This window comes from Lycorma delicatula, chromosome 1 (genome assembly GCF_047948215.1).
Source record: "Lycorma delicatula isolate Av1 chromosome 1, ASM4794821v1, whole genome shotgun sequence".
Classification (NCBI taxonomy): Eukaryota; Metazoa; Arthropoda; class Insecta; order Hemiptera; family Fulgoridae; genus Lycorma; species Lycorma delicatula.
This window is the reverse complement of record NC_134455.1, coordinates 62,919,602-63,496,317: the sequence shown is the minus strand read 5'-3', so window position 1 is coordinate 63,496,317 and position 576,716 is coordinate 62,919,602. Positions and strand designations below refer to the sequence as shown.

Genomic DNA, 576,716 nt, shown 5'->3' with positions numbered 1-576,716 from the left:
TCTCTTTTAACTACTAATTCCTTATACAGTTTTCATACTTAAGTAATAATTCTTTTCCTTCAAAAATATTTTATGCATTTCTTGCCAGTAGTGTTGTTTTATTTTAGTTACCTTTCATTAATATTGATATGAGTTATTTTACATCAAGTCAATTTTCATTTTTAACTTTGTGTATATTTATGACTTGTAAATTGATTGTTTATTATATTAAATGATCAAATATGTTATTTCTGTGAAATGATTATATTACTCTCAAAACTATTATCTTCAGTTATTCTATATTCTCAGCTTTTGAGTTAATTTAATGCATTATTTGGATGTTAATTAAACTGTGTAGTAAGGCATGATCTCTAAACAATTATTAAAGCATTTTATTAACTTGTAACAAATAACAAATATTAACAGTCTACAAATAATCGTAATAATGAAATGTGATTATTTAATTACAAAATTGAGTTGTTAAATATGTTTTATCTCAAAAAGTTTATAAAATTTTACAATTAATTTATCATTTCCTTAATATAAAATCTTCATTCTAATCTCTACATGTGACTACATATATACTTTCATTATTTAAACTGCTGCTTCATATTGTTGGCAATTAAGAGTTTTCATTTTCATCTCTACAAATTCAAAGCGATAGGTTCACTCCAACACATTTTTCACTTTTAGATACAGTTAGAAGTCACATGAAGTCTGGTGAATAAGGAGTCGCTCAAGGAAGGTTTTTTAAATTCTTTTACAAAGAAGGCACTATTAGCCGAGGCATTGCCTTGTTATAGAATCCCTTTTTTTCCAAAACAGAAGCCTTTATTTCTATTTTTTGCTTGTTCTCAGATTTTGCTTATCACCTCAATGCAATAATGTTAAAGGACAATGTAGCCCATACATAAATATATATTTGTTAATGATATTGTACTTATGTTGAAAAATATCTTTCAGCAACACCTTCAGTTTGAATTTGCCCGTTCTTGCTGTTTTCAATTTTCTTTCAATGCATAGATGTCCCTTAGCTTCAGGATTATACTAAAAAATCCATTTCATCTTATATGAATGAGATTTCTAGGAAATAAACATTTTGGATTCTAGACACTGTAAGATCCTAGTCCCTGTATCCTGAGGCTTTTTGAGTGTTTTAAAAAAATTCTATTTGAATTTTGTTTTTGTGATAGATAGGTGAATGATATTACATGTTTAGAAAGAGAAAATGTCGTTTATTTTAATATATTACATGAAATACATATTTTATCTCTTAAAAAATTATGATGTTCTAAAAATTATATAATTACATACATAATATAAAATTATGACACTACCGTTTTAAACATAATAGCTTTAGTGTGGTAGTAAATTTTTAAATAGTCAGGTGCACACAAAAAACTGATCTCTAGGCATCACTGATGCTGGGTATGAGTACTTATAAATTCATTAGTTAACCAATAATCCCTCTGTTCTGGTTTCTTGATTATAAACATATGCAAAACGATTGAAAAAATCCATAAACTTCATCCAATCTGATAGTTGCCCAATTACCCCACAAGCTGTTTTTTTTTAATTTATTGTCTTTCTTCAGTTTATCAGTGTAAACTTTTGAATATTTGTATGTTTCTGATTTAAATAATATCATAATGGATTCAGGGAAAAAAAATTGAAAAAACATCAAATGGTGTAGGCAGTTAATTTACTGGACCAGTAATTGCAGTCTTTTGTTTGAAAATTGGAAATGTAGGTTGAATTTTTGTGAATGACCAGCCCAAATCTATGTTAGATTGTGTACTTGGTCTTTCTTTTATTGTTATTGTTAGAAGTGGACAGCCTAGAATCAACAATGTTACTATCATCCCTTCTGAACAAATCAAGAATCAGATCATGTAAATGTTCACTGGAAATTTCTACATTTCAATTATTTTTTTGTTCACAAACAAAATTATTACTTTATTTAGAGTCTGAATCTTCACAGAAATCGCATTCAGTTAACATTTCACAAATTAGATCCAATGTTTCAGGATCATGAATATCCATATTTGGACAGAAAACTATTTTGCTAAAATATACACCAATAATATTATTTTTATGTATGAATAAAAATAAAAAAACAATTACAAAAAAAGCATAAATGACCCAAACAACGAAAACAAAAAAATTAGTTTTTTTTTATAGTTTAACTCGATATTTTCAAAAGTATCTGGCAGAGTGCAGAATGAAGCAAACAAATTGTTCCAAATGAATTAAAAAACAATCCGATGAACCATAACAACAAATGTGATTTTTTTTTTGTCTTCAGTCATTTGAGAATGTGATATGTATGAAATTTATAACAGGTTAAATACAAACGCCCAGATTTCTTGGGCTCCAGTCACTACACAAATGTTAATACCCTCTGAATTTCACAGGCTGAGGATTCAAAGTGTTAAGATGTTACTTTTCATGCTGTTCAAAGGCACCATAAATATTGGAGATAATTTGTATCTGCTTGTCTTTTTGCTCCCAAATGAAATTGTTTGAAATCATTTTTGCACTGCATTTTTCATATTAAATTAATCATGTAAAATATATTTGTTTCTTTATCAACATTAATCAATATGCCATCATTCAATTATGGATATATATGTATATTATATAGGTCTTTTCAAAAATTTTATTGATTCTCATTTGTTTTTAATATGCACAAGCAGTGTGGAATTTCTGTTGCTTCTCAAATGTCATTAAACCTTTTTAAAAACCTTTTATAAATTCACTCGCATAATATGGCAGCATTCCTATATACCTTAACTAACAAACACAATTATTTCATTCAGCAATTTCTTCAGGTTTATAAAAACATTTTAATTAATGCATTTCTTAGTTTTTTAAGTTGGCATTTTGTGACTAAACTACTGATGTTCACTTCAAATATTGCCTGAACATAAAAAAAAATGGCTGAGGGGGTTAAAATTAGTTTCATTCAATGCAAGAAGTTTTTCAAAGTTAAAAATTACCCTACCAATCATTCCACATTATTCACATTGCCTGTCCCATTTTTAGATTGTCACAGCTCATCATAAGTGATAAGAGGAAAAGTCCTAATTATCCAACCTAAAGAAGACTATAGACATTTGTTACTAAAAATATCATAGTAAAAAAAATAATACTGGATGGAAAACCCCTAGAATTAAATTAAGATTAAATAGTTTTTAATAAATAATTTAAAATTTATATATATGTTTTTGAAGTTTATTTTCCTTTTTATGGCAACTTAATGCCAGCATCATAATATTGATAATGTAACATCCAATGAATATAAGCAAATGGCTTCATCAGAATTTTTATGTTGTTGATTCCCTTTTCTAAATTTGCTTTTCCTATCCAAACCTTACTTTACTTTCATCCCGGCACCTCGTTTTATTTGCCCTATTATGTCTGGACTGTCAGTTTGTGTTCATTTAGTAAAATAGAAGAATAAAATGCATAAAAAATAAATAAATAGTTATATATGAACCATGATCATATTTTGTCAAATAGAAAAAGAGAATAAATATGTCACTGACCACTCACAATAATGTAGATAATACCTACTAGTCAAATAATCAGGACTCTGTACTGTGAAATATTACTTATGATTTACGAGATTATTTGTGTGATTTAACATTATTTTTATTGTATACATTTTTATAACCAGAGTAAATTATATAAAAGAAAAATTAATGTGTAAATCTTAATAGTAGTAATTATGAATAAAATTGTCTCAGTTAATTTTTCATAACTGAATTAAAGATTTGTTCATTAATGTTACAGAGCTTCTCTTACAATTTTTTTCCTTTTATTTTGACAGATATGTTTTTAAAATTGTAATTTAAATGTTAATGTCATTAATTATCTTACTTTAATATTGATTTGATTTTTGAAAATATTCATAATTAGCTGCTGCTGTCTTAGAATAGAGAAACTTTTTTAAGTTTAGTAACAGTTATACAGTAACTGTTATAACTGTTAAGTTATAACAGTTATACAGACACTTATAGAAATATTATTTCTATAAGTGATAAAACTTAAAAAAAAATAGGTAGTATGAAATAACTTCTGGAAAGGGACTGTAAGGAATTGTTTTTATTTTTTATTTTACAAAAGTTCAAAAAAAAAGAAATATATATATAATAAAATATATAAAGTATTCATTTGTTAAGATAATCTGCAGATACATAAAGATAATTTTAGATTAGTCTCTTGCAAATTTTTTGTTAAATGAGATTAAAATGTTAATTAAATACAAGTCAAAATTATTATATGGTCATAATACTTCAAATTATAGAAAACATTTTTGTTGAAAAACATGAACTTGTATAAGCTTTTGCTGTATCATATATGTAATTTTTATAATTTTCACAATCATCTTCAAAGAGCAACTGAAAGCATTATGATGCAAGTATAAAAAACATTAGTAGAAAGTAAATTTAATTCAGTTTATCTTTAAAGATGTATACTCAAGTATATGTGCTAAGTTTGTTTTGTTAGTTTCGTTATATATCAGTAAAATGTTTATTTGGTGCAGTCTTTTTTTTTATAATGGTAAATTATTTTTTAATTTATTTTTATTTGTAATTAATAATGGAAATAATAATGCGATGATAGTAATGTAACCGTCTGATGTAAATGAAATAAAATAGTCTTTCAGGCTATATATTTATACCCAAGTAAGGTTTATATTGTATAAATATTGTAGTCCGTATTATGAAATCAAGTTGTATTCTATTAAAGGTTTTCTATATTTTCCTTATCAATATAAGTCTTATTCCATATTTTACATGACATTATCTTGTAGTTACATTTTTACATGATCGCACAGGTTTTAGTGCCTTAGAAAATTACTAACAAGTGACTTATATAAATTCTCAGGCATGGTTAGTGCACTTATATATTTTGTAAGGATTTTTACTTTTATTGTTGGTTCTTACAGTAATTAATATATATTAATTTAAGATGATAATTATTAAGAACATTCCACATTTTGAAAACATTGTAATGTAGTTTTTATGTTTATATATTTTGTAAAAGTCATATTTATAAATAAATAATTATATTGAAGATTTTATATGTTATGGTCGAATGCTCTCTGGTATTAGTGCAAAATATTATTATTTAGGTGCGAATGTTAACGTTGAGTTCCTTAAAACTAGCTTGATGACACTGCTTTCCAAGTGTAAAAATAAAGACAAAATTTAAAATGTTAATTAGAGTCATCTTTAGTAAAAAGTCAGTTGATGATTCTTAGCAAAAAAATTTCTGTCGTAGTTTAAAGATATTAGTATATTCAGTCTTCATTCCAAAAGACTTAAATTTTTTGTAGTAATTGGCAACATGCTTTTCCTTGTTTCATTTGTCAAATTATTAAGCTATTTCCCTTTATTGAGTTGAGAACTTAATTTGTTACCTGTAATTTATAATTATTGTAAGGCATTTATTATCTGAAATAATTGGGCATTGAATACTTTTTAAAAAACTTTTTATATTAATCAATTATCTTTAGTAAAAGAAACAATAAAAAAAATACATTGAATCGTCTACATTTTCATTTAATACTAACATATTTTCACATAACTCCCAAATGAGTCCATCCAGCAATCAATGATGAAAATTTTCGAAATAGTTATTTATTTACTTGGATTTAGAAAATGTTTAGTTCTATTGTATTATGTTGTAGTTAATTATTTTATATAATAACTGACCACAGACATTAATTAACCCCTTTAAAGTGAAGTGAATATATTGCCTAGAAGACAAAAAAATTATCAAACAACAAATCTACAAAGATAAATAATTTTGTTGTAAAATTTTATCATTTTACAAACATGAAAACATATACATAAATATGAGATTAAACATTATATAATTGTTTAATTTGTTTAAAGAATTCGATTGTGATTCATATAATTGTGAATTTATTTGTAATTTAGGTAGTCAGGAATATTTTTGTTTTATAAATGAATTTTTGATGGTTCATAAAAATGAGTTTTATGTCTTCCTAATAATAACTTTCATTCTGTTAGTGCTTTTAATTTTGTTAAACATTTTATAATAAACGTTAAATTGTGTCATTTAGCAATATTCAAATTAGTGAAACCACATTAGCAGTAAAATACAAGAAAAATTTCTTATCTTGCATTGTAGGATGACTCAATAATGTTTTCACTGGATTCATTGATTTTAATATTTCAGATAAAATTTATTTATTAAAAACAATTACAAACTATATTTATAAAAAAAAATAAAATTTAAACATAAAGCATTAAACATAGTTGCATTAAAATACTACACAAAATAACAACATGTATTACTGCTACAGATTTTCTGTTCTTTCATGACTTTTTATTTAAAGATAAATTTTTCAGATAATCACTGCTCTAATAATATGCTTAATAATATGTGGGTAAATCAAATATAAACAGGATTTTTATTTTTTTTTAAATATATTTATTGAAAAATAAAAGGCAAATATAATTTATATTTCTACATAGTTTCCTGCTTTAGAAATACATTTTTCCCAGCTAAAAGGAAGGTTTTTTATCGTAGTATCATAGAATGAAGCTGGTTGCGTCAGGAGCCAATTGCACAAGAATCCCTCCACACCTTCATAATCTTCAAATTGTTGTTCACCTAGAGCTTTAAGCAGCCCAAGCAATTGAAAATCGCAGGGCGATAGGTCCGGGCTGTAGGGAGGATGATCAAGTTGAGTCCAGTACATTTCTTCTAGTTTTGAGACCATTAGAGCTGCAGCATGGAGTCTGACGTTGTCTTGGAGGAGGATGGCCTCTCAAATCAGTTGATCTAATCTTTTGCGGTGATATGCAGCACTCACCTTGTTTAACAGCTCACAGTAGTAAGCAGTGTTGATTGTGCATGGCTTATGCAAAAAATCAATGGACAGAATGCCTCGCCAGTCGAAAAAAACAATTGAATGAACCTTGCCAGCTAACAGTCAAGTCATGATTTTTGCTGGGGCTGCCTCCCCTTTCCGTCACCACTCAATACTGGCTTGTTTCAACTGGAGATTGTAGTGGTGGAGACCTACGTTTCGTCGCAGGTGACAATCCGGCTCAAAAATGCATCAACTTCTGATAGAACTGTAGTTTGTGATAATTGCTTGACAGCTACCATAACTTATTCTGACCTGTTCTGCAATAATGGATACTCTTACTGATTAATTGTCTTCAAGAATGTCTCAAATCGCACAAATGTTCGCTGTAATGCTGGTCCTAGGATGGCGATCATTTTCCTGATTTTCCACTTGTTCTCGTCCTTCCTTGAACTCTATGCCAGGCAAATACATGAATCCTTCACAGTATTTTTGGTCCCTGAACTGTGCAGTCAATCTCCAGAAATTTCTGTCGCTTGAACTCCACAAGCAAGAAATTTTATAATTATGCTTTGCACAGTAGATGGGTACACCTGTTGCTCTGACATTGTGAGCGTTACCTGATAAATTAGTTGGGAGTGTAGAATGGCTGGCCTCCCCACTCCTAATGATCCCACCAAGCATACCAACTGTAGATGCTCAGGAACAAAAATCCTGTTTGTATTTGATTTACCCTCGTATTTCTGTTACTTTCTAAGTGTTATTTAAATGTTAATAAGATACTTATCAGTTTAACAGTAACTTAGGTTTATTAAACTTGCGATAATTGCAGTGTCAGAATATGCTAGAATTTTACTTGTAGTATGTGTTTGTGCTCCAAAAAAAGGAGCATTTTAATGTTTGTAAACATCAATCTAATCCTGTGATGCCAAATAATCAGACAACATATTAAGATATGTTCCATATTGATGATGATCAATTACATTTTATGTATAATTATTGTTACATGTTTGTAGATAAACAATGTGTTTTCTTTTATTAGTTTTATATTTATTTTATATTTTTAAATTTAAATAAACATTTAAGAAGTACATTTGCTTTAATTACTTGTTGCTTCCCTTCTATAAATTTGAGTTCACATGCTCTTTTTTTCATGATCCCTTCTAAATATAACCCCTTATTTAATAGACATATTCCCTAAAATAGCAAAGGGTGATATGTCATATTATATATTCAAAATTTGCTGTTTTTAATAGTAATAACAATAACTGGAATAGTTTATTAAGTGACCTCCTCCAACATCAATACAACATTGCACACAATTTAATTTTTTTTTCAAATACTTTAAGCAGTTGATGTACTGGAATGTCTTGTACATATGCCGTTATTGCGGTTTTCAGTTCATCAATCGTCAATCATGCGTGATCTATTGTGAAACACAGCTTGTTTTGCTGCCCACCATAGAAAAGTAATCTGACGGAATCAGATCAAGGCGATCTGATTGAAAAAACATCATTGACTAGCTAACTGTGATGTTATCTTACTGGAGCCAATTGCGATTGATTTCTACTTCTGTTAACTAACTAATGAAGTTTGTTAAAACAGCACAATATTGATCACTATTAACTTATTATCAAAAAATATTGAACCCACAATGCGCATTCTACTCACACCAATCCAGACTCCAATTTTCGCATTGTGTAAAGATTGTACATGTGGTTCATGAGGGTTAGTTGTCGACCACAGTCATGTATATTGTAATTAATATCCTGTCTTAGATGAAACCATGCTTCATATGTAAAAAAACATAATGTTGAGGATACTTACAGAATTTTGGTCAATAAAATGTTTGAACCATTGGCAATAATTTATTCTTTTGGCATGATCTGGTAGGTTTCTCTTCTTGAATTATTCTTTATTGAGGAAAGTTTGTTTTTTTCTTATAACTTTACGTGGGGTAGCAAGTCCGATATCTTGCTGTTATACTAACTTACGCATTTGACTTTTGGCCATAGCATCTAAAATATCAAGCAGCTTCTGTTCGTTTAGTATAAGTGGTTTTCCACTTCAATCAGTGTCTTCAACAAAGCCTGTTGCTTGAAATTTTTTTATAAAGGGTTCGAACTGCACAGCAGTGAGGAACTGGAGTATTTGGAAACTTTTCAGAAAACTTGTACTTCACTAAATCAGTATATTTGTCACCTTCATGAAAGACATGTTCAATGAGAAGAATGTGTTCCTCTACTGAAAGAACCATTACATTTCTCGCAACTACCGATTCTAATAAACAAAGCCAAGCACAATCAATCACAACTCAACAACCAACATCTTGGTTTATTACTGAGCAACATACAACAAACCCACAGGGTAACCAACTTAACACCAAGAGAACAGAATTCACTGCATAATTCTAAAGCATACTCCATTGTGAATTTTCAAACACACTACATGCACGTCCTGTAAGAACTTGGATGTGCCAGAACCTGTATAATAAATATTAGTACTCTCCACTATACACTTAATGATTGTCAATCATTTAATGCAATTGTGGGTGTTTCTTATGTGTGCTGAGGGTAATGCTAAGTTTGAAAGTTTAGCAACATATATCAATTTCAAATTTTTAAACTTCAAACAAAAGAATGTTTTCAAATGCCTACTAAAGCTTTCAGGGAAGACTGCATGTCTCATACAATGTTTTAGTGGTAAAAGTTCAGTGAAGGACAGTGTAACATAGACAAACACCTTAGATAAACTTCTACTTTAAAAACTGAAGAAATTATGGAAAACATTAGCAATTAGAAGACAGTCGACTATGATCAAATAACAGTTGCAGGTATTAACCCATGGATTTAGTGTAGTTACAAACTCAGGCTAGTTTTTCACTACTCTGTAAATAAATGGAATCAGCCACTCTGCCTTAAAAGAGGGGAGTATAAGGTGGTTTGATATATCACAGGACATAATGATGGTATGATATTTAGTCTAGTTGCCTTTGTGAAGATGAACTTTGGTTCTGTTATTATACACTGTGCACGCAACTGCATCTGCACATAACATGGTAGAAGACTTCAGCTGAAATGACCATGTTCATTCACATCCTATGTAAGCTTTTTCATTTTATAATACTAAAAAATACAAGATATGTCACTTCTTTCAGCACAAACAAACTAAATCAAACATAAAGCACAATGTATGTTTTTTTGTAAGAAAATATTTATTTTTACTTATATTTTTTAATTTCTTATAATATTTATAAATTTTATTAATGATTACAAATACTCATTTTAGCACTACTGGAATGCACAATCTTTAATGAACTGTGTAGCAAAATAACTCTTAAGAATATCTTAATTCATATTTTTTTTTTTTTTTTATATCACCTTACAAGTGCTAATGTAGTAAATTGGTAACAAGGGCATTACAATCCAGAAGAAATAACAGTTCCTTTTACTTTACACTAAATAATCTTCAAGCATTACAACAATCATAAAACATTCATCACAAATGATGCTTATCAGTTGCCCAACTTATCATAATTATAATACTACATAAAGAGAAATTGTGAAATTCAAATTTAATAATATCTTGTAAACCGAATAGCAGTTACAAGCAGTAAAAATAAAAGATGTCTGCTATTTTTTTTAGATGTTTTATGTAAACTATCACTAAACAGCAAGAAAATCTCATTAACCATGAAAGAGTAAAAACAAAAACAATTAAAAAATAGTACATCTGAGTGCATAAAAAATATCCAAAAGCATTATTTCAATTATACTTTATAAACTAAAATTTTAGCGGTCAAATAAAATCCATGAAACCATATTCCACAGATACACACTTTAAATTAGTAATTGAAATATGTTTTGTTTTTTAAATCACAGCTTTGACAGCACATAGAGTCTCTCTTTAATATTATCATACAAAATTAATTACAAATTATTCATAATATTAATGAATACTTAAAATCAGAAGAAGAAATAAAAATCATGAACATAATGCATCTGCAACATACTCGTATATTACTATCAGCATCACATAAATAATATGTTAGAAATAAATTAAACAAATAATTTCATTTTATACAGTAACATTCTTTTCTTTCAAATTTCTTCATACATTAATAATGAATGACAAATCTATTTTGTGCCAATTTGAAGATTCTGCTAGAAAATAACATTACTGGAAATACTCACAGATTTGATAATATTTAATCGTTTAAAGCTTCCACAGATTCTCAAAATACAAAATATTGCATTGTTCATAAATTAATGTTCCAATTGTTTTATAAATAAATTTGTACTAAATACTGAATTTATATCATTAGGATAAGATTAAAAATATTTAAAGGAAAAAAGAATAAAACTACACTTGACAAAGATTCTGCTAATATCAATGTAAATTGTATGTATGTACAGTCAAATTTAAACAATTAACACAAGAAAAAAAAGTGTAAATCAAAAAAATTAATAAGGTGTTAAATAAACTGTAAATTTAGACAAGCAACGAGAGATTCTTGACGATCTATTAAAAGTAATAATAATATAATAATTTCCATCAATTATAAAATTCATAATTCAATATTTTTCATTCATAAATCAATTTAAAAATCATGAATTGCACAAAATAAAACACAACTATATACTGATGAAGCGACTGTTTCAAAAGATCGTGTAAACAGTTAATAATCTGCCATCATATCTTCATACTAAAAACCATTCCAACAAATTGTTCATATTGAATGGTTATAATGCCATCTTGATCTTGATCATGTTGACGGAATGCATCAGTAAGTTTCTAAAAATAATTAAAAAAATAAGAAATTAGTTACTTTAACATACATCCTGAAACTTCTTATAACACACACACACACATGCATGCGCATGCAGAAGAGAAAGAGAGAGAGATGAAAACTGGCATAGATCTTCATTTATATATACTCTTTCAGCCATCAACAAATCCGTAACAAAATCGATAAACCTGCTTTTAAGGGAAGAAAGGATTTAATTTTTTTTTTCTTCAAATATCTTAATTTTTTTATAAAACTATTAGTTAATTTAAATAGTTAATTTGGTTTGGTTAGGTCACTGTACAAAAAAAAATGAAATACAGCACTTCTAAAATCCCCCTATTCAAAAACCTAATTTTAATAATGTTTTTATTAATAAATTCAACAACTTTTTAACTTTGTTTTAATTTGATTCTCATATCATTACAGTACAACAAACAAGAATTAAGTTTAGCCAGAAAAATGTTAAAAGTATCCCTTTTAATTGCATAAATTTCACCGATTCATTTGCAAAAGAAAATCAAAATCAAATTGCGAGTAAATAAATTAGATTATTTTCTTTTTATATAAAAAAATTTTAAATGTATAATTTTTACAAAAGTGTTATAAAACATTTTACATTGTTTATATATATATACGAGGGTAAATCAAGTATAAATGGGATTTTACTTTTAAAAAAATGTATTTATTGAAAAATAAAAGGCAAATATAATTAATTTTTTTACACAGTTTTCTACTTTAAAAATATATTTTTCCCAGCGAAAAGGAAGGTTTTTTTATCGTAGTATTATAGAATGAAGCTGGTTGCGTCAGGAGCCAGTTGCACAAGAATCCTTTCACGCCCTCATCATCTTCAAATTATTGCCCTCCTAGAGCTTGTTTAAGGGGCCCAAACAATTGAAAATCGCAGGGCGATAGGTCTGGGCTGTAGGAAGGATGATGAATTGAATCCAGTACATTTCTTCTAGTTTTGAGACCATTAAAGCTGCAGCATGGAGCCTGGCATTGTCGTGGAGGAGGATTGCCTCTCAAATCAGTTGGTCTCATCTTTTGTGGTGATATGCAGCCCTCAGATACAGCCCACAGTATTAAGCAGCATTGATTGTGCGTTGCTCATGCAAAAAATCAATGAGCAAAATGCCTCGCCGGTCAAACAAAACAGTTGAAAGAACCTTGCCAGCTGACAGTTGAGTCATGGCTTTCACTGGGGCTGCCTCCCCTTTCCACCGCCACTCAATACTGGCTTGTTTCAACTGGGGAGTGTAGTGGTGGACTCAAGTTTCATCACTAGTGATGATCCAACTCAAAAATGCATCACCTTCTTTCACAAACCTTGCTGTAAGCCTCTGACAGACCTCCAAATGTCTCAATTACTGATCTGCAGTTAAAGGTCAAGGGACTCATCTGGCACACACTTTACGGAACTGTAAGTCATTTGTGATGATCACAGCTCCCATCCAACCTTTTCTGCAATTTCGGATACTCTCACCTGTCAACTGTCTTCAAGAATGTCTTGAACCACGTCAATGTTTTCGTCTATAATGCTGGTCCGAGGACAGCAAACGTGTTCCTGATTTTCCATTTGTTTTCATCTTTCCTTCAACCCTTTAAGCCAGGAAAACACACAAGCCCTTGATAATGTTTGGGCCCCGAACTGTGCAGTCAATCTCCAGAAAATTTCCGCCACTTAAACTCCTTCATGAGCAAGAAATTTGATAACTATATGTTGTGCAGTGCAGTGGTGCATCTGTTGCTTCGACATCGTGAGCGTTACTGACGAAATGGTTGGGAGTGTCGAATGGCCAGCTCTCCCCACTCCTAATGATCTCATCCAAGCATACTAGAAGCGCGGGCTCAGTCCCCAACTGTAGAAACTCAGAAACAAAGATCCCAATTATATTTGATTTACCCTTGTATATAAACATTTCAATACCCCACACTGAATATCAAAAAAACATAAATTTGATAGAAATTACAAATATTACAACTAAAATTAAGGGTTTTATTTTCCTAGACATAAACAATTAATGAAGAGAAGAGAATGTAAATTTATGTTTATTTCGTAATGACTTAAGTCTGATGAGATGATGTCTTTCAAACCAAATATCTAAGCTCTCACTTAAAACTAAAACAGGGGTTTATTTTAATGATTTTTTTTAAAGAGAATAGTTAGCCTGTTAAGTTGCACCTTTTAATAAACTTTATGAAATTAAAGATGGTATCATTTTAAACTCATTAGCACGTTAAGCTTTTTTTGCATTGAAATCAAATAATTTTTAAGTATAAAAGGTCTGAAATTTAATGGGAAATCTTTAAATTTAATGGGAAACACATTTTTTTAACAAATTTCTACTCTAGTCTATAAAAAAAAATAGTAAATTAAAGAAAAATGTGTCTTACTTTACTACATACTAATAAAAACTAACAAAAAAAATAATTTCTAGACAAAAGTGAAACAAAAGCAAATTTTAAAATACACACACCTAATACATTTAATTTTAGTATGCTCTTAATGAATGAAATTTAGAGCATAATAGTATAAATTACTAGCAGTGCTTTTTATATTAATATTTAAAATATTCGTTTTACAGTAATCATAAAACAGCAGTTATTTTTGTAAATTGTAATGCCATTTAAACAGGAATTCCAAGCATTGAAATCGTGAGAAAATCTTGAAATGTGATATTTTAAAGCAAATTCATAAATTATTGTGAAAATACTATTCTAATTTTACAAGTTTCATTTATTTAAAATAAAAATGTCTAAAATTATTATTAAACAATCTTTTTTTATTGTGAATTTTTCATGAAAAATTAGCTTTACTTGTAATAAATTGTAATAAACTCTTCATTAAAATAGTTTGTTATTGACAAATATTTTTCCTTTTTTGCTGGAATGCATGCTAAATAAGTTGTTTCACTTTTTTTTATGAAGTTTTTTTGAGAATTTTGGCTATAAAATAATGTATGGTATTACAGAGTAATGGTATGAGAACAAAATTAAAATTACTGTAAAAAGCTTAATTTTATTGTGTCATTTTACATAGGCGACTTTTTAAAACAAATTATAAATATAGAACATTAAAATTATATTTAAAAAAAAAGAAAATTCCTCTCTCCTAAACAGCTGTATGAATTGTATTGTTTAATAGAATTCATGAATATGTTAACAGAAACATCAATACCAAATTTTATCACTCCACTAATTAAGTTTTCTTTTTATTAAAAAATAAATCTACTTCTAGAAAACTGAAGAATGCTAAACATAGCTTCAAATAATACTTTTCAACACTAATTTTAAATTATTACTGTGTATCATAATACATGTGAAATCCATTATTTACACTACTTTATGTACACTTTTTAATGAAATTCTTATCAAACAACTATCTTAATGTTGAAAATTAATCAATAAAGTAAACAAAAAGTTTTTACATTCACCTAGTTAATTGCTGATAGAAATCAAAATTAGATTAACTAAGGTTAAGTTAAGTAAGTTAACCTTAGTTAAGGTGAATTAGTTAGGTTAACTAACTTGGAAATACAGTAGCATGCAAATTAATCCAAACATACAGAATTATTTTTTATTTCTATGATGTGGCTACACTGTTTGACCACAGCATACTTTAACTTACCTGCGTAATGTGAAGTTATTTTCTTGACAGTTATTTAGCAATTTTCATACTATAAATAGTGTTTTGTGAAAGTTTACTTTATTTTTCATTACAAAATCATATTTTTGTATTTTTTGTTGTGCGTCTTGAATATATTGTTGTTTCAAAATGAATATCGGGCTTTAAAGTTACGTAATATTTATTAAATTTTACTTACATTGATAAATTATACATGAAACAAAAGAGCAACTCAAACAGTCCCTGTAAGTGTTCAATGCAAGCACCATTCATCACATGGCACACATCCAGCCGATAGGGGAGTTCATCCCATACATCAATCAGCAAGTCTACAGTAATAGATGGAACAGATGCTTTAATCCTGTGTCTCAAGTTGGGTAGGTCAGCTAATAACGGTGGTACATACACTTGATCCTTTATAAATCTCCAGAGAAAAATAATCGCACAGGGTCAGATCAGGCAAACATGGAGGCCTTTTCAAGCAAGCCCTGTCATCTGGTCCCTGATGACCAATCCAGAGGTCAGGGAGAATTTCATTCAACCAATCATGTAAAGCGTTTTGCCAGTGAGGAGGCGCACCATCTTGTTGCCAAATAAAGTTCTGTGGTTTGTTGAGGAAAGACTCTTCCCTCAACTACAATACAAAATCCTGAAGCGTATTAGCATTATGCCAGTGTGGAGGCGCACCATCTTGTTGCAAAATAAAGTTCTGTGGTTTGTTGAGGAAAGACTCTTCCCTCAACTACAATACAAAAAACTGATTTTCTAAACTGCTTGCCTTCCTCATTGCCTATTCCAAAAACTCGGAGGAGTAATCAGGAGGAATATAAGAATGCCTGCCTATGACAGGACATACTACCATGGTTCTTTCAACATTATGAGGATACCAAAGAAAAGTCATTTGGACATGGCCAGTGTCTTCTATTATTGTTATTCCCTTCACGACCACAGAAGTAAACTTATTACATGCTGAACAAATCTTTTAATTTATTCCCACTTCTACTTCAATAAAATATTTGAAGCTATCAATACTTATGGCATTTTGGTGAAAAAGACACCAGTAAATGATGCAACATATATTTGAGCTCACTTTAATAATATTAAGCTAAGTAATAAAAAAATCTGCTAAAAAGTAGTGTTACAAAAATTAACTGTAAAATCACTCTCCCCTTATTCTGAAAATTATTAAAAAATAATAACACTAAATTTCAAGAGGAAAACAAAATTAAGAGAATTTTGCTTCTTTAACATTTGAAGACAGATGATTATGTTGTACGGTAAATAGAGGATTGTATCCTTGTATGTATCCAAATGAATGAATGGGTTTGAATCTATAATCTAATAAAACGAGGGGTTTTTGCATCTGTACTATTATTTATTTTTCAATTCCAATAAGCTTTTAATGGTTTTAAGCTATATTCTGAAAAAAAAATATAGAGAAGCATACAAACAACAAGAAAACATTACAATCTGTAATCAATATATTAGTCTCAAGTAGACCCCTCAATTAATAATAATAAAAATCTTTCTTTTTTTTAATTATTATTATTATAGGTATGCTAAAGAATTTTTAAAAATTTACCATGTAAAGAATGAGTTAAACACTTAATTTAACAATATATATCAATTTAAACGTAAACTACATTGATTGAAATTAATGTTTTTTCTTAATTTAAAGAATATTATTTTAATTAAATTTTTAAAAAAATGATTTTTAATAAATTTACTAATAATAAAATTTGAAGGCAATGATACTTTAAATGAAATTTACAGTAACACTCCACACAAAAGATCAGTGTTTGGAGTATCATTCAAAAACACATACCTAAAAATTACTAAAAACTGATCACTGGGTTTATTTATCATCTTCAGTAAAACCTTAAACTTAGAACATACCTCAACAGCATTATTGGAACACTCATATTTGGAACTCACAGAACCTAAAAAGGTACATCACTACACTTCCTTAGGACTGATTTAGAATTCATCAATCATCTCCAGGAGAATGCACCCAGCCCAGTCATAGGATCTGACATCTACTGAAATTTTCTACAGAAGAGCACTGATAAGGAGGATGTACACACATAATAAGTATATAATTAAGGAGCTACTAGCCACATCAATATCTACATCCAACAAGTCACACCACACAAATCCTAAGGAAAGTACTCACAAACATCCAGTAAAATGTACAAAGATGTCTGGATCTTGTGCAAGTGTACCCCAATCCTCAAGAGTAAATCCAGTGATAAATGTAAAAGTACTTTTATAGCTTTTTGGACACTCCCTTATTTAAAAAAGCTACTTTTTAATTTCAATAAATACATTTTGCATTCAAATTATTACTGCATTATTGAAATAAACATTCAGAGTTTACAACTATTCAGGCAATCTATAAAAATATTGATGAGTATATGAATTCATTAATATATATATATATATATAATTTTTACATAAATAATTTACTGAAATCATTACTTAAATTGATTATGATTTAAATAGATCTTTACTTACGTGTAATAAAATACAAGCTTGAATGAAGTCATCAAACAGAATAACATTTTTACCCAATCTGTCAAATTTTTTCACAATTACTTCAATTGTAGGATCGGACAATCTATAACCAAATGTGTTCAATGCATTTTGAAATTCTTCTTTATTAATATTTCCTGAATTATCACGATCAAATGATCTAAAACAAGCTTGCCAGTCGGTGATATATTTCCACAAAGCACCAAAATCATCAAATGATATTTCACCACGATTCTGTTTATCAAACATTTCTGCAACAAATATCAGACTTAAATTAGAATACTTCTGAAATGAAATCTGTAAAGATTTATTTTAAGATGAAAATAAATTCACAAGCTGGAAAATTAGATTCAATGTCACTTTAGAAAGATTTTGACATAAATCTGGGCATCTTATAAAAGTGTTGAGGTTTTACTTAATGTCATTTTAAAGAAAATCAGAAATCTGCTAGCAAAAACATATTTCAGAATCAGTTATCTACCTTATTCTAACTAAACATTACATATAAAAATATTTTTATTCATTGAACTCCTTCCTCACCTACTTAATACTGCCTCTTCCCACTCTTACCATGATAAGAATCATATGATATTTTTTCTTATGTTCATCTAATTCCAGTCTTTTCAACCTCTATAACAAGGTCATCTAGCTGCTTTTGTGCTTCATCATCCTACTCTTTTCTGCAGTCATAATAACAGTTATAAATGAATACATTTTCCTCTGTTTATATATTATTCAATGTTTCTTTAACCCTCTACTGAATATTTTCCATGAGTATTATAAACCAGAAGACATGATAGTACAATCCTTTCTTTCATTCTTGTTCTTTTATCAAACCATTCACACCCCATTTAATTTTTTTAATTTATTAAATTACCAAATACTAATTAATCATTTATAAATGAACCTAATCTAGTTGCCTTCTTTTATTATTTTTTTTTAACTCATGGCAATCAGTATTCTTTTTATTTTATTTTTATTTTTCCACGTTAGAGAATAAATTTATTTATTTATAATTTTTTCACTATTTAATTTGAAAAAATCCTTTAATAAGATCAAGAATTCAACAAATAAAAATATAAAAACTAATAGATAAAATAAGTAATTAAAAAATTTTTAAATTTAAAACTGTAGAATAATGGAAAAATGACAAATTTCAAAAAAAGGAATATGAACATATGTCACTTGTTTATGTTAAGCATCTTTAAGCAACTTAAGAGAAAAAAAAACACAGTATAGAGGCGGAACAACAAAATCATTTAAGTAATTTTAATCTTTAACCTGAAACCAAAAATCATTTTCACTAAACTACATAACTCTGATCTGCTAGTGGTTAGAAAAATAATCGACCTTCAACAATTAAGCAAGTTAAATTTGTGGAAAACAAATAATTAAAATGTAACTACAGCACTATTTGAATCGTGGAATAGTTACTGATACTCCATTTATGGATGCCTTAAAATTTTCAAGCTCCACTGATTTTCTGGGTCTCATGATTGATGATGCCCTTACTTAGAAGACCAGATTCAGCCTGTTATCTAAATTAAACTGGGCTTTTATTGTTTTACTTATACTGTCATGCATTATGAAAACTCTGTTGATTGTATATTATGCATATATATATATTCCCTTTTAAATTACAGAGTTATTTTTTACACTAACTCTGTTTATAATAAAAAAAAAGCATCTATTATTCAAAAAAGGATCATTTATATGATTTATCAACTGAAACCTGGTGATTCATGCAAAATTTCTTTTGGATATTTTAGAATCCTCACTCTTCCACCATTTACATTTTCCATACTATACTATTTATTGAAGGTACAACTATCATAATTGAAACGTAACTCTGACTTTCATACTTGTGATATCCTGCATAAAATTTTCCTGTCCAATCCAAAGCACAGTATAGCCACCTATGAATGTGTACCAATTCAGTTGGTTTACATTTTTATAAACTATATAAATTCTCTATTAATTTTCTCTTTTTTAATTTACATTTTTATATTTTTATAAATATGCCCCGACATATTAAAATTGAAGGCAAACAGAAGGGATTTAGGGGGGTTTTGGGAGACAATTGCTATTATTCGGTAAAATATTTGTCTGATGAGTGGTAGTTCATCTTCATCATTTTCCAGATACTCAAGCAAGGATAATAAATGTAAAATGTGTTATCTTATGAACTAACAACATTCAGTAGTGATAATTTAATTTTAACAGGCGCACACGCACAGAGAAATAGAGATGGAAGGGGAGAAGAAAATTACATATAAGGAATAGATATAAATGTGTGTCAATGCAATGTAGGTGAATATTTATATAAATAAGAACAGACTCTTGTTATAGTTCTTATTAATTATTTTTAAGATGTATTATTTATAGTTTACTATATTATTTCATTATAATTATTTATTTTTCTTACTTTACTAGTCTTTATTAAGCCTTAAAGCAATTTAAAATTTTCCAAAACTTTTCATTAAATCAGCACATTATTATACCATTGATTTTTTTACATTTTATGAATTCATTTCCACATTATTTATAAATTTATTTTTACATGTGTCAGGGCCAAACAAAGAAACCGCAGAAAATTTACAGAAACCAAGTACAATTAAATAAAGTCTGAACAAGTGTTAATAAAGTCATGATTAAAAAAAAGTAGTTTCAAATCAGTTAAAATTTTTAGGACAAATTTATTTATTCTAAATATCTACATTGGGTTACAGAAAGTTTTAAAACAGCCTCATTTACCAAACAACTTACAAGTTATTAAAAATTAAAAAAAAAAGAATATTAAGATTAAAATCAGTCTGCGTGATTAAACATTTATATCATCTAAGTACATTACAACAATCATTTAACTATTTCAAACAGATCAAGTTCATTTAATTCATTAAATATGGCAACATATATGTATAAAAGGAATTATTAAACTGTACCGTTCTTGATCAGGGAACATAAAATAACAAATTAGAATGAAACCCATTACAAGGAATTTGAAATTTTATTAGACTAATTATGCAGGAATATCGATCCAATTTTATAAATTTTATAAGTTATCATCAAGTAGAAAGCAACTTCTGCCCAATCAGCAATGAAGTGAAAAAAAAAAAATTTTTTTTTTTTTTTTTGGAAGTTTTTTTTTAAGTTGGAACATATTGCTCAAGCATTCTGCTGAATAGCTCAAAGAAGCAGTGTGGATGAGATCGTAAAGTGTTCTTATTTGTTTACTATTTACACTCTGTTTACATTCTGTGTTAAAACGTGTGGGACCAGCTGGGCCACAACAATAAGGGCATAATAAGAACTCATTTATTTAGAGTCCACAAAAAATTTGTATTAAAAAACAGTGCAAAAATTGTTTCATGTGAAGCAACATCAACCATAATTGGTCCGACCGACCCTGATAGTGAATCACAATTAAATTTGTGTTTATGTTAATTAATGTGTTAGTAATTTAATTATTTGAATCATATGCAACACTTATTTCATCATCAGTGACGTCGGCGACTGTGTACAGCCTACTCTGACATCATTAACCAATGCCCCACGACCAGAACAATTCATATGAGTCATAGTTTAATTATTTGTGAATTATCATCTCTTCACCATTATTAATTCAAACATGGAGGATTCACAACAGTTAAGACTGTTAATTAAAAAACGAGGTGTTGTTAAGGAACAAATGATGAAATTCAATAGTTACTTAGGAAAATCAGATGATGTTACTCAACTTAAACTTAGGTTAGTTAAATTTTTTTTACTAAGGCTGACAACATCAGTATATAAACCATGAAACAACTGACAAAAATAAGGAGTCAAGTTGAACTTATCCCCGCTTTTCTTTACCAGCTATCAAGCTGCCCACATTTTCGGGATATTATGATGAATGGTCATCATTCCATAACAGTTTTAAATCATTAATTCATGACAATCCAAATCTGTCTAATTGTCAGAAATTTCACTATCTCAAATTGTCTTTAAAGGACAGTGCCGCCAGTGTCTTACATTCTCTAGAAGGGTCATCCAAAAATTATAAAATTGCTTGGGATGGATCTCTTGGTGGAGAAGTTTCAAAACAAAAGGTATTTAATCAACAAACACATCTCAACCATTTTCAATCTAAATATATTAGACAAAAAGTGTAGTTCTAATTTCAGAAAATTAATTGACCAAGTACAAAAACATATGCGTGCTCTTCATACATTAGGTCAAGCCATTGAACACTGGGACACTAATAATTCACTTGATTATCAGAAAGTTGGATAAAACTACTCACCGTCAGTGGGAATCAGAAACAGATTCTAACAACATGCCCATTTTATCTGATTTGATAAAATTTCTACAGAAAAGAGCTAGAATCATAGAAGTTGGAATCTAAACCAGCACCCTCATTAAAACAATCTCAAACCGGAAATTTCCAATCAAAACTAAAACAAAATTTAAAAAATAATATATTTATGTTTAATTACTTATCATCTATAAAGAAATGTTCATTATGTGACAATGCCGGAATAATTGCCTGTCTTCTGGTAATCATAAAATAAAAAATTGTGCTGCAGGCTCATGCAAACTTTATGGTAAACATCACAATACATTATTCAGAAAGGACAAATAAATCTTTGCATCCTGAATCAAATACATCAATTTGCAAAGCTGAATCCAGTAGACAAAATCAGTCAATTGTGTCCACATCACGTATATTGTGTCAAGGTGTTCCTTCTTCAGTGTTGTACATCATCGTGGGGCTCCCCATCTTTGTCAAGCACTATTAGATTCAGGGTCACAGTCAAATTTTGTGACTGAAAGGGGAGTAAGAAAACTAGGCCTGCCATTTGCAAATGTGTCTGTAGAAGTGAAAGGAATTGGAACATCCACTACCAAAACTTCTAAGGTTGTCTAATGTGTCATTAACTCAAGATTTAATACATTTTCCTTCACTATTGATTATGTAGTCCTGACATCTATTACCAAACATTTACCCACTGTGCCAGTTGAGAAATCAGACATGAAAATTCCACTTAATGTTCAATTAGCAGATCCTCATTTCAATCAGCCGAGTGACATGACATGCTCATTGGAGCAGAGTTATTTTTCGACTTGCTACATGACAGAAGACTAAAACTTCAAGATTCATCTCCAACCCTTCAAAATACAGTGCTTGGTTGGATCATTTCCGGCAAAGTAATGACCAATACTATGTCGCACATAACTAGTTTGCCATTATCTATGCCGGATGACATAAACAAAACCATACAGAAGTCTTGGGACATAGAAGACGGTTGCTCCGAAAGGCAGTACACCGGAAACGACAAATTGTGTGAAGACCTGTATATGAATACAACCTTCAGTGATGATCTTGGAAGGTACAGTGTGCAAATCCCCTTGAAAGGCGATATTTGTGAACTCTGTGAATCAAAGGATTCTGGATTCAGAAAATTTTTATCATTAGAGAGGCGTTTATCCGTTAACCCAGAGATGCATTCACAATGCATTCAATTCATGAAAGAATATGAAGAGCTAGGACATATGAAGGAAATTACAATGGCTGAAGCTAATTCATCAAAAGCTTATTACATTCTGCATCACAGAGTGTTAAGGGAAGATTCCACAACCACCAAATTACAGGTAGTTTTCGATGTATCCTCAAAAACAAGCTCCGGTGTTTCATTGAATGATATATCAATTGTTGGTCCAACAGTACAATCAAATCTTGTCAGTATCAAGATGCAGAACACATCCATATGTTGTAACAGAAGATATTGAAAAAGATTTATTATCAGATTAATGTCCAATCAGTTCAATAAATTCTACAACTAATCTTTTGGAGAGACCAGCCAGAAGATCCTATTAAAACATTTAAATTGCTGACAATCACTTATGGCACTGCTAGTGCTCCTTACCTAGCAACGAGAACTCTAAAGCAGTTAGCACTGGATGAAAATTTCCCCTTTCCAGTCGCATCCAAGGCAGTCGTAGAGGATTTTTATGTGAAAAATGTTATGACTGGAGCCAAGTCAATAAAAGAAGCAAAACAACTATGGCATGATTTACATTATCTGCTTCATCGAGGCAGTTTTCATCTAGAAAGTGGAGCACTAACAATCCAGACATTCTATTTGACGTTCCATTAGAAGATATGGCTTAGGGTTGCATTGAGATTGATCAAGACACTATGATTAAGACTCTGGGTCTTGTGTGAAATCCAAGACAAGATGTATTTCAATTTTCTTTTCAGGATAAAAACACAGCTGTAAAAACAACTAAACACACTATTTTGTAGGCAATCGGAAGGATTTTTGATCCCCTTGGAATCATAGATCCAGTAATTTTAACCATGAAATCAATCATGCAAAAATTGTGGTCCTATTCACTAGGATGGGATGAAAGGGTACCTGATGAATTACTTAAAGAGTGGACTCAGTTTCAAGAGTCATTGTATATGCTATCAAACAGTTAAGTCCAAAGGGCCATAGTCCCTTAACAAAAAGTGTTCTAAAGATAGAGATACATGGATTCGCAGATTCTTCAGAATCTGCTTATGGTGCCTGTATATATCTCAACCCAGAAACATCCGTGGTGTCTTGTGCAATAATAATAAAGTTTTAAACCGGATGTTTCTGTTTTTGCATAGTGCTGGGTAAATACAAAAAATGTAATATTGTCGGGTATATTTTTTGTGCTGGAAGAGTTTTTAATAAGTTTGTTTTTTATTTTTAATTTTTGTGGTTCTGTGTTTCGATTTTGTTATCCGAGTAGGGAGCCTTTTACACTCCCTATTAGAATTTGTTAAATTTTATACAGTTTTTTATTATTTTTGCTTTTATGATTTAAAAACTTTGTCTCTGATATTAGTTGTAAGACTGTAGTGATATTAGTTGTAAGTCTTTAAATATATTAGTTTTAAGTTTTTTTATTTCACTTTTTTAATTTTTGTTTTTAACTTAGTTTTAATTTTTTATTATATAGTTTGTTTTTTAGTTTTAAGTTTTATTTAATTTTGTTATTTTAGTTTTTAACCTAGTTTTAAGTTTTATGTTTTTTAGCTTTTTTTTTAGTCTTTTTGTTATCCGAGAATGGGCCCTTTACACCCACCTCGGACTTTGTTAAATTGTATTTACTTTGATTTTATTTTAGATTTTATCTGAAATATTAGTTTTAAGTTTTATTATTTATTTTTTAGATTAGTTTTAATTTCTTTTATCCTTTTTTTTCATTAAAAAAAAATCTGGGCAATGATAACGCAAAGACGTTTTTCACCCTCAAAAAACAAAAAAATGTATATATCTTAAGTCTATTGACCTTTATGGAATCATCGCTGTTAATTTAGACACATCAAAATCTCATGTCGCACCATTAAAGAAAATTTTGTTACCCAGACTAGAGTTGTGCGGCGCTTTGTTGTAATCTGAACTATCCAACTCAACTGATAATGCATTACATCTTCAGACTGATTCAATTTCATATTACACTGATTCAACTATAACATTAACCTAGATTCAGGCTCTGTCTTCTCAACGGACAACACTTGTTGCTAACAGGAATGCAAACCAACACCAACATCAGTTGATGGAAGCTTTTGAAGAGTGAAAACAATCCTGCTGACTATCTGTCAAGAGACTTAATACCAGATAAGATTACAAAGGCGAACTTGTATTGGAAGGGGGCTTCATTTTTGTATAGGTCACAGGAATCTCCAGAAGAGAGAGTTACTCTACCAACTGGCGATCAAATTCCAGAGCATCGTCACACAGTGTTATGTGTTACAGCTGAAAACCAAATGATCAATTTAAATAATTTTTCTAGTTTTACAAGGGCTCAACATGTAATGAGTTACTGTTTACATTTAATTAATAATTCTCAACCACAAAATTCGCGCCTTCGAAGTCCATTATCAGCTTCTCAACTTCGATTAGCACAGCATGTTTTGGTGAAGATTGTGCAAAGGGAATTATTTCCAAGTGAGCTTAACGATTTGTAGCTAGGAAAACCAATAACCAAAACCTGCAAACTCATTTCTCTAAATTCATTCTGAGACAAAAACAATGTAATAAGAGTTGGTGGAAGATTACAGCACTCAGATTTAACTCGAGATCAAATTCACCCGATCGTCTTACCAGAGTCATACATTTACTGACTTGATTGCCAGACATTTTCACATCAAAACGCTTCATGCAGGGCCACAGTTATTGTTAAACACTATTCGTCAAAAATCTTGGCCGATCAATGGCAGGAGTTTAGCTAATAAAATCTTCCATCAATGCATCACATGCTTCAAGGTAAATCCAAAACTTCAGACACAAGTTATGGGTGATTTACCAAGATTAAGAGTTCAAACCCCACCTCGTCCTTTCTATACCACAGGTGTAGACTATTGTAGTCCATTTCATGTTGAATTAACTAAACAAAGAGGAGCTACACCAGAAAAATGTTATAATACACTTTTCATTTGCTTTAGTACAAAGGCTTTAAATTTAGAACTAGTAGAAGATCTTACTACAGAGTCTTTCTTGGCAGCACCTCAAAGATTTATCTCAAAACGGGGGAAAAGATATTTACTTGGATAACAGTACTAATTTTGTTGGTACTCAGCAAGAACTGCTAGAACTAGCTGAGTTACAGAAGAAAGAGGAATTCAAGAGTTCTCTCTATCCCAAGAAGGGATAATGTGACATTTCATACCACCCAAGGCTCCAAATTTTGCAGGTTTATGGGAGTCGTCAGTCAAACTTGTCAAAACACACCTAAAATGTATCATGAAGACATCAGTTTTAACTTACGTTCAGTTTTAACATTATTAACAGAGGTAGAGGCATACATAATAAATTCACACCCATTAGTTCCTTTGTCTTAACCCAACCGATCCTTCTCCTTTTGGCTTCTTAATTGGTGATGTACTCACAACTAATCCTGAACCTTTCATATATGATCTTCCAGCAAATAAGCTATCTCACTGGCAACAAATCCAACAGCTGTTGCAACACTTCTGGTCATGGTGGTCACGAGAATATTTGAATGGACTACAGCAGAGAAAGAAGTGGACCACTTCTTCACCTAATTTAGGCATTGGTGACATGGTCATCATCAAGTAAGATTCTCTTCCCCCTTTACAATGGGGAATGGCCCATATTGTAGAACTTCATCCAGCAGAAGATAACAACATTTGAGTTGTCACTGCTAAAACTTCTAATGGTGTGTTGAAGAGACCAATCAACAAATTACATCTATTGCCAGTTTCCCTCTAAGAAAACATTAGACATTAACTAGTTAATGTGTCATTATTATTTACATGTATTTATTATTATTTGTGTACATTTGTGTGGTGTTTTGAAGCAGCCTCTTCAAGTTGGAAGGCATGGATGAGATCGTGAAGTGCTCTTATTTGTTTACAATTTACATTCTGTTTGTTTACATTCTATGTGTTAAAACATGTGTGGGACGAGCTGCGCCACAACAATAAGGACATAATAAGAACTCATTTATTTACAGTCCACTAAAAATTTGTGTTAAAAAAACAGTGCAAAAATTGTTTCATGTGAAGCAACATCAACCAAGTGTGTACTAAATTTTTATACAGTACAGATAACTTAAAAATTTATTTTGAATACCTCAATTTTATGACTATATTTCTGAGGATAAGGCATCCATATGACTATCCTATACTCTAGAACACTCCTGACCACTGCACAATTTTATTATGACATCATTACAGGAGAGCATTTTTTGTATTTCTCATCACATAAAAAAGATATCTATTATCTTTAAACTAAGATTTTCATGATGGCTATTACCCATAGAACACTACACATAATTTTATTATGACAACATCATGGAAGAGCATTTTTTTATTATCATCAAAAAGCCGAGATTTCTATTATATTTAAACTAATATTTTCAAGATGGCTACCAGCCATAGCTGTCACTTCAAAATTGATTCATAAATAAAACAGACACAGATCAAGCAGTATTCTAAATTTTTTTAACTTATGCACTATTTTCAGTTGTTAATTCTTTATTATATACCTGTAATTATTACATTGTGGTTTATGAGTGAAAACTAATACTTTATTTTATTAATTAAACTCCTTCCAGATATATCAATTTAATATCATACCTAAAAATACCTTAAATTATGTTACATTAACACTCTTCCAATTATTTTAGAGAGATATCTAGTTAATTAAAGATTTACACAAAATTAATTAAAGAAGAATTTTGAATCCCAAAAGTTAAATTATACCCAGTTATAAATCAATACAAAGAAGACAAAGCATATTATTTTTTTATAAAGTCTTTATTTCATCTAATCCAGAAGTTACAGCATTACAATAAAAAAAAAACTCATTTAAAATTAATTCCATTATTACATAACACAGAACACCCAGTTACTCATCATTTCACTAACAAAGCCAAAGTAAACGAAGACGTATTTATGTGGACAGAGTCTGTGAAATTATATTATTTCACTGCTGCTGGATGCAGAAATGCATGAGTTACAATGTTACAAAAACTGAACCCAACAGACAAGTAAATCTGAAGTTGGTTGGTGTCTGACAGCTGACCCTATAGTAACTTGCAGTTGTGACTAATCAGCAGGAATGTGATTATTATTCACTTCTTAATAAATGATGTACACATCATATATCATTATAATTTTGTTAGTTCTGATAAAAGATTTAAATAACAAAGCAACAATTTTTTCATAATTAAAAAAAAAATCATAACATACAACTCTATGACAACACTCTGGCTGAAAATATTTCAAAACTGTAACATAGTAGACACATAAACAGAAGTTTTATTACATTCATGATCAATTTTTACTAACCTATCATAAGCCTAACTGTTTCTGCATTAAACGGTGCCCAAGTTCCATTTGACAAAGCGAGCTGTAATTCATTTGCAGAAATGAATCCGCTATGGTCTTTGTCAACCCTGTAAATAAAAACAATCCATCAATAATATATGTTAGCAAGTAGATTACTAAAACATAATTATTAAAAAATCTGATGTGAACCACATGATTTCCTTGTACGCCTATTAAATTACATAAACACACTTTTTTAAATGAAAAGTTTATAAAATTTTATTTCATTAATAACTTTTTTTTATTGTTATTGAATTATTATTTACCATATTTGTTTTTTTTACAATCAGAGGTTAATAATTTATTAATAAATCAATATAGTTAAGTTAAAATAAAAAAGTTAAAAAAATGGTGATGTCTGATTTGAACCAGTGTGCCTTTCCCTTGTATTAATTAAAATTTTATTTGGCTACAACTCTGGAAACAATAAAAATAAGTACCAATTATGATATATCGTTGAAAAAATCTCAATGAAGGCTTATTACTGCAGTTAAGAGAAAGTCCAAAACCAATTTTTTTTTTTTATGTTAGGCTTTTTTGGGTAATTTTGGTCCAGTTGATTGCAACCAAAAGGGGAGGTGCACAACTAGATGTTACAACAGTCCTAAATCCAAAACTTCAATGTTCTACAGCTAATTGTTTTTGAGTTATGCGAGATACATATGTATGTACATACATACATGCAGATATCAAAATGGATATTTCCATTGAAATCTGAAAACCAAACTTTTTCGTGATTACAATACTTCTACTATACTAAAAAAGAATGAATAAAATATTCATTGTACTAACTTTTTTTTCCCCTTAATCACATGAATGAAAGTGAAATTCATTGCCTCTTAGTATATTTTAAATTGCTGAAATTTCATCTTAATCTTTAAATTGAATTGCTAATCCATAAAAATGTTTTATTTATTAATTCATATACTTATTCTAGAAATTTATTTATTTTTTTTGGAATACTTTAAACTTATACATACATGAAAACTGATTTCAAGTTTTATTATGGAAGAGCACAATATATTTTTATATTAATTTTTTTTTTTTTCTTAATAATCACATGATGAAATAACATTAACAGCATAGTTAATTAAAAAGAGTACATACATACATGCAGATATCAAAATGGATATTTCCATTGAAATCTGAAAACCAAACTTCTTATCTTAAAACTAAGGTTAGACCACTTAGTATTTGCATATAATTTTATTCATATGTACATATTAAACATTACATATATCATATTATACATAAAATACTGTCACATACAAATGTATACATACATCCTTGTCGGACTCCATTTCTTATTACGGCTTCTTTCTTATGTTAATGTTAGCAATCGTTCTTCTATCTCTGCATTTGAACCCAATTCATTTAAAATGCTGAACATTTTATTCCAGTCTACATTATCAAATGCCTTTTCTAGGTTTATAAATGCCAAGTATGTTGGTTTGTTTTTCTCTAATCTTCCTTCTACTATTAATCTGAGGGCTAAAATTGTTTCCCTTGTCCCTATACTTTTTCTGAAACCAAATTGGTCTTCTCCTAACACTTCTTCCACTCTCCTCTCAATTCTTCTCTACAGAATTCCAGTTAAGATTTTTGATGCATGGCTAGTTAAGCTAATTGTTCTGTATTCTTCACATTTATCTGCTCCTGCTTTCTTTGGTATTAAGACTATAACACTCTTTTGAAGTCTGACAGAACTTCTCCTTTTTCATAAATATTACACACCAGTTTGTATACTCTATCAATCGCTTCCTCACCTGCACTGCGCAGTAATTCTACAGGTATTCCGTCTATTCCAGGAGCCTTTCTGCCATTCAAATCTTTTAATGCTCTCTTAAATCCAGATCCTGAGATCTGAATTTAATTCTGAACAATTCTGAAATTGTTTCTCCCTTTCATCCTCTTCGACTTCCTCTTCTTCCTCAATAACACCATTTTCTAATTCATTTCCTCCAGATAACTCTTCAATATACTCCACCCACCTATCGACTTCGCCTTTCATATTATAAATCGGTGTGCCATCGTTGTTTAACACATTATTAGATTTTAATTTATGTACCCCAAAATTTTCCTTAGCTTTCCTGCATGCTCCGTCTATTTTACCAATGTTCATTTCTCTTTCCACTTCTGAACACTTTTCTTTAATCCACTCTTCTTTCGCCATTTCGCACTTCATGTTTATAGATTTCTTAACTGCCGATAGTTCCTTTTACTTTCTTCAACACTAGCATTCTTATATTTTCTACGTTCATCCATCAGCTGCAATATATCGTCTGAAACCCATGGTTTTTTACCAGTTCTCTTTATTCCGCCTAAGTTTGCTTCTACAGATTTAAGAATTTCCTTTTAACATTCTCCCATTCTTCTTCTACATTTTCTACTTTATCTTTTTTACTCAGACTCTTGCAATGTCCTCCTCAAAAATCTTCTTTACCTCCTCTTCATCATACTTTTCTAAATTCCACAGATTCATCTGACACCTTTTCTTCAGGTTTTTAAACCCCAATCTACATTTCATTATCACTAAATTATGGTCGCTAACAATATCTGCCCCAGGGTAAGTTTTACAGTCGACAAGTTGATTTCTAAATCTTTGCTTAACCATGATATAATCTATCTGATATCTTGAAGTATCGTCTGGCTTTTCTATTTGTATATTCTTCTATTACAATTTTTAAACTGGATATTGACAATTACTAAATTATACTTTGTGCAAGACTCTATAAGTCGGTCCCCTCTTTCATTCCTTTTGCCCAGCCCATATTCACTCACTATATTTCCTTCCTTGCCTTTTCCAATGTTTGCATTCCAATCTCCAACTATTATTAAATTTTCATCTCCTTTTATGTGTTTAATTGGTTCGTCAATTTCTTCATATACAAACTCTACCTCATCATCATCATCATGGGCACTTGGCATATAGACGCATTCTATCACTATGAATTTTAAAATACTATACTCTCTACCCTATCTTCTTGTTTATTACGAAACCTACTCCTGCCTGACCGTTATTTGAAGCCGAGTTAATTATTCTAATATCACCTGACCAAAAGTAATTTTCCTCTTCCGAATGAATTCCTAATACATCTACATTTATCCTATCCATTTCCCTCTTTAAATTTTCTAACCTACCAACCATTTTTAGACTTCTAACATTCCACGCTCCGACTCATAGAATGTTATTTTTTTAATTTTCTGGTGACCCCTTTCCTAGTAGTCCCCACCAGGGGAGATCCAAACAGGGGACTAGTTTACCTCCGGAATATTTTACCAAGGAAGGCACCTCCATCATTGCTATATGAATATGCAGAGAGCTACATTTTCTTGGAAAAAAGCAGCTGTAGTTTTCCATTGCTTTCAGCTACACAGTACTCAGAGGAGTGAGTGATGTTGATGCCCTTAACAACTACTGAAAGAGTAGTTGTAGAATGATTCCTCTTTCTGGAATCATTCCTTAATCTGGCTCTCAACAGATACCTCTCCGATATGGTTACACCTTCGGTCAAGCTACTCTGTATCACTGACGACTCAAGCTCCCTCACCAACGGCAAGATCTCATAATTCATAGAGGGAGATGTTTTCATTAGAAGCTTATTAAATTTGTGAATCTGCTTCTTGATTCTTGGCTAAATCAAAAGGAATTTTGATTAAACTGAATTGTAGGACAAAATTATTGTTGTGATCAACACTTGCTTTGTTGGTATGAGAGTAGTATTTTTCGTTTTTAAAGACTCAATCAAGCAATGATCTGAGTGCATATTTTAAATGAAGTTGGATCTGGGAAGAGGTTTTGGGTGAAACCCTCAGTGTTAAGAGGAAGGAGCAGGGACTGCACTTCTGCAAATCAATAATTTTATAGTTGAGGGTTGTAAATTATGGTAGGTGGTTGGAGGAAGCCAAACAAAGGCAATAGTAAGTTGTGTAAATATACTGATGGAAACGTCTGTCGAGCCATTTGCATCAGTGGCATCCTGAATGAGGACAAACTGATGACTGTCATGTGTTATAAGTTTTAGAGGGTCTAAAAGACAACCTACGGTAAAACTCTCAGGGATAGAAAAGGAGGAGTGGTGTGGCGGGCAGGATCATCATAAGGTGTGTGTCTTCTTCCCCTATGGGGGTCAAGTCAATTACTATTGTAAATGAAAATTATGCCAGATTAAAATTTTTCATTCTTAACTGAAGTATATTGTAAAACGAGACCGTTACACAACACTATAGGTCTTTGCAACAATAGTAAGTTTTCTTATTCTGATTAGACATAACCTAACCAATAAAATATTATGTCCGACCTAAAATTTCGTTCGTTAAGAAAATATTATTAAAACAAAGAAAACTTTAAATCCGAATTACATTACGTAAACTTCAAAAGAATACCTTGTACAGTTGTACAGAAAAAAATACATGACTAATTAAATACATTTACACCATCAGTGATAACCTACAATTAGATTCATTAAACCATTAATCAGACACTTACTTCTGAAAAACATCCCACAAAAATTCTTTCGGTGGTAACTGAGTTGCAAATTGAGACATTTCAACGACTATGGAAATTTCCGGTAGACGCAACACTTCAAAAAACAATAACAGCAAGACTCGCCAAATTCCAACAAGTGTACTTCGTACGTGAGTTGGGAATACTGAACGATTCTATGTCATTACGCAAAACAAGATGAGCTTAAATTAGATCGTTCAAAAAACAGAAAAAATTGAAATACTGGTTTTATTATCCTCTCATACGTTTTACGTTTCTAGTTTAGGTCTAAAAAAAAAGAAACTACCTTAACCACACAAATACATAAATCAGTCGCTGGTAGCGAAACAGTACATAGATAATGAAACGATATAATTGCTGGTTTATAGCAAAATGTAGTTGAAAATAGATTAAAAATACTAGCGGGAGGGGAAAGTTCCACCAGCTCCACCTTAAACCACAGATTTCTGAAGATAATTATTTTACAAATGAAGAAAAATTAAAATGAAGAGCCTGAATAGATTAGATTTAAAAATAAAACTAGAAATTTGAATTGAACTGAAGTATCCCAGCAAAAGGTGGTCTCTGAACAAACACAACAGAAAAGAACTATCATGCCTGCTGATCATAGCGAACGGCATGTACTGGCTGATAAATTACTGGATAATAACTTTAAATAAATTTAATGGATGGAGAAACAAAGAAAAAAATTAAGGTAATAGCTGAAAAGAATTAATAATTAATTGTATTTGTCACTCATAAGAAAATAAGCAAATGAAGCCAATTACAAACATATTAAATATATTGCAACCATTTGTGTAAAAATATTACTAGACGACAACCTAAAACCCACCTGGTTAATCAAGTGGTGAACGCGTCTTCGTAAATCAGCTGATTTTGAAGTCGAGAGTTCCAACGTTCAAATCCTAGTAAAGTCAGTTACTTTTATTCAGATTTGAATACTAGATCGTGGATACAAATGTTCTTTGGTGATTGAGTTTCAATTAACCACACATCTCAGAAATGGTCGACCTGAGACTGTACAAGACTACACTTACACATATCATCCACATTCATTCTCTGAAGTAATACCTAATGGTGATTCCCTGAGGTTAAACAGGGAAAAACAGACAACAACCTCTCAAAAAAGACTTAACTACAGATAAAATTATCAAGAAAATATATGAAATTTCTAATATTCTGAAATGTCAGAAAAAAAAAATTATAGAATTAAAATTGATACAATGGAAGTTGCAAATATTATGGGCATATGCTGAGAAATTGTGAAAAAGAGCCGTAGAAAAGCAGAAACATGATGTGTGCAAAGTACTCTATTCACTATATCAAGGATTGAAAATTAACTGCTTCCCGAGATGCAACCACTAGCATGAGCAACATCCAACTAATTATCAAGACTGTATGTAGTATAACCATTCAATTGTAAAAAATCAAGAATAAAGTAAACATGAAGACTGAATATATCTCATTGCCTTACTACTAAGAGATTGGGACAGGTGAAAAACACAACCACTAGAGAGAGAAAGTAATATGATGAGTGGGAAACCTCTTGAAGGAAACTCCCGACCTACACACAAGCTGCAGCAAATCCTGATCATGAAAAAGAAGGAATTAAGAATCAAAGTGATAAGGAGATTATCCAAATACTGCAGTTTATATTAACTAAACTAGCTAAGCAAGAAATATTTATTGTTGCATTTGACGATGGATCAAAAAGTTAAAAAAACAGCAGCAAGGGATCTGCATCCAATTTAAAAAGGCTAATGTTTGTTCCAATAACAAAATCTATAAGTAATCTTGGATGTAGAATTTCATTTCTTTATTTTAATATTTTTATTTCATATTTATTTATTTCAGATTTTTATATTAATAGTAAAAACATAGTATAAAGCATCTATGTTAATACAAAAACTTACAATATGACATGTTGTTAGGATCATTTACCGTCTGAAGTAATGAAGTGAGACACTTACAGAGAGAGTGATGCAAAAGGTGAATCAAAAAGTTACACCCTTGCCATGTTCTTGAACTGAAAAGATATATTAATGTCTTGTGATGGCAGCACTGGTTGTGTTGTCTTCATGCTCCTCCAGCAGCAATTCTGTATGACATTCAATACGTATGTAGTGTCATTGTGATAAGGCATGTCCTCTAGATTTTCGTCCAGCATAGAAGTGCATTAAGTAGTTTGTGGACAAAAAATTACAATTGTAGTGAAATTGATTGCCAAATTGTTGAGGTATACGGTGAAAATGTAATATCATGCCCCATTATCACAAGTGGTGCCAAATGGAACAATAAATATGAGTCACGAACTGCGTGCTGCGCAACCTTCAACTGCAAACATGACGGGTAATGCGGACGTGTGAATGAAATGATCTTGAGTAACTGGCGCACTAAAATGAAAGAGATTGCAAGTGACCTTAGCATCAGTTATGGTAGTGTATTTGCGATAATTCACGATCAGCTTGATTACCGTAAGATGGGTGCCACATCTGTTGACCGACAATTACAAACATCAACATTTTGCATCTGCTTTTTCTTTTCTTCAATGTTATTCCAGGACTGATCCACAGTTTTTGAAACAAGTCATGACAGGGGATGAGAGCCTGGGTGCTTCCATTACACTCCTGAGACTAAACGAGCATCACATGAATGGAGACACAAATATTCGCCGCAACCAAAAATGGTGAAAATATCTCCACATGTTTGAAAGGTTATGCTAATAGTCTTTTTCGATTCTGAGGGAGATGCCCGAGGAACAACAATCAATGCCAAATCTTACTGTGAGACTTTAAAAAAATGACGTAAACCCATTAAATTTATGATTGAGCGATGTGGTCGTTCTTCTTCACGACAACTCTACTCCTAATTCAACTCGTGTGACAAAGGAGTTACTACAAAAATTCACCTTACTGCCCTGACCAACCACCTCTTCGGTCCTCTCAAACGAGACCTGGGAGGAGAGCGTTTCACTAATGATGATGAACTGAAGGAAACTGTCCTTAAATGGTTGAAGAAAGTTGGAAGAAATTTTTATGAGCGGAATTGAAAAACTTGTCACAAGGTATGAAAAGTATTTAGAAAAACTTTGTGATTATGTCGAAAAATAGATAAAAATTGTAGTTTTTTTGTTTAATAAAAAAAAAATGTCTTATAAGTAATGTGTGTTTGTTTCATAGAGGGGATGTAACTTACTTCCTGATCGTCTATCGTAATATAATAATTAAAATATAATATATTTTAAATTTAAATAAATTGTTTTACAAAAAGTATACATATTATATAATTTTTGTAAAATATTATTGCGTTATTGAATACTAAAGTTGTTTAATATCTTTCATATGCATCACAATTTACAGGAGATGCTTGTGAATCGGCCGCCGGAGCACTCGTACGCGTAGTTTGTTTACTTCAACTCTAAGCTACTCTGTGGTGGTTGGGCCTCTCTCTTTTTCTGTTTAGCTTCCGGAACCACAGTAAGATATTACTTCAGAGGATGATATGTATGAAAGTAAATTAAGTGTAATCTTGTACAGTTTCAGGTTGATTAATTCTAAGATGTGTAGTTAATTGAAACCCAACCACCAAAGAACACCGGTATCCACGACAAAGTATTTTTTTTTTAACTTCCGGACCACCGTTAGGTATTGCTTCAGAGGATGAGATGAATGATTTGTAGCGTGTGTGAAAATGTCATGCCTGGCCGGGATCTATCTAGTATTAAAATCTGTGTAAAAGTTTACTAGGATTTGAACATTAGAACTCTACTTCGAAATCAGCTGATTTGCGGTGACAAGTTCACCTCTAGACCAACCTGGTGAGTTAGGAAGGGTCGATCTGAGAATGTACAGGACTACATTTACATTCATTCATACATATCATCATCTTTTGTAATACCTTGCGGTGGTGGTTAAGGAGGTTAAACAGAAAAAAGAAAGAAACTTTATAATAAGCTAACTGAATTGAATATAATTCAAATAAACCGTAGTTACTGAGTACAGTCACTGAAAAGTGACTGAGTACAGTTTCAGTTACAAAGGATACTGAAACTTTTAGCAGCTATTTTTTTTAAAATGGTATTGTAAAATTTGGTTTAGTCTGTATTTGCAAAACTTTACAGAATTAAAATTACAAAAAAACTACGAAATTTATATTGCATAATTTTTCTATCTGAGTAAATATACTTTTGTTAATGTATTCGCAATAAATATTGTAGAATTTGTTTAGATGTGCAAATGATTACAAAGAACCTCTTAAAAATTTTCTGCTGTCAACCGAGAATAAGAATGTTCGTTACGTCACGAAACTTTTAGCTATCGTATGATCGTGAAACCCCGCTTTCAACGTTGTCGATTTCGTAAATAGAAGTGATAGATGCATCAGTCCCCTTTGGTTCATTTGTAGTTCGTGCTTGTTGCTGATCATTTAATTGCTTAATATTTGATATTTTTTAAGTAAATATGTCTCATTTTGCTTCTCCTATGCCCAGCAGAGAGTTTTTGTGGGATGTTTTTCAGCGGTATGTATAATAATATTGTAATAAATGTTTTAGGTTAACTCGGTAAAGCACATTCTTATCATATCTACTACGTTAAATAGCATCTGAAACTGTTTAAAAATAATGTTTCACTTTACATAATTCTGGCAAAAAATGTTTTATTAATTTTTTACAATCTTCCTTTTCGATTAAAGTTAATTTTTAAGCAGTTAACCGCTTTCATTAAGGCAATAATATTGTTTATGATTTCGCATTGCAATCTAATATCGTAAATTCTGTGAAAACTGTAATCGATTAGAACATGGATTTACAAAAGGATTGTTTTGATTATATGTGCATGTTTCCAAAGATAAAAATTGGAAGAGAAATTCTCTTTGTATAAACTCATAAAATCTAATGTAGAATTCATCCAGGCTTTTTCCATCGTTAAAAACATTTCTGGAAGTCTTTGTTTCAGCGTGGATTCAACTGAGCCTTGTTTTTCGTTAAGTGCCCTCTCGGCTACAAACTGTGACATTAAACATTTTAAGATTGGAAACCAGTAATGTGTGTTTGTAGCTATTTATAATATTTTTAATTAAAAAGTTGTAGTCTGAATGTAAGAAATTAATGAAGCACTGTCTAATTTCAACATAGCTGTTCTTTTCAAGCAATATGTAGATGTTAATAGAGATTGTGTTGGTAATTTTTATTAGTTGTTTGACTTTCTTGAGTATAAACTTTTTTATCAAAATCTAACTTTCAACTTGTTTATGATTTTCAAGAACAATCATTCAGTTTTTCTAGAAGTTGGTCATTTTTAAAATAGTTTTATATTTCTTTTATTAGTGTAAGTGTAGCATTATCATGTGCTTGCTTAATTTTAAACATCATTTCTTTTTGGAAATCATTAAACTCTTGGCAAACTTAATGGTATGTTTGCCATAAAACTGGCTGCTGATTGATTTTTCCGACCAAGCCAGAGGCATGTACACTGAAGATAACTACTGAAATGCACTCACTGTCACTGAAAAAAAATAAATTTGGTGTACTTTATTGTTGTCATAATAAAATCTTGGAAAATTCTGATTTTCACTTTTAGTGTGGATAAGGATCACAGTGGCTACATTTCAGCTGATGAACTGCAGATGGCACTTTCTAATGGGACATGGACACCTTTTAACCCAGAGACTGTTAGACTCATGATTGGTAAGCTACATTTCCCCTATTTTATTTTTTTTTATTTATGTAATATCTTATGACTTATGGGCTTTCATATTATTATTTATTATTAAATTATGTCAAGTTACATTTTTTAAAGTTACTGATTACAAGATGTTTATTTTTTTATAAATAGTGAAAATACTTCTAAATAGCTTATTTTTCTCTTTGTATAATAGTATACTTAAGTTAGTTAGTCTGTTAATATTGAGCCTTTGTGTCAGTTATGGCTTTGATTAAAACTGAAGGTAGGACTGAATTTGTTAGATTAAATGATGTAAACTTATCTTATAGGCAAGCACACTAATTTTCTTTTGTCTACTAAGAATTGATTGTCTTTTTTCTTCGGTAAGATGCCTTTCATATGCTTTACATTTCAAAACACTGTAGTGGCCATTACCTTTACAGCAAAGGTTACTGTTCTTCCATTCTTTGGCATCAGTTTTCTCATGCTCGCTTTAGTACTGTTCTCTCATGTGTGTATAAAAAAAACTCAGACCACATTGACAGTTATGAATCAGTACAAGTATTAATATGGGTTTCACTCAAATTGCCATAAGTTCTGGGATTGGATATCCTTCAAAGAATTTTGGTCATTAGTAATGATATGCAGCACCTATCATGTGCATAACATTTTTATATCTAAATGTTTATGTAGGATGTTGTACACACATCCATTTGAGATTATCATCATTTCAGCTATTTCCCTGACTTTCAATATACAGTGTGTCAAAATGTTTTTCTTCGTTAAACCCTACGACAGTGACATCACCAGCGGTTGCATGTACAGTGACTGTTGTACGAGACTGCAAGTTTTATTGTGCCATCTTTTGTAATAAAAATATAAATATTTTCTTGTAATATTATGCTGTTTTCCTTTCTCCTCTTTATTATTATTTTTCATATTGTATATAAATGATATAAGATTTTTATTTGAAGTTTTTACTAACATCTTTTTACAATTAAACACTTTTTTTTTATATTTCACATTTTTCTGTTATAATTAATTGTAATAAACTTAGTAGTAATTTAACCTAATGTACTTTTACAATTGGCAAAATAATCTTCACTTAATACAGTTGCATGTTGCAGAAAGAGATTTGATTTGCATTTATTGCAAAAGTATTTGGTTTTTCTATTCTTTTTTGAGTCTCAGCGTACTCATCTTCCTGGTATCCCATTGATTGTGACTCTTTTTATCTTCTGTTTTCTTTAATATTGAGTATTTATTTTATCTGAAGTCGCATTGTCTGTGGAAAATTTTGTAAATATGCCCTTCTTTTCTCATGATGTGGTATCAATGAATAAGATAGATACTTTATAAAATTGTGTCACAGTATCTTTTGTTCCGGACAGTTGGCCAAAAATATTACAAGTGAATTAATGCCAGCTATATTTTGAATACGATAAAATATTACCATAAGATAGCAGCAACAAGTATTTTAGGGACAATTGTAGTTCACACATAGGCGATCTACAACATCCAAACTGCCCTTTGTGTCATTGTATGAAAGTATCATATCAGGACTCCCAGATTCTCATCAACTTTGTCATCAGCATGTATTTATGAAATCACTAATGTGTTTTTACTGTTTTTGGGTATGTAGGAGACCAATGTCACAAGTTCACCAAATCCAAACCTGCTAGATCCTACAGGACGATCTTTACCTTGGACGAACTGTGGAGGATTTCCTTTTTGTTGCCTCTTATAGCACCCACTGTTATAAGGTTGTACTTTATTGCAAGTACTTAGTTTGCAACACGTATCCACCAGATGAATTATAACTACAGACTGACTTTCAGTAGTGAGAGATAGAAAGATATCATAGATGGCATGAGGGGTAAACTTACCTTCCCACTACTGCAAGGAAAAACAGATTTGTTTGGTTTGTGACACTGTATTTCACTGTTGTAGGGTTAAACTCAGTAACCCATGTATGAATGGTTTTAATGACCGCAGACTTGCCAAGAATTGGATCTAGCTTACTTTTTATTTGGCTGAACTGATATGTACAATTTTATCATTTCAATAGTGGAAGAAAGCAACTGACAAAGAATGAAATGGTACTATCATCTATAAATTATTTATCTACTTGTCAAACCACAGTTAGAGTTCTTTCTTCTCTACTTTATTGTAGTTCATCAGACCTCTAATATTTCATTTTTATATGTTATTTTTCTAATTTCTATGTGCCACATCTGTATGCTTACAGTTAGTGTCATGTATTGGTACTATAGTGTATGTAGTATCTGAAGGCAGGTTCATCAGCCAAAGTAGTATATCTCAAAAATCACTTTAATTAATTTGTGATGACTTGCATTGCATCTAATTATAACATTACTATTATAGTAACGAAATATGTTCTGGTAATTTATTACAAACAACATTATTTTTATGTAATATTTTGTTCAAGATGTATATGAAGTAATTTATTTATCTATTTCTTGAAAGTATGAGAGGTTATCTCTAAAATAAACACCACTTGATTATAAAAAATTTATTCTGAAGACTTTAATATTCTGAAATACTTTTTATTTCACTTAAACTAGATACCTTGTAATATTTCTCTATATAATCGCCGCATGAATTAAGACATTTATCATAGCAGTACACCAGCTTCAATATACCCTTGTCATATTCTTCTGCTGCCAGTCCATTTAGCCACTGATTAACAGTATTTTTAAGTTTATCGTCACCCATGAATTGCTTACCATTCAAAACTTCTTTCAATTTCCCATCCAAATGTTCTCAGTAAATCACATGTCAGACCTGCAACATGTTGAATCACATTATCATGCAGTAGGACAACGCCGTCAGTCAGCCGCCCACATCGCCAATTTTGAATGGCGTGCTGTAACTTACGTAGTAGAGTTTCTCTGTAGGCTTCTTCATTTATAGTTGTTTTACATGGCATGAAATCAATCAGCAGTATGCCAAACCAAAAAACATCCCAAAAGACTGGCAACAATTTGCATTTAAATGGCTGTGGCTTGACCTTTGTCGGTCTGGTTGGTGATTAAGAATGACGCCATTCACGTAACTGCTGTTTACTCTCTAGTGTGTAATACGAAATTCATGTTTCAACACCAGTAACAATTGAATTAAGAAACTCATTGCCTTTTGCTGTGTACCGCATCAAAAATTCCAAAGCAGATCCTGTTCGGATTTTTTTGTGATGTTCCATTAAGACGTGCAGCACACAACATGCAAAAATCTTTCTGAAGCCTAAATGGTCATGAACTTGTGACTAATAACAGCTCTTAAACATCAGGAAAAAGAAAGGCCAGATTGGAAATTGTTTAGCGACGATCTTTTCTGATTTCATCATCAACACGTTTCAACAAGTCCTCAGTGATTATTGAGGACCTCCCCAAACATTCATCATGCACATGAATTCTGTTATTTCTAAACCTTTCGCACCATTTTCAGACATTTCTTTCATTTATTACATTTTCACCATACACTGTTACCAACTGCCTGTGAATTTCAGTCGGCTTAATGTTTTGATGGTATAAAAAACATATAACCATGTATTTCACAGTCAGTGGCAACATAGATTTTCATATTCATTTTATAATATAATAACTCACACTTAATCAAAGATACTACAACGCAACAACTTACTGACAACAATGCAGTATGTATATTACTAGCACGGCCATGAACGACACTGGTTCGCCAACCTTAAGGAGAGAAAGTTCTCAGTGGTCTTTACTTTAGAGATATCCCTCGTATGTTATTTTTTCAAGTATGTTAAAACTATTGTTTTGCTATAAATAAACACTAACAATGGTATAATACAAAAGTATTTGAAATGAGTTGTTTATTTATTATAGGCTATAATGTTATGATTTTCTTTGCCGTGGTGTAGTCATTTACGAATTTCAAAATGGTAGCAATAACTAATATTCTTTTGAGCTTTGTAGGCATACAAAACTACAAAGTAATAATTATTAAATCTATTATAAAAAAAGTTATGAATACCACAGATATATTTAATCCCAATGAACTTATATAATATATGCAAAATTTAATTAATTAAATGTTAATTCTTACTGTATTTTATACACGTAAAACAAAATAATTTACATAGTAACTTAAATAAATAAATAACAGATGAAATAAATAATTACACGACAAATAAAATAATTGAATATGGTAGAATAAACAACTATAAAAAAAAATAAAAATAATAAATACAAGTCTGTATCATTTTGGAGGACTTACTTTTTTGGCAACCACTAGCATGTGTTCTATATGCCGAGTTTTGAAATCGGGTAGAGAAGGAAGTAGAGGCAGCTTGTAGAGAGAACTCCCTACAAGCTGCCTCTACTTGCATTTAGATTTACATACACTATAATTATAATTTTTGTAATTAGTTTCTTATCTGTTATATTCTATTTTCTTTTCAATAATTTCTTGCATAAGTAACTTGCAAAATATTTATTATAAAATAAAAAAATCATATAATATGTAATCTCTGGAAGCAAATCTCTATATACTAGTAATGGCTATATAGAAGCTTTGCACATGCTAAATATTTTAAGAGTTTTGCAACTTTTTTATCAAATTTAGATAAATCCAGTATCATTTAAGGATTGAAAGGAACTTTTATAATTTATTCTTAAGTAAAATCAAATCTGTATCTTCTAAATCAAATTAATTTTTTTTTTTTTTTGTATCGGTTGTTTTTTACATATTAACTATTTTTGTAAAAATATTTGTAATTCAGTTAAAAATATATTTTAAATTATGTCTTCATATTTATTTTAACCTTATCAATTTAATAAGTTAAGTTAATGTATGTGGTACAATGTTTCATAAGAGAGAGAGATTTATTAATTTGTTATACTATCTGTCTGTCACATGGCTGTATGAAGCTTCTTGAGGCACAAGTGACAACAATCAATTACTTTTTTTGAGAGTAAAGATATGTCCACTTTACAGCTATTCTCTGTGAAAAACAGTGTGTGATTTATTACATTGGATAAATTGAGTGCATTTTGGAGGACTTAGCATGCTGAGATGCAAAATATATTCAGCTCATTGTAGAAGGTAATGGAAAATCAATTTTAGGCAGTGGCTTGCGAATTTTATGGATCATTGCAATTGTTATAATTAGAACACTTAAACAAATAATCTTTAAATTTATTTTAGTTAATTATTGTTTTTTTTTTTAAGGTATGTTTGACAAACAGGGACGTGGTAGTGTTTCATTTGAAGATTTTGGAGCTCTTTGGAAGTATGTTACAGATTGGCAATCATGTTTCCGTTCATTTGATAGAGATGGATCAGGCAACATAAATAAAGATGAATTACGAACTGCTTTACATTCATTTGGATACAGGCTTTCAGAACATATAATTGAAACAATGGTTCGTAAGTTTGATAGGCATGGTCGTGGAACTATACTTTTTGATGATTTTATTCAATGCTGTATTGTCCTACATGTAAGTGTTAACAGATTTGTTTTACTCTTTTTTTCTGTTAATATTGTATTATTAAATTTTATTTTGCAGAACAAGAAGTTTTTCAAGGTGATGTCTCACAACTGACTATAAATATAATTATCGTTATGTAGTTTATCTTGTAACTATCATTCCTGGCATTGCTATTAATTGAATCCCATTAATTGAAATGCACAATAATATCAAGTTTCAAATTACACATAACTAGTTAAAGTGTGTATATGTGCATTTAATTAGGAGTAGCTTCTGGGTATTTTACCTAGAATTTCTGAGAAGTACCTAGAAACAGTATTTGAGTAATGATTTATACTTCATCTTGTTTTTCTTGACACGAAAAGATTCAGCTCTGTTTAATCTGCCAGCCTCTGTGGCATGAATGGTAGCATCTTGGCCTTTCATCCGGAAGTACCGAGTTTGAATCCCAGTTAGGCATGGTATTTTAACATGCTAGATCGTCATAAGCAATGCCTGACAGTGGTCCTGGCGGTTAAAAAAAAAGCTCTGTTTAATAATAGTTTATTTTGTGTTCAAGTTTTTCAAGTTACTTTTATACACTAAATATGTAAAGGTATTTAGTGCGTAAAAGGATTGTGGGTGAAAGGATTTCAAAAATAATTTGTTGCAATTTAGTGTGCTCTTATTTTAAATTGATTAAATTTTTACAATTTTGAAAAAATCTTAAAACTTTTTTAGTTATATAATTGGATGTCCCTTAGCTATCTACAATTATCCAAACCTTGCTTTGTTCATAAAGTAACTAAAGAAAAATAATTTAATTTCTTGTGTTGTTCACTCTCGCTGTTTATGTATTCCCAACCCAAGAAGAATCAAATTTGACAATCAAATATAATTGTTTTTGTAAACAGAGTACATTGTTGGAGAAATAAATGAAAAATCTTGGTTGGAGAGCACACACATCTCATTTAACAGACTTCCAACTCCAAAATCATTTTACAATATGGGTTTACATATCTGGAAATGGCATAAGAAGGGTGATTAATATTGTTAATAGCATTTAATATCAGATTGTAAGGCTCACATGTATTATATATATATAATACACACACATACACATACAGTGTGTTTCTAAATCTGAGAGCTGACTATACTTTTTCGGTTTCTACTTGTAAAATTAAACAAAAAGTATCCTAGGGAAAAATGGCAATTTCTCCTTGGTTCTCCTCCTGTCCATCATTTTGTTGTTTTCATGTAAAAATTTATATCAAGTTCGGATAGACTAATCACGTTAATATTTGGTAACCATCTTGGTAATAAGGTTTTAAAATTAGCAAAAAATCAAGAATTAAATACCTTTGCAAATTACAAAATGGCGGCCAAGTTTATTTTTCAATCCGTTATACCTCTGTAAATATTATTTTTATCAAAATTTATATTATTTACAAAAATATTAAGCCTTTTATTTTGTACAAAGTGACATTTTATTTTCTAAAATCGATTAACAAATTGTCGAGTTATGGAAGAAAATTGATGTAATTTTGTGTCAGTTTTCATCTCCTCCATTTTATGTTCAATTTGGTTAAATATTAATTGTTTTTATTTATTGTTAATTATAGTATTGCAAATTAGTATTAAATTAAGTAATAATTTTCTCACAATAATAGAACTAATAATTAAAAATATAAAACAACTACCTGTGATAATCTTACGTTAATTGTTGTGGAACTTTAGATGTATGTTTTTTTAAATAAACAGTTAATAATTGTTAAAAGTTATAAGAGATGTTCAAAATTTCCACCATTGTAAATTACACAAGTCTCCAGTCTTTTTCATAGAGATTATCTTACTGTTGAAAAATTCCGGGAGTATTCTTAATTTTTTAAAATCCATTGTAGATCCTTTGTTGAAAATCCTCAAAGTTGAATAAACAATGTTTCAAAAAAAGATTGTATTAAGCCCAATGACCCCACAGGTTACCTGTTCTACACAGGTTTTACCTGTGGGGCCATTTGGGTTTAAGTCAGGTAATCAGGCAGGCCAGAGTGCTGGCCCTGGATAATTTCATCTATCAGATAAAACCAAAAGATAATGCTTCTTATACCAAATGCTTTATTTTGTCAATTATTTCTTCATTGTTCGATCCCTTGGGTCTACTTGCTCCTGCAATCGTTCCATTTAAAGTGTTCATACAAGAGTTATGGTGCGCTAACCTTCAGTGGGATGAAGTTCTTCGCACTCCGCTAGCTGAAAAATGGAATTTTCTGTATTCTCAATTCAAATAATCAAGTAATTTTGAGATTCCTAGATTAGTTAAAATTAGTTTAAGTAAGAGTTATCAGTTGCACGGATTTTGTGATGCAAGTAGCAGCACATATGGTGCTTGTCTTTTTATCAGATCTGTTGATAGCAGTGAACGTGTTTGAATCCACTTATTGTGTTGAAAGTCTAGAGTTGCACCAGTCAAGCAAATCTCTATTCCAAGGTTGGAGCTGAACGCGGCTCTTCTTTTATCTTGTTTGTTCAATAAAATTAAGTGTATTTTAGGTATAAGATTTCATTCAATCCATTTTTGGTCTGACTCTCAAGTAGTACTTCATTGGTTGTTATCGCTTCCTAATAGATGGGAGATATTTGTCGCAAATAGAGTTTGCAAAATTCAAGAGTTAACTAAGGAATGCTTATGGAAGCACGTTCCTTCAAGGGATAGCCCTGCAGACATCGTGTCACGTGGTTGTATGCCGGATTCATTAACTTCATTACAACTTTGGTGAATTGGTTGTCTTTTCTGAAAGAAGAGGAGAACATCTGGCCATCCAATCAATCTACCATTTCTATGATTCTGCCAGATTCGCTGAAAGAAGAGAAGTCTAGCAAAACTAATTATTTTTCAGCTGCTCTTCAAACTACAGAAGCTATAGAACTTTCAAAGCCATTTTCTTTGTTCGGACGAACATTAAACATACTTTCATATTGTCGTTGCTTTATTTATAATTTAAGAGATAAAAATGATCGTATATAATCAGATCTTTCTCAGGAAGAAATCAATCCACATTAGAAGTTCTTGTTCGTCAAACACAAAAATTATATTTTACTAAAGAATTAAGCGATTTAGGGAAAAATTCTGCTGCATCAAAGAAAAGTAAATTAGTTTCTCTTATCCCATTTTTAGATCAAAATGGTATTATTTGCGTTGGAGGTCGTTTAAATTTTTCAAAGTTTTCTTTAATTGCTAAACATCTTATGATTTTAAGTCCTCATAGCCATCTCACTCGATTGATATTTCTCATGAACATTTAAGATTATTCCATGGATGATTACAGTTAATTCTTTCTTCACTTAGGCAGAGATATTGGATTGTCAATTCCAAAATCATAATTTGCCCTGTCATACATAAATGTTTAACTTGTTTTCGTTTTAAAGCTCAGCCTCAGAGTTAGTTACTTGGTCAACTGCCTAAAGAGAGAGTCACAATTTCCAGACCATTCCAGTCAACTGTTGTTGATTATGCTGGTCCAATACTTATCCGTCATGGTGGGCAGTGTACTTGATCTACCAATCCTTTGACTATTAAGGCTTACATTGCATTGTTCGTATGTTTGAGCACCAGAGCAGTACACCTTGAACTTGTGATTGATATATCTCTAGAAAGTTTTACAGCTGCCCTTAAGATTTGTAGGACGTCGAGGATTGCCCTCTCATATTTTTCCTGATAATGGATCTTCAAGAAATGTATGATTTTCTTAAAACCGATACCACTAGTTCCAAATTTAAATCTCTCTGCACCTCAAATAACATAAAATGGTCTTTAGTTCCCTCGTACCCTCCTAGTTGGAGGGTACAACATCAAATTTCATCTGTGAAGAGTCATGGGAAAATCTGTTCTAAATTACGAAGAGTTATCCACCTTGTTAATCCAGATAGAGCATGTTTAAATTACAGACCATTATATTTACCTTCATCTTAAGCTCGCTAGATGGCAGGTTATATAAAAATTACTGAAGGATTTTTGGAAAGTATGGTCTAATGATTACTTACATTCTCTGCAACAGAGAAATAAATGTAAAATTTCAAATACTAACATTTGTGTTGGTAATGTAGTTATAATTAAGGAAAACAATCTTCCTCCACTGATGTGGAAATTAGGAGTAATTGTTCGAGTACATTCAGGTAAGGATGGACTTGTTAGATTAGCCAATGTAAAATCCAATAATACCGTAATAAAAAGAACCATTAACAAATTGATTGTCCTTCCAAATTTAAATGATTGTAATGACATGAGTCATTCTCAATGCAATCAATAATACTTATTTAACGTCATCTTAATGTAATTGTTCATTAGTTAATTTATTTTGCTTTCAATTTTTGCTCCTGTCAACATTGTTTTCTTGAATTAACTTTAATTTAAAAGTTATATGTAACTAATTTTATTTATCATGCTTTATTTGTATGTTAAGTTAATTTATAATGTTATAAAATTATAATTAAGAAAATTATAATTGGTGGGCGGTGTGTTACGTTCCACTTTTGCCATTGGGTGCTGCTACCTAGTGAGGGCTAGAGCTCTCCGGCAAGCTATGGTCATACGATGTTCTACGTCATAATACGCAAGGAGTGGTCATTATGAAGTAGCGACACTTCTATTCATTCGGTGCCAGAATCTGACCCAGAGTGGTCATGTTGTACATTCGGTCTGGATGGACGCTTATTTTATTTGTATACTTATATGTTATTAAGTTCAATTATATGTTAGATGTTCAATTACATGTTATCGAAAGGTTAAGACAACAAGAAATTAAATAATTTAATAAGCAACAAGGCGTTGTTTCAATTCATCACCTATGCATCTACAGTTCATACTCGCTTTAAACCTACCACAAAGGTTTTATGGTCCTCCACATCGCAAAGGATCTAACACTCATAATCTTTCTATCACCCACCATTTTTGAAAAATTTTTAAATTTTAATTAAAGGATTTGTTTTCATTTTTCAACATATAGTTGGCATTTTAAGTTCCTATATTGTATTTTGATAGCTCATTTTTTATTTTTTAACTTTGTTAACATAATTTGTAAGCTATAAATAAATAATACTAGACAAAGAATTACATCATATCATAGTCACATATTATGACATCATATCTAATACTGAAGAGTGAGCCTTCATAGACAAGATTACATGTCTGTGCAGGTCAAAACATATAGCTGAAAACGCAGCTGTGTTTGTATTAAGCACTGGAGATTTAGGAATGAATAATTTTGTTTAGTCTTATTGCTGTCTTAAGTTTGTTAACAGTGCAATGTCGTAATGCCTCGAAATTGTGTAAATGGTGTGGATGTCTTTTGTTGTGTATGTGGTGAGTTTACTGTAAAATCAAATAGATAAAACATTACAACTTTAATTAAAAAAGCATATTATTTGTACTTTCAGTGTAAAACTGGTGATCAGGATAAGACGTGGGCTCCTCATATAGTACGCACCAATTGTTCTGTATATTTAAGAGGATGGCTGAAAGGTTCACGGAAGGCTTTGCCATTTGGTGAACCTATGGTTTGGCTTGAACTAAAGTATCATGTAACCGATTGTTTCTTTTGTTGTAACAAGTGTGTCTGGGATTTCTAAAAAATCTAAACATACTGTAAAATATCTTTCATTACAATCTGCAATCAGGCCTGTACCTCACAGTGAAATTATTCTAGTTCCTGAGCAACCTGTGAATGTATATTTTGAAGCCAGTGATGAAGAAACGTACTGAAGAAGGCAACAATGATTTTGATTTTGATTATCTTCCAATAAGCCACATCTTATATCACAAGGTGAATTAAATAACTTAGTTAGGGATTTCAATTTATCAAAAAATCAAGCTGAACTGTTGATCAAGACTGCAAGGTTGGAATTTACTTGAAAAAATAAAAAAAATTTTGGGCTTTCGAAGCTGACAGAAAGAACTTTCTCAGAACTTTATTGATGAAAATAATTTGGTTTATTGCACAAATGTTGATGAGCTTAAGTTGCACTTAAGACAAATTCATAAACCTGAGGACTGGCGCCTTTTCATAGATTCATCCAACTATAGTTTAAAAGTGGTTGTACTGCACAACAGCAACAATTATCCTTCGATACCAATCGCTTATGGTATTAATTTGAAAGAGACATATGATGTGATGAAAGACATTCTTGAAAAAATAAATTATAAAAAACATAGTTGGAACATATATGGTGATTTGAAAGTTATAGCTATTTTGTTAGGCATGCAGTTAGGCTAAGTACATGTGTTTTCTTTGCGTATGGGACAGCTGAGCTAGGGAAAAACATTATGTTACCCAACAGTGGAAGAAACAAGACAACTTAACTCCAAATGGGAAAAATATTATTCATGAGCCCTTAGTTGAACACAAAAAATATTTCTTCTCCTCTCCATATAAAGCTATCATTCTAACATAGGTATGGCCATGAAAAATTATAAATTTTACAGATTTAACTATATTTTCCCTTAATTTTTTTGAAGCATAATTTATTTAAAACTAAGGGTGATAGAAAAATTGTATTTAGAGATCTGTAATGTACACAAAAAATCAATTCAAGAAATGGTATAGAGAAACATTAAACAATTTTTTTTGTCTGTCAGTGTTTTTAATTACACACAAATCCAAAATATTTTGTCCAATATCAATGTTTCAAAAATCTTAATTATATTTGCTTCAAATCTCATTTGCAGACACTATATTTTATCTCTTGTAGAATTCAATTGGGTCAGACTGAATTTTTAATATTAGAGAAAGTGAATACTAATGACATTTATCTTCATCTAAAAGCTGTTTACAGTGATGAAACTGATAATCATACTATTGTGAGTAGGTGCATAATAAAATTTTATGCATTAAAACTGGTAAAGCAAATATGGAGAATGAATATTGAGTGGTCAACCAGTTTCTGTGATCAATTAGAAGCCCCAAAAAGAAGTTAGTGAATTAATTCAAAATGAACACAACAATGCATTGCCTGCTAGATAGGTATATTGAAAGAATGAGTAGAACACATTACTGAACTGGGCTGCTGAAAAACTTGTTTGTAGTGGTACCACACAAATTCAAAGTAAAGAACAAACAATGAAAGAAATATTGTGAACTGATTGTATTACATTTTTTTTATGCAATTAAAGAGGGATATTAAGGATATTCATTTCACCACTGATTTAACTGAAAAATGCAATGAATTTGTGGATCAAGGAAAGATTGCCAACATTCTTTAATGGTTGATAAACAATTTTACCGTTAGAAGAAATTTTTGCTGTAAATAATGACTACATCGAAAAAGATATACTTTTATGCCATATTTGTTGCAGTTGGGAGCTATGAATTTTTGTGCATTATATTTCAGCCATCGTTTATAGATCCTGCAGCATCAGAAAATTTCCATAATAGTTTATCATCGTGTACTCAGTGTGTCTCTATACTTGCAAAATTAACAGCATGCACGATTTTTTATCTAGATTACAAATTGAAAATATAAAACAAATTCCTAACATATCCATTCTCCATCAGTTAATACTATATCTTTTATTGGCTTACAAGATCAAGAATAGCATTACTATCCTTATAAACACGATAATTAAATTATATCATAAAACTGAATGGAATATAGCTTCTTTTTTTTTTAATAAAATTATTCATTTTACTTAGTATAATTTATTCAATTTGTATGTAAAACTGCTTGAATTTAAACTTTGTACATCAAACCAGTTAGGTATCAAAACTGAAATATTGATGATGGTAATTATGAACTTATTTAATTTTTAATTTATTTGTTTCATGATTTCTTTTCTAGACACTTACTGCAGCTTTCAGGCAACATGATACCGATCAAGATGGAGTAATCACTATTCATTATGAGCAGTTCCTTAACATGGTACTAAGTCTGAAAATATAGTTTGAGAAGACTGGATTAATTTGCATGATATATCTTCTTAATTTTATTATGTTATTATAAAAAAGAAGAAATGTTCATTTATTATATTCATTGTATGTGATGTTCTTGACTTCCGCTTATATATATATTTTTTTTAAATTATCATGGATATCACATTTTTGTGAGAGAATAGAATCTCTAGTTCTGCATCATGTTTGTTCATTACATTATTTGTGCAATGGTTTTTTTTGCAGATTTGCTTATCTAATTTAATACTTTAGGGTGTAATAAAAAGTTTGATTATACATCTGAGCGATTGAAAAGGTTAAAGGATGCCTTTAAATTTTAACTAAAGAAACTTCTCATAATTTATCATCATTGTCAATAATTGTTGGTCTTAACATAAGCATATCTCTCATTACATTAGCGATATCTGTTTCTTTGAATTTTCAAGTCGCTTTGTATCCTTAGTCATTTATCTCTGCATTGCTGTTTTATGTAATACATTATTATTTTGTCTTATGTTTTGTACTAATCTTTATAATCCTGAACTCATCGCATTGCTAATTTATTTCATTATGTCGTGTCTGCATACTGTTAAAAACAATTTTTCTTAATTGTTAGAACAATGAATTTTATTTACTTGTACTTAATTTTGTTTTATTTACAAAAAAAATGTACGAAATGGAACTTAAAATATTTATTTTGTTGAAATATAGCAAGAACAGTCTACAAGCCTTGTTATATTAGCAATTTGTTTGGCACTTTTTTTGTAATGTTTTGAGAGATAGGTAATTAAAAACCTAAATATTATTAAGGAGTCAGTTAGGTTAGGTGATTATCATAGCAACTCTGACTGGCCAAATAGAAGCTTCTGAATTGTCATATGAATAACTTTTATATAGATGTGCAATAAGTTAACAATAGATTTCAGAATTCAAAAGATATAAGAACTTTAAATTTGCTATATGAAAATAGTTCAATATTTCTCTGTACATATGATGATTGGATAATTTTCCTCTCCACAACTTTACAAGATGAAAATTTTATATGAGAAGATCGTGCATGCCTGTGTGTATATGTATTAATCTCTCCTTTTTACCCTTTTCAGTTAGGTAGTATTTTATGAGAATGGTATCAAAGACTGCGTTTAAACATATGCATTATAATGTTTTTGTATATGAAATCAGATAAGAAAAGATATATTATTAAATATTGCTTATTATGATTGCCCTATTCCTAAATGATAAAGCAAGTTTATCATTGATAAAAATATTTTAATCTATTCAATTTTGCTGAAGTATTTTTACAAAATTGCGTACCCAACTGTGAGGAACAATTTAGTACATTAATAAAACAGTATGTTTTAAATATTAGAGCTTGCCATATTTTCATTGAAAATATATGGGTAGAGTTAAATTAATTTTTTTTGGGAGGAATAGTACATAATTGGCATGAATGATTAAATATATAGTTTATTACAAAGGACTTGGATATGTAAATATTTAATGTTAGTAGATTTAATTTCTGGAAAATTAATATTAAAATATTCATGATTCCAAAAGCAGTGAATTTAATTTATTGTGATTTTATTAAAATTATATAAGGGAGTACTGAGATGTGGTAGATTACTACCACTGAAATGTAAAAAAATAAACAGAATTATGTATTTATATAAGTTTATATTATATTTAATGTGAAATATATACATTTTTTGTGTATATAATTAAGGTAGTAGTTCAAGGTTATTAAAAAACTATTTGTGTATATATTTATAAAATATGGATTATATTTTCCCAGTAGGGAAATTTTTCAATAATTTTGTACTAGCAGTGATTTGCTTTTGCAGTTTTAACATATGGTGCTTTCTTAAGACTTAACAGTTATGGCTCATATCACTCTTATTTATAATAAATGTAGCATAACAGTCAATTAGTTTCATTCATATTGTTTTTAAAACATTAATTATATTTTTATTGGTATCAAGTGAAAAAGATGATTGTTAAACCATAAATTAAAAACAAATTCATATGAAACATTTGTTTCTTTATATTGGTTATCTTGTATGTACATTGTTCTTTTTATATCTTAATGTAAAATTTATATTCTATCTCAACCTAAAGTAAATTTTTTTTAGTGAGAAATTATTCGTGTTCTTTTAAGATAAGATTCCAGAGTGATTAGATTCCTCATTGAAGCTTATTAATTTAGAATGTGTGTGGAGTTGAAGGGCCAACGGTTGAAAAATCATTCCAGTATATTCTGTATTTATTAATACATTATGTATTTTATTAGTTTTTTATTGTTTTTATAAATAAATATATATGAATATATACTAGACTATAATTTTCATCCATATTATTTTTATAAATAAACAAACAAAGATTTGATAACGCACAGTATTACAGTAATTATATTCAGTATTTTATGATTATATTCATTGATATTGCATTATTACATCACTTATTTATAATTAACTTATGATGCTATACATGATTCTTAACAGTATAAAATGTTTTGTTGGTTCTAAACTTCATTGGGTTTTTTGAATTTTTTTTCTGTACTATGCATTTGTTTGGTGTAGCTAAACAATTACCTAGAACAGTGATCTTTTTTGTGAAATATTGGATAATACTAAAACTAGAACGGCTTTAAGAAAAATATCATGTTACTGAGAATTAGGTGAGTTGTTAAAGCTTGAAATAATGATAATTGTCGAAAATATAAACTAAGAATTATAATAAAGCTATTTATTTCTTCTGCAAATAATTAGTTCATTGTTATAGTGTTGTGTCGTAATTGACTTCATGTAATTACTAATTGATTGAAGTGACATGTCGTGCTTAAATTGTTATAAATTTAATTTACACATAGCAAAGCTTGAGTACTGATTTAAATTAAATTAAAAGTTGCATTATTGGACCAACTTAAACTAAGTTATTTTCATGTATAGCTTTTATATGTAATGTTTAAGAAGTGCCTTTTCTTATTTATATTTTTGTAGTAGTCACACCTATATGTAATTAAACTACATAAAAAGTGTACATTATTATTCTGATAGTTATTTATACAAACCATTTTTATCCTCATTATAAAATTAAGATTAATAATTTATTATCCAAATTAATTTTAAAAGTTTCTTAACGCTTACTTATAGCAGATTTTTCTGCTGTGCCAAAAAAAGTATTACATTAATAATTCAATTATATATTGTTATCATTAGTTTATGATTATTTCACTGTATGTTTGTAAGTAAAATATAATAAATAATTCATAATTATTTACTGTTAATCTAAACTATCAAATTTGTTTATTACTTTGGAACATGTATGTTTTATATATATATATATATATATATATATATATATCATTATACTTTAATAAAAATATATTAGCTAAATAATTTTGTTTTATTGTAATTTAGCTGTTAAGGCTTTCAGGTAAAAAAGCAAGAAGAAAAATGGGCACAAAATGTATAATTTATATTCTTTATAAAAAAAAGGAGCCGTTCATGGATCGATATTTAATCCTAACTTGTCCAAAGACAATTTTTATACTTCATGTTTATAATATACATACATTTTTTATATTATTTTTTTAAAGCTAATAAAATTAAGTTTTTGCTACATACAATTTTATCAAAAAGTTATACTTTACTCCTTAGATGTAATTAATTTAAAAAACTTATCAGAAATCTGTCTTGCTTCATTTGACAAAATTATTGTAGTACTAGTTTTAGGTTTATATTCATCTTCATCCTCATATTAAGAAGGATCTTAAACAATATATTCGTAAAATAATTGTAGTGTTTCAAATATCCATAATTATGGAACAAAGTATGACAGAGACATGAAGTATACATCAAATGAAAAGAAATTAGCCAAGATTTCAATATATAACTAAGTCCTAGTGCCATGTATGCAGCTTCATAAAGCTTTAGTCATCATGAGTATGATGCAGAGAAAGCTTAATGTTTTGTGATACCAACCCTGTAGGGGAAGACACCTACCTACCTTGTGACGTTACTGGTCGCCACACCACCTCCTCCATTCCAAGCCCTCAGGGGCTTTACCAGAGGTCATCTTTAGACCCTCTGACTGATTACATCTTACAGTCATCAGCCAGGCCTTGGTCGGGATGCCACCGATGTAAATGCCTCAGCAGACATTTGCATTATTAAAATACATATCAAATTTCGCTTTCACATAGAGTTCACATGTTTTGTGATCCACAAGTATAAGATTGTGTGAATACTGTCATGCAATGAAGAACCACCACACAAAAATAAAATTTGCCGATAACACAAACAACTCTGAAAACCAGGCAGCTTACTGAAGCATTCACATCCAGGATGAACATTGGTATCTTAACACAATGATGTGAACATGAACAATGGAAGCTATGTGAACAGCTTATTTTTGTACCCTGAGAAAATCAGTGCAGAAGCGTTCTGTAGAGTTAGGTGTTCTAAAAGTAGTTATACACAGTGTTTTAAAAAGACTGCTTTACCAGTTGTAAGATCAAAATTAACCCCTTACCAGCCTTTGACAGAGTATTCAAACATACCCGATGTGCGTGATTAGTGTCTTTGTCAGAATATTTCGACGTCAACTTTTTGTCCCATTTTAATTCATTATCTGTTATAATATTACATTGTTTTATGTAGATTTTTTTTTTATCAGTAGTCTACAATGATAGATATAGCATTAGTTTTTAGTACAGTGTGCAGCGAAGGATTTTCATGTGTGTTTGGTCGTAATTAGCTGACCTGGCCCTAATGGTGAGTTGTTTGATTTTGGTATGCTGTGTAATTGGACTGTAAGAGCTATATTTCTTATTGTATCACAAAATTCTGCAAATATACGAGTAAATGTAAGTATTTAGTGTATAGGTAAAATTTTAGAGCTAATTGCCTAAATATTTTGTAATGCATGTAACTGAAATTCTGTGAAAATTACATATGTTTGTGTGTGCTTTGTATGCATTTTGCATGTAAAAAAATTGTTTTTAAATTACATATTAGATTATTATTAGTTAAAATACATCATTAAAGCAAAATAGAAAAAGGTAATATTCATTTCTGTAAAAAAAAAGAAATTAGTAAAGGAATAAACAATTTTTTTATTACAATCATTCTGGATAGGTTAAATCATGATGCAGAGTTTTTAAACAAGTTTATTTTCAGTTATGAAGCTATTTCATATTTTAGGACAGGTACATCACCATAATGTTCAAATATGGTTGAAAATGCATGAGCAGCATCTCATGCATCTTTAATATAAAGTTCATTCTGTACAGAACTGTAACCATTCCTTTGCTAGTTCTATAAATAAGAGAGTGGCCAATGCTTATTTTTCCTGCCACAGCTCATATAAAGTTATTTAAGACAGTATGATATCATGTTCAAATGTAGTATAGCACCTTCACATGACATTGTACAGCTGAACAAGAAAAAGTTATTGGTTCCTTCCTTTTTCCTAAAAAAATATAATAGGAAACAACCCCCTGGATATTTTAGTAGTTTTAAGGGGCTGTAGTACTCTTTAAGTACCACAGAATTACATTTTCCAGTTACACAGAACTCTACCACATTTTTCTATATTTATACAGGATTAGCCTAGAATATTAGTACTAATTCAGATTTTTTAATAACTAGGGATACATAAAAGTTTTAGGCATTCTAAATGTAATATGAGGAGTAAAACATGGGTGAAAAAACAAAATAAAACATATTTGACATATATTTAAAAAAGTATATAAACATACTTTTTTCAGATTAAATTTAAGTATTACATTTATAATAAAACAAAAGTAATAAACCTCACAGGGAGTCATTCTTTAAGACTTTGGGGGGTTTGTATCCCCACAGCCCTAGCCTTTGCAGCTTTTCTTCCCACTAAACCCAGAGCTACAGAACACTACACAATACACATACACTACAAGAAGAACACTTCACAAGTTATAACATATACTCTTACACAACATCCTACACTGTTTTTTATTACATTTACACTGTGGTTTTGTGACATCTTATGAAACACAACCATAACTCAATGTGGGAACTATCATGCCAATGGGTGAACAGCTCTACATTCTGAGGCTCGAAATGATATCCTCTGGACACCAGCGCAAACCCATTGTATTTAGATCTAGCTTCAGTACACATGCGCTCTGCTGGAGTGGTCTGTTATATCGCCAGTACTTGGAACAAAATTTCAAGTCCTCAATGACGGTTGGTCCATCCAAAAAAAACCACATCTCTTCTTGTGAAAAGGCCTCAGTCAGCTTTGTCTAATTAGGATAATAATCCTGCAGAAGAGACTAATTCTAATACATCTCTTATATAAAAGAGAATGTCCTGACTGACTCATAATAAATGTACAACCAAAACTATTATGGGTAGAGACTTGAAATTTTCAGGGTATCTTTGTATCGTAGACGTGCACTAAGAAAGGATTTTGCGAAGTTTTGATTTTAAGGGGATCAAATCGAAAAAATTTCGTGTTAACAGCGCTATCTGTCGGATGTAAAAGCAACATACGCTATACTAAATATTTTACGATTCCATAGCAACATTTCCGATATGTGTGTCTGCTATAAACTAAAAAACTACTGAACCGATTTTTGCGCGGGGAAGAAGGGAGTAGGGGAAAAGAGGAAGGGGATTAAATAAATTTAATTAAATTAAAATGGAATTAAAAAATTAGAATATGTAAAGCAAATAATTGAAAATGTCAGATGAAAAAAATTTGATTGAGATTAAAAGTTGGTAAACCATGGAAATGAAGTAATTCATTACATCTGTCAAATAAGTAATATTAATACATCGTGTGCGCGCGCGAGCGACAGAATGAGTGTGTGAGTGCTCCAGAAGAATGTCCTTACGTTTTACAGCTGTATTCCTCTGTTTAAAATAATGAAAAAAGTTCATAATAAGCATGTGTCCTGAAAAGGCTTTGTTTTTAAATTAGGAATAACAAAGAATTTCACCATGATTTCTGCTTAGCGGCAAAATGGACCTATACGAAATTCATCGAAAACCGGGGAAGAAGGGAGAAAGGGAAATAGAGAAAAATGTAAAAGGGAAGACGGAAAAAATAAAACTGGGAAAAGGAAAGGGAAAGAGAAACCGGAGAAGGGAAGGGAGAGCGAAACGAGCCATGACCCTTTGATCGTGACGGGAAACGCAAGTAACCATAGAGCACGGGCAAAGCTGCGACGGGGATGCTAGATTTGGGATTGTAATATTTTTTTTGTTTATCTTTATTGGACTTTTATATTGAACTATTTTAATTCATTCATTCATAAAATGGATTGGTCTAACAAATATGGTTCAGTTTTCTTATCTTCCTTTATTTAAGTTTTGGACAAAAATTCGTTGGTTATCGTTTATTCCGTCAGCACTTTTAATAAAAAATTTTATTTACCGTTTTATCAGGATTTAATGAAAATCTAAATATAATATTGTTGATTAAATATTGTTTATTTATAAAAAAATAAGTTTGCTATTAAAAAAGCATTGCGAGTGAAGCTATATCTATATTGTGGGCAAAGTCGCGACGGGGTAGGCTAGTAAAATATAAAAATACTCGTTTTGTTGTGCTTCGGAATAATCAGGCAGGTGGCTCCCTTTTCTTATTAACAAAGTTGTAACCAGTTCATGTGGTTCTCCTAAGAACATAAAAAAAAAACGAGACGGAACGATTTTAATAGAAACGTTTAATGATGAGCAGAGTTGCTGTCTGTTACGTCTCGGTCATATGAGTGGCATACACATAAATGCGGTATGCCACAGACGTTAAATACAAGCTGGGGAGTAATTTTTTGCTGTGACCTTCCGGACATGGATATAACTGAAATAGCTGATAAACTTCGTAACCAAGAAGTTGTGGAGGTGAAACGACAGAACGAATGGAAGAACCTACACCTTCCCTTATATTAACTTTAAATCTTCCGGTACCACCAGAGAAGATTAAAGTGGGTTACTTTTACTTGTCGGTTCGGGTGTGAGCGATCATCCCCAACCCACGATGATGTTTCCAATGCTAAGGGTATGGCCATACCACAATATTTTGTACAAAAACTATAATCTACGCTCTATTTGCTAAAGAAGGTTATAACGATACTAACTGCCTGAAAGAAAAAAAATGTGCTAACTGTGGAGGTACACATTCAGCTTGATTTCATGATTGCTCAGTTTTTAAAGAAGAGAAGCAATCCTAAAAATCTGTTCCAAACAAAAGCTTTCTTTCCCAGCCACCTGAAAATATAAAAAGACAATTAACTTTCAAAACCTCATTAAATCAGATGTCCCTATTGCTACTGCGACATCAATTAAAGCTTCTATAAATGCAGGCAACCAACAGTGCAGATCCTGCAGTGAACTAAAAAAGCTTGTTCAGTTGTTATCTGATCAGGTTGCTTCACTTAACTGCAATTATCTCTGAGTTAACGAATATTAATAAGAAGAAGTCGATAGTGAATCTAACACTAGTGGGATCCCCAGAAAGTTCCTGTCCGTAAAGTTCTACCTTTGTGGACAGGAGTAAATACAGCTGGTGGTAAGCCACCCAATAAGCTCCCTGTTAAGGGAGCCCACACAGAGGAGGTTCCCTTAACAGGGAACCTCCTCTGGGTTTTCTGTAACATCCCATTTTTCTAAATCCGCTTCAAAACTACGTCTACTGGAGGATATGGTAGAGAAACCGCCCGACCCCAGGGCATCGGAGTTTTTTAAAACAAAAAATTTTAAAAAGAAAAACTGAATCGCCTACAACTAAATTTTTTTTATATATTTATCTGTATTTTTGTATCTAACTATTTTTATGAGCATTATTCAGTGGAACTTTAAGAGATCTACGGTTCTCTTTGAAAATGTTAGTGTTGATGCGCGCACATGAACCATTAATAATGTGCTTCCGAGAAACACATCTATTACAGCAAGATACGGTAACACACAAGCTATACATGTAAGAGATACGACTGTCTTGCAGACAGTACAGAGAGGTGGTGTTAGCTATAAGGATACCACTACTGCCTACCCTCATTACTGCTATTGCTGTAAAGATCTCAGTCCCCTTTAACAATTTGTATCCCTCACCGAAATATTGAGTTCAATGCTCTAGAAATATCAAATCTCTTCATGCAAATTCCATTGCCATTGTTAATAGTAGTAGACTTCAATGCCCACCATATTTCCTGGGTCTCATCTTTATGCTCTGCTCGAGGAAATATGATAATGGAGTCAGACAAGACTTGGTTACATGTTTATGTCTTCATCTTCTGGTACACTGTCAAACATCGACTTCCTCTTATGCTCATCAGAGTTACTTTCTCGTTTTAATTGATCTGCTGTGACGACCTTCACGGCAGTCACCACAGGCCAATTACTATAGCTTTTGGTGTTGATGGCAATGTGAATAAAAGACCATGTAGATGGATTGTTGAAAAAGCAGATTGGAACAGTTACCATAAAGCCTTCCCATTACAGTATGACGATGGTGAAGACGACCTTGACAAACTTACATCTCTGATACTTAACAATGATAATAGATATATCCCACAAACATCGGGAAACCCAAGACGTCTTTCCGTTCCTTGGTGGAATGCTGACTGCCAAAACGCTATTAGCAATCGACGACAAGCACTGCGCAAATTTAACCGCAGGCCTGCAAAAGAACACCTAGATTTGTACCGTAAGGCTAGAGCGGTATTTCGTCGGGTATTCTTAGACGCTAAGAGAAAGTCATGGAGTTATTACGTGGACACCATCTCGCGTAATACTACCACGTCTACTGTGTGGAAAAAGTTCCGTGCAATCTGCGGATCACCAAAACAATCATTTTCGGACTCATTTATGAAGAACTGCAGATCACCTTCTGCAGTGGTAAGTATTTTGGCAGATTGTTTCCATTCGGTTCTTTTACCTTATCATACAGTGCTGAATTTCAGAGATACAAATTACAGAGATGGAAGTACTATCGTTAATCGTTTGCCTTTTGACAGCCGTTTTGGGTCAATCACATCAAACAATTAAAAGTAATTATGTTGCAAACTGTTAGATATGCTGCGAGTTCTTAGCAACACCAATAGGGGAGCCGATAGGTCATGAATGTTGCGATTTTATTATTCCTTAGTTCGTTCCCGCTTAGATTGTGGTAGTATCGCATACTCTTCAGCGCGTAATTCGCACCGAAGATGTTAGATGCTATACATCATGTTTTTCTCCCTTCTTGCTACAGGTGCTTTTAGATCAAGCCCTGCCATTAGCATACTTCAGTGTGGTGAACCATCACTTTGGGATAGACGTGACCAACTTCTAGCATCTTTGCCCATCTTAAAGGGCAAGCTGTATCAACCGCCGTACCCGGCGGTTGATACAGCTTTTTAACGTAGACATACCTCCTTTTTTCCAACGTATTCCTGTCCTATCCTCCTTGGCGAATGAATTTTATAAATTTTATTTTTGATCTTGCCACAAGAAACAATCAACAGCACCTATCGTCTTTCAGCAAAATTTTCACCATATTCTCTCCAAAACAAACCCAGACGCAATAGTATACACAGATGGATCAAAAGAGAATGATACCGTTGGATGCGCATTTATTCTTAATAGCAGAATCTATATGTTTGGTGTACCTAATATTAGAAGTGCATTTACAGCAGAACTGTACACTGTCGATAAGGCTTTGAAATCGTTAACCCAAAATACCGTTATAACCTTATTTGTAGCGACTCGTGTAGCCCACTCAACACACAAGCGAGTTTCTGCTGGATCCCTAGCCACGTGGGAATTGCGGGCAATGAACGTGTAGATTCCGCTGCTAAAGACGCATGTAATCAGCCTCTTTCACCAATCGTGTTACTACATACGATTTTATAAATTATGTAAAACACGCTCTTCGAGCAACGGCAGGGTTATTGGATAGCCACAGTTAATAATGAACTCCGATATATTAAAGACACTATGTTTGCCATGGGACTCAAGTTTCAGAAATCTCTGTCGAGAGGAAGTAGTACTTTGTCGATTGCGGTTAGGCCATACCGGAGCCACTCGCGGACATTAATGTCAAACATAAATGTACCAATATGCGTACGATGCAACTGCCGCTTGACTGTGTGCCATACATATCCTTGTAGACTGCGTACGGTATGCGTCGTAAACTTAAGTTGCCCAGGAACATTCGTCAAATCCTGGGTAACGGTAAGGACGTTTTGAAACTGCTGTTTTTATTTCTCGGACGTATAAATACTTTACATATCTTTTAATAGTGTTAAAATTATGATTTCCTAGTTACATTTTTATTTTTACTGTTATCCGAGAAGGAGCCATTTACACTTCTCTCGGAGTTTCTTTAAAGTTATTTTATATATATATGTATTTTTTTTTTTTTTTATTTAGATTTCATTTTTATATTTTTGTTTCCTGGGCACATGATAATATTAAAAACATTTTTCTCCCCAAAAAAGTAATAAAATAAAAAGAATGTTAACGTATATTTAAAAAAAAAACAATAAAAACATATGAAAATTAAAAAACCTAAGTTAAATGACACAAATTATACATGAACTTTTAAGTATATAAAATAAACTATAAATAAACATTGAATTTTTCAGTAAAACACATCAGAACAATTTTTTATCTGGTGTTGTTCATCACATATTGCTTATCCATAAGAGCAGTAGGTGCTGGTCATTCTTTTCTTTGGTAGTCACAAAAACTGCACTATTCTTGGACCTTCTGACTAACTGCTTCAACTGTACTTTCAGGCTCTCCTAGGGCTCTGTGTATAACTTTTCTAAGCTTCATAGATAAGTTTGTATTTCAGTCTTCTTTTCTACAAGCTACTCATGCATCTTCAACAAAATGTTCATCCTGTACAGAACTGTAGCTGTTCCTTTGCTAGTTTTATAAATATTGTATACATAAATTAAGTAAGCATTGACTATTAACCACAATGTTTACCATGTTATAAATAAATTGAAATGGTCAACGCTTAGTTTTCCTGCCATTTGATATTCTGGCACATTTTGTCAAAGGTGTTTTCATGCCCTTTTGCAGTTATAAGACACTATGATTTCATGTCAATTGATTTATAGCTGCACCAGGGTGCATGGTAGTTATGTGTTGATAATTTATTTGCTTTAAATTTATGAGATACTGCTGTAACATTATTATGGAAGAGGAACACATTACTTCCCCCACGTTTTGATTATTATATTTTGCATCTTTGAATTCTGTAGGAAGTTCTCTTTTGTTTTCTTTATAGTTCTGACTACTGTCAGTTTATGCTCTTCGAAAAGATGTTCTGCTAATGGAACACTGACAAAACAAGTTACAGAAATTTATATTTTGATTATTTCCTGATATTGTATCCACAATTATTAAATTTTCTTCAAAATAATCAGCAGCTGCCTTTTCCCAAAAATGGCATGGCATTTCACGCTGTTATCACACATCATAAATCTTTATACCATACTTGTTTGGCTTGCTTGGTATGTACATTCTGAAGAAGAATTTGCCTCTAAAACTAGTTATTCATCTAGTTATTAATGAACTTTTTAACCTGATTTACAAGTTTAAATAAAAATATCCCATTATTAATGGCTGCTAATTTAGTTTCTTTCTTCTTTTCCTTTGTGGATTTGCCATTAAACCTCAAGCAATCTACAATGAAGCAAAACCACCTTTCTGAGGTAGCACGATCTATCACCACATTAAGTACTGACAGACATGAGTTTGGTGGCAAATGATTACATTTCCATGCTACAGTTAATATCAATAATCATCCTAAAAGGCACCTACTTTATCATTGTCAATATTCTTGAATGAACATTGCCGGGAATTTTGTACACCGCTCTCTTATGTCTAATTTCCTGATTTGTATGGGTATCATCTTCTGTGTCATATCAGGAGTAATAAACATTTGAAGCATCCAAATGGGTAAGCAAAGTGTTGAAGGCTAGTCCCAGCGTCATATGTACAATGTTCTTGGCAGGAATTTTCCCAGTCAGTGGATTGTGCTTTGTCTTCCAAGAAAATTCTTCTTTACCCTATAATGTCTCAGTATTTGGTGAAACAAGTAAATCACTTTTAGCTTGTGCTAATTTTACATTGCTATTTGAAGTGTTAACATCTGCAAGACGTTTTTGTGATTCTGTCTGATAAATTTTTATTGTGGTGCTATAGGAGAATGTTAAAAATCAGATGGGTGGATAAAGTGACAAATGAAGAGGTATTGCAGCAAATAGATGAAGAAAGAAGCATTTGGAAAAAGTATAGTTAAAAGAAGAGACAGACTTATAGGCCACATACTAAGGCATCCTGGAATAGTCGCTTTAATATTGGAAGGACAGGTAAAAAGAAAAAATTGTGTAGGCAGGCCACGTTTGGAGTATGTAAAACAAATTGTTAGGGATGTAGGATGTAGAGGGTATACAGAAATGAAACGACTAGCACTAGATAGGGAATCTTGGAAAGCTGCATCAAACCAGTCAAATGACTGAAGACAAAAAAAAAATTTTTATTTGATTTTTTGGAACATCAATAGTTTCCTTTTTACTATGTTGCATTTCTGTTTCATTACATTTCACGGTCTTGATAGAGCCATTACTTCATCAGAAATTTTACCACCATCAGGATCATGGACACTGTCAAATTCATTGAATTTCAATTTATCTCATCCATTGCATAAATTTCTTCATCTTCTGCAGTACGACTCTCATCATTCATACTGAACTGTTGGAAAAACATTTTTGATGAGGTTCTGAATAAAAAAAATTTACAACTAGTACTATGTAAAAGTGATGTATAAAAACATGTGGGATTACTAGATATGTGCAGACCAGTGATTCCCTAACTTTTCCCAGTCGTAGTGCCCTTTTTCAGTTAACATTTTTCCATGGCACCCTACCCTAATTAAAAGTATAACTATTCATAAGTAAGAGTTAGAAATAAATAAAACTCATGTATCTTCATTATTTCTTTACTTTATTAAATTAATGAATATAAATGTATTGGTTCAATTAATTATGAAGCTTTTACAATATTTTATGGTGCCTCTGTCAAGAGGCTGCAGCTCCCCAAGGCACCGCAGTCCACAGTTTGGGAATCACTGGTTTAGACAATATTGATATGAATACAGCACCAGAACAGACATGCAAAATTTACGTTAACTACCGGCAATATGTAAAGTGTGTACTAATGCACAACAGAGAACCAGACATACAATGAAATATGCACATAACACTAATTCACTTGCAACTGCCTCAGGAAAGCACTAAGTGGGGGAGGGGAGTAGAGCATGGTACATTATGGAATGGGTGATAATCTTTACAGTATACGTAAATATTATGTATGTTAGTACTCTAGGGTTAACTAAACAAAATATTTCCTCAACAATAGATCAAATGAGAAGGCTGTTTGTTTTGGCCGCCACGGTTTCAAGGTTCTACTCCTATGAATTTTTATTTATGGGATTAATGTTCTCTGTTCAAATAACAAATTGAGTTTTTTGATCAGTGAAATTTGCAACATATGAAAAATAGGATTGACAGGAACTGAAGTGATGCCTGCTAACAAAATAAGATATGGAAGAGATGTTTTAAATAATTACAGATCTATCTCATTGTTACATTCATTTTTTTTTTTAAGTTTTGAATTAATTAGCTACAGAAGTTTAAGAAAAAATCCAACTTCTTTAGTGGTCAGTATGTTTTAGTAAGAAATATACCAAGCTATTATAGTTTGTAAAGTTTGACTTTGTCAGTTATCTATCTTCTGCATAAGATGAGGTAATTTGTGTTTTTGTGAACAAGGCTTTAGACAAAGTTGTTTCCCAAACTGTTTTCATGATTTATGTAAAAATATACTGCATTGCATAGCCTTTAATATAATGATGTAAGCAAAAAGCATCTGATTATATAATCAATCTCAGAAAACTTTAATTTATATCAATGATTTACCCAAAGAAGTAAAATCAGTTATTTTCAAGGTAACTTGCAGACTACATTAATTTTTTAAGTAAAAAATTGTACATCAATATTTTACATCTATCATGTAAATAAATGAGACCAATCTGCATAATGAATTTCAATTAAGAAATTTTTATTTTAAATGTTTTTAATATTTTTTAATAAAAATATTTTACAGAGGCCTTTTTTTCTACACCATTCAAATTATTTTTCTTATAAGATTGCTTGTAATACAATGGTAATATTTCTTTTTCAAATTCTCAATTTTTATTTATTTTTTCATTAGGAGAATAGTATCAGTCAAATGAAAGATAAATGTTATGTTATTGTCCATGATGATAAGGTTTAATATTGCTTTACAAAACACACAAGTCATACGTAACATGAATAAATTTGTTACAAATTGTTTTTATAAATCCCTCACCTCATTTCTTGTAATTGTTAGCATATAAAAGTGGTGTTTATTTTTTGTTCTGAAGGTTACTCCTATCTGATTGAACCGAGATGAACAATGGCACTGTTCAACCTGTACTAATTTTAATTACACGCCAATTGAATTTTGTTTTGATGATAAATGAATCTCAAAAAGTTTCTGTAAATAAATAATCTATATTTAAATTTTTTTCCCGTAAACATTGTGTTATTTAAGTCACTACTGTGTTTGATATCTAAATTTATATAACAAAATTGCACAAAAAGGTTTTATATTTTCAATTTTATTTTGGCTAAGTTTGTTTTATTCTTAGTATATTCATAGTATAATAATAATTTTATATTTTCTAAAATTTACTCTGCATTTGGTAGAACTATTTTTAGGGCTGCAGGTTAAAATACTTGTTAACAACTCGCATACAAAACAATTACTTCTGTGTTGGTTGTAAATGCTTTAAAAGGGTTTTATAGAATCACAGTTTATTATTTTATGATAAACCCGTATAAAAAAGTAGTTTTTGGTTTTTGTTAATTGGGAATCAATCTTATGAATAAGGGTAATATGTGTTTGTCTATGACAATCAGCTGTCAAAATTGTTTAAATCATAAGCATAATTAATCAGCAGTTTTAAACTGAAAACTGTTCTCGGCTATTGAAAATGAATATAAAAGTTTATCATTTTATATAAGAGATTAATGCTTATTTCTTGATTCTAATGCATCATTTCTTGCATGTCATAATTCTTATCCGAATACTGACATTTTCCAATAAAATCGAAATAAAATAAATGTTTGTCTATTATTAAATCATGTATGATAGATTTTGCATTCCTTCTGTTCTTTCACTCCCACTTCATTAAGTATTCTATATCAGCAGATTGGTTTTTTTTTTAACTAATCAGAAATTTTATTACATTGGCCACACTTACTTTCTGATCTCTAACAACCTTCCCATATAGATGTGCTTCTGTATAACACAAAAAAAATTACAATGTCCATTCATTGTACATGAGTATAAATACGATGCAATATACAAAAGGTGGGAAGAAACAACATTTTCTTTTAATCTGGTTAAATATTATTTTAAAGCTTTTGTTATTTGTAATAAGCTAATACGAGGCTTGGCTGATAAAGTTTGCACATATATGCATAGCATGGGGATGAAAAGAGATAATGAAGGGAATAAAATAAAAATGAATAAAAGTACAATACCTTACCTACAAAATGCAGTACTTATTTTTCAATATAATCCCCACTTACACTGATACACGTTTCCCAATGTGTGACATGTTTTTGCATGCTGTCGCTGAAAAATTCTGGTGGTCTTTCTCGGACGCAAGTGGCCGCTGCTGCTTTCACCTCATCATCGGTGGTGAAATGATTATCTTTGAGATCCCTCTTGAGATAAGGGAAGAAGTGGAAGTTGCACGGAATCAAATCTGATGAGTATGACAGATACGGAGTAGGCTCAAACTTCAGCTTGTGGAGAGCCATCAGAGAGTTTGCGCGGTACCCATTGTGCATAGATTTTATGGTAATTGCTTGATAATATGGTGAGGTATGTCCTCAATTATCACTTTAGGCTTCACATTTGCAAAGTTTCAAAGCCCACCTACTCACAGTACTCCTGTCAACAGCTTCACTACCGTAAACCGCTTTTAAACAATGAAAAATTTATAGGATTCACATTTTCTGCTGTTAAAAATTTGATCACTACATGCTGATTTAACCGTGTTGACATATTGGTTTTACTTGACTCCATTTTAACTACTACTGAAAACAAACCGATAAACAGATTTCAACGCATTATTATTGCAGGTTGGTAGAAGGGGATTTTAGCTATCATATGCTGCCATGCCCAACTCGGTAGTACCTTTTGTCTCCATGTAGCACGCTAGTGTGCAAAATTTATCAGCTGAGTCTCTTATTTTAAATAACTTCAATGTAATTTCAATATAAAAGGTTTCAAATTTGCCACTTTGTTTATATATAGGTTAGATAAAAGGAATCCCAGTAGATGAACCGATGACATTTTGTAAAATTATTTTTTATTAAGATTGGAACTCAGAATTTCTATGAAAAAGAAACATAGAAATGGAAAGCATTTATACAAACCTCTTTATTCTACTTTACTGAACAATCATTTGCTAAGTTTAATTACATATTTTTGTAACATCAATATGTATATATAAGGAGTATCCCGAAAGTAAGCAGTATTTTCTTTTATCACCATGGCTCTGCAATTATACCTCTGGGCATGCATGCCACATTCTTTCATTTGTTGCTTTTGATAGATGCCATTATAACTACAGCAATGTTTGTTTACAGTTAATTAAACATTTTTTATAACATTCAAATCAGTTGAGAATCCTACCAATCAAGAAACTGGAGCAGTTATTTGATTTTAAGATGTAAGAAATATCAAACCAGCTGATATTTATAAACAAATAAGTAAGTTTATGGTGAAAAAACTATGAGTGAAGAAATGGTTGGAAAGTGGAAAAAGCAATTCAATGAGGGACATAGTAATGTACATGAAAAACAAAGGAGTGCTCTTCTGTTGTGAATTAACAATTAAAATGTTGACAGAGGTTAAAAAACCAAGCAATTAGATTCTGGTCAGTTTTTTCTTAACCGATTTAAAAATGAAATACCAACTGACTATCATTTGTGTCTCCATCCTAAATGATTGCTTACTGTTCAGTGCTATGACAACGATGCAGACATGAAAAATACTATACAGCAGTGGTTATCTTCAGTGGTTAATGGCAGTGCCATTCTTTGAGGAAGGAATGAAAAAACTGATTGCAAGTAAGAAAGTGCCTTAGGTGAAAATTACATTGACAAGTAGTTTATGATATGTGCCATCCTCTGTGGCACAAGTGGTAGCATCTCAACCTTTTATCCAGAGGTCCCAAGGTTTGAATCCCACTCAGGCATGGCATTTTCACACTCGCTACAAATCATTCATCTCATCCTCTGAAACAATATCTAATGGTGGTCCCAGAGGTTTCATGTAATTATAAAATTATTCTTTTGAAAGTTATGCATATTTTTTAATAACAAAACGGTTATTACTTTCTGGATTTGTCTTGCATTTATTTATTTTGGCAATTATAGGCTTAAATTAAATTACAATCATTCTATTTTTGTAAGAGAGAAAAAGCCAGTTAAAAAAAGATATTGTTTTTGATCAGAAACATATTTTTGGCATAGTTATAATTAGAAAGATACCACAAGAGAATGTTTTAAAATAGTCTTGAAATAGTGTTTCTAATGGAGTAAGGAGTGTCAGGTGAGGCAGTTATACAACTGTCTGTCTCATCGTGGATAGGTAAATGTTTGTTACACCAGTTTCCACTGGAGCTCTGAATGCACAAGTACATATCTAATAATAAACTATTCTTCATCTACCAAGTTAGCTACCCTTTAATACAACTTGTTTTTATGAACATATACAAAGTTAAACAGTAAAAGAAACAACTTTAAAAAATATATATTACACAAATCAAAGTTTTATTAATTACACAATACCTGCTAACTATTGCGCTAAAATGCAACAATTTAAGTTCTCAGGATATAAAAATATATTTACATATACGTCATAATACTGAAAATACAAAAGTTAAAACTTACTCTTAAAATAATTAAAATTGTATACATTTAAAACACTAAACTGGCCAACTACTTTGTAATTACCAAGAACTGAAATATATATAATATATAGTTTTTTAAACAACATACAAATATTGTATATAATTACATATTTAGTTTACATAGATTTTTTTCCTCAAATATCTCTACTATCTTTTAACTATATGAGATGGGATAATAACATTTCTAGAGTAATAATGCTGCACTACTGGTACACACTTAAAAAAAAAATAATAATTTTCTTGTCTATTCAGTCATTCAAGTAATTCTATAAACTTTAAAATACAAATAATATTTTACATTGGTTTAATCTCTGTTTCTTTACTTTCTTTCTGATCCACTTCAGTTTTTCACATTTAAGTCACCAAGAACAGCTTTTGATTGTAAGCAATCTTACACAGAAGTTTATTTGTATAAATTTTGCCAGTTTACTATTTTTTAGATGACCCTTCTCCTCCAAAATTTATTTACCATAATAATGCTCCTATATAATTGCAATGTGAAGAGTGTATTAATCTATAATAGATCCATAACATTCATATAATCTCTAGAATTACCTTAAGACGGTTTGGAAAAGGAACAGTTTTTTGAGATCACAAGTATTCAACAAAATGATACCACTTCTTAAGATAAGGTGAGAAAACATTTGGCCTAAATTCAAAAAATAACCAACTGCACCAAAACACTTTCAGTAATTGAAACAAAGATGATGGTGTAAAATAAAACATTATAATTTCAAAATTTAAAATTAACCATTTTTTGTAGTTTTGTGTTTAAACAATTAAATAAAATTTTATATATGTTTTCAAGGAACTTAACTGTAAACACCTCAAATACTGATATTTTCTATATTACTAACCAACTAATTACAATTACTTAATATAATATTTTATTTAATAGATGTCTAATGTACAAGATTTGATAATTTGGTGGCTATCATAAAAACTTATAGATGGATAAATAAATGTGATATATACATATTAAAAAGATTTAACCAAAAACTGCATATGTATAAATAACAAAATACTATTAAAAAATAAATTAAGATTTCTTATGGCAAGTTATCACATGTAAAAATTAAAATTATTACATCAAACCAAACATTTCAGTAAATCACATGGTGTTACTTTAAGTGATAAAATTACAAAAAAAGAAAAAAAAATTGGCCAAATATACACAAGCACGTAGATAGATTAATTATTGACAAATAAGTCAAAATGGTCTACCAAAATTATGATGATAGGAAAAAAATTACTATTTGGTAATAATAATAATAATAATAATACCAATTGGTATTTTTCTTGTATTGAAAGGTTTTTTCTAATATGGAAGACAAATATATATGATTTCTGATACAGCAACACAACAATATACACTGCAGGTTAATTTTAAATAATTGATAGTTGTTTGCAGCCTCATAAATTAGACTCACCTGCAACAAAAATACACACCTTTATCAATACTAACTGAAAACAAGAATACTAGCATTCTTTTTCAGATCTAACTGTCTTAAATTCTGAAATAATAACAAAAGTTTCAGAAAAACAAAACCTAGATAAATTACTTTTTTTTTCATTTTCCTTAAATGTAATGGTACACAATTTCTGGTTGTGATAAACCAGGTTCAATGATCTGACTGGGATTTGAACCCAGGGCCTTTCACCCGGAGGTCCTGAGTTTGATCCCAGTCAACCATGGCATTTTTCACACATGCTGAAAAAACACTCACCTCATCCTCTGCAGAAAGAATTGCTTGACTGCTGACCCGGAGGTTAAACAAACAAAAAAAAGTTCAATGATCTAACTGAAAAAAATGTAATTGGTCTAGCATAAATTTTTATTTATATTAAATAAATTAATATACAATTTCTATTTCTATTAAATAAATGAATTATGTTCTTATAATCTAACCTAAGATAAGTGTTTTTTTTTTTTTTTTTTATTGATAAAATGTTCTGAATGATTTTTAATAGTTAAAAACAATTAGACTCTTCAGAATTATTTTTATTTAATTTTGAGCCATAATATTTATTTAAGCTTTAATATAAGGTATACAGATGCTACATTAAAATTTCATAAATTTAATGTAATCTCAACATATTTTTATTTCATAGTTAAACCATTATTGAAGTGATCAAGACATAATAACAATTTGTTAATTCTGTATGCGTTGGCTTTTTGATTGAGTTCATCTTTTTTCCATCTGATGGCAACACAATCTATAATTTATATAAAATTTTTTGAATATTAAACATGTAGTTCAAATTTGAAAGCATGACATACTTCATTATGGGTGATGATTTGTTTTACTTGAAAATGACAGGACAAAGGATTTGCGTTAAAAATAGAATATAGTGCAGTGTAATGATGATGTTGGAGAAAGCTTTTGGTGAGGATGTTACATTGATTATGAGTGGTACAAACGGTTTCAAGGTCATGAAGACATTGAAGATGAAAAAAGCATAGACGTCCTAACACACCAACAACCAATGCAAATATCAACAAAATAAATGGCTGTAATAAAAAAAATCATTGAATCACTATCAGAGAAGCTGCTGAGGAGGTGAATCTCTTACAGCTCATGTGAAACAATTTTGGCTGTGAAAAGAGTAGCAGCAAAATTTGTTACAAAATTGACGAATTTTCAACAAAAGTAACATTGCAAAACAAATGTTAACTGACATTGCTTGATTCTGAATTACTGAAATGAGTGATGACAGGTGATGAAACATGGGTGTATAGTTTTGATATTGAAACGAAGGTCAAATCATCTCAATGGAAGCTTCCTGATGAAACAAGATTGAAAAAAGCATGCAAAGTTTGATCCTATGAATTGGTTTTTTGATTACAATGGCATTGTCCATTATAAATTCTTATCATAAGATTATACAATCAACAAACAGAATTACTTAGCAGTTTTACACTGTTTATGCAAGGCAATCCAAATAAAACAATCACAAGTATGGGCTAAACAATTATTTGATTTTGCACTACAAAAATGTTCCAGCTCTCACCTCACTAATCCAACAATAACACCATACTGATTCTGCAGCCTCTGCATTCTCCAGACATGTCACCATGCAAATATTCATTACTTATACTGATTAAGAGAACATTGATTTTAGACAGTGATTTGCAAGAATAATGCAATAAAAAAAAAGCTAAGGCTAAATAAAAAAAAAAAAGTTTTAAAGATTGAAAGAAATGTTGGCATAACTGAGTCATATATCTGTGGAGCTACTTTGGAGGACAATATCAATCTAGAAGAATATGTAAGTTTTTTTTTATAAAAACTAAAATTCTAATTTTTTTACACATCTAATATGAAAAATGATGATCAAATTTGATGCACTTTTTCAGATGTACAAGGGTGAGCCAAAAAGAAATGAGATTGATTTTTGCAGAGAAATTTAAAGCACACAAAGTGATAGTCCTACATTCACACAAATATTCAGATATGTTGTCTACTTCCTGCGTCAATTTCAAGTTGATTGTTGCAGTCGCTAATTGTCTGTGATCGTTTACATAAAGAGTGTTGTGTAATCGCCTACCATGGAAAAAATATCTACCAATGTTAAACAATTCATTAAAAAACTCAGCCTCTGAAATATACAAAATGTTGAAAGAACCATACAATGAAGAGTGTGTGTAACATATGAATCATGTTTTCATTGGCATGCTGCATTTATGGCTAGTCAAAACAGCGTGAAAAATGATTAAGAACATTATGATGAACACAGCAAGCGTCATCATTCAAGATCATCATATTGGTAAGCAGTAGTTGGGTGAACTGGTACATGTCTCAAAAAACATTGTACTCAATATTCTGAGTGAGCAGATACATACGAAACATGTAGCATTCCGTGGCAGTTAACAGCTGACTAATCACCTGCAGAACCAAGTATTCATCTGCAAAGAATTATTAGCTTGCTACAAGGAAGGAACATCCTTTTTGTGTGCAGTAACCATTGACAAATTTTGAATGTTCCGTTATCACCCTGAGGTAAAACAACAGAGCTCCCAATAGAGGTCAACTTCTTTACCACCTCTGAAAAAAGGAAAAGCTGCACACAAGATGGGCACTGTCATGATGATCATCTTTTTTGATCAAATGATTCATTTACCTATACATCAATAAATATAATATCAAATACCTATACAGAAGACTCTGTAAATGCTCTCTGGCACATCAATGTGTTGAAGATAATGCTGACTCACTTTAGAAAAAAAGACTCTGAGAAAACTAAAGAACCTTAAATGCATCACAATAATGGTGCGCCCCCATATTGCTTAAACAGACTGCAACCTTTTGGAACAGAATTAAAATGGCTCTTCACCCACCATACAGCCCAGATCTGTGTGACTTCTGACTGTTCCCAGAGGTGGAGAAGGATCTGAAGGACAAAAATTTTAGACAAATCAAAATGTAGTATAAATTGTGGATGTGAAAGAAATGCTAAGTATTTTCAAAAGATAATCTGGAATTTTGTGTCTGAAAAGTGGATCAAGCATTGGAAGTAGTATATTTCACTTAAGGGAGACTATTTTGAAAAGGAAGATGTAAATGTAGATTCAGAATAAAGATTTTTTGAACTATAGCTGTTGTCTCATTACTTTTTAAACTACCCTCATACAATCAGTATAAAAAAGAAAGCTAGGGTAAATGTAAAGGATTCATTTTCAATACCATAGCTACATTGCACTACTGCTTCTGCAAAATGATAATATTTTATAGTATATTCATTTGAGCTGATAGTTAAATTTTGGTTATCGTAGCAGGATTTTGCTTGGTATACAAAGGGTATAGTGCTAAATAAAGTTTATAAGTGATATTACAGTGTCAGATGATATTTTATTAAAAAAAACACAAGCAGTTAGATTCAATATACTGGTAACTGCTGATTAAGGAATATTGGAAACATAGCAGAAAAGGTGAGACACTGTTGTTGGACTTCAATTTCATGGCTTATCTAAAATATCATTAACGCAGTAATTAACAAACCATTAAACCATTGGATAGGGAAGTAATTATTGTTTTAACGTTATACAGGTTGAGGGAAGAAAAATACTGACAGTTATTTTAATTATGGTTACCTCATTGGATGGAAAGTCAAAGTGTGTTGTTTGCTTTCAAGTTCGATGAAAATATTAAAATTAATTTGACATTTGTAAACCAAGCACCCAGATCATAAAAGCAAACCCTTAGTATTTTTCAAAAGAAAATTACATACTCTCAACAAGCTTCTATTTGTAAATTAAGCCATACTGATAAAAGTACACTTGAAGCATCTTATTTCATAACTTTAAGAATATCTAACAAGTCCAAACCCAATAAAATCACAGAAAATCTCACATTGTCTGCTGCAATTGATATGGCCAATGTTTTAATAAGTGTGGAAGAAGTAAAAATTTGAAAAAATCGTTCAACAATAGAGTATTAAGGTGAATTGATGACATGGCTGCCAAAATGTTTGCAATCAGATAATTCAGCAAGTGAGTACAAGCTGAATTTTTTAGTTTTCAATTTGATGAACAACAAATATTGCAAAATTTCTCAGGCTTTATGTTTTATAGGATATAAATGCAATAGAGACAGATCAGCCAAAGAAAGTATGTTGTTTTGCAAATCAATACCAGATCATGCAACAGGACAATGTCTTTTTGTTGTTTTTTATGAAGCTACTAAAAACTACAACATAGATTGGACAAAATGTGTTGTAGTATGTAGTGATGGTGCAAATGCAATAACAGAAAAGAACAGTGGATTTCTAAAAAGATTGAAAGATCATCTCATACCAAGGGTGAAATGGACAGATTGCTTCCTTCGCAGACATTCTCTTGCCACAAAAAGTATGCTGGTAAACCTCAAACAACTTATTTGTAAAGCTGTAAAAATGGTTAATTTTATTGTAAGTCAACAATACAGAATAGTCTATGTGATGAAATGAGCAAAAAGAAAAACTTTCTTCTTTTCTGTATAAAAGTCAGATGGTTATTGCGAGGGAAAGTGTTATTCTGGTTATTGGAATTCTGAGATGAATTAATAATATTTTTCTAGGATAAACAAACGCATTATCAATGTTTTAGAGAATAATGAGTATGTTACTGTTGGCTTAGCTGATTATTTTCGCATTTAAACGACTTGTATGTGAATTTACAAGAACGTGATAAAAACATTTTATTAATGACAAAGTTCATGCTTTCATGAAGAAGTTTAATATCTGGATTATTCGCCTTCAAAGCAAAAATGTTGATACGTTTCCACTTACTTTTAATTATACAGAGAAAAATTTGGATGAAGAAGACACTATTATTCACCACAGTTTGAATAGCATGAAGATTCATTTGTGTGACCTAAAAATTCAGTTGAAGAAGTATTTCCTGGAAGATAAAAAAGTACTCATCAGTACCAATCTTTTCTCAAAAAGATGGGTACTGAATCCATTCAGTGAAAACGCTGCAGCTCTGCTAAGTTATCAGTTGAGATTCACAACCAACTCATTGAAATGTCTGCCAATAAAACGTTCTAACTACAATTCACATCTGAAGGCTTGCTGAAACACATCTGAAACATTTTGAGTTGCTTGTCAAAGTGGATATGGAAACTGTCACAGAAGCATTGAAAATATTAATATTAATCCCTTTTGTGCCATATCTTACCTCTGTGAAAAGGGTTTTTCATCTGTGATTGCACTAAAAATTAAATATAGGACTAGTCTTTTAACACTTTAAAATAATTTGTTTTTGTGTGTTTCTAACGCAGATACATATATAGAGAAACTTTTAAAGGAAAATAAACACAACCATCTCATTCATTAATTTTCTTTACATGTGTACTTAAAATGTTTACAGTAAATGATTTTTTTCTCATAAAATGATTTTATTATTGTTTACAGGTAAAGTTTTAGGCTAATTTCACAACCCCCCCCCCCCCCACTTTCATATCATTACAATCTCTGTGGGGTTCGCAAGGTTGAGAAATACTACCCCTACATCACTCTGGGTTACCAGAAATAGCCTGTCAAAAAAAACCGTGAATAACATCAATAAATTCTTCAACATTTCAATTAAGAAACTTAAAGTAAATTTAAATTAATAAAAAAAAAACACATACAGTTTCATGTTAATAAGATTCTAAAAATTCACTAGTAATGTTACAAAAATATCCAGATCCTATTCTACATAATGTGAATCTAGCTTTAAGAAGCCATTACCATTGATCACACCAATGTTACTCCCTCTTTATTTTTTTTCAGGAAACACTTATTTCAACATCAGCTTCAAACTGTCAATCCACATTTATCTCTGTCTGCAGGTCTTCTATCTCCTGAATCATTTCATGCATCTTCTTAGCTTCTCTAACATTTTTCATATTACCTATTCTTATACAACTATATTTTTTTATCCATCCTGGTTTTGCCTACTTCACTTCTTAAGCTCATCTCCTCCACTTAATCATTATCTTTCTAATCTAAGTATCAGAAGCGGAGATATTTATTTATAAGTAATATAATTGTGTATTAACCTTTCAATCTTGTAATATTTTTTTATATGTACCTCCTGGTGGTCATTATTTTTGCTAAAAGCCAGTTTTATGCATTGATGTGTTTTCTCTCAAATGTTTATATCAGCCAGCTTACTAGCTGATGCTGTTAACTTACTTAAGTTAACATTTAATACAAACATTACTTAAGTTACAGCACCAATATTCTCACAGGTAATAAAAACAAAGAAAGTAAAAATCCTTAGCCATCCAACCCGCCGGATTAGTCTAGTGGTGAACTCATCACTGCAAATCAGCTGATTTTGAAGTTGAGATTTCTAAGGTTCAAATCCTAGTAAAGGCAGTTATTTTTATACAGATTTGAATACTAGACAGTGGATACCAATACACTTTGGTGGTTGGGTTTCAATTAACCACCCATTTCAGGTATGTGTCATCCTGAGACTGTACACTTCATTTACATAAATGAAGTGTAAGACTACACTACATTTACGTTCATACATATGATCCTTATTCATCCTCTGACATAATATCTTACAGTGGTTCCAGAGGCTAAATAGAAAAAAGAGAGAGGACCAACCAAGACAACAAACAATCAATATGATATGGAATATGAAACAAAAAGGGTAGTTCATTCAATAGTATTGAAAATTGAAATTATTTGTGTTCATAAACTAATTTTCAATGAAAATATCTGTCATTGTACATTTGATGATAATGCTTATAGTTTTGTGAAATAGGAGATGTAAACCAACAGAACTCTACAGGCCGACTTAAAGCATCCAAAGACTATGCTGAGTCCATTAGATTATCTTATATATTAATATTAAAAAAAAAAAATTCATTACTTGTAGGAGTTTGAAGTTATCAATCACAAAAAAAATGCAATTCAAAATATCCTCACCATAAGCATTTGCATGCATGTAATATGCATGCATAAATTCAACTTAGATGGGGGATAAAAATAGATGATTAACCTAAACATGTTGAATATTCAAGGTTTATTTTTAATGAAATCAATAATGATGTGAATTTTTTACGCTAGGTTTTGTTTATAGATGAAGCTGGTTTTAATATCAATGAGCTGCTAAACAAATTTCAGGATTTGGAAACCTTTACAATCAATAATCTAATTCATGATATACACATACGCAAATATGTATGAATGGTGCAAGTTACTGGTGACAAAGTTTAGGAGATCTTTTTTGTACTGAACTTTTTATTGTGAGAACTTTTATTTTATTAAAATTATTAAGGTCTTTGACATGCTTCTTCTACACATACTTAACATAAGATGGGTAAATGAAAAAAATACCAGACCACTACTGGGAAATAAACCAGAGACCAAATTAATCTAGGAGGTAGTGTACAATACCAACTGACACTACCTGGTGATGTTGAAAGAAAAAAAAAAATCTGCATTACTTTCATGCACAAGAGTAAGCCCATTTCAGTCTTCCTGCATACATGTCTCAAATGCCAGTTTACCAAACTACTGGATTGGTAGATGAATTTATGATTATCTAGTAGTCCTTTATGCTCAATCACTTCATGTACACAATTTGAAATTGATTTAACGAATGTATTTACTACACACTATTTTGATTTCTTTTTGAAATCATACAATTATTATTGCTTTAATGAGGTCAACTTTTGTGGTACAATTCATTTTTGAGAGTCACTTTTTGACTATTGTACAAAGATTTTTAATTGGGTTTAAATCTGGAGAGGTATCTGACCACTGGAGAATTTTAATGTTTTGTTCTTCGAAACACTTTTCCACTTTTTTGCAGAATGGCATGGCACTAAATCTTGTTGGAACACTCCATTGCCTTGTGGGATTTGTTTTGAAGTTGTATCACAACCCTTTTCTTTAGAATCTTGATGTATCCATCACTTTTAAACATACTATCTACTGGCACTAATGAAAAAAAGCCTTCCAATGTGAAAAAACCCCAAAACATTTTTTCTGTGGATTGCTTTATATTTTTAAGTGGATTTTTATTTTTAAGCGATTGCTGGATATGAGCTGGTGATATATTTTTATCTGAGCTTTTCTAATGTATGGAACTCTTTGCCTCTGAACATAAAATTGTGACTCGTCAGAAACCATAAACATTTTTCCAATCTTCTTTGGTCCAGTTAGTATGTACTTTGACTCACAGGACCCTTTTTTGCACATTGCCAATGTTAAAAGCTGCTTTTTAGCTGGCTAACAAACTTTCCATCTAGCTGCAAGACGTCGGCATTTAACACCTGTCAAGTGTAAATCTGATCCACTGGCAGCTAAATTCTTGGTTTAAGTCCAACACCACACTCAGAAACTATTTGATGTTGTGTCAATACTATCCTCAGAAAGAAAAACAATTTTCAAATGCTTTCTTGGAATTATGCCTATTATTATATATTCAAGAAACACAGAACAAAAAATATAAAAATATGATTTTGTAATAAAAAATGAAATAAACTTATGTAAAACACTATTTATAACACAAAAATTGCTAAATAACCAGTCAACAATAACCTCACATTACAGAAAACATAAAGAATGGATGTGGTTGAGCAATGTAGCTACAACATAGAAAAAAAACTCTGTGTTTGGATTTATTTTGCATACTATTGTACAAATCCAAGAACAGCAAATGAAAGATAGAAAGCTAATTAGATAAAAAATATCTGAAGTTGTGTTTGAAACTGTGAGGAAGAAAAATAATCACACCAAAGTGAAATAGTTGGAAGAAAGACCAAACACACAGAAAGAATGAAATATATTGGAAGAAAAGAAAAGAAACCAGAAGAAATAATATTGGTGTGGTCCATTGTTGGCCTAACCATAAAAAATTATTAAAGATTATAACATTATAGACTTTTAGTTATTCTAAGCTTATAAAACTATACATTAAGAAGAAAATAAAGATCAAGTTTACCTAATAAAGGAGTATTAAAATGAAGACAGATCATCAGTTTAATTTTCAACACCTTTATACAGAGTAAAATAAATTTCTCTTTATCATCTGGATCCTTGTCTTTCAGGTACAATCAACTCACCATTCATTGACTGAAACATATTCATTCATAAATTATAGCAGAAATAATTGTTTACTTATTGATATAACAAAATATTATTTATTTGAATTATATAATGACATAAAAATAAGTTTCTAACAAGTAAAAATGTGTTTTTACCTAATTATTATTTCTTTATATAAATTTCATCCTTTCCCAGTAAATTTAATTGAGAATTTACTATCTTGCCATTCATCCTTGAAAAATGTCTAAGGATATACCTGCAACTGCAATGGACATTAACTTTCTATTTCAAATCAAATCATTTTTATTCTTTCAACTACTAAAATGTACAGTACATAACATTTTTATACAAACAGTAAACTTTATTAGATACTTAATATATAAAAAAATAAAAACAGTAAAAATGCAAAAATTAAAATTAAATATGTACATTAAAAAACTTTAAATGGTTTAAAAGAACTAGGTACCTTATTTAGGCATTGCCTGTGTCAAGGTTACCATGACACTTAATAATTAGTAATTGAGTTAATGAAGAATTGAAACTAAATTTATTACATTAAAACTAGAGTTAAAAAAATTAAAACTAGTAATTAATCATTTATAGCAGGGCAGACAAATAAAAAATATTTAAAAAAAATAATAATAATGGAGTTACCAGCATGAATTGTATAATTTGAGAAAACCTATTGTGCAACAACTAGCAATAATAAAGATAAAAGCTACTCTAGAAAAAATACAAAATTAAATACATAACATTAGAATACAGATATTACTGATAAACACTCTTTACACTGTGTTGATAACCATTTTTTCATATTTCTTTTAAATAATTTAATGTTTACACAGTTTTTTATAAATACAGATAATTTATTACAGATTCTTGGGGGAAAATATGTGTAAAATTTATTAAATGTAGTAAAATTTGATTTTATTATGTGAAGGTCAAGCCTAGATCTCAACTCTTGTTGGTATATATTAATTTCTTTTGGTTTGCTACCACTTCTTTTGTAAAACAAATTTAAAACTTTATATACATACAGGTGTTGAAGTGGGAAGATATTTAAATTTAAAAAAAATTGTCTCTCAAACATTCAGTTTGAGCTTTTTTTTGCAATTATGCGAATAATTTTCTTTTATATGTTAGCAAGTTTGTGTCAAAAGCCGTAACAACTTAATCCATAATCTAATCTACTTTGTACCAAAGAAAAATAGAACTTTCTACTGATCTCTTGAGGGCAGAGAATAGTTAGGAAGTAAAAAATTCTCGTGATTTTAACTTTTTTGTTAAGCTGTCTATGTGGAGTTTCCAGGAGAGTTGTTCATCTATGAGAATATCCAAATATTTTGTAGAAAACTCTCTAAGTATGGGGTAACATGTTTGGCATGTACTGCATGAAACGAGACACTGCAGACACCCATAACTAACTGAGTTAAAAGAGTCTTGAGATTTTCTTAGAGAGAAATTAACGTAATTTGTTTTTTGAGTGCTTAGAATCATTTCATGTTTAGAGAACCATAACCTTAATTTGACCAAATCTTCTTCCATAGCATCTTTATTTTCTAACCAACATGTACCGTGATAAAATAATGCAGTATCATCTGCAAAACATATTATATTACCATTAAATCTTCCATCACATAAGCTGTTAATATATATGAGAAACAAAATTGGGCCTAACATGGTTCTGAGGTACCCCAGTTTTAACAAAACCCAAGTCACTAATCTGTTCTACTTTAACACATTTTTTCGTATCTGATAAGTAACTTTCGAACCACCTATGTGTCACTCCTCTAATGTTACAATTCCACATTATTTGTAATAATTTACTGTGATCCACCATATCAAATGCTTTTGTTATATCGAGAAAAAGGCTACTGACTTTTCATCTTTTGTTTAGTCCTTTCACATCTTAAGAAACAAAACAAAGAAGTGCATCCTCCATATTAGGCTGTTCTAAAAATCCAAATTGATTTTTACTAAAAAAGTTAATTTTATTTAAAAAATTTAGGAGTTGAAATTTGATTATTTTTTTTTTAAATTTGGAAAAGTTGTTATTTTGGAGAAATAAATTTCTTTCCCAAAGGGACCAATCAGCTATAATTTTTATTACTACTGAATAATAATGTGGTTAAATGTTTTAATGTAGGTGCTTTATTCTATTCTATCTATATACTTTTCTACTTTCATTTAAAAGTTTGAGTTCTTGAAAGTTTTCTACAATCTAGTTTTAAAATGTCTGTCACTTAGTTTACCTGGCTGCTCTTCTCTGTACAATTCTTTTCTAACAAATAAAGTTTTAAATTTGATTAAAGCATGTAATCATTTATTGGTAATGGTCTTTAGACACATAAAATATCTCTATGATATTTACGAATAATTTTCTCACAGTAATAAACAGTTCCATTGAAGAAATTAAAACAATCTAGTCAAGAGGTTTAATTGAATGAAGTAATAAAGAAAAGAGATTCATCTTTGAACATTTAGTAAACTGTTCACTGGATTGTAACAGAATGGCTTAATGGCTTATTACATATTAGGTACACTCATTGCCTAATAATAAAAGATATAAAACTTATCTGGGAGAATTTTATAACGGCTATTTTGAGCTACTACAAATTTATTTTAAGTTATTTATAATTAATTATCACTATTCAGGATTTTTAATAATATATTTTTTAAAAGCTTGATTTATCAAATGATTTATTTAAAATTATTTTGTATACAAGTTTAATGAAATTTTAAGTCAATATGACACCTTGCGTTAATATATTTCTGTTATTATTTATATTTCAAGTAATTAATTCTGCTTTAGGAACTGAGAATGTATAATAACCTAGTATGAGTGTTTTTAAAATGAAAAATAGTCACAGAAAACATTAACACAAACTGAATAACAAACCTAATAATTACTTTTTTAAAAGCTTTTATTTAACTCGCTTTAGAAATAATCAAATCTTGCAACTGCTATATCTTTTGATCTATTGTATGAAAATCAATGAAATTTGGTACTCGTACGCAACTTCAATGACAATACAGCACTATACACAATGACAATACAGCACAGAATTTGATATGATCAACCCCTACGCTAAATTCATGCATTTAGTTGAAAATTTTCATTTCTCATGAACTATCATATGAAAATGATTGAAATTTGGTACACGTATGTAACTTTGATGTGTAAAAATAAATATTTTTACTTTTTTTGTCTTAAAATAAAATACAAAAAAACACAAAAATATATTTGATTACATATAAAAAATTATTTTTTAAAAAAGCTTTTATTTAACTAATATTAATAAAAAAAGGGAAAAAATTAGAAAACCCCTCTAAAAAGTAAAAAATAAGAATTAAATCAAATTGAGAATTTTAAACAAAATAATATAATATATTAACAAATATAAAAATGCACTGAAAAGTAAAAAATAAATTATATAAATATCTAATAAATAACCAATAAATAAAAATAAATAAATGTATTAATTATTAAATTTTAAAATTAAAAGTAATGAAAATATTTAGTTAAATAAAAGCGTGGCACAGTTTTTATAACAATGTTTTCGAATAAGTATTTATAGACATTTGCTGTATTTTAAAATATATTTTTTGTTTAATGAGGTTGTTTAATATATGTATATACTTTATTTATCTGTAATAAAATAACTCAAGTTGTAATTCTTTGATGGTTCAAATTTGCACCGAGATGACCTTTAAGGGTTAATAAGATTGAAAATAAAAATTAAATTTGGAAATTTTGCACAGTTATTACATTTTGACGGTAATCTGAAAAATTATTAATTATTATCATTATTATAACTGTAATCGTAATTATGAATTCATTAAATAAAAATTCATAATTAATTAAAATGAAACTTTTAGCGGAAAGGGTGCGTTCAATTTGGCTTAGATTTCAAGCAGAATTCAAAGATGAACTTCAACTATGTGAGAACACGTACAAAGAAAGCGAGTGGGTGCAATTTCCCAGATTGTTACTTGTAGCTAGTCAGTCACAACTGGAGAGGTTCCAGCAGACCTTTCCGCCTCCTCGCATCATTATTGAAAATGAAAATCAAGATTAATTGTTGTAAAAATAAATGTTGTGTTGTTTTAAATAAATGATAAAAACTGCGCCACGCTTTTATTTAACTAAATATTTTCATTACTTTTAATTTTAAAATTTAATAATTATTACACTTATTTATTAAATATTTATATAATTTATTTTTTACTTTTCAGTGCATTTTTTATTTGTTAATATATTATATTTTTTTGTTTAAAATTCTCAATTTGATTTAATTCTTATTTTTTACTTTTTGGAGGGTTTTTCTAATTTGTTTCATTTTTTTATTAAAGTTTATTAATATTAGTTAAATAAAAGCTTTTTTGAGAAATATTTTTTTAAATGTAATCAAATATATTTTTGTAATTTTTTTTGTTTTCTTGTATTTTTTTTTGAATTCATTTATTTACTTCTATTTAATAAATGTCAACTAAACCAAATTCTATATTATAATGAAATCATTAATACTGATTGTTTTTTATCACTCTTGTTTAAACATTCAATAAGAAAAATTCTGTAAAATAACTGCATCACTTAAATACCATACTTGAAATTAAGCAAGTATAAGCACTGCCAAATGCCCATAGGTAATCATGGTACTCATGGCAAAGTGGATACTCTTATATGCTTTGTATATAAGAGTAATATAAAGAAGAATAAGAATAAATATAAGTGATCAATTTATTTTATTTTAACAAGTCAACGTTTTCTGTAAATAAAATTATATAGCAATTTTCAATTTACTGCTAGAAATTTATTTCACACAAATATTTATTTTACTGAGATATTATATCCATAAATATGGAACTTTATTTTTCTGCTAAAAACAGAATCTATATTATTCAAAACAACCACTGATTTTGAGGCTAATTTTTTTTTTATATTAATACACTATCATGATATATACTTGATTGTTTAAAATAAACAAACCTCAGAAAAATAATACTATTATCATCTTTTCAGTGTACTTAATAAGTATGATTTAATTTTATGGATAAATATATTTTGTTTAGTTTTTATTCTAAAACTGTTAACTACAAAAACGTAAGTGTGAGAATACGGCTGGGACGAAAATGCAAATTATACATATTTTTTTCTAAAGTACTACTGTTCCTGAAATAAGTTAGTATTGTAGTAGTAGTTAGTATATTAGTACAACTGAAATGTTTTTCAATAGTAAAGCTTAAAGTATGTGTTTAAATATATTAAAATTAAGTATTTATTACAGGTTTTTTATCAATGCTATGAAACTTTGAATTGCAAATACCTACATAAAAATTTAAAAAATTGTTTTTCTAAAAAATATATATTACATATGAAATAATCAATCAGCAATTGCGACTCCCTCCGGAGAAGGAGGCGCATTGCTCTCTCCATACAGTTAGTGCCCCGTTGTGGCGTATTCCTGCTAGCCTATGAAGCGTTAGCACTGAAGGGACTTCAGTGGACGGTCTGAAGGGGAATTACGTCGGGAGGACAGGTTTCAAAAGCCTAGCCTTCCGCGGTCGGCCCATAAAATGGGTTCGATAACGCTGGTTTACAACGGATTGGAATGCAATTAAATCCGTCCTTAAAATTAAAAATATAAAATAACACAAAAATTGAAAAATTAGACCCTTCATTAAAAAATAAACCTTTAAAAACACGCCCGATAGAATCATCCAGCAGCAAGGGACACTGTCCAAGTTCTGCGATCTGTAGGGAGAATTTGTAAAACTCCCACCAACTTTGCATTCCATTCCATTCCATATGAAATAAGTTTTAACAATTTCTGGATCACAATTTTTATTACAACAGTAATTACATCATCAGCATAACAATTCCACAATATGCCTTTCAAACAATGTTACTGAAGTTTTGAAGCAAAATATAAAAACCTTGGCATTTTTAACTTATTTAGTAATGGAAATTTTGCTCTGTAATATCATAAGTATGTTACTTTTGAAAACAAGAACACATCAACACCTGATGTTGGCAGTGATGTCATGAACACTGACAACTTATAAAATAATAATTTCCCAGTCATGATTACTAGTTCAAACAGGAGGTGTTGATCCAGGAATCTGGTGAAGTGACCTTGAAAGTGTTTGTTATTATTTCAAATAAGTCTTAAAAGAATGTGCTTCAATTTAGTATATATCATTTTTATAAGGTAGTTTATTGTATAATTAAAAAGGTCAATTTCAAATGTTCTCTTTTCCTATCAAATGTATAATGTTATAATAAAGTTAAAGCAGAACTAAATGGTTAATGCAAACTGTATTACAAACCAAATTTTCTTAAAAACAGTTTTTATTAATTGACAATTTTTTTTTATTTCCAATTTGGAAATGATTCTTCGACCTTTATATTCTCTAGTTCTAATTTTCACACATTTATTAAAATGAGCAATTCATTCAGCAAATCTTAGTTCAGCCCTTTGATAATTTAAAATACAATTGATAATTACAACATGACTGAGAGCAAAGTATTAAAATCGTGTATCTTTTAAATTTTGAAGTGAATTTTTATTATAAGAAAAAATTTAATAAATAACCAAAAGATTAGTTACAACTAAGTATATTATTCAAATGAAAAAAGTAGTGTAAAAAATTAAGTTTTTTATATCTTAATATGGATTATTTTCATATGCCACACCTGAATTTCACATACTATATGTTAACATAATTATAGTTCAGCTGTTGGGCCTAAAGATATATTAGAACATAGTTGGACTTCAGTATGTGTGACTTTTGTATGCTTTCTAAATGTAATAACAAAATGAAAAACAGATATTCCTTAAATTTAAGTTTCTTATATAATTTACTGATTTAACCATCAGAAATTTGTGCTTTATACAACAGAAAATTAAAAACTAACCTCAGTTTCAGAATCTTCTAAAGTCAATGGATCAGAAATAATAATTTCACCATGGGCCAATCCTGCTACAGGTAAGTCATTATCAGCAGCTGTATGTGAACGCCCAAGAGCTATATCATCTTTTATACCTAGTGATACCTAAATAAAAACAATGTGTCATATTTATTAATAGTAGTAATAGTAAAAATGTATTATAGAGCATCTATGTTAACACAAAAACTTACAATACAACGTCTATCATGAGCATTACTTATCTATTGTTAGGATCATTTACTGTCTGAAGTAATGAAGTGAGACATACAGAGAGAGTGATATGAGAGGTGAATCAAAAAGTAAGTTACACCCTTACCATGTTCTTGAACTGAAAGGATATATTAATGTCTTGTGGTAGCAGCACTGGGTGCGTTGTCTTCATGCTCCTCCAGCAGCAATTCTGTACGACATTCAGTACATGTATAGTATAGTTGTCAATATGGCGTGTCCTCTAGAGGTTTTGTCCAGCGTAGAAGTGCATTCAGTAGTATATAGTGAGAATGCAATGTCATGCCTGATGATCAAAAAACGGTACCAAACATTCAGAAACAGAAGAACAAATGTGAGTGATGAACTGCGTGCTGCGCGTCCTTCAACTACAAACACGACGGGTAACATTGAATGCCTGAATGAAATGATCTTGAGTAACCGGCACATTGAAATTAGAGAGATTGCAAGTGAACTTAACATCAGTTATGGTAGTGTGTTTGCGATTATTCATGATCAGCTTGATTACCGTAAGATGTGTGCACGATGGGGTGCCACATCTGTTGACCAACCACAAACATCAACATTCTGCGTCTGCTCTTTCTTTTCTTCAACATTATTCCAGGACTGGTCCAGTTTTTGAAAAAATCATCACAGGGGATAAGAGCTGGGTGCTTCATTACACTCCTGAGAGTAAATGAGCATCACATGGAGGTATAAAAATTTGCCACATCCAAAAAAAGTGAAAACATCCCCACATGTTCGAAAGGTTATGCCAACAGTCTTTTTCGAATCTGACGTAGTTATTTACAGTAAATTTATGCCCTGAGGAGCAACAATCAATGCCAAATCTTAATGTGAGACTTTAAAAAACTTATGTAATGCCATTACAGAACAAAGACCTGGAAGATTGAGGGATAGGGTCGTTTCTTTTCATGAAAACACTACTCCTCATTCAGTCTCATGTGACAAAGGAGTTATTACAAGAATTCAAGTGGTAAGTGTGGTCTCATCCGCCTTACAGTCGTGACCTAGCACCCTGCAACTACCACCTGTTCAGTCCTCTTAAGGGAGACCTTGGAGGGGAGTGTTTCGCTAATGATGATGAACTTAAGACCTTGAAGACCTTGATGATGACCTTAAATGGTTGAAGGAAATTGGATGAAATTTTTATGAGAGTGAAATTTAGAAACTTGTTACAAGGTATGAAAAGTGTTTAGAAAAACTTGGTGATTATGTTACAAATAGATAAAAATATGTAGGTTATTCAACAAAAAAAAATCTTGTAAATATGTGTAACTTACTTTCTGATCATCCCTCGTATGTATAAACAAACTGAGTGCTAGTTACATTAAAGATAAAACAATTAACAGGCCTTATAGATGACAGCATAATGACAGATTGGTTATCACACAAATTATGAAGAAACTAATTCATAAAAAGTTTATTCAGTAACTGATACAGACAACTCATTCCATGAATTAATCATTAAATCAATTTAACAAATCCAAGTACATGGTGTGTGCCGATAGATATGTTGCTATAGTATATTTTGCTAAAATATGATTAATATACGTTTAAGGGCCTGTGTAATATACTACTGCATGTACTGTATAATACAAATCTCCTGGAATGTCAATGTTTATTTTTAATAAAAATATATTATAAAATACAGGTATAAATAATTTTATATATAACATTCATTCATCCTCAACAAAGATCTTAATAAATTTTTACTTCCTTGTATAAAGTAAAGGAAGTACTGTGATCATGAAAAGTTTTGGTTTTCGGATTTCAACAGAAATACCCATTTTGATCATCTCCGAATCCATTTTGACTAGTTTCTGTGTGGCGTCTGTACGTACATATGCATCTTGCATAACTCAAAAATGATTAGCTGTAGATGTTGGAATTTTGGATTTAAGACCGTTGTAACATCTAGTTGCGCACCTCCCCTTTTGATTGCAATCGACTGAACCAAAAGTGTCCAAAAAATTCCAAAATCAAACAAAACTGGATTTTGGACTTTTTCTTAACTGCAGTAATAAGCCTTCATTGAGAGCTTTTCAATGATATATCATAAGTGGTACTTATTTTCATTGGTTCCAGAGTTATAGCCAAGTAAAGTTTTAATTAATGAAATATTTGGATCTTACAAGGGGAAGGCACACTGGGTCAAATCACACATCTCCTTTTTTAAATTTTTTTTTTTTTAGTTTAAATATATTGATTTATTAACAATTATTAATGTCAGATTGTAAAAGAATTTCACAATAAATAATAATTCAATAACAATAAAAAAAATTTTTAAAATCAAGTTATTAAAGAAATGAAATTTTATGTACTTTTCATTAAAAAAAAAAAATGTGTATATGTATAATTTAATAGGTGCACAAGGAAGTCATGTGGTGTCCACATCAGTTTTTTTTTTTTTTAGTTTTTTAAATATGTTGGGTAAATTATTACATAATGGTAAAACAACTAATATACACATAATTCTCATTTTCCCATCCTAATAGAACGTAAAACATTTGTTTATAACTTAAATATTTTATTTTCATTAAGTTGCTAAAAATGATATCATTCAATTTAATATCCATTTCCCATAAACATAAATAATAGTTAATTTTATTATCATTCTTCTGATGACAATATAATTGATAGCAATCCACTATTTATTTTATAAAAAACAGTTTTTTTTTTTTTTTACTTTTTTTTGTTGAATATTTAGACTTTTTTTACTTACTTATTTAAAGCACTTTGATTTATTTATTATTATATATAATTATTATCATTATTTATTTAAGGTTCTACATAATTTACTATTCATACACTCACTATTCCATAATGTGTTCCATGCCAAAAGCTTGATTAACTTAGCTTCATAACTTATTTAAGAATGAAATATACCTCTTATAATGAAATGAATAATTACTAAAGTAGTACAGTACAAATCACACTGTTGTCAGATTAAATCAGAAAAAATAAATTAAGTCAGTCAATAACAGAAAAATAAATGAAAATTCTGATGTGAACTTACTAAATTCGGTCGTTGATGTAAAGATACTGGTGTACTATCGTTTACCATAACATCCAGTTGAGTAGTTGGTAGAATGGAAGATGACACTTGTTTCACCAGATTCTGAAAAAAATCACAAGTTTTTAAATAGCTAATAAACTTTCATAAAAAAAAAAAAATATTCATAAAAAGGAAATAATATCAAAGGTTTTGATTTTTTACATGGCTAAAGAAAAATTTGAAAAAATACCAAAAAAGAGTGAAAAAGAGAAATATTTTTTAGGTTCTGAATACAGTCAAATGCCCATAGATAATCATGGTACTCATGGCAAAGTGCATACTCTATATGCTTTGTATATAAGAGTAATATAAAGAAGAATAAGAATAAATATAAGTGATCAATTTATTTGATCACTTCACCATTTGGGTTACACCATTTGGTGGTGTAACCTATACACCACCAAATAAAGACGATCATTTTATAATCACATTACTTCTTTTTCTTCCCCTTTATTAGTATCATATATCAAGCAATAGACCATTTACGATGATCTTGTTCTATCATTTACCACTCCTTTTTACCTTTCCACCTTTTACATCCTTATTTATAATGTTCTCTTCAAATTGATCAAGCTACCTTTTCTTTGTTGTTCTGTTTGGTCTCTTTCCATTAGCATGTTCCAATTCAACACTTTCAATGTTGTTCTTTCTTCCTTCACTCTGTCAGTAAATCCAAACAATGTCCCATTCTCCCTAGCCTATCTAAAACACTTTATGCATTTGTGGAAGCCCTTACTTCTAACAAATCATTCCACAAATGATTGTGGTTCACCCCACTTTTTCTTGTTGATCATCCTTCTAAGAAATTTCATTTACATTCCTTGGATTTTAATTTTCTCTTGTCCTTTTGTAACCTTAACTTCTACACCATTTGTAAAAATTGACACGAAATAGATTCTTAACACTTGTAACCGACATGAAACCTTTTAACACTCCTTTATGTTACTTTAGCTCTTTCTTATTCTTTATAAGTCTTTTTACATTCAAATAAAAGCCTCCTGCATTGTATACTCTTATTCTTACCTGTCCAACAATTTTCCCATTCTCTGCTAGCTAACTACCAAAATACTTAAAACATTTTACCACTTCAAGTGCTTCATCATATTGTTTTAACTTTCTCTTCTTCTCTTTTTCTTCTGTTATCACCCAGAAAAAATAAAAGAATACAAAAAAGTTCTAGCTCTATATTATACCGTTTTTCAATAACAGATGAATCATGGAAAACTTATATGGGTGTCTAGGCAAATCAGTAGTTCCAGACTCTTTCAAGTCATTATCACACATCTTGCCATATTGGATTCAGGATATAATGGATCACTAGAAACTAAATCAACACATGTATGCAGTAGAATGCTACATTAAAAATTTGTCAGTACTAAGTATACAATGTTATCTTTGTGGTGATTATTCTGTATACAGTATTATTATGATACTGTTCCATCTTTAAATACAATAATTAACTGGGTTAAATAATGGTGGAACAGAAAATCAGTGAGTGATATCAAAGGTCCTGGAACATATAAGTGCCAGAATTGCCAATGTGAGAAAAATTAATCGGTGGTCAGTACATTGGTCAGATGTTATGTTAAACTGTCACAGATTTTTTACTCAAAACTTTCTAGGATCATGATGATGATCTATGAGTTTCATAAATAAGAAATTTAAGTTTCATCTTTACAAATATCTAAGTACAACAGCTACATGAGTGGGACTTACTTTTTACTCATATATTTGGTGATAATAAAACTAATGAAAAAACTTTCCTGTAATCTCTTATATAGATGAAGGTAACTATTCAAGTTATGTAAAAAAACAAAATTTTAAATACTGATTACCTGAAAATCTTAATTTGTTTCATTAAAGATCTTTACATAATGCAAAGGTTATTTTCGAGTGTGCTGTATCTTTTCAAGAAGTAAAAAAGTATTATTTTTTTTTAATTTGAAGGAGGTATATTAGTAATTTTGCTAATTCAGCAAAATTGTCAAAATGTTGACAACACTTCTTGTAATCCAACTGCAACAACTGAAATTAAGAAACATATTTTCGCCAAGCAACAATCTACCAAATAGCTAGGAGCACAAGGTGCAAAATGTTTGGTTTCACAATTTGGACATCATCAATGGTTTCTAAGGTCGGCACTGATTTCTTCCTTTACAGGTATTTAAATATAAGTATCTTCCAATCAAATTTACTCAACTGAATTAAGATATAATTTTAAAAAATAAATAATAATCAAAACACTGGAAAGCAGTAACTTGTATCAGAATCTGCTACCATGTCTAAATATTTTTTATAGACTATAAACAAGCTCTGATGGTATTTAGGAAATTTATTTTGAAAAAATATTTTTACTGTACTTCCAAATTATTGTAATTTCAAAATAAATTGATAAATTTCATTTAATTTCTTTTTTGAATTCCTATTTTATATTTAAAAATGTCAGCTTGTGATAAAATCCTTTCATTCCAAATATCAATTATTTTCTGAACTTAATTTTAACATTTACTCTAAAGTGGCAATATAGTCAGTAAACCTTAATTTATTTATATTCCTTCCAAACCTACCATACTATTAAGAAACCAACTTTTATATAAAATTCTCCAACTTGTTAACAAATTTATCACTGAGAATTTGATATATTATTAAATAGGATAAATAATGTTATTTCAACAAAAAAATAAACACCAGGAGGCACTAAAGTCTACTCATTACAAATAGAGGAATCATCATTACTCATTGAAATTTGATAATTGGAGTTCTACTTTAAAACTGTATCACTGTAGTTTTGATAGTCAGTATTTCCACTTCATGAATTCACAACTAAAATGTGTTGCATGCCAACACAGATCAGCACAGTCCAGCTGTAATTTGGATTTTGATTTATTCTGTTTTTATTTGTGTTTGAAAAACACAGAACAAAAACACACAACATTTCTATTAATTTTAAAATATTAACAAAAGTAGAATGGATTTTTACTTTAGAAACATAGTACTCAAATAATTTTAATGCAATAAATAAAGTAGCATGATCACTTTTTTCAGTTCCATCAGCTTATAATTAAGTCTACAACTTCAAGAAATGTTTTGGAAAGCATGATTCTATTGAAGAAAATCATAGGAAGGAAAATAACTAGTTTTATGGGTAGTCATTTAAAGCCTAACAAGGTTTGTTATTGAACATATAATATCAAAATGTTTAATTCCAATAATTGCACACAAGTAGATATTTAAATGTCATATAACTTGATTAATATATAGTTTTGAAGCAGATCAGACTATTGACTGCAGTTTTCAGAATTAGGTTAACTGTACTAAACAAAGATATCCTAACTTATTTTTTAGATTTTTTTGGGGCGATAAAGCAAACTTTAAGTTTTGGGTCAAGAAAAGAGATACAATTATACTTCTGGTATTCAGGAAACATTTGTCTTAAAACTTAATTGAATCAGCCTGGTGTAATAGTCTCGAATGGAATATCCTGCCAAAGAGTTGCAGAATCATGATTTTTTTTAAGGTACAGTGACAGAAAATAATTATTTGGAAATGAGAGTTATCAATTCTGTTCAACGACCACACATAAATTTTGACAATTTATACTTCCAACATAATGGAACTACAATACTACACTATTACCATCTGTGAGTTACTACATTAACAAAATCTTTGACAACAAAGCAAATTGGATGATGTGAGTTTCATAGAAGTCACCAGACCTGATGATGTCTATGAACTACTAATTTCTGGTTTTTTGAAAGATAAAGCATACATCATAAGACCACTCACACTCGAGGAACTGAAAATAGTAATTATACTTCCTTTTTGAAGAGGTAAATTCATAGATTATATAAAATCATTTGTTCCAGTATGCATTTAAGGTAGATTCATTTAATGGGTAGTGACTTTAGTGTCAACCAGTTTAAAAATATTAGATATTGTCAGCAAACAACTTACAGTTATATTAATACTGTTGCTATTACAAAGTTTCCTCTGTTGACCCAGTTTATCATCATTTAAGCTACCATTGAGAGTATGCTCGGCAGTGTGCGCAAGGAAATTGTCTTTCTTGACTGTACGAAATGGACAAGCAGGACAGCTGAACATCAGACCTTCATCTAATCCTACCAGGGCAAAATAATACATTGTGTAAATTTTTGTTAATAATACTATTCATTAAGAATTTAAATTATGTTTTAATATCTCTAATTACCTCAACCAAACATTTTTAGTAAATACTTTCCTTCTTTGAGGAAAATACTTGGAAATACATAAAACTGCACGCTTGCATCCTTACATACATACATACATACATACATACATACATACACACACACACACACACACACACACACACATATATATATATATATATATATATATATAAATTTAAATATTTTAAATACTTTGAAAAACGCTCTTCATTAACTTCAAATAAAGTTCACTTAAGCATGCTTGCAACTTTAAACAACAAAACCAATAACACAGTACATGAAATCAAGTAAATTAATGTCTCACAAGTATCATTAATGAAATGTGATTCTTAATCAAGTATTTTATTGGCATAATTGATTAAAACAGTTACAATATTCAGCTGCTTCTCTCCTACAAGATATAAATACAGTACATTGCACTATAATGTCCTAATTGCTTCCAGAAAAATGGTACAAATCGGTGGTTGAAATCAAGCCTTTAGCATCACAGAGCCATATTGTTATTGCACGAGAGCTGGCAAAAATTTAATTCATACAGGAATGTAACAGAATAAAATATTGCACAAAGTGACAGAGTGCCACGTTGGAGTTTCATTCCCCTATTACAACATTCAAAAACTCATTGGCCCATGCCCACTCATTTTATGTCAGTTGCCATTGTTATGAAGTTAAACCTGCTATGTCAAACCTGCTAAGTTGACCTGCTATGTCAACATATATAAAATATTATCGTAATGAGAAAGATGACTTACTCTTCAATATTGAAATGGGAGAAGAAGCTCAGGATAGGTAATGGGAGTCCCATTATAAAATTCAAAATAACCGTTTGGGAAAAAAATTATCTTTACAATGTTCTGGATTCCAAACACATAAAAATCTGATGTAGAAAATACATGACTTCCTTGAACGCCTATTAAATTACATTTTCACATTTTTTTAAAATGAAAAGTACATAAAATTTTATTTCATTAAAAACGTCTGATATATTTTCTTTTTTTTTCTTTTGCTATTGTTGAATATTATTATTCATAGTAAAAAATTGTTTACAATGAGAGGGTAATAATTATTAATAAATCAATATATTTAAATGAGAAAAAAAGGGAAATGAAGTCTGATTCGAACCAATTGCCGCCAATGCCGCCTTCCCCTAAGATCCAAATATTTCATTAATTAAAATTTTATTTGGCTATAACTCTGGAACTAATGAAAATAAGTACCACTTAAGATACATCATTGAAAAGCTCTCAATGAGGGCTTATTACTGCAGTTAAGAAAAAGTCCAAAATCCAACTTTTTTGGATTTTGGGGTTTTTTGGACTCTTTTGGTATAGTCGATTGCAATCTCAAAAGGGGAAGTGCACAACTAGATGTTACAACAGTCCTAAATCCAAAATTTCAACATCCTGCGGCTAACCGTTTTTGAGTTATGCGAGATACATATGTACACACGTATATACAGATGTCATGCCGAAACTAGTCAAAATGAATTCAGGGATGGTCAAAATGGATATTTCCATTGAAATCTGGAAAGTAAAATTTTTTACGATAACAATACTTCCTTTACTTTGTACAATGAAGTAAAAATGATTGACTATCTGGAAGCTGGCCTGAATTACAGTCAGGCTAGCTTCCAGATAGTCAGTCATGTTTCTATGGCGATACACAGGAACATTGAGACATATTAGGAGACGTGTATGTTGTGTTCAATATCCATGGAGCCGATAATTCCTACAACATAATACTTGGCCACAAACAGCCACATGCAACCACTGAGGCTCCTCTGAAGTTGAAAATGCCAATTCCACACTCCATACTCACTAGATTTGGTACTCTGTGAGTACCACTACTCTGTGAGTATCACTAATACAAAATACTTTCAAAATTGTTTTGCAGATGGCTCTTTTCAATTTTACTTTGTCCTTGCTTTAATTTTTAAAATATTGACAATGTATTTGCAAAATGGCTGCTCGGTGTAGAAGCATATGAACTGATTGCATTTAGTAAATTCCTTTGATTAATTTGTACATTCAAGTATCAGTGGTTTACTGAATGAGATTCAGTAAGCAGGTCTGGGTAAGTTTTCATTCAACAGTATTAAAACCTCACACCAGAGGGTTTGTAATAAAGCAATATGTTTAAATACTATGTAAGGACAAATAAACAGATAGCAATATATGTCCTTTTTCTTTGTATGAACTGTAATCACTTACTTTTAATATATTAAGGGAATTATTACGTCAAGCAATCATCAATCAGAGGTCTACTGTACCACAAACTATCAAAAATGTATATCAAATTAATGGTAATCCCCTTCTTCATAAAAAAATTTTTTTTCGATTGAAAAAAAAGATTCCTTTGTGAACTACGAATATTTTGGAAGATATAGTGAAAAGTGTTTGCTGGTTATTTTATTATAAATATTATGAAAATTAACTATCTTTACACGACAATGAAAAACTATTCTTTCTAAAATCAACTCTTTTTTACGTTCACTAATTTACTTTATAAAAGAGCACTCACTATTTACACTGATCTTAAATGATTAATAAAAAAAATTTTAAGTTTTAAAACAACTGTTTGACTTACTCCATTCTTCCCTTACATATTCTTATTCATATTTTATTGAACACAAAATTTATTATGTCCATAAGTGTCGACTGACTATTACCTAAAAGAATTACAACCAGTTTTGTAGAGCTTATTTAGAATTTATCTTGGGGAAAGAATATGGTGAGATCTTATCTTATTGAATAATTATTTTTGGCTGCAATAACATTCTTACAAATTAGAAAAAATAAATATAGTTTACTAAATCTTAAAGTGTGACATAATTTTCAGTTTAATAAAATAACAGTTTATACTAATCCAATATATGAAATCTGTATTAACAGACAACACTGTTGTATACAGCCTGCTACACCCCCTACCCATCTTATTGATAGTCACTGATTTTACAGTATATAATGAAATTTCAGTAACTTAAGGAAGTCAAAAAAAATTATTTTTTGACTAGTTAAAAACATATCTTTTAATATTTTTTATTTTATAAGAAAACTCTTTTTATTTATTATTTTTTATATATTTACCACTGACTAAATCTGAAATACTGTTTCAAATATTTAAAAAAGTATTTTTATAACTGTCATGTGTAAAATAATAAGAATACAATAAAATTTGTTTTTAACCTTTTCAGATCATGTAGCCTTGGAACTGGCTATGTACGGCGTCAGTTTTAAAACGCTGTTACAAAATCATTTTATATGGCATCTAAGTTGGTTATTTTGTTTTATATTCACAAAGGAATCAGTTTTATTACACAATTTGAATGGTGTTTATACGATGTAAAATGTTTTATTTAGACAAGAAAGAATATGATAATTTTTTTCTCAGAAATGTGCTTTGTGTGTGTGTGTGTGTGTGACTTGTGTATTATAATTGCTATGAGGGTTACGGATTTATTTATTATTTACAAAAATAGCTTATCTTACTAGCAACATATCGATGTATTGAAACACATAATAAATTATGATATACGGCACACAAAAAAAAGAAGGAATTTGTGGTCATAAATATGTCACTTTTATTTGAGGTCAATAAACATCTTTTCTGACAAATGATATCGGTAAACATGTAACACATATCGATTCGTAATAAATAAGAGTATACAGTAAAGATGATTTTTTGTCAATCTGAATAGCCTTTTGAGTGGTGGGAATTTTTATAAAACGTGGTTTTCTGAATCTACTTTCAGTTATACTAACATATGTTACTAATCTGTGATTCATGACACAGGTTTTTCATCATATTTTGCCCAATTTTCAACCGAATTGCTTGAAAGTATTATTTTTAAAATCAGCAAACTATGTTTCATAAACACAAAGCAAAAAAAAAAATGTTGCTAATAAAAAACGCGGTAGAAATGCGCAAAAAAATTCTGTAATTAAATTATGTTAATTTTTGTACTGTTTCAATTTTTTGTTGTTACAGGCAAAAAAAATATCCAATCGTAACGGTTTTTTTTGTCAAAATCTGTTAAATTTAATATACTGTAATTTTTTGACATTTTTTTCACAAGAGGGTGGCATAAGACTATGAAGGGAGGCAATCAGATACCAACATATTTTCGCGGAGCGCTAATCAACCGCGGATCATTGTGATGGTTAAACTAATGCAGCAACTGTGTTAAATTATGAATGTGAGCTAATATTTAAAAAGCAATGTTAACTCTAAATTCATTATAAAATTTTCACAAGCAACACATTAAAATTACCAAACACTATAGTGTATAATTCTTCTTTTTTTTTAATAATTAATCCTGATTCAACTATTCTGGCTAGTTTATCATCAACTGCTGACCAAAAGATAAATTACCCAAACTTACAAACAAAGTTATGTACAACTAATTTAAAAAATAAAAGTTAGATATATACTCTCAGCTTTCCAAAAAATAAAAAATCTACATTCCAAGGAAGTACTGGCCTAATTAAGAGACTGATTAAGAACAACAAAATAAATATAAACTTTCACGTAGATAAATGCCTGATCTTGCTTCATTTTCTCTCTGTCCACCATTTTTTGTTTTTTTCAAATTCATATCTTGAGAATCGTTAAAGATATTGTAATAAAATAAATAAGTGGACAATTTAAAAAAAAAAAAAAAATTTATTATTAATAATTTATTTATTTAATAAATAAATTAATAGCTCTGCAAATATTAGTTTTACTGACTGATGCTTTATAAGATAAAATGTTTTTTATCATACCAATATACTAAAAGTTTGTTGTTAGTTAACCCTCAAAAACTACTGCACCAATTTTGTTGAATCTTTTCTTATTTTATTTCTTTTTTTTATAGAGAAACATATAGGCTACAAAAATCCTCAATATCGTATATTAATTTTTCAAAAAATTAAGGAACTATGCAATTTTGTGAAAATTTATAAGCTTATGAATATTTAAGCTTAAGCTTATAGAAACTATTATTAAGTTTCTTCATCCAGAAGAGTATTACTGCACCAATTTCAATGAATCTTTTTTTTATTTGCTTTGTTTTTTTTTATAGAGAAACAAACAGGCTAAAAAAATACTAAATATTTAAATTATTTTTTTTAAAAAGTGAGATATGCAATTTTTTTTTTAATTTATCAGTTTGTCAAACACTTAAATTTCTTTATTCTGCAAGTACTACTGCACCAATTTCATTAATTTTTTTTTTCGTTTTATTATTCTTTTTATAGAGATTAATCTTATTATTCTTTTTATTGAAGTTCAGCTTTTGGGTCTTCAACCCAAAAGCTGAACTTCAAGCAGGATCCACAGCTGCTTAGACCGAAGATCAAACAAATGAACATTGAAGGGCTCAAGCTACATGTCAAGTACGTGTGCAAAGTACATGGGTAGCCACTAGCTGTGAATAAAAAACATTTCATTTGTTTAAATCAATTGATAAATAGCTAAGATTTAGGGGAAATTGTAAAAGTGGATTGAAAGAAATATGAGAAAAAATTCACAAACTAGTCAGACTCCATAATTTAAGCCATATCTCAACTGTTTATCAATTGATTTGAACAAATGATGTGTCATTTGGTTCATAATAAAATGCTTAATGTTTTATCTAGTAAAATATAATTCAATAGAACTAATATTTAAAGAGCTATTAATTAGATTAGATTTAAATGGCCACCATTTTGGAATTTTCAGAGATTACATTTTTAAACTTATTTGTTTTTAGAAAATGTTGTTGGATATTTGTTCATGAAATTTCATTAAAATATCTCAATCTGTTCTTAAAGTATAAATTTTTACTGAAAAAATCTAATGTGTACATATACACATTTTTAAAAAAATTAAAAGTATATAAAATTTTAATATGATTCTAAATTATAATTTTCAATTAATATTAAATAATCAGATGTTTCGCAAAATATGATGTGGACACCATATGACTTCCTTGTATGCCTATTAAATTACATATAAACATTTTGGAAAGTACATCAAATTTTATTTCACTAATAACTTCTGATTTTTTTTTTCATACTTTTTATTGTTATTATTGAATTATTATTCATTGTATATTATTTTTACTACCAGAGGATAATAACTATTAATAAATCAATATATCTAAGTTAAAAAAAAGGAAATGAAATTGCATTTGAACCAATGCCTTCTCCTTGTAAGATCCAAATATTTCATTAATTAAAATTTTATTTGGCTATAACTCTGGAACCAATGAAAATAAGTACCACTTATGACATACTATTGAAAAGCTCTCAATAAGGGTTGATTACTGCAGTTAAGAAAAACTCCAAAATCAAATTTTTTTTTGGATTTTGGGTTTTTTTGGACACTGGTCCAGTTGATTGTAATCGAAAGTGAAGGTGTACAACTAGATGTTACCAAAGTCCTAAATCTAAAATTTCAACATTCTATGGCTAATCGTTTTTGAGTTATACGAGATACATACATACGTACAGATGTCACGCCGAAATTAGTCATAATGGATATTTCCATTGATATGTGAATACTGAAATTTTTCACAATCACAATACTTCCTTTACTTCATGCATGGAAGTAAAAAGACAAAATGGCTGACAAAAGGAAAATAAAAATTATAAGGCATTTTTCAAAACAAACTTGTCCTGAATTGCTCCTTTAACACTGGAGATACTATGTACAATACTTTGTCATTAAAACAGTTATCTTACATCTAATAAAAAAAATAAAGATTACCTAATAATTTACTAGTTATTAGCACTTTCTAACATACAATACTGATCAGCAATAATGCGATTTTAATAAAATACAATAATAGAAGAATATATTTTACATGTAACAGTATAACAGAATTTATTTTTTTAAAAGCAACTTTTAGATTTCTTTTTTTATCTGATGTTCATCAAAACAATACCAAGCATCACTAACCTGGATGTTTATTTTTAAGATGGGCTTTATATGTTGTTGATTGTATACAAGCATAGGAACAGTGAGGACACTGATATGGTTTATTTCCAGAATGCCGCATTTTATGACGACGTAGTGAATTATGATCTGCCGTAGTATAACCACATTCTTCACAACTAAATGGTTTCTCTCCTGTAAGTAGCAAAAAAAGATAAATTTTAAATTTAAAAAATCACTACTTTAATAATTATTATCTCATAACAATGTAAATTACATAAGTTCATTAAATACTTTTTCAGTACACAGTATCAGCTGAGAGATAAAACAGACTTATTTCTTATTTTAAAGAACATCAACAAAAGAATAATACAAGTACAATTATCTTTAAAAGTTTAATTATTTTACATTTATAATTTTATAATTTACAAAATATGTGTATCATATATTAAAATACAATATTTATTTTAACTCCTAGAGGATAGTTGTAATGAAACAAATTGTAATGCAAACAAAGAGGGTACAAACTCAGAAGAAAATACCTGCAGGTAGATTAAGTATAAAACATCTTATTTAGGTAAAAAAAAAAAAAAAAAATTGCAGCAAATGTTACCAATAAATAAATTTAATGTATACAAAGTGTTTTACAAAGAAACAGAGAGAATTTTGTGATATGTTCTACAAGTGAAAATAAAAAACAGAGTTTATATAATAAATGATGGATCCAGAAACATTAATCAGAAATTCAGGTCTTTCACCTGAATTTTCAGGTGAAAGACCACATAAAGCCATCAAATTGATCCCTTAAGTTAAATTCAAAGAATTTCAGTATAGCTTCATGTTACTACTCTTGAAGAAATCAAGACAAAAGTTTTCCCAAACTATAGTCTGAAAATGAAGCGTTTCCAGACCAATGTGTATATAGACTTTCTTCTTTATTTTCCCTTGTAGAACATGTCTTGAAATTCTATCAGTATATTTATGAGATACCTGTATTTATACAGGTATATCATGAAATTCTTCTGGGATTTCATAATCTACTCTACTCATGAAAATAATGGAAAAAGTTCACATAAATATATGTTCTAAAATACTTCATTTGCAAGTTATGGCTAAGGAAAAAATTTCGCTTGAATTTCAGCCACCCCGGTGAAATGAGGCTGTAATCAAATTTTTAGAGTGTTAATTAAGGAGCAGAATTAGGGATTTCTGATTAGGTTTTTGACCTGAAACACTGAATAAAATATATCCCAGAACCATATCATCTGAAGTAGTTTTTGAGAAATCTTGGGTGAAAACCAATAGATTGGGGTAAAAAACACTGTTTTTTATGTTTGAAATTAACTTTGTTAAATGGGTAATAAACACGTAAAACTTTAAGAAAGTTTAATTCTGAACAAAATGGTGTAAAGTAAGTTGAATAAAACAAAGAAAAGTTAGAAAAATTTGAATTTTATTTAGAAATATTTCATTTCTATTTGTCAGAAAAGTACTTCTTTAATGTAAAAAAAAAACAAGATTCTGCTTGAATTTTTTTTATATATATAAAAGGAAAAAATACTCGTGGTATATATAAACTCACCAGTATGCTGACGACTATGCATACGTAAAGAACTGCGTGATGCTGCTGTGTACCCACAAAAAGAACAATGATATGGCCTACGTTTATTATGTACATTTTCAGTATGATGACGCAAGTTTCTTGCATCTGACACTTGTCTGCCACAAATGTTACATGAAAGAAGACGAACAGGTTCCCCACAAGCCTCTTGTCCTCTTGACTTATGAATTGCCTAAAATAAGACATAACTATCATATACTTAAAACATTAAAAAAATACTTAATTAATTATAACTTATGAATACATACAACACAAATATACATAACATTGTGTAAAAAGTGACAATTTAGAAAAGAATTATACATAAAATACAAATTGTGAAGCAATGTAAATACAAAACTTCATAAGGAAGCATTATGAAAATTATAAACAAAATTATATCATAAAAATTAGTAACTGAATTGACTTCACCCATGTTATATCAAACCTCCTTTAGAAGAGATGAAATCATTCTCAGAAATGTTACACACAAATAACTAAAAAATAAAATTGAATCATTTTTATAATGTGGAAGAGGGAACTGCTAAATGAAAATTAAAATAAAAAATGTTTCATATAAGTTATTCAAATTTTATGACCTTACACTTTTTTACTTGAAATTTCTTTCATTAAACCTATGTTTTTTCACTCTCCTTAGTGGGAAAACCATAAAAAATTCCTAAATAATTTTGTAAAAAAGTTTAACATTTTCAAAAAGTATATTTCCTTAGAGATACTGATAATGTTATACATTTTAATTTTTTTCATTTAACTACATACAAAAGTTCAAAACTGTGCATAGTTTTTAATAAATATTTGACATATCTCAATATTATGTCAGTCATGAAATTCTTCATATTCTTATTCATTGAAGGAGACTTGAGAATGGGGCAACGAGAGCCTGGACTGCTTCAAATCCACTGATACTATCACCTGTTCCCCAAAACAAACATGTTTTGAAAGAGAATCATCTAAATAATATAATATTTTAATTTTTATTAATTAAGGTTGGGCTTGGGGGGGGGGGGATTGTGGCCATGCCCAATTTCAATGAAACCATAGAACTATTAACTTTTCTTTAAAGGAAAAACATGTTTTGTTTAATGATGGTTTAAATGTCATAATATTTCAATTTTTGTTGATTGAAAGGATTAAATGTTTAGGGTGTCTGTGGAGGGTAAACGTGATATCTGACAGAATATTTTTTTGACAGTACTATGCATTTTGAAAAAGGTATATGGTTCAAATATTTAAATATCTGTGAACTGAAGGACAATCTACAAAGACATTTTGGGTACCCATGCTTTATGACAGAACATGGAATTTATTGGTCCTTTATAATATAAATTAAAAAAAAAAAAAAATTGGAATACTGAACTTTTTTTGTATTGAGGAGTGCTAGTAGGCCTAAAAAGCAAAATTCTCTTTGATATCATGAAGTTTTTTATCTGCCCATAAGGATAGAAGATTGCTTGGAAAAAATGGTTAAAATAATGCAAAATTTCAGTTTTATCCAAGTTAACTAAGATAGTGTAAGAGTTTTTATTTACTTAAATAGCACAAACAAGATCAAAGTAATCTTCTTTAAATAAAACAATATGGAAGGTAAGTAGTACTTACAAAAAAGAAATAGCAGACCAGAAGCATTAGACATTGAATTCAAAATTGCACTGGTGTGAACTCTATCGCATGGTCGGTTCACTGTTTCTCGGACAATTTCACATTAAACAATTTGAAATATACATCAAATCAGTGTTTAAACATTCTCCTTAACCACCCCTCCAAATTTCAGCCCTTAATTAATTACTTTTGGAGATATGAATTTTGCAATAAAAAACACATTATTGCAAGTATCTCTGGCACTATTAAACTAATTAAAAATCCTTTAAAACTTAAATTGAAGGTAAAAAAGATGCTTTCAAATGCATCTGGTTTCATTTGGATATTTGCAGCATTTTCCACCAATATACTGTACTTTTGAATATTGCAAAATTTAAAAAACTTTAATAAAAAATAGAAAAATGAGCTGAAAAATAATGTTATGTTTTTGATAACAAGTCACATTTTGTCTTGTCTTTCAATCAAGCCCAAGTAAATACTGAAATCCTTGTATGCTCCAAAAGTTACAGACACTTCAAGATTTTTTGCAAAATGCTTCTTTTGTAATAATAAATTAACTTACGGCATCCAGCTAAGGGGTACTTTTTGGAAACCATTAGAACTATTTTTCCAAAAATTTGAAGTATTTTGATAAAAAAATAAAAAAACTACTGATCTCAACATTAGGTTCATTTTTCTGCACTTTTTTTGCGTTTTGCATGTAATTATGGAATAATTATCTACAATGACTCAATTTTTAGATTAAGGAGGAAAACTCTTTCCTCTGACATTTTTCTAAAGTAATTTCTGGCCAAACTATATGTGATTTTTTGCTGATCACTTGGGTCATTTTTTTTTTTTAATTTTCCCTCCTTTCAAATCCTAATTCATATTACTTCTTGTTAAAAACTTTAGTTTTCATCGGTTACATCATCATGCCAAGTTACAGAGTACTATAAAATTTTCCGAAAAATCACCTGTTTTAATATGTCTAACGCTCTGTATAATAGGAAAAAGTAATTATAACAATAATTACAAAAAACAAAGAAAATTTATTAAATAAACTTCAAAGACAACAATACAATGGAAATTTAAAAAATATTTAAAAGATACGCCTATGTTACAAAAATGGATAAAATCAGTGGTAAAAATAATAAATTAACTTACCATAAACAATCAATATGTTTCTTTCGTTAGATCCCAAAATTTTAATGGTTATAGACTATTTGAAATGAATCATACATCAATCATAAATGATAAAACCATATTAAAAAATAACAGGACCCTAGGCCTGGCCTATTAAGAAAAATGGGGAGAGAAGTTTCCATTGCCTTTTTCACAATAAACCAACCAAAATTAGGTTATATTCAATCCAATTAATGACACCATCTTGTTCACAGTACAGACTGAATGAACAGTGTACAATAATCTGTGAGACATCAACACTGACTAATATCTATTTTGATGCTTTACACACTATGCATGTAGTGAGCAGGGGGCTAAGGGAGCTTCAGCCCCGCAGAAATTGTTGGGCGATGGGGGCTGCAGGCTCTATTGTCCGATTATTAGATTTTATCATTCAGGGGTTAAATCTAGTAAGCTGGGTCCAAAAAATCCATTTTTAGCATTTCACATTTTTGTAATGTATAACATCTCAAAAGTATTTTCACAAAATTTGAGATAAATCGTTATATAATCATCTCCCTAGTCATTAATCCCCTCCTATATACCTTAATCCACCATTACTCAATTCTGCAAGAGTAACGCCATTACTCGATGTGTGAGTGCTGTGCTCACTCTGACACAATACTAGTAAAAATAACTGATTATTGAGGAATTCCCGCAAGCCACAAATATAACACTTGCTTATGGCATTCCAAACACATGCGTAGGCAGCTACGCGGCGTCCCAAGAATCTTCAAAAAGTTTTAAGTTCTTTTGCCAGGTTTAGCTACTCCTGGAAAAGTGAATGAACTAAAAATCTTCGCGATGTATTATGATAATAAATGTTCTGAATCTGTCCTCCAAGTATAGTATCTTATTTGGTGCAAGTGATAGTCATTAAATTTAAAATGTGATCTAGAAGTGACTGATGTATTAAATCACTACAATAAAGAATATTTGCCGAATATCCATTACCTCTTGCAAGTTTTAGCGACTCTTCCAGTAATAACATGTACTAATGAACACTTGTTCTCCACAATGAAGAGAGTCAAAACAATTGGGACAAAACAAGTTGGGGGATGGAAAATTAATTTCATTAGTTTCTTTGTCAGTGCACAGAAATATTACTGTTAATCCTGATGGAAGTTTTATATATTATGGTAAGAAAGAAAAATCGACGAATAGCTGTGTAATAATTTATAACTTTTATTGGAGCGTAAATGTATAAAAGTGAAGTATAAATATAGATTATGAAAAAAATTATATACAAACATTATGATTCTTATCTGCATAGTAAATTATGTATTAAATCTAAGAATATGTTTTGTATTTTTCAAAAGCAATAGTATAAAAAAAAACCATTTCAATATAAAATGATTTTCATTATTATTAATGTCAATTTTATCAACATCATCAACCCCTTCTCACCTCGAAAAAAAAATCCTAGTTATGTGCCTGCACACATAACAGCCACAACAATTTAACAAACCCCATTCGTAGTGAATTGACACATTACACAATCTATAATGCTTTAATTCTTTGTGAGAAATGATCTATATAAACATTTATAATTATAAAAATTTATATTTTTGTAAAAAAAAGAAAATAATAATAAAATTAACTTACAACCAAAATTACAATTTATAAAAAATAATCACCAAAATGTTTGATTTATTTGCGCTTTTTCTTTTTTGTGGCTTGAAATACATTAACTCTTATTTTGTGATCTTATTTCAGTGACTGAGATAATAATTACACATATATTTGCATGATTTAAATATTTTAACTATGCTTTTTAATCAAATTATAAAAAGAATCCATTAAAAAAAAAGAGCTCTATATAAAAAATACTGAATGGAAATAGTAAGTACAAAAATTTGTAATTTAATATTCACAAAATATATTTGTAATTAATCTATTTTACAACTGGGATTGCAATTTGTTAAAATCATTTATTAATAAAATTATAAGCTAAAAAAAACTGCTTGTTGAAACAAAACTGAAATAATCTTTAGATGTCTAAATATTTCAGGCAGTAAAACATGTTTTTGCTATTTTAGTTGAGAAAGAGAATAATGGAACAAATCAAATATATATGATAAAAAACTGTTATGATAAAAAATGAAAGGTTCAATAGTCTGCATCTTAACCAAAGATGTGATGATCTTTCCAAGTCCAGAGAATCAGATTCCAAAAATTAAATGATCTATAATTAAGTTTTCTCAATACATTGGAATTTTATTCTATTTTATTAATATATTATCACAAAGTGTCAAAGGGGGTTAAATAAAAACGGGAAAATATGGAATAACTTTACTGCTGTACAGTATATCATTTTAAAAAAAGTTAAGGTTTTAGACAGTGAAACAATTTTTCAAACTGGTTCTGAAATTTCAAAGATTACTGAGAAGTATATGAGAAATATTACTTTACTTACTATATAATATGTAATAGTACAGCTATATAAACTAATTTCCTACAACCAGATTTATTTCAGCCACAAACCAGATTACTGCTTTTAAATAGCATGAGACTGTAAATGGGACATTTACCTATGAGTTCATAGATCCAGTCAAACAGATTCAATGTGATAGCATAATTATGATAATCCAATGTACTGATAATAGTGCCTTAACTCAAATCACATATCATGGCAGTTATCAATCGTACATCAGAAGAAATACGAAATTATACAGTTTTTTGAACAAGTTTTGAGCTCTTTCAACTAAAGTAAACTAATCACTATAAATACTGAATATAACTAAAAATTGTTTCTACAAAAATGTAGTTCAAATGTAGTTCATTATTCATCTGCTTTATATAAAGCAGATGAATGAATCTAAGAATAAAAGGACTGTTTGGGTAGAAGTTTAGAAAAATAATTTATATTAGTTCTTGGGATGAAGAAAGAAAGAACACTAAAAGAAAATGAGCAGAAAAAGAAAAACTAGTGATTCAGAGAAAATTAAGGAAATATAGAAAAAAAGCAAAACTATGATATTGGCATTGTCCCTTGTAGGCCATTTAAAAAAAATGAATAATTTATTTAAAATAATTATTTTAAAATAAATATAAAGGCCAGTAGGTTTGCAATACAACTTTTATTTTAAAAAAATTTTTCAAAATAATTTCCACCACACATTATACATTCTCCATCCTTTGAAACCAGTCTTCAAAGAAATCTTGCCATGTTTCACTGGAGATCTGGGCACAATCTTCATCCCAAGCTCTTAGGAGGTCATCATCACTTGTACAATGCCTCCCTTTCCATTTGTTTTTCATCTGGGGGAAAAGTGCGAAGTCACATGAAAAGAAGTGAGGACTGTAGGGAAGGTGCTCTTAAGAGTTTCATTCCAGTGCTAGCCAAATACTCCGGAAATTTTGGAACAATAGCTGGAGTGTTATCACGGTGAAGAAACTATGTGTCCGTCCTTGACTTTGGGTGCAGTTTCTTGAGAGCTTTGACAACTTTAGGCAGGCATTCCTAAGTATTTCAATTCCTTGTAACTGTCTTCTGAATTTACATGTGTTCTAAAACTTCTCTCACACTAAAAAATACAGCCACCAATCTCTTCTTCAATAATCTGGATTTTCGAACAACTATAGGGTCTCCTCATCTTCAAACACCAATATTTTGTTTTGAGCCTTGGTGGGGAAATTGTTAATAGCACAGCCAATTTTTATCAGCTGTCACAATACTGTTCACAAAAAGAGATTTCCTATTTCAAACTTTTTCAGCATTTCATGATGTTATGGAACACATGTTACTCATTGTCGATCAAGTTATGCAGCTTCCAAAGAGTACAAAGCTTTCAAACTTGAAGGTGATTTTGCAGACTAGCATGAATTCCTGGTTCATTAATGCCCACATATACCTCTATTTGGTGATAGGCCACATGTCTGTTTGTCTCGAGCATTTTTGGTACTGCAGTAATGTTTCCCTCAATCACAAATAAAAATGTAAGATGGTAGACCTGACCTTGGAGTGTCCTTAAGGCCTAAATTTTCTCTTTCAAAGACTTGGAACCACGTAAATATTGCTGAACAATGAGGACAATCCTCTCCAAGCACAGGAGTCATTTCCCCTAATCACTATTAGTCATTGCAACATTTGTCACTGATCAATACTTAACCCAGGTACAAAATTGCTTTGGTATTCAGTTTAAACCATGCCATCACAACAATATGGCAGTGAGACAGTAACTAGAGCGGCTAAAGTGCAGATTGAGACCTGTCTAAACGTACACTACCTTGTATCTGTCTGTGATGGTCTGTTTAATCATGTTACAAAACCTTTTTAGTGCCATTTGTATAACAATGAATAACAACTGTCTTCAAAAGAAAAAAATAATAAATACATCAACAATTGAAAAAACTAGTCTTAACACTGTTAATGTTATATTATTCATAATTAAAGATATTAGAATATAATTAATTAACATTAAAATCAAACTTCTAGCAATGATGAAGAAAAAATTAAACCAACAAACGTATAAAACATAACGTAATAGTAATATTTGAACATTTATATTTTATACCTTATGATTACGAAGCTGTTTTGGTGTTTTAAAGCCTTTACCACAAAGATCACAAAGGAAAGGTCGTTCATCTCGATGGATTCTGCTGTGAAGATTTACTAACTTACTGTGACTAAAATAGAATCAAATTGTAAGAACACAAAAAATATCAAAATCACAAACAAGAATTGTTTTATATCTAAATTTTATATATAGTAGTAAAAGAAGTAGTATTATAAAACTAAGCGATTACATATGAACAATATGAATCAACTTTAACAGTAATAATCATATTCTATTTTCAAATAATCATAAAAGTAATATAATATACAAGCTTATAGATGTTACATTTAATTATCAAAATCTCCTTAAGTAATACAATACAATAACTGCAATTGTAAAAAACAAAAAGGTTGCATGAGCACTATAAGCTGATCTCAGTAGTAGTGTCTCTGCCTTTCATTCAGAGGTTCTGGGTTAAAGTCCTGGTCAGGCATAACATTTTTACACCACAAAATTCATTATCATTATCATATGACTATTATGGGCATCAATATTTCTTGCTATTATATAAATGAATAAATAAACAAACATCTGAAATTATTTTTAAAGCACTTAAAATATAGCAAACATAGTCTCCAGGACAGAGGATCATGATTCATTGATTGAATATAATCCAATGTGTTACTAAGGCAGAACTGGACTGACAATTATCAATTGTAAATTGAAACAAAAAGTAAAAAATAGATTACTAAAAAGTAGCAAATAGATTACTATAAAAAAAAAAGAAGGTTATTAAAGTTGCAACACTGAATTTAATTAAGGAAGCCTGCAAAAACTCTTTAACTAAAACAAATCAATCATTGAAAGAAGCAGATGTAAATGGAGTCAAAGCTATTTAAGTATAGTCACAAAAATTTTACCAACTAGCCAAAGCACATAATATTTTACAGATACAGTAGTCAAGGGCTTAAACCCCATTGATGATATTCTGAAACTCATAAAATCACTTAAATTCTGAGGATCATAGATGGTTTTGTAATTAGTTTTGAAATTGGAATAAAGAGAATATCATTAATCTTACCAGTTGACAATTTTTTCATGGTGGCGATTTGGCAACCAAATTACCAAAACAATATGGATTGGGCACTCTTTCTGAACAATTATTCTAGATGATAAATATCATCAAACAATATCTAAAATACTGGATAATGATCAAAATATTCATTTACATACAACCCATTAATCACAATCTGTATTTTACACAAAATATCCAATAATTATGTACTTGGACCAGGAAATTAGTCAAAAAAAAGCCAGAAACCCTGCAAGTATATACTGAAATTAAACACTTTAATGTGTACAGAAATCTAACAAGAATACCAAAGCAAAATTATGATGCGACTACAAAACTACTGTTACTGTATCATACTATCATTGATCATAAAACATTTCAGGTAAATGAGGTTTTATTAAATTATAATTTAAGATTGTACATTTTATTTTTTAAAATGAGGTTCTTACCAAGTCACATTTACTTTTCTATATGAAACTATAAATCACAGCCATGTTAGAAACTACAAGGGGATGAAGGAAAAGGCTTGGGATAGAAATTTATGGAGACAGTGGTGATGTAAAAGACCTGTCTCGACAAGAGAACACCAGGTAATGATGATGTTTTGAGTTAGTATGTGTAGACAATAATTAAGACTGGACTTCATTTAACCTATGCTTACCAGTCAGTTTAGTCTGTTTTCAGGTAAGAGCTATCAACATTTTTTTTAATTTTTATTAATTCCTGATTTTGCAATCAGAATTTCTATTTATGTTTTAAGTGTTTCTTAACTTAATCACAATATACATTTAAAATTTTTGTTTCTACATGAAAGAAGTATTTTCTTAGGAATTCTATTATCAATCATCCTTAAAATGCGGCTAACGAAAATCAATCTCCTCTTATTACTTCTGTTATTTCTTTAAATATCTGAAATAGCATTTTGAGGGGGGGGTGAGTTTATATATTTATTAAGCATGTTGCCTTTTATAGGACAAAATAATTTCCTTAAAAATCTCTTTCTTTCTTCTTTTAAAAGATCCATGTTGTTCATTGTCAAACATTCTCCAGTATTCAAAACTTCTGAATAAATAACCGTATTCAATTTTGCATTAACAGAGGTAGATATTTGTTCTACATGTTTTGTGTTAAGACACTAGACTGATTCCATCTTGTTTACCTGATTACTTAAGGTTTTATTTTCTTGGCTATAGCATTCTATAGCTTCTCTCAATATATTTAAAATATTTTGCTCTTCACATTTGTTTCTCCTCTTGAATAACTTTTTCTAAGGGACAATTAAAAGCACTGGTGAGAATCAATCACCTGTCTTACTTTTTATGTAAAAGAATTAGAAATTTCACCTAAAACTTTAAACTTATAAATCATTCAAAAGAATGATATAGTTAATTATGCATCTTTTTTCTTTGATTATATTTTTTGGTATCATTCATGGTATAATTATATTTTTTTTTATTATTTAATGAGGGAGGGATAATTTCTGTTGATTTAAAAAAGAAAATTTTCATCAAAACTTTTGTATATTGTTTGTTTTGTATTGTTGTTTGCATTATTGTTTCACATTCAGATACAGTAGCATGCTACTCAAATTGTCTACTTATAACGTAGCATGCCTTACTTTACAAGTTAGTAATTAATGAAAACAAGATCCACAACAGATGATTCTGCGCTTAGAAGAACAGAGGAAATTTATGATATTCTACGATCAACATTACAGAATTTCGTTACATCCAAATGTAGAATTTTATTTTAGGTATACAATCAGAGTTTTTTTTAACAATAAACACAGATTGCATTAAAATATGTTTAGCCAAGAATTTTTTTATTATATTAAAAAATAAAAAATAAACTGGTTTACTTAAATACAATTTTTTTTAAAATCTGAAACGATTAACAAAATTATCCTCATTAATTAAATACTCAGGCAGCTCCTGTTTTATCTACCTACCTAGTATGGGTAGCTTACAACCTATTATTTACATAATTTATATAATATAATATTATATATACCCATCAAAATAAAATTATTTATTATATTGTAATGTTATATAATTTTTTATTATTTATCTTTAATTTACAAGCTTTAACACAGCTGTTGCATCAAACAGCTATGGTAACAATTAGGAAGAGTGCACTTTAGTAAATATAACAAATAAATTAAAAAAGTATCACTTTCAGTTAAAAGCTTAAATTTCAGGTTCATATAAAACATAAACAGTATTTCTATACCACCTCCCTATTATCATTAAAAAATGTTTGTACAAAGTTTCTATATATAACAATGTTAATACTGACTCAAGTAAATGTTATTTACAAAATATACGTTTAATTTGGAAATTAACCATTTAAAATTCTGATTTTTAACAATCCACATATAGTCTGATCAACTATAGGCAACACTGCATATTGACTAACAGGAACATTTATGTAATTATAATCCTCTGATTGATGTCCCCAACTTAACCTTAAAACATGTCATTAATTATCACATTTGAAAAGACTTTAAATATAGTTCCAAATTAACGCCAATATGGTTGATATTAAATTTTATTTTAAAGCATATTCAATGACATCATATTTTTTAAACCTTAAGAAAGTAGCTGGAAAAAAGTTTGATTTCACCCTCACATTATACCTGCTCATTTTGAATAATTTTAATTTATCATTCTGCTCCAATATTGAAACCTTTCATTGCATATTTAAATTTTGATTCTTTTTGATAGTCTGTTGGCACTGCCTTTTAACCATCAAAAATAAAAAAAAGTAAAATGAATACTAAAGCAACAGTTTTGTCCACTAGATTAAAAAATATGAAGGCTATAAACTAAATAAAATAATACAGTTAGAAGTAAAGTCTAATCAAAATAAGACTTCATGTTATGGTAAACACTATTGAAGAACTTATGGAATTTTAACAAACACTAACTGATACTGTACCTACACAGAAACATTAAACTACACAATACAGTCAAAACAAAACCAAATAAAATTGATTAATATCAGGCATACTTATACGAGGTCTGATAAAAAAAAAAGCGGAATTTTTAAATTTTCTATATTGAATAAGTCCAACTGTCATAGTTTTTTACTTGTGTTACTACACTTGCCCTAATGTATATTTACACTGGTAGCCATACTGGATGCTTAGTTTATTGTTTATTGACTTCAAAAAGACTACATGTATTTTCATATGGTCTGCAATTTTTAACTTGTGGAAAAACAGTATTGGAACATAGAATTTGCATTAAATTTTGCCTTAAGAATGGAATAAAGTGCAGCACAACATTGGAAAGGTTAAACTTTGCTTTTGGCTATTCTTCTATCAATAAAACAAGCTTTTATAAGTGGTACAAAGATTTCCAAGACAGCCATGATGACATTAAGATGATGAGCACCCTGGACGTCTCAGCACAGGAACAGAACGGAACGCAAGAATGGCAGGAGTTTCAATATTTCTCCCTACAGATCGCAGAGCCTGGACAATGTCCCTTGCTGCTGTATCTTTCTATTATCGGGCAGATTTCATCGGTTATTTAGTGGCGGTTATAAATTTTAAGTTTTATTTATGGACGGATTTGGTAATTTGCGTTCCTGTATGTATGGACCATCATGAAATTTATTTACTGGTTCTGACCGTGAGAGACTAAGCTTTTGAGCCTAGTAATCCCGGTGTGATTCTCCTTCAGTCCATCCGCTGAAGTCCTTTTGGTATCAGCAGCTATGGGCTAGCAGGAGTGCGCCTACCGGAGCCCTAAATGGCTACCTAGCCATTTATTTGGAGGGATAAATGCGCCCTGTTCCCCGGAGGGAGTCGCATATGCTGACTAAATGAAATTGTGGTCTCTTCGTGGGATGGTGTGGGGTGTTGTCTAGCTTTGTATAGTTTTAACAAAATTTAATTGCGAAAACGGTCACTTTTGCGGTTGGAATTTTCACGCTGTTTCCATTTATAGGTTACACGATGTAGAGGCTCCTAAGCCTGATTTGTCATTTTTTGACTCTCGTACTGCCTCTTCATGGTGGTTTGTTTAATATAGCATGAGGCCATTTTCTTATACCCTGTGGAGTACGGTCCTCTCAGCAGATATCCCGGAGATGGCCATGTTTGGACACGGCCACTCTCCCAAACAGTCTGCGTGCCTGCACCAATCCCCACCTCAGATACAGTGTGTAGTCCCGCATTGTAGCGAAGAGTGACGTTTCTGATGAACCACAGTGCTCCAAATATTGTCCGCAACACTATATATTGGATGGCTTCTAATTTCTTTTGAAGCATGAAGTTCAACAAAGCTCCCCATGCCGGGTAAGCATATGTTAGAATCGGCAGGATGTATAACCGAAAAATGAGCAATTTGGTCGCCAGTGGATATGGGCTGGTACTGTTCAGTACTGGGTATAGTGAGGCCCTGACAGCCTTTGTCCTTTTGGTCACATATTTAACATGTTCTCCTAAGGTAAGCCGTTTATCCAGGACTACTCCCAGGTACTTGACTGTTTTCCCAAAGGGGATTTTCTCTCCTGAGATTTCCAGCTGCCTGGCTGGAGCACATGTCTTGTATGTAAACATCACTGCCACTGATTTTTCACCGTTGACCTTGATTCTCCACATATCGGGCCACAGATCTACTAGATCCAGTTGCTGTTGGAGTCTCTCGATCGCGTAATCGACACTTCCGGATTCATAATAATATGCCATGTAGTCTGCGTATAGAGCTGTTTTGATTCCTTCCAAAAGCGGCATATCGTTGACGTACACCGTGTACAAGAACGTCGAAAGCACTGCTCCTTGGGGGACTCCAGCGGCTACGTCTCTGGTGGAGGAGAATGTTCCCCCTACTTGTACAACAAATTGTCGGCGGTCTAGTAAATAAGACCGTATCAATCTGACATAGCGACAGGGAATCGTTGTATGTGCAAGTTTATACAGCAAGCTGCTATGCCAAACTTTTTCAAAGGCTTTAGCCACATCTAGAAAAACGGTTGCAGTTACCGCTTTTCTATTTAGGCCTCCGACAAGACTGTCAATTATTTTAACCAGTTAAGAGGGTCATCAAGTGGCCCTTCCTGAACCCAAATTGCTCAGACCATACTCCTTTTTCCAAATGTCGCCTAAGTCTCTCCAGGAAAATCCTTTCGAATAACTTTGACAACACTGGTAATAAGGAAATCAGCCTGTAATTCTGGGGAAAGAGCAGACTTTTCCCAGGTTTGGTAGGCATACCACCTTTGCAGTTCTCCAGCAATTCGGAAAATATCCAACGTACAAAATTGACGTGAATATTGTGGTTATGGTCGTTATAAGAGCAGGATCTCAGTACATCAACAACTGATTACAACATTGAAAAAGTGAAGAAAATGATTATGGACAATCGCCGAATCACTAAGGATTACCACCTGGAAGTTTTACGCTGTTTGCGTGAAGCAATCTAAAGAAAATGCCTGGATTTGCAATGAAACAATTCATGGCAATAGCACGATAACGCACCTGCTCACATTTCACTGCTTGTTCATGGATTTTTGGCCAAAAGCAATACCACTGTGATGCCTCAGCCTCCTTGTTTATCAGACATGGCCCCCTGTAACTTCTTCATATTCCACAAACTGAAAATAACCATAAAGGAAATAGTTCACCAGCATTGAAGAGATAAATACAAAATTGCTGAAAGTGCTAAATGCCATACCAAAAATTGTATTCCAGAGGTACTTGGAACATTGAAAAAAGTGCTGGCACAAATATATTATTTCTGAAAGAAAGTGCTTTGAAGGTGAAAAAATCAATATTGATGAATAAATAAAAGATTTTTTGAGAAAAACTAAAATTCCGTCCATTTTTTCATCAAACTTTGTACCATCCTTCAATTTCTGCTACCCTCCATTCAATTCATATTAATAATGTAAAACAAATCATCTGCTCTTCCTTTTTCATGTTAGTATCATGATACTTAGGTGTAAGTAACACAGCCTACATCTTAGAATTAAATAAATATAACTTTGTTGCAGAAAGACAAATACTGACTAAAACAAGAGATAAATATTAAAAATTAAAAAAACAGGACTGCCAAAAAAAACCATTACTGACAGATACTGCTCTTTAATGTAAAGTAATTAGAAAGTGTGCGGGTGACAATTTTGTTTATAGTATATATTTTTTTTAATTTGTTAAATTTATTTAAACATATATATATTTATATAGAGCCTATGATAATCCCGGTACCGTAAGAATTCCAATGCGGGGTCATACATCTAAACCGGTTCAGCCGTTGAGCTGCTATGATGGAACAAAGATACAACCTAAATACATTACACTCCTTTTTGGGCAATCATGCAAAAATCACAGACCCGATTATTACTGTAAATGAAGAATATTATATTCCTTCTGTAATGTAAAACTGTTGACAAAAGTGGCCACACAACACTATGTTATCTAGTGGTTAATGTATTTACATATCAAAATGTACAAGATGTACTTCAACAACTTTATCCATATTTTAACAGGCACTGTTCACATCAAGTAAACAATAATTTGCATTAACAATTAAAGAGTATTAAGAGTTACTATTATAAATTAATTGCAGTAAATAAGCTAAAATTCTGCACATGTTGTTCTAACATGTAAAACAAAACAAAATTCATCAAATATAACTTTATGATTAATAACTATTAATTTCATAATTCAAAATTCCTTTTGCTGTATGTAATATACACACAAAGAACAGCAGAAATGTATATGACAAAAGAAGAGGAAGAAAGAGAATGATTTTTTTTAACACAAAATTTTTTAATTTAAAAAAAAGAAATTACTTCATAAAATTAGTTAACTGTTTATGTACATAAACAGTGTAAAATAAATAAATTATATTTTAACAACTATGTTGTAGCTAAGTAGAAATTACTTTTACAAAATCAGAAAACTAAAAAAAATCCCAAAAATGATAATACCTATTTGTTTTATATCCACACTGATTACATGAATACAATTCCATATCGATATTATGCATCTTCCATAAATGTGATGTCAGGCTGCTCCAGCGTGTAGCAATATGAGAACACTCAGGGCATTTGAGAGTTACAGAATACTTTTCAGTATGGCACTGTTTGTGATAAATCATGTTTGTTTCTCTTTGAAGTCGAACAGCACAGCCATCTGTTCCACATCTATCAACAGCATATCAGAAACAATAAGTGTTTATAGTTAAATCCTACATTTAAGAAAAATAGTTCACTGATTTTAATATACAAAGTTCTCTGATACATGATTTAATTTTTCCTTTTAACAGAAAAAAATTAAGTTATAACACATTTGTACATTTTGCTTTATTTATATGAATACATAATAACAAAAAACTAAATTTAAATTTAACATTAGGGGAAATTTTTTTATTACCAAAAACTACCGAAAACCTGAAACTCATTGCATATTTTTTAACAAAATCCTGAAAATACTCATTTTCAAATATTTAAATCCAGTTATCAATAGTAAATTGTACAAAAAACCACATTTCATGAAATATTAGCTGATTTTATTCAATGGTATGCAGATTTTTATAATTTTTCAAACATAAGTTGGAAAATATAGGAGATAAAAAGGTTTCACAGGTCTCAAATAGAAGACAATTAAATAATCCTTCATTTCAAATAGCTGTTTTGTGAAGAATTTTTGAGTTTTAAATAAATTGTGAAAATAGAAGATAAAAATGTTGGCTTTTACAAAAGGGGTGAAAAACATATTTTCCCTAAAAAAATTCTATATTGTTTTATTTTTACCAAATTGAAAATAACAACTCAAATCAATGGAAGTTTAGTAAAATTTTAATTTACGTCATGCATTCAGATGGTTTTAAAGGTCATGTTACTTGTCTGTTAACAGGAGGCCTGTCTTTTTCCATTTACATATTATCATATTAGACAGCAATATTGTATTAGTTTAATATGATGAACTTACTTATTATTATGTTATGTAATAGTCACAGGTGCTGTGCTGCTAGAGGTAAGATGTCTGTAAATGTACTCTGTACATGTACATATCTGTTGTAAATGTACATATCTTCATCAGGTAATTATTGCTACATTACTCAGATAAATACAGTCCTAGATGGTGGCAAGCGCTATTTCACTTTTTTTTTTACTTTTCCATTTTGTACTACATCACAATCATTCAATGCTTGGGTGTTTTCCAGATTCAGGGTTCATAAAATGATATTTATGTTTCAAAAAGCAAATAGCTTGCTTCCTCTAATGCTGATGTAATGTAAGCTTTCCAAGAATTTGAATATATAGTTGTTTCCTTAGCATTATCAACAACTGGTTTGAATATAGTGTTCTGATTTCTGTTTAATGAAAGGACAAAAACACATTGCTTCATTTTTCAGCATATATCCCTATAATCCATCGCCAAGATATTACTCGCCCGATGTTGCTCTTTCTATGTATGAGTAAGCTTTCATTGAATTCAACGATAGTATTTTTGCCACCTACTTTGACACCTAGCCACTCTGTTAACGCATCCATGCACACTTCTTATTTATAACTATTCCAATTAATTACACCAGCTTCATTAATTTCAATTGCATTTCACAATGCAATTAACATGAATTGCATATGGAACTGACATAAATTGTTCACTCCAATAGTAATGAATCTTACAGCAATAACAAATGGAATTTGCTAATATAAAAAATAATATTAAAATATAATAAAATATATTTATAAACGTCCCCAAATCTCCCAATGTAACCTCTTTAATTAATTTTAAATTTGTCCCCTGTAATATTATATCCAAAATAATAGATAAAAGTCTTAGGAATAAAATGAATTTACCTAACACAGTTAATATAAAAAATGATCATGAATTAGTAAATAAATTAAATAGTTTAAATGTATATAAAGACATTAGAATGGTTAGTTATGACATAAATAACATGTATCCAAGCATACTATAAACCATACCATAAAAATAATAAAAATTAAATTGAAAAGTTGCCATGATCGAAAATCTGTCATGAAAAAGTTATTACCACTATTATACGAAATATATGCCAACAAAATTATTTTGAATTTAAAAACAAATATTATACATAAAAAAAAAATACCTTACCTATGGGGTTTTCACTATCAGCAATAATATAAGAAATATATTTACAGGATTTTGAGAGAAAATTAATATACAGAAACACTTACACACATAGTTTTAATATGAACTAATATTATTAGTTATGAAAATATTCTCATTAAATTGTAACAAGACCGGAATAACGGACCTGAGTAACGGATTTCTACCAATTAAGAAGAAAGTAGTAGAAAATATAATAATGAGAGGAATCCACAAAGGGGCTAAAAGACACCCTTTTAGTAAAGGTAACAGGTCCATTTAACAATCGCCTTTTGTAATACTGCCCACCGACACACCTAAACAGATGTTCCATGAGAAGAGTTACAGGACCAGGGTAGGAATTTCATGGGAATGTGTAAGGGCAAACGATCATTCTCATGCTTCGAGTTGGGTCCGGTCCAGCAGGTAAAGAGGATAGGAGTATAAATACTCCGGGGAAGACCAGTTGAAATCAGTCTAAGCGAGATGTTATGATGTCAGTCTATGAGGAAATTCTGTAAGAAAGTATTCTACAAGGAGGTCAGTGAAGGAGTGAATTTCTAGTAAATTAGGTTTGACGCAATTAAGGTGATGTCAGAAGTAATTCCAGTACATGAAAAAAAGAAATGGTTCGTTGAGTTACTGTTAGACTATAAGTGAAAGAGATAATGTACCAAATCTCATTCATAAACTGTTAGGGTAGTTTTATTTGTGAACAGTAAAAATATTTGCAGTGAAAGAACTTCATACTCTTCTTTTTCCTGTTTAGCCTCCGGTAATTACCATTCAGACATTACTTCAGAGGATGAATGAAGATGATATGTATGAGTGCAAATGAAGTGTAGTCTTGTACAGTCTCAGTTTGACCATTCCTGAGATGTGTGGTTAACTGAAACCCAACCCATCAAAGAACACCGTTATCCATGATCTAGTATTCAAATCCATGTAAAAATAACTGACTTAACTAGGACTTGAATGCTGGAACTCTTGACTTCTAAATCAGCTGATTTGGGAAGACACGTTCACCACTAGACCAACCCGGTGGGTTATACTTGTCTGATCTATTGTACTATTGCTGTTAATACAAGACTAGTTGTTAAGGGTTCAAATTAGCAGTCATGCTAATATCTTTTATCAATGGGGCTGAATTCTGATTTTCAATATTTAACTACCTGTAAATAAATCTGACAATTACTTTAAATTACGTTTTGTATGTAATCACTGTTTTATTATTATTATTATTATTATTATTATTATTATGGTAGTGATTACTATTTCTATTATTTGTTTCACTATTGTCGATTACTATTATTATTGATTTGTCCTGTTTTACTTATGTTTTTAAACCAATAAATTGTAATTATACAAACATTTTAAACTGTTAATCTCTCAATATCCTGATCCAAGCCACGAACATGCGGCAATATATAACCTGGTAATAAACAATGAACATCTAATAACAAAAAACAAATTAAATTCCTATAATGAAAATTTTAAATCCACAATTTGAAATAGATAATAATAAAATGTTAAAATTATTTAGGTATCAATATTGAAATAAGCAAGGACAACCAAACTGAATCATCAGTATACAGAAAACCTATATCTAATAATATAACAGTTCATAAAAATATAAACTGCCCTTGGTCTCATAAAACTAACACAAATACGATTTATAGAGCAATCAAATACACATGTAACAAATATAAGTTAAATAATGAAATAAACATCATAAAACATATAATGGTTTAAAATTTATATGATACTACTTTAATTGATAATTTATAAAAAACTACTAATAAAACACAATAACAAAATAACTACCTTACAACTAATATATAATAAGACACAACGGAGTGAAAAAAGTATATATAAATATTCATACATTAATAATAAAATTGAAATTACTACTAAAACTTACAATAAAGAAATAATTAAACTAGCATACAAACCTAATAATCATGTAATAAAATATTTTTTTAAAAAATTAATAAATAAAATAAACAATCTGTGTAGAATTTATAAAATTAAATGTAATGTGTGTGATATTATTTATATAGGCAAAATTTTAGATCCTTTACAACTAAATTTCTTGAACATTAATGAAATTACAAAAATAATAGATTAGGTTTATCCAGTATTGCAGACTATTTAATAAGCATTTTATTTTTGATATTAACACTAATTTAGAAACATTAGAAATTAATAAGGATGACATAAAATTAAATATATTAGAAAAATATTAAATATATAAATATAAATAAAATTAAAATTTGATAAACCATCAGTATTTGAGGGAAACAGTCTTACAAAAAAACTGCAACAGACAGCACCACTTGTACAAATTAATACACAATTTTCATTATAGTTTAATATTTTTATTTAAAAAATTTTATTACCCAATAACGAAATTATTTCAATCATGATTGAGAATGCAGAATCCCATGAAAGTACTTTCATGAAAAATTAAGGTAAGATACATCTTATTTCAATATTCTGTACTAGGTGGACTATTTAATATAATTTAACAGTACAGAGGAATAATATGATTCTTAAAAAGATTAATTTCATTTGTTTCTGTGTTTCTCTGTGTGTGTGTGTGTGTTTCTGTATGTGTGTGAGTGTTTCTCTCTCTCTATCCCTCTCTCTGTGTTTATGTGTATATATATATATATATATATGTGTGTGTGTGTGTGTGTGTGTTTCTCTCTCTCTCTCTCTCTGTGTGTGTGTGTGTGTGTGTGTATAATCTTTTAAAAATTTAAATAATTCATTAACATTTTAACCGCTGTGTTAATAAAATTTAATATGATATGAAATATAAACCAAAAAAACACGGTAACATTTTAAGTTACATTTTAACTTACAATGTTAATTTCCAATACTCAATTTTTGCGGTACCCTGCATTTTCAGTTGCTATTGAACTCTTTTTTCTTTTTTTTTGTCTTAAGTCATTTGACTGGTTTGATACAACTCTCTAAGATTCCCTATCCAGTGCCAGTCGTTTCATTTCAGTATACCCCCCACATCTTACATCCCTAACAATTTATTTTACATTTTCCAAACATTGCCTGCCTACACAATTTTTTCCTTCTACCTGTTCCTCTAATATTAAAGCGACTATTCCAGGATGCCTTAATATGTGGCCTATAAGTCTTGTCTCTTCTTTTAACTATATTTTTCCAAATGCTTCTTTCTTCATCTATTTGCCGTAACACCTCTTCATTTGTCACTTTATCCACCCATCTGATTTTTAACATTCTCCTATAGCACCACATTTCAAAAGCTTCTAATCTTTTCTTCTGATACTCCGATTGTCCAAATTTCACTTCCATATAAAGCGACACTCCAAACATATACTTTCAAAAATCTTTTCCTGACATTTAAATTAATTTTTGATGTAAACAAATTATATTTCTGACTGAAGGCTCGTTTCGCTTGTGCTATTCGGCATTTTATATCGCTCCTGCTTCGTCCATCTTTAGTAATTTTACTTCCCAAATAACAAAATTCTTCTACCTCCATAATCTTTTCTCCTCCTATTTTCACATTCAGTGGTCCATCTTTGTTATTTCTACTACATTTCATTACTTTTGTTTTGCTCTTGTTTATTTTCATGCGATAGTTGTTGCACAGGACTTCATCCATCCCGTTCATTGTTTCTTCTAAATCCTTTTTACTCAAAGCTAGAATTACTATATCATCAGCAAATCGTAGCATCTTTATCTTTTCACCTTGTACTGTTACTTCAGATCTAAATTGTTCTTTAACATCATTAACTGCTAGTTCTATGTAAAGATTAAAAAGTACCGAAGATAGGGAACATCCTTGTCAGAGTCTCTTTCTTATTACGGCTTCTTTCTTATGTTCTTCAATTATTACTGTTGCTGTGTGGTTCCTGTAAATGTTAGCAATTGTTCTTCTATCTCTGTATTTGAACCCTATTTTTTTAAAATGCTGAACAACTTATTCAAGTATACGTTATCGAATGTCTTTTCTAGGTCAATAAATGCCAAGTAAGTTGGTTTGTTTTTCTTTAATCTTCCTTCTACTATTAATCTGAGTGCTAAAATTGCTTCCCTTGTCCCTATTCTTTTCCTGAAACCAAATTGGTCTTCTCCTAACACTTCTTCCACTCTCCTCTCAATTCTTCTGTACAGAATTCTAGTTAAGATTTTGAATGCATGGCTAGTTAAGCTAATTGTTCTGTATTCTTCACATTTATCTGCTCCTGCTTTCTTTGGTATCATGACTACAACACTCTTTTTGAAGTTTGACGGAACTTCCCCTTTTTTATAAATATTACACACCAGTTTATATAATCTATCAATCAAATTGAACTCAATAACATAAAATTTTTAATTCTTTTAATACTTTGTAATTTTGTATTAAATTATTTTCTGTTTTGAAATTCTGAATTGTTTATGAACATATAATATAAATTTTGCTGTCCAAAACGGGAATAATTTAATTTTTAAAACGCATTATTTTCTTTTTCAAAAGGAAAATAATATGGAAAAAGAAAAGTATTATTGGAAATTAATATGGTAAAACTTACCTAATAAATATGTGTTTTGGCGGTTTATGTTTCATATAATATATCAATGAAATTAATCTTTTTAAGAATCATATTATTCCTCTGTACTATTAAATTATATTTACATTTTATTACACTTTATAATATATATATATATATATATAAATCTTATTTTCATGTAATAAATTACTAAAAATGAAAAGTAATTACATTTACACAATTAAGAAACCATCTTACCTAAAACCAAGATCCTTTTCGATTTTGATTACATCTGATGATTTAAATTTTGATCTAACTAGTCTTAAAGTTTGAGATCCACGTGGTCGTCCTCTCTTCTTACTTTGATTATCACAACTATTCACTGTTATAGAATTTACTGCATCTGATGTTTCTTCCAAAGGCACTTCTTCTAATTCCCTCTCATCTTTTAGCATGTTCTGATCTTGAAGGGCTTCTGTCTTACTTTCCATTAAAGAGTTTTTATCTATCCTCTGATCTGTTAATTCAAAAGAAAAAAAATCACTCAAATATTATAAAAATGATTTTGTATACACACAAAGTAATCACAAAGATTTTCAAATAGTAAATATCATGTTCACCATATAATTAGATGGCTGATTTCATCAAATACGTTTAAAAAGACTATAAGATACGTGGAAAATCAGAAATGAAAGGTTAACCAAATTTACATTTTTTTAACACCATCAAACTCACTAAATGAAAATTTCAGTTCATTTTTGATTAAATTTATTTTATTTATTTAATACCAGGTTACATAATAACACAGTACATAGTACAGTGACACTGTACCAACAATACTCTGCAGAGATGCCAAGGCATCTGTACACAGTACGGTGTAAAAGAGAAAAGCTTAAAATTAGAACTTAAAAATATAAAATAATAATGATAACATCTGAATACAGTCTCTTAAGCACTCATCTACAGGGTCTCCCATATAAAACGCAACCATGAAATTTCATCACTCATCCATGAAATTTCAAAAGTCAGGCTTTTATTATGTATAGTTTTTAATTGTTTTACTTTATTTTTATTAGCTGTCCCCCATGCAATTATATCATAGATAAAATACTGTAATAAATTCCATAAATATATATAGAGAGAGAGAGAGAGAGAGAGATAGAGAGAGAGAGATAGAGAGAGAGAGATATTCCAAATTGCACAGCAATCTCTCAGGAGATAGTTTTATAGCCAAAAAGAAGGAAGAAGTTCATATAAACATGGGTCAGAAAATAATTTGTTAATGAATCTGGGTAAACGAAACACTTAGCCCTGCTTTCTTCTCCATCTGTGAAATTAAACCACACTAAAATTCTTAGGGTACAATCAAGGGATAAATTTGGCATTTCCTTATGGTTTTGATTAAAAGAAATTGAATAAAAAAAGTCCCAGACCTCTACCTCAGTTAGGTTTTAAGAACAACGCAGTAAAATACAAATACGTTTAGTTGAAAAATATACTTTTTTAGGTTTAGAATAACTTTGTTAATTTACCAATAAACAAATAAAAATTTCTAGTTAACTTTGTAGAGAATTTAATTCTGAGAAAATTAATGTAAATAATGTTTTTTAAGATTAGACACAAATTTGAAAAGTTCAACTTAGAATAAATTATAAATGTAAATTAGAAACAAAATACACAAACTGGATCATAAAAGTGATATGATTTTAATCAGAACAATTTTCATCAATTTTTGAACATAATTTAAATGAAAATAAATACAAAACTTATAAATACAGAAAAAAATGAATAAAAAATAGATTTAAAAAAAAGCACATAATTTTTGTTTTTTTCTAAAAATTATTAAATATCAAAATGGTTACTTGATAAAGCTGCAAGCATTTCTTCAAAGCAGTAGCTCAATATGGAATTCTGTTCAATGCATAGTTCAGCTCGGTGAATCCAAGCTAGCCAGGCACTTCTAATAGCATCAATATTATTCCTAATAGTAGCTCCAACTTCTATCATACAATGGCTCAATTCTTCTTGTGTGCCAACATGAGCAGAATAGACTAACAACTTCATCCAACCCCAAAGGAAAAAGTCCACTGGCGTGAGATCAAGGTGGCCATTTTGTTGATTTTTTTTGACCAGTACATTGATTACTAAATGTGTTATTTAAATTATTTATCATATCACAACAATAGTGAGCAGGTGTGCCATCAATGAAAAACCACATCTGCAAGTGGAATATCTGCCAAGAGTTTCATAAGTTTGGTTTGTAAAAAATGAAAGTACTGCTCTTTATTGAGACTTGGAAGTAAAAAAAAAAGGTCCTATGAGATTATCATCAGGAAGACCACACCACACATTAAATGAAAAAGAGCACTGGAAATGACTCATAGAGATTTTCTTCTGCCCAACGTGTTTCAATAATTTACAATGCCATTTCTTATAAAAGAGGATTGATTCATCAGTAATTAGAATATTACTTACGAAATCCGGATGATGTTCACATTTTCTAATTAACCATCAACAGAATTTCATCCTATTATCAAAATCAAGTGGTAGTAACATTTGCACACATGTAGATGCACACAGGATGGGTATTATTGTTGCTCCTGTAACTTTTGACACACGTGTCTACATTTCTCACAAAATGTTTACAACCAGCATTGAATTGTTCTGGTTTAAGCATACCTGTTTCTTGAATGTCCAGTCTCAATGTTTTGCAATCTGTTACTCTTTGAGTTAATGTTCATTTTCCTGGTATTCACACATAGCAACCAATCTATTTTTATTTACTTTACCATAAATTAATAATATGTCCATCAACTCTCCAAATGAAACAAAATTTATCACCCATTGTGAATGACTGACCAAACAATAGCAATACCACTCAAATGAATATTCAAATGTTAGACACTAAACTTAATTGTTGATCAGTTGTTACAGCCAACCTATGAAAAAATAAAAATTTTTAATATGCAAATTCTTCTGTTTAATATCATATTACTTTTCCAATCCAATTTTTGTGTTTAGTTTCTAATTAAAGTTGAACTTCTCAAATTTGTGTTTAATTTTAACAGATATTATTTACTTAATTTTCTCAGAATTAAATTCCTTACAAAGTTAACTAGAAATTTTTATTTGTTTATTGGTAGATTAACACAGTTATTTTACTCCAAACCTAAAAGAGTATATTTTTTTGACAAAATGTTTTCATGTTTTACCCTGTTTTTTTCTTTCTTCTTAAAACGTGAGATAGAGATCTGGGATTACTTTTACTCAATTTCTTAGATCAATAACCATAAGAAAGCACCAAATTTACCCCTTAATTTGTACCCTAAGGATTTTAATACAATTTAATTTCACAGAGAGAGCAGAAAGTAGGGCTAAATGTTGTGCGAGCTGAAATTCACTAATAAACACTTTTCTGACCCATGTCTATATGGACTTTTTTTTTTTTTTTAACAGCGCCAGAGAGACTGTCATGCAATATGCAAATGAATTTTGAAATGTAAGAGTCTGCTTAGTCTAGATAATGCAAACAGTATATTTTATTTTATTTGAAATTTCACAATCCTATCTGAACTATTGATCAATGATAATATCTGAATAGTTTGTATAACATTGTTTTTGAACAGAAATGAATCTGTTCGAAGAAACTTTGATGATGAAGAAGGCTATGGTGATTTAGAAAGTACAGAAGAGAGATCTAGATTTCCAAGGTGAGAATAGCGAATGTTACAAAATTGCTCAAGTAGAACCTAATAAATCATGATCTTAGTAATATTAATTAATAAAAACCATTTACCAACAACTTTTTTTGTATATTTTCAAGTACTTTCAGATACCAAATCCATCTTCAGGAACTCAAAAAACTTTTATATTATTCTTAAAATCACAATATAGCCACAAAATTATTACTAGTAATAATACTAGTAAATAATTTACTAGTACTAGTTAATAATTTTTGTAGTTATATTTTTGGATATGTTGCCAATTGCAAGATTGAAATCAGAAGGTATATAGTTATAATGATTACCAAAAATTAAGTTCAAATATATCATTAATATAAATAAAATGTAACAATAGCCCAAGAATGGTTCCTTGTGGAACATCACTATTCAAAACTTGTAGTTTGCTCTTTATTCCATTAGTTTTAAAATATTGTAACTGAAAAGATAAACCTCTGATATCAACTTTTTCAAGCTTTTCAGTTAAAATTTGATGTTCTACAGTATCGACGGCTTTAGTCAGATCCAAAAATATAGCTACAATGGGTTTACTTTTGTCTAGATTTTGGTAAATGATTTCAGAAGTCAAATAAATACATTTTTTAATTACAAAGTGTACAAAAGAGAATATTGGGATTTTAATCTGTTATACCTTTTGGTGGTGTTCACTGTTGATTTAAGACTTGACTCAAAGAGTAAAAAGGGCAGTTTTAGTTGCGAACATAGTGGTCAACTGATTCCCTATCTTTCCATTTGATAGTGCCATTAGCAAAGATGGCAACTCCTAAAAAGAAAGCTTTCCGTGATTTTTGCAGTTTACTAAATGTGAATCTATAGTTACAGATGAACATGCCTTCCTTAGAAAGTTTAATTGTGATTCTCCAAGTGAGAATAACATTCGCCTATGGCATAGTAATTAGAAACGACCAAATGTCTAGTAAAGAGAAGAGTATGAGAGGCTCAAGGGTGAATGAAGAAAAAAATGTTGAATGTGTCAAAGAGCCTTTCCTGCATAGTTGTTGAAAATTTGGGAAAACCAGCCATAAACTATGTTGGAGATGACAGTGTGGAATGTTTTAAGAAAGTGCTTTCATATATATCCATACCATTTACAGTTGTTACAGGCTTTGAAGCCCACTAACTGCACCGTGTGTACCAACTTTACAATTAAAATGTTGCAGCATGTAGATGATGACTTTCTTCAACGAATTCTGTTTAGGATAAGTCAATATTTCATCTTAGTGGAAAAAGTTAACAAACATATTGTCCATATCTCAGAGTGAAAAAATCCCCATACTCTCACACTGCAAAAGGGACTCCCCAAAATTAAATGATTCAGTGCAATTTTGCAAGGACAAGTTTACAGGCTGTTTTTTTTCACTGAAGCAAGCATAACAGGAATTGTTTATTTGGATATGCTGAGTATTTGGCTCTTTCCTGAACTGCAAGATGAATCAGAGAATGTTATTTGGCAACAAGATGGTATTGCCAATTCCTCACTGGCATTACTCTGTACAGAATCTGTTGAATAATGTTTTTCCTATCACTGGATCAATCGCCATAGATCCGATGGCAGAGCTTGTTGTCAGTGGTGTCCAAGATCATCTGATCTGACTCCATGTGAATTTTTCCTTAGGAGTTTTACATAGGATCTTGTATATGTGTCTCTACCATCTATTGATCTACCCGATTTGAGGCACAGGACTGAACCAGCTGTTACTTCCATTATGCCAGACATTCTGGTTAAAGTATGAGATGAGCTCTCCTATTGACTAGATGTGTGCTGTGTGATGAAAGATATTCATATCAAACAATTATGGGGGAAAACTCTATAAATTAATCTTTCATTTTATTCATGATTCATTACTGTAATCAAAGTTAAGAGATATTAAATAGGTTTAAAACCCTGACATTCTTTTTTGAATATCCTGCATTTTTGAAGTAACGTAAACCAACTTTAACTTTTCTATCCCTCTTTTATTGCACCATTTGCTGTGTTTCCATTTTCTTTTACACTAATTTTATCTATCTCATTCACAGAAATAAATGCTATGAACTTATTTCTATTGTTTGAAGTAGCCTAATTGTCTGACAGTCAACAGTCATAGAGATTTATATTTTTCCACTTCCAAATACATCTTAATTTATCAGTATGAGTTCATTCAACCATGTACACATATCTTGGTTATTTTATGTAGATTTCTCATTATAATCTACAATGCATAATATTATTTGAGCAGTATTTTATTTTAATAATTTTTGTATAATGCCTATAATTATTCTATATTGTTCATTCATGTATTTGCCTAGATCAGGATTATTTACCAACTACTGAGAAAAAATAATCCAACAACACAGACCATCTGCATTTATGTTCTCAAGATGCTAATGTTAAAAGAAGTTTGCTGAAAATCATGGTAATATTGTCTGGACTGTAACACTGCACTTCACATGGATCCATGCTTCCAGGTTTTTTTTTTGACTTATAGACTGTTATAAACACTTACATAATAATAATAATATATTAAAGTTGTAAACAGTGTATCTAAAAAAATGTGTATACAAAACCCAATTAAAAAGTAAAGTATGCTTCAATTACGTTGAGATAAAATTATTTGTTTATCAAAAGATACGATTCTTCAATCCCTCAATATGGTGAGAAGAAAACATTATTTTATAATTAAGCATAATAAGTGTACAACATCAACTGGTAATAAAACTAATTTTACTTTTACAATGATTTTGATTTTAAATCACAGAAAATGTTTCTTAATAATACAACTATGCATGAAATGAAGGAGGAGAAACAAGAAATGTAAAATATATAATTTCTTTTTACTATAATAAAATAAAAACTCATTACCATTAAATTGTGTGACTGCTACAATTTTTACTTTACCCTCTGGAATTGCAATGGTTAATACATCCTTTTTTAACTTAATTCCTGATTGGGTTATTTAAACAACAATAATATTTATTTTCTGATTTGTCCATGACAGCCAGTGATGAAAATTATTAAAAAATTAAAATTTTTTAAGACAAAACAAATCAAAATTAATTAATTTCTTTTTAATCTTACATATCAATGCTGTTTTTTTTTGTTTTTTTTTTACAATTTTCAGTGATTGGGTTGCCATTTTGTTTTTCATTATGGCCTCCTTAATTGTGGTCAAAAGCTTTATTAAATGTGATGTATGTCTGCTTATTTAATTAATTTAGTATTGTCTGCTATTTGTATGCAACAGTCCAATTGTGCATTATAACAGTATTCAGCTGTTTTAATTTTTGTGTCTGTTATTGCTGTTGTTAATGATTTGCTTCTGTATAGTGGTTTGCAAGTATGTTTCCATGTTTCTAGCACTTTTAAGTATTCACCATATCTCTGCTTGAAATGGTATCCTATTTGTTCAACACAGAACAACATCAATCAGAATAAATTAGCTTAAATATTCATGGGATCCCTTTTTTACTGTGAGGTAATTCATTTAATTTTTTTTTTTTGTAGATTATATTGCAGTCAGTTATTTAAAATATTATTGCTATTTTTTTTAAGTTTACGCTTATATATTGTATAAACAAACATGTAAACATGCTCCACATAATTGTTATGCAAGTTTTATTTTGTTACCTTTACATGTTTATGAAATATTATATTCATTTCCGTAAGATATTTTATTGACATCGTTTTATCTATTCTTTAGATGATATGGGTGTAAATTTCTTCTGAACTCTTAAACTTTAGTGAGACTGGATCTTTTATATAAGCAGCTAAAATTATATTTCTAAGATCTGTGGAGAAGGGTTGACCAAAGAGGCCACAATCATATGAAAAATTATTTATGAGTAACATCCCATGTAACATTCCATTCCCATATCCCCCGCGTGCAAGGTTCAAGCTTATGTGGCGATATCAAGCAAAAAAATCAAAAATCATCTGTTCCTTGTTAAATTACATAATTATGAGGTAGAAAAATGAACTGAGTATTATTTACATAATCTGCAACAGCTTTTTCATAACATACTGCCATTACAAAAGTGGTATTATAAAGCATCCATAAGACAGGACATCAGTAGACTGAGAACCTAGGCATATTATTACTTCATTTCACAGATTAATTAATGCAGTACACAAACGCTGTATTTTGAATATTTAAATGCAAGTTAAAAAATTCAAGCTTTAATTTAATCAATTTTATTAATTTTTTATGTTTAATTAAATTAAAACAGATAAGTTTAAAGGAAAAATATATAGTTTATCGAGGATTTAAAAAAAATTTCTTTAACGTATTAATTAATGTAGTACACAAATCCCGTATTTTTAATATTTAAGAACAGGTTGTTATAACCTAATCCAAGAATTAAAGAAGAAGATAAGTTTTGTCAAAACGTTTTGATAAAAGTTTCAATAAGTTTTTTTTTTCTGTTTAAATATTGAAAAACTTTATTGAAAACAGTTTTTCAAAGCTGACAAGTAGCTATTACTGGTAACTATTACTGGAGTACTGAAAGATTGCAGCTCAGGAAAGGATAATTACTATACTGCTAAAAGCAATCTGATAAATATTGTATTTATCTCAATAAACTGTTAATGCAACACAGCAGAATTATAACTGAACAATCATTCTTTAAAAATCTTAGACCCAATAATAAATTACCTCCACAATTATATGAAACATTAAGTGACTTAATCCTAAATCAGGCAAAGTAATTAAAAATAAGCTATTATTAAAGTCACTGTGAATACTGTGAATATCATAAACAATACCAGATTATTACAGAAAAAACCAAATTACCTGTAAAAGTTGGATCAGCCTCGGTAACAAAACCTTCAAACTGTGGGGTTTGAATACTTGGCTGTGGAGCTGGAGATGCAGCTGGTGGAGGCGGAAGGGGAAGAGGAAGAGAAGTAGGCACAGGAATAGATAAAGGAGAAGGAGGAGGTGGTGCAAGTGTAGGCCTTTTTCCTGTAGCTGAAACAGCAAGACTTGGAGTTGAGACTGTGTGGCTGGTAGAACTCATAATCAACTGTACAGCTGGAAAAGTAGTAACCGGTTGTACAACAGCTGTAGTAATAACTGAATTAAGAGGAACAGATGCAGCGGTATCAGAACACTTATGAGAAGAACTGTATAGTAGTGTCTCCTTGTCAGAACAAACATCATCCACAATGGTGGTTAGTCTATTTCTTTCTGGTAACACTGACTTGTTATGATCATCTGAAGAAAGAAAATGACACTAAAAATACCACATTTATTTTATACATCAGATTATTATATTAGACAATATACAGCTGTATTTAAATAATAAAAAGTAAATGTTACAATTAACTGGCTAAACTCTAATAATGTAAAGAAATAAGTGAAAAAGTTTTAAATTTAATGAAAATAAGAAAACATTTTTCCATATAATTGAAAAAAGAAAATAATTATATATATATATATATATATATATATATATATATATATATATATATATATATATATATATAATTATAGAGATTCTACCCAATAATAGCTGAATTAGAAATACATTCCAATCAAAAAGAGTGTAGTTCAAACCCAAGCTGCTTAGAACCACATCCAGAATCACTAAGGAACCAGTTCCATAATTACCACTGCCTTAAAGAAACCCAAATCTGTTTACACTGTACACTCATGCGAGTTATTTTTGTAGTGTTTAATGACTGCCAACATGACAGATTTGAAGAAGTATCCTCTTCATCTCATCCTCTTCAGAGGACATATGTATATCTAAACTGGAACTCTCAAGGAGAGTTCCAGTATGGATTTCTTGTCACAAGTGACAATTAAGGATGTCCTACCAGAAATTCTGGCAATATTGCCCCGCCTGCTCAAAGCAAAATCTCTGAAGGACTATATTCAGTCCATCATAGAGTGCATCATGAACCTGCTACCTAGGTATGGTTAGGCAAACTCTCAGACTGCTAGAGTGGAACTCCATTCAATAGTAGGAGAGACGGCAGAACTTTGCTGTCTGGCCGAGGATCTACTAACTGACATGATACTGTTGTTGACACATGTCTGAACATGAACAAACAACAGACCATTCAGAATTACTTTATGTATAGGACGGATAGGCCAGTACGACCCAGACACGCTGCCAGTGGCGGAACCGCAATTTTAGTCCACAGACACCATATACACACACAGGTCGACCTCCACACTAACGTAATGGAGCAGACTTGTGTACATGTGGAGCATCTCATGGTGTATCAGCTTTTGGTTTCGGCTTATAATAAACCAAATTCAGCAGTACCTGGTGTAGATCTAGGTGGCGTGCTAGAAAATTGGGATGGGCCCATGATACTCATGGGTGAACTCAATGCTAATCACAGGTCTTGGAATAGCAATGTGATAAGTGCAAATGGCAGGTTGCTATACAAAAGGGCATGATCATACCGGTTAGTTCATAGGCACCAAAGTGCCCACCTCTGTTTATAGAACAGGAAGATCAAGACATGATGTACTCCACATTGCAATCATGAAAGCGTTAACAACTCCAGTCACGATTGAAACGACAGAAGACCTTAGCTCGGACCACTCTCCTATCTTATTGGAGTTGGACCAAACAGGGGACAGCCGAGACCTCCCAACTATACCCCAAAGGTCAATGAATTGGAAAAGGTTCTATGAAACTCTCCAATGGATTACAGGCCAGCGCATCCTTAACTCCTGACCATACCGGAAGAAATCGATGACATGGTTGAACGCGTAACATCATCAATGACCGAGGCTCTGTCAAACAGCTCTACAGAAAAGACCATGAGGCCTATCCATAATAATCTCCCACCTCACATCTCTGACGTTATAGCAGAGAAGCACCGACTGAGGAGGAAATATCACCCTGTCTTCCGATGATAAAAGGGCTTTTTATATTCAAACAGACAGAGTGAAACAGCTGCTGGCAAAACATCGAAAGGATTCGTGGAACAAATACCTTGTCTTGGTTTCAGACAACCACTCCTCGGTATTCAGGCTAAACAAAAAACTACGAGAAGGAAAAAAGCCCCGCCACCCGGTTGTGGGGCAATGAGGCCTTCTGTCATATTTGGAGGTGGACAGGGCGGAGGTTTTTGTCAACACCCTGGAGAACCAATTTACTCCGAACCCCCACTCCCTCCGGTGGAGGACACCCCAATAGAAACAGACCAAGTCACTGAGGCAAAGGTTTCCACAGCAATGAAAGCTATAAGCCCCGACAAGGCTCCGGGTGTTGACAGGATTGGTGCCTGCTTAGGTTAGATTCCAGAATGTTCCACCCGCTCTTATAGCGACCATAACCACAACATTCACATCAATTTTGTACGTTGAATATTTTCCAAATTGTTGAAAAACTGCAAAGATGGTATGCCTACCCAAACCTGGGAAAAGTCTGCTCTTTCCCCAGAATTACAGGTCATCTCCTTATTATCAGTGTTGTCAAAGCTATTCGAAAGGATTTTCCTGGAGAGACTTAAGTGATATTTGGGAAAAGAAGTACGGTCTAAGCAATTTGGGTTCAGGGAGGACTGCAACTGGTTAAAATAATCTTCAGTCTTGTCAGAAATTAGAAATTGTTGTAAATAGAAAAGCGGTAACTGCAATCGTTTTTCTAGATGTGGCTAAACCCTTTGCCAAAGTTTGGCATAGCGGCTTACTATATAAACTCATGCATACAACGATTCCCTGTCGCTTGTCAAATTCATACGGTCTTATTTACTACACCGAAAATTTGTTGTACACTTAGGGGGAACAATCTCCTCCACCAGAGGCACAGCTGCTGGAGTCCCCCAAGGAGCAGTGCTTTCACCATTCTTGAACACGACCTACATCAACGATGTGCCGCTGTTGGAAGGAGTCAAAACAGCTCTTTATACAGACAACACGGCATATTATTATGAGTCCAGAAGTGTAGATTTTACAATCGATAGCCTCCAAAGACAATTGGATCTAGTAGATCTGTGCAGGAGAATCAAGGTCAATGGTGAAAAATCAGTGGCAGTGATGCTCACATACAAGACACGTGCTCCAACCAGGCAGTTGGAAATCTCAGGACAGAAAATCCTCTTTGGGAAAACAATCAAGTACCCTGGGAGTAGTCCTGGAACCCACCACTAGGGTTGGTCTAGTGGTGAAGGCGTCTGAAGTCGAGAGTTCCAGCGTTCAAGTCCTAGTAAAGCCAGTTATTTTTACATGGATTTGAATACTAGATCGTAGATACCGGTGTTCTTTGGTGGATGGGTTTCAATTAACCACACATCTCAGGAATGGTCGAACTGAGAATGTACAAGACTACACTTCATTTACACTCATACATATCATCCTCATTCATCCTCTGAAGTATTATCTGAATGGTAGTTACCAGAGGCTAAACAGGAAAACCAAAAACAAAGGGAGTAGTCCTGGATAAACACCTTACCTTAGGAGAACATGTTAAATATGTAACCTAATGGGCACAGGCCATCAGGGCCTCACTACACCCAGTACTGAACAGTGCCAGCCCATATCCACTGGCAACAAAACTGATCATTTTTTGGCTATACGTCCTGCCGATTCTAACATATGCTTACCCAGCATGGGGAGCTTTGTTGAACTCCACGCTTCAAAAGAAATTAGAAACCGTCCAAAACATAATGTTGTGAACAATATTTGGAGCACCATGGTTCATCAGAAACGCCACTCTTAGCCATAATGAGGGACTATAAATCGTATCCATGGTAGGGGTGGCGCAAGCACGCAGACTGTTCTGGAAAGCAATCGTGTTCGAACGGCCATCTCCGGGACATCTGCCGAGAAGACCCTACTCCACAGGGTATAATAAAACGGCCTCATGCCATATTAGACAAACCACCATGAAGAGGCGGTACAGGAGTCAAAAAATGACATACCAGGCTTAGGAGCCTCTACATCGCATAACCTATAAATGGAAACCATGCGAAAGTGACTGTTTTCACAATTAAATTTTTATCAAAACCTGGCCAACACCCCACACCGTTCCACGAAAAGACCAAAATTTAATTCAGTCAGCACATGCGACTCCCTCCAGAGAAGGGGGCGCATTGCTCCCTCCAAATAACTAGGGCCCCAGTAGGTGTATTCCTGCTAGCCCATAAGTGCTAGTACTGAAAGGACTTCAGCAAACGGATTGAAAGGGAGTCATGCCAGGAGTACTAGGCTCAAAAGCTTAGTCTCCCACGGTCAGATCCAGTAAATAAATTTCATGCTGGTCCATATGGATAGGAAGGCAAATTATCAAATCTGTCCATAAATAAAACTTAAAATTTATAACCGCCATTAAATAACCCTGAAACCCACTTGATAATAGAAAGATACAGCAGCAAGGGACTTTGTCCAGGCTCTGTGATCTATACAGAGAAATATTGAAACTCCTGCCATTCTTGCGTTTCGTTCAGTTCTGTTCCACTGTGTATGCTATGGCACTATCTTACTGGAACTAAATGTGACTAATTTTCACTTCTGTTACCTGACTCCATATATATATGTATTTATATATATATATGAAGGTGAGTGAAATATAAACCCAAGATTTGGTTTTTAACATATATTAATATAGTATAACAGAAAATACACTTATTGCTTTTCTCCACAGTCTGATTGATGTTCTACACATTTTTTCCAATGTGAGGGGAGCTTATCAATCCCATCTTCATAAAACGTTTGAAGACATAACACTAAACAATAGCACATGAACCTCCACTAGACATTGTCACTGTTCTTCCAGTGCCTCTTTCAATGGTTCACACAAAAATAAATTTCAGGAATAAATCTGGAAGGAATGTACTAAGGTTTCCCAGTAAATTTCATCCAGTTTGTCCTGAGTACTAATGACTACATAAGCCCTGGCGTTGTCGTGAAGAACTAAATCTCTGATTGAGTGTTGGCGCTTTTTGTTGCTGTAAAAGGTAGCTTTCACTCTGTACAAGAGCTGGCAGTAGTATGCAGCATTCACAGAGTGACATAGCTAGACAAAATTGAAAGAGTAATATGCCTTTCCAGTCTCAAAAGACAGTTGTAAAGAGTTTTCCTGCTGACAGATATGTTTTCACTTTTACAGGACAAAAGTTTCAATTCCTACAACACTCCATACTCACTAATTTTGATTTGAGACAGTAGTTAAATGATTACTTGGTGCGAAAATTTATTTTCCTCTCATCAAAATCAATGCAGGTGCCTTTGGCAAATTTTCTGTCAGGCCTATTTCTGATTTTGGGTCCAAAGTCTTAGAACCTCAACTTGCAGTCTATGCAAAACTAAGGTGCTTTGTGACAATGGAATGGGCACTTTCATGACTGATACCCACTTCCAAAGCAATTTCATTGACCATAAGATGCCAGTAGTCTTCAATGAGTTCACAGGTCAATCAAATGTTATCAACAATCATATTTGTCCTTGAATGCCAATTATAATCAATTTTCTATACCTTCATGCCCTCCTTTAAATTTTCTAGTCCAGTTACACTCGGGTATATGACATCATATTCCCAAATTGTTTCAAACAGTTTAGTGAAACTTCTGGAAGGTTTGATACTCTCATACATAAGAAACTTCATGATAATTCACTGCAAAATCAATGATGAAACCTCTTGCTCTGACATGATGCTACTGGCCAGAAAGATGGGAATGACGAGAGGACCGGAACACCCATTCCCTTCCTAAATCTCCAATATCAATATCCCTCCTCGCCAGCCCACTCAAGTTCATACACGAGTCATTAAGACAAAAGGTATTGAATGGTCCCTGAGTATATATAACTATGACATTTTATAAATAAATAAATGCAGAAGTGACCTGTTCATAGTAACATGGTAAAAGATCTTTGGCTGTAATATAAGAGCTGTTAAAAATTTTTATCACTTCCAAGGTTGGCAATTTCATCAGTTTGTGAAATCATACTTTCTATTTATATATATATTTATTTTAGCAACTTTTAGAAGTCAACTTTATGCCTGTTATCCACAAAACACACTGTTGGATTAACAGCAAAGTATCACAAAGCAATTAAAGTGAATTTTGATGTATTATTGCACAACTAAAAAAAATGCAAATGGAGGGTGACTATCTACAAAAAATTATTTTTAAGAAGTTATTGATATTAAACAGATTCAAAAATGGTATAAATTTTAGTTTAATTCGATCATATAGTTGTGATAATTACATAAATTAACTTTTTAACTCAATTTAATAGAAATTAGTTAATAGTTAACAGAAGTAGTTAATAGAAAGTAGTTTTAACAAACAAAAAAATAGTGATTTTTTAATAAAATCACTACATATTAAACCTTTTCAGTAAAATGTTTAGTACAAAATAGAATAAAAAGTTATAACAAACTGTCTTAACAATAATTTAGACATTTAACAATGAAGAACAAAAAAATTAATTATGCTAACCAATGTCTTGCTTTTCAGCACGATCTGAGATAGCAGCCACCATCAAAGCAACCTCTGACACACAGACTTCATGATCTTGTATTAAATGAACCTATTTTATAAACAAACAAATAAATTACCTTTTAATAACAGAATTATATAAAGATATTTATACATACTATATTAATTTAAGACATACCATGAAAGAAATTAAGATTACTTTTTATGATTATGTTATAAAAAAATTGTTTTTAAGTCACATAGTTTATCTGACTAATTGGTAATTTCAATCTGCTGAAACTATTTTTCTATTTCATGTCACTATGCAGGCAGCACGCGCACACGTGTGTGTGGGCACAGGCGCACCATCAAAAATTATAACAGTCTACTGTTGGGTAAGCACCTCATTTTAGTCACTGATTCTTAAAAACATTCATTGTCATAATTTTTAATAATGTTTTTTAGGGAACAGCCATCAGCATAGACAGCTAATTTTTTCAATATTTCTCAGTTTTTTGCAAGCTCATTATTTCATGATATCTTATCCCTTCAGCAATGGTGTTCCATTTTTACCGCAATTGCAAATAAATTTATTTTAGTTATAAATGTATCTTATTTATTACCTTATTCATTCTTCTATCTATATATCGACAATTGATTTCAATTTTATCCATATGCTACCATCACACAATAAACAATTTTTCCAAGGAATTGTCCACTTCACAATTTACTTTCATAGGAAAAAAAAGGTGAGAGCCAATTTTTTTCACCTATTTTCTTTTAACTTGCATATTAACCTCTATATCAAATTAAGACTTCTAATTTCATAGAAAATGGGATGCAGAGAGTATTATCATTAAACAGAACAGTACTTTTTAACAAGAGACCACATTTCTTTGTTTTGTATTGCACAATAAAGGAAAAGAATCCTTTAAAATGGAATTTAGCTTTTTTTGTACATCCAGAGTTAAGCCTTTTGAAACAAAGTAATTTATAACTCTGGAACTTCAATTTTATCCAGTTTTCAGAAAACGTCAAAACTTGTTTGCTTTACTCAATCACCACAAACAAGCAACTAAACATATGATCTGAAACTTGGTAGTATGCCATCTAAAGGATCATACTAACAAACATCAAAGCTATTTAGTCATATTTATGCCATCTCTGTGTCAGGCCAAGAACTTTCCAAATGACCCTGGTACATAGATATTCCTTCAGCTACAGGCTAGCATATAAAATAAGTTACTCTTCTTTACAATGATGATGAACAGTAAATTTTGTAGCTTGTGTAAAATACCAAGCCTGAACAGGATTTAAAACTAAAACCTTCAAAGAAAGACAAATGTAATTAATTTATCACAAATGAAAATCATGAATGATCTTCCTTCATTGAAGAAAATGGAATAATTTTATTGCACTTGTTTTATTCATAATCTCATCACTACAAACACACTTCAATAATTTTACTTTAAATTTATACTGAATATACTTTTCTTGTATTTAAACAAAAATCACACTTCAAATTTTAGATTTAGTGGAATTCTATTTTTTTCACACTTAGTAAAAACTCAGAAAAACAATAATAACCATATTTAGTCATAAAAGTTTATTGAGCCTGCATAGATGAGCACTATAACAAGCTTTTCTTTATTTTCTGGGTTTACGAATTTTTTCCTTTTTTTAACCTCTGGGACCTCGTTAGGTATTGCTTCTGAGGATGAGGTGAATGACAAGTAGCAAGTGAAAATGTCATGTCTTAACAGGATTCAAACCCAAGACCTCTGGATGAAAGGCCGAGACGCTACCACTTGTGCCATGGAGGTCGCTGGGTTTATGACCTTATTCCATAAAATTATAGCATTATTAAAAAAAATTAATTAAGATACAAGTACATAGTTTGTAAGTTCAATACACCCACCTTCCACAGTTTAATAGTTAACCAAAATGCTGCCGACCAAAAATGTATATTAGACAGCAAGTTAAACCTAAAAAAAATTAAGAGCAAACAACTACTCTTCATAAATATCTATCATTGGAACAAGACAGATATTTAAAGAAACCATTACAAAATAATAAAATAATAGAGATCATGAAAGACAAATGAGGACGCAACTTTACTAATGTTTAAAACTTAAAATTACAATTTGTACTGAAGTTATGGGCAATTTACAACAAAGATGGAGGAGTGGATGCAAAAATGAAGAAGAAAATGATTCAACAGAAGTAAATAAATAAAATGCAGGCACAATAACCATAGACTAATGAAAAATTATTACCTGAAATAAATAAAACAAACTCATGTTGAATGCAACACTAAAAATAAAAAGAAAATTACATAAATTAAATAGTAAATATATCTGGTAGTGTTGAACACAACAGATCAAATGAGAGGGAACATTTAACCATAAAATTTTCCATTTTATTCCAGTCTAGGAATAAAAGGAAATAAGTAATTTACCGCATTCATCATGAAGAAGCATAGCAAGTAGGATGATGTAGGAAATAAATGGAGTGCAATAACAAATATAAAAAATTAATTTAAAACTTTACTTGATGTTACAGATCAAGCAGAACAAGGAGATTCATCTAAAAAAATATAAGGTCAAAGAAAACAACTGAAAGGAAGCTAAAATAGTTGGAATACATGAAACTGATGTAAAAAAATTTCTAGCTTGATGAGAGAATTTCATTATTTAAGGACAACAATACTGACAACTCAAATATAACACAGAAAAATTAATGTGAAAAAAATAAATAAAATGGATCATAAACGAAGGAATGAAACCTTGATAAACCATAATAATCTATCTGATTTGATGTTCTGAAATAAATAAATAATATGTTCTACTACTTACACATAAAATACACATGCAAAACTAAACAAGTTTAAGTAATTGATTTAATGATTAACCTAATACGTTTAATAAGAGTGAGCAAACTGTTAGCAACCTATATGAAAATAAAACATTCATGAAAAAATTTTATTAAATTTTAAGAATGAAATAAACATTAAATAATTATATGACTTACAGTAATTTTGTTACAATAAATGTTTAAAATATCCCCCACTTTCAGCTAAAAGGGCATAAATATTGCTTCATATTAGCAGCTACTTTTTTTAATGGTCCAGCACTAATATGGGATATTTACACTTAAATGTTCTGGTTGAGTAGATAAACTGTGCTACGATTATTTCTGAACAATTTTTCTTTTAAATAACCCCCCTTATGAAAAAATCAAGGGAGATAAATCTGGTGATCTAGGTGGCACAGACCACTTTCTTCCTGAAAAATTCATAAAGCACTAAACACAGTATTATTTGCTGTGTAGTTTGTTGCACCATCTAACTGCAACCAGCAATTGCATTCATTCTCTTTTATAGCACTATGAAGTCAGTTATAATTTGCTGGTAATGTTCAAATGGTACAGTTTCAATGAAAAATATTGGACTCGCTATTCTCTTTCAAGAAAACATGCACCAAGCTACAATCTTTTATGAAAGTAATGTAGTCTTGAAGAAAATGTGAGGGTTCTCTGCACTCCAGTATCCCTCGTGTTGGCTGTTTACATAGATAATTAGATGAAATTAGCCTCATCACAAAAAAAAGGTTGTCAAAGATCAGAATGCTCCTGTGAAAAAACACATAAACCATTTGCAGTAATTGGGTCGTTTTCTGTAATCAGGTATTGCAATTGCTGCATGACATGAATATAGTATGGATATAATTTAATTTCTTTGTAGCTTTGTAGACACGCCCATATGATAATCCAGGCTGCTGAGATAGTCTTCTTACTGACTTTCAAAGTGATCTTTCAAAGGATGTACAGACACATTAAAGACTTATCATTTAAAACTGGCCAGATCAATTTTGTTCATCTACACTGCCAGTTTCTCAAAACTGTGCAGAATTGTTGATTGACTGGGTATACTTGAGAAGCTACAGCAAAGTTTTCCTGGCACTTTAAAAACTATTGCAATTTAAAATAGTTTTCAAGAAGAAATACACTTTGAAACTGTGTTAAACACATGATAAATGTTTTTATTTATAGCATACCTGCTATAAATAAATATCTGTCTGTGGTATATCATACCACAGACAGACAAAATAGAGAGTAATTGATTGATGTGTAAACATTATTGCTAAAAAGTCAAGCATTACCAAACCCACCCATAATCCCAACCTACAAGCACATTTCCACTTCACGGGATTAATGAAATCACGGTTTGTAAATTTTTACTCACCTATATAACTGAAAGAATATAAATATAGATAAACCAGAAGTATTTTTATGTTGCAACATAAAAACCCAGTACTGAAATACATGTAAATAACAAACATATATAGGAACAAGTACAATTGCTAAAAAAATTAATTAACTGGATATAAATACTATAAATCACGACATGCAATACTGGTTTGGATCAGATTGAATCAGATTACACAAATAAAAATGTTTAATGCAAACAGCATTGATTCCAATAAGAATATGATCTAAATTAATATTTTAATTTATACAAAAATACCTTATGTTGCATTTTAATAGAATTGATAATTTTCATAAAGTCTCGCATAACAAATACATTTTATAAAAAAAACCTATGGAAAATAGCTTAACAAAATTTTAAATTATAAATAGAACAAGTAATAAGACATCTTTCACAATATTCTACCTATATTAAACTTATCTATAATGTTCCAAACAACAATCAATAAAAATACCTAACTTAAAATAAATTTACCAGTTTAAGTGAGTCTATATTATGCTTGCTATTTTGCTGTGTTTATAAATATTTTTAATCAATAACTATACACACAATTAATAATAATAATAAAAAATATGAAATTAAATGTAGCCAAAAAAAATATGTTTAGAATAAGTGAAAGTGTTTTCAGGATTTTTTTGGAAATTTTTATTCAGCTTCTTTGTTGGTGGTTTACTGTGGTGTTACTGTTATCATTGTCAAAAATATATCTGAAATACCTGAGAAAAGAACCCTCATATGGTGCTAGTATATGGTAAACTATTGTGTATGACCACATGTTAGATTTTTTTATACAAAAAAAACTAAACAACATAAATGGAATATGTTGTGTAATTTTGTAATATATGAAAAAACACCAAGCCTGATCATGATTCAAATCCAAAATATGCTTGATGAAAGGCTAAGACACTATCACTCTAATACAATAATTTAAAATTGTTTTGTATAAATTTAATTTTTTTAAAATCTCACGTTACTAAATTATGATGAGTTAATTCTTTTAAAAAGGCAAATATAAACTCTGAAAAAATCTGGAAGCATTGTTTCATATATTTCTAAAGTAAGCAATTTAATTTGCAATTGTAAGACAATGAGCTACTGAGATAGAAGAAAATAGAGAAAGAGAAGATTGTTGCCAACCATCTATAAATTGAAAAAAAGAAACTTTACTTAAATTATAGCCATACCTAACCAATGATTCTGTTAATTTTAGAATTTATTTTATATGCATATAAGCATTGTGGATTTTTTTTTTAATTTTGTAGTTATTTCACTGAAAAGTTTTTTTTCATGTTTAATTCCATTAAACCGAACATATACCAAACATTTTTATATGAATTTCTTTGTTCTAGATGATGAATGTCGCCATTGCATCAACTGCTGCTTTGTCTGAAGATTCAAATAAGAAATCCAAGTTTTATCCCCAGTAACAATGTGATCAAACAATTCATTATCTTCATTGACAACACAAAAATTCATATGCTGTAGCGAGACTTTTTCCTTGTGTTTGTTGGATAACATCTTCAGTAGCCATCCGGTAGACAATTTTTTATAGCCCAGTTTTTCAGTCAAAACTTCATAAACCAAAGATTGTGAAACAACAAAGGCAATTGTGATACAGTGAAATACTGCTTTTCTCTAATCTTTTTATCAATTTTTTCAGTCAAATCATCCATTACCACTGACTTGCAGATGGGTCATTCCACGTCAAGTGGTTCAGTTCTGAAAATCGTCCCCACTTGACCATCTACAAATATCACCAAATTTTTGGTGGAGATTCCCTATGGAATGAAATGCCATTTTATCAAATTGCAGCTCTTTATCTGCTATGGTCGATTTTTTGTGGCCTCTTCAAAAAGGGATACTTAGTTATAGTTTGTGGACACATGTAAAAATTGTTATCTTCGACTAACAATTTTGATGACAATAATAAAGATATAGATTCGAAAATTGGTACTGTTGGTTAACTTCTTAAGCTATATCCTAATATGCTAGTCACAACCTTCTTTTCAAACCTGCTTTTGAAATATAACAGCTGAAATTCAGCCAAAAATTTGTTACAACATTTTGGAAGTCAAAGTCTGAGCTTATATATTTCCCAATCTAATTCTTTAATCAGAATGAGACTTCGAATTTGAAAAAAGGAATAATTTTGTATAAGATCCTGGGAGTTTCAAAGCAACTGAAATCTTATGTCAAAGAAATTCACCACCAAATTTGGTCAAAAATTGTTTATCATGATCTTTGGTCAATATTAGAAGGCTTATATATCAGATATACCTTCTCAAATTTTGTTAGTTTTATAATGGGTGGAAAGGGCAGCTTTTAAAAACATAATCCATTAATCTTGTTTTCTAACCTGTGTATTATAGTAAGTAAGAAAGCTTTACAAAGACAACACTGACAGACAAAAGAGATTTTTTTAATGTTACTCTAAGTGTGATACCATTTCTTGAATTGCTTTTCTATGTTTATTACAGATCTGCAAAAACAATTTTTCTATCACCCTTTGTTTTAAAAAACTCCACTTCAAAAAAAATTACAGAAAAATATAGTTAAAATCTGTCAAATTTACAATTTTGCATGGCCATACCTGTGTTAGAATGATTTTGCTGATGCTTTTCTATTATAGCCGAAGGCACATCCTGAATTAATGTCCAACAATAATCAGCTAGCATGTTAGTATCCCATTTCTCTTTATAGTGGCTTTCCATCACCGAAATGTCTTGGTGGAAATGTTCACAGTGTTCATCACTTATGTCTCTGAGGTTGTTCAGGAAAAAACGCAGATGTGAGTGGAGGAAATGTATCTTCAAAGACATATTACATCCCATGGCTCTGTATGAAGTAAGAAGTTGAATAACAACATAGTGGTAATTTTCGGATTTTTGTTTGCCGAGAAAAGTTTTGCAAATGTCTTTAAACGAAGCCCAAGCTGCGCTTTCTACATTATTTAAAACCGAGTTAAATCTTTGACCAACTCTCTTATTTGAGGACCAACAAATATTCCTTCTTTAATTTTACCTTCACTTACATACAGAAACTTCTGTTTGATATACAAAAATCCAAGACTATCCTTCATTACTTTTTCAAAACTTTTATAAAATTTTTCATTAGTCCTAGCTTGATATGGAGAGGGGGTTTAAATATGATTTGGGTCCAACTCAGGCCTCATGAATAATATTTTTCCCATTTGGAGTTAAGTTTTCTCGTTTCTTCCATTCTTTGATAGCATAATGTTTATCCCTAGCTCATTCACAAAGAAAATACATGTACTTTGTATAGCCTAACTGCATGCCTAACAAAATAGCTATAACTTTAAAATTACCACACATGTTCCAACTATGTTTTTTATAATTTATTTTTTCAAGAACGTCTTTCATCACATCGTATGTCTCTTTCAAATTAATACCATAAATGATTGGTATCGAAGGATATTACCATTCGTGTAGTAGAACCACTTTTAAACTATACTTGAACGAATCTATGAAAAGGCTCCAGTCCTCAGGTTTATGAATTTGTCTTAAGTGCAACTTAAGCTCATCAACATTTGTGCAATAAACCAAATTATTTTCATCAATAAAGTACTGAGAAAGTTCTTTTTGTCAGCTTCAAAAGCCCAAATTTTTTTTTATTTTTTCAATTAAATTCCAACCTTGCAGTCTTGATCAACAGTTCAGCTTGATTTTTTGATAAATTTAAATCCCTAACCAAGTCATTTAGTTCACTTAGTGATAAAAGATGTGGCTTATTGGAAGATAATTCAAAATCAATATCATTGTCTTCTTCAGTACTGCCTGATTCTTCATCGCTGCTTTTGAAACATACATTCACAGGTGGCTCAGGAACTGGAATAATTTCACTGAGGTACAGGCCTGACTGCAGACTGCAATAAAGGATATTTTACAGTATGTTTAGATTTTTTAGAAATTATAGACACTACTTAAACAAACGTAACAATCGGTTACATGATCCTTTGGTTCAAGCCAAACCATAGGTACACCAAATGGCAAAGCCTTCCATGTACCGTTAACCATCCTCTTAAATATACAGAACAATTGGTGCTTACTATATGAGGAGCCCACGTCTAATCCTGATCACCAATTTTGCACTGAAAGTACGAATGATATGCTTTTTTAATTAAAGATGTAATGTTTTTTCTATTTGATTTTAAGGTAAACTCACCACATACATAAAAAAAGGCATCCATATCATTTACACAATTTCGAGGCATTATGACACTGTTAACAAACTTAAAACAGCAATAAGACTGAACAAAATTAATTCATTCCTAAATCCAGTACTTAATATAAACAACACAGCTGTGTTTTCAGCCACATATTTTAACCTGCACAGACATGATTAATCTTGTCCATGAAGACTCTTCAGCATTAGATATGATGTGGTGATATGATTTAATTCTCTGTCTAGTATTGTTTATTTATAGCTTACAAATTATGTTAACAAAGTTAAACAATAAAAAATGAGCTAACAAAATACAATATAGTTGCTTAAAATGCTAAATATATGTCGAAAAATGAAAAAAATCCTTTAATTTAAATTTAATAGTGGGTGATAGAAAGATTCTGAGTTCATATTCGTTTTCAGAATCAAAAAAGATTAAAATCATGTATCGCATGTTAGAAAACAAAAATATGTTTATCAGTGTAATCAATCATTTGCATGTGTCACGATTTTTAATCTGTGAACCTTTCTAATTAAAACAGCTAAAGGTGGAAAAACATTCAATGCTTCAGAACATTATTAGATTTTTTAAATGTTCTAAAATTTACAATATCTTGAAAAAAATTGGCAATGTTCCAGAAAATTTTGGACTACTGTATAACTTTCTAGGCTGATTTTTAAAAATCCATTTTCTAAAATGTTCTAGAAATTTCTAGAATGTTCTGGAAAACTCCATTCAACAGAACATTAGAGAAAATCCTGTAGTAGTCTGGAAAACTTCATTCCTCAAAACATTCTAGATTTTTCTGCAATATTCTGGAAAATTCCATTTCTTCTACAACATATTAGAATGTTCTTTATTTTGAAGAAAGGGTATATAAGCACCAACTTTTTGTGAATTAGCATAGTTCGTGAATAACTTCTATAATCAGTTGTGACATTTATTGTTATCTCCAACTGTGATTTGAATTGTTTTAAAATGAGTGAAGTTCTTGGGTCCTTGGCAAGCCACAAGTTTTTAATGTTTTACAGTGGCAATCTGGAATTAGCTTTAATGAAGAACACGATGATTTGAACATATGCTCAAATTATAAAGCTGTTTTGCTGATGAAGTTTAAATTCGTATAGAAGGTCTGCTGTAATCCATTTGGAAAAGTTACTCAAAGCCAGAAAACGATTGTGACTTATTGATATTGATTCTGAAAACCAATTAAAAGCTTTAACAAATTAAGACTTCAAGCCAGGTCAAAAGTTACGTTCACGATGTAGGCAAGAATTGGCTCAAAGGGAGATTCAGCCAAAGGATTTTAAACCAGTGAAGCAGAAGGTAAGAAGAGCATAAGATTTTATTGCTACTGCAGCAGCAGCTGTTGCTAGTTTGAGTGTTACTAATGTAATGTAAACATTAAAGAGTAAGCAGTGTCAAGGATGTAACGATCTGGATATCCTGATTGAAAAGCTCAACGCCAAGCTTTTGATCTCAGCTTGCCCACAAGTTGAGATACAGTTGATGAATTCCAGGCTTCAAAGCAAATGGTGAAGCAGGCCAGGAAGCTCAGACCTTTAGTTGACATTTTGGTGACACCAGAAAAACAGGAGGAAAAAACTGAAGGATAATATTAGACAACGATCTTCAAATTTTTTGAAGATGATGAATTTTCCCGAATCTGTCCAGAAAAGAAAGATTTTGTTTCAGTTAGGATCAATGGTGAAGAAGTCCACATGCAGACATGTTTACTTCTGTACAATTTAAAACAAATGTTCATAGCTTATTGCACACATTATGGCTGTGAAATTGGCTGCTCAAACTTTTGTGAACATATGCCAAAGTGGTGCATTACAGTTGATCCTGCTGGCACACATTCAGTCTGTGTTTGCGCCATTCATCAAAATGTTAAGCTCATAATAGCAATATCTATCAAGGATGACTACAAGGTATTGGTAGAGAAAACTGTCTGCAGCTTTGTATCTAAGGATTGCATGCTACAACATTGTGAACAGTGTCCTGCAAAAACTGGATTGGAGTCCAATTTATTAGATTAGCTTAAAGATTATGACTTGGAGGAACTAATAGAATATAAGCAGTGAATTCATACAAACAGACACATTGGAGATGCAACAGGTGACTACGGAAAATTTTATTTAGGAGCTTTCCTTAAAGGTTTTTTAAGTCTGAATAGCTACCATTTTATTTCAAAACATGAAAGTTCATATTTAAAACAACTGAAGGAAAATTTAAATGATAATCATACCATTAGACTGATGTAATTTACTGAGAACTATTCATTTGTTGTGTAAGATGCGATACACAGATTCCATTGAGAAAACAGCCAAGTTACACTGCATCCATTCATGGTTTATTACAATAAAAATGAGCATCAGAATCTTAGAATTTGCATGGTCAGTGATTGTCTGTGCCATGATATCACTTCTTCTAATATATTTTTGATTGAATTGATCACTGATTACTTGAAAACAGTGACTGAAATAAAAGCATATACAAGGGTTGTCTGAAAAGTTTTGAGCCTCAACATGAAGATCTGAGCACTCGTCATCAAAAGTTAGGGGATATATTCATGGATGCATTGAAAGGTATTCATTAAAATTTCACCCATTTTGGATGCTCAGTTGTTGTTTAATAATTGAGTAAGTCATTGTGAATTTTTTTGTGAAAATCGAAAAAATCGAATAACGTGCCGTAATTAAATACTTGCATTTGAAAGGCAATACACCTATGCAAATTAAAACAGAGTTGTATGCTGTTTATAGGGACTCTTGTCCTATCATTTGCCACTGAAAAGATGGGCAGCTGAATTTAAACATGGTTGTACCAGTTTGGTTGATGATGAGTGTTCGGAATGGCCAAAAATTGCAACCACCACCGATATCATTGAAAAAGTTCACCAAATGGTACTGGATGACATGAATAAAGGTTAGAGAGATAGCAGAGGCTATGGGCATATTGAAAGAACATTATTGTCATATATCAACTGAAGAATTGCATATGCATAAGCTATCCACGCACTGGGAGCCACATTTGTTCACTCTGGACCAAAAACGCATTCGAATGAATATTTCCAAGGGCCCGCTGGAGCAATTTAGGCAAAACAAGTCTGATTTTTTGCGTCAATTCATAACTGTAAATGAAATTTGGATCAATCACTACACTCCTGAAATGAAAGAACTCAAAACGGTGGACTTCAAAGGGTGAACCTGCTCTGAAGAAGGTGAAGCATTTTCATTGGCCGGGAAGGTGATGGCAACTGTTTTTGGGCTAGTAATGGAATTTTATTTATTGATTATCTTCACAAAGGTAAAACATAAATGAGGCAGTATTATGCATCATTACTTGACAAGCTGAAGGCAGAAATTGCAAAAAAAAAAAACAACTACATTTGAAGAAGAAAGTGCTTTTCTATCAGGACAATGCGGCTGCTCACACTTCGATGGTCGCCATGGCTAAAATTCATGAACTGCACGTTGAATTGGTTGATCACTCACCACATTCACCAGATCTGGCCCCAAGCGAATTTTTCTTGTTTCCTAACCTTAAAGTTTCGCTTGGAGGAAAGAGACTTTCATCGGACGAAGAGGTTATCGCATACATAAATGCCTATTTTGCAGAGAAAGATGCCAGCTACTATTTGGAAGGGTTAAAGCGGTTAGAACATTGCTGGAAAAAGTGTACAGATTTGAAAGGAGACTATGACTGAGAGACAATTTAAGCTGAAGTGAATTAAAAGTATTATGCTAAAATGTTTCTGTTTAGATATTTTTATTTTATTTTGAAGCTACTTTGTTCTATAATAATGTAATACTTTATTGCACTCTTTTATTATTACTATGACTATATTTCATTTTGTTTAAGATTTTAGTATTTTTGTGCATGTGTAATAAATATTTTAAAAATTTGTGCTTGACGTAACAAATACAATTAGTTGAAACTGTCTGCATCTCTGAAAGATGCACTATCTTTCAACTGTTTTTTCTGCCACTTATAAACTATGGGTCAAAAAACAAACTGCATGGATTTTATAGTTTAAAAGTTGTTCTTTCTAACTATTATAAAACTAACAAAATCTAAGAAGGTATACCTGAGATATAAACTTTAAAGGATGTCAAAAATCGAGCTAAAAAGCTTTTGACCAAATTTGATGATGAATATCAGGTTACAAAGTCTTGTTTCGATTAAAGTACTGTATAAAAAATTATATAAGCTCAAACTTTGACTTATATCGCAACAACTTTTTAGCTGAATTTCAGCTGCTATATCTCAAAACCAGGTGCTAAAAGAAACTTGTGAATTCTCCATAAAATGTTAACTGTAAGTATTTAAACTCAAACCTATAGCTTTATTATTGCCTTCAAAATTATAAGTCAAAGTTAGAATTTATTGCATGTATGTGTGAACTACCAAGAAGTAGTACCCTTTTTTCAAAAGATCACAGAAAATCAGCAATAGCAGATATAGAGCTACAATTTAGTAAAATGACATTTAACACCACAGCAAATGTACACACAAAATTTAATGAAGTTCGGAGGTTGTCGACTGGGGACCCTGGTCCACTTGACATGGAATGACCCAGCTGCTATGTTCTTCATCATGGATATTCATTAATTCATCCTCACAAAATAAATGGCACCAGTGTCTTATGCCGTTCACTTAAAATATTTTCCTTGACAATGTCAAAATTTGCCATTTGCCAATGAATTTCAGCCACAGAATTGTTTTTTGCCATCAAGAATCAGATTACTCCTCATACTTCGTACCTTATGGGATCACAAACTGTAGCTCTCATAAGTGGATGAATACAAAAACAACAAACAAAAAAAAAATGACTAACTACTGCTGCTAACAGCTGACTATAATTGAAATAACACAGCTATGCAATTCATCCATATATAGGCAGCAAATTCAAAATCGTTACCAAGGGGGATCTTATGGTGTTTTCCTAGACAGGTGGCAGTCTAGATGGGATGAATCCGACAAGGAAAGATGGAAATACAGGCTAATTAAACATTTCATGCAGTGGGTTAGTAGGGGATTTGGAAAGGTAGATATTTTCTTACTCAGATCCTGTCGTGTCATGGCTGCTTCAGGTTGTATCTGTACATCAAGGAGCACAGCAAAGATGATTTATGCTCATATTGTGATGATTAGTACATGTGATTTTCATGTGTGATAGGTGGACACATCCAAGGGCATGGTGTGCAGTGGTAATGAGCTTGCTAGGCATGAAAAACATAATTGGTGTCATGCTTGCTAGCACTGAGAAGCAGAATACAGCCTCTGAAATAGTGAAGAGTATCGTGCAGGAAAGGGGGCTGAGGAATAGGATGGGAGCCAGCCTGTGGGTATGCGGGGTGCTCCATTTGTATCAATTAGATTACATTAGGTTAGACCACGCTAAGTTAAGCCCAGACGTGTTAGCAGGTGTACGTGTTCCAATGATGGCCATGGGCCTCCGCTGAGTTCCTTGCCACCCCCTTTCTGACAAGTGATCCTGCGATTCTCACCAGAGAGTGTGTTGTACTTATGGTGAATTCCATCTTTGTGTGTCATACACGGAGAGGCATTTCAGTTGGTGAGATACCCAACACTACTATCTGTGTAGGCAGATAGTGTCTGTTAAAAGGTTTCCCCTCCGCAAAAAAAATTCAAAATTAGCCTTACTTTATTAAAAGCATGCCTCATATTTATTTTATTTAACAGTACATTAAGTTTAGTTATTTGTCACTTTAAATAAAAGCAAGAATTCTCCTTACATATTGTATATCAACAGATTTCAACTATAAAGGAATTATTATGATTTAATTGTTAAAAAAACATTACATACTGCACATTTGAGTTATAAAATTCCACTTATTGAAAAAAAAAAGTAAATATATATATATATATAAAGCAGAAGGGACTGACTACATCCTTGCTCATAAATTTTTATAAAACTTGCTCTGGTAATTTTTTACTCTTTATCTAGCAACCTGACTTGTAGAAATTACTATTATCTCTATCCAATTATTCATGTATTTATTCACTTAAAAAAAATCCCTCCTTGAATTTATTCTCTTACAATTTTAATTAATCTACATTATCAAATGTTTTTCAAGATCTACACATGTACAGCTTGTTTTTTACCTTAATATCTTCTTAACTCAATCTGAATGATAAATTTGCTTCTCATGTTTCCATGCTTTTTCTGACACTAAATTAATTTTCAGCTACCACAGCCTGTTTTTCTGTGTAAATTTTCTGTGGTATATATAAACTCATTCATCCATTCTTTATAATATTACACCCATTCTTATTACCATTCTTTATAATTCACACCCATTCTTTATAATTTTACTAGCTAAATAAAAACAATTGCAACTTATGATAAACTGTTTTTCATAACCTTAATATTTAATTCATCATTGTCTTAATTTCTCTCGCACCTACCTCCCTTACCTTTGCAATATTTTAAATTCAAATTCAATTTTATCCTTATCAATAATAATCCATGCTATTCATCACTGCTAACTTAGTTTTAGTTTCAGCCAAACTAATAATATCAACAGTGAATTTTAACAATTTTTTTCCTCCAACTTGTAACTCAACCCACAAATTTTTTTTAGTTCCGTTAATGTTGTTTTTCCATAAGCATAATAAAAAAAAACAATGAGTTAGATTACATCCTTATCTCACTCCTTTCTGTAATGTAGCTTGCCTTTCCTTGTTTTCTACTCTTATTATAATGATATGATTGTACTAAAGCCAAGAAAATCTTAAAATTCACACTTAAACTGAAAAGAACAAAATTATCTACTTTTAGTTAATTAATTTTAAAAAATCTCTGAAGATGGCTTAATTATTAATAGGGCATAAACTTTATCCGGTTATTTAATTATTTAAAAATAATATCTAGAGTACTTAAACTGGAGAGATTAATATTATCATCCAATATAACATTTTTTCAGATTCCTATTTCAGAAACATAAAGTAATGACAGTAACTTCTGAACTTGTTTTTGAAAGTCAAATAAATTAAATAACGTTTAATACAAAGAGGATAAGTTACAGCATAAACACAAAACCAGGAATATATTCAGTTACTTTGGTACAGACTAAAATTTTTCGAAAGGAGCCCACATCAAGAATTAAATTATATAATAAGCTTGTCACACCAGTTGAAGGACCTTTCAAAACTACTATTCAGACTTGCACTGAAAAGAGGTGTATAAAAACAGTACAAGGATATTCACAAAATACAGACATCATTTAAAATTACACAATAATTATTAAAAATAATAATTATCTGAAATTGTAATTAAACTCCCAACACAATCACCAGTATGCTTACATATTTTAACATAACAAGCTCATTAATTCACTACAACAGAATTAAATGCTAAGATAGTTTTAAGTATCAAACATCGGTTTTTACAGTTATTTAGTTATTTTTTAATAAAATTGTATATATAAATAAATTTTTTCAAGTTATAAATGTACTGTTACAGGATTATGAAAAAACTTCATACTAGACTAATCTGACAGTATAAACTAATTAAACAAAATACTACACAAATAATGTTTTATAACAAAAGTGTATAATGTTTTTTATGTATTACAATGTTATAATGTTTTATTTTCACATTTCAAGAATAAAAAAAAGGAAAAATTAAAAACAAATTACAATCTACATTTTTAAAAAAGAAAACAGTAAGAATAGATTATAAAGAACATTTATTTATAAAAATAAATAAAAAAAATATGAAATTAAAGTTCCTAAAATTAAAACAACAAAAATTTTAATTTTGAAAACAGAAACACTGATTAAACATTTAAATGCAATAGTTTTTATAAATTCAATGAATAACTTGGATTTATGAAAATGTATTCTTAAAATATATCTATGTTATAACTCTAAACCAGATTAGAAAAGTCTGTTGTGATGCACCCTGATCCAAACCAAACCAAAACTAACCTTATGATTACCTGGAGAGCATTTTTTGAATAGAAGATATTATTACATCCAATGCACTTCAACTGCCTTTTTTTGTTATTTATTAAATGATGTAATTGTAAGAGATGCGCTCTTTGACAATGGTTTCCCATTACATTCTCTTTTAAACTAAGATATCCACAATCCAAACATTTGAATACTGTATGTTTACTACCCTGATTTGTACTCAGCACCACAGCCTTACACCTGTAAAGATTAATATGTAAACTAAACAGTATAATAAATAAATTACCATTTCTGATTTACAATTAGCGTAAAAAAAATCTCTGTAACACATTATACTAAAAAAACTTCTACTAACTCTGAATTATTAACAGTAGGTAGCATTATTTTTCATGAAAACCTAAAATGTAACTTTAAAATATCTGTCCTAGGTTTTCTTCTATTTGTGATTCAAGTAATACAACAAACAGATTCAGTCACAAAGTTCCTCTCTTGGAGAATAATGATTTTCATTATAGATCCACTCCTTGTCATGAACGAAGTAAATCCTGTAAATGACAACTTTTAGGATTAGATAAATACAGCATTTCAACACTTGACTCTGTGAAAAATGTTTAGCAAATCACTTCATTACTAACTTTCCTTAGTAAGCAAGGAGATTTTCTTCCAAGAGATGCATTTTCAAGTGGTGACTATATCATGTCAGATAGCTTATAACCACAGGTGGATTACCTCTTAATACACAATGAATATTTAGCTTGCCCAACCTTCTAATACCTTTTCTTTTTCCTGTTTAGCCTCCGGTAATTACCGTTCAGATAATACTTCAGAGGATGAATGAGGATGAGATGCATGAGTGTAAATGAAGTGTAGTCTCAGTTTGACCATTCCTGAGATGGTGGTGTTAATTGAAACCTAACCACCAAAGAACACCAGTATTCACAACCTAGTATTCAAATCCGTGTAAAATAACTAACTTTACTAGGACTTGAACGCTGGAACTCTCGACTTCCAAATCAGCTGATTTGGGAAGACACTTTCACCAATAGACCAACCCAGTGGGTTAACCTTCTAATACCTAGTATTGTTGAGTGCTACGCCAGTAGTAAAATGTAAATATCCTGTTTTGATTTCTAAAGTAACTAATTAAAAGAAGATTTTTTTATAATCCATATATAGTCTAGTAGATAATGTTGTATTTTTATTCTTGTAAGACATATTTTTGACTCCTGCAGATGAAATTTTCTGCAAGATACCATTTTGAGAATAATATGTTGATAAACAACATGCATTTTCAGATTATTATGGAGAATGCTATGACAAATTTCCATTGATAATTCAATCACTGATGCCATTTCCTCAACAAACTTCCTTATGCCAACTTGAACATATTCAATTTTTTCATAGTTTGTCACAGTAAATAAGCAACCATTACAAAAATCAATAGGTTCCTACAGAAACACATTTGTCATTCACAAATTAATGTTGTTTTTTTTTTGTTACAATTTCAATCTATGTTAATGTGCTGATGGAAATTTTTAGAGCAAAATTCAAAATGTAATTTTTTTAATTGTTCATTGATGGGAATTCTGTATTACAACAATACCTCACACAAACAGTTATTATTATTGTTTGGAAACAAATCAAGAATATATGGTTGTCATTTTGTGGAACGATAATTTCCTTGAAGTAACTACTTACTATTTCAAACTCAAGGCACTGATACCTCAAATTTATGTACTAATGTAATGAATGCACACATATTCATCTGAAATGGATTGTATTATTTTACTTAATTTTCATCTTTTTCAATTGTAAAACAAAGCTGTGGAAATTTATAGATCTTATGTGATTTCTACATACTGATTAGCAACATTAATAATTAAATCATACTTTAACTAACTTTTCTACATTTTCAATAAATAATAAAAGATCAACGAATAATTTAAGATTAAATAATCAATATAAATAGTCCAGTGGTATTACTGTTAATTCAAAGATAGGAAAGCTTAACATAAAAAAAACTAACAATTCTATTCAGTCATTTTTATTTCACTGTTTAAGTATGTAGTAAAATTAGTTTGCTATTTGGTTCAATAATAATTCTTAATTCTTTTATAAAATAATAATTTTGAGCTTTACACTTACAACCAAACAGAGAATAAATTAACCAGATAAAGAGTAGGAAGCCATTTAGACATTCCTCACACCACAGAAGACAAGTAAGTGTAAATCTCATATAACTTCAATATGAAATATACAACTTGTCTAATGCAATAAATACACACCTCATTGAAATAGCTGATTTATTAGCCTCAAATGATTTTGATGTAGTTTTTGTTGTTTTTGGAATTTCAGGAACATTATTTTCAATTTTAACAAACTCTAGAGATGGAGGAGCAGGATGTAAATCATTGTTCAATGTAGATTTTCTCTGTTTACTCGCAACTAATTCCAGTGAACCCTACAACAATTACTATAATCTATTAACAACCCTAAAATTAACAAATTATGCACACACACACACACACACACACACACACACACACACACACACACACACACACACACACACAAAGTATATTCCAAAAGTTCCTGGAATTGTTTGTTTCACATACAAGAAAATTAAAGCTGTTTGTTTTGTACTATGAATATGTGTTAGTGTTAAAGATTATATTCATAGTGGGTACCCGCCTAACTTAAAAAAAAAAAAAAAAAAAAAAAAAAAAAAAAAATATTGGGTGCATTGGAAATGTTGCTCTAAGTGATATAAGAGAAACTTTCAAGAAAATAGCATCAATAGCCGATATTAATTGTTAACTGCCACAGTATACTCCATAATGATCTGAACACAATGGTGTTTGTCAACGCACTGCTCAAAAAATGTTGTCTATAGATCATAAAGAAATTTGCATGACACTGACAGGAGACCTCATCAGAATAGGTACTCAAAATCGAAATCAGAATTTTCTGAACAAAATTATAGGAGATGAGTCATGGTATTTTTGTACAATCCAGAGACAGAATGCCAGTTGTCAGTGGTTACAGACCTCAGTGGTGATCACCACTGTGGTTACAAAAATTTCACTTGAATAGCAGCAAAAGAAAAGTAATGAAAAATGTTTTTTTTTTTTTTATTTGCAAGGTATTGTTCACTATGGAATTCATCCTTGATGGGCAAATAATGAACAAAGAAATGTACATCATCAATGTTCTCTGTCGTTTATGGGATCCAGTAAGAAGGAAACATCCTGAAAAATGGAAAACAAGAATTGGATTCTTTTGCATTCCTTTTTAACAATACACTTCCACATTGATCCATGTTTGTCACACAGAACTGCTAAGACAAAATGATATAACTCTAGAGCAACAACCATAATCTCCTGACCTGGGACCAGTTGATTTTAACTTATTTCCTTGTTTGAAAAACGTTCTGAAGAGTAAAAGAGTAAAATACACAAGAACGCAAAGTCGTGATATCCAATGCAACGAAGTGATTGAGGACAATATTTCAAACAAGTTTTCCAGGAATATTTGTAAAAACTATATAGACAGAAGTGGCAGAAGTGTGTAGCTGCAAAAGAAAACTAAAGGAAATAAGCTCTAAAAAAGTTTTATCTAAGCAGTTTTGAAAAATAAACTAATTCCAGTAACTTTTAGAATCTATCTTGTATGTCAGCAACAGAAATAAAAATAAAATATTGCACATTGAACGGTTTAAAATTGTATTATATATAAACATACACGTGAGCACAATAAAAATAATATTTTAAACATAATCTGTGATTCACTTTTTTCTTTTGTTAACAACTATTATTTAATCAATTATTTATTTAATAAACTCAAAATGTTTTAAAATATGAATTACACACACAAATGCCTTTAAAATAACGAAAGAAATTGTATAAATATAATCAGATCAGATATAAATGACTGTAAGTTATAACTCTTTGCTATAAAACTAATTACTGTCTTGTCACCATGTAAGTAATCTTGAGGAACATGTTGTAATAAAGACATTGCTCTACCAATCAAATGCATGATGTTAGCCAGAAGGTTTATCTCACACAGAATGAGAAGGTCTCACACACACATTATTGGAAAACTATTCTATAGTCAAATCTTACAATAGTTGATTTAGAATTATTCCAAAAGAAATGTCTTACTACTGCAAAGAAATCACATACGATTTGTACAAAACTTCATGATATTAAGGGTAGATCTAGAAGCTGCCAGATGAATGTGTTAAAAATTCAAATCTAAAGAACGTATTGAGCAGACTCAATATGTTCTTTCTTACTTGATGTGACCATCAAGTAAGAAACGTTTTAGATATCTTAACAGTTGGAGACATATTTAACCCAGCAAAGAACACTAAGCAATTTAAGAAGCAGCTTAACACAGACAGAACAACAATCCTTCAAAATTCAAGAACATCAATTAAATTCAGGAAAGAGTGTTACCTGTGGTGAGTGACTTGAGACTCAATGTAACATCATGATTAATGTATCACAATAATCCTACAATGCTGCAACAGAAGATTAACAGAAAAACTTAAATGTAAGGGGCATTACAGTCAATATACTGAAAAAACTATCTGCAAACGTCACATGTCATAAAGTAGATTTTGTCTAATCCAAAATGGAGGGTTAATTTCAGCATCTGTAGAATAACTTAAAATTTACTTCCATTGAAGAGAATGTATTAAAATAAAAAATAGGTAAATTTTCAGTTTGAATTTATTATTTAATTTAGTCTGGAGATATCTGAATCACTCTGCACTGATACAAGTAAAATAACAATCATTGCACATTTTTCTGCATGCTCTCAGTTGTGTTATTTCATTTCTCATTTTCAATCATTTTTTTCAACTACCAAGCTCACAGAATTTCTACAAGCTGCACTAAAGCAATATCTTTATAAATTACACTAAACATAACCACATTAATAATAATAAATTATTTATGAAATAAAGATCATTAAACAATTTTAATGTTTTTTTATATTATTTGAAAAACAGCAAAGGAAAATTATTTGTGTAAGAATGATCAATTCCAGACTAACGTTTAAGACCTTAGTAAATATTACAATAATTTACTTGGAAAAATAATCTTCATAGTGTTTTAATAATTTAAATATGCATTTTTTACAGTTTAGAATTTTTAAAAATGACTAATAATAATCATAAAAAATTACCACCAATACCATTTATATCATATGTGGACATTTATCAGTAATAAATAATTAATAATAAATCAAGCTAGTACATATGAAAACCCACTAACAAATTATCCCTCCATTTGCTTCCTGACAATCTACAGTCAAAATAAACATAAAAAGACATCATCACTGAAATTACAGAGTGAAATATTGACATACTGGAATTTCAATGCGTTGAAACATTAATTAATTGAAAACTTTATGTTATTACCATCCACTTCACTGAAATCAACTCCATTCCATATAGTTTAAATATGTATCGACTGCTATATCTGTATGATATCATGTTATTTATGATGTTTCTATTGAAACAACAATTATTATTCCTATTCATTTAAAACAAGGGATATAGACTTACACTTTATTTATCATCAACTTTACATTGTTTTCAGCAGGAGAATCATAAACAATATGATATGGATATGACACAAATAAAATTATGGACTCACTTTAATTAAAAAAATGAATTTAAGACTAGCATGGCAATGTGTTTTAAATTATAATTAAAATAAAAATAAACAGAACCATTTAAAAACTTTAGAACTTTTATTGCATACATTCTTTCTTATAAATGATCATTAATAAATGTGTGACATGATATACACAGTCCAATCTACATAAAAATAAACCTTTCTCAATTGCTTTCAGAAACAACTTTGATTTGACCATAAATCACACTACTGTACAGTGATGATTATTATTAGAATTATAAGAGCCACTTTAAATTTCCATTCGACTCTTACTGTTCACCATAATTTAAATTAAATAAAATGTAATAATTATCAAAAATTTTGTATTTAAACTTTACTATCTTAATAACTTTTGTATAAAAGACAAAAAAACTTCTGATCATAACAAATCTTACACAACATCTAATTTTTTTTTATAAAATAAACCATTACAATAGACCAATAATGCACATAATAGCTGCAATTACAAACAAAAAATATATTAAAAGTATTTTATTAAAACGAGTAATACTCAAGAGTTATCTATTTTAATGGAAAAATTAATATTTTTGTTCAGTTAAACAAAAGTACCATCAATATTAAAATTAAAGAAAAGCGATAAGTATGCTATTGTTGAGGAGTTTTACAACTTATATAATTTTATGAATTAACTACAGTTTTAATAGCTCACTTTTTAATCGATTCAATATTCTATTTTAATAATAAATAAAACTTTTTCATTCATTACTCACAGTACAGATTCCTCCATTCCATTATGTCTACCACTGATAGATAACACTAGAGAAAAGCAGCATTATTTAAAGAAAAAAGTAAAACCAATAATAGTATAACTTAACACTAACCATCAAGATATATTTGATCTGTACAATCATTACTGACTGTAGAATCATTTTTAGCAAACCGACCTGAACAGTTATACAGTAAAATTTTAAATGATACCTATCCATCATTTTCATCAAACTAGATATTTATCAAGCAACTTAACATGCACATGGAATTAAACTACTAATAGTAATCACATTTTTTGAAACACAGTCCTTGCATAGGCTAAGAATTTTAATAAAATAATCTATTGCAGTAGCCACTGAGTAACTTATCTTAAAATAAACTTATCTTATATAGACCACAATAATAATTTTTATTTAAATTGTTTAGGTATAATTTTGTCTGTCAAAAGAGCAAACTATCTAAGTTCCATAATTGTAATTTTTTATTACAAAACCAAATCCTAAGTTGTGTTAATTTTGACTACAAATTTACAATTAGAATACAAAAAAAATTGATTTTTCTTACGATATTAGACTGTGCTGATTTTTCTGTTGGCTCTAGAGCTGATAAAACTGAAGAAACCTGCGAACTACTCATAGTAGGTAAGGCTCCAGTACCAGACAATTGAGAAAGCAAATGTGCTGTATATCCAAGTTCACCACTACCATCTATTTAAAGATAAACATCAGTTAAAATTACACAAAAATAAGCTTTGGGCACTTTACATATAAAAAATGAAATAACTGACCAATTACCATCACTCGGTTCTATGTAGGGTAGAAAACTGCAACCCTTAAGTGCATCTTTAAGAGTTGCAATTGAAAAATTCAAGGATGTGAAAAAGGATAAAATACAAATATCAGAAAACATATTTAATGTATTAGTTCTTATATATAGACCACCACAGTAAACAGGATGCAGACACATTGTGTGCCACTTAAAATTAAGATAATTGGAATGGCAACTTCAAAAAAAATAAATAAATAAAATACAATTTAAATAAAAAATTTGTTGGCTTGTTAATAGCAATAAAAAATAAATGTTGCAATTATTTTTAGCAGTTGAGAATAGCATTTATCCTAAACAGTAGCTTTAACAATAATTTATAAATTATATGAGCTCTGTTCAAAAAATAACCCAACTTTTTTAATTACATGCCAATGTAATTATTTAGGAAATTATATATATATATATATAAATTAAATTACATATATTTAATCATGTGCAGTAAGCAGCATTATGTTCCGCATAACCTCCTCTGTAACCACACATTCTTGGATTGTTGATATCGTGTTTAGTTTTAATGTTATATTATTTAAGTGCAACATGTTTAAGTGTTAGTAGTGATTTATGTAATGTGCGTTTTTCAGGAGCAACTGTACAACTTAAAATTTTGTGTGAAACTGGGAAAAACTTTCACAGAAACTTTTCAAGTTTTGAAACAAGCTTGCAGAGATGATGCTCTGGGTCATACGCAATGCTGCAAATGGTTTTCACAATTTAAAAGAGGTTGTCAGTCAATTGAAGATAACCCTCGCCAAGAAGGCCTTAACTTCAACTGACGACACACATGTTCAGAAAATCAACAATCTGATGCGTGCAAATCACCAATTGACTATCAGAGAACTTGCAGAAAAAGTTAGCATCTTGACTGAATCATGCCATGACATTTTGACTGAAAAATTGAACATGCATCGAGTTGCAGCAAAGTTTGTTCCCCGTTTGATGACTGAACAGCAGAAAGAACATCGAGTGGACATTGGTCGGCAACTCTTGAACAAGCCAATGACAAAACATTCACATGAAGGATCATAACAGGAGACGAAAGCTTGGTTTACAGCTATGACATTGGGACAAAACCTCGTATTTTATGCCTTTTTACATACCTTCAGCACGAGAGTCTGACTGAATAATTTATACATCAGTTGGATTCTTCCTTACAGGGTCCCTTGAAAGCTTTTTAAACACAAGTAAATAATTTTTTGTTGTATACATATTTAAGCTGAGTAACATAAAATTGTAGATCAGTAATGTGTGCTTTTATCTGGATGAAATGTCCTGATCTTCCAAAGGATTATATGAAAGATGGGAGCCCAATATCTAAAGGAAACCGTTGATCTCCACAAAGTAGATAAATTAATCCCCACTAAGTAGTATTAAACACATACTGTAGCTCTTATAATGACAGATTGTTCTTTTTTACAATTCACACCTTTTTCTTACTCTTGATCCCTCGTTTACCATTTTCAGTTCTGTGGATGTAGTCTGACACCAGAAAATATTATTATTAAATTTACAAACACATTTTTCTATTAATCAACTAGATTCTAAATTGACTTGGTCTGACTATATTGCTTCTTTAACAAGCCACTCTATAATTTTTATTTTCTGAGAAAACTATCTAGTTATTTACATGTAAGTACAAAGAGGAGCACATTTTATCTTTTTTATCCCCCAGATTGCTATTTAGTATCTCTCCATAATATAATTCTCTGATATGTCACATGTTTTTATGTGTCAAAAAAGGCAGTGATTACTATATCGAATTCTCCTCGAGCACAGCAATGAAAGCTGTTGTTTATACTACAAAAAATGACAAAAGTGTCCAGTTAATCCCTTCAAGAAAACTTAGTAAAAAAAAAACAAAACTATATGATGAATATCAAAATTATACACAATAAAAATTATTTACAAGCTCCATATTGTACGAGGGTAAGTCAATTATTATCCGCAATGCAGTTATAAATTTTATTGCAATACAAATAGAAAACTTACATGTACATCATTTTTCAACATAGTCCCCTTGCATTTCAACGCACTTGGTCCATCGTTGCACAAGCTTACTGATGCCCTCATAAAAGAAGTTTTTCGGTTGAGCTGTAAGCCAGGAATGCACCGCTTCTTTCACTGTTTCGTCCGAGATAAATCAATGGCCCCTTAATGCCTCTTTGAGTGGTAGTCAGAAGGAACAAGATCAGGACTATATGGAGGATGAGCCAGTACTTCAAAGTTGAGTTTCTGGAGCGTTTCAGCAATGTGGGCAGTAGTATGTGGACAGGCATTGTCGTGCAACAACATAACACCTTTTGACAGCAATCCTTGGTGTTTGCTTCGAATAGCAGGCTTTAGCTTGGCAGTAAGCATCTAACTGTAACGCTCACTGTTTATTGTCGTGCCCGTTTCCTCAAAATGTTCCAGTACTGAGCCTTGTGAGTTCCAAAAAACCGTAAGCATCATTTTGCGGATGGTTGGGTTTTGAACTTTTTTTGCAGGTCGAATTTGGACGTTTCCATTTCATACTCTGTCGTTTACTTTCCGACTCGTAATGATGGATCCATGTTTCATCATCAGTGATGATTCTGCCTAAGAAAATGTCCCATTCGTTACCATAGCGACCCAAATATTTTTGGCAGATGCCCAAGCATGTTTGTTTGTGCAACTGTGTGAGTTGTTTTGGGACCCATCTTGCTCAGACTTTAGGAAACCCAAGTCTGTTGTGCATGATTTTGTAGGCAGAACCGTGACTAATTTGCAGACAATGTGCCACTTTATCAATAGTTACTCGTCTGTCTAAGAAAACTATGTCACGTGCACGCTCAATGTTTTCCTCATTTGTGGCGGTCAACGGTTGTCCAGCTCCTTTGTCGTGCGTAACACTTGTGCGACCATTTTTGAATTTTTCAATACATTTGTAGACACTCTGTTGCGGCAACACACTGTTCCCATACTGTACTGAAAGTCTTCGATGAATTTCGGCCCCTGATACACCTTCCAACCATAAAAAAACGGATCACTGAACGGTGCAAACAGAAAGCGGAACAGCTATGGTTAACGGCAGGGCAGCAATAATGAAACTAACCTAGCAGCATCAAACCTGCACAGACATAACAACAATTAAACCACCCATGCGTAATCTACACAACACAACAGTACCAACATAAACAAAAATTAAAAACTAAATTGCGGATAGTAATTGACTTACCCTCATAGATTGGAAGAAACAACAATTAGTGTTGAGTAAGATTCTACTCAACAGATTACCCATGTCTCTGAAGACTGTTCTGATTAAAATATTAACTTATGAATGGATTTTAATTAAGGTATTTTATTCTGTAGATGAATATTTATGTGATAATACCCTATAAATTTTACGAAAGATATAACCATTTTAATCTGTAGTAAAGTATGTAAATTTAAATTGCTTTTAAACTTTATTAAAAGAAACTTCTTGTAATGACAACACTAATTTTACAGGCAAGCTACATAATAGCAGTAAATAAACAGATATTAAGAAATAAGATAATCAAAATAAAATAAATAAACCGAAGAGCTATGATACTGAATAAATTATTTTCTCTCAATTACAACATATTAAAATTTTTTTATCTAAAATCCATAAAATGTTCCTGTCAGTCAATAACTTAGGATTATCACTGATCAGCAGCTACAAAAAGCAATTAACAACTAAAGAGACAAGGTTCTACTCCCAGTATGAATATGATCATTTTTAATGAGAGCATTACAATTTTAAGGTAAATGAAATAATCCTTCCTCAAAGTTCGTAAGCCAGAGACTGAATAAGGCCAACTACTGAAATGTAACTGATTTATATCTTGTTATGTGACTGATTTTTATTTTTAATAACAGGAATCTCTCGAAAAGTATCAGTGCAGATATCAGTAGCGATCATGTGCTTCATATGATGGAATGAGAATAGTTTTTAAAGAAAGTAGAGAAAGTAAACATAGTTAAGAAAAGTTGCAAAATTAAAACTAGAGGTTAGCAAGTTAATAAATGAGGTAAAGATTGGAAATTACAAGGGGAGCAAGGAGAAGACTGAGCAGAAATGGATGGAGACAGCGATGGCTTAAAGAACCTGTTATCAGGCAGAACACCAGATGAGGTGGAATACTGATAATTTTTTCAATTATTTTAAACTCCAATTATTTTTATTTTTAAATCCTTCATTAAGAAAAATAATGCTACATGAAAATTATAGCAAAATATTTTTTTTTAAATATCATATATAAACAAAAAACATAAGTACAATTATCAACACCATAGTTTTTATTGTTTCATCATGAAACAGAGTAACATACTTCCATTTAAAAAAATCTCAGAGATTTTCTCTGCAATTATATCTTTCTCTTGTCTACTATGATTCATCTCAAGTATGAGTTAAGCCTTTTAAACTCAGACTTAGAACACAGATGTAAATCGCATAACTCTCAAGATAAGTTTTACATTTACAATTTGGTAAAAGTTAAAAATAAATATATATAACATTCATAGCATTTATACAATTATTTCACACATTAATAGTACAAAGAGAGAGTGAGTACGTTTCCATACTTTTTATGTAGTTATTAAAAAAATGATCTGTTTTAGCAATTTTTAAAAAATACTGACAAAGTTTCTTAATTCAATTGGTATGTTTTTTTTTATGAACGTCAAACTTTACTTTTCATAAAATTGACTATTTTCAACAATTTTTTTTTTCTATATTAAAGGAAGTTCTCCAGGGACTTCCATAACAAGCTTCTTCCATTTAATTTAAATACAGATTTTTAAAAAAAGACTCATTATAGGCAATTTGAAGATATTTTTTGCCATCATTATTGCTGGGATTGGATTGTTACAGCACAGTTATACAAGTATGTTATCCAGTTGTTATTCAGATATTCAATGTATTTTCACGTAAAAATTGAAGAAAACTTCAAGGTAAAAAAATAATACACATTACAAAATTCTAGCAGTCTAACTTCATACTAACTAAAGCCTTTGAAGTTTTGCTAATCCCTTTACTTATTTTTATTAAGCTACAGAATTATAAATTTATTTTTAGATGTTATAAAGTGTGCTGAAGTTAGCATGCTTTTTTTATTGTCAATCATGCAAATTGTGTTTTTCTTATATGGGCAGAATTCTTTACAGCCATATCAGCCCATACTTTAAATAAAAATTAAACCAAAATCTTTTAAACAAGAATACAAATTTAAAAGAAAAAATGATGCCAGACGAGAAGATAAAATATAATAGTTTCTAAATTCTATTTTAAATTTTGACTTTCTTAAGTTGGCACTAAATTATTCGATATTTGGTTTTTTGTTTTGGTCCTAATGTGTTTTTTAAAACTGTTTGAAAGCATTATTCCAAAAAAATCATAGTAGGCAAAAATTTTATAAATTCTTGATGCTGAAAACTAATTATGATAAACTAGTTAGGATTTATGATTTATCAAACGTTTTCTCTTAGATTCACTTACGAATTAAATCTCATCAGCAGGAGGTAGAATATGAAACTTTACTAAGATTTAAAGTTTGTTCTGTTAAGAAATAATTCATGAAAGATAAGATGATTAAACACAGTTGTAAAATTTGACATTTATAGTGGTGGAAGTAAAAAAAAAAAAAAAAAAACACAGTTGAACAAGGACTTAGGAAAATTGTTAATCTCTATAAAAAAAATCATTTGAGGTAAAGACCATATTGCCTACATGGATAATTTTTTTTCAACTCCACCATATCAAAAAGGAAAAAAAATTGCTTATGGTAAAATAATCCCAACAGAAATAAATTTGGTTACTCTTCTGAATGAAAAATCCATGAATATAGTAGAGTTTTCATTCAATGTACGTTCCAGTTGTATGGTAATATGTAGGTGTGGAAAGACAAGCAAGCCATCCTTCCTTTTTACAGAACAGTGTCAGTTTTATGAGTACTGTTTATGACCCATCAACTGTAAAAAAGAAACTGAAAAATGGCACTAAGAAAACATTTGTGCTCCATAAGCAGCTTCTGATTACAAGAGTAATATGAATTTAGTTAGTATTTTTTTAAATTTAGTTTAGTAGCATTTTAGTATTTAATTTAGTTACAAAAAATTCAAAAAGAAGAATAAAAAATGGTAGATAAGGCTGCTTTATCACTTAACTGATGTATAGTAAATGCTTTTATCATTCATAATGAAATTAATATGAAACAGTACACAAAGACTTTAGGTCTCAAATTTATAGAAATATTCTTATGCAACATAGTGCAGGCAAAAAATGCAATCATTATCTGTTTAACAATAGATCTTGCTCCCTCACAGATTAGATAAAATCAACATGTTGGTAAAAATTTGGAACTGAAATCCAACAGTCAGCAACTGAAGAATTTGAATCTGCTGCAAAGATGTGATATTTTTTAGCAAAAAATAAATTGTAAAAATTTATTTTTTTGATGTTTGTGAATTGCATTGTGCCTTAGTATGGAAAACCCCTTTTTAATGATTTCAATATTAAGTAGCAACTATTAATTAATCATTGTAATTTTTGTATGTTAAAAAAATCTCTACTGTAGACTATTATCTTTTCCAAGGATTTTTTATGTTGTTCATTTTTTCAAGTTCTTCAATTAATTCTAATCAATACTCTTATGTATCAATATTATTTTATTGGTTTTTATTACATCCTGTTTGGTACAATAGATTTACCTTAAAATATTATTCTTACAAATAAGAAAGTTCTGTACTGGACAGAGATTCCAACATGGACCCAGATGTGAATGGGGTTCTTAAAAAAATGCTAAAAAAATTATAAAATCCAGTGCTGCCCCTATAGCTGTTTAGAATAACTTAATTAACTTTCCCATCAAAGAGTTGCTGTCTACATAACAAGGGTACCTAAAGAGCAAAAAAAAATTCACTACTCTACTCTTTTCTTCAACATGACTGAACCAGAACCATTCTCTTATAAAACACTAATGACCACAACCACTCTAGAGTAATCATGATCATAACAGTCAATCACACAATGTTGCTACTATTGTGATTTAAAAAAAAAACACTACTAAAAAGATTTTAAAAAAAAACAAAATATAAGCTCACCTGCAGAATGCTGTTCAACTTCAGACACACGATTTTCTTGTTGAAATGAATCCCTCTCATTATTACCACCACTGTTATCATCTTCATCATCCTCCTCCTCTTCTTCCTCCTCCCCAACATCATCATGGTGATTGTTATTATGCATACTGTCATCATGGTTTTCATTTATTAAATCAGGTATATCATCTGAATGATTATGTGGCACAATATGGACATCACTACGAGAATTTTGTGAGGGACTAAAAACTTTATTTTGCATTAAAGAGAAACCTGCTTTTATTTGTATGGGATTAGAGTTGCTGCCAACTGTAATGAGAAATAATTAACATTATTACTAAATAAATAATAACTCGGGATATTACAAAATATGAAATCATCCATTTAAGGTTCCAGGATTTAATTTCAAAAATATGAACAGTGTTATTAACATTTTTAAAACATTTTAGAAACTGGATAAAACTCATTACAATTATACTTCAGATTGGATATTTCACAAGTTTTACTTTATGCTGCTAAACTGACGATTTAAAATTTACTATTCGTAAATTTTACATTAAATTTTTTACTAAGTTTTCATCTGTGGCAGTAAGTCAATAAAAACCTATTCAAAACCATTAACTTCTTTAACTGAAGAAAATTTAATTAAATACAAAATTATTAAAAATTACATTGTAGATCGTTCAGTAACTCTAGCAGCAACCTTCAGTGAGTGCCATTTTAATTCCGGCACTGGCTAATATTATCACTGGTGGTTTTCTTTTTTTAGAGGAGAGATATTTTGAATACATCAAAAAGCGTTTGGATTTAAATCACACTAATTTACTTCGTATAATGTTATATGTTTAAATACCTTACAATGTTCTAATGTTCCTAAAGATGTAAGTGTTCATAACAGAGTTAATAATCCAAAAAATACTTCTAAAATTGTCAGTAGTTGTTTTATAGATGAGTTACCTAAAAAATAACAATGAAATGTAATTCCTGCAGTAAGTAATGTTTTTCCTGAGTAACAATTTAGCGATACAGGATGTAGTCATTCAGTAGGTAATATCATGCATCTTACTTAATCTAAGACAATCTAAAGAGTAGTTACATTATTCATGAATAAAAAGTAGAGACTCTTCTGGTGTTGATGTGATTTTAAATAAAATAATAAAAAAAGTAGGCGTAAGGTTTGGTCAAACCTTAGGTAAATATTAATTTTTTTTTACATGAGGCTTACTTCCACCTAAACTAACAACTTCCAAATTAACTTTATTTAAAAAAACATGACCATGTTGAAGTGAAAAAAATTACAAATAAATTTCTTTTATATTAGTTTTCTGAACACATATTTTAGTTTAAAGGCACAAGTTTATGACACGAGAATAAGATTAATTGCAACTAATTTGCATATAGGAGATGTAGAAGCATAATAAATGTGCACCATTATAAAATTTACCATATAACAACCAATCTAGAGAACTTTGAAAAAAATCTGCAGAGGCATCACTAAACTTTATTAGCAAATATAAACGTACAAAGTTTGAACAAAAAAGATAACAAATCTGCCTAGCTGAAAATGATTTTTTTTTTTTTTTAAATTTAAAAAGCTCAAAATTCATATAAATAAAATTTTCATTAAGTCCGACCCTGGCCAATATATGACCCCCTTTACCTTCCCATTCTTTCCCCAGAAAAGTAAAAGATAAATGAGAAGAAGCATTCCCCAAATTTGGTTTTACATCAGAATGGCATGACAAAGTTTAGAAAGTGTTTCACAAGTGATGTGATGGATATTCCAGATTCTATTAAATTAATCTACAGCACACCCTTTCATAATTTTTTGGGGGGGGGGGCAAAAACCCCTTTTATAATGAAAACTGTAATCTTCCCAGAATACAACTGGCATGATTTTAATTCAAGAATGAGGTTGTTAGAACTTCTTCTGTTTAGGTGAATCGAAATGACAACACTGCATGGATTGCTGTTTCGTCTTCACTGACATATGAAATCAACGTTTCATTACCAGTGATGATAAGGGAAAAAGATTTGTCTCCCTCGTGGTTGAAGCAGTTGAGAAAAGCACATGCAGATGTCATTCTGTGATCTTAGTGAGTAGTCCTAAACATTTTCAGTGCACATCATGCACGCAGTTTACGATGGCCTAGAATATCAGTCCCAATTCTCAACAATGTTGTCTTTGAAAATTCTGGAAATTTTGGAGAAAGATTACTAATCATAAAGAATGATTTTTTTTCTATTTGCATTCACACATTCAACCAGATCATCAGTTCGGATGCTATAAGTGAACATTTGAACGGCCTTCCTTAACCTCATGACAACATTGCCTCTCTTTTCTTTCACTAACTGCAGTAGCTCATATGTTTCACACAACTAACAGTGAATTTCAGCATCATTATGCCCTCTTGAGTTTAGAAATCTAATCACTGATCGAACTTCATAACTGGCAGGATCTGTTATTACCAAACTCATTTTAACACACAATCTCGCAAAGGCAAACAACAACAAACTGACACCAATGTGGCAGTTATATGCCCAACAGACTTAAAGCTACTGCATATGCACAAACCAATCAATGTTGCCAATTGCTATTTACAACTTTATGGTCTTTACTTTTGAACTGTGCCTCATATGTAAAAAAAGTTACTAAAGGAATATTTCTTAGAGATGAAAGCTTGTTACTGTAATGAAAATATGTTTAGAGCAATGTACTTTTTTACAAGACAATTCCATTTAAGTTTGGATAAGACACTGGTGATGGTCATCTTAGGGACTTTTCAGTCTATCTACAGAATAAAGTGACTAGGATAATAGTTACAGCAGATGCTTACAAGATTGATGGTGACAAGAATTAATAAATGTATCAATTTTCTCTATCTTTCCTTTTCACTTGGTCCCTGTTGAAAGACTCCAGATTTGATGACGTTTACATAACAAGAATAGAGATTTGTCAATATAACATTTTAAAAGCTACAAGTCACATCCTTAGCTGCCAAAAAAATTACAAGACTCGTCATGGGTTTCAGAGGACAGTTACAGATTTCTTGTTGGATTAAGACTTTGATCGGTAAATAAATAAATAATACTACTTCTTTTAATGTCATAAAATAAGCTAAATAAATTTATAGTATGATAGAGTATATATATAATCTCATATAGTATGAGAGTTTAAAGGCTTAATCTAATCTATGTCTAAACTGTACGATAAAAATTATTATTATTATTGCTGCTACCAATATGAAACATTCTTATATGCAAATATATTTTGATCATAAAAATAAATTACTAATCATACCTGGCATTAAAATTTGTATCAAATCTATACTTTAACAATATTCTTATCAAAATTTGTATATATATATGCAATGGAAAAAAAATTATTTATTTTTCAGAAATATTTTCTTATTTAAATAATACTCTGATGGTAATAATATTAATGGGTCTTTATTGATGGAAACTGAACCAGATTTGAATGATAACCCAGAAGAGTCCAAATATCTAATGTAGCTTTTATGATTTGGGACCAGGAGGCAGCTGCATTCCTTGTTCATTTGTATTTACACCTACATGAGTAAATGTAATATTTCTTTAAAATATCATCTTCATTATCAGTTACAAAATAATTTCAAGATTAATAATGATTGTTTATGTTTTATCAGTATTATCTTTGTTAATATTCAGTTACTTCAAAGAATTTATTATCTTTTTTAATAATTTTTTGAAAAGCTCTAAATGAATAATTTCTGGTGGTTTTCCTAGATAAATTTGACTAGCATTATTAAAATTATTAATATTACTCCCGATAAATTATATTTGTTGCATAGTTGTAAGAAATGTCAGTTGAACAAAAGTGGGGACATACAGAAGGACCAAGGGTTGAACAAAAGAACAATCTGAATGTTATAACAAGTAGAAGAAGAATAAGGGATGATAGCCCAGAAAAGGATATGATTTAATAAATAACCAAAGAACCAGATGAATTAACATAATAAAACTGAAGGAAAAGAACTAAAATTTATACTAATTGCTAGTTTTCTTATTTATTAATTACCAAAATTGGCGATGGGGAAAACATTTCTTTGTATTCTCCTACTAGGTGGCTTAGGATCGCATACTTCTGGTAATATTAATAAAATCTGTCAACAGTTGTATGCTTTTGAAAGGTGACATATCACTGAATACTTTTGAAAAGGTTTTGATTATGTTAGTTTATTTATTTAAAAATTATTGCTTCTTGAAAATATGAGAAAATAAAGAAAAGAATTTGATACATTTTTAAATTGTATTACATAAAAAGGAAAGAATGTAACTCACGCTTTTAAAAAAATTTTGATTTTTATAGACATGAGGTGGTATCAACATTATGGCACAAAGCTGGTTCAGGAATTTTCAATCTGAAAATTTTGATGTCAATGATGCACCTCGCTCTGATCAGCTGATAACTGAAAAACCTGATTCAATCATAGAAAAACTTAAGCAAGACCAGCACATTAGCTAATATCAGTCATGATATTAGTAACAAATAAACATTGACCACAAAACAGTTTTAAATCATCTGAAGAAAGTTGTATGCAAAAAACTCATTGTTTGGTTGCCGCATGATCTAACAATGAAAAATTTAATGGATTTAATTTCTACTGTGAATTGCACCCAAAACGAAATGAACTATTACTAAAACAGCTCATTACACAAGTGATAAAAAACAGATCACAAATGATGGTAATGTAAAAAAAAAAAAAGATTGCACCTGAAGGCAAATGGTGAAAAAACCAGGATTAATGTTAAAAAGAATGATGCTGGGTGAACAAGTGGGATAGGAAAGCAATTAATTGTTCACTTTGAGCTGCTACTTCAAACAATTGATTCTAACCTTTACCATGAAGAACAAGACTTTGCAAAGCTACTGAAATAAAGCGATCAGACTTAGGAAAGGTATTGACTTCCATCAAGACAGACTGAACACTTCTTTGGTTACCTGTCAAAAATTGAGAGCTTGACTGGGAAATTTTGATGCATACACCGTATAGTATTGATCTTGCATCATCAGACAACCATCTGTTTTGGTTTCAACAGAATTTTTAGAAACTTATAAATTTGGCTTCAAAACAAGCCTGTGAAATCACTTATCACAGTTTTTCAACCAAAAAACGCAGAAATTCTACAGTAACAGGATTATTATTTTTACCTCAAAAATGGTTACAGGTGTTGATCAAAATACCACATAGTTGATTTAATTAACTTTATTTGAAATGCGAAAAACCTTGTTTTACTTTTGCATTAAAATACAAAGAAACTTTTTCACAAACCTATAATTCTTTTCTTTTTTTATCCTGTTTAGTCTTTGGGAATCACAGTCAGGTATTACTTCAGAGGATCAATGACAATGACATGTGTGAGTGCAAGCAAAGTGTAGTCTTGTATAGTCTCAGGTCGACCATTTCTGAGTTGTATTGTTAATTGAAACCCAACCACCAAAGAACATCAATATCCACAACCTAGCATTCAAATCCGTATAAAAGTAACTGCCTTTACTAGAATTTGAACATTGGAACTCTCGACTTCAAAATCAGCTGATTTGCAAAAGACACGTTCACCATTAAACCCATAATTCTAATTGCTATATAACATTTGATGAGCAAGAATTTGAAAAACTTTTTTTTTAATAAATAATATCCGTAGACAAGTAAACAGGTATTTGCATAAAAGGATGCACCTAGTCGAGTCATGTAATTATTTAATTTTTGTCTAGATCATTGATTCTCAAATGTTTCTGCCCACCGTCCACATTGAGAATCAAACATTTTCTAGCATCCCCAAAATGTTTAAACTTACCATGTCTTAAAAATGATAATTGCAGTTGCTGTTTTTAAGATGTGATCTAAAAAATAGCATTTAAAAACCCTTTAATTTCCATATTCATTTGTATCAATACATTGCTTAAATCAGGAGATAAGGAGCATCAAAGACAAAAGTGGCCTTTTCTCTTTAAAGTTAAATATTTTGGTTCAGAAAAATCATAGAGAGACATACAATAACAGAAAATAAAGCCAAAGTCTTAAGCTTTTAAATGATTTTAATGCAGTTTACTGAAAAAATTTCCCTGATGAGCTCAATCAACCACACAGAAAAACTTTCTAATTTTTAAAACTTTTCTTCTCATTGACTTTCTTTTTAATTTGATGATTTTTGAAATATGAAATATACTGTCAAAAAGTAGATATTCAAGCTTTAATTTTTTTTATTTGTCTAAGCCTCTTGGTTGCAAAGTTAAAGAGTCTGAATACAATCATTTTTTATCATAAAATATAGGTGTCCCTTTAATCTTTTGTACTAATGTAGTAGGTATTTAATTTTGGTTTGAAATATCAGGAAAATATAATTTTTTTTTATCAGATCGCCTTCCTAGACCGCCTGAATGCCCCCAATTTTCTCTAAGCCTTCTACCACCTCCCCCTGAAGGCCTCCAGCGCTCACAAAGGGGCGTTATCACCCAATTTGAGAAGAAATGGTCTGGATAGTGAAATACTTGTTATTGAATGTGGTAGAAAATTTGACTATGGATTATCACAAAAAAAAATGCATAAAGTTCACAAATTAAATAATGATTTCTTATGAAAATTCACCAAGAAAATACTAATATCTGTCATAAAAAGGCTAGGTAAAAAATGTTCTTTCTATGTTTTGAAATGAAATTGAGAAAAATTTAACTATTTTCACTTACCACTTGTGGAAGTAGATGTACCAACATTAAGAGCATTAAATGAATTATGGTCATCAATAACAAGAAGATCAGGTGCATTTTGTTCCAGATCAATTCTTGTAGTCTCAACACCAATTTGTTTACAAGTTGGATCTCCAACTTCAGAAGAAACATGTGGCAAACTAGGCCCTGCAAGTATGATCTGATTTGCTCCTAATTCACCGACCATTATAACCTGATGTAAAAAACAGAAAAATGTTATTTCTTTTAAATTACATTTATGTTACTAAAGTAATACTTGTGATATCCTATGCTTCTGAGAACACTGGTAATCACTCTGACTTACTTAACTTATTGAGAATGATCATTAAAAAATCACTATTAACAAAAACTCACTGATTTCACTTCCATGCCAGCCAAAAATTGTAAAAAAAATATAATTTTTTAGAAATTATTCCCAGTTTATTAACTAAAGAATTAGCTTTTCTAAAATAATTACTAGTTCTGTCACTATTTTTTTTAATATACATTTTATTAAAAAAGAACTTTAAAATATTTATTACCACAGTATTGTGCAGCACTATTCAGAAAATTAGAGGACTGTGCTACACCCCAGTAGATATTTCAGCTATAGACTCCTTGGGCACAAAAATAGTTCCTGAGTCAGTACACAAGAAGAGGACCCTAAAGACATTCTACAGAGCTCTTACCAGCTAATATTAAGGATAAATAAGCTTTATTATTAATTCTACATCCAAAACATGTAAGATCTAGCGTGATCAGTGTTACACCCACAAAACAAGTGATAAGAAAGAAGGGATCACCGGTTATGAATAAGGATAAGTGGTAAACTTACTCCACAGTAACGATCAAGTCTATGGTATGCTCTAATCTAGCTCTATGAGCAGACTGTGCTTTTTTCGCCGCTCATCCATATTTCTTATCCTACAGGTACATAACATATCCTTTGGGCTCTTTACTCTTTCCTATCATGTGGATAGTTATTAAATTTTTCATTTAGGATTTGCAAGCTTTACATTTTTCTTAACAAATATGAGAAGAGTCCCTAAAATTTTGAAGACCACAAAACCTCAATAGTCAAGCTAGTAGACCCCTTTGTCTATTTCTTCTGTGTTTAGAATAAAATAATAGTATTATTAACAGAATATTTTTATAAAGCAACAAAAATTTTGCTGTTCTATTCTGAAAAATTTGATATCTTACATGAAAGTATACCATTATTTTAATACAAGGCAGTGATTAATAATAATTCAGACAGTTAACACAAATGAATGAAAGTCACTTTTTACAAAAATATTCAAAAGAATTCACAAGAAGAAAACTGGTTAGCTTCTAAGAAGAAAAAATTTAAAAAAAACACAAGTGTTTCTCCAATCCTACCACACAAGCTTTTTTGAAGTTATTTGTCATTTAAGTTTTAGCAGAATTTCAAATATTTGTAAAAACAAATAAGAAAATTAAATCATTTACACCTTGAAGTAAGAATGTGTAGATAAGATCAATCTGTTCTATGGAAAGTCAACAGATATCTCTCCATTTTTTTATACCTCCTTTTTCCTCCAACTATACAGCAGTTATACTTAACCACCCAAAATATAACAATATATTGTTTTCAAATGCATACGTAAATCATACGCCAACAAAACATTTATTAAGAGTTGCAGCATAATGAAATTTAATGATTTAATTTAAATGGTTCAAAAAATCTATGAAAAGCATTAGGTTAGACTGTGCTACTGTTTTTTATAATTGAATAAAATGTTCATTAACTTGACAAGTAATACAATGTAATTTAATTTCATAATTAATATTATTCTTGAATAAATAATTATCAAAAGAATAGTATACCAATGTATCAACTGTATAACTGCAATATGAGATTAATTGACATATATATCATTTCACTTATTTATATCATTTCCTGGAATGTCTTACTTATGATTATGATCTATTTGTACTAAATAAAAAATAAAGAATTAGCTTAATTATTATGTAGTAATAGTAACAAAATTTATCTTCATTTTTAACAATAAATTCAAAAACTGAATGTTTTTTGTTTTTTTTTTCTGTCGCCCCCTGCAATGCACCTATGGTGGAGCATCTCTCAGCAAAGAGGGATGTCCTTTAACTCAAATAGCCTTCCCCATCAGCCTTCCTGGCTGTATGTCCAGCATGGCAGGTCAGGCTGCCAGTTGGATCTTTATTTTTATTCCTTCTTGCTTGCCTCTAAGTGAGAGGACAGGATTAATTCCAAGCCTGGCCATGCCGTTCCTGGGGCCTCCCCCCAAGCAGCCAGGACTTGGTCTTAACTTGTTTGTTTGCCATTCTAATGGGAGAACCATTTCTGGCCTTCCCATTTATTCACTCCCTTACCCAAGGCACCATTCCACTTAGGCTCAGGAGTCCCACCGCCGCCCATCCATGCAAGTACAGATGAGCAACGGCTCCATGGAGGGCTGACCCTACCCACTGGCTTCCTGGTTCTTCCTTTGCAGTAAAGCCATAATAAACTCCTTACTGTCTCAAATTCTCATTCCCCTTAAGCATAGCACATATGATATTATCCACAGAAAGTCTACCTACTCTTGCTTCACAATTCTATCTCTCCTGTATCCAATTCCTACAACTAAAGACAATGTGCTCGGCCAATTCTTTCTCACCGCAATACAGAAATGCCAGATCTTCCACCCTTCTTCCTACATATAAAAACAGTTGGAAGCAACCATGGTCAGTCAGGAACTGAGTAAACCAATAGTCCAGTTCCCTAAATTCCCTCTCAGCCCTTGGTTTAATGTCTCTCATGAGTCTATAAGTCCATCTACCTCGATTCAATTGATTCCATTCTGCCTGCCAGTCTATCATCATTTCCTGGAATGCCACTCTTCGCTCTATTCCCTCATATGTTTTAACCCTTATGTGCTGCCAATTATTGTATCAGGGAAACTCCGATGATGACAAAAATTGCCTCAGTCGAAACTGATCTGTACATGCTGGCGACCCCCAACACTATCTTCCTCTGCGTACTATCCATCATATGCCTATTTCTATCAACTTCAAGGGTATAGAACCAAACTGATATCCCAAACAGGATTAACGAATTTACCACATGGATGTATAACTTTCTCTTTGAGGCTTAAGGGCCCCCAACATTACTCAACAATCTATTAAGTCTTTTCACTCTAACTTCCATCTTGTCACATGTCTCTCTAATGTGAACTGTCTGACCTCCTCCTATCATGCCAAATTCGGAGATATTTGACTGACTCAAACTGATTTATCAGCACTTGGGATACCCTCATGTCAATTGACCTTAACCTCCTCCGACCTGCCATCACTCCCAATTTAGTCTTCTTTGGGAAAACTCTCAAGCCCCTCCCTGCCATATATTCTACTGCCATATCTATAGCTCTTCCCGCCTTCTGCATCCGCTGTTCTTCAGTTCAATGATCACCAATGCGAGGTCATCTGCAAATGCAATTGGGGTGATCCCCTCAGGGTACTTCATCCCAAGCACCCCATCATACACCAGGTTCCATAAAACGGGACCCAGGACAGATCTCTGAGGAGCCCCACACGTAGACTGAACCTGTATTGAGTCTCCCATGTTATAAATTAGTATTCTATCTTGTAGATATCTCTGTATGATCTGGCGAAGATAACCAATAATTCCTTTTGCTTTTAAGGCTCAAAACTTGACTCCCATTTACCAGTTAAAGGCATTATATACATCGATAAAAACGACGGTAAGTTTTTTTATGTATAATATATGCTGCTATGTTTCTAATTTGCCAAGTTCCTTCTGCAGCCATCTCTACTATCATCATTAACTGTCTTACCGCATCCACAGTCGACCTACCCAGCCTAAACCAAAATTGTCTTTCGTTCAAATATCCTTATCTAGGATTTCTTGTATTAATTTCGCTACCACCATCCTCTCAAGGAGTTTACATAGATTGTTAATCATACAGGTCGAAAGGACCTGGGATCATCCTCCAGGCCTGGCTTCCTGATCAACACCAATCTTGATTTCTTCCATGATGTTGGAATGTAGTCGTTGAAGAACATATGATTCATCACATTTAGCAACGTAATCAGAGCCACCTCAATCAATATTAGCACCACTTTGACTGTGATATTGTCCAGTCTGGGACTTTTATGGGGCTGTATTCTTTTCCCCGCTGAAATTAGTTTGTGTACTTCAAATGGAACTATATCTTCCCCAATTATTTCTTCGCTGACTGGGTCCCGTAACCGGAGAAACAAAACTTCAACACTTCCGCTAACCTGGGCTTCCATTAATGCAGGCAATCTACACCCAGTCTTCCTGTTACAACCCTAAAGGCTTGACCTCTAGCATAAATCAGTCATAATACAGTCTTGCATAAATCTCGCCAGCTTTTCTCTTTCGCCCTCCAGTCTTTTATCTCCAGTCTATATTCTGCTTGACACCTTATGTACCGCAAATGTGCCCCTACACTCTCTTCAGCATCATGCCTTTGTCTTGCCCTTTGATATAGTCTTCGCTGCCCTGAGTCCTTTTTAAGAAGAGTTTCTAATGCCTCTCTCCACCAGTACATATGTTTGTTGGGTGTGCGACACACTCTCACCTTGGCTTCTATGCATTCTTTCATCACTATTTGTACCAATTCTATCAGTTTTGTCACCTTACTATTCTATTGGACAGTCTCCACAAATCTTGTGCAGCCTGATCTAGACATGACCATCCTTGGCAATGAAATGTTGCAAGTCTGAAGCACTATCTTATATGAAATAAACAAATGGTCGGAAAAAGATTCCTCATCCAAAATCTGCCAGTTGGTATACCTCAACACATACTCCTCGTTTATGAATGCAAGATTGATTGCAGACTGTGATTGACCCCATATAAAGGTTGCTCCTTGTTGATTACACTCCAATCTTAGCGTCAACTACAATTATTATTGATTTGCATCACTTTCATTATGAATCCCTACAATTCACAGCACGGTGGCCCTCCTTACCACATAAACAACATTTTGTTGAATTATCTCCCAAACTGGGTTGTAAAAAAAAAAAAAAACATAAACATGCTGACAGGTCCTCACACTGGGCATGCCAATGCCCCAACTTGCCACAATTAAAACATAACTTGGTTCTGTTCATACTCCTGCAACCTGCAGACACATGCCCTAGACGCCAATATCTATAACATCTCTTGATGGGTTCTCTTATCAACACACGACAATGGACCCATCCCAGTCACACTCTGATCAGTTAGCTTCTTCACTGCTCTGTAGGATGTTATAATAGTGACATTTTTGTTATCACCATACGCCTGTTGAACTGATTCAATCTTAAAATTGTCTTCGCCTCGCTACTGCATCCAACGTCGTTTGCTTCTACTGTTTGCTTCAGTGTCTTAAGCAAATCTGCATATGTCTTATCTGCTGTCTTAACTACAACGGTTCTGCTGTTGGAAACCACTGGCATCATTCTCTTAATACCTGGCCGCAATTGATTCTGTTGCTTGGCGTCTGTCTCCAAGATCATCATCTTCATTTGCCCATCTTCGTCTCTGTAGAAATACAATAATATTTTCTTAATATATGCACCCATCGGATGACAAATACTGACTCAGGTAAACTCTCCTTAATTTTTCTCTGTGATTTCAATAACAAATTCAGCAACTAGACCTAACCTTCCACCGAATCATAATAAATCATGTACCTACAACTATGAATGGACTCAATGTCCGCACTCATCACTGTTGATACTTCTTTCGCGATATCACCCAGACTAATTAATAGCTACTCTTCTTTGTCTGTCTCCACCCAATTGTCTGCCTGCTAAGCCACGAATATAGCAAATGTCTCCTTCATGTTGTGACAATTCACCGACTGAATGGCTTTCTGAAACCGTTGACAGCCATTTCATTCTCGCAAGACTGATGAGCTCCATATCTGTTACGTCTTCTATGTTATGTCTAAGAGACATGAGTAACATGTCTCTTTCTCTAGGATTATCAGTTTGCATCGCTTGAGTTATCACCGTCAACACTCTCAACCCATCCTTAATAGTTCCCTAATCCCTAATAGAAACCAGCACTGTATTCTGGGCTCAATTCCTTGCATTTTGAGCACCCACTCGATTTTATAAGGGGGTCAGGGGCCCCCCTTTTTGAGAGGGAAGGTAAAATGTATTAATTCAAAAACACTATTGTCTTGGCCTGCATAGCGAAGAAACATGCTATTGTAGTCTTTATTACCATAGGCAATAAGGTCTATTCATTTTAAATTTCAATAAAAAAAGTAATCTGTTATTCAAAATTCACAACACTTAGTCCATATCCGTAAAAATTCCACCAACAATATGCAATCATCCAAACCAATAAAATCCACAAAAAACCACCAAAATTAATAAAAATCACAGAGCACAGTAATACACGTCAATCCAGGATGGCTTCACTTACTCAACTTCCATATCCATAACTGAATGATTGTCAAACATAATCTTCACTTATTTAGGTATATACCAACATAATTAATGAAACAGACATGGTTTGTTCTATTTTTTCTTATTTTGATCTTGCATATTATTTTTCAATAATATGATAACCAAAAAAAAGGCACATATGCAAATGTGAAAATTATGAATTCTACTATAAAAAACGTACAATAATCAGGAAATAAAAACACTTGTTATAAATTTCAATACTAATTAAAATAAAATGTCAAAAATTCTTTTACAACCTATTTATATATATAAATATATATATATGTGTGTGTGTCTGGGATTGATTTTGGATTTTGGAATAGCCTTTTCACCAAACCACTTTTAAATATCCAGAATTGAATCGCCACGTGGTCTGGATGGATTGTCAGAAAATTTGGCAATTTTTCTGATGAAATATATCAAAATCACCTTTCCAGTTCACAACTGGAATTGTAACTCAAAGAGTAAAATTCTCACAAAACAAATTGACAGTCTGACAGTCAAATACAGTAAGTTTTTTGTGAGGACATTCTACTGTCAGTCAATGAACTGAAACGTTGCCGATTGGATTCCATAGGGCAGCACCCAAAAAACAACAGATAATTTGAAGCAAGGACAAGGCAATGAACTTTTCCCACTTCTTTTCAACATTACTCTGGATTTTATCTTGAAATTATGGTCCAAAGAAAATCATCAAAATATAAACATCGGAACTGGGATCAACGCAGTCTGACAGTCAAATACAGTAAGTTTTTTTTGAGGACATTCTACTGTCAGTCAATGAACTGAAACGTTGCCGATTGGATTCCATAGGGCAGCACCCAAAAAACAACAGATAATTTGAAGCAAGGACAAGGCAATGAACTTTTCCCACTTCTTTTCAACATTACTCTGGATTTTATCTTGAAATTATGGTCCAAAGAAAATCATCAAAATATAAACATCGGAACTGGGATCAACGCAAAAAAGACAAACTGTCTGGGATTTGCTGATGACCTAGCCCAAAATATAGAAGAACTTACAAAACAAATATCAGCTTGGAAATAATTGCTGGGGAAAATTGAGCTAAAAATTACATATGAAAAGACCAAGATTAGGGCCATGGCACCATTTTGCATAAATAAGATAAAAATTAATAACAAAGAAATTAAATTAATATAGAAATTTGAGTATCTGGGTGAAATTATAGATAAAAGATTAAAAGAAAATTCAACCTGGAACAAGGCGACAAAAATGAGAAGCACTCAATTGTTAACAAAATCAACATACAATAAAAAGTTTTTTCAGTAAACAATAATGCAACACTACAGAACAGTAGTTTTACCAGAAGCACTTCCAAAACATTATTCCAAATTAAAAGTGACAATAAAAGTGATCAAGCAATCAAAACAGAAAGAAGAATAATCAGAACATGCATAAATGAAAATTATAGAAAAGATGGGTTCTGGCAAATCGCAACCAACAAAACTGCTTACAAAAATATTACAGAACCAATTATTGGTCTAATGAAAAAACAAAGGTTATCACACTTTTCCACATCATAAGAATGCCAGAAAAAAATTATAACAACTAGTAATCAGAACCCTGAGCTTGAAAAACAGTTAAAATAACAGAAATAAAGAAAGACCTAAAAGAGATTGGACTAAAAATTGAAGACACAGATGATAAACCAAAAATCAACAAAATTCTAAAAACAAGATATTTTTCTAGACAAAACTACCTGAAATAAAACGGTTTCAGACATACTAAGAATCATCAGATCCAATAAACTAAAGAAAATTGGTAAATAGAGAAGACCAAGCCAATGAAGAAAGTCAGAAGGAAAATTACATAAATTGACTTAAATGATTCTATGTGGTCATAAAATCCAAAAAAGACAAAATATATAAATTTATTTATATATCGTTTTGAAATTGTGCTGACCCTTCTCAAAAAGTTTTATAAATATGTATGCAAACATTTTAGTATCTCCTGTATGAGCATTTAATGAGAATTACATAATTCTGAAATAGCAAACTATCCTGCAGATGATAAGAGTGAACCGATTTGGTTGGTACATTTAGACTACCTGAATTAAAATAGATAAAATAAAGTGTATTATGATCATTTTAAAAACAATACTATGGATAATAAATTTTTCTTGAGCAGATTTCAATACATAGTTAAATCATTTGAATTTAATCACATAAAGGTAGATTTTGTTCTCTCTTTAGCTCATTTTTTTATTGATTTACTTTTCAACAAAATAAACTTAAAACGTTACCAACCTGCTGAGGTACACTGGAAGTAAATAGTGGCGCTTGTGGTGTCATACTAATTGCTACTAAGGTTGCGCTTGGGCTGGCTACTTGATCTGCTGGAAGTGTTGATTCAGTAATTACTCCAATTTTTTCACCTCCCTTCAAATTTTTTTCTGAACCCATTAGTGCCTAAAAAAAGAATTCTTATTTTGTTGCCATAGGGTGTTAAACATGAATTTTAATGAATACAATCAATGCTATATAGCGCAGGAAGGAAGTGAGTTAAGGATGTACATGAGAAATGAAAGGGCCAATGACCCTAAGATGCATTATCAACTTGCATGTCACAATCATCATCATCATTACTATTATCATTATCAACCCATTTATTTGATTAAGACAGAACCAAAAAGATAACACATTTTATATTATGAAAAATGAAAACAGTGGTTCAAAGTAATTTATGAAAAAGTAATCTAAATTAAGTTATCTGATGATAAAGATATTTATCATTGGTTAAATCAGTTTTACAATGTAATATGGAAAACACCTCCAGGCTGGCAGAAGCTATTTAATAAAAATACAAAGTCTTTAGGTTAATTTTGAATTAGGAACCCAAAGAATACATATTTCTTATCAAATTCTGAAATTCCAAAGAGTACAAATGAGAACACCCCACCGTCACCATTTGTAATTGTAAGCTTAATATTCAGTTTGGCAATAGATCATACGAAAAGATATGTTTAATTTTAGAGTGCTCAAAAAAGCTGATAACAATAAGAATTTTTATACCAGGTTAATTACACATTTTAAAATATTCAAGATGTAAAAATTTGGATCACTGTTAGGAAAATATTACAGCTGAGAGAGTAATAGTATCACCACACTATGTAAGAAGACTGCATCATTTCATCAAACATAAATGGAATGAAAACCTACAATAGTGGCTTTCAAAGTAACTTTAGTACTTAACTTTTTCAATAATTCTAGAGGAAATAATTTTTTGAACCTAGATGCTTGGTATTTAAGTGATACACTTTTTAAGTTTAGGCATTATTTTCCTATAACCTATATAAAAGACCAATAATAATTAAATACAATGGCAATAATAAATATCATTCTACATTTAAAACATAAATTAAAAATTACAGCAAAACACACACATGTTCTGTTAGAATTGAAACTACAGAAAATATATTAAGTGTATAAACAGCAGAACACACTTATTTCATACATAATTAAAGCTGAAAGTTTACGAAATAAGGATTTTATTTCAACATTAAGTTTTGCATTTACTAAATGCAGTTACCACTTTTCTTCACAGTAAATTAGAAATCAACTTCTCATATTTTTTTTAAGTCTCCTTATCGAATGAAATAGGCAAATTCAGCAACTAAATGTAAATGACATGTAGTCACCCACTGAAATAAAATTAAAAGAGATTCTTCCTGCAGCAATTAAACCTCCTTACAACTTAGAATTTGTTCCCCATTTTGAATAGAATTTTTAACATTTTTACAAGTTAATTTTACGTTGATATCAGTTTTAATTTATTATAACTGCCAATTTAATAATTAATTTCATTCACTTCTACAACTGTTCTACAATAATTTCTACAACTGTTCTAGTTATAGTAAATCCTTTATGTCAATCATTACTTTTCTCTATGTGGAAATTTATGAATTCATCTTCTCAGATTTATTAGGTGCAGAATGGTAATCGTTTAGTAAAAAATAAATAAATGTTTTAACTAAGTATTAGTAATCTTTTCATAACATTATCAACCAAAACAACTGTCTTTCTTGTTTCCAAGCTCAAGTATTATAAAACAAGCACAATGATGGGTTCCAAGAAAGTCAGCAATTTACCATAAGAAAGCAAGACTTCACATGTAATCAGAACTGAAACAATGGTATCAGCAGGAAGATAATTTTTTTTGTGCAACATTCTAACATATGATGAGATATAGATTCACAGTTACAAACCAGAATCAAATAGACAGAGCACTAGTGGAATTACACAAGTTCAACTATCAAGAAAACTTTCCGAACCTGATTATCAGCAAGAAACCAGTATGAAAATCTTTCAGGATGCAAAAGGTCTGGTTTTTGTTGAATTTTTAGAAGATCATAAGGAAACAATAAACAGTGCATACTACTGTGACATATTCATCAACAAAGTGAAGCCAGCAATGTTGAAAAAACACTCTGAATTTCAGCGCAAAGGCATCATTCTGCTTCACAATAATACAGCTCAGGCAATTCAAGAAACCATAGACAAATTGCATCAGGAAGTATTACTTCATCCCTATACAGTCCTGACTTGATGCCTTTGGATTTCCACTTGTATGATCAAAGAATCATTGAATCAAAGAAAATTCAAGGTTGTAAGAAGTTGTAACGATATCAGAGAAAATGCACTAACACTGGCTATGACATCAAGACAAAGATTTCTTTTCAGCAGATATAAATAAGCTGATTCAGAAGCAGGATATATGTAATAATGTTGTGGAGATTATGATGAAAAGTTAAAAATGTCAAATTGATTAAATAAACCATTTTAGTTTCAGAGTAATTTGTGTCTTTAATGATCCTCGTTTGAAAATAATGAATAAAATACCAATGTTAGGGCTTGTAAAGGGTATACTTAACAAGCATTTGCTTCTTCAATAAATGCTTTATATCAAATATATATGTTTGCTGGCAAACAATAAAAGCATATTTTTGTTCATTCAAAAATACAATTTAAATCTGTTATGAATCTCACCCTTTGTTTATCAAAGACTGTAGCAATTATATTTTATATCTATTAAAAGTTATGTTTACATGTACCTGTACATGTAGAATGTACCTGTACTGAATCAAACAATCCAAATTAGTTAAAAAAAAATAAACTAGATTAAAAAAAAGTAATTTATCAGCATAAAAAAATCACCATCAATAAGATTCCAAAGAGGAACTTGTGTCTGAAGTACATTTGAAACAATAAAACTCGTCTAAAAAAAAATTTTTCTTTTCAAAAATTACTGAACTAAAAAATATACTAGAGACTATCTGAACATCCCACCTTGTGACATTACCGGTCACCACACCACCCCCTCTGTTCCAAGCCCAGAGAGGCTTTACCGGAGGTCATCTTTAGACCCTCTAACTGATTACATCCCACAGTCATCATCCAGGCCTCAGACGAGATGCCACCGATGTTAATGCCTCGGCAAACACTTGCAACATTAAAATACATATCTAATTTTGCCTTCACTTAGGCCTCAAACTGACAACTTCACATCCAACCTAACATGATTCCCTAAAACTAACTGACCGAATCCACGGAAGCGCGAACCCTGCGCCTAGTCCAGATTTGACAGCACCGTTCGTGACTGTGAATGCCTCAGAAAATGAACGAGTTTAAAGTTAAATCAGTGCTACACTCATACCAATCAACATAGAAATTCAGACCCACACCCAAATAAATCGACCAATTTAGGTCATCTAACAAGGGGAACGCAACATCATTCCGGTCCATGCAATACCTAAAAGCCATGCAGCAAGCCCAGACCAGTGCAGCATACAGCATAATAGCTTTGCTGACTCCTTTGTAAGGGATAGGCATGGTATGGTAATTCAACCTCCAATCGTGATGAATGACTCTACAGATTCCATAAAAAGCATCAGTGACTTTTTTGCTACATACTGTAGATCTTCCTTGAACCAAAGATTCTCATCAAAGATACCCCCCAGGTATTTTTGAGTCGTAACGTACCGACTGGGGGATACCAGCCATCCGAACCCGGATTCATCAGGAAGAAGCTATCGACCCTTAAGCAACATCATTATGATTTTCTCTTGGATGAAAATCATCTTATGTTGGAGATTGTTGACACAGTCGACGTGTCTTACAAGCACGAGCAGCTCGGAACTCTACCTCGTTACGCGAATCCCCTTCAATTAGTAGCAGCGTGTCATCAGCATAAGCGATGACACAACAACCACATGGCAACCTTAAACACAGAATCGAATCGATATCATCCAAAGAAGGGGACTCGGAACACTGCCCTGAGGACATCCTTTAGTTAAGGTCTTACGAATCTCTGAGCTACCATCATACAGGGAAACAGTCCAATGGCTGAAATAACTTGACAGCACTCTTAGTTCATTTCATATACACTTACACTTCTGTATCTGAAACAGAGCAGAGAGCCACCATAAAATGTTAAATGCCCCGGATAAGTCCAGAAAATCCCTAATACATATTTACATGGACTAGAGGATGCTCTTGCCCGGTCAGAAATCCTACTGGTTGTCCATTAGCAAATGATCAGTGGCCAATCTAACATTAATATGAAAATATAGGACCTCAAAAACTTTGCCAATCATGGACAAGAGCATTAGTGGGCAGTAAGAAGAACTAACAGTAGGATCTTTGTCGCCACCTTTGAACAACAACACCAAGTCTCCATGCTCCCAACACGCTGGAAAGTGGCCAGCGAAGAACAACCTACTATATATTCTAGTTAAAGGACCAAGGACTACTGGAAGCGCTCAGACGAGGAGCTCCACTGTGATATAATCATATCTGGGGGCCTTGTGCCACGCCATACTACAGATCTCCTGGCACACTTCCACCTCAGTGATCTCAGAAGATTGTAAAGTTGGTCTCGAAAATCGCAACTTCCCGCCTAACACACTGGTTGTATGAAACCTCACCCACCACAGTGTCATCCAGGAGCAAATCATTCAGCAAAATATTATGGACAAGGTCCTTTTCAATTACCACAACCTCACGGGTTGACAAAGCTGACAAGAGGACATCTTTCCTGCGCTTATGTCCAAGGGCTCTATACACTACGCCCCAAGGGTCTATATTCCCCTGCTCCTGAATGAAAGAGCGCCAGGAATTACACTTGGAGGACCTAATGCTATGAAAGTACCTAGCCCTCCTTATGCGGTAATCTGCAGTTAGGGCCACATGCTTACTGGGATCACACTCTCATTACACAGACCTTCCGAGTCGATTCTCAGACCGCTTCATTGTTGTCAGATTCGACCACTAAGATATATGTTACCAGCCAGTGCCTCCAGAAATAGCAGCTTCGGCCACCGCCACCACCGCAAAGTGAAATTTTCTGCCAGGACATCTAATGGCAGGTCGTCAAGGTCTGGAGAAAAAATCTCCAGTCTGGACTCCAACAAAGAGGATAATTTTGGCCAGTCCACCATCCTATGCACGAAGTGCCCCCAGTAAACAGGAAAGTGTTCCTCATAGCCATTGCACAGCTCATCTGCTATTTCAATATGTATCAACCAATGGTCGCTAGAACAGTCATCGACCACGACCAGCAAGGACCCTGCCAGGGATGTACCTACCAATGGTGATTTCGAATATTTACACCTGAAAAGGCCCTTCGTCTGTTAACCGTACCGATGTAAGTGGCCAACTGGTCTGCAACATTAAAGACCTCAAAATTGCACTGTGCGATGAAACTGTCAATTAAGCCACTGCCATGATCAGTGATTCCACTGTGCCAGAAAAGCAACTTCACATTAACATTGGCACCAATAAGGATTGGATCATTACCCACAATATGAAAGATCCTAGCCCATCTCGCTAGGTGTTCTTCAGTGGGATCCATTATTGGAAATGAACTAACAACTGTACGGTTCTGACCACAAATGGCAAGTCTGGCCACAACATGATGTGCATCAGAAACCTGCCGTATAAAGACACCATCAAGCAACTTATTGCACAGAATAGCAAACATACAGGAGGTATGCCCCACACAAAACCTTTTCCAGCTATGAAAGCCTGGCAGATCACCCCTAATAACATACTGGTGCTGCAGAAGGACAACACTGAGCCTCCGTCTCTCTACAACTTCACCTAACTCAATCTGCACTACATAGTACCCAGGGCATTTAGTTGACCGAACCTAACAACCTAAGGAATTAAAGTACAGCACAACAGCCCTTATATAAAGCCACACTCCTTACTAACAACTGAGTGCTCATGATTCTTGTGCAACCTCTTACAGTTAGCACAGGCCAGAGCCTTGGACCTATGCGAACAATCTTCACGCTTGTGACCCTCCTTGCCATAATGGGCGCACTCCAAGGCAAACTTATAAAATTTAGCCCTATGACCATATCTGCAGCACTTAAAACATCTTTGGACATTCACGTACTCTTTTAGTCAGCAGAAACCTAAATCGATAAATAGTCTGTCTACAGATGTAAATTTTTGAAAAGACCAGAACTTACCTCAAAGACTTTATGATATTTCTGGGTATTACACCTACCTGTTTTAAAGACCAACCTGCAGTCTTGTCAGAAGGCGGTTTCATCCAAATCAGTGTTTTGCTCCCTAAGGAGGGACAAGACAATTTCATCAATAAGGTTACAGTCAATATCATACACTATAATACAGGCTTACGCGTTCTCTTTGGGTCTATTTTCACATTAAATGGCTTAACCGCCGTGCAATCTCTAATTAACTGAATGGTTTCTTTATCATCCGCTACCACAACTAATCCCTTGCCGGTCTCTTTAATGTTCATGATTTTAAAACCTTTCCAGTTACCCCGAAGGGCAACCTGGAGATCTTTCTTCAGCTGACTGCTGGACACAGTCAAGCCCTCCGCCCTATTAACAAACGCAACCTCAGGTTTCTTATAGGACTGGCTGGTTTCATGTCTGTCCTTGACCACCTCAGCATACATACGTGGTTGCATCGGGGCTGGGGCTGGTTCCTGAGCTACAGTTATTTCTATAGGCCAACAATGTAAATGCCTCGGCAGACATTTGCATTGGTGATTTATTAACTCAGAGACTATCTCAACAGCAAAAAAAACCTTGACCGCCTACCAGCACACTATAACCTATGTATAAATTGTGCAGCATTTCACAAAATAAAAAGAAATGATCCAGCAACAAAGAAAATACAACAAAGTATTGAATGAGCCCACAATTTGCACACAATTAAATTGTAAGCAGATCATAAGAAAAACCAATAAATATGCCGGTAAGAAAAAAATTCATCAAAGCGTTCTGCGCAAACATAGATTACAAACCTGTCTCAAGATACCATCAGCAGGCCAAATAACAGGAGACTGAATTGCAGATACGAGGTGAACATTTGACAACAGTACGTCAGCAGTCTTCAATGAACCTGCTGAAATTGAAGTTGTCTGTGCAACTGGACTCACTACCAAACTGTGATTCTGAAAAAGAAATTACAGTAAACTTTAAAATAAACGTTAAAGTAAAATAAATATATAATGTTCAGTCTTTACATACAAGGCATATCCAGAAAGTAAAGTTTTGATATAAAAAAAAATACAAGGCTCGGCTGATAAATTTTGCACACTAGCGTGTTACACAGAGACAAAAGGTATTATCAAGTTGGGCATGGCAGTACATGGTAACTAAAATCCCCCTCTATAAACCTGCGATAATACACTGAAATCTGTTTACTGGTTTATTTTAGTTTAGTATCTCTTTTTTTGAAGTTTAGTATCTCTTTTCATTCCCATGCTACACATATATTAACAAAATTTATCAGCCGAGCCTCGTACATAACTTTCAACAGAATAATTTTATTAATATATGGAAAGGCATACATATTAAACTAATTTTATACATAATTTTCAATATTATTATTACGGCACTTTTCATATCTTGTAACCAGTTTTTTCACTCCTACCTCAAAGAACAGCATTGTCAGTGAACCACACTATTGTACAGAATTTTTCATGTCAACATTGTCGTCATAGTGCTACCAGCATAGGATGCTGAGATAGAGAAACAAATAGTAGTCACTTGGTGCAAAATTTTTCAATCAGACTTCGTCTTACTGCTTGATTTTATGAACCTCCATCAACATTTTCAGCACCCAACAAGAACAGGATTTGCGATACCCTAGGTTTTGTGATACGATTTCATGCAAAACTGTTTGTGAAATTTCAGGGAACTCAATACATAATGAAGAAATTAAAAATCACCAATCTTCTTTAATTTTTCATCCGCTCATGTAATCATATCACTATTCACAACAAAAGGGTGTCCGTTTCTTTGCTCATTATGCTAATTACTACATCCCTCATTGAAATGCCGCACCCTATTTCTAACTATTCCATCACTCGTAGCATTTTTACCATAGACTTTACTAATTAGTAAATGAATATCAACTGGTTTAACATTTCTCATTTTTAAAAATCAGATAACTGCCCTAATTTTACAATCAGCAGGATTCTTGATTAACTTGAAATAATGTTTAAATAATGTTTAATCTACTGTAAACAAACACTGCATAGTTGTAATGGCATCTAATGAAAGCCAATGAATGAGAGAATGTGGTATACATGCTCAAAGCTGTGATCGCAGCGCTACGGCGGGGGTAGAAGAAAGCAGTACTTACTTTCCAGATATGTGTCATATTAATAATTCTTCAGGCAGTCCAGGATTAAACGAATGATCTGTTCTGGCTTTACAATCTCATTTTCTGGCTTCCAACCCTTTTCCTTCCTAAGCATGGTACTCCATTGCTCTTTTGGACAGCTCTGTGAGTCTTTGAATAGCTCATTACTTATTTTTTATTATTCTGAATCATCCAAGATTTATTATATAAAAATTTATACAAAATGAAAACTTACACTTACATATCAGGCGTCAAATTATAAAGACAGATGGAAAAATCACATCCTGTGCACATATCTCTGATTTCTACAATAGGTTTTAATATAATAATTATTAGGGTGGTTAAAAGTAATAAAAAATTGATAGTTGTTGCACTGAAGAGTTGGTATATCTGAAGGACATCTGTCACACTGTAGTCCAATGGTTATCATTAAGATAGCACATAAAACTGGAGTGATGCATAATGAGCTATTGCAACTGCAGCAGTTGATAAAGAAAATAAATTCATTGAGGCCACAAACAAAGAAATTTACAATCTCACTTCAAATCAGAACATCACAATAATTGTCCTTACTCAAGAATTAGCACATGCATCAGATTTTGAAGAATCAGATCTAACTATGAAATACATGCAGGTAAAGGGAGATCTGGTCATGCACTAAACAACATCAATGCTGTTAAGAGTGTTAGAGCTGCTTTCATAAGTCCATAATATTCAGCTCAAAATCAATATTTTTAAATTTATAAGATTATGTTGAAGTAACAAAAGTGTTTCCTTACAACTACCATTAATGCAAATACACTGAATAATCAAATAATTCAGAAAAACTTTATTAAAGGATTTTTTTTTAAGAAAGAATGGTGATAAAACTAGACAAAAACAAATGTTTGCTTCACATGACAGAATAAGATGAAGTCCATTTTTATCTCAGTTCTTTTATTAACAAGCAAAATTTTCATTAATAGACCAAGATCCTAATCAACTTCTCCAGCATCTGCTGTATTCAAACCAGATAATGATGTGCTGTGGTATGTGGTATTACAGGTCGTTGATTTTTTTTTTTTAAATAATGAAGCCTTTGTGACTCTGACACATATACTTCTTGTTACCAAGCAGAAAATTTTTCTGGATGAATTTCAAGCATTTCCATAAGCACATGAAAACATCTAGTTTAAACAGGATGTGTTAACAAACATTTCAAGAAATTGATGGCAACAATAAACAGAGAATTAGATACTAGATAATTTCTAATGACATAAACTGGTCTGCAAAATATCTAGACTTGATAATATGCGATTTCTTTTAATAAGGTCACCTAAAACAAAGTGTAATCTAGTTGACCTACTACTAAAAAGAAACTGCAAACAAAGATCTGTAAGGAAATAAATTTATGTTGAAATACCACAAATCATGGGAATTGTTACTAAAAATATGCAGGAATATTAGTAGTGCAAAGATGAAAGTCATCTGTAACTGTCATCTTAAAGTTGATGATCTGGATACCTAATTCTTCAATAAAATGTCAGTTGATGTCCATAAACTTATTAAAAACAATTTACTCTAAAAAAAATATTCCAAAAATACTTTTTCCTCTTAAAATCAGGTCAGTTACACCAACAAACTTGTTTATTAAAATGGCAATCTCAATTCAAATTCTAAGGGAAAGGTCAGTAAATTCCATTGCATGAAGTGAGAAACTACTACTGATTCTTGAGCAACTCTCTTTTATTAATAGAAAAGATGTAATGTAGGCTAAATGGTATCATGAATTTAAAGCACTGTCACATATTTTCCATCAGCAAAAAATCTAAAAAGTCACCGCAGCCATCTTTTGGGTTTTTTTTTAACTGTCTGCCTCAAGGAGACACCATAAATGCTGTTGATTACTGTCAGATTGTGGAAAAATTTCAGAGTGATTAAAAAGAAAACCAGTGAGGGTCTGTCTACTACACAATACAGCTTACTAGATCTTACACTAACTTGTTCATGATGTTCAAAGAATATCTGAGAAAAAAAATCATGACAACAAAGAGCTTAATATATGAAGGTAATATAATTAAGATAGCAAGTAGGAGAATTCCATAATATTAGAATCAAAATAAAGATACAAGATATGGTTAAAATGTATCTAATATTTGCTCATAAAAAAACAAAATTACATAACCTATTTATATTTAATTCGCTGACTTGTCTTTAAAGTAGACCCTTCAGATGTAATATACTCATCCCAGCAATGGGAGACATTTTTCAAGTCATTTTTTGTGAGCACCATAACTCCTCTTGTTGCATTTCTTTTGAACTCTTCTCTGTCCTCAAATCTCTTCCTTTTAAGTGAAGGTTTAAGCTTAGGAAATAACCAAAAATCACTGCAAGCAATGGTCTGCTCAGTAAGCCTGCTGAAGTTGTTAGATCTACGTTTTGCCAAGAATCACTGGATAAGTTGTGATGCACGAGCTGGAGTGCTGTAATGAATTTTACAATTGCCATTTTCCCCCTTGATCTCTTGCGTCAAACAGCATCTCTTAGCCTACAAAGAATAGTTTTGTAGTACTCTTTACTGACAGTTCACCTTTACGAGCAATCTGATAACCACACCTTGACTCTCAATATGACTTTCACAATGCTTCACGATTGCCTGGCTTTCCTTTGCTCTAGAGAACTTGGATGGTTATGCCTTTGTCTCAGAGTCACAGCTATTAACCCATGTTTCATCTCCGATTATTTTTTCCATAAAATTCGGATCACTATTAACATATTCCAGCATGTCTTGCACAACTTGCAGTCAGTTTTCCTATTGAATATGAATGAGAAGTTTTTGGACAAATTTTGCTGCTATGTACCATATCCCAAGATCTTCCATTAAAATTGATTGTGCTGAGGCAATTAAAATTCCAATTTCATCTTCAAGCACAATAGCAATTGTTATTTAATGATCACTCATTACCATCTATTGAACTTGATTGATTTTTTCAGGATTTTTTCTAATGGAAGGTCTACTATATCATTCGTCACTCTCAATAGAGGTTCAGCCATCTGGAAATTGTGATACCAGTCTTTAATTTGTGAACCACCCATAGCTTCATCACCAAGTTTATAACAAAATTTAATACAGATTCTCTGCTCAACCAGTTCAGTCATTTTGAATGGCAATGCAAACACGACAAGTACTACTAGTTCTACTTTCACAGCTGCTAAGAGGGAGCAAAACAATGAATAATATGCAAGTAATACAAATCAAGGTCACACACCATGACTGCCCCATCCCAAACTATAACTAGTTACTGCAATAAAAAATAAGGTCTACTTTTTGATTACACCTTGTATTTTCCAAAGGTGTTTTAACTAGACTTTAAATGCTAAAAAAAAAAATGACTTTATTTTCACCAGAAAATTAAAAAATAACATTCTGCGAGTCTGAGCGTGGAATGTTAGAAGTTTAAAAAAGGTTGGTAGGCTAGAAAATTTAAAAAGGGAAATGGATAGGATAAATGTGGATGTAGTAGGAATTAGTGAGGTTCGGTGGGAAGAGGAAGGCGACTTTTGGTCAGGTGATTTTAGAATAATAAACTCAGCTTCAAATAATGTGCAGGCAGGAGTAGGTTTCGTGATGAACAGAAGATAGGGAGGAGAGTGGAGTATTTCAAGACGCATAGCGATAGAATCATTGTAATAAGGATAAAATCAAAACCTAAACCGACAACGATTGTTAACGTCTATATGCCTACAAGCGCCCATGATGATGATGAGGTAGAGTATGTATACGAAGAGATTGATGAAGCAATTAAACACGTAAAAGGAGATGAAAATTTAATAATAGTTGGAGATTGGAATGCAAGCATTGGAAAAGGCAAGGAAGGAAATATAGTGGGTGAATACGGGCTGGGCAAAAGGAATGAAAGAGGGGACCGACTTATAGAGTTTTGCACGAAGTATAATTTAGTAATTGCCAACACCCAATTTAAAAATCATAATAGAAGAATATACACTTGGAAAAAGCCAGGTGATACGGCAAGGTATCAGATAGATTATACCATGGTTAAGCAAAGATTTAGAAATCAACTCGTTGACTGCAAAACTTACCCTGGAGCAGACATTGACAGCGACCATAATTTGGTGATAATGAAATGTAGATTGGGGTTTAAAAACCTGAAGAAAAGGTGTCAGATGAATCGGTGGAATTTAGAGAAGCTTGAGGAAGAGGAGGTAAAGAAGATTTTTGAAGAGGACATCACAAGAGGTCTGAGTAAAAAAGATAAGGTAGAAAATGTAGAAGTAGAATGGGAGAATGTAAAAAAAGAAATTCTTAAATCAACAGAAGCGAACTTAGGCAGAATAAAGAGAACTGGTAGAAAACCTTGGGTTTCAGACGATATATTGCAGCTGATGGATGAACGTAGAAAATATAAGAATGCTAGTGTTGAAGAAAGTAAAAGGAACTATCGGCAATTAAGAAATGCTATAAATAGGAAGTGCAAACTGGCAAAAGAAGAGTGGTTTAAAGAAAAGTGTTCAGAAGTGGAAAGAGAAATGAACATTGGTAAAATAGACGGAGCATACAGGAAAGTTAAGGAAAATTTTGGGGTACATAAATTAAAATCTAATAATGTGTTAAACAAAGATGGTACACTGATATATAATACGAAAGGTAAAGTCGATAGATGGTTGGAATATATTGAAGAGTTATACGGAGGAAATGAATTAGAAAATGGTGTTATAGAGGAAGAAGAGGAGGAAATGGGAGAAACAATACTGAGATCTGAATTTAAGAGAGCATTAAAAGATTTAAATGGCAGAAAGGCTCCTGGAATAGACGGAATACCTGTAGAATTACTGCGCAGTGCAGGTGAGGAAACGATTGATAGATTATACAAACTGGTGTGTAATATTTATGAAAAAGGGGAATTTCCATCAGACTTCAAAAAAAGTGTTATATTCATGATACCATAGAAAGCAGGAGGAGATAAATGTGAAGAATACAGAACAATTAGTTTAACTAGTCATGCATCAAAAATTGTAACTAGAATTCTATACAGAAGAATTGAGAGGAGAGTGGGAGAAGTGTTAGGAGAAGACCAATTTGGTTTCAGGAAAAGCATAGGGACAAGGGAAGCAATTTTAGGCCTCAGATTAATAGTAGAAGGAAGATTAAAGAAAAACAAACCAACATACTTGGCGTTTATAGACCTAGAAAAGGCATTCGATAATGTAGACTGGAATAAAATGTTCAGCATTTTAGAAAAATTAGGCCTCAAATACAGAGATAGAAGAACAATTTCTAACATGTACAGGAACCAAACAGCAACAGTAATAATCGAAGAACATAAGAAAGAACCCGTAATAAGAAAGGGAGTCCGACAAGGATATTCCCTATCCCCGTTACTTTTTAATCTTTACATGGAACTAGCAGTTAATGATGTTAAAGAACAATTTAGATTCGGAGTAACAGTAAAATGCGAAAAGATAAAGATGCTACGATTTGCTGATGATATAGTAATTCTAGCCGAGATTAAAAAGGATTTAGAAGAAAGAATGAAAGGCATAGATGAAGTCCTACGGAAGAACTATCGCATGAAAATAAACAAGAACAAAACAAAAGTAATGAAATGTAGTAGAAATAACAAAGATGGACCACTGAATGTGAAAATAGGAGGAGAAAAGATTATGGAGGTAGAAGAATTTTGTTATTTGGGAAGTAGAATTACTACAGATGGACGAAGCAGGAGCGATATAAAATGCCGAATAGCACAAGCGAAACGAGCCTTCAATCAGAAATATAATTTGTTTATATCAAAAATTAATTTAAATGTCAAGAAAAAATTTTTGAAAGTATATGTTTGGAGTGTCGCTTTATATGGAAGTGAAGCTTGGACAATCGGAGTATCTGAGAAGTAAAGATTAGAAGCTTTTGAAATGTGGTGCTATAGGAGAATGTTAAAAATCAGATGGGTGGATAAAGTGACAAATGAAGAGGTATTGGGGCAAATAGATGAAGAAAGAAGCATTTGGAAAAATATATTTAAAAGAAGAGACAGACTTATAGGCCACATACTAAGGCATCCTGGAATAGTTGCTTTAATATTGGAAGGACAGGTAGAAGGAAAAAATTGTGTAGGCAGGCCACGTTTGGAATATGTAAAACAAATTGTTAGGGATGTAGGATGTAGAGGGTATACTGAAATGAAACGACTAGCACTAGATAGGGAATCTTGGAGTGCTGCATCAAACGACTGAAGACAAAAAAAAAATCTTTATTTTCTTAATACCATTCATAAATTTTAAATTGTGAAGATAAAGAATGAAGATAGATCATTTCATATGTAGCCTTATAATTTTGTACTTTCCTATAATAACACTGGCTTGCCAGTTCATGTATTGGATAATATGCTCCCATCTAGATATAAGGGGGACAAAAAATATTCCCCAAACCAATTTTTTTTTGTTTGTATTATGCAACCAGGTGTGGATGTTCATTGTCATGAAGAAGAACAATTCCTGATCTCAGTATTCCCGATCAACAGTTTTGAATGGTATGACACAGTTTAGAAAGTGTTTTACAATACTTGTGGTTCCATGAAATTAATCAAAGGCACACTTTGTTGGTCCCAGAATACAGTTACCATGACTTTGAGACTGAGATTGTCTGAATTTTTTCAGAATAGGTAAACCGGAAAGACACCATTGCATAGATTGTTGTTTCGTCTCCTCTGCATGCACAAACCAATTCATTTTACCAATCCCTATTCATAACCCATCCCTTACTTTTCAACCGCACCTCGTAAGTAAAAGAAATTATTAATTCGTACTGTAGCAAACATGGTGCATTCTGATTTAAAATATGAAATGATGGACACATACATCATACGTGGTCAGCTACTTTCTGGTGAGAGACCATGTAAAACCAGTTTAAAATTTGTGTGGTGTACGGATTGGATGGATATATTATGTTAGGAAAAGAGAAACAAGTGTTCTAACAAAATCAATTCCTGTGAATTTGTTTTTTGGCAGGACATGTGTTACATGAGTATTTTAATTCCTTTTGGCAAATAGAGGAATTTGAATGCTGTTTGTAGGAAAATATTTAAAGCTACCTCTAAATTTTTATTATCTGTGTTTGAGAAGTGATAAAATCATGAGTAAGGCTTCCTGTCAGTCCGATTTTCTAATATCCAGCAAGGATTACCTTACAGCTTTAATGGAGAAATATGGCATGAATGGTGGTGCATCACATATATTAATTGAGATCCCAAAAGTTAAATATTTGACCAAAACATTACAAGTTTTAACAAAAATTTATTAAATAATGAAACTCATTATCAGTTATCAGATTTTGTTAATACAAAACTTCCAAGTCACATCCACAAAAACCCAACTATTTCATAATTCCACAGTTAAATGAGGTATGCAATCTCTTTCACTGAAATGCTTTGACTTTGTTTTCAAGAAGTCAGAGGAAGAACTAATAATGTCGCCACAGTATCACATTTATATTTTTTTACTTTCTAAACTCACTCGCTAAATGCCTTACCCAGAGATTTGGTTGTCATCCAGTAGATGAAACTTTGAACCATACCACATGAGTTTACAGCAGTTAGCAAAGTTTATTTCTTAACCATATTATCTCCCATTATGAGAATACCATGCACCAGCCCAGCCATTTGAGCTTCAGCATGCAATTTCTACCTCTGGAAATATTCAAAATCTTCACAATTCAGTCCACCAGCACCCAACACAATTTAGATCTTGAAACATTGCATACATCTAGAAATTTAATTAATTTCTAATAATGAGGAGGTAATACTCAACAGAATTCCTAAATTGCTACAGCAAAGTGGTCATCTGAAGGATGTCATTTTTAAATAACAAAATTTTGTTAATGTAATCAAATGTTCTACGTATAAAAATTTTTCACATGTTTAAAAATTAAATAAACAAAAAAATTTACTGTTCATTGTGTTTTTAAAAATCATCATTCACTGATACACACTATATAAAACAGCTTACCAACTGTGCTGTAGTAGTTTGTGATGTAGTTGGTGATACACTTGCAATACTAACTTGTCCATTTTGCTGGCTAGTAAGTTTTGCTGCAGCTTCCAGTTCTTTAACATTTGCTATAACTAGATTTTGAGCCTGATTATGGCCCTGAGTTTTGCGAACTTTCATGATTACTAATCTGAAAAAAATATAACATTCAAAAAATTTTAATATTTTTTTTAATGTAATAAAATGTTTTTAAAATGTAATGTAAAAAAAAATTAACATTTTTTTAATGTAGTTGATTAAGTACGTACTGTATTTTTTCATTAAATCTACACTCTTTCATACTTTGCATACTCTGAATTAACAAAGGTTGATGTTTACAAGCATAGAACTAATTAAGTTATTGAATAAATATGAGTTAAAATAAATCAAAGAACAATGATTTTACAACAGTGTTTAAAGTTTAAGCAAAGAAAATTAGTTTGACAGAATAAAATGCGAAGATTGATGCTGGAAGAAAATAATGAGCAAGGGAGCATGGTTGTTACTTGAAAAAACAAACCCCAGATGTTTCTTGAAGGCGACATTATATCCCGTTGACGAAGAAATAGATACTGCTGCCACCGTTCTATTCTTCCAGCACACATACGTCGTTGACGTCGAGAGACGTCTGGTGTCACCTTGATCGATCCGGATCGCCGTGGAGGTCGCTCCGCTGCTGCCAAAAAACGGTCTACACGGCCAAAAAAAACGTCGTCGCTTAGGTTCGTGCTTTCGTTGTACAGGCATACGTGAGCGAATTTGAATCGGAAGAATGGCGGATGCCCTAGGCGCGGCAGATCTCGTGCAACATCGTGCTCAGCAAGTTGGTCTCGCCTTACAGTTTTGCCGTCGAGATCGTAACTCCAGGTCTTCTCGGCGTCTATGTGGATCTCTACGAGAGTGTTGGCCGCGTTGGGGAAGAAAGCGAGGGCCAACGTACTTCCCGGTCCATCGAACCTGCTCGAACAAATTTCTCTGCTGTTTCTGGCACAAGTGTGGACGCCGTATTTGTTCAAACGAGGTTGTCATACCCATAGTATTTGTTGGTGAACGTAATGCCATTTCAGATTTCATCTTTTCCACACGATCCGGGAGACCGCGTACGGCGCCAAATCCGACACATCGCGCCTCGGCGCGGACCTGAGGGTCTCGGTTTCGTTGACCGATAACCGGTAAAAGTTTTGGAACAGTCTCACGGCGACTTTTATCGCTTTTTCGTCCGTCAGGCTCGCATTTTCGCATTTCAGGAATCACTACTCGGAAAGAAACTGTCTGGATTCAAATACGTCGAACAAGATGATAATCAAGAGTGCTGTCATGGCTCCGCCGCCCTTGAACGCAGCCGTTAAATACACAGGGGGTGACCTACAAGAGAAAGGGCGTCAAATGAAAACCCTTTTCGTCCTTTTTACAGATCGCTTTATTGATCTCTCTAAAACCAGGTACAATAGGACAGGTGTTACAGTTCGGATACATGTTTCAACAGCAACTGTGCTGCGTACAATTAGGTAGGGGTAAGTTTTATCGTAAGGAATTCAATTTTAAATATACATCGTAAAAAATATCGTCACAGTTAAAAGTTCTCGATCTCAGGTTCTTGCTTCTGGTATTCGGACAGGTTTTTATACAACTTGGCGGGGACATACCCTCCATAGTGGTCGATGGTGAAGTAGCGGAGAATCTCCCTTCCGGGGCTGCCGCAGCTTTCCTGCGCCCTTTCCATGGTCTTTTCTATCGCTTCCAACAGGTCGTAAAACTTGCTGCGCTCGCTCCACCATGCGTGCAGGCACGCGACCCTCTTCAAGGAATAGTCGTGCATTTCGCTGAAAGGGCAGATCCTGCCAGTCCAGCGTTCCGCCGCCGCCGGAAGAGGGCAGTCGTACGCGTCGACATCCATCACCTCCATAGTGTTACCGTTCAGGATCCGTTTCGGCAGCGCCGTCTTGTCGGCGCCTTTCACGTACACTGTGACGTCGGCAGACCCTTGAGGAGCGACGGTAACCTCGAGTACGGGACGAAGCCCTATTCCACCTAATGCCCACTTCTTTCTGGGCGTTCTTTATCACAGTCCTGATGGTCTGCGACGACAGAGCATGGTAATCAAAAAGCGGTCTGAACAATTAGTTCTAAAACCGGTTCCCGTCCCGAAGCTGCGGTCATTTCTTTAACATACACGTCGGTATCGGTGGCAGAACGAACTGAAGTAGGCTACGAAGGAGCGGTGCATGTCGACGCGTAGAGGCAAACGCAGACCGACTAGGAAACGTTTCTTACCGTTCATGATCAGGATAGACGACGCAATCGCATATCATCAGACAGTACGCGTTCGTATTGGCAGGGAAGGGGTTGAATGTCTTAAGCTCGATCTTTATGTCGACGGTGCCGATGTTCAGGGTGTCGCTCTGTTTCGAGCATCTATGAAGATCAGCGGCATCTTAGCGTAGGCCGCTGCTTCGATGATGGAGCCGTCGATGGACCTCCTGTTGTAGTAGGGCCGGTAAAAGCCCTTCAGCAAGTCTTTTCCCCATCCAGCCGAATACCGAAAGCGAACCCATTCCTGAACACCAGTACCCTCTCTCAAAAAATTAATTAGTCATCCTGAACACAATGGACTTTAACTCGTTGCGCCACACCCATCCGCAGATGAGATATGGCGGTTTAAAATTTTGGAAGATTTTTGACCTTAAATTTGAAAGACCTCAAAAAAACTTTTGGGGTGCCGTTGATTTCAGAGAAATCTTTAATTATTTTCTAACCTTGACCTTTGCAACGTCGTGGAATCGCGAAGTGGTGTGACGTCACAAATCAAAAGTCAAGTGCATTTTTTCTACGCTTTGAAAATAAATTTCTACACTTCTAATTGAAAAATTGCAATATTTGACACTGAGTAATGTTTTTATAACGAATAGAAATAACGTAATCTAACTGTAAGTATTAACGCAGTTAATCAAAGTAGATAATATTTATAATTTATTAATCTTTGGGGTAACTGTTTACCATTTGATCCCATACATAAAAATAAATAATTTATTTTTTGAATTACTTTATTTGGAAAATTATTAACAAAGATGAAGAAAAATACTGAAGCAAAAACTGATACTGATGAATTTCCACTTACTATTTGAATTATTTAAGAATAAATATTGACATTACTATTATTAGATTCAACAACAATTTTTTTGAATTATCTACATAATTTAATTAAACATGATTCCAATCATTTATTTTTTTTTTGTAATATATATTACAATGCTGCTGCGATCAAAATTTTTCTATGGTCTCCCTTGATCCTTCCAGACAAATAAATAGTTTTTCTGTCATCCATAGAAGAGTGCATCCACTATTATTGTTGTGATCTTTATTATGTTTAATTATGTACTGAACTGAACAATTTTTTTCAAACATAGCCAGCTTCCCACTCTTCCTAAAGTATAGCATCCGATAATGTTAAATACTTTAATTATAAAATAACAAAAATATCTCATTTATTACTTAAAAGCAAGATTAAAATGCAATATAATACATTTTCTTTTCTCTTTAGCCTCTGGAACCGCCGGTATAACATCAGAGGATGATATGTATGAATGTGAATGCAGTGTAATCTTGAACAGTCTTAGGTCAATGCCACTCCTAAGAAGTGTGGTTAATTGAAACCCAAAGAACACCAAAGAACATCGGTAACCACAATCAAGTATTCAAATCCGTACAAATGTTAACTGTCTTTACTAGAATTTGAACCTTAGAACTCTAGACTTCTAAATCAGCTGATTTGCAATGACAAGTTAACCACTAGACCAGCCTGGTGGGCTGCGATACAATACTAACATTATGCAAAAGTTATTAATCCTATTCTACATTCTTTTAATAATTAATATGCAGCAGAATGTCTAATCCATAATCTTGATCAACCTAAATTTATTTTACACACATCAGTTACTTCAACTGCTACTTGTATATATTGTATAATATCAATAGTTTTTTTTCTTCCATAAACAAATTACAATATTTACTCTTAATTTGAAGAACATAATAATAAGATTAATAAAATGATATTATACATAATACTAAAAATATTAGTACAAAATATATAATACTACAATGTAACATAATTTGTAAACAAAACATGTAATGAATTTAAAGTAAGTTGGTCAACAACTACAGCTCAAAGTTAAGCATAAAAATCACTTTTTACATTTGTATGATAATGAACTACACATTAATAGTGTCAATATACTAAATAGCGAAAAGAAGAAAAAGGTTATTTATTTTTAATCTTGCTATTTTCTTTGGTAATATCATTAAAGTTTATTTTTTTAAATAATTTATCTTGAATGCGACAAATTTTTGTCTACATGATATAATAATATTAACTTGCTAATTAGTACATAAGTTCCTAAATCCAAAATTCTTTTATTCATTTCCTGGTAACAAATGACGTTTTTTCACCTTACCTCTGTCAATCTATCATCCTCATTAAAAAAAATTCTTCAAGAAAAATACTTCAATGATAAGATACAATAATAAAAATATAAATAAATCTTCTGCATGCAGAATAACAAATTTAGCCCAAACTGAAAGCTAAAAAGATTACATCATCTAAGGTTCTTCTCAATAACCAATGTAAACATAAGTTACAATAAGTTAACATTTTGTTTAAAACAAAATAAAACCATCCACCATTATATATAGGTACTACTTTACAATTTCCAAATTTTAACTGACACCTACAGTCACCATACAGAAAAGCAATCAATACATAATGTTCACTCACAGGTTAGGAAAAGCAGTTGTGGTTTTAAAATAAAAATCAGTACAATTTAAACAAGAGCTGTATAGTATTCAGGATTAAATAAATAATTTCAGAAGAATTAAACTATGCACTAAAAAATTATTCCTAGCGTGATTCCAACTTCTTCCCAAAAATGTGAAGGTGCACACTCATATCATCTCCATTCCATTCAGCAAATCTTCAAAATCATTTCTAGTTGCCATCAAAAGGACAATGTCATCGATAAATGTTGACATTGTTCTTTACCTTTAATCTTTATTAGTTGGGACAGATTTAACACCTTATCGGAGTTTATCTACTACTGCAACCAGTTCTTATACAGATGAATCTTCTTTCCCTACAACTAAGTCAGGCCTAACTCAAAATTCATCAACTCTACATTATCAAATGTTTCATCCTCATCTACAGTTATTCTCCTTTAGCCTGCCTACTAAAATTGTTCTGAGAGGGCTAGAACAGTTTAACTTACTCCTAAACTCTTGCCAAAACCAAACTACGAGGGGTGACTGAAATGTAATGCAGTCTCACATAACTTGCAAATGAAAAAATATGCGATATAAGTACATTTTATCTGTTAAAAACCTTAATTTATTTTTCCACATACACAGTTACCATTTACGGCTACACATTTGTCCCAAACTGAACCAGTTTTTCATTCCGTCAAAGAATAATTCTAGGGGGTCTTTCCTTGATCCATGTTTCCACTGTGTTCTTCAGTTCATCATCATTAGTGAAATAAATATCACTCTTTAACTGCAAAAATAAATGAAAATCACAGGGTACCAAACTCTTGGATATGAAGGGAATAAAATAGATTCATATTTTAATTTACAAGCGTCTCAGCAGTTGCTTGTGATGTGTGTAGCCGAGCATGATCATGTTGCAGAATTATTGGTTCCACGGATTGTCAAATACAAATTGCACATTTGCTAAGGCGATTAATGTTTTTACATATCACATAGACTTCCAGGTCACGTACACTTATGTGGAATCCCAGAACATTATCAAGAGAAATTTTGTTCAACAGTTGTGGCAAACCTAGTGCGAGTACACCATGGTCTTACTTTTTTCCTAGGTTGTAATGGTGCCTAAGTTTTGTCTCTCATCACAAATATTGCAAGGAAGTCATCTCCTGTGTCATGATAACACTTCTGAAGCTGATCATGTTCCACTTCTTGTTTTTTGCTCTTTTCTGTGAGTTTATGTTACACCCAACACAAATTTTACTAGTAGTTTCTGATGCATACAAAATTTGATTGCTCAACTACCATATTAGTATGAACAACAATTTTATCACCATAAATAGTTTTTACATGAAGATGAATGTGAAAAGAAAACTTACAATTTTTTACAAAGTGGAAGGTTCAGAAAAGTGAACTAGCACTTTTTTTTTTCACTGTTAAAATTCAATCACTGCACACTCTTTTAGAAGTGTTGACATTATTTTATATATGTATGTGACATTGTTTTCGAAGTGTTATGGAGATGAGTAGGCATACTCAATTCCATAACAATGGCAACTGATAAAAAATGAGAATGTTAATAGACTGAGTGATATTACAAGATGGTAGCACATGTGACTTAGTGTGGCATTTTGTTTTTCAAGTTACGTACCAGTAAGCATTACATTTCAGACACCCCTCATGTCTTCAGCTTACTAGATGATTATAATAATCTCCCACACACACCTAAACTAGAAAAAATTGTAAATAATGAGTAAAAGTTCTTGCTTGTAACTTTCAAAGCATTTTTTTTTTGCACAAGACATTAGAACAGTAATGCAATTTTCATACATATCTGCTCCTGCTTTTAGAGTATGGAAACAATTATACTTTTTAAAATCTCTTTTTAAACTGGGTACTATTACAGTTTCACATGCTAATCACATTCCACCAAATAATCTTTACAGCCTGCTCACTTCTGTTTCTCTTAAACAAGCCAAGAATTTTGATGTAAATTATCTACTCTACTAGGATTAAATCTTCGACCCCTATCAAACTCTGATCTCAATGTAATCTCTGTAATATCATTATCAATTTATTTTTCCTGATTTGATAATAATTTACTCCTCTGTATAGTCTCATTATACATAACCTGTGTTTTTAAGCTTAATCTTATCTATGTAATAATAGTTTTCCATCACACCTCTGTTTGGCTTCATTTCCTTATAATGTTTTCAGTTGAGCTTCCTTAAAGTGTTTAATTATTTCTCTACATGTTACACCTACCTTTCCAATAGTCTTTTACTCCACCACTTATATCTTTCCTTCAACAAATATTTCTTTACAACTTTTTATTTTCCATTAATTTTACTTTTAAAGAGCCAGTACAATTCTCTGCCTTCATCATCAATTTTTTTCATTCATCAACTTTTACACTTTTTAACTTCTAAGAGACTACAATTCTAGTTTCAGTAATCATTGTTTTTTATCAAACAATGTGCATTTATCTAAGTCTACTCTACAACCTTAATAAAGATAGTAGGTAGTAAAGGTTCCTTTCTTAATTATACCCACTCCTTGTTTTTAATGAACCTATAGCTTATAGAAAATTACCTAAAAATTTGTTCAAATTTTACCTTTCATTTTATTTTACTCAATCTGTGTCCAGTATTTTTGTTCTTAATGAATGATTTCTCTAGTTTCTTAAACCAAATTTTCATTAAAAAAATAATAATAATAATAAATCTCTTCTTCTGGATGTATTATATAGGCCATCATTACTTGCTTCATAATCTTTTAAGTGAATTTTTTTTACAATTTTTACAAATGAAAATTTGGTTCTCTTCCATTAATTCAATACCACCTAAAACTTTTACTACAATATATATTGTATTTATGTGAAAACTATGTTATATGCTAGGTTAATATATAAGGTTTGTTAAGTTTAGGTCAAGGTTAATGTTAAGGTAATGTAACTAATGATTCTGTCTACTTAACTTGAAATGATATCAAACTATCCTAACCAAATTTAACCTAACACTTGCTTTGCTCGCTAACCTCATCTAATTAACATTAAATATACAAATTTACAATTTACTAAAAACAAAAGTGATATTAAACTAAATACAAAATGGTATTGAAATAAATAGTGATATTTAAAATGGTAGTGAATTAACAAAAAAGAACCAAAAATTCTGAAAGGCTAATTCCTCTTATCTGACAGCAAAACTTAAAAGTAGTTTTCCTTCTTGCCCCATTAATATGACATTCCTCCCATTAGTCCCTATGACTCCTCCCTTATGTCACCCATTACTATAAAATTATTATTTCCTTTCACATGTCTGATGAGATCATATACCTAATTTATATTGTTTCAGCGGCTGAAATATGAATCTGCATATTGCCACAGGTTTGGACTTGCTTGGAATCTAATAAACTAAAATAATTTTCTCACAGTATTGTTTACAATATATGTATACACACACACAACTCATATTCTTATTCGTTATTATTTATTTCCACTCCTATGTTTCTTATTTTTATTTTGTTTTAACTCTAAGATTATCTACACCAAATGTCTTGCTCATTTTTCAATCTTATCACAATAGCTTCCCTACTGTATCCAATTTGAACTTATCTGTTTAATTGTTTTCCATTACATAGACTATTACTCTTACTTTGTCACAGATGTCATACTTTCTGACTTTCGCTTTAGTAATCCCTCCTACCTGGAGATCTCACCGTGAGACTATCTCCAAAACATATACTCTGAAGATATCATGATAACTTAAAGGGATAAGAATAGAATAACTCGCAGAGATCTTTAGACTATGAAGCAAATTCACTCATACCAGAAACAAATCTCAAATATTAATTACATTAACAATTCAATATTAATGATAAAGTTATGACTAGATGTGATAGTGGATGGATCTCTTTAGGTATAAATTATATCAACTGACATAATAGTTTAAAATAGTAAATCTGTACCAGTTAATTTAATAATAGTTGAAAAATTACTGTGGAATTAATATTCATTTATATAATTTTTGGGGTAATACAAGCTTTCCTTTACATATGGTCGGTTACATCAATCAGCAAAAAAATATAAAAAGGAGGCAGTAAGTTAATAAGATTGCACTACACTAGATAAATATATATTAAAAAAACTTTAAAATAAAGTATGAAGAACACAAGACAGTGTACATAAGTACCAATGAATGATAAATATGCAAAATAAGTCATTCACACCATGGTCTTAATGATGAGATTTAAGGCTTTGAATTTTTCGGAATATAATAAAAGACCTTTAATAAATGTAACTGAAATGCTAGCATGTAGCAATTTTATTTTTTTTTATTACAAATATATATATATATATATATATATATATATATATATATATATACTTATATATTAAACTGTATGTAGTACAATAAGCTGAATTAATGCCCAAAAACGTATGAAAATAAAAATCATGGTAAAACAGCAATAACGAAGCAAATTAAAATTCTCTCAATATTTTTTAAATACATCACTGAAATGAAGGACCGCTATAAGGCGTCTATTAAATAGGTTTTGCGGTCACATAACCAAGACACCAATCACGTGATCAATAGACAAGATAATTTACAAAACGAATCATGGATTTATCACGAAATTAGTTTTAGTATCCCGTAAAATCAGCATCGTAGTTAACAAATTCTTTTTCAAAAATAATCAACAAACGACAACAAATCATGGAAGTAAATGCACAGCTCAACGAAATCAATTAGGTTTTTAAAAACTTTGAAAAAACAATTAACTGTATTTATATAATTAGAAACGACTGAAATACAACGTACCTTTTACTCTTCTCAGTAATTGAAAAAATCACAAAAAAGTAAACAGTCTTAATCATATATCTAAAATATTTATCATAATTATCGTATCTACACACAAATAAATAAACACCAAACGCCTACTCTAAATGACTACCAATACCATTTTTCTTTTTTAAATCTTATATAAAAAAAATGTTATTAATAAACAATCACTCACAATCGACCCAACACCCGACACAACACTTGAACAGGTGACAGCTGACGGCTTCTCTACACAGACCTTAATCTGTGAATCAATGTTGCCAATACACACATTCACATTCATTCTTGCTTTTTGAAGTGATACTAATAAAATAAAAGAAAAAATCTGAGATTTAAAAATACCAGATTAACAAAAAAATATAATTTGTTATTAATTCTTTTCTAAAAGTTGACTTTAAGAAATCACTGTAATATTAAACACAACTGAAACATCTTACCATCCCTTAATTTGGCCCCGAATTAAAAAATGAAACGTATGGTTTCATTTATAAAAACGGAAATGTACAGTTTTTTATATTTTAGTACTTTTTCGAGTTTTTTTTAATAAAACATGTCTATGGATTTCATTCAATAAGTATAAAATATTCTACATAAGATTATGAGTAATTTATCTTTCATTATTTCAAATAAAGTATCTTTAAATTCTTTGCAATTGAAAAAACTTGAATCAACATTGTGTAATACATACAATATTTAATACATACCAAGTGACCAAACTTTGTAGAATTGTTTGATAATTATGCAGGTTAAACTAAAAATAAAACAAAAACCTACAAAATAGAATGCATAGTTTAATTTTATACAATAATTTTTTAAACCTCTCTAAAAGTACTTGAAAATCTAGAAAATACTTTTAAGGTTCAACATTCAGCATAGGGGAAATCCAAGTTAACAAATTACTTGGAAAGAGGGAAGCAATGATTGTATATACTAGCAATTGCCAGAATATAGAAGCAACTAATGAAAGAAGGGACTAATTTACTCCTGGTATAAGGAATTCCTCACATTAGAAGTGAAAACACTTTCTCAGATGACAAATGAGCAGTGGTGGATACAAAGCACTTATTGCTTTGAGTAGGAAACTGCTACAAAAATCAAAGGTACTTCATGAAATCAACAGTATTAGAATCTACAACAAACAATAAACACAAAACAACTGGATGAATGTTGATTGATGTGAGACTATTTTTGCACTGTTTTTTGACACATTTTGTAGTGGACTGTAAAATAAATCAGTTCTTATTGTTCTGGCTCAGCTGGTCTCAAACACATTATAAACACACAGAACGTAAATAGTAAACAAATAAAGATTTTCACAATCTCATCCAATGACTGTATTAAAGATCCTACTGATAATCCCTTGCATTACACAATAATGCTGACTTCTTTTTTAAACATTCTGGAGTTAAAATAGTTTCTCCTTCAGATTTCCAGGAGAATCAAAACAAGAAGATAAAGGTGTGATTGTGATTACAGACTTGAGTCACGACTTTGTTACAGAGTGCAAAGTTAGAGAATCTCAAAAAAATGAAGATAAATGAAATGGCCATATTAAGAAAAAATGAAGTAAGGTGGGAAAGACAGGGTGAAATAAATACAGTAGAAGTTACCATATTCTATTCTGGAAGAAAGAAAGGCAAAAATGGAGTGCCAATGAATTATGAGGAATTAATTAAAAACATGGCAGAAATTATGTTATATACATAATATATTAATATCATCAAGGATTGGGATATTACCAAAAGTTTTAGTTATAATAAAAGAATATATACCAAGATCAAATTATTAAGAAGAAGATATCGAAGAAATGTGTGAGAGCATTGAAGATACAATGAAATCAGAAAAGGATTACTGCAAGGTATTTATTTGAGCCTGGAATGCTGTAGTTAGAGAAGATGAAGAGGAGAGAAAATTTGGCTTTATGATAAGAATAGAAGGAGAACAGATTAGTAGAATTTTGCCAATAGAAAAAATTATTTATAACCAACACTTGGTTCAAAAACCATAAAAGGAGGAGATATACTTGGATATTCCCTGGAGATAAAGCATCCTATCAGATAGACCATATCTTAGTTGATGAAAGGTATAGGAATACTGTTAAGAAAGCCAATGAATTATCAAGTGTAGATATCAATAGTAAACATGTGCTACTTATGATGGAAATGAAAATAGCTTTAAAGAAAGTAGAGAAAACAAAAGGTAGTCAAGCTGTAGCTAAGAAATGGAACTCAGAAAAGTTGTAGAAATTGGATGAGGGAACAATGGGAGAAAAACTAGTTAAAGCAATTAAAAAAAGGAAAAGAGAACAGTCAGGCGACTTGGATGAGAAAAAAACATGCTATAGAAAAAACAAATGAGGAAGAAGTAGGCTTTTATGAGGGAAATAGAGCCAAGAAACCATGGATAACTTCAGAAATGCTAAAGAAAGTGGATGAAAGAGGAGATATAAGAATGAGATAGAGATGAAAATGAAAGAGCAATGTACTATAAATTAAACAATGTGTTAAGGAGGGAAATACAAAAAGCTAGGGAAAGGCAATTGAAGGAAGAATGTAATGATATTGAGGATCTAGAGAAGAAAGGGCAGTATGATATAATGTATAAACAGATGAATAGAGTAACATAGGATAAATGGAAAGGGAATGGTAAATAGAGAAATTCTGGATAAGGATGGTAAAACACTACAAGATGAAAAAGAAGCAAGAAAGATGTAAGTAAGAAAGATGGAGAGAATTCATGGCAATATAAATGACAATATTAAATAAAGTGTAACTGTAATTTTGTAATTTCAGTACATATCTCAGCAATCATTTTTGAAAAGCTTTAGTAAGATGAAAAAAATGTTCTATCCATCATTATAAATAATCTTATTTTATTAATTATTTCTAAAATAATAAACAACTTGCTGTTCAAACTGATCTAATCAAATCAATATTAATAAAACATTATCAAACTTTTAAAATATTTTACCTATTAATAGAAAAAACATTGTAATTATCTTGTAGCAGCTGTCATACGGTAATAATGCAAAAGCCTCAGAAGTAGCTTTGAACACTTATTTTCATTAATTACTAATTTAGAAAAAGCTGATAAAGCTTTTATCTTTGTGATATAAAATAATACCCTATTGGAGAACAGTAGAAACATTACTTTTGAATATTTTTGCTTCTAATTACAGATTCTATACATATGATAGCCTTAACTGTAATTTAGAATATCAAAATAAGAAATACAAAAAGTTGTTTAGGCTGGGGTTCTAAGAACTATATTATTCTGAAGCAATACCTAATGGTGGTCCTGGAGGTTGAACAAAAAAAAATTATATATATATATATTATTCACAAAAGAAAAACGTAGTCTGACATATTTTTTATCTACCGCTTGGTAGAAGTAACTGTGGATTTTAAACTAGCTACATTTCATACACTCATACTAAAACTTGTTCTTATCTGTATTCTGGTGAGTTATAATTCATTTAAAGAAAGCCTGTTTAAGAGTTATGGAAAATTACACATAAAGCATACTTCTTTTCAATTAGTGCGATTTCAGTATTCCACTATAATAAAGATTATGTATGTAATATTTAAAATAGATTTAAGAAGTAGTTTTATTTTTTATTTTAATTCTTAAATGACATAAATTTAATTATTTAACTCAGCTCATAACATAGTGCAGTTAAACAGATTAAATCAAGAATTTGGTAGTTATGCTGTTTGTGAGTGAATGTCAATGTAAATATCCGAACAAAAATTGTTCTGACATTTACTTGGAAGGAGTACTAAAACCTTTACAAGAGCAGCATCATAAGATAAAAAAAAAAACTATTTGTACAGTAGCAAAACAAATACAGCAGTTTATCACTTTCTAATTACATTGTATATTAATGTTGAATTGTTTTATGAGGTCCTCCTAATCATGTTTTAACTTACAAAGCATTTCTAAAATCGTAAAAATTTTAATAATAATCACACAGTAAAAGATAATTTTACATTAAATTAAATTAGTTATTCAAGTTTAAAAATTATTCCATATGAGGAGGAGCTTGTGAAATAAACTTCTAAATATAAGAAAAGATTTTTAATGAAAAGGTATTACAAAGATCATTAAAGATAGTTTAAACAGATAGTTCATTTTTTCCCAGTTGATGAATTCTTTCTTTATAAAATTATCTTAAAAAATATATCCATATCTACTCATGTTACTACTTTTTGAAGAAGAATCTGATCTTTTATAGTTAAGTGTGCACAGATTGTCTGTTACTTGTACAAATCATTGAGAATTATAACTAGCCTTGTTTTAATGCCTATACTGTAGCAATAACCGCTACATTATTAATGATAGGTACCTTTTATATTTTTTGAAAATATACTTGTCATTTTTTTTTATTTTTTACAATTTTTTTATTTTTAACAGTACATATTGCAGTTTACTAAATACAGTCTAAAATACATAAATATATTCTAAAAATACTAACCTAAACCTTTTCATACAGTATTTGTTCAGTTATTTATTTATACAGTACACCACAAGTTTGAGTATCTTTTTTATTATTTATTGAATTATATTTTTTAATTATTTATTGAAATTAATCTTTTTAAGATTCATATTATTCCTCTGCATTGTTAAATTACATATTTGAAATTCTACTAACATAAACCACCTAATACAGACAACTAGATAAGACATTTCTTACCTTAATTTTATCATCATAGTACTTTTGTGGTATGCCACATCCTCAGTCATGATTGAATTAATTTTATTAAATGCCCATTAAAATAAAAATATTAAAAATTAACAATTTGCTGCATCATTAAAATAAAACCATGTATTTGGTTATGTATGTTTTTAATGACATTTTAATGATGTAGCATATTGTTAATTTTTAATATTTTTAATACTTTTATTTTATTGTGCAAATTAATAAAATTAATTCAATTGTGACTGAGAATGCGGTATTTCTCAAAAGTACTATCATGATAAAATTAAGGTAAGAAATATCTTATCTCAATTACCTGTACTTGGTGGTTTATGTTAAAACATAATACACAGAATTTAAAATATACATAATATGTATGTATATTTTTCTGGTTTTTCCCTGATCTCCAGACTAGATGAATCAATTTGGATAAATTTTACCACAATGATTCCCATACAAGGGGAAATGATGCCATTTAATTTTAATTACAATCAGTCAAGAGGAAAGGGAATTAATCATTCATCTTATAGGTCCTATATCTCAAAATTTTACTCAAAGATAAATAATATTTTTCCACATAATCTAACAACCCTTCAATAGCTAAGATACCTTTTGATGATAGTTAAACTGTTGTAAAGGAATGGGGAGGAGTAAACACTTCTTTCTTTTTTGTTGTTTCTGGACATTTTTATACTAGTTCGATGATACATTAAATTAAATGTCACTTTGGTTATATTTTAATATTTTGGCGATTTAATTCAGGGGTGGGGGATAATAAGCCTATTTTGGGATTCCATATGCAAGAATACATAATAAAATCCATCAAAAGTAAGCCAAAGTGAATTTATGCAATTATTAATGTCTTAATAATTTTCCTCAAATGTAGTAGTCTGCCAAAGATGAAGCGCTTGGTTGAAAATGTTATGCAAATCTTAGTTGGCTTCTTTTGTTTTAAATATTAATAAAAACTAAAAAGAATTGTTATAAACAAGGTAATAATTGAAATAAACATTTTAATCAAAATTATTGTATTTAAACAATTTTATATTCACCTTCATAATCATTTCATGTACACACCACTAAAAAGTTAAATGTTTACAAAACACCTCTTCTAATCCCTCAAAAAATTGCATTTTCTGAAAATTTAGTAATTTTATAAACTTAATTTATTTATTTGTTAACTTTAATAAAAAAATAATTACTGATTAATATTTTAACAAAATTTCACAAAAATGATATTCTGTGTCATTTAAATACATTTATTCTCTGAAGAAAAAAGATATTAAAAAATGTATTTTGTAATCTTAATGCAGTTCTTTTTATTCATTTTATTTAAATGACAAATAACAACAATAACAACAACAACAACAATAACAACAACAACAGGTAATGTCAAGATTTTTCACAAAGAATATAATGTGAGGTCTAAAATTACTTTTATTTTCATTATATAATTATTTATATGAACAGAATTATGACATTTTCCAATACACTTTTAAAGAAATGCATTATTATTTGATAAATATTATTGTACTGTGATGTAATACAAATTCAATGCAATAATAATAATAATTATTATTATTATTATGTAAATGCAATACCTTGTTAAATTAATTTCATTAAATATAACAGTTTATTAATTTAATGTTGCATTATTTAACATTTAAAATTAATACACACATTAATTATGATTAACTGTATACTATTTATTATATCTGAAAACTACATACAATAATACTGATTCTTCATATTATTTTTCAGTCTTAAATTTGGAAATACCAAAACTTGTTTACTTTATTCAGATTATCAGTAAATGAAATAAAAAAATAAAAAAACTTTTCACACCTGCAAACATTTCACCCAAAAAAATAACAAAAGATACTCTTTTTGTCTGCATTAATATTAACATAATACGAATATTTATCATAACTGTGTTGATAAAATTTTCATTCATTCATTCACTTGCACCAAAATGAAGACTTGTCCAGAGAAAATAATTTTTTTTTTTTCATCTGAATAACCATTTCATTCTAATGGTTTTTACATGTTTTTGGAATATTGACATGATGTTCAAAGATCATTAGGATGTAACAACCCACATATTGTAAATTTTAAAAGAATATCGATGTTGCCAAAGCTTGCAAAAAATATTTGTCAGAATTTCAAAATAGAAAATGGTGTTTAGCCAGGATTTTGGTGTACATAGAAGTACTGTTATAAAAGCATTCAACTATGTTTTTCAGAAGAACATTTTTAAAGCTTAAGAATGGATTAATTTTCAATGAAATGCGGCTAAAATTGTTCAAGCCAAAGAAAAGTGGAATAGTAGATTCAAAATTCCAACTGTAATTGGTGCTCTTGATTGCACATTTATAAATAAAAAAAATAATCAAGCATATTTGGTAACAGTTACATAAACAGAAATGGTTATTATTAATGTTCAACCAACATAGTTTCAGATGAGAATATAACAATTATTGAAGCTGCACGGCCTGCAAGCACTCATGACAGCTAGATCTGGAAGTGTTGTATAACTTGTATGAATTCCTAAATTTAATGGGAATGCCTGTATTTTAGTAGTCAGTGGTTGTGGAATTGCTCCTTGGCTCTTAATGCAATTTCCATGACTGACAGACTAGAGAACAGGCAAAATTAAAAGAAACACAATCTACAGACAGAGTAACAATTAAAAGGTTGATTGGCCATATTTAATCTTTATGTCATTCCATGCTTTTTTTGCTCCAACAATATTAATTGATAAAAATTTGTTCATGATATAGTTTTATTTTTCAATGCATGGATAATTGCTGCTCACCTACATTACGTTTTTTCTATAACTGAGTTAAATTGTGTTTCTTTATCACTAAACTCAGTTTTGTCAGATATTTTTAACAAAATAATATATGTGATTTGATATAAATGTATGTGATTTGATAGATACAAGTTATGAAATGCAAGACAACATACAAATGAAATTTGCAGCAATAAACAAACATTCAACAGCTGATGTACAGATGTAAGAAATTATTTAATAATATAAAGAAATTATTAAGCTTTTAAATGGGTAAAAATTTTCCTAACTTGTCTGTTACATATTACTAAAATAGAAATTACAGAAAAAGTAGATAATTAACAGTAATTGCTAAACAATTACAAATACAATTAAATGTAAATACTGAACCATTTCAGTAATTATTATTCCTGTTCAGTATTTACTATAATAATCTTGCTATTAGTTATCAGATACTAATCTTGTTATTAGTTATCAGTAATTACTCATTTTTATTTGCTTCCCCTGAAATAATTATACCTCAAAGGAAGGGATTATTTAAAAACATAAATTTGTCCAGTTATAAATATAAAAAATTGTATAAAATTCAATTAAGAATAATTATTTTTTATGCCAATTTATTGAAATATTCTTATCTTATTTAGTAGGAAATAAATAATAATTTTAAGTATTCAACAAGAAACATTTTTTAATTTCTTTGCTTTCGATTCAACCATAATCTTGTCCTTATTGATTGAAAACATGAACTTTAATTAAAAACACGTAACATATATGAAACTATTTTTTTTTAAATGTTTCTAGAATGTAAAAAAAATTTAGTGAACTTAACGACAGTAAAATTTAGTATAGGCAGTAATTATTTTAAAATTAAGGCTATCAAAATTTCAGTAATCAAATTTATTCATTTGTTAAACAAGAAAAATACTGAAATTTTAATATTAAATTAGTTTTAAATATGTGTGAATTTACATATTTAATTACAATAACTAAATAATTTTTTTTTATATTTACTCTAAAAATAGAATTTTACTTTATTGTTAATGTGGTCCATAATATTTAGAGTTAGTTCAATTTTTGTTTAAAAAGTTTTCCACAACTTATTTTGGTGAAAGTTAAAAATAAGAGTAAAGAATTTCCATGACTTTTTAAAGTCCCTTGTGTAGCATAAAACCTGACATCACTGTACTTATTAAAAATATAAAATTTTTTAACGACTAATGCAACAAAATTTTTTAATAATAAAACATTTTTAACTTCAAAATGTCTTCAGTCACCTTTACAACTATGTTTAATAACTGGTTCTACTGTCACATCCCGGTGTCAGATGATGTTATTGCTAGTAGTTTTTTTTATTAGGCAAACACATATATAGAAAGTGTGTCAAAAGTGTTGGATTTCAATTGCATCTCCTCAGTTAATAAATTGTTTTTACTTATTCTACACTTCTAACTTCCAAAATAATGTAGTGAACATTTACAATTCATCTCATAGACACAAATCACAAATCTACCACCACTGACAGCATTCTTTATTTTTTACACGCATGTTAAAAAATACTACATCATAACACACTTGAACATTATGAAACACACAAAATTCAAACAAAACATAAATGATATAATAAAAGAAACAAATACAATTCAAATCAAACTTTTTTTGAACACATTCTACAAACATGACCAATTTTAAAAAAACTACTGGCAATGACATCTGAAATCAGAGTGAAACAGCAATATCAGTCACTGAAGATGGTCACACAAGTAAACGAAAACATTTTGCTGTTATAAAGATGCTTTATTACAAAATTTGATTTGGTTTGTCATTATAAAAGTTCATACTTTAAAATTATCATAACTGACATGACAAAACATTGGAACATTGGAAAAAACTAACAATGTTTCATGGCTATTTCATTATGTGGCAATAAACACAATAAACAGTCACATTTAATCAATCATTATTTATTATAGACAATTATAAATAGTTCTCATCTTGTAATGAATTATAACATCCATCAACTCTGATTGTGTAAAGTTTCATCTTTGTCTAATAAAAAGTTTCTGAATAGTTTAATTTATACAACAAATGTTAATATTCTTATAGTGCTAAAACTATTTCAAAATTGCATTATTGTTATTTAAGAGTGATAAAAAGTTTAGTACAATGTTGCCAGTTTTAATTCAGATTAATGTTTTGCATGAAAATCACTTCTCTATTATTCAAGAGAATATTTACTTTTATTTTGCACTATTATTCAAGATTCCTTTTTTTAGGTAGTAAGTTTCCTTGTGGATATGTTCTGATTATGCCTCTTCCACCACTTTTTACCGCTGCTGTAAGAGATTGAGTAGATAACTATATCATAGTTATTACAGTATTGTAAAACTGTTTTGAAATACAATTAGCTAGTTACTGTAGCTTTATAATTATAACAACAGATAATGCATATCTTTAAAAAATTGATAAAAAACTAAAAATCATATAATAATAAAAAAATAATAGATAAATTTATATTAATACACTGCATTTTTAAGAATAATATTCAAAGAAGAAATAAATATTTTTCTGACTGAAGAGTAACATCATTATATTACTGCTATACGCATGACATTTATTCTTATCAAAAGCAGATAAGTCATGATACTGGTAAAAATGTGCTACTCTAAACTCCACCATCTTGTTTTTTGTAGTATACATATGGTACTCAGGTAACCCTCAGTCAATGCATTGCAATTGAGTGAATAACTTTTTCCAAAAGGAACATTTACTACATTAACACATTTTTAGTAGTCAATCTAATAATTTTTTTTTTTTTAAATATATATACTGAAAATGAATAACAGTTACATCTAAATCTCAAATTTATATCTTTCCTAAATTAACAAGTACACTGTAAACAATGAAAGAAACCTAGATATACATGATGTAAGATTAATTGTAATGTAGTCAGATTTTTTTCTTAAATTTTTAATCATATATTACAATCTAGAGAATGATTTTGGCTAAGTTTCATTGAAAACTGGAGCAATGGTTTAAACATAAATTTATTATGATAAACACTATTCTGAGGGACAGTATGAAAAAACTTTTTATTGAAAATGGTGCACATGTATGTGTGTGTTTTATGTTTATTAATATTTAGATATATATATGAGAGTGGGCTGAAAGGTTTCCTGGCAGACAGATAGATGGCATCAGCAGGTGTAATTTCTTACTGGCATTCTATAGTACTATCCTTCACTAGCTTATTCCTTCAAACTTGCAACATTTGAGTAAAGAAGTAAAAAGAGAATGATCACATGTAACTAACGAAAAATTTTGTTTCATCTTGACAATGCACTAGCACATTCATCAATCATCGCATGGCTAAAATCAATGAACTGAAGTTCCAATTACTTTCCCAAACGCCATATTTGCCAGATTTAGCACCCAGCGACTATCACCTATTTCCTAGCCTCAAAAAATTTGTGGACATGATTTGAGAACAACGAGAAAGTCATTGATGCTGTAAATGGGTATTTTGAAGCTAAACAAACGAATCGCATTATAAAGCTGGTATAATTGCATTGGAGCAGCATCATGAAAAGTATAGTCTTTGTGCAGATTACATTAAAAAATAAAAGTAAAAAGATTAAAAAAAACTGTTGTTTTCTTTGTTAGGTTGGAAACTTTTCAACCCATCCTCATACATAAATAATTTATTATCCTTCTATAAATAAAACATACCATAAATAATTACTATTCCATAAATACAATATATTATCGATCTCCATGGTAGAGTCTTGACCTTTCATCCGAAGTCCTGGGTTTGAATATCAGTCAGACATGACATGTTTCATACACTAAAAAATTCTCTTTTCCATGTACAAGCTTCCCTGTAAGCTTCTATGGTAAATCAATTTATAAAAAAGTAAACAAAATAAAAATATGTTGTTTGGTAACTTGTCTTGTTACAAAAATTCAAACAGTTTTTAATAAAAACAATGTATAAGCATTTTTGCTAGAAAAGTAAGCAGTAATACTTTCATTAAGATATTATCAGTTATATATATATATATCAACAATTTTGGTACCATTACCAAAAATAAAATTTATTTATTTTTTATCATTGATGTCATCCGTTTTTACCACAATAAAATGTATAAATTAATTCAATAACGATAATCAAAAAAAATAAAGACCTATTGCAGTAATGACTTAAAAATTTAACAGTAATTATTCACAAGTATAAAAAAATTTATAAAAAGAAAAATTAGCTTGGTTCAAGAATGGATATTAATATGAGGCTACAAAACATACTAGTATTATAAATGTGCATTTTGTTTCTAAATTGTTTTACCCATCATAAAAATATTAATAACATTAATTCTATGTTACCTCATTTTGCATTCTTTCACTTTCACTACAGTAATCTTATTATTATTTTTAACTGTTCTAATAAGTATTCAAATGTAATATTAACTCTTAGATCATTTTTCAATTCTAGCAAAACTTTTCATCAGTTTTTTTTTAATATCTGGGTGATTTCTAATTTAAATTTAAATGTTAATAATTTGTTGTTATTTCACATTTATACAGAATATTTTTTATTGTGCTTTGTCATGTTATATAACTATATCTCACTATTATGTAAGCATATCTTGTTCTACATACCAGATGATCATTTGAGAAGTTACCACATTTATTATTCAACAGCTATCAGTCCCATCATATTTCTGATTGCAGACATAAATAACATTTTTAAGGGTAAATATTTTAATATTATTTTCAAAGGGCTGGAATTCACCTTTTCTGCTATACCTATCCCAACTCAAAAATCTTAAATGGCAATGGTAATATTTAATTACATTAATTAAAAACCTGAAAAATATAATGGGTTTTGGTGAAAAGAAGATTAAAATCCACCTACCACTTCACTTGATAGGTACGAAAAACTATTTGGGGTAGTACTTTTTTAAATCTCATCTAACAAAAATAACTATAAAATTATATGATTTTACTTCTTAGACGATTTGAAATAATCATTTTTTAAATTACAAACACAAAATTTCACCCTTAAATATTTTCTAAATTTTCAAGGGTTGAAAACTTATTTTTTTAAAATGAGACATAGTTTGTGACACTGATTAGTTGGCCCTTTGGATGACAAGTAATTCAGTTCAAATAAAATAAAAATTTGTTCACTTGTATTGAAGTTGAGATTAAAAATGTTGTTTTTTTAGGTTATGTTGGGATACAATGTTACTGACCCAAAGCATTAGGTCTGAAATCATCTGTTCTTGTTAAAAATATGGGTTTTAGGTTTCTCCAGAACTGGAAAAATGTACCAGTAAACAGAGCATTATAACATCTGTTAAACATACAAAAAACAAATAGTAAGGTATACCTACTTCTTTGCTGGCAACATGTTGAAAAATTGATTACCTTGTTGCAACAGGTTATAATTCTCTGCCAATTATTGAGATCTTAGTCTCTATGGTAAATTTTTGCAGACTGTTTTCTTTCGTACTGTATGTATGAAAGTGGCAAAAAGTATTTATTTCATCATGATGTTTTACTTAAAATGTTGTGTTCTTTAGTTAAAAATGGCATTTAGTTTGTGATACTGTTCTACCACTTGGCCTTTCATTTTATGTATTTAGGTGATTTATCCTGCTAAAACAGCTTACAATCTGGAAGAAAGTACTGAACTAATTTTTATATAGAGAGAATAAAATAGGTGTGCTAGATAACTGCCCAAGTGTTTAATGAACTGCATCCAAAAAAAATGTTTCACACTCTTACATTGTAAAACTTGTAAAAAATTCCAATAAATGGGTTTGAATAAGAAACGTGCAGGGCAAACGATTTTAGATGCATTAACTTTGGTTGAAATCTTGGGAAATGTAATAAATCCTCAGAGCTCAATTTGTAAAATATCCCGTGAAACTACGGTTTTCTATGGTTCTGTTTTCACTACATTAAAATTGAATAAATGTTTTCCATATAAAATTCAACTGCATAGGAATGATGTAACAGAAGGACTGAATTCTGTGAAGAAATGATTCAGTTAATAGATGACAATCCAATGTTTACAAAAAATATTATTTCTGACAAATTCATCTTCTTTCTAAACGGCTTTGTTAATAAACATAACTGCCGATACTAGAGCGATGTAAATACTCATGTTTTCAATGTTGGAAACATGCAGCATCCTGAAAAAATAAATGTTTGGGCTGAGATTTACAGTGGTAACATAATTGGTCCAGTATTTATTTATTTATCAATAGAAATTTGACAGGTGAAAAGTATTTGTAGTTGCTGGATGAAGTTATTCACCCACTAATAGTCCACGCCTTAAAAAATAAGTTAGATGACAATGGAAACATGTTACTTAATGAAGACATGCTTCACTTTCAGCAAGATGGAGCACCTACTCACTATTCACTTCCAGTTCGACAATGACTGGACCGAATGTTTCCTGAGCATTGGATAGATAGAAGAGGAACAGTTGAGCGGCTGGCAAGATCTGCTGATCTTACACCACTGGACTTTTTTTGCGGGGGTCATTTAAAATCAATAATTTATAAACAAATTCTAGCTAACATACAAGAGTTGAAAAATAAAATTGTAAGAGCATGTAGGGATACCACTAAAGAAACTTTAATAAAAGTAAGATGTGAATTTCAACAAAGACTTTATTATTGTTTAGAGGTAAATGGGAAATCACTTTGAACAAATGATTTAAAAATTAATACTTGCATTTTTTTGAGGTAAAAATGATGTTTCATTTATTATTTATTATTTCTTAAGGACTCTTATTGTAAAAATCTTCATAACAAAATTAACTAAAGAATGATTTAAGCTTTATTTTTTGATTAACAATTTCTCATTTATGAGAAATTGTTCATTTATGAATTAGTTTTTATTTAATTATTTAATCATTAATCTGATAATAAATTTTTCAAAATGTTACCAGCAAAGAAGTAGGTACCTTACTATTGGTTTTTTGCATGTTTAACTGATGTTGTAATGCTCTGTTTACTGGTACATTTTTCCAATGCTGGAGAAACCTAAAACCCATATTTTTAACAAGAACAGACGATTTCAGACCTAATACTTTGGGTCAGTAACATTGTATCCCAACATAACCTAAAAAAACCACATTTTTAATCTCAACTTCAATACAAGTGAACAAATTTTTATTTTATTTGTACTGAATTACTTGTCATCCAAAGGGCCTTCTAATCAGTGTCACAAACTACATCATGTCATTTAAAAAAAAAAAAGTTCTCAACCCTTGAAAATTTAGAAAATGTGTTGGTAATTTAAAAAAAATTGTCACAATTTTAATTCACAGATTATGTATTTTCAAATGGTCTAAGAAGTAATATCACATAATTTTATAGTTATTTTTGTTAGATGAGATTTAAAAAAGTACTACCCCAAATAGTTTTTCGTACCTATCAAGCGAAGTGGTAGGTGAATTTTAATCTTCTTTTCACCAAAACCCATTATATTTTTCACGTTTTTAATTAATGTAATTAAATATTACCATTGCCATTTAAGATTTTTGAGTTGGGCTAGGTATAGCAGAAAAGGTGGATTCCAGCCCTTTGAAAATAATATTAAAATGTTTCCCCTTGAAAATGTTATTTATGTCTGCAATCAGAAATATGATGGGACTGATAGCTGTTGAATAATAAATGTGGTAACTTTTCAAATGATCACCCGGTATATGTTAATGGGAAAATCCCAGTACATATAAAATTTATGGGAACATATATATATATATATAACATGTATATACACACATACTTCACCAATATGACAAATTTTACAGCACTGTTTATATGAAAATTTTGCAGTATTTGACACATTACTTATATTTAAATAACTGAAATGTGTTACAGAACAAAATAAAAATCATCCTCTTACACTATTTTTAAATTATAGTAATTTATAATAACATCTATGGCAGTGTTGTTTGAATTACCTAAACCAATTCCTCGTGGTAAGAATCAACATAGTAAACGATACAAACAGAACATAACAATCTAGGAATATAATGTTTTTATATGTAACAATATTACACCAAGAAACATACAATAAAAACAGAGCATTTTTAAAACAAAATAAAATACAACAAAAATTGTTTTTCACAATCTATAATTGTATTTTGCTTTGCAATATTAAATAACAGCAAGAACTTCATAAATTTTTAGTAATACCATAACAACAACAAGTATTATCACGCATGCTTAAAATTTACAAACATTTCTGAGAAGGGAATAAATTAAAGAAAGTGGTTTTACTTAAAAAAACCTTAAATATAAATGTCTTATATTAAATACAAGATTTCATGCAAAAGTAATTAATCTGAGGCAGTCAATTTTTTTTTTTAATTAAAAAAATTCTGTAAAAAAAAAAATACAATGAATTATAGATGAGAATTTTTAGAAAAATTTATTTGGAAGAGTAATTCCCAGTTTGCATATCTCAGAACAGGCAGCCGGTATAACACTCATTCACAAAGCAGCAAGTAACATCATTATATTTTATTTATGGTAATAAAATTTTTGTCATGTATACATTATTTAATTATCACATTCATCATTAAAATTACCATCATAAACCTATTTAATTGCACAAAGACAGTATCATATCTTTTTTACTAAGAAAAAAATGAATATTGCTGTTCTAGTAAGTTTATAAATAATAGGTGATCATCCTGCTTTATACCATACATAATTAATGATTTACTTGTGACAATTAAGAAAGTATAATAAAATAAGATGACAGTAATAATTTGAATTGTGTATCTGATTTACTAAAGAGAGTAGAAATGCAGTACTCTCATTACAGTCATCACTGACATATTACAATTTAAATGTATAAAAGAACAATCAGTGCCAGTCGAAATTTACTTTTTACTAATCCACCTGCTATAGTTTTAAAAAAGGTTTTATAGTGTAGCAGCACTTTGTAACTTCTGACAATATTTTTTCTCTTATTCAGCTACTGGTGGTTAATTTGGTTACTTTTTTAAATTTATAACCACTAATTTATCCCAACTTATTATCATAATACATGAAATTTTACTTGTATACAGTAAAACAGTTAGAGGAAAGTAACATATTCACTGAATTTATTTATTGCTATTTTAACCAATTAAAAAGTAGGCACAATATTTTATAGGTGTTAAATTTTTCTGAATTATTTTATCTAAATTCGAATAATAATAATTAAGTAAATTAGTTATACTTAAATTATAAGTAAACTGAATTCAGCGATTTTGGCTGGAATAAGATATTATTTAAAATACTTGAATGGATTAATTTATGGGCAATTACATTTTGTGATTTTAATGCATTACAGAATATTTTATCATATTACCAATAACTGAATAATTTTCCTTTTCTGCTTTAGTGGTTTCTGGAGAGAAAATGCAGCAATAAAGTCATTAATTTTATATGTACATCAACATTTTTTTTTGTGATCAGAAATAGAATGTCTCTGGTTTGAAATATTTTAACATATAACTTTTTTTTAATAAAATGTTAATTTTGTTTTATGTAATTATGTTTCTTTCAAATTATTTAAATTGATAGATTATTAAATTCATTATTAATACGACTTAAATAGAATGTATATAGACAATTTCCTTGGATATTATAATTCAGTAAAAGATGTATTTAGAAGTGCAATGCAGCTCAATAAAGATTGGTTAGGTTTTTTAATGTTTATTCAAGCCTAAATCTATCAAATAAATCAATGTAGATGACTTTTTTGTATTTTATAGGGAAAATTTCTCTGGTGATCCTGTTGTAAATTTTTCAAAATAACAAAGTAAAAAAATTATATTTTCTACATAGACAATTCAAAAATATTTTTCTTTTCTTTTTCATCAACAATGCAGTATTAGATTGTTATAAAGTTATGATATGCAATATGTGACTGATATTCCAAGAATTTTCACACAAAAAAATAATATTTCAAGAAACTTAGTTGGAAAAGATAGAATAAAACAATAGCACACATTCCTGCATTCCATAGAACAATATAACTTAGCTGCTGTCTCTCTAATATTATTTTTCTGCATCTTTTTTTACTTCCTTGTACGACGTAAAGGAAGTACTGTGATAGCAAAAAATTTTGGTTTTCAAATTTCAACGGAAATATTCATTTTAACCATCCCTGAATCCATTGACTAGTTTTGTCATGTCTATATGTACGTATCTATCAAGCATAACTCAAAAATGATTAGTTGTAGAATGTTGAAATTTTGGATTTGGAACTATTGTTATATCTAGTTCTGCACCTTCTCTTTTGATTACAACTTACTTGACCAAAAAAGCTCAAAATCCAAACAATTTGGATTTTGGGCTTTTTCTTAACTGCAGTAATAAGCTCTCATTGAGAGCACGATATATCATAAGTGGTACTTATTTTCATTTGTTCCAGAGTTATAGCCAAATCAAATTTTAATTAATGAAATATTTTGATCTTACAAGGGGAAGGCACATCGGTTCGACTCTATTTCCTTTTTTAACTTTGTTTTTCAATTTAAGTATATTGATTTATTAATAATTATTAACCTGTGATTGTAAAAAAAAGTTAATATAAATAATAATATAATAATAATCAATAATAACAATAAAAAAAAAAAATATGAAAGAAATCAGAAATTATTAGTGAAATAAAATTTTATGTTCTTTTAAAAATGTAAATAAGGAAGTCATGCAGTATTCACAACAAATTTTTTTTCCCTTTTATCAAGATGCAGTTTTCTTGCCTTTTTGTTTTTCATATGAGCAGCATTTTCTGTAGGCCTATGAATATTTGAAGGTATAGAAAGTTGTTTTTAATTTAGCACTTTTAACTTCAGAAGTTGTAATATAACAATTAAAAAATTGTTTAACCATTTTAATTTTTAAAATCTCTTTTACCTTCTTTTAAGTTTTTTTTTTTAGTGTACTTTTTATACAGTTTGTTGGATTTGAAATCAAACTGATAAAATTCCATTCACTTCACCTCAATTAAAATTTTTAAAAATGCATTGCTTGATTGCCTTGTGAAAAATTAAAATTGGGATTTTTATCTCCAAACTTTTTAACATATATGTATTTGAAAAAGAACTCCAGGGTTTCAAAAACGAATACAACAGTTTTATTTTGCAATATACAACAGTGTTTTATATGTAATCTTTAAACAACAACACAATTAAGTTTTAGTTTAAACCATCTCCATCAGACAGCAGCTGCATTAGATTGTTGGACAAGCCAAGATGTTGTGAGCCTGGACTTCAGTACCATGGCATCGGCACAAGAGAAAGCACAGTGATTGTACTGGTACACATAAACAAAATCAGTGATTGCATACAAAGAAATTATATGCAAGTCTATCGTAAAAATTTTCCAGTTGACAGAAGCATGCTTAAGTGGTGTGAAAAGTTTTTGGAAATCATAAGCATTTTGAAAGGCAACTCACCAGATACACCTAAATAAGTGCTGAAAACACAGAAAGAATTCAACCGTCTTTCCACTGAAGTCCAAAATGTACAGTTCATAGTGCTAATTGTCAACTAAAATTTCCTAAAAGCAATGTTTATGAAATTAAACCTAAAAATAAATAAACCATAAAGAATTAATACATAACAATTATATTGGACTTCATTTCTGCCGATGAGAACTATGAGTGCATTTTATTTTCTGACAAAGCAACATTTTCATGTTTATGGAGTCATGAATCACCATAATTGTTGAGTAGGGGCTCAGAAAAACCATACAAATTGGTGAAATTCACCTGCCACTGTCTGAAAGTGGTATGATGTCATGCATAATAAAATTTTTGGACTGATGGATCACTTCTTTTGGGGCTACATAAAAGACATCACATACAAAAAGCCAGTCACTTTTGACCCTTGAGCCAAAGTATAACAATGGCCATGGAAGTGATTCCTGCAGACAGCCAGAGTGTAGAATGAGATGAATTATCAGTTTAACATGTGCAGGGCTGCAAGCGGTGCTCATATTTAATTACATTAAAAGGTAAAAAAAACGTTAGACTTAGCACTTTCATGTAATAAAATATTTATATTTGTAATTCTAAATGTAATAAATAAATTTAATTTAAAACTGCAGTTATTTTTCAGATACTCAGTATTTCATTTCTTAATTTGTTTCTTTTTCTGTTCTTTTTTCTTTTATTTTCTTTAATATCATCTATTAATTTTGCTTTTTATCTTTTTAGTCATATATGTAACTTATATAGTTCTATAATTTATATAAAAAATATGTTTTTTAATTGTGTGGCCATAGGTCTTTTAAGACCTAGTAACAATAAAAAATCGATCATTAATTAAAATTAACCTTTTGTTACATTATTTACCAACTCACTAGAACCATTTTCATTTTCTTTCTATTTTTCATGAACATTTTATTTTTTTTATTTCCTCCACTGAATATTAATTTGATTCAGAATTTTCATATCCAACACATACAATTACAAGTTTTTATTTTATTAATACTCATTTCCCATAATACTATCCCGTCTTATCAAATTTTTCAAATCTGTTTTACTATCTGCAATATTATCTATTAAATGAATTATTTATTTTTTCTTACTTTACTTTCACTCCTATTCACTCACACACTTCCCCTGTTCAGAAAGTCTTGAATATGAACATTTTAAACATCCTAAGATATAATGCACATTTCACCTCAAACAATTTCTAATTACAGTATCTTTTGACTCAACTTTTAATTTCTTAAAATATTACTTTAAATTCAAAGTTTAATCACTTTAAAATCAATCATTCTCTTTTCATTTTGGTAAGTAATCATTTTTTATTACTGTAAAGAAAAATTGGCTAGATAGAAACAAATAAACTCTTGGAAGATTTTGACAGTATATAAAGAGATTAGAATAATCGACCTCTTTAAAGCAGTTCTTAATGACCTTCTACTTTGTTCCTTTATATTCTTTTCCAGTTTTCTTACTCTTACAGGCATCCTTATTTTTTCACAAGTGCAATGAAAATCAAAAAGAATATTGCAACAAAATGTTTTCTTAGTATAGAAAAATTATAAATGTATGAAATGATCAGAAAAATACAAAAAGATAAACGTAATAATTTTTGCCAAATACTAGTGTGCTAAGTAATCATTAAAATTTCACCTGAGTTAGAACATAAGTATTGATGTATAATTTTTATCATAAGAAATATCTCTTTTTTGCTTGTTAATAAACTGTGTATATTTTTTGCAACCTTATTTTTGAAACAAATTAAAGGTCCACTAACTTGGTATCAAAATATAATCAATCACCTTTTATAACAACAAGTTAAAATGCAAGTACTTAGCTCTAACTTGCATGAGAATTTTCTGTCACGTTAGTAGATCCCTCAGTTTGTTAAAAAATGGAAAGTTCCTGTGATCGCTGTTTTATATCAAGATATTGTAAGTGGTGCCATTTTGTTGATTTTATGCTAGGAGCCCTACAATTAAAAAAAAATAAAGGTGTGCTGATAAAAACAGATAATGCAGATTATTTACAGTTAAAAAATAGGTAAGGTTTGTTCAAGTAAGATTTTAATAACTATATTCCAACTATAATAGTTATTTTAACTGATTTCAAACTTGTCACGTAGTTAACAGAATCTTAATTAATTTAAAAATTGAAAAATTTTTATTTTAATTTAATTAATACTCCAAAAGTTAAATTAACAAATTTTAATCTCAAAACCACTTTAAAGATTTTAATTTTAAAATGATTCCACCAACTCAACATAAATGTTTACATATATACAATGTTTAAATCATCTTTTACATAGAAATTTATACACAGGAGAAATTTAATAGTTATTGGTGCTTTATAATCAAAAAAATATATGTGAAGAGAAGGATTCTGTTTTCTTATTCAATCAGTTACATTTTCAATTGTTAAGAAGCATGAAGCACCACCAGTTTATTATTATCATTATAATAAAACCTCCTCTATGAATCATGAGACCTTGCTGTTGGTGAGGGGGCTTGAGTACTCAGTGATACAGAGTAGCTGGACCGAAGGTGCAACCATATCAGAGAGGTATCTGTTGAGAGCCAGACTAAGGAATGATTCCTGAAAGAGGGCAGCAGCTCTTTCAGTAGTTGTTAGGGGCGTGAGTCAGGACGACTTAAACGGCCATATCAACATCACTCAGTCCTCTGAATACTGCACAGCTGAAAGCAATGGAAAACTACAGCTGCTTTTTTTCCAAGAAAATGTGGCTCTCTGCATTTTCATATAGCAATGATGGAGGCGCCTTCCTTCGTAAAATATTCTGGAGGTAAACTAGTCCCCCGTTCGGATCTCCGGGTGGGGACTACTAAGGAGGAGGTCACCAGAAAATTAAAAAATAACATTCTACGAGTCGGAGCAGGTTGGTAGGCTGGAAAATTTAAAAAGAGAAATGGATAGGATAAATGTGGATGTAGTAGGAATTAGTGAGGTTCGGTGGGAAGAGGAAGGCGACTTTTGGTCAGGTGATTTTAGAATAATAAACTCAGCTTCAAATAATGGGCAGGCAGGAGTAGGTTTCGTGATGAACAAGAAGATAGGGAGGAGAGTGGAGTATTTCAAGACGCATAGCGATAGAATCATTGTAATAAGGATAAAATCAAAACCTAAACAGACAACGATTGTTAACGTCTATATGCCTACAAGCACCCATGATGATGATGAGGTAGAGTGTGTATGCGAAGAGATTGATGAAGCAATTAAACACGTAAAAGGAGATGAAAATTTAATAATAGTTGGAGATTGGAATGCAAGCATTGGAAAAGGCAAGGAAGGAAATATAGTGGGTGAATACGGGCTGGGGCAAAAGGAATGAAAGAGGGGACCGACTTATAGAGTTTTGCACGAAGTATAATTTAGTAATTGCCAACAACCAATTTAAAAATCATAATAGAAAAATATACACTTGGAAAAAGCCAGGTGATACGGCAAGGTATCAATAGATTATATCATGGTTAAGCAAAGATTTAGAAATCAACTCGTTGACTGCAAAACTTACCCTGGAGCAGACATTGATAGCGACCATAATTTGGTGATAATGAAATGGGGTTTGGTGATAATGATTGGGGTTTAAAAACCTGAAGAAAAGGTGTCAGATGAATCGGTGGAATTTAGAGAAGCTTGAGGAAGAGGAGATAAAGAAGATTTTTGAGGAGGACATCGCAAGAGGTCTGAGTAAAAAAGATAAGGTAGTAAATGTAGAAGAAGAATGGGAGAATGTTAAAAAGGAAATTCTTAAATCAGCAGAAGCAAACTTAGGCAGAATAAAGAGAACTGGTAGAAAACCTTGGGTTTCAGACGATATATTGCAGCTGATGGATGAACGTAGAAAATATAAGAATGCTAGTGTTGAAGAAAGTAAAAGGAACTATCGGCAATTAAGAAATGCTATAAATAGGAAGTGCAAACTGGCGAAAGAAGAGTGGTTTAAAGAAAAGTATTCAGAAGTGGAAAGAGAAATGAACATTGGTAAAATAGACGGAGCATACAGGAAAGTTAAGGAAAATTTTGGGGTACATAAATTAAAATCTAATAATGTGTTAAACAAAGATGGTACACTGATATATAATACGAAAGGTAAAGTCGATAGATGGTTGGAATATATTGAAGAGTTATACGGAGGAAATGAATTAGAAAATGGTGTTATAGAGGAAGAAGAGGAGGAAATGGGAGAAACAATACTGAGATCTGAATTTAAGAGAGCATTAAAAGATTTAAATGGCAGAAAGGCTCCTGGAATAGACGGAATACCTGTAGAATTACTGCGCAGTGCAGGTGAGGAAGCGATTGATAGATTATACAAACTGGTGTGTAATATTTATGAAAAAGGGGAATTTCCATCAGACTTAAAAAAAAGTGTTATAGTAATGATACCAAAGAAAGCAGGGGGAGATAAATGTGAAGAATACAGAACAATTAGTTTAACTAGTCATGCATCAAAAATCTTAACTAGAATTCTATACAGAAGAATTGAGAGGAGAGTGGAGGAAGTGTTAGGAGAAGACCAATTTGGCTTCAGGAAAAGTATAGGGACAAGGGAAGCAATTTTAGGCCTCAGATTAATAGTAGAAGGAAGATTAAAGAAAAACAAACCAACATACTTGGCGTTTACAGACCTAGAAAAGGCATTCGATAACGTAGACTGGAATAAAATGTTCAGCATTTTAAAAAAATTAGCGTTCAAATACAGAGATAGAAGAACAATTGCTAACATGTACAGGAACCAAACAGCAACAGTAATAATCGAAGAACATAAGAAAGAAGCCGTAATAAGAAAGGGAGTCCGACAAGGATGTTCCCTATCTCCATTACTTTTTAATCTTTACATGGAACTAGCAGTTAATGATGTTAAAGAACAATTTAGATTCGGAGTAACAGTACAAGGTGAAAAGATAAAGATGCTACGATTTGCTGATGATATAGTAATTCTAGCCGAGAGTAAAAAGGATTTAGAAGAAACAATGAATGGCATAGATGAAGTCCTACGCAAGAACTATCGCATGAAAATAAACAAATACAAAACAAAAGTAATGAAATGTATTAGAAATAACAAAGATGGACCAATGAATGTGAAAATAGGAGGAGAAAAGATTATGGAGGTAGAAGAATTTTGTTATTTGGGAGGTAGAATTATTAAAGATGGACGAAGCAGGAGCTATATAAAATGCTGAATAGCACAAGCTAAACGAGCCTTCAGTAAGAAATATAATTTGTTTACATCAAAAATTAATTTAAATGTCAGGAAAAGATTTTTGAAAGTGTATGTTTGGAGTGTCGCTTTATGTGGAAGTGAAACTTGGACAATTGGAGTATCTGAGAAGAAAAGATTAGAAGCTTTTGAAATGTGGTGCTATAGGAGAATGTTAAAAATCAGATGGGTGGATAAAGTGACAAATGAAGAGGTATTGCGGCAAATAGATCAAGAAAGAAGCATTTGGAAAAATATAGTTAAAAGAAGAGAGAGACTTATAGGCCACATACTAAGGCATCCTGGAATAGTCGCTTTAATATTGGATGGACAGGTAGAACGGAAAAATTGTGTAGGCAGGCCACGTTTGGAATATGTAAAACAAATTGTTAGGGATGTAGGATGTAGAGGGTATACTGAAATGAAACGACTAGCACTAGATAGGGAATCTTGGAGAGCTGCATCAAACCAGTCAAATGACTGAAGAAAAATAAAATAATAAAAATAGTTGCAATAATAAAGCCAAAATACCTTACACTCATAAAAAATTAATATTATAAAGGACTTATTCCTAAAATTCCATGATTATTATTATAAACAAAATATTAAAAAAAAATTGTTATGTTGGAATTAGGTAACAGATCTACCTACCCTTAATCCAACTAAGTGAAAAAAGAATAAAATAACTCTTCAATTCAAACAGTGGATGCAAAAATGCGCTTCTTATAATTTATCATTGTATGAAATGTTTATCTTATTGGTTTAAATATTAATAAAGGTAAATACTAACAAATATTCAAACAATAAACCATGCCTAAAAAAGAATATTTGAACCTGAAAAATATACTAACCAGTGAAGTCAATTTATTATTACCTTTATTTTTGTAAATACTGCTTTAAACCGTAATACAAATACATATTGTTTAATCACTCACAAATGAAACTAAATGGTATAAGAGAGTTATGATAATATATATATATATATATATATATATATATATATATATATATATATATTGTTCAAAACATTATATGCAAGATTATAAAAGTTAAAGTTAAAAATATAATTATATAAATGAGAGATTTATAAAATTTAATGTAAAAATGAAACCATAAATAATTAGAGCTCCACTACATTAGTATCATAATCTTACAGTTATGTTGACTGTGGAAAAAAAAAAGATAGAAAATAAGAAATACATCTGAACTACTGCTTTATTACAGTAATTGATTAATATTTGTATTGAAAACAGATTTTTGAAGGACAATATTATTAACTACAAATATATCTAACAGTAAGTAATACTCTGTACTGGTCAGTGAAAATGACAGAAAGAATTAAAACATTTTAAGCAGTTTTAATTTTGAGAAATTATTTTAAAGATTTTCTGTTTTTTTCTAGATGAACTATTAATGGTTGACATTTGTTTAATTTGCATTTGTAATAAACATAACCTTTCTTTTATATTTATATTTGTTAACAATGCAAATGAAATATTCAAATCAAAATAATGCTCTCTTTTTCTCAAGATTTACTGTGCCTTTTTTTTTTCTCTCTGCTATTCTTCTCATATGATATAAATATCCTGCTGCAAAGAGGTAAAATTAATAATATATAGCACTGTCTTCAGCATTTTTTACTTCTGCTAATAGTAACGAGTGTTAAGCAGCAGGCAGAAAATGTTTTTAAAAATAATATATCTACTTAATATTTACTTAGATTTAAAATTCAAATTTTATTGTTAGCAAAGATGATGAACCGTTATGAAACAAAAATTTACTTCATTCAATCTGAATGAAGCTTTGGTTTTATTCACTTTATATAGCTGAAATGATTACAATAAGATAAAAAATTTTGTTATATAATTCAAAAGTAACAATTTTAAAAATCTAGTTTAAAGAACAGAGTCTTTAGTTTTAAAATATAATTTACCACTCAAATGCTACTTCTGTTTACATAGAAAGTAATTCATAAATGCATTTTAATCCATAATTTTACTGTATACTTCATTGTTCTAATTATTATCTTCCATACAGCATATTTTTCAGTGTTGGTAAAACAGAGCATGTTCCGATAACTGTAATATAGTAATCACATAAGGTCTTATAATCAAAAATTTAAACCACATCCTTTAAAAGATAATAATAACACTTACATCAGGTTGTAGTGTGTTTAAAGTAAACGGATTAATTGAAGTAAAGATACAATAATGGTTGAAGCCATAATTAATAACAAATTTCTATATGATATCAAAGTTAAACAATGTCGTGTCCAACTGCTTTTTGAGCAAGTGGCTGTATGATATTGGTGTCTATGTGTACTAGTTAATATTGTTTAAAATAATAAAATTAGTACATAAAACTAACAAAAAATATACTTTACATAAGTAAATTAACTTATTAGGCTTACATCTGTTTATGTATTGATCAATTTTTAATTAATTGTTATCATTATTCAAAATGAAATGTGAAAAATACACTACCCTTAAGTAAAAAAAATATTGTGTGACAAATTTAAGTAATAAAATTTACAGACTAGAATATGAGGTATAGAGAGAACTAGCTGGAAACAGGTTTGGGTTAAAAAAATAGGTTTAAATTCTAGTTCTCAAGAAGAATTTAAGAAGGGAAGGTAAGCTAAGTAAATGTAAAGATAAGTATCAAAAGATGTAGTTTTACTGAAGAATAGCCTATAATTATTATCTTTTAATTTGTTCATCTAAAAAGCAGTAAAGGAATTAAATGAAAGTTTTCAAAGGAAAACACATTCTAAAGAAAAAATAAAAATTTGTTAATGGTGGTTACTCTGATTTAAGCTATAAAGGAATTGCAATTAGTAATGAATGGTACAGGTTCTTTAAAAAGGGGAAATTCATTTGAAAATAAATATAATAAAAAAAAAGTAAAGTATATAAAAGTAAAGGAAAGTAAAGTATATAATTATGTCACAGAAAATAATAAAGAATTACATATCAGGGCAGAAATAATAAACCTGAAGTTCAGAATTTTACATTTAGGTGGTAAAATTACAAAACATGGATTAAGTTAGAAATATATAAAATTTACAATGGCATGATTTAATTATAAAGATATATCTAATAGCATCAAACAAAAATTTAGAATAGAATTCTTTATAACACTTAAACAGAGGGAAAATTTCTGCCAGTGAAATGTGGGCGACAGGAAAGCCAGAGAGTAAAACAAAGGTTTTTGAAGATTAGTTGGGTATAGAAGTTCTTGTTTTAACTTTAAAAAGATAACATGAAGATAAAAGAATAGTACATAGTAGAAAGGAATGTAGAAGAGACTCAACCCACTTTCATACAGTTGGTAATTTTACATTTCTGTCATACCATTTTTCCTTTTCAATTGCAGATCAATTACACGGATATTTGCATGTATGTTCGGAAGGCATGTATCAAATAAGTGTACAAGAACATGTGTTTATGATGGCATGTGCTTATTTTATTTCATATTTGTCTTTTTTTGTGTAATTAGTTATATTTGTATTTCATATTTTTGTTTGTTATCTTATAATATATTAAAATAAATTTAATATATACTTAACTTCAATTATGGATAGACAATGCTGGATTAAAGAATTTATGACTTTTTTATAAAGTACATCATAAATTCTATGACTCTAAGACTTTACAGATGCCATTCATGTTTACAGAAAGTAGGCAGTAAAGATCACATGAACCATAATTAGAAAATATCATTGTATGAAGAATTGGTGAAAGTTATGTAAAAATGTATATGATAAAATAGATAAAGGTTTTGTTGAGGAAAAGATTCAGGTGATATAATTTTGAAAAGAATTTAAGTAAGTAGAACAATCAATGAATGAAATGGATGTTCGTATTTGTATTTATTTTTTTTAAACAGTTCAATTGTTTATTGTCAACTAATTCTTAAAATCTTCAGGATTATCTTCCTGTAATTCTTTTGTAGGTTAGTATGCATGTAACTTTTTTATTTGTTTAACCATCTCTTTTGGTTTACATGTATATGATGTTCATCATCTGTTTGTAAAAATGCCATAGCAAAAGCTCTTCTTTTAATTGCTTAATAAAATTATGGTATTATTTCTTAACTTTGTTTTTTTTACTATACATCTGAACCTATTCCGTAGATCTTTTAACAGAGCTAATAAAATTACTGCACACCAAACATTTAGTATTTTAAACTGGATGGAATTCTTAACACGCCTACTTTAAATGTGTAAAATGTGAAGTTTTCATTCAACGAAGACATTAGTATTTCCTGTTCAAGTGTGTGAGGTAATTAGAATGGCACATTTAAAATCTACAAGTAAGTACAGAGCATTCCTAGAATATGATCCAAATATCTGTATTAGAGGCCAGCTAATTTCCTATCATACTTGTATCACAAATCTCTATAATTGATAATAATACAATTATTTATATCCTTTAAGATTTTTGATATAGGAATGAACATTATACAACAGTGCTTTTGTTACCAGGTAAATAATGAAAAGTTCTTTTCAAATTTGTTTACATTAGTGCTATAAAAAATTAAGTAGGTTTTACAAAATTAATTTTCTACATTTTTGTCAATATCTTATTAATTATGCTGCTGAAAAAAAAATTAAGTTAATTTTTTGAAATATTTAATAAAGTAAGTTATGAAATTGAAAGCAACAAAATTTTTTGAGAGAAAAAATATTCAGTAGTCAATTTTTAACATATAGAAAACAACAATAGTAAGTGCCTGTTTAATACTGAACTGAAAATTTATTTTTGAAATAATGTCACACTATGAAAATAGATTATCAAGTAAAATATATGTTAATATGTATGAAAATCTATTTCAATTAATTACTTAATTTATATCTTTCATTTGTAATTTATACAAATTAATTTTTCTACTTATTGCCTTATTTTTTCCTTCATACTTAGTACTTTTAAGTACTAAGTAAAATTTTAATATGTGATTAGATTATGAAAATAATACATTTAATCTAAATTTAAAAATATTAATTCAAATTATGATACCAAAAATAATAGTTCCATTAACTACCACAATTTGCAGACAACAGCAGAATAGTTGATTCTATATCAATAACTTAAACTATAATCATACTTCTCTATATTTTTAATATTTGAACCATGTTTTCAAATTAATTTCTTAAAAAAATTCTGATGAAGCAAAGATCTCTGTGAAGGTATTAAATGTACAAGAAAAAAATAAAGGATTAAGTGGAAAAATGAATTTTTATAAATATTTTGAATATTTGCTAGACTTTGTTTAACTTTCCATTCGTTTTAATTCATTACAGTTCATACAACTTCATTTAGTTTTGACTGCTTACATAAGTAAGTACATACGTACGCTCACAAATTAAAAAAAAGGTGTTTCAGTAAATATACAAATTTAGTTATAAATAAGGCAGGGGTTTAAAGGTACATATATAGTTCAACTAAGGGAAATCTGAAAAACCCAGTAAACAAAAATATCATTGAAAATAAATCTAATGAAGCATATTTAAGAAAGTAGTGTTAATGATTACAAGTGAATGATGTTATGATTAAATATTTTTAAACATAAACAATATTTGATGCACAAGTGATATAAAATATAAATAAGGGTCCAAAAAGTAAATGTAAATTTTTTAATGTACAAATTAATTACTTTTAAAATTAATCTTAATAATAAGTTTGTAAAAAAATAGTTTCAAAGATTTATACAATATGGTTAAGGATTTGAGTCCTTTCACATTCTTCCACTGTTTCTGTTCTTTGATCTTTACTTATGTATCATAATGATTATATATTCAATATTAAAATGTTTATTCTAATAACATAATTACCCTTAGTACATATAATTGTGTATTTCTGTTTTGCTATAAGACTTTTTTTTTTAAAGGTATGTTATATTTCTCTGTTGTGACAGTTCTAAGCGGCTGGACATAACATTATCTATCTTTAACTTTTATAATGAGACACAATCACAATTAGCTTTTCAATTTACAAAAAAAGAATTTTGACAATATGTTAATATATATTTACATATATATATATATATATATAGTATATATTTACATTATTTTAAGATCAAAAATCTTAAAATCATTATTTTAAGATCAAAAATCTTAAAATCTGAATCTTTGTACAATAGAGTGATTCTAAGGTAAAATAATTTCCTTAGCAATTTCTATAATACACTATGGAATTTTAGCATAGATTTCTTCACTGTGTTAACTACAAATTTTAACTAGAGTGAACAAAACTTTGCACATAAGTATTCTAATAAAATAGATGGACCAAAAACATGGCAGGCTCAGTTCTGATTTAGTTCAAAACAATTAAGTGTTTTGATGATTTTTTGGCCAATCTGTCACAACGTTTCTGCCATTTTATAATCAAAATAATTATTTTTTTATTAATGAGTAAATCTTAATTTTCTGCATTTAATGAAATGTTTGTTTTTTAAGATATTTATTCAACTGTTTCCAATAAAATCATAATTTCTGACATGCAATGAGTTTGTTCTTTATAAATAGAGAATTCTGATTTTTATTTTTAAATAATGGAGTTTTTTACTAATTAATTCTGTTTTTCATCGCTTAACAGCAAAAATAATTTCATAAAAATTAAACAATTAAAAAGATATTCATTTGTTTTTATGTGATGAGCAGTTATTCAGTAAAAAGAGCAGTTAATTAATCTTAGTTATGCAACTATTGTATGGACATGATACAATGAATGCTGAATCATTTATATATTGAACTCAATATCAGATTACTTTAATTAAAGGATCACACAATTTATGATCAAAATTTCAGCTTTTTATAAATCTACATGGATATCTTTTCACAGCTAAGATGATGTAGTAACTTACATACTTTCTAATATAGAAAACACAAGGCTTTTAATACTGATTAATCAGTTTTAGAGATTTAATAGAGGGTAATGGAGGCCTGAAATCTATGATAGCATTATGCATTTGGAAAAAGCAATGATTCAAATATTTAAATATCTTTTGAGAATAGCTGGTTTTTTAAAAAATTGCTTGTCTTTGGCCAACAAAAAAAACTTCAGGAACAGTAGCTATAAAAAAATTTAATTTCTGTCTTACAGTTAAATTCAATATTCACAATCTTTTAATTCAAAAAGTTGTGTTAATACTGGAACTAGTCATTATTATTGTTTTTAACAGAATGAGGGTGAGAAAATAAATTCTGAGGCTAGTGAAAAACCAAGCCTCCAACTCAGATTTAAATATTCTATTGACACATTTTGAGTCAAATTATTCAAACTGAATAAGGCTACTTCTGCACCATAATGTGTATTCTTCTTGTTTCCCCCCCAAAAAAAATGGAAAGAGCAAATTGATACATGAGGTTTGATAAAAAAAATATGCAGAATTCTTAAATTCCCCAGGCTGTACAAGTCCAAGTGTCACAATTTTTTTTGTTGTATTGGTACACTTGTACCTAAATGCACGTTATATTGGATGCTTAGTTTATTGTTCACTGTTGAAAAAGTTGCATGTGTTTTAGTATGGTCAGCATAACTTGTGGAAAAATTTGAACAAAGAATTTGCATATAATTTTGCTTTAAGAATCAAATAAAATGCAGTACCACATTGGAAATTCTTCGATGAATAAAACAATGTATACAAGTGGTACAATCATTTCCAAGAGGGTAGTGAAGATGTGAGCGTCCTGGACATCCCATCACATTAACATCCAATGGCAATGTTAAAAAAGTGAAAAAAATGATTATGGACAATCACTGAATCACTATCAGATAGTTGATAAAAATTACTACCTGGAAATTATACGCTGTTTGCATGAAGCAATCTGAAAAAAATTCCTGGAAACAATTTGATAATGCATCTGCTCACATTTCACTGCTTGTTCATGAATTTTTGGACAAAACCAAAACTGTTGTGATGCTTTAACCTTCATATTCACCAGATGTGGCCCCCTGTGACTTCTTCCTATTCCTCAGGCTGAAAAGAACCATGAAATACAATGCTTTGGCAACACTGAAGAGTGAATCGCTGAAGGAAATAAAGCCATACTGGAAATTGCATTTCAGAGATGCTTTGAAGATAGGAAAAAGCACTGGCACATTCTCTTTTTAATCCTTGATGATCTAACCGAAGACTTGAGTGTTGGCGTAACTCTTTTCATCATGCTTTTCTGATGTCTCCTTTTTCTGCTGGAAGTAGCTCTACAAATGCTCTTTCATTGCATTTAAAGGCTGTAACAAATTTTCAAGATGAAAATAAACAAAAAATTTAAGTTTCCCCTGCAAGTGATGTGTAGTAAGTATCCAAGTGATTTGGGGTATTATGACAAATGAAAAACTTTAAAAAAGAGAAAACAAGGCAAACTTGAGGAAAAGTGAAGAAGGAAGTAGTAACGGTGGATAAAATGAATATGATGCTATTTACAATTAAGATTGGGGGTAAAAATAGACACTGTTGAAGAAAGAACTAAGAAATAAGTGTATCAGAATAGAGGATGATAAAGAAGGAGAAACGAAATGAAAATAATAATTAACATGAGGCAAAAAGCCATGTGAAAAAATTATAGTATGTGAGTAGTAGGGTAGATAAAAAGTCAGAATGAATTGGAAGTGTAAAAGTTAAGATATCTTGGAGATATATGGTTCCCAAACAGGGAACCTAGAAGGTATGAAGAATTTTTGAATGCTGTTAGAAAGGGGAATAAATGAAAAAAAGGATAATGAAGAAAGAGTGTAAGTTTTTAAGAAGGATTAGGAGTGAAAGCAAAAGCGAATCCTCATGTGTATGTAACAAAAAATAAAGAAGTAATGCTCTAGATAAATGTTTGTAGGTTACAGAATGGCGATAAGACATATTTAAAAAGAATTATCAAAGAAAAAAGAATTTTGAAGATATGACTGAAAGAAAGAATGAATACAGTGATAGATTAATGTTTGGTTAGTTGTGAGAAAAGAAAGGATTGTTGTATTTTACTATGAAGTCAATTATATTGGACTTAAGATCGATGGTGGCTTAGTTCCTGTACAGAGCTGACAGCCTTGTAATTGATTGTTATTAATTATAGATGTTCAAGTGTTTATAGATTGGATACAAATGATAGTTTTTAATGCAGGTCTTACAGTAATTTTATAATTTATAGTCAGTAAAGCAGTTAATCAGTAAGCACAAGTCCGCTTATTTAGTTGAATTATTACCAAATGACACTTACTACATGCACTTGTGTGGATGAAATAGTTTTCTATGTGAATGGGTGCAATTTAACTAATGTGTGTCATATTTTAATATTGTCAGCGTAGATTGGTGCTGGAAACCAGCTATATATAAGTGTAGCCTGAGCTGACACTTGAAAATGCAATAAAGACAAATTTAAAAAGGAACTGAAGTAAAAGGTCCCAAAGTTTGTGATAAAGAGTTAAATGATAAATGGATATACCTTAAGGAAGCAGTGCAAAAAAGCTTTGTGGCAGAAAATGTAGTGAGAAGAAAGAAGGATATGGAAAAAATGAAAACAGGAAGAAAATTCAAGAAGACAAGGTGAACTGGAAAGCAAGGGAGGTTTTGTACTTGTATATATATATATATATACAATCTGACTAAGAAAGAGTAACATCCTTCTTTTGTAAATTTTAACTTACAAAAAAAATTTAATACATCTGATGAAGTGGTGCACACTGCAAAAGCACAAATGTGGAAGAATTTAAAAAATAAGCAATAAGTGATATTATTGAACCATGTTCATGTAACGAAGCTTTGGTAAGTTAAACTAACAAAATGTGATAAGTGTGATAAATGTGATAAAATGTGATAAGTTAAACTAACAAAATTAATTTCCAATAATTGATTTTTGCAGGAATCCAGCATCATCAGTTTGTATTAAATTCTAACTACATTAATCTGCTGTACAAGATTATTTGGAAATTAATTTGGTAAGTTTAACTTACCTGATTACTATGTTTTGGTGGTTTATATTTCATATAATATTAAATTTTATTAACACAGTGGTCAATAAGTCAAAAAAATAAAATAAAAAATATGTGTGTGAATATCCCTCGAAGAGGTATATGCTTTTGATTTAATATCACTCATCCATTCCCCTACTGATTCTACTGAAATTTTACCAAAACTTTTTATTTTTAACTAAGGTATTAAAAATGTTCTGTGAAAATTTCAGCCTTCTAGATTTCTAGAAACAAAATGGTGGCTTTCAAATTCAGCTCTGAAATGTTACATGGACTCTGCTAGATTGTCAAATGCAATGGCCCATACAAAACATTTAATTTTTTGTTCAGCTGTAAATACCATTTTAACAATTAAATGTTCACACAGGAAAATTAAGCAAAGTTATGACTAGTTATTATCTTGTTTTATTCAATCTGAACAGCTGTTTAACAATACATCATCTGGTTTTAATGATTTTTACCAGCTATTTTGTAATGAATAAAAAATGTGATTTATCTGAAATTGATGTTTTTATTTGAATGCCCAATTTCTATACATCCTAGAAGGTTGAAATTTTCACAGAACATTTTTAGAATCTTCATTAAAAGGTCTGTAAAGTTTCAGTAGAATTGGTGAGGGAGTGGACAAGTGATACTAAATCAAGAGTATACCTCTTCGTGGGACAAATAGTGTATATACATATAATGAAAAGTTTTTTGAAGACAGAAAACATGTTGACATAAGCATCAAAATTAAGAGGAGAAGTAACTTTGTCCAGTTGATGAATATCATTTAGAATGTGACAAGGGAAAAAGAAGAGGAAGAAATAAGAAATGAAAATGTAACAAATTTCCTCACTGCCAATTGTTACCTAGAGTACTGAAGAATTGATGGAACAGAATATTACAAATAAAATGAAGTAATGCAACCTGACAATATTCCATCTGGATGACCAAGCCAATACAACAACTGTATACATAATACAAATCATTGAAGTTCTCATTCTAAGTGTAGTTAATATTAATACTTATACTATACAGACTAAAAGAGGTAATATATATTTTTTTCTTTCTACACTTCTAAGTTTAACCTGATCACTACTATACATGCAGTGACATTCAATATTCATTCAATTCATACATGAACACAGTAATACTGTAATGGTCATACCAACTAATCTTTTCATTTAAAAACTCAGTTGTTCAGAATAAAACAATGAAGTTTTTTCTCTTGTTCTAAACATACAATAAGAAGAGAACTGATTCTATTCTGTTCTAGACAGACTAAACAGAATGAGCAATAAATATGACTGTGATACTCTTGAATTGGTGAAGTGTTCTTTGAATCATAGCAATTTCCTTGTTTTTCAGACATGTTGTGAAAAAAATAATAAATACTAAAAACCCTAAATAAAAAATTAAGAAAAATTAAACCATTGACAATTCACTGACCAAAACTAAATAATTTTACCTGTAATAAACTTTTCAGTAGTTACTATGCAAATAAATAATATGAATAATATTAAATATATTTAATATTTAATAGTATTAAAAGTAATATCAATTTTTGAATTTCAACTTAATCACAGCAATTTCTCAAAATTGTTACAAAAATGATTCAAAATGTCAAAGTCAGAAAAACCATAAATGTAACCAAACCTGATACATTTATCTGTTATCTCTCCCAAATAAAGATGAATTTCATGTCTTTAAAAATAACATTAACATCAAAATCCCTAAAATTAATAGAGAAGCTCTTTTAAACAAAAAAAGATAGAATTTCAAAATAAACTAAACACACCTAAAAATTGGAACAATGTCACTGAAAACTGAATTAATTCTGTTCAAGAATTAATATTGCACAAAAACCATGCCTGGTAGAATAAAGAATGTGAAATTGTGATTAAAGAAAGGCTTCTAGCCTGGAAATAATGGAATGCAAACAAAAGTACAAAATCTAAAAAATCCAAAAATTAAGAAAAATAACACACCAAACACTAAGGAAAATTAAGAGACAACACATGAAAAATAACACTGGAAATGGAAGAAATCTTTAAAACAAAAGATACAAGGCTATTTTAAAGTGGATATAAGAACAAAATCAATAGTTACTCAGCTCCAAGTTTTAACTTTAAAAGAGAAAATGGCATGCTATCCTTGAATAACAAAGAAAATTTTGAGATCCTGACTGAATATTTTAAAAAAGTTATCTATCAAACTGTGAAAAATCCAAAGCAAAATTGCACTTAAGCTTCACAACACAGAATCCTGATTTTAATACACCAGGTAAGGGAAGAAATTAAAAATGTGAGCCACTTGCTCAAAAACAATAAAGCATCATCAGGTGAGGATGATATTATCATAGAATTATAGTAGCTTGCAGATGAGAAATTCAAAACAGAAACTATCAAACTCTTCCAGAAAATTTGGACAGAAGAAAAAATTGCAGATGATTGGCTTGTTGCATTAACTCATCCACTGCGGAAAAAAGTCTCAAAAACTGATGTCAATAACTACAGAGGAATCTCAAAATTATCTGTCATGTATAAAATATTTACCAAACTATTTCTTAACAAACTTGAACCACACATCGACTCAAGCTTGGATTTTCGAGGTGGATTCAGAAAAAATAGATCTTGTACAGAACAAATCCTCAGTCTAAAAATGATATTAAAATATTACAATGCAAGGCCAAAATACATCTTTATTTTATTCATTAATTTTAAAAAGACTTACGATTCAGTAGATATAGAAACCATATTTAACAAATTAAAATAGTAATTTAACCAAAAATCCATAAATTTAATTAATCTCATTTTAACATTGTTACCTAAAGTCAAGTCTCCAGGTGAAGTCAGGAAATCATTCCAAATAAAAACAAGACTAAGACAAAGAGGTAGTTTTTTAACAATGCTTTTCAACTTAGTTTTAGACAGTCATCAAAATAATATTATAAGTCAAACCCTTCTGGGAAAATAATCTGCAAAAATAGTAACAAAGAATTAGAACGTCAAGACTGAATGTCTTGAAGTTTAGCACTCTGCACGATCAGAACAAGAAGCAATCAACCAAATTAACCGATTGAAAGAAGTAGATGAAAAAACAGGCTTGCAGATATTCTTTTCAAAGAAATGATGACAAATGCCAGTAAATATTCCAAACAGAAACAAAGTATGACAAAATTAAGATCATGGACCATTTTAACTAACTTATCTTATCACTAGATAAACTAGTGATTTGAGACCAAAAAACAGAAATTAGAACTAAACTTTTACACAAAAAATATTTACAATAAAAAGAACCTTTCTATAAATGCAAAATTAAGGCATTAGAGCAGTTATAAGACGAGTCATCTAGTACAGCATGGAATCTACAAATATATTTGGAATAGAAAATCTACTCCAGATAGAACGAAATATTTTAAGAAGGATTAATATCCAAGAAGAAAACAAGAAGACAGATCAAATAAAGATATATAAGATAAAATTGAAGTAACAACAATAAGAAAACTATAACTAAAATTGTATGGATACATGGTCTGAATGAACCAATCAAGGCTAAACAAACAGATTTTCAATAAACTCTGTAATTATAAAGGTCAAGGTGGTTATATTTAACAGATGAAAGAACTCAAAAAGTTCAACATTGCAGAAAATGACTGTCTAAATTGAGAATAAAAAGAAAAAAATTCTTGAATTTCTTAATTTGAAAGGTGAAAAGATAAAACTCAGCAGTCTGAACATTCAGCTAAACAGTCTGAAAGAATGAAGAACTTCTGGAAGAAAAGAATAACTACATGCGAAGGCCTATCCATGCAGAAAAATAATATCTATGTAGATAAATAATCTGTTATTATAACATATGCTATATAATAAAATAAGTTATAGAAATGAATATTATTTCCTATTTTTTTGGCAGGCATGGAAAGATGTTTTATTTTTCATATTGACAGTAACGTGATTAAAAGTTAAATTGAATAACCAGTGCCTAAAATTCATATGCTTGTTTTTGCCATCAGTTATTTGACTAATCTAACACATATCTCCATCCCTCCTATTCTGCAGAAATCAACCTCAACTTACATCCTACAATTTATATTTTCATTTATATATTTCATAAATTCTAATTTTTGTCTTTCTTTAACCAAATTATCCTCTGAGCTTCTTTCTAGATCAAAATTCACTAATCCTGTATACATAATACATTGCCCACCAACCTCATTCTTTTTTTTAGAAGATTGTGCCATAAACCATTCTCAAATTCACCTTAAAACCACTTTATTTCATATTTATCAACCCACCTACCTAGTTTTCAAAATTACCTTACAACACCACATATCAAAAGCCTCTTAATTTTTTCCTAGCTTCCCTACGGCTCATGCTTTTTGACATAAATTACTATAATACTCCATAATACACATTTTTTTTAAATAAATGTTTTACATCACTGGCATTCTTCCTATAAAAATTTCCCTAATTTGTGTCAACTTTCTTTTTAAAATATTTATCATTATATTACAGAATATTATTAAAGTATTATTTTATAAAACTTACAAAGTACTTGCCTGAAGCATGGAAAAATAAAGACAGAGGTTTTTGAAAACAGAAAAATTTTAAATCAGCTTAGCTGAAAATATTTTTGTTAGTATCTAGTAAAAGGACAAGATTAGTGTTCACGTAATTAAAACAGCTAGAATTAGAAAAATTGGTTTTAGGTGGAGTAAATACAATAAAACAAATATCTATATTCTACGAAAAGCAGTTTTTTATATTGTAATATGTCAAGTTAATAAGCTAATTTTCTATATAGTGTAAATTATCAGTAACTTGAGCAGGGTCCAAGTTCCCGATTACCACTATTATTTTGGGTTCCACTGTTTGCCCGCAATAGAAGTCAATGTAATAAATGAGAAATAAATATGAACAATAGTACAGTATATAATCATAATAAAATCTTATTTTTACAATGAGGTAAGAAATGTTATCAATTTAAGCTGTATAATTCTAAAAACTTCTTGTGTTTAAAAAATATAATGAGACTGAAAATGATAAATTGTTATAATATTCATTTTTGAATAATACATAATAAAATATATAATACCATATCGTTATTCACCATTCTTACAACTACAAATAATTTTTAATATAATTGGTTTTTTTTGTCAAGAACTGCATATATTTATTAGAATTGTTTACGACACACTGAGATAAGGAAGTACTACAATCATGGTGTGTGTGGAGTGCATATTAAACATATTACAATAATCATAATTTACTTATATTCAATTAAGTTATAGGTAATATATACATATATGTATAATACAATTATTCAATTTACTTATTATGCTTAATACATTTATTTTATTCAGGCAATAACGGCAACAACTGGTAATTTAAATAACGATATAATGCACATGGACTGCACTGCATTATGTAACTTACATAATTGCAACAATACAATGACAAATGAAATAGATGCTTGGCATAGAAAAAAATAAGGAACCAAAGAAAAAAAATCAAAACATACATTTAAGAAAAATTATATAATTAAAAAAAAGTGTACAATAAAACTAAATTTATAGCAGTTGGTGTTACACATAAGCTCCGTTCAAGAGAATTAAAAAACCTAATACATGAAAAAAGTTAATTAAAAATAAACTATTATTTTTTAAATAAAAAATGAAAATAAAAAGCATTAATAAAAAAAAAAAATAATGAAGTAAATGTACTGATAAATTACAGAATGATCAATAAGACATCACTATGTAAACATAATTTATATGAATTATGGCACAAGATTTAAATGAACAAATAGATTCTTTTTATTTTTCCTATTAGCAGCACTTACTTTCTGTTATACAAAAAAAGGAATTTTTTAATGAGAAATAAGGCTGACAAAAAACTCAGAAAATATAACATTTTTAATTTAAAAAAGTATATCATATTAATGGAAAATATTTTGTATATTTCCCATGAGATATACAAACAAAAAAATTAAGTTAATGAAGTCAATAATAGAATGAAGAATATCTAGGATATCCTAATAGAATGAAGCCTTATAAGGAGAGAAAGGATAAAAAAAATAGTTGTTAAAAAAATCAATCTGTAATAATTGTCATGACCAATAAATTTACAAAGTTGAGTTTAGTAAAAAGGAATCATAATGTCAATATATTAAAAACCAAAACAATTCATTATTATAAACTGACAATTCACATAATTTGAAATAGGCATCTTTCATTTTTTTTTACCACTTTCCTCAGATCTTCTGGGTTAGTTAGGAATGAAAAACATTTTTAATTAAAAAGCAAGTGAGTTGCCATGTTACATTTTCAATTTAATAATTTATCTTTCAATTCTACGGAGGCTTTTTGATCATCCTGAATAAGTTTATAACAAATAACATTTAAAAAAAAAAACAAGAATTTTAATGTTAAAAAGAAAATGTTCTCATACACATCTTTACAAAAAAATTGACTAAATTGTAATAAAACAAATATATAATGGGGAAAAGCTATTATTTATTAAAAATCTAATTATATATATTATATTTATAAATTAATAATGTTTATAAAATATATTAATGCAATGTCTGATCATACTCATTGTACAATCAAATTTTCAAACTACAAACTAAGTTAAAAATAAATAAATTTACTTATTGTTAATTATTGTTCATCAAAATATCTAACAAACCTAACGTTTTAATTAAAACTTCTTAACGTAATTCTGATAATAACGATTAATCAATTTAACAAGCAATTTATTTTTTGTTTTTACAAATTATGATTGCTTTGAGGAGAATAATTAACAACATAATTAAAGGAATAATAAATTCAAAACTAGTTGAAGATTTTTAGTTTTTTATATAAAAAATAACTTTTTTTAAATCGGTAACATCACAAATGTTCAATATTTCACAAAAAACTATCACTGGCTAATTCATTGCAAATAATGTGGTCTTACATTATATAATAAATTACATTATCATGTTTACTATTATAAATACGTAATATATATAAAATATTGATCACAAATGTAACAGAGATTGCTTCTACGCTATTCATAATTAATGAACTTATTATGTGCATATGCACATTCTCTCAATTTATTCTCATTCAAACATAGATACATACACATACAAACACAGGACATGCATGCGTGCATTCATGTAAACGCATACATACACACAAGCATCCAACAGTTACGTCCTGTACGATCAGAAAATCCAAATTTTACCTGAGACACCTAAAATAACTGCAGGTACTATAAATATAATATTCTTGACAGGATTGCTTGATTAATTTACAAATTCATTATTTTTAAAATCAGGTTTTTAATTAATGTTTGAATCGGGTAGTTGCATCCCTTGTGTAAAATCTAAATAAGTTTTGAAATATTTTTTTTCAATAAGACTACAGAAAGCTACCCAAAAGTGGAATACATAAGTATTTAGTAAATAAACATCATGAAATTTTTTTTAATTACTGGCACAGAACTGATTCAATACTTGACAAAAATGTGCACCATAATTTATTTTTTTGACAGTTTAAAAAGAAAACTACTGCTACTATTACATCAATTATAACTACTGAAATACAAACATCTATTTTATTATCACTGGGTAACTTATTTCACAACAAATCCATATCACTTGTCATCATTATTAACACTCCAAAATTTTTTTAATAGCCAATTGTGTTGCCAATCCTAAATTGTGATAGGAAAATTATGTTTTCCTTTTATATTTATAACATAAATACATATTAAAAAAAAAAATATATATATATATATAAATGTATATAATTCTCTGTAATTAATAAATAACATTCACAGATAAACAAGTAGTAGAAAACATAAAAAGAAAAATATCAGAAATTTTTGCTAAGTGAAAATTAAAAATTGCAAAAACTTATAAATAAACAAATAATCCACGTAGCAACCATACCTGCAGTAAATAGTAAGTTTTATTGAAATACCAATATTTACTAGTCCTAAAGCTGACAAAAGCTGTACAGTTACTGCACAACAATGATGCATTAGATTCTTGTTGAATATACTCAACAAGGATATACACACACACATAAATATATATATATATATATATATTTGACAAACAGCAGCCAGCAGCACATTTATTACAAGAAAAAATATGATTTATTTTATAGTAAACATAACATACAAAAATTTGATAATAATATAGTTTTAGAAAAAAATATTTTTACTTAAAAATATTGACTAAAATTGTGCATAAATAAGAAATAAAAACCTACTTCAAATATATAAATTAAAAAAAGGAAAAACGTTAAGTAGTACTATACAGTAATTTTTTTCAAATAAGCATTAACAACTATGAAGAGAATAAAATATTTACTGCAGTTAAATAATCATGAAAAAAAAGAAAAAAGTTAATTAATCATTTTCTTTTTCGATTAAAAGTCTTCATTACACTAAGAACTTAAGCCACACATAAAAGCAGTATAAGTTCCACCTTAATATCTAATATACCAGAATTAATATAACATATATATATATATAAATTTTTATTTTTATAATATATTAAACTTATGATGAATAATCTAAAAGAGATGCATGTTATATTACTTTTATACAACAAGGTTGAAGCAGTAATATTATAACTATACATGGGAGGACTTATTATCTAAGCATTTTTTAATAATAATTATTACAGTGTAGCAACAGAAATAAAAAAATATTAACAATAATAATATATACTTTATAATAAACTTTTCAATAATATAATGAAACAATAGTATTATCATCAACAGATTTACAGGTATGTAAATTAACAGGTATTAATTTATGAGTACATAACAACTAATAAACAATATGTTTAATATTTACTTCAGCAACTTTGAACTGTAGAAATGCACACACAAAAAATGCATTCCTTAAAATCCTACACACACATTATGCACAACAAGAACTGGTATAATAAAGCATAACAGCTGAGAACAGTGTGTATGGCACCATGGCACATTCATGCTTAGGTTGTAGAACCAGGCTGGAAGTAGCGGATACCATTTATCTGAAACAGAATATAATTTTTTTCCTTAATTTATACTCTATTAGGGCAAAATAATAGCATTCTTATCTTATTTAGTTCTACATTAAACAGGTTAATAATTCTTATTTACACTGGGTCAGTGAGAACGAGTTATTAAAGAAAAACTTGTTTTAATTTAATTATCAAAGAAAACCTGTATGAATTACAGCAAATAATGAAAAGAAGAAAAAGATGTCCCATTTCAATGTCATAGTAAATTCAAAGCTCCATAATTCTGCGATAATAAAAAAAGTGTTAAGAACATATTGTAACAAGACCAGTATAACGAACCTGAGTAATGGATTCCTGCCAAATAAGAAGAAAGTAGTAGAAAATATAATAATGGAAAAAATCCAGAACAGGACTAAAAGGAATCCTCTTTCTATGGCTAACAGGTCCATTTTAACAATCATTCTTTATAATATTGCCAACAACACACCTACAACAAATGTTGTTCCATGAGAAGAATTACCGAACCAAAGTAGGAATTCATAGGAAATGTAAGGATTCTGATGATCATTTTCACACTTCAACTTGGGTAATTCTGCAGGTCAATAGGATAAGAGTATAAATACTCCACAAAAGACGAGTTAAGATCAGTATTAAGCAAGGAGTAAGAAGCGAGTATAAGCGTATGTGTTCAACGCAATTGTAAGACAGCGTTATCTGTCAACCTGTACTGCTGAACGGTGTGTTTGATGTGACATCACAAGTGTTCTAGTGTGGACAGTGAGTGACTGTGGAAAGTTGTTTGGTGAGTTACTGATTGAAAATTAGAGAACGGGATAAATTGTTAAATTCATTCATAAACTATTGGAGAGTTTTATTTGTGAACAGAACAGGTAGTTGCAATAAAATTATTTAGATTAATCTTATCTTCGTAGTAAAACAATACCAGTAGTTAAATGTGTAAATATTAGCAGTCATTATAATATCTTTCATCAATGGAGCTGAATTCTGGTTTTCATGTTTAACTACCTGTAAATGAATCTTATTGTTACTTGAAATTATTTATATTTTAATCAATGTTATTATTCGGTAATCATTGCTTATTATTATTATTATTATTATTATTATTATTATTGTTGTCATTGTTATTATTCATTTGTCTTATTTTACTTATGTTCTTAAACTAATAAATTGTAATTATATAAACATTTTTAAATTGTTAATCTCTCAATATCCTGATCAAGCCGCAACACATGACAATATTTAAGAACAGAAATTTACCTGCCATTTATGTTTTTTTAATGCATAATGTTAATATGACAGCTATGTAAAAGATCTCAGTTTTAAAGATATAAATAAATATTTTTTTCACTGAATTACACGTTTAATATCAATATTTCCAATAACCTTTTTGGGACTAACATACTGTAAATCCTAGTTCATTCTCAGACTTTTATTCTATTAAAGTTACTCATCTTTATGTAGTCATTCTCTGTATCATTTATCATTTCACAATCTCCAGGAATGAATATTATTTTAATTTATTTAAAATTTAAAATTATTTTTTTTTTTGCAAACAAATTTTAAAACAGAATTTTTATTAAAACATTAACAAAATTAAGCCTACTTTTGAACACAATTTTGGAGTCGTCAATTTCTACATTTTGAAAAGAATAAAACACATTTGAGGTTTTTTTTTAATTTATCTAATAATTCAAGCCAAGCAGTTGATCTATTATTAATGGCAAAATGAAGCGTACTAAGAATGTTCAAATATGTGTCTAGCCATCGTTTCTCAAAATATTGGTGAATGTAAATTTTTGGGCATTATTAGTGCTTTAACAATAAAAAATAAATTCTGGACATGAATGTGAAGAATCGGATACATTTACTAACAGAGTTCAAAAATCTTACAGAACCTAGTTTTAGAATGCTGGTAACAAGATTTTATTTTCTCTATTTCAGCTGCTAGTTGCAACCTGTCGATAATGCAAATAGTTCATTTTAAAGTCAATAAAGTGCAGCACATATCAGTGAAAGAATTATATTAGTTGCATTAACACAATGATAGTACTCAAAGGATAAAGTTCGAAAATGAGTTTACACAACCATAGTCTGTGCGGACAGTTTACTGTAGTCGTGTAAACGCAATACCAGGCCTGAAAAGGTTAAAGAATTTAAATTAAATTGTTGACATCAGCTGTTTGTAAGGAGAGAATAATGTCTATCAGAGTGAAACAATTCTAAAGAAAAGTAAAATGTCTGTTTCATATTCCACACTTACATGAAACAATTATATTCTGCTATAAAAGATGGTTGAGATTCCTGCCCATTTAATGCAAATTTTTTTTTGTTTACTATCTTTTTTCACACCATTGTTAATTGCAATTATGTAAATATTGTGAACTGTAATAACAAATTTAAAAAAAATATATAGTACTACGTTCTGAAAACTTTCAAAATTTTGTAACAAAATCTCTGTTTGTTACTTTGTTAGGAACTCTGTTGCTAAATATACATAATACAGTAATTTTGTAATTAATCTATCAACAAGTTATAAAACACTCAAATTAATGCTGTATAATAAACAAAACATCAGGGAAATTTTTCATGTAATTTACCATAATTCTTATATTATTTCTTTAAATAAATTAAAGTTACCAAGAGTAATACAGAAAAAAAAAGATTTAATATTGCATGTATGTGAAGGGCCAATTCACTTCTCCCTCAATAACACAACTTATCTGATGTATTGGTTTATCAAAATTATATTAGTTTAATAAAATTTATTTATTTCTATCATCCATTGACACCCAATTTAACTGGAAGCAATATGAGGATAACATGTTAAATTAAAGCATATGTTACCTCCAATAACTAACAATTTTTTAAAATTTTGGTGCTAGCCACTTTTTATAATATTGTACTCATTTTGCACCATACTAAACCTTTATTTATATACTACACACTATATACTATATTCCTATATTTATATACTATATAGTAAAATTCAAATATATATAATTCAACTTAATCCACCCAAGTGCAGATATAAGACAACTCTTACCTTATTTGTATATTTATAATTAAAAAAACAACAAAAATACTGATTTATACAATTTATGTGGGGTTTATAAGATAAAGTGAGGATATTGGAATGTTAAGATATGATATGGAATGTTAAGATCACACTACCAGAAAAACAGACAGAAAAAGATTACCTTTTTCTTCTACATGTGTAAAAGATAAAGGTGACATTTTTTATGCATGATTTTTCATAATATCCTTAAATAAACTGTAAAGAACAAGAATTAAATAGAAAAGAATAAGCACTAGTACGGTTTTCAAATTTTTCATTAAGTAGTTCATAAGATATACTACAATTTCTTTTCTGAAATATACTACAATTTTTGTTTCTTGTATTACATAAATCTGAAAAAAAAATTAAATTTTTGTGTAATGTAACTTATCAAACATCTTTTTTTATTCCTTTTTGCAATGTAGTGTTTGAAAAGATGTAGTAGTAGTAGAAGTAGTTTTTTTGTTTATATAAGCATATATTAATTGTAGTTATAAAATAAAAATATAGTCGATACAAAATGACATCATTTTGTATATATGAAATGTATTCAATTGCAGATATTGGTATACATCTACTGATTATATGGTACAGATGGGTGTGTTCACATAGTTGTCTGTTACAGTCTTAATTTGTTAAAATTTTATAATAATCTTTACAACATAAATATTTCAAACTTTGTTGTATTCTTGTTAAAACATGAATTACTTTTAACTTTAAGATCAAAATAAGAAGAGACAGAAAATAATAGACACAAGTTTTCATCTTCAACATGTGGAAATTGTGTTGTGAGGACTATACCTCTGGTAACTGAGTGTTGATAGCCCGCCACTAAGTAATTAAATATGAGGGCTATTCAGAAAGTAAGGAACGTTTTGGAATTTTAAAAACCAAGTACAAGAAAAACTTTTTATTATATACATGTAAAAGAGGGACTAAAATACTACTTTTCAACATAATCACCATGCAAATTCAGGCACTTATAGCGGTGGACAAGCTTTGAAATTCCTGTTATAGAATTCTGCCGCCTGTGATCTCAACCACTCAGTGACGCACCCATCTTGCATAAAATGTGTGGTAGCCTAGCTTCTGTGAAACAATTTCAAACAATAAAGTCCATGAAACTTGTGGGAAACATAGAGAAAGCTCAGTTATTGTGAAACAACGGTTTTCATGAATCTTTTTGTCAACTTTGGAGATAAGATCGTCAGTCACAATGCTCGGACGTCCACTCTTCTCTTTATCGTGAACGTTTGTTCGGCCATTTTTAAACTGAATGCACCACTTCCTGACAGAACTTTCACTCATTACGTTGTTCCCGTACACTTCACACAGTTCCCGATGAATTTCTATTGGTTTGAAGTTTTTGCCAACAAAAAACTAATCACAGACCGCACGTCACAACTGGCGGGATTTTCATTGCAGCACACATTTCAAATTTGAATATAAAAAAAACAGGCCATGTGGAGATGTTCCTGTTGTCATGGCTGGATGCTGACTGAGGTGCCGAGCACGAGCACACCAATATATACACAACTGGCATGCGCCTGGCGGCGTCAGGTGGAAATGTTCCTTACTTTCTGAATAGCCCTCGTATTTTGACAAGCAATTTTCTTTTATGGTTTAGAATGGTAAATGAAATAAATCTAATCTGATTGGAAAAACAATGGGGATCGCTCTTCCTAGCAACAGTGCAATATACTCACATATTTAAGGTAAATAAAATTAAATACTGGGTGTATATGAAAAAAAATATTGGGGTTTTAATTTGTTACAATATCTCTTGGATGATTGGATGAAGTGTGCAATGTCGATTTAAGGCTAGAATCAAAGACCAAAAATGACAGTTTTAATTGTTCGCATGGCTAATAGATTGATTCCCTATCTTTCTGACTGACAGTTCCACTAGCAAACATGGCGACTCCTAAACAGTAAACCTTCTGTGTTTTGCAGTTTGTCAAGTGTGAATCTGCAGTTACTGTTCAACATCCTTTCTGTAGAAAGTTTAATTGTGATCCTCCAACTGACAATAACATTCATTGATGGCATAATCAATTTGAAAAGGGAATATAATATAATCTGTGTAAAGGGAATCTTTCTTGTAAAGTCCTAAAAAGTCTGTTAGAAAGGCAAGCTGCAAATTAGCAATGCTGGTGATGAAAGAGTAGAATTTTTTAAGGAAATGCTTACAGTTGTTACTGGCTTTGAAGTCTACCGACTATGGTGTGTGAGCCTATTTCGCAATGAAACTGTTCCAGCATGAAGATTAAGGCTTTGTAAAGAATGACTTGATAATATTGGATCATCTTACTGAAAAAGTTAATACATATAATGTGAATATCTCATTCTGTATCTGGGGGTAAGAAAATCCTCATGAATTCAATATGAAAGGGACTCCCAAAAATTAAATGTTTGCTGTGTGATATCCAGATGGTAAATTTATGCACCATCTTTTTTTGAAGGACATTTTTCAATGGTTACTTGTTTGTTTAACTGTTGTTTGATTTTTCTTGGCCATCTATAATGGTAATTCAAGATTAACAATGTTAAAAATAATCATTATTTCTTCTTTTGTCAATAACATACACGCAAAAACACATAAAAGTTAAGGTGACAAAATCAAGATAGGCACATGAAGACATCTCTTCTCACAGTGCATTAAAATAATCTTGAGGTATGGATATCTCATATTTATGGACTAAAGAAAACTATTCAAAAAAATAACCTTTTGCATTATTGTACAACAATTCAACACTTCAACGTTATTGCAGTCACAAATAAATGTTTTTTCTTAATTAATATCACTTACGGTCATGTCATATTCTGTAATAAAAGCTGGTATTTCCAGTTGATCTGGGCTCATAACACTGTATAAGAATTCCACACCAGATAAACTCTGCACTTTCTGTTTAATAGCAGGAGCCATGAATGTGGTGAACCACCAAGTCATCATCTGTAACAATTCACATTACGTATAATGAAAGAAAAAGAAATGTAAATTAGTTGCTACAGTTGGTCTTAGCAATGAAAATACCATTCTTATTAGACTAATAATTTCACAATCATTTTGGTAATAGTTAGCCTACAAGATAGGATGGTATCAAGAGTCCAGCCAGCATTTTTTCACCTATCATTTCATTTTGTTAAAATAATTTAGTACATCTAGTCATAATACTAGAACAAATTTTATGATTTAAAAAAAATGATGTACAAGTGGCATCTTCTGAAGGTGAACATTACAAATGGCATCCAGTCATAAGGAATACTGCCAAAACTTAACCTTGGGAACATAGCAGACAGTAAATTTTAAATTGCAAATTCTTGATTCATAAAACATTCAGCTGTTACTATGAAGCTGATAGACCCTGCACGAATATTTTCCTGTTTACCACTAACAATATTCAGTGTGGATATGGTTCTGGAACTGTATTGGTGATGATGAACTTTTTCTGTAAGAAAAATTTATAGAAAACCCACATGTGTTATAAAGAGAAAATATAAATAATCAATTGCAAATTTATCCATTGTAGTTCCTACATATTCCACCAGATTTCAAGAAATACTACGAGATGTTATTCACTGAAACCCAACAGAAAATAACCCATCTGTTGTTTAGAATGCCTTTAAATATGAAAATTCATGCAGTGTACATGGACTGAAATAAACAAGAATTGAAAAATTTTGACATATTCAAAACACTCCTTTTTAAAACATCAACAAAAATAGAAATTCTCTAATATTCTAACTTTCTTTTTCTAAATAAATTCTATCTGTTAGATTATATAGAAAGATTGTATCAACGAGATATAGATCTCTCATTACCACAGCCTCCTACTACTGCTTTGATTAATGAAAATTGAAATACTGGATGAAATGAATAAAGACTAGTGAATACATAATAGTTTTTATTGTTCAGAAAAGTAAATATGGGTTAGTTAAAGTAAATACTGCACTTGAAGTAAAAAAACTTTTTTTTTTAGATTTTAATATTTATATGTATTTTCTTGTATTTGCTAATGTTTATTACAATAAATACTCAAATTTCAGCAAGGAAGGATGCCACAATACAATTTAATGTATAAAAGCATTTATTTTTTGAATTAGTCCTTTACTGTATAAATTATGAGTTAGGGCTACATGAAATAAAAAGAATCTGATTATAAAAACACAATATTTTTTATTTCAAATTAGTGAGTTTACATCTCAATAGTTTCTTTATAAGCACTGTTTTTCATTTAATATTTTTTCATTTATTTCAACATTTCATCTTTAATTATCACACCATGATCCATTTTAGTTACTCAAGTGATACTTCCATGAGCACAAGTCAATTTGCAACATTTTCAATTCACTGCGACATCTTTGTGAGAGAAATATCTTTCCACCTTTGTATTGCCAACATTCGTCTGGTTATTCAATCGAATAACAACTTATGTTTGGCATTCTTTCCATCTATTATATTAACAATGGATCAAGTACCAATCTATGTCTATTCTTGTAAAATACAATTCTAAATGATTGCATTTAACAATGTGTGTCATGATACCTTAAACCTATATCCAAATGTAAATGTTTGATTTTGTTTTCTACCTGAATGCTAAAGGTTCACTATGTTCCTCCACTCTTTGCTTTTTGTCTTCTTTCATCGAAGGTAATAAATAGTTTTTATTGTAAAACCAAACATTTCAATTCATCCATGGAAGTTCCCATCAACTGTTTTGCTAGTATACTAATTCAGCAGGATTTTTTTTTTCATTTTCACAATATTTAACTACAATCACTGTCATTAATGACAATAATTCAAAAATTTTAAGTGTTCACATTTGCAACATATTAAACCTTTAAAATGTAACTCATCTAAATCATAATATTTTTTTGTAGATTTTTTCTCGTCTGCAATTTCATCACATTTCATATGCAGGTTTCTCCAAAGTAATCTAATTATAATATTTATGCATTAATATAAATGGTCACGATTGCACTACAAACACTTTTTTCTATTTTCCAAGTCGGTTTGAAGCAACATTAAAAATTGTCCAGTATTTACAAAAACTATTTACTAAGTAAAAGGGAGTTTATTTAGATACATATTTATAGAAAATAAATTATATAGTTTATAGTAAATACTACCAGCATATGCAAAAACTGAAAAGTTCCGATTTTTTATTGACATGTATTTACTGAAAAACGAATCAGTAAAAACAAATATGTATTTTATTCTCTAAACCAATTCTGACTTTTTCCATAACTTATTCTTTTGAAGGAGAATAAAAAAAATAAAAATCAGTTTTCCCATTGTAAATGCAAATAAAATCTATAATGAAATGGAGGAAGCAACACAAACATCCAGAATTTAATCTTTCGTGCATGTTTACCCTAAATGTTATTAATTAAACACTAGTAAAAATTACTGAATATAAACAACTACTCACTTTAGTCCAAAATGTTGGATGAACTACGTAAAAGGCCTTTAAATTTTTCTTATACCTGGAATAAAGAATAAAATAAGATACTTTAGTCATTTCAAGCACACAAAACAAACACACACAAACATATTAATACAAATAGATACATACACCCATTTACCACTTAGACATAACAGAACTTAAATGTTTAAGCAACAATAAAGTTAATTACTACATGGTAGAGCAGTAAAGATTAAAGAAATAGGTCAGAATAGAGTGAAAGAATATAACGCAATTAAGTTTGTCACTTCAAATCCAAATGTCATTCATAAGACATGTTATTTTGAGAAAGAAAAATCAGGTTTAGATCAGATTTCAATGACTTTGTTGGTTTTACTACTTTTCTTTCCAGTTCTGTTTTCTGGAACAAATTCCAGTTAAAATACAATAATAGTATAATTAAAAAGTTGCACACTAAAACAGGTAAGCATACATTTATTATACATCAGCAGCTTTAACTTGACTTCCAATATCATCACATACATCTTTTATGGTAACTTATAATTTTATTTAAGTTTATGTCAGAATGTTGGGAAAAACATTATCAATTTTTGAAATAATTATGAACACAATCTTGAAAAAAAATTCTAAACTAAAAACATTAACATTTTTGAGAAACCTACTTGATTTTTATAAAATTATTTTAATTTAATAAAAATAATTTTAAATTGAAAGTAAACACCTGATCAAAGTTAAAATGAATTTTTCATAATTTTATAATTCAATAATTTTTTAAGATACGAAAAAGAAATTCATAATTTTCACATATGATAAAAAGCTAAAAAAGTATTTTCCTTGAGGCTTCTTCATATTATTTTTATAGATATTGTTGGTAATTATCTTGTGCTTATGATTATTATAACTACTATAATAAAAGAAAGAATACATTACCAATGTTCTTTCTTTCTGGATAAGTAGTTATATTTAATATCTGTGCTTGGATACTAATTATTTTTTTATTGATTTTTTTCAAGAAAAATACAGTATTACTTAGGTTGCACAGTGGGTTTGGGGGATAAAATTGTATTTTCTAATGTTTTGGAATATGAGGAATACAAAAATACCATTCACTTAAAATAATTTATATATATATATATATATTTTTTTTTTTTTACTTTTACTTAATATTTACAAAAGTGCTGCTATCTATAGCAGATTTGATAAGAAAATCATTATCAAACTCTGTCTGCAGATTAATCAAGCTGAATTTTTGTCTATAGTAAAATTTGGTACTACGTATTAACGCCACCGCAGCTAAAGCTTTATTTAAAAACAAAGTAGTCAATCAGATTTCAGTGGAAAAGATTCAAAACAGTCTCTTTATTAATTTTAATAAATGGTTATTTATATTTATTTATTTTATATATAATTTAACCAAACTTAACCTACACTCGCTAACCTTGACTAATTAACAAGAGTGTTTTGATTATTTAATAATAAATAATTGCAATAATTACTGAATTTATTAAATAAATACTCAAAAAATTACGGTTAATTAGTCAAGGTTAGCGAGCGAAGCGAGCGTAGGTTAAGTTTGGTTAAATTATATTTATAAAATAAATAAATATAAATAACCATTTATTAAAATTAATAAAGAGACTGTTCATTTTCCACCAAAATCCGATTGACTACTTTGTTTTTAAATAAAGCTGTAGTTGTGGTGGCGTTAATACGTAAGTACCTAAAATTCATAAAGTATTAATACAGTACTGTACATAGTGGTTGGCCACAAGCATGTACAGGAAATTAAAAAAATAATATTCTAATAGCAAACTTAATTTTTGACTGCATATTTTACACTGTATAGGTGATAATTTAAATATCTTAATGTGTAATTTTAAAGTTTTTTTTTTTTCATCAACTGACAATGAGGGAAAATCCTTTAAAGTGCTTTTGATGCACAAATGAAGAAGTAAGATAAGAAACATTTAGATTCTATACTGTGATGGATTGCTGAGTTTTACTTTTAGTCTTTAATATATTTAGTAAATATATATATATATAAAATTAGTACAGAGGAAGATATGAGCAACAATACAGGAAGAATTGATTTTACTACATTTTTATTGAAATTTAGATATGCTGTAGTAGTATATCAAAAGTTGTGCATGTGACCATTTGATAGAAATTGGTTGAGCTGTTCCTGAGTTATGATCAATTTAAGGTCAACAACTGATAACATAACCTTAATTTGATGTACTTTTTTGGTTGCATGGTGAAATTGGCGGTTGGAAACGAATTTCCTTTACGTTTTGAGGTATGAAGATTACAAATATACCATTCATGTATCAAATTTTGACTCAAAAATTTCCAAAACTGCTACATAATTAAACTGAAATTTAGATATGCCAGTCTCTGTGGTGCAAATGGTAGTGTCTCGACCTTTCATCCGGAGGTCCCGGGTTCAAATCCTGATCGGGCATGACATTTTCACACACGCTACAAAATCATTCATTTCATCCTCTGAAACATACCTAATGGTGGTATCAGAAGTGAAAAAAAAAGTGCTGTAGTAATGCATCTTAAGTAAAGCATGTTAAAATTTGATACAAATTGGTTGAGTTATGTTCAATTTATGGTTGACAACATACAACATAATTTCAATTTGAGGTCATGTTGAAATAAAATTGGTGTACTTTTCATTTCATATGCTATTATGCAGTGAGTCACAGTGGTGAGTGAGTTTAAACTTAGATCCTCGTGTATAAGGTTTACTCATTATTTTTAATCATTTAATCAAATTACGGTTATAAAAATTTAATTTTCCTATGAACAGAAAATATATTTAATATTAAATAAAATAAAAAATTTTATTTTATTTAATAAAATAAAATTTAATAAAACCACTTTTATTAAATTTTAACAATTTAATAAAATTGTTAAAATTTAATTAACCACCACTTAATTTTCACATCCCCCTCTATGAATCATGAGACCTTGCCGTTCGTAAGGGGGCTTGAGTGCTTAGGGATACAGAGTAGCTGGACCGAAGGTGCAACCATATCGGAGAGGTATCTGTTGAGAGCTAGACTAAGGAATGATTCCTGAAAGAGGGCAGCAGCTCTTTCAGTAGTTGTTAGGGGCGTGAGCCACAATGCCTTAAACAGCCATATCAACATCACTCAGTCCTCTGAGTACTGCGCAGCTGAAAGCAATGGAAAACTACAGCTGTTTTTTTCCAAGAAAATGTGGCTCTCTGCATTTTCATATAGCAATGATGGAGGCGCCTTCCTTCGTAAAATATTCTGGAGGTAAAATAGTCCCCCGTTCGGATCTCCGGGTGGGGACTACTAAGAAAGGGGTCACCAGAAAACTAAAAAATAACATTCTACGAGTCGGAGTGTGGAATGTTGGAAGCTTGAAAAAGGTTGGTAGGCTAGAAAATTTAAAAAGGGAAATGGGTAGGATGAAGGTGGATATAGTAGGAATTAGTGAGGTTCAGTGGGAAGAGGAAGGCGACTTTTGGTCAGGTGATTTTAGAATAATAAACTCAGCTTCAAATAATGGGCAGGCAGGAGTAGGTTTCGTGATGAACAAGAAGATAGGGAGGAGAGTGGAGTATTTCAAGACGCATAGCGATAGAATCATTGTAATAAGGATAAAATCAAAACCTAAACCGACAACGATTGTTAACGTCTATATGCCTACAAGCGCCCATGATGATGATGAGGTAGAGTGTGTATACGAAGAGATTGATGAAGCAATTAAACACGTAAAAGGAGATGAAAATTTAATAATAGTTGGAGATTGGAATGCAAGCACTGGAAAAGGCAAGGAAGGAAATATAGTGGGTGAATACGGGCTGGGCAAAAAGAATGAAAGAGGGGACCGACTTATAGAGTTTTGCACGAAGTATAATTTAGTAATTGCCAAAACCCAATTTAAAAATCATAATAGAAGAATATACACTTGGAAAAAGCCAGGTGATACGGCAAGGTATCAGATAGATTATATCATGGTTAAGCAAAGATTTAGAAATCAACTCGTTGACTGCAAAACTTACCCTGGAGCAGACATTGATAGCGACCATAATTTGGTGATAATGAAATGGGGTTTGGTGATAATGATTGGGGGTTTAAAAACCTGAAGAAAAGGTGTCAGATGAATCGGTGGAATTTAGAGAAGCTTGAGGAAGAGGAGATAAAGAAGATTTTTGAGGAGGACATCGCAAGAGGTCTGAGTAAAAAAGATAAGGTAGTAAATGTAGAAGAAGAATGGGAGAATGTTAAAAAGGAAATTCTTAAATCAGCAGAAGCGAACTTAGGTGGAATAAAGAGAACTGGTAGAAAACCTTGGGTTTCAGACGATATATTGCAGCTGATGGATGAACGTAGAAAATATAAGAATGCTAGTGATGAAGAAAGTAAAAGGAACTATCGGCAATTAAGAAATGCTATAAACAGGAAGTGCAAACTGGCGAAAGAAGAGTGGATTAAAGAAATGTGTTCAGAAGTGGAAAGAGAAATGAACATTGGTAAAATAGACGGAGCATACAGGAAAGGTAAGGAAAATTTTGGGGTACATAAATTAAAATCTAATAATGTGTTAAACAAAGATGGAACACCAATATATAATATGAAAGGTAAAGTCGATAGATGGGTGGAATATATTGAAGAGTTATACGGAGGAAATGAATTAGAAAATGGTGTTATAGAGGAAGTTGAGGAGGATGAAATGGGAGAAACAATACTGAGATCTGAATTTAAGAGAGCATTAAAAGATTTAAATGGCAGAAAGGCTCCTGGAATAGACGGAATACCTGTAGAATTACTGCGCAGTGCAGGTGAGGAAGCGATTGATAGATTATACAAACTGGTGTGTAATATTTATGAAAAAGGGGAATTTCCATCAGACTTCAAAAAAAGTGTTATAGTCATGATACCAAAGAAAGCAGGAGGAGATAAATGTGAAGAATACAGAACAATTAGTTTAACTAGTCATGCATCAAAAATTGTAACTAGAATTCTATACAGAAGAATTGAGAGGAGAGTGGAGGAAGTGTTAGGAGAAGACCAATTTGGCTTTAGGAAAAGTATAGGGACAAGGGAAGCAATTTTAGGCCTCAGATTAATAGTAGAAGGAAGATTAAAGAAAAACAAACCAACATACTTGGCGTTTATAGACCTAGAAAAGGCATTCGATAATGTAGACTGGAATAAAATGTTCAGCATTTTAAAAAAATTAGCGTTCAAATACAGAGATAGAAGAACAATTGATAACATGTACAGGAACCAAACAGCAACAGTAATAATCGAAGAACATAAGAAAGAAGCCGTAATAAGAAAGGGAGTCCGACAAGGATGTTCCCTATCTCCATTACTTTTTAATCTTTACATGGAACTAGCAGTTAATGATGTTAAAGAACAATTTAGATTTGGAGTTAACAGTACAAGGTGAAAAGATAAAGATGCTACGATTTGCTGATGATATAGTAATTCTAGCCGAGAGTAAAAAGGATTTAGAAGAAACAATGAATGGCATAGATGAAGTCCTACGCAAGAACTATCGCATGAAAATAAACAAATACAAAACAAAAGTAATGAAATGTATTAGAAATAACAATGATGGACCAATGAATGTGAAAATAGGAGGAGAAAAGATTATGGAGGTAGAAGAATTTTGTTATTTGGGAAGTAGAATTATTAAAGATGGACGAAGCAGGAGCTACATAAAATGCCGAATAGCACAAGCTAAACGAGCCTTCAGTAAGAAATATAATTTGTTTACATCAAAAATTAATTTAAATGTCAGGAAAAGATTTTTGAAAGTGTATGTTTGGAGTGTCGCTTTATGTGGAAGTGAAACTTGGACAATTGGAGTATCTGAGAAGAAAAGATTAGAAGCTTTTGAAATGTGGTGCTATAGGAGAATGTTAAAAATCAGATGGGTGGATAAAGTGACAAATGAAGAGGTATTGTGGCAAATAGATCAAGAAAGAAGCATTTGGAAAAATATAGTTAAAAGAAGAGAGAGACTTATAGGCCACATACTAAGGCATCCTGGAATAGTCGCTTTAATATTGGATGGACAGGTAGAAGGGAAAAATTGTGTAGGCAGGCCACGTTTGGAATATGTAAAACAAATTGTTAGGGATGTAGGATGTAGAGGGTATACTGAAATGAAACGACTAGCACTAGATAGGGAATCTTGGAGAGCTGCATCAAACCAGTCAAATGACTGAAGACAAAAAAAAAAGTTTTCACATTTAATTTATGTTTTGTGTATTTCTTGTGCATATAATTATATAAAAAAATACACAAAATAAAATAACAAAAACTGAGTCATAATAATTTTTTTAAACTGTATTATTAATTGAAATAACAGGATATTTAGAAACTATTTTCTCTCTTCACTTTTCCAAAATGTTGGTTAATATGATGTAACACTTAAGCATAATAAATCAATTTTCTACTACTTAGAAAATATATTAATGCAATTACAGATAATTTTACAAAAATCTAGTAGCTAATGTTAATCTACTTAACAAAATTTTTTATTCTAACTGCATTCTGGGAGTTATAACAACATAGTCTTTTCAAATGAAATTTAGATATAATTAAAAATTTAATCCAAGCTTTTGAACTGTGAATTTTATATAAAGTATTTTTGAGTTGCACATATTTCAATTAAATTTTCATTTTGAAGGTGCTTTATATTTTAAGGCTAATAAACAGTACAATATTTTTACTTATATCAATTAAAAACATTGAAATAAATACAAATTATTAAATGCATTTTAAAATCATCTACGATTTTATAAATCTAATGGAATTCATATATATATATATATATATAAATAAAGATAATTTAAAAAACTGAAGATATATTTTGTTCACATATGAGGGTTGTTTCAAAAGTTATCGGCCTGACAGAAAAACCAGAAAATGCTATTTTTTTATTTTTCAATGGTTTTTCAAATCATGAAATTCGATATACTTAGCTCAATGACTTCTAACTCTTTAATACTTAAGTATAACACGGTTTATCCAACCAAACTCTGCTAAATAAGCGGTTGTCTCACCTTTGATCTTATTATTTGAAGTGAATCTTCATCCTGCAAACCATTTCTTCAAGTATGGCAAGAAGTAATTGCTGGGAAATAAATCTGGCAAACTTACTTAGTACTTTGAAGTGTAACCATGAAGTTTTGCATCAACAACCCAAGATTGTTTGCAGGCTCAATGTCGTGGTGAAAAGCACTTTTTTTGCTAGACATGGACGTTTGTCTCTTCATTGGACGATATTGAAGTTAATACTCATTGGTGATGGTACTGCCAGATAGGATTTTCCTGGTAATTTACAAGCAAAACACCACAAGAATTCCAAAAAAAAAAAAAAACAGTCATGATTTTTTCTGCAGATGGAACCATTTTCGCTTTCATCTACTCCCAATCACTATTTAGTCTTTGGCATATAATGATGAATCCATGATTCATGTACTGTTATAAAACATAGAAGAAACTTGGTAGAATTGCATTTAAATAAGTCAAACACACCTGAGAAGTGTTCAGTCAAATTCATTTTAAATGAAATGTTCAGTCGACTGTTAATATAAATGCGGCAACCATTGGGAAGAAAGTTTTTCCACAGTCAAAATTTAATGTAAAATGTAGTGGACGCTGTCTATTGAGATATTTGCAATGTCAATAAACTTGTGTATCTTAAGTCAGGAATCATTTAATAAGACTGGATTTAGTAACAATTTTTTCAGTTGTAGTGGTTTCTTCATTCATCTTGAATGGATGTGCAACCCCATTTAAATTCAGCAGCCTGAATTTAATCAACAAAGGGGAAGAACTCTTTACAACATAATCTAATTCTTTTATCCATTGGGGTCAAACATTTTAAAACAAAATACTTTATAACAGCTCAAACTTCAATTTTATCCGTTTTTCAAAAAATGCAAAAACTTGTTTTATTTACTCGATTGCCGCTGAAGATATGTGCTTCAAAATTGCAGTAAGCCATCTAAAGGATCATGCTCAATAAGTATCATAGTCATTTGGTCATACTAGTGCCACCTTTGTTTTAGGTCGAGAACATTCTAAACAATCCTAGTATATGCTAAATACCCAAATTTTTGTTTGATATTCAACAGAAAATCATAAACTTACCAATAAGAAAATAATAACCTTAACTAATGAGAAAACCGTAAATCATTATTTTTTTTATAAGCAACAAAAAACTATTTTTACATAAATTATCCATTGGGCAGATCATAAACTGTGACATGCACCACTTAGGGAGCAAACAGGTATGGCAGTGTTATAACACAGTAAATTTAAACAGTTTCCATCAATTTTTCATTTGTGGTTTTAAAAATCTATTTTTTATTTATTTTTTTCCATTTATTTACTTTTACATTGCAATTATTTATACCAAAATTAGTATGAAAAATAAAAAAAAAACATTTAAAAACGTGTGTCTATTAGACACAACTGCAATAGTTACAAAGAAAAAAAAGAAAGAAGATGAGAGGAGGATAAGTATATTTATATATATATTTCTTTTTTGGATTACTGACAATAATCAAATTTCCACAGGATGTCATAATAGGAAAATAGTAGCTCAACAACCCATGGGACGGATTACATGTACAAACAACACTCGAACACAATTACTCTCTCAATTTCTTTATCCAACACTCCGAAACAGTATAAATAGAGCAGCACAGCCCATCAGAAACCAGTTGTGTACAGTATGATCAACAAGGATGTTACAGACTGCATAATACATGTACACTGTGAACACGGCGAAATTCAATGTAATTGTATTTATTGTGGAAATAGAGATCAACAGTGCATCAGTGCATCAGGTGGTTTACACTGTTAAAAACGCAGAAGAAAAACAAGAATTTTTAAACAACTTCTGGAACAAGCAAAGATCACAGGATGAATTCGAAGATGGGCTTTATCGAGAATACCAATGACAACTTGAAGAACAGCAGCAACAGATCACCAAATATACAGGTAATATTCAATCAATTAATAATGAAAATGTAAAGATTAACAGACTCGACGAGAGAATGGGCATGGCCAAATCAGATAACAGACAGACAATAATACCCAACAATAACGAACAAATATGGGAAAACAATTTATATTGTACCGAGACATTACATGACAATACTGACCCTAATGATGAATGAGATAACGCTGACGAACAACCAAATAAAAGACAAAGGAGGTGACACAAAGAACATAAACATCATTACGATGGTGTCTTTAAATAAAGGATTATAATTTCATAATAATTATTACTCTTTCTTATACACTTCTTTTTAATAATTATATTACAAAAATTTCCAACTTTAATAATTACTATGTAGCTAGCTGAACCAGTTGTGAAAACCAATGTAAACAAATGTTTTTTATATTATGTATGTATTAATGATAATATTTCTCTGTCATCATAATATGAATCAATTACACAGTAATATTAACATTTTTATCATATATTTTTGGATAATTATGATAGTTAACTTCACAAGATTCATTCTGTGACATTTAAGCTATAGCTCCTACCGATTGTTTAACTGGATACTTTCACCTGTTAAAGAATTCTGAGGATGGAACTCAGAAGAACCACCAACAGTGAAACTGTTGGTACCTTTAGGGAAATGATTTACTGCTGCAAATATTTAAACTGGTTAAGCCAAAACTATTGATCAGATCTCCTGAGGGATTATAAATGGATGGATGTTCACCACATGGAGGAGTCTGACAAACATTTTTGGGTGGGTGAGGTTACTTATCTCATTTCAATAACTCTCTGTGTATTATGAACCTCTTACCTTTCCAGTGGGTTTTGCGTAGGCACTTGCTACACACCTATGCAATCTGTATTACGCATGTAGAATCCTCTTTGAAATACTGTGTTCTTGGCATTTTTGTGGTTTGATAGAGGCGGCTCTCTACATACTTATATGAATACTTCCTTCATATTGTTTCCTATTAAATAACAATAATAAAAGCCCAAGCCGGTGCTAAGATGCTTATCATGTAAATCTGGACTGTTAATCCTTCCTAATAATGTACTACACAAAAAAGTACACTAATTCATAGCCTTAAAATAGCTTTTCTTTTTTTCTAAATTGAATTTCATTTCATTTATAAAAAATGATGAGAAAATAATTTCTCAATTAAACTTCTAATTAAGATAAACTTCATTTAGACTGTAACTGCATTATACTTCTCATGATGTGGATACACATTTAGTAAAAACTTGTTCCATTCACTTTAACCATAAAACTTACCATTTGCTTGTCATCTTAGCATGCAATTATTTTTACTCGTTACTATTTTTCAAGTATTTCTAAGCGTTTAAATATGATTTTCTCTATAAGCAGATCAACCCACAGAATAAAAGAATGAAGAAAATTAATAAATATTTTTGTTTAGGTTTAAAGGTTTATTTATCTCCATAAACTAAACGTTTTTATTTTTAACCGTTTTGTATATTTATACAAAACATGCAGTTTAATATTTATGAATTTGATATCTTATTTGCTACTAATTTTAGATCCAGTTGTTATTAGTTTAATTTCTTTAGTAAGTGATATACAGTTATCTGAGAATATACTTTTTTATTTAATAGTTTGATTTTTAAATGTGATATTTTATTAACAACTCCATTTTATTAATGTTATCATTTCATTAACCTTTTTTTTTAACATCTCTATTACATTCACATTAAAGATAAATTTTTAATAATAATATTTCTTTTATATAGAGATTTACATTTAAAACCAATACAATAGTTAGAAAATACAAACCTCTTACAGTTATGAAATAGTTTAAAGATATTATTTTATCAATATCAAATTATTAAAAATGAATTTTGTAGCCTTTATGTTCATATATTCCAATCCTTGTTTTTTACAGCAGGGTTTTCCTTCTACTTTTACCTTTCGTCAAACTAACTAAACTTGGGTGTCATACTCCTCTAACTTAGTTCATCCTACAAGATTGTACTACAAATTTTTCTTCTCTCCTATTCTATAGGTAATAGGAAATAAATATATTTCTTAAAAGAATTCTATCATAACTTTCAGTATCATTTTTAAAGGTATGACTTTTTCAAAGGCCTCTATTTTTTTGTTTCTGTTTTTTCTATTGTCCATGTTTCACTATCATAGAGCATTACAATTCATTCAAATATTCTAATAAGCTCTTTCTAATTCTTAATTCAATATCTGATACTGGCACATTTATCATTTTTTCATGAAACCTATTCTTGCTTATGCTGGTATGATTTTAATTGCAAAATTTGCAACTATCAGAAATCTGAATCAAGAATTGATTTTGGTATGGCAAAATATCACTTACATAAGATCTAACCGATGTTAATCAAGATGTTCTTGTGAAAAATTATAACAGGCTCCAAGGTCAAACATATAACACCTTTTTCTCTAACGGAGGTTAAAAATGTACTACTAATACGATAAAAATGTAGTGTCTGTACACTGAAGATTGTCCAATGATTTTATGTTGTAAGGCATTTCTTATGATGTAGGAGCATTTACAATCAGTCTTAGAAGAACTTTTGTATGATTTATTCATTTATTCTGATTCCTAACTTTCTTCTCAAGCATATTGCAACAGGTTTTTACAAAACTAGCAGGATGAAAATAGCTTTCTGATATGTTTTATTCAGTGTGTATAATGGGCTTCTAAACTTCTAAAAAGATAATTTGAAACTAAAAAAATTGCCGAGAACTTTAATCTGAAATGTTTTAGGAGTAAAACAGCACTAATCCTCTGAACATGGAAACTTCCAGCTTTTAATTTTATTTTTAAATTAAATTAAAATAATTTAAATTACTCTGATAACCACCGTGACAGAGTGAAATGGGTCAACCTTTCATCTAGAAGGTTCTGGGTTTAAATCTTGCCCAGCCATGGCATTTTTCATATGTTAAAAAACTTTCCAGTCCATATTCCCATGCATAAGGTTCAAGCTTTTTTTTATTAATCATAAAAAAAGATTGTTCACAACACACTATAAGCCAATTTACAATTTGATAATTTGTATTGTTGTGGTTCAGTCTGACCGCTTCTAAGTATTGTTATCAATAGAACCCAATGATCAAAACTTATCAATAAGAGGTTAAAGCCCAGCAAGATAAAATAGGTTACAAACAGTAATAATTATAAAGGATTAAATCCAGGAAGCTCAAGAACACTTGTAAATAATACTTTCTACTGTTTGAACTTTCATCTATCTACACAAGTTTATTAGTGCTTCCCTTTTACATTTAAAAGATTGATAAAAATAGCAGTTAAGTTGTTAGATCTGGAGACAAACACTTTTGTACTTTCCACAATAAAAAAGAATCTCTAGTAATGTTTCTATTGTAAAATTGGTAATGAATCAATTGAGTGCTGATATTGGAAGAAATACAAACTGGAAAAGGGTAAATTCACAGAGATTTCATACAAACATCTAATGATTATGAAAGCAAAAATGTAGCAACACCTAACAATAGAAGAGGTTAAAAAAATTTGAAACCAAATTCTACAACTAAATACAAGAGATTCATGTCTAGCACAGACTACCAGAATCAAATGACATCATACTACCCAGAAAACAAATTTCTGGTACAAAATCTCAACATTTTATTCAAAAAGAAATATACTTAACTCCTAATTCAGTCCAAATCAACACACATGAAAATATGACTTTCTATGATTTTCATTGTTCAGAGGAATTATTACCAGATAATGTATTGTGAAAAGAAAAAAAAATCACATCTAGCTGTTCTATGCAATTACCCTGTACTCTGTGGAAAGAAAGTGAAAAATGCTACACGCTCAATAAAAAATGTAGCCAATATAAATTTTTTAAGGGTAATATATTATTTAAAATTATAAACTTGTGAAATAGCAAACTGTACTATACGTAAAATGTTTTCAATAGCTTACATAAAAAGCTTTTAGTCACCATAATGATCATCTTCAGCCAACTGAAAATATTTACAAGTAATTTTATAAAAATTATAAAAAAATGTATAATTTTATAAAAACTTCATATTTATAAAATTTTGTTCAGTTTGTAGTTTCAAAGGCTAATAGTTTAAAGTAATTTCACTGCTGAGATCAAGAATAAAATGTACTGCTTTTCTATTTGTATATTTTAAAATATTTGTAGCAAAATTAAAAAAAAAAATTAGTATAAGAAACCTAAAAAACATAATATTTTTTTTATCAGACAAATATTTACAAGCATTTGTGAATAAAATCTCAAGTTCCGATAGCCATAAAAATGCGTAAACACTATTTAATAACAAACTATCTGCAGTTTAATATTTATCCCATGATCATAATCTGTTTTTATTTTTGAATATTGATATCAAATGCAGTTCTTAATTTTTTTGTCTGATTTCTTCGACAGTATACTGCTACCTCTGCCAGTGCTTTATAGGACTTCACATCAGGTCTAGTCTGCAAAACCCACGAAGAGAAAATTTTTGTGCCTTTAAAAATTCCATCTTACAAAATATTTATCCCACAAACATCTCAATTATCTCGGTAAAGGAACAAAATGAAAGTAAATATTAAGCTACACTAAAAAATACATCAAACGCCTCTGAAAAATAGTTGAAACAGAAGTCAAGAGAGTAAGGAAAAATATTATTGGCAAAACCTGCTTAAATCATGTTTCCATAAAATGGCAAATTTGATCTCACCTCTTTCAATTAATTGCTCGCTGTTGAATTTTATGGCTAATGTTTATAGCAGAAGTCATTATTAAACTGGTGTTAGACTAATAACAGATAAGCTGCTTACTAATATAATACATAATGGAAAGAAAATATAATAAAATGTATATACTTAAGAAAAAGAGACTACATTAAGTAAAACAAAAAAAATCTTTTAAAAGATTAAGAAGTCAAACAATTTTCCACACATTATGATTCTACTTCATTAGATTAACCAACATTAAATACAAGAAAAGATCATCAAGGTAAATATATTAATTCAGTAAGAGATCATAGTGAAAAAATTATTTTCTATTATAAATAGAACATTCCTACACATATACATGTTTAAAAAAAAAAAAAATTTATGCATCAAAAGAACCTGTTCTAACGACTGTGTAATACTTAAAAACACTCACACAGAATTAATGTTTGAAAGATAAAAAAAAATAAATAGTAATCTAAAATTGTCTATATAAAATATTCTACAATGATGATAAATAAGAATTAATTATATATTTAGAGTATAAAGCATACATTCTGCTAAAATCATTTCAGGCACTAATACACAGACAACACAAAAAAAAACACATGAATCAAGTAAAAATGGAAATTACTAATCAAATATTTAAGAGGGATAAGAACTTATGAGACAATATTATCACACAAGTTACTGCATTAATAATTATCTGAAACCAATCGGCTAAAAATTTTTTAATAATTATTGATTTGATACCTGAAATGTATGTAAACCTGACTAGCTGGTGTAACAGCTTCTGAATAATATTAATGTTTTGAAAGTGGGATATCCAAAAATGATTAGAAAATGTTTAAAGCTAGACCACAATTTTAATAGTAAATCCTGAATGCCAAATAGGTAATATATAAGAGAGATTATATATGAAATAAGGAAAATGAGTATGGGATGAGTATGAGTATGGGAATATAAATTGGTACAGTACAAAACTCACTACGATTAAAAAATACGACAGGTGTTCCAACGTTTTTAGTCTGACAGAAAACAGAAGTTTTTCAGAAATTTTTTTTGTTTTTCAGCATAGTTGCGATTCAATACACTTAGACCAGTGACATTTTTTACCTTTGTAATATCCTCAGTAAATGTGATTTGTACAACTCTGCAAAAATAAATGGTTGTCTCAGCTCTGACCTCATCGTTTGAAGTTAATCTTTGTCCCACAAGTCATTTATTCAGGATTGGAAAGAGGAAGTAATCACTGGGAATTCAAACCGGTGAATAAGATGCATGTGGAAGCACTTTTGAAGTGTTAATCAGGGAGTTTTTGCAGCAACCACCAAGGATGTGTGTGCAGGTGAATTATTATGGTAAAAGAGGGCTTTCTTTTGACCGGATGTGAATATTTGGCTTAAGTAACACCTTCAATTGTTCAGTAGGGAAGTGTAATAATCCCTGATGATGGTCCGGTCCTGCCTTTTCATGAGTACTACAACCTTCAAAGTCATAAAAAACACCAATCATAACTTTTACTGCAGATGGAAGCATTTTTGCTTTCTTTGGTGCACTTTTATCTGTTTTGTCTCTAGCATGTAATAGTGAATCCATGTTTCATCTTTATAAAAGATAGTGGGAAACTCAATGGCGTTTAAATGAGTCTAAACACTCTTGAGAAGTATTTGTGTTCATCTAATGTGTTTTTGATCGACTGTAACAAATGCAGCACTCATTGAGCGAAAAGCTTTTTATATTTAAAATATTATGGAAAATGTAATGGACACGGACTATTAAGATGTTTGCAAATGTCAGCAAGCCCGTGTTTCTTGCATTCATCATCTTCAATGGATGTACGACCACGTTTAAATTCAGCAGTCCACTTTTTTGCCAATGAAAAGAAGGGAAAGAATTGTTTAGTTTCATTCTTTTTGTGTATGTTAGGGTTAAACCTTAAAAAAAAATACCTCATAAAATTTGAATTTCAATTTTATCCATTTTTAGGAAAATAAAAAAAATGAAAATTATATATTTAAATTGTCACATTTATGACTAACCATGACCATTGTTACTTAACTTTAATTAGAAATATATGAATCAAGCATATGGTGTTAAAATAGTAGCATTTGAACAGGTATATACAGACAAATTATGGTGAAAATCTTCTAAAAGAAGAAATGACAAACAAAAACTAACATTTTAGTGAACTGTTGTTATAACCAAATTTATGTTTTGTAAGTCAGCTTTAGAGAAAAACAGAATATTCATGAATGTAAATTTTTATTTCTTGGATATCTTCTTAAGTTATAGTACCATGTAATGTAAATTCTGGTCATTCATAATAATATATATATATATATACAAAAATTTACAAGTTATATACTCTGTACTGGGATACATAAAGCGCATTAAGAAAAATCACAGGAAAAAAATGAGACATTTATATAGAATTCATCTTCTCTCTGATAAATTGTGTTTTTGTGACTAGTAGTTTAAAGCCTAGATTATAAATTTGTACAATCAGAGACACTTGAAACTGTGATCATCTGAATAATCCAAACCTGTCATTGTGTGGTTATAGGTACTTTGTGAAAATAGTGGAAAATAATGCCATTTAAAGCATAGGAAAACATTTTACAGAAAATCTGATATTTACCATGAATTTGTTCAAGCTACACTTAAGACATAGGATTTTGAACTGCAAGTGTAAATATATAAGATAAGCCAATACCAGTATCAAATAAAAATAACATAATTAAAATTATTACTTGTAAGGAAGTATATTGTAGACTTCTCTAAGCCATGTAAAAGAAGGGTAGTTCTGATTCGATGTCAAAGTATGGAAGTAAGCAATGACATAATCACTTTTAACTAAAGGATCCAAAAGGTATATCAAGTACAAGAGAGCCTGAAACATAAAATAACAATATTTGTTTTAAAAATTCTACAATAAGTAAATTTAGTTTTAAAAATTTTTTGCACTGTATGAAATGGCAAAGATCTGCCTATCACATAGTAATTTTTTTCTCTTCCCAGTAAGCCAAAAATAAACCTTAGTTAATTTTGGTAGTATCAATAAACCTCAGATGTAAAATAATATCAATACGAAAAGAGTCTGTATTATTATCAAACTTTTTGTAAATGCCGCTTATATATAAACTATATAACTGAGGCTAAATATTGTTTAAGTTAAGAAGTAGAATTTTGTGTACTGTAAAAAGATCTTTTGTGGTTTAGGAGGCAGTGGGTGTTGATCTTTATATGAGCTAACAACATCACATAAATAAAAATGCAGATTACTTGCCTCAATTAGGCAAGAGTAATAGTGTATTTTATAGGTGATGAACAGTTCAGCTACTACGATGTATCACTGTGTCAACATATACAAGTCATGAGCAAGAGATAAGAGATAATTGTTAGTATGTAGCACTCAGCATGAATGATCATTGTAAGTAAAATTGCCAAGAGTAAATTAAATAATAAATAAGCCAGTTTATTACTATAAAATTAATTTCAGAACAATTAAGACTTGATAGTAAAGTGTCAGTAGAAAATTATATGCCTAAATAATTTTTAATTACATTTGTAATTATCAGAGAATAAATAAATTTATTATTGTGGAATCAGACACTGCACATGTGAATTATTTTATGTGTGAAATTACAGTAAATTGTTAAAACCTATTAATACAGTACTGCAATTTAATGATTGTACAGCTTCATCTTATGATCAATAAAACAAAATTTTCTAGCTCTTCAATATATATAAGTGCAATTACTTCATGTTTTATACATATATACATATATGAGGGTAAATCAAATATAAACAGGTTTTATTTTGAAAAAAAATTTATTTATTGAAAAATAAAAGGCAATATATAATTTATTTTTCTACATAGTTTCCTGCTTTAGTAATAAATATTTTCCAGCAAGAAGAAAGATTTTTATTGCAGCATCACAGAATGAAGCTGGTTGCGTCAGGAGCCAATTGCGCACGAATCCCTCCACCATCTTCAAATCGTTGCCCTCCTAGAACTTCTTTAAGTGGCCCAAACTAATGAAAATAGGTCCGGGCTGTAAGGAGGATGATGAAGTTTGGTCTAGTGCATTTCTTCTAGTTTTGAGACTGTTAGAGCTGAAGTATGGGGTCTGGCTTTGTCTTGGAGGAGGATGGCCTCTCAAATCGGTTCATCTTGTCTTTTGTGGCAACATGCAGTCCTTACCTTGTTCAACAGCTCGGAGTAGTAAGCAGCATTGAATGTGCATAGTTCATGCAAAAAATCAGTGCGCAAGATGCCTCGCTGGTCGAAAAAAATGGTTGAAAGAACCTTGCCACCTAACAGTTGAGTCTTAGCTTTCACTGGGGCTGCCTCCCCTTTCCAACATCACTCCATACTGGCTTGTGTCCACTGAGAGAGTAGTGGTGAACCCATGTTTCGTTGCAGGTGATGATCCGACCAAAAAATGCATCATCTTCTTTCGCAAACCTTGCTGTAAGCCTCTGACAGACCTCCTAACATCTCAACTTCTCATCTGCAGTCAAAAGGCAAGGGACCCATCTGGAAGACACTTTACGGAACTGCCGGTCATTTGTGATGATCACTTGACAGCTCTCATACCGTATTCCAACCTTTTCTGCAATTTCGGATACTTTCACCTGTCTATCGTCTTTAAAATGTCACTAACCGCGGGAATGTTTTCGTTTGTAATGCTGGTCCGAGGATGGCGAACATGTTCCTGATTTTCCACTCGTTTTTGTTCTTCCTTGAAGTCCTTATTCCAGGCAAACATGAAAGTCCTTGACAATGTTTGGTCCCCAAACTGTGCAATCAATCTCCGGAAAATTTCTATCACTTGAATCCCTTCATGAGCAGCAAATTTTATAATTATGCGTTGCGCAGTGGAGGGGTGGGTGCACCTGTTGCACTGACATCGTGAGTGTTACTGACGAATTGGTTGGGGTGGAATGGCCGGCTCTCCCCACTCCTAATGACCCCACCCAAGGATACTAGAAGCGCAGGCCCAGTTCTACCAACCGTAGACACTAAGGAACAAAAATTCCATTTATATTTGATTTACCTTCGTATTTGTACCGGTAAACATAAAATAAAAAAATTACAAAAATTAGAAATGAAGTATGTAAACATCTCCTAGTGGTGTTTGTCGGGTAAAGCTACGAACTGGGCAAAATACATTTTTACTTGCATGAAAGACGGGTAACAAGCTATAACTACTATCTTTAAGATCGTCACCGACTACTTTGAAACCTGCATTCTTCAGATCACTCGAAGTTTCAGGTCCTGTTCTTCTTCTGTTTAGCCTCCGGAACCACCGTTAATATTTCAGAGGTTGAATGAGGATGATACGCATGAATGCAAATGATGTGTAGTCTTGTTCAGTCTCAGGTTGACCATTCTGTCTAGTACGAGACTTCATGGAGTACAGAAGTGCTGTCGCTTTGCTCTTCGTTTTTCGAGTTTTTGACAGGTTTTTTCGTTGAATTGATTTGGTGGTTTGGAACTGTTTAATAAAATTTTACTGGATACGTTTATATACCTTTTGTGATTTTCGGACAACGGACTAACTTTTTATTAAGTGTTTTGTGAGATCGACCTTAGAGCCTGGTGCTATACGGATCGTAGTAGCTAGATTCTCTGCTCTGCAGGATTGGACAAAAGTTAAAAATTGGTAAACAAGGACTTGGGAAATTTTTCTCTTCTCTCCTATAAGGTGAGTCTTAACTATTCTAAGTCGTCGTACCGAGTATAAGGGGTACCACGTTTTCCTTAATTTCTCCAGTCATCCTATCCAAAACTCCCCCCGGATCTATCTGATCCGTGACCTATCCCGACCCTTTGATCCCCCCAAATTTTTTTTATCAGTTTTTTGAATTTATACTTTTTACCTATCCCCAACCTCCGTCACCCTTTTTAAGATCTCTGAATCCCATCGTGTGGGAATAAAATCACGCGGAATTGGGCGCTGAACACTCTAGTGACACGTAAAACGTTTTCCAAAGTCAATGGTGGCGAGGAGATTGCTTCTCCTCGCCACCATTGACTATGCCACTTCATACTCAAACTAAAAAAAAAAATTTAAAAACAAAATAAAGATCTATAGGGTCTTATCGTCCCTCTCCTAAATTTAAGCTTTTTAACTTAAAAATAAAATTCAAATTAAATTTTAAAAATAAAGTATAATTTTCGTCAAACCCTTCATTACGCCACTTCATACTAATTTTGCTAATTAGTATGAAAGAAGATGAATCAACTTCTGCGGCTGCGGCTGCGGCTGAGACAGACATACCTATAGCAGGCAAAAAAGACAAAAGACAGTAGCGGGCGAAGCAGTGGTCGAACGAAAAGGAGGATGCTCCACCGGGAAATCTTAAGGACTTGGCCAATCAGCTGGGACTCGCATTGTATATCCTGCGGCAGAATCACGGCACTGGTTTGAATAGTTTCATTAACACACATGATATGGAACTGCAAGCTATTCTTTAGTGGATTGCAAGCGCTGCTAGATATTTCGGCGCCGCTGAGGCAAATTACTCAGGCGAGTCAGACGGAGACGATGCGAGAGTCGGAAATAGGAGATATTCTCACAGCAAATTGGTCTGATAATGAACTTATAGACAAGCTTTCACGATGGTGGCCATCAGAATGTAGTGAAAGGGTACGTCAGATGAAGACTCTACCTCCGGATGCAAGAGATGCTTACATTTTCGTCGATTTAGTATGAGTTTTAGCGGCGGGCGATGAGTCATCCAAGGGTACTGGCTATAAACCCGGATGTTGTCCGCGACACTTCATCACTTATGGTCGATGATTCTACAATTGAGAAATGCAGATACAAGATCTATTACAACTCGACGGCTGGTGATCGTGCCTCAAGTCTGGTTGTATTGAAGGCACTGCGACGTGTACTGACTGTCAGAATTTCCTTTGTTTTTGCTACCGGGCGGTATTTTAGATAATCATACATGGAAGATGCTTGTGTATTTATTTGGAGAAAAACCTGATCCAGTGTTGATTGTTGCGTTCACGTCTGCTGCTCAAACTGGAGCGGTTGTCGGTAAGCGGTCGACTCCTGTCGTGAGGGCTGAAGGAAAGTCATACGCCAACTTACTTAGAACAATGAAATCTTCGGATACCAAAGAAGCTGATGAGGTCTTTCCCTCCGTCGAGGCAGAAACGATGAATTTCACGTTAGGATAAAGGTTGCAACAAAGGCAGAACAGTTCACGACTATGCTTCGTGACAAGGCAGCTGGGTTAAAAGTTGACTTGAGGTCTCGCGGACAGGAGAGCAGTAGTACAAATCAAAGATGTTGTTGCTGATACAACAGAACAAGGGGTTAACGCAGCTAACTCCAGTGCAGTTGGAAGATGAAGACTTCAGAATCACTTCTTTGAAGCCCGCCTTCGGCGACACTAAGAACGTGACCGTTATTACGTCCTACAGGGCGGCACGTAAGTTGATAGAACGTATCGAATAGGGCGAGTCCACTGCAAGGCCTACATACGAGATGATGCTGCACGTTGCTAAAGGTGCTGGGATGGATACCGGTCACCGAAGTGTGAACTGCAGTGGCCTAACAGAACTGAATTGTGTTTCAATTGTGGTGGCAGAGGCCATAAGGCTAATGAATGTCGTGAACCAACTACATGTTTAAATTGCGGAAGTCACAACCACCGCATCGAAGGCTGGATGTGCAACTCTCACAAAAATGATTAGTATAATTCTTACTAACAGCTCTCTCACGATTTAGTAGGGGGAGCTGCCGAGAAGATACCAAGTGGATTTTCTCATTACATCTGAACCAAATAGATAAGTGGCAGCCAGAAATGACTGGTGGGCGGATTCGGAGGGTAATGTAGCCATCCAGAATATTAGTGGAAAACTAGGTTGTTGTCAGTTATTCAGTCGAGGATGAGGTTATATCGCAGTTGAGTTGGCAGAAGCCGTTGTTATAGGACTTACATCACCCCTAATTGTGATTTATGCGAGTAAGAGGAATTTATAGGCAAATTGCAGGAAATGATTGTCAGGTCCTCCAAGAAAATTATTCTTGTGGGAGGACTTCAATTGCAAAGGTTTTGTTGTAGGAAGTGAATACACTAACCACCGCGGAGAGGTGCTCGCCGAATTTATTCAATCTGTAGGGTTACGCTGTATAATCGATGCCACTCCAACGTTTGAAACCAGAGGTCACTTATCAGTTCTGGTCCTGACTATATTGGATGGACGATGGAATCACAACGCATGTTCCTGGCGGGTGTAGCCTGATGAAACTGCGAGTAATCACCTTCGGGTAATCACCTTGCTACTATCCTGGAGATAGCTGACTCTTCGGGCACAGTCAGATGCCGAGTTACACCAAAGAGATTAACGCAGCGTCAGATCGCTTCTATTATTACAAGTGTCGTTAAGAGAATTAAAGATATGATACAACCTACGCCAAGCTTGCTTCAGGACGTTATTAGGGAAGAAATGGAGCTGATACAGCTCGAGTTAGGGGCTTCCGGCCGGCCTATTGGTGGTCTAAGATAGCCGAGCTTAGGCGAATTTTCCAGACATAAGCAAAGGAAACAAAGGCTTAGATAGGGAGGATACAAAGACCATTTCGTGACCTTGGAACGAGTCTAGACTCGTTTTTCTTCCCAAACCCATCGTCGATGGAGTATCGTCCCTTATGCCTAATTAATAGGTCGTAGAACAAGGCCGTAGAACGGATGCTGGCGTCCCGTATAATTGGTGAGCTTAATGCAGACGCCGGCATCCATGACAATCAGTTTGGTTTTTGGCGGGGTCGGTCGACGATTATGGCTATCGAAAAGGTGGTGAAATGGGCAGTAGCCGTACGAGGAACTTGGAGAACAAGGGGCATCCCATTCATCCTATTGGATGTTAAAAACGCGTTTGGTACGCTACTCTAGGAAAGATCATGATGACCCTTAATAATAAAGGAATTAGTGATTACCTTAGATGCCAGTACCGAGAATACCTGAAAGATCAGTGGACCTCGGCCGACACGGAGGGTGTTCCGCTTGAAATTCAAGCGTTCGGCGGAGTGACACAAGGCTCCGTGTTGGGCCCTTTACTGTGTCTTATAGTATACGATGATGTGCTTAGGATCCATTTATCGGAGGGCACCGAAACACTGGATTAAACGGTCGATTTAGAGGCAAGACAGAAGCTGATCTTCAAGAACGAGGGGATGCTGCTTTGGTAGCGATTAATTCATGGATGATAGACCACGGACTTGAGCCTTCCCCGATGAAATGCGAAAACATCAAGTTAACCGGTAGAAGGAGGATTCGACCTATAGAATTCAGACTGGATATCACAGTTGTAGTCGAGAGTTAAACTGAGGTACCTGGAACTTACACTAGACAAAGGGTGCAAATTCAGTGACCATGTTAAGGACTGTTGTGAGACCGCGGAAAAAACTACGATTATGACCTTGCACGCGACAGCAAGGCCTTCGAAGAAAAAGATAATTATGACGGTTGTATTATTTGCCATGCTTTATGCAAAACCTATTTGGAGCTCAGCGATTAATATACAGAGAAACGTCATAATGCTACGGAGATTCCACAGGCGGCTTTTATTGGGGGTAACTTCTGCTTATCGTACAGTGTCATATAACGCGGTGTGCGTATTGGCATCTACTCCGCCAATCGAATTAACAGTGAGAGAACGAGCGATCAGACAAGAGCATCTGAATAGAACAGAGGCGAAGCAAATCATTCGCAATAACTGGGTTAACAAATGGAGAAAAAGTGTAACATTAGAATGGACTAGACAGCAGATCCCCGAGCTGGATTTGTGGTGTGGGAGAACACATGATGAAACGAATTTTTGCCTAACTCAAATGTTCACGGGCCATGGTGAATTTGAATCGTTCTTGAACCGCATTGGGAGATGCGAGTCTCCCAATTGCATGTATTGTTATACTGAAGACACAGCTGAACACACCTTTTTTCGACGTAGTGAATGGATAGATCAGAGGACTAGGACTGTACCATCCATACTGGCTTCGTCAGAGAAATGGAGGCTGGTGGATCGTTTGCAACGGAAGTGCTGAGTACCAAAGGCATGGGGGCTAGGAGAAGGAGATAGTAGTTAAGGGACGGGTGGATAGCTCCAGTCGCGAGGGCCGGTATGCTTAAGTATACTGGTTCCAATGAATGACTGGGGACTCAAGGGAGAATTGGTGGGGATAAAATAAGGACCGAGTCTCAGTAGCTGGTGGGGTTCTGGGAGCGACGTAGTCGGACCTAGTTTCCCTCCCCGGTAGTTAGAGGCAGGCATACGAAAAGACCGAGTTCCGGTCTCTGACGGGAACGACATAGTCGGGGCCGGTTACCCCTCCTTGGGGATTAGAGACAGGCATGTAAAAGATCGAACCGGGGAGCCTACCTGCCATGCCGGACCTACTGCCAGTAGGTGGGGAGGAGGCTCCTTAGAGTTCAAAGGGCACTCTCCCAGGCTGAGCTTTACTTCATTGTATGTCCGGCCCAGGGGAGAAGGGGAAAAAAGGTCGACCATTCCGAGAAGTGTGGTTAATTGAAAGTTTCAGGTCTTGTATTGACCAAACTGTTGTTCAGAAGAAATTACAATACACTAAAAATTTTTATAAATTGAACAGGCTTAATTTTTTTAGCTACCATTATTAGCGGCAGTCTCCTAACTAGGTGGGAAGGATGAGCAAAGCAAGCCTTGTGTGTGTGTGTATATATATAAATATATGAGGTCACACATATGAGGTCTGTAAATAAAGTAATGAGACTGGTTCAGAAAAACCGTTTTATTTACAATGTAATTATACATGGACTCTATCACCTTCGAAATAGTTCCCTTGGGAAGCCACGCAACAGTTGAAAGGTTTTCCTACTCTTCATATCAATGTTGGAACTCAGAAACCGGAATATCCTTCACATGGTATGTTACATTTTTTTCATGTTTTCTGTTCCAAAATGGTGTCCTTTGTGGTACTTTTTAAAGTCGAGAACAGAAAAAATCGGAGGGACTCAAGTCAGGTAAATAAGGTGGTTGAGGAACAACAGGAATGTTTTTCTTTGCCAAAAACTCATTAATAGAGTGCAGTGTGACAAGCTGCATTGTCATGATGCAGCATCCAGTTGTATTTTATGGCTGGTCTCACGCGGGCAATCTTTTCCACAGTCATTCAAGAATTTCTCGGTAAACTTATTGATTTACAATCTGTCCTGTGGGCAAAAACTCCTTACGGACAATGCCATTATTATCGAAGAAACAAATTAGCATGGTTTTGATTTGCTCATTTTTGCTTTTTTGGGACGTGGTGAGTTTGAAGTATGCCACTCCTTGCTATGGCGTTTTGTTTCTGGGTCGTACTCAAATATCCAAGATTCATCACCAGTAATAACATTTTTTAGAAAATCAGGATCAGTTTCAATTCGCTCTAAAAGATCGCGGCACACTTCCACCCTGTTGTTTTTATGTTCAACAATGAGGTTTTTGGGGCCAATTTTGCACAAACTATTTTATGCCCAATTCGTTTGTCAAAATTTGATGGACTGTGGTATGATTCAAATTCAATTGTTTTGCAATCATTCTGACAGTTAATCGCCGGTCATACCGTATCAAGTCTCTGATTCGCTCAACACTGTCGTCACGTTTTGACGTTAACGGTCTTCCAGAGAGCGGATCGTCCGCAACTGATTCCCGGCCATCTGAAAATGCTTTAAAGCACCTAAAAACTGGGCTCGTGACAGAGCATCATCTCCATACACCCTTTTATAATTTGAAAACGTTTCAGTAGCATTCTTATCGAGTTTAACAAAAAACTTGATTGCACAACGTTGCTCATAATTAGCTCACTTATTTTTAAAACGCACAAAAAAATTCGTTTCACGAAAAGTTTGTTTACGTCTCACGTGGCACCAATAGCCTAAAAACAGTAATACCTAATATAAATCAGATGTTCATATAACCATATGTTCACTAGTAACTTTACAGTGTTGCCACTTTGGCTGCCAAAAAAAAATAGTCTCATTACTTTGTTTACAGACTTCGTATATATAAAATGAACCCCTCCATTACTTTTCTGAATATCATGTTTAAGCTTCACGATTCAACCACAGCCCAATACTTGTGATTTTCCTATAATGTACGGTGTTGTTTGTGCTGTGCTAATTGCATCAATGTCAATGAAAATGTTTTATCTTTCAACAAACTCATTCCACAATAAACTCTTGTGTTAGCAGAAGTAATTAACAACAAACTGAACATGTCTTCCTATTTTTATAACCGATATATTATTTCATTAACAAAAAAAAAAAAAAACAATTGTTACTTCCTTTGTACACAGTAAAGGAAGTATTGTGATCGCAAAACATTTCGGTTTTCAAATTTTAACGGAAATATCCATTTTGATCATCCCTGAATCCATTTTGACTAGTTACGGCGTGACGTCTGTACGTACGTATCTCGCATAAATCAAAAACGATTAGCCACAGGATGTTGAAATATTGGATTTAGGACTGTTGTAACATCTAGCTGTGCAACTTCCCTTTTCATCGCAATCAACTGGACCAAAAGTGTCCAAGAAAGCCCAAAATCCAAAAAATTTGGATTTTGGACTTTTTCTTAATCGCAGTAATAAACCCTCATCGAGAGCTTTTCAACGATATATCAAAAGTGTTACTAATTTTCATTGGTTCCAGAGTTATAGACAAACAAAATTTTAATTAATGAAATGTTTGGCTCTTACGGCGGGAAGGCACATCGTTCAAATCCGACTTCATCGCCTTTTCTTTTTTTACATTTTTTTTTTAAATTTAAATATATAGGTTTATTAAAAATTATTAACCTCTTGATTGTAAAAAGTTTTTACGATAAATAATAACAATAAAAAAAAATATCAACTATTAATAAAATAAAATTTTATGTAATTTTCGTTTAAAAAAAAATGCGTATATGTAATTTAATAGATGTACAAGGAAGTAATGTAGTGTCCACATCAGATCTTTTTAAAATTTACATCAACAAATAACTATCATGTTTACATATAACTTAAGTAAGTTTAATCTAAGAGAGTCATTAATTTCAGTAAGTTCTTAAGTTTTTACACAACGCATCTTCCAAAGAGTAATTTCTGATGCATTTGATTTCAATCTTGCTGCATTTAATATAATAAATATACTTTTTTTTTTTTAATTTTTTTGGGAAAAAACATTCCTACTGCACAAAAATTAAATTGATTTAAACTACACCAACAATTAAAAACAAAAATACCTGTTATGCAGAATAAACTTTTTTACTTATTTATTTAATATTTCATTTAAATAAAAACAAATTTGATTCAAGCATACTTAATATTTGCATTATAATGATATAGGTGTGATAAATGGAGACATACACATACATAATGAATCTTAATAATCAAATGATGAAATTATTCATTAGAATAAAAATTGGGATTTTGTTTTAAATTAAATTGTGTTTATTATGAAGACTTGCCCAATCAAAAATTGTTAATTATAATCAAAATAATTAATTAGGCATAAATTTATTTGGTGAGTTTATTTAAAATTTATTTATAATTATTTACTAACATATTAAAAAACAAGTCATTATATGATTAAATATTTTATAATCTATTTTATTACAAGTTACGAATAATTATTTTATAAAGTATTGCTTGTATTGTGTGTGTATATATATATATATATATCAGACACAAGATGTAGACAGTTACTGCTACTGCTCAATAGGAGGGGATAAGTTTGCCTGTAGGTGTGGAAGGGGAAGTTAGCTTTGTCCTTGAATTTCTGTGAATTCTTAATTACGAATTTTTTCAAAATTTTTCTCTTGGTTATTGAGTCTGGTGCTTACCAAAAACAATATCTGAACTGGCAATCTAGTACATCTACAGCACACTACTGAAAGAAATATTAAAATCTTTTTCTTAGTTCTTGCCATTTTCCATTCTTTGGGTTTCTTACGTAGGGTATAGTCTTCTGAAATTTTCTTCAAAAAGTTACACTTTCTTCAATAGATAAACTCAATTCAGAAAACTTATAAGATATCAGCCTTGCTCAAGATAAAAACTTATAAACTATAATAGATTTGAAAAATGTATTACAATACTAATTTTAGGTTCATCCTCATATTATCTTTCTTATTCATTGTATTTGCAAAATAATGATAGGGTTCAAAACTCAAACAGCCATAGTTTTGGAACAAAGCATGATAGAGATATTAAGCAGATGCAAAAATTAAGAGAAACTATCCAAGTATTCAATATGTAAAGAAGTTCTAGTACCAATGCATGGCACTGTTATTACAACAAGTTCAATAGCTACATGAAGTTGTTACTATGATTATGGTGCACAGAAAGGTTACTCACCATGATTATGGTGCACAGAAAGGTTAAATGTGTTTTGTGGCTTGGTAAATTTCAATGCATTACACTTATTAGGCGTGATTACTGCTGAGCATTCAATGAACAACTTAAACAAAAAAATAACATCTATAGTGCTACAAACAAGTCAGAGAAGCAGGCAGCCTTATGATGCAGGAATTAGCATATGATGAGACCATTGAAGAAGTTATGTAAAAAAGTTATTTTTTTATAAAAAAAACCACAATGTGGAAGTGTTCTGTGTAGAATTAGATATTCAAAAAACAACATTTAAAAAACCAAAAATATGACAACACTACACTGGTTATAAAAGTCGGATGTTAAGTAAAATTTATATATACAGAACAAAATTAAACAATTTACTCAGACATTCTGAGTAGGTTAAATCATGAAGAGTTCTTAAAAAGGTTTTGTTTAAGTGGTGATGAAGCTATGTTTCATGTTTAGGAACAAATACATCAGCATAATGTTTGAATACGGGGAACTGAACATCTACCTATCATTATGTAACATCAATGTGACAGTTCAAAAGCTAATGCGTGTTGTGCAGCCAGACAAGACAAAGTTATTGGTCTCTTTATTGCTGAAAAAAACAATAATGGGAAATAGCTTCTTGGAGATATTAGAAGGGTATACAGTACCTCAAATACTGGAGAATTCCACACCCCAGTTTTATATATATATATATATGTATACGTTTATATTATAAGTCAGATGTAGTCTCAATCTCTTATATTTTATTTTTATATAGAAACAACCCACAATTAATTAGCTTTTAAATCTTTCTTTCTAATAATTAGGTAATAAATGAATGTAGGATTGTGTTGGGTGTATATGTATTTATACATGAATATATACGAGGTGTGACAATAAAGTAATGAGACTGATTTTTCTTTGCAAGATGTGGCAACCCTGCAGCTTGCGTAGGCACACCATCTCTGACCTTGGTATATAAGCTACTTCTAGTCCAAGCGGCACATTGATCCAACTGCTCAGTCATGAGTTGTGCTGTAATAAGTGAACACGTGTTTGTGTCTCTAGTCACAGAAATAAAACCGCAAAATATTGCGCAACAGTATGCCATTTCTTTTTGCGTTAAATTGGGTGAAAACGCGACGACAACTTATGGTAAGCTTCAGAAGGCTTTTGGAGAGGAAGTTATGTCACGAGCTCAAGTTTTTCGGTGGCATAAAATTTTTAGTGAAGGCAGAAAGAATGTTGAAGATGAAGACCGCAGTGGACGACCATCAACCTCATGGACAGATGACAACTTGACCAGGGTGCGTGAAATCGTACGATCTGATCGAAGATTATCCGTGAAAATGATTGCAGAATAACTCAACATCAATCGAGAAATGGTTCGTCTAATATTAACTGAAAATCTTGGTATCAGAAAGATTTGTGCAAAAATGGTCCCCAAAAATCTCACACAACAGCGAGAAACACGGAAAAATGTGGCAGCCGATCTGTTAGAGCAAACGGAAATCAATCCAGATTTGTTGAGCCGTGTTATCACTGGTGATGAAGGTTGGTTTTTTCAATACGATCCAGAGACAAAACGCCAAAGTTCGCAATGGTGCTCAAAGGGATCACCCAGACCAAAAAAAGCTTGCATGTCAAAGTCAAAAGTGAAATGCATGCTTGTGTGCTTCTTCGATTCCAAGGGAATTGTTCATAAAGAGTAGGTGCCTCCTGGACAAACAGATAACCAATATTTCAACAAAGAAATTTTAGAAAAACTTTGTAAACGAGTTCGTGTCCGTGCCAACATTGCTGATAATTGGATTCTGCATCACGATAATGCGCCATCCCATAATGCTCTGTCAGTACAGCAATTTTTATCCTCAAAACAAATTTCAGTACTACCACAGCCACCTTATTCACCAGATATCGCTCTGTGCGACTTTTTTGTATTTCCAAGAGTAAAATGGCGGTCAAGGGACACCATTTTCAAACAACGCAAGATGTCCAAAAAGCTGTGACGGGTGTCTTGGAAGATATTACAGAAGATGATTTCCAGAAATGTTACCTTCAATGGCAGAAGCGCTGGAATAAGTGTGTGCAATCAGAGGAGAACTACTTTGAAGGAGACAACACTAAACCATGACTAAAACGGTAAGCAACATTTTTTTTCACACCAGTCTCATTACTTTATTGTCGCACCTCGTATACTCATATATACATAAATACAGGTGATTGAGGAAAAAAAGGGAAATAACTTGGGAATTGATTCTAGAGCTTTGAATAAGGAAACATTTTTATACAAATGTATGTCTGAACAAGCTTTGTTATTGAGTTACGACTAGCAAAAGATTTCACCTGGATTTCTGTTCACCCAGTGAAATGAGGTTATACTGAAATTTTTTAAGGTGTTATATAAGGGATAAAGTTGGTTGGTTTTAAGTTTTTTGACCTGAAAAATCAAATAAAACAGGTCCCACTATTGTATCTCCCATAGTTTTCTTGATATTCATGAAAACTATGAAAAAAAATCAGTTTTTTTTTACTTTTGAAGAACAATAACCTTGTTAAACGACTTAAAATGCGTACATTTTATAATGAAAACTTGCAAAAAATTTAATTCTGAGAAAATTGATGTAATAATCCTATGAAAAACAAAGAAAACCCAACTTTTATTATTAAAAACAAAACAGAACAAAAGTTAACAGAAAAATGTTATGAATTTGTAAATATTCAAAACAACTGATTTTAGTAAAATACAAATACTTTTAATTTACATTAAAAATTATACTCATTGTGATCTATACTGTATTAATTTACAATAAATTATTAAAAATTCCACCACTGACATTCTATGCACTTTTCAACTCATTTCCTTACATTTTCTGTTGCCAACTGAATGACATCTTCACATTCCTTGATGAGGGCAGCATCACCTGTAAGCGATAAATTCATCCCATGTGTCTACTTTTTGCTTGTTACCTTGCATTACATCCATCCCATAACAGTAATGTGAGGGAGTAAGGTCTGGAGATCTGTGGCCAATTTACCGGCACCTACGTCCAATCCATTTACCAGTAAATTTTTCATCTAAGAATTGTTTTACTTCATTTGTGAAATGTGTTGGTGCTCCATAAAGTTCTTCAGGGCTGTTGTCACGTTATTCAGCTGCATCCATAATGTAGTCAATTAATTCCTCACAACAATAAATGTTTGCTTTTGAATACAATGGTTTTCAATCCTCCCTAGACACAAAAACCTAAAGGTGTTAGATTAGGTGATCTTGGTGGCCAGAAATTTGGATCTCCATGACAGATCCATTTTTTAGGGAAATGATTTTTAAGTGAATGGAAACAGTATAAGAGAAGTGGGGGGGGAGGGGCGCCATTGTACTGACTGGACGTATACCTTTGTGTCTACTTGGTAATTCTTCTTGAAGAAAATGAAAGTAGACCTTAGCATTTAAGCGTCTAAGTAATATGAATAATTCAAACAGCTGATTGTGAAGACGGCCATACCATACATTGAAGTTTTGAAAATTGCCTTCAATAATTCGTGAGGATTTACTTCTCCCCATATATGCTCATTGTGTAAGTTGTTGTTGATGCCATCCCGAAAGAAATGTGTCTAGTTGATAAACAAAACATACTTGTAGAGTTGTTGATTTGTACTCCACCAGTTGCAGAACTCCAAGCAAAGCAGACCATCTCCTAGATGTAGATATTGAACTGGCTGTTTAAGATAAAGATAAAACTTGTTTAGTTTAAGTGCCCTCCAAACCATAGAATGTGAAACTCCAATCCGCTTAGAAAGACACTATGTACTGACACCTGAGCAGCATTGATAATAATTTCATCAATAACAGTGTTAGGTAGCTCATAACATATAACAGCGTTGGATAGATCATTCGTAGCTATAATGTATACTATGTAGTGAACTTGTTTCCCGAATATTGCGAAAAGTTGCACCAGTTGTTTTAGAATCTGGAATCCTACAATAAAAAAAATTATTTCACATTTTAGTGCAACAGTGTAGCATTACCGTTACATATACCCAAAATGAATACCATATTCCTCTGTTGTAAATAAGTACTTCTCTGACAAATGTAGTAATGTACTGTTTCTTAATAAAATTAGAATTTTTCTAAGTTTTCTTTATTTTATTTATCATCATACACCATTTTGTTTAAAGGTTTTATGTATTTATTACCCATTCTATAAAGTTATTGTATGTCAAAACATAAAAAACAGGGGTTTTTTATCCCGATTTATTGGTTTTCACCTTAGATTTCTCAAAAATGACTGCAGATATGGTACTGGAACCTACTTTATTCAATTTTTTAGGTCAAAAACCATAAAAAATCACTAATTCTGCCCCTTAATTAACATCCTAAATATTTCAATATAAACATTTCAATGGAGCAGCTGAAAACCATGCGAAATTTTTCACTAATCTTAATTCGCATCAAAGCGTTTTAGGAATAATGTTTATATGAACTTTTCTATTACTTTCACAAGTAGAATTGATTATGAAAGTCCTGGGAGAACTTTGTGATTCATGATATATATATGGCCGTAATGTTTAGGATAAGACAACTTTTCTCCAAAATAACAACTTTACAAAGTCTCATTGAGCCTCCACAAGCCTGGATATATCCGAAACAAATAGGAGAAATTTGTCTGGTGAACTGAATCTAAACAAACTTCACTTCACAGCTTCATTTATCATCAAATCACAGCTCACGAGATCACATTTAAAGTTGTAACTCGGGACGTAGTCCCACCACAGTCAACTATTAAAGGTCTTTTAAGGAATACTCTACCAACAGAAATAAGCAACACCAGAATTCAGAGAAGGCAACATTCAGATACAGTGGATTGCCACTTGGAAGATAACATGCAATTGAAAGCATTGGAATGCTTGAACACTATACACACGAACAAGAAAAATATAAAGTCAATATCAAATTAAAGCAAATCACTTACATTTCCACTCACACATAAACTTGCTCATGCAGTCTGGTAAAATAAAAATAATAACTGACCTAATGGACGAACACAAAATTCTCATCGTGTGTCTAGAGGAAATAAAAAACACCAACCAGAATGCCATGGAATCTCAAGGATATAGGCTCTATAAAGGTATACCTGGGAAGAGAGTAATGAAAAATGTCCCACAGTTTGGAACAGGCTTTTTAGTCAGCCTCAAAATAATAAACTCCACACAAGAATTCAAGTCACAGTCCCCAAGAATCTCAACACTCACCCTAAAAGCATCTAAAAAAATCTACACTGTAATAAATGCCCATGCACCCAGTAATAATAAAAATATCCAAGACCGTAAAGGAACAGAAAAGTTCTGGGATCTACTTGACCTGATTATAAATAAGATCCCCAAAAAGCAGGTTAAGCAATTAATTAGAGACTTCAATGGTCAACTGGGCAGAGAAATTATGACATCATTGGAGAATGGCCTGCCCAAAAGAAAATAAACAAAAATGGGCAGAGACTTGTTGATCTCTAAAGAAATCACAAACTAATCTCAAAATCCACATATTTCAAGAGGAAACCTTAAAAACTCAAAACCTTCAAATAACCTGTCTACAATAAAGGAGAATGGCAATTAGACCATGTCTTTATAGACAAACACCACCACACAGAGATCTACAACATAAAAGTCCTCCAAGTAGTAGACACATGCTCAAACTACAATGTAGTCAAAATTAAAATTAATATCTACTATCCAAAGACAGCAACAATATCAAGCCCCTAAAACTAAAGGAAAGATGGACCCTACCCAAATAATCAAGAATGAAAATTACCAAAAAGCAACCGAAAAAGTAATAATCACAGATAAACTTGAAGAATTAACCCCAATAAAATCCCATTTAACACAGAAGAATTAACCCCAATAAAATCCCATAAAAACATCAATGGTGGAACAGTAAATGTAATGAAACAGTGAAGAAAAGACACCAAAAGCAAGGCTATTTCACTAATCCCAAAAATCAGAAATATCCTTCCAAAATCGAATAAAACAAAGAAAGAAACCACCCAACACTAAGGAGAATAAAAACACACACTGAAGTCAACACGAGAATTAAATAAAATACAATTGAGAGAATACTACAAAACCTTAAAAAATCAGCTCCTACAATATGAATCCCCAACCATAATAAATAAAGAATGAAAATGGTAAAATGGTCCATAACAATAAAGACAATGCAGAAACCCTAGGTAAATATTTCAACAAACTCCTAAATTGCGAAGAACCGACACAACTCCTAAACTTCAACACCACAAAAAACATCAACCTCCCATAATAAAAGAAGTATCTACCAAGCACTTGGTGAAATGAAGAATTACAAAGCAGTGTGACAAGATCAGACTTTTGTAGAGATCTGGAAACATGCAGGAAGATCAGCAAAAATTGTCCTTCATCAACAGCTTGTCAATATCAAAGAAAAATTATCAGAACACTGGACAACAGTCCTCATTCATCCACTAGACATAAAAGGGGACAAAGTAGACCCTAAAAATGACAGGGGAATCTCACTTCTAGACACAACATACAAAATTCTTTCAAGAATCATCCTCAACAGAATCGATTCACTACTTGAGAAAGAACTAGGAGAATACCAAGATGGTATGTGCCTCAAGGGAGACTCAGAAGTGTGATTCATCCCTGGACATCTTCCACCAACTTGGTGAGGCTGATTTTAACCAGCACCCTTTCAAAAGGTTTACTCAGGTAACTGAGCACTGCACTTACTGGGAGGACTGCAAGGCCCAATCAGTCCCATCGAAGAGACTTGAATAATGGACAGACTAAAGTGATCCTATGTTGTCATAAAAGATAATAATAACAATAAATACACACACACGCTTTGAATTTAATTAGCACAGTGGTCTATGTTGATGAATTATTTGAATTTTCAAAAAAAAAAAATTATAAATTATCATTGATCATGTTTTGTTCTGGGAAGCTAGGAGACTAAAAATTATGTATAAATTTTCAGACCACTACAATAAAGAGATTTAATAAAATTACACTCATTTTCTTAATATTTTTTCTTTTCAGCAACACTTTCACAGTATGCAGTGTTTTCAACAAGTTGAACATGTTAAATAATCAAATTTTTTTTAAAGATAAAAAATAATAATTCTATTGTTTCAAATTAAAACTGATAATAATTATCAAACCTACTGCTATTAATACTATTGAGATTATTAATAATAGATAATTCTATTTTTATGAAGCAGATAATTTATTAGTGTAAACTATATTAAATGCAGTATTTCTTGCATCCCAACATAATTTTCAGATCTTATTTGTTCATTAAACAAATAAGATAAGATTCTTTTTGTTTTTATTTTTTTATATGTTTGTCTAAACTTTACAAAATTTATATACAATTTATTATTTAGAATTTACATGGGTATGACCAATAAAACTCTTAAAAAATTAAAGTCAGGAACATATGCTGGCATACAAATATCATCAACAAAAACTAACTACATATATCATAAAAGAATTAACATATTAAATAACATTAATTTTTCACTTTTGTTTTTATACATAATTCATTAAATAAACAATTTTATTAATTAATCTAAAGTGTTTCTTAATTACTGAATGAAATCATGACTTTTCTTTTATTTGCAAAACACCTTCTTTAATTTAATCTTACAGGCATAACTGACTTTCTCAATTTTCGAGAAGTGGTGTTCATACACAGTCCTTCAATTAATTTCTAGCCCTTTCTGTTGCTGTTGCTGTAGTTATATTCTCAGTTACCGTTAATATTCTTGCTTTCATTTATGTTATCTTTATCAAATATTTTTACCAATGTAAACTACCCATTCCAATTCTAGCAAAATAAATGTTTACTTTAAATGCTTTTCTTGATTTCTTTCTTCAATTTTCTTTTATTTTTTTGATTTTGTGAAATTTTTAAAGTTTCAACTTCTTTGTGGAAGACCTACACCAGTTACTCATAAATAATTAGGTTTTTTTTCTTCAGTCATTTGACTGGTTTGATGCAGCTCTCCAAGATTCCCTACCTAGTGCCAGTCGTTTCATTTCGGTGTACCCCCTACATCCTACATCCCTAACAATTTGTTTTACATATTCCAAATGTGGCCTGCCTGTGCAATTTTTTCCTTCTACCTGTCCTTCCAATATTAAAGCGACTATTCCAGGATGCCTTAATATGTGGCCTATAAGTCTGTCTCTTTGTTTAGCTATATTTTTCCAAATGCTTCTTCCTTCATCTATTTGCCGCAACACCTCTTCATTTGTCACTTCATACACCCATCTGATTTTTAACATTCTCCTATAGTACCACATTTCAAAAGCTTCTAATCTTTTCTTCTGATACTCCGATTGTCCAAGTTTCACTTCCATATAAAGCGACACTCCAAACATATACTTTCAAAAATCTTTTCCTGACATTTAAATTCATTTTTGATGTAAACAAATTATATTTCTGACTGAAGGCTCGTTTCGCTTGTGCTATTCGGCATTTTATATCGCTCCTGCTTCGTCCATCTTTAGTAATTTTACTTCCCAAATAACAAAATTCTTCTACCTCCATAATCTTTTCTCCTCCTATTTTCACATTCAGTGGTCCATCTTTGTTATTTCTACTATATTTCATTACTTTTGTTTTGTTCTTGTTTATTTTCATGCGATAGTTGTTGCGCAGGACTTCATCCATCCCGTTCACTGTTTCTTCTAAATCCTTTTTACTCTCGGCTAGAATTACTATATCATCAGCAAATCGTAGCATCTTTATCTTTTCACCTTGTACTGTTACACCGAATCTAAATTGTTCTTTAACATCATTAACTGCTAGTTCTACATAAAAGATTAAAGAGTAACAGGGATAGGGAACATCCTTGTAAGACTCCCTTTCTTATTTTCAATTATTACTGTTGCTGTTTGGTTCTTGTAAATGTTAGCAATTATTCTTCTATCTCTGTAATAATTAGGTGTTGATTGTAAATATCTATTTAGATATATAATCAAACCTCAACAATTAAAAAATGTTAATTATTTAATTTTTGCTAAGCTCAAATTTTTGGGGGTGTAATTTAATATTTAATTCAATCTAAATAACAATAAGATAGACAAATTATCATTAAACCAGCAAGCATATGCTTCATAACTTTTAAAAACGGTTTTAATGAAAGAATTGTTTTCACATCAGAACAATTCATGCTGAGAATTGTGCACATAATTCCTTATGCTTCCGTTGTGATTTTTAACAAATTACCAAACCTTCTGAAAACTCTTCCCACCAAATTATTTAAAATACAATTCAATTTTTTTCTTTTATGTAAACAATATTATTCTGTTGAATTTTTAAATAATACACATTAAAAAAAAACTTGCTTTACCTGCATCCCATTCAACATGTGCATAAATATGTGCTCAAAATAATTTTCAATGGTTGAATTGCAATTTAGTTATAATTTTCTGAATTGTTAATTATTTTGTAGTAATATTTACGTTTAAAATTAATTCATGTATTTATATTTAAATAATTAATAATAGGACTTTTATCAGATCTATCTTTTATATTATAATTTATTTTACAACACATCTCATGCGTTATTAAGTAACGATTACAATAAAAGATTTATTTATTTTTCTGAAATAGTAAATTTATTCTCAGTTTTTCTTGTTTCATTAGTTACTGGGATCTGTACGTAGAAAAAAACTGCATTTTTTTTTTATATGTGACATCATTCACTATCTCATTTTGATTTTACAATCAAAGTACAGTTCAATAAAAAAAAATGTAGTTTAAGTAAATTCTTTCTGCAATAGGTAAGGTCTATTTAATATGTTTGTCATCTAATCTTTAATATTTATACAGTTAATTATAGTCAAAATTTTAGTAGATTGAAAACAAAATTGCTTTTCAGGTTTGGTGTACAGAATATGCAATAGTATATTTTGTTCAGAAGGCAATGGGAAACCACTACATGCCACATTTTCCTTAGAATGCCTGGTATGGGATGTTTGCTATTCTTGAGGTTAGTATGATATTTTCACAGGCTGACCTACATCTTAATTTCAGGTTGCCTGCAACCATTTTGTTACGGTATGCAACATATGCACATGATGTAAATTTTGTAATAAAAGCATTAATTTATTTTATATATTATTGATCGTGGTTAAAAGAATGACGAGTTAATTTTTTTGACTTAAAATGAGATTAAAAATGGAAAAAAATAAATAATGTAAATAAATTGAAACTTCTGTTTCATAAATATTTAATATGTTTTATTAACACATTATGACTTATAACACACAGATTCGCCTCCATCTACGTCTTGTTTGCTAAATCTGCAAGGCATATTTAAGAGTTAAACATTTTGATAAGTAATTCACAATGAATAAATAAATTAAAAATAACTGATGAAACTATCTATTTTTAAGTACGAGTAACTTGAGAAAAAAGAGATAAAAAACACCCACCATGAAATATAATCTGTGATTTAGATTCTTACTAAATCTAAAATTTATTTCTAACTAAACGTACACATACACTGTAATAAAAAACATGCACATACGTAATAATCATACATAATAATGATTATGCAAATATCAGATGATTTATATTCAACATCAACTAGTCTGACTAGTAAGTGTATTTACCACTAACCAGTTTGACTACCTTATACAATTATCCACCTGAAAATTATACTGCGGTCATTCACTTAATATTTTTCTACAATCTCAATAAAAAAAAGTCCATGAATATTAATATGTAATATTCTTTTAAATGATCTGAAATCATAATGTTCATTAAAAACTAAATCTAATAAATGAAATCATTTACGATAATTCAACTCTATCATAAGAATTCTAAAAACCAGATCAACAGAAAACTAAAAGGAAACAAACAAGTTAAAAAGATTATAATTATTCATAAATGTCATATATAAAATTAAAAAAATGACCTTATCCAAATTAATCTCTTTGAAACGAAACCATTTTCCAACGAAGACAATAACTGGTCTCCCAAATCGGTCAACTCCACTTTGGTATAAACATCCAATACCTGAAACTTCTGACAAATCTTCTGTTTTGGCTCTTCGCAACAGTCTCTCATATCTGAAAGAAAAAAAAACAAAATCTGTAAGAAATATTCAGAGTAATAAAACAATTACCTATTCATATAAGTTTCATGTTTATCAAACTTTCAAAATTAACATTCAGAATGCAAAAAAAACTTCATTTTGTGACTTTGCTGTAATTTTAGTAAGACTCATCAAATTAAATTACGGGAATTCACAGCTTATCAATTTATTTCGTAAATTTATTTAACATTTTTGATTTATGATGTTAATCACACATTATAAAAAAAATAATAATAAATTATGTAGCTAAGATATAGATGTTTAGATTAGAAATTGAACCAAGAACCTCTCAAACTAGAGCAGCGATCTCTAAACTTTTTTGTTCACATATCCCAAGACAAAAAAAAAATTCTAAGTAGTATCTCACAGACTGTGATATAATATAATGTGTGTATGTGATTGTGTGTGTGTGTGTGTGTGTGTGTGTGTGTGCATGCGCACATGGGCGTAGTCAAAAATCAAATTATTTATTATTTATACTACTTCTTTGGCGTACTCCCAAGTATCACTTTGCTTTGGAGACCACTGGTTAAAAGGCTAGTATAATAATTAGTATAACAACTGGCTGGTAATTTTAGTTTATTTCAAAGAAAGTACCTTTGATCTTATAAATTTAAGATTGCAAATCTTAATTCAATCGAAAAAATAAAATTACAAATACGACAAAAGAACAACTTAATAAATTACTTTACAACTGTTAAAAAATGCTTGTGATGTGTAGCAAGTGCTCATCTACTCATCTGAGTCTATCTACAAACTAGCTAAATGGCAACAAAATGGTAATTCATTAAAATTAATATAATTATTGATGTATATGAATTTTCAGTTGTTTATGGATATCATAGTAATTCTGTTGAATCATCATCTGTAGATAGGTGTATTTGTTTTTTATTTGTATGTTAAGTAAAACTGTTGTCTGCAAGCTAGGATGTGTTGTTAATTAAAACCCAACAACAGAATGATGGTCAGTAGAAAGGAATTAAGGAGCGAGAAAATTTAAAAATGTAAATGGTCTGATCAGGTTTTGCGTTTTCATGCATAGATGCATGCTCACACTACAGGGCAAAACTGCAAAATATAATGCAGCATGAAAAGCAGTTCCTGAATAAATAAATAAATAAAATAATTATATCATATATATTGGATAAACTATATTACATATGAAATATCTGTTGTTTTCTGACAGTTAAATTCAATAATTGTCAGCTTATTTTTACAAGCATAGTCTTCCAATAATATAAAAATTAATTTATTAAAACCAATAAGATAAGTTATTGTTTGTTATAAATTAAAAAAATAGTGGGTTTTTTAACATTGGTATCAGTATCATCACATCGTGGCACACATGAACTTTCCATGAGCTACATGAGACATTTAAATAAAAGTGTGAAACAAATATGAACCAGAAATAAAATTTGAATGAATCTCTCTTTAATAAAATAATAAACATTAATTGAGTATTCCTCAAAAGGTTTTATAAAACTTAATGATTTCAATTGAGTCATTTAATATTATTTCAAAAAACTGATAATACACACTAACAGGAAAACAAGAAAATTTTGAAGAACCATATAAAAAAATAAAAACCGTTTCAAAAACAGAGACCAAATAAACTCAACAATGAAAATGGATTTTAATCATAATCACAAACCAGTCTGCAATCTATCAATTATGAAGTTCACTAATGGCAAGGTGGATTTATTATTTATAGTTTTTAAGTTCGGCTTAAGTAACAGTATCACAGTGTTAAAAGAACTTAAGCTGTCTGTTAAAATAAATATTTAAGACTGAAGAATCAGAAAAGTTTGGAATCGGTTTATCAAATCAAATAACTATAATTATTAGTAATTATGTAATATTAGTAATTAATGATGAAATTAAAATAAAAAAAAAAGATTTATTTTTAATTTCATAAATTACATTATTTTTTTTTTTCATTCCTGTTGCAATTTAATTTAGGAAGAAGATTAATTTTACTTACTTAAAATTTGATAAACCTTCTAATAATTTCAGCCTTTGCTATTTCATCATAATGTTAAATATTAGATTCAATTTTATTTAAATGCTGATAAAATCAATTCTGTTGTGGTTTTAGACAAAATAGATCATAAAAATAAGAATTTACAAAATGATTGAGTCGGAGGAAGTATGTTGAAAGTGATAATGAGAATCCCCTTCCTCATCTCATTTTAGAAAGTGAATGGTTATAATAATTTGTTGGGTTTTTTGGAGAAATGGAGGCCAATTATTTCTGATTTTGATCAATTGAAAATTATTTGCCTCCTAAAATATACAAACCAGCGAAATTAAACGCAACCAGTTTAGTAAAACATAAAAGAATTTCAAAAATTACAGCAACCAAACTATTTAACTGCATACTATAACTGTATTATACTGCATACTGTATTATACTGCATACTATATGGGATTTACATAAAAAGCAGGCAACTAAATGTGTCTCTTATTCAGGAAGAATGCTAATGAAAAAAAAATCAAAGAACCTGAAAAATGTTCTTTATCTGAGAAGAATAATGTAAGGTAAAAAATAGTGTTTCTAAAATGGTGGGCTGGCTATACTTTTTAACATTCTACTTGGAAAACTAAAAAAAAAAATATCCTTAGGAAAAATGGCAATTTCTCCTTCGTTCTCCCCCTGTCCGCCATTTTGTTATTTTTATATAAAAATTTATATCTCAAGTTTGGATAGACAAATCACATTAATATTTGGTAAGCGTCTTGGTAATAAAGTTTTAAATTTAGCAAAAAACCAGGACTTAAATACCTTTGCAAATTACAAAATGACGGCCATGTTTATTTTTCAATCTGTTATATTCTGTAAATATTAGTTTTATCAAAATTTATGTTATTTGCTGAAATATTAAGCCTTTTATTTTGAACACAAAGACATTTTATTTTTTTAAATCGGTTAACAAATAGCCAAGTTATGGCAGAAAATTATTGTAATTTTGTGTCTGTTTTCATGTCCACTTTACGTTTAATTAAAGTTAATTAAACGTAAAATATTAATTGTTTTTCTTTATTTTTAATTCTAGTATTGTAAATTAATATCAAATTAAATAATTTTCTCACAATAATAGAACTAATAATTAAAAAAATAAAACAGCTACCTGTGATAATCTTACGTTAATTGTTGTACAACAATAGGTATACTTTTTTTTAAACAAACAGTTAACAATTGTTAAAAGTTATAGGAGATGTTCAAAGTGTCCACCATTTGAGATTACACAAGTCTCCAGTTTTTCTGAGAGATTGTCTTAACCGTTCAAAAATTCCGGGAGTATTCCTAATTTCTTGAAATCCATTTTGGTTCCTTTGTTGAATATCCTCAATGTTGATTACTGGAGTTGAATAAACAATATGTTTTAAATGGTCTCACAGGTAGAAGTCGAGGGTTTAAATCAGGTGATCGCCCCCTGGGCAATCCAGGGCACTGGCCATCCACAGTCTATCCATTTTTTCATGGAAAGTTTCATGCAGGAAATCTGATACCAACTGACTGAAATGTGCTGGAGCTCCAACATGGTGAAACCATATGTTTCCGCTTAATTGTACAGGTTTCAAAAAATGTGGAAGATTTTCAGCAAATGGGCAAGATAATTTTTTTCCACTTAAATGATATGGTAGAATGACAAAACCCAAAAGATAGTCATTAAAAATGCCTACCCATATGTTCAGGAAAAATCTTTGTTGATGGCTACTTTGGAAAGTACCATGAGAATTTTCGACGCACCAGATACGGTGGGTATGATAGTTTTGAACACCATTCCTGTTGAAAGAAACTTCATTTTTACATTTTTAACATGATCAGCAGTAATAGTCGCTGTGTAAATTATTCAAAAGTGAAAAATTAATATCAATTGTTTTATTATTATTTAATATTAAACTGTATTGTGAGAAAATTATTCCTTAATTTGATACTAATTTACAATAGTGGAATTAACAATAAATAAAAACAATTCATATTTAATTGAAGTGAACGTAAAGTGGAGGATATGAAAACAGACACAAAATTACCATATCAATTTTCTGTTACAACTCTGCTATTTTTTAACAGATTTAAAAATAAATTAAATGTCATTTTGTTAAAAATAAAATGCTTAATATTTTAGTAAAAATATACATTTTGATAAAACTTATATTTATGGAGATATACCGGATTGAAAAATGAACATGCCCGCCATTTTATAATTTTCGAAGGTATTTAAGTCCTGATGTTTTGTCAATTTTAAAACTTTATTATCAAGACGCTTACCAAATATTAATGTGATTCGTCTATCAAATCTTGAAATATGCATTTTTATACAAAAATAACAAAATGGCGGACAGTGGGAGAACAAAGGAGAAACTGCCATTTTTTCCTAAGGATATCTTTTGTTTAGTTTTACAAGTAAAATTCGAAAAAGTATAGCCAGCCCGCCAATTTATAAACACTGTATATTTTATTTTAAATTACACCGATTTCGACGATAGCGTTAAGCAAGTGAACTCTAGATAACCACTGAAAATCTCAATAATAAATAAACCAAAAATTAAGAAATAAGTTTGATAAAGATATGGAGAGGAAAATATTAAATAAAAATAATGAGAAAAAATATGTATACATTAACATCTATAAATCTTTCTATCACCTAACAAAAAAAAAAAACTTCTTAAATATTTACAACAAATAAACAATAAATATTTATAACATTACAGCTGTATTTTTTTATAACTCAAGGTTGCACTTCAAAAGTTTATTAGACAGTACGATAGTTCTTGTAGGCAGTTAAATGTGGATTGTTCATTACATTACTACATAATTTAGGTTTTAAATATCTGAAGTAATAAATTAAATCTGACAGTAGTGAATTATTTTTTATAAACAAGTTGCAAAATATAAAATTTTGAAAAAAAAATGTAAAAATGAGAAAAAGAATTTTGCATTAAAAATAAATTTTGAATAGTATTTCTATAAAATATAATAAAGCAATTATATCTAAAACAACACGATAGAATAAATTAATAGAATAATAATAAAAAGGCCATTTCAGAATGTTAAATAACCAAGGATAAGAAAGATAATCAGGAATTAAGTAGATTAACATAATGTACAAGAAGTTATAAACCTTTTTTTAATTTAAGGTATAAAATTACAATATGGAGAAAGTAAATGTCAAAAGCAGACTGACACAAGCAAGAATAGTTATCATGGAAGATGATGTCTGCCAGTATCAAATATAAAATTGTTTAAAATATTTGTATGAAGTAAATGTTTTATGATTGTGAAACACAAAAAAGGTCAGATATGAAAAGAACAGAGGCCTATGAAATGCAATGTTAAAAAAGGATGTTGAAAATTATGGGGGCCAATCAAATTTTAAATGAAAAGTTTAAGATGAATGGGGAGAGAGAGAGTGAGAGAGAAGTAAAATTTATGATACTATCTTGTACAGAAACAAACTAGGTTAGAGGATATGGATACACAAGTTTACTAAATTTGGGAAGAGGGATAAGAAGGAAATCATTATAGAAGATGGAATACACAAACAGATAACTTAGATGTAAGTGCGGTAAAAATGATATGAGATTAAATGATTATCACAGAACGAGAACAGAACAGAGAATTAAATGAAAAAGAAAACTATCTCAAAATTAATTTGTTTCAGTTTTTCTATGCAATATTTAATTAAGAAGGGTTAGGAAGCCCGGCTTTACGTAATAAGCACATTAGCATCAGATAGAGCTATTTAATAGAAAATGGAATCTATACACAGACCTACATCCTACTGAAATGCATAATTATCAAAAACACAGAATTCCAAGGAAGTTTCTACATCTTAACACAGATCAGATGGAGATCTATAAAAAAACCCACAGAAAACTACAGAAGAGGGAAGAGGTGAACAGTAATTAAGGGATGATCTACCCACAGAAAGACTGTGGAATGAGACAAATAGCCTCAACCAAAGGAATATGTCACCTCAATGGAAAAGCCAATCATATCGTCTACGATCTCTCAGAAGACTTGTGTATCCTTAGCCAGGATAGAAGCAACACGTCATTATACTTTGGGGTTACCAGCTTAAAACTTATGAAGAAGCAAACTGTTTTACTTTCATATACCAAAGAGCTACCAAAGATTGGACTAACACAACCTTCAGAATTTTTTACTGCATGTTAAAGTAACTGAATTATTAATGAGAAACCAAATTTAAATTCTAGTTTTTGAGGTGGATAAAGTTCCTTAGAAGTTTTGAGAGGTTAATACCAGAGTTATCCTAACAGTTACGCCAAAAAAAAAAAATCATCTTTAGTCGTATTATTCTATAGACTTTTTGGTTATTACCACGATGTTCCAAAGTTTTACGTACATGGAAATCAATGGGAGTTTTTATAATATTATTTCACTTTCAATAATATATTTTCCATACTTTAAAATCTAAAATTAATTAATACAAAAAAACAATTACTATATTCCTAATGTTAAATTGTACATTTTATTCAACATGTTGCTAGTTCAGACAATATTTACGGTAACTGAAAATGAAATACAGGAAAATTTTTAACAGATAATTAAAAATAAGTTTTGATATACTTGCTAAATTATAAACTTATATAAATCGCTAAAATTAATGTCAAAAACAATAGATATAACAAAATAATCAGAATGCATTAATTTAATATATTTGTAATGTTACATTCATTCCACGATATAAATGACGAGAAGACAATGTCATATACGTATAAACAAAATGCATGGTGAATGTGTACTCATGCATGCATGAAAATATGTAACATAAACTTATTTTGTAATCAGATACATGTAATTTTACACGGTGCAAATATAAACTTATAATGGTAAACAATATATACACCTAAAAATTATGGTTTATAAATTTTATACACAGTTAAATTAAACAACTCATAAAAAATACAACTTGTTTGCAGTTCCCAGGTTATTTATTTTAAAACTGTTTCACTGCTTAAGATAACAGAAAATAAATGTTTGTAAGATAACAATTTCTAAGAATATTTCCAGAGTATAATGGAAAAAAAATTAAATAAAAGAACAAAAGATGATAAAAACATTTTACTTCGTTAACAGAATATATAGCTTGAAAATTAAAATAGAAATATACAGATATATAGAAATATATCTATAAATATATAGATTAAAAAAGAAATATATATATATATATTCTTTTTTTTAATTCTAAATTGGAACTTGGAAAGAATTACATAATAAGAGTGAAACATCAACATTTTTTAATATGAAGAAATTTCATAAAAAAACATTTATTATAAGTAGGGAAAATTTATTTTATTTTATACATACAAATGTGAATAAATATCACAGAAATCAAGAAGAAAATAAAGCAATAGCTTTCTATTAAGCTGTAAGAATAGGTTCAAATTCTAATATATGTGTTGTTAACTAAATAACTATTATGCTACCATGCACAATAATAGTTAAAGGTCAAATAATTGCACTATCTTAGAAACTGGTCATACCAAATATGAACAAGACTAATATCTCATGTTCTACTTATATGCACATTTTCCCTCATGAAATTACAAATTTATACATTTTTATCACGGTTTTGCTTAAAGTAGCTCCCTGTAACAAATTCCACTTCTCAGAAATAATAATTTAATAAAATAGGAATAAAAAATGTATATATTTTAATTAGAAATACTAAAAATCAAGGTTTTACATGAAAAAAAAAATTATACGTCCTAATTGTCTGAAAGTCCGATTCTGTAATTCACAAAAAATCCATATAAATATCTACTATATTTTAATAATTTATGAAAAAAATTCTCAAACATAATTAAGTAGATGAAGCATTCTGGTTTATCTGAATAAGCTTTTAAACAAGTAAAATTACTGCTGTTAATATTTTATTTCCCCATAAATTTTGTATTATAATTGTTACTATTACTAATTTTTATATCTAAAAAATAAATACTTGTATGTTGTTTAAATTACATAATAAAAAATCACACAAAAAAAAAAACAAAAAGAAAGAAAGATCTTCCATTTGTAAATGTAATCATGAAAAAAACACAGGAGCTGCAATATAAAAAAAATTATTCAGTTAGTGTTTCCATTGATGTTCAATCATTCACAAGCTGGACATTCAGAAAAGACATTGTACAACACTTACAGAATAAGATTTTTCCACATCAGCTAAAAAAAAGTTCTTATATACAAATTCTGATCAATTAATTCTCAAAATTATACAGTTTACCAAAGTTCTTATATCAAACTAGGAATCATATAAACTTGAAAATCCTGCTTCCAAATTATTTTAATATAATGATTTAAATATAATTATCAAACAAACAATAGACAATAGCATAATTCTGTAACTATTCTACTATATTACTGACATATAGTCATACATATAAAATAACAAAAATACAGATTATTTTCTTTTCTAATAGGGCTAATATTTGTTATTTCACACACAAGTAAATTTCAAATTACTTTTAGAATTTAAACAAAAAATATAGAAACAAACTTTTACCACTGAAAAAGTAATGATAAGAAATAATAGTTTTAGATGTGTCTTTTAGACAAGTAAAAATAAAACAGGCAGCTATGCTACAAAAAAAAAAAGAATAGCATATTATAAGTTTAGCAAATTTTAAATGTAAAACTTTGTAAGGGGTTAAAAAATATGAAAAAAATTATAAGAAAAATGAAAAAATGAGCACACAAATCCTCTGTTCGGAAATAAAACATCAAGAAAACACATAACATAAAAATTGTTAAATGTGTGCATACACAAAAAGCAATATTCAACATGTGCTCAAGTATTAGCATAACTACAAAAGAAGTAAAATTATTAATTTTCCTCAATATAATTTTAGTGAGGAGGTTAAAAGAGGGTTACAGGTGTTTGAAATTTTTTCACCCTCATTCATTGAGGAGTTTTGGTGAAACCAAGTACCCATCATCATACATCTAAATATACATTGATGGTATGTTTTTAGATAGAAGAATCAGATTCCATAGTGTATGTATCTGTTTTCTCAGGAAGTAGACTTTTATTTTTTACATATATTAACAATGTATGTTATTTTTTGACCACTAAGGATTACATTTACATAATAGTTTGGAATTTCTTTAGTTTTCCAAAATTTTTTCATTTCTTCACTCTGTTGTTTTCTTCCTCGGTCCACTTTCTTCCTGTACTGTTCTTATCCTGCTTCTCTGGAAACTTAGATTCTTTGATTAACTTTCTAAGCTGGTCTCTATTTAAACAGATTTCTTTGGAGATTTTTAAAATTTTAAGATCGTTTTCTACTTCTTTAAACTCGCTAATTTTAATAGTTCAACTTTTATAAAAGTTAAAATATTTATTTTGTTAATCTGTTTTCACTCATTCTGTATAAATGCCCATAAAATTGTAATTTTCTTCTCCAGATGGTGTATAAATTCTGATTTTGATTAGTGATGTTATCCTTATTTACAGGCTGGTGGCAGTTAATTAAGTCGTAATATTTATTTTTACACTTTACTGTAAGAATAGAAAGCCTATTATTATTATTTGGAGAATGGAAATTTATATTATTATTTTCGTACCATTTATCGACTAAGAAAGCCGTTCCGAAACATTTAAGATTCTTTGTGCCCTTAATGTTTTCTGCTGGCTTTCTGTTTAGGATTTTAAAATTTTCGCTCTTAAAGTTATTTTCGTCCTGGAATTTCGTTTCCTGGATCGCACAAATTTTAATTCGGAATTTATTTAATAATTATGTTAATTCCATTAGTTTACCTGTTTTTATGAGCGAATTTACATTTATTGTTCCTATAAAACATTTTTTTATTTTATTTTAGATTCTGTTTAATCGCATGAGTCCTCCGACCGACTCGATGTCTTTTTTGTATCAGGTCGCCGCAGAATCCGAGATGGCCGGTAGCACGTTCTTGTGACATGACTGATTAGAACCGCCTGCGGTAGTATTCTTTAAAAAAGAGCTTTCCATTTTTATTATGTTTATTAGCCGCATAGAAATTTTAGAACTCCCGGAATAAGACTAAAGTTGCAAGGTGTAGAATTCTGGCATCAGTTACACAACCGGTACTGCCACTTGCCGGAGGAATATATGTTATTAATAATTTCTTAACTTTTGTCGGGTGAATCCAGAAAGTAATTTATACTGAATTTAAACAAAGGTGGTTTAAACAGCATATTTGTATGCTTAACAACCTTTTGCCATATTTTTGAATAGATAAAGAAAATTTTCCAAATATATTTTTGTCTTATTTCTTAGAATTTAATTTTTAATTTGCCACAAGAAGGTAGCAAAGTAACATTTCAGATGAAGGAATAATAACCGGCTGACCAATAATAACGGTCAAGACCAATCGATCTACCGTACCTTATTTTTTCTTAGTTCCTGTAAACAGACAGGGTGATCGTAATAAAAATGACTCATTCCCTGTAACACATACGGTGAATATACGCATGTTCTTTTGCTAGTCGTTTACCGGCATATTTTAGATCTAGTCTCAGACATTTACTGTACGCATTGTGCATGCTCTTATTCGCTACTATTTAAGGAGCCAATTAGAAAACATTTCACGATTCAATCGGTTTACATCAGAACAAAATTAACCGAGAATAAATAACGCGTCACTTAATACTCGTATAATATTTATTGCCTGAAATTGTAGTTTTTCAAACGTGTTCATATTTTAGTTTTTATTTGCTTACTATTTAATCGAAATCCGTTTTGTTACAACCGATGCTCCATTTCTGACGGAACGCGCCCATAACAGCGTACCACACCTATACTTCGGTATACGAAACGAAAAAATTACTAAGAACGAACGACATAAAATGACCAGCCACAGAATTATCTACACAGTATTTAACTGATATGGAAAAAATTTCCGATTTAACAAACGCGTTGAAACGGAAATATATATAAAAAAAAAAAAAAATTACGGCTTATAAGATCACTTGATTTTTAAAATTACAAATTTGTTTTGCATGTACTGTTTCGAATCGACCAAGAACCTTTTTCCTTCCACGCAAAACAACTGTTTCACACAGTGAAGATTAATTCTATTTTGAAGTCTTTTCTGTTTATTTAAATAATAAATAGACAGAATTTACTTTTGCAGTTGCCTTTAAATCATTTACAGAGCCTCCAATGTTTAGTTTGTAATAAAAAAAACAAAAGGTTGTTTGTAAAAAAATTTTAATATACGAAAGGTGTAATCATACGTATTTACGAACTTGGTTTCGTTAGGTTATAAATTATGATGACTTTTGAAAACAAGACATTCTGCCTTTAACACAGGTAAAATATAAAAAAAAAAGTGGTTTTAAATATTATTTACTGCTACGTACTTTGTTATATTAAATGTCAATCAGCTAAGACATTGTTATCTATATAATTAAGCGCTCTATTGATCACAATGTTACAAGCTGCTATTTCTAGTGGTAATTTGTTATTTATCACGGTAATTGGGAGAATTGGTTTATGTAAACTTTTAATTTTAATTTCTTTTGATACTCGTATTCAAAATATTTATTTTTTACTACTTACTTACTTACTGGGGTGTACGACTTAAACGGCTTTATTATTAAAAGTGTAATTTTTAATTCTTTTCTTTTTGTTATGAGTAATTAACTAAGTTTATGCAAATTTTATTTATACGTTGTTCAGCATGTAATATTTTCTTAACATTTTTATAAATAGGGGTCTGTGAGTAATTTACTTCAGATCACATCATTTTTTTTCTATTTTGTATTTCTGAGGTCGCTAGTAATTAAAAAAATATCAGAATTATTATATTACTTTTTATTAAAATAAATAAATATATATACCGGGAGAGCAACTTAAAACCGAACTCGAGCCGGCTGGAACTGCAATTATTGAGGCGCTTTTAATGCTACTACTACTACTAATGCCACTATTGGTTGGTTGATATTATCTCGTCTATTGTTGTCGATTGAAAACTATTCTTGCTTCAGTGGAGTGTAGTTTCGTTCTTTGCAATTGTGTTTTTTCTAAAATTCTTTACTCAATCGAGGAAAGGGTTGCTATAGCGAAAGCGTAAGTGCATTTAGAATCCGTTCAAGAAACGCGCCGTATAATAGCAGAAAGTTTTCCAAATGCGATCATCCCAGCATGGAGTTAGAACATTGTGGAACGAGGGTCGTTTTCAAACCCAAAACGAAATAGATAACCTTCCGTTACGGTTTTAAAGGCCATAGCCGATATTCAAAGAATTTCCTTTCCAGTCTGAAAAAATATATACGTACGTTACCACAGCAAAATACACATAGTATTTTGGTGAAAAATACGCATCTTGCCGCACGAATCTTTACGATTAAATCTGAAACAGTTATCGTGTAACAACTTAAGAGAACAGAAAAATCGAAATGTCTTAATTACACTGACCAGCAATGATTTTGTTAATGAGAGTGAATAACTGATTTTATATTATTTTTCATGCTGATTTCAAATAAGCAGAATTCTTCTTGGCTTAGTCTTTTTATTACTACCGTTCTCATTTTCAGGTAGTATTATTCATGAACTCCATAAGCGTCGAATTTTGCGAACGTATTTTATTTTATTACATTTTTTATCAACTAAATAAATTTTGTTTATTTATTACAGTCCCTTAATTGTTGTCACATTGATTTGTTAAGATATTAGTCATTGTATTTATTATTTACACACTAATTAAAATGAACAAAGAATGTGACTCATTCTTCCTATTTCTATCTTACTATGAACATATCATCCTCTCATTGATTATTTTTGTTATTATGTTTACTACAAAACTGTCGTGCACACTGCACACTAGAGAAATATCTTTAATTCTCATTCAAGAGCGAGTTCTCGTGGTGTAACATTCTCTTTTGTAGCTGGCTTTCGTATTTGCGGATATATGCATTCAATAGAGTATGCTTATTAAATTAGTGTGTTTTTAAAAGTTTCTTTTAAAAAAAAATATTAGTTTTTGTAATATAATAACAATGTCTTGCAGGTGCATTAATCAACCAAATAATTTCTGCTATATCTGTGTTGAGATAACATTGAAGTCTCGGTAAAGAAATATAACTCCACTGATAAAAAAAGTCGTATGAACTGTATTTTGGATGTAAATTAGGTACAAATACCTAATTGTACTGTTACACAATTCTTGTGTAACATTGTTGACTGGTTGGCTAAATAGATCTCATCGCATGCCGTTTGCAATCCCAATGGTTTCGAGAGTACTGAAGGATCACACCACAGACTGTTATTTTTGTGTAATAAAGATATCTGGGAGAATAGCTAACTAGACGTACTGTTAAATAACTTTATAGTCCCTCTGCCATGCGGCCAGTGCCACATAGCCAAGAGCTTCCAGTTCCAGTACCCCAGAAACATGGAACTCGGATAAATATGAAAATGTCTAATCTTGTGCCGACTTATCAGGAGATAAAGAAAAGTTTGAAAGAGATCCAAACATTTTAGAAAATAGATATACTGAACCCCATTTAATTAATCGGTTAGAATTAAACGATATGGTTCGTGATATAAATTTATCAAAAAATCAAGCAGAAATAATGGCAGAAAGGATGGCATCTTTTACAATCAAACACTAAAATAAGTGCTTTCCGTGACATTCAGAATTTGAACATTTTTTCTCGGTACGAAAACTTAGCATTCTGTAATGATGTGGACTCTTTACTGGAAACTTTGGAACATACGCACCATCCTGATGAATGGTGACCTTTTATTGACTCGTCAAAGCTTAGTTTGAAAGCTGTTCTACTTCACATTGGAAATAAATAACCATCAATACCATTAGCATACGCTGTTTACATGAAGGATTTTAATGAAAATATGAAACCTGTATTGAGCAGGATTAGGTATGAGAAATATTATGGCATATTTGTGAAGATCTGAAAATAATGGCGCTTTTACTTGGACTGCAAGTTCTGTTGCTTTTTGTGCGAGTGGGATAGTAGAGATAGAAAAAACCATTGCATAAAAGAGCAGTGGCCAAATAGAGAGGTGTTGACTGTAGGAGAGAAGAATTTTGTTAATCAGGTATAGCAAAACCAGAAAAAATGTATCTTCTGTCGCTACACATTAAGCTAGGTTTATTCACATATTTTGTTAAAGCGATGGTCGTATGGTGCAGGGATTCAGTTTTTACAAAACAAATTCCCTAATATAAGCATACTAAAATAAAGGAAGGTATATTTGTTCGACCACAGATAAGAAAACTAATGAGTGATCCGGAATTTGAAGAATGTTTGAACGACTTGGAGGTTGCTGCATGAAAATCATTTCAAAATTTGCTAAACAACTTCCTTGGAAACCATAAGGCCAGTAACTATAGAGAAGTTGTGAATGAACTCCTTCAAAACTACAAAGAATTTGGGTGGAAGATGTCACTCAAAATCCACTTCTTACATTCACATTTGGAATTTTTCCCCAACAATCTCAGCGCTGTCTGTGATGAACATGGGGAACGCTTTCACCAGGAGATATCTACAATGGAAACACGATACCAAGGAAAATGGAACCCAAAAATGTTAGCCGACTACTATTCGAATCTAAAGAGGGATCTATCTACAGCAGAAAATAAAAAGAAATAGATTTTAGATGAGTGCAAAATGCATGTAACGTATTGTCATTATGTTTACCACACATTTTCTGTTTCAAAAGAAATTTCAATTACAAAATTATAGCCCGATAAAAAACCTATTAACTTAAATGAAACCAGCGTAAAAAATAAATTACTATAAGAATCAGCCATTCACACTCATTTAACAAACAAAAAATTAAATTTTGTCGACCAGTGTTATAACGATTGGCTTTTCAAAAATATTGTCGATGGGTACATAGACCAGATGCTGTATTTCATATCAGATGTGGTATCGTTTTATTTATTTGGGCATGTTAATTCGCAGTACACTCGGGGTTGGATGACTGAACGGATTACTAGCCGTTTTAGTGTCCACTTCATGATGAGAAAATCGACGTATGGTGTGCTGTTTTTGGATATGGTATAATGGGGCTAACACATTTGTACCAGACTATCAGTACAGAAGTATACCGTACAGTTTACGAATAATTCTACGCTCAGTTAACAGATCGTGAAAAAAAGTTCAGCTTCTAACAAGACGGAGTAATATATTCAGACATCAATCGATTCACTATTTTATAGAACTATTTTGGCAAAGTTTGAAAGTACGAAATTGGATATACGGGGGAAAAAATGTTAAAAAGCCCCTATTTTCCCGTGGTTTTCTGCAAAAGTAAATTAAGTTTGTCGCAGTTAAAATGAATTTGTAATAAACTAATGCAAAACTGAACGTGCTTCACACTTTATTTGTTTCCTTCTTTTCTAATTATCAATTTACAAATTATAACAACTAAAATTCACGTGCTTTTTTTGGTAGTCAGATTACAGTTAGAAACTGCGATCTATTTCACTTACGTTTGGAATTCATGTGAACAAACCGTTCAAGCGTAAGTAATATTACCAATCCTACCGAACAGAAAGAAGTTTTGTATATATCGTCCGTCTCCCGAAACGCAAAGCACAAAATGAGAGAGAAAAAATAACAAACGTGAAAATAAACGACTTAATATATATTACGTTAATTTCAAAAATAATTTAATAATACTAATATATGCAGCACTAGGCATTTTTAGTAAGCTCAGAAACACATACAGGCAATAATCGAATGGTAATTAAATCATGTTTAAACATAAGTGGAATGAACTTTACTGATAACGAGGTACTCTAAAATACAGCGTGCATAAAAAAAAGACCCGATTTTAAAATTATACGCCTGTGCAACCACGCACCTGTCAGTGAATGGAATTTGCACTACTTAAAAAAGTGCGTCCTAGAGTTTCAAATACCGGCCTCCAGATTGCAATACTAGCGCTCAAACGTACACTAACCTCAGTCGTTAACAAAACGGCGTCTATGCCACAGAAGGCGATTTGTATTATACAATTTAGCAAGACACAGTCCGTAATAAGCGTACGTTTCAGGATTTATCCAACATCGGCTAAGAACATTCGTCACTGATGTAAACGATTTGAAGAATCATTTATGAAAGGGGAAGAGTCCAAGGCATTGGACTCGTTTCAGAGGAAAATGTACAACGTATTCAAGAGGATTTTTAGCGAAGCCGGATTAAGTCTACTCGTCGCGTTAGCCGAGAACTTGCAATCCTTCAAATGACTGGCGTGTGTTAAGACGACTCTTGGATTTCAGATTATACCGATGTTCGCGTATGGGGATTTGAGACAGAATTCGCACTAGATTGTACATCAGGAGCGAGATTCACCAAACGTTACGAGTTTTTTTTTGTGCGGCTTCGTTGACAATAATTTGTGGCTCTCTTTTTTTTTTGAAGGAAACACAATAAGGAATGTTTTAACTTTAGACGCTTCGGGTCTGGGTTTTTCGAAAACGAAATAAAGTCTCTGAAGAATTTATTTTTCAGCAGCCCCGCCACATCGGCACAACCTAGTAAATAAATGAAACATTACCTCAACACTGGATAGGGCGTACGGGAACCCAAGACTTGGCACTACATTCTTGGCCTTAAGATTCTCAGACATTACATTACATCTTGTGATTTTTTCTTGTGCTGGTATATGAAACTAAGTGTTTATATTCCACAATTACATGATGGTCCGGATGAGCTGAAAATCAGGATCACAACTGCAGTAACCTTTGTAACAAGAGGGATGCAACGCGTTGCGATAGAATTCAGCTAACATCTTGATGTTATCCGTGGAGCAGATGGAGGGCATATAGAATATTTATAACATGGTAGTGAAATTTCAAATATTTCTGAATATTATCTAATTTATCCTGTAATTTTAACATATTTTTATTATGAAATATAAATGTTTGAAATAGTCATTTTTTTATATAATCTATACTTAAACCACCGATTCTCATTACTAGGAAATCTATCAGAATAAAAGATCTATTTATCGATGCAGGAATTAGCACGATAACCTGTGGTTTAACATACTACCGATATACTATTTTATTACCAATTTTGTCATACCGGAACCGAGTTTACAACTTATCATTTTAATTTTCCTTTAATTCCTGCTGAGGTTGAGGTTTGATGATAATTTATTGATAAAAATAATCTGATATTAAGGAAAGTTGTACGGCCGGCTCTCAGGGACAAAATTTCATTGTTTTTAAAATATATTTATTTATAAAAATATTAATTTTCCTGCACATTATGGCGCTATTTTTATATAGATAAATTGTTTGTGTGTTAATAATACATTTGCACAAGTAATATTACACGCGATTTTGCCAACTATGAACAACGCTAGATGAACCCCAGCTACAGGAAACGTTTTTCCTTTACCATGACTACCTATCTAGCTTTGCTCTGTTGTTTTTATGAACGATTCAGTTAGTTCATTTTGATTTTATAACACTGCCAGCACTTTATTTTTTCTAAAATAGCAGTATCTGCTAAACTTTGCTGATAAGGGGTAGCGGTCTGCTATTTTAAAATTGTTTACAGTGTTTTTTCACAAGAAAAATTTATTTTTTCAAAAGAATTATAAAAGCCGGGATGGATTTGGCCAAATAAAGAAGAGGATAGGATGCCGATTTTTCGCTTTTCCCCAAAAAGCTTTTCTTTTTTTTAATTTTTGACACTAGCATTCCAAAAATGATTAAAGACAATTGCTTTAAATGTTCGCACATTTAAAGTAAAACTACCTGCGGTAAAACCACATTAACCAATTAGATTACAGAAAAACATACTAGAAAAAAATTATTGAATTATTCGTTATTATATTGTAACGGGCCAGGAAACGGGTTTCTTCCAATTAAGAGGAAAGAGGGAGAAAATAAATAAAGAAGAATCTAGAAGAAACCAAGACATTCTTTTTTTATAATAATGGGTCCGTTTAACTATTTGTTCTTTGTAATACAAACAACGGCATCTCCTAAAGCTCTTGTTCGACCAGAAGTATTACCGGACCTCAATATAGAAAAACGCAAGGGCGCGGACAATGAAAATTATTACGCTTTCAACTATTAAACGAACGGGTCGGGTACTGGTTCTCCAGGCCAGAAGAATATAAATAATGTCGGGGACCAGCGGACAGTCGGTAGTTTTGCGAGGTCGTGTTCGGCGCATTCGTGATAACAAGCGATAAGAGTAAGCTTTTGTTAACGAGTGAAGAGTAGGTCACGAGTATTCCAGTAAGGACCCTAGCTGAATACAAGTTGTTTGGTGAGTTATTGGTCAACAGTAATGGAAGTGTCAGTATTACATTCATTCATAAAGTATAGAGTAGTTCTTTTAAAAACAGGAAAAGTAATAATACTTGCAGAAACTGAATTTTATGAACTTTAGACTTTTCTAGTCTCTAATCCTGCTGTTAATGCATTAATGTTATAATAGTCACTATAATATTTTTAGTAAATTGAACTGAATTCTAGTATTTATAATTTGTCATTAAATAAATTTTGCTGTTTTATTTGAATTACTGTTTTGTGTATAATATATAATTATTATTATTATTAATTTTATATATTTTTAGAGTAATAAATTGTTTTTATAAGACATTTTTACGTTTGTTAGTCTCTCAATATCCTTGTCGAACCGCAAACACGCGACAATATTTACATATTCGGTTTATCGTATATTTTTAGTAATATATTCCGTAATCATCATAAATTTCAGCTCCCCAACTCACCTACACTAGAGAAAAATGTACCTAAAATAAGGTAACTTTAACATGGATGGGATAGGGCCGTTTAACAATTCCTTAAGAAAAATTCAGGCAAAAACATTAAGTAAAATAACATTTAAACATTTAAACAAGTAAATTACATTTACATTTCAATGTAAATTGAAACAAATATTTAACACGTTTTTATAAATTTCACGTTGAAATCGGTTATTTTTGTAACGCTTTATTTTATCGTTATATACCATAATTGAGACAAACCACGGGTAACTAAAAGCTGAAGGAAAATTAATTTTTCCGCTTTACTAAAATTTCAAGTTTGCCATTCTTCACAATGCGATACATACTATTTCGTATGCCGAATTTATAATGAGACAAGATTTAACAACATAAGGGCATGAGCAATTTTTTCTTCACTAAAACATTCCTCTTACTATTCCTAGTTGAGTAGACACTAGACTACTTGTACACAAAATTAAAAAAAAGAGAGCCCGTAAAGTAGTTATGTAGAAAAAAGTCTTTCATGGAAATAAATACCGAAGACTGAAACGAAAACAAAAGAATCGCACCAAGCAAAGAGTTAGGGCGAACTGAATTATAAGTACTAGTACTAGATTTTTTATATCACTATATTGATGAGGTGGGAAAATGAAGCTACAAACCAGCGGTTTAACAACGAATCTGAAGACGCAAGTAGACCACTACCGTCTTATTTCTTACAAATAGCCCACTTCCACATTTAAAAAAAAAATGTCTTTCAATACTTATTCTACTATTTTAAATTAAATCATCTGTTAGAGAATATTTATTGCTATTTTCGATAACATCGTGTTTATTTTATTTACGCTTTTTTCCTGTAAATATTTTATTATAGTACTGTTTCAAAATCGTTCAATTAAATACGATATTTGTATGTTACCAAACAAATAACGATTTTATTTACTGTATAACTGAAGTAGGTTGCAGTGTATACGGACTATTAAGATATACAATAATTTAAAAGTATTCGTGCAGCAAAAGCGACTCTGTCGCTCTTAGAATAGTCTAAGACTATTCACAAACAGGACTAGCTTTAAAGGAAAAGATCCATACTTCCAATACTTAATCTGTGCGATTATCTTGTAAAAATAAAAAATTTAATTGTGGCATACTGAAAAGAAAAACGTAAGGTTATAAGGAAAAGATATCGATAAACTTCAGTAGAGAATGAAATGAGTTCGACTAAACATACACAGTTCCTTTTTTGTCAGCTTCTTCGAAGAGGTGGCCTTCCTTTCCTCGTACAGATCAGAGCAACAAATGAAACAAGGAAAACAGGCAAAATAAAAAATATTTTGTTGTGTAAAGTATTTCCTTGCTCTAGTTTATCGATAATCTAGTTACCTATTGAATTTATTTGGAATTACGTAATGACTCCATAAAATTCAAGGATTTATTAAGGAAATTTTATTTTATGAAGTGGAAAGGGATGAAAGAATCGAATAATCATGGTTTTCAATGCGACTTATGTACTTTTAAATTAATATCTGGTTTTTGATTAATTTTTATGTTGTGATATGTTATAATTTATGAGATTGTGATAATTTAAGAAAACATAAATTTTATCTACATCTAAAATTTTGGTGTTAAGCTCTCTCTTCTCTGTTTAGTCTCCGGAACCACCGTAAGATATTACTTCAGAGGATGAACTAGAATGATATGTATGAATGTAAATGAAGTGTAGTCTTGTACAGTCTCAGGTCGACCACCCTAGATGTGTGGCTAATTGAAATCCAACCACCAAAGGACACCGGTATCCACGATCTAGTATTCATATCTATATAAAAGTAACTCTCGACTTTGTAATCAGCTGATTTGCGATGACGAGTTAGCCACTAGACAAGCCCGGTGGGCTTTGGTATTAAGCTACTTCTAAACCAGTAAGATAATTGTGATAGTTCCTATTTTAAATTTTAATGTTTATATTCAGAGCAGTATGTTAGTTTTATTATGCTGAGTTGTAAAATCGTGAATTAATATGATGTTTATCAACAAATGATTCATTTTTGTCAACAAGTCTTTTTAAAGTTTTCAATTTATTACAATAGCAGAAATGTTTTTGTATAAAAAAAGATATACTCGTATATTTAAAGATACGAGTCAGATAAAATAATTTGTAATTTTTACTTTCCCGGCTATAGCGAAATATGCTGCTTTAGCAATAACGGAAAAGTATAGATCGTTCAAAAAAAATCTTAAAATTGTTTTTTTTTTTTAATTTTGTGCCTTAAAGAAACATTAATTTTTTTAAACAAAAACAGATTTAAATAAATTGTAAATAATCTGTGAAAAATATTTTTACCCCGATACTGTCAAGTCCAAAAACTCTATTTTTGACGGACGTTTATACATATGTACATTGATCAGTATTTGGTCATAACTCTTAACCCCGTTGAACAATTTTCTTCGAACTTGCTAGACAGGTACTACCTTCGAGGGGAAAATGTATTAAATTTTTGCAGAAATTGGAAAAAGAGGTGTAGTTGTTTCGGCCAAAGTTTCAAATTTTTAGTGGGGCACAAACAAAAAGTTTTTATTTAATATTTCCTCCCCTATCCAAAAAAATGACTTTTTGTATTTTTCTTTTTTTTTAGCTATATCTTGCTTCAGAAAAGGAGTTAATGGAAGTTTCTTTGCATTTATATTTTCTATATCGATAGGTGTTCAAACCGCTATAAACAATTTTTGGCCATCCTATTCCAATGGTCTGTAGAATAATAAAAAATAATTACTTTAATTTTTAAACATTAAAAAAAATATTTTAAATTTAAATGCATCTCGCAAGTTACCCATTACTTTTAAAATAAAGAAACGTTTGGCGTTTCTTGAAAAAAAAAAGTTAGCCAAACGTTTTCACTCCTTTCTAGAAAATTACAACTTTATTTAAAATTACGACTGTATCTTGGTATTTTTTAAACGATTTAAGAAAATACTTTTTTAAATTTATTATCATCACCACTTGGAGATTGTTCTCTTACAAATTAATTTCACCCGAATGCTTCCCCTTGAGTAGTAAATTTGTTTTCGCAATTTCAAATTTTTAATGTTCAAAACCTATTTTGTTAAATAAAGTCACTAAAATAACTTCTTAATACTCTTCCCAAATTAAAAAAAAATCTATTTTGATTTATTTGATATCAATTTTAGTGAACATTTTAATCATTAAAAAAGCTCCATAATGCACGAGCCCTCAAATTGTAAAAAAATTAAAAATATATTATTCGAAATTCTGATAACGATATTAAAAATTTTGGTTAATGCTTTATTTTGTTGAGAAGCTTGGTTTAAAAAATTAAACTTAAATTTTTAAATATAATCTAAATGGATTTAAATTTATACTCCACTGAATTAAAATTATGAATTACATTACTTGACCGGCGAAAGTTATGCAATTCATCGCCTACTTTTTTATATTAGCTTTTAGAAATTAATAAATTCAAATTTGAAGAAAAAACAACTAATAATAATATTATTGCAATTTGAAAATGCAACTCACTCAAAGAAATTTAATTTTGGTTAATTAACAGTTATAAAATTTAACAATATCCAAGACTCATTAAAAAAAAACAAACAAATAATTATTTCAAATCAAACTATACATTACAGTAGCAACAGAACCTACAACCAATCAGTTTTTATCCTAACATGATTGAACGCATATCTATCTGTTCGCTCATCACATTCATAAATGCTCTACACTAAATCGTCCGCAGTACTGCGTACGATACTTTACGTATACTACTACTTAAAAAAATGATTATGATGAAAAATGAATAACATATGAAACCAAACTAAGTCAAAGACTGTTATAATAAAAACCACCTAATGGAGTTTAGAAATAACTTAACTTTCCTGCACATTATTATTATTATTAAACAACACACAATCCAGAATCCGAAAGAGAAAAATAGAAAGTACAATGTACGAATATTTTATAAGACTGCACTGCTAGCTGGAATACTAACTAGACTCTCGAACAGAAAATAAATTAATAGGATAAAGGTTTAAACATCATTTTACATAAAAATTATGATAAAAAAAGTGTTAAGAACATGAAAAAGTAATACACGCGCTCAAAAATATGTCAAACTTTGCAACAACCGCTTATCTGACACCGAATTTATAAGTATAAGATTCTAAATAAAAATAAAAAAGCCCCTTTTTATAAATCTCAACGATTCATATGTTCGCCCAAAAAGAAACTATGTTCAAAGAAAATACAAAATAAATAAGCAAATAACAGCAGGCCATATAAGTTAACGATATAAAAAAAAACTTTTATGAACAGTCACTGCACTGTAACACATTCTGAATGATTCATCACACCTCCGTACTAATGATTGTCAATGTAACACAAGAAAATAAAAAAAATTCATCATTTCGTAGTAACTTACATACATATAGACCACTTATGCGTGTATTTATTATTTATTTTAAAATATAATAACATAATATTTGAAAATAATGTAGTAGTTATGTTAATTACACGCTCCTTAATGCGAACAGAATTTAAAATAAGACAGGAAAACATTGAACAAATTTATTGTGTAAGCTATTATATAAAAAAACACATCAACTAGATGGGTTTAATTTATAAGATTAAAGCTGTAACTTATAAAATTACAGATAATGGTCATTCAAATTTCTACAGGTTGCAAACCGGTACGTTATTCAAGTTACAAAGAATGCAGATTCAAATTATTCTAATTTAAAAAATATACAAATAGCAGACCACATATTCGTCCCCACCATGCTAAAGTAACGAATGTGAAAAACTCTACTTTACAGGAGATCTAAACAACAGTTTCAACGTTAAATTTTAAATAGGAATGCATATTCGCAAGAGTGAAAAAGTAAAAACAGATACCCATTGAATAATTTATCACAAGATGCAGGAAGATAAGATTAGTCGTAAACTGACGGATCTGCAAAATGCGATTTTTTAAATTAGTTATTTTAGCATGGTGGTGACGATATATACAGATAACTGAATTCCTACTCAACTAATTATTAATTTAATCTTTTTACATTAAATTATAAATAAGGGCTTTATCTAAAAGTAGACTATTAAACCATAACTGGTAAAAAGTATCTATAACAAAACACTTACATACATAAACAAAGAACAATCTCATACTAAAAAATACTAACTGACAAATTAGTAAGAGTTTCAAAAATACCCTCGTAGTTTTTTGCCAACACTTCTTATTATAATCTCTTCTTTATTATTTTTTTTTGTTCGTTCAAGCCATCTTTGGATAACGTTTACATAATTTGGTTTTCTTCTTTTCCCAAAATTTTCTCATATATCTCTGCTTGTTTTTTTTCTTTCTCAGCTCCGTTTGAGATTTCTTTTAAGTTTTATTTTTCATGAAACTTCATTCTAAATTTTCTCTAGATTTCCTAAATATATCTCTTTCGTATATAACATTTTTGTTTACCTGTAGCTCCCTGAGGTTTTTTCCTATCTGTTTATACAGATTTGTTTTTGTCTTTTTTTCATTAATAAAATTAAAATTGTCAGTTTTTTGTTGTTTATTCTGTGTAGATGCCTATAGAATTTTATCGTTTTCCTTAATTTTTGTTCAAATATTTTCTCTTTCTTTATATAACTACTCTTCCGTTTTCTTAGTCGATATATTCCACCCTTATATTTCGGACAATACAAGACATTTTCTGAGGATTCTTTTTTAAACTTTGCTAGAGAATGTTTGTAGCGTTTCTGATCTAAATAAGGTTTTTGGAAGATTACTGTTTTATAATGTCTTAATTCGGCTTTTCCTGATATGGATTTTTTATCGTACAGGCTTCCAATTAAATGACACGCTATATACATTTTTTCTATTCTAGCTTTCATTCCTTCTTTTTCTAGTTCTGTTGGGGTTACTACTTCACCTAAATATTTGAATTTATTTACGCTTTTGATTGATTTATTTTATGAAATTAACTAAAGAAATTAAACTAACAGTTGGACAGAAATTCTATTTTTTTCCTATTATGAATAGAAAAACCTATTAACCTATTTGCGTGTTTTTCTAAGATATTGAGTTTCTGTTTCACACCATCATCAGTTTTTATTAAAAGTAATAAATCATCTGCAAAACCAAAAATCTATTCCTTTAGATTTTGGCAGTAGTTTCAGTGTTTATGAAACGTTTAGGTTTTTAATTTCTTTTGTCCATTCTCTTATTACCTTTTCAAGGGTGCAGTCGAATAGTATCGGGGAAAGCCCATCGCTTTGTTTTACACCGGTTTTGTTTTACATGGTAACTGATCATTCACCTTCAAGTTTGATTTTTGAAAACGATTCTGTCAAAAGTTTCGTTACGTTATTGACGATGATTTTATAAAAATCAGGTTTTACATTTTAAGTAATTTTAGTTTAAATGGAATCTTATTTTCAAATTTATTTTGATAACCGGCACAGTTGTTTACTTGTGCAAACATTAATTGTCAACGAGGGCCCGTTATATCCTAATTTACATTGTTATTAGGTTTGTAAGTAATTTGTCTTTATCCTTTTATTGTATGTTTTGTTACTACATATATACCTAATTTAATATCGACGGCCGAACACGGTATAGCAACTCAGATGCGAACTGGCGCACAGCATACGGACGCGCTGATACAAGCCTCACTACCGCCGCCCAGTTCTCCCACCAGGCTCGAATAAAAGAGCGTGCACCAGAGTGAAGGCAATTCATCGTCGACCACCATCTGGAGAAGAGCAAGAGAAAGAAGATGGAAGAAGACAGAAGAAGTTTCCTGGCCGGCTCAACGTGGGACCTCCCGGCGGATGCCAAAATCCCCGCCGGAGCAGCAGGCCTGGCAGGCCCGCCGAGGGACTCGCTAGACGCGGACGCTACCTTCCCGCTCTAGCCCCAGCTCGCCGGGCTTCAATCGCTGTGGCCAGCGGACTCGGCAGCAGTAGCTGGTCCACGGTGGGATCGCTCGGGGAGAACCGCCTCGGCCGCGCCGGCGAAGGACGACCGAGCCAACCCGACATGCGGGGTTCTGGGGGCTAACACTGCCACGCTGCAGTGGGGGCCCAATTGCCGCTAAGGGAAAGCTCGGTCGAACTTCAACGGACGAGCCACAACTCCCCGACTTCGCCCGAGATCAGCTTCCTGACCCAACAGCTTTTCTCAGAGCTAACGCAAAAAACGGCCCTATTTTCAGGGCCACCACAAGGTTATGGATTACGAACCGTCGAAGCCATTCAACGACAACAGCCCTTCTCAGGGCTACCCTAAGGTTAGCAATTACAACGAGCTGTCGAAGCCAATCGATGACAAAGACAGCCCTTTTCAGGGCCACCATAAGGTTAGTAAGTGCCACGTGCTGTCGAAGTCATTCGGCGACTGTTTTTAATACAATTTTTACTAGTATTTAAACTCGGTTCATTTTTAAGGAACTACTTTGTATTTAGAAGTTAATAGCAACCATCCAAACAAACAAAAAAATAATATATAATGACTTTTTCTTAATTTACTTCTAGTTAGCATAAATGATTTACGTTACATAATTTATCAGCTTAGAAAAAACCTTAAATTTAGTAGATCCTACTAATACAATTACTTTTTCAATTACCACGCGTAAAAACTTTCGTAAACTTACCGACAATTTAATCTTGTTATTACTAATTGCTAAACATTTGTGAATTTTCTTCATTTCTTTATAATAACAAAATAATTAAGGTGAAAAATAAGGGCTTTAGTAACTTGAATTATCTGAAAAACAAAACGTTATCTGTAATGTTTCTTTTATAACCGTACTTGTTAAAGTAGCATCTAGTAGTGTGTTGTCATAGAATAAGTTATGTGACATTTGGATAGCAACACATGTCTGGAACTAATCTGCCATCAAATATTAATAATTTCTGAAGAGAAAGATTGACAACTTCAGTCACACTAACATTCCAAATTTCCAATTTAATACCGATAAGTCGAGTGGTAGCTATCATACAGTGAGGACGTGCTGTTAGTTCGCTCTGCGTTTTTTCCCTTTTTTTCTATTGGTTTTTTCGGATTTTTACCGATTTGTGGGACTGGAACTTGTGGTTTGAATTATTTTGGACGTGTATCTGTGATTAGTTTGAGTTTGGATTACCGATTGATTTTTTTTTATTACTTTTTTTGTACGATCGAACTTATTGTCATTGGCAATAAGATCTATTATAGAGTGAATTCTTACTTTGCATGTGAAAACAGGAAGAAACTGTTCATAAACAAGGACTTGGAAAATTTTTCGTGATGAAAGCTCACTAAGTGAATAATCCTAAGTCCTAAATAGTTTATAAGGGGGAACATTTTTCCTTCAATAACTCCCTTCCCTTACATCCCAGACCCAAATCCCCCCGGTTCTGACAGAACCGGGTCCTTCCCGACCCTCCCCCAAATCTTTTAACCTTTCTTTGGGAGGATAAATTTTTCGATCCCCAATTTTTTTTATCCCGTGTCTGAATTCATACATTTTATCTACCCCCCAAAAAACCCCGTCCCCCGTTTTTGAGCCCTGAAACCCATCGTGTGGGGTATCAGGAAACGCTGAATCAATCACAGATCCCTTTGGTGATAGGTAAACGTTCTTATAACTCAACTGGTGGCTACGAGGAGCGGAAAAGTAATGGAGGAGAATGAACCATTCCCTGCAACTTCGGCTAGGCCAGATGCACAAAAAACTGGTAAACAGAAAGAGGGTGAAGCAGTGTTCGACGGAAGAGGAGGATACTCAATCTGGAAATTTGAAGGATTTGACCAATCGACTGGGCCTAGCATTACACACTCTGAGGCAAACTTATGGTTCCACATTGAGCAGTTTCATCAATACCCGCAAGAAAGAATTACAGGAAATTCTGAGTGGTCTTCAAGCGCTACTAGACATTTCAGCGCCATTAAAACAAATCACTCAGGCGACCCAAACGGGCGAACCACGTGCGGTCGACAACAAGAATATATGGTGGCGGTAGCGTCACAGGTTGAAATGGCCCCGGTGGTTAAGTTGGCGACGCCGGAGGTAGCTGATAGCCGGGGGAGGGGGGCTGGCGGTAACTGAAACGCTACTAAGCGGGTAGCTGATAGCAGTACTCTGTTGGTGAAATCAGCGGGCAGATCATACGCGGCGGATCTTCTTCGTACAGTAAAGCAGTCGGTCACTAGAGAGGGGGCCGGTAAGGTACTGGCATTACGGAAGGGTGGCAGTGATTAATTATATATTTCGGTCAAGGGCCATGCAAATGCTGAAGGGTTGAAAACAGTTCTTAGGAGCAGAGCAGCCGACAAATATACCTAAAAACATGCGGTAGTCGTAGGACGGAGGTCCATCTAAAAGACTTAGATCGTGATACAACCGATGCGGAGATGCGGGGTGCGGTAGCACAAGTGGTTGGCGATGAGTTTAAAATTACCTTCATACGCCTCGTCTACAGAGATACCCAAAACGCGTCCATTGTTATTACCTATAGGGCAGCTATGAAGCTTATGGAAGCTAGAATACGAGTTGGTTGGGTTCTCTGCAGGGTGCAGATCAGGTCTGACACCCATTACTTCAGATGCTGAGAGAAAATCACACCTCCTGTCAATGCAACGGACCCGATAGGACGGGAAGGTGCTACAATTGTGGCGGCCTGGGTCATATAAAAAGGAACTGCAATGAACCTACCAAGTGGGCAAAATGCGGGACAGTTGGCCATAGGATGGATAGTGAGGCTTGTAATCAACTCGAACATAAAGATTTTGCAAATAAACGCAAACCGATGCGCTGCGGCGCATGACCTCACCTGGCAGATGGCCCTAGATAAGACTGATTTTTTGACTGTCGCGGAGCCGAACATGAGAAGGGTGGCTGCTTGTGCATGGGAGGTAGACTGCTGTGCTGATACGGCTATCTTGAACATCTCTGGTCGTTATGCACAGGTTCAAATAGTTAGAAGTCATGGATACGTCACATAAGTGACGTATAAGTTGACTTTTATAAGTTGAACTTATAAAAGAATCAGACAAATTGGAAACTTTCTTGTGCAATTAGAAGAGGAGATTTCAAAAATCCCGACCAAAAATGTTAAAATTTCATCGGGGGATTTTAATGCCGATGTACGTAAAGCAAATTCTTATAAAAAGGTAGCTGGAGATTATCCTGCACATAATGGAACAAATAAAAATGGGGTAAGACTGATTAATTTACGTAAAGCTTTCAATTTAAAACTAATGTCTACTTAGTTTTAAAAAAAAATTCCCAGGAAACAAAAGACACGGAAGTCTCCAAATCGATTGTTAGGTGAATATAAAGTAGACAGTACAGCAATTTCAGGAGTAAACGTGAAAAAAATCTTAAATGTAAAGGTTAGAAAAAGTTGTAATATTGAAACGGATCAGTATCTATAAAAATTTAAGTAAAACTTCTTCCTCAAAGTATAAAGAAAGCGATTAAAAACAAAAGTTTTAAAATTGACAAAGAAAAATTAAAATCAAACAAAGAGATGTTTCAAAAGAAACTATTAGAAAATTGGGAGGCTTTCAAAGAAAAACCATTCCGAAAATTGCTCAAGATGTAGCATGCCTAAAAAGAAATAGTAAACATAGGTGGTGGAACGGAGTATGTAATGAAGTGTTATACAAAAGATTAACTTCATGGAAAAAGAAAAAGGAAATAGATTACAATATGTTTAAGAAGCAAAGAAAAGAAACATCTAAAGTTTTAAGGGTTGCTAAAATATCATGGGAGAAGAGTCGGCTAAATGAAATAGCCTCCAAGTTTATATTTTTATAGGACAGGGCTCCCTAACGGTGAACAACAGCGAAAATTGTGAAATCTTCGCCAATCATTTTAAAAAAATTATTAAACTGTGAAAACCAAACGAAAAATTAACATGATTCAAATCCACCAGATTTAAAAGGATTAAGAGATAATGAAAACCTTAAAAAATAATCAAGCATCTGGTGAAGACATGAAGGTGAAACAATCACTGAAAGCTGGGAAAAGTTATTTACTCAAATCTGGAAAGAGGAAAAATTCCTGATGATAGGAAAAGTGCTCTCATATACCCTCTGCATAGAAAATAAATAATTATAGAGATATTTCATTGTTACTTGTACTATACATTTTCTCAACAAAAAAAACTTTCACTATTATGGAAGAACATTGGAACCCCAAATTTGAGAATTCTAGGGAGGTTTCGGAAAGGGACGGACTTATTCAGAGAAAATATAAAGTTTAAAAACAATTATTCCAGATTACTGCAAAAGGGGTAAAAGTTTTGTACAATCGCTTTTGTGGATTTTAAAAACGCATACGATTCAATAGATAGAAAAGCTTTGTTCAACACATAAGAGGATTTTGGAGTAGACAATAAATGAAACGATAAATTTAGTAAAAGAAACCCTTAGTTTCTCAAAAATAAAATTTCAAGGACTCTGAACCTTTTGAAATCAAAACAGGTTTTACGCAACAAGGTGATGAAATACTTTTAAAATGTTAGATGAAAAAAACAAGTTTACAAATCTCTTTTCAAAAAAGTGAAGTTATAACAAATATTAAAGATGCTCGAAAGACTTTAAAAACCGAATATGGAAAAGATAATAAAGTGAATAAATTTAAGCATCTAAACGCTTTAGATAAAGAATTAAAAAATAACAAATCAGTTAGAAAATAAAAAAAACAATTTTAAGAAAAACAAAAATTAGGCATGATAATAGTTCAATTAGACCTAAATGTTTGTACGCCTCCAAGTGTTTACGTAGGAATAAGAGAGAAAAATATTAGGACCAATTAAAACTGAAGTGGAAGATTAGAAAAAATGAAGAGCTTTATATTTAATGACAGTCTTTCAGAAGTTTTAAGGAAAAAAGAACACTGATTTTTTTTTTACATCTTTCCAGAATTAAAAAAAAAAAGACAACTAAAAGAATTTTTAATTTTGTCTATAATCAAAAAACTAAAAACATCTGGTTTAATGAAGCTTTAAAGGATACGAGAGAACTAAGTATCACGGAAGAAATGATCTAAATAAAAGTAGATTTAGAAATATTATTTTAGAAAACAAGGATTTCCAGGAAAACCGAAAAAGAATGCAGAAATATTGGAAAGAAAGGAAGTCAAAAGAGAAAATGATTAAGATATTTAATACGGTTCAATACATGGAGAAGCGGAAGAAAAAATGTCTACATGTTTACCGGTACATTTACACTTACACTGCAGCTACATCAGGACAGGTAGGTAAGCCGGTAACATTAATTGCATTTGCCTATACACACAAACTCAGACCCGGCAGTGGCTGGAAAACTGGTTGGAGGAATATATATATGTTTAAACTGTTTTATAAGAAAAATTATTTTACTCTGTTTTATTAAAATCACTTTTTAGAGAAAAAACACTACTACATTTTATATTATACGTATATACTTTGTATAAAATACACACGCACTTTTTAAAACTCTTTAGATTCTGTTTTTGGAAGTCATCACCAAATTAATATCTACCTAAAGTCACTAAATTTAATTTGGTGTTTAGTTCAAAAAAAAAAAAAAAAAATTTAAATAAGATTTGGAAATATATAAATTTTAGATAAAAAAAATTATTTTTTTTACATTTTACCTTTATTTGATATACGAGATTTGTTCAGAAAATAACCGAAAGTTTTTAATTACGCGTTGAGTGTAAACAAAATCTCTAATTATGTAGAACGCACTTTTATATACGCTAATTATTATTTATTCCTAGTTTTAGACTACTTTACTAAACGTTTATATGAAAATACTCTCGACAATCAGAATAATTAAGGCTATATATAATATTGCTATAACAATTCAAAACTGAGCTATGATGTTAACAAAACATAAAATAATCTCTTATGTCATTCGGTAAAATAAGACCATCAGAAAATTCCTCTATAAAATAAAATAAGAATCACGGAATCGGTCCATTTTGATAAAGCGTAAGAATTGGAAAAATAAAAACAATAAACGAAACGTTTATGATAAACATACTTCTAAATTAAATCAAAAACCTATTCAATAAGTCAATATAAATAATAAAAAACTGCCAACAAAGTCGATCCGAGAATCTCTTTTACTTTTATTTTTAACTTACATGTTAGTAAAGATATCTTTCATGAATGAAAAAATCTTATCCGCACATCAATAATTTTCATTATCACTTTTCAGTAAATAAATTATAACGATATATTATAGTACTATTTAACACCATGAATAAAGTTATAAATAATTTAGTTACAGATTAGCAAGAGCATCACAAATTACTGAACGGCATAAGTAAGATATTGTATGTAAAATTTTGTACATCTTGAATATAAGAAAATCAGAATTTCTTGAAAACAAATAGAAAAATACACACACAAACACACACCACACAGACAGACAGCGAAAGAGTTAGAGAGCGATTGAGGGGGGAGACACTCACATAAGTTCAAATTAAAAAAAATAAAAACAATTTAAAATTCATTAATCTCGTAACAAAAAAAAGAGAAAATTGAACTGACAGGGTCAGCATTTCACCTTTAACAAACATGTCAACAGCAAGTGATCTTAGGTTACACGTACGCTGCTCTTTTGACTATGACCTCAAATCAACTTAATAACATACATGTTTCCCAATAACTAAAGGACAATGCCAAGCATATGACACAATAATCAACAAATGAAACTAGAAATTGCAATACTATAATTTTACACTTTTTCTAGCAGACAGCTAAATAATAGTAAACATCAGAATATTCACTGTATAACTATTATACAGAATTATTATGTACCTGCTACAAGACAATATTTAATATAATAATAAATCACTTCACATGACCTAGGTTATAAAAATTCATTTTTAATTTCAATTGTGTTTTAAAAGATTATGAAAATCATGATGTGATTTGAATAATGTACGGTCAATATACTATCGCCGATTAATAACGATTGCTACTGTTCATTTGACGACAATAAATGCAATTAATACAAAAATTAAGAATATACAGGCAAACATTTTAGCCCTCTCAATTAAATATCGAGATACAATTTCTGCTAAAAATCACTGCAAACCTTTTACAACCGATCAAGGAACAATTGCTACTTATAAAGCTTTCCTCTAATTTTTGATAACCGTTGGTTAACGTAAACAATATACGAGCGATTGATGAAATCCTCTACCATTATAGATACTGTAAAATGTCGCTTGTAAAATATTTATTTATATTAAATGTACAGAGCACGAATGGTGTGTGTGTAAGTCATCCCGGGATTGTGACCGACTTAACGTGGCTGATCACGTCCACAGGAAAATAATTGAGGAAATTGTCAATTTGGCCTCAAGATTAAATAAACAGTTGTTGGAAATAGATGAAATGATTACGGATGACATACAGGAGTCGTGTTCAATTATGAACTTTAACAAATGAAGAGTGCTACAAATTTAAGCGATCTGATGCAAGGACTCCAAAAAATAGAATAAATTCCGATCGTAATTTACGATTTATTTAATTAATCCTATTATTTAAAACCTTAAAACGCAACTTAGAATATATGATTTTGGTATAACACGGAATTCTTTGAGATACATTTAAGGCATGCGACTGTATGACAATAATGTAAATTACAAAATGGCATGTCAAAGTATATTTTTCATTAAGACGTATACAAAGCTATGAGGATCGTTTAATTGAAACCAAAAAAATGAAATGAATCAGGTTAGATAAGAAAATCGGTCAGAAAGCTAATAGGCAAAATTAAAGACTGAAAAGACAACACGATAAAAGAAAAAACAGTGCTATCAGAAATTAAGATGGGGATTTCCAAGCCGCCTATTTCTACTATAATCAATTAATCGATAAAAAATAACATTAGGACTTCATTGAACGATTAATGAATATTGCTTTTTCTGTAACAAATTGTATCGTAACAACACATTATACATTTATCTTTTTTCTTAGAACAAAATACCATTTTTAACCGCATAGATTATATTCAAGTCTGGACGTAGTTACAATAATTCAAAGTTGTAAATTGTGCCAGAATAGGCACACGAGAATAAAAGAATAGCTGCTAGCGTTTTAGTCCGGAGACATAATGGAATTACACCTACGGGTAAACCCAGACGATACTGGGGAGATAATAATAGTTTTGGGGAGGAATGAAGTCGGGTGCAGGTACTGGAATCGGGTCCAATTCGATCAATTTGGGAGAATTGGCAAACCTTTATTAGCGAGGCAATGAATTTTCAAATTCCAGAAGCCATAGAGTTGTAAGATTAGGATTTACTATTAGACAGTAGAACGTGTAATCATCATTGCATACAAGTGGATTTATGCACATCGAAAAAACAAAACAACACGACTTCAGCATTTAAAGACAGAATAAAGCTGACGATAAACACGATTAATCTGGAATAATATAATATTATTATATAATTTTTATATTATTAAACATAAGTATTATAATTCAGTATTATTCAGTTGACCCACAAACTTTACTTTTTTTTGGCTGTATTTACATTAATTTTCAAAAAAAAATTAAATTCTCTACAAGTGTTTTTTTACTAAATCTTCGGAATTTATTAATCATTTAACAAAGTTATTATATTACAAACCTAAAAAAAATTGTTTTTCGACACTAAATTTTGTGTTTACGTTAACAACTTAAAACCTATACTGGAGTTCCAGTTCTGGGACCTGTTTTATCCTATTTCCCAGCTCAAATTACATAAGGAACCACCAACTTTACTCCTTAATTTGGATCCCAAAAATTACAGTACGGCTTCTTTTTATTAGAAGAGCTGAAATCCGGGCGAAATCTTTTGCTAGCTGTAACTGGAAGAAAAGCGTTTCCAGATATATGTTTATATGAACCTTTTTCATTATTTTCACCAGTAGAACATGTCCTGAAAGTTTCTCAGTTTCTTTGTGGGACACTGTATAATACAACTTTGTAAATTTAATAAATATTGAAACAATTCTACTACGTTTTTTCAAACTGTTTAACTTATTCTTAGTCTTAACCTGAAGTTTTACCCTGTTTAGATCTCTTACTGATACAGGCAGTGTATATTAACTGTCATACACCGAATACCTGTTTGACTTGAGAATATTTACTCTGATCTTAACGGTTAATCCTACTTCTTTTAAATGATATGTTTATTATTTGGTTCGAAAACTACTACTTTTTTCCACATATTAAGAACTTGAAGTATAGTAATTGAGAGAAGTGTAAAAATGTTTAACCTTCTAAACAGGGCCCTGCAATGAGCTTACCGAGGCGTACTGGTAGATCAGTCAGCTTTATTTGCTTGTTTTGAACCTAAAGCAATGTACTGTAGCTCAACTAAGATATTTTGTCACGTTGCTTTGCATTCTTTTTATAGCGATACCAGAATGCACTTGAAATTATTACTCGTTACTTATCTGACATAATCCTTCTGTCAACTTTGGATCTATATATATCTCTGTCATACCGAAGAATTTTTTTATTAACTTAATTTCTTTGTATAAGAGCAGTTATCAGACAACTTATTCTAAATCTTGTACTTTTCTACGTTTAAGCGCAGTTTATTAGCTGCACACCTCTGCTGGACGACTCCGGTAGCAATAATAAGAGAACAGACTACCTTTAATTTTTAATTCAAGATGAACAGCATACCAAAAACTACGCTTACTGGTATTGGAAAAGACTGTAAAGCATTTACGGTCTTATTTAAACATTAAAGAACAGTAGCACCTTCTGGAACTATAGACGTTTTACTGTTTGAAAACTGTTTCTGGTATTGTACAAACTTTACATATTTTAGGGCTTGAAAATGTAAGGGCAACACTATCAAATTCACAGTAATGCGGTTTACTGAAAAAATATATAATGCGTGACAGCGTCAAAAGCCTCGAGACATACTAAAGGTGAAACATACTAATTTTTCTTCAATATTTTTAAACAGGCCTCCAATCAATGCTATTACAGCATCGCCTGTATCGAGACATACAAAATCCAACTATTACTCGATAAAAATAAGAGGAATTCAAAATATGAGAATATCTGAATGTACAATAAAAAATTTCAATAAAAATTATTAATTTTATTTATTTTAATAATATATGCATGTTTGTTTAGATGTAACCTCGGTATTGAGGAAACTAAAATAATAAATAGTTTTTCTTAAACCCGTTATCATAGAATTGCTATTACTTTTAGGAGGTAAATCGGATAAGGAAGTTGTGTACAGGTTTATTCTGAAAAAAATTATTCATAACCGTAAAGTGGAATAATGTAAATGCAACTATTTAAATTTATATTAATTAAACAAATGAAACTGTACACAAAAATTAGTAAATAATGGACAAGAAAAAACAATTAATGGCAATGCATTGAGATTAAACAAAATTAAGCGAAATGATCCTACAAATGTGATTAATATACTTTTGATATTAACAAAAATTAAATACATACACTGATTACCATTCAATTTATAAAAATATTACAGTAACGACAGACACACTTCAGGGATCACTGCGGTATAAGATATAATTTACAAGAAAATTTAACACACTATTATATTTCTTATCTTGTCTCTATATTTATCTGCATCCAATAAATATTTAATTCACAAATTCAATACAAACTGTAGTATAATAAATAAAATCATCGATGTGATAAACAAGTGAAATGAAAGCGATATGAATCTGAATCCCAACCCCGTAGGGGGAAGATACCCACCTTGTGACGTTACCGGTCGCTACACCACCCCCTCCGTTCCAAGCCCTGGGGGCTTTACCGGAGGTCGTCTTTAGACCCTCTAACTGATTACATCTCACAGTTGTCAGCCAGGCTTCGGTCGGGATACCACCGATGTCAATGCCTAGACAGACATTTGCATCAGTAAATACAAAACAAATTTCGCCTTCACGTAGGCCTCAAACGGACATCTTCACATCCAACCTAACATGATTCTCTCAAACTAACTGACCGAAACCGCGGAAGCACGAACCCCGCGCCTAGTCCATTTTTGACAGCACCGTTCGTGACTTTGAATGCCTCAGAAAACGAACGAGTTTAAAGTTAAATCAGTGTTACACTCATACCAATCAAAATTATGTTTTACGGAACATAGCGATTCAGACCTACACCCAATTAAGTCGAAAAATTTAGGTCACCTAACAAGGGGAACGCAACCTCATTCCGGTCCGCGCAGGAGCGGGGACAAACCCCGCACTACCACCCGGTCCCATCAAGGTGTTTCCGTAGCATTACCAAGTCACGATCACGACCGCCACCGTCGGAGGGAACCCACGCCCCCGGACGCACGGATTAACATACCCTAGCGGCGCGGCCACCCCCACCAGCAGAAGCCCCAAAGGGAATCACAAATACCAATATAACCGTGTCACGATGCCAATACACCTACTTCCTACCAATCCAATGCCTAAGTCAGAACCCTAGCCACCCGGGATCCTACCACGATCGAGTACCTCGATTAAACTCCCTCTGCAGACCTACACACTGCAAGGCGCGAAGAAAACCAGTCACTATAGACCATTCCTCGCGGATCATCCAGTAAATACGGAGATCCAGAAAGGAATGTATTCTCTCAAGTTCCCAAACAACTCATGAACGTTCGACCTCGTATTGGGGACAGACATGGAGGACGTGGTCTACTGTATCATCAGTCCCACAATCCGGGCACTGACATGAACATACATGCAGGGGGAAGCAATATATTAAAAAAAAAAAAAAACATAAGGATGTTTATCTATTAAATAATCTTACAAAATTAACAGTCAGCAGACTGCAAAATTATTTTTTATTGATTATTTTTCTTAGCAGAAAGAAATTTCTAATCAATAAATATTAAATGCATTATACCTTCAATATCATACTAATTACGATTAATATATCTCATTACAATATATTTAGAGTTTTAACTGAATTCATTAAAAGAAAGTTTAAAACAAAGTTATCGATTTGATTAGTATATTGAACTTTTAATCTTCAAAGGACTGATTTCAAAGATTTCTTTATTTGTATTTTGTAAAGAAAGTTTCTCTAGTGGTGTGGCATTCCAAGATTTTTTTAATATAATTCAAGTAGATTTTTATGGATAGTAATATTTATCCAAAAATTGAAAGTATTTTTTTTTTCAATGGCATCGTAGTGTTTATTATTACTACTACCTTAATTAAATCCAATTTTTGATTGAAAAGATTTTGTGGCTGAAATTCACAGATAAATTTATGACATTTATGATGAACATAGAGGCTGGCCTCTACGTCTGTGATAACGGATAGTCTGATTGAAAAGTTGACAAAAAAATTTCGAGAAAACCTGCGCTTCTTCGTGTCAAAACTGACTTTCATGTTTCACGATCTTTGATTTATGAAGTTTAGAATGAAAAATTGAGCCGTAAAAATTGTGTGCCGAAGATGTTGACGGACGCAAGGAAAACGTCTTTTTGCAGCGTTACAAAAATGAAGGTGATGAATTGTTTATCGCAATCTTGCCAGAGATGAAATCTGGATTTCTTATTCGAACGACGAGACAAAGCAGCGGACGATGCAATGGCAGCATTCTTTTTCTGCGATCAAAGAAGTTCACACAAAACTGGTAAAGAAGCTTTTGGCTACTCTTTTTTTGGGACAATAAGGGTGTGCTGAATTTAGTGATCGGAACTACTGTGAATGCAGGTACGTATTGTGAAAAGTTAAAAAATCTTATAAGAGCTATAAAATACTAACGATGTGGGATGCTAACCCGCGGGATTTTGTTTTTCTGTGACGATGCCCGGCCACAGATACATACATAGAGGAAATCAGGCAGTGAATCGATTGGAAAACGTTTGTTGGAAAGTTTTCAATCATACATCTTGTAGCCCAGACCTAGCTCCCACCAATTGTTTTTTTTTCTTCACCTGATACATTACAAAAGTTTGACAATGACGAGTTGAAAAGTGGCGTTACAGTGCAGTTTAAGTCACATGAGACGGAATTTTTTGGAGAGAATGAAGAAGCTAGTGAAACGCTATGAAAAATACGTTGAAAAAATAAGTTTAAAGCAGTTACGTAGAAAAATAGCAAGTAAATGTAGTTTATATGCATAAGTAATAAAGGTTTTCCAATTTTTCAGTTTTATTTCAAAATGGACCTTACTTTTAAAAAATACACCTCATACATGAAAAAAAAATTACAGCCAAAGATTAATATACATTACATTCTAGACAGTACTAACTCATATTTTAAAGTTGCTTAGCGTAAACACAACGATGCGCAGTACACCAACTTGGGTGGTTGTGGAGAGGGAAGGCGACCAGTGGTAGCATTCTTATCAAGTGCTTTGCTTGGTTGTAATAAATTGTACTGCCTTTTGTTACAACAGTATTTATCAGCACTCCTTTCACAGTGTAAAATATAATATTTTCAATATTACTTCCGCAGTTGGGACGGTAGTGGCTATAAGAAGCCAGACTTTTTTTTTCTTTTCCCTGTTTAGCCTCCGGTAACTACAGTTTAGATAATTCTTCAGAGGATGAATGAGGATATGTATGAGTGTAAATGAAGTGTAGTCTTGTACATTCTCAGTTCGACCATTCCTGAGATGTGTGGTTAATTGAAACCCAACCAATAAAGAACACCGGGATCCACGATCTAGTATTCAAATCCATGTAAAAATAACTGGCTATACCAGGACTTGAACGCTGTAACACTCTCGACTTCCAAATCAGCTGATTTGGGAAGACGCGTTAACCACTTAGACCAACCCGGTGGGTTATAAGAAGCCAGACTAAATATATTATAATGAACGTCTACAAAATAATTTAAAAAGAAAATATTGATATGTTACGTTCAAAAACAAAAGCTCGCGTTACTGATCTATGTGGCGTATCAGTTCATATGGTGCGAAAAATTGTAACTGAAAAAATAAACTTTGTGAAAATGAAAGTTTCAGTGCACCAGGAAAGTCTCAAAAAATAATAAAGGAAAAGGTTAGTTACTATCGATGATTTTCAAAAATGTGCATTAAGGAACATTGTGTTTAATTTTCATATACGCAATAAAAAATTACCACGTTAAATAATTTGTTAGCGGTTTTGAAAACAGAACATAAAGATCTGGATTTAGAATTTACGCGTGAAAGTTAAAAAAGATTTTATGGAATTATGGGTTTTACGTGGAAAAAAACTGCTGATAACAGAAAATTGTCAGTGGAAAAACACGACAATCGTTTAAAACGCGTAAATTACTTGAAAAGATTTACAAAGGTATAGAAACGATGGCCGAGAAGTTATTTTTTCTGGCGAGTTTTACAATTATTCAACTCACACAAAAAGTATTGGTCGGACTGATGACTCTGTTCATGGTAACAAGAAACCTATATCGAAAGAACTGAGATTGATAATGTTGCACGCCAGATGTGAAACTGGAGAAGCACCAAATGATCTTTAAATATTCAAGTCGGGTCAGAAACAAGTGGTTAATATGACGTCATGAATGTCGATAACTATGAAAAATAGCTGAAAACAAAATTGATTCCAAATCTTCCATCTCGTTCAGTTTTGGTTTTCGACAATGCATCTTACCATAATAAAATATTACACGGGTTCCGAACTCAAATTGTAGAAAGCATACGCTATTAGAATGGTTGCAAATTAGAAATATTCCATGCTCATCGCAGATGTTAAAAGTAGTGCGCTACGAACAATTCTACTTTTGACAAAATGTTGATATATTACGGTCTCAAAGTTTTGAGACTACCACTATACCATCCTGAACTTAATCCGATCGAGGGGATTTGGGCAAGAGTAAAGAATCAGATAACTGAGGAGAATGTTTTACCTCGGCGAGAGAAAAACAAATTATTCTACTCGCTGTATGTGAGAATTATAGAGCCATCAAATTAACCTCACATACCCTGAACATATGGGAAAGAGTCGTTATCGGTAGGCTAGACTCTCCCCAAATCAGCTGATTTGGAAGTCGAAAGATCCAGAGTTCAAGCCCTAGTAAAGTCAGTTATTTTTACACTGATTTGAATACTAGACAGTGGACATCAGTGTTCTTTGGTGGTTGGGTTTCAATTAACCAAACATCTCAGGAATGGTCGAACTGAGACTGTACAAGAATACAATTTATTTAGACCCATACATACCATCCTCTGAAGAATTATTTGAACGGTAATTACCGGAGGCTAAAAAGGAAAAAGAAAAAAGACTCTCCACTATAACCACAAACCAGTACGGTTTTATTACCGGAGTGAGCACCACGAACGCCGTACACTGCGTAAGAATACTGATGGAAAAATATAGTCTTGGAAAAAAAAACTTCACCTTACCTTCATTGGTTTGGAAAAGGCTTTGGACCGAATACCACGCAAGCTCATTCGGCAAGCACTAACAACCCAACTGATACCAGAGAAATATATTAGTATCACGAAAGACATGTATAATAAGGTAACAAAACGGGTGTTGTCATCAACCGGTACAAGCGATAGTTTTGAGGTAAAGGTAGGGGTCCACAAAGGATCCGCTCTGAGCCCCTTACTTTTCCACATTGCCATGGACTACATTACAAAAAATCTCCAAAAACCGGCTCCATGGACACTTTTATATGCAGACGATGTGGTTTTAATAGAGGAATCATTGCCGGAAATCCATAACAACCTCGACAGATGGCGTAAGGCTTTGGAAAGTAGTGGCCTACAAGTTAGTCGCAAAAAGACTGAATACATGCATTGCAATTTCTCTGGTGGCGACAGCAACACTTAAGCAGTACCTACTATCGAAGGAACTCCCTTAAATAAAGTAGAGGAATTCAAGTACCTTGGATCCACATTCAACGTCAGGGCGAAAAAGGAAAGATTTAGAAAATAGAATCAAGGCAGGCTGGCTCAAGTGGAGGTCGCTCTCTGGGGTCCTCTGTGACGCAAAAATACCTATTAGAACTAAAGGCACCGTGTATAAGCGAGCCGTTGGACCGGCAATGCTGTATGGATCCGAGTGCTGGGGGTTAAGAAAATGCAAAAAATGCACGTCACGGAGATGAAAATGCTGCGTTGTGCAGGTGGTGTTACGAGAGTTGAAAAAATCCAAATCAAGTACATCCGACGGACCTTTAAAGTAGCTGAAATACTGCAAAAAATGCGAAAGCCGTTTACGTTGGTATGGACATGTAATGCGTAAAAGTGAAGATCATACGACCCGAGCCATAAAGGAAAGCAAGAGGGGCAGAGGCCGCTCACCGACTACCTGGACGCGAACCATCCATTTTGATAGCTGATGATGGGCTTAACGCTAGATATGACACAAAATCGCCAAGAATGGCGTAAAAGTGTCAGGACGGCTGATTCCAAACAGGGAACAAGCCAGGGGATTGACCGACTGATTCTACTTAATGAAAAAGTCCAAAATCCAAGTTTCTTTGGATTTTGGGCTTTTTTGGATACTTTTGGTCCAGTCGATTGCAATCAAAAGGGGAGGTGCACAACTAGATATTACAACAGTCCTAAATCCAAAATTTCAACATCCTACGGCTAATCGTTTTTGAGTTATGCAAGATACGTACGTACAGACGTCACGCCGAAACTAGTCAAAATGGATTCACGGATGGTCAAAATGGATATTTCTGTTCAAATTTGATACCGAAACTTTTTCGCGATCACAATACTTCCTTTACTTCGTACAAGGAAATAAAAAACTATTATGCGTTTTACACTGTCAATATGCATTTATTCTCTATAGTTATTTTAAATCGCAATTGTTATTAAAGTGCCAGGCAAACTGTAAATGATATTCCTCCTACTCGTCGAAGAAAAAATTAATGATGCCAACATCAAATATTAGGCTACTATTTTTTAAATGTAAATGATTAATTGGGATCGTAGAGATTGTATTTATTAATAAGTAATGAGCATAATGTACTTTGTGTAATAGAACGGAAGTCTGTCATCCTGCAAACAGACTAGAGTGAACTCAGGAAAAACCAGCAGCAACAGTGATTTGTACATTAATTTGAACTCTGATTTTCTTGGCCAATAAAAGAAAAATTTGTTCTACTTTCTGCTTTGCTTTCTAACCTGGTTTCTTCCTTCATCATTAAAGTTACACTCTCAACTTTTATCATGTTCTTACTATTGTATATAAATTCAAATTTAAAGTAAGCTTGAAAAAACCCATCAAACTCCAAAAGAACTAAAGTAAAGGAAAACAATGAAAAAGTGTACGTTACATATCCCACATCTAAAAGCACGCATAGTTGCAAAGATGACATAAGTCTGAAATTCTAATTTAATGCCACTTCAAATTAAAAATATTCTTAATATATTAACTAAAATAAAAAACAGAGCAACACTAAGTTCTGTATTATCCAAATCTTTTTACAGTAATACAATAATAGAAAATCAAGAATTACTATTTGAAAACTTATTACGTCATCATCTAAGGAGTGTTGTATTACCAGGCCGTATCAAATATCTCATTAATTCAGTCATACACCTATTCAAAATGTGTTAACAGATTTAAACACCAAACATTTATATACACATCTTTACTTATATACGCATTAACAGAATATACATTATCCGAGTACTTAGTAATTTGCATGTTTTTTAAATATAATTTTATCACTCACTCAAATAAATAAGATATCATGCGACATCTAATAAAATATGAAAAATAATTTTAAAATGAAAACAATTCAGGTCAAATGTTTAACCTTATTTAGCTGTTCAGAAGATTACTTATATTTATAAGCATATACATAAAATTTTATTAATATCTTACTTGTGTGTTTTAATAAGTTAATTAATAAAAATCACCAATGAACACAATGAAATCAAAATGTTAGCAATCTCAATATAAACTTACCAATTTATATAAAAAGCTTTTTGAAATTCATGGACTCACCATCACTAATAAAATGTTATATCTATCAGGTAATGCGTTACCATTTATACAATATCATAGCTACATGTAAACGTCACTAGTATGATCAACTTTCAGTTATCAGTCGATCAAGAATCATGATATTTGATCATGACAACTATCGATTTTGACATATCAGATAATGACGGTAATGTCATTAAAACATATCACATTTAATAACCAATGATGAACCCATCGATTTTAAAACCTGTAAAGTGTTAAGTTAATATTATGCTGCTATTATGATGTTTTCAAAGGTAATTTTTATTAATAATTATACATATATTCTCTGCAATCAAATGTTTTGAACTTATATCAGTTTAAACTTTATTGACGTTAAAATGCAAAAATATTTTTACTTTTAGTTGTATTTAACAACTACCATTTACTTTTATCTTTAAACAGTTTCTTTATGTGGACAATTCTACTATTAAATAAATAATTCTCCAATTTATTGGTATAATGAGTGAGTGAGGGTTTCCTCTCTACATGAATGTTATAGTTTCAATTTAAAACAATATAAATATCCATACAATAACAAATATTGTATATTTAAATTAATATAAATAATAATTACAATATCAGTTATTTTTCATGACATTGATCAAGCAAGATCCAGTGCTTTAAATTAATCTCCTTGTGTTTCATATGTTTGCTTGTGATACATTCTCTAATTTTTATGAATCTTTCACTAAAGTTCCTTACTATTACGTGCAATTTCCCTTATTAAAATTGCAGCTGCCATTTTTCTTAGTTTGTGAACATTGAGGTGTGTAAAAATGTAGTTTCCATTACCCAGTCATCAACACCTGATCTTCTTCCATTCCTTATATCATGTTACAATTTTAGTTTTTCTTTGCATCTAACATTAATTATTTAACTTCATTTTTAATCTGAATATTTGTCTCTAAAGCTATTCTCCTATTACTATTACTAGCGTGCAGCATCATGCTTTCAAAACTTCAGTTAGTTTTTGAGAAACTTATTTTTTTTAAGTTTGACTCTTAAGATACATTATTTAAAAAAAAAAAAACAAAACACTGAAAAATAAAAGCAAACCTAGGGGATATAGAAGTACCTCATCAACACTGATACCCATCACTCACTGATGTCATGTCCCTGGAAACAATGCTTACTACTCGTATATTGTTAATACAGAAAGATTATTTTTGACACCAATTAAATGTTATATATTTAATTATCGACAATTGTATTTTGTACTTAAATTTTCATTGGTTAATCACTTTCATTGTGGAGTTTGTTTAATATAGTACACAGTAAGTGAAGTCTATTGTTCATTGAGAACTACTAGTTAAAAAGAAATCTGCTTTGTTTAGGGGACTTTTAAAAATCCATGGGAGAGTGACAGCTTCTCTGCTTTTTATCTGGAGATTCTGAGTTTGAGTCCCGGTCAGGAGTGAAAGTTTTCACATACTACTGAATTCATTATTATCAATCACAACTGTAATTTTACATCAGCACAGACTGACACAATGACAGTATTTCAGTATAAAGATTATACTGCAGTTATGCAGATCAGGATAAAATAAGTAACTACTGTAGATTTGTTTTTTAGGGTGGTATTGAGTGAGTTAAAAAATATATTTCCAGCAGTAAGTAAATACTTCTTCATATATTGATACTTCTGATTATATGGCAGCCTTGGTTTTTATTACAGTTCTAACTTAAAATAATAGGGACCTTTTTTTATGGGTGTACAAATAGTATGGTTGTTTTGCATAACACCAAAAATGAAAAGACTGTCATTACAGAGGTATAAAATAAACTAAAATTTAAGACAACCAATCCTCCAATAAAGATAAATTTCATATATTTGAAGTTATACTGCACTGATGAGAATTTTATTGTTTAGGGATAATACGCACATCAACCTTGACTTGTGAGACTAACATGGAACTATGGGAATACAATTTAAAGAACAATATAACAAAGAACTAATGCTTCGGTACAAGTATGCTTTATAAACAAGATTTAATAAAGTTGTAAAAAAAAAAATTATATGACGACTAATGAAGCTGTTTTGATTGCCCATCAAAAACATTAATTTACAAATATAACATACATTGAAAGACCAAATAAATACTTTCAATGGCAGAATTTATAGCCCAGAAAAGGCTACAGAAACTTCATAGATGATAGAAATTTATGTTTATGTTCTTATGTTGTGTAAAAGTTTATTTCTTACTTTCTTTTTTTAACTGATATATTCATAATCAAGAATAAATTTCACTTAACCAAAAGTTTAATAGTTTATTCATGAAAATTCAAAATGATCGAATTTATAATTAATAGTAAAATCATATTTATCATAATAAATATGATCTTACTATATCTTATAAATGCAATTTATATGATATGTCCAATTTATTTTCCTTTTTTTAACAGTTTAAAGAAAGAGGAGGTTTCACTGAATCTGTATATATATATTTTTTATATATGTTCAAGGCTTACCACTTCATATCAAATGTAATGATTTCAATAATTTTCTTTTTACTTTGTGGAGATGTCTCTCTGGTGGGCCCCAGTACATTCTTCCAACTCGATTAGAAAATTTTGTGAATGAAAAATTATACTATCTGAACAGTACATAGACATTTTGAAAATACTTCTAATTTCTTTTTTCAGATTATCATTTTTATGTATTGTGTTGCTGTAGCATAATGGACAATGATATTAAAAAAGGTACACCCTACCAAAAATGTATGAAGCATTAATTAGTTGGAAATCTAAAGATAGAAATAATATACAGTCTTGCATTCCAGAGAGGAACTCTACTTCAGTTTATAGCATTTCTTTTATTTTTGTAGAAAAAAAAATATTACTAAAATTATTAAAATATTACTTAAGTAAAAAAGTATTTTTTTAAATTCTGATTTGAAATTTTAATTTAAGATTTATCAACCAAATTAAAGGGAGATTGAAAAAAGGATTATTTTTTACTAGACTTTCAAATCAAAACAAATTTCAAAAATAATTTCCACAGATATAATTAACATTTATTCTAATTATTCTGTTAATCATGTTTTAGAGAAACAATCATGTTTCTCTAAAAATGGTATTTTTGATGCCCACATTTAATACTACTACTTTACTGATAAACTTGCATTCAGTTTTCATAAATAAGCAAATAGAAGTAGGAAAAGTTACTTTAATTTAATAAAACAATGAATTGCTTTTAAATAATAATCCTTCAACAAAATATATGTACGTGTTTAAAAACAAGATCAAAAGGTTTAAAATAGTAAATTTTGTTTTGAGCCTTTGCAACCCAAGTTATCCCACTGAAGGTAAATGTATATAATATTCTGTATACATGTCAAGATCTATCTTCAAACTGTAATAGGGCTGGAACCTCTTATGAGGCAGTATAATCTCAAAATTAAAAAAAGTTTGTAAAAAATTTTAAATAAACCGTGAAATTGTTTGTTTAACAGTGTAACAAAAGTTGTTTTCTTTTTCAGTAATCCCTTATGTAAATAAAATTGTCAACTTTAGTTTTAAAAATAAAAAGATGAACAAATAGACCTAAATTCATTCATTAAATTGTATTGAAAAATAATTTTAAAAATTACTGAGTGGAAATTTTAAAACACAAAAAATACAATCAAAAATATATATACAGTAAACAGCTACACATATTGTTAATAAATAACAAAAATGTACAATAATAATGATAATAACTATGACAACACAATTATAAAAAAAAATCCTGAGGTACAGTATATTAACATTATCAACATAAATTCTCCAACATATATGGCACTTGAAATCTGTCTATAAAAAAATACTGTTTGTAAATACTATTAAAAACTCTAAGTAATTAATTAAATGCAAAACTAATGTACAATATTTGAAATGAGTTAATATAGTATGTAAACAAGTTAACTGATATAAACCTCTAAAACATCCCAGAAAATAAATAATAAAACAAAAATATGTACGTCATCCCGATGTAGAGAATAAATCAAACTTACCTATCTTCTTCAATTAACATGACTGATAAATTTTCAGACTGATTCATTAAATTTTAACAATTAAAAAACTATAAAAGATTTTAATTTGGGAAAACAAAACACATAAGAATAAATTAAAATTTCACTAAAACAAAACTTATAAAAAATTATTGAAATTGCGGTCGTTAAATAAAATCATGACGCACATGAATTTAACTTGTCTTACATTAGTAAACTGCATACTTGCTACAGACACTGTAACTTATTCTACAACAGCCAGTTAGTCACTAACAACTGACAAAAAAGTAATATTGTGTGCAAGTGTTTGTGAATACATCTATGTATAAATGGTGGGAGAACCGGTCTCCCTCTCCAAACCTTGTAAAATTTCTAATTCTGTGAGCATAACTAATTTGCAAATTAAAGTTTTTACTTCAACTAATAATTATAATTATAAGATTATAATTATTAATTTGGTTTAAATATCCATCATTAATTAAATAGAATAAGGTTAATTAACTGAATAAATTAAGCAGCTCAAAATCAAACAAACATAAAAATAAACAATAATTTTTAACATGAAAATTTTAAATAAACTGACACTATGAATGTCAATTTACACGAAAACCTACAACATGTACCAACTGATATAAACCATCTCTTTCGTTTTTACAGTTATTCGGTATGGGACTAACAAAATATTAAAGTATGTCTTCATGGACCTACATGTGTACTAATCTAATATGTAATATGTAATTCCCTGCATGTTTTTCCACTGAATTTTTATACCTTTCAAATACGAAGACTCCTTTTGGCTATATTTGTCCTTTCTTTAAAGTTCTAAACAGAACAAGCTGAACCAGATTTTTTACTCTATTGTAATTAACTTTTTAATATCATACTACCATTTTATATTTATATAATCAATTGGAAATTTTGATGATAAATAAAACAAACGAAAAATTATATCGACTTACCTCAAACCTTTCCTTGTTTGAAAGAAATTATTCCATTCATTTTTTAAAGTGCAAAGACAGAACAATACATTTTTCAATTGTGAATGAAAATCCATAAAAACAGTAAAAAAACATTAACCACAAAATCATCAAATATTATCAATTATGATATGAAACCATTTCATACTATATAAAAAAAACCCACAAACACTGTTTTTCACATCAAAGACTGATTTATGTTTTCCGATTGTCTGAAAATAAATGAAAATGATTTCATGTATATAAAGATAACTTTCTCTTATTTAGAAGCCCTTTGAATGAATTACAAAATCATGATCATATTTGTAGGCAATCTGATCACATGCTGGCAAAGTATCAAATAAATTACTACCGAGCAATATGAGAGAAATTTAACTGTATTCAAGTAATCTGTTTCACTGACAAAATTCATATTGGTGATTAAAAAAAAGACGGAAAATGTGGAATGGACAATATTCTACGGAAAAGTTTTGGCACAGTATTTTATGCCTGAGAGAACCAGCATTTAAGCATACACTAGACCAAAAAGTAGTTTACTCCATGACATGACTCCTTGTTTTTCAGATATGACAGTTTCTTATTGATCAAACAAAGGCAAACTGATGTTTCTGAAAATAGTATAGATGCATTAAGATAGAATTCAAACATGATAACACAACTATTTAGTTTACTATGCTTCATATAATGTAATAAATATATCATGAAGCTGCTACTACAGTAGTTGTATGTGTGAAGTGTTCAATATTTACATTCTAATTCCAAAATTTACCGCAACACATGTTAAAAATACTTGTAAATTAAATTTACTGAAAATTTGGTTTTAAGTCCAGGGGAAGGATATAATTCTTAGTTAATTAACTGCTAATTTAATAAAATACAACAGAATCATACAAAAATCTGAAATATCTATTTTCCATTTGTTGTAAAACTACTTATTGTATCATTACAACACTATAAAGAACTGCCCATGAAAAAACTAACTGTTACTTTACATGTGGAATGCAAAATGTTTGTTACATTTTAGCAGTAATCTGAAATGATCAGTCCAAGATAACAATCAAATTGTTAACAGTCAATCATAATTATAAAACAAATACAATAAAATGTATCTAATCGATAAAATAATCATAATGACCTGATTGCAGATTTGTAATGAATATAAAACCATAAATAAATGAATATGAAACTACTGCAAAACATTAGCCTGAAGTGCATGCAACAGAAGCGTTGCCAATTTTCAAAAGGATAAAAATATGTATGTGCAGTCAAGTTCAAATTCATTTAATACCTGATCTGACATCAGGTATATTTATACAATACAAAATGGTTTACTAAGGTTACATTTAAATTTAGTAGGCTTAAAGATTAATGGGAAAAGGAGCAGAAAAAATAAAATACTTTATAATCCTGAAAATTAAGATTTTTGTCATCTGATATAAAGAGTAATAATCATAAAAAAATGACATCATGAATGCACTCGTTACTATAAATTGGTAACGGAAGCATTCTTGCAGCCTAGTTTTGTACGTTATCATCAATAATAATTACAATTTTAATGTATTAAGAACTTTAATGCATTTAATGAAATTAATAGCGATAGATTTATTTCTTTTATTAACCTATATTTGCCATAGAATAAATATCTTTATGAGTTATAAGGTAAAGTGGTATGTGGTATAAAAGCTTCAAGGAAAACTGCCAGAGTAAACAATAATAAATTAAATGCAACAGTTTATCATAATTAAGTTACAGTTTTTTTAATTAAAAAAAAAAATGACATGCTACAGAAAGTCATGTAAGCAGGTTTGTGAATCACTTCGTTTGTTCCAGGCTATTACAAAAAAATCTGTCATGCCTTAACTCTTACAAAAGAATCAAGTTTACGCTTATAATCTGAGGAATCTCGGCATAGTACTAGCATCAAGAAAGGTTTCAGATATTCAAATATTAGGTTCTTTGCATTTTTTACATTACAGAACTAATACCTAGCCTTATAATAAAAAAAAAAAAAAAGAAGATAATAACTAACTGGAGACCAACTTGGAGTTTATTTTAATAAATAATAAAATAAGGCCGATATACTTATTAAACAAAGCATTTTAAAAAATATTTCAAGACACAGATTGGGGGGGGGAAGGATTAATTAATTTATTTAATATATAAATAAAAGAAACCTTTCTTGATAAAGGATTTTATTCAATTCCTTAACTACAATAACATTATTTTACATATAATAAATAAGTTTTGAAAAATTTACTTTACTGAAGATAAGACTTTAGATAGTGAAAATAAGATAAGATGTCTGAAGATAAGACTAATTTACTTTACTGAAGAACATAATGATGCCCTATTACATTTAGTGAAATACAAAAAAGCAATATTTTTTAATCTGTAATAATTCACTTCATACTATGTACACTATCTACATTATGTAACTTATTGATTACCTTATATTTATTTCTTTTTCCTGTTTAGCCTCCAGTAATTACCTTTCAGATAATACTTCACAGGATGAATGAGGATGATATGTGTGAGTGGAAATGAAGTGCAGTCTTGTACAGTCTCAGTTCGACCATTCCTGAGAAGTGTTTGTTAATTGAAACCCAATCACCAAAGAACACCGGTATCCAAGATCTAGTGTTCAAATCCGTGTTAAAAACTGACTTTACTAGCACTTGAACACTGGAACTCTCGACTTCCAAATCAGCTGATTTGGAAAGACGCGTTTACCACTAAACCAACCCGGTGGGTTTTTTTTTTATCTACAGAATGTAACTTTCAAAACGATATTCTTTGCCGATCCAACCCAATTATCACTTAATTTTTTTTATAAATGGCAACTGTGAAATAATCAGTGAATAATAGATTAAAAAAAAAAGTTATGTCACAAATATTTATTTTATAACCTCTACCTGTTTCTTAGCTATTTAAAATAATGCATCAAGGTCGGACAAGATATTCAGCTAACAGTAACACCAACATTCCTCCATTATGGTATTGACCCATTTAAAGGCAACTTCTAGTTCTGCTCAGCTAGAGTTCAAATCAATAAAAACAACTCGGTTAACAACAACCGAATCACAATTCAACTCACACCAGATACACTACTGCAATTATGTGATGCAACAAATTAACTTTCACTAAGAAATTACTAAATTTGAAAGTGTACTTCAAAGTATACATTGTTTTCTATTCATTAAAAAAAAAAAAATATTTATTCATTTTAGATATTATTATTGATATAACAATAACATTTTACAAATACAGTATTTTAAATCTATTTTTAAAATGCAAATAGATTTTTAAAACAAAACAAAATAATACACTTTGTTTGCATTTTATGTCACAAAATGGGTTGGTAAATATCACCTTGACACTTGTACAAATTCACAGATTTCAAGTAAGTCTTTATTACAGGTATAATAACATATTGAAGAAACTAACAATAAATTATTAATGTTCATTTCCTAAACAGCCATTTAATCATGTACTAAATTCAAAATAAACATAAACAATCATAAAACTCAACACTTACTTCATTACAACTCTAGAAAATACCCTAATTTAAAGAAATTATAAAAATTAGTTTTTCAAAAGAATAATATATTCAATTACAGAACATAGACATTCAATAAAGCTATTTATATTAAAATTAGTAAAACTCAGATCACTGAGCACAATATATTTTATCAAGATTTACAAATATTTAATAAAATAAACTTTTAAAAGTAAAATCAGACTTAACAAAATATTCCCAGTTAAAAAGTGTAAACTTGATGATTTCTTTTTAAAATTTTGACTATTACTAGTCAAAGCCAAATTAAAAATAACTAGTAATAACTTACTAGTCCTTAATTAACTACATAATGCTAAAAGTTGAAATCATAAGAAACAGAAAATTATTACTTTTCATCTTTAATAATATTTCTTTTCGAATTTGGTTTTACTACCTAAAAAAATATATATATATATTACATATTGTAGTTCTATTTAACATGTGGCAGAGGCTTAAGAAAACATTGTTTATATGAAAAATACCGTTCAAAACAAACACAATGATTAAAAACCTTTGCATCAATAACAATAAATAAAGGAATGCAGAGAAATGATATCAAGAGATTGCTGCTGAGAGTAAGCTAAGGCACTTTGCAGCACTGTAACATGTACTTTTTATTTTTACCATTAGTTTTTTTTTTACTGACTAAATTAAATTCAGCATATTATCCTACACATTATATCAATCCTAAGGATAAACTACATAAATCCTATACATTCTTTAATTACACTATTATGTGTGGTAGATGTATTTCTGGGGATCACTTTTACAAGAAATCATTTCCTGGCTTCTGACAGTACATGATTGACACAATCATATAACTTATAATAACCATCTCAAAAATCTATTCATATTTTATGTTTATGTAATGGAAATTCATGTAAATTTTGTCCTTTATCAAGCTATTCACTCATATTCCTCCATATCTACATTTTTCTCAAAATAGGACAATGGATTAAGTAAATTGCAATTGCCAATTACAAACAAGTGTCAGGTATTCATTTGTACTTTGGATAAAGAAGTGCCTGAGCATTTGTACATAATATTCATAATATTTTACTGCTACTCTTTGAAAATTTGAAATTTTTATAAAGTATGGTTTTTCAAAAGCTTTCATTTTTAGCATATTCTACACATAAAATTTTATCATTAGTAAAAAAAATTTGGTATTATTCATAGATAATAAAAATGTATTTAACAATTTGATAAATGCTGAAGTTTAAATTCAGTTACTTTGTCAGAAATGTAATAAGAGCAAAATAATAAAAGCTTATAATGAATGATGAAGGTTTAAGTTTTTGAATTGGTTATGCTGTTGTATAATGATTTTGGAAAAAAGAGGTATAAATTTCAAACAACAGCTAAAATCTTTTCTTAAAAATTGGGCATTCATTCAACCAAGAATGTACTATAAAAAAATGACAATTTTTTTAGAAACTGATAATTCTATTTTATGCTGATTACATGTTTTCATATATACTAAATTTTACTTAAATTATGAAACATTTTTCTAATAAAAGGTAATAGATAGTTATTAAATTCAATATTTTAATTAAAATCACAACACATGATGCAGTTTAAAAATGGGAAGAACATTATTTCTTATTAAGCTCTCTAATAGAAATCTCATTACAATGGCAAAACTCATGAACCTCCCACAATGTTATTGATTTCATTGTATTACAACTATTTTACTTTTTAAATCTGTGTATACGTATTAAGTTGTGAAAATGAACTATATGTTTTTAAGACACGAGTTACAAAACAGAAAGTGAAAACAGACAATTTTTTTAAACTAATATAACTACTCTTATCACCACCAGTTCTTAAACTTTTTTCTTCATTGTCCACTGTAAGTTTAATTTAGAATGAAATTTTATAATTACCTAAAGAAGGTTCTGGCTTAAAAAAAAGTGATTTTACCAGCAAATATCAAACAATGAAAAACTATTATATAAGATTGACATCAAGCAAAAAAAAAAAAAGAACAATGACTAATGATTTCAAAGTTCACGATAATTAAAATATAACCTTGTTATATTTAAATCTGAATAAAATCTAAAATATTTAAATCTGAGTACTTAATTTACAATTTTGAGATATAGTAATTTTTACTGATTAAAAAAAATACTTATAGAAACAAAAAACAAAACATAAATATAAATATACGCATGTGCCTGTATGTGCACTCAACATAACATGAAATAATAATTATTATTATTGTACAATAAGCGAGTCACTTTTATCATTAGCAACAAAATCGACTACCCAGTGCACAAACATTATTTTTACTAATAGTAAATGTCTTAGTCAATTTCTAGAGCAAACATTATTGTAATTCCTTAAGTACAATTAATTAGTTAAGAATAATATTAATCAAAGGCAATTGGAAAAACTGAATAACTTGAAGGTTTCTACTTCCATTAGAGTCTGCAATTTATAGATGGCTACCATTAAAACCATGAATTAATAATACGTTTCCACTTAAAATTTAAAAAAACATTTGGAAACACATAATAAAAGTATATACAACTTTATTAATGAGCACTGTTTAGCCTAAGTGCAGCCAAGTTTCTTTTTCAAAAACATCCTGATCACAATTAAAATTTTTAATTTTTATTACACAAATACGCTAAAAATTAAATGCAGATGTTTAAAAAAAAAATCTGAAGGAAATCTTTATGTTTAAAATCTTTTTCTGCAATAATGTGTAAGATAAAAAAATTTTTTTTACAGATAGATTCAGAGCCTTCCAGGAAAACATTTGAGATAGATAAGTCAGCCTAGAATTTAATTGGACAATAAAAAATATTCAAAACATTTTAAGAACTTGTCACATATTTTTAAAGCAAAACAGAGAATATGTGAAAAATGTAGTTTACATTCTTGTACTCATACGGATAGAGTTCTTTTTTTAATGATTCTAATCTTCACAATTATACAGATAAATAGAAAAAATCATTAACGGCTGTGAATAATCCAGGAGTTGAATCTACAGTCAGCACAATTAAACTGACAAGAATTAACTCAATACTGCCATGTGAATATAAAAAGGTAAAAAAGGACAAATAAAATAATAAAGAAAAGCATATGTGAATTAAAACAATATATTTATTATTTTTATCTAACAAAAAAGGTTTATATGATAAGTTGTGTGAACAATAGCATGTGAGTAACCTCAAAACTAGATATGAATATGACGACTCTATCCAAGGATGAGAGAGATCAACAAGTAGATATCATGTATCTATTGTTTTCCTCTAAATTGCTTAATACTGGAAGCAGTATAAATGCAATGTATATTAAAATATTATAAACGGCAAAGTAATTACAAATATATGATTAACTTAAAAAAAAAGAAGGGAAACAGAAATTTCTAGTGAATAGTAAATTTGTAAACTAATTACAACCAGCTACTGAAATTTTGCTTTTTTCCATGAAACATTTGCTACGGAAATAGCAAACTGTTTTTACATCCTTTCACACCAAAACACGCAAGTCAGTAAAACTGCACATGATGATTCCAAATCGCCTAGAATATCTTAGGAAGAGCATTGTGGAAAATTGAAGGCTGTGAAATAAACCATATTTTATAAACCAATTCCCATGGATTACCAACATTAAACATCAAATTGATAGATTACTACAGTTTTTTGTGAGAAAAAGTAAATTTCTTTTTGCAGTCAATTATGTTGCAAGGTTTGGTAGAAAAGTTGAAAAGTCCAGGGTTAGATTTTGTTAAAAACTAAAAAATGCTTCCAACAGGTTTTATCTATATTTAAGTTTAAAAAATAAGAATTGTTCTATTGAAAAAAACTACTAAAAACAACAATAGATTTAATATTAATAAAAATAAACAATCAAGAATAGGTAATATAATGAGTAACTATTAAAAGTAAATAAATACCTTAATTGTTGTAAATAATAATTACCAATTAGAAAAATTTTTTTTCTTAATCAAATCACACTTTAAAATTCATTTTTTAAATATATGCACATATTAAGAATGCTTTCAACAATAAAAAAAAGTATTTTCTTATAATATTCTTATGCATCAAGGAAGTTGTACGAAGAAATACAAGGGAGTTATAGTTAGAATAAGATGTCTTACACTATAAAGATGATTTCTGATACTATCTGATGATTTCTGATACTATCTGATGTTTGATAATGAATTTCAGAATTTTAATTATTTGATCTGTTTCTAAAGGAAGAAACACAATTAAAATTATATAATAAAAAGGTAAATTATTTGCAATTATAACAAATTTTTACATGACGTTATATTTCATGTGGAAACAAATTCTCGGTTCATGTTTTATCATTCTTTTTTGCATGATGAAACATTGTTTCTGTCAGAAATTTAAGGCTGGTCCTCAGAATTCCACTCCATAGGAAAGAATGACAAAGATTAGTGCATAATAAATATTCAACAAGCAAGATGAATATAAAAAATGGATAACAATCTATGAAAATATAAATTTCAACTTATTTTATTATAAAAATAAAAAATGAACCAGTTTAAATGAGAATCAAGATACGAAACCCTTCAGTTTTATGTAAGGGACATCATCAATAATATGATTATTGCATACATTTTGAAATAATTAAGGTACATCTTAATGATAATGAGAGAACAACATTAAATACATATAAATGTGGTTGTTAATGGATATGTCGATGTTTGTATGAAAAAAGGCATTTGTATTATTACTATACTTAAAACAGAGTAAATTACTAACATTTTAAAATGAAAAATGGCTCAAGTCACAATTTAAAATTTTTTTTTTTATATCAGCAAATTTAACAGTTAAAAGAAGAAATTAGAGGTATTAGTAATCCAAATAATTAAATTGTGCATAAAGCGTTTAATGCTGTTTAGTGCTATTAAAGTTGCAACATACATGCTTTCTAGAATAAAATGGTGCTGAATTAAATTTCCTCTTTTCTCACAATAAAATTAATAATTATTCAATAATGTTAAAAAAATTTATATTATTTTGTTTCAACATTTTACAAACTAATTCGTTTTGATATTATTTTCATTTTTATTAATTTTTTTTACTATGAGTAGAATATTACATAAAAAATCAACACTATTTTTTTTTGGAAAATTTACATAGTTTATTTAATTTAATTATTTACTGACTAATGACCACAGCAGTTGTTACAATGAATGTTTTTTAAAATTAATTTTAATTTCTGAAAGTTTATTCAATTTTGTTTTTTTTACATAGATCTATAAAAGTTAAGATGAAAACAATACATTCAACAAAAACCATGAAGGGAAGAAATTTGTGTCAGGATAAAACAATAAAAAGAAAGCGAGGATCTTCAATCTTTTAAGGAGTAAAATTTTAAAACATATTAAAAATTACTTTTTTTATTTAAGTTGTCCAAAATATTGTTGGGTAATAATAATTTTCAATTTATCAAAGAGAGTTTTTAAATTTTCCTTTATTCCATGAAAATTATGCAATTTTAAATAATAATAATAATAACAGTGTATAGTAGAGATGATAATTTAAAGATGACATTTTTTTTAATGACACTTAATGAAAAAGCATACACATGGCTCGTAGTAGCACAATGTTTTTATTGAGATGCTGTTAGTTTTTAAAAGTACCTACACAGGCTTAAACTTTTTATGGACTCAAAATGTAATTAATTATTAAGAAAAAATATTTAATTCTCACCTAATATTATTTACCATTATCTACCAATGGATAATACTACTGTGTATTCATAAAAGTATGACTCAAGTAAGAACTATAAGAATTACTGAAAAAATTGTATTTATTTCATTTCATGTTATGTGGAAAACTTTTTTCTTCATAAGCAAATACATATTATTATTTTTATTATAAAAAAACTATAATAATGAAGTTCAAAATTTTCAATGAATTTCTTGTGAAAATGTTTTAAATTAATCAGTTTTTATTACATAAAAAAACGAAGCAATTTAATTCCTAAGAGCTTAGAACTACAATACAAAGTATGTTGGCCAAACATTTGGGTTGAAGTTATCACCAGACTATAAGGAAATCCTATCTTTTGAGAACAAATTTTTTTGCAAAGCTTTCTTAGTAGGTAGAATAAGCAGAGTGTATCAAAAAGTTCTCCTAGGACTTTCATAACCTACTCTACTTGTGAAAATAATGGAAAAAATTTGTGATACAATCAGTATATGATATTTTGTAAAAAATTAACAAATCTTTTTGGAAAAATGTTTTGCAAGGTTACTCTGATTAATGAGCAAGTGAAATTTTGCATGAATCAATGTAAAGAATTGTAATCAAATATCTTTTTATAACTTGAATTCTGAAGTGACATAACCTTAAAGTAATATATAAATACAACCTGTAAAAACAAAAAGCTAGATTTTTATTTTATTTAACTGGGAGGTAGTTCTTGGCTGCCAAAAGTGCATCTCTTAATGACATATTATTTTTATTTTAATTTGATACTTGTATAATAATTCCCTTAAAAGATGGACAAAAAAATAAGTAGATATAAGAGGCCAAAAACCTCAAAAATTTAACACTCATAAAAATGAAGCTAATTTATGCTCTGGAAAGTTTAAATTGTATTTATGAATGAATACACACTACTTCTTAAATAAAAATAATGAAGTAATAATGAAAAAACAGGGGAATTTAAAAATTAAAAAGATCGATTCTAAAAAATACATTTGAAATAAGAAACAAAATATTTTTAATTTAATCAACTGATAAAGTAATGATGTTACAGTAAAAAATTAATTTTTTTTCAAGTTAAATTTTACAGTCTTTTAAAGAAAGGTTATGTATTGCATTTAAAAGAATAAAATGTACTAACAACTTAAGAAAATATTTCATAAGTTTTCGTTTTAATGTTATTTTTATGTTTCTGCGGGTTATATCTATATTAACTAAATAACCAAGAAATCTGATCAGAACTGAATCAAGTCTAGCAGTCTACTTACTTATAATGATGATAGCAGCAAGAATGAAATCACCTAAACATGTTGTAAAAGTAATTTTTTTTAAAAAACCTTTGAGAAATTTTACTAGTTGGTTCACTGAATTCAAAGTTGTAAATAAAAACAAATATACAATTTGAGTTGGTAACTTTATCAATTTTTTAAAAAACTTCAACAAAAAGAGAAGGTTCTTTATTTGACCCAAATCCAATTTTTTTTAAAGAATTTTATACCCTTATCCTTCACTGGATTGATTTTGATGACTTATTTATTTTTTAGACAAATTCCTACAAATTGTTGGGGATGTAGGATGTAGAGGGTATACTGAAATGAAACGACTAGCACTAGATAGGGAATCTTGGAGAGCTGCATCAAACCAGTCAAATGACTGAAGACAAAAAAAAAAAAAAAAAAAGACAAATTCCTATGGTAGTCCAATATATACTGCTCGTTATAAATGGAAAATTTTTGAAAAAAAATAGACTGTATACTTTTCATTTTTTTTTTTTTGCCATTACCATCATCATCACTTGGTATTAGATTATAATATTACGATATCATTTTGCCCGATGTCAGTTTGATTTCTTAAATATTTCCACATGAAAATCCAAGAAAATTAATTGAAAAACAATGGCTAAAAATAATACATATTTTTGCATTCCAAAATGTCTCTCAGCAATCAGTATGTCATTTCTCTGAACACCTTTTTTATTTTTATAAACTGCAGGTTTTTCACCTTTGTATTTCTTACAAGTGGCTTTTTTCATACCAGCAGCTATTAGTTTTACAAATTTTAATAAAATGTATAGAACATACAAAAAAAACTGATTAAAACCTACAATAAAAACTGTATTTAAAAATTAATGTTTTCAAATATATTTACATTTAGAGTTTAAAAAAATTTCAGGTTATTTGTTTTAAATTTGGTGCTTTCTATAAATAAAAATTAAAAAATAATTTTTTTTTTAATAGAAGTTTTTTAAAAGTTGGTTTTTATATTTATTTTAAATTTATAAAACAATACTAATCTTTTGCTATTGAAGATCAAATTTATTTAACTGCACAGTCTTGAGAAATTTATAAAATTTTCTTTAAATGATTCTCTTTTATATTTAGATTATTTAAAAGTGTATTAAATTTATAATTTAATTTAATTATAAATTTAATGAGTTTTGCTCTGTTATTTAATTTACTTATCTGAAATAAATCTTAAAGTACCTGGTTTTCCTATTGTTTTTTCAATGAGTTAAACCATGTAATAATAATATACTGAAAATAGATTTAGTCATACAGAAAAGATTGTTTGGCACCCAATTATAATTATTTTTCTTTTTTTTATGATGAATGAAAAATGAATTTTGTAGCATGAATGCCACAAGCTGACTGAAATTCAAACCTGAAACCTTCTGAACAGTGGCAAACTTCTTGCCAATTTATCAGTTAGGTAGGTAGTGTGGCAAGATATTAAAGTAATAAAAAGAAAATTGCTAATGTGGATTTTTGTAGAATAGAAATACATATCTTTCATTTACCATAGGTAAATATAATAGGTTACTATATTTAATTAAAAATCAAATTACATAAGATGGTACAATTTAAATTACCATTTATAACTTTACATTTTATTTGAATGTTTCAACTTTTAAGCTTATTTTATTTATCACTATTAAGAAACAATAATTTTAGTCTATAGCGGACACACATATCAGAAACAATGAAATGGAACTGAAAAATATTTAGTATAGTGTGTGTTGCTTTTTTGTCCAACAGATAGCATTGTTTTTTTAAAAAAAGCATGTTTTTAGCTGTCATAGGTGTAACATCTTAGGTATGTAAATAGTAGGTATATAAAAACACATGTGCATTTGAATGTAACATTGTCAAAATTTCAAAGCAATTGGTGAAGAATTTTTGGAGATTTGAGATTTTGAACAAATGAACATTTACATTTTTATTTATATAGATTATGCACATGCACAAAACACATAGGCTTATTCGAATTATCAGTAAAATCACTCAAGTTACTACAAATAATTAATTTGATACTCATTTTTAAAGACTCAAGATTCATCAATATCCTCATCACCTGAATCAGAAGTATGTGTTCTGAATTGATTGATAAGCCACGTAACTTAAAAATATTCTACTCCTTATCTTTCACTCAGAAAAATTAAACTGAAATTAAGTCTTTTAATTTTAGTCTATGTGATTAAATAGTGGTTTTTATTAATCATCCTATTACTATTATGAACATTCCCTTAAATAAATTCTGAAGCACCAACTGACATCTACGCACACAAACAGTGGCTGTAGCATAGTTAAGACGCTATTCCTGTGGGGTGTGAGAACTAGGTCAGTTAGTTTTACGAGGGGCAGCTGAAATGTTATGCACACTGGAGTGAAACAAGAGAACAAAATAATATAAAAAGCAACAGGTGATGTCACTTGGTAGTTTTATTCCAATATTATTAACAATCTGAAATTCATGAATTTATTGACGCATGCTCTCATTTTCTTTCAGCCACCAATGTTACGTAGCTCAGTATGCCTGCTATGTTAACATGTTTTAACAATATGGAATGACTGTGTTTTAACAGCGAAAAAATAGCTAGTGATAACACTAAGACAAAAAAAAAATTTTGTTTCTCTAAAAGTGATACCATTTCTTGAATTGCTTTTTTGTGCACATTACAGATCTGTAAATACAATTTTTCTATTACCCTTAGTTTTAAATAAATTACGCTTCAGAAAAATTGAGGGAAAATATAGTTAAAATCTATAAAATTTATAATTTTGCATGACCACACCTGTGATAGAATCATTTCACTGATGATTTTCTTTTATAAATAGCCTCAGGCACATCCCAAATTAATGTCCAATATTAGCATAGCATGTTAGTATTCCATTTACCTTTATAAGCGGCTTTCCATCACAGAAATGTGTTGGTGGAAATGTTCACCGTGTTCATCACTTACATCTCCAAGGTTTTACGGGAAAACCTCCGGATTGAGTAGAGGAAATATACTTTCAAAGACATATTACATCCCATAGCTCTGTATAAAGTAAGAAGTCTATTAACAATATCATGGTAACTGTCGGAATTTTGTTTGCCGATAAAACTTTTGCAAACATCTTTAAATGAAATTCAAGCAGCACTTTCTACATTATTTAACATTGACTTAAATACATCATCTTTGACCAACTCTCTTATTTGACGACCAACAAATATTCCTTCTTTAATTTTTCCTTTACTTACATTCAGAAATCTCCTGATATACAAAAATCTGGGACTATCGTTCTTCAATGCTTTTACAAAATTTTTCATTAGTCCTAGCTTGATATGGAGAGGGGGGTAAAAATATTTTTTTGGGCTCAACTAAGGGCTCATGAATAATATTATTCCCATTTGGAGTTAAGTTGTTTAGTTTCTTTCACTCTTTGGTAACATAATATTTATCTCTAGCTCGGCTGTCCAATTCGCAAAGAAAACACATGTACTTCTTAGTAGAGTAACTGCATACCTAACAAAATATTTATAACTCTCAAATCACCACATACGTTCCAGTTACGGTTTTTATAATTTATCTTTTCAAGAACATCTTTTATCACATTGTATGTCTCTTTCAAATTAATACCATAAGTGATTGGTATTGAAGGATATTTGTTACAGTTGTGTAGTAGAACCACTTTTAAACTATACTTAGACGAATCTATGAAAAGATGCCAGTCCTCAGGTTTATGAACTTGTCCTACGTGCAACATAAATTCATCAATTTTGTGCAATAAACAAAATTATTTTCATGAAGTTCTTTTTGTCGGCTTTGAAAGTCCGAAATTTTTCAATCTTTTTGAAGTAAATTCCAGACTTGCAGTCTTGATCCTAATAATTCAGCTTGATATTTTTTGATAAATTTAAACCCCTAACCAAGTCATTTAATTTACCTTGTGATATAAGATGTGGTTTAGTGGAAGATAATTCAAAATCAAAATCATTACTGTCTTCTTCAGTACTGCCTGATTCTTCATTGCTGCTTTCGAAACATACATTCATAGGTGGCTCAGGAACTGAAATAATTTCACTGTGAGGTACAGGTCTGATTGCAGATTGCAATGCAGAATATTTTACAGTATGTTTAGATATTATATTTTTTTGACACACTTGTTAAACAAAAGTAACAATCAGTTACATGATCCTTTGGTTCACGCCAAACCATAGGTACACTAAATGGCAAAGCTTTCCGTGTACCTTTCAGCCATCCTCTTAAATACACAAAACAATTAGTGCATAATATATGAGGAGCCCATGTCTTATCCTTCTTTCTTTTCCTGTTTAGCCTCCAGAAATTACCATTCAAGTATTACTTCAGAGGATGAATGAGGATGATATGTATGTGTGTAAATGAAGTATAGTCTTGTACAGTCTCAGTTCGACCATTCCTGAGATGTGTAGTTAATTGAAACCTAACCACCAAAGAACACCGGTATCCACGATCTAGTATTCAAATCCATATAAAAGTGCTAGGGCCTTTACTAGGACTTGAACACTGGAACTCTCGACTTCCAAATCAGCTGATCTGGGAAGACACAATCACCACCAGACCAACCTAGTGGTTTCACTTCTTATTCTGATCACCAATTTTACACTGAAAGTACAAATGATATCTTTTTTAATTAAAGGTGTAATATTTTTTCTATTGGATTTTACAGTAAACTCACCATATAAATAACAAAAGGCATCAAAAACATTTACACAATTTCTAGGCATTATGACACTGCACTGTTAACAAACTTAAGACAGCAATAAGACTGAACAAAATTAATTCATTCCAAAATCCAGTGCTTAATACAAACAACACAACTGTGTTCTGCTAAATGTTTTGACCTGCACAGACATGATTAATCTTGTCCATGGAGGCTCACTCTTCAGTATTAGATATGATGTCATAATATGTGACTATGTATGATTTAATTCTATGTCTAGTATTGTTTATTTATAGCTTACAAATTATGTTAACAAAGGTAAACAATAAAGAATAAGCTAAACAATAAGGAGCTTAAAATGCTAACTACACATTGAAAAAAACCCTTTAATTAAAATTTAAATTTTTTTTGAAAATCGTGGGTGATAGAAAGATTCTAAGTTCATATTCATTTTCAGCATCAAAAAACAGATTAAAATCATGTATTGCATGTTAGGAAACAAAACATTTTTATCAGTGCAATCATCAGCATCATCATCTAAAAGCTGTTTATGGTGATGAAATTGTTGTTCGAATTACTGTTAGTAGGTGGGCAATATAATTTCATGCATCAGAAGCTGGTATAGCAAATATTGAGAAAGAACCTTACAGTGCAATCAGTTTCTGTGATTGATGAGAAACACCAAAATAAATTAGATAAATTAATTCAAAATGACTGTCACATAACACAACATTGCATTGCAAACCAGATAGGTATAAAAGAATAAGTAAGATATGTTATTGCACAACTGAGCTACCATAAAAGCTGTTCCAGTGGGTGAAATGCAAACTCACAAAAGAACAACAAAAGGAATCCTGTGAATAGCTTCTGAAAAGAAGTGATGAGGGAGATGACATCCTTTTCAATTTTGAGATGGGAGAGAAACTAGTGCATAATTATGACCCAGAAGAAAGAAGCATTTGAGAAGGATTGTTTTTTATATACAAGAGTGCAAGACTGTTTACAGCTATAGTAAATTGGATGTTAATAAAATCCATACCCACATCATTCCAGATTTTGAATGACTATTTATCAGTGTTTTAAATAGAAGAGTAGAATTTCAATTAACAAACTGTTAAATTTTTCCACATATTTACTTTTAAGAATTAAATTCAGTATTATAAATTAAATAACTATAAAGTTATGAAGCAAAACTTTTTATAAAAATTGTTTATTGTCCCACCTGACACATGACAGGAAAGTACTCTATAATTCCTTTTGGGCAACCAAATTTTATATCCGTTTACTTTAATACATGGTTATTATTTGCTTGTAATGACAAATAATAGTTCAAAATTATTTAACAATCTGAATGTTTTGAAATCAAAACATTTTGAACTGAAAAGGATGAATTTAAAACTATAATTTATGAAAATCTTTTAGCCCATTTTTGAGATATTTGTCCTAAAAATTAACTGTACATAATGTTTAACGGCATAATAATTGACAATTAACATGCTCATCTGAAAGGTTTGTTAAAATTATATTATCAAAATACTGATTGAGCAATAATTCAGTGTATCTATGGAAGCCAAGTTAGTAACACACAAAAAAACTTACAGATTCTGTAAAAACCATACTAACTAAATATATAAGTTTGCTATTACTATTTTTACTAAAAGATACATTAATCTAAACACTCCATTAATCCAAACAAGGACAACCTTTTACATACTTTTATTTTTTGAATAAATTCTTTTTAAAAAAATCGACTCAAAATTTTTTTATTACTAATTCTAATTACAGTACAAAATGAATACAACAAAAGTATATTTTCTAGAATAAAATAGATATATACCCTCTAAATCTGATCAAAAATGCTAAAATATTATACTTGTGTGAATAAAAATATCATAAATGATCTGACTACAGAAGCTGAGGACTTCATATCTACAGAAATAGGTAAAGTTGAAATATCAGTTAATACAAATGAAGATGGATATTATACAATGAAAATCTCACCATTGAAAAAATTATTAAGGGGGTGTTAAATAAGATTACTGTTGAAGATAAGATTTTAACTGATGGGAAAAACAGCAAAAAATTATCATACTATTCAGTGCATATTTAAAAAAAATGTTTACTGGAAGCTGATCAAAACAATCTACGACGAAATATATTTTATTACATTTATTTATGTGATAAATAGTTTTATTTGAAAATGCAAAATGCACATAAAACTTTTTTTCATTCCATAGTGCCGACTAATATGTATTTAAAGTCTAATAAATAGTATTATATGTTGTGATTTAAGTATATAATGGAAAAAATGGTATACGAGTATGTGTAACACATGTAATAAACAACCCACTGATATTTCATTATAGATAGAAAAAGTATTTTGTTACATACCCAAAACACCTGAATAGTTTGAACATCTGAACAAACTGATAATCTGAACACAAGTGGCAGTTTTTCATGTATCTCAACTATAATGAGATTATCTAATCCGCTATCTATCTATTATAAAAATTAACCCAAAATTCAACTCAGGTGATCAAAAGGTTTATAATAATTAGTTTTAGACCTAATACATGTTATGCAATTTATTTACATGTGTAGTGAACTTTATTATACAGAAAACTTTAGAACATTTTAAATATGTACTTTTATGATCTTTTAAAGGTTAAAAAGAAAAGAAATAAAAAAGGGAATTATATCTTGTAATTTTTACACAAATTTTACTTCTAGTGATAAAACCAATCAAGTATTGTCTTCTGTTATAAATATACAAATAACATTACCATGTTAAGCAGTCGTGTACGTTGCCAGTACTTTCATTTGAGAAATACCAGATTATCCAGAAATATAATATATACAAAAAAATGAAACCACAGAAACAATTATATAAAATCAACTATGTAAGAAAAATGTATAGAAAAAAATTAAAAGTACAATGCTTAATTAATAAGTTTTGTATTAAACATTACATTTATTGCCGATATCATATACTCTAATGATACATAATTAAATAAGTCAAAAACCTTATCTCACTATGATGTTATCTTCAAATGTTAATAGAAAACCATGAAAGCATATATTCTGTACCTTTGGAACTAAATGAAGGATTACAAAAGTTAAGAATGAATGGAGAACAAAAGTTACATACATCAAATGTTTATAATTGCTATTTTTGAGGCAAAATTCAAATACAAAGTTTTTAATTTTAAGGCTACACTATTACTATATCATATACATGAACTACTTGCTGCAAGTTTCAACAATGCACAGCAGCCATCACCAGTCAGTCACTCTCTCTATCACTACATTATTTATTTTGGAAATTTTGATTTAATAGAAAAATTAAAATCAGTTAAAAATTATTATAATGAAGCAAATGATTAGAATTTTTCCTTATATGCAATGCTTTTTTTGTAGCTACAAAAAAAAATTAATTTAGCCAAATTCTGAAATAAGCTAAAATTGATAATGTAACAAGGCTGTAGTATGTGACATGATGTAAAAAAAGAAGAAGGAAAATGCACACTGGATACACGGTTTATGTACTATCTCCAACAAAACTACTGCATTTTAGCTAATGATTATTATTTTTACTCATTTGTTAATATTTCTCTGTAAACAATTTAATATGGTATTAAGAAACATAATCTATGCCAAAGAAAAAAGAAATCAACATAACGTAATTTATTAAAAAAGAAATCAACCATCAGTACTGCTTTATATCAGGGAGCTGATGGGCAACCATTAAGTAAACAATCTTTTTTGTGATCAGCAAAAAATTAAGGCTTATAATAAACTAAACAATAAAAATTGTTGATTTTCCCAGTTTCTTTATTTTCCCAATATATTATACATTATGCACTGTAGAAGAGACCCATATAAAAACTGAAAATGAGATAAATAATCGTCAATTAAACTAAAAGTAATACAATGTAAAAATGCTGGATGTACAAAATAAATGCATCATAAAGTAATAGAGTAATTCTAATATATCAAATAGCTAATCTATTGAATCTATGAAAGCTTTGTATTTACTTATATTATATTAGATTGTACTTGTGTGTGTGTTTGTATACTTTCGTCTTTCTTTTTTGAATATTCAAATAATTCATAACGTTTTAACTATTGTGCTCTAATGATCATTAGCTGTGCTAATACATCAATCCAGTATTGTACACTGGACAGCACAAGTACATGTACTTTTACAATATTATTTAGATTATGACAATGGGAAAAATTACAATTTCCAAAACAACATGTAAACAACAAGTAAAAAGTTTTAATGTTATAAAAATAGAATTTAATACAAACTGAAGACGGAATAATAAGAAAACTATTATTAAAAATGAATATGTTAAGTTTCAAAATTACGGTGTTTGGAGGTTTATATTTTATATGTTACATATGTAAAATGGTCTACTTGAAATAGCTATATAGATCATTTATGTATTAATAAAGCTAAAGAATTTTTGATTTTATTAAACCTAAAGAACTTTAGATCTTATTAAATCAAAAATTATTTACATTTAATAAAGAAAATAGGATTTTATACATTATTTTATATTCATTTCTTAAAATATTCTTTCTTAAAACTATAATTATTTCACTTAAAAAATATATCACTTGAAATATTTACTTTTCTTTACATAAAATCTATTGTAATTTTCATAAAATTATTTATTTCCTTGTACAAGTCTTTGCTGGCTTTGGATGGGCAACACCATTTTCTTGCTCTTTCTTTTCTCTAAATGAAATTAATTTAGAGACAGACTAATTTTAAATCCTACTGCTGATCACAGAATGTGTTTGTAAATAAGTTTTTAGTAAAATCACTTGTTTTTTGGCAGTCACGTGTACCATTAATCTACAGTGATTAGTTCTGTACAACTGCAAGACGAAATATCTATAAAGTTACAAGAGAGTATATTTTAAGTTCAGGAATCATAGTTTTGGTTTGGTATAGTGTATCCAATCTATGGTTCAGGTGTTAACTGTGTGTCTATGTAACTGTACACATCGTGCTACATATTCATTACGTCTCTTTCAATTTATATGATTGACCCAGTCTATTATATACTGTATTTTATTATTTATAGTGAGCATTGTTAATCTTTACTGAACAAACAGAAAAATATGATTTTAGTTATAAAACAGTAAATGAAAATAAAATATGTGAATATAAATATTTTAGCTTTACACTAATCTAATAAATTATTATTTATGCTAATACTTTGATATATATATCCATAACCCAAAGCAGGAAACAACACCTATGGATATTTTAACCACTGTAAACAATTTATGAAAACAAAAAGATAAGATTTTTGTCATAAGTTTTTTATGCTGTGCGGAATAACATTATATTTATTTATTTTTCTTTTTTATCAAACATTAAGATAAGAAAATATATATTAAGATATTTGGGGTTTTATTCTAATAATATTTCCTTAAACACAAAAGTGAAAAATTATTGACTTTCATTCCTGAATTTGAGAAATGATTTTTACTCTCTAAGAATGGGTTACATGAACTTCAAAAAATAAATCATTTTTTACTGCCCAAAAATATGTAAAATGAAACAGCTAAAAAATTATAATACATTTTAATCGGATAGGAAAACAGGCCCAATGAACTAGAAAATTTTTCAATAAGAAAATAGATTATTTATTTAATTGTAAAATATGTAAGATTTAGAAATTCAATTCAAAGATTAAAAAAACATCTTATTATACAGACTAACTTAATAAATAATTCAAATTAAGGAATTTCATAATGTTCCAAACATACCACAACTAAATTCCAATTTACTGAAATGCCCAGACTAATAAAGCTGTAAAACTTTAATACATAATTAATAAATTATAAAGGTACTTTAAAATAATCAATTTGTTTATTGAATTAAACAAATTGTGTGGAATAAATTTAAAGATTTATAGCAAAAATTGATATATAAACAAGTTAAATATAAATTATATATAAAATACTACGATTCAATAGCAGAGTGGCAGCATCTCAGCCTTTCATCTAGAAATTTCTGGATTCATATTATGGTTCTACATTCGTTCAAGCTTACATGGTAAAATTAGAAAACAATAAGACAGCATGCAGAATGAAAACCACTCACTCTAAGGTAATGAGGATAAGAGACAATATCACAATGAATGCCTGCACAAAAGAAGTAAGAATTGAACAAGTAAAACAATACAGATATTAGATACATTTAATAAAAAATTGCGGTGAAAGTGAAAAAAAAAATGGTTAAGGAAGCATTTAATGAAAAGAAATCATTATTATGTTGCAAGATGAAGTTAAATTAGAAAAAACATCTTGTGAAGTGTTATGTTTGGAAGCTTAACTCCATTCTTTCTCATCACTTAAGAAAAAGAAAGGCTGGAGGTATTGAAAGAGTATGGAAGGGGAAATTAACAGACAAAATGAAAAATAAGGAGTTAATGAGAATAGAACCTTAATCAAAACAATTCAGTATAGAGGGGCTAATTGATTGGGACATATCACAAGAGGAGAAAGGATTGATTGAAGCTACTAAAAGGAGTGGTAGATAGAAGGTACAAATAAAAAAAAGTCAGAAAATAATAAAAATTATAAACAATCAGTGGGAGGGACCAGGATCTTAAAAATTTAGCTAAGATTAGAGAAGGATAGAGGCAAGAGGCCTGCCTCACAGCAAATAACTATATGATGATATCTGTTTACGCTGTTTGCGTAAAGTCGTTTTATTCCAATGAATTCAAGGTTATGGTCGAGTCTTGTAGTTTACAGGCTTAGTAATTTTATTTTGCATTTTTGTAAGGCTTATCTACGTGTATTTTTAAATAGGTTGTTTGGGTTTGTTTTCGATATCAATTTCTCTCAGGCTCCAGCTTGTCTGACTGTTGCATCATCATATTGGTGTTAGCTTATTTCATATCTCGCATTATTTATTACTGTTTAGTCTTAATATATACATATATTATTCTTAAGTGTTTTTTATTCTCAACCAATTTCAATATTGTCATAGTTCCTAGAAGTCTATTTCTCTTTGTCTGCCCTGATGTCATTTCTTCAACTTGCGTATTCAGAAATTTATTTTATCAATCTTACGTAATTCTTTAGTGGTCTGCTTGCTTGTAAATTATTTTTGTTATGTCTTCGTTCCCGAATCCACACGTTTTCTCTAATCGTTCTCATACTAACACTTAGACACTACTCTTGTTGTCAACACACACACACACACACACACACTCTTCTGTCCATTGCTTTGTTCACTTCCCCTACTTCTCACCATGCCAGTTTTTCATTCTAGTCCTGACTTTTACGCTGTGCGGATCCTAGTCCTCCAGACTTGGAGGACCAGGCTTCGATGTTCTCTTTCACTCGTATAATGTTAATACTATCTTCGTCTTCATAAACGTTGCGGTATTTCTCTGTCAAAATATTCTCTAGTTCTACTCGTCAGTTTTTCGTGATTTCACAGTTTTCTATGTTCGTCCAGCCTTGTTTCTTTGTTAAGTTATTCTTCAAATTCACTATATTACATCTCTGTCGAAAGTGCTTCAATTACTACAAACTGCCAATTCTATCGACCCCGAATCTTCTTGAGCTGCTGATTATATTTTCATTGATGCAGAATCTCCAAACTCGTTGCTACATATCTGAGATGCTACGTATTATTCTACCTCTAAACCACTTCTCACCCCTGTATTCCTGATACACCACTGCGGACTACGCCCAGGATTACTGTATGTATTCATTTACCTTCATTCACGAGTTCGTCTCTTGCTAATATTTGTGTGCTACAGGCAAGTTCAATTTTTCATTATTTATTACGTTAAACAGTTATTTTATCATTAAAATTTGTGGAACATTCAGTTCATCGTACCTTTACGCATTTCAATTTCAAGTTTAGTTTAAAAACCATTTATTCACGACAGGTGGCTTATATAAGGTTGTGTCATCGTTCAGCTGCAACCTATTTTACGTGCTTAATTATTTCAATTTGTTGTTATTGTAATTAACTCTATCATTTAATCTTGTAACTTGTTAATCGCTGAGATTAATTCTTTTCTACTCATGAACTGTATTCATAATACTTCTCTTAAATTAACCTAGAGCAAATTACTCCTGATGTGCAGTTATGTTTTAGGACTTCTCTGTAATTTTATATTTTCAAGAAAGCTTACTAGTAAAGGAACTTTATTTATATGTTTATTTATTTCAATTTGATTATTGTAATTAACTCTTTTGTACTAGAATATTATTGTGGCCTTTTTTTACATTAAACTAGAATTACATGTTTGAATTATTTAATGCTAAGTTTGTTGTTCATAAATCAGGAAAGGCCAGTGCCAATAATAAGAATTGTAATTTATTTTTCTAAGTTAATGACTGTTAATCTGTTCATTGCTAATTTTCATATTACAGTATATGTCAGTAGTGCAACTGTTTTCCAGTTACACTTTTCTATTGATGTTATGTTTTAAGTATCTAATTGAAAATAAGGTGTTTTATGTTCTCTTGTTTTCAGGCATTGTTAAATTGTATATTTTCAAAATGTGTATTTAAAAAATGTATATTCATGTATTTTCTCATTTAATATTATTATTACTGATATGCTGATTTCAGTTAATATTCTTATGTATCATTAAGTTATGTTAATTTCATAATTTCTTTTTAGTTTTTAAGGTTATGATTTAACATAGTTCAGTTGTTTTCTTTCTCATTAAAGTCCAATTTCTTTTGGCAAATACGAGCTGTGTTTTTTGTTAACTTTACCCAACAATATCTATATTAAAAGAACTGAATAACCCGATATGTTTACACACTTTACTTGAATCTTGTAATTATGGAAGTTCTAAATTTTTATCACGTCTGGACATGTCACTTGCACATATAACAGGCACAGTGCTCTAATACAGCTGCAAACAATTCAGTCAATTTAGTCTGATTTCATTGTTTTATATAGTACAATATGAGTATAGCAAATCAAATAGAAGAGAGTAAAGTTCAAGAAAACATAGAAATTTCTGACAATGAATAAAAAGTGTCAGAGATTGAAGGTCATAAAAGTGCAGACAAAGATAGTGATAGTGATGACTCTGATGATGATAGTGGAGCAAGGAAAAGAAATTCTACAGCAAGCATAATTACACTTTTTAAGGATGAAGAGATTCAGTGGAAGGTGGGGCCTCCACGACACAGACAACAAGCTGCCCAAAACAACAAAAATGCTCTTGGTGTTGTCACGAGATATGAATCTTCCAGGATAACATACTCTGCGAGTTCATTTCATTTTATTTCAAATTCTATCAAAAATGAAGTGATAAAATTACTAATATTGAGAGGTCTTTAGTTTAGTGAGAAAATGCAAGAATTTGGACAACATCTCATTTCAGGCATACGGTGGGATTTATTATTAGTGGCGGGGGTTTATAAATCTCATGGGGAATCAACAAAAAGCTTATGAGATCCAGATACTGGTCATCCCATTTTCTGAGCAATTAGGTTCCTTGAAATGTTTTGTTCATCATCTCCAGTTTTTATATTTTGATAATAGATCAACACATCAACAATGAAGGCATACACATAAATTAGCTTCTATGCATGAAGTTTGGGAAAAGTGAGTAGACATTCTACCAAAATTATATTATCCTGATGAAATATAACAACTGATGAACAACATGTTGGTTTTCATGGCCTTTGCCCATTCAAACAATCTATTCCCAGCAAACCTGCAAAGTGTGATATAAAGATACGGACAATATGCGAGAGTAGTATTTCTCAAACGCTAAAATTGCAGGTTTATACTGGAACTGTACCAGGTGGCCAGCCAGAGTAGAATTAGGGAACAAGAGTTGTGTTATCTTATAATAAATAACTTTTTTACAAGTTAATGTTTAGGGCAGCTTCTTCTAAAAGAACTTAGATGGAAACTAACTGTGCTTAGTACCATAAGAGAAAATAGGAAAGAATTGCAGGTGCAAATAGCAAATAAGGATGTTCACATCTCATCTTTCTTTTATGCTAATAACACAACAGATGTTCCAACAAAGAACAAAAGTGTTGTACTTTGAGTACTTTATATACTGGAATAGAGATAAGCACGAGAGCTGACAACAAAAACCACACATTTTAGATTATAACACTACTAAAGGTGCTGAAGGTAAACTTGACCAATTCATAGCCACATACACTTGCAAACGCATAACTAACCAGTCGCCAGGGATAATTTGACATGTTTGACAAATTTACAGACAATTCATATGTTCTTTGGACATCAATCAATCCCAACGGGAATAAGGAAAAGATTTTATTTACAAGGGATAGGAAAATCACTTATTAGACCATATATAAAAACAAGTATACATGACTAGAACATTGAATTCATTAAACATTATGAAAGTAACACAAGGACAAGATAAAATCTTGACTTCTAACAGAGAAGTTACAGGGACAAAATGCACACGATGCAAGTTTTGACCTTCAAAATATAACAATAAAACAAACATTATTTGTTCTAAATGTAGCAAACATTTATGCAAGCAACATGTGACTTTTATTATTGTCTTAACTGCAAACAGAAATATTTTTATAAGGTCGCATTATATTTATGTTCTGGAGTAATTTTATGGGAAGTGTTCAGATTATAGCCTATTTTTCATTAAATTAATGTTTTCATCCATTACATTTTATTTTAATTTTATTTTTTTAACATTTATTTAATTTGTATAACTATAAAACATTGTGCTTTGAAATTTGTAAAATGTAGAATAGAAGGCTATTCAAGCAAATTTAATTGCATTTGTTGTCACTGATTTCATTTACAATTTATTGATATTAATTTTCATAAACACAAAAGTATTATTATTTACTGAACTGTATAATATTAATAATAAATAATTCACACCAGAAAGTTATTTTTATACAAAATGCAAATAATTTCATCAAGAAGTTCATTAGAACTTTGCCAGTAAGAGTCCGCAGAACTAGATGGCACAGCGAAGTCAACTACATTTACAGTTCTAAGCATGACCTAACATACAAGTGAAATGAAAATGAGAAAAAAAATGAAATATAAGCATGAAAACATTATATTTCAGTTCAAGTAGATTTGTAATAAAGAATACTTTCAAAAAATACCACAAATTTTGTTAGAAGTTTTTTCTTCCATTTGATAAACTGTGGGACTCGCAATACATTACATTTCCTCAAAAAGGTGGTTTTACAAATCACGCCGCTAGGTAGCAGCATTACTTGATAGTACTAGGTAGACAAAAACTTGATAATGTACTTGAAATAATAAAATTTAAAAGAAAATATACTACAGCTTGTTTTAATAGTAAATTCTCGTATGTAAACGAAATACTGAGGATGAAACAATTTTTTCAATTCCCATCACTTAATTAAAAAAAATAAAATAAAAGTATTAGTTTACAAGAGATTATAGATGCTAATAAAACGTGAACAGTAGGAAACTGTTGTAAATGTAGCAATAAAGATTTGTTACACAAAACAGAAATAAATTCAATTGGTAAAATTTTTATTCTACAATTAGAACTATTTGAAGTAACTAATGGAGAAGTAAAAAAAAGTTCACTTAATAGTAATATAAAAAGTGTATCCACAGATACAATAAAAAGGGTTACACTTACAAAGTAATAAGTAAAATACATAACAGACCTTCGATTCGTGAAGGTCATTATACTAATTTTATTAAAAAGGAAAAATACGGGTATGAAGTGACTGATATGAAAAAAAAGAAATGGCTGAGAAATTCAAATAATGTACTTGTTTGTTCTAGAAAGGCAATAAATTTGAATAATAAATTTATAAGATAACAATTAGTAATTCATAAAAAAAATAAAATAATCCAACAAAACAGCCACAGCCAAAAAAATTATAATGAAATTGTTAAACCGTACTGTAAGAGTCTCGCAGATATAATTTCTTCTGCTCAAAAAAAAAATTCAGTAACATAAATAAAACGGGTTTTAACAAAATGATACTAACATCAAAAAAGGTAAGACACTACATCTCTATTATCAAAATCTGTTAATAATTTAGAATTTTGTTTAAAAAATACATTTAAATATATGTAATAGACGATAGATACACAATAACAGATAATAAACACTGTTTAAGCATTCCATATAATAAGCAAAAAATAGAAAAATTTGTTAAAAATCTCTTACCAGCCCAATTTTGTTGTTTAATAAATTAAATTGGGTTGGTAAAAGTTTTGTAACAGATTTTTCTATATTTTGCTTACTATATGGAATGCTTAAAAATGGTTTATTATCTATTATTGTATCTATTGTCTATTATAATATAACTAGTATTTTTTTTAACAAAATTCTAAATTAATAACAGATTTTGATATGCAGATTTTAAGTCGTGTCTTACCTTTTTTGATATCAGTATCATTTTGTTAAAAACAGTTTTATTTATATAACAAATTTTTAGTTTTTGAGCGGAAGAAATGATATCTGTGAGACTCTTACCATATGGTTTACAATTTCATTGTAATTTTTTTGGATAAAAAAAATATTACATAGGTCTTCTTTCATAAGTCTTCTGGTCACATCATACTTGTACACTGTGTTACACAGTTTCACAATTTATGTTAACCTTTCTTCATTAGGATATAATCACTTCTATTGACAGCTCTACTCCATTCAAATTTAATTACAGATTTTTCCATTCTTTATATCTTATATTGCTTATACAATTTGGACTGCTGTTCCTATTTCAACCTGATCTTCTATGAGATGATTTTTAGGCTTTCTGTTGGCTTGGTATAGATCTATACATTCCTTTCGCCTTCGTAATTATATATATATATATATATTTTTTACAATACTTTGCCGTTTCTACTGACAATTTCTTTAGTATGCATACTCTTCCTCCAGTTATCCATATTATTGTTTTTATACATTAGTTCATACCTTCCTTTTCTTCTTAAATCTATGTCTATCTGCTTGCAAACCTTTCCTCCTTTTGTGCTACACTCCTTAATTCATTAATCAACTTTATGTAGAGTTTCTTACCTTCTTCATTCTTCCTGTAGTTAAAATGTCATTCTGTCCACAAATTTTTAAATCATCTCTCTGTAAAGCCATGGCTTTTTTACTGATCTTACCGTAATAAAATAGTTTGTTCTACTGCTGCCTTTATGGCATCTTTCATATTCATCCAAAATTCATTTGTTCTACTGCCTTTGCATTTCTTCTCTTCCATACTTTAGGTAACTTCTCTCTTACTTCTGCCTTCTTATAAATCATCATATTTGTCAGATTCTATTTAATTACTTTCTTTGATTTTTATAAATTTCTTTAATATTACTTTACTTTTCTACTATCATTTGTTAATGATTATTATCAATGTCTACTCTTACCAACTTACGGTTTTTTTTTTGCAATTATACATATATAAAACTTGCTGTCTTTTTATTTTCTGATGATTTAAATCTGTAGTCTTCTTTTAAGGTTTATAAACTAAGTATTAGTTAAGAATATTATACTTTCATTATTTATTTTATTTTCAAATAATAACAAATATATAATGCTTTGAAATAAATTCAGAAATAAAATAATTGCAAATTTACCATTTCATAAAAGAAATGTCTAATACTAACCACTTCACACCTCTAAAAATACAAAATCAAAGTAGAAGAGACAATATTAATTTAAAAACTCCGATTTAATATCACTTGACTAGAGCAACTTTTCCTACTGCAAAAAAAATAACATACCAAATTTTATAATTAATAATGGTTATAAAAATCATAAATAGCAATTACTAGGTTAATCAATTATTAACTGACCGCTCCTTATTGTGGATCTCTCGTACAAGGAATGGATCAATAGATGGTGGAGGTCGCTCTCCTAAGAGTCTCTGCTGATCCAGATCTCCCTGCATCTGGCTGAATACAGAGTCTCCCAAGGTACCAGACAGATCTATCACAGATGATTCTTCTGAAACAAGAAAAAGTAAATAAATACCTTTTCACTGCCAATTTAAATAACAAATTGCAAGAATAAATTACATAAATAATTGAATATGAAATTTTAATATATTATACATTTAAAATGTAAAATATATGGTTGTAATGAAATAACGCAAAATAACATTTGTCAATTGAGAAAACAATGATATAATTAAACACTATAGAAAATATAATACAACAATGATTTAATAATGAGGTAATATCTTGTAATAAATATAAATAATGAATGATCTCCTTATCAAATTATATAAATTAAATACTCTTGATTACAAAGTTACACACAATATTTTTTTTTTATATTTCAATAATTGGGTGGGTAATTATTCTCATTGCTATTCAGCTCTTCTCATAATGCTGCAGAACTTTGCTTCAAATAGTCACAGGTTTAGTCGATTTTCAATGGATTTAATTATAAATCTCTTACAACATCGTCACTTGTTCGTGAAGTTAAATTAATGGCACTGTCTTTGGAATGGCTAGCCAGATTGGATGACTCCATCTACTAAAATGTAACTACAGTTGCAAGTTATTATGATTATTAAGCAATCTAGCCAAGGGGTTTTGCCCCCTCGACCCTCGATGCATTTGTATCCTCATTTTTATGAGAATATTAAGTACTTTACAGAAATATTTTTCTGAACATTTTGGTGCTTTTATATTTAAAATGGTCTTAATAAATAGAATTTAATAGTTTTTAGTAGAAATATAATGTTTCACACTAGACACATTGATAACAGGGAATTTGCTTCTTCGTTTATTCTTGTGAGGTTGCGTTAGTTGTCGGTCCAGCTGCTGCTATTGGTGTAAAGCGAACCACGCGATGCATTGGCTGGATGAATGCCAACGACTCTCTCCTGCTAAATAAAGAATTAAAATATAAATATAAAATAAAAATAATCTACGCTTGGAAATTAAATTGAATTAAATAATCTGTAAATTAATTTACAATGAACTGTTTCTTGTGGAAGAGAGTCACTGTGCGCAGCCGCCCAGCACACCACCATTGGTTCGCTCTGCGCAAATAGTAGCTAAAATAAAAATGTGAGCATATATGACAAACATACAAACCTATGCACCATCCTTTTTTGTGAAAAAGATAAAGTAATGTACAAATTAATCCTAATGTAGGGAATTTTTTGTTTATTTCTATGTTGTGTCAACACTGTTTGACCACACCCATTTTTTAAATTGTATGTGTAATGTGAGGTTATTATTCTTTGGTTATCTGAAAATTTTCATGTTATAAATAGTGTTTTGTAAAAGTTTATTTCATTTTTTATTACAAAGTCATATTTTTATATTCTTTTGTTATGTTGTAATTATATAATAGACATAACTACAAGAAAGTGTTTGAAAAATGTTTCTTTCTGAGCATACTAGTATGACACAACAACAAATAGTTTTGAGTTTGGTGTTGGACTAGGGACAGTGAATGCATATCATCTGCTTTCAACATATGTTTATCAATTATTCTCTAAGAGATGATTCATTGAGTTTATTACGTAGAAAAAACTTCTTTTTTTTTGTCTTCAGTCATTTGACTGGTTTGATGCAGCTCTCCAAGATTCCCTATCTAGTGCTAGTCGTTTCATTTCAGTATACCCTCTACATCCTACATCCCTAACAATTTGTTTTACATATTCCAAACGTGGCCTGCCTACACAATTGTTTCCTTTTACCTGTCCTTCCAATATTAAAGGATGCCTTAGTATGTGGCCTATAAGTCTGTCTCTTCTTTTAACTATACTTTTCCAAATGCTTCTTTCTTCATCTATTTGCCGCAATACCTCTTCATTTGTCACTTTATCCACCCATCTGATTTTTAACATTCTCCTGTAGCACCACATTTCAAAAGCTTCTAATCTTTTCTTCTCAGATACTCCGATTGTCCAAGTTTCACTTCCATATAAAGCGACACTCCAAACATATACTTTCAAAAATCTTTTCCTGACATTTAAATTAATTTTTGATGTAAACAAATTATATTTCTTACTGAAGGCTCGTTTAGCTTGTGCTATTCGGCATTTTATATCGCTCCTGCTTCGTCCATCTTTAGTAATTCTACTTCCCAAATAACAAAATTCTTCTACCTCCATAATCTTTTCTCCTCCATTTTCACATTCAGTGGTCCATCTTTGTTATTTCTACTACATTTCATTACTTTTGTTTTATTCTTGTTTATTTTCATGCGATAGTTCTTGTGTAGGACTTCATCTATGCCGTTCATTGTTTCTTCTAAATCTTTTTTACTCTTGGCCAGAATTACTATATCATCAGCAAATCGTAGCATCTTTATCTTTTCACCTTGTACTGTTACTCCGAATCTAAATTGTTCTTTAACATCATTAACACCTAAAAAAACTTATCAAAAGAATATCACATGACCTAATTAATAGAGAAAAATTGAGTTTTATATCTTATTAAATCTTTCTCTTCACTCTGCATTATTCCTGATAATTTAAATAAAATCTGAAAAATTAATAGCAAATATTTGAAAACAAGCACTCTATTAGGCATTAATGGTTTTTCTAATAGCTGGTTTCTATGGTATGACATAATACTTGTTTATATTGCTAATTTTAAGAGAAGCAATTTAAGGTGTTTATGACACAGAAAGTAGAGATTGCCTGGAATTTTGATACAAATTCTTTCAAACTGTACTGTTTTGCTTTGAAGTATGTAAAAAAATGCTAAGCTTTTCATCATTATTATAGATTTATTATGCTTATCTATATTCCAGTGTAGTATATCATCTCTTGGGTTCCCTTAGAAAATCTTAACAAATTTTCAGGGTACAAAAATGGGCATCAGGGAATTTTTTGTGCCAATAATTATAACAATGAAGAAAATAAAAATTTAATTAATAAAATTGAACAGACATAAAACAAAAGGATTTCTCCAATAAGAACTGCTAAATAAAATCATGAATGTCAACATTTGGTACCTAAATTAATTAATACCTTTAATAAAATAGTTATTTAATCAGATAGTTTTTAATGGTTGCAGTACTCTAAAATTTAATTACAATTTTTATTTAAAAAATTAAAATTGTTAACTAATGTTTGTGTTTACATTGAAACGAATTGAAGAATAATTTGCAATTTTGGTTAAACAATAGTCACTAATTCTTAAAAACAACAGAACTGTTTCCACGTAAATTAATACAATACTTTGGCTAACAAGAAAAGGCCTTTTATTACGGTTTCGTCACAATTTTTAATAAATTATTGAACCATTTAAATCTTACTAACAATTTATTTAAAATACAATTAAAAAGTTTTCTTTTATAAAAAAAATATTACTCAGTCTATGAATTTCTACATAATATAATTAAAACATATATCCTAAACTTTTTCCACCCCATTTAACATGTTCATCAATAATATGTGCTTAAATAATTTTCATAACTTCTTCTGAATTGTGAATTATTTTAGTAATTTTTACATTTAATATCTTCATGTATTTAATGTATTCAAGGTTTTATCAAAATTTTCCCTGATCCATCCAGGCAAATACTGCGGCAGTTCCATTCTTTTTATCCATGGAGCAGCATATCAACAGATTTCAAATCTGATCACAATAAAAATTTATTTATTTTATTCATGACCTACTTTCAATGCCATCAGCAAATAAATTAACTAAATAAACTTATGTATCTATAATAATAATAATAATAATTTTAAAGTTAAACTTTTGTAACTTTTGTAACAACTCCAACCAAACTGTTTAATAAACAGTTTTTAAAAAGCTTATTTTAAACATTTCCAGTCATCTTTGCACAACTATCTCCTCAGTTACTGGCACTACTGCTTTACACAGGAGTAAGCTGATATTACTTATGGTGGTATTTTTTTTTTTTTTATTAAGAAAATTAATTATTATTTATTAAGAATGTGGTCATAAAGTACCATAATAGTAATTTCATACAGATATATCAGTCCAAAAAAAAATTCCTACTGTTAACTGACAGCCATTGTTACTAATTTTTTTTTAAACTGTTACCATACTGAAACTGAATTTCAAAAAACTTAACCAACAGATAAAATGTTACTTAATATATCTGAAACAACTTTTTTTTTTTAATTCAATCTATAAGAAAGTTTTCTATAATAAAGTTATAGAAAGTTAAAATTGCACTACTGTGATGTATACAACTACTATTATGCGACTGACAGGATATATATGCGATACATACCACAGTATTATATGCAATTTTCCATCATTCCTATTGGTTTCGCTTAAGTAAATTGTAATTTTTGCAAAAAAACACAGAAAAAATAAAAAGGTTTAATGTAATTTAAAATTCAATTTTTTCCATCAAGCGATTTATAAAATAAAACTCTATAGACACTTTTTCTCTTAATGATCGCTAAAAATTAAGTTGTAAAGCTGTACTTCTTGTGTACTTCAAATTACTCTTGAATAAGTGTTATATTGTCACACATATAGCAAGCAAGGGGCTAAGGAGGCTATAGTCCCTGCCGAAAAATAATTGTTGGGCGATGAAGGCTGCAGCCCCTGCCAATTATTAGACTTTATCATTCAGGTGTTAAATCTAGTAAGTTGGGTCCAAAAAACCCATTTTTAGTATTGCTAAAAATGTATTTTTTTAGTGTATAACAACTCAAAAGTATTTTCACAGAATTTGAGATAAATCTGTACATAATTATCTCCCTAGTCATTAATCCCTTCCTATATACCTTAACCTACTGTTACCTGACCCTGCAAGTGTAATGTGTTAGCGCCATGCTCACTCTGATGCAATACTAATAAAAATAATTGATTACTGGGGATTTCCTGCAAGCCAGAAATGCAACAATTGCTTATCGCATTCCAAACACATGCGTAGGCAGCTAGATGGCGTTCCTAGAATTTTCAAATAGTTTTCAAGTTCTTTTGCCTGGTTCAACTAGTCCTGGAAAAGCAAATGAACTGAAAATCTTAGCGATGTATTATGATAATAAATGTTTTGAATCTGTCCTCCAAACAGAGTATCTTATTTGGTGTGAGCAGTAAAGTCATTAAATTTAAAATGTGATCTAGAAGTGATTGAAGTATTGGATCGTTACAATAAAGAATATCTGTCGAATATCCATTGTCGCTTGCAAGTTTTAGTGACTCTTCCAGTAACAACATGTACTAATGAATGCTTGTTCTCCACAATAAAGACTCAAAACGATTGCACGTAACAAGTTGGGGGATGGAAAATTAACTTCATTAGTTTCTTTGTCAGTGCATAGAGATATTACTGTTAATCCTGATGAAGTTTTAGATATTATGGCAAGAAATAAAGATCAATGACTAGCTTTCTAGTATTTCATACTTTTTTCCCTGTTTATCCTCCGGTAACTACCGTTTAGATAATTCTTCAGAGGATGAATGAGGATGTTATGTATGAGTGTAAATGAAGTGTAGTCTTGTACATTCTCAGTTCAACTATTACTGAGATGTGTGGTTAATTGAAACCCAACCACCAAAGAACACTGGTATCCACGATCTAGTATTCAAATCCATGTAAAAATAACTGGCTTTACTAGGACTTGAACGCTGGAACTCTCGACTTCCAAATCAGCTGATTTGGGAAGACCAACCGATTAACCACTAGACCAACCCAGTGGGTTCTAGCATTTCATACTACTGGAGAATAACTCCACGTTAAAGAAACGTTTATGGTGCATCAGCAATTCATGCAGCCAACCTGTTTGGTTAAATAGCATCATCACTAATAAAACTGTTCTGCATGCTTAATTCATAAATTTAAATCCACATAAAAAAAATTGTTACTTTTAACTGAAGCTAGAATGCCTCTGTACTAGTGTACTTTGGTTGGTGAAGTACAATTTAGAACACTGACCGAGGCAGAATCAAAATAAGACCAACAATTTATCTCCAGTCTAGTACTTATCTCCAGTTCTATAAAATGTACTTTCATAAAATATTTTAATTTAATAAATTGTATTTTTTAATAGAGATAATTATGAAGTATCACGTGCAGAACTGGATGAATTGGTAGAAATTGCCAGCAAGTCGATGGTATACTAGGATCTCGAATGACTGGAGGAGGTTTTGGTGAATGCACTGTAACACTGGTAATGTATAAAATTTTAATATTTACCAAAAAATAATATTGAATATTTTATTCATAAATCACATCATAACTTCATTCTGCAGATATTAAAATACTGACGTTTATCATTAAAATAGTTGCTCAAGTGCAGCTTGGAAAAAAGGAAATAACTGCAAGGATAGCTGTCCAGTGGTTTTTGTAATTGTTTGATAAACTTTAACATTATTTATTCTATTACTCTACTTTTCATTGGCATTAAAAGATAGATCTTATTTTTGTACAGAAAAGACATGCTTGTATTTATTTTTATATAGTAATGCACCAGGCCCTAGAGCGTAAATGTGAGAGTGAAGTATAAATGTGGATTATGAAAAAAAATTATATACTAACATTACAATTCTTATTTACATAGTATAAATTATGTATTAAATAAGAATATGTTTTGAATTTTTGAAGTGCAATAAAGTATTAAAAAACCTGTTTCAATATAAAATGATTTTTATTTTATATTATTATTTTATCATCAGCCCCCTTAGCCTCCCCCAAAAAAATCCTAGTTACATGCCTGATTGTTCATTGTTTAAAAACTGATATGATATGCACCACATATTTACATTCTGTGGGTCATGTTTGTTTTTACACGATGTTGAGTAATAATCCAAATTCTGATTTCATTTATTGAAATAAGGATAATCAATGACATCACTACCAGCTATCAAGAGAAAATAAATAGGAAAAATACTAAACTGTAAATAAATGTTTGCAATACATTTTCAATCTTACATACTAAAATAATGATAATTAATATTATGTATAACCCAATATATTCCAAATAATGTTGTTTTATATTATCAGTGAAATTAAGACCACTTGTAATAGAACTGTACAAATCAACAGGCTCCAGCACAGTATATTTTGACTTAAAAAACAGTAACAATTCTAAAACAGCTATTAACTAATTATTTTACTTAATAATTTAGGTAAAAGTAGCCTAAAGGTGTAATATTCAATTATTCATCTAATCATTCACATGGTTGATAAGAGCAACCTGATGGATAGGCATGAATTGTACGGTAATAAAAGTATGATGTTAGAATTTATTAAACTTACTTCATAATAGAGCTAATTAAGTAACAATAAATATACCAATGTAATTAAATTAGGACAATTTAACTTTAATTTCTTATTTCAATTAAGAAAAACAAGCGAGCAACTACAGAAACATCTTTCAAAGACTAACTGTTAGCACTAATTATAAAATTAAAAGGTTAAGACTATATAAACAGAAAAAGAGTAGAAGAATGGATTAACACAAAAAATAAGTAATTTTACATACATTCAATAAATTAAATTTTTGCACGTATAACATTTAAGTTCACTAACAAGAACAAAAGAACGATGCAGATTATAATAAAGATATAACAAAAATGTTAAAAATATATATTGTAGTTTTTGTTTTATATATCATGAAACTTTTATATGAGAGCTTTTCGTAACAATTAGTATGGTTTACAAATAATTTTACAGTTGTTTAATCTACACAAATATAAATGATATAGCTATATATATCACTCTTTAATTATTGAATTAAGTTAATCTTATCAAAGGTAGTCTCTTAAATTGGTCTCTTAGTCTCTTGAAGACTGGCTCTTAGATTACATCAATGAATGAATTGCAATTTTTTTATAAGTTTTTTTGATGAAGAATTATATGAGGTATCAATATATTTGGAGCCAAATACCTCTACATGATCAGTCTGTTTTGTTTAAGACAGCCTCCTTGCTTATACATATGAATAAAATTTCCAACATTATAAAATCAAGCTGAAGGTGTAGTTATGTAGAAATAGTTCCTTGATTTATCTGTTATGCTATTTTATGTGTTATTTGGATGAACATTAACAATATAAAACAAATTAACTGGTCTTTTTGTATTCTACTTATGGTTTACCAAAAATCTTAAGATATTAACAATACATCAACTACACAAATAAAAAAATTTTAAAAATCAGATGTTTGTTTACATGAGAATGTTAAATGGAACGAGCCACACTGATTACTTACTTAAAAAAAGAAAAAAATAGTAATTAAGTTTTTTAATCAAACTGAAATCAGGAAATAAAAAAGTAATTAGTTAACTTTACATTTTACAGAATTGGCATGTTTATTACTGTTGTCAGGTAGTTAAACTTACAACATACTTAATGTACAATACTTCATCTTTATAATATTCGTGCTATGACACAGGAAATTGATTATATACAATCAAATACTCAAATAATATTAAAAAAAAATAATAAAATAAGATTAATATTTAAAAAAAAAACAATAGAAAAAATAAAATCTCACTTAACTGCTAAGTCTATACGTCATCAAATAAGATGTGTTGTAACTTAACTAGTTATAAAAATCATTATAAAATTAAGACTTTAAAGGGAAAAAAAAGAAAAAAGTTATATGGTTAATTTTTGGACTTTAATCACAATAGAACTTTTTTTATAATTTTATTATTTCTCAACTCTAATAAATGAAGATATTTTTTAATCATTTTATTTTTTAATATTTTTCCCCTTTTAAATTTGATTCCTAAAACCTGCTTGAATTGAAGCTCAAATGAGGTATGCAAATGTTTGTCTGACAATACATATCAGTATATATTGATATTGTATATACGAACACTGTATTGTATACAGTGTACTGGTGCAGTTGGTAGCCAATATAAATACTAGTCACAAAAAAATTGGCAAAATTTTGATTATATGTACATAGAAATTCATTTAAGTCTTTTGCCTGAGTAACTTATTTAGTCTGATTCCCAGTTACCACTAAAAAAAAACAGCTCCATAAATTCATTCTTCTCTACTGCTTAATTACTCACTGCATTCCTTTCAACTAGTCAAAATATTATTATTATTAATTATATCCACAATTAATTTCATTAAGCTTCATTTAGTAATTTCATTTTCCTACATTTAATAATGTTTACCTTTCTTAGCTTCATTCTTTTATCTCTTGTTGAGCATTCAGAACCACTCCATTGTCAAAACTTATTTCAAAAATTCATTCATAAAAGAATGAGTTAAGAAAGATAAGCAGTACTCAACATAGAAACTATAGTCATCTTGGCAGAAAAGAACACTTTTATCTTAACAACAACAATTTCATTTCCACTATATATAAAATTTACTCGTATATCAATCATAATTCTCTTTAACTGATGTATGTTTGTATTTACAACTATTAGTAGATAAAAATAACTTTCCTGTTGTATTATTGTAAGTAATAGAGTACGAATACCATTTGGAATATTTCAGTTCATTTGATAATTGAACCTCCTGAAGAAAAATGTATGCACCATTAATTTAATTTTTAATTTGATAAATAAATACAAATAACAATTACCAGCATATTACAAACAAGTTAATTCAAAACTTTGTGAAATAAAATACCCAATATAAAATTATCAAAAGAGACAATACCACTTAATGTCTTAACAAATAAAACACTATAAACAATAATCACTAAACATTATTTATTTGTGTACTAATTATATGCATATGCCCAATTATAATGCAGCAACTACAAATACAATATACATAAATTAATAATTTTACGAATGATAGATAACAAAACAATACTATCACTTATAAAAATAATCCTACAGAAAATTATACAAATTCAAAAAAAAAAAGAAGCAAAATCTCAATCACAACAAATAATTATAATAAGGAATAATTATATGATAAGAATAGTTTAGAAAATAAAATTATAAAAGATTCAATAGAACCTGAACAAAAATTGCATAACAATGAACAAGTAAACAAAAACTTCACTTGTAGATAGTTATAAAATGTTAACTACAGAAAAGCTAAGTCAGCCTGATATTGAATCACTAAAATAAGTAAAACTCAAGAATCAACAAAAATGAAAAAATAAATAAATGTTAAGTATAAAACATAATGAAGTAAAATTATAAAGTAATACAAACAAGTATCAATAAAAAAATTTGATTACAGAAAGAGAAAGAAAAAAATTACATCAGGGTAAAGAAAGGAAAAAAATAAGCAAACTTAGCCTCAGAGTCAGCTACTGCCCATTCCATTCTCGCTGTTTCATAATTTTATATATCAGTGTGATATGATGTGCACAGCCTGCAATGGTTTCTGAATTAGTTTGGACCCACTAGGTATTGCTGGGGTTGAGATATTTCAAAAAATTTATTTATGGTCTGATTTGGCTTATAATCAGAATATGCGTTACTTACATGGAAAAAAATCCCTCTGAAATTATGGACCTTCTAGAACGTGCTGGGGTTGAGATATTTGAAAAAATTGAATTTGTGGTCAGATTTGGCTCATATTCTAAATGTATATTACATGAAAATAAATATTTTTGCAAAAAATGGACCTGCTAGGAGGCACTGGGGTCAAGATATTTCAAAAAATTGTATTTATGGTCCGATTTGGCCCATATTAAGAATATATATCAGTAGTTACATGAAAAGAAATATTTTTGCAAAAAAATGGACCCGCCAGGTGGCACCAGGGCAGAAATACTTTGAAAAATTGTATTTATGGACCAATTGGGCTCATATTGAGAATATGTGTTACTTACACAGAAAGAAATACCTCTGCAAAAAACGGACATGCTAGATGGCACTAGGGTTGAGATATTTGGAAAAGTTGCTTTTATGGTTCGATTTGGCTCATATTCAGAATATATATTAGTTACGTGAAAAGAAATATTTTTTTGAAAAATGGAAAAAGGTAAATAGGGAAAAAGGGAAAGGTTAAATTTTGTAAGGTTCTGTAATGTTCAGTTTTTTAATGTTTTATCAAACTTTCATTTGTGTTCATTTAATCTATATATATTATATATATATATACTCAAATCTAGCAGTGGAAATATTGCTGGGTCAGCTAGTTAGTACATAAAAAAAACTTTCGTGTAGTATACTGACAGAATACACTGTAGAGAATACTAACCTGTATTATACTAACAGAATACAATTTTGTATAATTCAGTTTTAAGCTTATGAACTGTTTTATTTTACCAAACATTATTTTTCTCACTTTTTTCACAAGTCAAATGTTGCTTGATTGTATTCATAATGAATGAACATGTTTTGACAAAACTATTCAATGATTCTTTATTAGAAAAAAATTAGCAATAATAGTTCTATCTATGTGAAAACAATTTCCCTAATTTTTCCTGTAGCACAACTTAAAAAAATAATAATAATATGGTGTTAATACATTGTTTTTTGTATTATTTCAAATTTGTAGTAAATAATATCACAATCAATAGTAAATAATTGACATATTAATACATTAATATATTTCTTGGTCAAATCCTTGAGCTTCTCCAACAACATCAAGTTTTATGATTTTTTCTAGCATTAAAATAATTAGCATTACTATTTATTAAAAATGATTTTATCTAATTTCTACAAAAAAACAAAAATGAATTTACAATTTAAAATACTAAACTCATGGATATTCCATTTATACTGCTATCCTAAATACAGAGATAAAATACAGACTTGTAATACTAATCGATCAATTTTCTTTGCAGAAAATGATGATGATGATCAGGAAATTGCACAGAAAAGATTATTTAATGATTTCTATTTACGTCACACTGCTTTTAAAAGTATGAATTATTTTTGCATATAATATTATCAACACAACGAAGCGAAGAACTCTCAATTCTTAATTTAGTCTACTTCTTTTAAACAGTTGTAGATAACTATGATTGTAGTCCTACAATAACCATAAACAAATACTAAAAAAAAAAAAAGTTATTTTATATATACATAGTAAAAAAATATAAATACTTTATGATAAAAAAATAAATAAAAATTATCCAAACTTCTAACTACATACACAAAAAACAAAACATAAACAATTCTTACCCATAATGACCACTTTTAAACAGGATTCTAAAACAAATAAATTAGGCTCAACCACACATACAACATGGAACTTCATTTTTACATAATTAAATTTTAATTTAAAAATAATAGTAATATTATTATAATAAAATCAAGGATATTATTTATGGTAAATGCAAAGTTATAACCAACTAAAAGTCTTAAAGTCTATCAATAGTATCACTTTTATTTATCATTATTACACTAAAGGCGCAAATGAAGTTAAACATCGGTAACTGGTTAATCATAAAATTGATTTAAAAAAAACAAAATGCACTTTAAATTGATAGTTTTTGTAAAGCCAAAGATAACACTATTGACATTTATCAATAGTAATACCTAATAACTAAACAGACTATAAGTTGTAACAGACAATCAGACTATTCAATTTGTCACCAAACACACCAAATGATGGTTTTACATTTTGATAACACAGCCAATGAAGCTTAACATCCATGGCTATCTGCTGAAGACAACTCATGTGATAATAAATATAGCATTAAATCGACAAATTATATACTGTAATAGCCTACCTAACCTACATAAAATAACATTCTAAAATGTACTAAAAATTTTATTAATTTCTCTAATTTACAAATAGTTCCAGACTTCCACATCTTTTCAACTACTCCCTTTTCTTAAATAACATTCCAGAATTTGGAAATTACAATTTTATATGATAAGGCAATGAATATGTACAGAAAATATGGATATGTTGGCACTATTAGGGTTGTAAAAACTGTGAAATACATAATTTTAATCTAACAAATAAACTAGCAAAAAAAAAAAGAAGAAAATAATCACTAACACATGAAAACAATGAAAGAAATGAACCTGTATAGGAAAGTTGAATACATATTTATCTTCAGTCAACAAAAATAATTAAAAGGTAAATATATATATATATATATATATATATATATATCAGTAATAAAACATAGTTTATATCATACTGTTCCCTATTCCAAATCACATCTAATAAACCATCAGAACATATTTCTCCTTAGGTACATGACACAGCGAATAAATCATGTCATGTTATTAAACACCAAAAAGATTTCTTAATAAAAAGAAAAAAACTTACAAGATATGTTTATACACTGCATATGTACTTACAAATAAATTTCAAAATGACCTGTAAATAATTAATATAAATGATAATACAGAATTTAATCATGACAAAGTTAAAAAAAAGTCTTATCAGACAATTAAGAATCAATTACAGGCTACACATCTCTTATCTACGCAGATTCAGATAAAATGATTAATAATAGCACAGCTAAATTTGTTTTTTATCTAAATTGAGTAAAAAAATATATACTGTAAAATAAAATAAAAAAAATTTAATTTACTGAACAAAAAAAAATGCCAAGAATGATGCTGATTCCCCAATGTTTATGTCATTCCTTCTCAAAGTGGGCGATAACAACCCCTTGTGGGTGAGAGCTTCAGAGGGGCAGTAGAAGGCCCACAGAAAATAGGAAGCGTTAAGGCAGTCTAGAAAGGCAATGGCTGATTAAAAAAAAACGGCAAAAATTATGCTTTCTAGATATTTCAAACTAAAATTAAATACCTACTACACTAGTACAAAAAATTACATGGACATTTACATTTTAAGATAAAAAATGATTGCATTCAAACTACTTTAATGTTGCAACCAAGACAAAAAAAAATTAAAGCTTAAATACTCTACTGTTTGACAGTATACTTCAGATTTCAAAAATCATCAAATTTAAAAAAAAAAATCAGTGAGAAGAAAAGTTTTAAAAATTTGAAAGTTTTTCTTCATGTTTGATAAACTGCAAGGGGGAAGTAAATTTTTTCAGAAAACTGCATTACAATCATTTAACAGGTTAAGACTTTAGCTTTAACTTTTTTTTTTGATGTCTCTACGATTTTTCTGAACCGAAATATTCCACTTTAAAGAGAAAAGGCCACGTTTGTCTTTAAAGACAAAAGTAGTCGTTCTCTTTAAAAACAACAATTGCAATTGCTGCTTTTAACAGCGCATCTTAAAAACAGCAATTGCAATTATTATTTTTAACAGATGGTAAGTTTAAAAATTTTAGAGGGTGCTAGAAACGTTTTGATTATCAATTGATTTATTGTATGGAAAAGCTTGAAAAAAAAACCTCCAATACTATAAATTTAAAAGTTATTTTTACCCAAATAATCTTCATTTTCAAATTTATTTTTTTATATAAATAAATAAAAAATATGATAAAATATGTTTTAGATTGGTTTTTTAAACTATAGTGCTAAATTTTCATAAAAAAAAGAAAAAAAGAGGCTAAATGAATGTTACGTACTGATTTCCCAATAATTAATATACTGAGAGCTTGGATTTCCAACCACTTTACACAATTGACACTGAAGGCAATAATGTCAAAATAATTTGTATATCACCAGACATTTTATGAAAAAAGGCAAAAGAATATCAAGGCATCAGACTGTAAATCAAAAATGGTATCAGGTAGATAATGGGATAATCAAGTAAGCCTAAAGTTCTTCTGTGTTATCCAAAAACCCCATGATATTAGCATTGAAACACTGAATAATCAGAAAAATCTCTTTCACTTTCAAACAAAATATAAATTGCATCACAGAAACAGGAATAAAACTAAAATTTTAAGCAATCATTCAAGAATGAAAACTTAAACCTAACAAAATGGATAAAAAGAAGGAAATACTTTGGCATAAAGGATACAGATGATAAAGCTGAAAAAAAACAAACATTGCTACAAAAAAACAAACAATCCTGATGCAAAAAATTCTAAAAATATATATATATATATATAAAAAGCAAGGGTGGCAAGTAAACATGGAATGTAATAAAATATAAATTAAAAAAATAATTATTACGTAATAATTACAGGAAAATTAGGAGAAATAATTTAACATAAAGAACATTTATTTTCAATAAATACCAACTACATGATTGTAAAGGAATAAAACTTAGTATTTAATAGTCCTTATTAAAGCACATATATTAAAATAATCAGTACACAATAATACCAAATAATCATTTTCACTTGTTATAGTAGCAAAAATAACATGAATAAAAACTTTTGTATTACAATAAAATTTTCCAAATAATAGTTACTTAGAATGAAAAAGAGGGTTAGTTATATTGAATAACAATACAGAGAAATTATAATGACTTTTATATTTTATTAAAAAACTAAAAACATTTACATAAATTTAATTATGTGGCAGGGTGTTGTTAATGAAAATAAATTACTACTACTGCTGCTGAATAACTTTTTTTAATACTTTTTTCTGTAAATTTCTATAAAAAAACACAAGAAAGAAATGGGTCAGTGAGTTAGAATTAAATAATGGCTGCAATTCAGTTGTAAGGATTCTCATAATCATACAACTTCCCTTTTCTTAATATTACAAAGTACTTATTTTAAAACTAAATATAGCTTTAGTCTTTGATATAAGTTTTAAATGTAACAAAACACTGTAATAAATTTTCTGAAAATATATTAAAATTTTGATTACACTGCTATACAAAATTTTGTCCTAGAGCAAGTAGAAGTGATTTCTACATGAATTTTTACCCTTCAATTCAAAAATATAAACAGAATTTTTCTATCACCCTTAGTTATCAAGTTAAACTGTTTAGTGTTACATAAGTTGTGGGAATTATGCAATTATATTTCTGTATTACGCTTTTATATAATACATAAATGAATAAAAAAATTCTATCGATTAAGCATTTAAAAATGACTGTTAAGAAAGGTTTCCAATGGCATAGATCAGTACAATTAGTCATAACTGCTGGATGATGAAATTCCAAAATAAGTCACAAGATGGCTTTCTTACAGATAGTCATCATCATTTGTCATTAAGTAATGTCAAGCAATATCTGTCTTGATTATATCCGAATGACTGGTTCAAACCAGAGCCAGTCTGCGTTCAGTGATTACTTCGGTTGACATCTGTGGATCTTTTGTGTTATGTTTTGATGTAATATAGTGAAAACGTTTCTCAGTTACGATGCATTTAAAATTTACATTTCATCTTCTGAATTCAAGACATGTAGTAAATATTTTTTATAGCTTGTATACTGTTCGATTTTGTAAAATGCCTAAAAATTATGTAAACCCCCCTCCCTGGACAGCTTTAGCCACATATGTGGTAAGGTAACTTTTAAATTTCAGAAACATAGATTTACTCCTCTTATCAAAAAATGTTGAGCTTTAGTTTGGCTGCAAAGTCGGTGACCAAGACAAGTATTGGACCTCTCACATTTGTTGTGCTACTTTTGTCAGATTCCTTACAAGCTGGTAAAAGGATTCTCAGCACATGAATTTTGCTGTTCCAATGATTTGGGGGGAACCAAAAAATCATGCTACCGATTGTTACATTTGTCTGACTAATATTGCAGGCATTAGTTCAAAATCAAAGTACACTATTTCATACCTAATTTACCATCTGCCGTGAGGCCTATGGCTCACAGAAGGAACTGCCTGTGCCTAAACCACCAGAAAAAATCACAATTAGTGATGATTAACAACATAAAAGATTTGGCAGAGGATAATGATGATGTAAGGGTTGATCCAAACTATGAAGCTTTGCGTTTGTCTGGTGAACCACATTTACTAATACATTTACCAAGGGGACCTCAATGACCTTGTACAAGATCTGAATTTATCAAAAAAGGAGGCAGAATGTTTAGACTCATGGTTAAAAGGTTGGAATCTCCTCCAATATGAAAAAAAAATATGTATTTTTAGAAGTAGCCATAATGACTTCAAGAATTTTTTGTATATGGACTTTTTTGTAATAATGTTTTTTCTGCAATGGAATCATTTGGTCATGAGTATAAAACAGAGGAGTGGTGTTTATTTACCGATTCATCTAAAGCTAGTCTGAAAACTATGCTTCTGCACATTGGAAATGAGTTTCCATCAGTGACAATAGCTTATGCTATGGATCTGAAAGAAAACTATTTGAATAGGAAACATCTACTAGATAAAATAAAGTATTAAGAATTTTAGTGGAATATCTATGGTGACTTGAAATTAATCGCTCTGATGCTAGGTCTTAAACATGGTTTCACTGAGTACTGTTGTTTTCTTTGCGAGTGGGACAACAAAGACCAAAAAAGTCATTACATACAGAAAAGGTAGCATACCAAACAGCATTAACTGCAAGAAACAATAATGTTTTTAATGCACCCCTTGTTTATTCAAAAAAGGTTTTTTACCTCCACTCCATATAAAGCTGGGGCTAATGAAAACTAGTGAAACTAGTGGATCGAAGTGAGCTTGGATTCGCTTACTTCAAAAATAAGTTTCCAAAGATCAGTGAAGCAAAACTCAAAGAAGGAATCTTTGTAGGACCTCAAGTTAGAAATTTATTTAAAGATAACAACTTTGATAGTATGTTAAATGAGGTGGAGAAAGCTACATGGAAGTCTTTTCAGAGCATGTACCAGAACTTCTTCAAAAATCAGAAATCTGAAAATTACAAAGAAATAGTGGATGAACTTTCAGAATTTTATAAAATCGTGACATGTTGTATCCCATGAAGAATCACTTCTTGGACTCGCACTTGGATTTCTTGCCACTAAATCTAGGAGCAGTCAGCAATGAATATGGTGAACAGTTCAGTGTATATATATATATATATATATAAAAAATATAAAAAGAAAAAGAAAAGTATAATATATATACATATATATATTATACTTTTCTTTTTCTTTTTTCTGTTTAGTCTCTGGTAAATACCGTTTAGATAATACTTCAGAGGATGAATGAGGATGATATGTATGAGTGTAAATGAAGTGTAGTCTTGTACATTCTCAGTTCGACCGTTGTTGAGATGTGTGGTTAATCCAACCACCAAAGAACACCGGTATCCACGATCTAGTATTCAAATCCGTGTAAAAATAATATATATATATATATATATATATATATATATATATATATATATATAGAGAGAGAGAGAGAGAGAGAGTGAATCAAATGTATAGGAACCCGTCAACAACATTAAAACCGTAACTTTCAGGATAAGGCATCGGTCAGCTACTTTACCTTTTGACGAGAAATAGAATTTTAACCCTTCTTGAGGGATGGCCCAGGGTTTTATTTCAAACATTTTAAACGGTAATGCCCTTTGTGTGATACATAATTTTAAAGGTCTGTAAGACAAGAAAAGTGGTATACATCAGGATATTTCAGATGTGGAAAAGCAGCACCAGGGCAAGTGAGATCCAAGCATGCTAGCTGATTATTGTTGAACCCTAAAGAGAGGTTAATGATGCAAAATATCATCCAAAATCAAACATTACTACTTTTTTGGTAAAATTATATTATACTAAGGCATTTTAAATTAATATTGTAAAAATAAAATAATTGTCTCTAAAAATCCTTACTTGATAAGACTAATTAAGAAACCATATTTGAATTCAGCATGAAAAATGCTATTAGATTCACACATTTTCATTTCTGGGACAAAAATAAATCAAATTTTGTATACCAATGTTAATGAATTTTTTAACGAATCACAGAATTCTCGCTTAAATTGTTCTGCAAATATTTTTAGTAAGCCAAACTCATCTTTGATTATAACAGAATAGCTTATGGCATATTTTGAAATCCTTTTGAATATTGTGGTTTTCCAATTAACAAGAATTACAGCTAAATTTCTTAAGTATAAATGTAAAATGCAAGTGTAACTAAATTATTTGAAAATATATACATTCAGAATTAAGGCAGCTCAATACTCTTAAATACAAATAATTCTCCTGTGAACTGGTGTTGGCGGCCAGATAATGTCAAATTTCCTGCAGAGGTGAATGATCAAATGAATATTCCATTTAAATTTTCCTTTAATCAATGATTTAATAACTATTAATTTACGTATTATAATGTAGGACTTAGTATTTTAGTTTGTTTATTATTATAAGTTATACTTCATATTTCTTAGTTAAAAAAATAAAAATAAAAATGACTTATCTGGCAATTTTTCATAATAAGATACTGTAAATCAATTATTCAAAACAAACACCAAGATTTACATAAACCATTAACTTAAGTGCTAAATGATTTTGAATGATTAACTAATGCAAAGGAATAAATACAATTACACAGTAGCATATTACTGAAAGTGTATGTAAAAGACTAAAATTAAATTTTTAATCAGTATGTTGGATAAATTACAAAACATATAAGCAATAAAGTATACCAAATTCTTTAACGATGAAATTTATTATGTAATAAAAAACAAAAACAAATTATTCATACTGAGTTTCTCCTTACAGCAAAAAGTATTTTTTAAATAGAATTTTAACAAAATGTGTCATTTGATGAGTAACCTTATTTTACAAAAAAAAAAGAGTGGGGAGGGGTTAAGAAACCCCCACCCCCACCTACGAATGTGCACAATAACACTATGTATAATTCTGCAAATCTTTCAAAAAATTAAATTATATTAAACTACTCTTATATATGTATGAGTTACATATATAATAAAAATTATTTTTGTTCATTCATAAATAACTTAAGTTGCATGTGACAGTTATATACCTCATCAGCAAGTACACAACTCCTACACATGTTGCACTTTTTACTAGCATCCCAATCATCTTTTATCTCCAAAATTTACCATTGGTAATCTATGACACTTCAATTATATGAGTAGTAACTGTAGTGCAATAATCACGAATGTTTTCCAACCTTAAGCTGCTATTTATAACCAATTTTTTGAATGCAAAAAAAGATACGAAGCCAAGTGTAATTTATCATAAGATTTAATGTGTATAGGATAAAAAGCGCACATAATATATTATGTTCAATAAAGGGAAGTAAATACACAAAACTAAATAAGATAAAAGCGATCATCTCACTGTGAACAATTTGACAGGCACAATTAAAGAAAAGATTCATAAAACTATTAAGTAATCATTTTAGAGAACTCGCAACACATTTTTCTCAAGTTCCAAGAAACTTATCAGATGGTCTCACTAGAAAAAAAAATTTGATCATTCTTGATGCCGTAATGCAGGTTTAGACTATAATGTTCTTCATGCACATCTTGTTCACTGTGTCTAATTTAAATACACATTGTACACCATTTCTTTGTAAAGTATATACTTTTAATATCTGACAAAGAATTTCAGTAGGTTTTAGTATTTCTCAACTCCAAAAGTTATTACACATCAAAATATACAGCCAATAAGTTAGCTAGTTAACTTAAAAAATTATAAAACCACTAGAGGAACTACAGTTGAAATCATGTCACAAATGTAGAATGGATATAAGTCTCATATATACCAGGTAAACCAATAAAATATATTTTACAGAATAACAAAGTTACTACCTTCACTTTGAATATAATATTTACTTTCAAATTCAAAATAATTCTGTACACCTGCATTCATGGTTATTAACAAACATGAACAAATCATTCATGAAAAAGTTTTCTGAGCCACTTTAACAATTACAAAACAGGAAATATTAAATTTTCAAACATCTATTGAAAAATAAATATAAAATTACTAATATTCATACTAATTTGGAAATATTGGAAGTAAATAATAATAAAAAAGAAATTGATGAAATTTGTTATATTTACTTATGTAATATTTTTCTAACAATTTTATAAACTTATAATAAACAAATTGAATATGATAATACAATGTTTCTTACCAAACAATAATACAGAATATTTGGAAAGTGGCTGTGCACTGGAATTATGGAAGTGTAATGACAAAACTTTCTTATTATTATTTCGTATTTTCATTTCATTATTCTATAGAGATGGACATTACAATAACAATAAATTATAAAAAAAGGTTTTGAACATGACCTTCAACATCAATGCAACAATACACACATCTCAATTTGTTTTCAAACACTTTAAGCAGTTGATGTACTGAAATGTTTAATACATATGCTGTTACTGCGGTTTTTAGTTCATCAATCGTGTAGTATATAGATACACTGCTTGTTTCGCTGTCCCCATAGAAACTAATCTGGAGGAGTCGATCAGGCAATCATGCCAGCCACAAATCACTCAAAATGATTCATTCACTAACAACATTTTGTAAAAAGGTCATTGACCAGTTAGCTGTGTTCACTGTGGCATCATCTTTTCGGAACCAACTGTGATTGATTTCCTTTCCACTTCTGTTAGCTGACCGATGAAGTTTGTAAAAAAAAAAAAAACAGAACAATAACGATCACTATTAGCAGTATTTTCAAAAAAGATTGGACCCACAATTCATGTTCTACTGACACAGACCCAGACTCAAATTTTCATTTCATATAAAGATTGTTCATGGGGATTAGTTGTCGACCATAGTAGTGTATTTTGTGAATTAATATACCTGCCCAGATGAAATCATGCTTCAACTGTACAAAATGTAATGTCAAAGATACCTACAGAATCTTAGTCAATAAAACGTTTAAACCATTGACAAGAATTTGGTCTTTTAGCATGATCTATAATAAACATATATAGATCATATTAGATAAATTATATAGATTCAGTTCCAGAACTGATTTCAGTTCTGGAACGTGCATTGCTTTTTAGCGGATAAGTTTCAGTTTTTTTCTTACAGCTTTATGTGCGGTAGCAAGTTTGATATCTTACAGCTGTGCTAACTTATGCACTGACTTTGATGGACTTTCGGCAGTAGCATTCAAAATATAAGCAGCTTCTGTTCATTTAATTTACGTGGTCTTCTGCTTCACTCAGTGTTGACAGCCTGTCACCCAAAATGTTTTGATAAGAGTTGTAACTACATTGTGGCGAGGAATAGGAATATTTAGAAACGTATCAAAAAACTTGTAGACTAAATCAGTATCATTGTCACCTTCACGAAAGACATGTTCAACGAGAAAATTGCATTCCTCTACTGAAAGAGTCATTGTTTCTGGCAATCATTGATTCTGATAAACAAAATGAAGCATGTACAATCACAACTCAACAACTGATGTTTTGGTTTATTGTTGAGCAATGCCCAACAAAACCTACAGGGCAACCAACCAAATGCTGCAAAAACAAAATGCATCACATAATTCTAAACCATACTGCACAGCAATTTTCCAAATGTACTGAACAACGCTTGATAAAAATTGGTAGATCTGATATAATAAATGAATAATGTAATATGGTCAATATAAAAAGTATCAACTGTGATGTGATAGAGTTGTACACATACTAAGGAAATTCATTTTAAAATGTTTAACTACGAGGGTTATTTTTTTTTCAAGGTCCGATCGGTCACAAAATTAAAACCAAAGTGAAAATAAAAAGTTTTTTATTTGTAACAAGTACTTACATAGTTATGCTATTTCTCTACATAGTCGCCACTCCGATTTAGACATTTGTTGTAGCGTGGTACCAACTTTCCAATACCCTCGTCATAGAACGGAGCTGCCTGTGTTTTCAGCCATGTTTCTATGCTGGTCTGCAGCTCGATGTCTGTGCCAAAATGTTGGCCTCCTAGCCAGCGTTTCATGTGAGCAAAGAGGTGAAAATCGGATGGAGTCATGTCCGGGCTGTATGGTGGGTGTTCCCAACGAAAACGTTGCAGGAGCTTCTTTGTTACAGCTGGAAAGTGTGGCCGAGCATTGTCATGGAGAAAGACAATGCCTGATGACAACACTCCTTTCAGCTTATTCTGAATTGCCCTTTGTAGACGTTGAAGAGTTACACAGTATGAGGCTGCAGTGATGGTCGTGCCACGTTCCATGAATCCCACCAAGAGAACTCCATTCTGGTCCCAGAACACAGTAGCCATACACTTTCTGTTGGAGAAGGTTCGCTTGAACTTCTTTGGTTTACTGGGAGAATGAGAATGCATCCAGTGTTTGGATTGTTCTTTTGTTTCTTCAGTTTCGAAATGGACCCATGTCTCGTCCCCTGTGACAATTTTGTTCAAAAAATCTTCTCCTTCATTGTGGTAGCGCTGGAGAAACATTAAAGAGGTGTCCATTCTCATTGTTTTGTGATGGTCGGACAGCATCTTGGGAACCCATCTCGCAGACAGTTGCAGTACTGAAATCTCTCACTCACAACAGTTTAGAGAGCTGACCTTGAAATTTCAGAAAACGAATTACTCAATACAGAAATTGTGAACCGACGATTTTCTCGAATTGCCTCATCCACTCGCTCAACGAGATCATCGGTTGACACTCACTTCCTTCACTCACCGCCTGCATCATGAACATCTGTACGTCTTGCTTTAAAGTTCCTGCACCATTATCGCACTTTGCCGTCACTCATTGAAGTTTCACTGTACACATTACTTATTCGTCTATGAATTTCAGCTGCATTACACCTCTTGGCCTGAAGAAATAGAATTACTGCACGCACGTTACACTTGGCGGGAGATGCTATTGTTGTAGACATGTTTACGTGCTAAACATGTCTTCAGAACTAAACAAAGTGATGCGGCATGATTGAAGGCCATACTAGAGACGCTGCGCAACACATATGCGCAAAGGTTCATCTGATATTTGCACGGGTTTTTATTTTGCAACCGATCAGACCTTGAAAAAAAATAACTCTCGTATGTTTTAATTATTTTAAATTAATGTAATTTGTAAATTTGACTGCTGATAACGGATTAAAGATCCAAAAGCACTACAGTTAGGTGAGTGTTCTTACCTTTTTATATAAACAGAATCTGGTAGATATAATTTATTTATTTTTTACGGTATTTTATTCAATAGGGTGGTATTATAATGTTTGATAAAGAAAATACAATAAGTCTATATAATTTATAAAACAACATGTCCTGGCTGACTGATAATCAACGCTCAGCAAAAACTACTGAAGATAAATTGATGAAATACATGTTCTTCTAGCAGTGTAAGTGAGCAATAAGAAAACGTTTTTCGAAATTCTGAGGTTAAATGGTGCAAAAATGAAATTTCCTATTTTTTAATTTCTGTGTAGCAGATGATTTCAACTTTACTTTTGGTGAGTGTAATCTTCATGAGAATATTTCATTGTGGTGATAATTTATGTTTGTAATTCTGATTATGTATTTTATATAATATATTAATATATTTTATGTAATTTATATAAATATATATAGGTATACACAGTGTTCAACTTTAAAGAGGCCCCATCACTCAGCAGTTTATAATAAATGCATATTTTTGTTAAAATGATTATATTAGTTAAGAGACAAGTAAAATAAAGTGGAAGATGTTGGTAAGACTGGACCTGAAATGGGGAGGGCTGTTTATTGGCTGCAGACATTTCAATACTGTCAGTCTTGAGTTGAGCATTGGCTTTTGAACAAGGTTGTGTAACTGTTGTTGTTTGTTAAAATGCAGTTATTATTGAAGAAAATGCATTTTTGATGAAACTTATTTAGAGACAAATTCTCATGTTATTTGTTGGTAAAAGTTCAAAAGTTAGTTAAAAAGGTTTGTGATATAGGTTCGGTTTTAAGACCAGAAACTTGCCCGACACAAGTCAGTTTTCACAACGCAGATCTTACAGGACATTAGTGGCAGTCACAAGATTTTGTCTTAAAATCTTTGCAGAGACTTAGCCGGGAAAAGGACATTTCATTAGGTACACCCTTACTGGAATGAGGAAAATGCTGAAATGTAATCTGTATCAAATGTCGGTTTTCCATGAGCTAAGGTTGATAAAGCTACATGAGTTTACTACTATCAATGGTTCTGCTGAACAATTTAATGAACAATTCCATGTTTTAATGATAAAAATCTTACACCCTCAAAGAAGTTGCTAATGACCATAGCAGTCCATCTCACTTAAGCAAAAAAGTTTCCAATTATCAACTACTTATCTAATACAAATACTCAAACAGAACTGAGTTTTTTAAAGCATAGAACTAAAAAATAAAAAATACAAGAATACATTAAGATAAGCTGTAAATCCACAGATAATAAGAGAGCAGTAAACAGTTTAAAGAGGTTTCTACTTAAACGCTAGTAAATACAAATAAAATTAATCTATGAACCTGGTTAACTGACAAGACACAACCTTGTCTATAACCAAAAAGCTTGATGCTGAACACTAATGAAAATTAATTCAGTCAGGAACTAAATCTATACATTAATAGCTTTAATTTAAATTTGTTTATATATGCATCTTTATAACAAAGTTTAGTCACCTTTTCAAGCACATGGTGTTTTAATTGAAACATCACTTTGAGTTTCCTCCTACGTGTAGACAACTATGTTGTATCCTATAAGTATATAAAATAAATTTCTGTTCATAGGCACATGAGTTACTCAGAAGGGTTATGAACATTAATTCCGAGTAAAAGTAGCAAAATTTATAAATACAGCAATTCTGAACTAGCTTAATGAACACGATAGATTTGACTTCTGAATTCCCATCTGTATAAAATAAATTTAAGTTTTAATTAATTTACCAAAAGGCACAAACACTAAATTTGGAGTTTGATGATTTACTCTAATATAATTAATAATAATATTAACAACTAATTTGGTGGTATGTGGCAGAAAACTATAAATATATTAAAAACATACTCCTGATATGTTCAAGTCAAATATTACGGTTCATTCCTTTTTTTTCCTACAGGCTAAATGCCCAAAATTTGCTTATTAGATCAAGTTGATTGTCTTAGATTAAGGATACAGCAGGTTCAAGTAGTTAGCTGACCAAAACAGTTGTAAGCAGTTCTTACAACTAACCTTGGCATTCGTAATCCCCTTGCCATGCATAAAATAACACAACTTCTGCATTTGTCAATTAAGCAACAAACCACCTGTTTTGTTATGATTTGCTAAGTAACTACTAAAGTTCATCCTGTTTTGGTATAAATTCAAAGTAATCAACTGTGTAGCCGTTAAACAGTTTTGAATCTTAAAAGTGTTACAAATAAAGATACTTTTAGGAACAATAATTGCAGTATTTTGTAGGAATAAAACACTATGTTGAACATATTAATGCTTCATTTTAAAAAATTGATGAAGTGAAAAAAACTGCAATAGTTGAACTAATACAACAAACCGTATTAGCAAATGAGCTGGTGAATAGCTGAAAACTAACTAGTTTGATGTTTAGTAGCATAGAGCCTGTAGTTTTATAAAAGTATAGTTAGTCCAATTTGTTGCTTGCTCATGTCCATTTACAAATGATTTTATTCAGAATGCTTACATGCTCAATGATGATATATGAAACTTACTGCTTAAAGCTGTTTTCTGTGCAACTTAAACAAACCTTATAAATAAAACCAAACCACACAATGTCTTTAAAAAAGAATGTATCTGAAGAAGTGTATATTAAACACTTATAAAGAATTAAATCTCATTTTAGCACCACACCACCACAATTTTATTAATTCTTATTCATTTTTACAACTTAATTTTCAACATTATTTTACAATAAAAAAGGAATGTAATGCATATAATAAAGCTGTTACTGATTTAATAAAATTCTCTTTGATGTCTAGCATTAACTATAACATCCGATTCCCATGAAGTCATCCTTTCATCAGCATCCTTTTCTATTAACCAGGTGTTATCAGGTTGAGCTATAATAATGGATTTCAATAAAACTTCCACCACCAATCCTTCATGAAAATATTTTCAATCTTTTCTTTTTTTCTAACAATCTAACCACCTTTTACTTGGTTCTTTTAACTATTCTTTAAATTATATTTAAATTAAAAATTCTTTTACTACAATCATACAAGTGCCTAAACCAATTTAATGAATATTTATCAATACTTCTCTACTCTACATCCTACATCTTTTCTAGTCACAGCATTTCTTAATCCATTTGTTTTAAAGTTCTTAATCACTTCTTAAAAACTTCCTCTCATTCACTTGTATTTTAGTTCTCTTCTTACAGTCATTCAAGACTAAATCACACATGAAAATAGGGACGTATTAAACTTTTAAATTAATAATCCACTTTTGGGAATTATTTGTGTCTGTGTCATGTAGCTTCACTTTTAACTGTTTGGTTACAGCACCCATCACAAAACACAAGTTAAAGTTTTATGATATTAATCATAATTATTAAATATTAATTTGCATCTATATAAAAATACTGTTCCTTGAACATAAACAGCTTATTCTTAAAAATGTGACATGAATTTCTATAAAATTTCAAACATGATAATTTGAATGGAAAGTAATAAAAACTAAGCAATTCAATAATTAAATGAATATTGATTTGCTTTCTATTAAAATATAAAATTTACTTGGAAAAAGAACATTAACAAACACAGAAAACAACAAAATTTAATTAACTTTACAAGTATCTGCGCAGAAGAGCTGTACAGATAATAATTTGATGTACTAAATGCACCTCACATTTTACTAATACATTTTTAAAATATTAATTTCACTTTGTAATTTGTAGTTACAATTGACAATAAATACAAGTCAAAATGTTTACAAAATATGTAGTTTATCAATGACAAGCCCAAACAGTACTGATAACACTTCTGTCCTTCAACACTCCCAGTTGTCACTGCATTAAAAAAACAACAAAAAAAACAAAGGAGTTAACAAACAACAATATTTATCACACACATTACTCTTCGATATTAAACAAAGTAAACTCATCAAATGCACACAATAGTGATCAACATTTAAGTGTACTCTTGATAACACACATTGATTAACTACTATTTATAAAGTTACCTACATTGTAGTTTCCATGTTAAAATTATCAAAAATTTATGCCCAGGATTAAAAATATTAAAATTAACTAATTTCTGAAAACATTAACTAACAGATTACAAAAAACTAAGACAATCATAACACAATTTATTATAATTTATTTCACAATTAATCAAGCCTTAGAATTGAATAAACGTTCAATGAACATGCAATAAATATATATACATATTTAGTACTATAACATATATAGTACAGAATATTGAGATAATATAAATATTCTATTTTAATTTTTTAAGGTTAATTAACCTTAATTCTAGATTAGGTGGTTTATTTAATAGTACAGAAGAATATGAATCTTAAAAAGATTAATTTCAGTATATATATATATATATATATGAAACCAGATTAAGAGGCCTAATGTTATTTGCCTAACAGACACTTCCGCAATATTTGCAGCAGCCACTGCACAAAACATCATACACTAACTCTGTAGGTCCCAGCAGCCTAAGCATAGACCTATATTCACAGAACTTCAAATGTTGAAGAAGAGATGAAGGATAAGAAAAATAAATATTTGGTGGGAAAGGAGGGATCTACTCAAGGAGAAAACGGCGCAAAACAAACACCTCCCTCCGGATCAGTTACCAAAATAAGATACTTATTTCACCATAACCCCTCATAATATGAGGATATTTACTCATTATGAAAATGGTAAATTACAAATTTGTTATGGACCAGCTTAAATAAATGTAAAGTGCAACAAAACATAGAAAACATGAACGCCACATTCATATACAATTTTTAATGATTTGAAGAAAAAAAACTGTAAGAAAAAATCCTCTTTATTCAAATCCAAATGTTTTTTAACACCTATGTTAGGACTGGCCATTTACAATAGTGTTTTTATGGCATAGTGTGTTGTTGTCACAGTGTTTTTAAACTCCAAAAGGAATGTTCTTATTTGAACAAGCAAGCAATCAAAAAGTCTATTACTGCCTAATTACAACTTAACTTAAACAATAATTTAATCTAGAAAAACATAAACATAAAAAACAAAGTATAACAAATCATTTTTAACCACCAGCAAAGATGTAAAGGAATGAACGCTTCACAAGTCTCATAAACGAACACAAGATGGATGTAAAATAACCCATTAAACAAAACTTTTCAAATAGAAAAAAAATCAAATATGATATAATTAAAAACAAAAATATTTTTAAAAGATATAAGCTATATTGTACATATAAAGTGAAATTAATCAAGTCAGTTATGTAAACGGCTGTGATTGAATTGAGGTAATATGATGGGTGAAAAGAAAATACTAAAACAAGACAAGTTTAAGTGTCAAGAGTTTTCTTTTAAATTTAAACAGTTTGTTCTATTTTCGCCTTTTAATCTAGAAATTCACAAATTTTACATACATTAGTTTAAATTTTTACTGAAATGCCCCATAACATAAACTATCATTAAGAATTACAGGTGAGATACAATTCATGCGGTCATGAAATTTTACGAATATCATTAATATTGAAGAATTAAATAAAAATAATAAAACCTAGATTCCAGTAGTGTTATGCATATAAAAAATATTTTTTATATATTTAAACAAATTTGAAAAGTAAATATTGTAAAAAAAAAAAATCATAATTATAAACGTAATTACTAAGCCAGAAGCAGTTTCATTACTTTATGTAAAGAATTCTTTATCAAGGACAAAAACAACTGTCAGTTTTGTTCATGACTTATTACCGTAATTCTTACCTTACTATAAAAGTGACATGTATTCATATATTTTCAGCAAAATAAAAAAAAAGAGTTAGAGAGGGGGGGTATGAAACAGCTCAGTTTTGATTCTTCTGTAAAACATTATAACCTTGATTTTTATAAAAACAAAAATAATAATAATACACTCAACAATATATACTACACTATAACACAGAAAAACCATTTAAATTCATCACAAAATATTAAGAATCTATTTTCTGATTCAATAATTTTTATTCTCTCACAAGAAACTGAAATACCAGTAAAAATGCTAAAAAAAAACATTTTGCATTTTTCATGTAATTTAGCATTAAGATTTAAAAATATTTATATATTACAATGTTGCATATTTTTACATCTTATTAATATAAAATAATAACTAAGCAACTGGTCTATCTATACGCTTAACATCAACATTTCACACCTATTTAAGTTTCATGCAACTCTTTTAATCGATTTTTATTATTCAATCAAATAATATTAACAGAGTTCTGATCATTTATTTATGTTATTATTGGGACGCCGCATTCAAGCTGTGTATAAACCAACACTATAATGAATTCATCAAAACTGAAATGTCTATTGTGAATACACCTACAATCAATATAAAAATTTTAAATGAAGTATTCAATTTTAATCTTAAGAAAAAGACATCTCTGATGAGCATCAGCTTGGCATACAGTGAAGCAATGGCCATGGACTTGTACTGGATCAGTTGATCAGAATTCAACCAACAAAAAGAAGAGTAAAATATAATCGGATAACAAAAAATATGAATAGACCCTTGACTTCCTCCAATGAATGATCTACTATAGCATTTCCCAGTTTTTTCTCTTGTGTACTCTTTGATTAGGGTTTTCATTTACGAATATCCCTTATCTTCATTATCCTCACACATACCTCAAAAGAAATTTTTTTAGATTTTTTGGGTTAACTAAAAAATCAAACGACTCAAATCAACATAATGCCATTTATTGGTTTTTATTTATATTTTATATCTAATAATTTATCTAAATGTTTTTGGTCAATTCAACATCGCTCCTAGCAATTTTTAACTGGTTGACCCTTGAGCTTGTTTTATGGATCCTACTTTTTTTTAAATTAGATTCAAATGAAGACACATATAACTTAGGAGTTGTCTCAAGCTTATTGCGATAATTATTCTTAATATATGCATAAGATGAGAATGTTCTTTCAACAAGCTTGTTCGTCACGGGTAATAAACATTTTATTGCTTTATCACAGAGTTTCTGGTATTCTTCTTTCACTGTTGCGGAGAAGTTAATGACATTCCTTTTTTTGAAATCAGATTGTAAAGAAGAATAAGTCGAAACAATCAACTTTTCTTTTTTAAAACCGTTAAGTTTTTCAGCTTGTTGAATGGATTTAAAATTTTGCTATCTTCACTATTTTGCTTAAAAAACCCATCTGCACAACAACTTAGTCCTTTTAAGTGCACTATTTTACTACTTTTTAGAATTTCAGCTTGTTATCAGATAAAAATGTGAAGCACCTTAAAAATTTCACACTGGTCTTTTTTTTATAAATTATTCCCAAAAATCAAATTTCTTGATCATAAACTCAATTTTGTTGAACACCTAAAAGATGATTATGGAACTATTCTGTAATATTAAATTTAGTTTATTTATTTTTGAAAAATATCTGATAAATGTACAACCCGTTAAAGTCAATAGATTTCATTAAATTTGAAGCTCAGCTCAAAAGTATGGACACCAAAAAAAGCTGAATTTCATGTCTTGATTGAAATAATCTTGTAATTACTTCCTTCATGAAAACCACCTTGCTTCTGTGTGTAAAAATAATGTAATGCAGACACTGTTCATCTCTTCACAGAGATTTAAATAATATGGAGTGTGTTCAATTGACCTTAATAAATTTAATAACTTTGACAGATCAACTGACTGAGGATTTCCTTCAATGATTCTGGTTGGGGTTTGGACGCTAGGCTTTGTGAACACAGTAAAGCAATGACTCCAAGCTATGTGGGGAGTGACTTCTCTGATACAATTGTGTAAACCTGTATAACAGCCTAACATAGATTTTCCATTATTCATACAAACATCACAGCTACCGGCCTGATCAATTTCTTTTTCATAGAAATAACAATTAATGGCATTAAATATGTCCTAGCCTATATATCTTTCAGTGAAGATAGCAAGTAAAATATATTTTCAACTATGTTATCATTTAAATATCTTCTTACAATAACAAGCAAAATTGACAGACTGGAAACATCAGTGTTTTCATCCAGCTATACTGATAATAAATACATCCAGTGATTTATTCATTTATTTGTATCAATTTTATCAGAACATAATTTCCTGGGAAACTGTATTGTTTGAGAAGGGAATACTGTTAAATTTTTCAGACAGTTTTCACTGAACATATATTAGACAACTTCTTTGATACAAGGAGATGTCAATTTTTAGCAATATACAGAGTTCAGACAGACTTCATCTATTGTGAATGAAAATCCATACTTCAAATATTCAACAGCATGTTTTTTTCTTTTTTAAAGGAATAGTAATGTTTCAAGTTTTTTTATTAGTACTTAGTCTATTGCAAGAACAGGCATATATGTCATTACACCCTGATTCCCTTGTGCTTGTAATCATTAGGCTGCTTCAAAGTACTTGCATTGCAGCTGCTGATTCATCAGGTTGAATTTCAATACTAATCAAAGCGCTCTTAAAATTTCCAGTTTTTTAACCGTATAGCATATATGGTTTTTTTTTTAATATAGCATGGGACCCGATCAGAAGATATTTTATCTTTACAACATCTGTGTATTTATTACATAAAGCGCAGGCACTATTATCTGGAAATAAATTCAAAATATTGTGAACCAGAAAATTAAAAAAAAAAATTTTTATAAAAAAATTGGTCTGAAAGTTTACAAATTCAAATCTAGGATAATTACATCTCCAGAGTAAATTCTCTTAGTCCCATTTAAATTAATTATTATTATATCACAATGAACATATTAAAATTTAATGAGAAAAAAGCAGGACTGGATTATCTTTTAAGTTGACAAATACTACATTCATATGGCACCAATGCTTAATTTTTACAATTACTGAATGCGATTGGTTTTTAAATAAACGTATGGTTTCTTTAAATGCATGTTTTTTATTTAGAGGATATATTCAAGTTTCATAAAAGATATAAAAAAGTTGAAGACTATGTTTTTCATTGAAACAAGTAACAAACTATAAATAGATTTTAAAAAGAATACATTTTAACAATAACAAAGATAATATAATACAACAATAATAAAAAGGGACAGCATATTGAAGTTCTAAATGTGTATACAGGTATTTACAGATGTATATTTAATACTGCTACATATTTCCAATGACTTGAATCACTATTCTAAAGCAGTGCTTAAAATATAATGAGAAGTGCTTAATGTGAAATAAAATAAAAAATCCTTATTTTTTTTAAGATAATCAACTTGCTTGTTGCTTGACCTCTCTAGCACATTTGCTGAGGAAGAAAACGTTTTCCCAAGGTTTGCTTTTTTTAATTTAAAAAAAAATTTCTACCACACAATATTGAAAATTTCAAACTTTCTTCCAAAAGCAAAATTGTGAAGAAAAAATAATGAAAATCTTAAATGGACAAGAATTCAGAATTTTTATTACTATTATTTTTTACTTAGATTAATTACTAAATATTTTCAGTGTTTTTTTAACATTAACCTATTTTTTAAATTTCTATTTTTTTAACCTTTTTTAAATTTTAATATTAACTTGGACAACCAATATTAACATTAATACTAACTACATTATATAGGTGAATCAACCAAGTGTAAATAATTAAGTTACTTTCAAAAGACAATTAAAATAAAAAATCCAAAATCACAAACAGTTCAGTCAGTACAAAGAAAATCTGATTGTTAACACAAAAGAACTAAAATAAATTCTTAAGATTCATTGAGATTATGATTTTAAAAAAATACAGCAATTATATCTTTAGGACGATAATTAATATAATTTATTTTAGAAAAATGGAAACAATAATTTTTGTCAATTTTAGCAGAAACAATGAAGTCCATAAGTAAGGTTCAAAACTACATACTAACATACTCTATGGAGCCTTCAAAATTTATTATTACAATATAAATTACTAATAAGTTTAATACAACTTCACAACTAACTTTTAAGTTGACCAATGCAACGAATTAAATCAAATCATATACGCATATTTAATTTCCGAGGACAGTTATACAAAATGAGTAACAAAAAATAAATAAAAATGTGAAAAAATATAAAGACAAATAGTTTAACCTTACTCAATCTGATGGGACCTTCCACTGCCATTGATTTGCTTTCGGTTTCATATTTAGCATATTATCTTTAAACATGCCATTCACATGAAACAAAAATAACAAATGAAATTGGAGATGCTTACCAAAGCCTTTCTCAAAATCGGTTTTAAAATTATTCTAACACAAATTACATAAAAATGTTATAAAACCAAGCAAGTAGATTCATACACACTGCTTAAAATATAATTGACCGACCAGTGACAATAAAGAATATTCAAATTTGTCAAAGTGAATTATTTAACATAATATTTGTACAATTTTATAACAATAATTTCTCAATATATCAAAACAACAAAATCAGAGAATAATAGAAAACAGTAATGTAGTACAAAAGGCAATCGGAATACACTATAAACTTCCACATTCAAGTACCAACCCAGAAGTTAGTAACTGTGGAAAGATAAAATACTTACTGATACACTCATACAAACATAAGGAATAAACATTTTCATGATAAATAATGTTATAAAAGGAACACAGAAATATATCTGTATTGATCAGCATAAAAATTGTAAAAAATATTTAACTATTACATCAAATGCCTTTACTTCAGTTCATACAAAATGAAATAAAAGACTTGACCCTAAAGACTTTATTAGACTTCTAATTATTTATTAAAAAACTTTCTCAAGCTGAAAGCCAATAAAAGCAAAAATGGACTTAGGAATTCATCAAAAATTTATTCAAATAAAATATAATACTGTTTAAAACAAAATAAAAAACATGTACAGAAACATTAATTAATGATCATAGTTATGGTATTTCAACTAGCCCTTTTTAATTGGTAATGACAATTTGTAAAAAAGGGTAAAGTGAAATTAATGACATTTATCATGAAGTGAATTTTGTTATCTAAGACTGCCTGTGTAAAGTGCACCTATGACTTCTTCACATGAAAGGGAAATAAAAAGTGAAGCATTTATTAATAGATTCAAACTAAATCAGTATATTACAATGGAGTTCATTTTCAAACTCTGTGAAAACACTAATGAGATGATAAATAATATAGTATACACAATTTTATGATAATCCATACAGGAATTATTTTGCAAGCACTGGACATATGAACAAACAACAATATCCTGATAGGCCTCATGACATTAGAATAAAGATTCTAATAGTGCATTCATATTTTCACTATACAAAATTAAAAAGGAAATTGAAAGTAAATTGAAAAAAGTGTAAACAATGTCAATTACATTTTAAAAACAATTTTCTAGTATCCTGGGGGACAAAAGTAAACTTAATTCTAACATAATAACTTATCTTGCGATGCATAATCTTGTGAATTCATAAGATTGTGTGATTTGTGTCAGGACTGATTAATGCCAGAGATAGATCAAATCAGGACTGAAATTCTATATGTGCTAAAATTTGGCTGTAAAAGTATATTACAAAAAGACAATCAAACCCAGTCTACAAATCTGCCTTCTATTTTTAAACCTACGGCAACTTTATAATATGTTACTATTAACCCAATTATGATTTTAGGTATATTAATCATACAAGACAATTCTTAAGTCAGTCTTATAACACAATTAACTTTGGGACGAGTTCAGTTTTAAAAAAAAATACTTTGGCTGTTTGATTCTTCAGTATCCTATGAAAGCACAATAATGAAACAGGCTACGATTGTACAATAAAGCCTGAAAATAACCACCACTATAATATTTAAGTACTACCAAAATTCATGACTCCAGGATATTATAAGGTTGTGTTATGACAGTTCAGAAAGCAATCTGTGGAAAAATCATCCAAACTGCAGACAAATAAATGATCTTCTAAATACCTAAATGAGGTAGGTGGGGCAGGCAAAGTAATAGATTCAAATTTGGTGTGAAACAATTACTACATAATTTGTCCAAGTAATTATGTATTATGTAATTATGCCAAGTATATTACCTTCTAGCATTAATTATGGGTATTTGCAAAATTTATTTATTACCAAATAGGTTTTCTAATCACATTACAAACCTATTTTTTTTTTTTTTTTTGGAGTAATCATTTTATTTGATCGCATCTGAGCATCGATTATCTAAAGTAATCGGTTCATAAAAAAATATTATGTATAAACAATATTTCAGATAATGAATCATGCACGGTCCCAATTTAAACAGATATTGTTTAGACATATAAAGTGAGCAGTAACCTGGTCATACTAGCTGTTTAAAATAGGTGAAACAGAAATTACATGTGTTCAGGTAAAAAAATTACCGTGTAATCTGTAGCGATAAGATAATTTTAACAACAGAGACCGATGTACTAAAGCTGCTAGTCATTCTAAAGAAAATTTCCAATAAGTAACGGTGTCGTATACAATATATATACTATACAAAATGCAATTTTGTGAATTGAGATACAGTTCTGATAACCTGTAATCAAGCGCTTAACAATGATGCAAGATGTTGTAAAAGCTCGGAAAATATGTGAACTTCACTTTTGATCTTAAATTATGTCGGCAGATTAATCATTTTCGGGATGAACTATGTTATGAGCCGGATTTCCGGTAGAAATGAGCCCTCACACACGGTACACTTTGTACGAGCTTTTACTGCCACGCTCGACATCTATCAAAAATTCATAAATACGAACAACACGCGCAACTAAATCGTTAGGCTGAATGCAAAAGTTCACTTACTTATTAAAAAATATATTCTTCAACCTGCAAAACTACACATCAATCCTTATGAGCCTACATACAAAATCACGAGTACAACATTTTAACTTGTACTTTATATAAATCCGTCAAACATTTATGTGACATTTTTACGCTAGAGTAATCATAATGAAAATGACATAAAACAAACAAATGTAAAATGTATAACAATTGAATGACTGAGTGTGTGTGAAATACAAATAAACACAATTGTCAAGATAATGAAAAATGTTCGCAAAAGGTTGTTTACAATCACAAGGTTAAATCAAAAAGAAGGTACAGTTCACTTATACCTTTATTTAAAAACCTGTATATCAAAGATAAATATATGTATATATTTTTATTAACTTCTACTTCTAGAACATATCCGTAAATTCTTTCCGCTTCTTCGAAATACACCTGTCCGCGCACGCGCACACATACAAAATATACATAAAATAAAATTTGTAGAACAAGTACAAATGAAAATAAAGAAAAATTCATACAAACATGGATCGGAAAATGCTTTGTTTAACGAATTATTCCGTCCAAATTTCTGCCTCAAGGGTAAAATGAAGCCAAACTGAAAGAACTTAGATTAAGAAGTAAATCTGATGAGGTTTTGACCTAAAAAGCTGAATAATAAAACAGGTCCCAAACCTTTAAAGTAATTTTTAGGAAAATTACTGTAAAACACAAAGAACTGGTGTGGCAAAAACACAATTGTTTAAACTTAATGTACAATAACTCCGGTAAAACAAATAAAATTTTGTAAAGAATTTAAATTTGGGAAAATTTATATTAAGTAACAACGTAATATAAATATTATAAACATAGTAGGATGCTACAAACATTTTTGAGTAAATAAACGGGTTAGTTGTTACGGAATGCGTATAGAGTTTTGATATATTGTTTGAATATGATAAATTACAGCAGAACATTAACCGTCCACAACTGCTCACAAATTTTCAATAATCTTCACATATATTTCATTCTGAATATATATATAGGTTTATAAGAAATAAACATATAAGATAGGTTGTATATATATATATATATATATAGGTTTATTTCTTTTCAACATACATTATTAATTTGTTAATATTTTAATCAAGCATTTGTTAGTTATTTGCATTCCATACATGTTTCTGCCAAATGATTAACATCTTAAAGTAATCTAAAGTGAGTAATATTTAAAACACAATTGCAGTTTGAACGCGACATACGACAGCGACAAAGAGCTTACTTTTACACGCATCGGGTTTACAAAACGGTAATAGTCATTTTTGACTATTCCCGTTTTGAACAAAAGAACAAAGATGATATTTTTATGTCGTTTTTGTTCTTTTGTTCTTTATAAGGCACAATAATCAAAAGGTTTAAGGCGATTTGACATGGGACACCGTCCACTTCCGAAAGTGGGATGCATACATAACGAGCCCCCGTAACACACGCCGATTGGAGGAGATAAAGCGGTTTACAAGTCTGTCAACAATTCCATCTTACGAAATAGCAGCTCTATAAACTTTTATTAAGTTTTTTACTGTTCCAACCAATCTTCGCGTTTGAATATACATTATCACCGAATCGGGTACACAATATGCTGTATCGGCATGCTAAGCCGAACGAAATGCAAATTATATTCACCTAAGGGAATGACACTTTTATTCTGGTCGTCACAGGGACCGAGTATAATGAATATCGATGCTCCCAGACAAAACAATTATAATTAATCCTTGTGTCACGAAACGGTGCAGCAAATATGAATTCAGCACGTTTGAGTTATATCTCGGTAGTTAGGGTGAATTATTCTGTCACTCCCACGTGGAAGTACAATAATGTTTTATGCGTATAATAATTCACTGGTACACAAATTTTGTCCCAAACCAAGTAGAAGTGGTTTCTATAAATATTTTTCCCCTTGAAATCAAAACGTTAACAGAATCTTTCTCACGCCCTTAGTTCTCAAGTTACACCCTTTTCAGTTATATACGTTATGAAAACTATGAAAATATTTCGGATATGGAAAAGCAATAACAGGGCAAGTTGAGTCCGAGCATGCTAGCTGACTATTGCTGGACCCTAAAGAGATGTTCATAACGCAAAATATCGTAGAAAATCACAGTACTACTTTTTAAATAAGATTATGTTATACTAAGAATGCATTTTAATGACGTATTGTAAAATTAAAATAGTTGTTTCTAAAATTCCTTACACGATAGACTAATTCTGAAACCATATCTGAATTCAGTGTAAACATTTATTTTTTTCCTCTTACTTTCCTACGCCGGACCCGCAATTAAGCATAGAACAGCGTAGGGGGTGTCCTTTCTGCTCTAACAGCCCTTCCCACCTACCGGCAGTTTGTCCGGCATGGCAGGTCGGGATGACGGTCGGATCTTTATTTTGTATTATATTAGTAAGCCAATACTATTAACAACCCATTAGAGTACCCCACTTACTGTGCACTGTGTGTTTTTAGCGGTGTTCCTATATGGCGCTATCCAGTGGTCATTATACAAAAAACTTCCACAAGGGGTCCCCGATCCCTCATCAAGAACGGACCACCTCGGCGAACCGTCCTCTCCAGATCGAGGCTTCCCTCCCTAACTAAACACACGCATGGTTACACACGATCGAGATACCAACCGTCACGGGATTTTGTCTTCACTATTCTAGTAGCTAGCTTCTCCACATTTCCCCAGGCCTGCCTACTGGAAAGCATATAACCCACAGTCCTCTCTGGAGTAAGCCAGGTCAAACCCACCCCTCCTGTCGAACACCGTCCCACCTACAACAGTGGTACATGGTGTGCTCCGGTGTGGCCTGTGACTAGCAGTATCTACAAGCAGAGGTAGCGCGTTTACCAAACTGGCACAGGTACCCCTCAAACTCCCCATTCCCGTTTAGCAGCTGGGAGAGGTAGAATCCCACCTCCCCAAAGCCACGCTGAACCCACAGATCAATGTTATGTTTAATGCGTCCATAGCATTCCAGACTTCCTGCCAATCTCTCAAAAGGATTTGTCTAGCCTCAACTTTAGGTATTCCGTTATACACCCTGTACAGCATTTGAGCCCTCAGGAGAACAGGAGGGATGCCCGAAATCACTTCAGCAGCGTTACGGGAAACAGTCCTGTATGCCGCAATAAGTTTGATGGCAATTCGCCGCTGAATAGACGACAGCCTATCAACGTAAATGCATCCATCCAGGCAGGGATCGCATAGAAAATTGTGGATAAAGCCACCTGCAGGATAAGTCGCCTCTTGGACGCCCGCGGTCCTTTATGGCTTCCCATAAGTTAACCTAACTTGGCAACAACACTCAGCACGCTCGGATGTTCTCACCAGATGTGTGTTGAAGAGCCGATTTTTCTCGATCTACACTCCGAGGTATTTAGCGCACCCCGTCGTGTTAACATCATCATCTCCAATAGTTATTCTCATCTCTCGTAATCGCCTCCTCCCAGCGAGTGCGACGGCATTGGACTTATGGGGGGCCAAACTAAGACCTCTCAAATGTAAACACTCACTCACTTTTTGCACAGCGGCATTCACCGTATCCTCAACCTCTGCTTCAATACAGCCGGCGACCAGGAGGGCCAGGTCGTCGGTACAGGCAACCAGTTCGACGTCTCCATCAAATTCAAGACGCAACAGCCCGTCGAAGGCAAGATTCCACAAGAGCGGGCCCAAGACCGACCCCTGCGAAACCCCACCAAACGTATCAAAGGAGATCTCTCCATCCTCAGTCAGAGTCGTCACCTTCCTCTCATGCAGATAGCAATTGATAATACTCAATATATATCCACTAACTCCGCGTGGACGCAACGAAGCCATGATCGATGGCCACGGAATGCTTCCAAAGGCATTCCTGACATCTAGAAGGACCAGTAACGGGATCCTCCGTCGACGCCAGGTGCCCGCTGCCTGATCTTTCGCCCACACCTAATAGCATCCGTAGTCGATCTCCCCCTAACAAAACCATACTGCTTAGGGGTGATGCCTCCCGATTCCTCCACCTCCTTCTAAAGCCTGTCGACTATTAGCCGTTCCATTAGCTTTTGGCAATCGTGTTTAACAGCGAAATAGGACAATAGGCAACGCTACCATATTCAGTTACAGCTTTCTTAGGGATTAAGACCAGCAGCGTCTCTTTCCACTGTGCAGGCAAACAGCAAGCTGCGAAAAATGATATTAGATTCACCCATTTTCACTTATGGGACAAAACATAAATAAAATCTTGTATACCCGTATATTGTACCGTAAGGTATCAATTTGTCTGGCGCCGTGGCATGCCGTTGATAAGCAATTAAAAATTTTGGTGAGTTTGTTATTTATGTTTAATAACGATAACATAGTTTGTAGTTGTTGACACCATTATTTAGTTCAGAGAAAGAAAACATTTCAGTCTGGGTTACCGTGTTTCTCCATACGGTGCGATACTGTTGCATAGTTCATTTTTATAACAGCTTTATTCACTATTATTTTCATTAATTTTAATTTACCCTGCAATCGAGATTTAACAATGAGTGATTCTGTCGTGAAACATGAACCGGGAATACCCTTCAGTAGCTTCGAAAAAAATTATCAGCAACGTGTGTATTTATATATATATAAAACAAGATAACCCTGAAATTGCAGTCAGACATTGCTCGAAAAGCAAGTAGCGCAACAGACGTTTGCGTAAGAACAATTTTTAAAATAATAAACACAAAATTGATGGTAAACAAGCCCTGAAAAGATTCGAAAACAAGTGAAAATGATTGAAAAGTTAGACGATTTTACTAAAACCGCTATCAGAAAAAAATTTCATTCGTTTTATTTTAATAACGTGCTTCCTAACTTGAAAAAAATATTACTGCCGTGAATACAGATTCAGAACTGCCGAAATTTTCTAGACGCACATTACATCGTGTCAAAATCAGTGAGTTTTGTCTTCACGTCCAGAAAATATAACTCTTTATTGACTGAACGCGAAAATATTATTTCATGGCGTAGGGAATTATTAACAGAAATTAAGCGATCAGGTGAAGAAGGTATAACAAAATATTATCTAGATGAAACTACTTGCGTTAATGCGGGACATGTAAAGGAAAAGGTAAGGGTGGAGAAAGAAATAACGAGCGCAAAATACACTTTTATGAAAAATTTGTCGACCGGGGTGAAAATCCCGGATAGAAAAGGCAAACGATTAATAGTAATGCACGTAGGAAGTGAAAATAGGTTTCTGAACGGTGGTTTACGGGTATTTGAATCCAGATCTTCCCTAGAGTATCACGATGAAATGAATGGTGAAAATTTTATGCAGCGGTTTAAAAAAAGGCGTCGAAATTGATGCTGAAGGATCCGTCATAGTATGGATAATGCGCCGTAACATTGCCTGAACACTGAAAAATTCCAAATGCTTCGACCGAACGGTTAAAAATCTAACAAAATCGCGTATACCTTAGACTTGTTAAAAATAGAACTTAGAAGATTAGTAAAATCACCCTTTTTAGACGGGTGAACAAGTTTATTTTCTGTTTTCAATTTTAGGTAGGAGATATTTATTTTTATTTATATTCCAGTGATCGGTGGTAAATGAAGAATTAATCGCTGACGAAGTGCCTGCACCGGTTTAAAATAAAAATTCTTAATAAAAAAGAAAATCCAATAGGAAAATTGTTTTTATTACTGGTTTCAAAAAGTTTAAATATTGGTCATCTCCTAAAAAACCGGTAACATAATATCACGTTATAGGTTTACCCCGTAACTCTGGATCGTTTTAAATTAATAAAAAAAACAAATGATGGAACCGGTTTAAAAACATATACATAAAGCGTTAAAAAACTTTTTCGTTTATAAACAGGAAGGAAAATTTTCAATTCTACCAGTAGAGTAATTCTACCAGTTAAGTTCTGAAATGGCGGCAATAAAATAAAATTCTGAAATCCTTGCGGCAATAAGGTAGCAACGGGAGATACTACGCAACAAGAAGCAGAAAGAACTTGGTTACGATTTTACTCATATTAAACAATCTGCGTACATTAATTACGTCAGCTTTGAATGGTCGTATCGATCTTTCCACTGTAAACAAATAAATGAACCGTAACGTGAAATAACGTAACAAACATTTCCACTTCTATAGGTATGAGATAAATATAAATAATGTATAGTGTAAATACAACTAAGAAAAGGGTATTAAATAATGGCAACTAGAGATCGGTAATTCGTTTTATTTTCTTTCGTATAAGTAGAATAAGGAGAAATGTAAAACAAGATTAAAGGAATACGTCACAACCATACATACAATAAAAAACATTATTACGAAATCAATTTGCTTTATTTGATTGCACGTTTATACCATTTCAAACCACATACTTAAATAACAACCGATTATTATTTAACATGAAAAACCCGCTGAATTGAAACATACCGTAAACATCTACATACCACGCGCACCCAAAGTAAAAAAAAAGTAAAAAAAAATTGCTACCTTTTTCATTTTACTAACAAAATCACCATAGAATGGTCACCATAGAACGTATTACAGTATTTATTATTTGGATAATGTCAGTAAATTAGTCTACAGAGTAAATATTTAAATAAAAGCAGAGAAATTATAGTAAATATTCACCTTAATTACTGTTATCAATGCGCGAGTTTCCTTCATCCATAGAATTGCAATTCTTTCTTTTTTCTGTTTAGCCTCCGGTAATTACCTTTCAGATAATACTTCAGAGGATGATATGTATGTAGTCTTGTACAGAATCTCAGTTCGACCACTCCCGGGATGTGTGGTTAATTGAAACCCAACCACCAAAGAACACCGGTATCCACGATATAGTATTCAAATCCGTGTAAAAATAACTGAGTTTACCAGGACTTAAAAGCTGGAACACTTGACTTCCAAATCAGCTGATTTGGGAAGACGCGTTCACCACTAGACCAACCCGGTGGGTTGAACAGAATTGCAATTATCTTCGTTCATAATCACTTAACTACAAATAATTGTTCTCACTTTTATCAATAAATCCATTTTTGAACGATCTTTTAATCGAATCGAGCGGCAGTTCTAACCGAGCCGTAATAATCTGCTCACAAATCTGAATCAAAGAGGCTTCTTAATTATACCAGATGACGTAGTTCATGTGACGTGTTAGCAACCGTTTTGTGTAGTGTTTACGGAGTTTGGTTTTAAATGTTTAGTTTTAAGTTTGGTAGACATCCAGATGTTGAAAAATAGATGTCATTCTACAAGCAGTAATAACCTGATCGCAATTTCCAGCAACCGTTCTTCGCTTTACATCATGCAGGTCGTAAAAACTTCTAAAACTATCCTATACAAATACGGAAGGTTTTCGTAATGAAGCGCCCGATCGACACTCCCCAGACGCATTTAATCCGGTCCAATACTTTCATCTCTTTTCTTGCGCTCATACTACAATACCGGGTGAAAATTTTTCACGTTTTGATGTTTTCTTTAAAAAATTATACACGAGGGTAATCTTTCCCGTCCAAGAATATTTCAGCATTTCCGAGCAGAGTTGTTTTTCATAACGGGCAGGTATTACCTGAACACTCTTTGTACCTACACTTTCGATTTTCGATATCGATGGCATTTCGAAAATCACCGGTGTCTGGTCCGCATTCCAATTCCATCAAGGGAATATCCGTGTATTTTTCGTAAATTTACGACATACCTTTGAAACTCTGTCGGTTTATCTTCGTACGCTTCTGATTGCCGTAGTGCTACTGTCGTCCTTCTTCGAACAGGAAAACTATGTCGGGAAAGAAATCGGCGTACCCGGTTAAGATTAGCTTTAAATTCATCCCTATCGATATTTAACTCATCTGCGATTTCCAGGGTTTTCATCTAACACATTTCCGTAGAAATCGCGAATCCAAACCGACGTACATTCCGTATTTTCGCTGCAAGATTTTCTTCTATTTCCGGACATTTCGAGATTTTCCGCCGAAATGCTTTGTTTTTATTGGCTACGAGAATTTCATTTTATTTTTTTCGCCAATCGCGGATGCAGGTCTCTGCTACATGAAATTTTCTGCCTGTATCACGATTTCCACGCTCTTTTTTCGCAAGTAATAACGAACACGTAACTTTTCTACAACAATTAATGAACGCAGTATCTTTTTTCAATCAATCTGGCACTAAACGTTTACCTACTGAGTTTTCAACTGTTGTCGCACTAAAACTGATCAAAAATGACTTACAAAATGATCGTAAAAATGTTTTCGTTGAAAAGAATAACCGCCTTTGTGCAAGAAAAATGCAAAGAACAGCTTCCGACAAGCATGGCGCCACGTCTAAATAACAATTTAATTTTCTAAGCTCAGTTTTTTGTTTTATCTAAATCATTTTATTTCACTGCTTGTAAATTCGTAGTCAAAGAAAATAGTTTGTATTCCAATTCTCTGTATATTCCACTTATACATACATAGACTCAAACACCTTTGAAATAGTTCCGTTGGGAAGCCATGCAACGCTTCAAACGGTTTTCCAACTCTTCATAGCAGTGTTGGAACTCGGAAACAGTAACATCCTTCAGATGGCCGGTTACATTTTTTTTTCTGTTTTCTACTGTTCCTAAACAGTGTCATTTTAGTTGTTTCTTTAAAGTCGGGAATAGGAAATAGTCGCACGGACTCAAGTCAGGTGAATAACATAGCTTTTGGTTTGCTAAAAACTCATTAATTGAGAGTGCAGTGTGACAAGGTGCATTGTCATAATGCAGCATACAGTTGTCTTCGATGGCTGGTCTCACGCGGGCAACTCTTTTCCGCAGTCTTTCAAGAATTTCTCGGTAAACATATTGATTTACAGTACGTACTGTAGGCAAAACTTCCTTATGGACAATGACATTACTATCGAAGAAACAAATTTCGATTTTTGATTTGCTCACTTTTACTTTTTTTGGGACGTGGTGAGTTTTAAGTGTGGTACTCCATGCTCTGGCGTTTTGTTTCTGGGTCGTACTGAAATATCCAAGATTCATCATCAGTAATAACATTTTTTAGAAAATCAGGATCAGTTTCAATTCGCCCTAAAAGATCGCGCCACACTTCCACCCTGTTGTTTTTCTGTTCAACAGTGAGATTTTTGGGACCAATTTTGCACAAACTTTGTTCATGTCCAATTTGTTTGTCAGAATTTGATGGACTGTGGTACGGTTCAAATTCAATTGACCTGCAATTATTCTGACAATTAATCGCCGATCGTTCCGTATCAACTCTCTGATTCGCTCCACATTGTTGTCACTTTTTGACGTTAACGGTCTTCCAGAGCGTGGATCGTCCACAACCGATTCCCGGCCATCTGAAAATACTTTAAACTACCTAAAAACTTGGGCTCGCGACAGAGTGTCATCTCCATACGCCCTTTTCAGTTTTGAAAGGTTTCAGTAACATTCTCACCGAGTTTAACGCAAAACTTGATTGAACAACGGTGCTCATAATTAGTATCACTCGTTTTTGTAACGCACAACAAAAACTAATTTCACGAAAAGTTTGTTTACGTTTCTCGTGGCAACAATAGACTAAAAATATTAATACCTAATATAAATCAGCTGTTCATATAACCATATGTTTATTAGTAACTTTACAGTGTTGCCACTTTAGCTGTCAAAAAAAACTAGTCTGATTACTTTTTTACAGACCTCGTAGAATCCAGGTCAAAAACACACAATTCAAACCTCAGTAACTCGAAAACTTTTGTTATTAATTTTTTTCAAATTGTCCTTCCCTTTATAAAATAAAACATTTTTAAATAGAAAAATAATAAACAACTAGTAAGAATTTTTTGGAGCCGCTAACTTAATGTAATTTCATCGAAATATCAACGGAATAGGCAAATTAAACTATCAACCAAACGCTTCATAACTTTCGAAGTACTCGGTATACAAATCCGTGTTCCATTAGTGGATGTGATTTGTGCATAGCGTGGAACCCCGCTACTTCAAAGTAATCGGAAAGAAGATATTGTGTGCGCTATTAGTAGTCTAATTTCTTGCTCGCTAAAGTTTATGTGACTAATAACTGCGTACGTGTAGATATCTATGACAATTCTTCAAATATCAAGTTTGAATATACATAGACAATGAAAGAGGTCTGACCTTGCTGCACCATTTAAGTCTTAAATAATAAATACAATATTATTACACAAACAACAAAAACTCAAGCAGAAAGAAAAAAATAAACCCTGAAAACACGTTGTAATGCTGCTAATGAATGCTAACTAGACAAGTAATCTGTACATAAAATCACCATATATGAACTAAACTAATATTTCTTTTTTAATGCCTGAGATCCATCAGTCTGGTTCTATCATTCTGATTTTACAACATACATACAACAGAACAAAAAAATTATTAAACTTAGTTCGTTAAACTCTTTGTCTGATGCGGTTCGTTTAATATTTCCCTTCCATTGCATTCGATAGAAAAAAATGTCGGGGCCGTTAGCTTAATAATTAAATATCAATGTAGATTAATTGAACAATAAAGTAAATACTTCATAATTTTCGAATTAGCTAATATACAACGCCTTATTAGATTAACTGCTATACTTGTACCGCTATTTTGAAGTAGGCGGAAAGAAGAAACTGTGTTAATTCAAACTGCATACATTAAGAGGGCACTACAAAAGTTTGCAATACGACTTCATGTTTTAGAGTTTTTCAAAATAATCTCCACCGTACATTATACTCTTCACCAACCTTCGAAAGCAGTCTTCAAAGAAATCCTGCCATGTTTCATCGGAGATCTTTCTTTATCTGTTTAGTCTCCGGAACCACCGTAAGGTATTACTTCAAAGGATGAAATGTATGAATGTAAATGAAGTGGTCTTGTACAGTCTCAGGGCGACCGTTCCTCAGATGTGTGGTTAACTGAAACCCAACTCCCAAAGAACACCGGAAATTGTCCCTGTAATTGTCTTCTGAGTTTCCAACACGACTCACTCTAATACTCATCTCACACTAAAAAAAATAAGGTCACCATTCTCTTATTCACTGATCTGGATTTCCGAACAGCCATGAGGGTCTCCTCATCTTCGAACACCCACACTTTGTTCTGAGCCTCGCTCGGGACGTCATAATAATTCAGCCAAGTTTCGTCCCCTGTCACAATACTGTTCACACAGGGAGATTTCCCATTTTCAAACTTTATCACAATTTCATGGCACCTTGAAACACGAAGAGCCATCTGATTGTCGGTCGAAGTTATGCGGCTCCGAAAGGGTTCAAAAAGCTTTCTAACTCGCATAGCACTTCTCGTATTGCAGCAATGTTTCCCTGAATCAAAGACGAAGGTCAACCCGAGAATCCGGATCGCCTTGAGCGTCCTCAAGGCCAAAATTTCCTCTTTTTAACTCTCGGTACCACCTAAATACTGTTTTACGATAAGAACAATCTTCTCCAAGCAAAGGAGTCATTTCCTCTAAACACTGATCAACACTTAAACAACGTGCAAAATTTCTCGGTATTCAATTTTCTACCATGACAACATTACTACCTCTTTTCACTAACACAGCTAAAAAGCAAATAATAGTAAGACACTAGATAAAGCGATTACAATGCAGGTTGTGACCTGTCTAAACAAACGCTAACTTGTAACCCTTGTGAAGATCAGTTCAATCGTATTGTAAAACTTTCCTAGTGTCCTTTGTAAGGGAAGCGTATTACGGTATTTTCTGTGTACACAATTCATTTTGCATATGAAAATTTTTTATGAACCGTCCAACAACTAAGCGAAGGAAAAACATTGTTTTAGTGAACAAAGAATATATTACACGTATATTATAAATCAAAACTTAGAAACAATACAAATGAAATTTCAGTAGCTTGGAAAAATTATTTTCCTTCAACTTGAGTATCCAAGTACCTGAAAAATTGTATTTGTTTCGTGACTGTTATGATATGAAAAAAATATTTAATTGCTATACTGCAAATAAATTAATTTATTATTGGACACTGTAACAGATGATACATACTACAGGGTGATTCAAAGAAACGGGAAATTTAAAAAATTAAATAACGTTAATGAAAAATTTTTTTTAGAAAATGAATTTTATTTCATGTAATTGTACAAATGTTGCCATGTTAGGATACATACATTTTAGTTTATTTTTTAAAGATGACATCTTTCAGGTGACTCCTCTTCTACGTAAACACTCACGAAGTCTCTTCGTTAAATTGTTCATGGTTTGACGTAACATCTCAACTGGAATTTCCGCAATTGCTTCTCGGATCTTTGCCTTCAGTTCTTCCGTTGTAGCAGGTCTACTGTGGAACACTTTGCTTTTAAGGTGACCCCACAAAAAGTAATCGCAAGCTGAGAGATCAGGCGATCTGGGAGGCCATCTAATGTCACCATTTCGTGAAATGACACGTTGTCCAAACAATCGGCATAGGTGCAATCGATATTCGTGCAGTATGTGACGTTGCTCCGTCTTGTTGAAACCAGGCTGTGTTAAGAATCTGTGGAAATCTCTTTTGTTGTTCCACAACAAAGGTTTCAAGCATGGCTACGTAACGAGCCGACGTCACTGTAATCGCAAGACAGTTGTCATCCTCAAAAAAATAAGGGCCTATAACACCGTAAGATGACAAAGCACACCACACGGTCACTTTCTGGCTGTGCAACGGACGTTGGTGTAGCTGCGAAGAATTTTCTTGTGCCCAGTATCTGAAATTTTGCTTGTTAACAAATCCACTGAGGTGAAAATGCGCTTCGTCTGACATTCACAGTTCATGAACAAACTCTTCGTTATCATTTATCTTCTGAAGCATTACATTACAGAACTGTGCTCGCACAACTGCATGGTTCGGTTTCAGTTCCTGGACGAGCTGCAACTTGTATGGATGGTATTGCAAGTCCTTCACTAACATTCTTCGAACACTTGGAACTATGCAATTGTAAAAATGTTGAGAGACGACGGATTGACCGATGTGGACTTCGTGTGACAGCATCTTGTAAAGCTTGAACATTCGTGGTCTACGGACGGTTCGCTCACGGCCTGGAGGTTTCTTTTTCATTGCCGAACCAGTTTAGATATCCATGTTTTAATTGCATGTGCTGATGGAACACGGTCGTGCCGTCCCATATTAAAATGACGGCGAAATTCTCTACGCGCTCCCTCCATACTGTCATTGTTTTTGTAAAACGCTTTGATAGCAAATGCACGTTGCGCACCACTCCAAGGATTCACGACAACTAAATGGCAGGTTAGGTTAGAGAGGCTGGCGCCACTTATCAAGTGGTACCAATCGCCCACGGCTACCAACACAACTTTCAAAATTTCCCGTTTCTTTGAATCATCCAGTATTACTGTTACGGTACTTCAGTTCAACAGCATTCTATTCAAAACTAACAACAAAATAAAAACACGCAATCTCTGGAAAAAATTCATTCATTAAAAAAAAATCAATTGATACGTTGTTACAGATGTTTGAAGCTAACCAGAAGGTAGCTTAAATCAGTGTACTGTATAAATAAATCAGGTCCTCAATGTTTTCGGAAAGCCATGATTTCTGCAACAGATAGGTCGGACTGAAAGGAATTATCTTTTTGTTCTAAATCGGGATAATTATAATAAAAAAGAATAGATTTAATTTCTCTATCTCTCATATACATAAGGGCACAATATAATGTAACTATACAAATAATTTCGTACTTAATATATGAGACGACTCATTTTTGTACGAAATCTAGGCTTTTACTATCAACAAACATAACATATTTATTAATTTTAAATATTGCATATCTATTTAAATGAAAAGTTTGATTATGTTCACATTTAGTCACGTTACCTGATTTTTGAAAACTTAAGGTACAAACACGCTAAGTGATAAAAATGATAAATTTAAGTAGCAGCCACACGGGAACTAATGCAGTATTATTTTATTAACCAAAACGTTAACCAAAGTGATTTAATTTATTTTGCAATAGTCCACATTCCAAACCGGAAATTGTGGGATTTACGGTACCGTTATCTGCGATAAATCCGGGAATATAGACAAACAAACAATTTTTTTGAACGTAACGTTCGAATAAATTACGATACTAAAAAAATAAAGGTGCTGAGAAAATAAATTTTCTCAGTACCTTTTCAGAACAAGAGAAACTACGCGATTGTACACGAAGAAGCGGCAGACGAAATCGGTTAAAAACGTATAATAATTTTTAAAATCGGGTCAAAAATCCGAGGGAAAACAAAATCATATCGACAACTAACATTACCTTGGTAGTTTTAGACAGCAGATATTTTCAAATATCCTACAAAATAATGCAATAATTAAGAAAAATAAAATTGAAAAAACTATCCACTCAAACAAAGCAAAATGTCATCTGTTGTAAAAAAAATATTCTTAGATTTACATCACATGACAAAAAATCGAAACAAACCACAAAATAAATGCTTTCCAATGTGTTGCTCTTTCCTATAACCAAAATTTAAATCGGGTGAATTAATTTAGAGAAAATAAACGGAAGATTTATTCAGAACATTAGAAAAGAGAAAATAAAACAAATAATATAAAAAAATATATTAATAAAAAATATATATATATATAAACGTGATACCATGCAAAAAGACTGAGGAGGAATACATAAAAAAATTGTAGCATTACTTGTAATACTTTAAATTTTTCTAATATTAAAAAAAGTAAAGCGTATTAATAACAAAAATTTAAATCGATTAAAATCGAACAAACAAAATACGCGATAACAGTTATCAAGCAAAACCATTAAAAGAATATAATGAGAAAAATCTACAAGTTAAAAAGGAGCATCCACAACAAGAAAATTGAATGCACGTGACGTAAAGTGAAGTATTCTTACAAACTTGCTTCAAGGTAGATGAACCATACTAAACAGAATAACATCTTTTTTTACAGAAAATATGAACATCATTTTGATGACGGATGAAATGTTTAGCTTGGCGTCGCCACTACACAAAACGATTAAGAAAAGTCGGTCAAAAAATAACCTGGGTAAAAGTAGAAATTCGAGTAAAATCCAATCCGAATACCGATTTTTTAAGAAAACCACGTTTTCTAAATATAGCAAAATAAAAAACAACTACTGCCAATCGAGGTCAAGGTCACCGGCTGTATTTCCGGTTTTAGATTTTCTTCCGTTATTTGATAAATGCAACGTAAACATAACGGTATTAATACTAATAATTATTACAGAATAAATATTGTAATAACAATTATTACAGAATATCTATCGCGCAAAAAACAAAACAAAAAATTAATCTTTTTCAAACGCTTTCTCTAACAATATAGCCCTAGAAATATTAAGGGGAGGGACCACGATGTATATAACTACAGTTTTAGTATTCCTTACGTATACGTATTAATTATATTATTTTTTTAAATGATAAAAAAAAATTGTATAGTCCTAAATAATAATCGCTAAAAAAGTATTAACGTGTTTTTTCTAATGAATATAACTTTTATTGTATATTTCTACAATCTACCGTTTTTCTCTGTATGGAACAGTAATTTACCAGGATTCTACATATTTTAGGTGAATATTAACTTATACTGTAACGATGAAAAACAAATAAATTTTAAATAAGTGCATGCAGAACGATTCACGAAGAATGTAACAAACTTTCAGGACATGTTCTTCTGGTCTCTTCCATATATATCGGCGTCTTAAGTTTTAGATAAATCCAGAACAGTTGCTGATAACCAAAATGAGATAGATACCTTACTGTACTTTTAACTGGATTTGAACCCGATTAACAATAACACAGATTCAAACTACTGTGTCTCGGAGATAACGTAAATTTTTTTTTAACTTAAGACTGTTTAATTCTCGGACTTAGGTAATTTTTATATTTCAAAATTATCAGTAAAAGTATTAATATCAGTATAGTATTGAATTTTAATTAAATCGGCATCGTTTTATTTGAAGTTCGCTATAATTTCTCAATTATATTAAATTATTATTTCGCTATATTTCTCAATTAAAGTATAAATTCATACTTTGTTAATTCATTTAAACCATTAAGAAAAACTGATAAACAACACAAAAACAAGGTTAAAAATGTGTTCTTCAATTAATAACGGAATTTTTTTTTAATAGACGCTGTAGCAGTCGGTTGTACTCTTATCTACACCTAGAAATAGATTCATACAGACGTTTTAAATTTTCTAGTACAAGAAGAGGAAACTATTACACAATAGTTTATTCACAACTAAATGAATAAGTAAAAACGAAGCTCACTTCCTGCTACAGAACACGCATTATGATCGGAATAAGATCGTCTAGTCCCGACAAACACCTACATTAGAATATTTATTTTCCGACACATTTTGCGATACTGCACAAGTCTTCGAGTGAAATAAAACCATTAATATTCAGTAGTTATAAGCTGATGCATTAAAAGAATAAGCTTGCACCGTAAATCAACTTAAGCGCGACAGATAACAATTAATATAAATAAATATAATAGCTAAATCCTATAACGTAAACGCAGTCGCATTTCTTTTTAAAGAAAGATCGTGCGATACACTATTAAGAAAATACAACGATTTCCTAGATTCGATTCCTCCGTATAGAGCCTACTTGATGTACGCTAAAGTATTAGTTTAAACGACCAAGTGTTTTGAAAATACGTCTTTTGTCGAGTCGAAGGTTTTACAAACGTGATCGTCAACAAAAATAAGCGATATGAATTTTCTTGCGTAAAAGTCTCGGTTAAATTCAAGATTCACCTGATATTATGATCATTTAAGGCGATAGATAACCTTCGATGTCAAATGAACTGTTTAAAGATAAGTCGGGACTCGGATACTTACTCGCGCCACGCAAGTTTTAAACTAGGCAAGGTCGTTTCTTCAGGATAACCCGTACTAGTCTTTTTTTCCAGCGGCTCTTTAATTTCGGGAGGAAATATTTAAGCCGGTCAACGTTGACAAGTAGCGCAGTGATCCCGCTTTTATAAAAATATCCTAATCTCCCGATTAATTGGGCGGATACTAAAAACTTAATGAATTCCTATTATGTTTACTGTAAAGGGACAACATTTCCTTCCTATAAAGTCTAGACTTTAAAATACTTCCTAAAATTTAAAATAAGCCTACAGCACTATCGTTTTTGTAGCAAACGTAATTAAGAATAAATCTGATCCGTGTAAAAAAACCTAAGTATTTTTATATGTACTTTCTTTATCATCAATAGAAAAAATGTATTAAAAACGTTGGATTCCCTATTCCCCTGAGCATATTAACGCGTTAAATAAACAAAAAATTAATAACGGATGCTATGTAGATACAAGATTCTATGAAAATGGTTTCGGTATCTCGCTTTAAAGCAAGAGGGTCAAACTGGATAATTATGTTTCTTATTTCCAGTTAATACTCGGAAAAATATTAAATATTTAACAAAAAGTCATTACGTAAAACTGCAGCCGTTCGTATATTACGTTCAGAAATCTAGTTTCGAATCTACTTTTAATGTACGAATTGCATATTGATTTTTCAGTGAAAATGTTTTCTCGAGCTCGAAAAGGTAAAGTAATAAAAAAAAAGAGGAGTTTAAAGATGTAATACTTAAAAACGAATTACCATGCTAGCGCCAATACAAACTACGCGACAAAAGAATCAAATAGTAATAATAAAAAGAAAAACAATAACATAAAGCGTAGAATAATTAAATATTTCAGTAGATAACAATAGACTTTAATGTTGAATACGTTGCAAACATAATTTTTTCCTTCCACCGACTATCAATAGGTTATATTATGTAGCTATATCGTGTAATTACAATTCACTTTCATTATTACCTTTACAATAACATATGACACGCTACCGAAGATTCGACTAGAAAATAAGCATGAGGAAATAGGTAGTTTTGTCTCCTTTCTTTTGTACTCCTAGCGATTGCTGAATAAACGACAGTGATATTTCAAACCCCTTAAAAACGAATAAAACACAGCACTTTTATATACTATATTTCACCTAAAGAGTAATGATTTAATTTACTTATTTTTTGTTTAAACAAATGACAATATTAGACGTTTGGCCCATAGCATATTACTGTACGAAGATGAGCGAAGTAAAACAGTGGTAACGAATTATTATACTCGCTTAAAAACTAGTCAACTTTTAATTAACAGAATACACTCGTACAAAGCAGTGCATTCAGTCGATTGCATAATTAATTTATTTATAGTGTTTACCGCTTCAATGACGGCTCTATTACAACATTACAAATAAAAACACACTACCAAAACATTAGGGAGACAATAGAATCCTTGCATTCCTTTCAAATATTCAGAGCTAGAAATAGACCAACATTTCGAACTAGAAAGCACAGTAACACAAACATAATAAATATCCTCGAGTAGATCGGTTAAAAATCAGATAAATTTCCTTTTCAAATTCAAAACTTTAATTCCCATAACAATTTCAAGATTTAAATCACGAAATCGTTATACAAATACTTCAATTATAATAGTTTCATTTAATATGACTTGATCTGTGAAGGTTTGGAATTTCAAACGTTTCATGTTTTGAATGAATTGTAATCGGTTTAGAAAACTTTCTGACAATTGAACACGGTTGAGTAAATCCAGTCATAAATAAGTACTACCTTTTAAAAAAATGCAGCAGGAGTCGACCTGCCGTATTTTTTCTCTAATTTTTAGCCGGAAAAAAATACATATATAATGAAATTTATCGGATTTTTTTCCTCAATAAGATCTCAAGACCTATCGACTAAAATTATGTCTAGTACGTACATGCTGATTTTCAAATCAAATTTTGTAAATCATCTATAGATATCTTCGGGCTTACTATGATGATCAATACTTTTTAAGCGGCTCCGAAAACCTTATCCGATATTGACGAGTCGGGTGATCTCGGTGGCCATTCTATCTATTTGACCCCTTAGGCCAATTCATCTTCCAGGGGAAAAATGCATTTAAAATTTCACGTACTGAAGACCGAAATGAGGCGGGGCACCATCTTATTGATAGGCCTAGTATCAATTATGGCGACTTAAAAGCCAATTAAAGAAATGTACCCTCCTTACTAAAAACTACGTTGTTTAATAAATAGGATCGGTACATATATTGTTCATCGTAATTGCGTACGACTCAACTCTTCGATCGTAGTCATCTTCATGAAGTTCTTGCACCGGACGGATTTTGAAGGGTTTGAAATTTTCACTTTTCAATTTTCGAAGCGCTGAATTTTGGCTAATGTTATGTTCTCGTACTGCTGTTCGAGTCGAGGCATGAGAATTCTCAATAAATTCTTGGATAATCTCTAACGATTTATTGTTTTTTGCAGATTTAAGTTTTTAGTAGGGGTTTCCCCTACTAATGCTCTGTTTCTTCAAATCTTTTTATGGTTTTGAAACTGTGCCTTTTGAAATAGGGTTACGATTATTAAATGTTGCATTGAACGATTCACAAAGTTCATTATACGCGCTAACTGTATCACCAAAGCCCCTATCATTAGAAGTGTGACCCTTTCGTTTTCACTAAGCGACGTCGATAGCAATATTTGCAGTAACACAGAAAAAACAAATTCAGCAAAAAACAACCACAAAAAAGTAAAAAAATGTAAATAACAAAAGCGGCTTAAAATAAATGCAGTAAAAGTACCGATCACAATAAATTCTCATAAGAAACTAACAATGTAGTAATGAAACGCTAAATGAAATATTACACTACAATGAAGTAAGCTTCATTTTTGCAACAATAGTAAGAGACCATTCACGATTAGGTGACAATATTTTTATTTATTTAGTCATTAAATTGCATCAAAAACAATTTTTTTGTGTTAAAAAGTTAGTTTTTCAATTCGTTTAAATTTAACTTTTAAAATAATTTTTAATTTAATTCAGCTTAATTTTTTTTAGTTAACTTTATCGTTTAAACTTACTAAATTCAGTAATTTCCAAAATCCAAACTTTATTCCGCCACTATTTTGGGTGCAGACATCGTACAAACGTTTTATTTATACCACTTTTCTTGTTTTTAAGAGACCTTCAAAATGATTTATCACACAAAGGGTGTTACCATTTACAATATTTGAGTTACAATCCCTGGGCCAACCCCAAGAAGGGAGTGAAATTCTATTTATCGTCAGAAGGTAAAGTATTTGACAGATATCTTACCCCGAAAGTTACAGTATTCTATTTGGAACGGTTTTAAAGTTGAGGGGTACTAAACTGTGCTAATGAGTACCAAGCCGTTCTTTTCATTGCTATGAATTTTCTTGATCGCATTATACTTCTCATCTATTTTTTAATTTACTTAAAACAATTTTTAATAAATATATCTAACTGAAGGATGACGTTAATGAAACTTTTTTTTTTTAAATAACTGCAATAATCCAGACATCATTCAATCTAAGGTAGGTCCGGAAAAACGAGGTTTTATCGTACATTTTAACTTTTGAATGTAAACGTATTAACACGATCTCAATAGATTAAATAATACTTATACAACATAAATTTTCATCACAAAGACAGATTCTCTTTTCTAATCATCATTATAATATAAAATGAAGTTTTCTTCTTTTGGTAAATTCTGTTTTTTTATAAATTTCTTCATGAAGACAATAATACACTTGATAATATCATTGTTAGAAATTCTGTATAAACTCGTGTATTTAAAAACGTCTGATGTGCACAACACATGACTTCTTTGTACACCTATTACGTTACATACACAGGTTTTTTAAAATGAAAAATACATAATACAATTCATATTCGTATTAATGAAAATTACATAATTATATTAATAAATCAATATATTTAAATTAAAAAAAAAGTTAAAAAAAAGAAACGAGATGAAGTCTGATTCGAACCGATGTGCAGTCCCCTAAGATCCAAATATTTCAGTAATTAAAATTTTATTTGGCTATAAGTCTGGAACCAATGAAAATAAGTACCATTTATGATATATCGTTGAAAAGTTCTCAGTGAGGGCTTATTACTGCATTTAAGAAAAGTCCAAATTCCAAATTTTTTGGGTACTTTTGGTTCAGTCGATTGCAATCAAAATGGGAGGTGCACAACTAGATGTTACAACAATCCTAAATCCAAAATTTCAAATTCCTACGGCTAATCGTTTTTGAGTTATGAGAGATACATACGTACGTACACACGTCACACCGAAACTAGTCAAAATGGATTCAGGGATGGTCAAAATTGTTATTTCCGTTGAAATCTGGAAACCGAAATTTTTCGCGATCACAATACTTCCTTTATTTCGTACAAGGAAGTAAAAATACAGCTCAGTTTATCAGAAGCGTAGAAAATCTAATAACATTATACTTGAAAATATGTACGTATTGAAAAAAAAGGCGCTAATACTAAGTTCACAACTATATCCGAAATTAACTAAACAAACATATTACACCGTAATTAACTGTTATCACTATATTATTTTTCTACATTAGGTTATCTTTTCCTCCAATGCTTACAATTAAATTATATTAATTAATTAAACAGTTTACGGCTATCGGTAATTTTAATAAACAATTTCAAGGGCAAAAATTGTGAAATATTATTTTAAAAACAAAATTACTTTTTAACGATAGAAGATCACAAAAATCGACGAGAACTCTCTCAAATCAAATCTTTTTAAACGGTTTAAACAAGAATAACGACAGGGGAAGAGAATAAATGGATCAATTCAAAGTGAGGTGATATATTAAGCGTATATTATATTATTAACTCCCACAGAATTCAAAAGAACAAAATAACTGTAACAGGCGTAACCGTAATCAAGTGAATAAATGACAATATATTCTATACGTACAAATATACCTATTTAATTTATACATAACCTTTTTTTTTAACAGGCATTGCATTCGAACAGTGTGCATCACATGCAATGAAGTACTGAGAAAGTTCTTTTTGTCAGCATCAAAAGCCCGACATTTTTTTTTTTAAAGTAAATTCCGACCTTGCAGTCTTGATCCTATCAGTTCAGCTTTATTTTTGATAAATTTAAATCCCTAAGAAAGTCATTTAATTCACCTTGTGAGTTAAATGTACAGATTGTGGCTAGTGGAAGATAATTCAAAATAAAAATCATTATTGTTTTCTTCAGTACTGCCAGATTCTTCATCGCTGCTTTCGAAACATACATTTACAGGTGGCTCAGGAACTGGAATAATTTCACTGTGAGGTACAGGCCTGATTGCAGATTGCAATGAAGGATATCTATCTCACAGTGTTTTTTTAGAAATTCCAGACAAACTTGTTACATAAAAGTAACAATCGGTTACATGATCCTTCAGTTCACGCCAAACCATAGGTACATATGTCATAATACGTGACTACGATATGATTTAATTCTTCGTCTAGTATTGCTTATTTATAGCTTACAATTATGTTAATAAAGTTAAACAATAAAAAATGAGCTAACAAAATACAATACAGGAGTTTAAAATGCTAGCGTACGTTGAAAAATGAAAAAAATCCTTTAATTAAAATTTAAACATTTTTCAAAAATGATGAGTGATAGAAAGATTCTGAGTTTATATTCGTTTTCAGCATCAAAAAACAGACTAAAATCATGTATCGCATGTTAGGAAACAAAAATTATGTTTATCAGTGTAATTTTAAATGAACATGATTCTGCAAAACTACGTCTGTCAAAGATAAATAAACCAGAAAACCGTTGTTTTTTTTATTAGTACTAGAGGAGTTGTGAAGGAAGATCAAATTTAAAAAAGAATATTCTAATTTATTCCAAAAGCAAATTTTACAACTTCATTTTACAATAGTCCAAAAATTCAGAAAGTAAATAAAATATGTTGTAAAATCAGATAAAGTATGTGGACCCTATACATTCATGTTGTAAAATTTATTACAAGACTAAGAAAAAATAATCTATTAATGTTACGGACACTTTCTTCACAGATTTCATCCTTTTATTAATACATATTTAACCCTAATAAGACGTAACCAACTATATAAAAATGCTTCCATTTCTTTCAATTAATTTAATTAAAAATGATTAATTCTAGTGTTGGTAAACCGGCATAAAATTGTCTGTACGCAAAATCTCTTATTTGCAATTAAAGATATAAATCTAAAAGACATCACAAATACGAATATTACCATAATGCTCTTGATAAACCCCCTTCCAACAAAAATAATTTCTGAAATTATCAAAAAATTATCTCTAGAAACCGTACTTAAAAAAAATTTGTTACCGAAACAATCTAAACAATTTGAAACACTCTAAATAATTTGTTACCGAAAACACACGAAAGATCGTTAATGCAGCTTAACAATTCACCATATAATCCCTATACTAATATACGAGTAGTTAGGTCGTGAATATGGATTCTCCCTCAGGATACTGTTTAAAGCTTTCTTCCTTACGTCAATGATAATCACGATTGAAAAAATTTACAACTCGTAAACATCCAGTATGCCCGTCAACACGGCATATTACGAAAAAACTTACGAACAATTTTATTAACAATTAAGGAAATCACTTTACGGCGAACCATTAAACGAGCTACCTGCAGGTGGTGCAGTCATTTTCTCAAATACCAGCAGTAATGAAGTTAACACATCGTTCCTGAAAACAATCAAGTTCTTTTTATAAAAAAATAAAAACATTTTTGATAACGTATCCGAAGTCTGTTAAAAAACAGTACACCGCTTAAAAATTATATTCAATTTTTTATATCAAAACAAACAAAACTCTGGCGCAGTTCTGCGCAACAAGACTGACTTTTCGTTTCCGACCCCCTATTTCGCAGTCACAAACGCATGATTTACAGGCTACAACGCAGCACTACATACGTTCGATTAACGAGTAGACCCTACACATAAGCATCAAGTAACTCTCTCACCGCTCGCTGCATACGAGCAAATGAAAAATACACCACTAATTTCCAATTCGAGGTCTGTTGTTGATCTTAAACTGAGCGTAACTCAAGAACGATTCAACCAATCTTCATAGAATTTTCATATGCAGAACTTCAGAACACTAACTAATACAGCGTATCTAGATTTCAATGAAACTGATCTAATAGTTTTGTAGATTTTCGAGCCACAAAACTTTATACACGAATGGTATTTTCATAACCCTCATACCTCGGAAAGGAAAGAAAATTCTTTTCACCCCCTCCCCAACCCTATCATGCGACCGAAAGTAATACCGTACTTTTCTTCGAAAATTGGCTAAGATAACAATTTCTCAATTCGGTTTTTCCCCTCTAAATAAGCCAACTTCAATGATTACAAAATTTTTATTTTGGAAACAGTTTCTCTGGTGATACCTTAAGTCTCCATATCACGAGTAGAAAATGTTTTTAATGAAAAATTATGTTGGTTTTAAGAACGATTTGTGCCATCTTATTTTTATCGTCATCACTGTCTTAGAACTGAATCGCTTTGGCGTAATGAAAAATCGCTAGTCATTCGCAAAAATTGAAGAAAATTATCAGAAACTTAAATAATTAATAAAAAAAAATACACTTCAAGCAATACAGAAGTTAAGCTTACGCTCGGTAGAAGTTATTTCTTTGTACTTCTTTTCGTATTTCTACTACGCATTTTGTATTTCTTGCAAACGGCTAATAAGGGCAGCGGTTTATTTTCGTAGACCTATCCGTATCATAAAACAAAATTTTTAAAACTAACAAAACCTAGTTAAAAAAAAGAATTGTGAAAATGAGACAAAAATGTGAACACAATACGTTTCAATTCCTTTTTTAATTTGAATTTTAAGTGGGATTTAGTAACGGGTTGAATTTACCGGATTTAGTAGTAACTTCTTGACTAGAGTTTTAAATTTGCTGTCAATCTGTGAAAGCTGAAATTAAATAACCGAAGAAGTAGTCTTTTATTATCTTCAGTGCAATTTCTTTTCAGTTTTATTATACATATTTTTTTTAATTAATAGATTTTTATTAAATTTTTAAGTTACTTTGTAACGAGTGAAATCAGATTCAACTAACTAAACTTACAGAAATATAAATTTTTTTTCGCACATAGTATTAAAAATAATTCGATTTAAAAATTATGCCGTTTAACAAAAAATAATACAATTCCCAAATATCTTTTTTTCTTTCTATTTTTAACTATCATTCTCAATACGAGTACAAATAATCCACACGAAATATTATTTTTAAATAACAGAAACCAGAACTAAAAATACTTAAAACCAAAACTGTCTAATCTCACAAATTTTTTTTACATCGTCAGCCCTAGAAATTTGATATATGCTATTACACTGATAAACAACATTTGTACCGCAACATAAAAGTTATAATTAAAAAAAAGTAATTTAAAAAAAAATTACATCTTGGTCTTTGGCCACAATCTAAATTGAATAATTGTCTTTCATAATTTCCAAAGGCAATCGACAAAAAATAAAAATAACTTGCATATTTATAAATACAATTAGCCGGATATGTAATAATATAAAATAAATAGTAAGCAAACGAGTAGTGAAAGGAAAAATAGCAAAGAAAACCCGATACTCGATTGTTGGATTGATCTACCGCGCGTTAAAAAAAAGGATTTTTTTTTTAAATTGCAAAATAAATATTCTTAAGTCCGAGAGGGTGCCATACATTCTTACTCCGTTTAATAAAATGGTGTACTTCATAATCGCTTTACCTAACTCGATTCATGTATGATGTATTAAACAAATGCTGCGATTCTACGTTCACGTTAAATAAATTCACAACATGAACACGGAAGTAAAAAGACTTCATTTAAACAAGAAACTTATTTACCATTTAATATTACTTCACGTAGGCTATAAAAAGTAATTTTATTTAACAGATCTAAACAAAACAAAAAAAAACAGAATTCCTTAAAAATAAATAATAAAAGTAAAACCAGACGAAGAATAAAAACAAATAATACATCCGAGTAGCGCATTACTTACACTCTAATCCCTGTAAAAACGTTGTAATTAAATAGTTAACCTCAAAATGTTTACAAATTTTTAGTAATTATTGTAAAAAGTAATTAAAAACAATTTCTGTTAACAGTTAGGATTTTTAATCGTTAAGTAGATTACAACGTGCGCCCCCGCACACCGACATCACTACGGGCACAAATAGCTTCTCAACGAAATGCACAAATAACAAACTTTTTTGTCGTTTCATAACAGTTTTATTACTTTTGTAATAAAAAATTCAACGATTTAAAAAGCTAGTTCAACTACAATCATAATCAAAAAATTGTTTTGTAAAAAATGTTATTATTCATCTTTTTCTCGAAATAAGAAAAATCAAATTAGAGAACTTACTATAACAAAAGAACAGTCTTTCGTACGTATATGGAATACTGAAACAAATATTTTGAAAAGCGATAACAATAAATTATATTATTTTTCTGATCTGTTTTCACCCGTCTTAGCGATCTGTTACTACCCTAACCTAAGCAAAACTAATAGCGAAGATCAATTATTTTGTCAAGTAACGTTATACCTTTTTTCTTTCTTTTTTTAGTGCTAAGCGCAAAATTAAAATTATCGGTTAATTGTACATAGTTCTAACTGCTTCAAGAAAGGTTTCATTACCACAGCCGATGCGATCAGAACTGCTCAAAACGTAGGTGGCACTCGATAAGAGTACCTATCAGAGGTTTACTAAAATAAGACACAGTTCATTTACAATTAGGATGAATAATAATAATGGATGCCGGAATAGGGCTGCAATGAAACAGATTTTTTTTTTAATAACGAGGAAAAAATACACAGAGTTAGCACTCCATCCGAACGTTACAAGCTCGATTTCCAAGCTACGTATATCGTGATAAATATTAGTTAACTACTTCGTTAAATCTTATAAGATTTAAAGATGTACAGTTTATTATAAAAAAAGATCGTAAGGTTTCTTCTATAAAATGTTTCTGAAATATAAAAATAATAATACTTCATTTAATAATGTATAATGCAAAAAAAAAACTGTTAAACTAGGCTTGTAATAAATGAATACAAACTGTGAAAAAATTGAATCGATACGTTAAACTATCTGAAAAACGAGAATGGAATTTTGAACGGAATGAAATAAACGGGTAATGAAAATATAAAACAAATATTTAATAAATTCCGCATTTATATAATTTAATAAAAGTAGGTAAGTTGTAAAAGAATTGGGGGGGGGGGGGTTGAAACTTCAAGGCTGCAACTGAAATTATTTATAAACGATTTCTAACAAAAAGGGTAAACATTTCTTTTTTCCCCCACTCATTAAAAAAAACTGCCCCGTTACCGATAAATAATAACGCACATACAATCACTTACCATTTTACGATAAATCACCGATAAAATAAACCAACCACCTTTTGTATGCGGACAAATATTCCAGCCAGATTATAATAACATCGTAGGAACTCTAACCACAATAATATATTATGTGACATAAAGCAAAGCAGTATGACAGTTAAGGAAGCCGTTCAATTGAGTTTCGTTATCGAATGCAAGAGGGGGAGTAACAAAGACAGTACGACAGTGAAATAGTGACGTAGTGGGGATATATAAATATTACTACGTGGTGGGGATAGCAGTACAGGAGCTGGACCATCAAAGGTTGGTGACCTTCACTGTATTCTTCAAGATGATTTTTCAGTTTTATACGAATTAATCTCGTAAAATATACTTAACGGCCCCTATTTATAGACTATCCGTGTAACCCAAAAGTAAACAAATGAAGTAGCGTCTGCAGATAAAAGTGCAATAACAATGATGATAGATGGAAACACATGGCGGGACAAGCTGGGAGGCACCGAAAGGTAAATTATAAAGATATTAAAATGTGTAGCCCATTTACTTAACTCCAAAAAATCTAATTTACAATTCAGATTGCGTTGCAGACTGCTTTTCTTAAAATACTAATACAAAGATCCTGATTGTATAATTTAAGCAGCTTTGGTGGAGTCAACACCGGCTCGATCTGCCCAATGCAATACGACAGAATGAAAATGTTAAAGAATTAAAAATAGACGGGCTGATTTTATGAACTCGCTTTGACTAACGGATTAATTTACGTACGAGATCTGTTCAGAAAATAACCGAACATTTGAAATACGCGCCAACGGAGATATTTAATGACGTGCGGTTGGCAGAATTGTTTCGCATAACCTCTGTAAACACATGTTCTTGATATCTCGTTTAGTTTTCGTGCTACTGTGTGTGCAACGTGTTTTAAGTGTCGGTAGCGATTTTCAGGGGCAACGATACAACGTAAAATTTTGCTTAAAACTGGGGAAAAATTTCACAGAAACGTTTCAAATTTTGAAACAAGCTTACGGAGATGATGCTCTGGGTCGTATGCAACGTTACGGATGGTTTTCACGACTTAACACTTTGCACACGGATGGCCACCACTGGTGGCTCACTGTCATTTCTACACCAGCTCTAAGTTGATTCTTGAAGCTTTGTTTTCTCATGTCAGATGGGCCACCACCATTTCCGTGTCAACTCGGAGAAGTTTTTATTTGTTTTTTCCCCAAGGTCAGACGGGCCACCACTGGTGACCACTAATGATTTCCCTACGTACTAGGATTGTCCACCACTGGTGACCATTCAACATATTTGTCTATATTTATTTTTAAAAGATCTATCCGGTTAGAAAAACTGTTGAACTAATGAAGATTTAGTTTTAGCGGTTGGCAACACTTATTGCTTATAATTCTTCCACCTAAAATTTGTAAACATCCGCCTTCCAAAGTCACGCCATTGCAGCTTTTATTTATGCATCTATTGTGTGAATATTCATTTCTAATGAGTGGTTACTGTAATTGTTTTTTTTTGTGGTGTATTATACGTAAATATTAGTTACATAGTTTAAACATTTAACATTTTAAGACAATCTTATTTATATGCATGGTTTGTGAGCAACTAAGTGTTGTTATTTCATTACAAAATGACTGACAAACATACTGATGTACATAATTCTGATGAAAATTAGAGAATTAGTACTACATGATGAGGTAATTTCTGACAGTGATTCTAATCATGACAGCGAATTGACTAAAACATCAGAGAACAATTTGAAGAATTGTTGGAAAAGTGCAGAAGTGTTGTTGCAGAAGTGAACTGCATGACATTGATTTTGAGAGTGATGAAAACTGTATTTTACCAGAAGTCTCGATTGAACAGTGTGAAGAAAATAATGATTATGTAGATATCATTTAAGAAGGAGAAGATAACAGAGTGCAAAATGAAGATGTATTTGAAAGTGATAATATAAGTGAGCATTACAATGTGGACATCAATGTAAATGAACCTGATTATGTTGATGATGAAGAAGGGAATAAAGAGAAGAGTACGAAGGAGATGGAGGGATGGACCGACAATGATGTAAGATTTAAAAAAATTGAATTTTTAAACAGCAGTGGCTTTAAAGCACCACAAGGCCAAACTCCTTGAACAGAACTAGAATTCTTCCAGTTACTTTTTTACACTCTTTACTCACTGAAATAGTTAATGAAACAAACAGGTACGCCAAAGATAAGATACAAAAAAATACCCCATTACGGAATAAATCAATCTGGTGGTCCTGATTAACATAGGATTAAATCCAAAACCAGAATTACTTTTTCTCTGATATTGTAGATTACCAGCCTTTTTTTAAGAACACATTTTCCAGTCAGGTTTCAGCAAATATTTTGGAACTTACATGTTAGTCCTCCTTATACTAGTGGTCCTGTAGGAGGAACCCTAACACGCTCTGGAAAAGTATGTAGAGGTACAATATTTGGAAAAACAATATAGAAAATATGTTCCACAGCACAAGGTGAGCGTAGATGAAAGTACCGTATCCTTTAAAGGCAAAGTTTATTTTAAGGTTTATAACAAAGAGAAACCCATAAAGTAGGGTATAAAAATCATTATAATTTCAGAATCAAAAATCGGTTATATTTGTGGGCTAGAGCATTATTTAGGTAAGCATACAACAGAAAACCTGACAAGACCAGATTTATTTGTAACGAGCAGAATCGTTTTACACTTAGAAAAAAAAATTTGAAGACGATTACGGTAGTGTAGAAGGCTTTCATGTCTTTACAGACCGTTTTTGTACTAGCACTGAATTAGCGTCTGCTTTATATGACCTGAAAGTACACCTAACGGGTACAATTATGCAGAATCGAAAAGGCATACCCATCCAAGTTAGGCCTGTAAGAAATAACCAAAAAAGTAAAAAAAACCCAAAGAAACAAGTTCCAACAACAATTAAACTAAAAAAGGAAGAGACCAAGGCATTTTGAAAGGATGATAAATTTTGTCTAGTGCTTTGGAAAGATAGCAATGAAATTACAATGTTTACCTCATTGTACGATGCTTCAACGCAAACAGTTAGACGAGTCAAGAAGGGGGGGAATCGTAGAAAGTATAAAGAAACCTACTTCAGTTTGCAAATACAAGCAATGGGGGGTATTGATCTGTCACATCAGTACATATCTTCCAACGCCTTTATCCGAAAATTTATAAAATGGTGGAGAAAAGTGTTTTTCTGGTTATTGGAAGCTGCTATAGTAAATTCCTATATTTTGTTTACGATGAACAATCTGCAAAATGCAAAAGTCAGGCAACAAGTTTTTAGGAAACAGCTAGTTAAGCAATTAGTGGGAAACATAAGAAATTATAACAAACGACATAGCCAAAGCAATATTGAACTGGAATAATGCTTAGATGGCAAACTACACTTATGTTTTCTCTGGAAGACAGAAAATTAAAGTTAAAGATGTACTGAATTCATTTTTTATGAGTGACTGATGTATGGATAATGATTTTTCTTCTTTTTTTTAATCTCATTTTAAAATACTTGTAGAAGAGTAATGGAAAGGCCGTGGTGAAAGAGAAGTTTCTTCAACAAACCACCACTGCTGACTTGACTTAGCATCTCCTTTCCATTCTTCCCATCACACACCACTTAAGTCTCTGAGGCTGAGCATTAAAATATATTTTGTTTTTCTCCATATTTAAAATTTACATTTTTGTCTTATTTTATAATAACATGACTTTCAGTACACTATTAAATACTTATAATCTTTTATAAACTCAAGTTTTTGTATCAGTTTCCTCTCAACACCCATTACATAAAGAAAAAAAAGGCTGGGAGGAATACAGGAAGTAATATTAACACCCAATCAACATAAAATCATTACATCTACACAGCTCATTAACAGATTACCTTAAAAACAGACTTATACATAAATAATAAATATATAATAATGAAGACAAACTTCATTCAGGATTTCATGTCCTGTAAACTTTTCTGATGTTTAATTTAGTGGCTGCTAAAAAATACACTGTACATGATCAATCTCTTATTTACTTTGTTCAAAAGTGTGAAATAGTAAAATGTATTCTGATGCGTGCTTTAAAAATAACATAAATATCTCAATACACCACCTTCATTGAAGATATTTATGCAAAGTATAAAATTGTTGATTGTATAAATGTATTAGGAAGTGCAGAAATATTTTATGATTTATATATAATATTTATCGGTCAGTAAACATTAGAATATATATATATATATATATATTACACAGTAGGTTTACCATGAATTACACAATTTATAATGAGATTTTGATTTTTTATTAAGCAATATAAGTGATAGAATTTGTAATAAAAAAAAAACCAACGTGATAACAAACAAAAACTACAGATTATTTTGTTATATAAACATAATTATAAATAAACTTTAAGGTTAAAGCAATTATCAAAATGAACACATTATAATCACAATTCTTCAAACTTTGGTAATCCAAGTTCCCAATAATGCAAGCTGAGTTTATTAAAAATTACAAATGCACACTGATAACAAATTATCTCTTACAATAATACAAATTATAATTTTTTTTTTGTCTTCAGTCATTTGACTGGATTGATGCAGCTATCCAAGATTCCCTATCTAGTGTATACCCTCTACATCCTACATCCCTAACAATTTGTTTTACATATTCCAAACATGGCCTGCCTACACAATTTTTCCCTTCTACCTGTCCTTCCAATATTAAAGCGACTATTCCAGGATGCCTTAGTATGTGGCCTATAAGTCTGTCTCTTCTTTTAACTATATTTTTCCAAATGCTTCTTTCTTCATCTATTTGCCGCAATACCTCTTCATTTATCACTTTATCCACCCATCTGATTATTAACATTCTCCTAAAGCACCACATTTCAAAAGCTTCTAATCTTTTCTTCTCAGATACTCCGATTGTCCAAGTTTCACTTCCATATAAAGCGACACTCCAAACATATACTTTCAAAAATCTTTTCCTGACATTTAAATTAATTTTTGATGTAAAAAAATTATATTTCTTACTGAAGGCTCATTTCGCTTGTGCTATTCGGCATTTTTTATAATTGTTTACGCCATTCTAGCGTAAAGTTTTCCGTTATTTTCTACGAATTCCAAGCTAGGGTGGGTCCCGTTGTCTTATTACTGGAATGTTAAATTTCACTTTGTTTCGAATTTTTGTGTCTGTCAAAACTACCTGTTTTAATTATTTGTTCTTGTGTTCGACCCTCCCTCCGTCATCCTTAGTGACCGCGTCCATTCTTCTATCGAGTTATTTCTGACTACCCTTTTCATACACCCGTTATTCTTTCGTCCCCTTACTAATACATGCACACATCTCTTGTCTTTTACACACACTCTCTCCTGTCCACTACCTGGATCTGGTTAACCCGTTTTTCTTTCGCCATCTTTTCGGCAGAGTAGATCCAACATCTCACCAGTGCAGTCGCCTATGGCCATACTCTCCTGCAAACTTTGTGGTAACATTCTCATTCAAGCAGAATCTCAAAACTCGTCACTACACATCTGAGGTTCTACGCATTGAAGCAGAATCTCAAAACTCGTCACTACACATCTGAGGTCCTACGCATTCAAGCAGAATCTCAAAACTCGTCACTACACATCTGAGGTTCTACGCATCATTCTACCACCTTAACGCTCTGTATGTATTTTGCTAAATTGTCCAATCACTCTTGTAGCCTGCAATGCAGCCCACAATCATTCCTCTAACAAGTCTTTCTTTCTTTTTCCTGTTTAGCCTCCGGTAACTACCGTTTAGATAATACTTCAGAGGATGAATGAGGATGATATGTTTGAGTGTGAATGAAGTGTAGTCTTGTACATTCTCAGTTCGACCATATCTGAGATGTGTGGTTAATTGAAACCCAACCACCATAGAACACCGGTATCCACGATGTAGTATTCAAGTCCGTGTAAAAATAGCTGGCTTTACTAGGACTTGAATTCTGGAACTCTCGACTTCCAAATCTGCTGATTTGGGAAGACGCGTTCACCACTAGACCAACCCGGTCGGTCCCTCCAACAAGTCTGATTCTATTTAACATAACTTGTGTTTATAGCTCTCCTGTCCTGCATTGCAGGCCACAGTTGTTTTCTGCAAACGCTCTCTTAATCATCTTAAAATAAAAATATCAAATTAAATAGTTATTTTTATGAAAATTAATGAAATTATAATACAAATAAATGAAGTGAACTTAAAGTTAGACATTTAACACCAGTTTTGTTATAAAATAATGTTGCAAAAATAAATCAGAGTTATATGGCTGAACTAGGTTAAATTAAACAGGAGTTGTAGTGATAACTGCGGACTGCTAAGTAGGACACGATAGTGGATGGACAACTAACTCAATACAAAATCAGAGTGCATGGACAGAACACCATGGCCTGCAATAATGGACAGGAGAGCACAAAGGATAAAATAAAAATGGTTAATGTAGAAGGATACTCTGTATATCAAAATTACAATTGTGATGAGTCAAATCTAAATTTTAGAGTTTGCAAACAAAAGCATAGCTCATACAAAAGAAACAAGAGCTCCAGGTTTAAAAAAAAAATTGGGTGGGGCTGGATCGGGTGCATGGTCGTTGGTTTAACGTGAAACATTACAGACCTTGAATGAAGTTTCTCCAAGCTACAGACCGACCAACTTATCTGTAGAGTTTAATGAGGGAGCCACCAACATATTATTTTTTGAACAAAACTGAAAATCTCCAATGGAAAATTTTAGTTCCTTCATTTGGCCAACTATACTGATAAATTGGTCAGTCTTTATGTCAGCGAGTCACTTTTAGTGTATTGGACTGAAATAAAAGCAAGACATTGACTGCATACTAAATTTAATTTTAACATAAAGCAGACACTAAATGGTATATGATATTTATTTCAACTAACATTGATGACAATTTTGTTTAACATTGGTCTGTGAAATGAGAAGTAAGAGACATAAGGCATAATAAGCAGCAGTAGAGGTGCTTGTGCCATCGGCATTGTTCACTGCCAGCTTTGCTACGATCCCAAAACAGTCTTGCTCACTCAGCACCAGACACTGGGGTACCTGTACGTGGCCCATAACCTCCCCTTTCCAATGATATGCGTTATTTATATTTCTGGCTGAGGCTGATATATTGAATTTTTTTACTTCTTTAGATGTTTACTGTAATTTTTTACACATAAATATTGTTCAAAACACACTTCTTATTACTTAAATCGATCTATCTTGACAAACTCTAAACACAAATATGAATCACCACACTATCGCATCTAAGCCGTGAGCTATACTGAATGGAAATGAAAGAGAGCGCCAGTTTTGGCCGATCTGCGCTGTGACCCCTTTCCACCAACCTGCTTGCCGGTGATGCAAACTCAAAGTCGTATTGGTGAACTGACCATGTAAGTTATAAAATGACACTGCATTTACTCTCTGAGAATACAGTTGGGAATTATTAAGGCAGGGCGATATAGACCTTTTTGTTACGCTACAAATTTCTGTACTGGTACCTTATGTTTCGGTGTGATTTTAAAGACATTTCATGTCAAAAGTAAATAAAGAATCACAGTTTTCTCTTAGCTCAAATGCATTCCAGAATCATAAATTACAGTTTTTTTTATAGAAAAGGCAACCGAAATGTAATGCACAGTGAAATGTAATGAGTGAACAAAAATGTGGGGGCAGCATCAACCACATAAAGGTGGTATCATATTGTAATTTCATTCCTCTACGACTAACACTGGGGTGTAAGCTGTAGGATGTGTCTCCAACAGCCTCTCCTACACAAATGTCATCCTCTACTTCAAGAATTGTAGCAAACTGCTACATAGAGCACTTTGTATTGAAGCCAAGGCTGTGACAACGAACTGACTCCACTATCAAAGTGCCAGCGACCTCTTAGAAGAGTGGGTGAGTGGGTAGAAGCTTAGGGCACTCTCTTGCCCTAAGTTGAGAAATCTTCCCTGAAGGTGGATGAACCAAATAATGTGATCAACAGCACAGAAAATGGAAAGCAACAGGAAACCATCACATTAAAGATCCAAATATCATCAGTAGCTCAAATATGGAGTGCACTCTTAAAATCAATTCTAGAGGTAAATGGTCCTGAATTCGGATCTCCAGTGGGGGCCTGCAAGATTGTGCTGCAAACCCAAAAATGAAAAAATGTAAAGATATTTATAAGATGTATTGAATCATGGAATGTTCAGACTTTGCTTTGGTATGGTAAACTTGAGAATATCAAATTAAGAGAATGGAACATATGCACTGGGATTAAGCGAGAAGAGATGGGGTAACAGAGGAGTCTAATGGAAGCGACTCAAAGGAATTGCACTAGGGATAGACTAGGAGGAGTAGGAATTATTTTAAGCAAAGATTTTGGACTGAGAGTTTGTGGATACATCCATCTAAATGAACCTTAATCTTAGTAACGATTGATATGCAACTAAACAGGGCGGTAATAATCCAAGTATACAAACATCAAATGAATAGTATGAAGCATAAACCAATTATAAAAATCCAGTGAATTTGAATGTCCAGTGGGATTTGGGTGCCATGTTTGCTCACAAATGATGTAAAGTATGAATGTTAAGTATAGTTTGCAGCTGTTTCAATTGAGAGGAATTTTTAAACTATTTTTCAACAGTTAAAACAGTGAGTTGAGGTCAGGGAATAAGCTTTAAAGTAGGTGAACACTGCTCATCAGGAGTAAAGGTGATGGCTACTGTCTTTTGAAATACTTATGCCAGAATCCTAATGGACTTTCTGAGAAGAGTAAAATGGTAACTGTGCAATATTATGCATCTTTGTTGGATCATATATATGAGTAAAAAAAAGACATTTGATGAAAAAAAAGGGTCTTACCAGACTTAGTACTTTAACACTTTCAAACTATTATCTGTTTCCAAATACGAAAAAGTGGCTTGCTGGCAAGAGATTAATACAAAATGATGATGTTATTGTTAATATATCTGCGGATTTTGAAGACTGTCATACTATAAGGATGGGATCAAAAAACTTAGCTTTGATGGAATAGGTGTGTAGACTTCAAAGATTGTTAAATAAAATGATTTTTCTAAAAACTGAGTATTTTTGCATGAACTTTATCAATCACCCCTTGCAATAACCCAAAGTTGTAATATATTTATATACATACTGCTTATAAGAAATAAAACTACTTTGCTTCCTTTAAAAATTATTTCCTTTATTTACTTACCTATTTTAATTTAATTAATTATTACTTTAATTAATGAGTCCTTTTATAATAATATTTAATAATAATCTTACTTTGTACAAACTTGTACCCAGACAGTAACTACTAATTAATGTGTGGTGTCTGCTAAGTTTTAATTTTCTTTATTACTTAAATATATTTAAATATTAGATTAACATTTTACTTTTGTTTTAATATTCTGACAAGTTTTGGATAAATAAATGATGGGTGAAATACAATTATGAACTAATTAAACTCAATTGAAAATAAACAGTAATGGGGAAAATTGAAATGGCTGTAATCAATCTTGGATCTAAAAAATCAAAGTTTTTAAATGTGCTACATTTTTTTTTTATTTTTAGTTACAATCAATAATAAAATTATTAACATACAATAACTCTGATGTTGTGAGATGATTAGCACATGTTCAAGTTCACTTAATTTTTCAAACGACAGTGTGGCAGTTAAAAAAAAAAAAACAACTTAAAATGCATAAAAACTTTTAAAAAGTGCATTATAACCTTTCAATATTACACAAGTCTAACTTATATACAACTCTTAATGTAATAGTATTGTGTTGCTCTCATGTTGTTTCTCTGCTATATTATACTTCAAACCTGCATTTCAATGCTTCATGAATAAATAATGACAACTAAAAATATTGATAATAATAATAATTCTAAAAAAAAATTATATTTAAGAACATAGCAAGACAAACAGAGTTAATTTTTCAGCATAGAAATGAAGCGCAATTAGATTTTTTTATTTAATGTTTTGATGAACTAAAGACATTAATATTCTGCATAAAAAAAGGTAAAATGTAGTCTATTTTTAAAACTTAACTTTAAATTTTCACAGTAAAAGTCAATAAAGAGAGTTATGCTATTCTTTAACTAGAAAAATTATTTTATACATGGGCCTAAGAAGTAGATAAATGAACTCATATTCTACAATCTTATTTCCAATAACTGTAATCACTTGAAGAAGATAATTTGAATGTCTTGGACTTTCATCCACAGGTCCTGGATTTGAAATCTGATCAGGCACATTTTAAGCGCTGAAAAACTTTTTCATATTCCCATGCACAAGCTTTGAGCTTATGGTGAATTAATCATAAAAAACCAAATAAACTTCATTTTAGCAGATGCAATTATACAAAGTTAGCTCCATTATATATGTTGCAGTACTTAGGGGCAATCCCTTCATAAACAATTTTAAGTATTACTTAATTGATGATTTTATCATTACAACTTCATTATAAGTTTGTTAATTTTTTTAATGTCTAAAATATTTGTTACCTAATTAAGATCTTTCAGGTACATTCAATCCTATATTTATGTTGCAGTAAAAAATTATCTAAATAAGATGGCATAATAGAAAAATTAAGTTAATAGATTACCAGTTTACATCATTAAGGTAAAGATCAAAAGTATCTTTAAATAAGTACACTTTTATTAATAAAAAAATTCTACCATCCACAGTTGAAAGTAACAAACTCCTACTTCAATATAAAAAAGTACCGAATAATAAAAAAAAAAAATAATTTTTATATTTCATATAATATTAAACGCACGCGCGCGCGCACACACATCCCATGGAGAAACTTTTAAGAAATTGTTCTACTAATGAAAATAATAGAAAAATTCATATAAACATAGGTCTGGAAACGCTTTGTTTTTGAGTTACCGTTAGCGAAAGATTTCACCCGGATTTCAGCTCTTCTAATAAAAAGAAACGCTACTATAATTTTTCATATCTAAATTTAGGATTAAAGTTGATGGTTCCTTATGTAATTTGATCTGGGAAATAGGATAAAACAGGTCCCAGGAAACTGTAACTGTAACACAAAATTTAGCGTCGAGAAACAAATTTTTTTAGGTTTGTAGTACAATAGCTTTGTGAAATAACTAATACATGCAGAAGATTTAGTAACAAGACTTGTAGAGCAGTTAATCCTGAGAAAACTGAGGTGAATAGAGCCAATGAAATGTTTAAAAAAAACTTAAAATCGGGTATTCTATGAACAACTGTTCATAATAGAACAGTTATATAATAGTTCCTGAAAGAACATACCCTGTAGGTTTCTCAGTTTCTTCATGGAGCAGTGTATAAAATGAAGCGAATTATCTGTTTTCTGTGATCCACAAAAGTACTAGCCTATTTTAAATGTTACCATTGTCATTAGTAAGATTTAAGATACCTGCAAAGTTATAATTACATACCCTTATCTTGAGTGTTTTCAGATGACAGCAGCCATCATCAGCTCTTCAGAAATATACAATTAACAGGATTCTTTTCTCACTCTCAGATGTAACTATATACAGGATATTGATTCCTATTTATCATTAGTCAAGTATATCACTCAACCCAATCAAAATTTACTGTGATAGTTAATTTATATTTTATGTTTATACATACTGCTTCAATTTTAGATTTATTATTTATTTCTAATACTTTATTTCAATATTACTAACCAAATATTAACAATGTTTTGTTATTATATGTGATAATGATCTGCAGCATTGGAAAACTTTTTCCTTTTGTTTCTGATTATTTTTTTCCTTTGCATATTTATAGTTATCAATTTTATACATACACTCTAACAATAAGATTAATATTAATAATTTTTCTTTCTTTGGAAGTCAGATGTTTTATTACATCATCATTTTGATAATAAGAAAATAATCCACTATTGTAATGTAACAGATTAAAAACTTTGTAGATTATTTGTTGATAAAAGAAATATATATTGTAGAATGGTTAGTAATTTTTTTTTGGTGATTTGGTATTAGATTAATTTTATTGTTTTTTAATAAATGTATTTCATATTATTTTCATAAAAAACAAATCTTCTTAATAAAAAATGTACAAAACTGTTAACAGTTACATTGGTATATTTATTTAAGCCTGTAAGGCATTAAAACTGTTACAGCCAACAATCCAGCCATCTTATGTTGTACATATGTATTTGACATGAAAATGACCAAAATGTCAGTCTCATTTATTTTATGCATTATAAGGCACACAGTGTATAAACTTTTATTCATGTGCATTTTATGTTAGTGTACCTATTTTAATTTATTATGTGACTCAAGTATAAAACCCAACATTCAATACTTAAGCCAAAAATTCTAACTTGAATAAACATGCCAGACATTACATTACTAAGAGATGTGATAAAAAAAGAAAATTTGATTTATTAAAATTTTATAAATAACTGAACAAACTTTACCATGATGATGGTGTTGTGGATTGTCTATTATTCGAATCTGTCGATCAGGAAATAGAGGTTCCCCATCTGGACCTCCTACACCAGAGCTTGGCAGTTGTAGAAGAGCAATCCGTTCCTCACCGACTGATCTTGGGAAGTAAAGTGGCACAAGCACCTCATAAATTCCACTGTCACAACTATCAACAACTAGCACTATTGTTTCTAGACCCTTCCTACCACTGTTTTCCTGCTGTTCAAGGAAGCGACGTATTGTCCCTGCAAAATTAAAACATTTAATTATTATAATAAAAATAGAACCATGTTCACTTTGTCACTTGTCTGACTGTTTTGAAACAAACTTCTATTCATTTTAGTTGTTTCCTCATTTAAATATAAATAATGCATCAGACACACTCGGTTTCTGTAATAGAGTTTTTTAACTCTGTACTCTCTTAAATCGATTAGAATTACTTTAAATTAAGCAGAATCATAATTACAAAAACCTAGTTCCATACAGATATTATTAGCAGTGAAACTTGGAATACATTAGCTTCCTACAGATTAGGTCAGTGTTCAGTTTTTTGTCAAGGTCGCAGACACCTCTAACGTTATTCGAGAAACCACAGATTTGCCGATTACACATTAAACGGACTAGGGTTTGTCAAAAAATCAGTGAATGGTGTTATAAACAACATAACCCAAGGTTGTTTATTATTACAATTCTGACCTGTGTGCGAATGCCGTTACCAGCTGGCGAGTCTGCTCTCTGTGTGTGTTGGGTGTGTTAGTCTCGGTGCTGTGAACATTGTTTTTTTTGTTAATATATCGTCACGTCAAACTCTTTACAAGAATTTAGATTTCTAAAGACTTTATTTAATGTTTTACTTTCTGCTCACGGCTATTTTTATATTATCGGATAAGCTAGAATTATTATTTTTTAAGTGAAACGTTGATCATGGCAAGGCTTGTTCGTGCTATGTGTTTTCGTACTGTGAGTTAAAATTATATGTCTGAATTCCTGTTTGTTTTTTATTTTATGAATGTAATAATTATTCTCAGTTGTCTTCTCTTCTTGTGTTTCTAGTATAATTATAAATTAAACAAACTTCAAATAATGCTGATGTGCTGTTTTATGTGTTTTTTTCTTATTTGTAATCACTACCCAATCCAGACCATCTGATCCTCTCAGAACATTTTTTGGAAACCCGCTCACCCGCCTCACTGCGTTTGTTGATCGGGATACTCAGAGTTGGTGGCCGTATCCAGCATGCTCTCATCGGGGAAGACGCCAAGCATGCCATCATATTGCCTCGTCACTCTCGACTCTCTCATCTGCTTATCCAGGCTACTCATCTTCAGACTCTCCATGGAGGAACGCAGCTCACTTTAGCTCAACTTCGTCGTCGCTTTTGGATTCTTGGTGGCCGCGTGCCGGTTCACTCTTTCATCTTTAACTGTGTGGTCTGTGCTCGTTTCAGGGGTCAGAGAGCTCAACAACTGATGGGTCAACTTCCTATATGCAGGGTGAATCCCGCTCGTGCCTTTCTCTCCATGGGAATTGACTATGCAGGTCCAGTTTCTATTAAGGCTTGGAAAGGTCGCGGACATAAGTCCTTCAAGAGCTAGATGGTCATTTTTGTGTGCATGGTCACATCAGCGGTTCACCTGGAACTAGTATCAGACTACTCCGCTGATGGATTCATCGCAGCATTCCAGCGGTTCATCTCGCATCGAGGCCGCTGTCAGTCTTTATATTCTGATTGTGGAATCAACTTCATTGGAGCGGATCAACAACTAAAACGGCTATTTTCTCGCGGGAAACTGGAATATGCAGCTCTATCGTCTGTGTTACTCAACGATGGCACTCAGTGGTCATTCAATCCTCCTGGTGCTCCCCATTTTGGAGAACAGTGGGAAGCAGCCGTGAAATCAGTGAAGTTTCATCTTGCTCGCACAGTCCAGGATGTTGTGCTCACGTACGAGGAGCTCGGGCACGCTTTTAACACAAATTGAGGCCATACTCAACTCTCGGCCGCTCGAACCACTCTCAGAGGACCCCGAACGATTGCTCAACGCTCACACCAGGTCACTTTCTCAATGGGGAACCTCCCATTACGGTATCAGGACCTTCTCTGCACCAGCTTTCAATCTCTAGACTTACACGATGGCAGCTCATTCAACAACCTCTACAGTCGTTTTGGAAGGCCTGGTCATCTAGTTATCTTCAGCAGCACCAGTCCATCTCCAAGTGGCACCACCCCACTCACGATATATCTCAGTTGGCTCCTTGGTCCTGCTCACAGATGAGCAGTTTCCCCTTCAAAATTGCCCCTTGCTCGTGTTCTTGCTTTTCACCCTGGGAAGGATGGGCTCACTCGAGTGGTTACACTTAAAACCGCTATCTCTACTCTTACAAGACCTATCTCAAAGCTTGCTCTTCTGCCCCCAACCCTGATAACACTAATAAGAATTCTATGTGCCGACAGAAAATCGTCAACAACTCCATTGCTGACTGCCAGGGGAGAATGTTCAGTTTTTTGTCAAGGTCGCAGACACAACATTGTTCGAGAAACCACAGTTTTGCCGATTTCGCATTAAACAGACTAGGGTTTGTCAACAAATCAATGAATGGTGTTATAAACAACATAACCCAAGGTTGTTTATTATTACAATTCTGACCTGTGTGCGAATGCCGTTACCAGCTGGCGAGTCTGCTCTCTGTATGCGTTGGGTGTGTTAGTCTCGGTGCTATGAACATTGTTTTTTTTGTTAACAATATATCGTCGCGTCAAACTCTTTACAAGAATTTAGTTTTCTAAAGGACTTTATTTAATGTTTTACTTTCTGCTCACGGCTATTTTTGTATTATCGGATAAGCTAGAATTATTATTTTTTTTAAGTGAAATGTTGACCACGGTAAGGCTTGTCGTGCTATGTGTTTTCGTACTGTGAGTTAAAATTATATGTCTGAATTACTGTTTGTTTTTATTTTGTGAATGTAATAATTATTCTCAGTTGTCTTCTCTTCTTGTGTTTCTAGTATAATTATAAATTAAACAAAGTTCAAATAATGCTGATATGCTGTTTTATGTGCTTTTTTTTCTTATTCGCAATCACTACCCAATCCAGACCATCAGATCCTCTCAGAACAGTCAGCAATTATCAAAGTGGGGGACGCAAGGAAGATTTCACGGAGGGCACAAAGCACAGTAACAAACGAATAAAAAAATTTGTTAAGCAGAAAATAATATAAAGTGAAATATTCATTATTATACTAGTGTTGAAAACCTTTCGGAAAAGTTTGCTTATTTCTTACTTAAATATCAATTATCTGCTAACAATGTCTTTAGAAACAGATCGTTTCGGTCATAAATTAACAGACATACACAGTTTTGATTTGATGTTTAAATCACAGACAATTTCTCATGTTGCTCCGACTAGTGCTGCTTGGACGGCATAGTGATGATTGTTCGAAACAAGCATCTGACAATCAAAGCAAGTTGCTGTTCTTGTCTATTGTTTGTTGTTGAGGTTATGTGTACATTATTTCAGTTGAGAGTGAATTAACAGTGATTTTGATTTTCCTTTAGTTTTCTGTGCAAATATCGTGTTTTGTTTGCTAAAATGAAAAGGTTTTAATTAAAGCATACAAGTAATTAAAGTGAGACTTTCACATTTCATAAACATTGTAATAATAGCGGTAAAAGATGTGAACCTAAAGACACCATCGGTGAATCACCACCTACTTCTTCAAGTGGTGTAACTGCTGCAAAAGTGTGCAAGTATGACCAACAGCTACTTATTACTAGGTTTCACAAAGAAAAAAATTATTAATGGAGAGGAATGGCCTTAGTGTATCATATGCCTAGTCGTTATAGCCTCTGACAGAATGAAACCCAATAAATTGAAACAACACCTTGATATAAAACACGCATGCAGATCTTGTGAAAAAAAGTAAAGTATTTTGAGTGAAAACTAAACAGTGTCAAATCTACAAAAAAGGCATTTACCACCATTTCAAGAGTTAACTTCTAAAGGTCTACTGGCATCTTGTCAGGTTTCCCAGAGAATCGCTCAAAATAAAAAGCCTCACATTATTGGTGAAGAGCTGATGATATTGCCCGCAGCTGTTGTTGATATGGTTTTCAACAATGTTTGGGGAATCCATGGCTCAACAGTTGAAATCCGTACCAATATCTAATGACTGTCTCAAGATGAGTACAAGATAATTTGAGAAGATTTACACAAGCAGTTAGTGGAGAAGGTAAAAAATAATTATTTTGCTCTTTGAGTTGGGGCAAAATATAATATGTTCTCCATACAGATGCACATATGATCACTTAAATAAGGTTTTTTGATGGTGAAGAGGTTTTGAGAGTGCTTTTAGGGCCAATTTAACTGGGGAAAGCACTTTTGAAATAACTGATAGTTTCCTGAAGAAAATGATATGTTGTGGGACAATTTTTTTTTTTTTTTTTGAGGAGAGAGAAATGCTTCAGTGTTATCACCTGGACCCAACATATTTGTAGTAATATACAAACAGATATCACATTTTATTTCATAATTAGAATAATAAAATTTCCAACTGCTGTACAGCAATTAGCATAACTGATAAACATTAGAATAATTCAAATATTTGAGTATAAATGGATGCCCTAAGAAACAACAACTAGTCTAAAGTTTTCTTATCATTGCCCAGGATTTGTAAAATGCTTCTCAGCAATTTATATTTAAGACATACGGCCGCATAACAGATGCAATCCATAAGAATGCGGTGTACAGTCAAGCGGTTTTCACATCATACGCATAATGGAGCGTTCTCTCCCTATATCAAAAACTTATGAGTAGCTCTTGTATATTCTAACCGCAATCAACAGAGGACCATTTCCTCTTGCGAACTTTTCTGTCAATGGAGTGTTCTTTGATACGTCGAAGCTTGTTATCAACCGTAGCAGTTCAATCACCTTGCCACTTAGCATGAATAGTGTGTTTTACACAGTTAATAAAGTCAGATGTAGTAATATGAGCGAAGAAGGACAGTTGCCTACAAGCACAGTAAAATGTACATGTTCATTACCTGGAATTCCCACATGGCTATTGATCCATCAGAAACTCACTTATGTGTTGGGGTTATTCAACTTAGCGACTGTATGACAGATTTCAGTAAGGAAAGGATGTTTAGAATACAAATCTTGTGGAAGAAAATGTGTAGGAATTATAGAGACAAACTGTATTATACATAGAGACTTTAGCATCCAAAGATATGAGCTCAGAACTAAATCACATATTCCATGTAAAGTCAGTGAACTGTACAAAACACAGCCTCTGAAGTCTTGATTTTTAAGATTCTTTGTTAAGATATAGGATCAGAGCATACAACCTTACTTTTTCACACTAAGGCTCACCAGCTGTTGACAGGAATGGTTTTAAGCAGAATCACTGAATTGAGGCACGAGTCTTTTAGGTTTTTAGAGGAGAAACATCCTCAATGAAGAATTATTTTGTGAACAAAGTTTTACTTTAAAACTAGCTTATTTGGCAGACATGTTTGAGAAACTTAATATTTTGAATAAGTCTCTACAGAAGAATGATGCAAACATTTTGGAATCGACTGAAAAAGTCCAAAGCTTTGTAAAAAAAAAACTTAATTAAAAAAAATGACAAATTGGAGCTACTTCCAAATCTAAAAATCACGGCTGAAGAATCAGATCTCAATTCAATTCCTTCAACTGAGAAAATGTGTTTTGTAACTCATAAACATGCTCAAATCTTGATTTAGAGCTTTGGACAGCCTGGCATGGATATGAAATCCATTTAAAATCTAAGAGGAAAAGTGCTCACTAAACATGACAGGCCAAGAACAGCTCATTGACCTCCAACGTGACTGTCTTGAAAACAAAATTTAAGGAATGCTCACTCTCTTTCTTCTGGATAGGGCTCAAAGCTGAATATCCTTCTTTGAGTGAAAATGCCTTAAAAATACTCATTCAGTTCACTACTACATATTCTTATGAAACTGGATTTTCTGCTCTTGATGCCATGAAGAGCAAATATCGTGGAAAATTAGATATTACAAGAGAACTTAAGAGTTGCACAATTGGGGCTTACCCCCTTGTTTATGACTATATTTTTATTTTACTTGTACAATAGCTGTATGGAAAATATCTATCTAAATCTAAAATTTATGCAAGGAGAGCTTGGCTTCAAAATACACCATAAAGGGGGAAACAAGGTAAAAGGTTTGTGAACCCCTGCATTAGGTTATACAGAGTAGATCAGGTCAAGCATGATATTTTCACTTTCATTACGCATCTTCTGTGAATTTAAAGCTTTTAAGATTGAAATGGTTTAGTTTTTATTTTCCTTTGAACTTTACTTTTTGTATTCTATAATATTTTATACAATTATTAGATTGTTTTAAATGCTACACATGGATAAACTTTCAACCCCATCACCAACATTTTCTCCATTTCTAAGCTGTGGTGGAGAATTAACAACTTGGAAGTAGTACTCGAAGAATGGATGGACAGTGAATTCACTTGGGTAAACAAGACCCAGAAATATATTAACACCAGGTTTCTGAACAAAAGCTTAGTCAGGATGGCACCCTTGGGCTTATCAAATGATCAACAGTTTCTACACAATTTTATATACTGTATTTTTTTCTATCAATAGTATTACTGTATTTTATTTGTTTGAGACAAACAATAAATTCCTTTTAGACTGAAAACGCATAGGAAACCAGACTTTACCCAGTAGGCATTTAAGTCTGTAATTTAGTCATTTAAGTTAGGTTTGCTTTTTCTACTGAATGCAAAGCAGGAAAAAATCTTTAGACAATCCACAGACTTGCAGAGTTGCCATCCCACTATACTCCCGTGAAATGACTACTCTACTGGCTGTCACAATATGCCAAAATGTTACATGGAACCAGGACAAGCTGACAGCTCCCATGACACTCACTTTATGTAAAAAGGAATGAACGAAAAAGTAAAGGAGTGACAAGAGAAAACGCAATCCACAGAGGGTTTATCTTTGTATCATACAATCTCTAACAATGGCTCAGAAAGCTTTGCAACTACTGAGACAGGAAAGTTTTGAGCCAATTTCATTTCAATAAAGAGAAAAATTTATTGATTCATGAAAAAAAATTAAGATTTATTGATAATTAAAACTTACACCTCAGTTGACCCCCTGAAAGTATAATGTTTCCATACTGAGCTCAGATGAGGTCTTTCTCTTCAGTAGAACAGTTACATCACATACCTTCAGTAAGGTTCTAATTAAACACTTTTAGTCCAGTTAAATACATCTGCATGCTATACAATTTCACTGATGTAGAAGAATATTTTTTAGTAATATTGTACCAACTGCAAATGACTTTTGAAGAAAAAGGGATTTTTGTTATCTGATAAGGAACATAAGAGAGCCTTGAACTACCCATCCTCTGATTGGGGTTGTATCCTTTTATATTTTAATTAATCTATAGAAAGGCTATTCTTACTTAATATCCATTCACCTTATCTTTCATCCTTTTTATCTTTCTTTATTAGCTTTTGAAGGTATATACTAGACCTTGTAACAGCCTGCTGCAGAGTTAGCCCATTCTTGGAGTGGTCTTGTGGAGGAAGATTGTCTGAGGACCCAATGCTGAACTCTTTGTTTCCAGTTCAATCAATGGCTGCACAATATGTCTAGCTGAAGTGAGTATCTAGTGATAAAGGCAGCCCTCCTAAATACAAGTAGTACACATTGAGTTACAACTCAAATTAAATGTGTAATGAGAATCTGACTTAATTGTTGCAGAGATCAGTTAGTTGGATACTACCTTATGCCAGATAATTTTACGAATGGATAATTTTCGTTAGGGAAACCTGAGCCGGTTCTCATGTGGTTCTGTAACATCTGATGTAAAAGCAATTGGAGCAAGTAGTTTGTTGTATCTTTGAGTATGTAAGATTATCATTAATCAAACTTCTGGGTAAGATGATGATCTTCTGGGAAATTTGGAAGGGATAGATGCCCACTCCTTGGAAGTGTTTGAAGCAATTCTTTAGATGAAGCTATTGTTCCTATTTCCAGGAACCTGTTTCCTCCTCTGTAGGCAAATCACCCACCCCTTTAACACTTGATCCCATTCTCCTTGGTGATGTTCAATGATTTTTGACTAGAAACCCAATGGATAGTGTTAAAGAAGTAAGAACCTCTATTAATAAATCTTTGATATTAAGTGTAATTTAGTGGGGCAACTCTATGTAAGGACCTAAACAGGAACTCTTTATTCTATTTGGTGGTTTAAAAAAAGTTTAGACTGAGGCTGAGTTGCTTACAAAGTAAAGCTGGGTAATATATCATAGATTGCAATGACTTTTCTATACCAAAAGTTTCATTTGTTTGCAAAGATATAAAAATTAGTCTGAAAATATTCTATTGTTTTCAATGGTTGTGGTCAATATGAATAGGTAATTTTAAATACACAATTAAACAACATGCATAGATAATGCAAAGCAATTTACTAAGTGCATGACATGTCAGCTAAAATAAACACTCAGCCTCTGTTTGCTCTCTCTGATTTTGATATGACTCCTTTCAATAATTTTCCACCATATGAATTATTTTATATTTCTTCACTTTGTGGTAAAATATAATTTAATAAAAAATGTGTTATGGTGTGTATCAGTTGCAATTCACTGTTAATTTACTTTTGAATCTAGAAATATTCCATATATGCTTTCTTTGGTTTGAAATACATACAAATGACGTATCGACTTAATATTATACATAGAGTAGTCTCATTCATAACACACATTCAACAAATGTTAACCTGGCTAACAATAATTAGAATAAAGATTTTCATAACTTTTAATAATAGCTGTAATTATAACTTACTTAAGGCAATATGAGCTCCTTCATCAGGAGGATAATTTCGACGAACAGAATTAATTACACATAAACCTAATGAACTTAGTTTCTTTTCTCTAGCTTTTAGCAGCACATTTCTGAAACAAAATACATGTATAAAAAGATCTGTTATATGATGAAAATTATTTGAAGAAAAAAAAGTGTCACAACAAATAAATAGTTTACTTAAATTAGAATCATTTGAGGGGAAGAAATTAGTGATAGACTGGATTTTACATTTAGTGAAGTGAATAAAAACCAGTATTTACTTTTACTTGCAATTATAAAAGTGTTTACTTGCAGTTCTGTGAATAAACAACGGTAAACCAAATACTTGACAAGTATTCTCTTTACTTGTAAAATAGGGAAGTGAATAACCTTTACTTATCAAGCGTTTACTTGTAACTACACGCAATTACTGATTCCGGTCAGACTTTACTTAAAACGAGTGAATAAAATCCTAAGTTCGGAAGAGTATTCAAGTATTTACTGGAAGAATTTCAAGGTAGCTTTTTAGTAACCTTATCAAACTTTCATTTAATTTTTTATACTTGGTATGGCTGCCTTTGTCAACATTCGTCAAACAAAAACTTACAAAGAAAGGCGAGTATTGAGTCCAAGAAGATATGAAGAACTAATTCGTTTTATAAAAGAATCAGTTGAATTTTTGACGAACGCTTTTTTGGAAGAAAGTAATGAAAAGCGAGGAGGTGCTCTGTCATCGCAACAGAAGATGGAAGTATTTTTGCGGTACTTATCAGACCCTGGATTTCAAAACGGTGTCAGTGAAGACTTCGGGATTCACCATTCTACAGTATGCAAAACTTTCGATTACGTTCTGAATAAAATAAACGAAAAGGCATCTGAGTGGATTCACTTTCCACAGAATGCTCATGAGTTAAATGAAGCCAAGAGAAAATGGAGTTCTCGCTTTAAAATGCCGAGCGTAATAGGTGCTGTGGATTGCACGCACTTAGAAATAAATAAACCAGCACGCTACGGAGACTGTTACGTAAACCGTAAGAAGTATCCCAGGATCAACGTTCAGGTAACATGTGATTCCACCGAAAAAATCACCAGCGTTGATGCTTCTTGGCCGGGTAGCACCTATGACAGTTGCATTTGGAAACGGAGCAGTGTTTGCCAAACCATGGCTAAATTTAATGGTACGGTATGCCTTTTGGGAGACAGTTTTAAAATGCTGTTACGAAATCATTTTATATGGCATCTAAGTCGCTTATTTTGTTTATACGATGTAAAATGTTTTATTTAGACTAGAAAGAATATGACCATTTTTTTCTCAGAAATGTATAGCTTATCTTCTAGCAACATATCGATGTATTGAAACACATAATAAATTATGATATACGGCACACAAAAAAAAAGAAGGAATTTATGGTCATAAATATGTCACTTTACTTGAGGTCTATAAATATCTTTTCTGACAAATGATATCGGTAAACATGTAACACATAACGATTCGTAATGAATAAGAGTTTACAGTAAAAATGGTTTTTTGTCAATATGAATAGCTTTTGAGTGGTGGGAATTTTTATAAAACGTAGTTTTCTGAATCTACATTCACTTATACTAACATATGTTACTAATCTGTGATTTATGACACGGGTTTTTCATCATATTTTGCCCAATTTTCAACCGATTTGCTTGAAACTATTATTTTTAAAATCAGCAAACTATGTTTCATAACAGAAAGCAAAAAAAAAAATTTTGCTAATAAAAAACGCGGTAGAAATGCGCAAAATAATTCTGCAATTAAATTATCGTAATTTTTGAGGCAATCAGATACCAACATATTTTCACGGATACCAATAAACCGCGGATCATTGTGATGGGAAAAGATTAAAACAAAAGAAACGTTTGATGTATTGACAAACATGTCTGAACATGATGATGTACAGGATATCAATCATATAAGTGTTTACTTGATAAGTAAAGAGAATACTGGATAAGTAAAAGCAAAATGGGTAAACTACTGGCAAATACTTGGACAACTACAAATGTTTACTTATAAGTATAAGTAAAAGGTTATTCACTAAGTCTCAAGGGTTTACTTTACTTGACCAGTATTTACTTTAAAGTAAAAAGTATAGTTTATTCACTTCACTAATTAACATTCTTTAAACACCTGAAAAATTATGTACTAAAAATGGAAACTAATTAACTTAAAATGGATCCATCACACTTGAAAATATCAATTGAAAATTATATTTTTTTTAATTGATGGTACTATGCTGTGACAACCTTAATGCTTGAGTGATCACACTGAGACTTACTAGATGCAAAACATTGTTGTTAATGCCGTTGGTTTCTTGTTGGACCTTCCACTTTCTGTTCATAGATAGTGTGGAGATTTGATTCATAAACTTTCCCTCTGCTGACACTTCAGTTTTCTGATAAAGCAGCCTGAAAATTTACTCTGAATCGTTGCTTAACCTAGTTGGATCCAGCCACTGATTTTCTCATTGTGAGTGAACAAGCAAACGTGTAGTGAGGATTCTTAATCATTCAATATCTGGTGTTGTCTAAATTAACATGGCCAGATAAATGACACAACACCTTGTTTGACATGAAATACAGCATCAAATATATCTGTCCTTTGACAATGTTTTGGAGAAGCCAGTCACAATAATTAAAATGCTTCAGTTTGTCTGTTCTTGGTTATTACACAGTTGCTACACATTACAGTTTCAAATTTAAATCATGAAAAATCTTATGACAAGATGAATATTTTACACTACTTTGTTTTGATAACCTATGTACACTTTTTTCAAACTGGCAGAAATTATTTTTTGAATATCGACTATAGCCTCTGGAGTCCCAAAAGATAGTTGCCTATTTAATTTGCATTTGAAACTGATTTTGTTATACATCTTTAACCAAATCATGTATGCTACTACTTGCTTAAAAGAGAAGGAAATTTTTTTGAAAAGACTTGAGTAGTCTCTTAAAAGGATCCATATCACTGATAAGCTTCCACTATAGCAACCCTTTTTTCAACTGAATAAGGCATTTTACAAAAAACATTAACAAATACAACAAAACTAAACTACAACAATAGATCAGAGTAGTCATATAGACAACCAACAGTGACACTAGTAGCAGCAGCGACGATAACAATGTTAGAGGTGATGCTCAAATAACTGTAGTTCGAGCCAGCCAGTTCAGTTTTAAGTTACCCACCCACTAAAAATAGGCCAGAACAAATCTTTACCACTTTATTTTGAGATAAAGTAATAATATCTTTAGAATACATATTTATTTGTATTACATCTTTATATGTTACATGCAACTTTGTATATTACATGTAATGAATGCATCTCTTAACTTAAAACTAGTATGGTTAAGAAATTTTTTTTAGCTATATATACTTTCAACTTTTTACACATACAACCCAGGCCTTGTCACTTGGTACAAGCTCTGCTTATAAAACATCCCAGTCAAAAATCTGTAACATCTGTAAGGTTAAGCAGTTTGCCATAAACTGAATCCTCATGTTTTTAACATTCCTCTACTTGTTTTATATTGCTTGACAGTTTTTACAAGATTTCATGGTAGTAACAACAATTATGGTTTCTATTCAAAGCACAAAATAACACCATCCTGGTCCGGAAGATGATTACCATGATATTTTTAATGATTGTTATTTTTTAATTACAAACACCTGAGATAAATATATTAAAATAAACAAAAGCATGAAGAATAATTCATTTATTGCAGAATGAATTATATAATAACTACTATTTTTAACATCCTGATACTAGGACTCATTACTCAGTTTTTTTATACTTTCCTTATAATATCTATAGCATTAGTCAAAAATAATTACAATCGTCCATACAAGATGATTCATGTAGTGTTATCAGAACTTTCTGAGCTCATTGTACAAGCAAAAATAATAAAAAAGAATTCATAATAAACATGAGTCTAGAAACACTTCGTCAGAGAGTTACAGTTAACAAAAGATTTCACCCTGATTCCTGGGCAAAGAGTGAAATAAAACCATTCTGAAATTGTAGAACAAAAATTAAAGAAGTAAATTTGATGGTTTCTTATGGTTTTTGACCTGAAAAATTGAATAAAAGTGGTTCCAGGACCATATCTCCAGTAGTTTTCAAAATATCTGATGTGAAACAGAAAACTTTGTTGTCTAAAAACAAGGTTTTTACATTTGTAATACAAAAACTTCGTTAAATAACTAATAAATGCGCAAAATTTATTATCACAACTTGGAAACTTAATTTTGTGAAAAATTAGTGTAAAATAGCCCAATAAAAAAACAAATATAAATTCAAGAAATTTGATTTAAATTCACTTACTGTATGAAAACTTTTAAATGTTATCAACTCTCTCTCTTTTTCCTGTTTAGCCTCCGGTAACTACCGTTTAGATAATTCTTCAGAGGATGATATGTATGAGTGTAAATGAAGTGTAGTCTTGTACATTCTCAGTTCAACTATTCCTGAGATGTGTGGTTAATTGAAAACTAAATGTTATCAACTACAGAAATTGAATTTAACACACATTTGTTAGAATGCTAAAATAATAAAAATGCAACCGATACAATTAATAAAATTAACAGTACATTTTCAAAAATCTTTCCTTCTATTTCAATACATTTGGCTGCATGCTTTCAGATTACTAGTGTTGTTCTCTGCAATTCTGTACAACTTTCCTATTTTGGGTGGTGGCATCTATAATACTAGCAACCAATTCTTCACACATATGAACTATTCTCTTGTACACAATACATTTTATCCAACCTCAAACGCAAAAATCAGTGTTAGATCAGTTGATCTTGGTAGCCAGGTGTGTGGCCTGTCACAGTCAATCCATCACTCTGTAAATTGATCATTTAAGTATGCCGACACAGCACAAGAGAAGTGGGGAGGCGCATAATCAAGCTGGAAGTATATGCATGAAAAGATGTTTCTGGAACATTTTCTAATAGCAGTGGCGTTGTTCTATAAGAAATTTCATGTAAATGGTAAAATTTAGACAACCTGGAAGAATGAATGGTCCTATTAGCTGATTGTAAACTAGACCACATCACAAATGAAGCTTAATTGGTATTGGAAATTAAGTTCTACTGTCATGTGTGGGTAGACTTCTGCCCAAGTGTGCTCACTGCAATGATTACTGATGGCATTCTGAGTAAACTGATGCCTCATCAGTAAATAAAATGAACCTGTGCAACTGACAGTTCATATTCAACTAGTTGCAATATTGCAAATGAAGAAATCTTGGTTTAAAATGTTGTACTCACTGATTATGGTAAGGATTCAGCTTGTTGTTATGAAGTGTCTCTATACCATAGACTGGAAAATTCTGAACCAATGGGACAGGTGTTGAGTAGCCTTGATAATGGTTTCATCAATATCGGCAGAACGGTCAAGGTCAGTACTTGTTCAGACTCTGTGCACATTATTAAAAGTTTACTTAAAAAGCACTTGAAAATTTAAAAGTTTTTCAGTCAGTTTGTACAGTTCATACAGCTCATGGAAGCACTTGGCTCCTGATAATTCAGCAACTCTGTACACACTATATAAGCCAGCTCCACACCGTAAATTCAGGCAGTCTTCTTCCAGCCTTGTTCTATCAATATTCATGGACTTAATGTACGAAGTTACAAAATATAATTTAATATACAGAGGGGTCCAAAAATAGCAGTACAGCTTCTTATTTCAGAAGTTGTAAAGAAAATTAAACATTTGGATACACCAATGTAAATTAGATATGAGGGACCACCTTTGGGGCATAACACAACAATGGCCATCATTTTGAATCGCCGTCCATTTATTTAAATTGGAAGGGGGTCAGGTCATGTAGTATATCAAAACATATTTAAATTTTACCAGAATTCATTTCTGCAATCAGATTTTACATAACTAATACGTTATAGGCGTTATTGGCACCCAAAAGTTTGAAAATCTTATTCTTTTGCAAGTGAAATATATGGCTTTGTCACAGGATTAGCGAATTGAGGTGATCCTGATGTCTGGTAAACAAATTAGTCAAGTCGTTGCAGCAGATTTCAACAGGCGCCACCCAGAGAGATTGCCGATTTTGCATAACACTGTTGCATGCCTCATATCCAAATTCAAGGAAACTGGAAATGTGTCCAACAGGCGATGTAGTGGTCATCCCAAATCTTCCACTGATGAGACAACCTTGATGATGGTCTTGGCTGCCTTTGCAAGGAGCCCACAATGCAGCACTCGACGTCCTGCAAGTGAAATTGGTGTTAGTCGTTCCTCCATTCTACTTATTCTTCATAGCAACAAACGGCACCCATTTAGGATGCAAACGCTGCAAAATCTTTATGAGAATAACCCAGACAAGTGTCAAGTTGTCTGTACATGGGCATTATGTCAATATCAGGATAACTCTACATCCTCACAGAGTATCCTATTCAGTGTCAAGGCAATGTTTTATGTCAGTGGTGAGGTGATACAACAGAATCACTGATGTTGGTGTGATGAAAATCCCCACTGGACTGACCCATCCAATGTTGTTGGAGATGTTAAAATTATGGTGTGGTGTGGAATATGGGGTAGCCGTGTGGTTGGACCAATCTTCATCGATGGAACCCTTAATTTCAAGCAGTACTTGGACATGCTGAGAGACACTGTCTTTCCTTCCCTTTTAAATGAAAATGGAACATTCTCCTAATTTTTTCAACAAGATGGTGCTCCACCACACTTTGGGCTAAATAATCGTCAGTGGCTTGATGTCCAGTTGCCTGGGCTATGGATTGGTCGGCGTAGCCCAGTGGAATGGCCACCAAGATCACCCGACATCACACCTATGGACTTTTATTTGTACGGGTATTTAAAGCAACTTGTTTACACAGAGAAGATTCGTGATGTTCACAATCTGCAACAAAGTACGCTGTGCAGCACAGCATACTGTGCTGCACAGAAATCATATCAGAAGTACTTGTGCAAGTGTTTGCTGACTGGATTAAGTGACTGGAGTTATGCATTCAATAAAATGATCAACATATTTAATACATCATGTAGCCCTCCAGTGTCAATTTTGGATGCCAATAACTCCTATACCGTAACAGCTATGTGAAATCTGATTGCAGAAATGAATTCCGTTTTATGAATATCTGTTTTGATATGTCACATGACCCCTTTCCCATTTAAATAAATGGATGGCGATTCAAAATGGTGGCCATTGTTGTTATGCCCCTAAGGTGGCCCACCCTCGTACCTAATTTACATTGGTGTATCCAAATGTTTCATTTTCTTTACAACTTCTGAAATAATAGGCTGAACTGCAACTTTTAGACCACCTGTATATTCTTTAACATTTACGGAATCATTAAAAGTATTTTTATACACTTATACATAATCTTGTATTATTAATTCAAATATTAAAGGATCATACCTAATTATGAAGCGATATATGTCTGCATTTATTATTTAAACCAATGGTAATAAATACATAGAGCAATTATCCTAACCCAGGTACTACATCAAGGTAGATATTATCCCAAAAGAACTAATGCTGGGAAGTGTACCCATTTCTTGTATTATATGGAATGTTCCACTAATTGTTTTAGGACTTGCAACTCTGTGACTAGGAAAACCATCTTTGATATTCTGCAGCAGCACCAGTAGTTGCATTTTCACACACACACACACACACACACACACACACACACACACACACACACACACACACACACGCACACACACACACACACACACACACACACACACACACACACATATACACACACACACACACACACACACTTAAATTAACTATACTGTACTGGCAACAATTCACTACAGTAATGCAGAACATGAAATGCACTCATAACATGCATTGCTGGCCGGCTAATTTCTTTGTTACAAACTTATAAAATCATAAATTGTTATATTTTCAATTTGACCATGAATTTGAGGAACATACAAATATATAAACTTTAGGGCTGAATAATAGTACTGGTTTTTTTATTTTATTCTTCTCTTTTTTTAATAGTACACTACTTTTTGTATCATTGGATATAGTAGAAAAGCAAAAATTCTTTGTGCATGTAATACCTTCATTTTATATGGTAAATGTTAATAATAAAATCAAATTTTTTGAACCTCTCTATTTGTTTTTATTGGGCTATTTTTCATCAATTTTCTCAGAATTAAATTCTCTACAAGTTTTGATAATAAATTTTATGCATTTATTAGTCATTTAACAAAATTTTTATATTAAACAAAAAACATGTTTTTAGAGAAAAAATTTTCTGTTTTATGTCGAAGATTATGAAAACTACTGTAGATATGGTGATGGAACCAGTTTTATTCAATTTGTCAGGTCAAAAAGCATAAGAAACCATAAAGCTTACCCCTTAATTTGTATTTGGAGAATTTCAGTAAGGTTTTATTTCACTCTCTGCCCAGGAATCTGGGCAAAATCTTTCATTGGTCGTGATTCACTAATAAAGTTTTCTGAACCCATGATTATTATGTTTGACTTTTATTATTTTTGCTTGTAGAATGAGCTCAGAAAGTACTGGTAAACTTGGTGAATCACCCTGTACAATTACCCATAAGAAGCTTTATTATTAAACAGAATTCGTATCAAAATTCTGGCCACAGCAAGATTTTGATATCAAAACCAATCTAGACCATAATTTTTAGCTTGATATCTACATAAGCTTGTAGCTTATGCATGGGATGTAGAAATGAAATTTTGTAGCATAAAAAAAATCATATCATGCATGACTGAGATTCGAACCCAGGACCTCCAAATGAAAGACTGAGCGTCATTCCGCCACAGAGATTGGCTCACTAATTCATTCAAAATTTTTACATTCTTCAACGATTTTATTAATTTTACATGTTTATATTATTTTTTTTTATGTATTATTAATTACAAATAACTTTTTTTTAATCTTGCTGCACCAGAAGGAGGGCAAATTATTTGGGTATGTGTATACATGTATATATATATATATATATATATATATATATATATATATATCTGCAATTGCAGAATAATTACGATGGTACAATGATCTGTGGAAAAAAGGCAGTTGTTTACTTTCCTTTTAAAGGAACAATGATTACTAAAGTAATTTACTACTAAAATTGTCCAACAGCAAACAGTAAAGTGGGTCCAGCATTTTTGTTACTTCAGTTATCCATAAAAACTGGTTCAGTGAATTTGCCTTTAGCTGTAAGCATTTTATATTACTTCACACACATCAATTTCCAAGATACTTCCACAAAAAAAAAATTTCTACCGAGATAAGTTGTAGCAGCAATTTAGAGTATTCTCGAAATAGAATTACTACTCCAGAAAACTGAAACAGCTACTATGAAGAGCTAGCTACTTTGTTTTCATTTATGATGCTATTTTTGGGAGAAAACCATTTCAAACGATCAGGTTGTAAAAACAATTTTTTTTTTAAACAGAATGCTTTTTTTAAAATCGTAATTGTTTGACATTAGTGCAGTGTTATATTAAATAAACGTAATTGAAATATAAACTTAAAAAATATAATCATATATAACAGTATTCTCTAACAATATCGTACATGAAAACTGAATCTGAAGATGATTTAATTAGCCAAAAAATTGAAAACTTAAATACTTAATAAATACTTAAATTTTTACACTACTAATCACGGTAATTTTTTTAGAAAAATGAAAAATGGTACTAAAAATAAACAGAATAAAAAGAATATAAGTTTAAAAAAACTACAAATATAAGTAGAAATATAAAAAAAACATTATAAATTAGATTAATATTACTTTGAACACTATCATAAATCTCTGAAAAAAATCTTAATAGACATGAATAAGGTATTAGGCTCTTCTGAGTAATAATGGATGAATGCTAATTTGAAAAAATAATGTAGTATTTATAAAGCTCAATAGTCATTTCTGGGCAAGAGAATCCCACTGCCGGAAAAAATATGTTTTTTATTGTTTTCTTTCATAACTCACTAGTTTATTATTTGTATTAATTCTTTTAATAGGTATGTTGATGTAATCTATTTTGGTCAGATTACAAGGGTGGGATAAAAAGTTATAGGCCTCATACAGAGATGCCGTTAGTATGCTTAATTTCTTGACGTTGTTGCATGATTCCATTCTTCATTAGTTTCTATAAGAGTATCAAGTCGCTTTATCACTTAGTATAGTATTTATAGTCATCAAGGTGGAGAATTAGGGTGTTTTTTTGAAAATGGAAGAATCTAAAAATTTGTGCAGTAATTAAATACTCTTTTCCGAAAGGCTTAAGTGCAAAGGAAATTAAAGAAGAGCATTATATGACATTAGGAGACTCTTTTCCATCAAATACAATAGTTAATTTTGTTGCTCACATCCAACCAAAAACAGTGCCAAAAAAACATTTCAAGCGATTGTCTCGAGTTATTTTGGCACATTCAAGAGGAATTTTTAAATCGACTGTGACAATTGATGAGACTTGGGTCCATCACTACACTCCAGAGACAAAACCAGCTGTCAAAACTGGGTTTAAAAAGGTCAACCTGCTCCAAAAAAAAAGCAAAAACGACTTTATCCTTTAACAAAGCTATGGGAACTGTGTTTTGGGATGCATTCAGCTACAATCAATTTCAATCATAAGTAGTAGTAGTTACATGAGTTTCTCATTCTTGTGCAATCAGTCATTCAATTTACTGTCTAGTATTTCTATACCATGCTTATAGTGTCTATTTTTTTTTAAAACTGCAGGATAGTTATTTTTTAGCAAATTAAAAATTTTTGTTCATAAGTTACAATGCTTAATGGAGTTTAATCTACAAAATATTTACATGGTTTGACTACATTCATTATTTCTTTTACAATTTCTTGGTTTTCAAATACATTTTTATTTGATAATGACCAGGAATGAGTAAATAAATTTTAATTTATTTAATGCCACCTAATCTTATAAATGTACGAGGTGTGATAAAAAATACGGTGAATAATTTTTTATTAAAAAAAGTAATAAGGTAACATAGAATTCGATGCACTTATCCCAACGTTGACTCCATGAACGGAGGCATTTCTGGAAGGCGTCATTCGGAAGGGCTTTCAGCTGCTCGGTCGTGGCCCTCTCAATGTCAGCAATGGTGTCAAAGCGTTTTCCTTTAAGTACAGTTTTAATTTTTGGGAAGAGCCAAAAGTCGCATGGTGCTAAATCCTGTGAGTATGGCGGATATGGACAGACAGGAACACTTTTTTTGGCCAAAAACTCGCGAATGAGAAGCGAGGTGTGATATGGCGCGTTGTCGTGGTGATGAAGGAAGCCATTGGTCGCTTTCTTCATACGTCGTTTCACAAAATGCTTTGAACGGATCTGTAGGGAGATGTTAAGGTCTACCGATAGCTCTCAAATAGTCATTCGCCTGTTTGAACGAACAATTGTTTCCACTTTTTGCACATTTTCAACTGTTTTTGTGGTTACTGGACGTCCCGCACGCTGCTCGTCTTCAACAGACTCATTTCTATTTTTAAATCGGTCATACCACTTGTACACAGTCTTCAACGTTACCACATTATCGCCGTACACCGATTCTAACATTTTGTGAGCTTCTATGACACTCTTTTGCAACTTAAAACAAAACTTAATGTTAATGCATTGTTCAAAATCCATGTTGCGCGACAGACACGATGAACACAACCTCACTCTAGCGGCTCTGGCAGCTGACTGGCAAGCTCGAACGTGTTACAACTTGTTCCTGCCTGTCTCAGTTGATCACGCTATTGGACAAATTACAGCATATGGATGTAGCACCGGCAGTTGCCGCTACAAAAATTCATTCACTGTATTTTTTTATCACACCTCGTATATATAAAATTAAATTTTTGTTTTTGTCCTGTATGTGTTCCTACACCATTCATCCAATTGCAATGAAACTTTGGCGAGTTGTGTACACACCTGTGAAGGTTTCTGAATTAGTTTGAACCCACAAGGTGGTGCTGGGATCAAGATATTTAGAAAAATTATATTTACGGACTAATTTGGCTCATATTCAGAATACATATTAGTTACATGAAAGGAAAGATTTTAGCAAAAACTATACCCACTAGGTGTCGAGATATTTACTAAACAAACAAATATACAAACTGACTTTCTTCTTTATTTATATATATATAAAGAAGAAGCTAGATGGCACTGGGGTTCAGATATTTGGAAAAATTGCACTTACAGTCCAGTTTGAATATTCAGAATATATGTCTTCATTTAATCTATATGTATATAAATATATATATATATATATTTATTGCTCAAATCGAGCAATGGCGAAGCATTGCCGGGTCAGCTAGTGATTAAATAAAAACAAAATGCTTATTTAATCAAAAACATGTTAATACATGGAAAAAGACAAAAAAAATACATGGAAATAGCTCGAAAAAGAAGAAGCACAGGTCAAGACAAAAAATCAATAAAACAGAAGTTATCTTTCAATGGTGAATGAACTTCCTCCTTTTATAAAAATTATTATGTTTTGAGAATATTGTATTAGAAATAATCATAAAAGTATTTAGTGAATTTTGGGCTATAGTGAACTACAATATGCAAATATGTTATTTATCAATACTTTGACTTCCTGATGATGTAGAAATAAATGATAGTCATAAAAAATAGGCCAAATGATCATGCAGAATACTGTACATTATTACAGGTGGTAACACATACAGTTTGTTTCAAGGCGTTTTACACTATCCATGGTATTATTGAAAGATAAGTTCCTACAATGCTCAAAAAACAAAATTCCACTGGCCCAAATATAATAGACAAACATGGAAAAGGCATATTGGCAAAAAAATGAATTATGAAAGGCAGCAATGTGTTACAGAATATATCAAATTGGTGCCAAAAGTTTCTAGCCACTATAACCAGGCAAAGTGTCTGCACAGAAAATATCTTTCAACAGGCCTTAATTTGAATTCACTGTACAATTTCCATACAAAATGCTGAAAAATATTCTGTTATAAAACATTTCTTTATAGAATATTTCAATAGTAATTTAAATATAAGTTTTAATCCCCAAAAAGTGGCAATTGTAAGAAATGTGATAAAACTGATTCTGAATTAATGGCTTTAACAAAGTACCAGTGTTATAAATTAATGTATCAGAAACAGAAAGAGCAGTTCATATTGCAAAATCTATATTGCTGCCAAAGATATGCTAAAAATGTATGGTAATGATAGGGCTATTAGCTGTAGGAAAAAATTAAATACTACAAAAGGAAGATTTAGACTATCAAGTTTTACTGACCACTTTTTTCATTTCTAGATCAAAGTATTAAATTGTTACTTATATTTAGTGACAAATGTTGCACACAGAGAAGAACCTAAATGTGGTACTGGCGTGTCTTCAAATAATCACCAAATAAAATTTATGTTACATAACAAATTTTCATGATGCCAATATACTCTTACTTGCCGTGTGACCACAACTTTGATCATATTGAAAAATAAATTCTTCATACTGAAGAGTACTTGAAGGAGCACTAAATGTATTTCAAAAAAATTACATGTATTAAACTGCATTTAAAGTAATCAATGTAAGAAGTAATTTAATTTCTAATTTTGCTGATCTGCAGAAGTTTGCAAGAAAATGGGAAATAACCAATGCAAACTTAAGAAACATATATTTTTTTTGAATTTGATAGAAATTATAATCAAGCTTTTAAATTTCACAGCTTCTTAACACCAACAATCCAATTTCTATTCAACTTTAGATAGGAAAAAGAATTACAGTATACATATTAGTTACATAAAAGGAAAGATTTTAGCGAAAACTATACCCACTAGGTGTCGAGATATTTACTAAACAAACAAATATACAAACTGACTTTCTTCTTTATTTACTTATTATATGATAATAATATGATTATATGTTATGATAATATAGGGTTATCATAAACGAATGGTGCGGTTTTGAACATGGTTTAAATTAAAACAGAATTACTTACAGTTTGTTTTTTATTTTTCAAATTTGTCGTCTCAAACGTTTTTTACATAATTAATAAATTTCAATATGTGCACCCTTAGTCGCTCGACAAATGTCCAAACGAAACTCAACTTCCCTCTCCAAACATTAGCTAACATTTCTTCGTTAATGGTTGTCATTGCTTCATTAATCCTGTATTTTAAGTAGTTTAGGTCGCAAAGTTTTTGTGTATAAACAACGCTTTTGATGTACCCCCACAAGAAAAAATCACAAGGTGTCAGGTCTGGACTCCTTGGAGGCCAAAGTATGGGTCCTTGCCGGCCTATCCATCAATCTCAAAATTTTTCATTCAAAGCGTCCGTGACCAATGCATTGAAGTGCGGGGGAGCACCATCTTGTTGGAAATGAAGTTGATGAATGTTTTCGAGTTTATCCAGCTGAGGAAAGCAATAATTGGTTAACATGTCAAGATACACAACTCCATTAATTGTTTTTTCAGCAAAGAAGAAAGGCCCTATTACACGATTTTTCATCACACCACAACAAACATTAACTTTAGGCGAATCGTGTTGTTTCTCAATAATTGCATGTGGGTTTACAGAGCCCCATAATCGTGAATTGTGTCTGTTAACATATCCATTCACATGGAATGTAGCTTCGTCTGTAAAAATTATGTCATCTAAAAATGATTCGTTTTCACTTATTCTGTCCAACATTTCAACAGCGAAATTGTTAACGTTTTACACCATCATCGGGTTTCAATTCCTGCAGTATCTGGATTTTATAAGCGTGTAATTTCAGTTTTTTATGTAAAACTTTGTGAACTGTTGATTTTGGAATACCTAATTCGACGGGGGACAGAACTTCTAATTGCCGATTGTCTAATTAGTTCAACCGTTTCGTCTGGTACACTTGGTCTGCCGGTTGTTTCCTTTTCTTAATCGATCCAGTTTCTTCGAATTGTTTGAACCAACGTGTTATGTTATTTTTGTGTGGTGGATCTCTTCCGAATTCACGTCAAAATGCATGTTGAACTAAAATTATGGATTTTAATTCAGCCATCAATAAAACACACTTTGCTTTGTCTTTATCTGAGAACATAGTAACTCACTAAACTCACCGCAACAACAGTACAAGAACTGATGTTGTGGTTACAACTGCTGATAAACAAACTTTTGGGTTGGAGGCTTTCAGGGATACTAATATAACAACTAGAAATTTCCCTACAATCTTTGTAGGGATCGTTGTTTTACTTTTTGATAAATTCATTCTTATTCTGAACAAAAGAAAACCTTGTTTTTAAAAGTTTACTTTTCTTGTTTTAAAGAAATTATATTTATTAATAACGGTACAGCATTTTATACACATTATTTTAGTTCGATCTTATAAAAATTGGAATATAAATAAAATGGTGGTATTTTATTATAATAATAAACTAAATATTAAAAAAATAAAAAAATAACTGTCTACGACGTCGTACACTTAACTAATCAAAGCCATTCACAAAGCCAGTAACAAAAGCGAACTCAACAGAATCTGACATTGGCAAGCATTACAAACAGTAGTAGATTTTTGCTTCAAACGAGCTCACTGTTGCTACTTTGTTGTAATCTAATACTTTAAATGAGATTTCCTTAAAAGTCTGTTTTGTCAAATTCATCCTTTTTGCAAGCAATGTCTCACAGGTAAATTTGTAACAATAAAAAAGGTAACACTGCAATTACACTACAATCCCAAATTACAAAAGCACACTTTTGAGCACATAGAATTATAAAAACCAATAATTCTACAGTCATTAATTTATAACTGATTAAAAAATGATCACTATTAAAAACTTAACTATTATTCCAGGTTACAAGAATTATTTGGATACTAATACTTAAAATTGAGTATTTAAAAAATTTATACCATACTGACAATAGGATTTCATTCAAAAGCACACAATACATGGTATATACTTGGCACTGAAAGGGTTCAAAAAATAATTAAATAAAATTTAATAAGAATCAAACCTATAGCAGAAGTGAAGGGTATTTTCGGCGGCAGTTTGAAACTTGATGTTATAATTGGGACCAACAGTATGCAAGATATACCTCGATGGAAGATTGTATGCTTCAGTTACTCGAACTTCACCTGTCCGGCACTCTAAAATGATAAAAAATTAAGCACATATTAATAAAACACACTTGTAAAAAAAAAAAAAAAAAAAAAAAAAAAAAAAAAAAAAAAAAAAATACTAACATTAACATATTGGTTCTCATGTTTTTTTTTAAACCAAATTCATCAAATGTTAATATTTATGGCAAATATGAACATAAATCTGAGTTTGGGTAGATTATTTACAGCTATTAACTTTAATTTTTTTTATGGTAAAATATTTCTATGGTTTATATTTAAACAGTTACATTATTTTATTTACACTATTAACAATAAAACCTTATTCATTAATGATAAACACACATTTAATACTGAATGTGTCAATGTTGCTTTATCTAGTTTTTTTAAAAAAGTAAAAAGGAAAGAAAATATAAACAATGAAGCAATTGTTACACTTTTTTCTTTTCTTTTTTTTTTTGAGGCCACATTGGACCACCACTTAGTTAATTGATTTACCGTGTCCTTCAAAGAGTGCACTGCCTTAACCTTCCAGTTCTGCCAGTACTTTTTAAGACGAACTGATCTTTGTTTCCACATTTTGTCTGTAACCTCCTCTCAGCATCTTTGGGTCTTTTCCGCAGAGAATTTGTGTGCTTTGAGAGTGTTGTTTATTTTTGTCTTGTCAAAAGCATCCTTGAACCTCAGTCCAATTTCTTTGACGTATTTTCCACTAGTTTTCTTTTTTAAATTCCTGAAAACCAGTTGTTTCAGAATTTGGCCTTCAGGTATTGTTAAGATGTGGAAAAAAAGATAAATTTTTCCTCTTCATTGCGCTGATTACAGACTCAATTTCTTTGGATACAATTTGGTTAGGGGGAATTTGCCAAATCCCATTCTTCTGGTATTTTTTTTTTAAACAGGTTCTGATGATCATGAATTCTGTTTTAATTATTTGGTTAGTTCTCATTTTTAATTTGAAAACTAGTTTCACAGGCGTACAGTACCTCGGGGACAACGAGCGTCTTATAGTGGCGAATTCTGGAGTGTACTGAAAGACATTTTTTATTGTACCTGGTTAAACCTCGTGCTTTTCTAATTTTGAAAATTCTGTTTTGCCACAATTTAATATTGAATGTGTCAATGATCTAGTTTTTAAAAAAGTAAAAAGAAAAGAAAATATAAACAGTGAAAGCAACTGTTACACTTTACAATGACAAAAATGTGATAAATTTAGTACAGCACAAACAAACATGAAGATGAAATCTCTTTAAAATAAAAACTAAAAAATCACAAAAACAGATATTAATAAATTCAAAATGTTATTTTTATACTCATATATGCCTCTAGAAATTCATTTATTGAATAGAAATTGTTTATTAAACTGGTTTATATCCTCTGTTATTATAAACTTTATTTTAAACCACTCTCGCTTCAACTGGAAGCATATTAAAGAAAACAACATCATTATGGTTCTATATTTAAAAAAAAAAAATCTAGTCGAATTAAGAGTCAATTCCCTCTTGTAAGGTGACTATGCTCTAGTTCCCTTGAATACTAGTCTCACTTATATTTCTTTTAATGTACTTTGATGTACAAAAAAAATATTACAATCATGAACCGCCTAACAAACAGCAGTCTACAATGCACCTTCTGAGGAATATCAAGAGTAATTCTTACTGCCTTTTTATGGCATTGTTAAATACTCTGAACATGCATGCTCAGAGTGCTCCCGTATATGTGCAGGCTATAGGTCAAACAATACTGAAATATACAAAAATATGCTACTCAAAGAATATGGCAAATCCTACATAAAAGTATGGAATGTCATAGGTACAACACCTATACATGTTTTTAGATTCCTCCTCACCACAAAAAGGATCTGAAAGAGTTTACTACATGTATGTTGTATATCAGCTCTCCAGATATGTGTCAGATCAGAGTTGCATATCTCTTCAGCATCAATCTCTAGTTCCCTAGACACAAATTCCATCTGCTGAGTTCTACTTTAATAATCAATAGACCATTAACAGAAAACCATTGCTTGGCCTAAAGAAAACCAGTTTATGAGACCTTCTAGCCATCAGATCAGCAGCCAGATCGAACTAATATACTGGCATATAATTAACACTGGTCCAAGACACATACAAAGGCATATCATTTATAATCACATAGGAAAATAGGGGGTGAAGATGAATATCTGAGAAATACAAGAAGTTCTCTTTCAGCCATGTAGTGACCACATTATAACAAATTACTTGCGTCCTTTGCAACAAATAAGACTTGAAAAGGAAAAATGCAAAGCATTACTACTGGTGTCATATGATGCAAAATTTCCACATAAAACTAAACTAAAAAATTTTTTATTCTCAAAGGCAGCAATCATGAATTTAATTGTATATTACAACGCTTTTGTTGCTCAACTTCCAGACAGAAAATCAAACTGATTAAAAGTAGTTCATTATAATAAAATGAGAATTTGTTGATACAATAAACTTTCAACAAAATCTTTAAAAAGTGGGAAGAAGCGTGATTGTTTGATAACTTCCGGGCTCATCTTGATTTCCTTTCTTATATGCAAATATGCACAATAATACTACAAATATTTATTTTTCTACAGATTTTTTAAACAAAACATAACCAGTCTTTTAACAAAGATTCTAATGGAATCAGTTAAATAATAGTTTCACTCAGATTACTAATATTCTGTAATCTATTTTCCCATTATGATTCATTTTTCTACCTTTCAACAATTGCTGAAAAGTCAATTTTGATACTGATCTCTCACTTTGCTTATCCTTCAGTTCATGTATTTCACAATTTTTTTTTTGTCTTCAGTCATTTGACTGGTTTGATGCAGCTCTCCAAGATTCCCTATCTAGAGCTAGTCGTTTCATTTCAGTATACCCTCTACATCCTACATCCCCAACAATTTGTTTTACATATTCCAAACGTGGCCTGCTTACACAATTTTTTCCTTCTACCTGTCCTTCCAATATTAAAGCGACTATTCCAGGATGCCTTAGTATGTGGCCTATAAGTCTGTCTACTAACTATATTTCTTTTAACTATATTTTTCCAAATGCTTCTTTCTTCATCTATTTGCCGCAATACCTCTTCATTTGTCACTTTATCCACACATCTGATTTTTAACATTCTCCTATAGCACCACATTTCAAAAGCTTCTAATCTTTTCTTCTCAGATACTCCGATTGTCCAAGTTTCACTTCCATATAAAGCGACATTTATTTGACAATGTATTTCACAATGTATCCATGTATTTCACAACTTACATTAAAATTAACACATTTAATATTGCTTAAAATTTCATTATTTTGACTACTACTAAGTTGAACTGGCTTATTACAAACAGCTACCTTACATTGTCTTCTTAGTGATCGCTGTTAGTAAAATGACATTAAGAATCTTTCATTCAGAAAGTTAATAGATAAATGATTTTGAGTAGTATTTACCTCTACAAGAATCGCATAATAAGCATAAAACATTAAATGCTTCTCATGATACAAGATGTCAAATTAATTGAAGTAGATATTAATAATCAGAAAATATTATTAAACATAATACACTACTCTAGTTCATGGATTGCAAGCTTATGGTCAACGAACAATTTACATTGCTTTCCCAATAAAAGAGAAATATAGGAAAGTGTTTTTAAATATTAAAAAAAAATTATCAGAGCTTAGAATATTGTTGATAAATTTAGGATAGAATCTAGTGAGGCCATATTTTATTGAAAGATCCACCCTGACGTAACTTCCTACATATAATTCTACTTTTTTCAGCAGACATCCTATGGTTCCTATAGGTTTTGGTAATGTAAAACTACTAAGAAAAGAAGTAGTAAATGAATTATTTGCAAGCATTAATATACTATACATGCAATACTTAAAATGAGTACATGCGATAAACTTTACTTGTAAAAAACAGTTTTATAAATTACATAAAATATTATCTCAATTATGCCAACAACCAGAATACTAATACAAAAACCAACAGTTTTATTAACAATGACATATATAATCACTTTATATTTTTTTACAGTTTTTTTTTTTAAATTTCAAGCATTAATTGACAAGCTTGTAAAATGCACATAATTTTTATGAACAATAATAACCACCAAAACAGAATAATAAATTACATTTTTATTTCTTATCTCCCCTAACATCTAATTTTAATACAGTTAAAATACCCTGAACATCACATGATAACACATTTGAAGGAGATAATAATAATAATTTATTTTCCAAACTAAGAGTATACTTTTTAAGACAAACAATATAATATCATTTACAACATACAACAGTTACAAATTAGTCATAGCTTACGAATTAGATAAATACTTCTATTGACCTACAACAGTTTGTACCCGTAGCTACTATTGAACTACAACAGGCTCACAAAAGTAACTACAGTTTTCTAATTTAAAAGTGTGATGCAATAATTTATGATGAAATAATAGTTTGAAAAATTAGGTACTCCTTGAGGACAAGTCCTGTTTTCGGAGTTACCATCAATTTAAGATTATTAAAGATATATAAATTAGGACAGAAGTGGTTGAATAGAAATTTAACAATTACTATAAATTATAGAACTATTGAAGAGAGGGAAAATCATTCAGTTTGTCATTATAAGTCAAAAGGTGATTCACGGAAACCATACGCTTTATGCTTCCCTAACTTAAGTTGTAAACTGTCAATTATAACTTATCAATTTTAGTCATAATTGAATAAAAAAAGAACTCAAGGTTTTCATACTGAATGAGCCCGCACTCAAGAAAAATTCTAAATGAATTTAAACCTAGACTACCTTTTACAAAAATTGGTATATAAAAATTATAAAATTTTGATGCCATATAAGTGGAACATTTTCGAAAACACTCCTTCTGGGGTCTAGGTAGTACAAAATTACCCTTGCTTCACATATCATTGTCAATTAGTCTAAATTTAAGGGCCTTATCCCGAAGATAAAACTTTTTCTCATAACAAAAAATCTCATTCTTTAGACTAAGAATATGTTTTTCCCATGAAAGATTGCAATCGACAGATACCCTAAATATTTCACACTATCAACTTGATCAATACTATTGTAAGTACACTCAGCTATTCTAGAGCAAGTGAGATTATAATATTATAATATTATAATAAAAGAGTTGCTAGTTTTTTCACCCTTTAACTGAAAAATTTTGTATTTAGATTTAAATACATTTTACGTAATCATATTTTTTGTTAACCACAACCTAATTTAAAATAATTCCTCTTCGAGAGATTTCAAAACTTGGTCAAAGCTTTTTTCTCTATCAAAAAGGGCAGTATCATCTATATATGAGGTCAATAAACCTTGAAATTTGTGAACAGAAGTTGTTAATATAAATTAGGAATAATAATAATACAGTATAAATTAGACACTGAATTCTAATATTCCCTCGTTACTGAGCATATTTTTAATTATAATCCTTTGAGTTCTTCCCTTTAAGCAGGATTCAAACCAGTTCTCTTTTATCTCCTTGTTCCACCTCATTTTATAATATATTATGATCAACAACATCAGAGGCCTTCTGGATACCCAGAAAAAGAGTGCCAACTTTAGAATTTTCATTGATGCTGTTTACCAATTTTGAAACAAATTTAAGAAAGGCATTTCCACTGCCTAAATTTTTCTGAAAGCCAAATTGATTAACACTAAAAAAGTTGTTTTTATTAAGAAAGTTAACCAGTCTTGATTTTATTACAGTTTCCAGAATCTTTGAAAATTGTGAAAGCAGGGCTTTTGGGTCTAAAGTTCCTGACATAATTACTATCTCCTTTTTTATAAATAGGAACTACCATTGCTTGTTTAAGTTTACCTGGGAATTTACCCGACTGCAGACTTAAATTACACAAATATGCAAAAACATGAGAAATATGTTTACACACAATTTTAGAGCATACAGAGAAATCTCATCAAAACCAGATGATATTTTGAATTTCATAAGCTTTATAATTTTTTCAATCTGGAGATAAATGTGTAGGCTCCAGGAAAATAGTAGCTCTAACTTCGGTTGAGGAAAATTGACTGTTATATAAATATTGATTCTGAACAGTAATATTCTCAAGGATGTTTTTTAGTTTCATAATGATTCCTAAAAAAATAACTAATAAAAATATTGAAACCTTTTGAACCTCGTCTGGCTATTTATCTTGACTTTAATTCTATTTCATATTTTTTATCCTTTTTACCTATAACCAGAACAATTTATTTCCACTGTTCCCTAGTATTACCAGTATTATTAAAAAAAAATTCTAAAATATAATTCTTTAAACTTTCTTATATCATAGATAAGTCTATTCCTGTACCTACTGTAATATCTTTTCAAATCTAAATTATATGGTTAATTTTAAATTTTTTAAAGAAAATTTTTTTTTCTTTTAATTCTATTTAATAAATTATTCGATACACAGGGTTTAATTTTTAAGGCATTTCTAATTTTTATTTTACAATCTGCTTTTTTCAGAGAATACTTTAAAAGTTCATAAAATAGCTAAAAAAATTTGTCTACATTTTTCATTAAATACTTTATTCCAATCAGCATTTAAGATCTTACGTTTAAACCTAACAAACTTAATAAAACTATATTGATATACAGTGTTACATTCTGAGTTTACTTTATATATTTTTTTTGTCTTCAGTCATTTGACTGGTTTGATGCAGATCTCTAAGATTCCTTATCTAGTGTCAGTAGTTTCATTTTGGTGTACCCTCTACAACCTACAACCCTAACAATTTGTTTACATATTCCTAACATTGCTGCCTGTACAATTATTCCCACCTACATGTCCCTCCAATATTAAAGCAACTATTCCAGGATGCCTTAATATATGGCCTATAAGTCTATCTCTTCTTTTAACTATATTTATCCAAATGGTTCGTTCATCAATCTGCTGCAACACCTCTTTATTAGTCACTTTTATCCACCCATCTGATTTTTAACATTCTTCTACAAAACCACATTCCAAAAGCTTCTAATCTTTTCTTCTCAGGTCTTCCGATCATCCAAGTTTCACTTCCATAAAAATCCTTAAACCTTTCCTTCCATTAAAAATCTTTAAACATATACTTTCGAAAATGTTTTCCTGGCGTTTAAATTAATTTTTGATGTAAGCAAATTATATTTCTGACTGAAAGCTCGTGTTGCCTGTGCTGTTTGGCATTTTACATCGCTCCTGCTTTGTCCATCTCTAATAATTCTACTTCCCAAATAACAAAATTCTTTAACCTCTGTAATGTTTTCTGTTTCTATTTTTATATTCAGTGGTCCATCTACATTGCTTCTAATGCATTCTATTACTTTCATTTTGTTCTTGTTTATTTTCATGCGGTAGCTCTTGCGTAGGACTTCATCCAAGCCAATCATTGTTTCTTCTAAGTCTTTTTTACTCTCAACTAGAATTACTATATCATCAGCAAATCGTGGCATCTTTATCTTTCCACCTTGTACTGTTACTCCAGGTTCTTTAACAACAATAACTGCTAGTTCTATGTAAAGATTAAAAAGTAAAGGGGATAGGGAACATCATTGTCAGACACCCTATTTTATTACAGCTTCTTTCTTATGTTCTTCGATTATTACTGTTGCAGTTTGGTTCCTGTAAATGTCAGCAATTGTTCTTCTATATCTATACTGGAACCCTAAATTTTTAAAAATGTTGAATATTTTATTCCAGTCTACATTATCAAATGCCTTTTCTACTTCTATAAATGTCAACTGTGTTGGTTTGTTTTTATTTAATCTGCCTTCTATTATTAATCCGAGTGCTAAGATTGCTTCCCTTGTCCCTATACTTTTCCTGAAACCAAATTGATCTCTCTTAACACTTCTTCCACTCTCCTCTCAATTTTTTTATACAGAATTCTACTTAAGATTTTTGGTGCATGATTGTTTAGCTAACTGTTCTGCATTCTTCACATTTTTCTGCTCCTGCTTTCTTTTGTACCACGAAAGTAACATTCTTTTTGAACTGTGATGGAACTTCCCCTTTTTCGTTAATATTACACACCAGTTTGTATAATCTATCTATCGCCTCTTCATGCTGACCTGCACAGTAATTCTGCAGGTATCCCGTCTATCCCAAGAGCCTTCTGCCATTTGTATCTTTTACTGTTCACTTAAATTCTGATCTCAGTAACTTGCCTGCATGCTCTAATTTATCAATGATCATTTCTCATTCCACTTCTGAAAACTTTTCATTAATCCACTCCTCTTTCACTAATTTGCACTTCCTGTTTATAGTATTTATTAATTGTCGATAGTTCCTTTTACTTTCTTCATCACTAGCATTCTTATACTTTCTATGTTCATCCATCAGCTCCAATATATCCTTTGATATCCAAGGTTTTCTACCAGTTCTCTTTGTTTGCCTAAGCTTTCTTCTGCTGATTTAAGGATCTCCTTTTTACCATTCTCCCATTCTTCTTCTATATTTTCTACCTTATCTTTTTTACTTAGACCTCTTGCAATATTCTCCTCAAAAAACCTTTTTACCTCCTCTTCCTCAAGCTTCTCTAAATTCCACCGATTCATTATGACACCTTATCTTCAAGCTTTTAAACGCAAATCATCATTTCATTATCACTAAATTATGATCGCTATTAATGTCTGCTCCAGGATAAGCTTTACGGTCAACAAGTTGATTTCTAAATTTTTGTTTAACCATGATGTAATCTATCTGATACCTTGCAGTATCACCTGGCTTTTTCCATATGTATATTCTTCTATTTTGATTTTTAAACTGGGAGTTGGCAATTATTAAATTATACTTCGTGCTAAACTCAGTAAGTCGGTCCACTCTTTCATTCCTTTTGCCCAGCCCACATTCATCCACGATATTTCCTTCATTGCCTTTTCCGATCTCGACCTATTATTAAATTTTCATCCCCTTTTATCTGTTTAATTGCTTTGACAATTTCTTTGTATACACTCTACCTCAACATCATCATCATGGGCACTTGTAAGCACATAGATGTTAACAATTGTTGTCGGCTTAGGTTTTGATTTTATCCTTATTACAATGATTCTATCGCTATCCAATTTGAAATACTCTAATCTCTTCCCTATCTTCTTGTTTATTACAAAGCCTACTCTTGCCTCCCCTTCATTTGAAGCTGAATAAATTATTCTAAAGTCACCTGACAAAAAGTAATTTTCCTCTAACCACCTCACTAATTCCTACTACATCTACATTTAATCTAACCATTTTCCTCTTTAAATTTTCTAACCTACCAACCTATTTTAGACTTCTAACACTCCATGCTCTGACTTGTATAATGTTAATTTTTAATTTTCTGGCGACCCCTTCCTTAGTAGTCCCACCCGGAAATCCGAACGTGGGACTAGTTTACCTCCAGAATATTTTATTAAGATTAAGATTACAAATGTCAAATGTGGTTGATAGAAGGCTGTCTGATATATCAAATAAAACAGCACATTTCACTTTGAATGAAAAGTTCTTATATTAAGAATGTAATGCAAGTGTAACACTGTATTTGAATTGTGATAATGAATTATTTATGCCTGAAATGGGGAAGACATTTTTAATAATGTTAAGTCCTTATTTTCAGGAAAATTTATATGTTCAGAAATTTGCCTGGCTACCAGAATCTAATAAGATTCTACATGAATGGCGATTACCATATATATTGTAACAAGACCGGTATAGTGGGCCTGAGTAACAGATTCCTACTAATTATTTTGAAAGGAAAATAGAAAATGTAATAACTGCAGGAATCCAGAAAGGGACAAAAAGGAGAACCCATTTTTTAAATTATAGGTCCATTTAACAATTTTCCTTTGTTATACTGCCCACTAACATACAATAAACACCTGTTGTACAGTGAGAAGAGACCAGGTTTGGAATTTATGGGAACAAAAGTCTCGGTCAACTGTTCTCATGCTTTGACTTGGGCGCGGTCCAACAGGTAAAGAGGCTAGCAGTATAATAGCCCAGTAAGACCAGCCAAAAAAAGAGTTCTATTGGAACCAGTCTGTGAGGCGTTACAGCATCAGTCTTGCAAGGGCAGTTCTGCAAGGAAAAGCTGCAAGTGGTGTGGAGTCATGTGGGTTCGGCAGAGTTCTGCGAGACATATGACGACGGTCCAGTGAGCAAAGTCACAGATGTGAGACATAAGTCCAACGAGGAATCTTGAATTCAGTTCGATACGAGTAAGATGACGCCACGAGTAATTCCAGTAAAGAAGAAATATTATTGGTGAGTTACAATAAAACTCTTAAGTGTACAAGTGAAAGAAATAATGCAATAGACTTCATTCATAAACTGTTAGGGTAGATAGCGCAAGTATTTGCAAGTGAACACTATATGAGTATTTGTTAATACAAGACTAGTGTTAAGGGGTTAAGACTGGCGGTTTCTTTTGCTAATGGACCTGAATTCTAGTTATCTACCTGGAATAAATTCCAAATGATTATTTATTCTCAAATCTGTCTTATGTGTAATCTGCATTTATTATTTACTATTGACATTTTATCATTATTTGATGTGTAATATTTTGATTGTTATCTTTGTTGAATACGCTCTGTTTTTATGTCATACTTACCCTTCTGATTATGTACTGTCATGTATTTTTACGTTTGATTTGATTTGTTGTTATTGACATTATTATTATTATCGTTCACTACTATTATCCTGATTATTATTGTGGTTGTAATTACTATATTAATATTTTTGTTCATTAATTGTTTTATTTTTGTCACTTATTATTATTAATTTGTCCCATTGTAATTATGAAAATTTTTAACCAATAAATTGTAATTATATAAACAGTATAAATTGTCAACCTCTCAATATCCTGATCGAGCCGTGAAACATATGACAATATCATTGGTGTTACATATGGTTGTTGATAAAAAGTATATTTTTGTTTAACTGATTATTAAATAAACAATGTTTATTGACATCTAAATTAGAATGATTAATTTTGTCTATATGAACGAGTGTATTATGTTTTTTAATACAAATCATACATAAATTTTTTGAGCAATACTCATTAATGGAATGGTCTTAAAATAAAATTGTCGTTTTAAATAAAACAACAATTATTATGTCTCAAAAAGTCTCTGCATTCATTGATTTGACAAATTTAAAAAATCTTTACATTACACTATATTACACAGAATGATATATGTTTATATTATAGTAAATGATGGTTTGAATTACAAAATAAACATTCCTTAGACTTCAGTTTTGAATAAAAACAGAAATTGTTTCCTTTAAATTGCTTGTTATGATTCAAGGTAAAGCCTTTGTTAAAATCTTTGGTTGAACTGTTAATGATACGATCCTATTGTTTCGATTTCAGTTTTCAATTGTTTGTTTGAAGTGAATGCATTAATATTTTCTAGAAGTTGTCGTCTGGAATTAAGAAATTCAACAGTCTTTAAAGGTGCGAAACCTTTAATTTGACAACTTTTCCTTCCATAATCTTGAGGTATTGTAATCCAATTTTGACGTTAGAAATTGGATGACAATAAATTCATATGTGTTTACAGGAAGTTGTATTGCTTCAACTGAATTCACATATGAGATTTCATTAATAAATTTGCATAAAGTATCTACAGATTCTCTTTTTATAGAATCTGACCTTAAAATGCAGTAGGCATTATGAAATACAATTATATATTTGTTATCAGATTGTGTTGTTAATAATTCTAGAGCATTAATACAATTTTCATTGATTGGTTCAATACCTCGGTTAGGTTTAATCATTCTAAATATTTTATTATTTGCTGGTTCATTCAAATAAATAAAAGTCTTTACTTTGTTTATAATATAAATTATTTTTATTATAATCTTTGGATTCGTAATTCACATATAAAACATTATTGTATTAATTAATTATACATTCGTAATAAACACTTGTTGAGTCTTTGAAGGATGGAACAAGACTGACTAACAATAGAGCATTAGACAAATTCATTTAATAAGAGTAAGAAAAAGTGAAAACTTTTATTTTTACAAACAAAAAAGAAGGAAGTGAAACCTGAGTCTTAACACCACGTATTTTTAAATTATTCACATGAGAATACTATACAAGTTCACTAATTCTGTCTAGCAAAATTAAATTATTATTCTTTTCTGTTTTTAGCTCACGTGACAGTGACATGACAGTTTTTAGATCAACTTTAGTTAGGACGTGTTAATTTTTTCTATATATATATATATATATATATATATATAAATGTATGAGGTAGATTCAAAACGTTTCTGGAATACACTTCTTTGACATAAACTGTGCTATATAGATTACATTACATATGCATTAGATAAGTTTCCTTTCACAATTACATTTTTAAAACCCATTTACAAAAATATCATTTAATTGGCACACGATATAGGTAATGATATCATTGGCACTCTTGCATCATCTTACTTTTAAAGTATGCTTCATCCAAAGAAATAAGAAAAACTCAGCTGACGTAGAATACTTTGTAACCAAATTACACATGAATACGTTGACAACATTTTTGGAACAATGTTTTGACAAACAAAATTTCACATCACTGTAAAGAATATTGTGGCAACTTCCCAATATTGTAATTCTGATTCCATTCCCTAACAGAATTTTTTCATCATTCTGATCAATAGCTCTAACATGTTCAATGTTTAATTATTATTTTTCTATCTGAAAGTGTGAAAGCATGTGAACATGTGTACAACAAATGCACTTGAGATTGAGAGGAAGAAAATGAATTTGATATTAATATTCGCAAAATGTTTGTTATATTTAAAGTTGATTTTTTTTTCTTCCTTTTTCTCACTCATTTTTTCTGATCTTAGGGCTATCACCTGCACTATGGTTCTTGACAATGTAGTTCTTACTAGATTTAACATTACAAACAGGTTTATTTTTATCTTCTTAGAATTTAAGAGATAATATATCTCAGTATTGCTATTGTTTTAGTACTTTTACAATTTTTTTTTTTTTAATAATTTTTATACTTATGGTTAAATTGTTAAACAATTTTAATATCCATATTAGGAAAAGCTAATAATAAATTAGCAACACATTTAATGAATAGAAATTATGTCATATCAGCAACCATGCTTATTTGTGCATGTAGAAATATGTGTATGTATTTTTACATTTGTAGTGCATGCAAGTGAGTGGGGAGGGGGATTTGAGTGTGCATGCAACTGCACTTTTATGTTAATATTTTTTTATATTATTGGGAATATTGTTTAAAACCAAATTTAATTATATACTGAAATTGGAATTATAAACTGAAGTATATACTTTAGGAAGTATACTTTTATGAGTCTGTTTTTTAAAATTTATTTATGTTTTTTATGAGTAAGTCTGTAATCATTTTAAATATATAAGTTTTTCCTCTTTTTTCCACAATCACATATATTTGTTAGAACTAATTAGTGAGAAGCTGGTTTCTTTATTTCATTTTATGTACTGCTTGGTTGCATTATTGCAATGCAAACTGATATATCGTTTGATTTTTTTTTAATAACTTCTAATTAAATGATTCCTTTTTGTTTGTGGTTTAGTTAATTCAACTGTTACAAACAATTAATAAGCTACACTAAATAACAAATTTTACAATACAACTGCAAATTTTACTGTATAAACCTACATAGTGATTTGTTAACGAAAACTTTTTTGTTGATTAAACTTAATACATAATAATGCAAAGTAATAAATTTAAATTTTAAGTAGTTAATTATAATAATAGCTTAATTATAACTAATTTAATAATTAAATTGATGGTAATGGTGATGATGGTGTTAGTGATAACAATGGTAATGAAATATTATTATACATAACGATGAATTATTAATTAAATTGTTTATTACTAGCAATAAAGCTGATGCACAGAAAAATACAATAGGCTACAGGAAAACTACTGTTATCAATTTTTTCATTAAAATACAAAATACAGAAGCATTTACAGGATGATAATCCTCTCCTCGACTTGAAACCCCCTTTCACTTGTTTTTAAATCTTACTTTTGCTTTAAGTTTCCATGTTGTTTGAGGTTTTCGAGTTTTATATTTATTGCTATGAATTTCAAAGTACTCCTTTTATTTTTAAGTATAAATCATTTGTAATATACAGCATTCTAAATACATTGAAAAATTTTTTTGCATACAATGATTTTTGTAAAGGTCTCTATAGCGGAAGTAAACAAATAAATTAACTGCACAACTTTACTTCTCAGCTAGCTTGAATACAATGAAAACAGTGGAAGGGGGGATTGATTGATGTGGGAAGGAGCAGATAAATACAATTACAAAGAGCATTTAATTTTTATGTAGAAACAGCTTTGCATCAGCCAATTCCAGAAACCTTTTAAGAAAGCTTTATGCATTTTATGTATTGATGCAAAAGGCTTTTATATTATAATAAAATTATGTCCTTTTTTTTTGCAGAAAATTTCAACATTTTTTAAAACTCATTTATTTTCCTAATGCAAACTAATTTGTTATTTTGGAAGTAATTACAATTGCGTTCGTTTATTTATTTATTTTTATAAATTATCTTTTTATTAACACTTAAGTATGATTTTAAATAGTTTTTTTTTACTAATAGACATGGACTAACTTTATTTACTAATCTGATCTAATCTATTGATGCTTTACAGTACAATTGACATATTATCTCCTTTATTATTATCACTAGTTTTAAATATTTTCTCTTATGTTCTGTACAGATAAGAGTGTGATCTGTTTTGTTGAAGATCATTAATATGTACAAGTTTTGGCTTATTGACAATTGGACATTAGAGTTGTAAGCACAGTGATAACATACAGTTTCTTGGACAATGAGGAAAAAATATTTTCAACATTTTCAACTACTACTACTACTACTACTACTACGACCAGTAATCAAATGAAAACGCTGGTCCAACGGATGAGAACGCAAATCACCAAATCCATCCATAAATAAAACTGAAAACCTATAACTGACATTAAAAAACCCTTGAAACACATCTGATTACAAAATCATACAACAGCAAGGGACATTGTCCAGGCTCTGCGATTCATAGGGAAAAATGGTGTTACTCCCACCACTCTTGTGTTACGTTACGTAAGGTTACGTTACTACTACCACTACTACTTTTTTTTATCATACAAATCAGAAAAAATATATCTTTCCATTGAATACTTTATATAGTGCACAACTACAGCTATTGCATTTGCAAGTTAATAATTGTGGAGAATTGAACTGAATGAACATCATCTCTATTAGCTAAGCAGCAAATCATTTCAGTCCAAAGCTGAAATTATAGTGTGTGTGTGTGTGTGTGTGTGTATGTGTACACATACACACAAACAAATAAATACATATATAAGTTATTGCTGTAATTCCAAGTTCATTTTCATTTATTTCTTAATTATCAGTTGATTAACTGTGTCTGTAATACTTTAATAAGAACATTTCTTTAATTTAACCTTTATAATAGAATTTCCAGATTAATAGAAAATGCAATTATTTAAAATATTAATTGCACTTTGCTTAGCTGTCAATTATATCACTAAATAATAACTAATATTATTTATTATAACATAATTAAATAATATAATAATCAACAATTAACTTGAAATTCATAAATCTAAAATAGTATAAAAATATTTAGTTTTAAAGAAAATAATTTTTACAAATATATAACTTATGTAAATTATAGATTTTCTATTTAGAGACAGAATGAGATACTTACTGCATAACTTTGAATATAAGCTAACATAATATAACGTCTGCAGTTCTTTGCATGCAAGAAATTGTAATTAAAAAAAAGTCCTTTCAATCCAAGTAACTTAACAAAGATAAAGGTGATTATTGATAAATATATAAATAACTTTAATGATTACCTAAGACTTCAGTCTGGATTTCTTGCCTGAGTTCAGGTCCAGCCTTAGCAAATATTCTGTCACTGATTGGATTCCTCTCATTCAGAAATTCATTAGTTGAATGTACAATGCCATCGACCTGAAGAGTTGTAATATCTCCCTCCCTGCAAAAGAAAACTAATAGATTTAAAACAAATAGAAATTCTATGGAGTTGACTCAGTAAATAAGTAACAAATCCATAAAGTTCATCACAAGTGTTTCAACTTTAATATTTCCAATATGCTCAGAAAATCTTTCAGCACAAAACTAAAGCCCCAATCTGAACCAGAAAATTCTGTTCTACTTCATTCATAGTTTTCTTAAAAACTTTTTTGCAGTTTTCAATCTGTAAACACAAACATTAAATGAACCAAACAAATTTCAATCGCAATTCCTTATTCACTTCAATTCTAATTTAATGCAATAATTATCCATATATATCAATTCAATTACAATAAAATCTGTCAATGAACATCTACCATCTATAGACCCCTCTTAACAACAGTCAGTTTTGGATCCCTAGCTCCTTATCTTAAACAGAAACTGAACAATGAATGAAAATCAAATAAATCTTTTATACAATTTTCATTGTATATTTCCCATAAAAAAGGATGATGAATGGGTATGTTTGTTAATTGCTCACATTTTTATTTTAGCTGTTATTATCGCAGAGCAGACCAATGGTGGTGCACTGGGAGGCAGCACACAATGATTCAATCATTTGAACAATTTATATTTCTTAATATGAACAATTTATCTAAAACTGTATTTGTGTTTTGGGGATAAAAAAAGAGAACAATTGGGTAGAGCTGTGTTAAAAAATCACTATACAAGAATAAATAGCTAAAAACGCTCAGAATTTTGAAACTTTTAATTATAAAAGTTTTTGTTGTTAGTAAGCTAACTTCATGAACATTATTTAGTTAGAACTGGCAAAAACATTTAACAAAAGTGTTTGAAACATAAACTAATTAACATTTTTGTGGTAGGCCATAGGCCTGGTTTTTTCCTAGAGGTAAATTATTAATTTTATCATAAGAACACCAATATGTTTTGTTACTTATTTTACTTCTGTCAATACCTTCTTTATGGTAACTTTGCAATACGCCTTTGCAATGCCTATTTAATGAATCATATGGTAGGTTTACACAATCAGTAACTTTTGAATAATTATTATAAGGAAGGACAGTACTGTGCTATTTTCATATTAGTTGGTTTGTTAGTCCTGTAAATGTGAGCAGGCCTAAAATACACTAAAAAAAGCAAGAGGATCCATAAAGAATGAATAATTAAATTAAAATGTGGCAAAAAATTTAAAATAGGGAAACCACAAGCAAGCAAGATTTTAGGTGACAGAAAACCCATTTATAATTTATGAGTAATGCATGAAAATAAGTTGTAATACTTTCCTGGCATTGGTTATTTACTTTTATGTACTGGAAAGATAATCATACATGAGAAAAACCATTTAAGATTTATTTTTTCGAGTAGGGGTAATTTATGATAAAGTTTTATTATAAAATTTATCGTTATACGTTTAAATAAACCAAAAAAAGTTTAAAAATTTCAAAAAATCAATATTGTTTACTTTTTTTTGTTCTCCACTCTAAAATCATCTTCCAAGAAAGTTTTTTGATTTTTCTACATTTACTATGTTAAATGGAAGATAATAAAAAAAAAATCCACTAATAACTGTACAACTAATAAAAAGTTACAGATTTATTTTTGTATTAAACTTTTAATATTAAAAGGTTAAATAAATCAAAAAAGGTTTGGAAGAAAATCCCAACATGCAAAAAGTCTTTGTATGAAATTTCATCTTAATCAGTTAATCCAGTCAAATATTATTAATATTAAGGTGCTACATCAAAATTTTTATGTTTATAAATCTCCACGGTTTTTTTGTTTTATGGGATATCTGGGTCATGAAACATCCAAAAAAAAAGAAAACACCAAACCCCATTCTTTGGCTGATTACTATACCTTCCTTCTTACTGCACAGCTCTAGAGCTATGATGCCAGGAAATTAAAAATAATATAAAATTAACAGTGGGTATATGTTGTATTCTGGATGGTTACTGTGATAAAAAAAAATAAAAAATGATATGTTCTAAAATGATTTCACTAAGCAGGGTTTCTCAAAGAAAACATGAATCCCAAAATAAACACGGAAAATAATCCAGACATATCCAAATGCAATGCATTAATTCACAGTTACAACATGGAAACAGACTTTATCAGAATGAATTCTGAAACATATCTTTACACAAAAGAAAATGGAAATGAGGCTTTAAATTTATGTTCAAAAATTTCAAATTTAAAAGTGATGATACTGGTAATGAAGACTATACAGAAGAGATTACAACAATGCTAAATGACATTACTTAATGTAAAATTTGGTTGTACTTTGAAGCACTCTAACACGTTTTAGCAAGGTTGTTAGCAATATTTCATTTGAAAATTCCATGATTTTCCAGACAAAAGAAAATATTTCATCATTTTCCAGATATATATTTTTAATGAAGAGACTTACTTAAAGAAATTTATAGTTTTTATGAAAATTATAAATTAATAATCTGGTGTTGTTTATGTACATATTTTATTCTCAAAATAACAAAATCTACCATAACTGATAGTAAAAACCATATAAAATATAAAGAATACAATATTCTGTTGATTTTTAGTTAAATAAAATAAGATTACTTTGCAAGTAAAGATATTTCTCGATCTATTAAATTTATAGTTTTATTGAAATCGTCCATAATTTTTCTTTTTTTTTTGCTTCCAATTATCGGTAAATAGTTTGTTTCCTTTTTCTTATTTTCTTATTCTTTTTCTTTTTCTACTGATTCTTTTTGATTTTTTAATGACTCGTTATATCACGTGTAAGCATTTCTTGCACTTTGAATCATCCTTATATTAATATTTTTAATTCCATTTGCAGCCTTTATTGCATCGTAAACTTGTCTCATGTTGACTAGCAAAGTTTACTTTTAATTTGCAATGACACTGCTTATCAACAGAGAAACTTCTTTCAACTTGAGCATTTCCCTGAAAAATCAAGAGTGTCATTTGAATAACTAATCTTAATGCCTTGAATTCGTTTACATCATTCCCGATTACATCACACCAAAATTCATCCAGTCTCGATTTTTTGTCCTTCAAGAACTTCTGTTTTTTCTTTAAAACTAATATTCCCTATAATGTTTTTGAAGTCTCTGTCAACACTAGCCAAGTGTTTTTTCCATAAAAATTTTAATAGCGCTTCTTAAGCGAAACAAACAGACATTTTCATTACTTATTATATTTGAATCACAAAGGCTTGCTGCCTTAACAATCTTATATTTAATAGGAGATTTTTCTATTATTTTTTCAACAAAACTCTTAAAAATATTCCAAGTCTCTTTTAAATTTTAAATAATAGAATATCTTTTATCATTAACATTCTTATTTTTTTTCAACTCCAATTGACTACTATAATCTACGAGAGTTATTTTTTTTCAAGATCCGATCAGTCACGAAATTAAAACCACAGTGAAAATAAAAAATTTTTGATTTGTAACCAGTACTTACCTAGTTGCACTATTTCTTTACATAGTCGCCACTTCGATTTAGACATTTGTCTTAGCGTGGTACCAACTTTCCAATACCCTCGTCATAGAACGGAGCTGCCTGTGTTTTCAGCCATGTTTCTACGCTGGTCTGCAGCTCGATGTCTGTGCCAAAATGTTGTCCTCCTAGCCAGCGTTTCATGTGCAAAGAGGTGAAAATCGTCTAGAGCCAAGTCCGGGCTGTGTGGTGGGTGATCAAACACTTCCCAACGAAAACGCTGCAAGAGCTTCTTTGTTACAGCTGCAGTGTGCGGCCGAGCATTGTCATGGAGAAAGACAATGCCTGATGACAACACTCCTTTCAGCTTATTCTGAATTGCCCTTTGTAGACGTTGAAGAGTTACACAGTATGAGGCTACAGTGATGGTCGTGCCACGTTCCATGAATTCCACCAACTCCATTCCGGTCCCAGAACATAGTAGCCATACACTTTCTGTTGGAGAAGGTTCGCTTAAACTTCTTTGGTTTACTGGGAGAATGAGAATGCATCTACTGTTTCGATTGTTCTTTTGTTTCATCAGTTTTGAAATGGACACATGTCTCGTCCACTGGGAAAATTTTGTTCAAAAAATCTTCTCCTTCATTGTGGTAGCGCTGGAGAAATGTTAGGGAGGTGTCCATTCTCATTGTTTTGTGATTGGTCGGACAGCATCTTGGGAACCCATCTCGTACACAGTTTGCGGTACTGAAGTCTCTCATTCACAATGGTGTAGAGAGGTGACCTTGAAATTTCAGGAAACAAATCACTCAATACAGAAATTGTGAACTGACGATTTTCTCAAATTGCCTCATCCACTCGCTCAACAAGATCATCGGTTGACACTAGCTTCCTTCCCTGACCGCCTGCATCATGAACATCTGTACGTCCTGCTTTAAAGTTCCTGCACCATTGTCGCACTTTGCTGTCACTCATTGAAGTTTCCCCATACACATTACTTATACGTCGATGAATTTCAGCTGCATTACACCCCTCAGCCTGAAGAAATTGAATTACTGCACGCACTTCACACTTGGTGGGAGATACTATTGTTGTAGACATGTTTACATGCTAGCTGCGTGTTCAGAACTAAACGAAGTGATGCGACGTGATTGAAGGCCATACTAGAGACGCTGCACAACACATATGCGCAAAGGTTCATCTGATTTTTGCGCAGGTTTTTATTTCGTGACCGATCAGACCTTGAAAAAAAAATAACCCTCGTATATTATATTTTTATTGGTGGGTATAAAATTATCATTTAGTTTGAGGTCAATTTTTGAGATTACAGAACTTTCTATTACTTCTCTTTTAATGAACCTACTCATTATGTTTACAAGAATGTTGTTCAATTTGGTGTACAAATACGGAAACATAAGTTCATCAGTTTGGAATTTTCGTAAAAAGGGCTCTACCTCGTTAGCTAAAACAATAAAAAAGCACAATTTTACTTCAAGTAATTTATCTGGTAAATGATTTTCCATAATTTTAAAACTTTTTGATGTAATTTTTATTTTTTTACACTTTCTAAATATGGCTTAAGGTTAGGTATGATAGGTTTTGCACGTTCAGCGACTTGTATATTTTCAACCCATCTTGTCGAACAAAATTCTAAAGGAAATACTGTAGAACTAGTAAACTCGGGTATAATCCGATTTTCATGCAGGAGAATTATTGAAAAAATTATAAATTGCTCTAAGAAACGATGAAACTGTCCATGTACTGTCTTGAAAAGCTGTTTTGAAACCATTGTGAACAGTATGAATACCACAGCTTCCATCAAATAAATTAAAATATTCGCCATTTTCATCTTTCAAATCTTTTGTCAAATCATTTAGAAATTTAAAATTAACGTTTGGTCCATCCATTGCTACGTTAATAATTTTAGTCAAATCAATACCTTTTAATTGGCTTTTAAATCCATTAATAAGATCAGAAGCTTTGGTATGTCTAAGGAATGCTGAACCAATATAGCGTGTTTATGGCCCATGCTATAGTTTAGAACAAAACCTTACCCATATATCTTGCTGCTCTTTTTGAGATATTGAATTTAAAGACTCGTCGAAGCGTATGCAAAATTGATGGCTATCTCTAATTTCAACTAGCAACTGACTTTGAAAATATGGACCTAACCATATGTTAGGGTATAAGCTATTTTAGTAAGTGATAATTTCATTGCTGCAACAATCTCAGAATCGGGAAACATCAACTTCACATCTACTGATTTTCCAGCATCTGATTGTGCTAAATGGTTATAAACAGTGCTAAAGAACCAAATAATTTCAGCTTTTGTTGTTTCATTCCTGCATGTACAAAATAACGTAGTCAAAGTTTTAGTATTATTTTGAGTTAATTCTGTCTTATTAGTAACGTTTTTGGTTAAATTTAATTTCTGCATTAACAACATTTTCTGCTGGTATCTCTTTTTGTTGAGGATTAGAAGCTTCATTACAGAAAAAATTCTGTATAGAAATTCTTCGTTTAATTGTATTTAGCATAGCTTTATGTTTTAAACTCTTTTTATGACTAATTATTGCATGTTCTGCCATATTACTCAAAGAAAAAGATTTTTTGAAATATTTGCAAAAAGCATCATAAATACTTTTGTCACATATATCAAGCCAAGGTTTGTACTCTTTTTTTTCAAGTCATAATGGACTGAACTTAAGTTTTGGCCATGGTTTCTGCAATGCATAAAGTAATTTAGTATTTGAATAATATACCCTATTTTGTATAATTCTTTTTAATAGATAAAAAAATAATAATTTACCTTTCTTAATTTTTTACATGCGGATAAAAAAGCATGTAAATATTAGCTGTTAGGCTTATTTAAGTGTCATTACATGTGGAGATGATAGTGTCGTGAGATGACGTGTGTTGTAATTTGTTTATAAGTTATTTATGCAACAAGGGGGTGAAGTAACTTAGCGACCAGTGAGAACTGGTCAACCAGAAGTAACACCCCCAACATCCCCGGCCTCCGCCGTTAGGCTATGCGCAGGAATGTTGGAGTGTTGTGGCAGTCGACTGCCCCCCTGTCTTGCCTTTTCTTTAAGGTCCCATCGGGGTCCTCTCAGTTTCATCAAGATGCAGTAGCCCTCCCTTCTGGACGACCACTACATCCCTCCACTGAGAGGCTACCCTTCCCGTCCCTACACTAGGTTGCCGGCTACGCCTTGCGCGAAGCCGGCAAACCGCCGCGTCCCCCCTCTCACACCTGAGAGTCCCAAATGCATCATCGGAGCACCCCAACTGACCTTCATTCTTGCACATGAAGGAGCCAAAGCGTCCTCTGCATCCAGGCTGCCTCCCTGGCCCTGCACGGCGACCACGATTCGCCCCCTGTATTTTTTTTTTCTTCATCCATCCGCAGGACACAACACAAGTAATAAAACACTCATTCTCACTCACACCACCACTTAGTCGCCATCAGGAAAACGCAGTTAAGCCTAGTAACACACCCATACAGAATACATAATTATTAAAAGTCTATTCTTCCCATCCATCTCGTTCTTCGGCTTCGTCACCGCTGGTTGTGGCATTCTTACACACGGTCGCAGTAATCGTGTATGCCATCCCGCCAGCAATATAAACACAAAAACATAAACAAAAGAAATGAAATACACACTACAATAAAATAAAATTCGGTAAACACAGTAACTTCCCGCTGCTGCGGCAGCTCTCGTAGCAGTCAGCCACCACTATCACGTTGGCTGCGATTGCACTCCTCAACCAGCAGCAAAACACAAAACAACTCAATAAAATGAAATGAGATAATATAAAATAAAACACAATCAGGACAATAGCGAAGAACCCTCCCTTCAGTTGCAGCCCATCACGTTGGTGTCTGAACTTATTCCTCCTTCCGCAATCCGCGGGCACGTTCGCTGTGAGTGCCCTCGTAGCCGTTAGAAGGAACGGAAACACAATCAATAAAATAAAATAATACCACAATCATACAATACAAGGAAAATACATAATAAATGAAACCCACACTTCATGTTGTCTCTTCGGCGATGTCACCTCTTGCCGTGGCCCTCCTGCACACAGTCGAAGCGATCGTGCTTGTCATCTCGAGCCGGCCGTAGAGTACCAACCACAGTGACAATGGAGACAATGAATTCACAATACAATACAACACAAAAATAAAATATATAATAGAAGAAACACAGTATACTTGCTACGGACATTGTTGCTTACCCGCGCCTAGAAGTCTTCTCCCCACTCTCTTCCATGTACCTCCTTCGTCTTCAGGATGCTAGCCACCATGCTCTGTACCGCCTCCCATTCTCTCTTCCCTTTCAGCATGTGAGCTACAGTTGTTTCTGGAGTGAGGCCATCTGTGCCATGCCTACGCCGGACCACAGCCCACCTTTCACACTCGTAAAAGGTGTGCTCCGGCGTGTCATCCTGGCCGCAGTAGAAGCACCTCGGTGTCCGTCTTCTCTTGAACCGATGTAGGTAGACCTCGAACTCCCCGTGTCCAGACAGGAACTGCGTGAGGAAGTAATCTACCTCCCCATGCCTCCGCCTGACCCACGGTCCCAAGAACGGGATCAGTCTCCTGGTCCATGCTCCAGTCGTAGCCGTTCTCCACATCTCCTGCCAGTTGACCATCAGCTGCCTCCGGGCTTCCGCCTTCGGCGTTCCTTCGTATGTAGAGACCAGCTGCGTGGCCCACAGCTCGATGGGAGGCACCCCTGCAATGACTGCCACTGCGCATCCTGATACGGTGCGATACGCCGATGTTACCAGAAGAGCGGCGTATCGCCGCTCTTCTGGTAAGAGAGGCTAGCAGCATCCGTACGTTCTTCTTTCTCGAAAGTGCGTCCTTCCAGGCCGGGACCGCGTACAGCAAGACGGAGGAAACAACTGAAAGGATCAGCCGTCGCTTGCTCGCCCGTGGTCCGCTCTTGTTGCCCATTAGTTTTTGTAGAGCGTCTTGTATCTGCTCGGCCCTCTTCGTGACCTCTCTGAGGTGGGTGTTAGACAGCCCATTCTTGTCAATCCACACGCCCAGGTACTTAGCGCAACCGGACGTGTGGACCCGTACGTCGTCCACCATGAAGGACATTCCCCTCAGTCTTCTTCTGCCGGTGATCGAGACAGCCGCCGTCTTGTGCGGTGCCAGTCGTAGTCCTCTCTCCCCCAGCCGTCTGCTGACGACTGCCACCGCCAAGTTTGCCTTATCTTCTACCTCCTCCTCCGTCCGTCCCGACACCATCAGCGCGAGGTCATCTGCGTACGCGACCGACTGGCATCCTTCCGGGAGTTCTTCCCGCAGAAGGCCGTCGTACGCGATGTTCCAAAGAAGAGGCCCAAGCACCGACCCCTGCGGAACGCCTACAAACATGTTGAAGTCATCTTCTCCTTCCTCTGTGCGTACCCGCAGAGATCTCTCATGCAGGTAGTCATTTATTACGGCGAGCAAGTAGCCGCTGATCCCTCTCTCCCGGAGTATTCCCATGATCACTCCCCATGGCACGCTGTTAAATGCATTCCTGATGTCTAGAAGAATGATCAATGGGATCTTCCTTCGTCGCCACGTGCCTGCCGACTGGACTCTGGCCCACTCTAGCACCCGTCGGACGACGTCGATGGTCGATCTTCCAGGACCCAGGGATGTTATCTGGGCCCGGGCTCTTCCGCAGGCTCATCTTCTTGGACGCCCACTGTAGTTCTTCTACAGTGAAGCGTCTTTGTTGATCACCAGCTATCGGTTCCCATTCCTCCTCTTCGACGTGGAAGAGCTCCGTTATCGCTGTGAGAGACTGTTCCCTTGTCAATGGGGTCAGCCGCCTACCAAACTTCTTGGTGACGATCTGGTAGGCCCTGCCCCTTCGGATCTTGCTCCAGGTCTTCCATGAGGTGTTGCCACGCCTCTTGTTTGGCAGCCTTAATGGCTCTACAAAGGCTTCTTCGTGCCGCGTGGAACACCTCCGTTTCCTCCTGTAGGCGCTCAGAGTCCCTTCGTCGTGCGCGCTGCATCCTCCGCCTTGCTGTTTTGGTTTCACCACGCAGTCTCGCAATGTCCGACCAGAAGTAACTTAAAGCCACCTAAGTTCACGCACATGTTACATACGTAACTTTTTATAATTTTGTGCGCAAAATTATGACAGATAATTGTATTTAATTGAAATTATAGAAAAAGTCAAAATACTTCAAACTTTTGAATAAAATTTAAATTGATATATAAATTGCTTAACTTGTAACGAGTTTTAATTAAACGTAGCGACATTTAAAAAATTTGCCCAGAAAAAACAAGATGTAAACAAATATTTTTAACTTTTATCAAATTTTATGTAAAAAAAGGCATACAAGAAAAAATGTTATGTGCAAAAGTATTACTTCGGTACACTACTTCTGCGCACTAATGCCAGAAAGTGGAGTTCTGCCACTGGGCACAAGCATCAGAAGTACTGCATTTGTACACGTGATATTTTTAAATTTCCGGAAACTTTTCAAATTTTCATGATTTTCCAGACCGAAAATGAAATCGCATGAGTTTCCAGATTTTTCAGTCATGCTATCAACCATGTTTAGTTGTCACAAAGTTGTTGGAGTAAAACAGAAAAGGTGAATCATGCTCCTGATGACATGGTATTTAATTTTTCATTTAGTGAAACAAGTACGTTTCAGGAAAACACATTAGCAAACAGAAAAAAAACAAATTACCAATTTCTTTAATTAAAAAAAAATAAAACTATGTTCAATATTGTTTTGATTAATTTTCATTTAGTTTAAAGTTAGTTAACACTTCATCTATACGTTTAATTTGCAGATTTATTTGAATAAAACACTTTTATAAAAGATTCTATAAACAATTTTTAAAATTTTTTTTATTTCCAAGCAGTCAACTAACAGAGACTTAAAATATTTAAAAAAATATTTTTTCCCCCAATTAATTATTTTACAAAATTTTAACTAAAAAACATAAACAGCATTTTACAATGATAGTAGCGAATAATTAAATTAATATGTATATTAATTACAACAAATTTAAGTTCATTATCAACTGACTTTTGGTGAAGGATATAAATTAAAATTTAAAGATATTACCACATACAGTAATTTATATTCATTTTAGTTTCAATTTTAATTTTCAAATATAAGACTAATGCAGGTTAATATTTATCATTACATAGCACTACACTTACTGTATTACCATTTTCTCATATTCCCTAAACTACGGATGCCCTCAAACAAAAAACATTTGTCATGTCCTGAGTTATACACTGTTCAGAGGTTTTACTCCATAAACAGTTCAATTACTTATTCCTTTTAAAAGGAACCTGCACCTTGTAAGAATTAGAAATATTTATGTTAAATTTACAAATCAACTGCTTGATTTATATAGTAATAAGTAATACTAATAGTAATTAGTATTAGTAATACTAATACTTGAAGCAGTTATAAAATTCTATACTAACAGCTTCAGTATTCTTTATTACTTGTCAACTTATTTGCATCTATAACAATTTTGTGATTTCCTACAGGTAAAATAATATTTGTTCTATCTTTTATGAATAATTGTTATTATTCATTGTTAAAATAATTATTAAACTCAATGATAAAGTAATTATCATCAATAATATTAATTTTTAAACTTAATCCATCTCTTTATCACAGATGAAAAGAATTATTGGGTAGGGTACAAAGTAATTAGCAATGCAGCACCATTTTCCAAGAAAGCAAATCAAGAACTTTTCATAAACCATAATCCTATCACTAAATCAACAATTTTATAAAAGGAATTCACAAACTAAAGAAAAAAATTAATAATAAATGAAGAGATCCTTCATCAATGAAAAGACAACACCAATCTCTTAGGAAGCTTGAGAAATTTTCATAAGGAGTAATTTTTTAAATTGTTAAAAAAAAATTGCTTTATTCTTTTTCTATAATTAAACAGAGATGAAAAAAATAAATACAGGAATAAAATTCCTGTAGAAAAACTAAGCCAAGAGATTACTTTTAATTTCTGTAATGAAATTAATATTAATACAGTAGACAAAATAAATACATTGCAAAAAACAACCATCCTTTTTTTTAATGAAAGCACTTTTCAAGACTAGCAAATGACAACATGTAAAAACAAAAGCCTCTTGAGAACAAATCTAGAAACCAAGAGAAGTCAACAGCAACTTACTACACAATGATGCAAGCACTTCACAAATTCAAATTTAAATGATGTAGCCGGAGTGACTGTCTATCTATTACTAACACGTAAAAGAATAATGAGAAATAATTTTAAAATTGCTTTTCCCTATTGAAAAATTAACAGGAAAAACTAATTTTAACGATTATAAATAAAATAAGTCAATGAAACAATTTTATGTTTATATAAGGTAAAAACAACATGTAATTAATTTTAAACTAAGTTACATTTAAAAAAAGGCTTGAAGGTTAGTGAATCAATCTGTAATAGGAATGCTATCTTTTACATGTTAAATTATAGTACAATTTCCAACATTTAAAAAAGGAGGTTATTCATTTGACTTCTATACCAAGATTTTGTCTGATTGCATGTTGAAAATCCACTAGACCAATCAATAAACGTTTTAGTCGTTATGGAGTGATCCACCAAAAGTGACTTTTTTTTTAATACCATCTAAACGGCATGAATTTTTTTAATATAAAATTAACTGCACATAATTTCCTAGATTAAGGCTATGTTCTAGATGTAAGGCTGTTTTCACCATTATCACAGTCAATGGGATATTATAATCTAGTATATAGTTTTTATTAAATTCCAGGTTGCTCAGGTTTGCATTTTTTCTTGTAACAATTTTTTCCTATGGGCATAATTTTTTTCAGGCTTATTAATTTTTTAAAAAATAAAAATAAAACAAAAAATTTAAAATAAAATAACATTAAAAATATAACAGGACTTAAAAAAGTACATATTTACAATTCATTTTTTAATTTCAGCTGTTAAAAGCCAATTCAAATTATGTGTTGGTTAAGTTTAATTAATAGTTGATTTTATTTAATTCAGCATAAACTTAAAAAAACAAGTTAATTAAAATAAGAATTGGAAAAATTACTTTACACTTTTGTCTTTTTTTTTATTATAATGCTTGTTTTTTCCCATGAATTTGTATTACAAAAGAGGAAAAAGTAAACCTTATGAATTCTGTAGTCTGGATTCCCTAGCTTGAAATTGGCTACAAGGACTCCAAAAACCCACTTTTTTGTATTTTTATGTACATGTAGAACACAGACCTACACCCTGTTTGATACATTCATAAATTTCAGCCCTTATTTACCAAAATTTAGAATCTTAAACTAAAGAAGAAAAATGTTCAAACTATATTTAATAATTTATTTAACCTTACTAACATTTAGAAATATTTATTTTGGTTTTTTAATCCTAATTTAAAATTATTTCTATGAATGATTTCCAGGATTCCAATTTAAATATAAATTTAAGAAATAAATTAAAAAAACATAAAAAAAAATAAATAAAAGATTGATTGCATGTTCGCAGCTCGATCAGGATATTGATAGATTGACAATTGAAAATGTTTATATAATTACAGTTTATTAGTTAAAGAACATACGTAAAACAAGACAAATCAATAATAATGACAATGGTAATAATAATAAGCAACAATAATAATTAAAATATTGGCAATAATAAACAAATAGTGATCATAGTAATCACAACCACAACAACAACAATAATAAATGTCAATAATAATAAACTGTGATTACATACAAAACAGAATTTAAAGTAATTGTGAGGATTTATTTACAGACCGCCACAGGTAAACTGCTTAAACAAAAAATTAAAAAAAAAAGTAGTTTTAAGGTCCTGAGACATGTGGTTAAGTTTCAGTTTTTTTTTAATTGGTTAAGCAACCGGCTTATGTTTTTTTTGGGTCACCTCAAATAGACTGACCCCATCATAATTGCGTTGAACCTAAACTAGAAAAAACCTCTTTGCAGAATACTCTCGCTGACTGACATCTCACAGATGTCAATCTTGCAGACTGACATCATAACGTCTCGCTTAGACTTATTAGCCAAACTGATTTCAACTGGTCTTCCCTGGAGTATCTTCTTACCTGTGAGAACAATCCACAGAGTCCTTTCGTTCTCATGCATTCCTAACCTGGGTCTGGTAACTCTTTTCACGGAAGAACATCTGTTTATTGTATGTCAGTGGGGAATATTACAAAAAACAATTGTTAAACGGATCTGTTAGCTCCTTTCTGGATTCCTTCCATTATTATATTTTCTACTGTGCTCTTCTTAATTGGTAGGAATCTTTTACTCAGGTCCACTTACCAGTCTTGTATATATATATATATATATAATATATAAATAAATACTTCACTTTTTCAGTAATTTACATAGTATATTTATTTCAATACCTTAAATTTTCACAATAATTTCTAACAAATAACTACAAAATGTTTTCAATTACTTTTCTTAACATTATTAAACTATAAATATATTAAAAATATTTTATTTAAACAATAATTTATCTTATTCATTTTTAATTATTTGTGTACTTTTGTACAAATCACTATTTCATCAAATGAGTCAAGCATTCAATAAAAAAGTGTCACATTGAAAAATTATTAATTTAAAAATATAATTAACACACATCTATCTTCTTCCATTCATTTGACAAAACTATCTACTGCTAGCAATTGCAACTGTTTGTGCAAGCTAGAAGTAATTATGTTTAATGGTTTATTTAAAGTAAATTAATGTTTATAATTTTTCTAACCCCATTATCACTTAAATAATAATGAATTATTACTTAACTCATCATTATTATATTAATAGTAATATATTCTCGTTGTTATTATTATTATTATAATCACTTCATACTTTTTATAATTATTCATTTCATTATTTTTAATTACATATAATTTTTCAATGGTATGACATTTAAATTTATTATTAATTTTGAATAATATTGTTATACCTTCCCACTTTAGAGAATAAATCATAGCATTTTTATGTTATGATAATAATGATCACCATAATTGGGTTCCTATTTGTCATACTTAAATCTTTGTAAATGTTTCAATGGATAACACTTTTCTTTTTTAAAAAAAATTGTAATTGATTAATTAACCACATCAAGTTTGTGTGATAATATGAAATAGGAATTTTCAGATTTTATAAATATTTAAATAAAATTTATTTACCAATAACTTATAATAATATTTATAACATAATTACCGATTTAAAAAAAAAATATATATCTAATTGATATTTAAATAAAATTTATTTACCAATAACTTATAATAATATTTATAACATAATTACCGATTTAAAAAAAAAAATATATATCTAATTGACTCTAAAATAGCATATAAAACAGAAATAAAAAAATTAATAAATAGAATTTTTTTAAATGTAATTTTTATTAATTAAATAAAAATAAATAAATTATTAAATACTTATAACAAAGCGATTAGTTACAAAACAAAATTTAAAAAATTTTGTACGGGTGATTAACTGAAATTAAAAAAATAAATAAATAAAAAGATTATCACTAACATGCACAGCATATAATTGTGCAGATCATAACAGTAAATTTAAATTTGCGTTTTATATTAAAAAAAAAAAAAAAAAAAACAATTTTTAAAAGTTAATAACTACTAATTTATATGTCATACCTTTGGAAAAGTACACAATAAATGTCAAATATAGTAACTAAAATTTAACAATGGCATTTTGGTTGGGATGAGAGAAATAATAATTATTGAATATTCCATTTAAAGTTTCAATTTCATTTAAATAAAGCACCAAAATTATTAGTATTAACTTACACAAATGATTGCAACATGCAGTATGTATATGGTTTTGTTAAATGATTTTTCCTACATTTTGAAATTAATAACTTTTTATTATTAAACACATAATTCATATGATGAAGAAACAATCTCTAAAAAAGTGCTCATAAACAAAAAAGTGATTAAAATTCATAAGGTAAAATTATAAATATATATATATATAAAACCACAACACCTGCATATTTTATAGCTAAAGTAGTAGCCAAAATTCTTAGAATAAAAATGAATCTTGAGTACAAATATGATGTTAAGAATGGTTACAAAGTGGTAAATAAGTTAAATTCTATTTAAGTTAACTGTAACAGTAAAATGGTGAGTTATAACATCACCAACATATACCTTAGTATACCGGTTGATAAAACAATAGAAATAAAAAACAATTTGAAGGAAACCTGGGATTTTACAAACGCTTTGATCACCATTGCGAGGAATATTTGTCTCCAAAATTATTTCTAATGTGAGAACAAGTGTGATTCACAAACAAAGGATTTACCTATGGGTTCACGTATTTCTGTGATTATTTCTGAAATTTTTATACAGTATTTCGAAAGTATTATAGTTCATGGTGTACTGAGTGTGCACAAAGTTTTGTTATGGATGAGGTATGTTGATGATATTTTGTTTAAATATGATCCAGTTAAATAATGATAATTTAAGATTTATGTGCAAAATGGAAAAGAATAGAAAAATACATTTCTTAGATATTACAATTGAAATAAATGAAAGCAATATTATAGAAACATCAGTTTATAGAAAACCTACAGTGAATGACATTACAATATGTGCAAATTCTGATCACCCATGGTCAAAAAAACCTGATTTTTAGAGCTTTATATTATACAAGGAACAGTAATAACAAACTTAAGAAGGAAGTAGATATAATTAAACAACAAATAACAGTATTTAATGGTGTTGATATTGGGGTTATAGAAAAGATAGAAAGCCGAGAATTATGTACCATGGTAATTTTACAAAATTGCAAAAAAATGAAAATAACAAAGAGATTATTAATAGTTTTTTTCTAGAATACATTTAGTTATACAAGCAAAATAATATGAAAAATTACTGATATTTATGATAAAAATAAATAAAAAAATCTTAAAAACCAAATGACCATATTATAAAATATTTAAGGAATAATAATAATAATAAAAGTGATTGAGAGGATTTAACAGGAATATATAAAATTAAATGTCATGAATGTAATAAAATTTATATAGGGAAAACTAACAGATCTTTATAAAAGTGATTTATGGAACATTACAATGCTTACAGAAGCAAAAAGACAGGTGTGTCTAAGATGGCCGACCATTTGTTGCTAAGTAGGCATAGTATTACTGACAATAAAAATAATTTAGAAATTTTGGAAATTTGTAACAACAGTAAAAGAATGGGTGTACTTGAGAAATTTATCAATTTAAACAAAAGTATGAGATGATTAATCAACAGGTTGTTTTTGAAGATGATGTTAAAGACATAATTGGTTTATAGCAATTGGCAAGTGTTTACGAACGTAGTAGCGTGATGTTTTAAATTTAATATCATTCCAGCTGGTGTTTAGTTATATTGTTCAAGTGTTGTGGTTATTAGGGTTCAAGTTTTCTAAATTTTTAGTTTTTATTTATTTATTTTTTGTTTATATTTGATGTAATTTTGTACAGACAGATGATGCGGAATCCCGCAAAAATTGACTTTTGGTATTAGTTTTTTAGGGTTCTGTTACTGTGTTTGGGGTTGTTTTGTGTTATTTTATATATGATTGTCTGCATTTCAATCACTTTTATTTAATACTTCATTCAAAACTTATTGAATTGGAAATATTGGCATCCACTAACGATATTTTCTTCAAATTGTTCTACAACTTAACTGAAGAGAGAAAAATCATTCATTTGCAATCACTATTTTTTGGTTGCTGCAGCCATTCTAGTTAAAACATCAAACTCAAAAAGAAATTATTTATACCAAAGTTTATTTAAATAAATAAAGCAACAAAATTAACAATAATATGTTTTTGTTTTCTAATTACTAAGCACTTGTCAACAGATATACAGTTTAGCAAAAGGATTTATTCAATACCGAGCAAAGAGATTGTGCAATTACCAAAAAGAGATTGTCTTAAAATAGACAGATAGACTAAGGAATGTAAAAAATACTACTGAAAGTTATTTTAGTAACACTACCTAAACTAATTTTTAAAGTTATAGTAGAAAAATCAACCTGACAAGCAAAGTGCAATATTGATTTGCTGTTCTTCATTTTAGTTATTTTAACTTTCAAGGAAATATATATTTTTAATAAATACTTTAACTGGAAAATTTATATATAAAGAAAAAAAATTGTTCAATATAAATGAAATGAAACCCCATACGATTAAACAATTTTTTTTTTTAAATGAGTAAGATATAAATTGTAAATCTAACCTGTATGGTGAAAGAATAAACAAAAGCCAAAATTAGTTACACACAAAAATTCTTTAACATCTGTGTCTCTTTCCATAATAAAAATTAGTTTTATTAATGCACAAATCAATTCTCATTTTATACATGATAAACTGCACTACTTTATAATAGTTATATTTTTCTGCTCTCATCTCAACAATATGTTTTAGAATAATCATAAAAAAACTCAACTTTATCAAAAGAAATATCCAAACAAACACAATTTTATAAAACTCATTAAAATTAATTAATTTCTCATTATAAGCTGCTTCAAATTAAATTCAACATATAGTATTGAGGTGCTGATTGTAATCAACAAATAACATTCATACAAAAGTAAATATAAAAATAAAAGTCAAAGAAGTAATCATAATAGTACACTCTTTTAACCAAAATATGTAAAACAGAGATAAGAATTACACTTTACTATGCAATATTTTATAAAATATACACAAATCTGTTTTGTATTTAATTAAATATACTGAGGATAACAAGTTATCAATAAAGTCAGTGTTCATACGTAATTCTAACAACTTTTGTTTTTGTAATAAATTTGTTGTTTTTAAATAATTATTTTTAATAAATAAATGAACATTTTGTCAAGTGAAAGTTCAACTATTACCTCATTTACAAAGTTAGGCCAAAAGAACAGAGAAAGCTATGTTTAAGTTAATGTTTATAATAGTGAATAATTTACATTTTTTGAAGCAATTTTTATGTAAAAATATTTCACTATATTCATCTAAAGAAACAGAACACCTATACAGTTCTGCATTTAAATACAGTGGATTCTGGATAATCGGACCACTTAGGTACCGTGGCTAAATGGTCCTATTTAATGGCTGGCCCTATTAAGTGAAAAATGAGGAGCTATGTACAAATATATAGTGGTATACGAGTGTATTCTAATTATTAAACTCAAATTAGCGATTTACTATTCTGAATTTTATTTCTAATAAGATTACATGAACAATACTGTAAATTACAACATAATAAAAATTTAAATACTCTACCGTGCAATACGTGTCAAATAGAATATAGTACATTAAGCCACCGGGTTGGTCTAATGGTGAACGCGTCTTCCCAAATCAGCTGATTTGGAAGTCGAGAGTTCCAGCGTTCAAGTCCTAGTAAAGCCAGCTTTTTTTACACGGATTTGAATACTAGATCGTGGATACCGGTGTTCTTTGGTGGTTGGGTTTCAATTAACCAAACATCTCAGGTATGGTCGAACTGAGAATGTACAAGACTACACTTCATTTACACTCATACACATCATCCTCATTCATCCTCTGAAGTATTATCTAAACAGTAGTTACTGGAGGCTAAACAGGAAAAAGAAAGAAAAAGAAGAAGAAGAAAAAGAATATAGTACATTATTTACTATCCTTTTACATTACATAGCTACATGTAAAAACAGGCCTATTACATTTAAAAAGAACTACTGTTCTGGTACAATGCTTTACTGAATAGTTTTTATAATCTTACATAATTTAAAAAAAAAACAAGATAGATAAAACAAAACTATTAATAAACAAAACAGAGGTACAGAATACAGTAATGAATGCTATTTATGATCAGTAAAATAAAAAATACTTTAATGTGTCTTGTTTAAACTTTTTAAAAGTTTTTTATTTTGCTTTGTCATCTTCCTTTTAATATTTGGCATTCTACTAATTTCACACAGACTTGTAGTTCTTCTAGCAGGCTTCCTTCACTGCCTTCTTTTATAAAATAATGCTGAAGTCCATCAATTAATTTTTTTGCATCTTGTTAGATACACATTTGACATCGGGTTCATCTTCATCTTCTTCAATCTTATCCAGTTGTTGAGTACCATTAATGTTTTTAATTATCTCTTCATCACCGGTTTCATTCTCATCATAGCATTTATATTTTTTCATGTATATTTGAAAACACTTCAAAATTTTGAACCTGGCGCTGCAAAAAACCGTAATCATTGTCATCAGCATTAACTATTTCAGTATCTTTGTCGGCATTGACTTTTAAACCACTTTAGGCAAAGCAATTTCTGATAGTGCTACTTTTCACTTCATTCCAACTATTGGCTACAAACTGAATTGCCTGCATCAAATTTACACGTGCACTTGGGCTGTAGCCAAGGAAATGAACATGTTTCCTTCAATTTCTTGTAAAATGTAACTTATTAGTTAACTTCGGTAAATAAATTTTTAATTTTTTATTATTCTCATGTCAAGCAGTTGAATTAAACTCGTATTTGGTGGCAGAAACTCAATTTGAATGTTTCATAAATCTATGCTAGGATGGACAGCACAATACCAATAAACATGCAATTCTTTCTTGATTTTTTCTGTTATTGTCCCAAGCACTCAGATAATCATGAAAAATTAGGCTCATAATCCAGGCTTTTCTATTAAAATAGTAGTGCACAGGTAGAGTATACCATTCTAAACCATTCAAAAAATTGTGATTTACCTACTTTACAAATGACAAGAAGTTTTAATTTGTCACTGCCAGACATATTCATGCAACAAAGCACAGTGCTTTGTTGGTTGAGCCATTGGTTTTCGAGCCAGACAACGCAATGTGTTTGTAAAAGAAGACCCATCTGGCATAGTGCGATAAAATTGGCCTGTTTCATCTGCATTACAGATGTCAAATTAAAATCTAATAATGTGTTAAACAAAGATGGTACACCAATTTATAATACGACAGGTAAAGTCGATAGGTGGGTGGAATATATTGAAGAGTTATACGGAGGAAATGAATTAGAAAATGGTGTTATAGAGGAAGAAGAGGAAGTTGAAGAGGATGAAATGGGAGAAACAATACTGAGATCTGAATTTAAGGGAGCATTAAAAGATTTAAATGGCAGAAAGGCTCCTGGAATAGACGGAGTACCTGTAGAATAACTGTGCAGTGCAGATGAGGAAGCGATTGATAGATTATACAAACTGGTGTGTAATATTTATGAAAAAGGGGACGTTCCGTCAGACTTCAAAAAAGTGTTATAGTCATGATACCAAAGAAAGCAGGGGCAGATAAATGTGAAGAATACAGAACAATTAGTTTAACTAGTCATACATCAAAAATCTTAACTAGAATTCTACACAGAAGAATTAAGAGGAGAGTGGAAGAAGTGTTAGGAGAAGACCAATTTGGTTTCAGGAAAAGTATAGGGACAAGGGAAGCAATTTTAGGCCTAATATTAATAGTAGAAGGAAGATTAAAGAAAAACAAACCAACATACTTGGCGTTTATAGACCTAGAAAAGGCATTCGATAACGTAGACTGGAATAAAATGTTCAGCATTTTAAGAAAATTAGGGTTCAAATACAGAGATAGAAGAACAATTGCTAACATTTACAAGAACCAAACAGCAACAGTAATAATTGAAGAATATAAGAAAGAAGCTGTAATAAGAAAGGAGTCTGACAAGGATGTTCCCTATCCCTGTTACTTTTTAATCTTTACATGGAACTAGCAGTTATTGATGTTAATGAACAATTTAGATTCGGAGTAACAGTACAAGGTGAAAAGATAAAGATGTTACTATTTGCTGATGATATAGTAATTCTAGCCGAGAGTAAAAAGGATTTAGAAGAAACAATGAATGGCATAGATGAAGTCCTACGCAAGAACTATCGCATGAAAATAAACAAGAACAAAACAAAAGTAATGAAATGTAGTAGAAATAACAAAGATGGACCACTGAATATGAAAATAGGAGGAGAAAAGATTATGGAGGTAGAAGAATTTTGTTATTTGGGAAGTAGAATTACTAAAGATGGACGAAGCAGGAGCGATATAAAATGCCAAATAGCACAAGCGAAACGAGCATTCAGTCAGAAATATAATTTGTTTACATCAAAAATTAATTTAAACGTCAGAAAAAGATTTTTGAAAGTATATGTTTGGAGTGTCGCTTTATATGGAATTGATCGGAGTATCTGAGAAGAAAAGATTAAAAGCTTTTGAAATGTGGTGCTATAGGGAAATGTTAAAATCAGATGGGTGGATAAAGTGATAAATGAAGAAGTATTGTGGCAAATAGATGAAGAAAGAAGCATTTTGAAAAATATAGTTAAAAGAAGAGACAGACTTATAGGCCACATACTAAGACATCTTGGAATAGTCGCTTTAATATTAGGATAGGTAGAAGGAAAAATTGTGTAGGCAGGCCACGTTTGGAATATGTAAAACAAATTGTTAGGGATGTAGGATGTACGGGGTATATAGAAATGAAACGACTAGCACTAGATAGGGAATCTTGGAGAGCTACATCAAACCAATGAAATGACTGAAGACCAAAAAAAAAAAAAATGTCATCGGGTGAATATTTCTTCATTATTTCAGGAAATTTGAAACTCTTCCATGATTCAGCATTGTCAGTATCAATGCTTGCCTTTTCACCATGAGCTTTTTTAAATTTTATTTCATGTCTCAATTTCCAACGCGACAACCAATCGTCTGTTGCTTTGAAATCACAGTGCCCTAATTACTTTGCAAGCTCTTCTACTTTTTGTTATAGCATAAGTCCACTCACACTTACTCCTTGACTAGTAATGGTAGAAAACAATTCATTTAAAGCTTTCTCAACATGTGGATCCTTTCCTTCAAATTTTCTTTTTTGAGAAGTTCCTTCTCCTTCACGTTTGTTAAACCATTCACTGCGAAGAGTTTCTTCTTTCCGTAAAATCCAAATTATTGTAGTTTTTGATGCTCCCAGAAGTTCTGCAACTTTATGCTGACCAGTGTTTGATGGATAACTTTTTATTTCGTCTAGTAAAACAATTCTTTCTGGCATGTCATGTATTTACATCATGGTGACAAATTAGATAAATTATGAACACAGACTTTTAACTAAACTAACACTTCAAAGTAAAAAGATAAAAGTGATTAAAAAAATTAAATTATTAACAAAAGTAAAAATTTAAGCAAAAGTGATTAAAAATGATAACAGCAGCATACACAATGAACAACAGACTCGTAATGAAGAAAATAAAAACATTTGCTTCGTTAAAACTGTATGCCATCTGTGTCACTGCACACTACGTTCTGTGCAGACCAATGATAGAAGGAAGTTACCTCCCTCAATACAACATTCAGCAACAGTCAGGTAATTTAAATTACTAATAAAATTTTGTTATTTTAGAAGTAAAAGAAAGAAACAAACAGTCCTTATAAGCAGCATTTTGGACCGTTAAAATGGCATAATTTTATATAAATTATACCAATATTTTTCTGTTTTAATAAAAATGCCCCAATTAGATAGCTGCCTAAATAACCGGTGGTCCTATTAACTGGAATCCACTGAATTAATGAATGAATAACAAAATAGCAACATTTAATAAACTGATTACTGTACGTCTTTAAAATTAAAAAACTGCATGCATTTTTTTGGCATTTGTTACTAGCATAACAGTCAATTTCATACATAAAATATAAACAGATAAGACAAATAAAATGACTTACCAAAGCACAATCTTGTCATTCAGAGATGGGTTGAATGGAAACGGACTAAGAGGATGATTATTATTCATATTACACTGAGCTGGATGATGTGCAGGTGCAGACTGACTCAATCGTTTCAGGTCACTGACAGACACCACTGATGGAGCTATGCCCAGTGGGTCTTCCATGTTCATTCCTGCAACCATTCACCTGGGAAAAAAAAAGTTTAAAAAATGCCTTCCTTGGTTTTTCATCAAGAAGTCCCAGGTTTAAATCACAATCATGTGTCGCATATTTTATATGCTAAAAAATTTCCATTCAATATTGCCAGCACAAGCTTTGAGCTTATATGGAGAATTAATCATAGTATAAAAAAAATTTAATGTGGGAATTTCATAAACTTTGCATTACAAGTACGGTAATAAAACATCATGAATTTAAACATAACTACATTAAAAATCAGGGTTTAAAAGTATTATTTAGAGCAGATTTAATACGTTAAAAAATAAAATTTTTTTAATATGTTAAATAATAAAAAGAAGTATAGTTAGTCAAGTTACTCTAAGAATCTTCTAAATTCGCAAATTCAAATAGTTTTCTGGTAATCTTATAAGTACATAGCAAAACAACAATGAATGTAGAGCGGTTTCAAGTCTTCACTGTAATGACATTGGGCGGCATAGCAAAACATCCCAATCAGATACAGTCAGTCATCTTTCTACTGGTCGATAGTCCTTTCCTATACTTTCCCATTTTTCTTATTCTTCAACCTTCTTCTTCTTTAAATGGGTACCATGGAAACTATTACCACCACCCTAGGTGAGCTACACTATTTGTGGGACCGTCTGAAAACTATAAAATCCTATCTAAGCATTGAAAAAATCAGATCAGTTGAAGCAACCTTCCTACTCTTACTCCTACTTCTACTTCCTACCTTCCTACTCCTTTTAAAATTAAAAATATATACCTTGCTTTAAAGAACAAAACCTTTACGGCCACAGACATTATTTTCTTGACCACAATTAGGATTCTTACAAACTATAAAGTTAGATTTTTTTTAAATTTGATGTTTTTAAAAATTTGTTTAAATTTCAGGAGAAGAATTTATTACAAGACTTACTCACATAAGATGTAAAATAAGACTTACAAAAGTTGCAAAAAGCAACTTAGGAAGAGTAAAAAGCAAAATCACTTGCTCAACCAAATAATAATAAATAATTCTGACTGTTGCAATACACGAACTGCAGCATAAATATCCAAGGAAAAATGTCAAAATAACATCACATTATAAGAACTCTGAAATCCAATGACAACAGAAAAGAAGAATAACAACCTCAAATTTTCAAAGAAGAAAATCAGGTTATATCAACTGAAGCAGGATAATGAACTTAGGCATTAAAAAAACACTAACAAGTCAAGTTATGTGTACAAATTAATATAGAATATTAATTTCATAATAATCAATAATGTGACAATGTTTGTTGAAGTTCTGTTTTAAAATTTTAGTTAATAAAGTTTTCTTTGTATATCTGTTTTAAATAACACTTATTCAACAAATTTAGCTGGCAAATAATTCTTGATCGCAGACTACTACTAGTCAACAACACTGAAAAATTACATCACCAGACCACCTGGCATTTTTATTAAATATAAAATCAATAAATTTGCAAAAAAAAAACGTTCAAACTTATGACATTAACTGATTCTTAAGCAGTCATAACAATTTTTGTATCAAGATGTTGGACTTTGTTTTACATTAGTTCTCTTTGAACTCCTTACAAATAGTACTACTTTCAACTACTGCATCCTACTCTTATATAAAATTATGTTCAAAATAATAACATCTTCTATGGCTTTGATACCAAATAACATATTTAATTTTTTTTTGTTACGTGGATTTTCATCAAGTACAGGCTTCATCTGTCAATTAAAAATTATAATACTAGATCTGAAAATGGAAGATGAATATTGACGATTAGAATGAGACTGACATCCGAATTAAAAATGTAAAAGAATAATAGATCAAACTGCTGTGTCTACACAAAGTTGTACACCAATATAAAATCCTTTTTTGAATCTTTGAAGAAAATAGAAATTCACATGAATGTACTCATGCAAAAAGAGAGAAAAATAAAACATGTATTAAACCAGTTATCAATCTTTATTGCAAAAGAAAAGGTGAGATTATAGGAAACTAAGCAAGTTTAAAATTTCATATGACCAATTTTTTATACACAATTCATTTCAAAGATACCGCAATAAAAAACCATATGATAAAATCATTTTCTAAAAAGGTAAAGATTAAAAGAATTCTATATCAACAAATTTTGATTGTACAGAATAAAAAAAACACTAAAGGTAATATTACAAGATTTAAAAAAGATTGTTTTTATTATTAGTAACCAATATTATTTTTAGATTTAAAAAAAAATAAAAACTTAAGTCCAACTAGTCCATCATGGATTCTTAAAATCCAAATACTGCTAAACACAATTCTGAAAAAATAAAATCACCACCCATCATTAGTTTCCTAAATTCACCGATTTATTACCATTATTCCTATACTACATTATCTGATAAGAAGTTCTGCAAAACAATAATAAAAAAATTATTTATCATAAAAAATGCCATTAAAAGAAGGTAGATAGTTCACATTATTCTAAGCAATGTTTTATAAAATTAACATAACAAACAAAGCAGAATACTCAATTACAACAGCTGATTGTACAGATTAACAAACTAAATAGCTTTATGGTGAATAAACTATTAGCTATTTATGGTGAATTGTTTATATTTACATGAATTTGAAAACTGTACACTGTAAATAGTAATAAACTACATTTTACTCCTCTGATTCTCCTCCTGAATCTAACTATACAAGACAAAAATATCCACAAATAATGCCAAAAAAGTGGTGTGAAAAAACTGGCAAGAAGTCACAAATAAATTAATTACCTACCACAATACAAAGCAAATAATTAATATAATATTTCAATTTAAACAAATTCTATCTCTCTCTCTCACTCTATATATATTATATATATATATATATCTTTTTTTTGAATATTCAAATAATTCATTAACATACTAGCCATTGTGTTTATAAAATTTAATGTTATATGAAATAACAAAAAAACCACCAGAAATACAGAAATTTAGATAAGTTAAACTTACGATATTAATTTCCAGTAACTAGTTTTCACATTATTCTGCATCTTCAGTAGGTATTAAATTCTATAACTATTAAATTAAAACATTCTTTTAATTGTTTGTCATTTTATTCAAAATTATGTTTCATATTTTGAATAATATTATAAGCATACAGGTAAATTTTTCTGTCCAGTATTAGAATGATTTAATCTTTAAAATGTGTATTTTTCTTAATGCCAATCTAACAGTTGGCAATAATGACATTAGAACAAAGGAAAATAGTTATTAGAAATTAATATGGTAAGTTAACTTACCTAATTACTGTGTTTTGGTGGTTTATAATTCATATATATATATATATATATATATACACACACACACACACACATTGGCAGGAAAAAATGAGATTAACAAAACTCAAAAACTTTCAAGTACAGTTACATGGAGATAATGTAACTCAAAAAGCTACAAGAATTGAGTGAATTAGTTTGTTCACACTTTCAGCAAAAGGACGGTATAAAAATATCAAAATCATTTTTAACTAAAGAAACACATTCTATTTGCCAACAGAAAGTTACTAATAAAACAAAATGAGACAAATAGACAAATGTAAACAAAAGATTAGATAAATTTTAATGATTAATATTAAGGGTTAACATTAACAGTTTACAGTATTTATCTAAAAAAAAAAAAAAGGTTTAAATTTGTTCAAGTAAATGTTATTAAAACCAGTTTCAACAATAATGATGAAGCAAACCATTACTAACAACTAAAGAAAGTATTAAGGCATTAAATAAATATAAACAAATATTTTATAGGTATTTTTTCATTTAGCAAGAATATTAAAAATATAACCCCAATAATGGCCTTGTGTAGATGTTACTGTCAGATATTATTACTCATTACATGACAAAATAAAGGCAATTTTACACTACAAACACAAAAAGGAATATTGTTCAATGAGGAAAAAATACAAAGAATACAATTTCAATTTCAGTAATTGTAAGGCAAGCTAAGTAGCTGGGTTTTATGTGTTGCAGCCAATGTGAACCAGTTTCAGAAATAAGTTTAAACAGATGTCGCTAAACAAAATTTAGCAATTACTCAATAACAGCACTTCCAACAGAAATTTAACTCTGTATCACACAGTTTGTTACGTGTTTTCAAGACATAATTTCATACAGGTATTAGAAAAAGTTTCTAAATTTATGATGATTTATCGACTGGAAATTTTGAATGGTTCTAGTTTCTAGTTTACATTGTTTAACTATTGAATAAAATGGAATATGTTTTGCACTTTTTATATTTTTTTCTGTAATGAAACATAATAGATAAAAGGAAATTCTCTGTATCAAATAAACATACATATTTTACAACTACAATCTTGTTTTAAAAAGCTTGGGTCAGAAGCCCAGGTGCAGGTAGCAGGACGTCTCCATGTTCTAAGAGGGGAAAGACCAATAGTATGAAGCTGTGAATGACACAAAAGAAGAAAATTAATGGGTACATTAAAAAAGTAAGTAATAAAAGTAGGAGAGGCAATCAGGTACAAAAGTAACAGCAGACAGAAAATCATAGCTAATGAGAAAACATTATAATTGATTGTATGTGTATTAAGGGCCTTAATTGTAATGGTTATAAGCAACCTGACAATATACAAATCACTTCCAAAAATGGTATAGCTATTTCCAACAATAACAAACATATTCATCCCAGACTTCCTTAAAGAGTGTGAAGAAAGTAGTTTCTCACTGATGATCCCAATATACTGCTGTGTATCAGCATCCCAAGCCAATTAATATTCACATTATATTCACCTCCACAAGCGATACCATCACTATTTTCACTACCGTGACCAGCTGTATAATAAAGCATGAAAAACACATAATCACTCTAAGAGAAAGAACCTCTGATTCATGCAAAATGATTTTAGTCATAGGAAAGAATATGGCAGACTATAAAATAAACCAACAACTTATTGTATCCTTTTTCTAATAAACACAATGCACTATACACAGTCTTCATTCAGTAGAGAAAAGAAATGGTGGATGAACACAGAAACTAGAAAAACACAAAAGTAATGAAGACAAAAAATTTTATCGACATGTAAGAAATTGAATTAATCAAAAATTTAAATAAGCACAGAGAGCCTAACACATGGAAGGGCAGATATAGCTTTGAGAAAACTAAAAAAAAACTTTATAAGGGTGAAACCAACATGTACTATGAGTATGATTAGTATCAGAGGAGCAGATGGAAAACATTTTTATAGAGAAAAGAAATAACTAATGGGTGTCAGGAATACATACAAGAGTAAAAATCTTATCCGATAAAGTAATGTAGCAAGAAGAAAAATCACTGATTTCAGAGAACATTATGTGAATAAATGTTCTGAATTTCATACAGCTTTAAAAGACTTAAAATAAGAATTAAATAACAGCAATTGATGAATTATTGAACTGTCTGATAGAAGTACAGTTGAAAAAGCTTATATTGCAGTATGCAAAAATTACTGAGAATAAAAAAAATACTTTGATATTTAAAACTACTACAAAACGAAAGAAAGCAGAAGTATATAAATGTGAAAACAATTCTACCACCAATTTAACATCAAATACTTTCAAAATATTATTCACTGAAAATACATTATCCTGAAAATTGGACTGTAATAAAGAAATTTGTGTGTGTGTGTGTGTGTGTGTGCACATGTGTACACACACACACACACAACAGACTGAAAAATTGGTACAATAAACTGAAATTGGTACACACACACACACACACACACACACACGCGCAACATGCTTAAAAAGTGAAGGATTAATAGGAATTGAATAACTTAATTACATTGAATATTAGTTTGCATTTAAGTTAATAATCATAACAATAATAATAATGATACATTGTAATTCAACAAACTACACGTTACCATTTCTTTGGCATTTGTTGGGAGCTAAAATTTTAGCACCATACGTGCATTATAAACCACAACTCCCTCTTGTTACTAAATTATGAATTGGTGAAGATTAGGTTACAAACTGTAATTTACAATTAGCATAAAGTAACATGCTAATGAATGTGTTTGCACAGATACATGAAGTATCTGTGCAACACAAAATAGTTCAAGGAGAAAATGTAAAATTTGATATGAAATAAAATCAACAAAATCACAAAAAAATTTTAAGTAATTGTTTCATTGATATCAAGTGAACTGACAAATCAACAAAGATAAAGTAAAACACAGTAAGTACGATGCTATAATCTATAAAGTACATTAATTCAAATCAAAACCTGTTTGAACAGACCAAATGTGAAGATGGGACCAACATCGTATTACACTCTGTATAAAAAATTATATATATTCAAACATGATACAATTAACCCAATGTTACTGAAAATTTAATAATAGCATACATAGATAACACGACGAGTAATTGGTAAACATATGCAAAACTGTAACCAACTTTTCTGTCTGTAGAAAAGTTAAAAAGCTGAAAATAAAACATTAACCATTAAAATGGAACCAGTGCAATCTCACACACATACGCATTCACATTCTAGATCTCTACAACACAACAATACTTTATTCACACCATCCATGCTTGGTGCGAATAAATTTATTTTTTTTTAAATCCTGCATATTTATAAGTCATTTTAAAGTAATTTTAAAGTTACAATTTTTGCTGGCAATGTTATTCAAAAAATAGATTTAGAAAAATGATGTAAACTCAAATTTTTAACTCTATAAAGCATGACATATTGCTAATAATTAAATTAAAAAATATTCAACGAAAGCTAATTTAGACATTTTAATTAGTTACAAGAGCCATTCAAAAAGTATCAGCAACAATTGTATATGATAGCATCCTTGATATTAACACAAACAATATGTCCTTGTCTTTAACACTAACAGATGAGAAGCCCTTGTCACATTTTAAGTGTAATGATGGAAATACATTGGACACTACTGCATCAAGTTTTACTTACAACTTTGCGAAACTCAAAAGCTAAACAATTTGTAAGCAGGCTTTTGGGAAGGAAGCCAAAGAGATTACACAAATTAAGGAATAGTACAACTGTTTTTAAAATGGCCGATCTTCTTCAAGTAACCAACATACCGGTAGGTGATTAACAAACCAAATCCCAGATGTAATTAACATGCACAGTTTCTTAATGAAAAATCATTGGCTTATTGTAAAAGAGATTGCAAATAACACTGGGTTTAGTGAAGGTTCGATATATATGATTTTAATGGATGACTGGTTAATTCAGAGTGGTTGCAAAATTTTTACCAAACTCTGCTTTCACTTGAAGAGAAAGATTTATTCTGTTGTTGCACAGAATGTGCTGGAGTAGGCCAACAGTGATCCTAACTTCCTCAAATCACGATAATAACTGGTGATGAACCTTGGATGAACAGGTATGATCCAAAAACCAAAGTTCAGTTACCACAGTGGAAGTCACCATCACGCAAGGCCAAAGAAAGGATCATAAGTAAGAAGGAAAGTAAAAGTGATGTTTAGTGTTTTTATAACTACCATAAAGTTGTATAAAATGAATATAGCAGAAGATCAAACAGTTCTACCTGCACTAATTTCTACCTGATCTCTTTCTCTCTTGTGCTGAACTGCATCTTCGTGATACATTTCAACACAAGAGTCCAGAGACCTGTGGGAACCATTACAATGTAGTTCCTCACAATAACAATCCCACCCTCAGATTCCATAGGCTCCTTGTAATTTTGGTTACTGTCCATAACAAATCCAGTAAAAAGGCTTCAATTTGACAGCTGGGAGATCAAATAAGGACAGCACAGTTGGTAACTATTCCAAAACAGGACGACAAATATATTTTGTAGTCCTAAATATTTCCAGCAATGGAAGCTTCAATAAACTAAGTAGTTGTAATCACAAAGTGTGTGAACAAAACTAGGATTGGTAAGGTACTTTTTTCTTTTTATACACTCAGTGGTTCAATACATTTTGAGCAGACCATTTTTTCCAATTATTATTTGTTTCAACAGAATTAAAAATGTCAATTTTTAATTAGGGTCTATTTGAGAACTGATTGTTGACATTACTAATCAGAATATTAAAAAGAAATGAAGTCAGAGTAAAACAACAAACAAAAGTACTACTTTAGCAGGCTTTGTACATGAATCATCACTTATGTTGCTGGAAAAATTTATAAAAAGAAATAATACATTTGAAAAGCATTCCATCTGTGAATTTATACAAAATAAAGAAAATAACATAAATTAAAATCGAATAATGTGTTAAAGATGGTATACCGATTTATAGTACGAAAGGAAAAGTCGATAAGTGGGTGGAATATATTGAAGAGTTATACAGAGAAATGAATTAGAAAATGGTGTTATAAAGGAAGAAGAGGAAATCGAAGAGGATGAAAGGGGAGAAACAATCTGAATTTAAGGGAGCATTAAAAGATTTGAAGGCTCCTGCAATAGACGGAATACCTGCAAAATTACTGCGTAGTGTAGTGAGGAAGCAATTTATATATTATACAAACTGGCGTGTAATATTTAAAAAAAAGGAGAAGTTCTGTCAGACTTCAAAAAGAGTGTTATAGTTATGATACCAAAGAAAGCAGGAGCAGATAAATGTGAAGAACATAAAACAATTAGCTTAACTAGTCATGCATCAAAAATCTTAATTAAAATTCTGTACAGAAAAATTGAGAGGAGTGGAAAAAGTATTAGTAGAAGACCAATTTGGTTTCAGGAAGATTATAGGAACAAGGGAAGCAATTTTAGCACTCAGATTTATAATAGAAGGAAGATTAAAGAAAAACAAACCAACATACTTGGCATTTAAAGACCTAGAAAAGGCATTCGATAACATAGACTGGAATAAAATGTTCAGCATTTAAAAACGTTTTAATCTTGTAAACATTAATAGACATTATTTACCAAATTCTGATTAGTGACAGAATAAAATTTCTTCTTAGATGAATATGCAAGTAAACAAAATTCTCAGGACTGGGAAACAAGCAACCCAAACAAAATGAATCAATTACAATTATAAACATAATTTTTGTTTCCTAACATACGATACATGATTTTAATCTGTTTTTTGATGCTGAAAATGAATATGAACTCAGAATTTTTCAATCACCCACCATTTTTGAAAAATTTTTAAATTTTAATTAAAGGATTTTTTCATTTTTCAACATATAGTCAGCATTTTAGGCTCCTACATTGTATTTTGTTAGCTCATTTTTTATTGTTTAACTTTGTTAACATAATTTGTAAGCTATAAATAAACAATACTAGACAAAGAATTAAATCATATCAGTCACATATTATGACATCATATCTAATACTGAAGAGTGAGCCTTCATGGACAAGATTAATCATGTCTGTGCAAGTCAAAACATGTAGCTGAAAACACAGCTGTGTTGTTTATATTAAGCACTGGATTTAGAAATGAGTTAATTTTGTTCAGTCTTATTGCTGTCTTAAGTTTGTTAACAGTGCAGTGTCATAATGACTCAAAATTGTGTAAATGATATGGATGCCTTTTGTTATGTACGTGGTAAGCTTACCATAAAATCAAATATAAAAAACATTACACCTTTAATTAAAAAAGCATATCATTTGTACTTTCAGTGTAAAATTGGTGATAAGGATAAGATGTGGGCTCCTCATATAGTATGCACTAATTGTTCTTTATATTTAAGAGGATGGCTGAAAGGTACACAGAAGGCTTTGCCATTTGATGTACCTATGGTTTGGCATGTACGAAAGGACATGTAACCAATTGTTACTTTTGTTTAACAAGTATGTCTGGAATTTCTAATAAAATCTAAATATACTGTAAAATATCCTTCATTGCAATCTGCAATCAGACCTGCACCTCACAGTGAAATTATTCCAGTTCCTGAGCCACCTGTGAATGTATGTTTCGAAAGCAACAATGAAAAATCAGGCATTACTGAAGAAGACAATGATTTTGATTTTTAATTTTCTTCCACTAAGCCACATCTTATATCACAAAGTGAATTAAATGACTTGATTAGGAATTTAAATTTATCAAGAAATCAAGCTAAACTGTTAGGATCAAGACTGCAAGGTCGAAATTTACTTTAAAAAAATACAAAAATTTCAGGCTTTCGATGCTGACAAAAAGAACTTTCTCAGTACTTTATTCATGAAAATAATTTGGTTTATTGCACAAATATTGATGAGCTTATGTTGCACTTGGGACAAGTTCATAAACCCGAGGACTAGCGCCTTTTCATACATTCATCCAAGTATAGGTTAAAAGTGGTTCTACTACACAACGGTAACAAATATCCTTCAATACCAATCACTTACGGTATTAATTTGAAACAGACATATGATATGATGAAAGACATTCTTGAAAAAATAAATTATAAAAACATAGCTGGAACATATGTGGTGATTTGAAAGTTATAGCTATTTTGTTAGGCATGCAGTTAGGCTATACTAAGTACATGTGTTTTCTTTGCAAATGGGTCGGCCGAGCTAGCGATAAACATTATGTTACCAAAGAGCGGAAGAAACGAGACAACTTAACTCCAAATGGGAAAAATATTATTCATGAACCCTTAGTTGAACCCAAAACAATATTTTTACCCCTTCTCCATATTAAGCTAGGTCTAATGAAAAATTCTGTAAAAGCAATGAAGAAGGATGGATAGTCCCGGAATTTTGTACATCAGGCAGAAATTTCCAAATGTAAGGAAGGAAAAATTAAAGAAGGAATATTTATTGGTTCTCAAAGATGATGCATTTAATTAAATGTTAAATAATGTAGAGAGTGCAGCTTGGGCTTCATTTAAAGATATTTGCAAACATTTTCTCGGCAAACAAAAATCCAACAATTACTATGATATTGTTAAACAACATCTTACTTCATACAGAGCCATGGGATGTAATATGTCTTTGAAAATACATTTCCTCCACTCACATCTGGATATTTTCCCGGATAACCTCGAAGACATAAGTGACCAACACAGTGAACGTTTGCACCAAGACATTTCGGTGATGGAACGCCGGTATAAATGGAAATGGAACACTAACATGCTAGCCAATTACTGTTGGACATTAATTCAGGATGTGTCTGAGATTATTTATAAAAGAAAAGCATCAGTGAAATCATTCTAACACAGGTATGGCCATGCAAAATTATAAATTTTACAGATTTTAACTATATTTCCCCATAATTTTTTTTTTGAAGTGTAATTTATTTAAAACTATGGGTGATAGAAAAATTTTATTTACAGTTCTGTAATGTACGCAAAAAAGCAATTCAAGAAATGGTATCACACTTAGAGAAACATTAAAAATTTTTTTTTGTCTGTCAGTGTTATTTCTGCATACTAATTAATTCATCACAGTGTGCAAAAGCACTCTCTGTAATAACTGGTCCTTATTTCTTTAAGGACAATGATAGGAATAGTGTTATTTACTATTTCATTGTACATGTCAGAATGACTGAAGAATTTTTGTCTCCTTAAATATTGAAAAAACCTGCAATTAATCTTAATAAATTACTGGCAGTGACATTATTTAATATTTAAGATAATTTCTTTAAGTAAATATAAAAATTTTTCCAGAAATTGAAAATTTAGCAGAAATTTTAGAAGTTTGACCCATGCTTCTCTGCAAATGTAATATCATTCAATGAGCCAAACACACTGTTGTACATATGGTGCAATATTCAAGATAATCAAACTTTACGCATATTTGTTAATTACATTTGAGATTTCAAATCTCAAATATTTTTTTATAAACACATTTGAATACTTGCTCATCAGTAATGTATTTGTATTTGGTAGTTGAAAAACTACTGCGATTTTTTTTTTTTGCAGTTAAAAAGGTAAAAATTGATATGTAATAAAGGCATGAAATGATTATCTTTAATAAAAATTCACATTTCCCAAGATGTTCAAAATTTGGAACCAATCTATTCAACATTAAAGTTAAATGTTTTTTCCCCTGAAACCAATAAATAAATTACATAAGAAATGCCACTGATAATGATAAATATAATAATCAATGAATTAGAATTAGGAACACAGGTCCAATATATATATTACCTTTGTTTTGGGTTTACTCAACGAAAGTTAGCAAAGATTAAAAATAAATTATGTTATGTTATGACATGTATCATACTTAAAACAATTCTAGTCTACATATACCTTGTCAATAAAAATGTTATATACATAATCTATTACATAAAATGTAAGAAATAAATTATTTATTAAGTCATTAATATAAATATATTATTAATTAAAACAATCCAAATTCCACATCCAACTGAATACAATTTTACACTACATACATACAATTTTTCTATAATATACATAATTGTTTTTTCCTTCAAGTAATTTAAGTACAGTAATATATATGTTTAATATACATGTATTAGTAATACATCTATGAAAAATTTTGTGTTACTGTTGAACGAAAAGGGGAAAACACACAAGCACCAGAATAGCATAGATCAATGGAATCCTTAATATCTTCTCACCCTTACATTCATCCTAATCTACAGTAGTACCTTCTCAACAAGTCAGATACACTACACTTGGTGTTGTGAACCTAACATAAAAGAACATGCAGTGGAACATAAAGACTTTCTATCTCACATACTTTATTTCTATATTAATAATTAATAACTAATAACTTTTCAACTAAAGTACACTGAATAAAACATGACCTAAAGTATCTTTCTCTCGAAGGGGAAAAACATAATATGCCTACCTTGTTTATGTTTTTTAGTAGAATCAAACTTTAATCCTTGTGATTTTTGAAATGATCATAAGTAGAGGTATCTGAAAAATAAAATAAGGTATAAAAACAATCCAGCAAAATTTATAAAACAAAAAAAAATTTTCATGTCTTTACAACCTATATACTGAGGAAAATGTTAATATGAAATCATAAAATATTAAATTTTAATAAACGCTAAATGTTACTCAAATTTTGATCAATGTTGGTAGTTATAATTTATACACACAAGAAACCATTCTACCTTAAAAAAATTCAGCTGACATAAAACAACACATTAAGAATATGCTGTTTACATGATTAATTATTTTTTTATAAAATAGTAGGGTGGGGATAAATCGTGTTCTTATCTTTTAGATAATTTTTGTGAATTCTGATTCTTTCATTAGCAAATTTTTACTCATTGGATTGTTTGAAACATATTTCTGTTTTTGGGGTTTTTTTTATTACATTGCACGATTGTTCTGAAAATCTTTTTAATTTTACAGAAATAATTTACATTTTTATATTTTCATATTTTTATTACGTTTGATGCCCACTAAACTTAGTATGATATGTCCAGTAAAGATGATAAACCTATTTAATTTTTCAATTATCCAGATTTGGCTTGTAAATGTCAATCTGGATAATCACTGTTCTATTGTGTGTGCATGTGCATAATGTGTGTGTGTGTACATGTGCATATAAACACACATGGGTAAACACAAAATACTGCTTATTGACTTAAATTTTTAGTCTTCACAGTGTCTTCTGAAGTAAAGTAACTGGTCTTAGGATACAGTGATACGCTCATTAAAAATATCCAACACCAAAAAATAAATAAATGGGTTGTAATAAATGATTAAATAATATTAATTCACCAATTTCAATAATACAAAAAAGGAGAAACTGCATTTTGATTAGTTTCACAAATTATTCTACAAGTAAGTATTTTTAATTATGGCCCCTAGCAGTTCAATTCCCTAATGAGAAAGTTGTTAATTCTTTACCTTTTAATTAGTTTATTGTTATTTAATTAACAGAATTGTTAAATTCCATATTTATTGAGCTTTTGAGCTATTTAACGCTCTTCGAAAAAGTTTTTTTCCACATTCAATCCACCATACTGCATTCCTTTGACTTTTACATGATAAAACGTTAAGTGTGTACAATAATTCAAGATGACAGAAATTAATACATTTGGCAGTCATTAATTGTACTTTAATTAGAAAAGTGTTAAATTAAAATAATTATCAAATTTTAAACTTGGACTCACAGAGGTGCCTGGATAAAATTATATTCTAATAATAAAAAAAAAACACTATGCATAAAACGTATGCTTCAAGGTTACATCACTTAAAAACAGAAAAAACAAGTTATCTACATTGAAACAAAAAATGAATAAAGTAGGTTAGTAATTACACTGAAACTTATTTAGGAATAGGCACCATGCCAATTTTTTCTAATAACAAACAAATACAAACACAAACCCAACTGCATTCATTTTAAAATTTTTCATTATAATTTTCATCACAATTTACGAGCTTGTCTACTATCAAACGGCAATAAACATTTGTTTATTGCCGTTTATTGTGGCAAACCACAATGTGATAATGCTTGATCATTAAATACAAAATTATGCTTATTTTTGCATTCTCAATTCACAGTTAATAACACAGTTTCTTTCATTACCACAGTACATCACATTCAGAGATAAGTACAAATGTGTTAATATTTTAGGTAAAGTACTCATTACCATTTTGATGTTAACAGTACATGTTCACACTAATTAGGGTAAAAAAAATATTAGTAAAAAGTTAAAAATGAACAATAAAAGTAAGATTTTCTAACTTGTTAGTAGTTGTAGACAGTACATAAATATGCCAAATTATATTTTATACAACATTCAAACCGTATTTTTACAAGTTTAATTAGAGCATACATACGTTTCAATATTTTTCTTACTTTGGTGCTAATTCAAACTATTTTTATGAAGAATTTCCAATAATTCAGCTAAAATTTATTTTTAATACTTATTGATATTAATTACAGATTTTTTAAGTAATCTTCAAATTTATTTTAATTATTTTAGTAAATTTAATAAATAATTTTTTTTAAAAATCAGTTACTTGTCATTCTAAATTCCTTTCCATTCTGTGACAATATTTAAACTCAACTACATCCCACATCTTATCTCCTCAGCCATTTGTTTTATAATTCCAATATCTGTCTTCCTCAACAGTTTTTACCCTTTACACATCCTTCTATTACCAAATTAACTAAATCTATCAAATTTTTTGCAACACAACATTTTCAAGACTTCTATTCTTTTCCTTTCTGGTTTTCCTGTTGTTTTACCACCACACAGGACTACACTCGACATAAATAATAGATTTTTAAGAATATCTTTCTAATTCCTTTTTACATGAACACTCTCTTAGTGCCAGTTTTCTTTACTTCATTCACCCTATGTAATTTCAGAGCAAAATAATAATTTCCACAACTTCTGATATTTATACCCCTTATTGTAAAATTTAATTCTTCATTATACTCCTTTTTGAAATTTCATTCCCTTTGTATTAGTCTTTATTTATTTTCATCTAAATTTCTGTCTTAACAATGAATCTTACAGTTCAGAATATTTTCAAACTAATTCTTGGTTTCAGCCTAAAGAACACATCATCTCATCAGAGAACCTAAAACTTTATTTTCTTTCCTAACATAGCTACTTCATTCTCAAATCTTCTTTTGACACTGTTTCTTCTATCTACAAGTTTAAAAACAATGTGGGCATACAAAAGCCTTACAAAAATCTTTTCTGAACCGAAGTTCCCTTTCTTCACAGTTTCTTTTACTAAATTCTTTATTAGACTATTTCATGAACTAACATTTATTTCCTATATTTTAGTACAATTTTCCTTAAGATGTTAAAACATTTTGTTTCATTCTACATTATCAGATGCATTCACCAAATCTAAATATAATAAGTAATGGTGATATTTTTCTTAAAGTTATCTTCAAAGTTTAATCTAAGGGCCAGTATGGCCTCCTTTGAACCCATAACCTTCGCAACGATGACTCAATCTTCATGTAGTACAACTTCAAACACTCTTACTACCAATAAATTATCTTGGGACGTATTTATGTATGAGATGTCAAACTGTTATTGCAGCAGTTTTTAAAATTATTCACTCCTTTCTGTTTTTACGGTAACAATATTTTTTTTTTTAATTAACTCTTTTTTAAATCTCCAGGTAATTCTTTAATAATGTTAACTACACAATTAATTTAGTCCTGCTTTTCCAAAATAAGATAATAATTCTAATGGTAATACCATCTGTCTCTTCTCTTTTATTTCGGTTGAAGTCTATTAATTCAAATTGAAGTATCCTCTAATATTATCAGTTTCTTTATCCACCTTCAAAACCTTAACTGATAATTTTCTCCCTTTCTATAGTTCCTCTATATATTTCTCCCACCTGTAAGCTCTTTTTTTTCCTAGTAATGGTTTTCCATCCAGTTATATTAATCCATTTTGGCTTTATCTACCAGAAGTTGTTTCTTACCTTTTATTTAATTTACTGTACTACTCTACCAATAACCATATTTTTCTCTAATTCACTACCTCAGTGTAGTACCCAATTTTCTTTGCCATTTTGCATGTACTGTTAATTTTATTACTAAAATGTTTATACAGATTGCTATTTTCAAAATCGGTAGAATTTTTACACTTCCTTCTATCATCCATCAATTCTAATGTATGTTTTTATGTCTATCATTTTTTACAAACCGTTAGCTAAAATGTACTATCTGCATTTATTATTTCTTCTTTTTTAAATTTATTCATTTTTTCAAATTCATCAACTTTTGCAATATCTAAGCCTAGACCAACTTTTAAAGCAGTAAATATGATTTGTTAAAATGTTGAAAAACTTATAAAACTATTAAAATAAAAACATACAAGTAGTTTCTTAACTTCAACCTACATGTCTATCTTCACTAAATTGTGATTAGGATCAATCACTGCTCATGTGTTTTGCAGTTCATCATTCGATTAAAAAATTTCTGACAAAAAATTACATAATATCAGATATTTTCTCATGACTGCTGGTTGCAACCACATCTCCAACTATGAATTCTTAAAAGGATACTTTTTTTTTGTCTTCAGCCATTTGACTGGTTTGATGCAGCTCTCCAAGATTCCCTATCTAGAGCTAGTCGTTTCATTTCAGTATACCCTCTACATCCTACATCCCCAACAATTTGTTTTACATATTCCAAACGTGGCCTGCCTACACAATTTTTTCCTTCTACCTGTCCTTCCAATATTAAAGCGACTATTCCAGGATGCCTTAGTATGTGGCCTATAAGTCTGTCTACTAACTATATTTCTTTTAACTATATTTTTCCAAATGCTTCTTTCTTCATCTATTTGCCGCAATACCTCTTCATTTGTCACTTTATCCACCCATCTGATTTTTAACATTCTCCTATAGCACCACATTTCAAAAGCTTCTAATCTTTTCTTCTCAGATACTCCGATTGTCCAAGTTTCACTTCCATATAAAGCGACACTCCAAACATACACTTTCAAAAAGGTTTTCCTGACATATAAATTAATTTTTGATGTAAACAAATTATATTTCTTACTGAAGGCTCGTTTAGCTTGTGCTATTCGGCATTTTATATCGCTCCTGCTTCGTCCATCTTTAGTAATTCTACCTCCCAAATAACAAAATTCTTCTACCTCCATAATCTTTTCTCCTCCTATTTTCACATTCAGTGGTCCATCTTTGTTATTTCTACTACATTTCATTACTTTTGTTTTGTTCTTGTTTATTTTCATGCGATAGTTCTTGCGTAGGACTTCATCTATGCCGTTCATTGTTTCTTCTAAATCCTTTTTACTCTCGGCTAGAATTACTATATCATCAGCAAATCGTAGCATCTTTAGCTTTTCACCTTGTACTGTTACTCCGAATCTAAATTGTTCTTTAACATCATTAACTCCTAGTTCCATGTAAAGATTAAAAAGTAACGGAGATAGGGAACATCCTTGTCGGACTCCCTTTCTTATTACAGCTTCTTTCTTATGTTCTTCAATTGTTACTGTTGCTGTTTGGTTCCTGTACATGTTAGCAATTGTTCTTCTATCTCTGTATTTGAACCCTAATTTTTTTAAAATGCTGAACATTTTATTCCAGTCTACGTTATCGAATGCCTTTTCTAGGTCTATAAACGCCAAGTATGTAGGTTTGTTTTTCTTTAATCTTCCTTCTACTATTAATCTTAGGCCTAAAATTGCTTCCCTTGTCCTTATACTTTTCCTGAAACCAAATTGGTCTTCTCCTAACACTTCCTCCACTCTCCACTCAATTCTTCTGTATAGAATTCTAGTTAAGATTTTTGATGCATGACTAGTTAAACTAATTGTTCTGTATTCTTCACATTTATCTGCCCCTGCTTTCTTTGGTATCATTACTATAACACTTTTTTTTAAGTCTGATGGAAATTCCCCTTTTTCATAAATATTGCACACCAGTTTGTATAATCTATCAATCACTTCCTCACCTGCACTGCGCAGTAATTCTACAGGTATTCCGTCTATTCCAGGAGCTTTTCTGCTATTTAAATCTTTTAATGCTCTCTTAAATTCAGATCTCAGTAATGTTTCTCCCATTTCATCCTCCTCAACTTCCTCTTCTTCCTCTATAACACCATTTTCTAATTCATTTTCTCCGTATAACTCTTCAATATATTCCACCCATCTATCGACTTTACCTTTCGTATTATATATTGGTGTACCATCTTTGTTTAACACATTATTAGATTTTAATTTATGTACCCCAAAATTTTCCTTAACTTTCCTGTATGCTCCGTCTATTTTACCAATGTTCATTTCTCTTTCCACTTCTGAACACTTTTCTTTAATCCACTCTTCTTTCGCCAGTTTGCACTTCCTGTTTATAGCATTTCTTAATTGCCGATAGTTCCTTTTACTTTCTTCATCACTAGCATTCTTATATTTTCTACGTTCATCCATCAGCTGCAATATATCGTTTGAAACCTAAGGTTTTCTACCAGTTCTCTTTATTCCGCCTAAGTTTGCTTCTGCTGATTTAAGAATTTCCTTTTTAACATTCTCCCATTCTTCTTCTACTTTTACTACCTTATATTTTTTACTCAGACCTCTTGCGATGTCCTCCTCAAAAATCTTCTTTACCTCCTCTTCCTCAAGCTTCTCTAAATTCCACCGATTCATCTGACACCTTTTCTTCAGGTTTTTAAACCCCAATCTACATTTCATTATCACCAAATTATGGTCGCTATCAATGTCTGCTCCAGGGTAAGTTTTGCAGTCAACGAGTTGATTTCTAAATCTTTGCAAGGTATCAGATAATCTATCTGATACCTTGCAGTATCGCCTGGCTTTTTCCAAGTGTATATTCTTCTATTATGATTTTTAAATTAGGTGTTGGCAATTACTAAATTATACTTCATGCAACACTCTATAAGTCGGTCCCCTCTTTCATTCCTTTTGCCCAGCCCGTATTCACCCACTATATTTCCTTCCCTGCCTTTTCCAATGCTTGCATTCCAATCTCCAACTATTATTAAATTTTCATCTCCTTTTACGTGTTTAATTGCTTCATCCATCTCTTCGTATACATACTCTACCTCTTCATCATCATTGGCGCTTGTAGGCATATAGACATTAACAATCATTGTCGGTTTAGGTTTTGATTTTATCCTTATTACAATGATTCTATCGCTATGCGTCTTGAAATACTCCACTCTCCTCCCTATCTTCTTGTTCATCACGAAACCTACTCCTGCCTGCCCATTATTTGACGCTGAGTTAATTACTCTAAAATTACCTGTCCAAAAATAGGATACATCAAATGATATTAAAAGGATATATTCTTCATATATCCTATTTCCAGCTGAAGGGGCTAGGATATCCACCTACACTGTTTTTGTAGAAAGGCTTTGAATATATTCTAACTGAAGTAATTCTTTCGCTAATCTGCTAATAGTAATAAACTCTTGTCTTTTTGTTTATTTTCTTATTTAAAATTATTCCTTCTGCAATCCAATTTCTTGAATTTTACATAAATTCTATAATTTCTGGAAGAAAAATCTTGTTTACAGATAAATAAAAATGAAAATCTATCTGTCTATAAATTATTCCTTAATGGCTTATCCATTTTCAATGAGATACACAGGTTGATTTCATCTTCGGCCTTAAGTGAAATCAGGTTATATAGCATTCCTTATTCCCCAACTGAATAGACACAGAGTATTATAATAAATTATTTCCCACATAATTGGGTATGTTAATCTGTCATGTTACTTTTTATGTGTATGGTATGACCCACATAAAGTATCCGAGATACAAATTACAGTAGTTAATAGGAATGATGTTCATTATACAGCCATTATTTGGGATTAACAGAGTAAAGGTGTCACTTGTAGTAATAAATATCTGCTGTATTTCAGAGAACTTGGCACTGTTACATGCAAAAAAAAACCATTTAATTCAACAAAGAAACAATGGGAAACCATTTTAGATACAATTTCCTTTGTGTAAGTTTGGCATGGTATGTTTACTGTTCTTAAGAATGGCTATGCCATTTTCTGGAACAACTGTTAATTCATGTAAATCACACAACATTTATGATTATAAAACCTTATACGCATGTATTTTACCATAATGCCAGAGAGCGCCATCTACATCATGGTCAGAAACACTTTTTCCTATTTTCTCAACTGCATATAATTTTAGTAAAATATTAATAAAAATTAACTAATATTTCACAAACAATGTTTTTAATTTCTTTTTTTTATTACCTACATTATTTTCTAGTTACTAATATTCTGTTTATATTAATAAGGTCAAAACAAATGTAAAATACTAGTCACCATCATAATTATGCTAAAACTTCTATAGAAAGGATAACATCCCAGTAATCAATGAAAAGTCTATCAAGATTTTCCCGAACGAACATTCCTATTATTATTATTATTATTACTGGTCTCTCAATTATTTAATTTCTAACAAAGTTATTATCTCTAAATTCTGCTTAACACAGATTATTACATAAATTTCATGTTTGTATATTTGAGTATTACTGTTCTATTTTATGTAATTGCTAATATATATATATAGTGCTTCTAAAATGGTGGGCTGGCTATACTTTTTCAGATTCTACTTGTAAAACTAAACAAAAAATATTGTTAGGAAAAATGGCAATTTCTCCTTCGTTCTCACCCTGCCTGCCATTTTGTTATTTTTATGTAAAATTTTATATCTCAAGTTCAGATAGACAAATCACATTAATATTTTTTGTAAGTGTCTTTCTTGGTAAAAAAGTTTTAAAATTAGCGAAAAATCAAGATGCTTTCCAAATAATGTGATTCATCTATCTGAACATATATATATATATATATATATATATATATACATATAAGATATACATTTTTGTATAAAAACAACAAAATGGCGGGGAGAACGAAGAAGAAATAGCCATTTTTCCTAAGGATATTTTTTGTTTAGTTTTATAAGTAGAATCCAAAAAAGTATAGCCAGCCTACCATTTTAGAAACACTCTGCATATATATATATAAAATTATAATATTTAATATATATCATTATAGTTACTTGAAAAATTTCAATACTGTATATTAAGACTACATATGTCTTTAAGGGATTATTTTTAAGTTTTAAAATTCCTTTAGATCATGTAACCACTATTTGGTGGCCAATCAAATCAATACTCAAATATTATGTTAATCATAATTTATAATCTTAAATGGCATTGGTTTCTTTTTGGAATCTGTTACAATTAAAAACTTACACATTTTTCTTATTTTAAATTAAATTTTTATTTTACATCTGCAGGTGGCACAAATGAGTTTATTTTTAATAAATTTCTATTGGGGTCCTAATCCGCTAGGTTAGAATAATTTATTTAAGTTTTGTTTTGGCGGTTTTATGGCATACTTTATCTTTTTTCAATTATTAAAAAGTCACTTTTTCTGTCACTTTGGGGTCTTAAAAGTTAAAATAAAAAATTGATATTTATATATTTTATGGATTTTAGTAAACCTCACATTAGTGCATTTGAAACCACTTTTAATGTTACTTTCAGTTTCACAATTCCCTCAACAAATTGTTTTACTACGGAAGAAAAATGAATTTTTTCCATGTACATCGGTTACCTTGAACCAACTTGGTAGCTTACACTGTTATTATGTAATGATTATTACAAAATTTTAATTTTAGGAGCCACTTTGAGGTGAACCTGAAGGCCAATCACGGCCATTCATGTATTTTGTAATCCTCTAATGGTGCTTAATCAGAATTCAAGATCAAAATCCAAGACAAAACATGTTCACACACAGACATATTGAATTCAAAAACGAACTGTTTGTTTACTGAATATTTAATAAGTAAGAAAATAAATGTTTTGATGGGAGGATTATGGTGACCAGTAACACTCATAAGAAGATGAACATATTACACAGTATAATATTTTAAAAGAATTTCAAATTTCCTTTAAATTCAGACTTATCCTGGCAACTTGCAAGATTATTAACTGGCATTGTTTTCAATTTAAATGTGACCTTATTTTTTTCAGCACCAATTTCAAACTAATCCCCCCCCCCCCCCCAATTATTAAATCTAATTTCAAATTACATCCAATTAATCTTCATTCTATTAATTTATTTGATGATTTTTCAAAATTTTTCTAGTTATTTTTATTAATATAGGTACTGTATTTTTATGATCATTTTGACTACATTTTAATTACTCTGCAAGTATACCATTACAGAAACCATCCCAATCCATACAATAATAGAGTATACCTGAATAATTAATATGAATAAAATTATTTATTATATTTGAAGTCTGCTTTTCAAGTCATTTTACTTTACAAATTTCAAACAATTTTGGTTTTAATTTTAAAAGAATGCACACTAAAAGTTTAAAGAACATTTCTTCAGTTCTTCAATAAATTTTGAGTTTTTAAAATCTGAGCAACTCAAACAACTTAATAGCCATTAATTTGGCATACATTTAAAAAGTAAAAATTAGAAACTCAAAAAATTTTTTTGTGGTTTTGAAATCAGTTTTATTTAGTTAAATTCCACTTTATTTTAATTCTTTTATTTGTATATTTTTATTTAAAATATTAATAAGCTACAAAAAAAAAGAAAATGAAATGCAACATGAATTTCACCTTCAAAATAAAAAAATTATCTTTGAAATCTACAAATTTGATAATACATGTAGCTTGAATATGATAAAGAAAAATACACACACACAAAATCATGTGCACATGCACATTTATATTTATGGAAACTGGATTAATCTAACTGCGGTATGAGTAAAAAATGTTCTTATAAGATCTATTGTTGACTAGAAATAAATTAAATTTCAGATAAGATCGGACAGAATTTACCTATTTAAAATGGTTTGTTAATTTCAGTAAAATCACCCAAGATTTGTCCTAATCTAAATCTCATAGTATATTTAGTTTTAAAATTATAATAGTTTTAAGAAGGAGGGGAGAAAATATGATTTTTAATTCCAACCTCAGAAAAAAAGTAGTATAAGTAGTACGGCAGCCAACTACCACACTGTGTAAGTTTGTATGTGCACATGTACGTTGGTCTTCCTGATTCACAAAAAAGTTACCAAAATTTAGGTGGGAAACAAGCAAATACAAAATTAGATGTAAATCTTGACATGTTCTATTGAATATGGACTATGCACTAATAATTTACTACTTACAAGATGTTAATCACTCGATAGTTAATAAATCACAACCAATCAGCCTATCAACAGTAATATCTTCATAGTGATAGTGTTAATAAATGATCAGACCCAAATTTTTTTTAATTTTTTAACATAATACACACATGAGGATTTTTGAGTGGAATTAACACAGGAGAATTAAATTTACAGACAATAATTAATACAAAACTCATTTAAAATGTCCATAAAGATTTAACTCAAACATAAAAGAAACAACAGTAAACAGCTAAATGAAATAGGGTCGTCCAATTAACAGCATCCTTATTAATTATATTTTTATTTTTTGTATAATTCAAGTTAATAGTTGATACTTATTTGTATATAATAAAAAGTATGGTATATTTTTAGACATTTACTTAATGATTTAATTAATTACATTTATTACTTTTAACATCCTAAAATGGAACTTCCATTTAATATTCACTATGTAAACAAACTGGCAAAATGTTTGCAGACATAAATTAAACCCTTACCAACTGATAAAACTGAAAAATATTTTTACTCTTATAACACATTACTTATTTTCTATCTGAAAAAAAAAACAGTAGAAATATTATACTGATTTTTTAAAATCAGTAAAAAATTATTTGGACAGCTCAAACCATATGGAAGTGTGGCGAAAGTGGTAGCATCTCGGCCTTTCATCTGGAGGTCCCGGGTTCGAATCACGGCCAGGCACGACATTTTCACACACAATACAAATCATTCATCTCATCCTCTGAACCAATACCTAACGGTGGCCCAAGAGGAAAAAAAAACATCATATATAATAAACACCAAATGGAAGTAGTTTCCAAAAGTTGACTTGAGTTGAGTTTCCAAATTCATTTAATCATAGTGTTCTACCATTAAGGCAGGTCCTGTCAATGCTGCTGTTCTACACCTTATTCTGTCCTTTGCTAACCTCTTTAATTCAACATATACCATCCATCATTTGAAATCTCTTCATTTTCATTCCATTCACCAAGCCTTATATCACTTCCACTAATTAACATATTTTCATACAATGTCCTAGCCAGTTCCTTTTCTTATATTTAATCACATATAGTATTTTCCTGTTCTCTCCAATTCACCTTAATACTTCCTCACTCGTTTCATGTTCTTGCCATCTGACATTTATCATTTTCTCTGTCTTTTTCTGTTTAGCTTCTGGAACCACCATAAGGTATTACTTCAGAGGATGATAGGTATGAATATGAATGAAGTGTAGTCTTATACAGTCTCAGGTCAACCATTCCAACCATTCTGGAGGCGATGGTCATGGCTGGGAAACGTAAACTTGATCCCATCACCTTACCAAATGTGTGACCAAAGTCCTGACCTCACATTTCGGGTGTTACAGTAATTCATGTTGTCGTGGTGCTACTGTGCAAGACTGTAATGAGTGCATATGTGAATTGGGTATCATCAGGTTTAAATTTTCTGCTTCTCGTCCTTCATTATTCCATGAAAGGGGGTAAAGTGTAAAGCATTAAATTGTTCAGTATATGAAAATTGTACTGAACAGCTACTTGCCATTGCGTGACCAAAAATTATTCAGGGTGGCTGTTTGTTGCAGAGGTGGTGATCTCTTGCAGGGTGAGGACCGAGTTAAACTTAAAAAGCAAGTCGTTTCCACCTGGTACAACTGCCAAAAAAGAAAAAAGTCAACCATTCCTGATATGTGTTTTGAAACTCAGCCACCAAAGAACACCAGTATCCATGATCTAGTACTCAAATCCGTACAAAAGTAACTGCTAGAATTTGAGCCTTAGAACTCTTTACTTCAATATCAGCTGATTTGCAATGACAAGTTAACCACTAAATCAGCCCACTGGGCTGGTCATTCTGCACCACACCACATCTCAAATGCCTCAATTTGTTTTCTGTCTGCCTTTCTCATAGTCCATATTTCAGCTCCATACAATATTATACTCCAAATAAAACATCTTGTTAATCTCTTCTTTAATGCTAAGTTTAACTTTCCACAAAGCAGTCTTCTCTTCTTATTAAATGCCTGCTTTCTTCTTGTTATTCTTGGTTTAATTTCTACTGTGCAAGTCAGGTCATAAGTTGTAAAACTCCCTAAATACTTGACATTTTTTCACATGCTCTTAAAATTCATTTCTTAATTTGAATCCTACTTTCTTTTCTACCTAATACCACACAATTTACTTGGGCTCTCTGCCAGAACCGCCATGTCATCAGCAAAACATATATATTCTATTCTTCTTTTCCCCCAATTTTTATTTCTCTTTTCCCATTCAGACAGCATTTAATTATTTCTTCCAGATATATAATAAACAGTGTTGGTGGCATGCAAGCATCCCTGCCTCACTCCCTTTCCAATCCCTACTCTTCCTGTCATTTTGTCTCCTACCCTCACTTTTATTCTCTGGTTATAGTACAGTTCTTTTATTACGCATCTCTCTTTCCAGTCAACTTCCTTTTTTCAAAATTAATAGTAATTTATCCCATCTAACTCTGTCAAATGCCTTCTCTAGATCGAAAATTCAACATACACTCTCCACCTCCTTTCCATGTATCTTTCACTTATTACTCTTGGCAGCCCTATAGCTCCCCTTGTTCAAACAACTCTTCTAAACCAATACCTTTTCTTCCTCAATAATGCCAACAAATTTATTGTCCATCCTCTTATTTAGAACCCTTAATAGTATCTTAGCTATGATATTAATATTAGGCTAATCGTTCTATGTTCTTCACACTCCTTTGGATTTCTTTTCTTTTCTACTGGTACCATTATTGTATCCCGGAAGTTCTCTGGCTACTTTCCTACTTCAAGTATTCAACTGCATAAATCTAGTAATAACAATTCTCTTGTCTCTCCTAGAACAGTTAAATTGGTATCTCATCACATCCCTCAGCTTTTTCTTTTCTCATTTCAAATGGCTCATTTAATTCACTTTATAATACTGTGCACTTTTTGTACTCTTCTTCCACCCCCATATCTACTTCTCTTTGCTTTTCTCCTAATGCATATAAATCCGTAAAATGTATTCTTAAATGTAATGTTGTAATTCGTAAATGTATTGTTTCCATCTCCTTTTATTTCCACCTTCTCATTTTTCTCTTTAAAAACTATTTCTGAAGCTTTTTTACACATTAGCTCATACCTCTTCTTTTCCCAAATTTTCTATCACTGTAAATTTTTCCTGGAGCCACTTTTCCTTATCTTTCTAAGTTTCTCTTCTTAGTTCATCATTCAACCGTCTATATTTCCTTTTCTATCTTCTTCTATTTGTATGCTTTCCCACTTTTTCCTTTCATTCATTTTGTCTAACATTTCACTTGTAACTCACTCTTTTTATGTATTCTGTTCCTATTATTAAACCATATCATCCCTTCCACTGTTTCCTTTAAACTCTTCTTAATTTTAATCCACTTATCATCTGTATTACTTGGTTTATCTCCCAATCCCATTTTTTCCAGCATCACTTTTTCCATTTCCCATATACTTTACTGTTCTTCTTCAAATCACAGTAATCTCTTCTCCTGTCACTACCACTTTTTTGAGTCTAATGTTCACTTCTGCCATAACTAGATTGTGATTTAAATTTATACCTGCACCTGGATAAGCTTTAGCATTCTTTAAACCTACATTTCTCAACCTTTCAGTATTTGTGACCCATTTTCAGTCATAATTTTCATCATGCCCCTCCTCTCATACAATAGCAATGTATATAATAATAATGTATTTTGATGCTAAAGCTACACTATGACCTTAATTTACAAACCTTGCAAATTACCAAGAATAAGTAAATTTATTGATATTTGGAAACACTGATCCACTGCATTTACAAAACCAAAACTGATGCCTCTCTACTGCTCTGTCTTACGTCCACCATATCAGACATTCTCGCGGCTTTGTGAGAACTTCCAATTTGTCCCAAACATTCTGGAACGTCTGCACAAACATGGATAAATCCTGCACCTTGTTCAATTTCAGCAAATCTCAGTCGAGTAAATACTTCTGTTGCTATTGAATTTATCATGATGTGTATGTTGTAATTTGCATGTTAATTGCAATTCACGGTATTAAATATTCATAGCAGATTTATACAAAATCATGGATAAATTTTTAATTGAGTGTAAGCAAGCAATAGTGAAACATCAACAAGTGCACAGACGAGCATGGTTCCAAAAATAAAACGAAGAAGATACACAAGAATACTTCAATTTTGGGTTTACCACTACTTAAGTAAATGAAGAAGAAAGGCCCCTGTGTGTCATTTGCTCAAAAGTGTTAGCAGTAGACAGCATGAAACCTAATAATGACATCTGGAAACGCTTCATGGTGAGTACGTTAAGAAACCCCAAGAATTTAACAAATTGAAATTAAAATCATATAAAACCAGACATAATTTTTAAAAAAAAACTTTGTCAATGAAAAAGTTTTACTTGCCTCTTACAAAGTTTCATATAAAAGAGATAGATGTAAAACACCTCATACCAATGATAAAGAGCTTATTTTACCAGCTGCATCTCAGATTGTAGTAACTATGTTTGGAGATAATTTTGTCAAACTGCAGTGCATAACTCTATCAAATGATACTGTTGCCCATAGCTGAAGATGAACAGACCAGCTTTTTGGGAAGTTTCACAACAAATTGTTTAAATTCAGCTTGATGAGGCAACAAAGATGCTCATTTCATTGCCTATTTTCGATTTTGTGATGGTTTGTCAGTAGCAGAAGAACTACTTTTCTGCAAACCAATAGCACTCTCATTATTTGCTTGTTAAATGATTTAAGAGGCAAACACAGGGTGGAAAAATTGCATCAGAATATGCACAGATGGTGCTCATTCAATGTCTGAAAGATTCTAAAGTATACAAGCACTTGTAAAACAAAAATCTCCACAGTGTGTCTGGACACACTGCATGATCTACAGAGAAGTTCTGGCTTTCAAAGAAATGAGTCCTAGTCTGAATACTGTGCTAACAATGGTTGTAACTAGTAAATCAGAGACCCCTAAAATCAAGAATCTTTTCTGCACTTTGTAAAGACATGGGTGCAATACATTGAGAGTTACAAATCTATTGTGAGGCCAGATGGTTATCACATGGGAAATTTTTATATATTTATGAATTAAAGAGATGAAATCGCCATTTTTCTAGAAGAGGAAAACCAACCAGAAGATGAGAAGTTTTGAGGTGGTTTATTTGTGATGATACTGAGCTACTTGGTCAACATACTCAAGAAATTTAATACCTTAAATCTTCAACTCCAAGGAACAAATACATATATGTTGGATACAAGTGATAAATTTAATGCTTTCTGTAGAAAACTGGAATTATGGAGCAGAAATTTAAAGTAAGAAAACTTAGAAATGTTTGCAAATGAGAATGTGTTAAATCTCACAAGGCTGAAGAACAACATGTGAAAGTTGTTTCTGTAACCATTGAACATCATTTAGCCATGCTGCAAAGAATTTTAAAAAGTATTTTCTTGCTGACGACAACTTGGTAGGAAGTTATGTGTGCTTTAAGGATCCATTTCAATACTTCCGAAGGGCTCTCAACTGCCAAAGAAAAAGTCTTCTAGACTTTACAGCAAATGGCAAAATCAAAAGACAGTTTAGTAATAAATTACTCTTTGAATTTTGGGCAGGGATCGATGATGAGTTTTCTGCACTGAAAACAAGAGCATTTTGTATACTATTACCATTTTCTACATCTTACCTTTATGAAACTGGATTTTCTTTGGTGGCTGATTTGAAGACAAAATATAGATCTCAGCTAAATATAGAAAAATAACTCAGAATATCTATTTCCAATATTAAACCTTCCTTCGAAAAACTTTGCTGTGCAAGACAGGCCCAAGGGAACCACACTAATAATTATTAAACTTGTTTTTAATTTGGTATTGATAAATTAATTATTAAACAAATTGTGCAGTACTGATACAATCATATTTAAGTGTATTATATCAGTGTAAATGTGTATTTTATTATTTATTATGTCAGAATGTATTTTGTTTTGCTTTCCTTTCAATAAATTGATTTTTTTTTTTTCAATATGCTCGCACCCCTGATTAGTGTTATCACCCCCCCCCCCGGGGGGGCGCGCCCCACAGGCTGAGAAACACTGCTTTAAACAATTTCTAAATCTCCGTCGTATCATAGTATAACCAATTTGATTTTTTTTCTGTTCATTTGTAATACCCACACATATATCTTCTTCTTTTATGATGTTCAAACAGGGTGTTTCCCAACACTTAATTCCTTCTCCATGCAGAATCTATGTACCTAAACCATACTTTCCCAATGCCTTCTTTTCCCTTCCCTATCCAACCACAGCATTCCAATCACTATATATGCCCACTTCTTTACTTTGCTAATTAACTCTTCTACCTTTGCGTAACACTATTCTACTTCCTTATCTGTATGCTAAGTGGTTGGCATGTACATCTGAATTATTACAATATCTTTATCTTCTCCCTTTATCATCATCATCACCCTTTCATCAACACACTCAACCTTTAATACTTTTCCTACCAGTTTCTTATTTATAATCATACCTACTCCATTACTACCACACCTTTCTGCCCCTGAAAAGTAAAACTGGAAATACCCACTTGATATCTCTCCAATTCCTTTCCATCTCATTTCACTCATACCAAGTATGTCTAAGTTATTTTTGAACATGTCATTCTTTGCATTCTCAAGTTTTCCAATTTGTAGTAGCTTTAAGAAATCTGATGTTTGATTCTTAATGGTTTTTATTTTTCTTCTTGTTTTTTTATCTACCCTCTATACTTTTTTTGTCTGTCCTTCCTTCTTTAGACCTTTTTCATATTCAAGTAACTCTACTGTATTCCCCTCCCAGAGATTTGAGTGAGAAAGAGTTTACCTCCAGATATTTTTACAGTAAGATCCATGCCATGCCATATACTATTAAGGATTCCCCATGGAACTTTAAAGCAATGGTTTCCTGTTGGCTTTTGGATCATAATACAGTTGATTGAATGATTCCTTTGGGAGCAATCTCTCACTCCCAGGATTTAGAGTGCCCTACCTTCTACCTCATCTATCCTCCTCAGAAGCGGGTTGGTACTTGGTAGAATAGTGATCAATTATAACGGTAATCTCGCAGTCACCATAGCTTCGTCTATGAAAGCAGGATACACAGTGCAGTCATCCATGCTATCACACATGAAGATGAGTTGACATTTGTATGAGAGAGGCGGTCTAATAATTATCTTACTTGTCCAAATAAGATTCTATAAATAATAATCTTTCTACTTGAAATTTCTGTTTTTAACATATCTCAATAAAAAAGTAGAGTGTTTTATCTCTGCGCGCACGAACACACACACATGCACACGCACTAACACAAATATCATAATCTGTTTTGATTTATTAATTAAATGATTAATTTAATGATTTATTATTAAATCATTAAATAAAATGGACACACCTTAAAAATGCTTTCTTAATACCTGATTACAGTTAATTACGTAATACAACTTTTCACATTAAAATGTGTTGTTTATTAAACATTAACATTTAAAAAAATACAAATTCCATTATGATCATTAAAATGGCTCATTATGAAGAATATTATTAACGAGTTAAATAGAGATTATTATTAATTATATTAAAATTTAAAGGCAGAAATTGCCAGAAAACATAAATAATTTGAAGGTTCTTGAGTTTCTAATGTCTTTCCATATTGATTATGGTGCATTTATTATTTATAAGATGATTTATATTGCATGACTGTTTATATGTTCTGATTTTTATTTAATCTACTTTTAACATACGGATTCAGCACTCATACAATTCATGAGCAATAAAATATAATTCTTAAGTAATAAAGATAAATTACAGAACTGTATGTTACTTTATTCTTTCAACCTAAATCACAGTAACTGAAAACAAAAGAACATTTAGCATGAAACTATGTATTAACTAAACAATAAAACACAAGACGAACATTATTTAATAATTGACAGGAGCAATATAATTTATAATGGGTTTTAATATGTTCCAAGAATCTATCACTGTAATTATCTTTCAAAAATACTAGTATCAGATTAAAAGTCGGGAAACAAGCTCTTTCATACAGAGTTGATTAATTTTAGAATTCTATATTACTAAGATAAACAAAATGCAATGTTATCAAATTGTGCCCAGTACAATATAGAAAAAATTATCTCCAACTGATAATGGAGATAAAAATTTTTTTTCATTCAAGCTGCATTATTTTACTGCATTTCTGCAGTAAAATATTTTCTTCAATTTTTCTTTATCAAAGTAAATATACTACAAATGTTCTAACGTTAGAAAATTTGTTTTCACAGTTTTTCAATTAACTCAGAAAACTCAGTTTCTGGATTCACAGAAAAAAGGATCTATTGCTAGAGGCATTAAATTATATACAGAAAACATTAAAAGTACTATGCAAAAAATAACAAAGGAAAATGTTCTCAAGCAGCAGAAAATAAAGACGTAAAGACACTACAGTTATAAAGGGACTGTACTGGGAAGAAGACATGAAAACAGGTGTAAATATCAGTCATTATGTTCATTAAGTAAAACACCTTTTGGTTCCAAATCATTCAATATGTTCATAACCGAAAATTCCCAGAAACTCTAATCTATATATGTTTTAACCTTTAATTACTAGGATGGGTGAAATTTCACCTAGAAATTTTTTTCTCAATATTTATTTTTTATTGTCAGCCTAAAAAAGTATCTTTCGGTGATATAATTTAATATTTAACAAAATATTATCATGCGGTTTTTTCACAAAAAACAAAAAGTCTACTTTTGCCACATTTTGATTTGGCATTCTTTAGAGGGGGAAAAAAATATAGAATGCACTTTTATTTAATTTTTTGTATAATAATTTTATTCTATATATAGTTTAAAAATATATAAGTATAAAAAGTATAATATATATGAGTATAAAAATATAGAATATTAACATATTATTAGAAATGATAAGTCCTTAAAAATTAGGTACCATAAACTACATAAATGATTTTTACATTCATCTTTTGTAACTTAGCACCTTTTACAAATTGTCTTCCTGTGTTAAGAACAAACGAAGTTATAACATTTTGAACATCGAACTGTATACTTTTTGTATACAGCAGAGCAATGCACAAACAACTGGTAACCGTTCTGTACACTGCCAATCAAGAGAATACCTAGAAGGAGAACGTTATATACAGTGTTGCCAACATATGGGAGCCAAATTTCCTTCAGTGGGGGGGGTGAATTTTCACCCATCTTAGCAATTAAGGGTTAAAATAGGTTTTCAAAACAAAACCGGCAAATAAAATACAAAATATACTTTTTAATTGCACAAATGAGACTTTTTTTACTTTTTCTTTTACTCTAGCTATGAATCACACCTGTCAACCGACATCACAAACTATTATTAAAATTCTACAAAATGTCTAATTTAAAAATTTCTCAATTCAATAACTTAAATATTACAAATGGTAATTTCAAAATAATCTATTCAGTAACATAACCATGAAGCATTATAAAATTTCAAACAATTTTTTTTAATAATTTAAGCAGTATATGTAGAATCAAAATGAGTAAAAACAAAATTAAATATACACAATACATGAAAACCGATAACATTTAATAAACAATGGTAGTATTTATCAATTTTAATGCTGCTTTTCCAAAAATTTTCAAAAACTACATCAGTAACTATAAAAATAGAAACTAATTGATATATAACACAGATAAATTCTAGAACTGTACAATTCCAAATGAACAAAATTAAAGCATATAAAATATTTTACATTGTTCAAAAAACCAGAATGATGAAGTTTTATAAAATTTATTTCTTTAATGTATATGTTACTATTAAGGTTGTTCTTCTTATCAGCTGTACATACCTAAAAATATTTACATATTAATTCAAAATTATATTCTATGAAAATAATAAATCTTTTTGAATTTTGAAAATTAGAATGTTGCACTAATTTGAAACAACTATCTCTTGTTGTTCAATAACAGAATCAATCAATCAGTTTATGCAGATTTAACAAATTAAGTCCTATAACAAAATCCAATAAACTCACTTCCATCATTAATTAAACTATAATAAGAGATCGGACACAAAATTGTCAGACTGCATAATTTTCAGGATCACTTCAAAAGTTTCAGGCTTACCTCAGCTATTTATCAACTGAAATGAACAAATGAAATGAATCTAATAAAAAATAATTTGGTAAAATTTAATATTAGTAGTTATTAATGATTAAAAAATTTTAATGACTGCCATTTTCTAATTTTTCAAAGGTGACATTTTCAAATTTATTTATTTTATAGATATTGTTGAGTTCAAGGAGAACAAATTTTGTTAAAATATCTCATCTATTCTTAAGATACACAACTTTATTGAAAAAACACAAAATGATGAATGAGACAAAATGATGAATGAGGTAAAATGAAGCAAGACAGGACAATTGCCCACATGAACTTTTTTGTCTATTTTAATCTCCTGAATTACCCTTTAACTGTGACCAACACTTCCCAACACTCTACATAAGCAATGTTGCTAAAAACTGTTTTCAGAGATGCCAGACTCGCTGATTAATGCATGTCAAAGAGAGAATTAAACTACATTAACCATGGGTTTTTTTTTTGAGGTATGATATATTTAAGAAAGAACAATAAAAATAATGTTTATTTTCTGGAAGGAACATGTAATGGTAGAGAAGCTTCCAGAAAGAAGAAAGAGAGAGAAAAGAAAGAATCTAGAAGAAACAACAAGGGATACTTTCTAGGAAAGGACTTATAGAAAGCATACAAGGTGTGAGAACAATAAAATTATTACACCTGAACAATCAAAAGGAAAGGTTGGGTACTGGTACTGCAGATCAAGAGATATAAATTTATCAGGCACCAGCGGAGTGGCATTTTTCAAGTTTTTTTAGTTCAGTGTGCAGGAGCATTCGGAATTAGTTTTAGATAACAAACAAGATAAGGGTGCATCACTAGTATTCCATTTTGGACAGTAGTTGAAAATAAGAGCTGTTTAGCGAGTTATTTATGAACAGAAATAAAAGTGACATTATTCGATTCATTTACAACTTGGAGGGTAGTTATTTTGTAAACAGTAAAAGTAAATAATACTTGCAATGTTATGAATTGTACATTTTTTTATGTTATCTTACTGTTAACTCAAAATTAGTGTATAGTTTATTAGTGTATTTGTATTAGTGTATAGTAGGTTACTATACATAAAGTGTATAGTAAATCATAATTGTATTTTGGTATTTAAAATTTATTACATTAATTTTATATTTAATTTGAATTACTTAATAAATTATAAATTATTTAACAGTAATAAATTGTATTTGTAACAAATTTTTAAGGGTGTTATCTCTCAATATCCTTGTTGAACAAATAAAACATGACAATAAGATATGTTTAATAAGGACAATACTGCAGAATAGCAGGTATATAGTCTCAGAAACAGATATTAAGCTTAGACATGGTGCAAAATGTAAAGAAAGAAGTATCCAACATGCAGCCAGTTCAAGGCAAACTGGAAATGATGAATGATATCACGTATAGATAGCATCGTCAAGTCAAGAGGAAACCATGAGATGGAAACTTGTACTCTATTGCACTTCTCCATCAACTCCTGCCTAAGAAAAATCTCTAGTCACCATTATAAGGATAAATGTTTTTGAAAAATTGTTACACATTAGATGTTCTATTTAACAATACACCTTATTACAAATTTTCATAAAAACCAGAAACATATTTGGCTGTAAAACCGATGAAATCTCAAGAGTTGAAGTTAAATTTTAATTTAAACCTCACTCCATTAATCTATAAACTTATAATAGCTAAATTTGGCAAAGATCTTATAAAATCAAAATTTGAATAAAAAAGTACTATCTTTTAGTAGAGTTTCTTAATTCTGTTTTTTTGGGCCATTTATGGATTGAATTAAAAAAAAAAAACAGATTTGCTTGACTTTTTTTTTCTTTTCTGCCAGTACTCTTTCATTTTTTGGCTAACTTTGTTCCTCTATTTTTGGAAAAATTTTCTTCCATGGTTTTTCCTGAAAATTCTAGAAATCTTTTATTTTATTTCTGAAAATATTTCAGTCTAAAATTTCTTCTTCTTTAAATTCCTGTAGTTTTTCAATTTCTTGAAACTAGTTTATAAGTATGATTTATAATCTTTTTTAAATGAATTTTAACATTTCCTAGTTTTATTTATATTTAAAATACAGACAAGTAAATAAAAATCAATGACTGTATGAAAAAATAGTTTACAGAAAATGCAAAGCTGGTAAACTTGCAACTTGTTAAAAATAAGAAAAGGAATATGGAGAAATGATAAAAAGGGAAGAGGATACTTTTAAACTTGATTACAACAGGCTCTCTGAAAAGTGGGTGTAATGCCTTTTATAAAATTTTTCCAACAAATTTTCTTGAATTTTCACATGAAAATACTTAGAATATCAAAATGATATCAAGCTGTGGACATTTATGTAATAAAAATTGAATACTATGCACTGAAAGGAAAAAACATCAATCCTTCTTTAAATTTATGATAAAACTGAAATGAATTTAGTTACATGGTATACCTCAATACTTCGTGAAAGGTAAAAAGTAGTTTTAATAATTTTATAGTCCTACTTGTAGTTTTGTTGTTTAAAAATCTGACTGATTAAAATAATTTTAAACACTAAATCCTTTAAAATATACTTCCTGACTCCTGAAGTTCTAACTGTTTTTTATGATTATCTTTCTCATAACAGACCTTTTCTATATACTTTACATATCTGCAAAAAATATGTACATACAACATAGGTTTTTTTTTATAAACTTGTTACTTTATTTTATGAAACATGAAGGATGACTAGTAATAAATAAATAGTTAAAGACCTAGATACTTATGTTATTCTATGCTTATACAGCTGTTTTAAATCTTTGAAAATTATAATTTATTTATTAAAGTTATACACAGAAACCACCTGTGTTTATATTGTGCAAACGATGTCAAATTGTTTGTTTCATTACCACTAATTTCAATTTTATAAAATAATATTTTAAAGCACTTCATTAAATTGCCAACTGAAGTAAAACTCTGATAATGAAATAATACTACAACTTTCAAGTCCGAGTATAGCCAATCTTTGTGGCAAAATGGTAGCATCTCAGCCTTTCATATGGAGGTTCTGGGTTTGAATCCCAGTCAGGCACAGCATTTTTCGTATGATACAAATTTCCATTTTCACATTCCCATTCTCATGTACAAGCTTCTGTGGTGAACTAATTCATCAATTTACTGTCTGCATATCCCCAAAAAAATTATACCTAAAAATAAGGGAATTATCAAAATAGTATGATGATGAAAGAAGAAAAATGAAAAAAGAAATGTTGACTTTTAACAGACAGAAGCTAAGTGAAGCATTATGTTCAGTTTTTTATTACTAATAACTTAAATAAAGAATGGTAATTATAATAAATTCTACAAAGCAATAATTAAATAAGTTTAATGAAAAAAGTTAGCTGTTTTATTAATTATATAATAAATTTCAGTTCTTCAACAGTAATCTGTTATCAAACCACCTTTTCTTCACAAAACCTTTTACGGTACTTATGTATTAACGCCACTGCAGCTACAGCTTTAGGTACATAAGCTACATAAGAAAGATATCATACCATCAGATAAATTTTTTCCTTTTCTAACAAAACATTTATTGCACTCTACTAAACAGTTACAAAAGATGTAAAAGTGAATCATCAATGCATTTTCTTAAACAGTTCATATTCTAATTATCAACTAGTATTACACACAACAATAACAGAAATAAACATATTAAAAAAGTCAGTAACCACTGATATATTATTAGCTCGGGAAAAAATTCAATCTTAGAAAACCGTTTGAGAAGTCAGGGCAATTTGTACAAGGGATGTCTGAAATATAATGCACAGTTGCTGATAACTTGCAAATGAAAAGTTAGTCAAATGAAACAAATATGGAATAAAACAAAATTTTAAAGAACATAAGACTATAAAAAAAAGAAAGCTGGCTATCTTTTTTTGATCCACATTCTCACTGCATCCTTTAGTTCATAATCCATGATGAAATTTGCCTAAGTATTATTGTGTTGCAGAATTACTGGCTCATGGTTTATCAAAATCTACCCACACATCTCCTAAGGTGTTTTAACGTCTGTATATATATATCACTTTTTTTCCTGAGAGTAGCATTTTGAATTTTTTGGTTGTGGCGAACCAGAATCATGGTGCAGTATTCCATGCTCTACTGTTTTTCTTCATGTTGTAATGATGCACCAAAGTTCCAACTCCCAGCGTAATATTGAAAAGGATATCACCCCCTTCATCACGATAATGTTTCAAAAACTATTCACATTTCTTTCACTGTTATTTGTTCTTTTATGTTACTTTATATGGCATCAACTGCAAACAGATTTTATGGTTGCCCAATTTGCCTTTCTAGGTGACAATGCGTTGTATGATGTGATGATCACTTTCATTCGATTCATTCACCTCCTTTTGGTATTTCTCATCGGTCAGAAACTGATCAACCACAGCAAGGTTCATCCTCAATATTCACTTAACCAGCTTCTGATGCACAACATATTTCCCAATTAAAGTCCTTTGATGAACAGTTTTATCACCATATACTGATTTTGGATAATGAATATTTAGCATTCACTTTTCCCGCAGTTAAAAATTCAATCCCTGCACACTGTTTTAGATGTGTTGACACAGCTGTACTCAACTGCATAATAATGATGACTTTTCAGAAAATGAGAAGTATGGGTCAAAGAGTTTTGGAATATTAGAAGTAGGGTTATGAAACAACAACAGGGCAACACCTGTTGCTCTGTGCATTACATTTGTTCTCCCATTAGATTTCAGTATTCATTACATTTCAAGCCACTTCTCATATACTTATTACCGTAACTACAATGGTTGTAGACAACCCTGACAGAAATCACTCTTAAAAATGAATCAGACATAACAACAACTCCATGTCTTCTTCCCTTAGCCGAAATGCACTGTTCCTCATCAACCTACCAAAGCACACTAATATATAGCAGAAATCTGGACCTACAAGTAACACCTTTAATCTGTTGAAGAATGAAATTCACAGGCATTGGTTACATGGTAAATATCATTCCCTTCAAAGAAAACTCTGACAAATGCATCTTATATCTCTGTAATTTACATGTAACAGCCACAAAAGAAACAATCAATTAGAATGAAGCAACAAATTAATAGACATAATAAGCTTTTCTTTTGTGAATCCTCAATCATATTATGAGCCCAATTAATATATTTTTACATTAGGGAATAAAAATTTAATAATGACATGAGCAACTTACAAGGTTATTACTGACTTTTCTTAAATTTCAATCTGTCTTGAACACTACATTTCTGCAACACTAGTAGACAGATCTGATATTATACGTGCACAATTAGTTTTCAAATAATTAATGAAAATCTCTTCAAAAAAATATACTTAGACATCAATTTTTAATAATTTAGATACAATCTGTATTTAGATTGTCTTTATATAGATACAGAACACCTAGTTATGTCTGTATTTGGACACATCTACATTTTTCCTTAACAAATGAGAACAAATCTAGAATTTGAAAACAGGACATATCCCAACAAACCTTTAAACTTCTCCCAACACTGTTTAAAAATTTTTTTAGAATTTATTATACTTGAGCAAATTTGTATGAAAAAAACTTCTCCAGAATCTTTGATAAGTTATGGTAAATGACACATAGATGGCTGTAGTATGAACATTCTTTTGTCAGCTTGTTTTCTTCCACCGTTAAAATGATTAATTCTTAAATATCAGTACAGTATGTTAATTAGTTTGTTACGGCAGTTGTTCACTAAAGAAGATGCTTTCAATGATTTTAGTAAAATAGATATAAAGGAAGTTCATGTAGTATTAAAATTCTGATTTTTTAAAGGAAAAACAGCTACCCAAATAAAAAGCAAGTTAGACACAGTTCTTGGTATTGCAATATCATTTAAAACTGTAAATACAAGATTTATTTTGTATTAATGAGGATAAACAAGCTGTGAAGATGAACAACTAAGTGGATGCCCACAATACCATACCTAAACATATTTGAAAATAATACAAATAACACACTACAACGTACTAAATCAAAAGATTCAATTCACAATGAATGTACATGCTAAACAGGTATCTTCATAAATAAAAAGCAAACCACCAGTGATAAATTCAACTGAAACCACAGTGTAAACAGTAACATTGTGTCAATAAAGATCAGTATAGAGGGATTATAAGATATAAGTAAAAAAAAAGGTTTTAATTAAAGTAATCTCTGGTTGTCATTAAAAATTAAATAGTTTTGTATTTTCATAACTACACATTTTTGTTATTCAATCACTCGTCTCATTTTTTTAATATTTATTTGGCAATGGTTAAGATCATAAGTAAGGGCAAATCTGCAAATATGAGAACCCCGTGTATTCATATCAAAGGTAGAAATATTATTGGCAATTTTATTAAATACTCTGATGAAGAGAAAAAACCAGACGGATTAATTCATTCTTTCAATCAGAAGCTGTTTTTTAATTTTTGTTGAGGGCAAAAAATGCTTGTGCATTATCATTACCCAAAGTAAAATACATAAAAGAAAAAAATGGAAAACAGTTAATTAAATTTACATTAAAAAAAAAAACTACAACTAATATCACAGCTAAAAAAAAAACCTGCATTAAAATGCAGGTATTTATTATTTTTATTTTTTGGTAACAAAATTAAAATATCACAAAAAACTTACAACTAAAATCACAGTCAGAATAATAATAAAATACATTTAAAATGAAACAAAAAAAATAAAACAAACAGGAAAAAACATAAAATTTAAATAAAGAAATAAAATTTAACAAAGTTTAAGGAGTGTAAGGGTCCCTTCTCAGATAACAAAAACACTAAAGAAAACAAACTTAAAAAACTAGTAAAAACAATATTAAATTTTATGTACTAAAGTGATCTGTCAGAGAAATAACAACATCCGGTTTAAAACCTCCTTGTCAGTGCCCAGGATTTGACAAATGTTTCTGGGCAATTTAAATTTACAACGTAAGGCCACATAACGTACACAATCTACAAGGATATGGCACATATCCTTGTGCCATATCTATAGTTAAGTGGCAGTTGCATCTTATGCATAGTGGTGTATTTTCCGCTGTTATCAGGTACCTGTGAGTGGCTCTCACATGTCCTATTTGCAATCAGCAGAGAACCATTTTCTCTCAGTGAATTTTCTTGTGGAAGGAATCCCATGACAACACAGTATCTTTGATATGATGAAGTTTGTTGTCTATTGTGGTAATCCAGTCATCTTGCCACTTTGCACAAAGTGTGAGTTTTACAGTTAATAAAGTCAGATGTAGTAACATGAATAATGAAAGAGGGTTGAATACATGCATCTTTGGCAGCGGAATCTGCACATTCATTACCCCGAATCCACACATGGTTACAGATCCAGCATAAACTCACTGTGTGTTGCAATGGTTCAATTCACCGATTGAGGTGTAGATTTCTATGATAGGATGTCTGGAAAAAAGTTTTGTAAGGCTTGGAGAGCACTACACGAGTCACTGTAAATAAGGATATTTCAGTAACTGGGGTTAATTATATTCAGAGCCTTATTTATAGTGTATAGTTTAGCAGTAAATCACTCATAATACCAAACAAACCAAAGATATAGGTTCTATCATTGACAACAAACACGCAACCCAGGGTATTATTCTGCTTTGATCCATCAGTGTATAGTACTGTGTCTGGGTTTATCTTGGCAAAAATATAGCAAAACATTTGCTGGAAAACATTAAGTGGTATTGATTCTTTACTGTATATCATAAGGTCAAACATAAAATGTATAAGGTTGATTCTCCATGAAGGTTATGAGCACGGATACGTTGGAAAAATGGGTGTGTCAACATTTGTAAGGTGCAGTAGGCGTTTGGTACGAACACCTACAGGTTTAGTAAAACGTGGATGGTCCTAATACCTCCCCCTAAATTAGGATTCCCAAGGGCCAAGTCAAAAGCCAGGTGATTTGACTGTCCTTTGAGACGGGCAAAATAAGATGCTAAAAGCTGGTTCCATCAATCCCAAAGTGACGACTCACTGCAGTCACAAGTAAGCTTACAAGGCTGGATCTAAAGACAGCTGTGGCAAGCTGAAGAAAAGCATGATGTACAACATCCAGCATTTTAAGCATGGTATGATGTGCTGAAGAGTAGGCAACACAACCATAATCTAAATGGGAATGAACTAAGGAATAACAGAAACATATCACACATGGCCAATCATCTCCAAAATTGGTGTGGCTAAGAACTCACAGCATATCTAAAAGTTACATTTTATTTCTAATTCTTTGATGTGTTTGACTCAGGCAAGGTGGCTATCAAAAAATAAATCTAAAAACCTGGTATTGGGAAAGAGAGTAATTAGTTCTCCATTGAGAAAAACTTGTGGAATGGGAAAGTCCTGCAGCCAAGAAAAGACTACACATTTTCTTTTCTCAGGTGAAAAGGTTGTCAGTAACCCTGGACCAAGTTTCAAGGTGAGATATAGTGTACTGTAGTAGTCTCTCTATTGTGGCTGTTGGAACGAAACGTAATATATAGCAAAATCAACAAATAATGAACATAAACAGGTGGCTGCACACATTTAGTAATATTGTTGATGGCTATAGAAAATAAGGTGGCACTTAAAACATTCCTTGAGGTACTCCATTCTCCAAGATAACGCTACCTGATACAGTATCTCCAACATGAACTTGGAAAGTTCGGTCATTTATGAAACTGTTAATAAAAGCATGCATATATTGCCTTTAACTCCCCATTCATTAAGGGTGTTTAGGATGCCACGTCACCAGGCTATGTCATACGCCTTTCTGATATCAAAGAGGATAGTGACGAGACACTGGTGGAGTAGGAAAGCATTTTGAATAGCTGTTTCCAATGACACTAAATGATCAATGGAAGAACGTCTTTGGCAGAAACTGCACTGTTCTAGACATAAAAGACCATGTCTCTCAGGTACTATGTAAGCTTGTGGTTCACCATTCAATTACTTTGCAAAAAACACTTGTCAAGGAGATAGGGTGGTAGCTTGAGAGGCTTGCTTTGTCTTTACTAGGTTTAAAAAATGGTATGACAATGGCTTATAATGAGAAAAAGGGAAGACTTGGAAGCAGAATAAACTATTATAAATACACAATAGGTGCTGTAGCACCAGATTAGGAAGGTATGCAAGCATACTGAAACGAATATTGTCAGATTCAGGGGGGTGTCATGTGAATTTTTGTGCATGTGACAACTTGTTAAATAAAATGGAGCGTTTAATTCACCGACTGAATCACCAACGTTTAACAATAATACTTCCATCTGTAATTTATACCTCTGAAATTCATTACTGTATGTATGCTGAGGTGAGGGACACCAAACGAAAAAAAACTTCCAAGTTACTTGTCACTGCAGAAGGTGATGCAAGGAATTCTCCTTCATGAATGAGTCAAAGAATAATTTTTTCAGAGATCCACAAATTGCACAGATTTTTTTTCCATACAGTAGACGTGGAGGTAGTGCATGAGATGGTGACCACCCATTTCCTACATGACTTTCTCCTATCATCTAAGAATACCCAATGATGTACTGCTCTAGCGCCTGATGGTACAAATCTAGATGTTCATTTGTTAATTTGCGGTTAAATTTTCAGAGCGCCTGCAGTCAACTGATTCTAGCATTTTTCTGTTCCACCAAGGAACAGAAGGATGTCTAGGGTTTCCCGATGTTTGTGGGATGCATCTATCAGAATTCTCAAGTATTATGGATGTAAAAGATGAAAGTTGATCAAGGACATCTGCACCATTGTCATACTGTGATGGGAAGGCTTTATGACAACCGTTCCAATCAGCCTTTTCAACAATCCATCTCCGTGGCCTTTTGCTCACCTTCTGGTTGACACCAAAAGCAATAATAATTAGCCAGTGATCACTACCATGAAAGTCATCACAGACAGAACAATTAAGACAAGGGAATAAATTTGGTGACCATCTGGAGAAGTCGATGTTGTCCAACGTACCATACAATAAGGATATGCCAATGATAGTCTCCTTTTAGTTCGTGGCAATTCACAACAACTAGAAGACCGAGCACAGCCGGCCTTGTCAACTGCAGAGGGCTGGATGGACATTCAAAATTTAAAGATTTCTATGCTCAAGATGAAGTTTATGCTTCTCAAGGGTGCAGACGAATTACTGTAGTCGTAACCACCCTATTAAATATAAAGGCTGTGTAATCAGCCGAGTTAGAGTGGTGTTTTGTTTGATGAAAAATTGCTGTTTAGCAACCACATTAGGCAAGTAGCAGCGGATGCTGCCTCAGTGATGCACAAACTTAGGAAAATTGCTCGGAAAGACTATGGGTTGTCAGGCCGTCAAATGTACATGGTGTACAGAGATGTCTTCGAAAGCATGACCTCTTACAAGACACCCATTTGGGTGCATAGATTGGATATGAATAGAGTTCTTTAAAATTCACTTCTTTAAAATTTAAGGAGTGCCCAGTGCAGAGCCTTAATTGTATGCACTGGTGTTTTTAAAACAATCTCCTATGAGGCTACCAGAGTATTGGAAAAGGCTCTCCCAATCGATTTAGTGGTGAAAGTTCAGGCAGTCATGTGGAGATTGCAAGGAGGTTGGGAAGCCAAGGTATTTCCGATGTGGTTTTGAGTTGGGCCAGTACCAGAGCAGAACGGTGATCACAATTCACTGGATATAAATTTCAGTCAGTTGCCCATCTCCCGCGTGCGGAAGAGGCTGCAGAGCCTCACACTGGAAGCATGGCAGCTGGAATGGGACACCATGACTAAAGGAAGATCCTTGTATAAGTTTATACAGGATTTGGGGGGATGGTATGCCTCAAGCTCGTTTTTAAGGGCAATGGGTGCGCAGGTGCTCACCAAGTATGCTAACTTGAACCAATATCTGTTTCGGTTCTACCTGGCAGCCGATGAGCTGTGCGTCTGTGAGGAGGTCCAGTCAAATGAACACCTGATGTTTGACTGCCCTGCTCCTGGGGGGGGGGGAGACCAGGACACCCTGGAACTTAAGAGGTCAAGGGGAAAATTGGCCACTCAGAAGCAGCAAGTCAATATGACGAGAGCCATATTGTCGAACCGTGTGGGAATTTGTAGAGGTGGTTGCTTTGTTCAACTGGCATCCGTAGTTTGCTTAAGGGAAAGACTCTTCCTGCATTACCGTGGAAAGAATCCTGAGTATGGCTGAACATCAGCCAATTATTATGGCTACAAGCACTATAAAATGGTAGACAGGTACTTGCTGGCATTCAGCAACCTGGGCGTGGCAGTGAATTGCTGCCTTGACAAAATAAATTTTATTATGATTGTCATATATTTTTAGTAGTTGACGGGTGCGCCTACTCATTTTAGCAAATATATGACAAGTGAGCAGTTGGGACACAAGCCGGTGGTGTATGGCACCGCGCTTATTCCACTCATGCTGTTAGGTAAGCTCTAGAAGCTATGTTAAGATACTGGTCACTAAACTGTTCAAGGCTTAGTTGCCATTTGCAGCACAGACATTTGGTCTTATGCTTTAGGGCGACCAAATAGGGTGGTGGCAGGAGAAATGCCAAGCAAACCAATACAATAAGGACATGAATGTGTGTGACCCATTATTCAGTAAACAAAGGTCCAAGTCTTGTCTCACTCTTATCATATTTCCTTAAGAGGAGCAAAAAGATGAACCCCAGGAAATATAGTGGGTACTGAAATCTGCTACTAATAACGACGGCGATGGAATTTGCACAAGATCTGACATTTCTAGAGCATTGAACTCAGAGTTCGGTGAGAGATACAGATTGCAGGTATGCAATTTAAAGGGAACTGAGATTTTTACAGCAACAGTAGGAATGAGGGTAGCTAGTGGTATCCTTGTAGCCAACACCTCATTCAACATGAAAATAGCAACACCACCTTCCTCTACTGTCTACAAGACAGTTGTGTCTCTCACAGCTATAGCCTCTGTGCGTTACCACATTTGCTGTAATGGATGCGTTTCTTGGATGCACATTATAATTGGTTCATGTGCACATATCAACACTCTAACATCTTCAATGCGGGACCAAAGACATCTAACATTCCAACTGAATAATGCTCATAAAGGTAGCTAGATACAGAAATACAGATAAATATATGGAAAAATTAGTTATAGGCGAGTCGGTTTTTCTTTTTCAAATTATTTGTTTTAAAATACTCCGATGCCCTGGGGTCGGCCAGTTCCCTCTACTAAAATCCTCCAATAAACATGGTATTGATGGGGAAGATTTTGATAAATGGGAAATTGCAGACGACATCCCAGAGGAGGTGGTTGTGCAGGCTTCTGTAAAAAGTAGCTTATTTTGGTGGCTTACCACCAGCTGTATTTACTCCAGTCCGCAAAGGAAAAACTTTAGGGACAGGAACTTTCAGAGGGATCCCACTAATTTTAGTTTCATTAGCTGTAACTACTGACTTCTTATTCATCTTCATTTACTAGAAATAGTTTCAGTAAGAGACATCTGGTTTAACGAGGTTTCAAAAGCTAAGTGTCTTTTTATATTCTTTTCGGCCAGGTAGGAAAGAAAGCTTTTGCTTGGTACAGATTTCTAGAATTGCTTCTCTTCAATTTCAACATCAAGCTGAATGTGCACCCCTACAGTTGGTGCATTTTTCTTCCTCCTGGCATCAGTGACACTATGACCTTCTTTGGCACACTGAACACAAATTGAAGTTTTTGAACAAGACATTGTGTTATGGCCATACTCTTGGCATTGGAAACATCATCGTGAGTTGGGGATGAAAGGTCGCACCCGAACTGACAGGTAACCCACTTTAATCTTCTCTGGTGGTACCAGAAGATTAATATAGTTAAATAAGCATTAAATTAACTTAATATAAGGGAAGGTGTAGATTCTTCCACTCCATTCTGTCATTTCTTTATTCATTTCACCTACACAACTTCCTGGTTATGAAGTTCATCAGCTATTTCAATTATATCCATGTCCAGAAGGTTACGGCAAAAAATTACTCCCAGCTTGTATTTAGGGTCTTGTGGCATATCACACTTATGTTTATGCCACCCATATTGCTGAGACGTAAAAGAGAGACGCTCTGGTCATCATTAAAAGTTTTTATTAGAATCTTTCTGTCTCGTAATTTTTCAATGTTATTCGGAGAACCACTTGAACCAGTTACAACTTTGTTAATCAGGAAAGGCGAGACCTTATGGAAGGAGCCACCTTCCTGATTATTCCAAAGAACAACAAAGCGAATATTTTATATTTGATGTTTTAGAATTTAATGTAGTCTCTTCTGCAGGATTATTATCCTTGTCAAACAAAGCTTACCAAAGCCTTTTCACCAGACAACAATTGGTGGTTTTTTCAGATGGACCACCAACTATCATCAAATTTATTTGTGGACTTGAAATTTTGGTCCCATGAGTACCGGCGATATAATGGACCACTCCAGCATATCCCAACCCCTGTAGGGGAAGACACCCACCCTGGATCCACTCCAGCACAACACACACATACTGGAGCTAGAGATAAATACAACTGGGTTTGCCCAGGTGCCCAGAGGACATCGTTTGAGACTCGCTACATAGAGCCATTCAGCCATCGGCCTGATAGTTTACACCTTGGGTTATGTTTCATGAGGTGTCACAACATCACTGAGTGTACGTGTAAGAAAAAATACTGTAGAATGTTGTTTTGTAGTTGTGTAAGGGTATATGTTGTAAACTATGTAGTGTTCTTGATGTAATGTACATGAATAGTGTTCTACAGCTCAGTGCTTAGAGAAGCTGTTAATTCAATTTTTCTTACATATGAAATTAAGGTGGTTGCACTACATAAAATTGTAAAATCAAAACCATTAAATACAGTACATTAAAAAGTATGAGATACTCTTACCAACTGTGACACTTTCAAATCAATAAATCTTCATCTTCAGCAATTTAAATTATAAACTACATAATTTTAAAAACTATCCACATGTAGTGCTAAATGACATCATTTGATGACATATTAATACTCCATGATATTCCATGATATGGAATAGAGTTTTTAACAGTAAGTGACAAAGCACTATAAGCAGACATTTTTTACGTGCAGTTTATAATTTTAACTACGGATAATGAAGTATTGAGTTTGAAAGTGCTACAGCTGATGTCTCTTACTTTTTAATGAATTTTATTTGGTGGTTTTGATTTTATTATTGATTAGATTATAATTCAATACAGTGGAAAAAATATTTGATATAAAATTATATTTATATACTAGCCGGCCTATCTAGCCAGGACCTGGACCCCGAGGCTCATGTGAGGCTTAATTATAGTATTCATGCTTTATAGAAACATAAAAAAGAAACTTAATTACTAAAAATAGAATAGAAGCTACGATAACTAAAGAACACATACCTTTAACGACAAAAAATGCATAACTTATTTCTCTGCCATGGTGGCAGAACTATAATAAAGTAAATGAATAAATGTTTTTTTTCTTAATGAATATCTTTTAATTCACAACTTCATCCTCTTTAGGGGAGGGCAAAGAAATAATGAATATTTTTAATATCCTAACCTTCAAGGGAGCTACGACTTGGTCGATGGCTTAAAACTTCCCCTGGGATAACATGAATGTATCCTGTAAATTTGGAAGTAAACGGTCAGTTGGTTCTCGTGTGATGCGATAACAAATAGACAAACTTTATACATATATATATATATATAGGTTGAAAGCTAACTTTTGCATGCATCAGATATCATGTTTAAAAGATCAAGCATATACCCAAAGCATGTAAAAGTTAGCCTTCAACCTACTAACAAATACCCCATTCGAATTTTGAAATTCTGACGATTGTAAAGATATTATAAGAGCACCCCATTGCACCTCCCAAACAGCACCCCATGAGTACCCCGTTTATTACCAGTTGATGGTGATTGTTGATTAGCCTCCCATGAGGTGCTTTCATCACCTCACTACTCTAGCCTCACAAGCAGTCCTTACAGGAAGCCCATTATTATAAATAGAATTTTTTTTAATTTATTAAAAGTATATATATATATATATATATATATACACTTCTTTTTTAAAGATGAAATATATCTAAAATCCTTTGCAGTTATGCCAAAAAACACAGGTACAAATCTGGTTGGATTGATCAAGTAGTTTTTTGTTTATCCCAAACAAACAAAAACCCTCTTCCTCTTTATATTATTATAGTAGATATATATAAAACTGTATATCCCTATTTGGCATTCATGCCATACTTCAATCCAATATTTGGCATTTATGTAAGTACATATAGCTAAGAATATGTACATACAAAAAAAAAACTCATTTTTTGTGATTGTTTCCCATAATCTTAACTATAAAATTTTATGATGATTCGTCATAGTAGTGTATACTACAATACACCACTCCACCAATCTCAATGACCAAGTAGAAGCATATCTGGCTTTCAACTGGAAGGTTCTGTATTCAAATCCCGATCAAGTTTAGAATTTTTCATTAGATACAAAAAAATTCATTATTTCCGAAAATATCATATAAAAAAAAACATAAGTGGAATTTACAATTATTCAGGATAAAATAACTAAACTTACTCTTAATCATCCTTAGTTAAATTTTATTACTGGCATGAAAAGAATGTAAATTTTTTTTTTAAATCTCTAGTAAGGATTTTTAAATGTTAATTTTTGTCCATTCATTTATCAGCACTTTTACATTTTCAATGAAATATTACCCAAATATTTGGATTTTTAAGCATGAAGTACAACATTAGAGCACTGAAATTTGGTTATTATCAACAGTGAACAATATCACAAATAAGTGAGGAAAGATGGAACTTCATCTTGTGCAAACAAAATTAATTTTGTTATGTAACCAAATCTTCTAATGTTTACTGAAGTTACATTTACAGATTGTTGCTTTTCAAATTTTGGGCCCAAAATAAATAATGAAGGGCTTAAGGTAATAGGCCTGTTTTTTTTACCTTTTAACTCTTAGGTACTAGTAGTACTTATAAAAAAAAAAATTGGACTGTTAACAAGTGTCCTTCATAAAAAACTGGCACCAAAATGTAAGATTTTGAAAATGTCTCATTTTTGGGGCCCAAAAACCATATAAGGGACAGGTGGCCAAAATCTGAAATGTTTACAGCAGAGTAACTGCATTTTATGTACTTTAAAACCATATAAAATTTATTTTGTTATTCAAAGGGGTTGAAGAGTAATGAATCAACTGCTAAAAACATTTTTCTATCAACTATTGGAAGGGGACACAACATTACACCAAAGATGAATGAGGACTTATAAGTTCTACTCAATAAAGAAATAGCAGGAGCACTAAGTTATGTTAGTTAAGTTTATTATCAAAAAGTGTAAGATTTATTCATAACTTCCATTAGCAGCAGTAAAATAAGGTAAATTGAACAACTTGCTAATGTGTTTGAATTTTTTATCATCTGTCATTCTGTAATTGACTATTTATCATTTTGTAATTGACTATTGATTAATTATCTATTTATTCATTCTAATCAGTTTGGTTGTAATTTTTATCATCTGAAAAAAAAAACACATTGGATGGGTTGTTTACAGTTAGAAGGAACAATGTTTTTAGCAGTTGATTTATTACTCTTCAACCACTTTGAATAACAAAATAAATTTTATATGGTTTTAAAGTACATAAAATGCAGTTACTCTGCTGTAAACATTTCAGATTTTGGCCACCTGTCCCTTATATGGTTTTTGGGCCCCAAAAATGAGACATTTTCAAAATCTTACATTTTGGTGCCAGTTTTTTATGAAGGACACTTGTTAACAGTCCAATTTTTTTTTTATAAGTACTACTAGTACCTAAGAGTTAAAAGGTAAAAAAAACAGGCCTATTACCTTAAGTCCTTCATTATTTATTTTGGGCCCAAAATTTGAAAAGCAACAATCTGTAAATGTAACTTCAGTAAACATTAGAAGATTTGGTTACATAACAAAATGAATTTTGTTTGCACAAGATGAAGTTCCATCTTTTCTCTTTCCAATAGGCCCTTTTTGACCCTCTGCATGATGTAAAATAAGAATGCTGCAGATCATTGAAAAAGTGACAAAAACTGCTGTTTTTACCTGTTGACGAATTTGGAAATCGATTATTACTCAAGAAAAATTTTTTTTTTAAATATAAAAAAAATATTTTTTAGCCACTACAAGGTGGGTTATCATATACCAAATATAATCAAAAATAGTGATGCACTGATAATTTGTTGAATTAAATTGGAATACCCATTAATGAAAGGAATGCAACTTTTTTAACATTAATTTATTACTTTTTAATTGTTATTAATTTAAATACTGTATTATTTAGTTAGATATTGGTATCAATTAATAAGAAATTAAATTATAATTTCATATATTAATATATTGATAATTTTTCTTTGATTTTGTTTACGATTATACAAGATTGTAATATTTGCAATACATGTCAATCTAGTTTTACGATTTTTTGCTTCAATCAAAATATTGTACTACATTTTGTTGCGGTAAAGATGATTTTAATAATTAAGAAAATTGTCAAATAATTAAGAAGTCTGGGAAATTATGAATATAAGGTTTCATTTATAATGGGGTTGGTTAATTTATACATTCAAAACAGTAAATTATAATAAAATTTACTAACTTCGATAATAAATCAATTAACTTTTTAAATATGACATTCTTTACCTTCAAAAATCTATAAGCTTCTAACTGCTAGAAGCTTTTATTAATTTCTATTAGACAATAATGTAAGAATCTAGCATATAATTTATCTCTACAATACAATAATCAAGTTTATTTCTTCTAAGGATTCAAACTACACTACTCTTTCTATGAAATATTACTTAACGCAAAACACACATTTTTAAAATTAGCTTGTCATGTTTAAAAAAAAAAATCTATCCGAACTTCCTAGTCACAAGTGCTTTGATAGATTTAATGTATCCAATTTTTCACCAATTTTTGTTTATATTTAAATTGCCAGTTATAAACAAAAAAAATACCTAAGTTTTCTCTATTCCAAGTGAATAAAAATTAACAGTAGCTTTTCTGTACCTAAAACTAACATGGATCCCAACAATATTTTTATTTTCCAAGAAATTATTTTTGAAGAGTCATATTTCCACAGTGTACACAAACTCTAATTATATTAAATATGTATTATTCTATCAGTTAAAGAATTGTTTAAAAGCTTTGAAATGGAATCAAGGCAAGTCACTAAATCACATAGAATGGAAGAAGACTATTAAATGTTGCATTAAAAGAATCATTAAAACGGTGTAAAATTATTAAAAAGAAATATTTTTAATATTTTTGAAAATTTAGCAGCCCTGTATTTGCTAAGTCAGCATTACTAATTTATATATTCATATATATATATAAATTAGTAATCCTGATTTTATATATATGAACAGGGTATTATACTATCCTATATACACATTCATAGACTTCATCAGTTGCATAAATTTTTTTAAATTATCTTCTTAAGTAAAATTATGAGTCAGATTGGAGATTATGAACTAATGTGGGGTTTAGAGAATCTGTTTTCGATAGAACTTCCCAAAGTCACTCTTAGTAAACACGTTATCTTTTTTTTTTTCAAGGGTTTCGTCATGCTCATTATATATAGTACAAAGTCTATAGGCTAAAAATCAGCACTAAAAGTATAGTGAATTGATCAATCTCATTTTTGTTTATACTCATTCAATTTTATGCAAATATGGAAAAATAAACTTAAATAATTCACACAATTCTAACAGACCAACTAAATTATAGGATATAATGGACTGAGTGTGTAAATGTTCATAAAAAATAACTACCAAACACAAAAAGCAACAATTTCAGCAGATTTATACATTAGGTCATTACTTTAAACATCTTCACTTATTTAATTAACACAGTACATAATAGTAACATTATTTTCCGCTGATTATTTATATATATATATATATATAAATAATTATTCTAACTTTGAGCAAATTATAGTTTATACAACATTCATCAATTGCCTGATTCAAAATTTGACTATTACTCTAACCTGTCTAACTACGATTACATAATTTAAAACATCAAATATAATCGACCGTAAGAACTGGTAAAGAAACTACCGTACAAAACATATGAATTACTTTACTTTATCAGAACATTACGAAGGAAGGCAAATAACCAATTAATAACGAACTATTTAACTAACTGTAACTAGGCTGTGTGGTACGTTTAGTACCATCCAGGTTAGATTAATTCCTCCTTCTACTCAACGTTAAATTCCCCTTTCAAATTTTTAGACAATAATATAAAGCTTATAAAATAAACAAAGCAACAAAAACTTACGTCCATTTGTAAACTAACATTTCCATTGTAGTTACGAGTATAATATTAATATAATCATCGAAAAAGTATTAATCATTCTTTCTATTGACGTCCGCGACTGCAAGAACAAAACGTTAATAGGCTTTCTTCTCTTCTGCGCATGGATAAAGGGTTAAGATAACGGCAGTAGGGATAAATAAATTATTGTACATATTCGTACTGAATTTTCGATCATAAATTCACCTGTTTCTGAAAATGTATAAGTTGTATTTTAATTCAAACAAATTATCGAATTTATATATATATATATATATATATATATATATATATATATATATATATGTGTGTGTGTTATAACAGCAAACATTATATAATTGCTTTACTAAAACAATTATTGTATATATTAAAATGCCGAATGGATGCAATATTTATAAATTATTGTATCTGTTAACATTTCCAACAGAATCAGTGAAAGAATTATTAATGCAATAAAATACAAATGTGAACAAAAAAATTAAATTAAGGATTAAGTAACAATTTTTTTAAAAATTAATAGGTAACTATAGTCAATAATTTAAAAAGTTATACTCAGTTACACATTTTTAAATACCTAAAATTTAAATGTTAGCCGAGTAACCAACTT

The 576,716-nt window shown here is 30.7% G+C and overlaps 4 protein-coding genes across 10 annotated transcripts; 1 reads left to right on the top strand and 3 right to left on the bottom strand.

Annotated features, from left to right (window-relative positions):
* Window positions 1–5,462: 5,462 nt before the first annotated feature.
* On the bottom strand, window positions 5,463–33,314 carry LOC142319005 (programmed cell death protein 6-like). Its single transcript, XM_075355795.1, has 4 exons — window positions 33,138–33,314; window positions 28,610–28,716; window positions 17,761–18,029; window positions 5,463–11,623 (listed from the first exon to the last, which is right to left on the bottom strand). Exons 1-4 carry the CDS (start codon window positions 33,194–33,196, stop codon window positions 11,522–11,524), a joined length of 537 nt encoding a protein of 178 aa, XP_075211910.1. The 5' UTR covers window positions 33,197–33,314; the 3' UTR covers window positions 5,463–11,521.
* Window positions 33,315–37,483: 4,169 nt separating this feature from the next.
* Window positions 37,484–55,508, top strand: Alg-2 (Apoptosis-linked gene-2). Its single transcript, XM_075355783.1, has 4 exons — window positions 37,484–37,674; window positions 38,735–38,841; window positions 44,036–44,304; window positions 52,105–55,508. Exons 1-4 carry the CDS (start codon window positions 37,616–37,618, stop codon window positions 52,204–52,206), a joined length of 537 nt encoding a protein of 178 aa, XP_075211898.1. The 5' UTR covers window positions 37,484–37,615; the 3' UTR covers window positions 52,207–55,508.
* Window positions 55,509–71,066: 15,558 nt separating this feature from the next.
* LOC142318989 (uncharacterized) lies at window positions 71,067–214,196 on the bottom strand. 6 transcript variants are annotated; one of them, XR_012755087.1, is made up of 22 exons: window positions 213,953–214,194; window positions 204,357–204,528; window positions 195,010–195,159; window positions 187,974–188,135; window positions 179,236–179,449; window positions 172,512–172,817; window positions 165,168–165,310; window positions 160,473–160,648; window positions 158,214–158,427; window positions 141,812–141,902; window positions 135,198–135,620; window positions 126,944–127,202; window positions 120,020–120,235; window positions 112,027–112,138; window positions 104,708–104,918; window positions 103,150–103,320; window positions 95,972–96,138; window positions 91,979–92,080; window positions 88,699–88,836; window positions 81,676–81,806; window positions 77,514–77,809; window positions 71,067–72,676 (listed from the first exon to the last, which is right to left on the bottom strand). XR_012755087.1 is itself a non-coding variant. In XM_075355758.1 (16 exons), the coding sequence occupies exons 1-16, from the start codon at window positions 214,006–214,008 to the stop codon at window positions 103,145–103,147; spliced, it is 3,081 nt and encodes a 1,026-aa protein (XP_075211873.1). In that variant the 5' UTR covers window positions 214,009–214,194. The 6 variants fall into 6 exon arrangements, 2 of the variants coding, with proteins under 2 accessions (XP_075211873.1, XP_075211885.1); XR_012755088.1 differs by lacking the exon at window positions 77,514–77,809 and having other exon boundaries at window positions 214,149–214,196; XR_012755085.1 differs by lacking the exon at window positions 77,514–77,809.
* A 39,454-nt stretch (window positions 214,197–253,650) lies between these two features.
* On the bottom strand, window positions 253,651–576,244 carry LOC142318976 (protein GDAP2 homolog). Of its 2 annotated transcripts, none has more exons than XM_075355719.1 (13): window positions 576,095–576,244; window positions 535,810–535,880; window positions 522,930–523,118; window positions 499,609–499,751; window positions 483,637–483,769; window positions 467,668–467,777; window positions 458,800–459,054; window positions 382,544–382,694; window positions 304,699–304,852; window positions 282,122–282,261; window positions 265,654–265,708; window positions 263,031–263,174; window positions 253,651–257,175 (listed from the first exon to the last, which is right to left on the bottom strand). In XM_075355719.1, the coding sequence occupies exons 3-13, from the start codon at window positions 523,112–523,114 to the stop codon at window positions 257,134–257,136; spliced, it is 1,512 nt and encodes a 503-aa protein (XP_075211834.1). In that variant the 5' UTR covers window positions 523,115–523,118; window positions 535,810–535,880; window positions 576,095–576,244; the 3' UTR covers window positions 253,651–257,133. The 2 variants fall into 2 exon arrangements, with proteins under 2 accessions (XP_075211834.1, XP_075211843.1); XM_075355728.1 differs by having other exon boundaries at window positions 382,544–382,691.
* Between the last annotated feature and the right edge of the window lie 472 nt (window positions 576,245–576,716).

Bases quoted from the DNA above. Each gene is read 5' to 3' on its own strand.
- LOC142319005 (XM_075355795.1), bottom strand. From the start codon at position 33,196: ATGTCTCAATTTGCAACTCAGTTACCACCGAAAGAATTTTTGTGGGAT. The intron at 18,030-28,609 runs GTTAGTAAAAAT...TATTTGTTGCAG, and splicing joins AACAGTTAGGCTTATGATAG to AAATGTTTGATAAACAGAAT. The intron at 11,624-17,760 runs GTAAGTAAAGAT...AATTATTTTTAG, and splicing joins AAGCTTGTATTTTATTACAC to AAACTTACTGATGCATTCCG.
- LOC142318989 (XM_075355758.1), bottom strand. From the start codon at position 214,008: ATGATTAAGACTGTTTACTTTTTTGTGATTTTTTCAATTACTGAGAAG. The intron at 195,160-204,356 runs GTAAGCTGTTTT...TTTCTTTTTCAG, and splicing joins AAACTACTACAGCACAGTTG to AATCACAGTTTGGTAGTGAG. The intron at 158,428-160,472 runs GTGTGTATTTAT...TAATCTTTACAG, and splicing joins AAATCAGCTATTTCAATGAG to GTGTAAGGCTGTGGTGCTGA.
- LOC142318976 (XM_075355719.1), bottom strand. From the start codon at position 523,114: ATGGTTGCAGGAATGAACATGGAAGACCCACTGGGCATAGCTCCATCA. The intron at 467,778-483,636 runs GTTTGATTCTTA...ATTTTGTTTCAG, and splicing joins ACCCTTCACTTCTGCTATAG to AAATGTGCTGCTAAAAGCTA. The intron at 304,853-382,543 runs GTCAGTTAATAA...TTTTTCTTTCAG, and splicing joins GAGATCCACAATAAGGAGCG to ATATGAGAGACTGTTGCGAA.
- Alg-2 (XM_075355783.1), top strand. From the start codon at position 37,616: ATGTCTCATTTTGCTTCTCCTATGCCCAGCAGAGAGTTTTTGTGGGAT. The intron at 37,675-38,734 runs GTATGTATAATA...TTTCACTTTTAG, and splicing joins TTGTGGGATGTTTTTCAGCG to TGTGGATAAGGATCACAGTG. The intron at 38,842-44,035 runs GTAAGCTACATT...TTTTTTTTTAAG, and splicing joins GACTGTTAGACTCATGATTG to GTATGTTTGACAAACAGGGA.